At 36.7% G+C, this 465306-nt stretch overlaps 2 protein-coding genes, 4 long non-coding RNA genes and 1 pseudogene across 11 annotated transcripts in view; 2 read left to right on the top strand and 5 right to left on the bottom strand.

Moving 5' to 3' along the window:
- MED11 (mediator complex subunit 11) overlaps positions 1-17756 on the bottom strand; it is a 72641-nt gene extending 54885 nt beyond the window's left edge. Inside the window, exon 1 of the mRNA XM_069118314.1 lies at positions 17747-17756. The gene's annotated coding sequence lies outside the window, so the exon portion shown is untranslated. The remainder of the gene's footprint in view (positions 1-17746) is intronic.
- A 30051-nt stretch (positions 17757-47807) lies between these two features.
- On the top strand, positions 47808-387875 carry LOC138182436 (uncharacterized). 6 transcript variants are annotated; one of them, XM_069118274.1, is made up of 8 exons: positions 47808-48565; positions 154174-154253; positions 329395-329538; positions 340733-341796; positions 354710-354807; positions 356104-356222; positions 385396-385564; positions 387689-387875. In XM_069118274.1, exons 3-8 carry the CDS (start codon positions 329454-329456, stop codon positions 387849-387851), a joined length of 1698 nt encoding a protein of 565 aa, XP_068974375.1. In that variant the 5' UTR covers positions 47808-48565; positions 154174-154253; positions 329395-329453; the 3' UTR covers positions 387852-387875. The 6 variants fall into 6 exon arrangements, with proteins under 6 accessions (XP_068974375.1, XP_068974376.1, XP_068974379.1 ...); XM_069118275.1 differs by having other exon boundaries at positions 154179-154253; XM_069118273.1 differs by lacking the exon at positions 47808-48565 and adding an exon at positions 130368-130419.
- LOC138182666 (uncharacterized) lies at positions 184895-187330 on the bottom strand. Its single transcript, XR_011173844.1, has 4 exons — positions 187113-187330; positions 186650-186869; positions 186313-186558; positions 184895-185995 (listed from the first exon to the last, which is right to left on the bottom strand). It is a non-coding gene; the product is annotated as an uncharacterized LOC138182666 (long non-coding RNA).
- Positions 234910-238696, bottom strand: LOC138182607 (uncharacterized; annotated as a pseudogene).
- Positions 274830-281708, bottom strand: LOC138182688 (uncharacterized). Its single transcript, XR_011173859.1, has 3 exons — positions 277873-281708; positions 277277-277775; positions 274830-275017 (listed from the first exon to the last, which is right to left on the bottom strand). It is a non-coding gene; the product is annotated as an uncharacterized LOC138182688 (long non-coding RNA).
- Positions 308628-309864, bottom strand: LOC138182814 (uncharacterized). The gene is made up of 3 exons (XR_011173914.1): positions 309439-309864; positions 309237-309357; positions 308628-309084 (listed from the first exon to the last, which is right to left on the bottom strand). It is a non-coding gene; the product is annotated as an uncharacterized LOC138182814 (long non-coding RNA).
- A 22398-nt stretch (positions 387876-410273) lies between the features above and the next one.
- On the top strand, positions 410274-428251 carry LOC138182449 (uncharacterized). Its single transcript, XR_011173798.1, has 2 exons — positions 410274-410392; positions 427426-428251. It is a non-coding gene; the product is annotated as an uncharacterized LOC138182449 (long non-coding RNA).
- Positions 428252-465306: the final 37055 nt, after the last annotated feature.

Consider the following 465306-nt stretch of genomic DNA (forward strand, 5'->3'; position numbering starts at 1 on the left):
TTTTTAAATTGAAACAATTATGGTATAATATGTGTATTTACATGTACATATATGTCGGGTTATTAGAATTTAGGGCGCGTAACGATTCTTCGTTTGAATTAGCCATCGTTTTACAAAGCAGAGATTATATTTACGCGTATATACAAGACTTTTACAAAGTATAATGAATATTGAGTTTAACAAATAATAAGATTAACGAATAATAAGTTTAACGAATAATAAGATTAACGAATAATATGTTTTACGAATAATGAGTTTAATGAACGCTATTAACAATGTTCTTGGGTTCAAACGAATCCACGGTCAACGGGATAACTCTTTAATATGCGTAGAATAATTTTAGGCACAAAACTATGATTGCTGAGACGCTCGGTAAAACTGCTCGATGTGTCACTCTCCAAGGTGATCACACGAATAATAATCTAATGGAAATTTTTCTCGCTGTACGATCGCATTTGTTTGTTATATGCTCGTTGGAAGTATCGAGAAGGTTCCAATCGCCGTTGCTAGGCAGTTTCTGCCTAAAGTTTGATATATACTCGTGTATTTTCGACCTATCGCGGGAAGACGCGGTTGCGAGAATACGCATCAACGGGAGTCGTAAATTCCCGTTAAGATTCCAAGAATCGACACCACGAATAGATTGATCCCCTTATTTCGGTTAGGATAATAGGGGGTGATTGAGTGAGCGTAACACTGTGATTCACAGAGCTATAAAGTTTTTATTTCCAACACTTAAGTTACACTGTTGAGTCACTTAGTGACTGAGTTAAGTTATACTTTGTCGCACGAAGATGAGATAGATATGCACAATAGAGCAAGGCTCTTATAGTTGAATTTAGTATGTTAGTGGACGGAGCACTAGAGGATATTTAATAGAGGAGGCAAATGTTCGATAATCCCGAGAACCGACTTAGATAGTTGATGTGAGTTATACTCCTCTAGCGTTGTATAATAAGTAAAGTTGACTTTTCGTGCTTAGACTTAGACGTTAGGCGTTAGATTGCGACGGTAGACTTCGACTTAGTAGTTGATTTTAGTAGTAGTGTAGAGGAAGTAGCGATGGGTGTGTCTAGCGCACAGGACCATCGAATTTGTTCATGACATTTTTGGTCAGGAAAGCGAGGGCAGTATACATTGCTCCTAATTGGATAAACGAAGGTTGGTGGACTAGGAAGGGTCTTAGCCGCCCTCGATAGAAAGTTGCTAGTGGGAAGCATCGTACGTGAGAAAAACTAACTTTCCCGTGTCAGGTCGTAGTAGACAATAGTCTTTAGAAAATAATTTGGAAAAACGGTATTCGTTCGGTCTGAAGGACCTTAGTTAGCAAATTACTGGGATTTATGATGGGTCCTTAAGACTATTGAGGGTACGCAGCAAGAATGAGTGGACATCTGGTTTCCGTCTGGCCCGCGGTGTATGGCCATGGTGCGTTTACTATTGTTGAGGATTTTAGCTTGGATTATCTCTATTTTGTTTATATGGCTCAATGCTGCTGTTCCCCATAGTGGTATTCCGTACGTCCAGACTGGTTTTATAATTGTTTTGTATATTTTTAATTTGTTTTCTATGCTTAGTTTGGATTTTCGACTTGTTAACCATTGCATTTGTCTCCTTGCTGTCTGTATTTTGTATATTATTGATTTAATATGTTGTTTCCATGTAAATCGTGTATCTAGGTGGAGTCCTAGGTATTTGACTTGCCTTGTTTGTGTTATTCGCGTGCCGTTTAGTATAATGTTTGGTAGTATCTGTTTTCGCAGTGTGAATGTAATGTGGTTGCATTTATCGGGGTTTGCTTTAATTTGTTTATCTTGAAGCCACTTTTCTATTTTTGTGATATGTTCTTGTAGTAATGTGACTGCTGTTACAGGGTTCGTGTGCCTAACTAGTACAGCTGTGTCATCCGCAAATGTCAATATTTTGCTATTGGTAGTTGTTGGTATGTTGGCCGTGTATAATGTGTATAGCATTGGTCCTAGGACGCTTCCTTGCGGAACCCCTGCCTTAATATATTTAACTTCAGAGCATGAATCTTTAATTTTTACTATAAAGGTTCTGCTGCTTAAGTACGATTTTAATAAATGGTATATCTGTTCCGGGAATTGTTTCCTGATTTTTGTAGAAGGCTTTCGTGGTTTATTTTATCGAATGCCTTCTCTATGTCTATAAAGAGTGCTGTACAGTATTCTTTGCTTTCTAGTGCTGTTATTACTTCGTTAGTGAGTTTGTGCATTTGCTCTATCGTAGAGTGTTTGTTTCTGAATCCAAATTGGTGATCTGGTATCAGTTTTTCCTTATCTGTTATTTGTTTTAAGCCGGCGTAAATTATTTTTTCTAGTATTTTGGATAGTACAGGAAGTAATGAAATTGGTCTGTATGATGCTGTTTGGTGTGGGTCTTTGCCTGGCTTAGGTAGCATTTTGATCTGTGCTAGTTTCCATAGTTTAGGATAGTATTGGATTCTTAATATTGCATTATAAATTATTGTGATTAGTTATATCGCTTTTGGAGGTAGGTTTTTTAGGATTTTACCATTGATTAGGTCGATTCCTGGTGCTTTATTGTTTTTTGTTTTTTCGATTATGTTTCTAATTTCTTGTTCTGTTGTTTTAGGTATGATGTAGTGTTTGTCGGTTGAGGTACTAGTGGTTACTGCATCCTCGTCGGTATGACAATTGAGGTTGCTGTTATTGATATTATGGGGTGTGAATGTGTTGCTTAGGTGGTTGGCAAATTCTTCCGCTTGTTCTTCATTGCTTCTTGCCCATGTGTTATTTGCTTTTCTGATTGCTGGGACTAGTTTTATTGGCTTCTTTATTTTTTTTATTGTTTTCCATAGGGAGTAGTTGATGTTCTCGTGTGCGGATAGTGACTCTATGAATTTTGTGAACTCGTTGTTGTTGTGTTCTTTTATTTTGTTTTTTATTTCGTTTGCAAGTTTGTTTAGGTGTTTTCTGTTTTCTTTTGTTCTATGTTTTTGCCATTTTGCTTTCGCTTTTCTTTTTTCTCTGATTTTTTCGAGGATGTCTGGCGGAATGATTTTTGTTTGTCTATTTGTTGATTCAGGTATGGTGGTTGCCCATGCTGCTTCCTGAATAGTTTCTGTAAGTGTTGTTACTGCTTGTTCGATGTGTTCAGGTGTTTTCAATGGGATGTTGCAGTTGATTTTGCTCTCAATTATTTCTTTAAATGTTTGCCAATTGGTTGTTTTGTTGCTTAATGTCTCTGGATTGTTTTGAAGTTTTGGTTTTTTTCTATATGTAATTATTATGGGTGTATGGTCGGAGCTAAGCTCGAGGCTGGGTGAAATATTTAGTTTATTTGCGTTTAGTCCCTTTGTAACTGCAAAATCAAGTAGGTCAGGTGTTTTGCTCAGGTCTGTCGGCCAGTATGTCGGTCTTCCTGTGGATAATATATTGAGGTTATTGTTTCTAATGTATTTTTCCAAGGTTCTACCTCGAGGTGTAGTGATTCTTGATCCCCATATTGTGTGCTTTGCGTTGTAGTCTCCCGCTGCGATAAACTTATCACCTAATTGTTGAAAGTACTCTTCCCACTTTTGAGGTGTAATTTTGTTTCTCGGCGGTATGTATACTGCTGACAACTGAAAATGGTTGCTGCTAGTATGTACTGTAACGGTGGTTGCTTGTATATGTTCCTTACTGACTTGGCTGTGTAGGTGATGTTTAATGTCGCTTTTTATTATTACTGCGGTCCCTCCGTGTGCTTTTCCTGAGGGATGCTTGGTGTCATAAATGGTGTAGTACGGAATCTTTAAATAGCTTTTTGTAGTGAAATGCGTTTCTGATACGAGTAGTATGTCGATATTATTGTTGTACAGGAATGTTTTAGTTTCTAGGGCCCTTTGTTGTTAGGGCCGTTAGAGTTCTAGGTCGCTATTTTAAGCGTGTCCATTTTTATTTCTTATTTTTTGCTCAGCATGTTTGTGAGTAGTTGTAGCATAAGTGTTATTTGTTCCGTTTGCTGTCTGAGGTTTGCGTTTTGTTCGATTATCATTTTTGTAAGTATATCAGTATTTTTAATTTATTGTTTTAGTAGTTCTTTGATTTCTGTAGTGTCTTCGGTGTTGTTGCTTTGACTCTGATTGTTAATGGGCGTTTCTTGTCTGATATTTTGTGTTACTTGCGCGTAACTTCGGTTTACTTGGATGTCTGTGTTTCTGATTGTAGATTTTATTTCATTTTGAGTTTTCAATGTTGCTTTGTTTTCCGTTGTATTTTGTTGTTGTTGGTAGTTATCAACTGATCTATTGCGAAGTGGTGGAAACAGTTTACGTTGTAATTGTTTCCTGATTTCACATCCTTTATAGCTGGCTGGGTGGTTTCCGTTACAATTGTAACATCTAACTTCCTCAATTTTTCCTGTGTATGGGCAGTGTGTTGTTAAATGGTTTTTTGCACATTTAACACATACTGGGCTTCTATTGCAATAGTTTTTTGTGTGTCCGTATTGTTGGCACCGCATGCATTGAGGTATTTCTTTTTTGTAGCGTGGTGGTTCCACTGTTACTATTGTGTTTAGGATTTTTTTGACTTCGTATATTGCTTTATTGTTCCCGGTTCTAGTTCGATTAGGAATAATGGTAGTGGTTGTTTGGTGTCATACCTGGTCATATTATTGATTTTTCTTGTTATGTGTCCTATTTTTTTTAGTTCCTCACTTAATTTTTTTATGTTGGTTTTTGGATGTAGTCCTCTTATGACTACTTTGTAGCTCCTTTCTGTTTTGAGCTGGCTACATCACTAATGTTACCTAAAAAAAGTTTTTCACTTAATCTTTTCAGTGCTCCGCATTCACCCGTAATTGCGAATAAAAAACATTAGACTTCTCTTACTATAATTCATTTTCTAGTTTTTAATACTCTTGTATTCTTTAATTTTTGGAATGATTTTGAAATGATTTTCGAATACAACATTATCATTACTTGAATACAAACAAGGAGTAGCATCCTTCCTTAATTTCCGGGAAGCATAAACATTATTTTTCAGGAAATGTTTATTAAAAAATATATTTATTTTTTAACTCAATGTTTCACATTTCAACCCAGTCATCTAGCTCGCAATTTATTATCTGTATCACAAATCCATTAATACGAATCAATTAAAAACTATAAGCATCCATATTGCGATTAGAAAAATCTCGATTATAATACGAATATTTCTTATAACGTTTCCTTTTATCTCTTTGATGATCCATTGTATCTAAAACTAGGTTATATTAACTAACAACTACTGTGAAATAAAACGGAAACAGAAAAAGGAATTAATTAATTAATTATAAGAGAAATAATTAACTAATTATAAGGAAACTAATTGAAAACTATCATAAAATTATTTTTAAGGAGAGAAGATTATTTTAGCAGACTTAATCTGCTTATTTCTATATCTGTGTCTCGCTGTTGTCCTGTCAAATTATCTTAGATTGTCAATTATTTCATAGATTTTGATCACTTTAAAATGGCTGTCATTCATGTGACCCAATTGGGAATTTATAATTCTTGATCATAATTTGTTTTTATATATCTGTAATGAAACTCTAGAGTCGCAGGAATTCGGGCTAAAAAATACATTGTATGATTGGGCTATTCTTATATCTCGTTTGTGCTAAAGTTCCATTACCATTTTCGCGTCACTCATAACGTTATCAACAAAATGCATAAACATATTGCAACGGTTACTGTGGGAAGAATTATAAATTCCATAGCTGGTTACATGAACGACACTCATTTTAAAATGATAAAAATATGTGAAATGATTGACGATCTAAGAATATTTGGCGGGGCAACAGCAAGATATATAGGCAAACAGGTAAGGAGGTTAGGTCTCGCAAAATTTATATTATTATAAAACTAATTTACTGGCAGTTCTATTTCACAATTAGTTTTCTTATAATTAGTTCATTAATTTATTTATAACAAATCAGCTTATTCTTTCCTATTTGTTCGTTTTATTTTATAGTAGTTGTTAGTTAATTGAATCTAGTTTTAGATATAATGGAACTGAAATCAAAAAGATAAAAGGGAACATTATAAGGAATATTCTTATTATAACAATTACTAAATCTTTTTCCTTCACAAATGAATCTCACGTAAATTATTAAGCGCTTTGATTTTCTTTAGACTGTGAGATACAATGTAAATTATAAACATGTGATCAATAAACTTTATTTATTAAAATGCATACATGTATGGTGTATCTGTCAAAGGAACTCTTAAAGATGTTCTGTAAGAAAATGCGAAGTTCGAACACTTGGGACGGCCGTGTTTTCGAGTATTCTTTGTACAATTGTTGACGTGGGCGAACGTCGAAGTAAAACCACGCCAGTTCGGCATTTTCGAATCAACAATACGTGATACTCAATTCAATACATAATCAATTTTTGTCTATTTCTTTATATGAATATGTCTGTAATTCAAATGTACACCTTCATGCTACTAAAGCATTCAAAAAATAGTATTCGTGCGAAATATATCGTCGCTACATCGAGCCTGAAATTGACTACCTACCAAGATCAAATGATCTCTATAAGCACACGCATTCATATATGAATGCTGTTTGGATTTTACTGATACTTCTTTAATAAGTATTTTATCAATGACTGTTGTTTATCAGTAGAGCACGCTAAAGTTACTATGGAATTTCTAAGTCGGTATGACAGTTACGTTGGGCCATGAAGGGTGATTTGTCTATTCGTATATCTCGTCTGTAGCTTTACCTCCTCCACTGGAGTTTCTAGACCTGTGTATATACCGTGTGTTGTACGATACAGAGATAAAATGAGAATGGTTTGGTAAGTTGTTTACTATATTCAATCGATAACGTCGTACGTAACATTATTCCTAGATATCGTCCACAGCAAATAGAGATTCCTACCATAAATTTATCAGCAGTTGATTACTGTTTCAGCGCAGAAATTGGAATACCCTTTAAGTACAGACACTGCGAGTTATTTTCAGGAAATCAAAGTAGTATCGATGTATTAAGTTTTAACAATCACGTTATTTGTACTCGAGTTAGTAACTTTACATTGCAATTACGAAACTGTTGCTGAATAATTTTCTTTATTACATATTATGTTACTGCTAATGGGTGATCTCGTGTAGATTTGGAAAGTTCAGAACGAATCACAAATATCATCATGAATATCAATAAGACAGATTGAAACAGATTAAGCTAGACTGTACATAAAACGAGATTTCGTTTGTGAAAGATCATCGTCGATATAAAAAATTCTCATTTTATTAGTTTGAAACAATTATTAGCTTGAATAATTTTTTAGTTTATATACAACGTGAAACGAATGTATTGACAGAGGCCGGATCTTCATATAAAATGCTTTGTAAATTTTCTAAAGAATGTGATTCTCTATTTATTCTTTTTATAAAATGTAACCCTTGACTTTGAAGTTTAAACATACCATGAATCATAAACTTTAAAAATAATTATAATAAAAAAAAAATAAAATATGCATATAAAACTACGTTTTCAGTGGAACAAAAGTATTGGTGCATACACGATTTTGCAATATAAATTTATTACAACATTTGATTTAATATCTAGTAAACAAACCTCTTTTTATAATAGCTCTCAGGCGATTAGAAATTGAATGTATTAATATTTTTGTGACTTTTTGATCTACTTGGTGTCATTCCTCCAGCTGTACTTTATTTAGGTCTTGCTTAGACGTAATATAAGATAAAGATACTCAATAAGATTTAGGTTTAAGGATTGTGCTGGAGTCGTTAACGTACGCGATGTATTAATATGTATTAAAATGTAATGTCTAACAATGTAGGCTGTATGTTTGGTATCATTAACCTGCCGAAAATAATAATTTTGCCCTAAATTAAATTTTAGTATATTGAAATATTTAAATAACCATATTTGTGCTTGGTGTTTTCAATAAAAACAAGTTCTCCTACACTAGAAATGTTCATGCACGCTGATACCATTACTCCACCACTCTCGTGTTTGAAGGTATGGACAAATTTTTTCATCTGATTCAGTATTTGGTTTTCATCAAATTAAAAACCGTCCATTCCATTGAAAAATATTAAATTTGCTTTCACCTAAAAACAATATTTTGTCGCAGAAAGTTGTATTTTCGTGTACATAATTAATAGCGAACATCAATAATTTTTTTTTATTAATTTTATTAATGTATGGTTTTCTTCTTGCAACTCTTTATTCGTATCCGGCAGTTCTGGGTGTTGTTCGAACTGTATTTTCGTGTTAAAATCGTCTTTTACTATTCCAGCTATTTCCAATGATATAGTTTTAGGTTCTTTTTTTATTATATTGAGTATATATTTCTTTCTCGGCCTGTAAGCTCCTGAGGACACCCGCTTCGTGTGGTATTTCTTAGATCTCATTCTCAAGAAATCATTTAATCACACTTTTCATGGCAAAACGACTTCTGTTAATAATTTTGCTCATTTCCGAATAAGATTTTCCTTGCGCATATAAATTTAATACAATCTTTCTTTCAACCCTTGTTGTCTCTTTTGTTTTATTTTCCATTATTCACGTAATTTATCTTTCTGGAAAATATTCTTACTAACTCTAAAAAATGATCATCAGCTTGAATGGAGGAGCTTCCCGTGATATAACAGATATGCTAACATTTTAAATATTTAGGTATACTACACGTAATAACAAATTTCTTAAGTATGCTAATATTTTTGTTCCGCTAAAACCAGACTTTTGTGTGCATTTTGCCTTTTTTGTTTATTAAAATCATTTTTAAAATGTATGTTTCATGGTATACTTAAACTTTAGAGTCGACAATTATGTTTTACAAAAAGATTAAATAGAGAATCACATTCTTTACAGATTTACAAAGAATTTTATACGAAGATCCGGCCTATGCCAATACTTTTGTTTGGCACCGTATTTGAAATAAGCAAATATCAGAGTAGGCTGTATAATTTCAAATTTTGAAAGTGTACTAGTAATTTAAAAATATTACGGCGTATCATATAGACTGCAAAATTGAAATAAAGTTACATACATATAAAAATATAATAGGATTCTGGATCTTCCATTTTCGAAACAAATATATTCTATATCAGAATTTAATTTCATTTATCTATAATATCAATACTCCCAATCGAACAAGAAATACAATCCCGTTTTTAGATACGAACACGCAATAAAATCTTCTTGTCGGCCAATGCTACGAAGGGGTGGCAAAAACATTTACGACCACGAAAACGTATCGATATTCAGAGATACTTCAGGATAATTTGTTTCAAAGTTTCGTGGCAGTTTAGAAAACTGTATTTTCGGACGTTTATAATGTTCTGCGATCGCGATAAGGAACTTTGAAGAATTAATAATTCGCGAATTAATTGAAACTCACATTCCTTCATAGTTTCGCGAACAATGAGAGAACTCAGGGTACTATAAAAATATTTAAACACGGTATTTGATGGCATGCTTGGAATTTCATAGTCCGTCCAGCCGTCGGATTTTGCGGGGCCGAACTTTACGATACGCGAACTTTTTCTTGCGACTTGAAGCTCATTCGTTTCGTAATCTTCTCGACTTTGCGTTCTCGTTAAAAGGGAGGATGAGCAGGCACGTACGATGAAAGGTCGTGTCCTCAAAGCAAAAAAAGAGACAGAAGGGAAAAGCAAACGTTTAGGAAAAGTAAGCGAAATGCGAAGACGTGAAAATCGCTCGTCAAGTGTAAGCACAAAGCTTCTGCCTTATCGACTTGATATCTGGTAAGATGTGCTTGCTGATCGAACCTTTCAAACAACAGTATAATATTATTTCTGGAATCGTCGGTATATCATTCTCGTGCGACTATCATCAACCATCACGATAGATATTCGGCATCGTAAAGTTTCGACGTTAAATTGGCCCTCATAAAACGTTCCATTTCCAAGAATATTCGGAATCGATCAAACTTCCCCGCGTTAGATATGTCTTTTCTATTCTTGGAATATTCTTTTACGTTTACTATCGAGACTGGGATTTCTATAGCAAACATTTCACGTACGGTGTAAGTGGATAGTAAACGACACTTGTACTTTTTTCCTATGAATACAACTCTTCTATGCGGTATAGAAGATTTTTCATAGGTAGACTGCTGATATTTATGCAAACTAATATTTTGTAGAATACAACTATTAACCAATTGACTGCGGAATTTAGTTTTAGAATCTCTCTTATGGGGTTAGGTCATGGAATGCGTAAATAAATACAAGCGCACCGAAATAAAGTTCTTTTTTGACGTGTACACTCGTCAAAGATAACACAGTTAACTGGTTAAAATGGAATCTACATAAATATTTGTTTCACCCATTACATGTTATAGCGAGTACTATACTTTGAATATGATTATAAAACCATTCAAAAATTTACAATTTGTATACATATGTTCATAGTTCGTAGGCATTCTGAACATTTTTATAATTTTGAATTTCCCATGGATTTATAACCAAAAAGATATTACATAAAGTATAAAGAAGCACATCAAGAATACTACGTAAAGTATTTTCACTATTGCAAATAACTTGCACTTTGATTGAACTCTGTAGGCTTGAAACACAACCAGAAGTAGTAAATTGAAGTTTTTAAAATATGTATACAATATGTATTTTCATAATTATTTGAAAATTTTCAAGGGCACAAAGAGAGATCTGAAATTTCAGTTACGAAGCTAGATACAGTGGCTCACGAAAGTATTCGAACGCTTACACTTACAAATTTCAAATAATAAAATGAGGTGTACTAAACTAATTTGTTAAAATAATTTGGTATCTATAGTGGCGGGAAAGTAAAATTTGAAAACGATTCAATAATATAGACAGAAGTTATGATACATTTATTAGAAACATTCATGATAAGTGTCTCACAAAAGTATTCGAACGCTGTAATAAAATGATAGTTTATTTATTTATTATTGCTTAGTCCGTGCTTTTCGGATTTGGACGAACTTTCGGTTTTACATCTCATGTCTATTTCTCTTCTTATATGTCTACCTCCCCTCTTTTCCACTCTATTCTATTGCACTACCTTAATTATTCTATTTCTAAAAACTAAAACTAGAAACTACAAATTAGCAACTAATGACTAAAAACTATTGCAACTTTGGTCTTTAGCCTCCTTACTGTGCATCCTTCCTTTCGTTTGTCCTTCTCTCCTCTATTATTGCTTTCAGTTCTGTTAAACCTTCTCCAGTCTCATTTAGCGTTTTTCCTATGTCCTTTGGTCCTCCCGTTATTTCACATTCTTCTATTACATGTCTCATGTCTTCTTCTTTCCTTCTACATAGTCTGCATCTTTCTTCTCCCTCTTCTTTCCAGTATTCCCTTGCTTTGGTCTCGTTTCTACATCTGAATTTTGCCAGTATTCTTCTGTCCTTCCACTTCATCCTCCCTTCTAAGTACTTTGGCAAATTTTCTTTGGCTATATTTCTGTAGTGTATATTATATTTGGATTCCCTTATCCTTTTCCCCTTCTCTTCTGCTTCTCCCTTTCTTCTTTCTTCTATAATTTGGCCTGCTGTCGTCCTTTCTTGCTCCTCTCCTGCTTCTATCTGCGTCCCTCCCTTTCTCACCTTTTCTAGTGATAAAATCATAGTTTTTCATCTTCCTTCGCACCGAATGTAAACATCATTGCTAAATGAAAATATTGGTACGTTCACTTGGTGTTAGAATATCGTTTCAATAACAGTAACGTAGAAGTGTGCACAATAGTATTTAAAATGAATACCAAAAAGTCTTTACTGTTTGAGATTTCTGCTACTACCTTTTGCTGTCGTTGTTCCGACCTCCTTTTCTCTCGATTTGGGAATGGAAGATGCAATGGTGAAACGTCGCTGAAAACGGCTACCAAACGAGCGCTATCTTGATTTGTAGCCCGCTTATTCTGGCTGATCGGGGATTTATTTCTATGTGCTCCGCTCTGCGACTAGTTTAAGTTGGTTTGCTGTTAAAGCGTGTAGAAAAAGGAAGCGATAGTGTTAGGTATATAAATATATGTTTCAAGCATTGTATTTATGTAAGATCTACTTTCAATTTCGATATTTTTAATAGCAATTTTCATTTATTATTCTTTATTATGCAGAATGGCCCGATAAGAGGATTGACACTTGAATATTTCCGTTGTTTATAGAGAACTGGGAAAATTTTATTAACAAATGTTGTTCAGTATAGAAGAAGCTATAATATGGCAGTAACAAATTTTTGCAGCTGGAGGAGTTTCGAAGATTTCATAGTCACCTCCACTTTTTTAAATGGAGTTATATAATTTTTTATACATTAGTTGATTCATACGACATTTTCTATGAAATATGTATTGATCTATCATATTTTAATAATTACACTCTTGCTTTTCATAACATTTGGTCAATTTATCTGATATTTTAAATACATCTCTAGACCTAAGATTGTTTACATTTTCAACAATGTCATATTACAATCCTCCTATTTAATCATAAAGTGATATTAAAATTAGAAAATCAACGAGAATGTACCATATCGTGCTCCTGTGGTTTATACATATACATAAATTTTTATTATTTTTTCTTTTGTTATTTGTCAGTTTTCCTTTACGAATTTCTTTTATCTATTATTCTTCTTTTTCTCATAGCCTAAAACACGCTCGTAAAACTCGTTCCATTTATTCCCTCTATTTTCAACATCCCTCCTCATCGTTAAACAATATACTTATCCATAACATGCCAATCTTCATCCGCGGTGTATCTCCATAACATTCCCATCTTCGATATTCTATACCATTTCGTACGATTTTCTGAAACAAAAGAACAAAAAAAGCTGACAAACAGCTTCCCTTCTGCGCTTACTATTCTTCCACTTTCGTTGATTGCCGTCAAACCGTTCATCTTCCACGCAAGGAATTTCTCTGTCGAATAATCGTTGTTGGATTTCATCTGTTCGTTAAAAAGGATCCCACGCAGAATAAACACGCAAGATCCGTTCAATATCTTCATTTTAGCTTGGAAAAAATTTCCAGGAGAATCGTAACGTTAATGAAAGAGGAAATCTTTAAACCACGAGATTTAGACGTAGCTTGTTTGTAAAAACGGAGAATCCTTCACGCGTCTAACAGGCACGGAGACTCGAGCGTTCAGCTTTGCCTCTTTTGTTCGTTCTTCGTGTCTCTTTATTTTGCTAGCATGACGGACAATCGACGAGACTGCGCGGGGATAGGGACGAAAGATAATCTTTCGTTTTCATTTTCGCGCTTTAAAAAGCCTTTGTCGGATTTTTGATATCGAAATGAATCGTTGCGTGACTCACGATAAAAAAGTCGAGGGGATACGGCGGAAAAATTCACAAGGGAGAAACGAGTCTCTTTATACATCGATGATCGAATATGAAGCGATAGAGAGAAAGATAATCTGAAATGAAATAGGCTGGATTTCTCGTCCTTCATTTTCAGTTCGCGTTCTCATTCAATTAACCAAAGGAAATTCAGTTAACGATTGTTCGATTATTAACCATCGATCGCTCTTCTTTTTCTCTCTTCTTTTATTCTTTTCTTTCCTTATGATCCTCTTGCAACGTTACGTTTGAGATAACGCGCGTGGTTTATTGTATGTAAATTTACAAAAGCTTAGGTAACCGCTTTGTGGAAAATCGGCGGCGGTAACACGCGGCAGGGATGATTTAATCGCTATTACCATAATAGTGAATAATTTTCTGGCCAGCCACTAATTATTAATTACGCATCAACGATCCGCATGCTATCACCGGGATCGATCTTTGACGTTAACTTGATCCCGCGAAATTTATTGCCGATGAATTGAGATTAGCTTTGACATTTTTGTTTTCCGAGTTTATTCGATAATTCTTTTTTTATTACACGGTGAAGTTTTAAGATGAACAAGTTCGCTGGTCGAATGGAAACTTTCCCACCACTGCTTCGTGTTCTGTCTTACAGACTTGCGTCTTTTTCTTAGCAAAGAATGGAAGATAAACCGTCTAAGTAGTCAATTTTGGCTTTCCTTTCAAAATTTTCTCAAGAAGGTCTTCTGATAAAGCACACGAAGAAGTATCCGGAAAATGCGGAGAATTCCAATTAAACGAATACAAAGAGAATGTAAACTCATGGTGTCGTAACGTAACAAGCAAGAGGAAAATCATAAAAGTAAATCAACGAATCATAAAAGAAAAAAAAGTTGCGTCTTTTTAGTTTCAAGCAATTTTATTTATTTATTTATTTTGAACAATGAACGAGCAAAGCTCTTTCAGAACGTGTAGGAAAATATCACACGTATAGAACAAAACAAAATCTTTCGTTCAATGAAAATCACAAGTAGATAAAAAAATCACAAGTAGATGATGTGAGTTGTGATTAGTCTAGAACAGGAATAGTGCCGTGAAGAAAACACTATATAGAATGTTTAACTTTATGGGTGATGTCAGAGACAAGATGAAAATGATTATGAAATCTGTTGCAGATTCTATCAATGGTATCAGCGTGACCGTATTTAGATATATAAAAGGGCTAATAAAATAAGTTTGGATGTGTGACAGTGTGAGGTGTTACATGTAATTTCGCTAAATTAAGAAAAGCAGGACAATCAATTCTATTATTAACAATGTTGTGCAGAAGCATGATCTCCGCAACAGTACGCCTGTTATACAGAGGATATAAATTAAATCTAGATATTATGCCATAGCATTTGTGGTTATTCCGTTTCATAAGACTATGCCTTAAGATAGGAAACAGTTGCAGATAGCAAGAAGTTGTGTTGAATTTTTCAAAGTCGGCCTCGGTGTTTTGCTAAGTGCGGTATCCCATATGGCAAAAGCATATTGCAGATATGGAAGAACCAGGAACAAGTATAGGCAAGGCAGCGTACTAGAATTTTTAAAAATTGGAACTGGAGCTCTGTTGTGTTGTTGTAAAATGAGTTTTATTATGTATGTACTTACATTTCGTGAATGTATAAATTGTTAAGCATATTTGCAATAAGTAAATATAAAGCAGATCCTAGCTACGAGTTTTGATTTTATTATATATAAGCGGCTAAACATACCGATAATATAAATAGGTAAAATCCAAATATAAACCAGCAACAGGAGATTATAAAGAAACAAACGATAGACGAATAAGAAAATGACGAAAGAACGAATAGCGTACCGAGAGTAACACTGATGAATAGTGGCGCAAAATTTTTAATGAAATCAGCGGGGGCGTTACAATTTGAGCTCTATATGGAATTACCCTTAATCACGACGAAAATATCCAGAAGAACGGTTGACTAAGCCCGTAATTAACATTGTGCCATCGTTATCAGATCAATATAATAGGGGAATCGCGAACGATATAGACGTGCACCTTAATTATTGCGCCACAAGCGGGCCTGTGTAACGATGTGCGTTCAATAGCAAAATTTCATCGAGCAGGCGGGTGGAGATATGAAGAAGTGGCAGAGAGATGCAGGTTGAAAACAGCGTATTGGTATAATAAGCTGCTCTTTAAAACCAACCGAGCTTGTTTCGTTCAAAAGCCCGCCACGGAAGCATGCTTACAGGATTTTCGCTGCGATTCACCGTTCCTTATTTCGATCCTCAACGAGAACACGCCCGAGAAACAAATATTCTTGCTACCCGCTGGGCTGCTTTAAATTACATCACCAGCCCGGCTGGAAAAATCTCTCTCTTCGTCTTTTTCACTCCACTTGCGCAACGTAATTATTTTCTTCGGCTAAAATGCTCCGTTTAAAATGTTTTTTGCGTTGTTACCGCGGAATTTGTTAATTGATTCCCTTTTTATTTGATCGCTTAATTTGCGTGAGATGGTTGCGTTATAATGGTGTAGATTGATGAGAATGATGAAGAGAAAATTTAGAAAAAGACAGTACGAGTGATAAAAGGATCGAAAAGAAAGTAACAGAAAAAAAGGCAGGGTACAAATAAAATCCACTGTTCATTTCGGTGAATCCTCTTACGAAATTAATTTATGGCGATGCGTTTATTTGACAATTTTCACATTTGTGTCGAACAAATATCTTGGCGAAATTCGAAATGCGACGACATAAACGATTAATTATCGTTTCGCAGAAGCGGCTGCTGAAATGAAACGCATCCTTCAAAACGATTCAATTTCAATTCCGTTGTGTTTAAATACGCGTAACAGAAGCACTCAGGTTTCGCAATCTTAAAAGGATATGTTCGTTCGAATGGAAGGCCTGGCTCTTCGCAGGCGTTTCAACACCTTTTGTCGACAACGCGTGAATCTTCTAATCGGATCTAATCTTGATAAAACGTGGCTACGTATGCTTCGAAAGGAGTGGAAGTTCAGCAGGGACTTACAGTCGTAAGCGTGGATTAAGGCAGTAAGCATATAACCGGGACGGTATTATTATCTAAAATCTGTTCAGCCCTACCTAGGTCAAGTGATTACATAGACCACGCAGCGGCCGTCCTCTGAGAATTCTTGGTTAATTTCAAAGATGGCTCTTGCTGTATCGTGTCGTGGACGAAGGCGAAAACGTGCTTCACCGTGTTTACTGTTCTTGCTAGAAGCCGAGGACATATAGCGATGTTGAAACTGTCTTGTGTAAACTTGTTTACTTAAAAAGTTAGCCACAAGCAATGGGGCTTGTATTATAGTTCAAAATTTCGATATTAATAGCATACGTTTGAAGGGAAAAGAGACAGACGATGAAGGATAGTAGATGATATATGAATACTTGTTTCGGTCATTTTCGATCCAATTATATTTTTGTAATGTTAAAAAATATCTGCAGTTTGAACAAAATTGAAACAAGTCTTACTAACACGAAAAATTTTTCTTTACAAAATTTTACGCTGAACTTCTTAAACAATTCGAAAAATTCATTTTGTTTACTAAAGGAGAGTAAGATTGATATATTGAAATTCGAGAATCGTAGCAACATTAACGAAATATGTATTCTAAGAATATAAAAAAATTAACGTATAAAGTACACCAATGACATGAGAATGAGAAGTGACAAAAGAGATATAATGCAAAAAAAAATGTACAAGCAATAAATATTTTGGAAGATTTTCCACGTAGCTTCGACTGTTGATTCGATATGTGACATAAATATTCCCCAAATTTGAAGTTGGAATTTTTTAAAATTTTGAATCTTTTTTTTTTACATTCCTTACAATTAGCTATAATTTTCTAACTACTTTAATTATAAAATAAAGCGTAACAAAATGTGAGGGATTTGTTTTTCGACTAATTGCACGTCGTTGATTGATTATATATATCGGAGAGTTATGGCTTTTAGCTTTTTTCATTTCGAATCGCGCGTTTCCGTTTAGACACTTTCCACTGGAGGCCGGAGGGACCGTAAAATAAATTTCTGGGAACGGTTACGAGGGGCGAAACCGCACCGCTGAAATAACCCTTTGAGTGTCGAACGGCGATATATCGTTTTGTTGTGTACCAGCCAAAAATACAGGGGTTACGAACGCGTCGCTGAAACATCGGGAGATTGATGCCTCGGGAAGCTAACTACTGTTCGAAACTAACACGAATAAAACTAAACGCGTATAAATCTGTCGTACGAATAATCATACATCTGTGGCATGCTGTAAATTCAATTTAGGATATGACGCATACAAAAATTTCTTTCCATATAAAATGTATAAAATTTCATAATATTATCAGTTTGCTAGAAGAATGATATAAATAGGAAATTCGACTGTACGAACCTTGCTCTACTATTCATATCTATCTCATCTTCGTGTGACAAGTTGTTATCGACGATTTATATCTACTCAACAGTGTAGTTTAAGTGTTGGAAATATATATGTCGAGGAACCGTTGTGGTCAGGATTGTGGGTGTTTGGTGAGTCTTCCTTGAAATTAGCCATCGTTACGATATAATAAAGACACGGTTTATTAGCACAGGCGCGAATGATACAAATTTGACAATCGACTATGGTGATTAGGCACCCGCGATACTAGCAACAATGGTCTCGGGTTCGACAACGAATCCGCGGTCAGCGGGATGATGGATGAACGTGCTCGCGAAGTCTAAGTCTGAACAATAATTCGTAAGAACGTTACTCCCTTCAGTTGACGAGATCGCGTGAAAGAATGCCTCCTTCGTCCAGAGAGAGGATAGTCTTCGTTCAGAGGGTAAGGGAAATTGGCATTGCTGCTAATTGGTCAATTTCCATACCGGTGGTTAGAAAAGATGCTAATTGCTCTCGAGAGAAGGTTGCTAATGGGCACATCGACATCTGGCAAACATCTTACTCGAAGAATAGGAGCTGTGTGTGGCCACGGGACAGAGACCGTTAGAATGTTTATTGTCATGTCTTGCCAGGGATATTTCTTTTAATGGCGGCTATAAAATACCTTTGTTAGACAAAGCGTTCATCCCTTGACCGCGGGTACGTTGGCGACCGACGGTCGCCTCGAGCCCAAACTCACTATTACTAATCCCGGACGATTACAGTTAGGTTGGATAATTACAATTGTTTAATTACAGCTATAGTAGACTCCAGGTTACAATGTTGCGGGATTATCCAGCATTCCAGAGGCTCCGGTGTTCTTTCCTCTCCGACATTTATATATTATATTTATTATTTATATATTTATATATTTTTATAATTCTGTGAATCACAGTGTTATATAAACTTAATCACCCCTATTATCCTAACGGAAATTAGGGGATCGATCAACTCGTGGTGTCGATTAGTATAATCGTAACGGGAATTTACGACTCCCGTTGACGTCTCTCCTCGCGATTGCGTCTCCCCGCGATTGGTCGAAATTACAATCACGATAAATCAATTAAAATATAAGAAAGAGACGTAGAATGAAGAAAAACGTCTCGTAGACGGTATCGTGAAAGTAATATAGCAAACGATTTATGTATTAACTGGCACCTCGAGAGTACATTTTCAATAAAAATCGCGACACGGTAAAGGCGGTACTCCGCGTCACGTGTTACGATTGCGCGCGTGATTTAAATTTTAAATTTTCCGCGTGCGCGCGCGACTCCGTGGACGCCGGATGCAAATTTTAATGCATGCAAACCGTGACGAAAGCGTTTCGCGCGAATTAATATATTTGCCAGTAAGTGGAAGCCATATATCGTCCCTCTCTTGCTTGTTTTTCTTTCTTGCGCGTCGATACAATGCGCTCGTATCTCTAAGTTATGTTCCAAGAGACGTTTACGCATGCCGTGACGTAGATCAAAGGAATGTAAAAATGGATTTCAACGAAAGGACTGCGTATCGAGGGGGAAAAATAACTGACAAGCGCCGTACTTGTTATCAACTTTTTAATAAGCGACCACGGAATAATGACACGTGACAAACCTTAACAACACGCAGTTGCTAATAATATATTGCTTATAAAAATAACGATATACGCCTTTCGCTTCTGTCTACACACTCTTTACTAAGGGTTTTCGATAAATGAGCAAAAAATTGCATTAAAAGAAATATATTTTGAGACACTTTCTTTTATACATACAAGACATTTGTTCAACAATGACAAGTTTGAATGAGGAAAATTGAGCAAAAGTCAACCCGTGAGAAATGTGGTAAGAAATATAATACACTTCCCCGATAATAGCTATTTTGTTCCGAGACTCGTTAACAACCTATTAATCACTTGATCTTACGTGACCAGTCCTTTTGGCAACCTACAGGTTCCAAATAAAACTAATTAACCCAAAGTTGTACGAACTTTTGCTCTCTGAGACCTAATTTTTTTTCGAATTCCGCCTAATGAAAACGGGCAGATCCGTCCAACCTTTTACTTTCTATAGAAGAAAACGGCCACTAAAACTCTGGAAACAGGTTACACGTGTTAAATATTTATACGAACTTTTGTTACCTACGTCGTCATTTTTGCTTTTTTATACTTTCTCCTACCACCCAACCATCCTCCTCCTTCTTTTCTTTCTTTTTAGTTTCTTTTTTAGTATCGCGTCTTTTTTCTATTCGCTTAACGGCTTAACCATACACGACTGGCGTAAACTTTATAACGGACGCGACGTAGGTATTTGTCGGTACTCGTCCGGGGCAGTATTCGGTCATTTGTTACAAAAAATGGCTACAAGTTAAAACGAAGAAGGGACGCGAGTGTATGTTCTTTGTCAGAATTTTTCTGTTGACGGGCTTTCGGGCCCAGCCAGCAATTTTCCCGAAACTCCAGAAAGTCGCAGCACCGCGCGGTCCGATCCTGACCACGCATAGTGATACGTCCAGCACAGTGGTTAGTTCAACGTTTCATCTAGCATTTCGTTCCTCATCATACGATTTTCTGCTCGTTATCCGCCGTGCCGGAAGCCGTTACGGTTCGTGCGAACGTTTCAAAGTTTCGCAACGACAAACGATCGAATTATGTTCGTGGAACCCACTATATTGCTGCATTCGTTCTTTTTCTTTTCTTTAGCAAAAAATGTTATCCTAGAATGAACGTGCATAGATTACGACAACAAGAAGAATTGATTTTCGTTGGATTCTCGATGAATAGCTCTTTAAAATTTCCAGTCACGTTCGTCTTGCAGGAGAACTAAAATAAATTCCTGTTTTTTAATTATTCGAAGCTGTAATTACATCTGTCCGATACTGTGGAATAATGATTCTTTTCAATACTTTATAGTAAGCGAAATGCACAGAAATGGAAATAACCTCTTCGTTAACGTATAATGAAATCCTATCCCCCATCGCTTTCACCGTTCGTGTTACATTGAAAACATATAAATTGTCCGATAAAATATTCACGTGTTACAGGATTATTTCGAAGTAGTTCGTTGAAATTATATATATATTTATAATGGACGAGTATAACACGCGAGAAGGGGGTGAGATTACGACCACAACGTCGAAACTTGGAACGCGTCTTTAAATCACCGCTTTGTTTCACGGGACAAAGTGAAACAAGCTGGTAATTTGTTCCAGCTTCCTTCTATTCATCGGCGTTACGTAACACTTTAATGGACTGTCGCAGATTCCATTGCTTTACTCCTGCACATGCTTCTGATGAATATCTTTGGAGAAATGGATGCGACCAAGAATCACCTAAATTTCTTTCTTATCTCACATATCCATTCGATATTCGTTCGACCATTATAGTCTGGAATATTTTCCGAAAACAATTAAACGAACAGGCAGTTGGTCGTCCGTTTATGGCACGGACAGGCCCATTTCCCTCATTAGAAAATTCCGAATTACCGGTCCTCCCAGGGCAATAAACGTAATGACTCGAGACCAGGAAAAACCCAGGTAAGGACCAGCCGGGAGAGACGAGTGGAGTTCAGCTTCAACCATCGGAGTATATAAACGTAGGACGACGGAGTCCTCACTTCATTTTACATACAAGCGACGAAGACTACATACACAGGACGTCAAAGTCTCAACTTAGTGCGGTTAAGTGATACAACGAATAAAAGTAAAGTGCCGTCCACCTTGAACGTTAAATTATTTGAGGTACGCGATATCATCAGTCCGGAGAAAATCAAGAGTGTTAGATAAAGCACATTTAAGTGAGTGTCACCTTCGGGAAGAAAACACCTTCGACGAGAAGTACACCGCTAAACATATCGCTGCACAACGAAGAGCAGCAGACACAACATCCGTTCGGCTGAACATCCAAACGTTAGTTCATATATTTGTGGAGTCAACTCTCTTCTCATACACAGCGTAAGGGTATCAAACTACACATAGACCATGACGCCTAATGATGAAGAACGCATGAACCAATTAAGACTGAAACGGGTAACATTCACGGAAGAATTAGATGATGTTCAAGCGTTACTTGACAATTACAAGGAAGGAGGGTCAGTAACCTTCATACAATACCGTTTGAATGATCTAGAAACGGAGTATGCCAGATATAGTAAAAATCAGAGAGAACTTGACGATACAGACGATGGTCTAGCACGAAGCGAACGCATAGCGATAAAGAACCATTTCTTGCAATGCAAGGCAGATATTATGGACTTAATTGAAAGAGTTACTAGACCGAACAAACAGCCAACTGACAGAAATATGATGAACACACCGAGTACATCATATGCAGATCTCGTTGCGAATGGAGCTGCTTTACCCACAATTCAAATACCTACATTTTCAGGAGCCTACGAAGATTGGCCAAGGTTTGCGGATCAATTCCGTTGCACAGTTCACGATAATTCCCGAATCGATGACTGTAAGAAATTACTATATCTCCGCTCTTGCCTAACGGAAGAAGCGGCTGATGCAATAGCATCGTTGTCAAATACAGCTCGTAACTACTCAGTCGCCTGGGAAATTTTAGAGAGACTATACAACCAGCCTGCCAAAATAGTATACAATCATTTAAAGGAATTATTCGAGGTATCTCCTCTACAATGTCCATTGCATCAGGACATAAAAACTTATGTTAACAGACTAGAAACGCACTACAAAGCTTTGCAAGCACTTGATCAGCCCACAATGGAGACAGTATTATTATATTTGTTTACGTCCAAGCTAGATAACGACACACAGTCACGATGGAAGGAACGAATAGGTGACAACCCCTCTCCGAGCGTAGGAGAATTATTCCAGTTTTTGCACAGTCGCGCCAATGAATTTGAACCGATGAATCCTACATATCATACGCAACCATCAAAAGCAACAAAACATAAAGATATAACAAAAGGAAAAACGAAAGGGAAAAAAATTAAACATTGTAATAACAATATTACGAATGGGAATGATGGTAGTAGTTCGAAAACGAATGTAAGCATTGCTGTAACACATAACATAAGTGTTCATAGTAAACAACTGAGCGAAGCAAGCGAGAATGCTAGAACTAAAATTTGCATTAGCTCCGCGTGGGAAAAATCGAATGAATAGGAGAGGAATGTTAGGTCCATCAACTTCTATAAATTCAAGAGATTGCAGTGGGAGAGATTATAATATTAGGGAATATCAGCAAACAGGTACACCAAATACTCCAAATGTATTCATGTCAAACAACGGACCTGCTTTTGTACAGCAACCATCGGTTGATGTACAGAGTACAGAAGAATTCCCAACACAGGGTAACACTGCATCTATGGTACCTACCTTAAATCAAAGTAAAGGGAGTGGTAATGTGACAATTCGTAGTACCATAATACCCCAGCCTCTTGCTGTTACAGACGAAAATTTCTCTACAGTATCAAAGTTATCTAAATCAAACAGACACCACTACCAGCAACTTTTGAACGGGACCGTTCAAGAGGGGCAGTATGTTCAGAATTTCAGTTGGTCGTCCGTTGATGGCACGGACAGGCCCATTTCCCTCATTAGGAAATTCCAAATTACCAGTGCTCCCAGGGCAATAAACAAAGATTCGAGGCCAGGAAAACCCCAGGCAAGGACCAGCCGGGAGGGACGAGTGGAGTTCAGCCTCAACCATCGGAGAAGACAGACATAGGACGACAGAGCCCTCACTTCATTTCACATACAAGCGACGAAGACTACATACACAGGACGACAATGTCTCAACTTAGTGCGGTTATGTAATACAACGAATAAAAATAAAGTACCGTCTACCTCTAACACTCGAGTTATTTCATCTCCTCCACCCTGAACGTTAAGTCATTCGAGGTACGCGATATCGACCGATCGGTTTGACCTGACCGGTTGCTGTTTAGTCGATAATACGCAACATTAATATTGTAACGTAGAAAAAGCCTTATACTTGCGCCACGTTTCGTTTTGCAAAGCTTCTGAAATATGTGCATTCTCCCGAGCAAATATTTTATATTTGCATCATTTGTGTTAACATCCATTCGAATCTCTTTTTTCTCGCTCTTTTTTTGACTACATTGATTATTTGACGAATCGATCGCCGGAACGAATTCGCCTTTCAATTAGTTCGGTTAGCCAACGAGCGTTCGTTGCTCCTATCAACGAAACACCTCGCATCGTTAGTAATCATGTTCCATTATTCGTCAATTAAATACTTCGCGTCTTGTTGGATTTACATCACGTCGTATTTTTAACAGGACAACTTTGTTCACTCCATTGTCGCGTGAAAATTTAAGGAAATTAATGTAAGTTAGCGCCGTACAGTAAATCGGCTTTTGATAAAAATTTCGTTTATGTTTGATGGCGCGAAGCAATTATTTGCAAAATTATTTCACGACAAGCTATCAAACGCTATTATTATCACAGAAAACACTTATTTCACGCAATACTTTCCAGCGGGACGATTTATCGTCGTTTCGATAAAATGCAGCAGAATAAAATAAAATAACGAAACTACCGCGTGAAAAAATAGGAATCGAAATATCTTTTCTCTGTAAAATTTGCAGAAAGAATAATACGTATATTCTTTTCTGGTATTTTTATTCATCTCGAATTTAACCCAATTCAATTATTTACACGTAGATATCTACAAAAGTTTGTTACAATCGTTATTATTATTTCTTTCTATATTTCATTATAAACTTTAATCACTTAACACATGTGTGTATGATATATATATATATACGGGCATATATTGTTTTCAATTTACCCAATTATTTTATCCATTAAACTTTATGGATTCAAACTACTCTATTTTTTACGAAAATAAATATTTATAGAACATGTTACAGACGTGTTATAGAACGTGTTACAGACGTGTTATGGAACGTGTTACTTGGTTTTTATTTTTAAAAACACAGATACAAAAAATATTCAATTATTTTTATTAGTAAACCGAAAAGGAATTTATATATTAAGGGATAAGGGATTAGAATTCAAACTTAAATTTCCATGTTTTGATCTCGTAAGTACTTATCACTTCATGAAAACCACCATATTTCCCTCACATTCACGGTTTGACTTACCATCGGATCGTGGTAAATACATTTACCGGTTTGTTCCGCGGAGCGTAATATGCATGGAAATTACCGCTTCTCGTGGCCCAATGCTCCACTAAATCACATTGTCGGAAGAGTGAAAATTGTCTTGGGAAAGAAGGTAGATAAGTACAGTGTGTGGATATCTTGGGAGGGTGGCGTATCAGCTTTGCCAATCCCACGTCTTTCTGGCTCTATACGTCTGTGTTGGTACCACGTATCACACTTACATGTACGTTCGAAAAGAGTGCCAGAATACTTGGTGGGATGACCTCGGAGATTCACGATGGCAACTATTCGGCGACGAAGGTTTAGCCTCGCTCGTAAGGTTCTTGCAATAACAATTGATGCATTCATGAGAAAATAGTGCGCAATAACTCGAGTTGAGTGTACTCGCGACCATTCAACCTGGCCAAGAAAATATTTACCCCCATCAAAATTGCACTTAAACAAATATTTTTCCACATGTGGACTCGCGAATTATAGTAGATCCACAGATAACGCAAGAGTTTGTTTTTTTAAAAACTTAAGTGCGATAACCTATTGTTGGAAAATTTATTTCATGTGACATATATGTTATTATTATACAATAAAAATAAAATAAAGTAGAGAAAAGAAAATCCTATTGAAAAAATCAAAAGGGAGTAAGTATATCCTGTGATGAATGCAAAAAGGCACTATATATGTGTCTAATGCAATAGATATTTATGGGATTTATATATTCATGGGAAATTTAAAGGCGTATACATGTTTGAAATTGTTCATAATATACGAAATTATATAAAATATCCTTTATAATAGTATGAAATCTAATATTCGTTGTAATCTCTGGTAACTAAAACAAATTTCTATTCAGGTTCTATTTCTTTGATTACGTTCATAAAAATGTGAATTTCCATAAACATCTACTTATAATCTTCTGAACTAATGTTTTTTTAGAAAAAAACGTACGAATCAAGTTGTATTATCCAAACCCATGTTGTTTGAGAGCTAACTATATTTATAATTGCGCTCATCAAGTTTGCTATAATTAAATGAAAAATTTTATAATTTCGAATTTATTCGCATTGCTTTCGTAAATCTTAAGAATTTATAAGCATTCTATGAATAGTCTATTTGCACAGGCTGCAAACAATTCATTACCGTGTTCTCTACTGTGAACGAATATGTACTTTTATATTGTAACTAAGTGAATGGAGAGTAAAGAAATCTCGTCCAATCATTATTTGAATCGTCGTGACACGAGGGCGAGAACGAAATTTCTGAAACGGGATTCAATTCGCGGAGAAAGAAAAACACTTTCATCGGAAGTTGTCGAATTCGTTACGAAAAACTTTATGACTGTGCAATGAGCAGGAGCTCGTTCAAAGTTATCGAATGAAAGTAATCCGATACAATCGTTAAAAGTAATCCTTTAAGAATCGAAAATAGGTCATAATTACGCTAATGATCCGATCGCTTTCGTTAAGAAGAGTATTTGAACAAAGAAAAAAGAAGAAAATAAAAAAGAAAAAACTTCAATGTGGCTCTTATTCAAACACACTATGAAGTTATGAAATCATTTGCCTTTATATTGACATCTACATCTCTCATATAGAAACCTCTATACATACCGCTGTCAGTGTCTGTCACAGAATTTTTGTATAAAATTATACACTTTCTGTTGAAATATATTCTATTAGTTGCATAGAAATGGGGAACAGTATTATAGTACAGTATTGACATACTATAATATTTATTATAGTATTTACAAGTACACATTAATTAATTTGGTCTAAATAAGTATTTTAAGTTTCGTATCATTTATTATCATATATACATGTATGCAATACATATATTAGTACAAATGACTAAAAAAATTTACAGGCAGAAACTTATTTATTAGTAAAGCGCAAAATACATCATATAACAAAACATTATTGCAAAATGAGAGAAATAATCCTATGCTACCTTAGAACAATTATTCAGTAGAATTTCACTTAAATCGAACACTAATTAATACTTTGTTTTACTCTGCTTTATCTACTAATGGTAAGAGTACTAGCCTGAATGAAAGTTTCACTCTATATCGAGAGCATCACACGTGCCATCTTGTTAAGTTAGCCAAAACTTAATTTTGGTAGCGTCTACAGCGATCGTAATTCGTGTTCATTCGTTCTGGAGCACACAGCGAAGTCTAATTTCCTTTACCCACGTTTCAACCCCTCGAAAGAGCGCGTGTAGTTTTCAAACTCAGTGAATTCCACTCGACGAGAGTTGCAGCATCCGTCGCGGCCGGTTGACCAGAGAGAGCCAAGCGAGTGAATGCAACGCCGCACTCACGCCGCGTCGCATCGCACGCGTCGTGTCTCCAGAACGTTTTTGCAGGAGTGTTTCCCGTCCTGTGACGGGAAAACGACACGCGACGCGTATACACGCCGTGCAAACCGACTAATTAGTATGTTACTACCATGACTACGGTTCTATAAAGCGGTCCAGCACTATGCTGGAATACGAAATGTACTCTGACCCTTGAAGCGGTGTCCCCGTTAAATGGGCCATCTTTATTTATCGTGGTGCAATGTACGGGCGCATTCAGCGATCACCCAAGGATGTCGCGATAAGATTTCGCACCACTGAGACTCCAGAGACCCACGTACACACCGTGAAATATTTTAATAAAAATAACTAATGTGTTGGATATTTTCCGCAAACTACAATATCGTTAAATGAACGAATAATAATATAATTGTAATTTCTTACAATTACAATACTCTGTACAAATTCTAACAATGTTATCGCAGTTTGTACCTTTCTACACAATTTTTAATCAGTATTATTTCAAGAGTTAGTATTATTATGTTCTTACTTTTATTTTATTGTTAAATACAATTTTATTTGTTTTGTTTTACATTTGATGTATAAAAACCTGTCTGCAATCCAACATTTCTAGAGTAATGCAGGATGCTAGGTTGGTTTTTAATCTAACCTTAAGATATCCATGTAGCTTCTTGATACTATTTATGCTAATTTAATTTACGGCTTTGTTATAACTCAACATGTACAATGGTGAAGCCCTTATAATTATGCGTCGAATGTTTTTGATTCGCACCTCCTTCGAGAGAAAGTGCAAGTAATATCATGGCCGGTGATCATATTTGAATGTAAATTTCAGAGAAATAGGTACGCTGATGAATAGTGGTTACTCGTAGTTATTTCGCTTTGTCCAAATTATCATGATCGAGGATAAATGAGTAATAAGTAGAGATAAAATAAGAAAGATGGGGTGAACGCTCATAATTGCATTTTAACGAATCTTGAATATTAAATGTACGACATGAACGAGTTATAGGCTTAAAAACGACCGCTATAAATTCCACTGATATTCATTCTGGTTGCGTTTTATTACACACCGGGTGCATCTCGAAATGTTGAAACACGAGATGCGAGTTTTGAGGAGTAAAGTTATGCGATCCCTAGTATTAAATTATGCTTAGCCAGGCAAGGCGACCACAGAATAATCCATTCGCGCATTAATTAATTATGCAGGCAAAACTTTATTTACACGCACGCGGAGTACAGCAGGCGATTGAACAAAAATTATATGGTACACGTTTTTATGGATTAAAAAAACATTTGCTGAATCGCGAATTTTCGAGTTGCGTTACTCAACCACAATTAGGATTATGGCTAATCAACAACCAGATACAATGATACAATGGCTCACGAAAATATTTGAACATACTGTGGGAAAGCATAGTGCTAGTAGGTTTGACAACGGTATGATTTGTTTTAATATCGTTCATGCCAACACAAAATCAATTATGAAGCTCCGTCAGTCTATATGCACGCGGTCACCATTCGTCACTCACTCCTCTCGTTACAACGGTTCCAACGCCCTTTTTTCACGCTGACCATCCTCCTCGACAACACTAATTTCTCAACTCACGACTGCCTGTTAATTCGTCTTTCTCCCTTAAGCATCCCTTTGTCTTTTCTCATAGTCCCACCACGTACGTGTTCCGCAATCGTCCGCAGCCATGGTCACGCAGGCCTTTTTTCCACGTAATTATTCGACTGAAGGAGGACGACATATTGATGGGCCTGTCGGTACTCAGGCTTTCTCGCAACATTGTTTATGGTTCACCTGATTGATATTTCTTAGGCAATCTGTCCACGATATTACAATACAGTACAGAAAGCTGTGTTATATACAAATATTTTGAAATTTCATTAGCGCCATAATGAGACACGATTGTCATGATGATATCGGTAAAATTTGAAACTAACCTGGAAAAATGATCATGACGCGGAAACGAAATTTTCGATATGAGATAGGTTATCAAGGCCAAGGGACGAAACTTTCGACTGGTAACTTTCTACGGACTCTCCTATACATTTATTATTAGCCGTATCGAGTATTGGGGGTCTACAAATTTCTTAATAAGCCGTCTCGGTCTTCTCTCCATTTTGCAATGTTGTTCTTTAAGTAAATTATACACCTGAATATTGCTGATTCCTTGTGTTGCACGAATAATGCGCTTTAAAGTTCTGCGAAAGCAGATTACTTTCTCTACTTACATATCAGTTTCGGAGAGAACCAGAGATTGAGTGGAACGAATGATTAGTCGTGTTTCCATTAGCTCCTATGTAAACGAAGCTTCGTGGAATAGTAGTTGATGTACTTTGACCCGGAGTGTGCAAGATTTATGAGATTTATAAGCCGAAGCTTTTCTTGTATGGTACCTTTTATTCGATAAGATAAAACGAGTTCAAGGATTGTAATGTGGTTACTTCTATTTACTTATTAAATAAGAAATATCGATTCTTACGATCGATCTTCGGAAGGTATTCTATTCTAAGGTTTACAATAACTATTAATTTTTTTGACATCTTTTTTAAGATATTTAAAATAATTATCCAATATATTCTGTTGACATTTTACATGTGTATTCATCCATGTTTCAATAACATTCACAATATTTCTTTTAAAGAGAAATAGTTAAAATTAACAATAATGTACCTACATGTTTGATTGTTCGTCCAAAATAAATAAAGAACCAGATTATCAATTAAAATGGCTTTAAGCATAACAGATAACAAAGCGGCAGAAAGATATCAAGAAATATGGTTTTAAGAAAACTGTCTTTAAACTTTGAACACTCTTACATACATTACCCTCAGTTACTGATTCTCCATTCTTCAAACAACTATAACTTTCTGAACCTTGAAAATCCGAATATAGGGTCTCGCATATATATTTTCGAAATTATATTCTTTAAGAAAATGTAGAAAGTAGTTAATATTTTTAATGCTAGTGTAAGTAAAGCATTCCATTAAAGAAAATATGACAAACGAAAACATCGATGATAGCCACTTTTCAGAGTCAAACTACAATAAAATCTATCCAGGATAAGGATACCAGCGATGCGAAACGAAATTTGTGGACTAAAAGTTGAACCGAGGTGTTGGCGAATTCTCAGTAAGTAGCCACAAACTCGGTAATCTCGAAAACTTCTCCGTTAGGTATCTTCTTATTCGGTTGTCTCGCTTCGATATCCGGCTGTTTCTTGCTGACCCTTTCCCGGATTATTTCGGAAATAACGAAGCCTCCTCGAATTTGTTTATTCAGATTTAAATTAAGTCTTAATTGACGCCGTAGCCGCGGCTCGGAATAATTGAATAGTTCCCAGTTACCAGCCTGAATGTGCCGTATTAGACGGACCGCGTAATTATTAGCAATTTAAAAAGGGCCTGCTTAAGTGAATCGTCCTTAAAATATTCACCTCGTTAGGCGAATGTTATGTAAAACAGTTCAATTCGAGAATCGACCATATCTCTACAGTGAAGAACAAAATACGTTTTATTCGTGGATGCAACTGTTTTCCAACACACCTTTAATGTCTGTAAAAATGTCATCATAAACAAATAAAAGCAAAACCCAGTAAATGCAACCATATTACATTTACACCAAGAAGACGGAAACCACTAAGTATCCAATTGAATGGCACACACATAACACAAACAAGGCAAGTTAAATACCTAGGACCCCACTTAAGCACACAACTTATATGGAAACAACATACTAAATCAATTATGGACAAAATACGAATAAAAAGAAGACAGATGTACTGGATAACTAGTCGAAACTCTAAACTCAGTTTAGAAAATAAACTAAATATCTACAAAACGATAATAAAACCAATTTGGACGTGCGGAATACCACTGTGGGCGACAGCAGCAATGAGCCACATAAATAAACTAGAGTCGCTACAATCGAAGATACTGAGAACAATAGTCAACGTTCCATGGTATGTCAGAAACGGGGATATACTCAAAGACTTAAAAATACCAACGGTCAAAGAAGAAATCGGCAGATACGCAGAAAAATACAAGGAAAGAACGGCAACACATCCAAACCATCTGGCTGCTGAAACAAGTAAAATTCTCATAGAAAGAAGAGTAAAAAGAAAACACCCCACTGATCTCACTAAATAAATAAAATAGTCAAACTCGAAGATGGTATCCCGCTGAGGGTAGCCATCCACATGTTATTTAGCAATTAAGTTAGAAAAATTTACCAAATATCCAGCTGGATAAATTGTAAAATGCAAATTAAATAATAAAAAAAAAACTTTTGATGTTGTTTTAATAGTGGAATCTGTTCGGTATTATGTAAATGCAGGTATAGTATTCACTTGTAAAGAGTGCGTTATGGATGTATGTTTGGAAAAGAAGACAAGTGTGAAGCGACACTTGTGAAAATTGACCCGAAGCGCAATCGTACGTATATACATCTATATATATACGTTATATATCTCTAAGAGAGATTTTGTCCTATATTTAGTCCACTTTACTTCTAATTTCTCCAAATTATCTTTCCATATTCTCTGTTATCGTCTCTCGGGTACCTACTGCGTAATACCTTTTCTAATAAAAATCGAACAAGATTATATGATATTCAGCCGAATTCATATCAGATTCAATCAAATCCAATGGACATTATCTATAAAGTCTTTGGAAAATAAACGTGTAATGAAATGAGGTTAAGTATAATACATTTTTCATATATTTCTTTGCATAATTTTATTATTTTGTTCTATTATTTGGAGCAACGAATTAAATTTTTATATATTTACTCAGTTATTAAAGATTGTTTGCTTTATACTATTTCGTAAATCGTGAAAGAGATGATAACGTCTAGGAAAGATATAATAAATGACGCAAAATATCTTATCTTAAATTTACAAGTGCGTATAACTTAAATTGTTGTTTTGAAAGCAAAGCAAAACAAATTCTTATAAATATCATGAAAGATATTCAAGAAAACAAAACTGTAAGGATTTTCTTTTTAAATATGTGTTTCTTTAAATAAATTTTCACCGAATCTCTCATAACTTCTTTTATAGAATAAATGTAGTTAGTAGAATGAAATTAACATGGATTAATTTTGCAAATATGGGCGAGAAAAATTATTAAATCGTTAAAGAAATGTTTGTCGAGAAAAAGATAAGATGCTTTATTTTTACGCAGAGTTATTACAAAATATAACAAGGAGATTAAACAAAATAACTGAGTGAACTAAACAAAATTAATCCTAGCTCCAAACGATCGTGGATAAAAGAATTTTACATGTATGATATATTTTCGGAGCTAAACTTCGGAGTATACTTTCGGAGTATACTTCAGGGTTACTATGTCCAGAAGAATGACAGAACTTTCTAGAAAGTCTTATATTTTTGCTGTAATGCAAGGATTTTATACGATAACGAAAAATGCCCATAGAACGAGTTGTTAATTAAACTTCTTAGAAAAAGAGAATACGTGTCGTTGGCTCATTTTAGTTTACTTTTTAACACGTATTGCTCGGCCATTGGAGAAAGAGACACGAATCCAGATTCTATTGATTTACATTCTGTTGCCGTGTAATTCGATTTGTCGCAGCTATTTTTGCATTTTTGACGGCTATTAGTCACACGATCTGATTAAATCTACTTTCGACGTAGAAACGCATGCATGTACCTTTCATTCTTTGTTACGTATATGTTAGAGATTTTTGATAACCGGAATCAAAAAATGTTGAATCTGATATCATTTTTTGATTCGGATCACTCAAGTAATTCACGTTCAATTTTGAATTTCTAGAATAACTGTCGGGGTATTCCTCATAGTCCTCTTATCAGAAGAGCAATTTTAAAATTCATCATGTTGCTAATAAATTACATAGAAAGACTATTTTCTCGCTTAGTTTTGGGATATATTTTTGTCTTTCTCTTATACATTTTGTAGCGGCACAGGAGACAAAGGATGATGTGAATCGAGAGGAACTCATGTTGTTTTGCCTCGGGACATTGACACCGTCTTGACGTACAAAATGTAACGATAAACAAACTCCGGACAAAACAATGTGGCAGCTACGTGCAGCCGTCAACCGAAGTTGAATTTAAACTTTCCGGTACTCCACCGACGGTATAAATAAACGAACACGATCGTTAAGACGAGGAGCAGTATCAAGCATTCTTATAGCGAGTTAGTATCGAGCAATCTTACAGCGATAAATATCGAGCGAACGTACGTATTACCTTGTATACACATATCGAGCAACACTGAGCAAACGACGACTAACTCTGTACTGCAAATAATTTTAAATATATTTGACTACACTAAGTATTAACACGTCTCATCACTATATACGCCAACACGTTTAATCGTCCTCCACAATTTAATGAGTTATTTGGAGTAATAGTACGCTAAACTAACTATAATGTCTAAACTAATATGATTCGTTTTTTACAAAAGATTGTGAATTTATCACCAATCTTCAAAAAGCAATCTTCGAATCTATCAAATTCTTTCCTTTTACAATTATTTCATATTAAAATACTATCTAGCCATCAAATGATATAAAAGTCAGAAAATCGAAGGTAATGAACTGTGGCGGCACTCATCAGCAAATACCACCACTCGACACTAACTAGTGTCGGACGACGGCAGCGCAGTAGTTAGCGCCTTGTAAACTACCGATGAGTCCTGTTTTGCGACCAAGTTTCAGGACAAAAAAATCAACCAAAAACAAAATTACATAAAAGCTCCGCTCCCCAGCGGCTTAAATCCAAAGAATAGATTTAAAATCACAAAAAATGTAAAACGCCGACACATAATATAGTATGGCTACGTCGTACCGTCGCGTATCGGTACTTTTGCCTAACACACCTTATCGAAATTCATAGTTTATTGTGAATACCCAATATGTATTAAAAATTGTATCTTGGCAAATAAACTCTAAAAAAAAAAAAAAAAAAAAGCAGTGGTTAGCGCCTTAGGTTATAAACGTTCGGAACCCGGGTTTCAAATCCCGGCGATCGGAGTCCGATTTTTCTTCCACGCATCTAAATTAGAAGAAAAACAGCAGTACCCCATCAGCGACATCTACAGCCAGCGCAACAATTATCACGAACCACACTTACACCTCAGAACTATCATATCTTTCTCGTGTAATCGTCAATATTATTCCACGTATGTATTTATAATCAAAATGTTTAAATTGCCAAACGAGCGAAATTTTTGAAAATAGCCAACAATGTATCGCGACACTTGAAGCAAACGTGATTATTGTCAAACGTGAACTGACAAAGGAACTTGCATCACAGGATAGTGAATTGTGCAGCGAGTTGTACGTGAAAGTTCATAAAATTCAGCCGCAGTGAAATGAGTGGAAATTGTTTCGGTCACTTAATACTGTTTTCTTCTTCCTTTACCTAGCTCTCTATGTATGTCTATATATGCACATGTTCTATGTATTCACAGAGACGCACACACACACGCGCGCGAGCGCGCGCAAAGGTAACTTCATGCACGGATCCGTATCGCGGCTTAGGAAACGAGAAAATATTCGAACGGGGAAACAAGCTACGATTTGAACCGTTTATTTATGTGATCGCTTTAAAACATGAGAGAACGTTAGTACACGTTGACCAGTCAATTTTCATAGTTGCTGAATTTATATCGATGGTGTATTGATGACGGCCCTTGCAGCTATGATTCAATGCTTCTTTTCGCGAATATTACCCATTATAGAAACGTTATCTGTAAAATTTTCATAAGTATTGTAGAATAAATACGAGTTTCTCAAAAGTCAAACCAACTAATTCCACTTTTTATTAATTTAAATTGTGCAAAAAGTGTCTTTCTTTCGCAAACGTGTTTTTTACAACAGTGCACCTTCATACAAACGTGAAACCAAGTCTGTGAAATGTCGCGGTGTTTATCTTTATAGAATAAAATGGATCATACGTAATTCGACAAAATAATATAAAACAAAAGACGTTGTGCGTCTATTATTTCCTCATAAAACGAAAGAAACTTTTCGGACAACCTAATATAAGTTGGTTCACAATTAATATTCAATTCTCAAGAAACAAGTAAGTTACTCTTATAAATTCATATATCACTAGATCACCTAAATAATGGTAGATCCTAAAGAAAACGGTGCTTGTAATATAACTTTTCTGTATTTTCCAATTTATAAAGTTGATCACTATGGCATATACATGCATGTTAGCAACGACGGATTTTACGAAAATGATATTGATAATTGAAGGATTAAATAATAATGTGAAAAAATTTGGCAAAACTCTGTTACCATTAGAAACCAGAAACAGAAGTTTGCCGAGCAAGTTCATCGAGCGGTACAGCTTATGCAGAGTGGCTTGAACGTGTGTACGACGTGTAAAAGCATTAGCATGTGATGTATTTAAGTTTCGTGTATGAAATCGTCGGCAGCAGTGGCTGCTGTGAACACCGACGTTCTCGCAGCAGCTGGCATTACAATTTAGAAATCCTCTATTAAATAAGTCAACTCGAGAAACTTTGTTACGTCCTGGCCCGTCCGTGATCGCGATAGGCGATCAAGATTTTAATTAAGTCCGGCTTGTACTTCCACTCAGAGATTCTCATCTTTTATCCCAACAAGTTATGAATTATCTTGGTGAACTTTCTAAATCTTAAAATATGTAGATTGGTTGTTGAGCACGATATCCACGATTTTAGATGATGTTTGCAAGAATTATGAACTTTTTAGCATCCTTAATTCTTCGTACATACATTTTTAATAAATAATTTAAGTAAATAAATTATTTTTTGTTGTCGTATGACTCGGTTGATATTTCAATTTTTCAAAAATCAGTGGCATATGTAATTCCAACTAATTACAATAAAAAAAATTGTTTTCTTTTGATTTTCAGGATTCAGAAGGATCCCAGTTATTACTGGGATAAGTAGATATAGTTATCTACATATTTATTTTTTTGTCGAATTATTAATAGATGACTCGAATGCAAAGATAGTTTAAAGTGTGTTTGTTGGCAATCAAACGTTATTGCAGATCAAGCATCATTCTTTGAAATTCACAGGAGGATAACTGACTATTGCAACTTTTCACAATTTCTAATCCATTCCTATGTTTGTCTTACTCTACTAACTAACCTTTGATCCTTTGATCATGTATTTACCGTGGCCAACGTCCACCTTGTGGCCAGTCAATGGTCACCAGCGGTCACTTCCTCCAATCTTGTTTCCTGGTGACTACCTAACTACTGCAGACTTTTCTCTCTTCTGGTTCCAACTACTACCGTCAACAAGAGTCGATTCCAAATCAATGGTAAAGAATATTCCATCACTCGAAGAGCTGTTCTTTAAAGACACCTTCTTTCTGGCGCATACTCTAACTTGATGAAATTGGAATTTAGAAAAATGCTTAGTATTCAAGGGAAAACCAGTTTATTCTATGAACGAAAGGAAATCCATCCTTTCAAAAAAGAAACAGTTCCAAAAATGCCTGTGCATTGAATGCAGATATTTAAAAGGAAATTTCATTAAAAAGCACAACGTGAGGACATTAAAGGGCATAGGAAAAGATACAAGATACAAATGTTAAAAAACGTGAGGACAATGAGAAAGCAATTTCAGTGGTAAAAAGAATAATGTGAAAGTATTGGAAAAGCGATACCAGAGATAACAAAAATAGAATACTGGCAAGTAGAAAGAAAACCAATATAGGAATACCAAAAAAAGGTAAAACATTCCCCAAGAGGGAAAACATCACAAGTAGGTATATCAAGAGACGAGAAAAATATATACAACATAGATTCCAAGACTTCGAATGAAAACGACATCCAAATTCCTAGAATATCTTGGAATTGTGTGGAGTATACTAGAAATTTAAGACTTGCGACTTTAGCGCATTGAATTGAACCACAAAAGTTATAGGAAAATGTGAAATGCTATCCATGAACCATACGAAACCAGTAATACATCCTACACGAAATGTACCAGTCATTTTTTTATTACAGTATCTGTGTATGCAAAGTGCACTTTGCAATTACACGACTTCATATCCTTATAATTTCAGTTTTAATTCTCACGTCACGCGACATTTTTGTCATTTCCTGGCAAATTTATCTTTCCAAGTTCCACGGAAGAGAAAAAAAGTTTAATGGGCGACAACCTTCGAAAGGCTGAATAAATCAGACTCTGAACTTATATGTTTTCGAGTTTCTTCGAGAAACAAATCGCTACGTTTCATTAAAGAGATAAGGTGGTCTCTGATTTTAACGATTCTCTTCCAACACGAAGTTTTACGTCACGGCTAATGGTATTCCACCCTTGGTGAAAGACGATGCCCTCGTCTACTTAAATCTCCACAAATTTGCTTGCAAATCCTGCTTGTAATTGAGATTTGGTTTTCGAACGTCCCGCGATTATACGTTCCAAGAGCTAAAATGCAACCACTTGCAACTTCCGTTTTTATGTAGGTCGCATTGTTTCACGTTTCTAACATTTTTCTTCGTCCGTTACCGTGCTTGTTTTTCACTGATTATCGTCGATGCTTTTAAGCTCTCCACGGAAACTTGTTGTGAAGTAACATATTCCCAGCGTCCCAACTCATGAGATATGCAAACACAAGTACCTTAATATTTGAATTTTTAAATAGGGAATTAAAAAATGCATCAATTAGTATATGAAAAAGAGTTCGGTTAGAAATAAAATACCGACAACCTTACAATTTCGTAAAAAGATAATCTTGAAAGAAATTCTTCTCATCATTACACACTTCAAATAGTGGAACTTTTACCTCAAAAGTCTTTTTAAAGAAAGATGTATATACATACTTAGGTGATATCATTTCATTGATCCAACCTATGAAGTGAACATACAATCAGTTCCTTTTGCACAACTGAAGTAATACTATTAGTCAAATTTTACGAGTTACAAGTTACGAGCAATTCTGTTGCATAACAGTAATGAAATCTATAATGTAAATGTAATTTTATAAATTATGAATCATTTGAGTGTTCTATTTAATTAAGCATCGCAAAATTGTAAAAGAGAAGTTTGTGTATAAACTACTATTTCTAACTTGTCGATTCACTAACGTTTATAATTGATAAGTAAATTATTGTGCAAAAGAACTCAGATCATCAAGTGAATCTGTCGCATAAGCAGTCGAATGAAACGTTAGCATTAAATAGCTTCGACACAGGTGGCCAGTTTCGATCTTGAAATTTACGCATCCTCTTTAAGATTACGTGCTCGCCGCATTGAATATTCATGATTAACCGGAATGGGGCGTATTCAGAACATTAATTCCACCATAATAGGGGACTACCTCGCTAACTATTAGATATACGTACCCTCATCGAATGTTTCCATCGAAAATTCATCTAAAATTATTGAAAACGATATTCGACGGGTCTATGCGAGCTTTCAGGTATCAAAATCCAAAATGAAGCAGAATCTTAACCTACATAAGAGCTACAATTACAGGCTAGCAATAATTCGACGCGTACAATTGACGTCATACTCGCACTGTTTCGAATTAATGAAGCAGAACCTGTTCGAAGTTTAGTAGCTGGTAATATTCAACCCACGAGAGACAGACAGAGAGAGAGAGAGAGAGAGAGAGAGAGAGAGAGAGAGAGAGAGAGAAAGGGAAGGTAAGAGAGACATTGATGCAGAAATTGCGACAGACTGTTTTTATATCACGAGATATATTTTAAATATATGCACTTCTATTCGAGGGTTGACTAGCACGAGCCCGCGACGAGATACGTTTGACCTATTTCGCGTTCGCGATGCGACACGCTGCAGTTTTTGCGTGTGACTAACTTCCACCAGAAATTGAACACGAAAAGCTACCGTTGGGTCGGGGATAAGATACCTCTGCTTTACGAAAGAAGAAATTCTGAGATGATAATTCTGTTTATAATAATCCTCTGATTGTGGAACAATATTTTCTCTACATATTAATCTAGAAAATTTACAAAATTTATGTTTATTACATACATATAATATACTGGAGCCGACCGCTCTTTGTCTCAATCTGTTAGAAATACAATACAGAAATGTAAATCGATGTTCACTTAGTAGTTCTATTTACTTTTTCTACCACTCACTTGATACCACCATATATTTGATCAAATATTCCTGATATATATTTTCATAATTCTACTCGTGCTAACCAATATTACTTTACCAATATTAAGACAATCCCTCGGATCACACAATAGAGCTATCTCATCGAAGGCAGTGCTATGAAACGAGTCGTTCAATCATACTTCGATTTCCGTCCATATTGAGAGTGGGATTTCGGAAGTGGCGTGAGGATGGCACGTCTTCGACACGATAAATGCAAAGTATGTACTAACGGCAACAGAAGGCGGGGTTTCGAAGAATGTTCTTGTGGGCTCTTTTAGCTTCGTGTAAAAGGACGAACGAAAGCGACTCCTTGATAAGCCGGACACGTGCGTCCTCGTTTCCCCTGCGCTCGCTCAGACTTTCTCGTACGGCACGGCGCGGTACAGAACGAAGTTTGCACGCACTCAACACCCATTCGGAGAAAAACCAGCGATTCACGTCCGGCCTGCTGTTTTCAAACGAGAAGCTGCGATTTTGGACATTGTAGCTGGCCTCGATACACGGGAATTATAAGTCATCTTTATTGACGATTTCCCGGTACATCAGCCCGGGCGTCACATACGAAACACTATATCGAGTCATGAGTCGTCAATCCTCAATAAACGGAGCTTGCCACGTTCCGATTTAATGCCACGGGAAGATCGACGCATAATGGAAGATTGAATTCACGTACGTAGTTCACAGCTCTCTTTAGAGAAGTCGATAATTTTTGTTAAATCGTGTCTTAATCTTAACTCATTAAGAACGAAGCAGCGAAGCAATTCGTAAAAATTGTATCAACGCATCGTTATTGGATGACGCAAATAAAATAGTTTATTATTTTATCAAGATAGAAAAAGTATATTAGAATAAAAGAAATTATATAAAGTTCGAGAATTATATAAAGTGCAGATTCTGAAGTTCGGAGAAAACAGCTATCATTGTGCTACAAATACTTTCTTAAAATTTTATTAAATTACAAAAGATATATAAAAGGAGAAACAGTGGCTGAGAAACGTACGAAACAAATTCCCTGTCATAACCACAATGTTAAAATACAAAATTCTTCAAAGTTTTTGCTATATCTGATATGGCTCACATCCGGAAGCCTCGATTACGAAAAGTCGCACATCGAAGCTTAACAACCGAGGAAACTAGGTATGCTGAAATCTCGATTAGTCGTTGGCCTATAAGTCTATTTAACCGAGCTGTCAAGATCGATTCGGACCTGAATTTGTCCGTTCACCCTTCTCTCGAACGCACGAATCGATCCTTCCTCTCAACGATACAGTCCATTCGGCTACGGCTACGGTTACAAATGCACTAGGCGAACGCGTAGAATTTGGGAATAATTTATACGCTAATGGGCGACGTTTATATGATTGTTTGGAGAAACGAACCAGGCGAGCCAGTAATACATTATTAATTTGATAGGACTGAATGAAATAGAGCTGTTAGAGATGGTTGATATTTACTCGTGACGTAGCGAGTACTTATCAGCATAATAGATCGATAATTTTTCGTATAATTCGTATAGTATAGTACACAGTTTCTCGATAAACAAAAGTACGAAGAAACAGAAAAATACACAGCGCGAGCGTGTATACGTATATAGACGATAATTGCGAAAGTCTACGTCCATACCTCGCGAGCTTCTCGACGGTTAATCCAGTTTATTGAGTTTTATCGAGTTTTCACGAGGGAGGAACTTTTGTAAGTAATTATTATAATTATCGTGGCAGGCAACTTTAAGTACCTTTCTTGCTTCGATAAACCGTTCCCTTTCTCGCTCTCTTGTTTAATACCGGGATACGATGAATCTGAGTTACGTTAATTATCCCGGCCCATTGCCGGGCGAAATTCTGACCGAAAAGTAATAGTAATAGACTTTTGGCCTACGCCGTCCGCAAATACCTAGTCTACCTATCTTAATATCTAATTTCATAAATTTAAGAAATTTTCAACAGCACAACATGTGGCTCTGAATCATTGAAACTGACTGAATCATTGAAAAATACAGAATGCACAAATTTTAGTGAACTGAACACAAGTTCTTACGAAGTGTTTGGTTTATGGTTACTTGGAGATTGGTACAGGGTAATCCTGACGTTCGATAACGTGCAAAATACATAATGTTTTAAAAACATTATAAACCTAATATTTATTCAAATAATAATTTATTGTACTATCCATCTTCATACAATTATCTAAATCAAAGAAATGAAAATGAAGATTCGTAAGTGGAGAAGCGAAAAACGATTAACCATTCTATGATAGTATATATAAAGAACAAAACAAGGCAACGTATAATGAGACTTCTTTCTACGAGAGAGCAAGACCACGCTCTTTGTCGAAGGTTGGTAAACAGTACGAATTAATTATCACTCGTCGTACTGAAATGCAGCTATTCTCGCGAGCACGACCCCATCGAGCAAGAGTAGGTGAACATTAAATAATAAAGAAGCTCGAGTCAAAGAAATGACGCGTTTGTAAGAAACGTTATTAAATCCGCGAGACAAAGAGGCATTGACTTTCGATACGCGCCTGCAAACCTGATTTTCAATTGTGTCAAAGATGTCAAGATGGCTGTTGTGTAACCAGAGAAATATATGTTCAGTTATAAAAGAAATATATATTGATATAATATATAATCACGTGCTCTTTTAAAAAAGTATATTCATGTTATAATTTTCATCGACTTAATAGTTAAATTCAATTAAAGAGTTCATAACAAAAACGACTCTTGTCCATGTTTGTTATATTTGTTTTCATCCAGCAAATCAAAAGAATACTCTACCATTTTTACTTCCTGAATGCATCTCAATTTCCTTATACAAAATATTTGTCGCACTGTATAATTCCCATGATTGAATCTGTAATTATATCGCAGAAAAATTGTATTTAATTAAATCATGTAGTTGTGGATCTCGTGACAACAGTTTTCATAAAACTAGTTCATTTTTACTCGAAAATAACTGAAGATATAGATCATTATTCTTCATTGTCCTCTATTCTTCATTGAATCTATTTTCTGATTACTACAATAGAATTCTCTATTGTACGAAAATGTGAAGTTCGAACGCCTGAGACGGCCGCCTGGCCTTCGTTAACCTAGGTTGTAGAAAGAAAAAGTGTCAGCATTTGAGAATGCCAGAAATTAAGCCCTTCCTTGTACGCGTGGGCCAGCGGGCCCCGAGGTTTTGCGACTGCGACACCTGATACTTTTCGAACGTTCTTTGTACAATTGTCGATGTGGACGAACGTCGAAGTAAAACAACGCGTTCAGCATTTCTGAATCTACAAAACGTGCTGTAAACGTGCCTTAAACGTGACTGCCTTGAATTCGCTTTTAGTATTTTCTTACACTATTATTTAAAATTTAGAAGACTGAAGAAATTGACAAGAATAGCTTTTTATGAGGCCCTCAATCTTAAAATATAATTCAATACAGGAAACATATATCAACGTTATACTTATTAAACCATTAATTGAATCACTAATTGTAAGAGGATGACATTCGATAACTTTCTGTAGTCGACTAAAAGGTGTTTATAAAATTTGATTCAAATAAATTCTTTAATCTTTGGTGCATTTTTATTGTTTAATTCTCAATTGGATTTGGAATTGAACCGTGCACAGGAGACACTCCCCTTTAAGATTATCCCCTATAGGAATTCCATTTTATTGTACTTCATTTCGCATACACATGGCCGACGCAGAATGAGAGTCAAAGGGTTCATTTTCAAAAACGAATCAAGAATACGGGACTCCTCTAGCAGCCGTGGCATTTGCCCATCCTTTGTGCAACTTCTGGGAGTGCGCAAAGGGGTTGCAGCACGCGGCAGTTCCGTTCCCGTGGAATGTGCTCGACGAATGGCGTGCATTAATTGTCCATTGTTTTCCAGCCGTTCTGGAATGCTTTACATCGGCTTCTGTCGTCGTACTCGACTCGTTGATTAATATATCCATACTTTCCCATTCCTGTAGAGATGCTGTGAAAAAATAACGTTAGCGAAAGCACAATATACTTCGGACTCCATAGCGCTTAATTAAAATTTCCATTCGAGACAAGTTTAATTTTTGAATCGAAGGAAGAATTTTTTAAGAAAGAATGTATGATATTTTAAACGTGCTATGCTCCTTGCGCTTTTTTCAACTCAATTGTATTTTCCTATTGTTACAATTCTTAAATTTGAAGAAAGTACGAAAGAGTCGTTGTTGATAGAGACGAATGTTCATCTCAATGTTGTGTTGAAGTTTTTCTTAAAATATAATTAGACTGAAAATTTGAAGATAGAAGTATACGTAGAATGCACGTATGTTAGAAATATTTCTAGATGAATTTTCACTTTTTACACACAAAGTTCTTGGGTAAGTGCCGTGTTCTTTCTCGTAATTCGTTTACCAAGAAGAAGCTGCCTTGCTTACTCCGTGGCAAAATCCTTTTTCAACAATATCTCTATTCTTTGGTAACGCAACGTTGATTCGATTGCCATTTGTAAACTATCTTACGCATCCTCCAAACAGTTTTACCATCGACACCTCGTAGTACAGTGACCTCGATTTGCCGGCTATCGACTTTCCAAACATTCACTCAAGCATCTTGGCGAGATCCTTATTGAGCGCTCGGTTCAGTCATAAATTATAGTAAGACTAAATAGCTATGAGCTATCTCCCATTATATCACCATGAAAATGCGTTGCCGCTAATACGTAATATATGAAAATATATAAAATATACAAAAAATAATATTCTTTACAATAATTATTGTTAGCAGGTAAAGCAATTTTCTATTTAGGTTCTATTTCTTTAGATTATATTCATAGAAATATGAATTTATATAAATATCCGCAGTCTAATTATAATTCTTTTTGTTTATTGAAGCAGGAGCGAGATTGAAGTATAAAAATTCGAAGATAAAAGTAAGTTTGATTTACATTATTTATAATTGATGTTAAGAAGAAACCTCATCGACAAAGCATTCAGTGATATGTAGTTAAGTTTCGTGGATCTTTTACAAGGAAGAACACTCGTTTCTCCTTCCATCGCGATAATAAAGCGAACATGGAAGCGCATATACAGTGTACCGATGCGGAAAACTTGTTCAGAGTGGGAAGGTGAAAGGCAGAGAATAAAGGAAGTCTACCGCATCGATAGCTACACGTGGAGCCATACGTGGAAATTGGAAATGCTTTGCATAGTTGCCACAGGAGATCCACTTCCAGTTAGTTCGTGGATGATACGGTTCGATGGCGATTTCAACGGGTATTTGTTTTCCGGGAAATTGTGCAAATTAGATAACATTCAACTTTTCTCATGTTATTAGTTTAATTCAAACTAATGATAAACAACCGAATCAATGTCTTGTAAATGTAATTCGAGTTTGCTTGTGTTATAGCGCGAAAGCACAAACGTGTAATACGCAGATCACGCTTGAAACGTGCACACGCAGATTAACGAATACAATAATGAAAGTATAATAATGTCAGGAATAATGACAAGATATCGGAAAGATCCTTATCGTGCGTTGATACGAGTTGTATGTAGAATCCACGATGGCGTCTTAGGGATCACATGGATGCCTTATGTATGCATAATGCCCCTCAAAGGGCGCGGTTTGTTCGCCGGTGTGAAACAGCGGAAACAGAAATGTGGCGTGTTTCGTCGGTGATACTAATTCTTGCATGACACGACAGCTGCGAGGCGGGACGTGCAAGCGAGCTTGCCCTTGTCAGAAGACTAATTCTGCTTCCGAAACTTCTATGAATACTGAGCGTGTGCGGTGTAAAACTGTTCAACTTAGAAGACGCGTAACATAGAATTAAATTTGCCACTGAAGGGAAAAGAAACTAGATCAAACTTTCAAACTGTTCTAGAGGAAAGAAGCAAAGGAAGGCCGTACTCTCCTGAGACGTCGGAATTCTTTGAGAATTAACAAGCAACCAATTTTTCTTCTTTCCCTCTTAAATTTTACACGATTAAATAGACTAATTAAATAAACAAATTTTACCTAACCCCTGTTACCTTGTTAGCTGGTAACCATGCACAGACAAATCGAATACGTCTGATCATGCACGGGTTTACACTACTGCCGGAAAATATTGGTTTACTCTACTGCAAAGATATTGACTGAAATAACGTACGTACGTCCCTGGTGTGCTGCCTAAATGTCTCCGCGATACTTTTCAAAGGTGTTTTTCTCTCCCTTTCAATAATACCATGCAAAGTGGTACGTATGAAAATGGTGGCATAACGATTACATGATATCGAGTATTCAAAGCCGCGCGGTCGTTTTCGAACAAATTGTTCGAACGATTCCTTTTTATAAGTCTCTTTCGGTAAAAGCACAACTAAACTTTGTGACGTCTCAGAACAACACGTCTCAGCAATCGGCGAATTCCAACTGCTTGGCTTTTGTCTAGGAATATTAAAGCGATGCAATTTTCGTTAAAAAGCGGGTAACAGGCTCGAAGTAAGAGGTGAACGAAGCGTGAAAACGAGCAAGATGATTACCTTTTTCTTCCGACGAAGGTAAATAATAATGTTTAGAATCGTGAAGTAGAAGGAAGAAAATTGCACAGAAGAATACTTAAATATAGGGAATACGTAGTGAATACGAAATTATATTTAACGGTAAAAAATTCAACTTCTGATGATTAATGTCGATTCTATTGTTATCACGAGGTACATTTTTACTGCTTTTAAGAAGTCTTGCTGAGAATTTTATTTATATGATCTCGTATCGTACAATTAGTCTTATCAAACTACCATTTTGAATTTTCATTGCTGACAGTACAGATAAACACAATAGCATTTCATCCTAGAAACATCGGTGTTTATCCACGATCGAAAGAGCATATCAAAAGGTAGAGTTAAATATTTACATGCTTGTAGTTATGAGAAGTATAAACTGACATGCTTATTTTTTGTTAGATTATACGCGTTATATAGTCGCGCCTATATGTACATCAAGAAACGAGCGAACGGATTAAAGAAAGAGCTGCCTATAATGCGTGGATTCTTAATTTTTTACCAAAGATGATACCTTACATATTCATTTTAAAGGTAAAACTACGATAGAAAAAAGATGCGCAAGTTATTTATAATAAGTGGTTGACTGTTGGATTTGTCATTGCAGTTATGCAGTTGCCTTATAAAATTTAATTATCAGATTTAAAGAGCATATTTGATTAGAGAGCATATTTGATTAGAGAGCAGAGAACAACATTTTTAATATTATTATGTATCATAAGATAAAAACCTATACTTAAGAAGAACAAGCATCATATGTCTTTATTTCACTGCGCAGGAATTGATCGATCAAACTTGACGCGCAATTGATTTTAATTTCGCATACGTTTTGCGCCACTTCTATTTCAAAGCGCGGGATCGACTGTAATGGTAAGTTGTGTTCCGAATTGAATAACACTCGCTATTTACAAAATTATAATTTTAGGTAATATATTTGGATGTCTATTTATCATTGTTTGTTACGGTAATCTAACGCAATATCACAATCGGGTCAACACAACCGTTCAAGTAATCACGACAATATGTATTCATCATATTTATGCTCACACATTCCACACATTCACTCGTAAGGTAACTACTATCGCAATTACTATAAAAGAACTGAATAATTACCAAGTTTTAACTTCGTGTAATTACCAAACTTTAGCGGCCACTTAACTTGTGTAGTCACTACACTCGACGCTGTGCAGTTTACCTTATCGCGCTAAAAAGCATTTTAAGTCGGTAATTATCATTGAAACCGTTAGAGGAGCGCATCGGTATCGAATCTGTGCCGATGTTCTGGAAGATGTGGTTCAGTGATACAGGAGGTTCGTGGAATCCCTTAACCATGGCGCGATAGCCATGTAGGCGAATTTGAATGCAGGCCACGTTGTTGGAAAAAAACCTCAAGTTCGAGCGTCTCCAGGAAGTCCGAGGTTAGGCGCCTCTCTCGCATCAGTGGTACACATACAGAAAGGGTAGGCGTGGCACTCTCTGCTGGCCCGTTGGATGCTTGCGCGTGCACACGGAGGGACAGAAACAGAAGGTATACACACGCGTGTATGATATAGGGAGAAACGTGCGAGAGAGACGAAGATGCATTGTTGTATGGTATATGTATTCTCGAACGAGAAGCGAGGTTACGCGATGGAATAGGATGGATTATACGGTGGATGCTTGTAACGGAGATAGATACAGAAGAGGACAGAACAAGTTAGCGCGTGGGAAAGAGATGGGTCAACTGCAAGAAGCATAAGGGTGAGAAGGATAGGAAAATGATAAGAGAAATCAGATACGAGAGAGATAGAAGCACTAGTACCGTAATTGGTGAGAAAAAGATGAACAAAATCGAAGAGAGACGATAGCATGGTGCAAGAGAGATGCCGTGAGTGCCAGGGAGACGAAGAGGCGACTAGAAAAAGAAGATTTTGTTCATTGTCGATGGAAAAGAGAGGGAACGAACTTGAACACATAGGAGGGGTAAGTTGGAAGAGTGAAAGAGAGGGGGTTATAGTGAGCGAGACGGGATGGTGGTTTCAGTCACCGCCCGATCCTCGGCGCGCACGGTTTTGGAGCGGGTGTTCTTCTCGTCTTCGTTGCGAGAATCGCCGATTAACGAGGTCGTTTAAGTTTAAAGAGTGAGCTACACCGTGTGCCTATCGACATCGACTGCTTGCCAATAAAAATTTCGTACCAGCTGGCCTAAACTCCGGTACACGCGATGTTGTCGATAAATTAACGGAACTTGTTTGTTGTTTTATCGATGGTCCAGCTGCGCGAGAAGTTGGAAAGAAAAGTGGTGTAACAATCGGTCCGGTAGCTCGTGTTTTTAAGACTGTTTCATCGAAAAGCAGTTTTCCAGTTATAAACGTTTCCTCATTTTAAAGAAGGTTGTTTATACTTCTCGTGACAAGTATCTTGAGCGACACTGTGTGAAACCTGAAATTTGATTAGTTTGCTGCGGTGAACAGTTATGACATAACCTATAATCTAAACGTTCGCCATTAATCGTGTATATCGATATATTGATTAGAGTGATCAATATGTGACCGATCGATATATCAGATTAGTCTCCATTGTCTTCAGAAACGAAACTTTGAGTCGTGAGTGGAGAGTAAAGGAATTTTTCTAGTGTATGGACCGATAGATTTTGTACGTTATCTATCGACGTGGATGGGACATTTTTCTTCTTCTACTAGCTCACAGAGACACGGACCACGGTCTTCGGCTCCTTTTACGGATTTTGTCGATCTGCCACTGCGAAATGCAGAGGTTTGCCTATCAGTGTCAGGCATTTTTTAGACAGATTTAGGTAAGTCCAATTTGAACTTACATTATACGGCCGGCAGGATAAATGATGTTTGAAAAAATTATGAGCGAAGCTCCGTTCGTGGATAGTATACGATATCAATTACATAGTTTCTTTTGATAAATTACCTCTTCTATTATATCTTAGGGAATGTTACTACATATTACAATTACGATTAAAGTGCAGAAGTATTTTGAAATATTTTAGAGATTAGTATTTTATTGCTGCATTACGTTTCACATTAACTTTATATCAATGTAATGAAAGAACGGAAGAAGAGGAAACAGTAATGTATAGAGCTCGATTTATTAATAAGGTTATCTAGCAAGTATCTTAAACTTTCATGACTAGAATTTTTTAATTTTGTATGTTTAATTTAATTTAATCTAACTCAATTCAAAACTTAGAAAATAGTAATTACTATAAATAGATGGCCTAGTATAATCACAGGGGTATGTGTAAGTTTAAAAAATTATGAAATTTTGGAAAAATATTTCAATTTACACAAGTTAAACAACAACAAAGGTTGTGTTTGAAATGAAGTATAGTGAAAATCTTCAAGTTTTCCTATCTACGTATATCTACTTTATTCAATTATTATATACGAGTAAAAGGTGTAAAAGGTTTAAATACAACAATATGCTCCAGAAACGAAAATGTATTTTCACATTCGTGTTTTTACATTCGCATTTAAAAATAATTTGTACTGCCTATGAAATGATTAAATTCACACGATTTTAATTTTCAATTAAATAACTTGTATATATGAATCCAAATTTCACTAATGTGAACGAGATCTAAGCTGTTATAATTGAAGACTGCAAGAAAGTAACACGATAAGTTATATTTTCCCCTCTTCATAACATTAAAATTACTTTAAAATAACTTTCCGCCCTGTATAACATACAAATTATTGTTTGTCATAATATTAAAATATTGTTTGTCATAACCTGTACCTTTAGCTTCTACAAAACTTTGTTAACTACATACATACATATATTTTTGGAGCTGAGGTTCTTTTTAATTTTCGCTATTTTATATTAAAATAATACTTTTTATTCGTAAAGTGACATTAAAATAAAAAAGTCAACGTTTATGCCGTTCCTCTGATCTTCAATTTGAAAATCAAACCACTAAAGCCAAGATTCTGCATACGAAAATATGTTACCATCATATATAATACATATACTTATAATTGAATAAACTGTTGCATTAGGATATAGTATATTTTCCTTCAAAACATCTTCATCTTCAGTTTGCAATTTAGGTTAAAATTCTGGTCGGGGGTGTAGCGATCTTGTAACGTGATTTATGCCGTTATTTCTTCATTACGAAATAATTGACTCGGAGAAAAGCTTCCTCGGGACTCCGTTCTCCAACGAGCCTCGAATATAGCGATCGACGTAAGAGACTCCTTTCCATTCCGTAACGGCTACTCTTATAAAACTGCTAGTTCCATTATTACTTGCCAAATATAATAGCGTCCCATTATCCGCGTATTTCTTCCTTAAATGCGGCTACGATGTTTTCGTTACTACGTTACGCGATACTTAATTTTTGAGTAAACGACCGATAAAAGAAGGCAGAGAAAGAAAAACGGAGGAGAAAGAGACGATCCAAAGGAGAAAGGAATCTAAAGAAAAGAAGAAAAAAGGGAGAAAGGACAGGTACACAGAGACAAGAGGAGCGCAGCGTATCTGAAAGTGGAGACCAACCGAAGGCGAAAGGCTATTTCGCTAATGGAAAGTCAGATCCACAAATCGGCGATACAGTCGTTTTCATTTCTTTGTGTTTTAAGACCGTTTCGAGGAACTTTTCAATCCGGGTCAACTCGCACATCCGATTTGGGTCGATATCGAACCAGGCTGTAAGGCTGCAAGAGGGTTGGAGAGCTTTGAAAATTGAAATTGTTATCGGTAGACACGTTATCAGAAACGGTATCAGCGTATCGTAAGAAACTTTCCTTGCCTTTACGAAGCGACGAGATTTTGCGTGGTTTTATGTGAGCCGCGCGAAGAACAGAGTCGTCAAGTATCGTGGTGGTTACTTCGCCGATGTCATTTCTTGCGCAAAATCCCGATATATTCTTATAGCTCTGAGAAATGTACGCGTAGACTCAACTTGTCGCATCTAGGATATAAAAACTTTACTTTTATTTGTTTTCATTATGTTTTTTTTTTATCTTGTTTCCTTCATCAATGTTTAGCTTTGGAGATTTGTAGCTGCGAGAAGCGCATTTCCTTTAATCATCCTCGAATAACGAGCACGTGTTTTCCACTTAGAAAGCACGGACTCTTTTCGCCCTCAATCCGAGTACATGGCTTACTGAAAGCCTTAATTAACGAATCAAATGTGAATACATACATCAAAGCGTGACGATAGGGATTTTCTGGTTAAACCGTTTCATGTACGCCGTTTCTGATAAAGTTAAATCAGACTAAAAGCCACGTATTTCCATGAAACAAAACAATGTCCGGCTCGATAAACTTTGAGAAAAAACACTTGGCTCAATGTAAATACTTTTCAGCGTACTGTTTGTGTCAATGTTCTGGGACGCGACCACATGCAGTCGTGGAGGGAGAGGTGAACCACAGAGAGTTGTCCCTCTCTCTATGTGTGGTTGCCAGTGTCACTCCCAAACAGCCTGTTGATGTTTTGCGGTTCGATTTAAAGGTTGCTACCGACGACGGGCAAATTCTGCGATTGCATTGTTCTAAGGTATTTTGAATATATAATCATGATGACAAATAAACAGTTGAAGTTAAAGAGCTAGTAATGTCGGTTTTGTCGATAGAAGTTTTTGGGAGTTTTTTTATAGACACATGTCTCTTTTTATAGAAAGAAGATAGTTTTAGTTACAGTTACAGTTTAAGTCCTCTATTTCAATGATTTCATAATGATGAAGAAGAACAAATTACCCAAGCAACGTCTTCAATTCTTTTTTGCATGTTTATTGCAATCTGCTTCAGTATTCTTATAAATCAACAATATCTAGTTATTAGAACTTGGTCGAAAATCAATATTATACTTTTCCATAAACCTAATACATATTGTGAAAATTTCTTAGAATTTGTGGAATAGGACGTTTAAGAGCGACATTGTTTTAAAAGATTTATGATAAAAATTGATAGGTTTTTGAAGTCAGATTAGTGAGATAAAATTCGTATGTTTCATGTTTGAGCATAGTCGATTATGTAGATTCGTGGATCCCGTGCAATTCTATAGTTACAGGTTGCAATAACGTCGATTATAGCGTTATGAGTTTACCATGGCGGATCGACAGATACGTGAACTTGGTGTAAAGACACGTTCCAGCGGATGCTGATTAATGTACCGTACGTGTTCGTTTAAGGTGCCTATATCGTTTCACCAATAGACATTAAATCGCAGAATAATGAGCTAGATAACGTTTGCTATAGATTCAAGTATACTATGTTGTCAGTCAAAGCTAAAGATTCCGATTTCAACGATAATAATGATGATAATGATAATGATAATGATAATAATTTTTATTCGTAATTAACGGGAAAAAGAACTCTCTTGTACATGTAGTTACATGTTACAGAATATTCCAGAAGGTGGATTTAAAGTAGAAAATAATAATTCTAGATAACACATGGTATAAATCAATGGTACAGATAATGACAGATCGTGTTCCTTTCTTAACCCCTTGGCCTACACGCTATCTGCCGATCGCGCGAGTCATCATAGTAAGCAAGAAGTTCGGTCGCGCGCCGTGCCATTCATCTGTTCAGCCGTGTGCCCGAACTGGCGCAAAATGTATACTTCTTATGACATGTATATTTAGGGGTTACAAAAGGAATTGTGAAATAATAAACAACGTTTGAGGACAAATAGTGTTTTTAAGAAGTCTAGGGCGTAATCATGATCAATTGATCAGTTAACAAAAACAATTTATTACTTCAAAGTGGATAATGAATCACTAGCAATTTGTAAATTACCACGAGTCAGACTCGTGGGTTCCGTTTATGGCACAAATTCTTTACCACGAGTCAGACTCGTGGGTTCCGTTTATGACACAAATTCTTTACCACGAGTCAGACTCGTGGTTTTCGCTTATGTCACAAATTCTTTACCACGAGTCTTGCTCGTGGTTATAGGCCAAGGGGTTAAAAATTCTCTAATATATTAACTCTTTGACTGCCACGTTGGTCATATATGACCGCCCACGGTTTCTCCTGTGACGCTACGGTGGTCATTGGTGACCGAAGCGCTTGAACTTCTTACAATTGTAAAAATTGAATGAAAATTGACAGTTAGGGCATTTTGAATATAACCGATAAATAGAAGATACTTTGAAATAAGAAGTGCCTCATTGATCAATTAAACATTTTTATTAGAAAAAATCAATGAATTTTTATTAGAAAGAATCAATAAAAAAAAAAGAGAACAAATCTTGCATCCAGCGATGCACTATGTTAAAACACTTTAAACATAAATGTGGCTCATTAATACAATCTGGACAGTAGATGGTCACTTAAGCTTGCCCTTCTTTCTTCTGCATTTCGTGTCGCACAGTTAAAAGTGTGCACATACCTTACTATTATATATAGAATGAGCAAATACTGTTTATTAATATCTTCTACACGTTTCAACAATATATTCTGGACGTTTTGCTTACGACGAAATAACGAATGCGAATGGTTTGTTGAAATAAACGGAGCCTTGTTATAATATGTCGCTACCAACTGTTACCAAGGCGCCACGGTAGTCACCCGTGACCACCAATAAGATACGGTCCATTGGGAAAGAACGTTGTCTTACATCGTCAATTTATTATTATTTTGCCATTATATGCTTTGAATAATAAAAATACTCCAGTGGTGTCCTGAGCGAAACATGTGATTTCGGCATGGCAGTCAGTGTTAAACTATACCAAATACTGAAGTATACTATAAATTATAGGTAAAAGATTTGCAATGACTTTGTTGTTTATATTGGTTGTAATATTAGCATGATAAAGTTCAATTTTAAAAGCTAATTATGCAATAATGACAGTTGCGCTAGTAATTGTAGAATTACTTTGTTTGAAAAATTCTTTACTTTTAAGTTGTTTCATTTTAAATATAAAGTTAGATAAAGGAGATTGTTCTAAAATAATAGTAAGGTTATCAATATTATTTCTATTGTTACATCGTTGTATCGTTTCTCTTATTAGACAATTTAAATTTATAATCGGTTAATTCCATAAAAACATAGAATGTATAGATAGAAGTTGCCATTAATTTGTTAGATGACACTGTTTTCTTCAAATAGAAACTTTTCAAAGAAGGTGAAAGTCAGTTAATTACTGATTCTGGATTATTATGATTCACGATATTGGTGAGGATGTGATAATTTTTGCTTACTAAATCCTTGATAACACGTAGCCTTTACTCATTTCGGTAGGATTCACAGAGAAACATCATTGCATTCCTTCCCTTAAAATATAACAAAAAATTTAGGAAACGTCAACTGTTGTTACGCAGCCTTAGAAAGCACTTCGATAATCTGAATAAACGCTCTTCTTGGAAATATAATTATGTTATTTCCATGTAATTCAACAAATTTATGTTAAAATTCACCAGTATGTTCAGACATTAACAAGTGATAGCATATACCATCTTAATATAAGTAAAACACAAAAATTGCGTCAACATTTTATTATATGGTAACAAGTTCTCCTCATCAGGATTTTTTTTTATATTTTCTTCCTTTCTTTCCTTCAAGCGACAAAAGTTTCACTTGCAGCTACTTCCTTCAAATCATAAAATCAAAATGATAGTAACCGTGAATATAAAAATATGTGAAAATGAATGAATGAAAATCAACCGTATCTTATTCAAGAAACATGCAATACGTATTTTTCTTCTATTCAAAACTTCCTCTTATTTCCATCTTCTATTCTTTTATTGTAGGAAGTAAAATCGATCATCGATTCTCTTTGTTTCGCAAATAGTTAATCCTTGATCCCTTCGATGAATGATAATAAGCGTAAAATTCCGTACCGTTTTGAGTAGAGTAATCGCTCGATAGTTATTGGGAACATTTTATACGGGGCGAGAGGATTTGTTCCGTAGTTGATCTTAAATTCACCGAAGCACGTACGGTATTGTATGCCATATTTAGGACGTCCTCTATAAGTTTGCTGATTTTGAACACACATCGAACATAGATACACATATTACGAAAGGAAATATCTCTCCGTTTTTCTTGTTGTATAACCACGAGCCATTGAGAAACGAGCAAGGCCGTTTTTACTTGCTTCGCGACCAAGTAACTGTGATAAATGTATACCACGATCCCGGATCGCTTCCGTTATTGTTTTGATATTTTTCTCATTCCATAGATGAGAAATGTTGATTTTCTCTATTGTTTCTCAATGATCGAAACGACTCGAGAGCCGAGCTAGGATCTCCTCGAAGAGATTCAGCTCTACGAGTCACTTGGTCGTTTGTATCGTATGTTGTGTTCCCCTCAACGTTCTCTATGGAAAAATAAATAATTCTAACTGAAAGCTATCTACATCGAGAAAGGAGAAGAAAAGAGAAAGGGTCTCGAAGGAAATACACACGCGGCATAGTCGGTGAAGTCAAGCGGCGTCAAATAAGATATCGTGAAGAAATCGAGAGGTTCGCTGGACAAACTCGATCGTTTTGTACTTTGACAATTTTCAGTTTTTCTCTCTTTACCATCTACCCGATAAGATATTTCATAGTTTCTATAGAGTCGGTGAACATCTAGACCAATTTAGCTATTATAAATTATTTAAGTTCCATCGAGTCAGATTAAAATGACGAAATTAGTCCGTTATACTCTTCTCGCGGGCTACTGCTCGAGAGCACAGGCTGTCACACTTCTTCGAAAGTTTCGTCGATAATCAGATCAAAAGCTCGTTAACTATTGAAAACTCTTGACACGCCGATAATGTCTCGCGTTTCGATCATCCCCCGTTCCCCTTCCTTCCTTTTTCCTTCTTTTCCTGCCGATTTTTCCTCCCCTCGTCTCCCACATCATTCTCTTTCTTTTACTTAGGGATTGGAGGGAACGCTGAGACTTCAACTTTTCCGTCCGGACCTGGGTGTAATTAAGGGTAACCAAACTCGCAAGTTTCTGCCGGCTCTTTGTCGAGAATAATGCCTTTGGAGACGGCGTACTTTAAATTGATCGACGACCACGTATTCCGTCGAACGTACCACGAAATCGTTTGCGTTGTGCTCACGATAGATTTACGAAATGACCTGGATTTTTCTGCTGGTTACGCTTGAACCGTGTTCTTTTCGATATAGGAATCGTTTAATTCCTTCTTTCGGTGTGAAATATATTTATACGTTCAATATTAGATACTAATGTAAAATTCTGTAAACATTCTCAAAAGAGAACAAATTTTTTTGAGAATATAAATTTTTAATATTTTCATGTTCTGATTAGAGTTTACAATTTCTCCGAGTATGAACGCGCTGCATAAAAATTCCAGAACGAGGTTACATACGAATATGAAATCAAATACGAAACTAAAGAAGTCACGTCCGTAACATAAAATGAATCTACGATGTTGTTTCTAACAATTACAATATTTACGTTCTAATATAACTACCATTGAAACAATTCTACGCGAAATTCGGTTTCCAAAAAATTTTTGTGGGATTTGCTACAGTATGTGGTATGTATATACTTACAGTTTTTGATAAAAATATTTGGATACTTACCTGTTAGCGGCAACGCATTCTCGAAACAGTATAATGGCAAGTGGTCCCCTGCTATTTAGCCTTACCATAACTGACAATGAGTCAAGGACTCAAGAAGGATCTTGCCAGGGTGTTTGAGTGAATGTTTAGAAAGTCCATAGCGAGCGTGCAGCGCTTCCAAGGCATTGAGCTATGAGGTGTCGATATTACTGTTTGACGGATGCGTGAAGTAATTTGCAAATAACGAGCGAACCAACGTTGCGTTGCCAGAGAGTAGACACATTGTTTAAAGCTTAAAGGATTAAACGGAGTGGGCCGAGTGGTGGAGGAAGGCAACGATGCTTTTTGGTAAGCGAACAGTAAGGGACGGGAGACGGTACTTAGCCTAAAGCCAAGATTGTCTAAAACATTAAGCTTGAAAAATCATCTAGAGTTTTTAACATATTTTAATAAACATATATATGTTTTTCATAAAAAAACATTCATGTATATATTACGTTTATTATATAAAACATTTTGAAATTTCAGTCGTGTCTCATTACAATGTATATGAAATTTCAAAATGTTTTTATAGAACACATGCGATATGAGCCATTTAGAAGCCCTATTGATCAACTCCATAAATTGAAAAATACAGAAAGGTGATAATATTACAAATATTAAAATGTTTTTAAATTTACATTAAATTTACGTAATTTTATTGCAATGAATCAATTTATATAGGTAGGCCATTTGTTGTATGCAATGAGATTAAAAAATTAAAAGTATTGAGTTGATCAATTTGGTTTTTAAGAAGCACATATGTTCATACAAGTTTTCTATAGTAAATATCCAAAAACTTTCTGTATGTACTGTATATAGATACTTTAGCGCGTTTGCAAGTTGTTACACATATTGTTTGGAGAGACGACAGAGAAGATGGCAGACAAACAATAGAGAAACGAACGAGACATAGGAGGATCGCGATGTCAAGCATTCGGCATTCGTATAATAGTACAGGCAATAATTCGTAACGACGTGAATTATGCATGACTTTGTAGCCGATAGATTATGCATTGTAACCCGACCGCGTAAAACTCGCGAGAATATAATTTTACCGAGTATCCTCCGCTATTATCAAACATTAATTACCCGACTCTGTAATTTTATCGTGTACCAATCACTAATACGAACAGCGCGTCGATTATTGTTTCATTAACAATCCGCGACTGATACAACACGCAATGGCTAATCAATAGTTGAATGTAATTCAATTCAGTGTATTGTACTATGAAACGCTTACTATAATTTTTCCTAAGATGATAAAGCTTGGTGCAGTCGAATAATGTGATATTCTTGCGATTTTGCATTGAGTGTTTTAAAATACTGTACTGATACTGATAAATCCAAATGTTCGTAAAGTGTCACGATCGTAGAAAGTTTATAAACATATGTTATTTATAATTTAGTAAAAATTTTCCAATATTTGCTAACATTTTACGTGACCAATAGACAGTGGATTGTGGACACTGGGCTTATGTTTCGTTGTGAATTTATAACGCCGCTGTGCTCATTCCCTTTTCGACGGAATTTCATAAGCATCTCGCGCACCCCTAAAAACCACTCCTATGGAATTTCTCATAACGACGGCTGTTGCTACGTTGTATGTGAGATTTTTACAGACGATGTGTTTTTCCATCTACCATCCACTTTTTTCTCAGTTTACTACCTTCCATTTTTCGAGTAGACTTTGATTGCATTGGGGTTTTCTTGGATCGTCTCGATGATATTGATGAACTGGAAAACATTTGCATTTCAATATTTTGTTCCTTATTCAGTTTTTTTACCGTATATTTAAAAAATATACATTATAGATATCCAAACAGAACTAGCTCAGATATATTCAAAACTTTTTATGATTTTAATTGAAAAATTGGTCATCCAGTTTAAAGAATATTAGGTAGTGTGAACAGTCAGTCAATCAAAAATGCAATAAAAGTATCTTTCAATCATCCTCGGGGGAAGATAATAGACATATTTGAATTAATAAAAGAAAATTGATCTTTTTTACTTACGTTGTATTCTGGCCTTTCTAGGAACCGTATCTGCATTTGGAAACCGTACGTTGTACCGTGTCCAGTCGCTGCTTAGCCGGGGTCACTTTTACAACTATTGTTTTTAAGAACGGGTGGCCTCAAGCCGGACATACTTGCTGCAATCTCTAGATGAAACGAAGACCAGAGACATTCCCGGCACATCGGCCCTTTAATCTTTCCTATTTTTTCCCAGTCTAAGGAATCCCACAAGAACTCCTCTGCACATGCATTAACCAGCTGTCAACGCGACAAGTCAACTTTCTTTTCTCAAAAACTCCCTGCGAAACGTAAACTCGGTAGGAAGAAGAGTAATCGTGTATTATATTACAGTTTAAATATATTTAATATATGTTGGTATTAAAACTGTTGAAAATGACAACGTGAGTTCGTGTTCGCCATGCATATGCAGATGCGTTAGTTATAAGAAATAGTAACTAGAGGATGATCCTAGTTACAATCGATAGATTTAATCGATAGGCTTAAGATGCTTTTTTGTTTTTATCCCTAATTTTTGTAAGCGCGTGCAATAAAGGTTTTTTTGGCTCAGAACGGTGTGATAGATTTATCCATTCAATAAAATAATAACTATTCTGATCTTATATCTGAGTATAGAAATAACAACAAAAACCATCCAATTTCTCGATCCACACCCTGAAATTCAATACTTACTACACTTTGGCAAATTACCAGTTTTATAATTTATGCTAATACGATGTCAAGTCTTCTTGACGTGTGATCTCCAAAAAAATTTTCGTAGATCGATGCAGTAACGAAGCAGTTTACATTTACAACATTGTTCCCTTGTATACTTTATGTGCAATTATGCAAAGTTGATTCTACACAACTTCATTTGCGATTCAACACGTGGTTTGTTGCGATTCAATTTTCATTTTCGAGTTAATTGTACTTTGTCTGGCGATCGCGCGCAATTTCTAAACACGTTTGCATGCAATATATTCTGTGGTTCAAATCAGATATGATTGTTTAACGCGATACGGAAAGGTGACGTTTTATAAATGCTATATCCCTGTACGTGATTTCGCTAGTTTGTCTATTCGTAGATTTGTCGACGGGAGAAACTATAATACTTACGCTTTCGTGCGATTTCATGAGATTTGATTCGGCTTGCTTTTCAGACCTTAATATTAATTCGTATAACGAATGCGTTCTTATTGAAGCAAAGGGAGAAAGAGAATGTGAGCTACAAATTTTATTTGTCAGGAAAGTTATTGTCAGTAAGAGAGATGACTGATGAGACACCGTTACGAACTGTAACTGATTTATGTAGTATCATTACCTTTTGCTCGATGAACATACAAATGTCAAGAGGAGTATTTTCCAATGCGATATAATCTACGACAATTTTGGAATTGCGACTAAAACAGTTTGAACTTTTGATGAGGAGTTTTGCTTAAAAGTGCGCGTGACAAGTTTACATCATTTTTTAATTTTGTATTGGAGTAATCTTACATGTATATACAGTGTCTGAAAAACTAGCATACCATTGTATTTATTATAGTATTTGCATACTAATTAAATTTCAACGGCTATCTGTATATTCCTTTATCATTAGTATTATATATATTATTTATTTATTTATATTTATATTTATGTCAAGTAGCTTCAGATCTAGTTTTTTAGATCTAGGTTTTTAGCGGTATTTATTGGTAGATGTTTTTTAGACTTTAATATGTATGGGTTCGTACGGGTACCTGATGTACTTTTTATGTTTTCTGGCCCATCTGTTTGCGTTGTGTCACTGCTCGTTATACTCTGTAACCCTATATGGATGTTAATATTAGGTTAAGGAGAGTGGAAGGAAGTTGATAAACAATAGAACCAATGAGAGTATTGTGTACAATACAGATCAGAGGTATCGTCGGGAGGGGCGACTGTCGATAAGGAATATTGTAAACCAAGTTCATTCTATGGCACCATAGGGACTGAAATTATAATAAATCTATCTGTACTAATTAAATTTAGAATAAATTGCATATTGGTTAGCAGTACTTTCATAAGACTATAGTAATTTGGTACTATGTATCTAAACGAAATATAGAACCTGATATAAAGATCGAACTTTGAAAGAGGCAAAGATAAGAAGATTAAGAAGTAGAGAACGAAATATTTACACAAATAACTATTATTAGTATGTTGGGGTTTAAATAACTGAGCATCCAACAGTAACTCTTTTACTTCAATTCTAAAGCCGACTGGTATTGTTAAGATAACTGGCAGCTTCTAAAAGCCCTTGTATAAAGATTTCTTCTCGGTAACAATATCTTGCACTATCGTAACATGCGCTTCTAAGAAGATAAAAATGTCTCTCAAAGTTTTTTCAAAATATTTCTGGTAGAAAAATATAAAATATTCAGATGTCATTCTTCTTGTATTTATTGCAATATTTTAGGCAAAACATTGGTTTCTCATATGTCACATAAAGATATCAGTCAACAAAGGACACATTTTCAAAGTAAACGAAAGTTTCCATTGACGACGCTTGAAACAATGCCCTTTGAATGCATCTAAACACTCACTCGGCACTAGCAAAATCGCACACTTGAAATTTCAATCTGTCCGTTCACGTGCTTTTCGTCGAAACCAAAACATAATCCGTGAAAACGCGAGTGGTGGAAACAACAGTTCAAATCCTACTAGAGGCTCGATAAACTCGTCTGTATTAGGTTTCCCTGTGAAAATTCCAAGTGACGTCCAACAACTCCTTTGAAATTGAATTGACCCTCTAACCTTTCTAATTAGTTACAAAAATAATCATAACATCATATACCATGCATCTATTATATGCATCTATGTAGTTGATGCAAAGCGTGATATAAGAAAAATAATTCTTATATACAATAATATATTGGAATTTATATTTATTTCTGTTTATTATAATAAATAGGCTATTTAAAACAATTATAGGATCACTATTATAAATTGAGTTTCATTATACCAGATAAGTGAATAAGAGTGAAAAAATCCTATAGATTTAACGCAAACTGATGTGTTATTCGTCTAATACTATAATGAAGATTGACTTTATAATAATCATTAAAAAAAAAAGATCTATAAATACAAGGAGTGGATATAAAAGTTAATTTGACATGGAATATGATTCTGTCTTAAACATTAATTTATGCAGTGTATATTTATTACGGTCAGTATTTTTTAGTAAAGTGTTTTTTATTTGCTATATAATATCTACAAACATTGTGAAACCCAACAGTGTCTTTTTTCAAACTTATCTAATGTTTCAACTAATCATCGTCTCATTTCTCATATTTATTAGTCCGAACACTCGAAACATCAACATTACTTGATTATGACTACACCTATTATCGTTGGCATATCGTTCGCTCATTGGAGGACAGTTTATCCATCGCAAAATTATTCGGATCGGATTATCCTCGGTGCATGGAACAAGGTAATATTTTGGTTCTCAACGGTGGCCGAGCAAGCTGCAGCACAAGCAAACCAAAACGCTGCGGGAAAGCCAGTGGCCCAGGTCACGCTCAGGATTTATCGCCACGTACTTCTTACCAACGAGCCGCACATTTTGAGCGCGTGTGCGCTATCATTTCCCGTGTTCTTATAAAACGGGTCGGACAAACTTCTTAGTCGGTATTTACAACAGCTCGCGTTCGTTTTCACGATGAATAACGCGGAAAGAAACGTGTTACATTTCTATAGGATACGTAACCAATCTGAGCTTTACACGATTTAGAGTCTTATTGTATTATGAGATTATTATGTTGATCGATTCATTTTATGATTGATCGAATATAATTTGAACGTTTGAATGTAGGTTAATTCAAATTTGTGATAGTTATTAACGAATTAGGGATTATATGATCATTTGATCGTTGACATATTTTTGAATAGTCTTAAATAAGAAAAAAAAGAAAATATGGTAAGTATTGTATTTTGATGTTTATCTATCGCTGCTATGGGTGCGAATTATAGGCAGAATTTACTGTATGTGGAGCTGAAACTGCAGACAGTTTTTTGCGAATATCTCGAAACTAAGGCCGACCGACAGTTATATGTATGGGAAAAAGTTGTTATAGCATATTCAAAAAAGCATCGTAAATGGCGTTGACTTGTAAATAATTATCGAAAATATTATTGGGAATGAAATTAAGCGAATAAGAGTTTATGATTTTGACGTGAATTTCATTATAATGTCTAAGAATCATCATCGTTTTCATCGAAGTATTTTTCACAATTTCATACGACATTATCCCAGCCATTATGCTATAGGAATGAAACCTAATTTATACGTCTGAAGTACTGTAGTTGCTAAATATTTCACCTCATATCATGGTATTTGTAATTACTTTCGACCATGACGAAATTTCCTACAGTATAACTAGCAATGTAACTTCGTTCTGGGCTCGATGCAAAATTATTTCATCAAGTTACGAAACATTTATTTGTAATTTTTCCCGTGAAATGTTTGAATTTCAATGAAATGCACTAAGGATACTTAGACCGATGGGTGCAAATGGGTAGAAAAAAGTCTGCCAATTCGGATCGAGGGTGACAGGGATGGATCGTCGGGGTCACGAAATAACATGCTGAGCACGAGGCGGTAGCAGAGTCGTAGCGAGTATTTTGTCATAAAGCAAAGGAATTTTTGACTGAGCTGTGCGTTCTCGTCTGTAGCAGGATTCTAGGACGTGCTGTGCATAAAGCACTTGGTAAAGTCTTAAATATCCGACACGTTCGTGGTAAAAGAGGAGCTACACTCCTTTCTTTCTCTACTTTTCGTAGGTCGTTGAATTTTACTTTTTAAGGTCGTTCGAAGTAAACACGATCTATCGTTTTGTAGTGGAATGTGATCGGTTTAATCGAACTGGCGTAAGGATAAGGACATACTCGTGAGATTCTCGTAAACAGTCTCCGAGGATTCGTTAAGTTGGCGTAAACGAGACTGAAAATACTCGCGAGGGGAAATGTGCCAGACGTTGGTTGGTATTTCAACTTGAATTCCAGGCCAACTTCCGCCGAGTATTGCTCGTGCGCACCAGAATTTTGGTTTAATGGAAGTTTTGTAAAATTAAAATCAACGTTGAGGGTCCTCTGTTATACGTAATTTCGGACAATTTTACAATTTTGTAGTAATTTTATTATATAATCTTCGTTACTCTCGTGTTAGTCAGTCAATATTTGCAATTTATATATTTCGAGATATAAAATAAATAGATATAAGAATATTTTTTCAATTATTGGTTAACAAATTTTATTTTTGTACATATGTATTATATGTTATTCCTTAAAATTTTCGGATGATTGTCGTGCTGTTCCAAAGAGAAGGCACCCCCATCTTTCTCGTTTTGTAGTTAGATCTTCTAAGAAATTTCGAAAAGAATATTTGTATTCTGTAATACCTATTCTTTAACGCACCGCCGGACTATTTTTCATTCCTCAGTCATACATTAAACAATTAAACCTCCTCTACATGTCACTACCCATTGAGCATCCTCATAATTTTACATACACTTTCCTTAGCTACAACGTAGTCTAATTAATAAATACCTATTATAAATTCTTCGAAAGAAAAAGCATTGTCCTTTCGCAATTTATCACATAAATGATAGTGATACTTATAGACGTAGAAAACGTGTAGGCTGTCTTTTATTTTTTTTTTTTTTTAATTATTATATAACTATTGTTACATTATTCTCATGCGATACTATCATATACAATATTACTATAGATGGGGACAAAGCCAGGCAAGGGTTCGTGGTAAGGTAGTTGGCAGTAGATTAAGTCACGGAGGCGTACTACGTCAGACACGGATGCTCGCCGTGTGGAGAAACGAATCCGTCTGGAAAGCAGTTGCATCCGCATACCGTAGTTTTCCGCTCGAAACGATCGTCAAATTCTCACATACATACTAATTTAAGCAACCGTGCTAGGAAGTACGAATTTCCGGGGCTTTTGAGGAGAATCGAGTTGAAAAAAAGAGGGCGGCATGCGGTGAGGCTAAGGTAAATTCACAGAAACCGGTCCGTGGAAGGAAGGATGAAAGCTGATAGCGAAGCTTTCCGTAGATGGCGCACGCCTTGGAAGCTCGTTCTGCGGTCTGATAATAATTCGTTTCACGTACTTAGTTTTCGTGGCTGCGAATGGTAGTCCGGATTACTCGTCGAGCCCGGCCACATGCTTCTCGGAATACACACGTGGCGGCTCAAGCTTCTCCGCTACTTAGACCTTCATTTTGCAGTTTCTGTCATCAGCCGCCTTTACTCCTCGGTCAATGCACCCTAGAGTACTGTGAGAACCTGCGCAACCATCGTCTGAGAAGCTTTGCTTTCTTTACTTCTTAAACTGCCAAGATGAAATAACCAGTCGCCCAAATATTCTTTTATAATCTCTAGAAAATTGTTTTTATTCCCATTGATGAATCTCTACTTGACTTCTATCGACGTATAGTACTTGATCGTGCTTTTTATTGAAGAGTAGTTTGATCAAAAGTTCGGTCAATTCGTTGGATGCCATAGATTTCACATTTGAAATTTTATTATTTAATTGAGGATGTTTATGTAAATTTATACTTTTGAAGATCACTAAAGGTCCTTTAACAAAGAAAAACCTTTTAAACATTATAACGAGTATTTTACTTGAAATATTTTGTATATTTTTACATATTTTGAACGTTTTTTCACATTGAACATTTTTCTACGTGGTCCAATTACTGTATGTATAGGTATAACGTTAGTATAAATTATGGAAATATATGTATACTTGTCAAGAAGGCGGAAGACTTTAATGATAAAAAAATGATTATTTTTCTATCATAGTTTTTAAATACAATTCCAGTTTTATCATTTTTTTATTTCTATTTTTCATCTATCTCAGTCTTAGAATTACGTTCAATGAATTGATGTCCTATTATCGAGTGTGTTTGCTTCTTGATTCCTCTGCTCTTGTGCATTTTGTATCGGAATGACCATAATTCTGCTATCAAATATTATATTTATTGTCAACTGCTTTCACAAAGACAATATTGGGACTCCGGAAAATGTTGCTCAAGAGCTTCTTTTCAAACATTCAATGCGCTGAACATTTTGGTTGATCGGAATTGCTTTTATCGCAACGCGTAAGTCATGATATTCTAACGATACGCTGTTGGCTTTCTTCCGTTGACTATTCTTTCTTTAGCATGGTTATGGAAACTCTTAACGACATTTTCTAGTTTATCTTATGACTTGTACTTAGCTTTGAAACAGCTATTTCGTAAAATAAAAATGTGACCGAAAGTGTTATCAAATCCGATTGAGCATAACATTAAAACTGCTCAATAAAATTAAAATATGATGTATCTCTTCTTTAATTCGAATACACGTCAAACTTTAGACATAAACATTAATCCACTTTTAGTTTGCATCACAAGCGAAACAAACGCAGGAGAAAACTGAAAGCAATGTGCCAAGATAGCATATTGAAAAGAGGTACGAGAAAATGCAGGGTTGCCTGAAACCAAGAGGGGACTAAACCATAGTGAGGTGTAGATTAGAGAGACAGACGCAAAATTTAATGGTAGACGGTGAGAAATTAAAAATTCCTGGCCATTTCTCCAGTAGATAATCTTGAAGAATGTTTTGTGTATCGTGGAAGTGATCTCGGGATATTTCGGTCTTGGCAAATGAAGAAAAAGCTCCATTCGAATGGAGGCGGTGTTCTGTAACAGAAAATAGAGATTGCCAGGTTCGTTTCACGCGTTCTCCTACTACGTTTTAATCGTCGAAGTAAATGCTTCGCTGATTTATTCGCTGCTATTCCGTTGGCTATGATCATGGTGCCCGCATTAACGCGAAGTTTAAATATCGTTCGAACCGTGGAGTGGGTCTAATTAACTTTCTTTGTGACCGTATGTAGCAGAATTTCCCTGAATTCCAAATGTAACGGAAAATATATATATATATATATATATATATATATATATATATATATATATATATATACTATACACATTATACATACAAAACGTTTCTTCTTCAATGTAAATATAACATGGAAAATGGATCCCCCTGAACGCGAGGAAAATGAAAAGCTGTCAACGGGCGAGTGTCAGAAAGCTCGAGAAAGATTATGATCTACCGCCTGGTAACGTAATAAGACCAGCCCTTGCTTTCGAACGCGAGGGAAAACAAATTTACCGGCTTTCCCTCTCCCCCTCTCTATTCACGATCTAACCTGTAGACGTGGCAGTTGGCTGTTAAATATTAGGACTAAGGGAGTAATAGAATTCTCGAACAAGTAAAGTAATTAAATTATAATCCTCGTCACTCTTTTCATCCAGGTTGAACTCTTTTCCCTTCATCGTTTGAACAATCTTTATTAATTCGATTTTCCTTACACGGTTCCTTTAACTTATCAGAAGCAAGGTACACGGTCCATTTATGGGGTCTCCTTATCCCCGCTATTCCCCCGTGATATCCTTATTACGTGGGCAGCGTCCAAGTTACGGCTAGTTAGTTAAACCTCAAACTTCATTACGTAGTCGAATGGCGTACGGAAAGGGGTGAGAGGCAGCAGCGAAGAGGCGACCGGTTTTTGCCAGCAAAAACTGAACAAGGTATCATCGTTGTCACGAAGGATTCTCTCATTTCCTTCATTTTCCCCGATAATAATTCGGCTCGGTAGAAAGGGGGACGGAAGAAAATTCCTGGGACGAACCAAGAGACTAACTCGCAAATATTGACCGTCTCTCAAAGGGGTAAGAAGGACGAATTTCCTGCTTAACAATACTTACCTCTGTTCGCGAGTTCTCGCGTTATCGGTCTTCGTGTTATAACAAAAGGAGCTTCGCGACTCGTTTGTCGTTTCCTGACACTGGCGCGAGTGAAGTCCTTGCGACGTGTTACCGCTTCGTGAACTCGCTCTTCATTTCCTGACGAACGTCCCTTTTATTCCATTTAATCTGGTTCCTATTTTAATGTTGCTTCTTTTACTTTTATGTCGATTTTAAATCCGAAGTTTTTCGTTTGAACACATTCGGTGGATTATGGATATATTATAAAATGTTATAGATCTTGAAATGTCGTTAACATTGTGATGAAACACGATTATCATGATTATATTGATAAATTAGTGGAACCATTTTTTACCATTATTATATGTATGTTCAAGATGGATATTTCTGTTTTATATTAATTTTTTCCCTTAAATATATATTTGCAGGAAATATCTCGTAGCTTCTATATGTATACATTTCCAAATTGGTTTCTAATTTGATTAATATCATTATGACAGTCGTGCCTCGTTACAGTGGTAACGAAATTTCAAAATGTTTCGTATAATACACATAATCTATTCATTAAAGGTTTCTATAAGTGTACGGATACTTTCGTGAACTATTGTATCAATGTTTCGTATTTATTTGGAAAATAACGAGAGTCGAATTCGAACAAATCGAATTGCAATCAGGAAAAGCTACCATCGAATTAACGGATCGGTTACACTGAAAATTCGGTGATTTTGTAGAATTTAAAGAATCTCGGTGCCGTTTAAATATCTCGTAAATCGACATTTATATCGTTATACGGGCTCATTGTCGAACCGGTTTGAATTAAACCAAATTAGAGCGAATTAATTTACTTCTGTCATCGATTTTCATCGTCATTGGTGTGTGCGTGTATTTATAGTCACAGCCGTGAACGAAAGGACGAAACGTTGTATAATTGTTATAGTTTTCTGGAAATTGCAGTTTTCCACTGTTTCTGTCTTCATTATCTTCCTATCCATAACAGGAATGTATTCATAGCTTGAGGTTGCGTTTTCTTCACCTTACGAGTAAATTTCATAGTGCTTCGTATGCTTGGGTGGAAGAAAATGTGTCGAATTGAGGAATCGGATCGAGGCATTAACGTTCGTTTGAGAACTGACGAGTTTCAGTTGGAGTTAGTCGTGTTCGCGAGATACTGAATATTTAAATGGCTATTTCCACTTAGATCCTTTGTAACTTTCATAACTTCTGTGCACATAGTCGGTCGATGAATGCGTGCAGCCAGCGATAAAAAATTCTTATCGCGTCTATGGCTCGTCAATTATACCAGTGATTGGGTTGAACTGGTCATTTTATGGTACTTTTATTCATCTGTTGAATGATAAGTTTGTTTGTATTTCTTTCTTTGTTGTTCTTTCTTTTGTTTGTATTTCAATTTTCATCTATGATTTAACATGTTCCTGGAAATGCATTAAACATAATATTTTATGTCAGTTTTATGTTATAGACACTTACTTTTTCTCCTTGTGTCTGTTATACAACTTCGTGCAAAAATATTTCTTGTTCTATTTACCTTTACCTAGATTCAAGCTCACATTCTATCCATTTTTTGAAGCCGTAGGCAGTCTTGTCTCCATCTATTAACGTTCTGTTTCAAAAACTGTACGGTCTTGTCTGAATCCGTGTAGGTTTTGTTCTATTTCAACCTATTGTTACGTACACTCGGTTTTGGTCCAGTTTAGACTTTCGTACACCCACAGGTCATAGATATGGAGGGCGAGTTTAACGGTATGATTATTGAAAACTTAAAAGTTAAAAGCATTTCTTTTTTATTCAAACAAGGTCAAGATCGATGTATCAAATTTTAAAGATCACTGCAGGGTTAACTACTCTCGTCAGCCAATAGATAGCATAAAAATTGCAAATTCGACAAAAAAGCACCTATCACTTTTTCCCTTTCACTTTTGTCCGACCAAATATATCCATTGAAGCTCTTTCAACAGAATAGTAACATGTAACAGCATCAGCTTCAATGTAATGGTAACATGTAACATCAGTTTAATAGTTTAATAGAGGATAAGAGCATTCGATAGAATCGACCTGCCGAGCAAGCAGGAATTTCGCACTTGAAAATATAGAAGAGCTACACGATTGGTAGTAAAAGATTTTAACACTTTTATTTTAGAAATATTTTCGTACAATGAAAAGATTTTCGTTCCTGTTCGCCATGGTCGTGGTATTCGCGGATGCATATCTCTCCAGAATGCACGCCAAGGATTCGATAACTCCGTTCACGCGTGAACTCACGATTTTCTGTGAACCCAGGAAACCAGAGTTCAGGCACCGTATTATCTCCGTTATATTAATGCAAGCCGATTTCAAAGTTGAGCGCGCGTCAACTCCTGGATCTGCACAGTTGCTCGCCGACACGATTTAGGTCTAGCAACTTCAGTCTCGCCCCGGTATAACGTGGTGCCCGATAAGACTAATGTAAGTTGAGTCACGTAGTCTCGCAACAGATTGGGATATCTCGACCGGTCTGCCAAACCAGACTTTGCTCTTTATGTGCGAATGTTCCTGACGATGTATCGAGATATCGGTTGTTTTGTTTGAAATATTAATTAGCAAGTATCAGTGCTTTCGTGCACGGTGCTGAATAATTATTCCTGAATTTTAGAAAACGAGAATGAAACGTTCCTTCGATTTCTTTCATGATAGACATTATGATTGAACGATTACGATTGACGAGCTGTATTTATGTTTCGTTTATTCGGCGCTTTGAATGAAATATCTTATGTGTCTAATTAATTTTTAATATATAGATGTAACTCATATTGTGTCTTGTCTCGTATGAAAGGAAAGTTAAAAATATTTGTTTTTAATATGTCCTACTGGTAACATCTTCAACCTCTAGTTTTGATGCATCAATTGACCAACTTTTTGATATATAAGATCGTATATGTATCTTTTCAATGACAATAATGACATTGTATCCTTCCAATGAACGGCATAAACCGTCTTTTCCCACAAAATGCTAAATGTTTATAGCTATGAAAATGGATTTTGGGGTTGTTTGAAAATTCTCGGTGCGTAAACGATATATCATTCTACATGATGAATCGTGTATAACATTGAAATTTGTAGCCACTGTTGTAGCCACCCACGTGTCTAAAATCATCATCAATCAGTGTTCGTCCAATTATATTGTTTTGATTTCCCCGTTTACGAATGACACTCTTGATCGACACCTTTTATACCTGGAAGGTATTTTAAAATACTATTTCATTAAATGTCTGCTATTAAACAGATATTCATGGAACCCTAATATTAATTATAAATACTAACTCCTTTAAGTTCTGCGGATGTATGTATGTCATAGTAATTAATAAAGATATTTGTGCGTAGTATATAAATTATATGAATAGTTTTGAAGTACTTATTTTATAAAACAAAATTACTAATAAAATATATGTATATTGTAGGCGATAAAACGTGTATACCTATCACAAGAACCCGTGTCAGTTATCGGCGTTAGCGGTGTACCGAACGCCGATAATCTAAACATTCCCCGACATCGAACCATTGATAATCGGTTTCAGTCACTCGCCGAGCAAATTTTAAAGGGTCCAGACCTGAGAATTCGGTCGCCTTTGTCACATTAAATAACTAAGAGTAAATCAACGTGACTCTTTTTTTTTGAAATCATTAAGCCCTCTCCCTACAATATGGTATGATACATACCATAATACGTGAACATAAAGGATTAAATGAAATTTCTCTTTCACTCTCTTAATTCGCTCGCAAACAATTCGACAAACGTAATCATATCATAGTGAAAATTTTCAAAATTGTTGAAATGATTTCAGTTCGAAATCGTTGGAATGACAAGAGATAAGTAGATACTGACGGATACAGAGGAAAAGGAAGAAGCTGCCGCAACAAAATCCTTTAAATGGAATCACCGGCCGCACAAACGAATCGCGTTCGATCAGTCATTCGGAAACTTTTCGACTTGGCAAGCTCGAAACGACTGGCCGATCTCATGATAGTTCCCATCGAGTTTCTCTCCTTGCGAGAATGCATCCGGAATTGCGATAAAAACCGATGAAAGGGAGTCGATTGAAAGTAACCGATTTACAGTCGATGGAGAATGGGATTCTAGTTTTAAATTATCGAGTTGGAGAGAAACTTTTGCTCGTTAGTTTCTTCCTTCATTCTGTTTGTGTTGACTCTGAACCACAGGGCAACCAAAAAGATTCTGCAAAAAACTGCAACGAAATTGTATTTTCGATTTACTTTTTTTTTTTTTGTACTTTGCACTCGTTTCAACGACTTGATTTCGACTTGATAGAACTAAATAAAATGTTGTCAAATTTTAAGTGAGAATCTATGGAGGACTTATATCGTGGTGACGTGAGTTAGTCCATTGCTGCTTTCCATAAAATAACATTGAGGCGTGGGACGTGAAAGATGCCAAGTGAATACTCAGTATTTTATTCAGCAGTTTGTTTATTAACTTGTCTAGCGCGTGTAGCTTGAGCCTGATTAGAAGAAGTATTTGTCGCGAAGGTGTATTAACACTAGAATTACCGACATTTGAGACGCAGCTATCTCTACCAAAACCAGTCAAAATGAGGTCTTTAAAAAATACGTGATAGTAGAATATTTTTACATGTATTGATTTATTATTATCTTACAAAAGGAACTGCATGTTCTGAGATTATAAAAACTATATAATAATAGCTATAATAATAATAATAAGTATAATAATGAAGAATATTTAGTACCAAAATCTTTGGTAACGAGAGTATTAAAATAAATTTCCATTGGTAAATATAAGAAGTATAATATAATAATATAATAAGTGTAATAGAATAAATAAAATACAAATATAACTTAAATTATTAGGTACAAAGTTATCATTCGTCACATTTCTTACAAACGTAAACTTTCATCTGCGTGCATTTTCCGCATACATATTTTTTACAAAGATCGCAAATGATGGTGGTCTTATTATTATTACAGTATCGTATCTGACACCATTTTCGTGAATAAGGTGAGTTCTTTGACGTACTTTGGATCTTAGATGCTCTTTGTTCTATCCGTGATTTTTCGTTGTCAGCGGCAAGTTCATCTGCTAATTGAAACATAAAATTTTTTCTGGATATCTGCTCACCTGTGGTTTCCTTATATAAAATCCAGGCATTTAGGCCAGCTAAATCTAAAATATTAAAAAATACTTGAAGTGGCCATCTTCTTGACTTCAACTTCACGCTATATTTTTTTGCCATTCGGTCTGCCATATCTATCCCAAATTTTGTTTTATTATAAAATTCGGCTTTGGTTGGGAAAAGTTGCTCGTCTATTGTAACGTTTACACCAGGTTTATAGCAATTCTGACTGTTTTCAATAAACTTGTCCCATACGGTTGATATTAGTGCAAATTTATCATTTTTCAAACGTCGACTTTTATCATCTCTTTTCTCAAATCGAATAAATTTCAATATTTGAAGAAACTCATTCCAACTCATTGTGCTGGAAAAGAAGCTTGGTCCCCATTTTGTATTCCACAAATATGAAAGTTTTAAATTTTTCGCTTCGTATGCTCCCCGTGCGTACAATATTCCAAGGAATGCTTTCAATTTTGTTTCTGTAAGGGTCCATTTTTTACCCAAAACTCGAGAGGCCTCTGATTCGGTGCAAGATACTATACGTTGCAACATACGGCTGTCAATTAGTAGGGAAAATGCGCTAATTACTTTATCTTTCATGATACTTCTCTTTGCATATCCTGTGGGGCCGGATGTGTCTTTGAATACATTGTGCAAGGGTAATCTCCCAGAAGCTGACTCTTCTTGAATTCTTTCCCACCTGGTTCCGTCTTCGGCAATTTCATTTCGACTGGCTTGTACACTTTCAATTTCACTTTCAGAACTTGAAAACGCTCGAGCACGTCTTCTTTTGCGTACATTTAAAATGTTCTCTGGCTCACTTCCTGAGGACTCATTTTCTTTGTCACTAATACTAATATCACTAACGTTATCACTAGAAATTTCAATTTCTTTTTCCCCTGATTCACTTCCTTCACACTCAGAGAATTCACTATCCTCGATATCAGAGCATTCCATTGGTATCCTTCTCAGTTTTTGCAACAATTCGGATGCTTTCAATCGTTTGCTCATTTTCGAGGCTTGTACAATATTGCTTCATAAAACGAGGAATCACGTCTTATTCCAACGACTGTGCTCTACAAAATGACCAATCAGTTTGACTGATACTGGTATAAGTAGTCACGATACAAAATTACTTTTATTTTAAATGAATAAAACAAAACCAATCGTTTTGACTGGCGTGGTGGTTCTAGTGTTAACCAATTCGTAACTAGAGGTTTGATGCTCACTTCCCAACTCTCGACTCTCGACTCGCGACTTCCACTAACAACTGCTTACTGACGACTAATCTGTTAATCGACTTTCTTTCCTTTATCATCTTTTGATATCCCCATTACGCACGTGTTGGTAATCGTCCACGATCGTGGTCACGTACACCATCTTCCGAATATTTGACGAAAGGACCACAGGGATGTCGATGGGCTATTAGGCCTGTCGGCACTTACGCTTTATCACGGCCTTGCTTATGTTTCGTCGGTATCTCATAAACAGTCCTTCAACGATGCTATGCTATCTACCGAAGAAACCGTTGGAAAGAGAATTGTTTTTTGAGACCTAGTGCCGCTACGACATTCTACGTTTACTATTATAAAAATTTAATTATTTTTTTTCAAGTGATAAAAATGTAACATGGCAGAAAATAAAGGTAAACTTAATTAACTATGACATTAAAGGAATGGTATTTTTAAAAGTCGAAATACGCTACTAGAATCAAAGTCCCAAAATCTTGACTACAATTAGATCACACTGATTTTTAATTCTCAATATAAATGAGTTTTGTAGTAAACTAACTTCTCTCTCCTTGTTATTAATTAAGAGGTAAATTATTTGTAAAGAGATATGTACCTTTCGATTCTAGCTCGATACAATCTCAGTCGAAACCTCATCGCCAAGGACCAACATTCGAGAGTATGTAATGAGCATCGATGTCGAACTTGTTTTTGTGAAACTGGTAAACCGGCTACGATAGGTCAGCTTGGTTAGCTAATTAAAATTCAGGGAATGAAATGCAGCGAACGGGCAACGACAAACTCATAAGCAAATTGCTTCCATAGCAAGCGATCGTGTTAATGATGTTGTCCGATTAAACGTATTTTTCTCGCCATGTTTGCGATTATAGTGAACATTGCGATCTTATCTAAATTACAAATAGTATAAAAAAAAACAAACATTGATTAGGAACGTATATTTCAGAAAGATCAATGTGGAAAAAATAATTCAGTGATTTCATAATCGAATAAGATCACCTTAATATCATTGAAAGTAAACTCAATCTCACATCAAAACTTCAGATCATCTTAAAGTTTTGTACATGAAATTCTTTTATCGTTTTGATTTACTGCCTAGAATTGGTCCTTATAAGTGCACGAGTATCTCTTATTTGCCAAATCGATAAACTCCGCAAAATAAAAAATAAAGAAAATTGATAAAACTACATAAAATAGTAGCAATAAAGTGTTTTGGTAGCAAAATTTGAAAAATTTGAGAAAGTGAAGTTAATTATTTTCGCCTGTGTAATAATAAACGACTCGAATATCCTTCACATACTTGTGACACCTTATTCATACAGTATACAGCATACAACTCTACACATACATACAGCGGCATACAGCAATACGACACTTAAATTAAAATTGAACATTCTTAAAAATGTCAAGATAAACTAATATTAATAGTCTATGGATCCAATTCACATTCATCATCCCACATCCACTACATAAAAGAACTCGTTGCAGCATCGATCTAATCTGATCTAAGGATAGTGAATCAGAACGAGCGATGGTTCTCTAGGCATAATTGTCATTTCGATCTGTGGTAGAGGCAGTTGGTCGCACAATACAATCCGCATTCGATTGCATAACAAGCATCATATGCAGGAAGCGACGTCGAGTTTCGCGGGTTCATGAGCGCCACGTGCAAGCACCGTATCGGAAATCTCGAGGAAGTGCGGCCACTCTCGCTGTTGGGATTCATTTCGAATGGAAATGGGATACCGCGTGTCTAGAGTCCAGAGTCCAGGGCTGCATCATTCACAATCGGTTTACGTTGATTCCTGTTCCCTCTGTCCACCATCGCTAACATCGGCTAAGCGAGCGGTATATGTATTGCGCAGTGGACGCTCAAATACTGTTACCGACAGCTTCCTCCTCCCCCGTCATATCCATAATTAGATATTAATTCCGACGGTGAATAATCTTTGTTAGTACATATATGTACGTTTCGATAACTATGCGCCCGACTGTCTAGTTCTGTTAACAGTTTCGATGTGATGAAGCGTGTCCGCGGAACCGGTGTCCATTATACACTGTCTGTAGATAAGATGTTATTGTCAACTGCAATTCTCTAGAACAGTGACGGAGATAGGTAGTGTACATTAGATAGATAGAGTAGGTGTACTATATCGAAAGGAGAATCGATTATTTTGGTATGTAATTTAGAGTTTTTCATTGCATTAGAGTTATTTCTCTTTAATACCATGGGTAAATAATTATGTGCAAATGTGGCTAATCATTTCTATATTTCTTTAAAAAATGTTTATATTGTCCTTTAAAAATATAAATTCACTTCGAGTTTCCATTTTTTGGATATTTCCACGTTGAAAATTGTGCAAAAGTTCTAGATATCACAGTTTCAAACTTACGAATTGTTTTATATAATTGCAGTATTTTTGTTATATAAGTGATCCGGCTGAAGGAAGCCACCTAAATATCCCCTTCGTTTTTTATGATATAAAAAATGTTCGTGGTACGTTTTTTATGGTTTCAAAAAGAAATAATCTGAAAAAATTTGTTTGTCTCTCCATTTTCTTGTTTTTTTCAAGGTCATTGGCCCTTTTTTTATGTGGGAAACGTATTTTTTTATTGCTCCTTGTAGCGGATGATAAAATACGATATGATTCGAGTATGTCTGAATCATGACTTTGAAATGACCTTTAGATAATTGAAAACGAACAATGTGATGAAATTGTTAGGGTAATATTTGAGCTTAGTTGTTATGTTATTAAATGTTGAAAATAATGTCCGTCGCGAGTGATACGCGTCCGGACACGAGTAAGTATGAATTGTGGTGTTCCCGCAATTATTTACATAAGGTTCGTTTCCTACCTCACTACGAAGAGATTATTGGTGTATTGGTAAACGACCTCACTATGACCTACAATTATTCGAAGCAAGAACAAATCGATCTGATTTACACTTTTGGTGCAGCTAATCAGTGCATAAGAGAAGCTATATATCTGCTGTGATTCAATTAAAAACAAATACATATCATCAATGTATTGGGTCTAGGTTTGAGTTAAATTTTTTAATCCAGCCGCCGCGAGGTTTATTGGATAAATAATCTGTTATCTGACCTCGTGACGACTGGATTAAGATAACTGGCTGAAACTAAATACATTGATGATATTCATTTTTAGGTGATTTGCAGTAGTCGTTTCTTGCAGCCTCGCATATGCACGTTATACACTGGGCATTTAAGGTCGCCCGTCCCTCGTTTGTAAACAGAAGATAAGCGGTCGGCGGTCGGCATCCAATACTGACGCATACGCTACTACAAGCGCACAACTATGGGTAGAATTCACTGTAGTGGTACTGATAGTTTTTTGCGAACATCTCGAAAACTGAGGCCGACTAACGGTTATATGTATAGGAAAAAGTTCAAAATGAAGAAGTAGTTCAAAATGTTGAGCTTTGCAACATATTCAGAAATCATTGAAATCGACGTGAACGCAACGGTTGTACAAGTTCATCAATTTTTTGTATCATAACAACGAAGGAGATATTTAGGTGACTTGCTTCAACTCGGACACCCTGCGTATCTCAATAGTTGGATAATTGACGGATTGAAAATCACATTAATGTACTTGTGCTAGTAGTATTACTCTCATAATTTTCTCATAATTTTGAGAATTTTATATTCAACTTGGTTAGGGTCTTGGAAGTCTGCCACCTGTCTTTGGATTAGAACACCGCTCCGATTATACTTGATTATATTTCTTATTATTATAGTTGACTATATTTGAATTATGCTTAACACGTTGGATGCCACGCTAATTTTACAGGGATTGCGCGTGGCGACACGATGAATTTTTTATTATGTGATACGTATAATATTGATATATTACCTACAAGAGATATATTACAGTGTATAGTTATCATTAATGAATTTATCTTATTGAGGTTACCCCCGTGGCGCTGAAGTGCGATTTCGCGCGATTCATTTATTTTTTGTGATTATCAATTATCTCATATTGTTTCTTCGCTTTGCTAAATAATTATACTATGTCGTTACGTTCCAGAACCTACCATAAACCATAATTCATCCCTCTGTCATACTTTTTCGGTCCCGCAATAATCCTAAAGAACCGTCACAAGATTTAGCATTTTTTACTTTCCTGTTAAGGCTCTTAATCGCCATCAAACATCTTTCAAGTCGAAACGTTCCGTAGGGTTATTTTTCATTAAGGTAAAGCACAGAAAAAGCGGGGTTTTCTCATGTTCGACAGTCACTGGGGTGGGCGGCGCACGTAATAGATCTATATTTTATGTATAAATAAAACTATTTTTATGTTTTATACTGTATTGATTTGGCCACACCATTGTAGTAACGATGGTAATAATACAAAATTTAACTATCGACATTTGTTCAAATTATGTATTTCTACAAATCTTGGCGCGCCGGTCACCGGTGACCCTGTCACAGGGTCATAAAACAATAATAGGATAACCACGCCTGACATCCTGCAGGCCACAGCCATCGAGACGATAATCAGATAATGTCCCAAGCCCAGAAGAGAGTAACAGGATAGCCACTTGTGACTGGTGCCCGGCGACAACCCTTCCAGAGGGTCCAAACCCTAGTTCATAAACGTTCCTAAAATCAGCACTTGACACACTCTGTTATAACACTGAATCATTACTCTGTTTGATTTGTACAATAAATTTTACTTTCATATCCGTTTCCATTTTACTATCAAAGTCCGAATTTTTTACCTTACTCGCAAAACGTTCGAACTACGACGCGAGATCACCGGTGATCTGTTAATTTCGTGATTTCTTGTGTCTCCTACGTGACAACCGCCATGGCACTACGGCCAAGTTGAGTGCCGGTCACCGGTGACCGCCGTGGCATCAACGTGTTAATTATACTTGATTGCTCTTATTTTTAAATATTTAAAATTAATAAGAATGCAAGATAACAAAAATTTACATTTACATGACAAAATAAAATTATATTATTATATAGAATAATATCGTTCCATAGATGAATGTTCACAGAAAACAAATCGTGGTTGCACTAATAACGTTCTCGCTTGAATGCATGTTCACATCGCAGCTATTCTGTGATAATATCCTGGATTGTCCACTTTCTGAAATCCACAGATCGGGAGAGGCACGGGCCTAGCTATCGACTCGAGAACATAACGGTGTAATTGGAAAGTTGCCCGGTATTTGATGAAAAGGCGAACGTCTTTCTTGTCCTTTGATCGACGTTCCAGGAGCATTCATCCTGAAACGAGTTTTATCTTCTACTTGCTGTTCCTTTTTCATTGGTTTTGTTAAAGCCATCAACTCTTGCAACTTGTAAGTTGTAACTAAATACGATCGCGTTTCACGGTGAACCGCAGATAACAATTTTGACAAAGTTGTCAATGCTTCAAGATAACTTTTCTTTTTTTATTTGGAAGTAGTTTACAATCAATTCTTATTGAGAATTATAAGTAAATTATTCTGGCGTGTACTATAACGTGAATAATAAATGATTATCGCATGTTTGGTTCTAGCTGAATCTAATGTTTAAGTCTAGAGGGTAATGTTTTTTTAATCTGCGGATCTGATCCGTCGTGTCAAGTAATTGAGTAACTAGTGGGTTTTGGTGGTTGTTAACTCGTATGTTATATCTGTTACTGAATTTGGATATTTCATCTTTAACTGTGGGTATCTTAAGGTCGCGATGTATTGTTTCGTTGGTAACATACCAAGATGCATCTATTAAGGATCTTAGAGTTTTCGATTGGAATCGTTGAAGAATTTCTATGTTGGAATTACTCGCAGTTCCCCATAGTTGGATCCTATAGGTCCAAACAAGTTTCAATATGGCTTTATATAGAATTATTTTACTCTGCACGCATAATTTGGAACGACTGCCAATGAGCCAGTAGAATTTTTTTAATTTTAATTTAAGTTACTTGGATTCAAGGTAAGTGCGCAAAATTTAACGGTTGATCTGGAATCGTGACATTTTCATATAAATTTGTAAATATTTCTACTATAAAACGCTAATTTAATTTTCTTTTATTCGAAGTCTTTCGTATAAAAACTGAATGAAGAGATGGGGAACATTTTTTGCTAGGAAGAAGGTTGGAGAAAAATTTTGTGTGAAATTATAGCTGATATGCTTAACATGGTCCTAAATGTGGAACACTAATGATACAATTCAGAAAAATGACTAAATTGTTATAGTATCTCTGACGTCATTGAGAGTTATACGATCCTATCGTAAATTAAACTACTACATACATATTTCGTTTTTAAAATTATTAAATTTTAAATTTATATCTTTTCAAACTATAGTGTTATAGTGTTATAGTCTGCACTATTGTTACATTCACTGGTGTAGGAAAAATCCGTTCTGAAAAGGGTAACGTTTATTTTCTAACGTTTATTTTTCCTCTAATGTTGCTACCATGTTCGTTCCCATCTGATTTAGAAACGAAAACACCAGGATGAAACGCAACGAAATTCACAGTGATAGTCGAATCGAATGCGTTTCCTTTGTTGAAATCGATGGAACAAAAACACAGCGTTTATCGTTTCACAGGGTTTGGGACATGTTTTCAACATTTTGGACGTAGGCGAATTACTATGTACTTCCGATACCGTATTATTCGGTTGCCCGTATTTTTCATGCTCGACCGAGCGATTAAGCCCACGACGGCGAACAATGAAACGATCGGCGAATCTCCGTGCGGCTGGCACTGCTGGTTTGCTTGTTGCGAAAACGTGCAAGTTATGCGCCGTTAACGTGGCTCGCCATTGGATGCGATCCAAATTTCTCGGATCGTAACAGTTCGATGCAAGATCTTTCATTTTTGGAATTCCCCTTCGATGAGTTATCGTCAACGTCACTGATGATAGGTGGAGAATAACAATTTAAGAAAATGGGAAATAATGATAGTTTTGGACGTTTTTGCTATTTAATTGGATACCGAAGAATTGTTTTTTGAAGAAAATAATAGATGAGGTAATAGAATTGTGGAATATACTGTTTCTTAGAAGAATCTGGCCACGGAGTGAGCGAAAGGGTGGTTATTAAGGATGGGTCATTCCTGTCATCGCACGTCGATAGAAAAAACTGCAACCGATTTCGTGTACTGCGCCCTTTTCAGCCATCGCGGAATGAGTTTCATTGCCGGATTCAGAACGGATTTTATGCCTGTGTGGTATCAATAGAGCGAACCGGAGCGTATCGGATGGAAATACGCGCATCGGTCTTTGAACTGTCGACAAACGCTCGGTAACCACCACACACTGTGCCGAAAGAGCCCGAAAAGGTTCAGTCTCTCACTGCATCTGCATTCTCTTGATACCGATATGAAAGAGCAGGTTACCTCCTCCTTCATAAATATGTGTTTTATACAAAACATTTCGTACTTTCATTAGCACTGTAATGATATTCGAGTATCACGTTTATATTAATAGATATAACAAAATCAATAAAATCATATTAATATTAGATTAATATAATAAAATTAATATAATCATAGCATTTGTTTTTCGTTATAGTGCTAACGAAATTTCAAGATGTTTCTTACAATTCTTAGAACACGTAATATATAGGTACATGACAGTTTTGGGTGTTTAAATATTTTTGTGAATCATGGATCGATGATTATTCTTTTTGTAAAAAATGACATTTCCAGTGAATTACATTACGTGTTAGACATTTTGTAAAGGAAGATACGTACGTATATATGTTTTACAATAGAAACATTATAAAAATTGAATGACACTTTCAAATAAATGCAATTAAAAATGGATAATTTTCAATTGCATGTAATTTGGTATTTTAATAACTTTAAGTGAAGATATATAAATTGGTCAATATTTCACTGCTGTTTTGTAGCCTTTTGGTATCAGTAAAAATTTATATCTAACTTTATCATCTTTTTGCGTTTGGAGAGAAGGACTTATGAAAACGTACCCATATTTAAAATACGAAAAATCGCAAATTTACCGAAGTTGCTATTCGTGTGAGGATTCATGACTCAACATCGTCATTCAAAATGAGTATCCACCATGAACTCTATAATTGGCGGTATATGTAGGAGATGGCCGTTTACGAAATTACGCGGTGTTCCGGCGACGTGGACGTTCGTCAAATGCAATTAGCGCACGCGATAAGCAAATACATACCTGCGTCAGTGTGATTAGGTGAGCTTTCGAAATGTATACGTCGAACCGGTCGTGAATAGGAAATTCGCCTTTGGCTCTCGTTTCGTCTGTATAAAATAATTCGAGAGGTCGCAAGTAAACGAATTTTAATTAAGGCATGTGGAAAAGAAGATAGCAGATACGAGTCTCGTGAAAATTGAACAAGCGGAAACGTCAAGATAAAACAGTCGAATTGGAAGCGAGGAGAAGCAGAATCGAGGGAAAAAAAAAATACAAGATAAGATATTGATTTCTCGGCGAATTCCGGTCGCCTACAGCGGTCTCGCTCTCCGTTTCCGATTTTTCCACGCTTTCTATCAAATTCACGGATTTTATTTGCGGTAATGTATTCCCGATCGCTGGTTTCACACATGCATACATCCTTGGCGAGTGATAAACTACGAAAATTTTAAACCAGTTCAAATCAGCGAGAAAAGATCTGCTTTTTTTCTCTCTCTCTGTTGAGTGAACCTTTTAAAACAAAAATTTTCCAATAGTTGTGAGTAGAATAGTTGTATATGTAGCTGGTTGCAAGTTTTTGATAATCAGCGGTGCTTATTTTTACTAAGCAGGCTTGATATTTCATGGTAGATTTAGTTCACCTGTACAAATATCTATAATATTTGCATAGACAAATAATACATTTCTCAATTGGTGTCGCCAATAATGTAAACTCCTAATAAAAAAACTCATTTACAATTAAGTTATAAGTAATTAGATACTTTTTCCATCAGTTTATTGATTTCATTTCTGGATAATGAGAGAAGAATAAATTCATTTCACTGATGGACTGTAACACGCGAGCTTTTGATGTTGACAGTCATAATTCACAAGGTAATATCAATTAATTTATGTAATTTGCCATGCAATTGCTTCGTAAAGCATTAATATTGAGTTTGTAAATTAGTCTATTGTTTTCTTAATCACAATTTTCTACTTTGATCTCAAATGTAGAATCGGTAATTCTGCCGGCCAGATTGAGTTTTCAATGTATGTACAGCCCAAAGGCAATATTTTAATTTAACGTTATATTAGTATTATAACAATACTGTTATAGTTAGACGTATAGTATTACTCGAAATTCATTGCTTTTGAAATATAAAGTGAAAAATTTATCAGACCAAAAACCATTACAGACATACACATCTCTATAATTTCCAAGATAATTAATTATAAGACATTGTAAAAGATCAAATTATTTGCTTTTCGCTTATGATAGATTACCCATGTCATAAAAAATGGTTTACTTTATTTTTTAACATTGGTATTCATCCCAAATTATTCCCCATTGCTTCGCGTACAAAAAGAAGGAAGCGTTTTGTTTCATTTTCACGTGTAAATGGATCGAACGCAGAAAGTCCGTGGCTGGAGACGTTCGTTTCGTCGTACGAATCGCAAAATCTAACGAGCAGATTCCGTGAAGCGGCTCATGAAATGATAGAGAAATGAAGTCGGACAATCGTTGACGAATCGGTTCGGAACTCTCTGTGATTAACTGCTTCGATGGATCGCTGAATTGACCAGTGTCCAATTCGTGAAATAATTTTTCCGGCCATTCGCAATTATTCAATGTGACCGTTTCGAATCGTTTCGGCGAAATCACTGTAATCGGTCCTGGTCAAATGAAAGATTTTGTGTTTTAATTAAACGTAAAATTCTCTCTGCGATCCCATTGTACGTACGTGATTCTTCTCCCCCTCCCCATTCAAGAATTGATCTTCGTCCTACTTTATCGAATAAAAATTTCTTGTTTTATGAATTCTTCGTACGTAGTAAAACATGTATTTTTAAAATTAAGGACAATCGAGGACTTTAGGAAAAGTTAGCTATCAGCCGATTTGTAATAGGCAACAGCACATGAATGTTAATAAAATGAATGAATTAATAAGAAACTAATGAATAAAATTGATAAATAATACCTTAAAACGTAGCTAATATTAAAAAACTTTTGACGCGGTTTATTTAATTCACCCTTATGGTGGCGAATTTCTTCTAGAAATCTTCATTTTCTCAATTTCTCCTCCTAATATTTTAATATTTCTATTTTAACCACTATAGTGTCGGTATATTTTTCTAGTAGCACTATAAACTAGTCGAAACAATAAATATTTAATAAATAGTTCAAAGACAAATTTTGAATATTGCTACTGTGGCAATATACGATCGTGAAGAGTTAATATTGTCATATTTCTAAATTTCTCATATTTATTTCCTAAATTTTTAAATCATAATATCCAAGACAAATTCAAGTAACGTGTACTCACCATCGGATCGATGTCGATCAAGCAATTCGAAACATGTGGCGAGAGTAGGAGCCAGAGAATTGAAATTTTGTCGCGAAATTTTATAGGTGTCTAGGCGTCGTAAATTATAGAATTGTTCAATAAAAGTTATCCCTCTTGGAGAGACATAGGATAACCTGCACGCGAGAGAAAAATCTTTTGTATAGAGAACGATACATCAAGCCTCAGGGATGGTAGCGAGTCCGATTTAGTTTTCGAGGTGAAAAGGAATTCTCCATATATTCCTCTCGATTTCTGCTCGTACGTGATCAGAAGGAAAAAATTGGTCCTCGTTGGAGCCTTTCGGCTCGAGTTATGGTCGCGTATACAATTGTCTCCGAATTTATAGCAACCCCTGATGAAATGTAGGAGTATGAACCTTTCTCGACGTTTAATCGTAACGGAGAGTCTACGTACGATCGAGCAAAAGCGATACATCGTCACAGATACGGCTATTGGCTTTTAGATTGCGTACCGGAGACAGAGTAGTTACGTTAACTGCATCATAAACAGCAATTCGATGGCGATACTGTTCCGGATTTCCTTCGGACGAACGATTTGACGAATTAGAGACGTTCGGGCCTTCAATTCTAAAACTATTCACGACTATGGTATAAAATAATCTTTTTTTTTTACAAAAGAAGCCAAATTAAAGAAATGTAAGAACATGCTTTATCTACATATTTTACAAAATGTCATTCAGATTCTCCAAAAATGAACTGTTGGTGGATTCATATAAAATTTCTATAAAAAATTGCCAATTATTCGATATTATTTTGCAATTCTATTTATAATATCATGGAATATGATATTTATTGTATATTTTCACTTATTTTTCACTACATAGACGTTCAGAAAATGTCTCAAGGTAATAATACTCCTTACAGACTTATCAATTAAAATTAGATACAAATAGTTTTGTGAGAAGACATTGCAAATCATAGTTGAAAAGAAATAAAGAAATTTCTGCAGGATATATAAAATGAAACAACATGTCAACTTACGAAACCGAAAATCGTAAAACTATACTCCTTAGTGTCTTGATAACTATAGTTATTAAATTTACAATTTTATACAAATCACATCGCATGAAATTTCTAAGCTTCGTCGCGCTTCTTCAATAACAACGCTATTCCAATGTGAATCACCAACACGAACTCTTTGAAAATTATATCTTTTGAGAGTAGAGCACAGCAAGTTCTAAAGACTTTCCGATAGTTGGCCGTTCCAGTGCGATGCTTGTAAGTTAAACGCAATTAGAACAGAGTCGAAAATCGAGGTTCGGTGGAAATGTTTATTACGTGTGCGCATAGAGTAGAATCGAATGTCGTTCGGAGGACCGATGTTATTTCCATGAACGAAGAATAATGGGAAGATCGCAGAGCGCCGAGCTTGCAGAAACGGCCTCGATGAACTACTGGCTTTGCGAAATCATGAAGACAGATCGAGGCGACCGAATTGTACGGCATCGTTGTCGCTATGAAGAAATTTCTTCACTTCCCGTGAATTCTCTATGTGATTAGAAACGGACCTTTCTCTCCACTGGAAGTCGTTCCAACAGAACCCTGTATTTGTCATCCGAAATGTTCGTTTTTGGCGACGGAAAATTGTGATACCTCAGCATTTTCTAAATTTTGGTCCCTATTTCATTTTTTATTCATTATTTTACCGTTTTTCTTTTGTTAAATTGGTGCGCGTGAAATAGTCTTTCTACAAAGTTTGATTTTGACGAACTAATACTACTTATTAGATTTTGTTTTACTGTTAACTATCAATTGCATTAGAAGTGATGAAATTTTGTATAAATTATGTATCTGTATCAAGTGATAGGAAGACTTAATAAAAATATCAAAACCTCGTTATATCGATTATCACGAATAATTAAAGTATTCGTATAATTTTCTTATATGAACTTATAATTGAAAAAATGTCATGCAAATAAACATAAATTTAACGTTTGAAGAAGCTGGAAAGTAATCTCTATTCTACTTAAACAATCTTTTAATTGATAAATTGTTTTAAGAGAAAATAATAGCTCCATTCCAAGAATTTTGCAATCCAGAAGCCGATAATTCTTATAAATCTATAATACTGAAACCAATTAATCGTTGGGATAGTGTATTCAATAATATCACGTTGACTGCCACGACACCCGTATTCGGGTGTCAGCAAAGTTTCTGGTCGGGCCACGTAACCCATATTCGGGTGTCGTTTATTTGACTACTTGCTAAGGATCGTCGTAGGTATTTGAAAAGATATTCCATAATAATTAAACTGTTGAATTGTTATAAAAGTAATGCGAAAATAATTTATTAGAAAAATTATTTAGAATGCAAAACTATACATAGCTGAGGTTGGTCGGGACAATTTGGACAATAAGTTGTTGTTTTCTTTAAATTCTCTCGTGTCTTTGTTCGGTTCATTCGACGTCTTTTATTTGCATAACATAGTTTGCATGCGCGTCTAATGCTTCTTCCGGAATCATTTTTCCGAACGGCGATATTATGCTGACTCCGTCGAAGACAAGGATTTTTTGTATTTTCAGACAACCCTAATAATTTTGCAACTAATAATTCTCTAAATATTCTAATATTTATATTCTTCCTTGTTGCAATTTTGTAAATTACAAAGCGTTTACAACAGAAATCCCCAGAAGGAGTTGAATGCCAAGTTTTCTGTCCCATTTGATTCCTTTTCTAATTATGGTGGCATAAGAAACCATTTGGTCGGAATAATCTATACCACATTTTCCTTCATTATATTCAACAACAGCTAGTGGTTTTAATGTTGCGAACAAACGAAACGAGAGATCATTCTTGAGACCACCACTTGAGCGACTCGCATTATTAAAATATCGAGATTTCTTTGAAAACACGCGTGATAGTCAACGTGATATACAAATTTCTTTGGTTAAACACATCATGTCTTAAAGAAACTGTATACAATTGTACATAAAAGGATGCTACCTATGTACTAATCTAGTATATTTTGCATCCATACAAGCCGTTAAAATTCAAGATTATGAATATTATAAATATGTTAAATAGTATCTGAATGCATTTGAAACTTCCATCATGCGTAAATGGCGAGCTCCAGATAGTAAGTAAATCAGAAGTAAGCAGTGGACACGGTGCAAAGTCGGAGTTTCAGAGAACTGTACGAACGAGTGTTCCACTCGGCTCTTTAACAAGTTTACGGGAGCATAACGTTAGAACGGTAACGTTCATGACTGGCCATTCCACGCGATAAATTTCTCCATGAACGCACCGTCTCGGATGGCGGAAAAGCGTCGCTAACCATCGGAACCCTCTTATCTGCGACTGCTAAGTAGAAAGGTGACAGTAACGCCGTGTAGAAATGACACGTTATAACGATAAAAGACATTTCACGGCTAGTTTCTTCGATGCATTCGCAATTCTTAGGCTCGAATTCACGTTAAAGAACCAAACGATCATCCTGGAAATGTACCTAATAGCAATTCGCGAAATTATTATTGCTAACAGTTCAGCAATTTTATTGACGTTCAAGAAGAATTTTATTGAGATACGCGGATATTTCTGTGATTCTCGAATCCAAACAGCTTGAATAAGTAAGAATGGTATGTAGAAAGATGTTTAAAGTATGTCAATTTTACCATTTTGACTTCATGGAGCAAAAATTCACTTTCGTAATTTATGAACACGTACTATATACCACTGGACAAAAGTTTCATAGAACTGAAAAATTTGAAAAATGAGAACAAGAATTTTAGAAAATTCCTTGTCAAAAGATATTAACGTAATATTTTTTTAGTATATATTTAGTATATAAATGAGCAGTGTATCTGGATTTTCTGCAATTGAATATTTTTTCTTTTTAGTGAACTGGTATTGGAATGAAAGCCTGCAGTATTCGTAATACACCTCTGTTAGCTTTTGAAACCATCTTCGTGATTAAATCAAAAATAGTTAAGCTATAAACTTTTTTATTGCTTTAATCTTCTATAAAGTAAATCTAAAATGAAATCTTCTATAAACGTTGATGTATAGCCTAAAAAATAATTTATATTAAAAGATTCAAGAGCGGAATGATCGATTTAGCCGGGATATTGGAATCTATTTACCTGTGAAACACAAATGCAACCTATCGTTCCTCGGTTACATTGAGCACGTGATTGTAACGCTGCTCACATGAAGCATTTAGCATTAAATCGCGACGCCACGAGCGCGTGAGCTTGTGTAATTGAGGCTGCCACCATGCGAGTACTTAGAGTATGTACTGTTCTTATCAATCGTATTTTATACGCAGTCTATATAGTATCCTATGCAAGCAATTCTATCATATTTTGAATAGCAGAAAATTTATCGTCCAGTAGAAAACGTCGTAGAAGGCGAATTTCAATATCTCTTTTCCAAAAGTGTCTAACCCCTCTACAAAAAATCCAATCATATTCATAAAAGATTTTTTTTTATTATTATTTAATTTGTACTTTACAATTTGTCCAGCTGGACATTTCGTAAATTTTTCTAACTTATAAATAACATGCCAAATAACATGTGAATGGCTATCCCCAGCGGGATACCATCTTCGATTTTGACTATTTTATTTCTTTAGTGAGAACAGTGGCGTGTTTTCTTTTTAGTCTTCTTTCTATGACAGTTTTGCTCGCTTCAGCATCTAGCCGGTTTAGATGTGTTGCCATTCTTTCCTTGTACTTTTCTGCGTACCTGCCGATTTCTTCTTTGACCGTCGGTATTTTTAAGTCTTTGCGTATATCCTCGTTTCTGACATACCATGTGGCGTTAACTATTGTTCTCAGTACCTTCGATTGTAGCGACTCTAGTTTATTTATGTTGTTCATTGCTGCTGTCCCCCATAGCGGTATTCCGTACGTCCAAATTGGTTTTATTATCGTTTTGTAGACTTTTAGTTTATTTTCTATGCTGAATTTAAGGTTTCGACTAGTTAGCCAGTACATCTGTCTTCTTTTTATTCGTATTTTGTCTACGATTGATTTAATATATTGTTTCCATGCAAGTTGTGTGCGTAAGTGGAGTCCTAGGTATTTAACTTGCCTTGTTTGTATTATGTGCGTACCATTCAATTGAATATCTAGTGGTTTCCGTTTTCTTAGTGTAAATGTAATAAGGTTGCGTTTACCGGGGTTTGCTTTTATTTGTTTATCTTGTAGCCATTTTTCTATTTTTGTGATGTGCTCTTGTAGTAATGTGACTGATGTTTCTGGATTAGTGTGCCTGACTAGTATAGCCGTGTCGTCCGCGAATGTCAGTATTTTGCTCTCTATAGTTGTTGGTATGTCGGCCGTGTATAGTGTGTATAATATTGGTCCCAAGACGCTTCCTTGCGATACCCCTTGATGTCTTTTACTTCAGAATATACATCCTTTATTTTTACTACAAAAGCTCTGCTGCTTAGGTATGATTTGAGTGAGTGGTGGATTTGTTCCGAGAAATGTTTTTTGATTGTTTGTAAGAGGCTTTCGTGGTTCATTTTGTCAAATGCTTTCTCAATGTCCATGAAGAGGGTTGTACAGTATTGTTTCTTTTCTATTGCTAGTAAAATTTCATTGACGAGCCTATTCATAAAAGATGTCTACAAGTTTCCGAATACAATCGTGGGCCCGTGTATATTTAAGCCAAATACTTAGTGTTACCATCTGCATGCTTATCGTCAGCATATCTTTATTATCTAATGTAATAGTCATACAACGTTTACTGTATTGTTTATTCGTATGCTTTCATACAACAATTTCACCATTCGCTGAGTACCATTTATTCTTGTAGAATCCACGTATTCCAATTCAATTACGAGAGCCTAGGACGCGAACAACTCAATATACGTATAAGTCTTAATCATAGGAGGTAACAGGATACGAACAAGAAGCCTACATTGTAATACGAATAGTTATAGCCTTGTTTGCTACGAAGCAACAGAGCACGATTCTCCACCCCCTCCTTTGACACTGTTATCTTATTGTTATTCGGGGAGACAGTTAATTACCCTCGCGGTTTCAAATTTCTCAACCGCGGTGGGAAATTCGGGGAAGAGCCACGTACCGTAGCGAATCACGAATTGTTTTGTAATGTCTAATTCGTGAGCTCCAACGAACTGGAATAGCGTATTAATCCAATATATTAACGTTTAGTTTTAAATTTTCTTATGGAATCGACAAATTGGATATCATGTATTATTTATCAATCGAAAGAATGAAATTGAAGAATGAAGAATCAAACAAATTTTTTCTAATATCTTTTTCTTATATTATAACTATTACATTATATATTATACTATTTATATTATATATTATACATTATATTATACTATTTTATATTCTTATATTATAACTATATTATAACTATTATATTATAAAAAGTAAATATTCAATTATTTTCGTGAGTTAGTATATACATTACGGTTAATGTTTTTCTTCGAAAGCGAGAAAAGTTAAGTGCAACGAAAATAGAAGATACTGATATGTCAGCAGTTTTACCAAAAAATGCATGTAATGTAAAGTTCAGAATCTACTTCCAGTATCGAAGTGTTACTAATATTAGCACGTGGTTTACTGATTTCTAAACGGCAATGGATCTAATTCAATATCCGTTATATTTAGGTAGAAATGGAATGTATACATAATTTGTTCATGGTGCTGCGAGAATTAAGAAAGTAAAAGTCAGACGTTTCGTGGATGAACTTAGCGTCAAGCGAACATGCTTCTCGCAAACAATGAGACTTACCGGGTGTAATATGAAGAAGCGGTTTCCTAGATTTGTACCGATTAAAACCGTCCTACTTTCGCGACATTGTGTTTCTCATTATGACAGCTCGTTGATCGATCGCGTTCTTCTACAGTCTTCTTCCAAAACTAAAATTTCGACCCACTTTCGCGACACAAATTATTTCAAACTGGGGAGATCATTCGATATGTCAACATTTGATACGTTTCGATCGTGTAAACTGTTTTTTTACAAAAGTTTAAAGGGTTCGTTAAGCAGTGGGTTACTTTGACAAGTCCTTATCGGTTCCGCCTACCAAAATGAACAAGAAATATAGTTAGCCCGAACATTCTCCTTCATTTTCCTTCCTTTTTCATTTTTTTTTTTTTTTTTTTTTAGTTTACGTGTTGGATAAATCGAGTATTGTGTTAGAGCAATTCCAATTATTCCACCGTTTGCGATACAAGATCGAACAGCTGGCACGGTTTGTACACAACCGGGTTGCTTTTGTACGCAGGATCGTTTAAACTCGATATATTTGGATCCGACTCAATAAAGATCTCAGCCGCGATGTTACCGCGAGATAAATGTTGTACCAAAATTACAGTCGCAGCTGACCTCGTCCCGAAAGTGCAATATATTTTGCGAGCTCCGGCCAACACGCCAAAACGATGTACCTACTATCCAGACACGATTGCATGAACCACCAGTGCACCGGCTACGCGGCTGGATATTGTGTGAATCAAATTGCTTTTCGCCTTGCGCCCCCCTCCTGTCGGCAAAATTTTCCCTCCTTCCACGTCACGTCGTGTCATCCTGTGTGCCCGTCCTCTTTGAATCTATCGAGATGATCTTTTTTCTTTTGAAAGTAAATTTTTTATCGCGAATAGGATACAGTATTTGGAGTATCTCGAGATCGTATCATATAATTTTGATGTATCTTGGTAATCATTTAAAGCAGATTTCAGTGTGGTATAAGAAAATAACTGTATCATACTAGTGTATGGTTATCATATTATTGGATCTACATATAACCATTGAAGGCTAGCGAATATTCTTTTTAGGTTCTGACAAAGTTTTGTTAACATGTTGCATCGACTAAGTCTATCATTTTCGCGCAATTTAAATCTAGAGTTAAAAACATTGCTGAAGTGAAATGAAGATTTTAAGTGGTGAACATAATTAAAATAAACGTGACGAGGTAATTTATGATGATTGCAATAAAACTTGTGACTCGTTTCTGTGTTTTAAATTATTATATAAAATGGAAGAAATACTGATTGTAAGATAATTATGGAAAATCTCACGAAGAATATCTTCAAAAGAACTAGGAAGCCTAGAACATATTATCTTTCTTTGTAAACGTTTTATCCAAACCTTGTATACTTTTCGCGCGTAAGTGATTTCGTGGGTAAAAGGACGATAAATCCAAAGGAATTTTAAAAATTATCGAAAAGATCGTTAATGATGGAAAATTTACTTCAGAAACTTTGACTCAAATAAAAGAGAAGTGTCTTACATGAAACGCGGGTAGCATGAAATATCCACTAAGAACGTAACATAGTCCTGGATGTTTTAGACGTGCAACGTCGCGTAAATCCTAAGACGGATGAAAGGTTGACGGTTTTGGGGTTCTGGTGAAGTTTAACGAAAAGACGTTTCAATTTCGCTAAAAGCTTTCATCGATTGCATCGGATGACGGCGGTCATGAGGCCGATGCGTTTAATACGGTTGCGATCGATTAAATAGAACGACGCGACATAATTTATGCGCGGCTTGCGGCGTATTGTGTATCGCACGGGGTAATGGATACGCGGCAGCTTCTATTGCTGATTTGATTTTATCGGACTCGCCGGATCGAATTCGATAATGATAGAGCGATATTTGCTGTTGGTTTATCCAGGATTCTGACGTTTTTACCAGAGAGAGAGAGAGAGAGAGAGAGAGAGAGAGAATGGTATCATATATTGGAAAGGGTATTATACAAACTGACTTTCTCTTCGTGCCCTATGATCAAATTTATTTATATTAGAACGGTCCATTAAATCGTGAGCGTACCTCGATTATGGCTACCTACATCTCTAAAGATAGTTTCCAAAAATAACACTAAAAATTTATTGAAATCTCCATCCATTCGCTATTTGGTTTCCTTCGGGCAGAATATAAAGAATCGTGGTTAAATGTATACTGCTTACTGTTCGAAAGGATCTATAGCTTTTGTTTCACTAAATCGTCGAAGAAATAGAATACTGAAAGATTTACAAACACACCTTACCCGAAGTACACATGGAACAAGAATAACTGTATTCACTTAAATTGCAGATCTTAGCGAATTGCGTATCTTTCGAGTCGATGGAAGCCTTGAATCAGGCTAAGAAGAGGTAGTTAGAAATAAACCTTATCGTAGCTTTCTACGAGAGCTTTTCAGACCCGCCATTCTGAAATTATTCACCGGCTGTACGTTAGATCGCATACAGTTTTGTTCCTTGTTATCTGTCGAATACAGGCGAGCTTTTAGATAAGGCAAAGGATGTAGAATTTGAGAGAGTCATCTTTTATTCCTCGAGTGGCTCTTGTGAAGTCGTACGCACGGATACTCATGTACGCCTTCAGACCGTTTTGGCTAGTAGTGTTATTATAATCAATACTTACCTCAGCCTGCAAGGCTTTCTTTCTCTTCCATTCTCTTCCTATCTCTCATTCTCCCTATGTCTCCCCTTCTCCATCTTTGTAATAATCTGCTCACTGTTAAAGTTCTCAAATACCCTAAGAGAGGTGTTGCAAACTTGGAACCCTCGATTTCTTGAACAACGACTTAGACCTTATACGATGTTTAAAATAGAGTTTCATTTTATTTCGTTTAAAACTAAGCTACACGCAGAAACTACCTGGAGACATGTCGCTATTCGTGAGCATTTCTTTAGAGTTTTAAGTCAAGAGTTTAGAGTCAATTAGCTCTTTAGAGTGATATTATACGTTCATCGTAACTATTATTTGATATGTATTTCAATAAGCATTTAATAAAACTACAATTCTTAATGTGTATGCGAATATGAATTACGCATAAATATTATATGTAAATAAATATTTTGAGTCATATTTCTTTATAATAATTCTATTTATAATATAAAATAGTATTAATTTTGTTAAGAAGTACCTCATTGGAAAAAGAATTAGTATACTATTTGATGTAATAATCACAAAATCGATACCAAGTAATCAAGTAACTCTAAGATGCTTAATAGATGCATCTTGGTATGTTACCAACGAAACAATACATCGCGACCTTAAGATACCCACAGTTAAAGAAGAAATGTCCAAATTCAGTAACAGATATAATACAAGAGTTAACAACCACCAAAACCCATTAGTTAACCAATTACTTGACACGACGGATCAGATCCGCAGACTAAAAAGACAATACCATTTAAATTTAAATATTAGATTCAACTAGAATCAAACATACTATAAACTCTTATAATCCAAGTTACAGTACCACGCCAAAATAATTTACTTACAATTTTCAATGAGAATTGATTGTAAAAAGTCTACCAAATAAAAAAAAAAGAAGTAATCAAGTCGCGTTCGCCAACTATTCACATGATTTTGCTACTACTGATTTATTTTTTTCGTGGGCCTACTTCTTTGTTTGTCTTCCGCTTAAATTTCTAACATGCTAGTTGTCAATATAACATGTTTTGGAAACTTGTTACCATCAACTCGTGCTGTCCGTGAACTTTAACCGGGATAAATTATACGAAACTTGAAGGTTCCAAATATATTCTTTGTATATTTTTACATAAAATCTTTGACAAAGAAAAAATTACTTTACCACCAAATAATGACGAACAGGGTCGTTATAAAATGGGAAATACCTACGTATCTTGACTAAAATGTTCAGTTTTTCTCGCAAAATAAAATATGTAAAATAATATCTAATTCGAATCCATTACAAATAATAAATTCTTAGAAACTAAGCAATGAAATCAAAATGAAGAAAAATCTTCGTAACTCGATTAAAATCCTCAGCTTCGCTCATTATGTAAAACGTGCAGGAATAACGTTTGAAAGCATCACACAAAATCAATTTGTCATGCCAGTTCAGAATTTGTTTCATATCCGTAGAGCAGGAAAATATCTGCCAGATTTAATTTCGTCGAACGTTCACGTAGCAGCGGGTGCCGATAGGCACCGAAGTTTTCCGCTTATGAATTCTTCGAAGGAGGAGAACGCGGCGTGAAGCCGTGTGCGACGAAAGCCTTGTTCATTCCTCGTCCCGCGAGCGTCGTTTTCCACCTCCATATACCCTTGAAAACGGTTCACCCTTTCACGAGTAATCCCATGAGTTCTTGACGACTGTTTTTCATTTGAAATCCCGCGACAGATAAAATACGTATTTATAGCCGATATCGAGAGGAGTTGCGTGTCCGACTCGTATTTATGGAGCGAGCGTATATCCGGAACGCAGCTCTCGTAAATCGATAACGCTTTTGTCCGATGTTGGTCTAGTTATTGGAGAGGAAAGAAAAAAATCCCGTCCAATGATTCTACCTGACTTTCTACCATTTATATATTTTTGTTATTCTCTTTCTCCCGTCTTCTGTTTTTCATTTTATTATTGTTACATAGAGAGAACTGCGGGAAGTTGTCTTAACACAGTTTAACTCGGTCTAACTCTCGTGCGTATTTTGAGTCATTTTTAATCGAATCGAGAAAAAGTTTCTTAAAACTACAGAAAATAAGAAAGAATTGTTGTCAACATATTATCAATATGTAATTTATTGAAAACATAACCCATTTTTCGATTGATACTAAAACAAAATTGAAAAATAAAAAGGTCGGAGATCACAGAAGGTTTTAACATGATTTAATAATAGGATACACGTATGTATTTTTATGTATGTAATCATAGCGTTACTAATGTAGTCATATTAATTACGAACTAACCGTACTACCTGCGTTCGCGTCTTGCACGAAATTTCAGATTGTTCAGTCGGCTTATTGTTAGTCAGTTCAGTACACAATATAAGGGGGTGCAACAGAAGTTAATTCATAAGAGGTTCCTGGAGCACTCCTGTCATACGCGTAGGATGGTCATCGTGGAGTTTTAGTCGGTAGGAGTTCACCACTACTCTGCTGTTACCCAATTATTAGCAACAGCGGAGTGTCCATGGGGATTTCTCCAAGTGAAAAAAAAAGTTCAGTACACAATGTGATCAGAGTACTAGCTCTTAAAATATTAGGATCGGAAAACAAAGGATCGATCTTCTTATGGAAGAATTTCCTATTTCCGTTTGCATTACCTATAATAGGATCAGCGTGATATTCTTCGAAGCTGTCAGCGGATAAAAATTTCCCATTTAAAACGTGGCCAGCGATCGTCAGAGGTTCTCCATAAGGATTCTGTCGTTCGTAAGTGTTCATAAGTGCATTCTGTCCGCATAGAAACGCGCCTCTTTCTGGATACGAGGGAGACCCATTAGGATGTTTCAAACAGGGACATCGAAGAGACGAGATATGTACGATCGTTCGATCTAAAAGGTGGACTTGGTTTCCATGCCGAAAATTAAATTATTTGCACGAGAACTTGCCGTTTACTTAGTCCTGCAGGAACGGTTTAGTCATTTTCTTCAATGATTACTCTTATCATAAGGTGAAACTAAGGAGATTCGATTAGCCCTCAGTTTCGGTGAAATTGAAGTTTACTTTATAACTTTATTATGGGTTAATGCGAATTTTATATTTTAATTTGTATTTTACTATTAAGATTTTCTCATTGATGTATTACTGTAGAATATTTCGTATTAGATACGAGTATTGTAAATGATAAATGATTAGGTATAATATTTATAGTAGTAATTAATGTAAAATAAATAAATAATAATAAATAATAGTAGTAGTTAATGTAAAATAAATAAACTGTAGGATTAAACAAGTTGGAAATGCACATACGCAGGCTCAAAATGTAAACCAGTGAATTGAAGATATTAAAGAATAAAAGAGAAATGTATACAAATAAGCTGAATATCTAGGGTGTTGCAGAACGTGAGGTACAACTAGATAAATAAGTTGGAAATCTAAAATAACACTTTTTTATTTGAATTTGGAACCACGTTTACGAGACAATCGAAGTTGTGAACAACAAAATTTTATTCTAAATTTTCAATTTATTTTTGCATGCAAATTAACCTCTTGTCTGGCTCTAAATAAATAAAATAAATAAATTTTGTCACACGCTGTATAAATGATACATATATGAAACATTTTGCTTACTCTGTATTCAGTGAATGCTTTCATAGGAACTGATCAACTCACGATCAAAATTGAAATATACGGTGACTATTTATCTGATAAAAGTTTTGTGAGTAATATACTTTTTACACATAACGATAACAAAATTCAAATTTTATACCTACACACTGAAATATTTTGCTCGTTCCACATTCCATTACATTCCGTGCAAAAAAAAGGACGAAAGATACAATTTGATAAACTTAAATAAAAATTAGATAAAATTATGTTAAAATATGCTGTTATCTCGAAACAACCGTATTAGCACTCAGCGATATATTTCATTTTTTCCTCTGGAAATCTCTTCAATGAACGAAACAAATTGCATCGAGAGTAGTAGCAGGTAATATCGTGTGCATCGTGTGCTTGTCGGTTTGCGCGCGATGTTTCCAAACATCAGAATTCTCGTTGATGGTTGTCAGACGTAATCGCGGCCTCGTCGGAAGCCAACAAAGGAGCACTTAATCTTACATCGGCGAGGATTGAATCGATTCGGTTGGGAACCGTGGAAGTGCAGGCTCTTAATGGACGTACATTAATTTTCGAGCTCCTTTCAGCTGTCCATCAGCTCGGCCGTTTCCTGGTTGCATTGCTCGGCGTTCCGGCTTGCTTGCCTGCAAAATATTTCGCGTGCCATGTACTGTGTCTTCACGAATATATTTGTTCCGTTGATATTTCTCACGAACCGCTCCAACAGTCGTTATACGTATTTATTATAATTTATCCTGAAACCGACAGCATCGAGAAATGACTCTTGACAATTGTTTTGCCTACTAATTGTAAATTGCTGAATTTTAAAAGATGTTATTTCTTGTATTAGGTTGTCCGAAAAGTGTCTTTCTTTTACAGACCCGTCTTTTATAACGGTGCATCTTTATACAAACATGAAACCTAATCTGTCGAAAGTTGTGATCTTTATTTTGATAGAACAAAATAGATCATACGTAATTCGATAAAATAATATAAAACGGAAAATGCTGTGCATCTATTATTTCCTTATAAAACAAAAGAAATTTTTCGGACGACCTAATACTATTGCGTATTATTAATAATCTGAAAATCTGTTTCATATTAGTATAGGTAAGTGAATTTCAATAAATGAATCGGACAATCAGTGTAAACAAATAAAAAAAGATAGATACATGATACAGCATTGTACTTATTATAACATTTAAATATTAATTAGTCAGGTTCGAGCATGTTAAGTTTCGTATTATTTAGCAGTAGACATGAGTATTTTCACTAGACATGTTTAGAAAAATTTGTAGAAATGTGTGAAATGTAGAACCTGATAAAAAGAAACGCTTCATTGAAAAATAAAAGTATGTTCGAAAAGTCCATAGCGTTCTTATTATAAATTTCTATCAAATAATGAAATGTTGGAATAAATACTGCTTTTAATTAAATATCAAAGAGAATTAAGGAGAAACATTGAAACGGATTAATGAAACGGGTTTTCTTTTTTCAGTGAGACAATGTTTATTTTTACGACATTGAGCAACGAATGACCATATTGGCGTGAGAAATTAAAAAAAGGAAAAGGAGAGAGCGAAGCTTTCGCGCGTGTCTGACCGTTTATATCATGTTGTTCCTTTTTCTCTTTTTCATTTTTCTTTGTTATAATGGAAATTCGATTCGACCCGGAGGGAGAGAAGATTCGTTTCCAATTCAATCGAGGTGCCAGCGAATGTCCAATCTTCCGGGAGAATACGCGAAACAACCGAGGTTGCAGTTAGAGTTTACGAGCAAAAGCCGTGCAAAGCTCCTATGAAAATTCAAATGCTACGTGTAATAGTTCGGCTGGATGTTTATCTGCGACGAGAGGGGACCGATTCGATGCATAGTGGTTAGTACTTGTCAGGGGAATTGCAATAATTAATCGAACACCTAGTATCCCCTAAATTAACTACCGTTTCTATCGCTTCGAATATTTTATACAGGAAGTGCGAACTGTTAATATAAACTGCTCTGTTGAAGTCTGGAATATCAATTTTGTTGAACGTTCCACGGAATCGTCATTTATTCGTACACCTCTTCTACTTCTCGCGATCTTCGTGACATGATTTCAAATGAAACTGTCTATTATGTTTCTATTAATATTAATGAGCAGCTAGAAATAATTATTTCTATTATAATTATGTAAATATTTCTTTAACTCTTTTATAGAGAGTGATTTAACTAATGTCATATGGGCAATATAAAAATATATTTTTGTAAGAAAATGTAAGAAAACTGCAGAAAACAAAAGGTTACATTTTATTAGGTATTCATTGTATAAAATATATTTAATATGGTCCGTGAAGCTCATAAACCACTCTACTTTTATTTGTACTTTTATCTGAGAAATGGTACAAAAAATATATTGTACTGTCACGTTTACATCTTACAAAGATCTCAGCTGTGAAAGAATTATATCATCTTGAATATATCACAAAAGCTACTCACAATTATGATTAACATGCAACTCGAAATGATTAACCTCCATAGTGCACAGTCCACAGAAATTCTAGAAAGTTGTTGAATGTGTTGCAAATATTTGAAATCGTGACATCAAAGCAAACACGCTTGAGTTCCCTTTCACATTAATATGTCATTATGTGGCTACCTACATTCCATATAATTACGCTGTCATATAGCAGAATATTATTTCTATCCTAAGATTTCAAATTTACTAAAAGAATTTAATATCTTTACCTTCCCCTTTCCACGATTTATACTCCTCCGAATATTTTATAATATTTATAATTGAAAACAATTAATGCGGACCATTCTTTTGAAATCACCAATGTCAATTACGTTGATCGTTCTATAAAATTATTAGCCGGAACTCATCCGCCTGGAAATACTTTTGATACGCTTATACATATACCACAGAAGCGAGATCGTTTCCAATTGAGTTCGAGACGAGTATACGCTCTCTCGATTCTCTGCAATACGCAAACTACTGAGCCGGGGTTGCGCGTTGGCGTAAAACTCCCATGAAAATCCAAACTCCATCTGTAACAATCCGGGCCGGCTGTTTACGTGCTGCACCCGTAATACCAGCCTGTCTATAAAAACGCGATATTCAGGGCAGTGCGCAGCTGGAAAGATCGTAGGGGATTTACGAGGCACGAAAGTATTCTGATTTTTGATTTGACACCCTCTCGAGAGCCAACGCATCAAGCCGATCGCTTCGGTTGCACGCACATCTGCTGCGCGCTTTATTTATGTGCCGTGATTTTACAGTTCACCTATTTCCCTTAGACCACGAATATCGCCGTTTCATTTGGAAACGCGACTAGAATCTTGGGAATACGGTCCTTTTACTGCTACCTAGTCTATCCACTTGCCGGTATGCTACTTTCGTAAGCTTTCGTAAGCGTGTTGAATGCTTTAGTTTTACTGTATACTTTCTTCCGTTTCATTCAAAGTTTCTTTCGTTTCATAAGGTGATAATAGATGAACAGGGACATGAAACATTTCTGTTTTATATTATTTTATTGAATTAGGTATCATCCATTTCGTTCTATTTCTATTATTATGTTCGTGCATAATTCAATAAATTAATATAAAACAAAAAACATTGTGCGTCTATTATTTCTTTATAAAACGAAAGAAACTACATTTTTAGGTTGAAATTGACAAACTTTATTTTTGTATACGTTAGATAATGGTAATGATGAATTTGGCTCGAATACGATGAAGTATGCTGGCGATTATATGTATTAGGACACCTATTCATTATTATTTATCGAACAAATCTAACAAATTTTAATTTATGTACAATTTAGTATTGTACATTATAAAATACATATAGTGCGAATGAAATAATTGATTTATAATAAAGTAACTAGAAAATAAAGGCAGTGAAGTGTATTCTTTGTAAAACATTACTCTTGTTTCAACAAACAAAAGTAGCAAACGATTCTCCCATATTTCCTTGAACATAAGAATCTTCTTAATTGGGTAAAAAGTGACAAGGGTTGAAGAGGACAAGGTTAAATGAAGGTTAAAATGTCATATAATTCAGCCTTGTTTTTCTTCAGCTGGCATCCAAGCGATATAACTCAGAAAAGTTTCGAGTAAATACCTTTCAGAATGTTTCTCATCGTCTTAACTAACACGTTTCACAAAACTTCTTGTTGTTTGATTTTCTTCGAAATTCAAAGTTATTAATCTTCGTCCAATATTTCGCAAATGCTAGTTAGATAGAATCAATTACCAGTTTGTCATTGTTTAATAGAGGATATCAATGATTAATCGATGATTGGTGGAACGGCTAGGGTGGATTAACATGTATGAATTCCGAATAATGCCCTGTTAATTCGTTGCGGTTTAGCGTTATTGTGTAGAAGGGATAGAAATATTCATACGACCTATACATTACCATTTACCTAAGCATTTGTAAACTTGATGCAATTCAATCAAAGGGTTGATATTGTAGGATTTTTTATATTTATTTAGAATGGATTAAACAGGAAACGTAATGTGCTATAACTAAGGCAACTAAATAGTTAATTTACAACTCTCGTCACCGCGGTTCCAACGCTCTCTTTCACGCGGACCACACTCTCTCACAACGCTTACCACACTCTCTGACTTCTCAATTCACGACTGCTAATTCGTATTTCTCCCTTAAGCATCCCTTTGTCTTTCCTCATAGCTTCACCATGTACGCGTTCCGCAACCGTCCGTAGCCATGGTCAACGTAGGCCTTTTTTCCGCGTAACTATTCGACTGAAGGACCGTAGGCACATTGATGACACTTGTCGGCACTTGGACCTTCTCGCAACATTGTTTATGGTTCACCCGATATTTCTTAGGCCATTCGTTCACGATACTACAATATTATATGCATATTTAGATATATTTACAAAAGTATTTATAATAATTTGGAAATGTTCAAATACTTAGTATACACATAGAAGTTTCGGCATGAAACAAGTAGAAACTGGATATCACAAGTTCTATTATATCCCGTCACAACAAACAATTCCAAAGAAGCTTTAAGTGATTAAGTCCACACATAGAAATTCATCCCTTCTATTTATCACTATAACCGACGATTTGAAAACCTCGTCGATCGTATCTCTGTGAACCGATCACGATATTTAATTAATCCGTTGTAAACCGGTTGCACGCCGATTTACGTTTCAACTCGCTAAATACTCGTCGACTGCGTGCCGTTCCAAATTAGTCGCGTGATTACAGCGTGGACGATTGGTTTTGAGGATTACCTAATTTCCAGGGAAAACTGTCGATTCGAATGATCATGCGCGTATAGTTTCATTTCATTGCCTATTCCATGGATTACTCGTGGTTTGCAGAAAGATGGATATTGACGTAACTAGTACCTGCGTACGCATTCGTCCCGCTTAAATTAACACCTACCTCTATTCTAGTCTCGTTAATTGCCACTTTTTTCAAGGAACAAGATAAAAAATTCCATTCGGTGGATTACACCAGACCCACGTGCACATCATACGCCATGCCATACCACGTAATTATTTAAACTTTTGCCACTGTTGGAAATTGGTTTTAATTAATTCTAACTTTCGACACTGGCGCGGCGTAACGTGTACGTGCCTCGACGAGCACGAATTTAATAAACTGAATTTGATGGTACATTTTGCGAATTTCGCGAGAAAAAAATATAGAGACATACGGTCTGGACGACAAGCCGCGTGACTTTGCATTTTGATCAACTCATCCCTCGCGCGTCCATGGAATCGAATCGACGAATCAGCGCGGGAATTTTCAAACCACTTTCCCGATAATTTGCTTGGAAAACGTGGGATTCTGCGATGAAAGATATTTTTATATTTATTCAATAAAATATTTTCGCTCGTAACTTAATGTTTTTTAGTGGAACTCTATCTTTCGTTTAAATGTTTCGATTTTTAATTGGTGGTCGTTGTAAATAATAAATAACAATGAATGTTAGCAACATACTTTACTCTAAACAATCATTGGTCTACCTGTAGCCACGTCACCTGAGTTCACGTCATCGACGAATTTTAGGAGTCGCGGATATTACGTTTGTAGTTTCGGGTATCAATAAGGAGACAAATATTCTTCTAGTTAATTGTTAGAAAATACGCATGTGTGACTGATGTCCAAACTTCATGGTGCCTCACAGCGCATGTACAGTATCAAGGACATCTTCGAGGTGTCTAGCTATGTAGTGGTCAAGGTGACGACTCTTCTGGCAAGAGAGCTGACAAATGAGTCAAATGCTCTCAACATTTACCCCAGTGTATCACCTCGAAAGAACAAAGCCATCCAGATAAAATTTATAACGGACACAACTCGCGGATTATACTTGTGTTCCGAATAATGCTATAATCAAAATCATGTATAAAAAGGACTATTCTCGAAAAAAACAAAATTCCATCTGTACTTTATTTCGTATGACGTAAAATCTTCGAAGCAAACTCAAGAGATTTTAGATATTAAAACAAGAAGAATCGTTTTGACGTTCATAATTTTTTTGTTACAACAATGTCCCAATTGCCGATCTTAGCAGGAAGATATCACGTGATTTTTGAAAGTTGTGTTTCGACTGGAGGCGCCAATGAAAATACCGAGGCAGACATGGTTGAAAATGTTTAATCAATCTTAATTTCGCATGCGCGAAATATTTGATAGTCACCGGTCTTTTTCCTTCTGTTTCCCTTCATAATAGAGTTCCGTTGGTTCTTCAGAATTTCTGAACTACCAACAGCAGCCGTAGTGGCGGCAATTAAAATCTTTAAGCCCTTTAATCGTTGAGCGTGACTGCGTTCCGAAGTGGAGGGACTGCTCCGACGTCGAATTCACAGCTCGGCCCCCGTAGTTCGCGGTGGAGACATAAATGAAAACTTTCGCGGAAGGGTGTTTCCATTATATCGAAGATTTTTAAGTCTTTCATTCTTCCACTCGTCGGCACCTTTGTTGTCGAGTATTATTTCTACTAATTAAGTAGTTTAAGTTACGAATAGTTTTAATACCAATGAAAAATTTAAGGACATTCCTTTAGAGCAGGAATGGTCAAAAAGTGGACCACGATCGACCGATCGATTTTTGGTCGATCATAGTCGACAGGAGACGATTTCAACACGCAGACACAACTTAACCGCGACTCATAGAAACAGACGGTCGTGACTCTTTTAGTATCATAGTAACTATAAATATTATTAATTAAATATCATGTTGGTTTAATACCCCCTCCTCCATTGTCACTTATTAATACACAAGATACATGTTTGTATGTGTTAAATATCAAGATTTTAGTAGATAGATCGCGATAGATTTTTAAGAAAAATAGTCGATCATATAATGAAGTTGGCCATCCCTGGCCATATTCATAAGGTAAACTGCTTTTTTGCAAAATTACAACCATTACGTATGTTCATTGATTATTTAGAATTAAATTGAGCTATCGGAATGAAATCTTTTGCATCTTCTACGAATAGTCCATCGATTGGTCCCATTTGTAAAATTTTTCGTATTTGTTCATTAATGTATGTTAACTATTGTTATTGTAAAGAATTTATCTTTCTTAAATGTCGTTTACGTATTGTCAGAGATAATTTTAAAATAGTAATCTGGCCGAGCTTCTTGAAATTGCATTTGTAGCGGCACATGAGCTACAGGACAATTCAAATCGTGTTGTTGTTTTGCCTCGGAGTATCGATATCGTTAGGAAACACGTAATGTAATAATAAATAAACTCCGGGCAAAACAATGCCGCCGCTACATGCAACCGTCGAACGAAGACGAATTTGAATTTTCTGACTCTCCCCCGACCAGTATAAATACACTCTTCGTCAAAGAGATAGCCTATGTGAACTATCTTTAATTTCTCAATGACGCGTGTAACGTTTTTCGTCTGTAACGTATAATATCAAAACATTACGAGGTCAGGATTTGCGACTTGTTGGAAATAAGTCATAATGTCGTAGATGTTTTTATACAACCAAGAAAAACTATTCCAAACTAAGGTCGAAATAATAGCACACTCTGTTAATATGTTTAGAAGTTGCTCAACGAGATCTATCAACGAGAAAAGATTACAATACATATATTATATAAATTTGTAAATTTGGAACGCGGGAAAAGATTAAACGAGTCTGAAAAAAGCAAATTCTTGAACTAAAACAGCAGCGGTTACCAGTAGCAAAAATATCGAAAGTAATAATAAGAAGTCGTAAAGTAATACACAATTTCTTAAAAAATGTTAAAGATTATGGCAAAAAGAAAAGTACTGGTCGGCCGTCATCGTTATCCGATCATGATATGCGAGCAATTTTGCGTGTAGCTTCCAACTCGCAGTTAACGCAAACAATTAACGAAGCAAATAATGGAAAAATCTAGTGTTAGTGTCAGTGTTTCAAGTGTTCGTCGAGTTCTACTATCCTGCAAAAATATCAAGAGGCTAAAATTGAAAAAGAAACGAAACATAAAGTAGAACGTTTACGCTTTGCAAAAGAAAGATTGCATTGGAAAAAGAAATGGAGAAGGGTACTATTTTCAGACGAAAAAGATTCAACTTGGATGGTCCTGATGGGTTACAATATTATTTTCATGACATAAGACAAGAGACAATGTCAGCAATTCGACGACAAATGAGAAGAGGTAGCGTGATGGTTTGGACTGGCATCGGTTATTTCGGCAAGACAAGTATCAAATTCATCAATGGGAGAGTGAATAGTGTTCGATACATAAATTTAATCAAAGAACAAATAAAAAATCATGCAGAACGCATTTCTGAACCTGATTATATCTTTCAACAAGATAATGCACCTGTACACACATCAAGATTGGTCCAATCATACTTTAATGAAAATAATATATCTATTTTGCCGTGGCCTGCACGCTCCCCGGATCTTAATATTATTGAAAATTGCTGGGCAGAACTTGTTCACGGCGTATACGCGAATGGAAAGCAGTATCAACACGTACAACAATTAAGAAATGCAATTGTACGCGAATGGGATACATTAAGTCCAAATTATATCCAGAAACTATATAAATCGATACCAAATCGTACAATAGAAGTAAAAGAAAATAAAGGGGGGTGTACCCATTATTAAATAAGTATAAGTTGATAAGTAATTATTGTTAGTTACAATTTACGTTGATTATTATTTTCTTATTATACATGTGCTATCATATCGTCCTTAAAATAAAACAATTTTTTTTGTTACACACTAAAAAACTTTACACGTGTCATTGAGAAATTAAAGATAGCTCACATGGGCTATCTCTTTGATGAAGAGTGTAAACAGACGCGATCGTGAGGAAGACAGTTATCAACCAGCTATCAGTTAATCGTGCGAGCATCTATCGAGTATTTATCAGCGATCTTATTTTGCGACTTATACACTGTACGAGCGTCTCAGCGAATATTATCTGTATATTAATTTATTTAATTATTTTAAATATACTCGACGGTTTTAACAGCGAGTTATCTCGTCATTCGAACCAAACAACCAACCAGCCTCCAAACATTTCTCAATATAGGCTTCAATTTATGGTTATGTTGCAGGAAAAATTCGTGCGGATTCGTTTTCGACCATAAGTCTACTTCCATTGCGAAATGATACATGATACACTATTAAATTATAGAAATATCCTTCTCTATCACTGTTCGGACTATAACTTGTTCCTTATGCGCATGAAGCCCACACAATTTTTAAATCATTAATAAGAATCAAAAATTGTAAAAAATAATAAACAGATAGGAATAAATGACTACCTTATTAATGATAATAAAAACCATTTTACATTGGCTTCGTAATATTGATCGTTTCATTAAAAAATGTGAAATAAAAGATTTTTTGCCAAAAAAATATTACCGACTTCGAAAAGCGCTAAGAAGTATAAAATAAATTCTATTTTATTTGTATTTTATTTAGACATATAAGCAACAACTGTTACTCATTTACTTATTAAACAACATATTAAATGTTTTGAAACATTCTCAGAAGTGACGCAAAATTAAAAATACAACTAATATATAGTCTATTCCCATTTTTAATTGTAACAATTGTATCTTAAATTAGCGACAAGTTTGTTATATATATAATTTTATTAACCTATACAGTATCAATGCATCGAGTGTAATTTGCATCTGCGCGGATTCAAGCGGACTTCTTGAATTTGCCCACTATTAAAATACATTCTTAGTGATTTTATGTTACAATATATTGAAATTTAATGCAATTAAACATAAATTTGTTGAAGTTTAAATAATATAAACATAAACGGATTGAAATGTTTTAATATGGCGCTCAAGCATTGACATAGTAAAAGCATTTTGCATCGCCTTCGAAAAAGTTGCATTATGTTTAATATGTTGTTTAGTAAGTAAAGGAGTAATTGTTACACATTTGTCTATATAAAACACAAATAAAATAGATACGATTTTATACCTTTTAGCGTATTTCGAAGTGGGTAATATCTTTTTGACAGAAAAATTTTTATTCCAAAATTCTGTTTATCACACACGTATTTATCTTGATTGCGAGAAATCGTGCAAACGAATTTAACACGATGTCGTTTATCGTGCTTGAGTAGTATCGATACTTTGGCCTTAATATCTAATGGTTCGATCAAAGAGATTCACTTTTTCACTTTATTGATAGAATATTACAGTGTCTGGAAACATTGACCATCGTGGTAGTTTATTAAGAAAATATGGTTGGAAGCTCGGGAGAAAAAATTCCCATCGCCCAGAGAATAAAATTGAGAAACTTCGTACAGTTGACCAGTTCGACTTTTGACATTCGCTGATAACATGATATTTTCGCTCAATAATGAAAATTCATGTCCTATTTTTAACACGATGTATTTTTATTTAGAAAGAAGATGTGAATCAATTTGCACAGCTAAGCACCTTCCAAGAGAATAAGATCGACACTTACATATCAATACTGTCATTAAATTTCATCTTTAAACTATAAACCACATAGTTTAAATTTTATTACTATAAATTCAATCATGAATTCCACCGAAAATTATATATCATATCCTCAACAATCATTTCATTTTAAATGATTTCACCAGTCGAAAGGCGGTGTTAAGGGTTTACGATTTTTAGTAATATAAACCGAGTCATCTGGAATTTCATTCAACGCTGTTGCTTATTTCGATTGAAAATCGAGAGCGTATCGTGTTTGTTCCACTTAGAATGCCACGTTGCGCCGCCAATCGGCTCGGTCATATAATCATAATTGTCGGCGGTTAATCGACGCTATTTCACGTAAACGAAACGGATCATTGCTCGAATTCCAGGAGAACAATTAATCTCTGCCGGAGTCTCAGATTAACCCTCGTCCAGGCTCTCTCTCTTTCTCTCTCTCTCTCTTTCTCTCTCTCTCTTTCTTTCTCTCTTTCTCTCTATTTCGATCTCGGTTGCTCTTTCGCTTGGCTGCCATCGTAAATAATCGTCGAAAGAATGATCAACCACTTCTTTCCACCTCTCTCCTCGTCGAGAGGATACTTTCAATACTTCCGTAGGTGATTGACGGTCTATCGATCATCTCACTTGTCAAGTTTGATATTCACGAGCAACGCTGGTAACGATGTCGCGCGAAATAGCCCTGCTTGCGTAACGTATATTAATGGCTTGTTTATTATTAACGTGGCTAAATGTAATGTCTCCTCTGATAGCTTTTTCTGTTTGTTGTTACCTGGATCGACTTATTGTAGGCATTTATGTGGTGAGATTTATCGATGCAAAGTTCATTTTTAAGGTAAGATTTGATATCATTTAATAAGTGCTTGGCGTTCATATGTATTATGTTTTTTTAATAAAGTTTGTAGGAAGAGAGAGAGAGAATGTTAAAATGAACTGTTCAGAGGCTACATTGATCAATTCCAGCATCATTGATCAGAAAATCGTATCGCAGAAGAAAAATTTGTTAAATTTATTTTGGAATTTGCAATTTTATTTCATCTTGTGAATATATTGATGGAATAAATTGGTGAGAGCAAGTAATTTCTTTTTGAAGAATTGAACATTAATTGTGTACCTGTGAAATAAAATTGGGAAATTGATAAAAGATAGATTTGATCAAAATTTGGCTTATGAAAAGCTCATATTACAGAAAGGAAGGGAGAGAGAAAAGATACTACACTGAGAGGACAAAGGAAGGAAGAAAGAGAAAGACATGGAATAAATAAAAAGGCAGAAAGGACAAAAAAGAGAAATGAAAACAAGTAAAAGGGAAAGGGGTAAATACTGTAGGATTAAAAACAGTGTGAGACAAAGCCTTTACTATTCTGAGAAAATAAAAGAAGAGCAAGAGGATAATGTATATCTATAAAGACTAATTTTAAAAGAAATAGAGTTGGATTAGCGTGACACTGTCTCAAATACAAAAATGTACTGTACATTCATTTTATTCAAAAACCTGGCTGCTACTTAAGTTTTCTACAGTACTATTCAATTGAAACGTATTAATTTGTTCAGCTTCATTACGAAATTATTCTAGGATATTCGATCTTCATGATCTAAGCATGCGAAGAATTTGAGTGATCTGCCAACGTAATAGCGTTGTCGATTTATTAGCGCAAAATCGAGTGAGTCAAGGGGATCAATCCTTGGAAGGAGGAACGGAGAACACGCCGAGTACTCGAGACGCGGGAGAAACGTGGCCCGTGTCGTCTGTAACATTCGTCTTCGGTGACAAGGCAGCAAATTGCTTTTGAGACCGTCAAATTAATGCCGGACAGATGCCCAACTATTACGAATTGTTCCCTTCTAAGAAAGTGTGCATGTCTTGAACAAGTTGATTATCTGAACTATATCGTTATTGCGATGTAGTTTCATTATGACAGATACGAAATTTTCTAAATAATACGAAAATATCAAATTAAAGTATGACATATGATAACTATTTTTATATATACCATACTGTAGTATCGTAAATATAATAATTAGTTTATTAATAACAAATGGATTAAACAGAAAACAATGGTTATTTAACATGAACTAATCGTAACAACGTATTATAATTAATTAACAACTCTCGTCAACACAGATTCAACTCTCTCTCAACAACGCTAGCAACACTATCTCGACGACGCAATCCGCACTCTCTGGCTTCTCAACTCATACTCCCGTTAATTCGTTTGTGTCTCTTAACAACCCTTTGTCTTTTGTCTTATATCTTTTGTTTAAGCTCCATCATGCACACGCTCAGCAACCGCTTGTTTACAATTCGCACGACCCCCCTACGCCCCTCGTCCACGATACTACAATATCTTTAAATTTAGTCTAATATTATGCCATATATTTATTCTTGTAAGTAAATACAAGAAACTTTGGTCAAGGCAATATACAGGGTGGTTGGTAACTGGTGGTACAAGCGGAAAGGGGGTGATTCTACGCGAAAAAAGAAGTCGAAAATATAGAATAAAAATTTTTCGTTTAAGGCTTTGTTTTCGAGAAAATCGACGTTATAACGGATCTCACTGTAGATCGTTGTCTCGATGGAAAAATTTAAAAAAAGAATTAAAAAAAAATTTTTATTCTCTATTTTCGACTTCTTTTTTCGCATAGAATCACCCCCTTCCCGGTTGTACCACCAGTTACCAACCACCATGTATATGTACGTATAATATGTACATAGAAATAAAATAGAATTCTTCTGTCAATTATCAAATTTTGCATACAAATTGGAAACTTATATTCATCGTGCAATCCAGGTGCAAACCGTGGTATAATCGAAATGTTCCAATATCCTGGAGTCCATAACAATGAAAATTTCATGATGAAATTCAACTCATTGCTTGGTGAACGCGTTGAAACTTTCTTGCGTAGGATCTCGCGAGTTTCACGCGAACATTCTGCCACTAATATTCGTAAGTCAGGTGGCGGTAGCGTGTTTTATCGGGCGATTAAATTCGACGCAAACGGCCGATAAGAGTGTGAGCACCGGAAGTTTAAGACGACCTCGATGTATCCAGCTACATTCGGGTTTCGCATACCATAAGATTTCCCATGAGCCTCGTCGTTCATCCGGACTCGAGGTGACTATCTCTCCTGCCTTTGCCACCAAGCCCTTACCTTCTCAAAACTTTGTTTTGATATTTGAAACAATATCCCCTCGCTCGGAGGGCGCTTCTAGTTTCTCCATGAGAAACGTTTCGTGTCTTATCGCGGAATTGCTAATAAGAACCTGGACCGAAGGAGGTCGCGCCACGGAATTCTTGCTGGAAGCTTGTTTCCGGGTCCAGAGCTCTCGTCTCTTCGTTTTGCCGTAAACTCAAAATTTTGACTTGGATAAATGGCCTTCTCTTTCTAGTATCGTGAAACCAGAATTTTCTAACCCTATTATCATGCAAATTAATTGCTGTTGGAATTGTAAACACGTTTCAGTTTTTTGATGCGAAGTACACATGTATATGTACATACATATTCGGGGAAGCTGGTACGGAAATTTGAATATTTTTATGTATAGGAGTATTTTATTGGATTATTTCTACACAGGTAATGTTGTTTGATCGTTGATGTATTATTTGATATGTAAATTGTTGAATTCAATTCAAAACAGTATTATATACAACTTGACGACGCAGAAGAATTTAACAATTCAAAACTTTCGCTCTCTATGATCACTAACTCCATATAAAGTTAACTCGAACACACTCTTCTACTCATCTTCTACTCATGAGTTTCGTACAGAGAGCACGTTTAATTACATTGACCGCTGCATCCTCTCATGCATTACTAACATTCGAGATCCAATCGTTCAAACATTTCTTTACAACTCTCTGATTACTAGACAATCTCCTTAGAAAACCCAAATCACCCTCTAATCTCCATTTCCGTATAAATGAACTATCCAACTTAAACAAATAATGCCTTAATCTCCTGAAAATGTCTCGAATCTCCAATGTAACCAACTGAGTATCGAAACAATCAGCCATTCCGAAAGACCAATTAATTTCGTATACTCGATACCAATCCATCACAATCAGAATTCTTACCCGCAATCCACATCCTTACTTCAACCCTTCCAAAACTATATCACCAAATAGAATAATCCATATTATGAAGATGTAGCGAGTGGCCACTCTTAATTATGCTATCCGATTGTTGAATGTCATCGAGTGAAATTTCCGTACACGAGACACGTTCAACGAACAGCCATCAACGTGATATACGTCCAAGTTTCACGCGATTGAGATTCAACGCGTTGCCATCTATAATCGAGTATATGCTGAACGGAAGGAATCGAAGCTGACAACGAAGGAGGAATATTCGAGTTGGTTCTCGCGACGTCGTTGCCCGAGGGTTCGAAAGCCCCGTTGTATGTACTCGAAGTGGCTGGGTGATAAAATGAACCGAGTTTTACACGAGTCTGACCGGTTTGGTTATAATCGGTTTAGTAATCTAGTAGCTGTTTTATATAGGTTGTATCAGTAGCGTAGAAGAAGAACAAGCGTGAAAATAAAGTTGAACTCGAGGGTAAGTAGCCGAGTTGAACCGATAGAAAGTGCTATATTCTTGCGGGGAGGGTCGTAAAAAGGTGCCTGGTGTCCGCACGATATTTTTAGAGTTTGAAATCCTGGTCCCTTCGAGCTTTCAATCCATCATGTAACTTCCACGTTCGATCGAACACTTTTAGCTGCTCTCCGAAATGGGAAATTTATTCTTATTTAAAATGGGAAAGTTTCTGCAGAACGCAGTTCTGGTGAACATTCTGAAGAGTACGTAATTTAGTTTCGTTGGTCCATGGGGAGATGAACGCATGACATAGGAGGATGAAAGGCATCTGGAAGTATAGAAGAGCAGAACAGAGTTAGCTCTACGGAATATTGTTAGAAATAATAGTGTAAAGGGTGTGTTTCGAAAATTTTTCATGGTTCGAAGCGTTTTTGGTTAAGGATGGAACTTGATAAAGTTGAAAAATGCACAAAGGACCAATTTTTTTTGGAGAGTTCATAATAATTTAGTTTCGTTGGCCCATGGGTTAATGGACATACGGTAGAATTGAATGATAGGAATCTGAAAATATGGAAAAATGAAACAGAGTTTGTTGCACGGCAAATGATCAGAAATAATTTAGAGCGTATCTTTAAAAACTCTTTGCGATGCAAAATGTTCTTTGTTAAAGGTGCTATTTGATAAAGACGAAAGAAGGGAGTTTTACGAAAGAATGAGTTTCGTACCCACTACTCCCTTGTTCCTCACTGTAAATAAAAACGTTACACCCCAGTATTTTCAACTGACTTTTTTACTCGGTCTACTGGATAATATCGTCGTGCAACGAGGCTTTGTGTACTTTTGTTCAGGATTTCATCTAGCAGGAATTACGAAAACTGAATGAATTGGTTTTTATGTGACGCCAGAGTTGCTACTTTTCCTTGGGAAGAAACTATAATCTTCTGTGTCTCTACATGTTCCGACTGGGACAGATAAAAAATACGAGCGTCGGTATATTTTGAATGATTCTCATGTTTTTGTTTATACGATATATCAGGGGGTGCAGTTGAATGAACCTAAACTTGATTATTGTAGTGGTAATTGTCATTTAAAGTTTTGATTGTTATGTGCTAGAAAGAAAGGTGTGGGCTGCTTTATGGTTGAATCTGATCACTAGCTACGAATCATTTACCCTCACTGTAATTTTATTTGAAATTTTTGAAATTTTCCCTGTTACGTATAAGGTTACAGCAGTTATTACACCAATATTTATGGTTATTCTCATTGATGAATCCCCGATTTTGGTCCATATAATACCAATCATCTATATAAGAGTTCTTCAGCATAATTACGATAACAACATACGCATTATTTTAATCTCACAGCCGACAATATACATAATTTGAAAACATTTCGGTCACTCTTACCTGATAATGAAGTATTCTAGAGTGAAACTAGTTGAAGATAAACTCATTAGCTGTTAATTAATTACCATTTGGGTTTTGAAAGAATTTATTCATGTACATCTGTTAATCGATTTTCTCTGTCATGTACAAGAATGTATTAATTATTATATGACCCATTAAGGAAGTAAACTAATCAATTTTATTTATTGAAAATATCGTGATTTTAATACGACAATACACGATTAGCATTCAATTATTCAGAAACTTCTTTTTCTGAAAATTTCTTATTTTTCATAAAAGAGTACGTAATCAATGTTCAATTGTTTCGAAACTATTAGATAAAAGCCTTTCAGAAGTAAAACTGATCAACTCTATTTTCTGAAAGATTACAAGGTTTTAATAGAAGAATACATCATTAGCCTTGTATTATCCAGAAATCGAAATTGAACACGTTTAAAGGTCTATTTATTAGGTTGTCCGAAAAGTGTCTTTCTTTCACAAACATGTTTTTTACAACAGTGCACCTTCATACAAACGTGAAATCAAGTCTGTGAAATGTCGCGGTGTTTATCTCAACAGAATACGTAATTCGACAAAATAATATAAAACAAAAAACGTTGTGCATCTATTATTTCCTCATAAAACGAAAGAAACTTTTCGGACAACCTATTACTTTCTCCCTCTCAAAGATCTTTGTAATCTTTTTTTTCGCCGCGCGATAATATCGAAGTTAGTTAGAATCGTCGCGATAGCTTAACGTGTTCTGCGGTGATGAAGTGTTTCTTTTCAGTTTTAGCCAGTTAAACTACGAAGCTCGTGTGTTTCTCGTCGTTCGGCTTCCCGCGAATTTTACCCCGCCTCCGTGGGTAGGTTTCACGAAATTACTTCGCCCCTTTTTGTAGGCTTTCAGGATGAAACTTTGTTGTCGATGCTTTCTCTATACTCGTTTGAATTCTTTTTTAATAATTAACCCAGTTAACTGCTTGAAGTATATGTCACATAAATTGCTAACGAGTATATTTAATATTCTGAATAGTATGTACATTATAGTATTTTCAGAATTAACCCTTTGCGGATGCGTGTCAGCAATAGCCGCCCGAATCTGTTCACAGTTCCGGACAGTTATCTTGAAGTGGCTGGCGTACGTCAATTTTTCCGAACGATAATCTTATGCGTATTTACGCATGGGTATAGTTGTTGAGAATTTTGGATTTTAATTGCCGAAATGATGGCATAGGAACACTAAATTTGCACTTAGAATTTATATTAGAATAGTTACATGTTTATTTGATAAACGATTTCAAAGATATTCGTCGATACACACTTGCACGCGCCTCACCCTCTTCCATACCAGACTATTAACTGAACAGTTTACATTCCTTTGTTTTCGAGGCGCCGCGCACGCACATACTTCCACACACTCATATTCACATACATGTATCACTACTACATGGTCAATATAGTCTAGCACATAAAATTATACATATCTCAATAATAGTAAACTAAACAGTATTATGTTATGAAAATTATACATCTTTAGAAATCTTATCTTCCGTTTAACGTAAAGTCACGATGCAGGATGATGGTCGAGTCAAACCGAATTTCAATCTTTCAATGGCATTACCAGATGAATCAGAAAGCTTTTTATATGTTTTATATATTTTTTATAATACTTTATACGCGATACCTAAAAATTCCAGAAAGAACATGTTCGATAGTGACTGATTAGTACTGATGACGAACATTATTTTGAACCTGACAAGACAGAAGACGACGACAGTGCTTCAGACAGTGGAAATGAACTCCGTTCAACAATAAATCGGCTCAGACGCTTCAATATTTCCAGTAATAACGACAATGATGATGAACTAAATATTGATGAAATTAATACAAGCCTGGACAATGAATAACGCAAACGTTCAACGTATATACAGGGTGGTTGGTAACTGGTGGTACAAGCGGAAAGGGGGTGATTCTACGCGAAAAAAGAAGTCGAAAATATAGAATGAAAATTTTTCGTTTGAGGCTTTGTTTTCGAGAAAATCGACTTTGAATTTTCGCTCGGTACGCGTGCGGTACGTTATAACGGATCTCACTGTAGATCGTTGCCTCGATGGGAAAATAAAAAAAAATTCTTATTCTATTATATAATTTATATAATATAATTTATATAATTTATATAATTTATATAATAATTTTTATTCTATAGCCTTTCCGCTTGTACCACCAGTTACTAACCACCCTGTATTTCCTCAACTGCGCGCGTCAATATCTCTCGTCCACAGCAACGCTCGCTCGTCGAGCGGCCCCGTCCGCAAAGAGTTAATACGTTAACTGTGTCACGTCGGAGACACGGGGAGTGGTGAAATTAAGAAAATCACTGATCGTTTCCTCGCGTCGCAGTTCGAACGTTTCACAAATAAGGTAAAGAATTGAACTTTAGATATATTTAGTAGTAAAATTTATTGTATGAATCGAACAGAGTGACGATTCAGAGTTATAACAGAGAATGTCGAGAGCTGATTTTATGGAAGTTTATATACTATGGGTTTGACTCCTATGGAGGGGGTGTCGCCGGGCCCAAGTCAGAGTTTGTCATGCTGTTACTGTTTTCTGACATTGGAACACTCTCTACGTTGTTGTTTCGATGACCTGCGGGATGTTCGTTAGATCCCCTATATATATTCGTTTTATGTTAAATCCCGTTTTATGTATTTATTCGTAATTATTCACGAACGATGTTCGCGTAAAAATACGTGAAGTGTTCTTTTACATCCTACGAAATATTTTCGTTGTCATATTGTTAACTACGAAGCATATTGACCTATCCATAAATGGAATACGATATTCTGTTTCACGAGGTATAATATCCCATCGTAAAGCGGACATATTTCCATGACAGGAGCGTTGAAAACGTACACTAACCTAAGGAAAAGTGTTTTTACGCTCGAGGAACACAAGGAATATTTCGAGTAATAAAGCTGCGTGAGATAACCCGGGTAGAGAGTCGCAAGAGAGAGGAAAATACCCCTGGTGTTTCGTGGATCTTAACCTCCATGGAAATCCTAGGCGTAATGGCGTTTCCCTGTAAAGAAAGAAAGAAAGAAGAAAGAAAAAAAGACGGAAGATAAAAGAAAGGAAGGGAAAGAGGACCTGGTCCAGATGAACATTCGGCGTCATTTTTCTCTCGTATCCCGCCGCGAGGCGAATTTCTCGACGCGGAAACACGGAGAAAAAGCGGCCGGTGAACTTTCATGCGTCTTCAGCTGCGGAGACTTTTTCGACGAGTCGAAGCTAGGCGAGTCTGAAGCACTTTGGCCCTGTGTATCGACTTCAAGTCGAAACTTCTTTCCTTGTTTTTTTCTTTCTGTTTTTATCTTAAATTTCTTTTTTTTAGATTTCGTATGTCACTTCTGGTGTGTCGTTTTTCTAGTCGACTAAAAAAGAAGGAAATTTAACAGGTTAACGGCACTCGAGAGTATTGCGCGACCAGGTCGCTGTTACGTTACGATTGATCGTCCCAGAGAAAACAACAGGAAATGAAAAAAATAAAAGAAAAGAGGGGCTAGTCAGTTCGTGACCAATTCCTTCTCGTATCCCGGTCCACTTCGTTTTCCGCCGCACGGTGAAGGGAAAAAGAAGGAGAGAATTGAAAAGCGTCCAAAAAGGCCGATCGAACCAGCCGGCGTTCTTTCGACGCCAATAATGGCCGTGTCGCCCTTGTTCCTGTATAGATTTATCATCCGACTTGATGGCTGGCTCAACGAGGAAACGTACGTTTCCCATCTTACTCGCTGGATACTTGTTTCGGTTTCTACAGATTGGGCTTAAAGTTCTCTTGGTGGCTCGTGAAGTTATACATTATATGGAATCCAATATTTGCTATGGTGGGATTCAATCAAGATTGAAAACGTAGATTTGGGAGCAATTAAAGAATATCGTAGTGTAATCGAAATCTGTAGCGAATTGCACGATTTTCAAATCTACCATTATTTTTTATCAGAGTGTCGTTTCTAATTTTGTTAAACTTGGAAGAAATACAGTAGTTATATCATGAACCTTTTCACAGATCACATGTGTTGCAACTCGTAAATAACCGGACAATTTAGCCGATTTGTAGTATAGGTTAATGGCAATCAATTATTTGTCAATAGATAATCTTTATCTTTACTAATAAATCGCATCATGTAAAACTAGAAATAAATGTGCAGAAAATTTTAAGCGAAAAGTGAGAAAAAGAGAAACAATTTCAGATATGTATTAACGCTTGATAACCTTGATTTATCTTTATGCCAAGATTTTGGAAACAGAAAGCTGGATTTGCATGGCACGAGAAGAAATCGTTCACTATTCAAGCAGACAAGAAAACGACTTCAAGAGAAAACATTTGGAGATTTCTTCTCGAGTGAATAGAAGAATCTGTCGAAAAGAAGAGTGATCACATGGTACTCACCATGATGTTGCTTCGTTGCTGAAATCAAAATTGTCGCGAACTTTTACATTACGAGAAATGAAAAAGCTGGTCTTCAAGAGGAAGACGTAGAATCAACAGACATGTTTCTACCTCGACGATTACTTTACTTAACAAGTTGACTTCTCTAAATATGTTCCTTGAGTCTTCATTAATTTCGTGATGATTTACAAACAGCATCAAGACCCATGTTGGTTTAACTTTCTCTGAAATGTTGTCAAGTTACTTCGAAGTCGACTGAGGTATCAATTGTTTCTGAAGTAAAATATCAACTTCGCTTTGTGTAATGTTTGGATCAGCGAAACGTACTAAACCTCTTACCATTCATCTAAAGCATAAACATTCTAATCATTATCTATCGTACTTTACTAAATTAGAAACATCTCCGGCAAGATAGGACAAATAACAACCAGCAAAAGACTCTACATCTTATAGGGATTGTCCAATAATAGTAATATCGAAGGTTTTCTAAATCAGAAAAAATGCTGAAAAAATCCCTAATCTTATAAACTCTCTAATAGCCAAAAACTATCATACCTAAAAGTATTATTCTACTATTTTTGCAAACCACATATATAAAAAATCTATTGATCACTTATAGGAATTATCCGATATCTCGCCACCCAAGTGTTCTCTACTTTTTAAACCATCCAGTCACTTTATCGTCCAGCAATACCTCCTAACCACACTGTTCTTCTCTAACCACTTCCTCCTTGTTTATCTGACTGGTCTTTCGTTTGAAGCCAGTTCGGTCAGTTTCCTTTGAACCGTCTAGTCTTCGACGTGGACTCGTCGATCGAACATGATCCAGCTAACTATTTAGGAGACACGCTGCTTTTGCCTTAGTTCAAAGTTACTCTTGAAAGGTTCCTCGTTTGTTTCAAGCGCCAATTGCATCGCGGGAAATTGAGTCTATATTCTGACGTTGACTGGAACGATGTTCTGTGTGATTGATTGCTCCGCGTTCAATTCAATTCAATGACTGTCAATTGAGTATGTCAGAGATAATGTAAGAATGTTGGGCTGTAGGTAGATTTTTACTCGTTGACTGTAGAATAAAGTAAAAAATAAATAAAATTTGTTGAAAATGACAACGTGAGTTCTCGTTCGCCATCTATATGCTGATGGCTAGTTACAAAAAGGAGTAACTAGAAGATATTACTAGACACGGTCGATAGACCAGATCGATAGTTTAAGACTTCCTTTTCGTTCATTCGTTCGTGTCCCTTCCAAGCGTGTGCAATAAAGGTTTTTCGGCTCCGAGAAGTGTGGTGTTTTTCATCCGAATAATAAAGTAATAACTAACGCGATCCTACCTCTAAATATAGATATAACAACAAAATTATATTTTACAATGAAAAGTAAAAGCGATCTGAAATACATATGTAATAATGTGTCTCGTTCGACACGAGTCACTCAAGTTCCGCCTCTATGGAACTTTACATCAATTCACCTACCTCCAGTTCTTTAGCAATTCTTACAAAATCCTTTCACTTCTCAATTATTGGGTTGGCAACTAAGTGATTGCGGACTTTGTCAATACCACCTAATGACAAAATCCTCAATCACATAGTTGCCAACCCAATATATCATATTTTCAAAGACTTCACAACACACATTCTTACTACGTATATCCAAATTTCCACGTGACATTGCGTATCCAAGCATTCTATGAATTCATTTACTATCAGAAATATAACATAAATATTCAACAGATACATTTTTTGTTGTGTAGAATGTTGAATATTACCTTGTACATATTGTTGAGGAAAATATTAGGTTGGTATGATTACTAGTTCCTACATGCAAAGTTGGTACGACTTCCAACGACGCTCTTTTGTTTTTGGCGTCCACCACGTGTTAATTATCTGAGTGTATTCGGTGTGTTCTGATACTGTACGTGGTGGTGAAATACAGAATATAATAACTGAATCTGTGTGAATCAATCAAATATTGAACTCCTAAACCTATTTAATAATACATATTACATAACGAATATTACATACATGGTTACGTACATGAATATTACATAATGTGCCGTGGTAATAAATTGAGAATTTCATGAAGAATGGAGTTAGGCAGTTTAGCTTTTCAGAGACTCATATATAAATACCTATGTTTCTACTTTCCAAAAAATACCTACATATTTTTATTCATTGCAAGGACTATAAATCTAAATTGGAACTGAACAAAGTTAAACAAGGAGTTCCTTTCACTAGAACCGCGATTTTCAACCGACGTGCCATAAGAATTTTGAAAGCATTTGACAATATCTGCTGGCAATATCTGATTATTTAATCAGGGTCGGTGACCTCTTTTTCCTTAGTTTGTCACCTAAAAACGACAATAGCCGTCCGGCGTGAGTGCTGCTTAAGTAAATCGAAGTGCTCTGTTATGAACCGAATATATTTTTTGCTCTGCCTCAGAATGTTAATAATTAGTTCATGTAATCCATGAAATGGAAAAGGTTTAAACTCACTGTACTATTTGGTTGGCAACTAAGTGATTGCGGACTTTGTCATTAGGTGGTATTGATAAAACCCGCAATCACTTAGTTGCCAATCCACTAGATATATTTTGTCATTATTTATAATATATATATTTGTCATTAGGTGGTATTGACAAAATCCGCAATCACTTAGTTGCCGACCCACTAGATAGATACGCACGAATAGGTAACAACCAGTTCAGAGGATACGGTTTTTTGACCTTCTCAATAATTTTTCCGAATCACCTTATACATCGACAAAATCATGCATATGAAACGTATGTAAGTATGTGCTACTATGTACAGAAACAAATAATTGTCGGCGAATGAACGATTCGTTGTTGTTTAGGAGCTAAACATGCAGCGAAAATACAGAAATGTGTGACCGCTGCTTTCGATTGTTAATGATTCGGCAAAATTACCGAATCGGTGAAAAAGCTGTATCATCTGAACCAGCTATAAATTCGTAACCGTATCGAGACGCATCGCGTCCAATAAATTTCAGGATCTTTCTAACCGTTCCATGCGAGTGGTTTCCGTTTTATTGTCGCCGATCTGGTTCAGGTAATCAGTTTCCGTTAAATCGAGCAACGAAATGGGCGTCCCAGTAGTCCAGTTCCCTGGTGCAGGGGAAGCAGGATGCGAGACGAGGCGGACGGCGGACAGTGGAGAATTTCCAGCTCGATGCCGACGCTGTGAGCAAGTTAAAGCCATTAGCGTTCTATTTCGTCCAAACGCAAATACCGTGTGTCAGCGTCTCGGTCGCGTCGCGCGTATTGCATGATATCGATCGACCGATCAAAGGAATCCCGGAAGTTTCCTTGAAACGAAGGGAGCGTACGATTGTGTGAACGTACAATGAAAGAGAAGCTTTCGTGATATGGATCGCTGGATCCACGGTTTCCTATGGAGCAACGATCGATCTTGGATTGTTATCGTTTCACTGGGAATGAGATCGAGTATGAAAATCACGTGATTATGTGTATTTTAGGAATTATGGAGTGAGATATTTGAGAGGCGTATCTTTTGATGATCTGTGAAGTTTTAGTGAAAATTTTATGAAAATCTAGAAGGACAAACAGCAGAAAGGAAAGAGCCAAGTTAAACATTTACGTTTTAGGAGTTTCTTTGAATAATATAGTGTAGAAATGAGAATTAAATGTGAATGTTTATCCTGAGAATTGAATTTAGAGTGGTAAAGAAGTGTGAAAGCGTGACATTCTTGAAATTAGAATATAAAAAGAATGTGAATGGTTACACAAGGTTTTGGGTAGATTTGCTTAAATAAAGTGAAAGAGTCTATAGAATAAAGAACATACAGGCGAACAAAAAGTATACGCTTTAAAAATTGAACTTTGGGGAAAGTGAAAAAACATTGAATTTTTAATATATAATATACACATACGTGTGTGTACGCAGTTAAATTTTTTAAGCGTGTACTTTTTTGTTCAACCGCATATTTTTCATTCTAAAGAATATACTCTAAAAACATATATAATATATTCCATAGTGTGATATGAGGATTACGTCGAAAGCCTGTTGCCTGAAAGGCAAAAAAAAAGGATGTACAAAATTAAGACGTGATATAATAAATTAAACTGTTTTAGAATATATCCTCTAAGACGTTCCTCATTATCACTGCGCATCTTTTTTGATTGAATCTTCGTATCACAAAAGTTGTGTATATCTATACACAATTACGAAGGATAAATTGTCGAGCGAATGGATTTATAAAGAATATCTTTAACGGCAAGCTAATGTGGAAAAGCTCACGTAATTTTCAAACCATCGTACAATACTTGACGGGAAAAGTAAGACAGCGGGGAACGTCTTCGTCGGGTATAGGCTGTCACCAGCAGCTGTGATATGATCGCATGCTCTGTTACTTTTAGATCAGTGGAAAGTGGCATAGCGATGATGGCGGATTTCTCCGATACTGTTCCTTGATATACGCGATCGCTGCGATCAGAAATGGATTAGGACATTAGGGAATAAATGGCGTGCACTATGGAGTTATCGTTTTATTTTGCTCGCGTTTTCCCCTCATATTGCTCGACTGAAATATTTTTATAGAAACTTCAACTTAATAATTGGATTTCCTTGTCTACTGAATTTTGAATTCTATTATATGGCTTATGTATTTTGAATTGGCTGCAATTGAGTATTTTACATTACGGTATTTTTTTCAATTCGTAGAATCTTACGGTTTGTCATAGTAGATTTATTTATTATTTTATTAAATTAATAGTTAATATCTCGACTAATGTTTGTTTCTCTTCCTATTAGGTCGTCCGGAAAGATTCTTCCGTTTTATAAGGAAATAATGGGTGCACAACATTTTCCGTTTTATATTATTTTATTACGTATGATCCATTTTGTTCTATCAAAATAAAGAACACAACGTTCGACAGATTAAGTTTCATGTTTCTATAAAGATGCATCGTTGTAAAAGACGGGTCTGTAAAAGAAAGACATTTTTCGGACAACCTAATACATATAAGACTCACAGAAGCTATACCGATTACTACCATAGATTGAAGATACAAAAATGTGTAAAGTGTGCATCATATGCAAAGACACGTAAAATATTCAAAGTTAAGTATTCGTGATAATATTTAGTAGGTGAAACAGATCTTATAGATTCCATTTGTTTAATCATATTCGTAAGCATATAAATTTGTATAAGCATCTACAGTCTACTCGTCAGCAACGTAAATTGAAAAGTATTGAAAGGTGATAATATGGTAAACAATATTTTGGAGAATTCATCTTTTTGAGATAAATAAATTTATGAAAATGTAACTCGTAAATAAATTTATCGAAAACGTCTCTGGGCGATGAAGCAGACAAATTTATCGTATGTCAATATTTTACTTTGTTGACTTTTATTTGTTATCTTGCCAATTTCGAATTTCATTCTTCTTTGTGTTCATAATACAAAATACAAACACTATGTATGCCCATAGAGAGTCTAAACATTTGTAGTCGTTGAAATTAATTATGCGAATGTTTGGACAATACTGTACCGACAATAATTTCATCGGTAATGTACATTGGGCGCAATAATAGTGTTAGTAACGTTAATTTGTCGGAACGCGGCATTTCCGCGTTTCTGTGCAACCGTTTCTATATTCATACCACACCATGAAATAAATTTTATTTCTTTCTACTTTTGGTTACTGTTACTTTCTTTCGATCGTCCTCCAAGATAAGACAAAATAACGTTTCAACGAAATAGCAAATTAGCACTTTCCGTGAACGTAAAAATTTAATTTTCTCTCTAGGAATGATCTCTCTAGGAGTGTTTGCACTCTGCTCGGTTATTAATTATTATTTAAACGAATTAAATAACAATATCAGTCAGATAATACTGGAGCATAATATATATTCTTTTTTCAAGCGTCATTGAAAGCAAAAACGTAGCAGTTACATCAATAGCATTATTGAAACAATTTTCGTCAAATAATTTCATCAACAATTTCAATAATTATGGAAACATGGGACGCAACATATGTCAATGGTAATTAAAATACCTTAACGTTACAATTATCGACAACTGAGATATAAAATTATATGAAAAAATACACAATACAAGGGAAAAATAACCCTTTGTCCACATAGCGTATAAAAAATCATCGAAATTCCCAGAAATACATCGTTATAAACACTTCTGATGATCAAAAAATGAAAATCAATCAACGATCCGGAAGAAACATCCATAGAATTAGCAGATTTCAAAGTTCAAATTAAATTCCCCGCGAAATATTTTATTTGAAGAATCCTCGTTAACAACGTCGTCAGCATCCAGCGTGAATAAAGGTTTCAACGACCCCTGTTGAATTATTCGTATATTTCACTTGGAATTGTCGATAACGGGTCGATCGATATTGTTGCACCTGAATCAAGAAGACGCGAAAGCTCTCGCAAATCAGTAGTACCGCCCTGTTCCTTCATGGAATCTCGTTCAGCCAATTCAATAAATTGCATAGGATATCGAAGCAGTACCACGACGGCTTATTGGATCTTATTACTAGTCGCTACAAAAATTGCCTCGTAATATCGAACGTCCGTACGAATCACGCGATTCGCGGCGAGGATCTTCCGTGAAATTATTGGAATTCTATTTTGTAATTAACGGCACTGAAACCTATCATGCGGATCAATTTATGTGTATACTGATTACCATCGCTGCACAATTTTCTTCATTCTGTTATTCGGTCTTTCTATCGCTAGGAAAATTATTGAATCATTAGTCGACCATTTCGAAAATTTTTTCGTGCTTTAATTGTAACGCCAGTTATGCAGAAATCGTTCAAACGCCACGTTGATGAACGGTATATATTGAAAAGTAGGATATTTTTTAAAATTTATCTTGAAATTTTATGCTAATTATGATATTTTTTCGTGATAAATTCCTTTCACGAGAATTGAATATCATTATGTAGGTATTTGAGTAATAAAATTGAGAAATTACAAAAGATGGAGTTGATTAATTTGGATTCTGAGAGACTGAATATCGTACCAATTTTATATTACTACTTACAAAAATTCTGCATTGGAAAGTAGTTTATTCAAGGAAATATAAATTACTTGCTATATATAATTATACAGGTATTTTAACTCATAACATTCTTCGAAATATTCTAAACTTGTAAAAGATTGTTAATTGCAATGAACGCAGTAGGTGAAAATTCTTTTCTTCTTTTTTTCGTTACATGTGCTCTTTTCAGTTTCTTTAACAAACAGAAATATTCTATCTTTAAGAATGTAGTAGATACAATTGACTGGCATGAGACCGAAACTAAAATACATTGAATTCAATGCAACAAATTAACAAGTATTTTTATGTTGACGCCGGAAGAAATTTTAGCTCAAGCTGTCTTGGCGATTAACATTCTACCACTTAGCAAGAATGGAAATTCAACAAGGAGAACTAGTGAAGCGACAAAGTTTGAGATCCCAGCAACTGCGCGCGAAAATGTCAAACACGATTAGAGGTATCCGCAGTAAACACGAGTCAAGGAATTCCCTTGGGTCGCCAAATGATGCGGAGAACCCCAAAATCGACCGATTTGAGCTTGGCTTGCTGCTAACCCAAGCAATTATCAACCATTTGGACCCTTAACGATGCGGTTTTATTCGTATTCGCAAGCACACGTCAAAGTCTAGTAATTGCAAGACAAGCAGTCTCTCTCGAGATATCTTCCACTTCTAGCGTCTTACTTTACTCTGGTTTGATCTTCCTGCGATATCTATTTTTTACATAGACTCTTCCTAATTCTCGATTTAACTCTTCATCGCTTTAGTCAGCTTAGTCGATCGCTGAATGAACAAGCAACTGGATCCACCGTTTCATCTCACGGAAACAAATTTTATGATCGTTTTCAGTCTGTTAGGCTATAGTTATAACGGATGTATATTCGGAAGAATTAGCATTCTGATGAGCTCGGTATGTAGATAAATTTTTGTGAGCGGCGTGCAGATTTTTATGCAATAATACGAAATCTAAAGGCGCAAAAATGCATAGAATGCGTATAATATTAAAAAAATGTATAAAATCTCCAAAAGTATTCGTTACAATTTTGTAATTGGTGAACCAAATTTAGATTTCGTTTCTTTACTTGTATTCGTGAAAATTGAAATCTGCATCAAAATTTCCAGTCTAGTTATTCGTCTATGAATCACGGTCTTCGCACGTCCTATTCGTCAGAACGCTAATTATCCGAAATCGCATCCACTATAATCATATCCTTATACAAAACTCAAGTATACCTCGAATTAAGAGGAAGCCTGCCTGGCTGGCAGGTTATGGTAGAAAAAGGTAATGGAATTCCGCGGGTCAGCAGTTTTACGCGGTTACATCTCTTTTCGCGAGCCATGCCATATGAGCCGACTGAATCAGTTCGTGGCGCACGTTACACAAACAATCATAGGATCGGCAATAGGATAAAGTGGATCAATCGTTGAGTAACTAGCCTAACAGAGAACAACGAATAAAAAACAAAAAAGAAACAAACGAAAAAAAAAAAAATAAAAAAGAGGAACGATAGGAGAAAGAAAACGCGAACTCGCAGAATTAGTAAACGAGCCTGTCTGTGTGTGGATATCGCGTGGATATCGCGTGCATATTGATTTTTGGGGGGCAACGACAATTAGCGGTGTCGGTCATTGACAACGAACAATCGAATAGGGAGGCAGAAAGTTTCCAAGGATAGACAAGGTGGCTCGCATGTATACGCGCTTGTACACGCGTGGCCTGTCGTGTTAGAGTTCATCAGCGTGATTGGTGTGCTTTGGAAACGAACGGACCGCTCTTCGACCAGGACAGTTCACCGCGGAATTCGCAATGTCTATGCCCGCCATTCTCGTGTCGCGCGCAGGTACGCGCCCGGTCATCTTCGTGTAAACGTAAATGCACGGATTTCCAGACTTCGATGCCCATGGCATTTTCCTCGTGATCCAGGATGAAGCAGCTTTGCCGAGGGATTATCAGCGATCCTCTCGCACCTGCGAATATCGATAACTTCCTCGTGGCCTGGTCTGTGACGTTGATTCGCAGTAACGTAGCTGGCCCGATGGACAGTCGGCTCTCCCGGAAACCCTAGCTTTCGAAATACCGTGGTTTGGACGAACAGTAGAATAATATGGTTCGCCAGATTCTCAAATTAGTTATGGGCTAGTCGAGGAAGCGTTTCTGTCTGATTAACATGATGTGTGGCTTATTAGGCTGAAGATGTGTGTCCTATTCGCGATATGGATCTTTAGAAGATATTGTAGGAGGTTTGAGTTGTACAAGGGTCTTGACTCGCCAAGTTTTGAATAAAATAAGGAATGTCGTATCTGATAATAGTAATATAGTAATAGTTGGGCAACAAGTTGAAGCTGTTACCCTAGATTCTCTTTGAACACTGTTTTTAACTCTTGGTTAATTGTCGACTTTTAATTTTTAACTTAATCTCGTACACATTCTTCCCAATCATTTAAGTTTAAACACGAGTCTTTCTGTCTGTATTCTGTGTTTTCTGAGTTTGACCCATAAAGTCTTCGTTGATCTCATGACCCATAAAGTAATCTCTTCTTTCATATCTCCAACACACTAAACCAGGTATAAACATACAGAATTGTAAAAAAGATACAAAAGCGAAGAAAGGAAATGGATAAAAGCATAAGAGACAAAAATGATCACAATGACCAATTCATAATTTGAATTGTAGCGGCACGTGTCACGGAACTTTCCAACGGCTTCGTGATACAAAGCGCTACGCCGTCAAAGCGCAACACCGACGTGCCCAATGTGCCATCGATATCTTCACGCTTCTTCCACCGAATTCTCGGAAGAGCATACACGCGCCAGCCGCTGCGGCACATCTAATGAACGCACGCTAGTGGGGATATCGATGAGCAACGAAGGGAAGAATCCGTTCGATTTGGAACAAAAAGGACATTCTACCCCGAGCCGCGAAGCGCTAATGATGAAGAAAAACGAGTCGGCTATTTTCGAGAGATCGGTCAATCGTTGCTGTTGTTAATCGTCGTCAAGCGTCAACTGTAGTTAAGCGTTAAGTGTTATTCAACCGTTGTTAATTGTTAATTGTTATTCAACCGTTGTTAATCGTTCATTGTTATCGAGTGATAGAGTCTAATAAACGTTATTGGTTGTTGAACATATTCGAGTGTACCTTCAGTATCTATGACGACCTATCCACCTCAGAATGAAGGATTTTTTACGAAATATATGGCTGGAAGCTTATTTCTTATTCCAATTTCCTTTGGTACAAATCTAATCTACTCATCAGTAATTCTAGCGTTAAAACAATATCGAGAAAAGAGAACTAAAGACGTTGAAGACGATACGTACGTATGTGCATACAAATGAGGTGATATTGTGTGTAGTGCGTTAAATAATCACTCGGTGTTTAGGTCAACAATATATTTAGTGACAAGTGTATTCTTTTGATCGCGTCGCGTATCGCTCTCGGTTTCGCTAGTCCATCTCGGTGCGCGGTTACAACTCGACCTTATCGCTTCCTGGTTCAAACTCGACTGTCAATCGGATTCAATTCTTTTCCTTTTGTCACCCCTCAATATCCCCACTATCCACGCGTTTGTTAGGCGTCCGCGACCGTTGCCACGCACGCCTTCTTCTCGAACATTCAGCGGAAGGACCGTTGGGATATCGATGGTTCATTAGGCACTTCCTTTCGGCGATATACATTGTTGCCGCCATATATAGGACACAATCATATCTGAAGGGAAAAGCTCAAAGTAGAGTATCTATTAAGTTGTCCGAAAAGTGTCTTTCTTTTACAGGCACGCCTTTTACGACAACGCATCTGTATACAAACATGAAACTTAATTTGTCAAACGTTGTGATTTTTATCTCAATAAAACAAAATGGATTATACGTCATTCGATAAAATAATATAAAAGGGAAAATGTTGTGCATCCACTATTTCCTTATAAAACGAAAGAAACTTTTCGGACGACCTAATATAATCTACAGTTTTATCTCGGGACAGCGTTATCGTTCAATCGCAGGTAATACTCGAGCCAATAGATCGGTTGGATTTAAAACCAATCGGTTTTAAAATTCTCGGTTTCCAGTGATAGTGATGGATCGAAGTTAGCTGTTAAGTTCGCTAGAGCTCAAGACGATAAAACGAGCATTGTCGGAAATGAAGTGTACCCAGGGTATCGATATATCCCACCTGTTAAAATGAATTTCCGGGTTTGTAACGCGAGTTATACGCCGTTTCATAGCGTGGCAACCAAGACGAAACGAAATACAACGAGGACGAGGACGATGGGTCGATTCGTAACAGCAGGCGTATCATTGACTCGTGGAGATCTGAAATTTCACCGCGCCACGGGGGATGATTATACCCACAGGGTGAGAGACAATTGCATGGCATTCTCGTGACGCTATCGGTGTCGTGCTGGGTGCAGGTGTGGACGTATAAGCCGATCAGAAATTGTAACTTGTCTAGCATTGCTGTATCAACGGGAAACTGAGTCCGTACGTGATGTCCGACTAGGAATTCTAATTCCAAAATCCAACTGTGTAGCTTTTCAAATATGAACAAAGTTGTCAGACTTTGATAAGTATTTAAACGCGATGTTTTTGATGTTTGAGAGAAACTTTTGAGACGAAGATATTAATATCTATACCGATATTCAAAATTATTAAAGGATTCGTTTTAATGTTACTTTGATTATTATACTCGCTCCTCATGTTCGTAATTTGATTTTTGATTACTGTTTTTGAATCACAATACCATATTAATTATTAAGTCTTATAAGAATCTATTTCGGTAAATTGTGCTGATTCCATAACAGTATCGCAACAACTAGCAATGTGTTTACTAATCTAAATTAACTCCAGTACGAAAGTTACACTTCATGAGATCCGATAAAAACTTGTGTTGAATTACAGAATTTTATCTATCAAATGTAAAAAGAAGTATTAAAAATTTATTAGTTAGAAATTGTACGTGTCTGAAATTTAAGCTCAAGTAATCCATCAACTATTGAAGTCGAGTAATTACGAACAGTACTAGGTATACAAACATCATCGTTTTTCGATTTCAGACTGAAACGATCCGGAACGTAGTATCGCGACATTGATCCGACTCCCTCCCGATGCTCCATTCATCGGCGAGCTATCTGAAGGTCGGCCAAGTAGGAGTCACAGAAGAATCGGGGTGAGTCAAAGTTCCCATTCTCTGGATTATTTTTCAACGGACAGCGCATTGCGAGTCGGTTAGCAGCGGGAAAGTTAGCGGTATGCGATGTTTTCTCCTCGTGTTCTTCGAATCAAGCGAAGCACTCGAGTTACTCGAAACTTTTTGGCGCGATTCCATGGCTTGTTCTGTGTCTATATACGAGGCATGGGTGAAGTGGAAGTAAAGAGACGGAGAAAGAAAGGGGAGAGGGAATCGTTGCACGAAAGCTTCTAGCTTCGGCAGTGATCTTTTAGTAGCATTAAATGATAGCAATTTGTCGTGGATGGTAATGAGCTCGGCCTATTTTCACGTCGGACGATACGACGACCCACGGTATGATCTCGCTATGAGAGCTCGATAAAGTAATGTATTGTATCGTGGATGATTTCTCAACGAGAAATATATAGAGTCGATACACGCCGCTGTATTTTCTCCAACTGTCTTTTGGCACAATGGACCGTAAAATTGTTGGCTACGCTCTTAATATCTCGCTCTTATAAAGCGATGCTATCCGCGATATTTCAACCCTGTTAAATTGCGACGAGCACCGCTACCGCTATTTTATACCGCTGCAGTTGAGGGATGAGTGTAACGAGAGACGAGTGTGCCCTTCTCTCGTGATTGATTTCAACAAACGCGGCTTCTCTTGCTTCAACGGCAGTTCAAAGTATCGTAAATCTTTTTATAAGCTTCTTGTATCGACTGGTTCGATATGTTAAACCTTTTGAGTACACATTAGTATCAGAAATAACCCGATATATTATAATGTTAATATGCTTCGAATATTTCAAATGCACTAACATATAGTTTATTCAAATATATAGTTTTCCACTTTTATGCTATTTGGTGACTAAAAAAAGTACGAAACAAGGGTATAACTTGTTATGGATTCAATGATATAATCCTTTTAAAACAGGAATAATATTCACTTAGTTACATTCACTTAGTTCACTTAATACATTTACTCTTAATTAATTAATATCAATATAGGTGTTATACTAAATACAACGTGCAAATACTTTTTATAGCCACTGTATAACTATTCTACATGTGACTTTACTCATTTATTATGCATCGCTTATTAAGCATTCGATTGATTAAAAATATTATTGCATTATAATTTACTAATATAGATATTGAAAAGTGAATTCTAAGGGAATATACATAGTTGATCGACACGTGTATAGCATTTTATACCTAGATTACCGAACAACCATCGCTTCCGTTAACAGCTATTACACAAAATTTTCGTGTCGCAATCGCAATCTTTTGTTTCACTGTCGATTTAGCTTACTCGAACCGCGATACGGTTTCTCAAACGCACATGTTAAAAGTGATATTATATGTATATAGTAGTCGGCGAACAGCGACGCAGGAGTTGTACTATTGTTAAGCACACAGTGTATGTCAAGTAATGTCAATTATATTATCTGGCAATTTCATTGATTACACGTATACATTTTCTCTAATTACGCACCTTGCCTGCCGATGGGGAAATCGCATTGCAGTTACATTGTAGTTATAACGCGCGCACACCAGGCCCGTTAACTTATTTCTCTTACAATTTATTTCTGTGCACGCACGTAATGCATTTGCATTGCTTTCGGGTAAATATCGAAGTGTAATTTCGATAGAAGATTACGGTAACAACACGAACGTTCCCCAGTATTAACTACTTTGGGAAACACATTCGAATTTATGACAATGGTCGTAGTTTATTGCTCATGAGATATTTAGTCCGGACAAACCATGGCGGATCGTTTACTAACCAGTACAATTTATTTCTTGCTCGTCGGGGAAATTTTTGCTCTTAAATCAAAAGTATACACTCACTAGTTGAAAAACTGAGCTGTTTGTAAAGAGCAACACAGAATCCTTGGCTTTTTAAAGTGGAGATTGATGGACTGATGAAGGTTTAACTCTGTCCAATTGAGAGTTTCAAACATGGAAACGAAAGGAAACGAGGAATTTCATTTCATATTAAATTGTTAGTCGCTTCTCTTATTCTGTTATCGTCTATCACGATTCTTAATTACAGATAGAAATAACACTTTCTACTTCACGAAGTATTAAATATGACGTACAAACATAATCTACGTAATTTAGTTTTGAATTGTAATTACGGAAATATCTTCGTTTCTTTTTATTGGACGCTAGCTTTCTGATTTGCGATTAAATGAACTGCTTGTCGAATTATTTGGAAATTTTTATTTGGATTTGCTTTCTAAGTTTGCTGATTTACGACGTGCCAACTTTCTACCAGAAACTACCGAAGAGGTACGTTTCACACCGTTGAGGAAATATGACTGCGGCTCGGAGAACTTACGAGGACATTATCAAGGCTAACCAAGATCAAACACTGACGCACGACGATCACGGACGTTAGACGAGTATGTACTGCGAAGCGATTTGCCCTCGGCGTCGCTCGAGAGACCACATAATTTTCCATCTATGTAGGTCAATTCCGATCTCATCGACAACAGTTCAATTCTAACTGGAAACCAACTTTGAATGCGTATGAGAGTTCATGAAATTAATTCTTGTACGTTATCGATAAGTCGAGTCATGTAGCAGATTCGAAAATTTTCGTCTGTCTGGGATGGGCAATATCTACTGTGCAAACATTTAGGCCATATATGCTAGTGATTTCAGAATGACAACTAATGTTGGAAATAAATTACTAGATATTCTTTATATGATATTGCTTGTACCCTTTTCTGATTTCTAGAAATACTTGAAGAAGTAGACACCTGAATTAACATATTATGAAAGATACCTACATAGAATGATTTAGAGTAAATCATAGGTAGCGAAGGTTGTAATTAATGTAAATTATCAGGGAAAGGATTCGTTAATGAAGATGTTCTATGTGAGAGAACGATGCAAAACACATGCTAAAAGATTATACAACTTATTTGCAAGAGATAATAACAGATTAAGAATTATTGTGTATGTTGAAGCAATTCTCACTTCTAGGAAAACTCTATATCTGTTCTAGTATTTGGTTTTCCTAATCCTCGAAGCCTTTAAATATTATTTACCACTAAATCAATTTATAGCCATTTTAGGAACACGCCTTGCACAGATGGTACAGCGGAGTATAGACAGGTCAGTTTTCGCAATTATACCCATAGGCTCATGGTTTCGGAACTCTGTTGTAATGTAACGCTGGCAGCGTGCGAATCTGAATTAGTATACACTGTACTTATACTTGTACTTATACGTACTTAAATATATTTCCATTACACATTCATCTACGCGTTCCTCTATCAGATAACCTTGTAGCGGCACTCGACAGTAAACTTTCCCACGGGCTCTGTCCCGTGGCTCGCTACACAAGTACCCTATTCTTTGGACAAGATGATTTTCCGATGTCGATACATCCTTACAGAATATTTTCAGCTAGCCTAAGGACCCGCTATAAATCTTAGGATTTATTTAGCTAAGGTTCTCCAAAGGGACAAATAGTCTTTGTCTTAACAGTCCCTATATCTATCACCCACTACGGGAAGATACGGGAAATCTGCTTTTCTCACGTACGATGCTTCCCGCTAGCAACTTTCTCTCAAGGACGGTTAGCATCCTTTTCCAACCACCAACATAAAATCAGCCAATTAACAGTGGCATCCCTCACTTTCCGAACCAAGGCTTTCCTCAACGAATCCGATGATCTCGTATCCTTAGACACACCCTATCATAGTTTTTCTATGCAGCATCATCGTGACAGAAAGTCAATCCTTAGACACCTGTCCGAATTGACAGTTGGTAGTTTGTAGTAATAACTGATCCGAGTTTCTCGACATCTTAAGCAATCATCATCCAACTTGAATCGCACATCGAAACGTTTCGAGCCGAGTTTGAACTTGTATCTAACCGATAATAGTAATCGCGAGTTCTACGCATAAGTGTACACATAGAATATATATTAATAAATATTTATTGTTAAATATATTCGAGTGTTTCTTCAGTACCTATCACGACCTAATCACCTCAAACTGGTGACCCCGACGTGATTTATAGTGACAGAGGTGACCGTGATAGCGCCACTGAGATTTCAATCAACGCGATTCTGAGTGTGTCAGTGCTATGGAAAATATGAATCTGGGAAATTTTGGGAATCAGACGGTCAGCATGTTTCCGTTGCTGCCCACGAACACCACAGGATGGTTCGCCCTGTTGGAGAAGTAATTCCACGTAGCGCAGATCACGGACGACGATGTAAAGTTTGTGATTCTAGCTAAATGCCTCGACAGTCGATACGTACAGGATGTCGAAGACATATTAGTGAACCCTCCAGCCACCGGGAGCTACGAGAAATTGAAACGCGAACTTATTCGCATATTAGCCATCCCAATTTTACCAACATCTTAAAAAACGCGCGAGCCCTTCCACCCCCGACGATTTTATCTTCTCGCTATGGAGGAGTCGATTACCCGCCCGTATGAGGCGCATCCTCGCAGAAGTCGACGACTCTGATCCGGAAAAACTATTGAAGCAAGCAGACCTCATTGCAGAGGAACCGATCCACCTCCGCAAAACTCTGTTATGAACGAGTGGCTCGCCATTCTCAACGCGTTAAAAGACGATATAAACCAAATAAAAGCTAAAATAAACGCGTTGAGTCTCGATCGTCGACGCGGACGATGATCGAGAAGACGTAGCAGATTAAGATCAAGAGAAGGATCGCAGGACCCCGACCTTTGTTATTATCACCGAACATACGGGGATCGCGCACACAAATGTCTGTCCCCTTGCAAATGGAAGCAGGGAAACGGGACCAGCCGTCCGTAAAGGCGGCAGACGACGGCGGCCTGGGATCCCGCCGCATCTTCGTCACAGACAAGAGAATTTCTTCCTTGTAGATACCGAAATTGTTTAGGAAATACAATTTCCTACATTGTAAATACGAAATGTTCGTGGCCAACGGGACGCGCATCGCAACATATGGTACCACTGTGATTTACCTCAACCTGTCCTTGACGAGCCTTCAAATGGCATTTCTCTAATTAACCTCTTTGGTGTCTTAGAGACAGTTCCCACGAGTCCCATTCCGAGGCATTCTTCTTCCCGTTCTTCCCACTCAGTGCGTGTTCGAGAGTTCAATTGAAATTTAGACATCTTTGCGAATGTTCTAAGTTTTCTCCTTAGACTCTGTATTTATGCTGATAATAAAGATTATTTATAACAATTATTATTTATTTAATAGTACAAAAAGCTTGTTTTAATTCCAATCGAGGAAGCTTGTGATAAATAAAATGATACATTCTAAATGATACATTCTGGAATCATTGATGAAAGGCATAAAACGAAAGAAGAACAAACAATGGAAAATCTAATAATACAAATACCGAGATTAGTCGAATCAATAATTTTATTAATGATCACCATGCACAGTGAGTATCTGTGGAAACGAAGTGAATTTTATTAGACAGGACTATCATCTTAATCATTGCGGACAAGCCTGTATGTAAGTGATATACAATAACAAAGATTTGTTGCACGAACTCAATTTCAAGATAGTAAAAATAACAATGATTACATAACGAAGCAAAATTCTACCCTACAGTTACCGCGATACTATAGAACATGATACCGCTTCCAGAAACGTTAGTTGGATCGATAATTTCAGCGATTCGCGTTCAAAATCCACGACCACTTTAATCCATGGCTGGTTATTGTTGGAGAATAGCAGAGAAGGAGGGGATAGTATCGCGACAGTGTTTCCACGTCGTAACAATCGGCAGACCGGATGACCGGTGCTCCCGCAGAGCTTTAAAATCCGATTGCATTTATAACGGGCACGGGTTAGCCTCGCGATAACCCAGCCACACGTGGCCTACGCGATAGATTGATGCAGCACACGCGTGAACGTGAACATGAACGCAAACGCGAATGTGGCTCGCGATGCAACCTGGTATAGTTTACTTGGAAAGCACGCAGCTGTTTGACGTGGCTGGATTAACAGGACCACTGAATACACGCGTTCCACTTTCCGGGGTAAGGGTTCATATATAGAGGGGGTCTCATTTGAAGCTTTATACGCAATTAGAAATAATCAGTAAGAAAATAACTAAACTAATAGTCTATTTTGCGCATTATAACAAAAGTGCTGCCTGAAAAGTTAATAATTCTAGTCACGAACAAAATCTCTTACATTACTAAATTTTCTAAAAAAAGGTTTATTACCACAAGTGGAATCAAAAAATTGATAATATCAAATAAATGGATAATACTTTTTCTATGTTCGTTGCAGCATCTTTGTTCATTATAGCATTCTGGTGTTATTCGTAAGTACTGATTGCTGTAGTCGTTGTTCGTTATAACATATCCTACTGTAGTTTAAAATTATGAAATAAGGAGATCAACATGTACGTGTTCAGTTGCAAGATCAAATAAAGAGACACAGAGATAGGATTGATTGACAGCGTACTGAATTTTAGAACTACTCTGTTGTAAAAAATAGAAAATATTACTTATGCTCTTTCCTTGTAGTCTTCATTTATAATTATCACGACATGTCCTTTTCGAAAAGCAAGTTTTATTTGAAAGATTTATCTGAATAATAAATAATTCAGGAAATAATTACGTGTGAAGCTTCAAATGGAACACCCTGTACATTTACATACCCAAAGAGAATGTGTCCCTCAACTCTCAGAGTAGTGTGAGGACTGCCATGCTTTCCACACATTTTCAATCTGCCAGTTAATTTGACAGTTACCACTGGAATATTTACTACTGACATCGGAAGTAGCGCTTGTTGATCATCCGTTGTTGGTAATCCGTTCGAATCACCGACTGTTAGCCGTGTTATCAGAATGCCGTGTTAGTAGTGACTTATCGATTAGTGATCGCGATCGTGCGCCCGTCTGTCAGCCTTCACGTGGATCGGTCAATCCGATCCAATTATCCGCGACATTGACGGAGTGGCCTAATTACGGGATCAAGATGTAACTTGGTATCTCGTTATATTGTCATCGTTACTGTATAATTTGTGGTGGTTGGTTTCAGAGAAATGTTTGTTTTTCAGCGAGTTTGAGAAGTAAGTACACTACTGTGTATAAATAGGGAAAGTTCTTATAACAAACTCAACCTAGTTTAGTTCGTAATTATTACTGAAAATTTGAAAGCTTCTGTGTTTATAATACTTCAAAGTAAAGGAAGTGTATTCTTAAATTCTATATTATAGAAAAGAAAATAGAAGTAAAAGTTTTCATAATATACAATTAGTTGTATCAGTATGTATTTTCTCAAAGAAATGAATTTTTAAATTCTATATTATAGAAGAAAAGCTGGAAATGAAACTTTTCAAAATAGAATTAGTGAATTACGAGCGAACATTTCACTTTACGCGACAGTTGATTGTAACAGAATGTAACAACGTGCAAAATGAAGAAAATAGTTGTACAGAATTTCTTCAATTAGTCTCGGAATATTATGTTACGTTATGCTTAATTACAGTTGATAATTAACGCGAAACTTTGATATTTTAATGATTATAATCATACCTTTAATATTACGATTATATTATATTTAGCAGTTGCTTAAAGGCTGTAGTTCTTTTCAATAACAAAATTGTATGTATGTATTAGGTCGCCCGCAAAGTGTCTTTCTTTTATAGACACGTCTATTACAACGATGCAAAAGATGCATCGTACAAACATGAAACCTAATCTGTCGAACGTTGTGATCTTTATTTTGATAGAACAAAATGGATCATACGTAATTCGATAAAATAGAAAATATAAAATGTAAAAAATAAAGTAGAAAGTATAAAATAGAATAGAATGTTGTGCACCCATTATTTCCTTACAAAACGAAAGAAACTTTTCTGACGACTTAATATTTGGATTTAGAGATGCACATATGGAGTAGGTTTGGTAACGATGATTGTAGGGTACTTTGACCGAAGAGTGCTATATAGATTATTGTTCGTTCTGTTTATTAACAACAACTGATAGCACAGATTAATTTACTGATTACCAAACCGATCATCACACGATACTGTTTAATTAATTTAGCCCCGAACAGCTGATTGGGAAGGATTGTCTCGCATTCGATAAGACATTAGGGTAGATTATTGGTCGGTATAATTGCGTGATAGATCGAATCAATCAATGTGTGATTATATACGCCTTGATCCGTTCAATGACTTCGAAACAACGAGCTTACGTGGTGGTTATTGCTTCTGATTAAGTGTATCTGTTATGAAACACGCCTTACTCCTCGTCAGATTATTCGTGTTAATCGTGTTACATACTCTTACAGAATTTTATCCATTTGTGTTTATGAATATAAATGACATCTCGTTAAGTTTGAACCAGTAAAGTGTTTTATATTAATTAAAAATCTATTAATAGCGTCAGGTAATTTGTTACAAAATTTTGTTCACATGGGTTTTGAAATTTCTTAGTTAATTTAAAAATGTTGTAATGAATATTTGAAGGAAGGAAGTGATAAAATGACAGTCCGTTAATTTTGGGGTAAGTAAAAAATTTTACATTAATTAAATTTGAAAATTTGAAATTATTTGTGTCAATCGTGTCATGTATTTGGCTACAAAATTTTGTTTGCCTCAGTTTTAAAATTATTCTATTTTAGATTAAAAATTCTTGAATGAATATTTTAATCCAGCGACCGTTGAAATAACGGCTCGTTGAGCTTGAATCGGTAAAACATTCTGCCTTAATTAAAGATCCTTTAATTTGAAAATTCTACTTTATTCTTTTTAACGCCCTCTTGGTAATGACAAGAGATATCCTAATTTACGTGTAATTAGATTTCTTGTTTGATGCATCGTCTTCGTAATTCCAACTCTGTGTCTAGTAATTTCAATTAGCTATAAATTCTATTTCCTCGTAATTTTAATTATCTATAAATAAGAAAACGAACGTTTCCAACTTATTCATGAAATCTATGCTCTTTTATTCAATGACCTCGAAAAAAGAGGAATATAAATATCGTCTTTTTTTTGTTTTACTTGGTATGATATTCGCTTACGAGACGTTTTAATTAACTTTCGGGTTAATTGAAACACAGTCGACGAAAAAACTCATTTGTTTCGTATTTGACGCGTGTAATATAGAATAACGATAGCTCAGTGAGCATCATACATATAATCTCTGACTAATCTGTGCATGTTCAAGCTTGATACGCTTACGCTTGAATTTTTGTCGCACCAACATTTGGTTTTAAATCGTTCAACGACCAATCGTTCAACGTACAATTATGCGTTCTGTGAGAAGGTATCAGTTATAAAAAGTAAGCTTTCAATGGTAGGGTGCGCTCCTTTAGAGGTTGCAAAGGTATTGCGTTAATTAAACAAATAGTTTTTCGTAGTAAATTTAAGAAAATTTTCTTGTTTTAATCTTTACTACTTTTAATACTATTTCTGTTCCAGAAGTGATTAATCGGCTGAGTAATTAAATGTCACAGAAATTACTGAAAATAATAGAAAAGCGTAACGTCAATAGGATGGTTTCGAATTCATTCGTGAAGTTACTTCAAATTCGTTAGAATTTACTTATTGAATCATTCTCGCAAGCCTTATGCGTCAATCGAATGGTTGATGAATATTTAATTTTAAGACAAAATTTAATACAGACTCGTTGATCTATTCGTTTTATCGCTATCAATAACACAATACATTTGCTCACTCAATATTTCACTGCTGATTGAATAACGCAACTGAAGTGTGATTGTTCACACATACAAAGTAAGATCTGTTTTAATTAATTCCTAGCTTATATCAAAATCACACGATTCGTTCTCAATATACTCAAAAATGGTCAGATAATTCCCGAACAAACTTTATATATCAAAACGAACGTCTCGTTACAACATTTTAATTTCAGCAAACTTACCGTGTTCATCTCTTATCGGTCTTCGATCCCGTAATCATCTGTTCCATCAGAACTCCTTTTCATTCGTGTTGATCGTAGATGCTTGTTCTGCGTTTAATCGTTTCAAGACTACGACATACGTGAGCGGCCTGGAGGAGTAAGTTGAAGACGTCTAACGAAAGTGGAGTAGGACTGGTTTCGTGGCGCTGACGTGCAACAGGGAGCAACCGCGTAACGAGTATTGTTCGTTCGTTCGCGGAACAATGGACCCTGGTACTTCATTCATCCGCTTACAATTATACGAAATTAATGGAAACGAAAATCGGGATCTCTGGTGCACGCAACCGAGAATGAATGGGACGTCGCTGTTTCATTGTTTGGGACCGTGCGCGGGATACTCTTGTAATCTTGATTAATCGAAAACGGCGGGACGAACAAGCGCAACGACCACGTTTGTATTATTTGTTAGTTGTTAGTGAGTGGAAGAGATTCGTTAAATATTTAGCCGCGAATATTCTATAAACGTGGAAGGAACTAAAAAACGGCTGGACAAACGCGGTTGACTTCCTTTGAGCGGTCAGGCATTTTCCGCGAGCTTCCCTTCTTTTTTTAATCGCGCGGAACACGACCTCTTTTCAGAGTGACTACGTAATCGATCGCGAACGTGAAATTTGCTTCCCTTTTTTCTTCCCTCTGCCTTTCTTTTTCTCTCCTTTGATGGCTATTCATCGCCGTTCCAGACCAACAATGTTTTAATAAAGGTCTGTGAAAGGCCTCTGACGTGTGCGATTGGTTTTTGTAAACAGACGAACGCGGATGGAATTGCTGCCCACGGAGAGATTAATCGTAGGATAGGGAGTGGAATTTCCCAATGAAGAAACTTCACAAGAAAAATTTTTTGGTCGGTTCGGTTCCAGCATATCGCCTGATGAATGCTAAATGCTGACGTGAAAATAAGAGTCCCGGCTAATCTGTGAATATTCGTGGTCGATGGAATTGATAAGTTTCGAGTAGAACACTCGAGGGCTGACGAGTACATATGTATATATAAATATATGGTAAATAGATTGAGCAACGTAACATGTTTGCTGTTATTTTTCTTTATCGAACCGTGACATATTTCGATCCTCTTCTGATATTTTTTGCGCCGCGTATACTGCTGACAGTATTGGAAGAGCTGTGTAATTATTATTTTGATGGCATATATATTAGTAGAGAAAACGAAAAAGGGAGACAGAAAATATGGTTTTGGGGCTTTATAACATCTAGTAATCAAGTTAGAATAACCCATAAGTTTTAACTTTTTAACATTTTTTTATATCACATGCTTTGTCTCTTCCATATCTGTATTCTTCCAAATGTTTTAGATTTTTATCTCCTAATGGCTTGATCGTTTTAGTCTCGGAGACGATTAATTTTTACTTTTACGAGGAAATTGCGAGAAGCAATGTCATCTTGATTAATAAAGAATAGAGTTTCATTTGGGGCGCGTATTGGAACCTCGATCTTGTGGCTGGCTCGAGAGTAATACGACGACGTAGACGTTATCGACGTCGTAACTCGGTTGTATACATCGATACCTGATCGCCTACAGGATTGGATAGCGCCAATCCTGAATTGGCCATGGTAGTGGGACAGCGGTTTGGTCATCTCCAGATTTGATCCCCCGGTGACCGGCGTCCCTACGGGTACACGTCAAAGCTGTCGAACATAGGTCGACAAACACGTGGATTTGCCCGTCCACGCATTGTGGTGACGTTAGAATGGATCAAAACCGACGCGACACCACATCGACCTCCTGACACTCCTGTTCTCGCTATGTTATCCTTTAACAAATTACTTTCATACTCTGTTCCATGCGAAACATTGTATCATATAAATAAATAGTCACTGATATTCTGTGTAAGAATTAGAAGATCGATTAACATGCGTATTTTTATATCTTGATGAAAACAGTTTCCTGGATAGATTGTTATCAATATATTAATATGTATAATTCTTGTTGTTTCGTTTCCATATTATGTAGTTGCACTTGAATTTTATGTCTATATCACTGATACCAGGAATTTAGGGGAAATCGTTATTTAGCGTTCCATATCCCATTAACGCCAAAATTACCACTTTGCAATATGCACCTAAATGTACAATATATAATTTCAATAAAAGTTAACATATATTTCGTTAACATATAAAACTTGTCATTTTGATAATTTTGTTGTTACTGATGGATAGCAGATATTGGATCAATTGATGAAAAATTAAGAATGTCCTAGGTGATCACAAAAATTTCTTGAACCAAAGTCTATATGTTAGAAACATGCATTTCATAATAAATTAATTTTAATTCCTCCTCTTTATATCCTCGGTTTGTTTACACTTAATTCCAATTTGTCACTTTGTTTATTTACGTCCAGGATTTGTTTTCTTTATATATTCTAATATTTACAATTTCGCTTACTCTTTTGAATACTAATTCCTTATTTCAAGTATCAGCAATTGAAATTAAGTCTCAATCCATATGAAAGAAGCTTTTTCACTGGCTGAATACGTTTAGTCGGGCAGTTCTCGTAAAGCGGCATCCCGAGAGAAATTTTCCTGTCGTTTGGCACGAACCACGTTCTGGTATCGCCCGTATCCGCGACTGAAACGGTATGCTTGTTTAGAAATTCCCGTTACAGCGGTTGCAAAACGCATATACAGATCCTCCTGGCTGGCGTAACGCGACATCGTGACGACCATCGTAATAATACGGATTCGTTCTTACGATCCCATTCGGTCTCGTGATCCAGAAGAATAACGCAAATTTGATGACAGCAATTGATGCAAACAGCTTTCGCCATTCTCGTTCACAGCCGAATCGGAATTTCTTCGTTTCGTATCGGAGTAAGCGTACTCGCGAGGTGCTTTCCCCAGAATCGATGTATCACAAAACGATCCTTCTGCCTTTTCCCTATAATCTACCTATAATATACACTGAACTTGTTAGTTTTAATCTCTTTTTATATTATCCTTTGTTAATTTTAATTGCAGTTTTATCATTCGTGATGAGATTCATTAATTTGCGGAGGAAATTCAATAAGATTCTGGTAATTTCAAATATTGTAAGAATTCCTTGATTTAACAGTCAATTTAACAGTCATTTATTTTAATTAATTTACAAGCAGGTATTATAATACAAAAATTAAAATTTATTTAAGTCTCAATAGATATCGTTGGACCATGGTTCGTGAATGTAAAAATGCATAGATATGTGTACATAAAATGGATATAATACAATAAAGAATATCGGAAGCGAAGTATTTCTTATAACATTTAGATACCAGCTCGTTAATTGTGTTCGGGGAAATATGACTCACAATATAATCACAACTCTTTCGTAACAATGTGGATTAAGTCATTCAATATTAGAATACTTCAGTTTTCTTTGTATTTTGTAGTTTTTATGATAAAGAGAATAATGTAACTCCAATAAAATCCAATAAAAAGTATTGTGATCATAAATAATTCCGCTCATGGTCAAACAATCTAAATAAATTCCTTCTAAGTAGAGTAAAAGTCTATCAACACTGCTTCTAATAATTGTGTATATTCTATTTATAATTCAAACACTTATCAATCATATTGAGGACAGGCAGGTCAGACAAGATGATACTCCTGCGTATTAGATGACTTCCAGAATGGATCGAAGATAATTCGAATCTGAACTTCGTGATGCATGCGACCACATGGAACAGCGCGAGAAATGGCAGTCAGAAATTGCTTTCCTGGCAGTATCGTGGCTCCATTTATTGGAAAAATTTTTGCTACGTGTGTCCCTGAACACGACGAGTTCCCCACCGTCACCAAGTATAATATCTTCCATTTCTCCCAGTTCGATATCGATTTGTTAACTATACAACACCTTCAACCATTTGTATCCTGTTTTAATCGATAAATTTTATCATTCTCGCTTCATGTAATTGTTTATGATATTCAAGAATTTCGAAATTAGGACCTGTCAAGGTACAGTAGCATCAAGGATTTTCTTCGAAGACGAATGCACGTTTGGTACGAAATTGAAGTTTCCAGATGGAGGAAAAAAAAAAAAATATGTCGGACTGGTCGAAGTTCGGTGGTGATCGGTTTCGAGTGACTTACAACTTACAAAATGCGGTTGCAGTATCCAACGAGGGCGACGAAATTGAAAACGGACCAAAGGAACACCGCGTTTCCGAGAAACGCCGACCAATTGGACATGGCACATTGCTTCTCCAACAGTTCGACCCCTCGTTTATTGCAAAGTTTCATTTTTCCTTCTCTGGCCTTCAACGACTCTGTGCTGTCATGATTTTATTGAAACTATTTGGAAATATATTTTATGCGACGTTTTCGTTAAAGTTTAGATGTTGAGGAACACTGCCACCACGAAGTTTAAGTAGAATAATTTACACACACAGTGGTTCACAAAAGTATTTGGACATTCACCATAAAAAAAACTGATAACTAAGCTTCACCAACACAACGATGATAGTCAGATCTCATTGGTGCTACTGAGATTTCAAAATATTTGGTATAACATACATAATATATTCATAAAAGATTTCTACGAGTGTTGGAATACTTTCATCAGCTATTGTATAAACCAGACATTCTATGATTTTATTTTCATAATGTACATTATACCTGACAAATTTGGATTGTATTAAATGGGTCTCATCGTCAGTCCTAACATATCAGAACATTCAATAGCGTATCTTGTTCCGTACTATACACTTAAAAAATAATATGATCCTGAAACATCTTTTTTCTGAACTCTGTGTCTTGTACCATCTACGAGCTTCCACGATGCTCCAAGATCCTTCAGCTCTTGACAATATCATCGGTACGAAACATTTAGCTCGTAATACCTACTTAAGAAGTTTGCTCGCGCAAGTTTTCAATCTGCTTATAGCGCAATTACCGAGATACAAAAGATTCGATGGCAGAGGGGCCACTTGTTTTGCATAGAATTGCATCAGAAATCAGGATGGCAAAATTCGTTGGGCAACATTCTATACTGTGTCGCTTATTGGAAAGCAGATTTTCGGCAGGCTGTTGCACGAAGCTGGTGCTCTTCTCGTTTCTTCGTCTTATCGTTGTTGGCCAGGCCGAAAGGTTAAGTGTTCGTTATACAGCAGAAAATACAATAACAAGGTCTTGATTTTCGGAAAGGTACGGTCTACATTTTCCCTCTCGCTACTCTTCTTGTTACTTTTGCTTGCTCTGAAAAGTGGGACGTGAATATTACCTTGGCTTGGTCGTTTGCATTTCTCGTTCCCCCGTGAACTCACGCAAATATTCGAAAGCTATTGCTGAAGAATGAATAATTTAGCTTATTATCCGAATTTGACTCTTAAAAGCAAACATTGTAACAAATTCGTTTTTTAAGTAGAATATTCTCCTACGTTTTACATACTTAGTTGTTTCTTACTTCTTTGTTATTTTATGTTTTAATTTGGTATGCTGCTAACGCCGTGGTTTAAGCTGAATGTATATATACATTCACCTTTATCCAAAGTAAAATAGTGGACAAGCGTGGGATTAGGGGAAAACCACGCAATTTCCAGCGAGTTTCCTCTAATTTTCTTTCCCTTCCTCCTTTCCACTTCCTCTTTCTTTTTCGCTGTTCATTTTTAAATGTGAAAGAACAATTAGCTTCAAGTTTATAGTAGATCTCTTCGAAGAAAGTAAATAAGCTCGAATAGAAACTACTAAATCGAATTGTGAACGAAAGGAGGAAAGGAAAATAGAAAGGAAATCGACGCACTTGTAGTTCTATAGAAGTTTAATGGGAATTCTAGGGACGAAGATCGATCGTCGATCGATTCCTCCAAGAGCAAGTTTGGCTTTCGATTATCGCGAATGTCACCGACTCGTTCGCGTCGAGCCATACACACGTCTATCGAATCGCAATGGAGACACGCCGCATTGGTGAAATGAATTCTTTATCGATGCTTCTTATCGGTAGGACTATCGGTTCGTTTTGCGGCAGCTTTTTACCCAAGGATCTCGAGATAGAAGTCGTTTTACGTATTGTTGTTGGAAATGGCGTTACTGATCGAATCATTCAATGGTGATTGAAATCAGAATCTGCCATCTACAGTACAGTGAAACTTGAAACTTGAAACTTGAAAAGAAATTTCAGTTGACATATATAAACTAATTCTTAGTGTAATATGTATCTAAATACATGATGCATGCATATAGTGATGTTATGTGTGTTATAAACTTTTTGAAATTCCATTAACATTGTACCAAAAGGCACTACTACTATATTGTACCTGTTGATAAAATTCGAAATCAATTTGAAATTGTATACATCATAAAGAAGTTACAAGTAGAGTTATTTATCGCAATCATATATTTCGTATAAAATTAATATGCAGTACAAACACACGAAACAAGAAAATTAATTAAAAATGTACATTGAACCAAGAGGCACTACTGGTATAATTTGAAATCAATTTGAAAATGTATACATCATAAAGAAGTTACAAGTAGAGTTATTTACCGTAATCATATATTTCGTATAAAATTAATATGCAGCACAAACACACGAAACAAGAAAATGAAGTAAAAATCTATAACATGTTAATATTAAAAAAATTAAACAATTTTGATGTTGGCCAATGAAAACGCGATTTATTTAAATTCCGTACTTTGTTCATAACACGATATATTTAAATACGATATACGTTGAAAGGATTCTTGGGACGTTACATTTTTTCGTGAAATACGATTAATTTAAAATCTCGAGTTCACGGGCAATCCCATCGAGGGCAATAAATTGAAATAAAATCTCGCCGGAATCGTAGGTGCAACGCAGAGGTCGCTTTTGGTTCCCCATTACTTAATCTAGTTGGAAATTTAAACATACTCTCGTTTAAATCATACAATACCAGATAAATATAGGAAACGAGGAAGGGATTACGTTATCAGAAATGAATGGCAAAGATAATATTATCTGTGAAAAAACGAAAAAATTCTCGAAATGCATCGCTCTCAACAAAGCAGAAATAAATTCCACGCGCTATCTGTATACCGAATAACTTTTCGAACACGCGGCACTCGTTCCGCTACCTTTTTCCCTCTTGCACGTAATTCGCACCGATTAACCCGACCGTGAACGCTCTCGAATTCTTGTTCGTATCTCTCTCGTCAGTGGAAACGCGCGCGTGTTTTACCGTATCTCGCGCGGTACGTGAGCATTTCGTGCATCATGAGAAAAATGTGACACGAAGAATAATTACATCGATTTCTATGGACCTCCCTAAACACACGCGCCCGTAATTATCGTCCAGTCCAGCGTTATCTGTCCCAAGCCGGCACGTCGAACGATAATAAGTGTGTGCATCGAAAAATTAGAGATAATATGTATCTGACACACTGTTACTACACGCTCTGACTTAACAGGCGATTATCGTTATTAGCTTTATTGGCCTTATGGTCCCAGTGGATCGTTTTTACCCCCTTTTGCATTTCACTTTTGTTCCACATATTTTCAAATTTACCTCGTTGGATTTATTGACAGCCGACTGGACGCGTTAATTTTGGTAATAGATGTCTGGTGAAAAGAAGTTTGCTGGTAAGGTCGAGGGCGAATTCATTTTTTTAGTTACAGCGATATCACTCGTAGAATCATAGTGTTATAGATGAAACGTTTGATTTCTTAAGATTATTAAAAGTTTTTACTATCTGAAATTATCTGAAATGAAAAATAGCTAATATTAATGCATTTTATATTGATGGATATGTTTATAGTTTGGACACGTGTTTAGTCTCCTCTTGGCGGCTGGGAACAAATAGGGTAAATATAACTTATGAATACACAGGTCTGATCATTTAGCCATCTGCATTGCTTTTTAGCAAAATCTATCGCATTATTATATTTTTCCTTTCAAATTCTTTGCTTCTACGCAATAAGTACGTAATGGTTTCAAATTTTTAGTAATAAATAGCTCATAGTGCAAGACAATGAGTTTTTAAAGAATCATATACTCGTATTATTCACAGGAATAATCGCGAAAGACGCATGGTAATAACAAAAGCACACCAGTTAATAATATATCATGCTGATCCCAGTTCCCTTGAAAACTTAAGGGCGTCGAATGAACCTTGACTTCTGAAAATTCGCGGGCTTTCCGATGCAAATTTGGTCCGAATAATTATGATAAGCAGCTGCGATGATTAATTGCTTGTGCTCCGAGGTTCAACTCGAAGGAGAGAGTAATTACTTCCACACACGGATTTCCGTGACGATAATTCCAGCAACGAGTTGGCCCGACGCAAACGACGCGTAGATTCAAAATTTATTCGTGAAACAACCGTGAAACAAAAAATTGTACCTTTTATGAAACGGATTTTAAATGGAACGACTGTTGAAGTGCTGCGGCAAATATCGATGTTTCCTCCGACGAGTTGTCGCAAACGATCTGATAATGACCAGAAATGTTTGCTTGAAGCATCCCGTTCTTGGATTTCCCGTTTTAGATCTTATCTCTGAGTACGAATGTTTCTTCGAAGATGAAGTTGTGAAATTTGCAGCGTTATCACTCGTCGAATCGTGAAATAATATGGAATTAAGAACAGGAAATAGAAAGGATGAAGATTGGATTGAGAAAATTAAAGGTTTCAACGGTAGTTCGAAGAATAGGGTGAGTTGGTGTACATGGACGGTCATTTAAGTTTGAACGTTCGTCAGAGTTTCTGATCATAGTGATCGCGATTCCAGTCGATTTAAAAGTGTACTTGATTTTTTGGAGCTGTGGTAAAATCGTATATTTAATTTATGCAGGTTTAAAGATAATTTCAAATTACGTATTCATGCGAGCTAAATGCTAGAGAATTATGCTCTTATCTAAATTACTTTCTGTGGTATTTTTCTCTTTGCAATTATGTCTTTCTATTAATCTCTTGCTTATTTCTTTACCGTCTTTTTTCATTCTGAGGTATCAGAGTAAGGTACATTTACATTTCTTATTCAATTTTACTTTAGCTACTTCTAATAAACTGCAGTCTTTTGATATTTTAGTTTCTTAATAATTTTCTATTATAAAAAGATTCAAACTCTATTCTTGTTTATTTTCATGGTTGAACTATTCCATTCCCAAATATACGTATATGTATGATATATACACAGGGTGGTTGGTAACTGGTGGTACAAGTGGAAAGGGGGTGATTGTACGCGAAAGAGGAAGTCGAAAATATAGAATAAAAATTTTTCGTTTGAGGCTTTGTTTTCGAGAAAATCGACTTTGAATTTTTGCTCGGTACGCGTGCGGTACGTTATAACGGACCTCACTGTAGATCGTTTTCTCGGTGGAAAAATTAAAAAAAAAAAGAATTAAAAAAAAATTTTTATTCTATATTTTCGACTTCTTGTTTCGCATAGAATCACCCCCTTTCCGCTTGTACCACCAGTTACCAACCACCCTGTATATATAATATTCGACATGTAATTTCATTTAACCTTTTATCAAAATTCTCTGCAAGCAGTGATGCCTGATAGCTACGTCAATTTGCCAAAACTTCAATTCCGTCTCTTTTAGTATTCAATCTAGGCTGTCTTTCATGTCTCGAAATACCAGCAACCAACCTAAAAGGGACCGGTTTCGCACCGCCAATACGTCACAGTAACATTTTAGGGAAATTGTCCTTCCTTCCTTCCTGGCTGGCGTGCGTGCGTTCATCTTCGTGGCTACTCCGCGAATCTGGATTGTCCGTTATGAGGCACTTGAATACCTGAATTTGGAGATCCAAACAAAAGTGTTTAAGCGAAGATTAAGTATACCTTTTGGGAACCTGACATTTTGATGTGAGAAATGGCCGAAAGGATTTTTTTTATTAATGCAATTAACACTAAAACTACACCAATCAAATTGACTGGTTTTATAATTTTATTTTAAAATTCCTACTTTATGTTATATTTTTTTCCGCAATGATGTGTAATGGCTTCCACAACAATAGCTAAAAGAATAATATAATGAATTTTATTTTGTTTTTTATGTATTCAAACTGAAAATAATTTTCTATCAAGGCTACTTATACCAATATCAGTCAAAATGACTGCAATCTATTTATCAAACACCAATTAAACAGTTTTCTCGTTTTGTATAATTTCCCACACGTTTTTAAAATTTTTACTGCGTATCATTTAATATGATGATATCAGTTATCAGGAAAATTCCGGATCGATCGCTAGATGTTAACACTACAAATACCACACCAGCCACAATGACTGATTTTATAATTTTATAAATGTGTCAACCCTCGTTTAGAGATCATAGTCCTAGATGGATTAATAATACCAAGAATGTACTACATAACATGCAATTCCTTCTGTAAGAAAGTAATAAATCAAATAAATACAAAATAAATAAATAAATACAAAAATATTCTATTATTACGTATTTTTTTAAAGACCAGTCATTTTCACTGGTTTTGGTGAAAATAGCTTCGTGTTAACTATCGGTAGTTCTATTGTTAATATCTTAATTTTGATAACGTCACGTATTTGTAATTTGCTAGGTTTTATAAGAAAAAGAGTTACACGAATCACAGTCACCGATTTTCTTTTATGTGCATTGTTAGAAATAGAGTTGTAAATGTGACAGTGGCAGTATTCGTAAGGCGAGTCTGTTTCATTTATATATTGCTTGAAAAGATTTTTTTACATGGAAGGTAGTGGTTAGATGTGGTGAAGAAGTTCATCTTTGTGAAAGTGATAACAAATGAAAGTTTCTAATGGTTTGACCAGATAGAGTTTGAGTTTCAATTTAGTTAATGTACAGTTGGCTAAGGGTTATAGATTGAGAATTGTATCTACTGCTCAATACCACTACCGGATGGCTATAAACAATTCTATTGCATGCAAGTTTGCCAACAGAAGCGGAGAAGTTCTGCGAACTTAATGAATTAACGTGTTTATTCGTTATAGAAGATATCGACTTCAAGACAATCATTGGAAAGAATGTACATAGTACAGATGTTACAGTTGTTAGACCAGTCATTTAGGCAGAGCAGGGACGTATTCATAGTTCTTGGATATGATAACATCTTCCATGCGAGATTCTCAAACTGGCTATAATCACTGCAAAAGTTCTTTCCATCTCTTCCAAAAGTTGTGTCCGCTCATGTTGGTCGCCAAATGTGCGACTTCGAAGATTACCAAACGCAAGGAAATCGTTAGAACCTCGTCTTCACAAACATTACCGAAAAATCTCTCATCGTATCATTTTACTGTAGAAAAAGAAAATATGAAGAGTTACCCATCTATGACAAAAAAAAAACTCATAAAGAATTGTAATTTGCAACAATCATGAGTAACAGTACACTTCGTGCAAAAAATATCCAGGATTAAAAAAGAAGCAATTGCATAGGATTCTATTCGTTTCATTATTTTTCTCGCACGTCGATTTCCAGCGAACATGAAGGCGCAACTATACAGACACCGTTTAGACACGCACATTCCGGTACAACTGTCGAAACCATAGACCATTCTGGAAATGCTATCGAAAACAGGCACCGCTGGCGAATACGAAGAAAATGGCCCCTTGGACCATAGCTATCGAACGCTGGCGAGATAAACTCGGGGCAGATTCAACGTGGTATCTTTACATAAAGGCTTAAATTTCCTGTCTGATATCCTGGTTTATTGTGGAAAATTGCAACGGCCGTGCCATTAACCAATGCGCTCGCGGGGTAATTGCCCTTTTCTAAGCCTGTTACCTTGTTTTCCCCAACTATCTGTCCGACGATTATGTCGCTTTCGCATCGATTCACGAACACCTTGCTTCCTATTACGTCGCGGCCTCTAATTGAGATTTTATCGATGGATAAGCCTGCTGCATTTTCGCAGGAGTTACATCAAGTTCCACTCCCGTTAATTACACTACCGTTAACGATATCTTTATTCCAATATATTATAATCTATTACATCGATGTTTATCTTGTATTCTATGAATAGGATATATTCTCAGAGATAAATTTCGAAATCTTCTTCTGTTCTTTTTTTGTTCTGTATAAAATTGTATATCTGTATATCTCTGTTTGAAATTATTGAGATATCTCTTATTTTTAGTAGTTATTTTTAGTAAAATTTGATGTAAATTACAGACTTTGAGTTACATGCATTGAAACGAATTGACAAAAGTCAAGACAAAAAAATATTTGTGTTGCTCATGTTAAAATTATATATAATCTCAGACTTGGATTCGCCAAATCTGCTGTTACGCCTCGAGCCTCACTATAGGCCGTGTTCCTAACCGTCTCCCTTGGTACTACAGTGTCGCAGACAGATCGTCTTACATGACCGTCGAGGTATACATAAAGTAGCGATAAACGCATAGTTGTTGTCAAGCAGCGAGTTCTGGAAACATCGATTCGCCTTCGGTCCGTTATTTTATCTGCACAAAAAAGGTGGCATACGTGATCATAGGCGCGAACGGTTGCGAAACCCGAGCGTGGTGGGGGTCGTCTCCCAGAGAAGACAAAGGACAAAATCGAAGGGCAGTCAGTGGCAAATGAGGATTCAAACCGAATGCATCGAGTGGTTCGGAGTAATAAAATCGAGGTCGCTCAGTCAAACGAATATATCGAGAAATATCATAAAATCGGGTCGAATTACAGTAACAAACTAATTGTCTCATCGTTAAATCATTTGTGACGTGTTCATTACAATTTTAAATATTGTTAAATATACAAGTTTATATTAATCCTGTTAATTCAGTGTTACAATCATTTGAACTACTTCTGTTACCCTAATCGAAACAGAGGAACGGCTGATTCGCGGCGTCGAATATCAGAATCGTAGCGAGAATTTACTCTTCTCGCTGACGTGTTTTTCTCCCGATCGCGTCTCTTCGCGAACGGTCGTAACATCTATTGGACGTCGGTGTAGGGATTGGAATGGCGCATATAGGTATGTCACAGGATTATGGGTCTTAAACTATTTTTAAAGAGTTAGAATATTTTAGGTGATTATTCCAATTCTTTTTCATATTATGTGAGAGAAATGATCGAAGGAGTTGTAATAGTATGTGTAGTTTCGTGTGAATTGATATTCACAATGAGTACAGTGCTAAGATATGTTATAACTCACTTAAACCTCGGTAACTCTTGACAGTTTTAAAGGCGCATAGAGCATTTATCTAATAATTTGTACCTATTATTCTGAACTCTTGGGAACAATAGAACACTCATGTCAAAGGTTTACGTACTACTACTACTTTGCGTCCAGTCGTATATTTCGAATCTGGAAGCACCGGTACTAAGGCTAAGTTAACGGCACATAAACTTGACAGAAGTCAACTGCCGTTGAACGACACTTAATCCTATATGACTGGCGAATATGTTCCATGAAATTACACAACATTTCTCTCGCTATTGTGAAACCTTCAAAAATGTTTCTTAAGATAAACAGATAATAACGAAAAACGAAAATGATTCAGAGGGATAGGTCTTAAATTCAATAGTTCAATGTAGAACATTTAACAGTGACGTGATGTTTATTGATATGTAGTGAAATATCAGGACTAGGAATGAGTAATTTTTTTAGCTCGAAAGGGAATAAAGTCGACTGGGAAGCGGTATATTGCAATCATGTCTGTTCGTTGACCGTGTGGCGCGACGTGCACGATCGCCAACAGCTCATAGGACACGCTAGCGACTATAATTGAGATTTTATCGGACCGTTAAACGCTACGAAGTTCCGGTGCAACACGTGCCAAAGTTTACACAGCAGCACGGACCACGGTCGCTGTTGCGCTTCGATGCTTCTTTAAATGCGACAAGTCGACCATTTGTTTTCATTCGACGGCCATTCCAACAATTTCTAATTTCTAATTGACGTTTAATAGGAGAACGATCTTTGTTCCAGAATAGTAGACGCTGAGATTTTCTCCGCGAACTGCGTGATGATTGCTACGCCGGGCTTTTCCAGGCAACGACGAAAAATCGGTGAGTTTTTACCAAGATCTTCTTTTCAATCGTTGAGAAAAATTTGAATTATGGTGGGGATTTAAATATGACGTCAATATATTTAAACATGAGATACCCAAGATTTTTTAACCCCTTGTCTTATGATCCCCTCCGTTATTTTTTACACTCCCACTCGAGAAAGATAGAATATTTTTTATTTTTAATGCAACTTCAATATTTGATATAAACGATGAATTTTAAATTGCGTACGGTATTTAATAGAATGTTTAATATTTGCATCTTACATGTCGGATACTTACTTTCTATTTCATCATATCTTTTTACGAATACTTAAATTTTTCCAGTTTTGAAGGAAATGTGATTATAATCCTAATATACAATATATATACTCTAACGCGATGCTAAGTAAAATTGTGTATGGTAACTTCTTTCTCTTTAAAGCAAGAATTAATTGCATACTACGCGAGAACAGCTTATCGACTTTTCGCGCGATGTCACCGAGTAATTAAATAACTATTTTCGTGGAATTAACCTGATTTATGTAAAAACAGTACGTGTCTTACTTTCCTCGTTGATTTAGATGTATAAATGTTTGATTCTGAGGCAAATTAATCAGTATTAGTTACGAAGAATTTTTTTGATAAATGCAAGACAGTGATTTAGAATCCATTGCAACGTACAATTAAAATGGGAAATCACGGGTTATTTAGCTGTTATGAAAAGAAGTCGTGACTTCAAAAAATTTGGAAAAATGTGAAAACCATAGAAAAGATATAATTAACTTCACTTACCAAATTTTATGAAAATAGAACAAATACAAACGAAAATAAATAAAAATACATGATGAATGCTAAATATTAAAGTTTTATCGAAACCAGCGTATGCCCTAAAACTTGTATTCAGGGGTACACCGTATGTTCATGCAATCTAGCGAGCATTCGTATACGTTACATCCCTTTCCGATACAAAATGATGCGAGGACTGTACGAAACCAGGGAAACTACTCGTGAATTCTCGTCACGTGTTGCACCCGAGACAAGAGCACGCGTCTCGACTCTTAATTCCAGCTTAAGCGTCGATCCTCTTACGTTTTCGTCGATTAAAGACACCTATCGTCGGTAGCGATTCGACAAAGTCAGGCTCGCAGCACGTGGACAAAATATCGAGCACGGAACAAGAAAAGGCACTTGGAAGACGCCCTGTCTTCGCGGCCCTCGCCATTACCGCCATTAGCTAACGCTCCTAATACATTAACGGGTGATAATAATGCACCCTTGCGTCACGCGAGACGCTCATTCTCCACAGATTCGTCGAAATTTCGACGCGAAACTATGTTTCACGTGGTTAAGATTACGTTGCTGTTTCTTTCGCTTTTGCGGTTTCGCTGGAATTTCAAATAGCTCACTTGGAAATTCTTGATAGATTAGTTCGATATTGCAAAACATTTCTTTTTTAATTCGCTTTTGTTTCTTTTCACATTCTTGTAGATTTGTGTATATGTAATTATACACATTTATGTATTTATGAGAAATTCAAAAAAACATAATATACAAAAATATAAAAAGTATGACTACTGAGATATATATTATAAAATTTAATGGATGAATTAAATTTTTATGTATATAGGTTCCATTTCTCAAGTTACGTTGATAAAAATATAAAATTAGATAAAAACCCGCAATTGTGATAAATGCTTAAATATTTTCAGTCTGACGATTAGTTTTCAATTTTTCAGAAATCGAACAATCTCAATCTCAGTAGAACTGATCAGTTTGATTTATATATACAAGGGCAGTTGCACAACTCTTGAAACTAAGAAGATTCGTGATTAATTCCACAGTGTGTTCAGAAAAAGCCATTTCGAAGTTGATCCGCGAATCTCAATATTCTTTATCCCACGAACGTTATGCTCTATATCCTACTCCGTGGAACTTTTAAAATACAGTTTCCTGTATGCTCGTCCTTCCAAACAGTTCCCCTTTCTTGTTGATAAATTCGTCGAAACTATAGAAAACTTTCTATTGCGGATATCGTGCTCGATTTTTCTTTCTTTAGAAACGTTACGATATAACGTTTCGACTTGAATCTATCAGCAAACAGTAACCAAAAGACCGATTTTCAATCGTGCTGTAGTTGAAATGACTAAAGTCGATATACGAATGCTGAAAATTTAGTTTCAATTACTTGATGACAATACGTTTTCTTCGTTAGGCTTATTGGTGGATGCTATATATGATTTGAGTTCTATTAGGTTGTCCGAGAAGTTTCTTTCGTTTCATAAGGTGATAATAGATGAACAAGAATTTCTGTTTTATATTATTTTATTGAATTAAGTGTGATCCATTTTGTTCTATTTCTATTATTATATTCGTGCATAATTCAATAAACTAATATAAAACAAAAAACATTGTGCGTCTAGTATTTCCTTTTAAAACGAAAGAAACTTTTCGGACAACATAATAGTATACGTACAAAGTTGGGAACGAATCCCCTGGAAAATTAAGGCTATTTTCAATGTCGATTTCAATATTTACTTGTGGAAATCACTGAAACTCGTTACTTTGGATAAAACCAATATAATCATAAAAATAGATATGTATACTGCCAAATCTCAAAGGATTTCTTTCTAGTTCTAGATAGTAGGTACGAGAACTTTTATTTAGATTATGTGTAGAAAGCTGAAATTCAAATGTTCCAGACGATCATTCAGTTTCTGTACTATGGGACTTAGGAAAGAAAAGCGATAGACACTCGAGGATGCCATAAATTAGGCTTTTCTGCACAGTGCATTGTGAATGAAGCGAATTATGACAGTAACGTTCAGAGCAGATACTTCGAAGTATGTGTTGAAGTAATTACTTCAAGAAAAACATCTTGAGGTGACATGGAGACCGCTGTTACGCAGAAAATAGAATTTAGTGGAACAAAAATATTCTAAATAAGGAGAGGTTCATATTATTGTGCCCTTGAATATAAATTATATTTTGGGTTACAAGGTCTAGGAACAAAGGAACTAATAAATAGATTTCTATTTATATTATATTATAGATTTTTATTTATTTAACTTTTTTGATAATGTTCTTTTGCTATAAATATATGAACGTGCTCCCTATAGATTATATTGTATTGTAACACTATGAGAGTGAAGATCTGGATCAGCATAAACTTAAACATTATAGTTATACTTATACCTTTATTTATTTCAATATATTTTTCTGTTACAAATTCATCCACTCGTTCTTCTATCAGTCAACCTCAACAGTAAGTAGAAGCTGAGGAAAAACGTCAGATTTATTGGGGTAGAATTCTATATCCAAGCAACTCTCTTGATTCCTCAATGATCTCGTTTATAATTTGTTCTATGGAGTTTGCAGTATTAATGTTTAAAGAAACCACAAATCAAATTCTATTGTTAAATATCACCAAATACAGAGGTAAATCATATAGAAGTGAAAAAACATTCTGTACTCAGTTAAGGTAAATGAATGAATCGAGATAAAATGAGATATCAAGTTTAGGTATTGCAATTTTAGCAGCGAAAACGCTGAAATGTCACGCGCTTAACGTTAAAGTCGGCGAATCTCATTTTTTCTAATTTCGAAAAATTCCGGTTCTGCATTGGAAACATATGCATATTTGCGCAAGCTACATACATGTTTAGCTTTTTCGAACGAAAGCTGACTTTCCATACCCAGGTTATTTGATAATATCCGAGTGTTTCTGAAGCCAATACAAATGTTTACCGAAATTCGCATTGATAGAATCAGATCAAAATGGAAAAATACACGTATTTACTGACGGATATGGTCTTTGCGAGATGATTCGTCACTGGTTCTGAATTAGGTAGAAGCGGAAAGCGATTGTTCTGTTTTTAATTAAGGCGAATTAATGGATTGTGTCTTACATCTATTGGGTTGATGACTAAGTGATTACCACCTAATGACAAAATCCGCAATCACTTAGTTGCCAACCCATTAGTATCTATAAATAGAAACAGGCTGTAGGATCGCAAAGATGAAAATTATAGAACTGATATGAAGTAAATGAAAAAGTAAGTAAATAATGTTTCCATTAGAATGATAGGGGTGCACATAAAGAATATTTGATCTATAACTGTTAGAGGTGTGAAACAAGAGTTTGTAATTGTCGTATGAACGAGAAATGCAAAATCTCCATCAAAGTTTTATATGGAAAGAGAAAATATATGAAAAGCATGCAGGTTTTGGGAAAGAGTACTTAATATTCAATATTCTTTTTTATTCCAATATATTTAGTTCACTATTATTACATTATAATATTTATTAAATATAGTCATTATTTTTTTTATCTCACTATAGTTATAAATGCGATGAAGATACATGATATGGACCTGTAAATTTCCTTTCCTACGATGAATAAAATCCGCAAAGGTTGAACTACTGTAAAGCGTATCTAACAAAAATTAAAATCTGCATATCAAGACAGCACTTTGTTATCTACTTCGTATAACTCGGTTAGTCGAGACACTAGCTCGAGCTCCTAATTATTAGAATTATCTGAATCAGTAATTTCTCATATTTCTCTAATCTCTTGAAGAATTTTTCTTCGGCTTCCACCTCTTACACACTTTCTTCCTAATTCTCCATCACAATATTACGTTATTAAAACTATTATATTAAAACTACTACCCCAATCGTCGTTTATAAAGTTTATTCCCCATATGCAAAATTTAGAAGTCAGGTCTAATGAAATTTAAATACTCATCGAAAGTCGACGAAATGGCTCGCGAGTTCTTTAGTTAAAAGCAAGAATTTTCTAGCTGTGTTTAATGGTGAGGACACGGTAACCACGATTGAAACTCCACTGGAGAAGGTAGTCCCGAGTAGAACTAGTGATTATTCCCTTATCGAGGAAGGAAATGTAATTTCTCGTGAATAAATATTAGCAGACGAGAAGGAATGAGGCTTCTTCCTCTACTTTTTTTCCAACTTCGGTTTTCGTACGACGCTCGATCGACTGAGATTGTTCGCGCGTCACGTCATCGTAAACCATTCAGGATAACGTGGAATAATCGCGGGGGATTCAATTGAAAAGTTCCATTATCAGCGCGAGAACGGGCCCGAGAGTACCCACTCCCGTTAACAAGCGGGTCATGATTGTGACGGGCCGCTTACGATTGTGCGCGTAATTGCCGGCTGAGAAAGACGACTGCTTTTTGAGACGACTAATTCGTCTAATCACTTGACAAACTCGTTAGAGGAGAGCGTTCGAGACGAGTACATTGATGTTTGCTCGTCTCGATGCCATGATGTGTTTCTGGATATAAATCCATTGTAATCGATAAAGTAATCCACGCCTTCGTTGTAGTAACGGGTGAATATGGGAAGTAGGAAACGAGAATGAGTTTCTGTAGGAAATTTATGCAGAAGGAAAGCAAAAAGAAAGGTTTGGAGATTTCTTAATATTTAACTGCCACTGTAGAGTATCTCAAACATAATAAATATAATCATAACTCCATTTTCAAGTAACAAAAGACGTTTCAATTAGGTGAAATCTTATAATTATAATTCGTAAGTTTAATGTTTTTACTTTCTAATTTTTATTATTTTGTGTAAAGATTTTCAGAATCTTGTCAGAACATTCAGGTATTTTCATATCAACATAGTAGTTAATGGTTAATTTTCTGTAAGCAATATGCACGTGTTTGCTCACACTCTATCAGTAAACCGAATCATTTATGTTCAAAATGATACTTTTATTGTATTTTTCCAAAAGTCGGGGGAAATTCTGGAATACTTGTCAAAGAATCTACTATGTTATGAAAACATTCGTTTAGATATATATTAAAAATTTCTTTTTTAAGAAAAATAGGAACTCATTTCTAGGAAATTCATGGTTGAAAGATTTATCGATGTGTCAATTTATTTACAGGGAATTAATTAAACCGATCCGCGTAAAAGGATATTGCGAAATATGTACTACGTTAAAATATCTAAAGATCTTTTAATAAAAGATACATATAATATCCGAAGAAATCATGGTATTTATTGCATCATGCTGAAATATTCGCAAGAAAATAAGGAAAAAGGGTAGAAGAAATGGAACATATGAATAGCGATGGTAGAACTGGCTTGGTTTCAGATACTGTAGTTATACTAGGTCGGGTTTCCATCCTTTGCCAATGCTTTCGACTTCCCAGAAGGATACGCCTTTTTCGTGTCTGGCTATAGCTGGACTTAATTCACTGTTCGTCCGCGAAGTGGCACAGGTATAATTCGCCTTTACAGACGGTACCGCCTTTCTGCGATTAATATCGAACAACCTTTCACCACATTGCACTGTTAATACGTTTCTTATAATTACATTATATCCTAATTATCGACTTTATTGTCGATCCTATTAAACAAATAGAAAGAAAAGCTCGTTCGTTGAGCGACGTCGAATAACGAAGAACGTTGAATGACTCTCTTTGTTGAGTTCCTTGAGTACTTAACGTGTGCACCAGCTTATTTCACTTACTTACTTCATCGTGTTAGGAACGGTATAAGCTGAACAAGGGAAAAAACATTGCGGAAAAACAATCGTTTCGCGTGCACGGTTTATTAAAGCCGCTAGGAAAAAACTTCGATTCACAGTGTCAGAGGTGTAGCAAGAATCGCGAGTTTCAGTTCACGGCTTGTTGGAGCTACGACCACGTCGAAATTGTGCTGCTCTGAGCGAAGTAAATTGTACGCCTTCTTTTAACCAGACTTCTTCGTTGCAGCATATACACTCTTTGCCTGTGTTTAGCACGACTGTCCTCTTTTCGAATTTTTTTATCGAATCTTTCATAAGAGACACTTTTCTCTCGGACGTTTCGTTCTATCGTCCTGTTATCTCGTTTCCAGGATTTCGTCCCTAGCATAACCAGATACGATCATGCTCGTCTTTCTTTCTTCAGCGTGAAAAACTCGCGAACTTTGCGATTAGAGTAGTGAACACAGTCGGTTCAGGCATTAACACGTTCTGAAAGTCTCCTTTCTTTCCCTCTGGGAACCCTGCTTTCGATAAAGTTTACTGCCATTCCTTTCTTCTTCTTTTCTGCTTTTTACTTTTCTCGAGATGCTACAACTATTTTGAAGTTCGATATATGCGTTGAAAGTGAAGACTTTGTCAATAACAATAGGAATACAGGTATTTATCACTCGAATACTGTTGACTTCCAGCGTTTTTTACCTCTACAGATTTAAAGAGACAATGAGTGGTAAATATGTATTGAATCCGTTACATTTATTTTTTAGTACAGTATATTTTTATCTTTTTCAACCATAGTTTATTTTTTTTTTTGTTTGGATAAAGATGGATTTATCTGAAATTCATAAATCTATGTGCAAAAATATAATCACAATTTGCTCAACTTAAGTTATAGTTAGTATTTACAATTATATGTGGAAATTCCATCTTACGATAATTTTACAGGCTCAAATAAATTATTCTAGTACTTATAACTTCTTTCATAATACTCTGTATGAGAATTTATATACTTCTTCACTAAAAACGTCATCCTGTATTTTTTTGGCATTTATACCTTCTCGTTTATTCTGTTCCTTTGTTGTATTTATTCTTTTTTTTTTTTTTAGAAGAGAAGGAGTCTCTCATTATCTCTGTTGGTTGGTGTAAGATAAAATATTTTTGCAACGATAACAGAAACCATTGATCAGGCAATTGGTAAAATCGAACGAACCGCGAGCGTGTACGAATTTGTTGGCGACACGGCAACGCGTTGGATGTGTCGCGTGCGCGGAACACGAGCGGAATCGGGGATTGTAACGATGTAACCGCGGTCGCTGTCGATCGCGAAACAATGCGTTTTACGGATATTTAGTTACGCGCTGTCAACGACAGCAGTTACGCCGAATTCGTGATAACGCTTCGTCGAGAGCAGATTACAGGAAATTGGTCGTTGCATCGCGCCCAGATGGAGCGACGTTTCCAAACCTTCCTACATTTGTTTATGTAAATTGCAGTCGGACATTCAATTTCATTTGCTTATTTTGCTTTAATCGAGATTATTTCTTTTATGCAATTTCCCCATTTCCTTCTTTTGCACTTATTAAATCTCTTTCTCAAAATTACAAATATGTAGTCATACGATACGAATTATCTTTATGGAAAAGTTTAGAACTTGAAAAATCTATGAATTTGATTTACTCCAGAAGAATGGAATTTTGTTTTGACGAAATAGAATGTTACTCATTTTTGATCCTCAAAATTTCAAGAAAATTATACCAATCCATGCGAAAGGATTTACATACGTCCTCAAAATAGCGAATAAAGATGAAAATCATTTTTTTCAATTGTTAATTTGTATAATGTCAGCATTTACATATTTGAAAGCAATATATTGTCACAAAATCGGAATACACCAAAAGTCCTATAAAGTGTAAAATACGACCATTTCTTGTCTGCCTTTACCACTTGTGTCTCATCTTTTTTCTCAGAAACCATACATATCTAGATTCAGTGATTTCGATGCGGCAGGTGCAATAAAAAATGGAGTAAACCGGTGGAATAAATGAGCGGTTGCTTTGTCGCGTACTTTCACCTCCAATTTTTGAAGCGGCTCGGCTCGGTCCAGTGGACGGGCTAATTGAAAGCAGCTTAATTTACAAAACCCTGTGGTCACGGTCTCGATCTGGATTACATGGATTATGCAGGATGACTCATCACCGCTGTTCCGAAGATGTGTTACAAAGCTGATTGCAGCTATTATTTGGTTAAAGCTCGTTGCAACCGATCTTCTGTACTGCCTGCATTTCTCTGTGTTAGCTTTACGTTCGTGTATACTGCGTCGTTTCTGCAATAACAGGACGCATTCGCTCGCATCACCGAAATGCAATCGTGTCAAGTGAATCGCATCAGAGACGAGTCTCTGCACGTACGACTGTGCTCTGTCGCAAAGGGACACGCTCTGTCTGAAAGAGATCCTTGATCCTGTGACTTGCTTGGATCATCCAGCGTTCTGTTATTTATAATTCAAAGAGGAACAAGATAGAGGAACGATCAGATTACGATAAATAACGCATTCCAGACGCTATATGAATATTTGAAGCTGTGGAAGAAAGTCAGCGACCGTGATTTTTCCGAAGAATAATGGTTATGAGGAAAATTAAGCGGGATCGAGGTAAACTATGACCGGTGAACCGAATCGTTTCTTGGGAAGAATGGTAAAGTAGAATGCATTTCATGGCGGTTTGTTTAAAGAGTTCTTTAAGAGGATCTTAAGAGATTGCTCTTATTCTTTTAAGTATAGTTTCTTTTTTACGGTTCCTTCTAGAAACAAGCAGAGAGTCGTAAAACGTTCAGACTTGCATGATCCGTGAATTAATGAGTGGAAATTGTTCAAGCAGAAGTCGTACACTGGCAAATTTAATGTCGCGTGTGATATATCTGTAATGCTTTGAGTGTTCTAATATATCGATGGAAATCTATTTGGTCGTAAAGGATAGTTTGGCGATCTTAATTTTTTTCCAAATGGAAGTCGTTGGATTTCCAACTTTTATGGTACGAGTAACAGCATAGTTCGAAATTATGGAACTTAACCCGTGACACTGCTTCGAAATATCAAAAACTTATTATATCGTCATGAATAATCTGTATATGATTCATATGAAACCGGTAAGCATCCTGATATTTATAGACAGGAATGTACATTAATCTGATAAGTTAAAGCGAATTCTCTAAAATAATAACAATATAAAGGTAAAAAGATGTTATACCCAAATTTCTTCATTATAATAATATCTTACCGGTATCAAAACTCAAATCCTTCTGGAGGATTTGCGCCATATTTCCAGCCAACAGTCAAACTCACCCTCTGTAAAACGGTTCTGACATTCTCCATTCGAACTGGAGGAAAGTCGAAGTTCACCTAACCGGCCGTTTTTCCACGGAGAAGATTTATGCCCGAGAAAAATGTGCACCGTTTCCAGGTCCCGTGACTGGAAGCGAGCCGTTGGAAATTTGCGTGCGCCACGAGCAAGTGAATTCAACTGCGCGCCAGTAAATAATAAGAATCCACGGTGTCTTTAGACCTTCGGCAATTTGGGCTTCTGCCAAGTTGCGTTTCATATCTAGAAAGGTGGTTGCGTGTCGAGGCATTCGCCTCATAAATCTTAGGTGGAAAGCATTACCTAATATCCTCCTTACGATTTCGCAAGAGTCGCGTTTCACTCCACGACACGGACGGAAACGCTTGGAAAATAATTATCTGTCGACTTTCACCCTGTGAACCTAGATCAAGCGCATCCACCGTGAAATATTGTTCCTTCCTCGTATTCTACCCTTTGTTGCTTCTACTTCTTCTTTACACTGCCGTCTCTAATTTTCAAAAATCTTAGAAGAGGGGAAATTTATGCGCATAAGATATTGATAATGATAAAGATATAATAATATATTCAATTTAATAGAAATAATTATTAATGCTTTATCGATGGAGAATTTCTGCTGTGAGTAGAAGTTTTTAGCGAATGATTTTGAATATTTTAGGATATGTTCAAGAGGTTCTGATTCTTATTTCTAAATTATTTAGTTCACGTTGTTTAAATTACGTATTATTTGAAATACTTATATTAGGTTGTCCGATAGTTTCTTTCGTTTCATAAGGTGATAATAGATGAACTACAATTTCTGTTTTATATTATTTTATTGAATTAGGTATGATCCATTTCGTTCTATTTCTATTATTATGTTCGTGCATAATTCAATAAATTAATATAAAACAAAAAACATTGTGCGTCTATTATTTCTTTATAAAACGAAAGAAACATTTCGGACAACCTAATATTTCATATCAAATCAAGTTCTAATGTGTTTATCTCATATGATGCTTATTGATATATTCCGTCGTTAAAACGTTAAATCTCGCGAATCAAGGAACATTTTGATATGTGGTTTATGTTTAAATAGTTAACCCAAATAAAAATCACAATTGAAGACATAAATTTGCATAAACATTCGTATTCCAGTCATTATAACCATCGGGACAATTAAAACGTTATTTATTCACGGTCAACGACAACTTCCTATACGCACACAACACACATCTTACATTCCCGCCCTCAATCTCAATATTCTCAATAACTCTTTATAATCCTGTGTAGGATATTTTTTCCAAGGCGGATAGGGCACATAAGGTATAAGGTAACCGGGTTTCGGAAGGCAGAATCGAAACACGGCTTCCTGTACTGTGAAACAGCTCTACTGGAAGGACTCGAAGAATTCGAAGGAAGTTCATTCTCGATCTGTCTCTTTTTTATTTTCACGAAATCCTTCGGTCGACGCTAATGAGATTTACCAGCGCAGCATATAGGCAGCGTCTTAAATTGGCCCTTGGTTCGATTATCTCGCATTCGGTTGCGGATCCAATTAGGGCAACCAATAGCGGCTGGCTGGCATATAATTATAAATAAGTTTGCGAGAACGTAATTCGACGCCCATGCACGTTATTTTGGTGGAGACCATTTTATAGTGGAAACTGAGTGGAGCTGATTCTCGTTCGTTAACTGAACGTCTCGTTTCCCCTGTCCTTTCCACGCTCTCAAACTTTCTTTCGGCCGAATCGACTTAATAGGTCTTGAGCATCGCGCGAAGGTAAATTGTGCGCAGCCACTTTGAGATATTGAAAGTTCGGAGAAGGGTTCTAGAAGTGACTTTCGCTCGAATTGCAAAGAAAAAAAAAAGGGACGAGGTTTCTTTAGTTGAGACTCTTCTTGAATTAAACGTCGTGAAGTACATTGCCGCTGCGGCGAAGATTAATTTTGGCGTTTGTTTTTCCGAACTTCTTTTGAAACTTCCTTCGACTCCATATTTTCTTGGATCAGTAAATTGTCCTCCACCCAGGAAACTTTCTTTGTAATTTAGTCGATCGGTGTGAAAACTTCGACTTTGGTTTTGCTCACAAAACTAGGACTCTATGGGCTATATTTTTTTCTTTTGTGTCAGTAACGATATATCAATCTAATCTGTTAATTTTTGGGAAAGATTGATTAGAAAATGAAAATTTTAGTAGTTGTACTGTTTTATTAAAATTTGTTAAAGTATTTATTGTAGAAGATGGATTGATAAATCATGATTAACCTTTAATTTAAGAATAAATGAACTCGTGAAATGAGTAATTTATTTTTTAAGAATTGAAAATTCATCATGGACTTATGTAATGAAATTGAGAAACTCTCAAGAAATGGAGGTGATCGATTTCATTTCTGACAAGTCAGAATTCATCTATTCCAATATAATCTCCGACGCACGTGTTCCTCAAATCAATTCTAACAAACTGGAGTATCGATGGAAGACGAAGACTAGCTGTACAATTTCTTACAGTGTTTCATAAGTTAGGAGAGGACGTGGAAGAAAAGTTGAGGACGCGCTCTAAAGGTGTGGATAATTTGTTAACGCTGAAATACTTCTAGCCCATTAAGAGCGACGCTCGTAAATAACGAGCTCGTGCTTCCATCGTACTTCGAACGACACACAATTTTATAGATGGCACGATAAATAGCAGCCGCTTGTCGATTCCATTATAGGTGTAATAAATCGCGAGCCGCTGATACGTGATGATTTACGAAAATCGACATCGGCCTTGCCTTTCCTGTAACAATATCTGCTCGACTTAGTCGACGGCGATGTTGCACGCGCGTGCCGTTTAAGAATAACGCCGCGTCGTCCGAGGTGATTCATCTTGTACGTTTGACAGACAGGTATTACTTGTGGGAACAGCGACGAAACGACGAAAGCAGAGCGCGTAGTGAAAACAATGAAATGTTGAAGTATATATTTGGTAATATGGTTTAACCAAAGGTAGGTATTCAAAAACTAACATAAGTTCGGTTAACATTAGAACTACCACAGCCGTCAAATTGACTGGTTTTAGAATTTTATTTTAAAATTTCTATTTCATGTTATATTTTTTCCGCGATGATGTGTAATGACTTCCGCGACGTTCACTAAAAGAATAATATAGTGAATTTTATTTTGTTTTTTATGTATTCAAACTGAAAATAATTTTGTATTAAGGCTACTTATACCAATACCAGTCAAAATGACTGCAATCTATTTATCAAATCCCAATTAACCAGTTTTCTCGTTTTGTATAATTTCCCACACGTTTTTCAAATTTTTACTGCGTATCATTCAATATGATGATATCTGTTATCAGGAAAATTCCGGACCGATCGCTAGATCGCTAACACTATAAATATCACACCAGTCAAAATGACTGATTGTACAATTTTATAAATGTGTTAACCCTCGTTTAGAGATCATAGTCCTAGATGGATTAATAATACCAAAAATGTACTACATAACATGCAATTCCTTCTGTAAGAAGGTAATAAATCAATAAATATAAAAATATTCTATTATTACGTATTTTTTAAAGACCAGTCATTTTCACTGGTTTTGATAGAAATAGCTTCGTGTTAACTATCGGTAGTCTAGTATTAAAGTCAATATATTCTTTTATGTGACCGAATTTATTATGTTATAATCCAATATAAATAAGGCCAAAGCTGAAGTTCTTAGGGAAGCAAAGAATGGGGAAGGAACAGAACGACGGGTAAAAATAAGGGAAGGAATGGAATGGAAGGTAAAAAATGCGGAAGTGAACGGTAAGTAAAGAATTAAGGGAAGATTAAGGGAAGAAAAAGAAGGGAAGGGATACTGAGATATGAGGAGAACAAGGAAAAGAATGAAAACGAAAGAAACGAAGAAGAATGTTGAGGTATGGAGAGAACGAAGAGAAGGTAAAGCATGGTGAAAAGAAGACAGAGCAAGGTAAAAAGTGATGCACAATGAAAGAAAAATAGGAAGAGATAGGGAGGAATGCAATGAAGTAAAACATGGAAAAAGAAGTGAATGTAGGGAGGAAACAAGAAAGAAGGATGGAAAGAAGCGGTAGAAACTGAGTTGGTTGTTGTACTTCCGAAGACTTGATATTGCCACAAATATTTTTCAAAATTATTCAACCTTTGAAGCTTAATAGATAGTTTGCAGCTGCTTCGTACGAATATGTTTCTAGACTTCATAAAAGTTGGCCAACTACAGGAAGCTGATTAGAACTTGCTCGAGAGTACGTCTGAGGATTAGTCATCTCCTAAAGGTGAAGTTTAGACGAAAGCTTGTGACATCTTACGCGGTGTGGCGTTTATGCTGCATAAATACGGACCCCAAGGAATCTACTTCGCAAAAAGGAGCTAGTTTCCATGGAGGCCTTTACAGTCTGCCGCTTTCGAGTAACAGTTTAACTGAATTTCAGTCGTGCTATATGCGAACTTACGAGCGCGTCTTCTGGAAAGTACGGCCTCGTCGAAAAAGTCTTCATCTTGTAGCATTTAACGTTATGCAAACATACTCCGTTGGAAAACGTAATAGTTCTTTAAAAGAACTGTAGTATGAAAGAAACGCTTTCCGCAGTTTCTCCGCAATTTTGCTGGATTTCACTGAAGCTGTTTTAAATACATCAACTGTTCTTGACGTTTTATTATCATTCTAAAAAAATCTATGAAAAGTTTGATAGGGTTCAAATTAAATACGGGAATTACCGAGCGATTGGTTTTCTTCGCATACTTTTTTTTAGAAACTATGCAATTCGTGATTATTTAGTATTTACTATTTTGGAATAGAAAATCTGAAAATATGAAAACTGAAATGCATGTTCTCCAAAATCTGACAAGCCACGTGTCACTTGACTGTTGGCATCCAGATAACAGAAAAGCTCTTGAGCTTCTAACTCGAAAAAAAGACAATCATCTCTGATCATATCATAAGCCTTTTCTAATAGAAAATTCTAACAATTTTGCCTTGGACATTTTATACATATTTTTGTATTACGACCGTCCGCGGAGAGATGCGATCGCGAAGAAAACGCGCCAGTGAGAGGCGTAAATTCTCGCTACGATTCTGATATTCGACGCCGCGAATCAGTCGTTCCTCTGTTTCGATTAGGGTAACAGAAGTAGTTCAAATGATTGTAACACTGAATTAACAGGGTTAATATAAACTTGTATATTTAACAATATTTAAAATTGTAATGAACACGTCACAAATGATTTAACGATGAGACAATTAGTTTGTTACTGTAATTCGACCCGATTTTATGATATTTCTCGATGTATTCGTTTGACTGAGCGACCTCGATTTTATTACTCTGAACCACTCGATGCATTCGGTTTGAATCCTCATTTGCCACCGACAGCCCTTCGATTTTGTCCTTTGTCTTCTCTGGGAGACGACCCTCACCACGCTCGGGTTTCGCAACCGTTCGCGCCTATGATCACGTATGCCACCTTTTTTGTGCAGGTAAAATAACGGACCGAAGGCGAATCGATGTTTCCAGAACTCGCTGCTTGACGACAACTATGCGTTTATCGCTACTTTGTGTCTCGACGGTCATGTAAGACGACCTGTCTGCGACACTGTAGTACCAAGGGAGACGGTTAGGAACGCGGCCCATTCTTACATTCTGTCTATTCATATATTCTGTCTATTCTTACATTTCCCAGAAATGCATAAACATCAGCATCTACTTATCACTTACTCTTCACTTTTACACAAACAAATTAGATATTTTCTCTTCCAACCTTACTTATTCGTCCAGCATTCGAAACTTTCGAATTCGTTTAGTCACAGGAATTTTAGGTTCGTAAGTAGAAAAGTAGAGCGCGCATGTCTGTATAATATGGGTCACGCGCTACCTATGAATAGGCTCAAACACAAAGTACACAACAACCCCTCGGCCTCTGTCGCTCTCGAGTCGTCGTTCCTTCTCGAGATCAAAGTTACGGAGTAGCACCGTCGAGTGGATACGTACTGATTTGAAGAACTTAAAGCAGCGTGTACCAGCTCGGCGGTTGTTTCGACACGCTAGGGGCATTTTCATAAATGCTAAAGGTGCGAACTAAGCTTCGTCCAAAGGAACAGACGGGGCTGAATTATCCTTTTGCTGCTCCGTGATTTTGAAGAATCATCGAGTCATTTCCGTAGCTCGAGCACAAGCACCCTAAATAAATAGATCAATGAGAATGAAAAACTGAAAGAGCACCAAGGAGAAAGCTCCTTTGTCTCGCCTTTTAATTACAAGGTATTAAAAAATGAATTTTAAGCTTGTAAAGAATATCATGTATTCCAGAATAAAGTACCGAGGAAGTTTCCCAACTTTCATAAATGAATTTCGAGAGACTTATTACTCTATTACATTAAAGTTTATAACGCGATTAATACGCGGAATGTGTCTTATTAATTTGTCCCTTAATTGAATCTTCAATTTAATGATTTGAGAAATTGTTTCAAGGTTTAAGAGGGGCATAAAAGATTATGCTTAAGAGTAAAATAGCCATAATTTCTCACAACCAGTGGAATGAGAGAAAGTAAAAATGAAAAATTGTCTTAATTCGATCCTTATCATAGTACAGAAAATTAATTAGTATCTTTTAATTTTTCTAATAGAATTAATGAAGATAGATTGAAAAAATTGCACAAGGAAAAAAATATAAAGCAAGAAAAGTAAAGAAATATAGCACGCAAAAAAATAAAGGGTAGTACATAAAACACATAGAAAATTCAAGACTGCAAAAATACAATCCTAAGAAAGTACATTAATTGAAAAATACGTCATTATCTTAAAATTACCACACGAATTATAACTATAAAATTATTCATTATTCTGTTGATCATTCCCATTATTGTTTAATCGTAGAACACGAGTGACCTATACTACTTATATGTAGTCATCACAGTGAACCACATCCTCTGCCTCCGTGAATTCTATTGGGGTATTCAAGGTTCCTCTGAGGTTCAACACAGACATATGAATGCCTTAGGGTGTTCCTAATAGGATTCTACTACGATGTCAGAATTCCTGGGAGTTCTGACAGAGAATGCAAGTTCTTGTAGAATTCTATGTGGACGTCGAATTTCTTTGGGTTTTTGCCAGAATCTTTGAGTTGTTTCGAGGTTCTATTAAAATATATGTGTGCACATGATTTATTCGATCAATTTTACGTGTCTATTATATGAAAACAAAATATTCCGTTATTTTTCTTTCATTCAACTTTCGAACATACATTGTAATCTCTGTTGTATATGAATTGAACGAATAAGACTGGAATCTTTGAATTATTCAGCGACTTAAACAAAGAGTATTCTATTGATAATCAACGTAAAATTTATGTTACGTAGTGATTGATCACTTAGACATTCTACTGACAAAGAATGTGCGAGAATGAGGGTTGAAAAGACCTCTAGACACATTTCGTCGAAGCGTATCAATTTCAACCTCGAATATTCAATTTTGAAGTTGGATAACTCGCCATTTCTCATTATCTTATTTTTTTCTGGCCCTCGTATTTTACTTAATTTATGATTTCGCTATTTCTCATGTCTAGGTTTCACACTGTGCAATTTATCCTACCAGAACCTCGTCGATATTTGGTTTATATTTTTTTTCAACATCGACTGGACGTCCGTTTTGGAAGATAAATGCGTGACAGAAAGTTCCGCAAATCAATTGAACGTAACATATTTCTTTCCGCGCCTTTTTCTTTTTAATTATTCCCATAACGTGACTCCCTGATCACTTGATTTACTTGGCCTACTGCTTCGTTGAGTTTATTCACTTATCAGTATAAATGATTCTCTTCTTTTCTTTTTCTTTCATGTTGCTGCACAGTTATTTACTAAAATCATGCATAATAATTACAAATATCATTGACATTCCTAACGCAGCCTATGCTCATTTGCGTGAAGAACAGCTTTTACGACGTTATACCGGGAATGAAGCTGTATCGTCAAGTTTTACGTCCACGTCGCGCGTATGGGCTCTTAACATTATGGCAGTAAAGCGCCGAAGCATCCTATATCCTATAGGCTCCTATCGGCTCGGTGATAATGCCACAGATATATGGGAAGTACCTACCAAGAAAGTTCTAACGTGTTTTTGAAATTTCACGAGATTTATCCTGGAAAATGTGTTCCACAATCCACTTTTATGGAATCGGAATTTATGCAAATTCGCCCGTCGCCGGGAAACTTCTTCACGCACGCGCGAACATCGATATATATATATAACACCATCAGCATTAAAATAAATCCTTGAGCTTGTGGTTTAACGAAACGAAAAATTCTCCGGCTCTGTCTGTAGAAAACGCATACGCATCGGTGCGTGGGCCGATTTCCAAGCGAAGTTTGAGATTCGCCAGACTCTCGAATTGGAGTTGTGTTATAAAATAGGACGCGATATTTTTCACACACTGGGGAATTCGTTAATCCCGCTTGGGCCTGAATTAGAATGACTCTCGAGTGTCCTGACACGTCACCAACGTATTTCACAAAGTAGTGGCCTGAACAGTAAAAGACTGGCAGAGAGACAAGAATGGAAAAGAATGGAAACGAGAGAAAGAAGAATTCGCAAGTTTTCGACATGGAAGTAGGTGTCGAGATTTCGTGAAATAGTGGCTGAAAGTAATCAAGAAAGATGTCTAGTGGCAGCAGAAACGCTGCCTCACAATGTACATTATCATCACCAAGATTTCATCCAAAGGGTTAATGATTACATTCAGCCAGCAAACCGAATGGGGGTTACGATAATCAGATTACCTGAAATGCTGTTGCGAATCGAAACTACTTTGACTGATTGCGTTATCATCATTACTGCTTGTTCCTAGTGGATCGATTCAATCCAGTTTAATGTGCGAATTGGAAGATATTTTCTTGGACTGAGATTGAAAGGAGAGGGAACATATGAATGATGAAAATTGTTTAATGGTTTAATGGGAGTCGCGGAATTGACCATCACATTCTTATCTACTATTCCGTATTATTACGTATGATTAAACTTAAAACGATAGAAATCACGCTTGTAGAGAATTCAGAATGCTATTGCAGCGAGTAATTTTTCCACAAAGGACCAAAAAGCATTACTTCCGATTAAATATCGAATACTTGCAAGGATAATGGACGATAAATTTTTCTGCGTTTTCGAGTAATTCCCAAGAGTCTTCGCGTCTCGAGTAAATTCTTTAAAGTCGAAGCATAAACAACGAAAATCCTCCTATTAATTTCGAGTCCAACATGTTGCTATTATTCGTACGAAACAATTCCTGTGTATAAACAAAAAAGGATTTAACCAATCTGCTTTTAAACAAATCCTCCTCTTTCCATTTGTAAAATCAAAATATTTTTTGAGCAGAGGCAAGTCTGGAAGTAAAACGAGATCCTTTCTTCCTTTGATAGTCAGAGTTAACATCGTCGTAAAGTGATTTTAACACTTCATAGGCAAAAGGGAGTCGTATCGTCGTGAAAGATGCTGGAAAGTATATGAACGGCTTATTGATCTAACGCCAAGCTGAGTATAAGCATCCGACGACCGTTATTTTCCTTATGGAATCCTTATCGATGATTTTTTTGTTGCTTCCTCTTCCAGGAGCGTTTTTACGAGGCTCTGTTGGAACGCATAAATTTCGCGAACACAGGGCCACAAAAGGTCCCTTGAACAATTTCTCGTAATCTCAGTGCTCTATCTTCCAGCGAAAAAGCTTCTCTCCAGCTTTGACTACAATTTTGATTAATTGCTACGCCACGAGGTTACGCACGTTTCTATTTGCAACACGAGTGAGGGATTAACCTGCAAGGAAGTGACTTGGACGTAATAATAGATTCTTTTGGAAGAGTTTTTCCACTCTCTGTTGCATTGCTAAGTGTGTCGTCCTTTTAAATCCCTTTTTTCACGGAATAGGTCTTTTATAGTCTTTTAATTCGCGAGGAATCCACGAACGGAAAGCCTTCGTTGAGCCTCATGGTTACTCATGGAAAATTCATAGTACTTTATTCTTTCTTGAAGAAATTAGATCCTCGTTGAACTAATCTATCGAAAATCATATAACATACTTGTTCGTATAAGCATTAGGATACTTACAGAGAGAAAATTGACCCTAGAAATTTTTAAGAATATCCTAAAATATCTGGGATTATTATCTCTCACAAATAACTTTTACAAATTTTTCCTGACTGTGAGTATCCTGAATCGCTATCTCTTGCTCTGTCGTTATTCTTTTATACTTTTTAATAAAGTAATCATTTTCATGGTAATCTGGGTCAATTATCACGTTTTGTATATGATGAGTAAGTGCCGTAATATTTTTCGAAGATATAATTGTATAAATCGTTGAATACGAAGCAAAAATACCCATTAAATGTATTATGTTTATTTATCTTCGATCTAAAGAAGATCGCCCTATTATTGGCACAATGGTGAATGTTCTCGGTGCTATTCGAGAAAAAGTTGAACTCTGACCCAGAAGCGGCAGTTTTGTTCGCCGATAGCACAGAATCAGACTGTCTTAATATTATTTTTCTCCACGATCGCGTTTATTTTTCGTGCTTTTTCTCCGCTGAACGAATTCCAAATCCCCCGTCTACTTTGTGCGGGCGACATCGCTTTAAACGGCGTTTTTACGTGGCTTGAAATAAGGAGATTGGGCTTTATCGCGTCTAAGCCGGAAGATGCAAGGACTCGGCCTTTTACAATCGCGGAATTGGCCAGGATTCACTATTCCTCCGACCGTCTCATGACAATAATTGCGCTCCACTTGCGTTATATATATATTGCGATTCCATTTCTTCTCCTTTGAATCCTATGGCGAAATTTCGCATAAATGGTTACGTTTGTGCTTCAATACGGCGAAAAGAAGTCGATACGATACATATATACATGTACTGGTTACTAAGAATGAAAATTCGATAGACCGAGTTAAGAAAGGTGATTTTGTAGAATCTAGATAATCTTCCGACTTTGATGCAGAAGCAGAATTATTGATATTTGCTATAAATTGAATTCTCTTTGCCGATTTTTTCCAGTTATTTTATTATAAATTCATTATTTCACTTTCATCGTACAAGCTTTGAAATGTAAAGTACTAAATGAAATATTTTCCAATATATTAGGTTGTCCGAAAAGTTTCTTTCGTTTTATGAGGAAATATTAGATGCACGAGGTTTTTTGTTTTATATTATTTTGTCGAATTACGTACGATCCATTTTGTTCTGTTGAGATAAACACTGCGACATTTCACAGACTTGGTTTCACGTTTGTACGAAGGTGCATCGTTGTAAAAAACACGTTTGCGAAAGAAAGACACTTTCCGGACAACCTAATATAATGAATAGTTGCCATAACACTTATGATCAGTAAGTAAGTTATGCTACCTGGAATGAAACAATAGTTTTTTTTATACAAATACGTTTATACAAATTACGTTTTCTCCAAACGTCTAAATTTCATTAAACTATCATCAGAAAGCTCTATGAACATCATTTTGCCATTGTAAGAATAGGGAAGGGAAATATCTGGCTGCTTCTACACTATTATCATTCGAACAGCTTAAGGGAGCGAAGATAAATCAAAAAAAGCGAAACGTTAAGAAGCTCCCCCGTCGTTTCCATTGTGCGCCACAGCTTGTAAGGAAAACGCAGTCAAAAGAGATCGACGGAGAGTGCATCACGATGCATCTCTCCGGCAGATGATGCGGGCTGCGCGCGATCGATCCTCTCTCGACAGCGTATCCGATAAAGAATATACATATTTTTCTGACATTCCAGCCGATCCTCGTCACCTCTTTCTTCCTGTTTCAACGCAGCTTTCTCAAGCCTTCCCTTTTCCCTCTTCTTTTTTTCCCTTCTTGCATTTCGTTTCCTGATCCTTGGTTTTTCACGTTCTTCTCACATCTTGCATCATACAATGACTGCAGAAATCATTCCCAAGCTATTATATTCATTATATCATTTATACACTAATTAGTTAGGTCCAAATAGGTATATTGTAGGTAAGTTTTGTAATATTTTCATAAGACAAAAATTTGATACTATGGAAGTGAAATACATAAATTGAAAGAAGAAATGCTTTATTGGAGAATAAGGATATGTGTCGATATTTACTGTAATCATTGTCGTTTATAAATATCTGATCATTTTGATCGATGCGTAGCAACAGTGCGCGAATTTTAGCAATGTTTTAGTGTTAGCAATTTAGCGAATTTTAGCAAGTCTATGTGAGTAACGGAGAGTTTCAGAATAAGTACATCACGATGCAATGAATGTAAGATTCATGAACGCTGCGAAGCTATTTGGTTGGAGAGAACAATTAACACAGCTGGCCGAGGGAGATGATAATTAATGAAGATCTTCTTTTTATTAGTAGCCTTTGTTGTGCAAGGTATTCTTCAAACTGGTCAGATATTATGAAAAGGATATTAACAGAAAAATAAAGATTGATATCATAAATCTCTATTTATGTTCGGTTTTCAAAGGAGTTTCTTATTTTCTCTTCTGCTTTTCTCACCTTTAAAACATTCTATTCTTCTCTTCCTCTCTTTTCTTACTTCTTTCTATTTTTATTACTCCCTCCTTCTTGTATTTATGTGTGATGAATATCTTTATAATGAAATATCTATTTTTTCCAAAAGAGGATCGAAGAACAAAAGAAAATGTCTAAAATGATTCCTACTGTTGAAATGGCAGATACAAAATGAAATACATTTTCATCATCGACATAAATAGTAAAAAAAGCTTAAATTGAGTTAGGCCAAGGTAAATCGTATTACAACATAAACTGTGCGATGACTAATTACGTGCTATTTGGAATGTCACAAACAGAGAATTCAAAGTCGGCTCAACTGTGCATAATGCAGAAGGTAAAGGACGAGATGCGCTTTGACGCAAGCTTCTGGGACCTATCGCGTTATTGTAAATGTTCTAACATTTCAATGGAATAGAATTACAATCGGTGCCTTTGCAATTACCGTATTTCTGAATATAGTAGTTTCTAAGCACTTTTCATGCAAACTTGATCTTTTTACAAATTGCGACAAGGAAAAAAAGAATCTAATTTGTAACAAATATCACACTAATTTACTAAACAGCAAATATACTTTTTTTTCAGAAAAATTAAATGTAAGTTTGGTACATTATATCTTTGGAGAACGCCTGGAAAAATATGTTCGTTTCATTAATAATTTATGAAAAGGAGTATGTAAAACGAATTGATAAAAAGGATCCCAAAGGGAAACTTAAAAAGATTAAAAATCTAATGTATTGTAAACATCCATTTTCCATCGCGTATTTAACAATCAACAAACAATAATTATGAGGAATACCATGATGGTGAAATGCATTACGTGGACGTACTTGACATTGCACCAGCATGCTGGTTGCTCGAGTTGACAGTGTCCCGATTGTAAGCGAGATGTTTGCAAATTAATCTGCTCCCAAGGAAGAAATTGAAATATGACGCATCGCCAATATGCTGGGTCACAGTCTGTCTCTTCTCTTTCTGCAACGGGAACGAAGCAGCAGCTTGCGTAGGTGATCGTTTTCCCTGCGTAATGATAATTGTTCCCGTACACAATTCCCGTACAACACGCGAAATGGTATTAATTACACTTGGCGTAATAATAGTATAGTGGAAGTTGAGCAGAATTCGTTTTGGTCCAGTAATTATTGTTAAATTACCACCAAGATTTTGCATTCTATAATGAAACGCATGAACGATACTTCTGTGTATTATAGTTTGAGTATTAAGTTATTTAATTTTGGTTGCTGCCAACAGTACCTCTATCTCACGTGACATATAAAGTACAAATTAAACTCCATTCATCCTTCATTTGCTTAACTTAATTTATTTCTTCGTGTTTAATTGACATAGAATGCTATAAGTGTAATATAACGTAAAGATAAACATGTAGCATACATAAAGGCAATTTATAAAGTTTTTGGAAGTGACAAAAGAAGCAACGATGGAATGGGAGACCTTGTGCACCGGGAAATTTATTAGTTCGTAAAGAGTTTTATTGTAGGGAGAGAAAAGTTTGGTACACTTGGAGCTGATTTACGAGATGACCTGTAGAGTCGCGACCTGGCGTACTTGCAAATTCTAGAGCTTGAGACAACCATATGTTTGGGAGTGAACAGTAATGACATTTTAATGGAATAGAACATCTAAGAGTACACAAAAATTATTATATATAAAGCAATTATATACAAGGTGGATAAGGATTAACATTCTACTAAAAATTTTATGGACATGTACATTGTGAAATTGAAGTTGGAATTCGGAGTCTTTGCATTTTTTATAAACGTATCAGATCTTTTATTATGATGGTTACAGAAGAGTTACACGTTTCCACCAAAAAATTTCTGACGAATACTTTGACGGAGAACCGTGCTCTAGCGGCCTGAGTAGGTCAGATGCCTGTTTTTAAGAATTTTTTAAACAAACAATGAAAGTCAAACAATTTCTTATTTATTATAGTTGATATATACATATTGAAGAGTGCAACAAAATATTTTGAGCCGATTTTGTTTATACATTTCTGATATTTTCTTTACAAAGTTGTCAGTATTTACAAATCTGTTATAATTTCATAACATTTGTTACAAAACTAATTAGATGAAGAAATAAGACGAAACAACGGGAATTTGTATATCTTCCGCTGAATCTATCGTTTTGTAGACTAGCATCGAGTGTGGACGGAAACCACTCGGTCGAAAGTTCTTTGTCCAAGCGTCATTTCATGCAGAAACCGCGCCAAGCATTTATTCGCTGCGCGACAATTACTGGCAGCAAGCGGGTACGACCTCGTGAAACTTGTAATTGCACTAACGCTCGAAACTAGAAGTCTCCGTGAATCTCTGTGCGATGTTCTTCGACGAACCATTAATTGGAGAGGTCCAATGGCTGAATGTAAACTGGAAATTCCGCAGGAAATGGACTAGGTGACGTCAATCGAGCCCCCTTGCATTTTTACTAACTTTGTCGACATCGTTTTTCTCACACAAAATTACGAAAAATTTAAAGCAAGAGGGAATCTATACTACATTATGTCGTAGAATTTTACATAGATGTTTAATGTAAGCAGTTATTCGATATCTTTACATTAAATCAATTAAAATTTCATTTTAGATTTAAACATTTTTCCACCACTTCAGGCTTTTGAAGCACTAATTTAAATGTGTATAAAACACAGAATAAATTGCCAACAAATGACACAACTTCGAAAAATATTAATATACGTCTATCATGACACTCGACAAAAGTAATATTAGTCATTGTATACTTTCGATGTTCAATTAACCCCTTGCCATACTATTTAATTCTTTGTCCTACTCGCTAACTCCCGATTGCTTGGGCCACAATAAACAAGAAGGTCGGTCACGCGTCGAGCTATTTAGCTGTTTAGCAGTGTGTTCGAACTTGCGCAAAATGTATGCGTCTTATGACATGTCTATTTCGGCGCAAGGAAAGGAATTGTGAAATAACAAACACGTTTGGGCACAACTAATACTTTTAAGATGTCTTGCAAGTAATTATGATCGATTCATTAGTGAAGAAAAATGGTTTATTATTTACAAGTGGATAATGTATCAGTAACAATTTGTAAATTAATACTTAGTTTAAATTAATAATGTTTTGAGAAAACTCGTAGGAAATTAGTAATCTTCAACTGTGTGATATTTCTCGAAACGATGAAACACAATAGGAAGCACAATATCGCTATCATCACTATCGTTATCAGAAGGATCTACCGAATCACTATCCGCAATAATAACGTGTTTCTCACTACTATCATCAATATTAGATTTTCTTCTTACTGATATTTTTTTTACTGACTTTAAGGGATTTATAATTTAAACGCGTGAACGTAACAAATAATTACACGTAAGTAAAATAAGAAAATATCGAGAACTAAGTCCGAACTAAGTACCACGAGTCAAGCTCGTGGTTATTGCTTTTGGCCCAAATTTCTTACCACGAGTCTCACTCGTTTTAGGACAAAGGGTTACCTCGGAAGTTGCGACCGAATGGTCAGGAAAAGAACCGAAGCGATGGAGATAGAGTGTCGGAACTTGAAACATGAAATCGTGCGACTGAGTGCGTAGATAGCCGCGCCCGTGTTTAGAAAAAAGACACCATTCGTACTTGGCCCGAGATACTACGAGTGAGACTCGTGATATTGACATGAAATTAGACCACGAGCCTGACTCGTGATATTCAGGTTTGGCTCAAAATTCTCATCACGACTCAGACTCGTAAAAGAATGGCAAGGGGTTGAAGATAAATGTTGCAAAATTATCTGTCCTGTTTTGTGCGAAAATATGCCGCTGCATAGAACAATACAGTACAGCTTATCTTTTACCCATCGTGTCGATTGACATTTGTCAATGCTTATAGGTTTTTCAGGAATTTTTTATTATAAAGTTCCACAAAAAGGTCAATTTTGTCGAAGAATAAACACAGCCATAACTTTTAAATGTATTAAAGTTGTAAAATGAGTATAAAATAGATTTAACTTTTTTTAAATCACTTTGAAAGTATATCTTTTCTTTTGTTTAGATTAAGCTAGAGATATTATACAATATATATTAGGTTGTCCGAAAAGTTTCTTTCGTTTTATAAGGAAATAAAGACGCACAATGTTTTTTGTTTTATATTAGTGTACTGAATTATGCAAGAACATAATAATAGAAATATAACGGAATGGATCATATCTAATTCAATAAAATAATATAAAACAAAAATTGTTGTTTATCTATTATCACTTTATGAAACGAAAGAAACTTTTCGGACAACCTAATACATACAATTCCATTTAACTCGGATCCTGTGCTCGTGAGAACATCGAGAATGGCAACAGTGTAACATGTTTGTTTACTATGTAATATAAACAAATATTGCGAGCTATCTATAAGCTCTCGAATACACTGATAATTGATGTTAAATCTGTCGATTAGTTTAGAGATACGTTCGGTTTCTTATAATTTTCTTTCTAACATAATTCTTGTTCTAACTGAACAATTTCTGTCGTATGTGTGTTTGCCGACTAGTTCGTACGGACCCAAACGCTGCAGTACTAGGGTTAAATTAATTTCCATTTCTTTTAAATTGATCTGTCTAAATATGAATTTTATGAGATGTCACATTATATCTCAATTGCTTTCCTTGTTCCTTATTCGACATATTCACAGCAGAGCAATTCAAAATCTGATAATCGGACAATTTATAGAAAGTGATTGCTAACAAATTTGTAAGTACGAAGTAGCAGAAAATATTTAATACGTTAAAAATGAGAATTACTGAACGAAATAGAAAAAAGTCCTCGATGTTTGTAAGAATATCAACAATTTTATTGTAATTTGCTAATAACTCTAGCGGTTGAATGCGATATTAAATAAAAGAAAATTACATTGTAATTACATTTCAGATAAGCATAACCCAAGATACCAGTTATTAAAATTAAAAATCGAGCTGCATGTGGGAACAGGTCCGAGTGTGCTTGCTTACTTCGAAGCCTTGGAAGCAAGCTCGGACATGAAATTGTCGGGCGAAAACTCACGAGGTTCGCTTTCTTCTTAGTGATCTTTTCCTTATTGTGGCGTCAAATTTTAAGTCGTTCTGCGATATCCAATCCGCTCTGTGTTCTCGTCCAATTGTACTTCTAGCAACAGCTCAGAGATGATTCGTGACATTTGAATGTAGTAGTAAGCGTACATGCTGCCATTCTCAATACTCTCACGGACACGTGTTCTGAGTTAAGTGGTAGGTGTAAACGATAGGGGTCTGGACCCTGTAATAAATTAAGAAGCGCGCCATCTATTCCAAAAGGGCAATATTATTTAATAAAGAGAAAAGAAAAAAAAATAAGAACAGCCCGTTATTTCATTATTTAGAGAAAATGTGATATAATTTAGGATTTCGTAAGTCAGAATAAGGTTAGAAGTAGGGAGGTAAAAACCAAGGAGACAATCAGACCTCAGAGAAAATACTAAAGTATTGTTAGAGAAAGATCTGCGAAGTAGACAGGTTTTAGATAAAACAAACAGAACCTTAAAATAATTAAGATCTCGAAAACAATATTAGGCTTCAGAGCAGGATAGTAAAAAGTCTTAGAATAATCAGGCTCAGTGTAGTACTTAGAATTTAGGTCCTGTTTGACTTTCTAATCAGTTTAAGTATTCGGATTTGGTGCTCCACGATTTGTAGAATATTCCGTGAGTTGATAAACCACGGCCACTATATCTTAACAAATGATACAATGGCAATTATATTCGTTAACAAAATTACGCGATTCGTCAATTAATCACTCAATTACAAACCTTTTATCACAATATTACATTTCGAATATTTATGTATTTATGGAAAATTTTAAATTGTAAAAACGTAGCAAGTGCACATTAATGCAGAAATATTTAAAATGACCAAAGTAAAGTACCTATAATATTTAATAGGCGAAACAAATTTCTATCTATAGATATAATTCCTGGACTTAGAACATTTACAATAATTACAGAAAATTTTAACGATTAAAAATGCTGAAAATGCGCATAATATGCAGAAATGTATAATGCTCAAAGCTAAACCTCGTCATAATGTTTAATAAATGAAACAAATTTTTACTGGAATTTTATTCCTTCTTCCGTATATCCATGAAAACATGAATTCTCACAAATATCTACTACCAATATAAGTAATGTCTATTTCTTTAATTACATCCACAAAAATATCAAGTACCATAAACATGCACAATCTACTCTTTGCTCTCACCAAACCGAATTCCTACCTACATTTAAAAGAAAAAAGAAAAACACTATTTTCAAGAGTATTCGAGAGAATTGACAGGTTGTCTGTTCAAGCGTGTATAACGTGTATCCCAGCCTAAGCTGTTTTTTGTATACCGTGGCACGATGGTTTTCTATTTATTATCGGGGAAACGAGGCAAGAGAATTATTGGATTTCTGTCCCGCGTATCGGCACGCGTCTCTAATGAAATTCACGCCCGCGTGTTTCCCCGCTGCTCGTTTTCTTTTCGTCCCGCGAGTAGCCATCCCTTCGACAGTTTGCATCGAGTGTGTCAACAATCCTCGAAAAATTCGCCTCGACTGCGATTACAACCTAGAAATATTGCGGCGGGCTGGCTGTATCGGTATGTTACGTTTCGCTCGGAGTGCTGCTCGCTTTTTATCCGCCGAGGAAACGTTTCGCCGACAGGAGACATGATGGAGTGACGTGGCTCGTATCGTCGGGAGTACGTCGTTGTTGGATTAACAAACGTACGGAAAATGGGCTTCGTATCGAAGTATCGTGGAATTTATGCTGCTCTTGCTTGCGTATCGTCGACGAGAGACGATCTTTGTTTCGAAAGGTCGTTTCTGCATGTAGAAACACGGTTCACGAGAATTTTAAACTAGGGTATAAAATATTAGATGCGTATGTACATGGCGTCCTTGTAATTGTCGTACAACTGAGTAAGAAATAATTCCTGGTGGAAAGATAAGTCGAATATGTTGAATAAAGTTTTCGCATATAAGACTTGGTTTTCAAGAAAACTGAAAATTGGAAAATTGCCCATAATACATGTACTAATTGAAAATCATAGAGGAACAACGTGACTCATTATGGTTTGTTGATTTCGATACCAATTTGTAGTTAAAAAGAAGTAGTTTTATTATAGCAGTTGAAAAAAGGAACTATCTTCTACGTTTAAAATTATGAGCCTCTTAAAAATAGAAGATAAATCTGCAAGGTTTTCTGAAAAAACAAATTATTTATAACTAATTTTACGACAATCAACATTTTCGAAATATTCAAGGGTTGGAGGAAAGTTATATTTAATTCTAGGATAAAATAGAAAAAAGTTTGTTTTGAATGGTATTAATTGACAATTTTGATTTTTTAAATTTCTGTAAAAAATGAAACAAAGGATGTCTTTTTAATCATATTCTTCTCCTACGTTCTTGAAGTTTCGACTTGACTGACTTCTGTACTGCATGCAGCTGTGTGGAAATTTATTCTACAGCTTTAATTTACTTTTTCGTGAGAATCACTCCTTACTCGATCGTGCCACGATTGCAGAGATACCCTATATGTAAAAGAGTGGTTTCCTTTGCGAAATACGCGTCTTTTCGCGTTGTGCGTGGCGAAATTTCGAAGAAATAACTCAGTCATCGAAGCGAACAGATACTTGGGACGATAGAGAGAAAAGTGCGTTTCCTGAGCGTCGCGACGGGAATATTTTAGAGTTTCGTCAAAATTGAATTTTGTCGTTGACGAGCTGCTCGGTAACCGTAAATTTCTGAGATAGTTGCGTCTTTTGCTCAAAGAGGCGACGACGCCCACTCATGGGACGTGTGATTACGCCGACACGACTCTCTAATAATTTCGTTATTTCGCCTGTGAATATGAAAATACAAAGGAACTAAGCAACGAAAGGAATGGAAAAATGGGAAAATGTTTCGAGCACCCTCCAAAATAACTTGGTCATAAGTATTATATTTCTATCGAATCAGTATAAAAATTCGACTAGGCGCGGTAGACGGAAGATCTGCGGAATTAGTTTCGTTACTTACGTTGACTTGTGTGCCGACAGCTTCAAAAATAGGTTGCGGCAAGTTGTTAATTCCATAATGTTCATCACTGTTTTCATTTATTTGTTTAGCAAATGTAGTAAGAATAAAAATTGTGGACGTAACTCCTCCTTGGTGGTCGAGTCACATTGTATGAAGTAAGACCAGTGGCTTGAAGTACAAGTGGCTTTCACAGCTGTAATTAAAGTGTTTGATTGCTAACATAAGAAGCTAGGATACAAATCTTCGCATATATTCATATAAATGTGAATTACAGAACGAATTAAATTTATATCGAAAAGTGGTTGATGTAAGAAACTGAACAATTAACCTTTCGCAATAAAATGATTGATGTAACTTTCATCTCTTTAAATACTGATATTTTGATATTTGCAATGAACTAATTGTAACTGACAGATGAATCCATCGACATGAAATGGAAACACTTTATATAGTCAGTGTACTTGTCTCGTAAAAATATTGTAGAAAGAAACTACTATAGAAAGAGATTGTAGTACAACAAATCACTTGGTGCAATAATTAAAGTGACTGGTAAGCTGAGACTGTCGATTTCGGGTTTCAGTGTAGGGTCTTCGAACTCTTTACTTACGATTAATATGTTAATTTCAATAGAATTATTCTGAGAATTATTCTCTCGCTAAAATTCAAATAAACAACTTCTGGCAGTTATCAAACATCCTAAGAATTATTAAATAAAACCAAGTGAAAATTATAAAATAATCTCAGTAAAATAAAAAGACTGAAATGTAAAGTTTCAAGAAAGTAAATTAATTTAGAAAATGCTCGACCATCTGAAACCATGACACAGAAATGGCGTCAGCAGGCAAAGATAGGTTACATTTCTCCTCTTTCCGAAGTATAGAGAAAAATGGGTGGTCGCGTCACGATTATTCACTATTCTTCGGGCCACGATTCCATTTCCATCAAGGGCTTCTCTAGGATCCATCTCTGCCGCACCTATCGAGTCGATACCACCTCTTGAACTATATGAGGTTGTTACTGACCACACGTGACCTATACTTCGTCATCATACTATTACAGCGAACCGCCTTTGTTCCTCTCGCGCTTCCTATGAATTTTATCGGTTTATTTCGGATTCCTCCGGGAACTGATGTGATATAAAGTTGCTAATAGTAAAGTTTTCCATAAGACTGTACGTAGCCCCCTGGAACTGTGCGAAGATAGTTTGAAATCTCTAGGGAATCGCATCTCAGGATTTCGGTAGTCTCACTAGGTTTTAACATAATACACTAGTTTCTTAAGTGAGATCCGCTGGCTTTCACTGAAGACGGTCCGAGTTCCCATGGAATTTCTTCCGTACATCCATGTCCTTTCTAGAAAAGAAATTCTACAAAGGTATCTAAATTGCTTAAAAATTGTAGTTAATTGAACGAGATACTACAATATGATATTTTAATCCCTTACATTATAGTATTATATATATATAATGTTTGAATTGCCAAGAGATACTATAATACTATACTATTTAAATTGCCTATGTCAAGATTAAGGTACTATGATATCTGAATTGCCTAAAAATCGAACTACTATAATATTCAAATTGGCAGGGTACTAAAGTACTGTAGTATCCGAATTTGCCTATACAAAGATATGATATTTGTGTAATTTAGAGACTAAGATGCTGAATTACCTAGGGGTGCTGTAATCCCGAATTCTACTATAATTTTTCAATTCTTGAATGTTCTCGTTGCCGTGGAATTCTATAAAGATATTCGAATTCCTCGGAAATACTGCTGTTAGAGTTCTCATAAAATATTGTACCGAGATTCATTCGAATGTTTTATCCACCTTTCAAATATTCTGTCACTTTTCAAATAGATTATGCATTTTATCAGATGGATAAGTTTGCAACAGGGTCTCAAATTGGAAATGATGTCTGTATGTGTAATTCGGTAAATTAGATATTACGGATGTGTCTCGAAAACGAAGTACATATAATATATGCAATATCAGGAAGCGTCGATTACCATTTCATGCAAATTGTCGAACCGTAATTTCTAAGACTGAGTTGTAATCAGCTTACGTCAAACTCATGTGATAACTATAAAATCGGAGAACGGTAGATCGGTTTAATATTCCATCAGACTGTATCAGCATCTCTGTTATTCGAATGCATGTAATTCCAAAACTAATTTATGAGTTAAATGCTATTTAATCGTTGTATATAAATCCTCTACTTCTTTGTTACTAAAATAAATAAATTAATAAATATTGTGCTATTCCAGAATTAATGCGGATTTTCAGAGAATTAAGCTTAAAATAATGCAAGTTATTAGTATCGCAGTTTCATAAAATTGGAATAGAATACTTTATTAAAAAAAAAAAAAACGATAAAGAACTATTAAACATAGGAAAATTTTTCGCTAATTAATTGTTAATTTTATATTGTATATATTGTATTATATTGTAAATATACAAAAACCAACCTACATACATATAATTGATCGGTGCCGATGCTATTGACAGTATTCAATTCAATTCGATACCAAAGCACTCTGAGGAAGTATATGTACCGAAACTTCAGGCCTGTAATTGGTATCAATTATTATCGATATCGATACCTTATCAGTTGATATCAAGCCAGAGTGCTGTGTTGAATCAAAATCTGTTTAATACTTTACAAAGATATTGATAACCGTTAGATATCTAACGAAAATATCGGTACTCGTTTGATACGTACCTCCGGTACTACTGTTGTTACGTCGTTACGTTGTTACTGTTGTTACTCTCTACCTAAATCAGGCCACACACCGCAGGCAACATGGCAGCCGGATGTCTTCAGATCCTTACTGCATATCCTCAATAGTCTCAAGTACTCTTCATAAATCTCAGGAATTTTCTAGTTAAGGTCCTTCAGACCGAACAAATTTTTTCTCACTGAATTGTTTTCTAAAGTTTATTGTCCACCACGGATTGACACAGGAAAGTTGCCTTTTCTCACGTATGAGGCCTCCCACTAGCAAGTTTATCTCGAGGGCTGTTAGCATCCTTCCTCACCCCCCCCCCCCAACATAGCAAATAACCAATTAACAACGAAGCCTATTTGCCTCACTCTCTTAGCCAAAATTGTCATCAACAAATCCGATGGTCCCGTGTGCTAGACACACTCATCCTTAGTTTTCCTCCACCACAGCATCGTTACCGAACTTCACTGATTTTCCATCTTTCAAACAGTCAACATCCTTTTGACCGGGTTTACACACTTAGATCAGTCACTTACTTCACTTATGCATACGCACCAGCGTAACTATCTTCTTTACAAAGTTGTTGGAATAAACTGTGATTTATAACTTGTTATATCAGTGTCATATTTAATTTAATTACCTCTATTATCCTAATCGAAATAGGGGATCAATCATTTCGTAGCGTCGATTATCTAATCGTAACGGGAATTTACGACTCCCGTTGACGTGCTTCCTCGCAATTGCGTCTCTCCGCGAGTGGTTGAAACAACTGTATTACATCTTCCTTCCCCTCCGATAGCTACACTAATCGGCCTCTCGATACAGCTGATCTTCCTACCATAAGCAAACCGGGCACTATTACATATTTACGATGCTAGTGTGAGCTAGAGACTTATTCATACATGAATGTGTATACGTGAGCATATATGGTAATGATTAGTCTGCTGATATCAAACAGGTATCGATATTTTCGTGTAGTTATTAAATAGATATCGATATTTTCGTTAGGTATCAAACTGCTGTCGATACCTTCGTATAGATATCAAACAGGTATCGCAAGTATCACAGAAGTATAGATACTTTTCGATCTTTGATATGTATGAATAGCAGATCGCAATTTCCATCCATATAATCCATATAAGAATCCATATAATATCCATATAATACATAACCCATATATAACCCATATATAAAGAATCCATATAATAATTGAAAAGATTTAAATTTCTATACAAGTGAAATATACATATAATTTTATGGTAGTAGCACAATAAAAAGGTTAAAGCTCGCACAACAGAAAACAAAAATACTTGTATATGGGACACGTAATATTTTATAACAATATAAACTGAATTTAGAATGTAGATGGTATTCAGAGATTTAAACAAATCACATAATAACTCGTATGCATTACTATGTTGCATAGTTTCACAAATTTCCAAACGCTACGAGAGCTTCGTTAATTAACGTCAGATTCTAAACTTCGTCGACGAAAATTCCATCCTTTTTTTTTTTTTTATCTTTTAAGACAGAACAAGCTTGCTTTATGATTTTATATCGCCTATGAAAGTTTACAATTTATTAACATTTAAATTTTATAACATACTGAAAAAGTTGGAAACCCGAGCTAAAACTGAACGAAATATATATACACTTCCAACTGAAATATTATTCCTTAACCAGTATTTCCTTGACTCGATCAGTATTGCAAATAAACATTACGGTATATTGGTTCGTGCCATAGGCAGCAAGCGTCTGTAATGTTATGCTCGAGAAGGAACAGCTTGCCTGGTCGTTCAATTGGACGAAATAGAGAAAGAATCATTGGAATCTAGGTTCGGTAATCCGATCCATTGATTCCTTCCTTCTATAAAACCATCGTGTAGAGCCGTGTTTTGGGAGTCACGAAATAGAATAGAAGGTTCGAAACGCTCAACTCAATTTCGTATAAGAATTTCAATTCGACAGAAACCGATTTCGGTAATTATGCAGTTTAGTGAATTTTTTCCAATTTTGACTATTCCATTTCAACCTCTTTTTTATGAAGTAACGAAAAATTTTACAAATTTAATACCTTTCCAGAACAACTCAATGCACAAAATTTAGAAAATAGGTCAATTTTTGAGCCCTTACAGAGCTAAAAATTTTTTACACGATAGTAGTTTCATTTATTCAAACTTATTTAAATAAATTTATTACAATTTTTACGTGACCTTTTTGGTAAGTCGTGAACATTAAACAAATTAAACTGAGAATATACCATATTTCTATTTATTTGTACGAATTAAGGGAAAGTGTCAAAATTTGGCGCTTTTATAATAAAATAATAAAAATTATAATTTAATAATAAAATAAAGCTTTTAAAAACAAGGATTCAAATAATAGGTTTAAATAATCAAAATTGGGAAAAGTCACTGATCTGTATAATTAGCCTGATTTCTTTTCGAAGTTTTTTGAGTTTAATTCAACGATAAAAGTCTCGTGATCGTGTTTCGCGACAAATTACAGCGGCCAGCATGCGCGAACGCGTCAATTTGTCAGTTTGATTCCCGGGGAGAGATCGATAAGGCACACTGGCAAAAACCAAGTGACAAAGTTCCCGTTCCTGCGGTTTTTCCCTTGGCATCCACAATTCCTAGCCATTCTATTTCCGGGACACGGACAAAAACGACGCGACTTTGTCTTCCCTTTATCGCGAACGATGCCTCGTAAAATTAGCGCGATTACTTGTATGCTTTTCTTTCCGTTGGTTGAGGGGGGAAAGAACCAAGGAATAATTTATCATTTTAATGGCTCGACAACGATCAAGATGGGATGATGATAAAAGGTCACCCTTCCGGGACATTGTTTTTTCCCATTGTTTAATATTTTGCGAAAGAGATTTTTAGTTCGAGCCAATAAATCACGAATACGCCAAGCTTGTAAATATGTGCGATCAATGTACAATGCGTTTTGGTTACCTGCACATGATTTTGATGAATTGTATCAATGCGGTATTTTTAGTGGAAGAATCAAAGAGTGCGAGATAACGTTGCAATGATTGTGAGATAGAGATTTTGATATTGGAAATGTTACGTCGAAAATATTGTATGGGAATAATTGCAGAAATGTTTGATTGATAATATTTGATGTTTCTTACTGATTCTGAATTACTTATTTTTATATAATACGAATTATCTTTCTCGCGAGATAACAACTGCATAATAATTAATAACGTATAATTGAGCGAATAATTAATTTAATTTAGAGAAGTTTCTGGTTTAAGTTATTTATCAGGAAGTTTCCGCCTTCGAAATTACAAGCAATTTACAGGAAGTAGTTGACGTCGCGGGGAATATCGCTTGTTCTATCAACGTCAGTGGAAAAACTGCAAGCACTACTTGCAGCGCAGAACTCGTTCCTCACGACACGGCGGAAGACTAATTTGTCAGTGGACGGAGATCAGATCAACAAAGAACGCCGACAAAAGGCAGGTACCGACCTTTTCTATCCTTCTTCCTGTCCTCGTCGCGGTCGTTTGACACCGTGGATGCGTGCTTTTTGTACGCCGTATAATTAATACCTTCCATTCACCGCTACCCCGTTTCACTTCCAAAAGATCGTAGCGTGACCAGTGGCCAGGTTTGGGGCTAATTGTACCGCAATATTAATGTGATTTTTAATTAAAGTTCCATTTAAGAGCCTTTTGTCGTCGGATGGCCTTGTTTCAAAGTGAATCACAAAAGCTCCCGCGTACTTCAACTTTCTTAATAAATTTTATATACAGTAATGGTGCTTATAATAAGTACATATTCGAGATCGGACAACGTAATCTAGAAACTCGATTGTTTTGATTGCCAATTCATATATTGACTAAGGGAATTTTTATTTAACGAACAGTCAATGGTATATTTCTTTAAAAATTTATTTTTCATTTATTGTAATAAATTTATTATAAACAGCTTTTAATTTGTACCCTTTAAGTGTACTTTAAATGTACTATGTAGAAATGATTATAGTTCAGATAGTTTAGTGAAGCTGAAGTAGCAACGTATTAGTCACATTTCCATCATAATAAAAATTATGATTCATCTTATCATAGATACCTATATATGCTGTAGTATGTAATTGTAAAAAAACAGAAACTGCAACCTGTCACTTTAACAAGTTTATTGAATCAATGAAAACTACATTTAATAATAATATTTTTCACAACAATTCAAAGCCTTTGCTGCAAATTTTTACTCTTTCACAACTGGTTGTTATCAAGTATCGCGTGTTTAATTGTTGACTCTCATAATTTAAGTTTGTATACATACATCCTCTCTATCTCTGTTTGTCTGTCTCTTCATTATCATGTATTCATCGTTCGCTCGTCCAAACACCCTTCCTTCATATTTCTAATATTCTAAACCAAATACTCATCATTCACACTTTTATCATCCTCTTCAGAAGTACACATTTCACTTAATCTGAAATTTTCTCCCTTTCATCTACTTTATCTGCAACAAGATTTATTCAAGCGAAAGTAACTCCGTTGAATTAATTAAAAGACCGAGAAGAAACAGAGGTGCCTAAAAATGTAAACCTTCGCATAATGGAACTTTCAGTTGATCACAACGTTTTCAGGGAAGAAATTGTCCGTTTCTCGTCAACTCTGCGATATTCATCCCATTTTCATTCAACGAATTACCGTTGTCACTTGCCGCGTCTACATAAAATTTACCCAACGAATACTGTTATGCATCTCAATGTAGTAAAACCATACCCCCCGCGCAAGGGGTCTGTACAAATCCGAGCAGAGGGGAGGTTTCTTATTTCCCTAGGAACTCAGTTGCAGTGACGTGTAATCGACCAACGATTTACGTGAGTTGCATACCGTGTTACGGCGGCTACAGACGGGTCGACTAAACGGTCGACTAAGAGGCCGACTAAGCGGTCGACTGGTGAGAAATTTTGTGTGAACTCGACCAACTCTAATTGACCGATTTACTACCTGTCTGTATGTACTCTGTAGCTCCCTTCAACGCACGAAGACGGCTCAATTTCTTTTGTCACGATCAGGAGGGACCATTTGGAACGGACAAACATGAAGAAACAACCGAGGAAATTGCTCTGTGGCCACGTAAACGACGTGATTATAACGATTAACTGTCGCTATGTGACGTTAAATTAGGCTGAATATCTTGTCTGTAGTTCCAGATCATAGAGACATCACTTTCTTCTATCATTTTGTTCTTTTTCTTTCTATGTTGTTTTGATATCTGATACTAATTTTAATATTCTAGATAATATGCAGATTCCTAAATACATCGGCTCATGAAAGTAAATATTTGAATTCTTATAAACATAATACTTATATACTTAAAAAACTACATAAACATTAGATTGTCCCAAAAGTTTCTTCCGTTTTGTAAGGAAATAATAGATGCACAACATTTTTTATTTTACGATAATACTTTTGGGACAACCTAATACATAATATGTTATAAGAAATATTTTGAAATTTCATTAGCACTGTTATGATATTAGAATATTATGATTATATTGGTAAATATGGCATTTAACACAACAGTCAATTGTCCGCTATATTAATAAATCTCAATATTCTGTGAGACCACATATAACACTGAGGTGTATGTATTGTCAGTGATAATTGTAGCTGCTGGGGTGTACTGCTGTATTTTCTTATTTAGATGTCGTGGAAGAAAAATCGGACTACGGGCGCCGGGATTTGAACCCGGGTCCCGAACGTTCGTAACTTACGGGCGCTAATCACTGCGCTGCCGTTGTCCGGTGTTAGTGTCGAATGATGGTTTTTGTGCTGTCGAGTGCCGCCACAACACTTATGTATATGCTTAAGATGGTTATTCAGACGTCTTGCGGTAAATTCTTGAGTTTTTTCGTGAATTCTTACCGTTTCAACCGTTCGCGGAGCGACGCGATCTCGAAGAAGCGCGTCAACGGGAGCCGTAAATTCCCGTTACGATTCGAATAATCGACGCCATGAATAGCCCTATTTCGATTAGGATATAACCGACGCCCTATTTCGATTAGGATAATAGGGGAGGTTGAGTGAGGATAACGCTGATTTTAACAGGTTATGATATATATGTCGGGTTAATGTTGGAATTTTGGGCGTTTGACGAACCTTCACTTGAATTTGCCATCGTGGTTATAGCTGATATTTATTGGTAGAAATGTGTTTATTACAAGAGGCTACAAGTATTAGCGGCGATCGGATGGTCGAAATGTCGATGACAATGAATTCAGGTTCGATAACGAATCCGCGGCCAACGGGACGACGAATGCGACGTGACATACGATCCTGGTATCAGTCAACGTGCAAGTAGTACTCCTCTGAATAGACTCTATAGACTCCATCGCAGTCCAAGTGGAACTGCCCTTATATAGTCCTCTCCCCACCTCTCGGGTCAATCTTTGTTTTTAAGGAGAGCTATATAATTATTCCATACCTCTGTTGGGTACACGTCCCTCCCGTGACCGTGGCTACGTTCAGTGACTCGTTATGTCACTTCGAGCCTAAGCCCATCGTCATAAAGTCGGATTGGAACATTACAACTATTTCTTAGTTTTATTACTTAAGTGTAATAGTAAAAGTCTGGAATAGGGTATTGGGGGTTTTTCCCAACTTCCAAAAGGGAAGCCCCGATGTCCTTTCATCTCCAACATATATATTTCCAACAATTAAATAACTTCAATATTGGATATAATTGTGTATGTGTTGACTGACAAACTACGAGCGAGTACGGCCTGAGACTCCTTTCGTGTTGGCGACTGCGTTTTGACTTTGACTGTTGTCGAGATTTGACTCTTACTTAGCTGATATTGCGATTTGTCTTCTGTCGATTGACTGTTTGTTACTTCTGTGAATTGACTGAATGTTACTGTTACTCTGTCGATTGACTGTTACTGTGTTGACTGACTGTTACTGTTACTCTGTCGATTGACTGTTACTTGGCGGCTGTGTTGTCTTACTGTTACTTCTGTGAATTGACTCTTACTAAGTATTTTAATACTTATAAATCGGGATGTAAGTACATATCCTAAATGGTTTAGATTTAGTTTTAGGTGTTCGGCTTTTCAGATGTTTGTACAATTGATAGAACAGATTTATTGTTAGGTGTGTTCTATGTTTAACCAAAATTCAAATCAGGGCAAACTTGATACTGGATATTTGAATTGCGAAAATGGATGACTTAAATGCCACTGATACAGATTATCTCTAAGAATAACTATTGCATATGTTACGTGCATTTACGGGTGTTTCAGTTTAAAGTTTGACAACTAGCAATTGGTGTACGTAGTGATATTTTCGATACTCAAAGTTGGAGTTCCTTCTTGAATAATTTTTTAGTAATGTACGAACAAACAAATGAGAACCTATTTGCAAAGAAATAAACAACTTGTAATATGTTACAGTAAGTATTCTACACATAAAATTGTGTAATGATAATAAATAAGAATCAATATTCATTTTACCAAGTGCAATACCTGCGTTTTTTTAACAATTACAATTAAGTTTGGTAGTTCTCAAAACAGAGAACATAGAATAGTGATAAAATGTGTTTTATACAATAATAAATAAAAATATTTCTTTTTGAAATATGTGTTCCTATAAAGACAGAATTGAAAGCAAAATCTTAAAAAGTGATAGCATACACTTTAATTTAGCTACACTCAACAAAAAATGATAACTGTGAGACAGCTGTAGCTGTCCATTAAGAGATTGCAAGAAATGTGTCTGGTGTTTCAAAGATGTGAGGAAAAGAAAAACAAAAATAAAAGTAAATACTGATAATCCTTTTTGGTCAAAGTACGTGTCAAACATTTCACAAAAAGAGTCAATCTATATCCTGATCCTATAGTCCTGTTACTTTCAAGGTTCTTCGACAAGTTTCGCTCAACTATTATCACACAACGATCACGTCGTTGTCACAAATTTCGACTCGTGACTAGAGTTCCAAGTATATTGGTAATCACTGACTGAACACAACCGCGTTTTTTGGGAAATTATATATCGTAGTGATAAATAAAATGTACAGATCGAACTCAACCTCTCCGATTTCGATGATTTTTTAATATGTCGTGAGGCGCATGATGCCGAACAACTTCTTCCTATACATATAACCGTCGGTCTCTCTTAATTTCCGAGGTATTTGTCAAAAACTGCAGGTCCCACTCAAGTGTATTTCTGCTTGTAGCTGTGTAGTTGTGTGTCTGTGATGGCGTATGTGTCAGTTTGTTTGCCGGTCGCTTATTCTTTGTTTATAAACGAGAATCAGGCGAGGTTAAAGGGCCCGGGCACAACGTGCATATGCGAGGCTGTAAGAAACATCTATTACAAACTATAATGCAATTAAAGCGAATATTACCAATGAATTGAGTTTAAGTTTAGGTTCGTGAAACAACGCTTTCTTAAAATGATATTACCATATGCGACACTGTTATATAGAAAAACATTTTAAAATTGGTAATTTATGATTCTTGTGTAGCGGCACAAGGCCGTTGTTACGTCCCGGGACACGCAATGATCCTAAGGAACCACTGTCTTCCTGCTAAAAATACAGTTAACGGCGAACGCGACTCGTTTCGCGGCCCAGGCACAACGATTCTTTTCAGCGGCTTCTTTGGTCCTCATTGTAGTCGCTATTGTTGGTCGCAGAAATATGTGCAGTATTGCGATAAAGCGTAAGTGCCGACAGGCCGAAATTGTCGGGAAACTTCAATAGGGCTAATGGCCCATCAATATGCCTTCGGTACCTCAGTCGGTGGTTAGTCAAGAGTCGAGTTGCGAGGAGTTCAGTAGTTGCAAATGATCAGCCGAGTCGACAAGTTTGGGGCAACAGTCCTAGTAAGGACCAGGCAACACGCGCTAGTAACGTTAATAAACGCATTGTTAAATTAATACGGCGAGTAATCCTTTGGCATCTTTCACGTTCTATCTGTCACTTGACTTGCAAAATTTTAGTAACAATATTAATTTTAATAGCGAGAGTTAGTCCAATTATTTCTCAAGTAATCGCGACTTTATATCAAATTTTTTTATATCAAATTTCGGAGGAATTATATGACGATCAAATGATTATGGTTGGGAATTTGAAAGAACGTAGTTTGGGCGCTTACGCTCGTGTGTTTAATACGATTCCGGATTCAACGAGAAGAACGAGCAAACGACGAAGAGGCTCCATCACGTCGCGATGCCTACATTCACCTCGCTGCGCGACTAATTAGCGTTCTCGTTTCCTCGTGAAAACGTCGTCCGTGTGCACATACCACATGGAAGTTTGCAACGTTGGTTTTACGCAACATCAAACGTGTGCACACCCACGAGTATACATATTCGACTCCATGATCCTGATAATTATTGCATGAGAAATACGATGGTCAGAATGATGAAACTTTCAAGCCTTCAGCGACTTTTGCTAACTGCGTTTTACCAAGTTGATCGCTAAAAGCATTCTAGCCAGGAAATTAAATATGAAAGCTTGTGTTAATGAGTCAGATTAAATTATAGATCGGTTTATACTTGTGGTTTCTTCTATTGTTTGGTTTTGAGGACGTGTTGATGTCTAAAGAGGAATTACGAGTTAGATCAGAAACGAGATTGGTTGAAGTAAATTGAACACTTGTGCTACACTTGTCATTATTTTAGAAAAAATATTTTTCCAATTTCTGAAATGAATTTGGGAATGCTGTGAATAATAAATAAATCATGGTTGCCTAGGCCTGTATAAGATAACGAATGGATTTTCCTCGCGTATTTACTTTCTTTCCATTATCGATTCGTATATGTGTATACCTACTTTCTCCTTCTAACATCTACAATATATGCATATTTAATATACGTATTTACAATATATACAATATCTACAAAATTTACTCAGAATTTCTACATTTATTTCCACGAAGAAAAAACAATTTTTATTCTCGGGATCCCTAAATTCTTGAAATAAATTTAATTAGTGTAATTCGATTGTTTTGGATCGCAATTAACTTTACTGCTATTCAAGTTTCGTTTATCCTCTTCAAGGTCGATATCTTTTCTTATACCAATTAATACGATTCAATATTTTCTCTTTCAACCTTAACAGTAAATATTAAATAAATACAAAAACTCAATGACAGTAGCGTGAAAAATGTTAGCCTCTATAAAGAATTCTCTTATAGTTCTTCCATCGTAGATTCTTAAAATTTCAAACACAATCAGTTCCTCAACAAATAATTGTCAAAGCAACCATAAAATCACGAAGCCATCAGAAATTGGGTTGGTTGGCAAAAGGTGTTAACACGACAGCGTCATCGTGTTTCCTGTAGCAATAAGGATGTGAGGCAAAGAAGAAGATGAAAGGAAGTGACTGCGGGAGCGGGAAACGATTGGAGGAAGTCTAGCACTTTTGTGTCGAACACGACACTAACCGGTTTCGCATCTCGTCTCTTTTTCTCACGCAGGATATTCGATCCTTGAGAAACGATACGTAACGAAAAGAACGATCGAGAAACGAAGACACACGAGGGTCGTGGTGAAAAGTGCATCGAAGAAACTTCTCCGGGACGAAAAAGGAAGATCCTGAGGTCAGATCCGTGGATACGATACGTTTCTTGGTTACAGACGGTGGACTGTTGGGAAAAGTCACAGGGACGTTCCACGTTCGACACGATTTCTTTGCACGTGATATGGAACAAGAATGTCAGGTGGGTTTTTTTCCGGGAAACGAGTGTGTCCGTTTTCTTGAACCCATCTCTCTCTCTCTCTCTCTCTCCCCCTCCCTCCCTCTTTCTTTTTATTTGGTTTGTTCTTACTTCTCTTCCTGATGAGTGTAATTGATTCTTTCGCCAATTTCTTTTATCGCGAGACAGATGTGTATATGTACTGTCTTTCAAAAGTATTAGGTTACTATCGAAATATATTTGTAATATACTATTAAAATTACTTTTTGAAGATCAATGTGTTGTATCAAAATTGATGTTCTCTGTTTGAAAAATTATTTACTCTTAAATTACTTTATTTTTAAATCATAGGGCAGATGACAAATGTTCTCTTAAATTAATAAAAAACTTCAATTAATGTATTATGCAGAGTATTATTCTAGTTTCACCTGTTCAGAAGTTCACACGTATAAGTATATATTAGATATATTGTTTATAAAAACTTTACTCCCTCAAGGTTCTGGGATAGATGATTTCTCGCACTGATACCAGGGATCACTGTTTTTCTCACTCCTTGGTCAGACAAAATCTCTATTCTTTGGCAATGCGACGTCGAGTTGGATAATATCAGTTAAAGCTATCTCCCGTAGCCTCTAAACAGTTATATTATCGAAACCTCATAACTCTGCAACTTTGAGTCGTCGGATGTCGACTTTCCAAACATACCCTCAAGCAGTCTGCCGAGGACCTTAGTGAGCGAGTCTTCGGCCCAATTATAAATTACAGTAAGGCTAAATAATGATAGGTTATCTGCCATTGTGTCGATGATAAGTCTAAATATAAAGAAAATATAATTTAAACATTCTCAAAATTAATACGAAAGTATCACTTTCTCCTATAATTGTATATTAATTTAATTGTTAAACTGTTTCTAATATTTCCAAAATTTACTTCACAACACAATTGCACTCATCGATTTCAACACGATGTGATTTCCAAAAAGCTTCACCAGAATATCCAGAACACCCCTTTCTGTCCTTTAGATCGTTCTCCGAGGTATTCTTCTCGTAAACGCGGGGCTTCCTTTGCTCTCGTTGAATTTCTGTACCATCCTGACTCTCCGTGGTTTACTCGGATTCTCCGTAGAATCGGTAAATAATTTATGAAACCCAGTTCTCTCCCGGCTCGATTTCACGGTGCGACGCATCCGTAGAAAAATTCGGTGGAAGCCACCATCTCTCGATTTGCTCCGGCAAAGTGTGCCGTACATCCGGAGGACGTTTCCGGAAATCGGACATTTTTGAGGAGAAATAGGGAGACGGGGTGGGTTAGATCTCGTCGCCGCGAAACTATCGAAAAAGAGGCGGTCTCTTCTTGTCGTTCTTCGAGGGTTTACGACCTCCTTAAACGGGCTTTCTTCGCTTCTATACAGTCCGTGGTCGTGCTGTTATGGTTGTACGTAATGATCCCTCAGAATCTTTTGAGGGTGCTTTCTTGAAAGTTAAGTCACGTGTCATGAATAAATTTGATTTCTTTCTTCCGGTGTTGAACACTTTTCTTTTTACAGTTTATTGAGTTAATGTGATAGATTATCTCGTGTTTTGTAGATTAGAGCCGTTTTGTATGATCGTCTTAAAATACTTATTAACCGTGACTTGTAACCTTGTGATTTATAAAATTTACAAGTACTTTTAGGTATCGAAACCAAATTTTCACTTGGATTCTTTCAAACGATTAAATGTTGTCTAATGTAAGCGTATCTTTAATGACCAGTTGACAAGAACTAAATTCGTACTTTGAGGGAACAGTTAACATAGTATTCAAATAACGGTAATTCGGTGATTCGACTCTAAAAACTGCTAATATAATAGTTTCTGTTTCAACAACTTCAAGAGAATAATTTATAGTCCTGTCCAAAAATATATTTGTATGAACCGTATATGCTCCCCAGTGTACGCGATTTGTCGAACAAGTCTACCCAGTATTTCGATAAAGGCAATATCGCGAGATCTACATGGCGAAATCTGAAGAAGTTCCATGAAATATCTGTGGAGTTTTATCTCGCTTATAACACTACGGTACACTAGGGGATGGAATAACGTTACAGGAAACCTTCCAGCGTGACAGCCTTGTTTCATCGTGAAATATAATCGGCATGGATGTCATCGTCCCCACAGACTTCTCGAAACATCATCTATCTCAAACTACCACAGCGTCCTAACGATTATTAACATCAACCAACATCACATGAAGAAAAAGAAGAAGAAGAGAAGGAGGAAGAGGAAGAAGAAGAAGCAGCAGAGAAAAAAGAAGATGACGAACTTGCAACAGCAACCTTAGCAAATACTTCAGATTTTCTCGTGGAGCCCTGCCCCCGAGGGTAACCTTCGTCAATTATAAATTTATACAAGCTTTAAGCGCCCAGGAGCACTTCAATCATCCCCGGTTGCTCCTTTCCTGTTCCACAAACACTGGACCAGCTCGCTTGCATTGCTCAGCGTCCGAAAACCAACGACCTCCACTGAAACTTCTATCGGGAGGGATTTTAATATCCGCCAACAAAGCACAAAGTTTCAATCCTCGCCTCTGGTTTTGCTGGAAACGTTTAAACGTCGACGCTTCTGGGACACGTTTTTAACTTTTCTTTAGAGTGCACATGGCTACGACTGTGGTTTCTCTATGCGGCGGAGCTCGTCGCGAATATTCTCTTTGCGTAAGAGAAAGCGTTAACATGTCCGCTGCGGATTCCATTTTCATTTCCTACAATACTGTATACTACCAAATAATTTGCATATAATATCTGTCTTTATTGTGAACATTACATATATGTTTAATACGAATTACTATTGGGATCTTTAGTTCACGTGTCACGTTCAAGTCGATACCATACAGACCACACATAATCTAAAAGTGTATGTTAACTCGAATGTACGTGTTAAATACAAATGTAACATTGAACTGATGAAAAAAAACAAACTAAAGAAATTAACAGATAGCTGATTTCTTCCGATCTTTTTCGAAACAACGATATTTTCAATACGTAGTTAGATACAGAGTTTTTTTTTTATTTAGTTGTTTACATTCACAATTTGTCCAGTTTGGATATTTGGTAGAATTTTTTAGCTGTTAGATTATGGCTACCCCCAGTGAGATACCATCTTCGTGTTTGTTAGGTTGTGTCCTTTGTGAGGTCTGCTGGGTGTTTCCTCTTCAGTCTTCTATCCATGTTTGAGGTGTTGATCGTTTCCACAGCTAGCCGGTTTGGGTGTGTTCCTATTCTTTCTTTATATTTTCCTGCGTGTCTTATAATTTTCTCTTTGACCGTTGGTATTCCCAGGTCCTTCCGTATATCCTCGTTTCTAACGTATCATGGGGCGTTTACTATTGTTCTGAGAATTTTAGCTTGTACTGTCTCTATTTTGTTTATATAGCTCATTGCTGCTGTCCCCCATAGTGGTATTCCGTACGTCCAGATTGGTTTTATGATCGTTTTTATATTTTTAATACTTAATTTGGATTTTCGATTTGTTAGCCAATGCATTTGTCTCTTTGTTGTCTGTATTTTGTCTATTATTGATTTAGTATGCTGTTTCCATGTGAGTTGTGTTTCTAGGTGGAGTCCTAAGTATTTAACTTGCCTTGTTTGCGATATGTGCGTGCCGTTCAGTAGGATGTTTGGTGGTGTCTGTTTTCGCAGTGTGAATGTAATATGGTTGCATTTATCGGGATTTGCTTTTATTTGTTTATCCACTTAATAATTGCAGCCACTTTTCTATTTTTGTGATATGTTCTTGTAGTAATTTGACTGCTGTTAGATACAGAGTGAGAACAATAAGCTAATTACTACCGAATAACTCGTTACTTGAGCACCGATTTTAATCAGTGCTACTACTTCCGGTTTATTACACGGGTCATCCGTAGTCGGCATGCGTATTCACAGGTCCTTGGATGGATGTCGACTACAATCGGCGTTCGGAAAAAGAAAGGTAATATTCCCAAACGTCCCTTCAAGTTTTTCGGCTTTCTGATCACGCACCACGGTGTACTAATCCCACGAGGCGATTCTTAGAATACAATGATAAAACGTACGATGATTTACGCAGCCACGTCATCGCTTAATCAAGGAATCTTGTTATTCTGTAGCGAAATCGCGTTACGAATACATTTAATAGCTTTTGCACGTGAACGGAGTAAATTCATCGGTACATTATTGAAAACGTCAGAAACCACTCGCGACCATGCTTCTGCCTTCGCACTCCTCTCTTCGTCTTCGTTTCTGCTCAGTCCTCCTTTTCCGTCATCCGCATTAAAGGGATCTCTCTCTTGTTTCATCCCCTGGGTCGCTCGAACGACTTCCATCCTCTCGCTTCCTTCTCGGCTTTCTTCCACCGGCTGTTAGCCTAGAGAGAACAAGAAAATGTACCTGGTGATTTGGCGATGTACGATTGAGAAATTGAGATGGATTGATGGTTCTACGGTTAGTCCGAAATTTTTAAAGGGTTGAGTATCGGATGGAGATTTACGAGATTAGTGAACTGTGGAAGCAAGAAATCGGGGTGAAAAGATAAATATAAAATAGGAATATTTTTCATCGTTTATTTTGTAGTAAAAAAGGCGAAGAGAATTGGTTCAATTTCTTCTGAGACACCCTATACGCAATTCGAAAGAAAGAGGGAAAGAAAATTGAGATTGGGCAGAAGAATCGTTGGTCGAACATCTAAGAGTAATTGCAGCGTGTCTTCGATCGGCGTTTTCGAGATTCGATGAGATCTCGATTTCAGACGGCAGCCTTTCGTTAGAATCATCATCATCTAGTGAATTCTTTCTCTTCCTTCCTCTTATCATCCGAGGTAATCCGATTGTCGAGCCAACGTTCTATTATCAGCGTCGACCAGTAACCCTCAAAGGGAATTAATAATCGGATATTTAATTGCTTAAGGTTCTCGAGATAAATCAACGTGCGCAGGAAGCTGTTCTTTACCCAGGAACGAAACAACATGCAGCTTTCCTCTCTTTAGAAAAATTTTACAGAGAAAAATTGTGAAAGTTAATCGAATAAATAAATTACGCGGAAACAGCGAAGAAATTACAACACGCGAAGGGTGTTCATTAATTTAATATAATAATCAACGTCATCGCGAAGAGGACAAAATTAAGAACCAACGAAAGTACGGATAGAATTGCACGCTCGCTGGCGACAGTCTAGCGTGTTTATTTTAAGAGCACCCTTGGCTCATGCATAAAAGATTAAAAGCGTTTAAAATTTAAATGTGGTCCAAATAAAAGAGGAGAAAAAATCATGCAAGAAAGGAAAGAGAGAGACACACTAGGAAAAGAGAATGCTTCTGGCGACCATACAATTTTCTATTGATATTCTTCGCATTACTGCTTTTCGAATCCATAATTTTTCTAGTATTCCTTTAGATGCAATCGACTGCCATTCGTTCATCGCAGTAAACATTTAAAACATGGTGTTGATGTGACGAATATTGAGTTGTAGAGAGCTTCTCATTCGTTGATAAGTTAAATAAAACAATGATTTCGTTTATTAATAAAATAGCGATATAACAACTGTGGAATCGTGCGGAAGAATTTACGTTTGGTCGAGGGGTGTAACAAATCCTGTTCGCTCTTCTGATGTATGATTGGAGGAGATTGATTGATTGTGATTTTTGATATTTAAATTGTTTCGCTGTGTGAAGCTATTTATAGAGAGATAACGATTTAATTTGACTTTCCTGAGGAATGAATGAAATTCTGTCGAAACATGCGCTATTTTAGCATTTTTAACACGTTGACTGCCACGACACCCGTATTCGGGTGTCAGCAAAGTTTCCGGTAGGGCCGCGTCACCCGTATTCGGGTGACGCTTATTTGACTACTTGCGAAGGATCGTCGTAGGTATTTGAAAAGGTATTCCAGAGGAAATAATAAAACTATTGAATTGTTATAAAAGTAATACGAAAATGATTTATTAGAAAAATTATTTTGAATGTAAAACTTTAAAGCATTCTATACATAGCTGAGGTTGCTCGGGACAATTTGGACAATAAGTTGTTGTTTTCTTCAAATTCTTTTGTGCCTTTGTTCGGTCCATTCGACGTCTTTTATTTGCATAACATAGTTTGCATGCGCGTCTAATGTTTTTTCCGGAATCATTTTTCCGAACGGCGATATTATGCTGACTCCGTCGAAGACAAGGATTTTTTGTATTTTCAGACAACCCTAATAATTTTGCAACTAATAATTCTCTAAATATTCTAATATTTATATTCTACCTTGTTGCAATTTTGTAAACCGTCAAAGCGTTTACAACAGAAATTCCCAGAAGGACTTGAATGCCAAGTTTTCTGTACCATTTGATTCCTTTTCTAATTGTGATGGTATAAGAAACCATTTGGTCGGAATAATCTATACCACACTTTCCTTCATTATATTCAACAACAGCTAGTGGTTTTAATGTTGCGAACAAACGAAACGAGAGATCATTCTTGAGACCACAACTTTCAGCGACTCGCATTACTAAAATATCGATGGGCAGAGTACGCTTGGTACTGCTGCACGCGTGGCCTGACGGAGATTTCTTTGAAAACACGCGTGGCAGTCGATATGTTAATATCTCGTATCTTCCCTTCCATTGCGTGTTGTGTCTTTGGTAGGCGAATGAATTCCCAGTGATGTATAGAGTTGTGCATCGATGTGGGGAAACGTGCATCCCGATTAGAGGATCTGAGTTATGTCATAGGAACCGCTAGGTTGGTCGTTGCATGTTGATTTGGAAACTTCAAAGCTTATGACAGAGTGTCGTCGATAAACATATATGCAACTGTAATTAAATTATTCACTTATCATCCGAGTACTGGCCTGCAGACGGTCTTAATGCTAATATTATACTTTTAAAAAATAGCAATTGTTTTCGACCCTAACATAAACTTAGCCTAACGGAACATCGCGTTATAACACTCAACAACAACAAAGCTTCTGTCCGTCGAGCCTTTATACTTTTACTTGAAATGTGAAAAACGTGGAGGCTTCAAATATTCCAACACATATTGAAAAGTGAAGAGGTACTAGATAAAACGTCTAAAATTTGTAGGTACATTAGCGTTTACAACAATGCTGCTATTGTCATATAATAATTGGTATCCAACATAATCTTGGAATAAGAAAACTGAAATGTACATCGAATAATTCCATGAACCAATAGAAAATTCATAATCAATCATTCGCGTGTTAGACACACATGGAACCTCGAATGGTTTTAAGTGATTCTCAATATAAACTCGCGGTAAGTGCACTTCGAACAGCGCAATTCTCTTTATCGTCAATGTCTAGTCGTTCCTCGTTTCTTCATCTTTTTCACGCTTTCAGGTTTTGTCGTTTCTCGGTCTCACGCGACAACTAGACGCCTGATAACGAGGAAAGATAAAAAATGATAACAACGCGACGATGCGGCACTGGCGGTTTGCTCCTTTGTCGCTTCTTTCTCACGTCAGTCGTCGGACAAAGGGGTAATTTCGAGGGTGACAGGGGCAAAAAGAGGATGAGGAAAAAGAGAACACGAAATCGCTCCTCGGAGAGAACATTCTTGAATAGAGTTTTGATTTCGGATCCCCCGCGGACGACGTGCCGGAAATTTTCCGCGATTTTAAATGCCACGATCGTTTTGTGTAGCGTATGTTGCATCATTTCGTTTCGTGTGTTTTTATTCTACGCTTTAAAAAGTAAAAATCTAAAAATTGTGTCTTCTTTTTGGTAATTTTTCTGATAGAATCGTAATATCAGCGATTAGGGATGCATCCCTTAATACTAGAACTACCACACCAGTCAAATTGACTGGTTTCACAATTTTATTTTAAAATTTCTACTTCATGTTATATTTTTTTCCGCAATGATGTAACGACTTTCGCAACGTTAACTAAAAGAATAATATAATGAATTTTATTTTGTTCTTTATGTATCAAACTCAAAATAATTTTGTATCAAGGCTACTTATACCAATACCAGTCAAAATGTATGTACTGTACAATCTGTTTATCGATCCCCAATTAAACCAGTTTCCTCGTTTTCTACAACTTCCCACTCGCTTTCTAAATTTTTACTGCGTATTATTCGATATGATATCAGTTATCATGAAAATTCTTGATTGATCGCTAGACGCTAATGTCAGAAATATCAAGCCAGCCAGAATGACTGGTTATACAATTTTATAAGTGTGTCATGGTCCCAGATGGATTAATAATATCAAAAATGTATTACATAACATAGAATTCCTTCTGTAAGAAAGTAATAAATCAATAAATATAAGAATATTCTATTACCACGTATTTTTTAAAAGACCAGTCATTTTGACTGGTTTTGGTAGAAATAACTTCCTATTAACTATTGGTAGTTCTAGTGTTAACCATTTAAGAATGTACTAAGAAAGAAACTCTAGCAAGTCATTGAAAATAAATCGTATAAATTTCTTATGTTAAATGCCATCATACATATTTAACATAATTATTAATATTTATTTTTTATAAAAGCTTGAATCTATAGGTATATTTTTATAAGAAGAGAAATCTAGAGGATAAAGAAATAATTGGCATTTAGATTTTTCATACTTATATACAAATTCTTATATTCTATACTTATATACATACTTATATACAAATTCTTATATTTTATACTTATATTCAAGTATTAAATACAAATTCTTCGCAATTTTATTATACTACTAAAGCATTAATATTGGAAGTGGAATTGATACGTTTATTTGTTTAATTGAGTGATTAATTTGTTCATATTTTGAAATATATTTTCGCAATATGGTACAACAGTACTTTAAATTATTGAGGTATATACGAATTCAAGAATTTGTAAAATATATCCCTTGTAACTTTCTATTATGCCCTTTATAAAATATATGTGTTCCAACTTCGTGTTATGCTATTTAAAAACTGTGCTAAGAGTTTTTAAGACTCGTGTCCTCTCTTGTATTATGCCCTGAAAGCATTGTGTCCCTGGAAAAGCGTCAAAGGTCCTCTGCTTTGTAGAGGTTGACAAGGGTTTAGTTAACCTTTTGGAATATTCCACAGGGTTCGAGGTTTTTTTTGTCAAGATTAAGTCTGAGGTACATTTTTGTAATTGATGTTATTACGTTGGTCAGTTCAATCGTGTTTCTTTATTTTTACAAAATTTCTTAAATTCAAGAAAAATATGAAACAATCGTTGTTAACATACGTAATTCTTCATTGCAATCTTATGTCAAGATTTTTTTTAAAACATTAAAACTTCTGCCTGATGAAACACAAGTTAAATTGAGACATAAAAATCAGGAACTAAAAATTATGAAACCATGACAACCATCGATCAATACTGAGGAAATTAAAAATTAATAGTAAAGATAAATTAGTTTCAGTTGAATTAGTCTTAATCCTTACAAATATGAATACGACATATTTTATTTGTAACAGAAATGAAATTATATGTAAAAATATAGGAGTCTTTTAAATAAATAAATTATTACCCAAATGACGAGTTAACTTGTCTCCCCAGTTAATAGTTTTAACCAAGCAATCAGTTAAAATTGATAAAACTTTACTTTAGATCAGACTTCATAAATGCTCCTTACTTTAACGTAAAGAGTTGGAGAATTAGTTAAATTTGTCACGCAACGGAATGTTTATTAGTCGCGGTCGAGTGGAAACCCTGCGACGCCTCATGATGACATCTATTATTCTCCGCAATGTCGCATTATCGTCTTTGTGGCGGCAAGTAAATCCGCAGAGGGTAGAGCAAACGTCGGCTCATTGCTATTTCACGTCGCTTCCGGTCGTCGAATCGACATGCGAAATCCGGCCGAGTTATTCTGCTCACGCGTTCCTCAAATGACGCATTAATTCGCGCGGTGTCCGCTTCGCGAGAACTTTCCTCATCGTCGTAATACGCGGTACCGGAAGTTGCCACGAAACTCGCGGATTATAATGTTGTTCCACGTCAAGTGTATTAACTGGTTCTTTGCGACAATGAACTCCAATTCTTTGAGGATCCTGTGCACGTCTCTTGACCGTTCGTTGGTCGTAATTTTCAACTTGTTGAATTTTACTTCAGAACTTTTTACTCGCTAGAACTTTTCTTCTTTTCCTAATCATTAAATATATATGTGTTTTGATAAAATGAACGTGTGCTTCTCTTGAGCTTTAAATGTGATGTTCATACACCAAATATACCTCCATCGTGTTATTCTAATTAATATTATTCATATCTGATATAATTAGGTACATGTTAGATTAGTAATGGATGATCTTCAAATGACGATCTATGTTAATTTAGTGAGATAAGCCTAGTTTATGTGATGAACAAAATGAGATGATAAAGGAAATTTAAATATAACATTAATCGATAAATAAATAGCATATCAAATTTTATATTTTTGAAAAGTGAAGCTTAGCATGTAGTTTCAAAGTAATATATTTAATAATAAGTATATAGTATAGTAAAGTCACGAAGCCAGCGAATCCGTGGAATACGATTCGCTTCGAAGATTTAAAAGTTTAGTTTGTCTTGATATTTCAAGTTGATAGAATTTTTAAGTTGCTTAGGAGATTTATAGAAGGACGATTACCTCGATGAATATAAAGTAGATTTGATAACTTGAAGCACAAATCCGTCGTTGAAAGTAGTACTTTGGATTGAAAATTAATACCGTTTCAGTAGTTTGAGAGTTAAGTTAATAGGATAGGTTGAACTACGGTTCAAAGTTGGGCTAGTGGAATAGACCCGTTACTGGTCAGTCATCCGATTAGTGTAACGGCTTTACCGCGTTCGGTAAATAGGATTTGTTTAATCTAAGCGATCGTATATTTCAATTACTGCACCTACACAAAATTTAGAAGAACAAGTTTACTTCACTTTGAATACATTTGTTGCGTTTAAAATACTGGATCGCTTCAGATTTGATGCACCCATCACAAAAATTTGCACAATTTGTTCTCTTCGTAACTGTAATACATGTCGGCTTGAAATTTGAACACGTTAAACGGTTCAAAGAGCCTAATATTTTCGAGTATAAGATATAGGTATGTGGAAATGTGAAGAATATGCAGAATATGAAAAATGATTCAGATAAAAGTTTTATTAGGCTTGGAAACAGTTATCAAAATAATGAAAAATTAATACACAATTTCACCCCTAGGAGATTCAACCCCACAGCTTCTTATGTTCTAAAATATTATCTCTTTGAAAAGTTAAATGGATCATACATGACTCAATAAAATAATATAAAACAAAAAATGTTGAGCATGTATTATTTCCTTATAAAGCGAAAGAAACTTTTGGGATAGCCATAATATTATATGTAGTTTCGGGAAAAACAGACTGTAACACTTGACGTGGTTCACCTCGTATATTGTTATGCAATCAGATATTGTATACATTATATCTGTTTCAATGATTTTGTCCCTTTGATAACTTTATGATTGCTTTCCCAAAAAATTTCGTTTTCTTCTGCAATGCATTTTACCAATTTATGTTTCTGAGCTTCTAGCTTATTCAATTTTATCATGTTGAAAAAGTTTTGTAAAATAGCATTACAATTAATGTTTAATACGCGTAACACTATTTTTGTAAAAAAATTATGTCTACGTTATCAAATTTCTCTTCGATTACTATACTCGATATCCAATTAAGAATTGTACTTACTTTATTATTTTACAAACACTTATTACTTATAAAAAGTTTTGAATCATATTTTAATCAATACTATCTTCAATTAAAGCAGTGCTTTGGATCTGTTATTAAGATTTTATTGATACAATTTCTTCCAGAATGACGTAATAGAGTATACTACTGATAATCGCACAAGGCGCTGTAATTAGAATCAATTCAACAGACCGCGATCGTGCTTATCAGACAATATAGGTATTGAAATACATTGACTGCTATCAACTTAACTCAATGAAATCGAATTGTTAGTGGTTCGGTCTTGGGTAGGAAATTGTGATGCGTTAATTGCTTGATCGTTTCCCTGTAGGAGATAATCTCATCACAGGCAATACAGAGAGTCTTGCTCATTCTACAACTTTACCGATGAGAATTCCGAACGTGTGCTCGATTGAAATCAGTTTGACATAACTGTATACATTCCGCGCGATTAATTACGAAGTTACAAAGTGATTTAATTAAATGCCGGCTAATCGAAGCCGTTGCATTACCATTTGAATGTTACTTAATCAACGTGTCAAGTTGAGATTCGCAATTCCCGAGCACACGTCCCGCAGACAGAGTATTAATTTCAACAGGCCATCAGTTTTCGCTTTAATTGGATAGAGTTTGTTCGTCGCGGCACGCGATAAATGTCTGCTAGACGTACCCGCGGAATTTTAATTACTTTTCACCGTAGCTTTCAGTCTCTGATATAACTTTATTTATAACTTTATTTTCGCCGGCCGAACATTTTTCTTTTTCATTAACTTTGCCTACGGAACTTAAAAGCATGGGATCCATAAGAAATAAAGTCTTGAGAGGTATAACTCCGGGGAACGAATGATTATTCCTCGAGAAGAATAGTATAACACGAAAGGATCGCCAAGTATGTGATACGAAACTTGAAATAAGGAATTTATATTCTTTGTGTATTTACTTATATGTACATTTGCTTAAGCCTTTGTACTCTGAAAATCTTTTTATGATAAAACAACGAACCGCACTAGCACATTTTTATAACGAAACTTTGTAAAATTAGTAGTTTTGTTTCGATAAGGTAAGGTGGATAAAAAGGGTTATAAATTTGTGACTGTTTATGGATTTATGGGTAATCTAAATGTAGGATATAAAACGATCAATGTAGCTTCTGAACAGCTTAAGTATTCTTTGAACTGCAAAAAATTAATCTCTATCATCCACAAACTAATTTTCTATTCGTTGGAAGAAATCCTAAACCGTGCTTTGTTATAACGCTTTTATAGAATATACACGTTGTTCCATAAGATCAGAACAATTTCAAATCCATTTTACTTAAAAGTCGTTGACTATTAGAAGTGGCAAATGAAAAATTGAACATTTTACGCTCAGTTTTTATTAATGCGGTCATATCAGCAAAGCATTATCACGAAGATGTAATCAACGCTGTTGATAAATAACAAGTAAAAGCAGTTTCGAGTTTGAAAGAGGCGAAGGTGAAACAGCTAATAATTCCACGAATGTTATCCGAAGATAAAAATAAATAATAAAATCGACATTTTGATTGGCAAGATAAAAGCTTCGATTTGTCCATGTTAAATGATTATTCGACACTGTTCTGAAGAAGCCTCTTTCATCTACTGCGCCTGTAGAGCGGTTATTTTCTCTCGCAACAATATTAGATGGGCCCAGGCAAAGATCTCTCATGGATGAGCTTTTTGAAGAGAGAACTTTGCTTACGGCAAATTGCGGCAAAGATTTCTTAAGGTAACACTTTTTCTTATACAGATTGGAGTCCTTAACAAACTAAATTGTATTTCTTAGATGTTACATATATATAGTATGTGGTGTGGTGTTAGCGGCTGATTTCCGCAGGTGATGCAATATCATCGATCCATTTTGCTGAGAATGAGTTGTGTTTCGAGGAAATAGGCGATTTTGGTGTGGTCGATTCTTAATCGGGACAGTAAGCGTTTATCTTTCCCGTTCATCATTTTCCATTTATTTTCTAATAATAATAGTGAAAATAAAGATCCGAAATAAATTATTTAAAATAATTGCTTCTTATTTTCATTCTAATTAAAATTTGGTCTGGTCTGGACTGCGTTTAAATCAGGCGCGCCAAAATTTAGAGGAAATGATTTGTAACAAGTTGAGAAAAAAATGAAATCGCACCTTGCAACGGGAAAGCGCAATTTTATTAAAAAAAATGTTAAATTCTGTTGCTACTAATTCGTTTTATACGGGATTACGCATCATCGTCACCTCGTACAATACAGTATCTTAAGAAAGTACCTTATTCGAATACCTACAGGACACATTACTTACAATAAATGTGATATGCCGATTTTGATGAAAATTTGCAGATTCATAGTGCAGCTAATAATACTGATCACCTACTTTTTCTTTACCGACAATCATCCACATTTCGCGGATGAAAACTCTCAAAATGCGGATAGATGTCCAGGGATAAATTTTATATTTTCAACAACAAATATAAGCATATAAACAGATTTTAAAGAATCCATCAGTTTCAATACATCCTTGTTCATTATTTTTTGTAAATATTTGACAATTTTAACTAAAATTTGTATGTGTAAATTGGACATCTAAATTCGAAATAAAAAAAAAATAAATCAGAATTTCTATTTTTTCTAAATTGACTAAGATAGTCATTGTTTTAACTAACGTGAACGAACTTTTGCCTTCCATAGACAATCAAAATTTTGGGTGCCATTTTGGTTAAGAAATATTTAATCGCCGTATCTTTGCATTTAAGGGGGTGTCCTGAATTAGAATGTTCTAAAACAGCGTCTTTTTGTGATTTTTTTTAGAAGCGAAAGAAAGAAATGGTTATTGAATTTTGAGGTATGGTTTTATATATATTTGATAAATACAAAAAAATTTTTTTAAAGTAAAAAAAGAATTATAACAGATTTCCAAGCCTATTTCATGGGCTACAGTTTTCAATCGGCGTGAAAGATCCACCTCGTAATTCTTGACCGAAACAAAAAATCAAAAAAGGATTAAATTATTGTATATTTTTCTTCTCGATGAACTAAAAAAAGCTCGTCAAAAAGTTTATTTAAATAATTGTTATAGTTTATTTTTTCTTTTTATAAAACACATTTTTTCTTTAAACCTGCCAAAATTTTTAATTTCACACTATTTTCTGCCTTTTTTTAGTTCATTTTTTTTGTTGCCCCTCGATATCCCCACTACGCACGCGTTTGTTAGATGTCCGCGACAGTTGCCGCGTATGCGTTCTTCCGAATATTTGGCGAAAGAACCGTAGGGATATCGATGGTACATTCGGCATGTCGGCCTTACGCTTTCAAGGTCGCTTTGTGTCACGAAACCATTGGAAAATTCCGTGGTCGAGTGTCACCACATGTAGATAAACATAATCGCTTTTTCTTAGCAGAAATCATAAAAGGTTTCGACGGCTAGACCTTGGAAAGATATGCGAATAAAACACGGAGATAATTAATTCATTATTCTATTGGTATTATCGTGTTACATAATTCACGATAAATATACCAGATCTGCACAATAAATAACATATTTCCGATTTATAATTGCAGATACTTATGTTTCGTTCGTTAAAATTATATTACAATTCTATCGTGTTACGATCTTATCTGTATCATCGTGTACAGGATAAGAATTTTAAGAACTTTCGTTCTAAATCTTTGTCAGTACGTTATAAAATCCAATCGAATAATTCGATTCTGTTATATATATAAGGTGTGATTCTGTTTATACCATGTATCTATTATAGCTGTCTATTATTAGTTACTTTTTTTTTATGATACTCTTCTAAGAGTAATCTACTTCTCTCATTGAAATTGTTATACAGAATCGCTTGCTTCGAATTCTTCGACATCTTCAATACTTTGATTACAGTTTGCATTCACAGCCCTCCTAAATATATATCTAGGTACATAACATATTTTCTTTATCGTTATTAAGCACTATTATCCCAGCATTGCACCTTTGATATGTAAAGCGCAAAATGATAAGACGATTTATACGTGAGTGATAATTCTAAAATTGTGAGTTATATAATAACGGGAATTATCGTTTGAAAATACTTTAAACCTGAATCGCTAAATGATTGTATCGTCCGATACAAAGTAGAAAGATATGTTGATAGTCCGATAAGTTAGCTATAAAAGTCAAATCTTATAACTTGGTAATGTCAGTTCCTTCCCAAAAACCAACTATAAGAGAGTTTGTTACCTTTCCATTGTTAGAAATAAATCTGTTGAAATGAGAGGTGAGTAATTTTACTTGTGATATAGTTCGTAACTACGTATGTTGCTTTTGGGATTTTATTTTAGTTTCGCATATCCTTATATATCATATATTATATGAACAATGTATTTGAGAAAATATAGAGAACGAAATAAATTTTTTTGGCTACTGCTGAACATCAACGACGAAGGAAGTTGTTTTCAATTACGAATAACCATCGAAGATGAATAATTTTTGCTTATTGGAAACCACTATAGAAAATTGTTACGCTGCTAATTGTTACACTTAGTACTCCTATAATTAACACTGTGTCGTATATGCATTCATCAGGATGCTACACTGACGATCGATACTGTTTTTAGTTACCTATAACCATTAACGATAACCAAATTCCTTTGATTAGCAATAATCATTATCAATAATGGATCTCGTTTTAGTCCGTCACTGATGATGATAATCAAAAAGTATTAATCACTTATAATACTCATTTGTAATCAGTAACTGTAAAAATTAAAATCACCAAATTCGTCACTGAATTTTTTGATCATTAGTTTGCTATTTAAACAAAAATTAGCTGTTTCTTCATGACACGCAAAATAGTATTGACATGCAGAATGGCAGATTTGTTATTTTCTTCTATTTCAGATTTATTATTACTAGTCATTGCCGTTTTGGCAGTGACGGGGAACGCTTTTGCCCGGGAAATATACAAAATTCCAACGAAAGGCCCAGAATCTTTGAGCAAGACGAGAGAGTCTAATGTCCACCTGAAACAAACCGACCTGGCAACAGAGGAAAGAGATGTAGATTGTCCACTAGAGGGATATACATTCTTACCACACGAATCTTCTTGCACCAAGTATTACTCTTGCGAAAACGGAAATAAGTATCTGGGTGAATGTCCTGAAGGCATGATATATGATTATATTAGAGAAGTTTGCGATTCGCCGCATGCCGCCACATGTATAAACCAAAAGTATAACGACTCTTACAACAATGATAATAATTGTAATTTTCCATCTGATTGTCCATCCTTTGGCCATAGTCGTTATTCTCATGAAAGAGATTGTAGGTTATATTACGACTGCTCCAACGGTCGCAAATGTCTTCTGAGGTGTTTCGAAGGGCACGTCTTCAATCCAATAATCGGCACGTGCGATATACCCAAGAACGTACCCAACTGCCACATTTAGATACCTACTATGAATGCAGTGTAATCCTTGCGATGTAGTGTCGGTGTTAACAATATTCCTCATGAATGTTACTGTAACAGATATTATAAATGCTCAGGCAATATGAAACATTTTATGACGTGTAAAAGCGGACAACTCTCTGACTATACAGAAGAAAGATGCGTTGACAGTAGTCATGCTTACTGTTATATGGACAGTAATGCTAGGAATTGAGAAACTTTTGTGGTACCTAGTACAACACAGGCTTTTACACAGAAGATTGTCAAAAATATTCTAGATGTAGCGATAGGAACGTGTATATCGAGCAATGTGCCAGCGGTCTGTACTACGATATAATATCGGGAGAACGTGCCTCAAAACGTAAATTTATCGTCGAACTGTCCGTCTCTAACTGATTGTAGCAGTAATATTGTTGTTGTACCCCATTATTGTAAATTTACACTTTACTATGAATACGACGGAAGGTCAAATATTGCGAGGTATGCGATACTGGATTAAAGTTTTATTATGTACTCGGAAGCTGTGTGAGTAAAAATGCTTAATGTGGCAACTGCAACTTACTGGCAAACGAAACATTTTTGGTTGGATATACCATTTGTGATTAATTTGCCTTAAAAGCTGGAAAATGAATCGTAGAATCAGAAAGAAATGAATTTGTAGAATAATCGCTAAAGGTAAATGCTTTGTTGTAATACCTTCGAGTATCTCTGAATTTCAGAATATTACGATGTTACAAGGTTAAAACGTAATGCTGCTTTTATATATTATTTAATTTATGTAATCTTTTAGGATGACTGCATTGAATTTGACACAGATCGCAAATTTTCTGTAAATAATAAAATTAGTGATAAATGACACCATTTAATTAGCATTCTTTCTTATATGTACACATAGCATGAAACGATATTAATTTAATTATATTCGATTCATCGCCATGTATATTGTCACGATTTTATTTTGTAAAAATGCGACTGACTAGCAAAAACATTACCATAAATGTAGTAGTTACATACAAAGCAAACGTAAATCAAAGATGCCATGTGAAATGTAAAAGATCGGATTATAAAACATTCGATGGAAATAAAAGTTGCTCGATATTGCATTGTATTCTATATATATTAAATGATTCATCAAATTGGACTATACCTATGGAGTGATAAAAATTTAATTTCCTTTACCAATAGTTAGACATAGTACATAGTTTAAAGATGAATATCGAAATGTACATAGTCGACAAAATTGTACCTTCAGCGACTATAGAAAATGAAATATTCAAAACCACGTTTAAAAATATGGGCATTATATGGTGCATATAAAGTACTAGTCACTAACGTTACAAAAGCATTGCAAAACGTAAAATATGTTTCCGTTACTGTTGTTATTTGGTCCTCGAAAAATCGGCAATATTTATCGCCTGAGAATATACTTGAAAGAAGATCATTGGCTTTGTCATAGCGTCGCTTCAAACACACACATTCGCTCATTTCGATCAAACTGCTCTTAAATTGCATAACGTTCATGCTTTGTATAAGTTAAGTTTTCTTAAAACTGTTGCAATAATGATTTAGAACGAGCAGAATGTTGTCAAAGCCTTTCCAAATTTTCGTGTACAATACGAAACAGATGTGGTGTATTTTGGGGAAATTACTGACTTTTACGCCAATGGCAGTTTTCTTACTTCATATCTTCGTCGTGGTGCTCATTCACATATTTATGATCGCGTCTATTCGTGTTACGTTTTAAAAATTTACATGACGGTGTATCATAAAAATGTGCTCCACATTAGACACCTTATGTAACTTCACAGAGAGAGATTTCAATTTGTTTTGCTTGGATGAATTATTGATATGTCTGCGTTCTCTTATAACTGCTATAGATAAAGTACAGGCTGAAAACAATATGTGCTATGGATGTCTAATCTCATGCTTCCTATATGTTCGGGAGCAAATTAATAAATCAAAAGTTCGAAGTTATTCAATTCGGGAGATTTTTTTTCGTGGAGGAAACCTTCATAAGCGTCCCGCGCCCTCCGGGGAGAGAGCGCCGGGTAGTGCCGGATTCGTACCGGCTAAAACCTCCACGGTGATCGTCCGGACGATTAGTAGGAGGGCCCCGGGACCATCTGTTCGTATTGCTGCTGGGGCACTCCTTCGTCTTCTCCCCGATGATGTAATCGGGAGTCATCCTTGGTTGATTGGGCCGTTAGGAGGGACCACTCCTCCTAAGGCCAAGGTGCCTGGGCCGTCGTGCAAGTCCGAAGGGGAGACTAGACCCTCTTCGGCGTGACGGCACTCTCGATGGGTGTTGTCCCCTCACCTTTTCTCTCTCGGCGCGCTCCTTTGCGAGCATGACTTACTCGCAGTAGGAGCGGACGGCGATGTACTCCTGTTGCTCCCTCAGCATGGCTTCTACGGTCGCCTCGGGGGCCAAACTCTCGCCGATGGCGAGTCGTAGGACACGGCGCGGTTCCTTCCACGCCGGGCAGAACTCCAGCGTGTGCTGTGCCGTGTCTTCCTCTTCCTCGCAGTGATGGCACGTACTAGTCACCTCCCGCCGAATCCTTAGCAGGAACTCCCCGAATGCTCCGTGCCCGGTGAGCACCTGCGTCTTCCTGTACGGTAGCGGGAGCCCGCCACGATCTCTCCAGGCCTCCCAGTTCGGTAGGACCGCTCCAACGGCCCGATGAGGCCGCACCGTATTTTCGGCGGCGAGCTGACTGCGCCACCGTTTCCAAGTCTCGAATCTTGCCTCCCCCGGACGTCGCGGACCGACTGGCCGGCAGAGGGCGTATCCCCGCCCGAGTCCAGGCCCTGCAATTGATGATACACCCGTCGGAGCGCTAGGGCCTGGAGCTCGAACGGAGGAGACGCCGCCAGTACAGTCACCGACGCATATGATATCGTCCGGTATCCCCTTACGGTCCTGATGGCGGTCGTCCTATGAAGCCTCCTCAGCAAGAGTAGACTGCGTCGACTTTTCATCAGATCCTCTGCCTACACCGGAGCCTCGTACAGGACCCGAGAACGGATGACTCCCTCATACAGTCGGTGCACTCCAACTTCTGCCCCATCGATATTCGGCAGCAGCCCACATAGAGCGTTGGCTATCGTCGTCACTTTGGGAACCAGAAGTTTGAAGTGCGGCCCGAACGTCCATTGACTGTCGAAGCCCAAGTATTTCATCTGAGGTCCTACCTCAACCTCCTCTCCGCTTATGTCCAAACACAGGTCGGGCGGAGTCCCCCTACGTCGGTAGTCATAAAACCATACGGCCTCCGATTTGGTTGGGGACACCTTCAGGCCCAGCCTTCGTATACTCCATATCACGCAAGCGGCGCCAAGCTCTCCGTGGCGCAGCGTCTCATGCCACCAGCGTCCTCCGGCCAAGACCAATGTGTCGTCCGCGTAACACACCATGCCTGAGTCTGGGGGCAAGGAAGCGCCGCGTCGTATCCGATGATCCACAGAATCGGACCCAAAACCGAACCCTGCGGAACCCCGCGTTCAACGGATCACCGTTCTTCTCCATATTCAATTCGGGAGACTATCTTAGAAACAGTTAGGACAAGTTCAAACGAAAGATTTAAAAAGTTTCTGTCTTTGGAAACCAATTCCTATGAAGCTGCCATTGCTGCATTTCACATCCTAGATTTAACCCTTTCGCTTTGGCAGTCCAGTCCACCGAAGTACTGTCACTAAACGGAAGCACGCGCCAGAAATGCACACAATGTGCGTGGTTGCTGTATATACGTTTTCCTAAGTCTTAAATATCAATAATTCTTGTAAGAACCGTATATGAAATATCGTTTCACTGTCAATGGATTCAACAGCTGTTTTAGCACGAAACAGTATACGATCGTTTGGATGTTTGAAATATATTGCGTAAAACGTTTCGATGTTGTTTCAACAATGAATAATTTTTAAGAAGTGATTAATCCAATATATCAATAAAATCAACAGAAAATGTTCTGCCGATAACGAAAAAATATATTATTGACTACAGATGGCACTGGTGTATGCCCGATATATGGGGTGCCGAACCCAGGATTCGTCGCGTGGTCGCCGCCTATATGCGGCGCTCGTACCCACAGGTCATCTCGCGGGCGCCACCTATAAGCGGCACCCGAAGCGAAAGGGTTAACCCAACAAAATGCTTTCAATATTGCCAGCATTTCTCTGGAACTCTTCGTGAATTGTACATTACTTTTTGCCGTCTGTGCACGAAGTCACTAGCCAATAACAAGTCCTTTCGTAACTTCAGTTAGAGCTTAATGCGGCCAGGCCTCGTAACGTGATAACAAACAATGGTCTGCCCAAGTGGAAATAAATTTCAACAACTTTCCTTCAGTTAGCTAGGTTTCGTTGTGATTCCGTTTGCTCGCTAGGTACGATTCCTCTCGATCTTAAATAATCGATGCTGTTTAAAGTTAAACTTACCCAGCACACCTGACGGCGAAACTTTAACGATACACAGTTCCGTGAAGGAGCGCAACTAATGGCGTGCGGTTGCCGTAAATTTAAATCGAATCCAGAGAATTCAGCTTGAAATAATAATCTTTAAATTTCCATCTCCAACTCCAACGTTATTTTACAGAACTATAACGTTACTATAACTATAAACGTTATTATACAGAACTATAAATATTTGAATTTTTCATTGCTTTCATTGAAAAGTTGTATGATTATCTGATTGGCGCGGAATCGAGTTGCTGCAAGTCGTTAGATCTTGCCTGCCTGGTCTGACCAGGTTTGTTGGTTGGTATCTTAGTTTACCTTCACTGGTGAGTTCACCCTTGGATTACATGTTAATACTTAGTATCTGTATTCCGTTGCTGCTCACTGATTTCCACTTTACATGTTGATTGTCAGAAGTTTCTTCGTCCGGAGAATTACGTAGTGTGATGACACTGGTGACTGTTTTTCTTGAACTTAGGAAAGTGTCTCATGAAATACTCCTATGTTATCCGTTTCTTTCTTGCATTCGAGTTTATGATATTTTTATTACATTCAATTATTGACATTTAGTTGTCGTTTATATGTATACTGTTCATTACGTATATCTATTAAGATGTAGATCAATGAATTCGAAGAAATTGGAGTTTGCTTACTACATTTATTTTGTTCGCATCATGTTCTGATATAGCTTGTCAATTTTCGTTCAACTGAACGATCTCAGTTTGCATCTTAGTACAAAGGAGCAGCTAGAACGCGGAGACTTGATAACTTTGGACAATTTCAGCCGGAAGTTGTTCTAATTTCATTCGTTGGCCGTACATGGAACCTTATTATGCGGTCCCGTGGTAACCTCACGTACCTATGTCTAACCACGCATCTATCGTTGTTCCATGTTCACTCGTGAAAGTTATGGCCACGTTATAGGCCGCTGGCGAACTTGCTATTGCCAGCCGTAACTGTATGCGCCCGGAGGAAACTCGTCGTTCGGTAAAATGACCTCGAATGCTCCAACAGCTACTCTGACTCCTCTTTGGTCGGTGAAAGAGGGAGATTTAATTCGTTCCCTGTACCGTGTTATGGCCGTGGTTCAAACGATAATGGTGACTCAATGGCATGCAAATGGAATGATTTAATTTAGAAATAGAAGCGAACTCCTATCGTCGTTCTGTGGTACGTCAGCGTGTTTAGTCAGACTTCAAAGTTAGATGAATGTTTAGGTGATCATTAGTAGAATGTGATGTAAGAGGAGGAGGACAACTGCTCCTGCAGTGCAATCTTAACCGCTCCCGCCGTGCTCAGGACTTAATGTTTCAGAGCTTGACGGAGCGGCGGATTGCTCTGGCGGCAGTGGCTGAGCCATACTGCATTCCCGACGCGTCGCGAGGCGCTGGAGATCTGACCGGCTCGGTCGCCATATTCTGGACTGGAATTGCGGGAAGCCCTTCCTGCTCGGTAATTGAGCGCGGACGGGGCTTCGTGGCCGTGAAATGGGGCGACCTGGCCGTGGTAGCCATCTACGTGTCGCCCAACATCAGCCAGGCAGAATACGCCTCCTTTCTGGACGGACTCGCGGCTTGCACGAGACGTTTAGGCGCCTGCCCGTCACTGGTCCTCGGGGACTTCAACGCCCACTCAACGGCGTGGGGCTCCCGCCGGACCAACAGAAGGGGGCGCGATGTACAGGATTGGGCGGCCGCACTCGACCTCCGACTTATGAACCGGGGGTCGTCCAGCACGTGCGTGGCGTGGCGGGGCGAGTCCATAGTGGACCTCACATGGGCAAACCCCGCCGCATCCCGCCGCGTTTCCGGTTGGGAGGTCTCCCCGGAGGAGACCCTCTCGGACCATCTCTACATCGTGATGGAGGTGGCGGTTGGCGGCGCGACGGGCTACCGTTCGTCGGATGCGCGCGGGCCTACCGGCCCACCGGGAAGGAGAAGAAAATTCCCGCGATGGGCGGTGACGCGGCGCGACGAGGACTTCATGGCGGCGGCCGCTATAGCCGTGGCTTGGTTAGAAGAATCCCCGACCGAGGAGGACGCGGAAGCAGGAGCGACCCGGCTGAGACGCGACATGCACGCGATCTGTGATTCGTGTATGCCGCGGTCTGGAACGCCGCGCCGCGCCGGCGCTGTGTACTGGTGGTCCGAGGAGATCGCTCGTCTCCGCGAGGCGTGTATCCACGCTCGGCGCCAATACACCAGATCCCGCCGTAGACGGCGGGAGGACGAAGGCACAGTGGCTCGCCTGTACGAGGCCTACCGCGAAGCGCGGAGGCCCCTCCAACGAGCCATCAAGGAGGCGAAGAGGCGGGCCTGGAACGAGCTTCTGGCCAGCCTCGACTCTGATCCCTGGGGGCGTCCTTACAAGATGGTATTGAACAAACTCCGTCCATGGGCGCCTCCCTTAACGGAGAGCATGGACCCTCGGTTCCTGGAGGAGGTCGTCGGCACCCTGTTTCCGGGAGCAGCGAATGAGGGAGTGGGCACCTTTACCAAAGAGGAGGAGCAGGAATCCCAGCCGCTGGAAGAGGAACCACGGGTCACTGCGGGGAGTTGGAGCCCGGAATCGAGGGTCACCGAGGAAGAACTGGCCAGGGCCGTCGAGAGGATCGGAGCGCGGAAAGCTCCGGGTCCTGATGGAGTCCCGGCCCGTCTGTGGAGGGACGTCGCCGGGGTCTTGGCCCCGAGACTAATGCGTCTGTTCGACGGATGCCTGTCTCGAGGTGAATTCCCTACTTCGTGGAAGGAGGGGCGGATGGTCCTACTGCCGAAGCCGGGGCGCTCTCCGGACTCGCCTTCCGCCTTCCGGCCGGTGTGCCTTTTGGACGAGGCGGGCAAGCTGCTGGAGAGAGTGATAGCTGCCCGCCTGGAGTCGCATTTGTCCCGGAGCGTGCCCGGGTTGCACGATGGCCAGTTCGGTTTCCGGAGGGGGCGGTCTACGACCGACGCTATCGCCCGTGTCCGCTCCCTTGTCGAGGGGGCCGAGCGGCGTGGTTACGTGGCGTTGGCCGTATCGCTGGACGTGGTCAACGCCTTCAACAGCATCCCGTGGGACAGAATATGCCGGGCCCTCGAATTTCATCGCGTACCCGCGTATCTGCGGGATGTGGTCCGGGCTTTCCTCCGGAACCGGAGTATCGTCTACACCGTCCGGGGAGGGGGGGTGACCGGGAGGGCTGTACACCGCGGGGTCCCGCAAGGTTCGGTGTTGGGCCCGTTGCTGTGGAACATCGCGTACGACGCGGTGCTTCGGACGCCGATGCCTCCGAACTCGGCGCTGACGTGCTACGCCGACGACACGTTGGTGCTGGTCTGGGGCACGGCATGGGGTAGAACCGTCCGCCTGGCGGAGCTGGCGGTGGCCTGCGTGGTCGCCGAAATCAAGCGATTGGGACTGAGGGTGTCCCCTGAGAAGTCCGAGGCAATGTGGTTTTGCCGCAAGGCCGATCACGGGACGCCCCCAGCGGGTTACCGCCTGAGGTTGGAAGGGACTGAGATCGGGGTCGGGACCAGCATGAAGTATCTGGGCCTGACCCTCGACAGCCACTGGACCTTCGGCGTTCACTTCGAGCGCCTGGCGCCGTCCGTCGAGGCGACGGCGAACGCCTTAGGACGTCTGCTGCCTCGGCTGGGCGGGCCCGGCGTCGGGGTGCGCCGGCTGTACGCCGGCGTGGTGCGATCGAAGCTCCTCTACGGGGCTCCGGTCTGGGCGGAGGACCTGATGACCAATCGTCGCAGTCTCCTAGTAGTCAGGAGACTGCACAGGACAGTGGCCATCAGGATAGCGAGGGGCTTCCGCACCATTTCGGCGGCGGCGGCAGCGGTGCTCGCCGGATTTCCCCCGTTCGAATTGCAGGCCCTGAGGTGCCGTGAGATTTATCTCCACACTCGGGGTCTGTCGGACGGGGCGGGCCCGGGGGGCGCCGACGTCAGGGTTCGGGCTCGGCGAACTTTGCTCGACAGATGGCGCGCCAGCCTCGACACGAGAGCGGGTGCGCCGGGGATAAGAGTCCTCGGGGCCGTCCTTCCAAACTGGGACGTTTGGTTGGACGGCGGCGGGCCTCCCCTGACCTACAGGGTGACGCAGGTGCTCACCGGACACGGTTGCTTCGGTGAGTATCTGCACCGAATCGGGAAGGAGGCGACCGCGCGCTGCCACCACTGCGATGCGAGTGTGGATTCGGCGCAGCACACGCTGGAATACTGCCCGGCGTGGGCGCGGCCGCGCCACGACCTCATCGTGGAAATCGGCGGGGATCTTTCGCCTCCGGTGATTTTCGAAGCACTGTTGACAAACGAGAGAAGGAGGAGGGCCGTGACCTCCTTCTGTGAACAGGTCATGCGTCGAAAAGAGGCTGCGGAGAGGGTGAGGGTGCGGTACTCTCACCCTGAAAGGAACGACCGGCGAGGGCGCGGCAGGGGTCATGGACGCGCTTCGGTGAGAAGCACTAGGTCCGCCGCGTCCCCCGGCGGGGTACAAACTTAGGCGCTGGCAGCTCAGCGCCCCCGGGGCCGCAGAGCAGCCCGGTAGGGGAACCGGACTGCCTGGCACGGCGGCCCCGGCGACGAGGCGCGGTGTGACGTGGCCGCACACCGCTTCACTATGTGACGTATTGAGCGCGGAGGGGGGCCCGGTGTATCGCTTACACCGGTTCCCGGGCCCCTCTCGATCGCAGCCGTGACGGTCATCGTGGAGGTTTTAGTCGGTTGGAGTCCGGCACTACCACGCCGCTTTTCCCCAGAAGCGACCTGGTGTCCGCGCGGATTTCCTCCACGTTAAACAAAAAAAAAAAAAAAAAAAAAAAAGTAGAATGTGATGTCATTTTGTCAGGCATATTGGCTATAATAGTGAGGTGTACATGATAGGGTCGTGATTAATAGAATAGATATGTCGATAGGCGAGCGATTAGTGCAGTAGACCAATATGGATCAGACATCGAGTAACCAACAAAAGAAAATGGGTCAATAGGGATTTATCTAATCTTACGTTTATCTAATTTACCGAATTATTTGATTACGTCGGTGCTGCATCATGAAGATGCTGTAGTTAGTAGAATAGGTCAGATAGAGATTAATGTTAGCTTGGATATTTGTTTGTTTAACAATGTGAAGACTAGCAAATCTATTTTCTTGTACCACGAATATCTTTTACCTATCAAATAGCTGTGACTGGGTTAACGTAGACCTACGAATTTTATACCTTTTCCCGATTTTATTATTTACATAATAATATTATTTAAATAATATTAACTTTGTTCTTATAAATAAAATTTGTTTTTGTTATAATCGATATTTCTAATCTAAAAATTGATTCTTTAGTAATATAAATATAACACAAATATAAAGTATAAATATAATAAAATATAAACAAAGTATAAATAAGCCGAAATAAACATTTTCTTTTTACGATATGTATACTTAATAAACTATTTTGTACAATCTATTTTACTACATTTTAGTAAATTATTTTGTACATATCTACCAATAAATTTCTACTTATTCTTATTTACGATATATTTAAAAATACACAGATAATCTTATCATCCCTGACACAAGAAATTAGTAGAATTATTTTAAATCAATCATCATAAATCATTGATTTCGACAAGACTCCTAAATATGTGGCACAAAATGGATAACCTTTGCTGAATAAGCTTTGATTAAATGACAGTTTCACAACGGTTGATGTAATTGAAAAGCGAAATGACCTGGGATAGTTACTCGTAGCGATGCTCCCCACGAGTCATTCCTTAACCAGCAGTCGTTTCTTCGGTGACCTGTTAAAAGCGATTGCGTCGTAAACGCTAACTACTCTCACGAGTGTTTCGTGGACTCAACACGAGGATGTCCGACGATATAGACGAGTTCGACTACACGTACTCTCGGGTTCACACACGAGCAACGATTCTTTCGTTGATTGCAGCATTCCGAGGGTAATCGAGTTACTGGAAGGAAGCAATCCTTCTGCTTCCGTTTCTGTACTTTTGGCCGGGTGCAGTCGCGATGTATCGCCATTATTCCTGCAATGGGTGGCGCTGCTCTAGTTACGTATAAGTAAACAATTCCGTTGATTAGGAACGGAAATAACTGACACAAAAAGCTGGTAAAGGAAGTGTAATTTTTTTATTCCGGAGTATTTTCTACTGCTCTTTTGGAGTTAATATTTGGTAATATTCGGATGTGTGGTTTAATGGTTTAATGCAATGATTAACGTTAAGATTATTAAGAAGTCCTTAATCAAGTTTAATAACTGATTGAAGCCATCTTTCTTAATATATTTAGTTTAGCATTTTTTTTTTGTTCATATTTCTGTGTATTTTGCATAAGTTCTTATGTATCGCGTACTATATTTTCTCGTCCTGTTTATACCTTCATGTATCATTTTTCAAAGGCAAAGATTAGACTAAAAAAATGTTTCTTTTATGATTGAATTAAAGTTAGATTTATGATATGCAGGATTTTCCTGTAAGGGGAATTTTAGAGAATATTCAAAACTTTTTCTGAAATTCAAAATCTTAAACAATCCGATAACCTTCATGAGTTTTCTATTTCTTTTTCTAGTTTGTTAAATTTTAAAATGAGGAAGAAAAACTATATAATGTATTATAGAATATAATAGTCTCTTAACCATATAACTTTGCGACCTCTTTGAATAGTGTATACCTAAATTGTGTCGTAAAAAGTAGACGATGACGAGTATACGCGTCAAACACAAAGTATGTATAACTGTTATAATATAAAATTAAGTTGTGAAAATGAAGCGATTATTTTGCTTTTTAATTTTATTACTGACAGGGCTCGTCATAACACAAAATATTAGCTTTTCTTCACGACACAATATTAGCATTTCTATACTCGTCAAAAACAGCTAACTGATCAACACAACGCGAGACCTAGTACCAATCTGAAATCTCGAACCAGTCAGTCAGTGACTGTGTATTCAATTTATAATTTTCATCCTTTAGATTTGGTTACGGATGAGTTGAAAGACTGAATCACTATTTCACGGAGGAAAGTCTTTATCATTAACTGGCGCCACTGAAAACTTACCAATTATCATATTAATAAAGAGGAAGAAACTACTCAACTGAAACGAGAATTTCTATTCCCCTTTAATTTCATTCGGTTTTAAATCGATTACTCCGCAAGTTCCACGTTTGAACACGAAATCGTAAGGAGACAGGCGACAGTATTTCACGAGCGTCCTTCATGTTGGAAAAGGAAGTCCGTTTGAAAGTTTACCATCACTCCGGGGTTTCTTCTCGCGAAACTTATGTTTTACGCGACGGTCTTCTTGTCTTCTTGAAAAGGTTTCTACGATCTCCATTTCTCGCGCTGGCTCTGCTTTCTCTTTCTCCCCTCATCTCTTCCACGGCCATTCCACTTTTCAATCGGTCCTCGCTTTTTGCGCTTGGTTCCTTTTCCGTTCGAGTTAAATCATTCAACTTCAGCGTCGCGCCTCCGGCGATGCTTAAAAACTTTCTGCTCGTCGAATATTCGTCGCGATTCGATGCCACCCCAAGAGAGCATTTAATCGCGATTGAAAATATATTCTGGAAACAAAGAGATAAAGTTGCATACGGATTATAACCCACGATTTGTTGATTTATATATGCATATAATTATTACGTGTGTATCATCTGATTTGATTTTCTAGTTCAGACATTGCAGCGACGAACATGTGATTTTATTGCAATAATTTAGTTCTAAAAGATTGTCAATGAGCGATACATTCTTGCGCGTTCCACTAGAATAGATCATTTATTATTTAGCGTTTGCTTCATTCACTAGTTTGACTTACACAAAGATGGTATCCCACTGGGGGTAGCCACCCACATGATAATCAGACAGCTAAAAAATTCTACCAAATGTCCAAACTGGACAAATTGTGAATGTAAAGAATTAAATAAAAGAAAAAACTAGTTTGACTTCAGACCAACTATGCAGTGGCTACGAAAAGTTATCTGATATCATCAGTATTTTATATACATAAATATTTAGCAGTATTTTTTATGTATACAAATAATTTTTTTCTCCGGCCTCACAGCTCTGAAAAGGACTTTGTTCACAGTCTTTTTACAATGTTGATTTACTTCATCTAACAACTATACGTATACCCATACACACTTATACATACCCACATACACGCGCGCACATGCATACACCTTTGCATATATTTTTTTTCACTTCCTCCTTCTTCCTTTTCTCCATTTTCCTGAATCATCTTGTTACCTCTTCTCTTTCCTCATCATTGACTATGTTCTTCACTCTCAAGTTCCCCCTTACCACTTCTTTCTTTGTATTTTCTAACCATACGCTCCAGCGTGCTGCATCTTTCATGGGAAATCTCGCACTTTCTTTTCTTCTCTTTTTTCCAATAACCAATTTCATCTTTCTATATTATTACATCTTGCTCTTGTTATTAGCTTTCGATTAATTGTATGCGCACTTCTTTTCAGATACGCTGCTCGCTCATTTTTCCTTATCTGATTATACTTTACTTTATACTTTACACTTTCTATCTTGTTTACTTATATTGCCCTTGTCTTTGGTATACTCCGTCCCTTTCTTTAGCTTTGTTACTATTTCTTACTTTTCGCCTCTAAGCTGTTCGACCCCTAATTGGATTACTCAGCGTTATTTGGAACGTTAATTGGAACAGCGTTATCATCCAGCCTTCTTTCCTTTCCTTTATGTATGTTTTTTTAAGCAATTCTCTTCGCTCTTCTTCCTTTGCTTCCTCCTCGAACTTCTTTGCCCTTTGTCCTGTCTTAATTCTTATCTTGTCTCTGTTTGTGTCTCTTCTAGTATTATGAACTCCAGTGTATATCTATCCAGATCTGATACTCATTTTAACTACTTACTTATACTTACTTTATATACTTATCTGTATATTTTACAATTCCCTTGCCTCTTTTCAACACCATCCAGATCTGATACTCATTTTAACTACCTTATCTGTATATTTTACAATTCCCTTGCCTCTTTTCAGCACCATATTTTTGCACCATATGTCAGCACATTCAGCATTAGTATGTCAAATATATACAATGTAAATTCTTAACTTAAAATCGTTCTTGAATTTTATCTCTTCTATGCCTCAAACCTGGTTTGACACAACATTCTCTCTCTTGACTTATATCATTGTATTTATTATAGCATTTACATAATTCACGCAATTTGCAAATGTGTTAAATTTCCTATCATTTAGTACCACCTTCAAAAATGTCTGAGGTGGATAGGTATATTTGCTGTCGAGTGCCGCCACAGTACCCCCCTATCAGTGATAACGTTTTCTTCTTTGTGTTACGCATATGGTCGTACGACTTCGCTCGTTGTCTCCGTGTGCGGTTGCGGGAGTTTTTTTGGCATCTGCGGATTTGTCGTTTTCGATGTGGGGCAAGGCGTCAGTGTTTTGTTGTCAAACCCCTGCAGATGTTGCGCGAAGTCTTCGATGTGGCGGTGGATACATGTCGGTACGGTGCGGGGCGTTCCGCGTGCGGTCGTAGGCCTCTGTTCCTCCTCTTTTTAGTATGACGTGCTGGTGGTGATGCTCATAAACTTTGCAATGGCCACATCACTCCTTGGCTTGATCATCGTCTCGTATCCTGTCACCTGTTTTTGCGCGTCGATCGGAGGTGAGGTGTCGAGGTTTGCTGAAGATGGAAGAGCCGTTCCGTGTTTATCGTAGCGGTAGGTCCAGCTTGCCACAGTCGTAGATTCGCGTTGATGGAAGTCTCGGTACCGCTATCACGGTCACACTTTTTGCTGTAGAGATCACGTCGAGGTCACCAATTTGAGGTGGATAGGTATATTTGCTGTCGAGTGCCGTCACATGTCATATTATGAAAATGAAAAGCCTGATGAAAAAAACACTTCACTGGAAAAGTAGAATACTCTTTTTGCCAATGATTCTCTTACTCTACTAACAATATCCGTTCAATAATTTCTATTACATATTTCTGTTACTATAATGAGAAGAAAGCAGGGAAAGAAATAAACGAATTGTGTTTTACGACAGTTAATCAGAATACGGAGCACATTGAATTTGAATATCGCTAGTCGATGTTTATAGATGTTCATCGATCAATTTGGGGCTATTAATTGCTCATGAATGATTAATTGTCCAAGAATATCGTAAGTTCTATTTGCACGAACGTATACAGTTGATCGCAGCGCAATTCGACGAGTTTATCAGCTACGTGTGGATTTAATCGTAATAATAAAATGCACGAATGCATTGCTACCTCGTATCCGATAGTCGATTTCTTTTAACCAGATACTGGAGGAAAATGTTAATAATAAAATATGCTTTTTTTTATTATTATTAACATGGAGGAAATCCGCACGGACACCAGGCCGCTTCTGGGGGAAAGCGACGTGGTAGTGCCGGACTCCAACCGACTAAAACCTTCACGATGACCGTCCCGGCTGCGATCGAGAGGTGTGAGGGACACACCGGGCTCCGATAATAAAATATGCTTAATATGTGCTTAACATCTTGAATTTTTCATATACGAATTCAACTAATCATTATCCGATTTGAAAGTAAGATATCAATATTTTATACTTGTAAATGTTCCCTCCATTTCTCTGACAATAAGTATACATATATTTCAGACGTAGCTATTTTCAGTAACTATTTATTTGCATTCTGGAGAAACGAATTTCCGATCGTATTTAATATTAACGTAAAATATACGAAATCCAATATTTTAGAATTTGGGTATTTTAATCGTTAACAAGAAAGTATATTTTCGTAAAACCTAAAGGTAATATCTAATATGTAGAGGATGGTTGGTCGGTGAGATTTAATGACGAGATAGTTCGTTGTTATAACCGTCGAATATATCTAAAATGATAAATACATTAATTTACAGACAATATTCGCTGAGAGGCTCGTACAATGTATAAGTCGTAAAATAGGATCGCTAATGACTCGTTAATGAGATCGCAGATAATTCGTTGATAACTGGTTGATAACTGACCGACAAAAGCATTAAAAAGAGTAGCAAAGTACGAAGAGAAAGCCCTAGAATCAAAAACGGAATTAGTAAAGGAGTGTATAAAGAAAAGAGAGAGAAAAGGGGGGAATAGTCACGAAGGGAAAAGATCAAGAAAGAGAAAGAAGGGACTAGAGGAGGTGAGAAAAGGAGGGACGCAGATAGAAACAGGAGAGGAGCAAGAAAGGATGACAGCAGACCAAATTATAGAAGAAAGAAGAAAGAGAGGAGCAGAAGAGAGGGGGAAAATGATAAGGGAATCCAAGTATAATATACACTACAGAAACATAGCCAAAGAAAAATTACTAAAGTACTTAGAAGGGAGGATGGAGTGGAAGGACAGAAGAATACTGGCAAGATTCAGATGCCGAAACGAGATCAAAGCAAGGGAATACTGGAAAGAAGAGGGAGAAAAAAGATGCAGACTATGCAGAAGGAAAGAAGAAGACATAAGACGTGTAATAGAAGAATGTGAAATAACGGGGGGACATTAGTTGCTAATTTATAGTTCTTAATTTTTAGTTTTTAGAGGTAGAATCAGTAAGGTAGTGCAATTGAATGGAGTGAAAAAGAGGGGAGATAGACATATAAAAAGAAAAATAGACATAAGAGATGTAAAACCGAAAGTTCGTCCAAAGCCGAAAGGCACGGTCTTAACAACAACAACAACAACAGCAGCAGCAGCAGCAGCAACAACAGCAACAGCAACAACATCAGCAACAACAACACCAACAGCAGCAGCAACAACGGCAACAACAACAGCAGCAACAACAACAGCAACAACAACAACAAAAATAGACAACTGACTGTAACTCCCTTCCTTGCGATCGCGTCCGCTTATTTATACTGGTCGGGGAGAGTCGGAAAATTGAAATTCGTCTTTGTTGGACGGTTGCACGCAGCGGCGACATTGTTTTGCCCAGAGTTTATTTATCGTTACATTTCGTGTGTCAAGGCGGTGTCATCAATGTCCCGAGGCAAAATAACAACATGAGTCGCTCTCGATTCGCATCGTCTTCAGACTCATGTGCCGCTACAAATAATAAGAATATATGATGTTATTGGTGTTATAATATGCAATAGTAGTATAAATAATAGTTACACATCTTTTGTAATATTTGAAAGCAAAGTTATAGTACGTTATATAGTTAACATTTTAGGTGCTTCCGATATAGGATGACTATAACTGTATCGATATACATAATAGTATTAGGTCGTCCGAAAAGTTTCTTTCGTTTTGTAAGGAAATAATGGATGCACAACATTTTCTGTTTTACATTATTTTATCGAATTACGTATGATCCATTTTGTTTTATCGAGATAAAGATCACAACGTTCGACAGATTAGATTTTATGCTTGTATAGAAATGCGCTGTTGTAAAACACTGGTCTATAAAAGAAAGACACTTTTCGAACAACCTAATACTATAAGTGAAATAATTATTGTATGTTCTTAACAATAGCTGAAAATAAAGTTATCAATAGCTGCAGTTCATGTTAGAATGAAAATGTTGCGCTACTGCAACACGTTATTTCAATAAAGTTTACGAGCAGGTATGTTCGCATGGAAGAGATGGTTAAATCAATCGGTCGGTATGAGACAATTGTGGAATTTTCGTCATTTTTCATTGTTCGTTTCATTGTCATTTTTTGATGTAATACACTGAACCCGTTAGAAGATGCTTGTGAAGATGCTAATTCAAGTTTTCAAAAGACGCGTTCATTTGTATGTACGAGTTTAATTGTAATTTATTTTATTAATTGTAATTTAGTTCAATGTACGATAGTAACGTTTAATAACGTCTCGATATTGAGAGAGTGATACTTGTTTACAGATTTTTATATCAATATTATCGATGTTCGGAGATTATTAAAAATTAAGTCAATAATCCTGTTTACGTTCTTCATCGAGATATTGGATATTAATCATATAAATAATAAAGCTGAAATATTTACAAAAAATGAAATTGATCAGACTCATATACATACGTATAATTTTTGCCGAGAAACTTTTACTCTGAAATGTTGAAGATAAAATTCAACTTGAAACTAGATTTTATTGCAAGTAAAGTCTGCCTTCGTTGAATCGTAACTATAACCCGTACTACGAATGTGACATGACACTATAATGCAAGGATTTAACGGCTGACACATAGAGACGGTTAAGGGAAAATCCAGAGGACGGGGTGGATTCCAAACGTGTCGACCACCCTCGAAATTGTTAAGTCAAGATAATTGTCAACTTAGGTTTGGCTCCAAGTAATTGATCCTTAAACTACGCGGCTCTTCGTTGTCTGCGTGCCGTCAACGGGCCTTAAAAGAGAGAGTCACCCCATAAAGACAGAATCACGGTACCGTACAAGCACCATAGTAAATGAATGTTGGGTTTTTTCTCACATTGAGTGACGAATACTTTTTTTATTTGGTAGATTTTTACAATCAATTCCCATTGAGAATTATAAGTAAATTATACGAATACTGTGAGTGAATGTTACTGGTACAGTAAATTTGCTATTTTATATATATAATTTATTTCTTAAAATATCTGCCTAAAAATTAAAAATATCTAAATATCTTGCAATCTATTCTAATTTCTGTTAAAAACAACGGATAAGTTTTTGTTTCATTGGTAAATGAATACATTAGAATATAAAAACAAGTAAACGAAAGAGCCTGCAGGAAGGAAAATAGTAAAGAGTATAAGGTGGCTCGATAAGGAAAGAGTGGAAAATAGCTGGTGGTTTTCTCGGAGATTTTCTTACGGATGCTGTATATATCCGTCGAAGATATCTCAGTTTGCACTCCAGCTACAAGTAGCGACGACGAAAGTTCGACTGGTTTGAAATTTCGCCGAGGGCGACGCGGAAAAGTCTTAATGGATTGTATGATACCACGTATTCACGGGCTTTTAGGTGAATACAGGAAAAAGAAACTAGAGAATCGCTTGGATCTATCGTCGAACGTAACGCAATGAAAAAGATATGTTTCTTCCACGAAACGTTCATGACGAAATTTTCAATATCTCATATACATATAATTTAATTTTTGTTATAATATAAATTTTTATAATTTTCAACTTCATGTTATAACTGAAACACTTAACTATCCATATTCAAGCAAAATTGCGCTCTTAAATGTCTTTAGAGAGAATTTCTACCCTTCTTGAACAAATTTTAAATATTTAACATAACGAACGATAATAGAAACGTGGATAAGTATGTCAAAATTTTATCAAATTTTTTGGATGCTTAAACCAGTAACAATTAATGTTGACCATTTTGTCCATTTTCATTTCATTTCATTTCATTTCATTTCATTTCATTTCATTTTTCACTTTTCGTCATAATGTACACTATTAATAAGTATCATCTTCATTTTATGGTTACACAATGTTCATTTAGTCCCTTTTTAAATACGGATAGTTGATCAGTCGCTGCGACGCAGCATAGTGCACCGAATCGAAAAATTATTGAACATTTTCGTAATAACTTTTGAATCACATAAGATATCGAAATGAAACTGCGTTTAAAAAATGTTGAAAAATAATCCGTATTATTTTAAGTACTATGTAAATACGATATAAATATAGTGTATTTCGTGTCTAACAATTTTCTTTTTTAATTTTCTGAATTAAGCGGTTTTGAACAAATTTAAAAAACTGTTTATGCCATATTTTATAAATATATTTTTTTAGCTAATTTAAACGCAAGTTGAAGAAATTTTTTATTTTTGTATTGTAGAAAGAAATTATTTTGTATTGAATAGTACTGCAAATTGTGACGAAGTTTTAATTGAAATGTATTGTCGAAGTGAAAAGTATTAGGTTATCCCGAAAGTTTCTTTCGTTTCATAAGTGAATTAATAGATGCACAACATTTTTTATTTTATATTATTTCATGGATTTATGTATGATCCATTTTGTAGTAATAGAATAAAGTGGATCAAACGTAATTCAATAAAATAATATAAAACAAAAAATGTTGTGCATGTACTATTTCCTTATAAAACGAAAGGAACTTTTGGGACAACCTAATAGAATTAAAATTTTATGTGATATTATATACATATATATTATTTAATAATGATGATAATATAATATATAGTAATTTTATAAAATATAAGGCAAGGAGTTATAAAAAATTGTAGAAATGTTTTATGACTTGGATATGTTATACAATGTTGACTTACATATATGGGGATTGATAAGTGGTGAACGTCCATCATTTTGCTCGTTTATGAGTTGTATAACTTCGGGGCCTAGTGTTTTACGATTTTTGTTAGATAATTTTAGTCTTAATGCTAACATATATGGATCAGAAGTTAAAAATAGCCTATAAAATGAGTCTTCGTTAATAGCGGTCCTTCAAACCTTCCTATTGTTTTTATTTCTATATTTCTTGAAATCCTTAAGCCTTGCTGCTTGTACCTCTCCTGAAAGTTGACCGATCGGAAGTAGAGCATATTCTATTACATCTGCCCTGTGTATAGGGAGTTTATATACCGATACTGGCATATGATACCATTTGTAATTTTTTACAAAATGTTTTGCAGTGTCCAGAGTATATTTTTGGAATTTATCAGCTTATATTTCATATGGAGAAGATATTACTTGAAGTATAATATTGTAGTATCGTGGACGAGGGGTCTGGAGGGTGTTGGGCGAATTATAAACAAGCGGTTGCGGAACATATGCATGGTGGGGCTAAGACAAAAGACATGAGGCCAAGACAAAAGACATGAGGCCAAGACAAAAGACATGAGGCCAAGACAAAAGACAAGGGGTTGTTAAGGGACATAAACGAATTAACATTCGTTGTGACTTGAGACGTCAGAGAGTGCGAATTGTGTTGTCGAGAGAGTGTTGGATCCGTGGTGACGAGAGTTGCAAACTAACTATCTAGTTGTCTTAATTATAATACGTTATTGTGATTAGTTCATGTTAAATATTAACATCTGTTTAATCCATTTATTGTAAATAAACTAATTGTAGTGAAGATTCTACAATATAGAAGCATTTAATTAATGTTCTGTCAATGTCCATTATTTAGAATTGCAGAAATTTCGTCATGCTTAAAAAATCGCCTTGCGATATTGTCATCATTCGATGACTCCCCATCCTTGTGTAACAAAGTTTACAAGTAGCTGCAATTTGTCCTTAAATTGCTTTTTTCCATTTTCCATTTTCTTCATTTCAGCTATGTTTGCTAGCCACTTCCTAAAGGGCATATTATAAGAGAAATGCAATAAACATCCGAAACATGGAATCCATGCGTGTAGGAAGGGAACGCCCGATGCTTGCAAATATAGCAACGCATCGCAGATGTAGTACTTGTTATAATATTACATACTGTATTGTCTACCATTATGTACTTACATATTTGAAGTTTATTTATTTCTGTTGGATTCAAATGTTCTACCTCACTCTTAATCTGATTTATTTCTTCCTGTATAATTTGTGTTGATTCTTCTACAAGGCAAAACTCAATCAGCCGAAAAAATTAGGATGACGAAGAAAATCGTGGATTTTTCCATAAAACCTCACAATTTAATTTTTTCTGTAGACCAAAAGGTACAAATCTCGAAACAAGTATGCTATCATCATTCGTTATATCAGTCTCCGCGAGAATCACTTGCTTATACCTCTGCTGTTCTGAGCTTCCATCACATTCCCATTTGCGAATAAGATATAATTCTCAGTTGTGTTCTAATCTGTTTATACTTTTCAATATGCGTGAAGTTATATGATTCAGTAAACTTTACAGCGTAACTTCGCCATACGTTTCTGTTATTCCTATTGCTTCTTTTGTAGGATAACAATTGCATTCTCCTCGTAATAGTATGAAGTATGAGGGCCATTGGTTACTGTTATATACATCTGATTGCCACATTTCCAATTGCAATATATTGTAATTTCGGAAGTTCTACAATGCTGAAAATGTTTAAAGCTCGTTTTGTTGTAAATGTTTTCCTCTTTTGTATGCACTTTTTGTCAGAGAAGCTTCAATACTCTCGTTGAACTCATTATCCTGCAGATACTGAAGTAGACGTCACTTCTGATACATTCGCCGACTTCTAAAACTTGATTTCGTTGCCTATAATAATGCGTCTAATCCTCTTAATCGTTCTTCGCAACTGCAACAAAGAAATGATTTTTTTCCCTTATGAATCCGTACAATGGATGATATTGGTCTTCTTACATTTGATTCAGGATTTTTTGTTGTTACCATTTTTGCTAATACTGAATTAGGATAACTGAAATCTAATTCCAACCATGCCTGATTACGCTTAAAGAATAAAGATTTTGTGTAAACCTTGTGTAACTTTGTTCTCTGGAATGATTGTAATTGAATACAGTCAAAAAGTCAAAGCTTAGTCAAAGATTGAATAAAGGCTTATCAATATCGTAGTATAAACATATCAAGAATACTATTCCTTAGAGAAGAATCTCTTATCTCCTTGCGTTCGATGGATGGATTGGACGATTTAACACTGGCGGTTTTAAATAAAAATAACTTGAACTGATTTTTATATGATTATATAGAGGAAGATGTGTTGGAAACATTCTAATTTGTTATTATATTTGTCTTCATAAGACTTGGAAGATATTTCTTATTATCGTAAAAAATTTCGAAAATGTTCTGTATCACATTCAGTACTACTGTTGCTTTTCTCTTCTTGAAAGAATGTCTGTTTAGCATAGAAAAAAATATTGGTGCAGACATTGAACAGGTTCCTCAGGATACCTAAAAAAAAAAAAAAAAAAAAGAATCAATTATTCTAGTGAAAAATGCTATTCTTGAAATATCTAGGTTCAATTGTTCGTTTCTTTTAAAATTTTTATAAAATATCATTAACTTCTTCACTTTCGATGTTGATAGGCATTTAGAAAGCAATACAAACTGAATAAATATCGAGGCGCGAAAATTCATTTTTTGTAAAATGGCGCCGGCAACAACGAAACACACTTGTTGAAGTGATTCTCACTTCTAGGAAAACTCTACATCTTCTCTAGTGTTTCGTTTTCTTAGTCCTCGAAGCCATTGAGTATTGTTAGCTCTAAATCAATTTGAAGGGCCTCTCAGTCTCATAGCCTTTTCTAGGAACAAGCCTTGCACAGATGGTGCAGCGAAGTATAGACAGGCCAGTTTTCGTAATTATATAAATACCCATGGCTTCGGAGTTTTATAGTAAAGTAACGCTGACAGTGTGCAGATTTGGACTAGCATACACTGTATTTATACTTAAATATATTTCTAGTATACATTCATCCACGCATTTCCTCTCTCTATTCGGAAATAAACCTCAACAGCACTGAATCAAATGAACGTGTTCATACGACAAACAACATTCTTGCAGACCAAACATAATGTTAAGTATGGTTGATCAGGTTTACGATGAAGATGTAATTATTTCGGTTATTGTCAGAAGAGATGTAAACCCTATCTCATATTCGTATCTGTGCCTGTTATTACTAGTTTTATTATACTTAACATCTTGTCGAATGATTTAATCGACATTCTCGTGAAGTTAAAGAATTTATTGTCATATTTCTTAATTTCGTATGCAAAATATAGCGAACATTCTTTTTGAACGGTGTTCCTGTAATAGGAGGTGCACTTAATATTTTCTTTTCTTCTTCCGTTTTGGTAGCAGTTTACAGCATATTTACAACATTTTCCTTGACGTCCTTTCTTTTCTTTTTTTTTCTTTATTTTGTAGACATTTTACAATTAATTGTCATTGAGAATTATAAGTAAATTATTTTGGCGTGGTACTGTAACTTGGATTATAAGAGTTTATAGTACGTTTGATTCTAGTTGAATCTAATGCTTAAATCTAAAGGGTATTGTCTTTTTAGTCTGCGGATTTGATCCGTTGTGTCAAGTAATTGGGTAATTAATAGATTTTGGTGGTTGTTAACTCTTATATTATATCTGTTACTGAATTTGAATATTTCTTCGTTAATTGTGGGTATCTTCAGGTCGCGATGTATTGTTTCGTTGGTAACATACCAAGGTGCATCTATTTCTATGTTGGAATTACTCGCTGTTCTCCATAGTTGGATCCCATAGGTCCAAACAGGTTTTAATATGGCTTTATATAGCATTATTGACGTCCTTTCTGTTGTCACGTCGAAGACACAAGAAATCACGAAATCGATAGATCGCCGGTGATCTTGTCACGTAAACTTAAGGGTTGGTTGATGAAATAAACTAGCTGAGTCGTAACACAACTATTAATTTTGTTTTAATTAAACTTTATTATGAATTCAGCAATCACAATGTAATACACACTGAATTAACATAAATCACAATTCACTCCAACCACGTTATGTAAGACTTAGTTACACTGATACGTTGAGTACGCAACTGTTATAAGGGTAGAGACTATTCTAAGGACACAGAATAAGTGAAGTCTTACTGACGATATTGTGTCTGAGGAAGGCTAGGGTGGGTGTCTGAGGACACGGGACTATCGGATTTGTAATGACAATTTTGGTTAAGGAAGTGAGGGCAGTAGACACCGTCTCCGATTGGATAATAAGACGGTTGGTGTACCCGAAAGAGTTTTAGCCGGCCTCGTGAGAAAGTTGCTAACGGAACATACCAGACGTGAGGAAAACCTACTTTCCGTGTTAACACGTGGGAAACAATAAACGAAAAAGGAAATCTAAGACAAGAGATACTCGCTTGGTCCGAAGGACCTTAACTATGAAAATTCCAAGATCCCTGGTGGGTACTTAAGACTATTGAGGGTACGCGCTAAGGATGTACAGACATCCGGGTGCCATCCTGTTCGCGGTGTGTGGCCTGGTCTCTGATGTGAATTGACGTTACAATCTCCTCGCGTCGCAGTTCGAACGTTTCACGAATAAGGTGAAGAAATTGAACTTCGTATAAGATGATGGAAATTTTATTATATAAATCCAACAGAGTGGCGATTCAAAGTGTTATAACAAAATAATGCGTTGAGCGCTAATTTAGGAGGGTTTTTATATGCAGGTTTTAGTCCCTTTGGAGGGGTTATTGTCGGATGTATATCAGAGGCGGCTATTCAGTTGCTGATTTGTTATTATTTCGGTAGCTGTGGCATGCAGGATGTTTCGTCTACTTTATTACTGTTTCTGAACGGGTAGCCTTTTTTGAGCGTGTGACACTGTCGACGATCTCTATTGAGTTAAGTTTGGGCACCGAGTTTGGTCGCTGGCGACTTATCGACAGTGCTCGACTCATTTTTGCTACTTAAATCTCTTGATTTACTCTTCTAGCCCTCTCTTTCTGTTTCTGTTTCTTCTCTCCATCGATTCATCACTCGTAATTCTCGTACCTCTTTGACTTCCTCTTCACGTGACTATTTTTCACACTCAAATCCTTCCGCGATCCCTGTATATCTCCGCAGCCATTCTTTCTCCTTTTAATTCCCACTAAACACCAATGTCTTTCCTCTTCACGGGATCTCCAATTCCCTGGTCTCCTCCCTTTAATTTCCTTCGAATCTCTGCCTTTTCTCTCGGTTCGTTCTTCCGCTTTCTTCTTCTCCGTGATTCAGCGTCCGTGGAAAATGAACATCGTCACCTCGGAATACATTTGCGTGTATCCAACTGTGTGTCAGCTTTATCTGACGTCGAGAATACGCCGCCTCGTCGGACCAACGTTTACTTAAAACTTCGTTCAAGTCTGTATCTAGCGGATAGGGGCACTGCCCTTTGCATTACGTATTCTTATCTTAAAAGCTTTAATAATGAAGTACGCTTGCTAACGTCTGTCCCTATCTGCACTCTCTGATTCTGGTGACGTTCTTCGTGCAAAGTCTTGATAAGACGGTTCTCTGTTGTTTTCGTTTGACAACGTCATTTATTATCCTTGATTTTTACTTGGTTTGAAGTTGATTTGCGTTATAGTTATTGATAAAATGTTTCTCAAATGAATATGTGGATTAATTTATGCATCTTCAGAAGGATATATAGATTGAGTCACTGATAGAAGTATTTACAGTGTCGTCTATAAATATTAGAACGCTTTTTGATTTTATATAAGATGTGGTAATTGGCTCAAATTGTTTCAAGGAAGCAATTAATCAGTCAGAATTTTATGTTTATATAAGACAAGAAATATTTCAAAAATTATCTCCAAGACTTAGCGTTACAAGCATTAGTACTCTAATCTTGTTTCATAATAATGGTAATGAAATCTCAAAAAGTTTCGTATACCACACATAATAGGTTCATAAATTACCTTGCTATCCAGTTTTATGAGTCAATTACGTGGGAAAGTGATATTTTCTTTTCTTTTTTTCTGGTCTGCTACAAACAAACTTGGACTGGCGTGGAAACCAAAATCTTGATTCATTCTCCAGGATTGCTCGGAATCCTTGTAAAATGGAATATTGTCCGCGCTGTAGAATTCCACGCATGGTATAACATAAATCAAACTCCCAAATTTAAGAGATACTTCATTTAGAACGAATATTATTTTCAAATAAGTTGTATTGTTAGTCCATAATTATATAAAATTAATGATGTAGTGCCTGTAACAATGTAACTGTAATTAATTCTTAGGTAATTAGTTAGTGAATATGTTTGTAGAATGGGGAGATGCTCGAGCGTAGTTTCGAAGCCCCTTTTGTTTCTGAAATGGAAGCCACGCGCATAAGGTTAATTAACGCGAACAAAATAGGTTTGCCAAAATTTTACGATGGTCTTGGCTTTTAATGAAACCGTCGGTGTACTTTAAGAGGCTTGAGGTAAGATTAATGCCACGGTATTAGCCAAGGGTTCAGCAATCCCTTCTAGTTGTACTACCCCTAACGACGATACTTAAAGTGCCGCCAGATAGATTTTAAGCCGATCAGGGAAGTAACGCGTGCAAATCGGAGCTATTACTTTTGGTTTTATTTTAAGGTATTGAAACATTATATTATAACGTAACTGACATAATTCAACTAGTAATTAAAATCTGCCTTTTTAATAATTGTTATCTAATTCAAATTATAATGTATTAGAATTATTTTTTGCTATTTTGTTTTAACTTTGCCTAATACTCCAGAATGATTTAGAAAAACTTGACAATTAATGTAGTCTTCCCATTTCTTTGGGGGACGGAGGAATCTTTGTTATACGATTTTTTCTCTTTTTTGGATTTGTTAGCATTTTTTAAATGTTTTTATGTTTTTTTTTAGTTCGTTTTTTATTCTATGATTTTTTGTTCCTTATTCGTTTATGTTGAAAGATTAAATCCCAATCCCAATATTTTTAATGTCATAAATATGTTCATAAAACTGGTGTCCATGTTATTACAAACTACAAATTAGATTTCTTATATCAAGAGATTTTAATTCGTACCAACAAGGTATTTTATGACATGAATAAATGAACGAATTTAGTTAATTGCAAGATTTCGAATATTTGCGGTTTGAAATAGTAATTATGCAAATTTTATAGTAAAACATTATTAATTACTCAATTTATAATAACAAGTGCTTCTGTTTCAAATTCGTGTATAATTTCATTAATTATACACGATATTCAGGTTACTACAAAATTCGCATATTGATATTTTCAATACCATGAATTCATAAAAATAATATTTAACTCATTAATTTTTCCACTCTCAATTTTAAAAGATTTTTACTATATTTTTAAATTCATCAATTATCGAAATCACTTTCTTGACGTATCTACACTAAACTAAAAAAAAATTGTCCTCCTCAGTCTCACACTCGAATTTGAATAAACTCTTATTCCGCTTCAACATCGTTCTGAACCGCTTTAATGCGGATCAATTCCTCGTAACTCATTTGATGACCACTTCACATAAATACGATCGCTTTATTCTATTCTATTTATACTCATCCACGACTTGTCAACCCTAGGACACGAGTGCCTTTTCGAAACGCGTCCCAGTACCTCCTCTTCGAGTTTACCCTTCGCTTAGGCTTCTGTTTGTTCAACCGCGCCGTGCCATCCCTGAGGGTATAAGAAGGCCGTTCTTCAGCCTCGACCTTGTTTGTCAGTCATAATATCCTTAGAAACCCTTCGCTGAGTCTCTGGACGATCGAGGACGACGCAGACAAATTCATATTGCGGCTAGACGCCGGGAGAAGCGTTTTTCGATCACCTTCTGCTTTACTTGATCGATTCTTCATATGCGTGAAACGCTTCGAAAGACGATTGTCTGACGTGTTCTTTCCTTCCGAATAGCCAAGCTGTGACATGCTTTCGATAAATGTCTCGACCTATCTCTTTTATCGAATTGACGGCCTGTTGTAATGTACCGATCCTCGTCACTTGGTCAAGGAGTTCAAAGGTGGTTTACAAATTTGGCATTTTACAGTTATACATGGAAGTGAAATATGAAAAGGTTGAATTTTTTAAATTGATCTTGTACTTTACATTATTTTAATGATCTGTATCTATCAATTATAATGTTATCACAATATTATTCTATTATAGTTGATCAGTTTCATCTCTAACGTAAACAGCTTCCGTCGTTTGCCGACTAGTGCAAAGGAATCAGGTACTGCAGTACAAGCATTAATTTAATTTTTATTTTTTAAACTGATCAGTCTAAATCGGAATTGTGTGAAGTATCTCAATTACTTTCCATGTTCTTACAGTCTTCAGTCTTCTTACAGTTCTTGCAGTCGGCGTATTCACAATAGAACGATTAAAAAGCAGATAATAGTGCAACGTAGAAGAAAATGTTTAATACGTTAAAGATGAAAATTGCCGAACGAAGTAAAAAAAGGGCCTCGATGTTTGTAAGAATTTAAATAATTTTACTGTCTGTAATTCACTAATTCTAGCTGTTGAGTGCAACTTTATATAGAAAGAAATTACATTATAATTACATTTCAGGTAAGCATAATCTAAGATATCAGTATTTAAAAAAAGGAAATGAACTACATATGGAAAAAGAATCGGTTATTCTTGCCTGTTTCGTGATGCATGCTGAAATCATCGGTCTCAGCGATCGTCTTCTCCTTCGTGTGACGTCAGATTCAAAGTGCTCCTACGACCACAACCAAATCGCTCTGTATTCTTGTCTAATGATACTTCCAGCACTTAGCCAACCGCGCGTGCCACAGCGAGCTATACGCTGTCCACCGCGCTCGGACACGTCGACCTATACGCTGTCTTTTTTTTTATTATTTAATTTGTACTTTACAATTTGTCCAGCTGAACACTTGGTAAATTTGTCTTAATTTTGCTACTTAACATAATTGCTAAACTTAACTTAATAAATAAACTTAACTTAATTGCTAAATAACATGTGGATGGCTACCCTCAGCGGGATACCATCTTCGAGTTTGACTATTCTATTTTTTTAGTGAGGTCAGTGGGGTGTTTCCTTTTTAGTCTTCTTTCTATGAGAGTTTTGCTCGCTTCAGCAGCCAGCTAGTTTGGATGTGTTGCCGTTCTTTCCTTGTATTTTTCTGCGCACCTGCCGATTTCTTCTTTGACTGTTGGTATTTTTTAGTCTTTGCGTATATCCTCGTTTCTGACATACCATGGGACGTTGACTACTGTTCTCAGTATTTTCGATTGTAGCGACTCTAGTTTATTTATGTGGTTTATTGCTGCTGTGCCCCATAGTGGTATTGCGTACGTCCAAATTGGTTTTATTATCGTTTTGTAGATGTTTAGTTTATTTTCTAAGCTGAGTTTCGAGTTTCGACTAGTTAGCCAATACATCTGACTTCTTTTTATTCGTATTTTGTCTATAATTGATTTAGTATGTTGTTTCCATGTAAGTTGTGTGTCTAAGTGGAGTCTTAGGTATTCAACTTGTCTTGTTTGTATTATGTGCGTGCCATTCAATTGGATGTTTGGTGGTTTCCGTTTTCTTAACGTAAATGTAATATGGTTGCATTTAATACGCTGTCTAATGCGCAGTTTTCCAAGTATCGAGGACTAATGTTCAGTACTTAAAATACAAACAGTCTAAAAATTACTTAAGTGGTCAATTGTATTTTGCGGTAATGATTTTATTTAACGATTTTACATATTGTTTATACAAACATTAAATTAAAAGTATATATTAAAAGTGCAAAAAAATATGGGTGAAATTAAAAACATTAAAAATGACTAAAGATAAATAACACGATTTGAACGTGAAATTAAAATTTCATAATGCATTTTAATATTTTTTTACAGTGTCATATCGTTCGATTATAACTTTATTTAGTCATAACTGATAGTGTAACTTCTTAATTAATTTTAACACCACTAAATTGGTGTATTTTATTATATATTTTACTTTATAAAAGCAGAAAAAGTGGCGCAATTAGTTGGGAACAATTCTACGTAAACAATAACTGATAATAGCAACAACAACAACAACAAAAAAGAAAACGCGTTGCCAAAGTCAAAAAGGGAGATCCACCGTTCGGTCACGCAGCGATGTTCTTCACAGAGGGGTGATCTCCTTTGGCTAAAGACATTTGATTGTGGTAACAAGTATATTATGTGTGTGCCACATTTTTGCCATTTTCAGTGTTCTCGCGAGCGCCGGTTCCAATTTAAATAGATGACTCTGTAGATGTAAGCGGTGAAGATCTTAATCGTATAATAAATTAAGAAGCGCTCCATGTATCCCGAAAGGACAACGTTATTTAATATATAACATACTTTAATGAAGTATTTTTCCAATTTATAATAAATAAAAATTGTTGGTCAAATATAGTCATGTTTCATCATGTATCATTTTGATTGTACGAATCTCAATAACCCGACTGAGGCGATCTCTTAACAATATAAAAAAAAATTCTTTTAAATTATATTTTTTTTATCCTGATAATTTGATACTGAATTACACCGATGCGAATCATAGATAACGCCTACGTCTCAAGCCTACATCGAGCAAATATTTCCAAAAATTGATGGAGTTAATTCCTGACCATAAATTTGGACAAATTTTTGGCCATCTGTATATCACAAACAAATAACACGATGAACATAATGAATATTACAGTAAATTATAATTACGATACATTAACGTACAACTCAATATAGTTGAAGATTCAGATGGCTCCAGCACTCAGGGAATTTTAACACGTATAAGGAATATAAATAAAATTTAAAGTTTCACAGAAAACAACCCTTCAATTGTTTTGAGCAATTCATTAAAGAAGCTAGAGACTTCTTTTCAGTGATACACGATAGTACTTTTAATTATCATTTAATATTTTTTAAGATTTCCCTCCTCTCACTATTATAATTCATCTAAACCAACAGACGATAATCTAAAATATCGTTAATCAACCCAATACATTTAAACTCACAAATCTTTTATTAGTTGGTATCTCGCAAACAATAGCGAATAATCTGTCATCCGGAAACGTAGACGCTTTTAAGCGGATCTTGAACGTAAACATCGTGAACACAAAGGGTTTGGAAAAAGGGAGACGAAGGGATGGGATGTTGGCGTCGAAAGTTAAAGCGATAGTCGACGGAACGGAAAGTTTTCCGGCAATTTGCCGCGGCTGTTCGACGGCATCGGTTTCGAATCTACTAGAAAACCGTGGTTGGGACGCGTGCACGGAATATATCGAGAACTTTCAGCGAAGGAGACGAAAAGTTGCGCCACTGACGGCTGGAGTGAATGGAAAATCAGAGTCCGGGCAGATTAGCCGCGTGCCACATTCCGCAGATTCCCTTTCGAAAACTATGGAATATCGAGAAATATTAGCGGTGTTTCCCAACACACAGCTGCTGCGATATACGAAAAGATCATTTCCGCTATTTCGTGCCACTTAACTTGACTGCTAGACATGAATTTAGTCAAGTTGAGAATGTACGCACATTCCTGAAATATTTTTGGGGGGGGGGGATAATTTCTTTACGATTACCTCTTCTTGGTTTCGAAATATGTTTACTTCTAATCGATTCTGATAAAACATACTAATATTCCTTTCTACAGCAATTTTTCTAGCTATCACAAAATATTTTTCTATTGTAAAGTTATGTTACAAAAGCAATTATGAAATAAAAGTGCGATGTGCTTAATGTATTCTAAGAATACAAGATTTTGTGAACAAAGATCACAAACGAAGTTCTAATCCTAAATCACATTCTTCCATCATAAATTGCAACACTATTTTGAATATAATTTTATATAAATCTATATAACTTCATTCATTTGTAATATCATTTTATATTCTATATCCAATCAAATTCTATACAGGAGTTTATACTCATAAGAATACATGTTACCGAAAATCAATTAATCTGAATGATTTGCTGAGAAAGTGCATTGCCGAGAGTAAAATCAAGGCAATAAAGTTTCTTAATTCACTAAACGTTAAATGAAGTCCGTGCAAAAGGAAATGAAGGAACCGGTTCTTGGTTGATCATTTCGCCAAGTTCCGCGTAACTTGGATGTTTGTTAAATGTTGTCGGATTCGGTACGACGAACGAGAACCGCTTTGAAAGTTCAATCTCGTGAGCGAACCCTTTCTTTGCGCGGTTATCGAGTTGCATGGACTTAATTTCTAGTAAGCAAATTTAATTCCATAGAATTACTTCCAGAGAAGTTTTCGTTCTTAACAAAACGATTCTAAAAAGAAAACAATTTAGATTTTGCTGAATTTCTCTATCAGTATCTCTCGTACAACTGAGTCTTTAGAATACTACGTGAGTTATAGAATAGGGAGTTTGAGATGTAAAATACAGATATCATAACTTTTACAACAACAAATTTTGAAAGTTATGGTATGAGAGTTAACGTGTTTTATCAAGAAATTTTGGTTACGAATAAACATTATAAATGATTCAAATTTTGTTGATTGCCGATAATCGTTATTTCAGGTAATCGAGAACTTTATTTTGATTACGAATAACCATTATCGATGACGAAAATTTAGTTTTCGTTAGCAATAACAGATATAAATAACTGGAATGTTTTTTGTTTCCAATAACCGTTATCAACGATTGAATTTTATTTTAGTTAGCAATAATTGTTATTGACGCCAAAAAATTCTTTTGGTTGCTGCTAACCAATATCGATGACAAACATTTTTTCTGGTTACATTCCACTATTGTCAATTGTTATTAATGTTACTGATAATTAATATTCATATATATTCATTGGCACATAAGGAAAAATTTATTATACAACATATATATACTTTATTAAGAAAAAAAGCGGCATGAAAATATATGAAACAGAAGATGTTCATAATAAAAAGATAATAAAAATAAAAAATAATAGTATATGAGGAACACACGGGAAAACATGATGCATTATAATATTGAGTTGGCAACTAAGTGATTGCGGATTTTGTCATTAGGTGGTATTGACTTAGTTGCCAGCCCAACAGTAAGTATTAAAGTACTATCGTGAATCAGTGTAATTGGAAAGAAAGCCTATTAAATTAAAAGGTACAAGTGTTTTATAAATAATTAATCAAGATACAAAGTTTCACAAACCAATGGTTAAGACAATATTTTTGAAATTTTAGGGAAGAAGCAATGATATTTAAATAACAAATTTATATAGTATTATGTATAATATATATTATACATAAGTGTTATGTATAATATATGTATGTATAATATAAAATAATAAATACAAAATAATAAAAATTACAAAATTAATACAAAATTTCTACACTGGTGGTTTCATAAAAAGCTAGTAAGTGTTACTCGTAATTACTAATTCATCGTTAATTTGAACACTTTGGTAAAATTCACACACTGTTATTGGAAATCGGTCGAAGTGTTGAAATAGTCGTAAAGGTATGATTACAGTTCGGTTAATTATAAGATCCACCGCAATTTATTTGAAAATTACTGTTCTTGATCGTAGAAAGTACGAGATGAAATCAGACCAAAACGAAAGTCCAGCGAATAGGACGCACGGTTTTATAATAACGAGAAGATCATTTCATTTCGAAATCGGCCGTGACGGGTGGCGACGGTGTTCTCCGAGTTCTCGAGAGAATGCACCACGTATTTCCAGTCCTCGAATCTAAATGAGTTTTCTCGAGTACCAACACGTTCCCTTCTGTGTGCCTATTCGCCTCTTTGCACACCGGATTTTAATATAATCCGGCCGACTGATTCTGTGGCAAAGTCATGTGCATATACGATCGACCAAAGATCGAACGACAAGTTTGCATTAATGCCGAGTGTAAGAAATTTACCACTGTTCGTTTTGTTGTTCGAAGATAATGCTGTAAAAGTAAAATGATAATTTTGTAATAATGTGATGATTATGTTATGATAACCTTGAAAGATGATGGATTTACAGTTAATGGAGAAAATATAGTAAGGCTGAGTGATTTCTGACATTTTTAAATTTATAGTTCGACTATCTCCGTTAAGGTTTTTAATTTATTTATTATATCATACTATACCATTTTCACCAATTATTGTATATATCTGGGAATGCTATGCTTGGTCACATGCCGTGTAATTCTACAGCACGTGAGTTACATTGAGCAGTGGTCCGCTATTCGTCTGCATATTTCTCTTTCATTATTATCATGATATTATGATATGACATTAGCATATTATATACAATAATTACCTAATTCCTGACAATACTAAATATGTTATTCGTAAATCTAATCTAATTAATAATTTGTCGAATGTAATGTATTGGATGCGTTTTTGAAAATCAGCTAATCATTTATTCGCACGACAATCGACCGTGAACGACTGTAATCGGGCTACGAAGCTGGTCATGCAACAAAGCTTGGTCGAAAGGACCAATTAAAAGTTATTCGAGGCACCGTCCGCGCACGGGGAATTAAGTTCGTTGAGGCTCGACTCTGGCAATCGATAGGGCGGTACGAAGAAATATACGAGGGGCTGAACTTTCACAGGTTTCTCCATTTGCTAATCTATGGTCAATATTTACTTGTTGGTCGAAGCTATGAAACATTCATAGAACTCAGAAAGCTATCCTATTGGTTATGATAACCACTGCAATTTCATAAATGTATCGAGAGATTCTTCTAGTTTATTCATAAATTTTATAAATATTAGATTGTCCACTAAATTTGTACTATTTATCGTTCTGGTATTTAAAAGTTCTCATCTTTTTTTATAGATAGATGATTTTGGATTATTTGGATTGGAAGACTTTAGACACGCTCTAAAGTAATAGAATTCTTGTTTTATCCGTTTGAAATGTACGCTGAAACATAGCAGGTGTTTAAAATTAAAATTTCCTTCTCAAACGCAAGTGGTAAACTACTTTGTGAAGATGCAATATGATAATACACCTTTTATAAAAACAGAAATGTCGTTTATAACAACTGGTAATAATACTCACATCAGATTCTTTATTATTCCTATATTACAATATCAACGTTGATGTATGTACATGTGAAATTTGCGGAACAGTAACGAACAAAACTCTCTCCTTTCTTGATTTACCTTTCTTGTTTAATTTCCGTTCATATCTAAATGAAGACCGATTAAACGAACGAATGAATACGGCGAATTAATCCGTTTTTACTGACAGAGCATAAAGTGCACCATCGTACTACCTTGAAAATTACAATGAGCTAATAAAGTGAAACTCGATGGAAACTCTCAATCGAATGTAATTAAAACGCATAACAAATTCGTTTTATTAAGATCTGGATATACTTACACGTTTGTAAGAAACAGGCGGAAATGTTTCCAAGCGCGACGGCAGCCGAGATCTGTGGAAGAATTAAATTATGTAAAAGGTCAAGTGTCCTTTTTTTCCGGAGGACAAGTGGTTGCACAATGGAAATGCGTTTGAGAAACGCTGATATAAACGGTACGGCTGCGCTTGAACTGCTTTAGTAGCGAACGTGTAATTGACACAGCGCGGCAACGGGTACGTGTTCTCCGCTTATCGTCTGCCTCGAGTTAATACCATTTATTCCGGTCTCGCGACTGCAAAATAAAACTGAGCGCGTCTCTGCGCGATAATTGCGCCGCTCGCGGTCAGAATGTGCCATTGCAAACGATTTTTCACCAGTATTTGATTCTTTTTTCACAGTTGGAACCCAGGAGGAAAATGCAGTAAAGCTGCAGATTGCGATAATTTCGGTATTAATATCGTTCGTAGGTCTTTTTTCTTTAAGGGTTCACGAATAAATAACAAACATCTTTGTGTGTAATTTCAAATTGAAGGGTTTAATTCGAGAAGATTGCAAGAATTTTCAAGGGAGTTGTTATGTGTACTATGTGATGTTTAAGTTCGTGTTACGATGATTATGTGAATGCAACATGGTGTATGTATTTTATGATATATATCGCAAAATATTTTGTGAATTTGGAGTGACAAATCACAAAAAAATGATGCATTTAATAGATCAAATTTAGTCTGCACAAGATATTTGAGAGGAGTAGATTAACAAATAGCAAGAATTTTCATTTATAATATTGAAATACGTATTATTTTGAACACGTTATATCATATAGATCGTAATAAAGATGATATAATACAATAAAAATCCCTATAGCAATAACTAGGAAAAACCTGCAACCTCTCAAAGTCACACCACTTATACCGCCAAATCAAATATTACGAATCACCTAAGAACCCTCTCTTCTAACTCGGCGAAACTCTTGGCCTTTGGAATCAACCCTCGTTAGTAGCGACGAACCGGATATTCCCTGAGGAAACTCTCTGTCGAGGTTCTTCCGACCCTCTGATCCAACCTTTTCCCGTTTCACAATGGAAACACAGCACTTACACGATTCTCGCCATAAGTCAGAGTCAGACTTTTCCATCATCTTTTTCCCTTCTTTACGAACAACCCCATAGGTCGGTGTGGCGGCACATGACCGAGGGAAAATCGGGGCATCGATCCCATAAATACGCGAGAAATTTTCCAAGGGTGTCTGTTTGGGCGGCAAATGCTCGAGGCCTCGTCGAGCCGCGGCGACTCGCTTGGTTAACCCGCGAAGATGAAGTTAGCGGGCTTTACATAGTTCCAGCTTTGTTTCGTTGGCTGGCGCGATGCCAGGGGGCCGCGCGCCTACACCTAAGCACCTGCCCCATTTACGCCTGCCAGACACTTCGCAGCCTGCGTTTCTCATTCCACTACAGTGCCACGCTCACGCCGAGGGTATGCTTGCCCTACGAGAAAAATTATGTATTTCGTTGCTGAAATGTCCATTATTATAGATGGCTTCTTAAGAACACTTTGTTCCCTGTATCGGAAATTTTGTAGATAGGGTTTTGTTTTAGGATAAGTATTTTTTGTACGATTAGGTGGAAACGAAGTCTTTCCTCCTTGCTTTTATTATGCTCGAAAAGCTCATAAAGAATTATATTTGTCGGGTTAACATTAGAATTTAGGGCGCGTAACAATTCTTCGTTTGGATTAGCCATCGTTTTACGAAGCAGAGATTATATTTACACGTATATACAAGACTTTTACAAAGTATAATGAATATTGAGTTTAACGAATAACAAGATTAACGAATAATAAGTTTAACGAATAATAAGATTAACGAATAATATATTTTACGAATAATAAGTTTAACGAATAATGAGTTTAATGAGCGCTAATAACAATGTTCTTGGGTTCAAACTAATCCGCGGTCAACGGGATAACTCTTTACTATGCGTAGAATAATTTTTAGACACAAAATACGATTGCTGAGACGCTCGGTATCAACTGCTCGATGTGTCACTCTCCAAGGCGATCGCACGAATAATAATCTGATGGAAATTTTCCTCGCTGTACGATTGCATTTGTTTTTTATATGCTCGTTGGAAGCATCGAGAAGGTTCCAATCGCCGTTGCTAGGCAGTTTCTGCCTAAAGTTTGATATATACTCGTTGGAAGCATCGAGAAAGTTCTAAACGCCGTTGCTTGGCAGTTTCTGTCTGGAGTTTGATTATTAATACAACGTGTGCCCCATTATATCGACACCTCCAAGGTACAATCCCATGTGGCCAGACCCGTTCTTGAGGCCGTATGCCACCACACCACATTTCTAGGGAGAACCATACAACCACTCCACACCTCCGCCAGGCAAAACGTTCATCCCGTGACCGTGGCTACGTTCGGCGACCAGTTGTCACCTCGAGTCCAATTTCGCTATCACAAATCCCGAACAATTACAATCAGATCGAATGACAACAATTGCTTAATTACAGCTATGATAAAATCTAGGCCAAAGCATTAGAGGACTTTCCTAAAATTGCAAAGGGAAGGCTCCAGTTTCCCTTTCATCTCCGACATATATAAATGCCTTTAGAATGTTTCTGGATTCCATCATATATAGGTATACTGGGCAATGAAGAAATGATGCCCTGACTAAAACAACAACTACAAAAGAAATTGATAGTCGTATTTATATTCCATTTACTGATTTTTGTGAATCGTTGAAGTACAAACTGTCTTTCGAGCACGAAAAATTTGTAAATATCCAGGAAATGAAGTTTCTCGATATACGAAACGTATTGATCGATTCTATAATAGAAAGGTAGAGAAGTAATGATAGCATCAAGTTTACAATATTTATGGTTGTGCACCTTCTTAAAATATAGAAATTAAAAAGATACAAATTACCGAAGTCAACGATTACTTTTCATTAAAAACGTGAAACGATTCTGCGAACTAGCCGTTCACAGTAAACTATAGCTCAAAGTTACGCAAGTTTCTTATCTTATGAATTCTTTAATAACATGGAACAGGGTAAGAAAAGCCAAAAGATAAGAATGCTGGATGAATAGAAACAGTCTTTCGCATCTTCCGAAGAGAGCAACAAGAAACCTACTCTGTACCATAGCGGTAACTTCGCTACTGTATCCCAATACCAACGAAGCGCAAATGGATCCGATGAATCTTCCAGTGCTTCTCTCGCTGCACTTGAAAAATCTTCGCAATGATATTCTGATAAGCTCGAGCAATCGAGAACACGCTTCTGCTTTTTTCTAATCAGACTTTCAAATTTTGCTTCGTCGATCATCTATCATCTCACGAAACGTAACCAACAGTGGTCTAATATATTATTTAAGGTAACTACAGGTTTGCTATAACGAAAAATTCCATTGCATCGCCACGATTAATAAAAATCAAGACGTCTTATAAACTTGATAGATTGACATATTTGTTATTCGTTGTTTTAATTTTCTATTAATTTAGTATGCTAATATTAATAATTTTTCATTAGATGTATATAAATCCATAATTTTTTTAAATATTGATATAATCATTTGAAATATACCACCGGGTATATAATTCCGATGTGTAGAAATTAGTATCACCTGCTTTTTTTCTTTTCATTTGTTGACACACTCGGCAATGTTTCGTTGCGGCGTTTTCTTTTGTCTTTTAAGTTAGTTCTTCTAAGAATCCAAGACCGTTGCTTCCAAACGTGTTGTGTGAGTTAATAAAATATATTGATTTTTATTTTCTTTTGCAAAAGTGTTGTTCGTCTTTAAATAAAATTCCCTCATTTAACCAGTTGTCCGGATATATTCATTTTGATTAACATCGATGGTACAGGAAATGTCTCTTGACAACGTACTTTTCTACTTCTTGTAACGTTAGACGAGACGGCGAGGATTCGTTCGGACAGATCCATTGTTCGGTGCTTTTCAATTCGAATTTATCCAGAACTCTATCGTGTTTCAGGAGAGACACATTAAAGAATAGAAGGTCCTTTGGCATCGATTCGAGCGTTGACAAGACCAACGTGAAACTCACAGTTGATGTCTTTTAGTTACTTATCGTCCAAAAAGCGACTACGGTCTGTCCTAATATGACATCGTCTCATGAATTTTTGCTATTTTTCGCATGACCCACAAAACAAACATTATCGCACCCGCTCCAAATATCCTTTCAATGAAATTTATTTATCTTGCATCAAACCGTATTTATTGTGTCACCGCGTAAAAGAAATATGGCTTTGTCGCCCTTTCAATAAGTTTTCTTCGTAAACACGACTATTGCTCCTTCGTCTTGTATAAATTTTCATCGATGGATACGTAGGACCGAGTAGAACACGATTGTTATTGCTGCCAGTTCGCTCGCCATTAAATTATCTAGAGCGTTAAATTAACTGTATCCTTCCGTATAAACATATCCTGTCTAAATTGCCAACTCGCGAGGATAATTACAGTTTGATTCGCTCTATAAATTTAACAAGATTGTTATTCCTGCTAAGAACATGAATTCACAATTCGTTATCTTTCCTACACTACTGATACGTATTGTGATTAATATTAAAGATACATTGATAGGTTTTCGTAATATTTTGTCACGTAGTATAAGAAATAAAATATCTACGTTTGTTTTAAGTATTTTACTGTAACATTAAATTTTGTATTGTGTTTATAGAAGCATAAAAATGCATATAATTTTTCTCCAACCCATTTTTTATTATATGCAACCGGAACGAGATTAGCATGTCATATAAAAAGCATTAACAGTTAAAATTGTATTGACCTGGAATTACACTGCTTATATCAGTTTCCTTTTTCAATGCTTTACTCAATGCATAGTGCTCATTTGAACTTTTAAACTTCCTATAGTTGCATAAAATCCCATAGTCTTATGAACGACTTTTTGGGGCATTAAAAATTGTTTGAATCCTCTTGGCTTTATCCGAAAACATAGAAGTGGTATACATGAAGTTACTTTTCTGAACTGAAATTTGAGATACTCACAACTAATAAATGTCAAATATTTTCGTAAAAACGCTACCTACCAAATACACAACGATAGTACCTCTGTTATCAAGAAATATCATCCAACATCGATAAATGTCTCGTACTTTCTACCAGCATACAGAAATCGCATGCATTACTTTTCTGAAGTGAAAGAGAGTTTTCCAATGAACGTTAAATATTTTCAAAAGATGCTACTACCAAATAGTGTCTGTTCTCAAGAAATATCATCGAGCGTCGATAAATCCCCTCTTCCTATCTACCTATCAGTACCGATCCCGAGGGTAGCCGAAGAAAAATTCAATATCCGACGCGTGTCCACCACTCCGGACGGATGAACCGCCGCCGGTCAGATCCACTGTCCGACAATTACTTTTCCCGGCGAAATCTAATTTCCGCAGGACGGTGGCGGGTCGAGATGCGCCGATCCCTACCCTCACCCACGCGTTCACGAACACGTTAAATTATTCCGGCGCTAATTCCACCGCCTGGAGGCGACGTGTACGGGTACCAGCCGTTAGTCGAATACTCGTTAGCCTCGCGTTACCCCCGACACGAAATTCAAAAGCCCTGACTGATTACGACTCGACGAAACTTTTCGTTCGCGACTATTTCGCATCCACCACCCCTCACAGTCTCGTAACTCTCTTTCCAACGCTCCAATTCTCCTGGTGCGTCTGTTCAGACTCTTTTCCACTCCCAGCCATTAATTCCCCGACGCCCGCATTATCCCAGGACTTGGCGAGCATCGGATTTTCTGCCGATCGCACAACAATTTTCCACGTTTCGCTCCATCTTACTCCGCCGCCGGCTCTCAGAATAATTGCACGGTCCACGCTGGTAAATGTCCGCGCCGATAAATACTCCTACTGTCGTGCGTCCTTCGTGGTACAATGTAACGTAAATAACGTAAGCTAAACGGTGTAAATAAGTACATTTTAGCAACTCGTCGTTCCTATGGTTTATAGCTATTAAGGTAATTGGGAATGGCAAGTGGACGCGATAGGCTGCTTCACGAAATTAGTCGATTGAGATGATGAAAGATGATGGGGTTAATAGATTTCTTAGGGTGGAAAGTAGGATGGTGTGGAATTCTATTGGGATTTATATAAGATTGTTTGGATGTATATTAGGAAAGATTTTTGTTTAAAATGTTTAAAAAATGATTTAAAGACGATTGTGTGATTTTTTTGATATGAGATATGGAAAGCATGTCAACAACACAGAAGGTGTTTCGTATAGAACACCTACAAGACGTCGCTCTATATGAAAACGTAGATCAAGAATGGAGATTTCTTATTCTTTCACCTTCAAATTACACTACTCTATAATGTTTCTGTTTATTATATAATAATTTACGTAAGATTGTTTGGATGTATGTTAGGAAAGATTTTTGTTTAAAATGTTTAAAAAATGATTTGAAGACGATTGTGTGATTTTTTTGATATGAGATATGGAAAGCATGTCAACAACACAGAAAGTGTATCGTATAGAACACCTACAAGACATCGCTTTATATGAAAATGTAGATAAAAAATGAACGTTTCTTACTTTTTCATCTTCAAATTACACTACTCTATAATGTTTCTGTTTATTACGTAATAATTATCAAGTAGTTAAAAGTGCCATAAGTAATAACTGATTTTTTGAATTTGTGGTTTAGTCTTCTAATAATGATTGGAGTGTTGTAATTGTTATCTCACTACACTGTGTCAATCAGCTGTGCAGAGTGTCCCGTCGCAGTGACACCTTTCAACGATGGACTCCGCACATGAAAACAATCAAAAAGATTCGTATAAACATATGTCCCATTCAGCCTTGTTTTTGATTTATAGCGAGTTTCTGCTTACCTTGATAAAAAATGTTCAAAATGACCTCCTTACATCTCAACACAAGCTTGGAGACATTTCGCCATTAATTGTCTTACTCTCTCCATTCCTCCAGGCATTGTTTGAATATTTTAAAAGCCTTTTTTAATTCTCTGACGTAGTATCTGAACGCTATCAACGAGCGCTCTGTATACAATGGTTTGCAAATAATCCCAGGAGTAATAATTCATTGGATCCAAGTCGGACGAACGAGCGGGCCAGGAAACAGGACTTCCACGGTCTATCCATTTATTTGGGGATCGTGCACTTAAAAACTGTTTTGCAATTCAACTAAAATGTGGCAGTGCACCATCCTGTATAAATCAATTATTTCCATCATTCGATAAACCTATGCCAACATAAAACTCACTAAAATTTGAAAACAAGGTTGAATAGGACTTATAGGACATATAGGACACCTGCAGAATCCACTGCCAAAAGGTATCCCAAGTGTTACGGGACACTCTATATATGTATGTATCCAGAAATACGATATCTGACTATATACAGCTTAACTTTACCTCGAAGTAAATTTACTTGCTTGCGTTAATCTGAACTTCACTTACGCGAATTCACTTCAGCAACCTTCTGTTGTTTCTTACGTATTATTAAATATTTCTCGAATTATTCAATAGGTACGAACATTTGTCTGTAATATTTCTGTCTATTATATGATAAAATTCAAACAAATGATATGTACAAACACTTTACAAACGTGCCTCGTATGAAAGGAAACCTTGTATAAAGAAAGCCTCGCATAAAAACATTTTATTCTTTATACTCAATCTATTTTCTTATGAAAAATCATATCCCCCGTTCAATAGTAGATGTTACATTTTGCGAGCCATCCGGTGCCACATATAAAAATATACAAAGAGATATATCTCGAAGCAATATAGATATATCGTGCAAACGTCAGACCTAAGCAAATATCGTGGTGCCTTCAAACAAGAAGAATTCGTATCTACAAGAGTTTCAATATTATATGCGCAATATATGTGGCGTATACTATCAGTACATTCTAATAACTTTGGTTTGGTTTTTCAAGTCATCGACAGAAGCGAGATTCGACCACGCCCAACTGAGATTGGATTAGTTCCGTTTCCTCGGGCCTCCAATTTTGCCAAGCTCTGGTCATAAGCGGCCTAATCCTCCTACGCCTGGCCGCATATGGTTCAATTCTGCTTGTCTACCACTAGACGCTTTTCAGCTTTCTACGGAAATATAGCTAATATTAACTAGCTATCTGATTATACTATTACTGATCTGATTATACTGGCTATCATTGTTTCTTATGTTGTTTTTCGCTATTTTTTTAGCAAATTGTTTTATAAATTCACATTCAGTAATTTGCCATAATCGGGAAATTGGAATCGTAAAGGATATAAATGACACAAGTGACGATATCTAATAAAAATAAGAAACGAATCTTTGTTAATTTTGATACTTATTCATTATAAAACGCTATGGCATTTCAGCATCTATCATCTTCAGTTTTTTAAAGTTACAGTTTGAAGTTTGAAGTTCATAGCTTATTTGACACTTACGATTGTAGATCTATTTTATAATAGCTTTAGGAACAAAGACGAGTTAATTTAGCATTTTTTATTCCTTTCGTCGTATTCCACATGGAATTTACTTCTTCGCAATTCTTACTTTTTGGCACAAACATCGTTTATCATCTTAACTTTACAATTCATCTTAATCTTTTCTCATCTATGGCCGAGATATGTCGCGATGCCACGTCAATCTTGCGACGTTACGAGCAAGATGTTTTGCATAATATAATTAATTCTCGCGATAATCTCATTAAGATGAGAGATGTCCTGTCCATAGATCCTGGTAAAAATTCATTTGCAATATATCTCGTTAATGAATGTAAAGATATTAACGTTTCTAAATGGACAATATACTATATTTTTAGTATAATAAGAGATTCCAAAAAACTGTCAAATTTTCAGAATTCTTTGCCATTTGATACGAGACTCGAATATCTTCGAAAAGATAAAGGATAAAAAGTTGGCATCTCCACAAAATCTCGAGATTAATATTTAAACAGTGATCAACATATTTACCTTTTTTCAACCCATACTTTTATAGCTGACGAAAATTACATTCTTAACTCGCTCAATGAAATAAATCTACGATCAATTATATTAGGATTTCGTTTAAATCGAATATGATTCACCATGGAACAGAAGTTATTTACCTACCTAATGTCAAACTGGGAATTGATAAAAGTTAAAGACGCTGGACTAACACAGCGAACCGTTTCGATGCACCTTCTACTGTTTCGCGTTCAGATATGCCGATCAATATGCACGCTATGTGGAAACTGTACAGTGAACCTCGGGGAAAGCCTCGTGTTTTGTGTGTTCCACGTGTACACACAGTCACGCACAAGCGTATCGAAACATGGAGATTGTGTTATGCGGGAACGAAACACGAATCTGGTGAAAGATATTTTCACTGCGAAAACATGTAAACTGCAGGACTATCGGTGGCGCGAATCGAACCCGATTCGACCGGTTTTATCAGTCGAAAAGCAGATTTCTATTCAAAATGATAAAATACAGAGCACGCGGACCCGATCGGTTGAATTCAATTCGTGAATAGCGCGGATTACTTTCTATGTTGCGTGCATCGAGTATTCTTTCTTCTATGCATGTGAATATTTTTTATATGCTTTTATATTATTTTTATATAAAGTGTCCCAAATATCTTCTACCAAAAATCTTGTGGAATATTCAATGAATAAGAATAAAAAGAAAATGTTGTGTAAACATGTATATGTAAATGCTGGATTGAAAAGTTATGAAAAAAATATGAAATAATAACAAATTGCTTTTTCTTTCGTTATAGTGGTTAATTTAATATTGAACATGGACCTCAGTGATGAATAGGTTGAAGAGTATTAATTTCTGATCATCAATTTTCCTCAAAACTTGCATTTTTAATATTCTCATAGCTTTCTCGCACAATAAAGCTAATATTATTAATCAAATTTTCCAAGTTACAAAGTACAGATTACCGATTTTAATTAATTTTCTTATGCATAACAATAATAAGTTTAATAACAGGAACAAAGAAATAGCGAAAAGTTAACGAATAAATTCTACAAAAAAATTTCTATATGTTGCAAATTTATAAAAATTCTTTTGGCAACAAAAGTCTCTAATCTGCGATCATCAACTTCTACAAATTGCGCAAGAGATACTATGCCATTGGCTTTGCCATCGCGGACAAAACTCTGTTCGGCACTGTTCCCCAAGAAGTTGGAGTATAATCTTTATGGAAGAGACCATTCAATGTACAATTTGAACCAAAAATTACTTTCTAAAGGTTTGGCTAATGTTAGATGGAAATAAAGATATAAATAAATTGTCGGAATCAGTGCGAATAGGTTCGTGCAAGCGGACTAGAAACCCAACGCAAATACTCAACACGTTGGTGCGGTTAAGCCAATGCAATAATGGGCGCAGCTACGTTCTGCAATGCGGCGAGCTCTAGTCTGTAATCGGCTGTGCAAATTGTACAGCTTTTATCTTTCGTCGAAAGTAACGACGACAAAGAATAAACTTAATCTCTCCGTGGACTTTTTCCTGATTATTATGATATGGCATTTGGAACGTAAAAGGTAGCCCGTATTCGGCATCGTCGTAAATAGCAGCCAATGGAACAAACACGCGTGACACGGAATTCGAAACTACTGTAATTCGCGCTACACATTCCACCAACTACCGATTTTTATTAAATACACTTTACACATATAGATGCATAGACAGGATGTTATCTGCTAAATGCATGTGTGTTGTCTTTTGGAATTATCTGCACTATCGAACAAAAGTTATGAATCATTGCATATTCTGTAAATTTCAAGAATTTAAAAAAGAATCTTAAATTATTATCGATACCTGTAGCGTTAACTTGGAATTCATAATACGATTTGTACTAATTTGTAGAGTATTCAGAGAAGGAACAAGTAGAGAAGTGATTCCAGATTTATAATTAATAGTGTGTATGTAATCTTCTAAGATCTATAGAATATACATCGTAACACTTAAAAAATCGTGGTCATTACGATAAACGTTTTACATAATCTGATTAGAGGATCAGAAAGGAAGATAAGAAGTAGAAAAGAAATGGGGAACTTCCGTTTGGTATGTAAAACGCAGAAATTCTACGGTTCATGTTCGTCCATTCGAAAGGTAGAAAAGCAATCGTCGAAGTTTTTTAAATATTTAAGATAAGAAGCAGCGAGGCGAGAGATGCGAAGCAAGTCGATAGAAATTCTTATCACGAGAACGAAACTCGAGGACGCGACATGCAATCTTTCGTTCACAGTTCGTCTTGGTTTCATTCGGCCCAGAATTTTACCGGCAGCTAAGCACAGCTGAGCACAGCTGCAACTGTATGATCTGTCTGTTGTTGGACAACACGCAAAGGCAGTACGTGCAAGAAGAGGGAAACGAGCCAGTTAATCTCATGTTTCCCGTGAAATGGGAAATTCTGTATTCTGCGTTCACATCACAATCTTTTTGCTTCTCTAACATACTACAAAATAACACGAGAATAATATGTCTATAGATTTTGATGTCTGATGAAGAAATTATTAACACTAGAGCTACCACACCAGTCAAATAGACTGGTTTTACAATTTTATTATAAAATTTCTACTTCATGTTATATTTTTTTCCGCAATGATGTAACGACTTTCGCAACGATAACTAAAAGAATAATATAATGAAATTTATTTTGTTTTTTTATGTATCCAAACTAAAAATAATTTTGTATTAAGGCTACTTATACCAATACCAGTCAAAATGTATGTACTGTACAATCTGTTTATCGAACCCCAATTAAACCAGTTTCCTCGTTTTCTACAACTTCCCACTCGTTTTCTAAATTTTTACTACGTATTATTCGATATGATATCAATTATCAAGAAAATTCCGGGTCGATCGCTAGATGTTAACATTAGAAGTACCACAGCAGTCAAAATGACTGACTCTACAATTTTATAAATGTGTCAATCCTCATTTAGGGATCGCAGATGGATTAATAATACCAAAAAAGTACTACATAACATGGAATTCCTTCTGTAAGAAAGTAATAAATCAATTAATATAAAAGTATTCTATTATTACGTATGTTTTAAAGACCAGTCCTTTTGACTGGTTTGGTAGAAATAGCTTTGTGTTAACTATTGGTAGTTCTAGTGTTAAATATAGTATTCCATTTATCTGAACTCATGGGAGAAACAGTTCACTCATAATTCACTAATTGCTTTTATTACGAATGATTTTTCGTTCGTATAACAAAAATCCAAATTCAGCTAACAACATTCAATCGACAGAAGCTTATTTTAAATTTCATTCCAATAATGAACTTCAGATAAATGGAATTGTGTACAATGGAAATGTTATCGCTATACAGTGGAATAATCCTGTTTCATGTAACGATAACAATGTGTCTGCAACGAATAATTTTCAACCTTTTGAATTCTGAAAATTTTGCTAATACAATCAGTCATTATAGCATATTTTTGTAACGAAATTTTAAAAAAATTTATCTGCAACAGAAAAGAATAATTTATTTTCTGTAAAATTCCTTACGCAGTAACCTTTTCTCCTTTTACATTTATTAGTGGTAATTTGTACCAAAGGAGTATACACAATTAAATTTGGCATAATTTTGTGTAATTTTTGTATCTTCGTCCACAAGAGTTTTGCAGAACTTATTGCATCATTTTCCAAAAGAAATGACCATGTATGGCATACTATTTGAAAAGAAAATTTCAATATCAGCAGAACGATACAGATATCGCTTACCAGTGAAACTATTGAACTAAGCAAATCTCGTGACCATTAATCCAACAATACTGCTTGCGTAACGATCAAGAACCAGAAACCGTAACGATGCTCGTCTAGCTTTTACAATCGCCACTTAAATATTACCCAAGCGTGATGTTAAAGAGAGAAAGTGGTTAATTGATGGATGAACACTGCAAATTTTACGATTCATCCGTATACTTTTTCTTGGTTAGTGGTTTTTTCATTAACCTTCCAACTACGAGGTGTACTAGTCGAATTTTATAGCAACTCGTAAGGAAGATCGTAAATCTTCTTTCTTAGTATTGCATCTTAGTCTTTACGAGCAAGGATTCTAAGATGAGACGTAAATTCTGCTGCATTTTCATGCGATGCAACCTTGCGCACGAGTGAAAATAATCCAGCGTGTAATCAAAGTTGGTATTTATCCGGATTTCGTCGAACAGCGTCGTACAACGTTATTGTCCGCGGTGTAGTTCTTTGGACTTCCGTTGGACAAAAGTTTTAATTGCTTGAAGCCCGATCCTTCGTCGTATTGATCTCTCTATTCAACAAGTTTTCATGCTATGGTGTACAACCGTTCTATCGTGTCTGATGACATACTGGTCTATTCTACTAGCGAAACTACTAATCCTGAACATTCTCGTTCAACTTGCGGCACATCAAAGAGGAGCGATCATAATCTCGTTATGGCTTGCCTAACTAGGCACGGTCTTTGTCTGCTAATGGGATATTTAATCCGAAATAGCTCGATTCGACGGTCAAACCTGGCCAACATTGTAACGTTCTACTTTGATGTTAAATGCCGGTTTGTTGCAAAATACATGTCGTAAGATTATCTTGGCCTAAATGATCGTTTGTGAAATCGAAAATTAAGATAGAATACTCGTATGTTTGAGTGTATAGACATTAGTATTGGTTTCTACAATTTTACTAATTCTGGGAATTCGAGCCAAAAAATTTCAAAGAATTAAACATTTCTTAGAAACTTTCCGTAAGAAGCTAGAAATCCTCAAATTACGTTCTCAGAAAATTCCCAAAGCAATGATTCTTTTTTTCAATTCATAATATTGCAAAAGAATTCAAATTATAATCTGCAGAGAACCGTGCAGAAATCGAATCGAGTTCGAGCAGTAAGCAATGAGGCCGGCGAACAATTACGATCGCGGGTCCATAATTAGGTGAATTTCGATCTTGGCCGATGTAATTAGAGGAAAATTGCTGTATGCTCACGAGCGTGCCGCGGCAGATGAAGTACGCTGTGCAAACTGAATTACCACGAGGTGTAATAACGGCGCGGGGGACCGATCTTCGGCCGATTATGCTCGCGAACGAGGCAAACCACGGCCTATCGTCGTTAGCCCACTTACGAGTAGTAATTGTAACTGTACTGAACCGTCCAACTGCTGTGTACTCAATTAATTCACGATAATCCTAATTGCTAATTGCGCCCGGTTCCGTTCAGCTCCGCGCTTCCTTCGATTCACCTTTCATTTCCGTCACGCGATTCAAACGTTGCCTCGAATGTTATTCATTCAGCTTACCGTATTGACCACTCGACGATAGATATGTATTAGTCGTTTCTGTGATTGATGAGTTACATTGATCGATTTTGTGAAAGAGATAGAAATTAAGGTAGTTTCTTTTCGTTCCTTTACAAAATTAGAAAAATGTATGAGCGTACGTTTAGAGCGTGTCGACTTGAAATAATTTTAGTGAAATGGCAAGAACATTTTATTTTTGTTACTTACTAACATGTATAATGGAAATGTTCGGTTCCTATGACAGACTTTTCCAATAAAATAATAAGGAGTCTTATTATAGAAGATGAAATAATTATAATAAAGTAAATTCTGTTATCATTTGATCATTTATTACTTCCATTTTTTACTATTCAATCTGAATCACATATTTATCTCGTTCCAAACAATCTCAATTCTCTTGACAAAAATGTACTACAATAATGCTACCATTATCTGTACGGTATGGGCATGGAGATATATCTATCGTTTCAGCAACTGCTTCCTCTCATTGTACCATTTATTTTTTACAATATACAAGAGTTTTTATTCTTTCGAAATCTCTTGGTTCCAAAGCAAGAAGACTATCACAACCTGTAACAAGGATCTACACCGAAGAATGGAAAAGTGTGGAGAATTCTGTCAACCTGAAACCGCCCTTTCCCGTCGTAGCCGCCGTTCTTTTAACAAACCCGGTCATTTAATCTTGTCACGTTGGAATTCACGACGAGATGAGGCCAGAAACTAATCCGCTCCAACATCGAATCTTCCTTCTCTTTCTCAGAATTTTTCCAATCTCCTCGGAGTGATTAAACGTTCTTGCTCCATAGCATGACTCACCAGAGTGTCCCGCGCGGCCAGCACACGCCTAACCACAGGATTAAGTTCCAGTGGCTGGATCCAATGGACGGCCAGGTCGATTCGACCCGGTAAATAGGTAATTTAGAAACGAGAGAAGAGGCCGACAGTGTTTACCGCGATAAAAGTAGAGAAATCTGGGAATCGAGTATCTAGATATGAGGGACGGTGATTGTATGGCCGCGGGGCTGTTTTGTGGTCGACGAGGAACGCCCTTTAATTTCCGGGACAATACCGAGAAACGAACCCCCCTCCACCATGGTGCTGACAAACGTTTCCAATAAAAGGATATTTATGTCTGTTAAAAGTTTGTCGCAAGTTGTTCGAGTTGAACCAAACGAAAAACGAGGAGTAAACAGAGAAGAAGATATATTGTGAGTATAAGAAGAAGATATTTTATGAGAGAACTTCTATGCCTATATCGTATATTTTATATAAACCATTTTGAAATTTCATTAACCCCTTAACCTACAACTACGGGCATAGCCCGTAGTACATAAACGGACCAAACGTAAATATTACGGGCGTAGCCCGTAGTACGATGAGCGGGCCAAATATAATATACAGGGTGGTTGGTAACTGGTGGTACAAGCGGAAAGGGGGTGATTCTACGCGAAAAAAGAAGTCGAAAATATAGAATAAAAATTAAAAAAAAATTTTCTTTTTTTTAATTTTTAGATCTACAGTGAGATCCGTTATAACGTACCGCACGCGTACCGAGTGAAAATTCAAAGTCGATTTTTTCGAAAACAAAGCCTCAAACGAAAAATTTTTATTCTACATTTTCGACTTCTTTTTTCACGTAGAATCACTCCCTTTCCGCTTGTACCACCAGTTACCAACCTCCCTGTATAACAGCTTGTTTACGTTTTCGGCCCAAAATTCTCGAACGTAAATCGTAGGTTAAGGGGTTAACACTGTTGTAACACAGAAGTGTTATAAATATGTTGTTGAAACTTAAAAGCAATCTGGAAATGTATGTAAAAACTACAAGATGTATAAATCATTATGAAATCATCATATTCTAAGAATTATTGCCTTTATTTAGAACGTTAAACATAAAGAATGTGTATATTCATGTTTATAATAGTAATCTCTTCAATTTTGTCTAACAACATTAATTGTTTTTATGTCCATATCTGTCGCGTTTTTGTTTTTTTCTATATTCATCAATTTTTATATCCTTATTACCTATTATTACACTTGTTGTTACATATTAGGTTGTCCGATAAGTTCCTTTCGTTTTATAAGGAAATAATAGACGCACAATGTTTTTTGTTTTATATTGGTTTATTCAATTATAAATAAAATTATAAATAGAAATTGTTATTCATCTATTATCACCTTATGAAACGAAAGAAACTTTTCGGACAACCTAATATTTAATTTCATGCAATTAAGTTTCTGAGAAGACATTCGAGCCTTTTGCCCAATTTAGTACATATTTTTTAAATATTATTTGAGGTAGAGTACTATGAAACATATATGATTATTCTCATTTGGTATACTTCTATAATTCATCCAAATAATTTCAACAAATTTTTGCTGTATACATTATATTAGATCGCAACCATATTAGATCGTTTCCTTTAGACTTCATTACGTTTCGTATGAAATCACGGAGTATGTGTGAGAGAGAGGGGTGAGGGAAAATGAAACGATGACCCCCAGGTTTCCTCGAGAATTCACATCGATCGTCCGAGACACTTCTTCACCGTTTGTTCCCACTGTTGCATTTTGATCGTCGTGTCATTCCAATTGGAATCTTTAAGAGTGGTTTATCTCAAGAATTAGCTGAAATCAAGGTGTCAGAGACCATACCTGTATGATTGTTTTCCCAAGACTCGTTCGATTTTAATACGATAATAGTGTTTGCTTTTTTTACATTCTTTTATACTTTTCGATATCGAATTGCTTGGTTTTTTAGCAAGTAAACCACTTTACGTTTCGATGTTTAATAGCGTCGATAGGGTGTGCGTGAGAGATCGATCAACTAGAACAAAATCTGGGACGATCTCCGTACGGAATCCCCCCTTCCTGTACAAATGTAAATTTTTCGCGAGTATTGCGAAATATCGGCGCAAATTGCGGCGAGCCACGAGAATTTCGTTTCCCAACAGGATACCCGGTTTAGATTTATAAGCTCGTTTTTAAATCGAAACAAGATTTAGGTATTTCCTCCTACATACACACCCCATCTATTTTTATTTCTTTTATGTCTTTTTTTTTTTATTTTCGTCCCGACGTGCATGCATGAATTTACGTGTTCGATAACCAATTTAATGCAGAATGTCACGAAATATGTCGCAGATATTTATAGGTTCGATCCTACACACCGAAACGATGAAAAAACTTCACGTATAAAAATGTCGTTTAAGACTATTTTTCAAGCCACATATAATTTCATTTTACGTTAAATATACACTGGTTCTTGGCTCACTCACACTTCATGTTTCTATTGTAATACAACAGCCGAAATCCCTTCTATACCTTATGTCATTTGTTTCAAAAATTTGATAGTGACCTAGATCACAATTAATAAATAGTTTTTGAAATTTAATATTCACAATGTCCTGTCTTCAATTAGGTTTTTAATTTATGATTCCATTATATCGCTTTTATCAATTAAACATTTATGAATAAGATGTCTGACCCTGACCACACACGGTGTAATTTTACTTCACGCGAGTTACATTCAGCAGCAGTTTATTGTTCGCCTAGAACTGTCTAGAAAATCCTAAATGTTTATTGGTCACTTTGATCCTGTTGAAGTTAATAACCGTGAAAAGAATTAGTAATTCTTCGAAGCTAAGGAATAGGACCCTTTTGAAAAGTCATTATCGCCGTCTAAATTAAATAAACTGAAAATTATGTAAAAATCAGATGAGCATGAATATTTGATTATTCCAGCTTGTTACGTGGCACCTTCCCTTAACCGTGTGTCGACCATCGTCGACTTTTCTGTTATAAAACGTAACAGTAATAATTTTCGTGGCTTTCTACGCCATCCCGTGTACCAGCCTGCGGCAAAATATTTGCACAACGCGCGACAGTTATCGGGAATTTGAATATCCATTGTTAAACCGAGTCCGCCCATCCACCTTCTACCCCCCCTCCCCTCTTCGCCCTTTCTGGTCGGGTTTTATCTTCTGGAATAACAATCGTTAAAATAACATAATACCCGTTGTAATGGTTACGCTCGCTGCATTGTTTCAATTTTTAGCCAGCAAGTCGGTGCGTGCTTTTTGTTAAAACGTTTCGGGTATTCGTTGAATGCCGACATTACCGTTGTTGCCAGGCTAGAAACTATATTGACGATTTAAAATGAGATTTTGTTCTGTCTCTGTCTCTCTCGCCCTCTTTCAGTAGGAAGATTATTTATTAATTTTTCTATAATTACATTTATTCAGAAATTATTTCTAAATAATAGATAATTAACAATTCTAAATAATAAAGTATATCTATATGCAATACATTTATTGGTTTTACTTCTAAATGTGTATTTTTTTGTATATTGATTTTATTTTGGTAATTTTGGTTAACATGAAAGAATGAAAAATAAAGTTTTAGCTTCTAGACGTGTGCACCATGTGCAAGTTTTAGTTCGCAGAGGCAAGATAGACCCCAAAGTTAGAAACTTTGTATTTTGCTTGTGAAAGATTGGTTCAAACTTTTTCAATGTTTAAATTATTAAACATGTAGATTCAGGGTATTATTCTTGTTTATCGTATAGTAACAAGTAAATATCGACAATCAGTAAAAAATCAGAGAAAATTCATAGTCTTTCTCCAAGAAGTTTGTCAATCTTCTTTAGTATTATTCTACTCTAAAATAAACTGAATGTAAAGATCCCAACACTCTTCTTTTAAAAATTCCCAAGAACGACGATTAAAAATTTCTCTTCCAATATTGTTTCAATCTAAAGCAAATCCAATTTAAAAATGTTAACTCTCTTCTTCCAATAATTTTAAGAATTCTATCAAAACTTTTCCTTTCAACACAGTATCCCAACTAAAATTTTAACTACAAATTTCAACAGTCTTCTTCTAAGAATTTCAAAGCTTCCTAACGTTTAAGAAACTCAGAGCTTCCAAGAATTCCAATTATTCTACCAAAAAATCCTCTGTTTAAATTATCCCAATCCAACGAAAACCTAAATTTGAACGTTTTAAAAATTGGCAACATTCTGCTTCCAAGAATCTCAAAGAATTTTCCACTAAATCTTCTTCGTCCTAGAAGAATTAGCTATAAGAACGAAGGTCGTTGTTAACTTGAAATTACAACGATCTCTTTCACACTATCCCCGCGGATTTCAAGTTGCTAATTGCCAAAATGAAACGCGATCGCTCGGACGAGCGTATCAGCACGTCCGTTGATTTCCCAGGACGATCTTTCAACCAGTCATTAACAACCAGCCAGAAACAAAGAAAGAAAGAAAGAAAATGGTGGAAGCTGCGTGTGTACTCACGGATCATGGAATAAATTTCCTTCGTCCTTCTTTCTTCGTAAATAACAAGCCATGATTAAGGATAAATATGTGGTGCTGCAAGCGTTACTGCTAAAAGAGCTTAAAACGAAGCTTGGGTTGGATGGTTCTGGAATAATTTAAAACACATGTGAGAAGCTTTGAGTTTGGGAAAAGGAAAAGACGTTGCATGTTTGGAGAACAAATCTTTGTCTAATTAGGTTTACTTTGATCCTACAGGGAAGTTAAGGGAAAGGCGGGTAAAAGTTTGTTCAATAGAGGATTTTAGCCGGGATTCTGTTAGAAACATGTTCTAGATGATGCTTTGATAATCGAAAACTTGTGACGATAGGAAGTTGCGGTAGTACTCGTAAAGAGATTTGACCTGGTTGATTGTTTTTCAAATATTTTATTATTTATTGGTAGCTGCAGAAAATTTTAATAAAAGTACTGTCATCGTAAGGTGGTTTTTATTTTGTTTAGCGTTGTATAACATTGTAATATGCGATAGATGACAGAAAATTTTGTATGATATAGGAAATATCTATCTGTATGAACAGTATATGTATATCAGGTGAAAATACAGGATGGATCGCTAAATTATTACGATTTCCTCGCGCTCAAATAGCTAATTGGAATTAATTTACCTTGTTGAATAATTCAAAATAGGTAATGATTAAAACAGCGTCCTTTTGGACGTGTTGCATTGCATGCGCTTAATATGGCAGTAATGTGAAGTTAATAATACCGCATGGATTTTCCAAACGGATCATCAAATATCGCTTCAATACGATCGCGAGGATACGTATAAAGGTCTATCTTGGACTTTAAGGATAATCTTGCTCTTATTTTCATGTCGTCAAACATTTATATGGACCAATCGCAAAATCTTTAAGAATCTTAAGATACCATATATTGACTTCAATTTACAAACACATTTCAAGAATAGCAACTTGCTCCATAATGATACAAAAGAATTCAATACAAGAAGAGAAAATTCAATATTAATCAGACAAATAATCTATACTATTTAATATTTAATTCTTTATGAAAATGAAATCGTAACATTCCGTACAAAAGAAGGAAACTACAAATTAATTACTCTCGATGATCATTTCATCCCTATTTCCACACAATTACACCACCCTCCTTCATATAAATTCCTTCTTGAAACCCTCTGAAACGGTAAATCTGTTCTTAACGTTCGAAGAAACCCTTTCTATGTCTAATTTAAATTTCTCCGGAAGAAAAACGTTGTTGGTTGGGGAAGCTGCATCGAGATGCTACAACGAAGAACAACGAAAGCCGCGAGGATTCGCCGATGTAAAAAAGTTCTTCCGGCGGTAGCTGGCGCGGAAATTGGCGTTGTGAGGGAAAGAAGTTGCCTCGACCGGATGGATGGGAGAAAAAAGAAACGTCATAGAGGCCGGTAACGCGGTTAGACTGGCTGGTCTCCGCGACACCCAACTTTCCTCGTAACCGTACGCCGCTATCATTTTTTATGCATTTCGATGAGAAGCAAACCCGACCACGAATCCCCTAAGAAAACTTGCTCGTTTCTCGTTCGTCGGTATAAAAAAGTTTTTCTATTGGGATATCAAACCCTCTCTCTATCCCCTGTCTCGTAGCGTGCCTCAATCTTTTCACAGTTGGAAAGTACGTGCGTGTTCAGCGAGTTTCGCGGAGGCTTTGTGGCTTTCTTTAGGCAATTCGCCTTACGAATAGACTGTGGATATTCCTGTAAATTTGTATTTATACGGTCAGAACGAGAGAAATAAGATCTAAGCAGGAAGTTTCATCTACTGAACAGTATAACTTTCGAGTATTGTACTTCAGATTTTTTATACGGTTTTGCATATTATGTGCAATATATGCGTTTTTATTACATTAATTTTGTTTTTTTATTATTTTCATTTTGCTACAAATAATTAGTAACTGAATCTGCGATTAGAAATGATGATGTATCTGAATTTTCTAAAGAAATTTTTTTCAAATTTAATGATATTTGAAGAAATTATTATTATTATTATATATTATTACTTTCATTTTGCTATAAATAATTAATAACTGAATCTGCAATTGGGAATGATGATGTATCTGAATTTTCTAAAGAAATTTTTTCAAATTTAATGATATTTGAAAAAATTATTATATATTATTATTTTCATTCTGCTATAAATAATTAATAACTGAATCTGCAATATTTTTTTCAAATATCATTAAATTTGAAAAAATAAAAAATTTCTTTAAAAAATTCAGATACATCATCATTTCTAATTGCAGATTCAGTTACTAATTATTTGTGGCAAAATGAAAATAATAAAAAAAACAAAATTAATGTAACAAAAACGCATATATGATAAATCATAATTTATGAATTGGAGGAATTAATGCAATGTATTATGGTAATCGATTTTTTACGCTGAATTGGTATTGTTAAGTGATTATATATATAATTTCAATTTAATTTTATTTTATTTTTATATATTTGACATGTGATAAATGCCCTTAATTATTATAACGAACTATTTTCATCGTATAAAACAGAACTTTTAAATATGTGTCAAGTAATTCTTTATAATATACTGGGTGGAAAATTGTTTGCCTTTTGATCTACCTTCTGGTAAAGGGAATCTTTTTTATGGATCTCAGTACTATGTTGTTTTCAGTTTCAGTCGAATTTCAGTCGTTCGAGCGTAACATTTTGACGAAGCATAGACACGGGCATTGAAACTAGCATATTTTATTCAATGAACCGTCAGATATCGTCGAATACTGTCGGTGCCTCAGTTAGTAAGTGTATGTTTGCTTGAACCCAAACGAAATATCGAACAGATATTCATGAACTTGGGCATAAAACGTGTAACAGAATATTCTCTAGTTTTATCAAATGTAAATGTTTCTCAACAATAATCTGCATGATATTGAGCATAGAGTTCTTACCCTGATTCATTAGCGATTCTATGTCTACCATCATTTTTCTTCTTGTCCAATCTGATCTCCAATCTATTTCCGAGATTAGGATCCAGTTTAAGTTTTCTTGCACGATTATGAAACTTGTTGCTTGCACATCCACGACGTTGCTACGAAAAACGATAACCAACAGCTTCTTTGTACCTCGATATAATCTCAACCGATAAACCTTCTTTTTATCTTCTATATAGAAATTTTTTTTTATTGTTATTAGCTTCATCGTGTGACGGGAAGATGATAAAACCGTTTCAATACTTAATTAAGCTATAATTAAATACGTTAAAGTAGTTTTTAAATATAAAGTTCGGTAAAGAGAACATAAAATATAAGTACTGAGTGGCGTAACAGAAAATAATGCAAAAAGTTCTCACTCTTCGTTTTATATAATACTTGCTCGAGAACTAGTTTGAGAACTACTTACACATGTATTTTCTACGCAGTATATACTGACACTTTCATATTCGAGCTTTCTCCATTTTAGCGTTACTTTTACTGCATTCAAGTAGACATTTAGCTACACAAACTTTCAAATTCTCCTCTCACATTTTAATCTTAACATTGCCTGAATTTTAATTTAATCTTTCCGTGCATTTGTAACTCAATCGCCATAAAATGTTATAGCTTATCTTATATCCTTTTACTTGAATGTTCGAGTATTCAAATTGAGAAGAATCAAATGAAAGGATAACGATGCAAGTGGAAAAACAAAGTAAAAAAGCGATTCTTTCAGAGGCAAACGATGTAAATTTCATGTAGAATACGGTAGAAAGGATTAGAATAATTTATTTTGGCCTTTAGAATAACTACATGATACAGCTATGATTGTGAATAGGGGAACTTGGAAAGGAATATTATGTTCTGTATTTTGAATAATAATTATTTTACTATACAACAACTATACTAACTATACTGACATTATTTTACTATTTACTTTCTTTTTAAGCCTAAACTTGACTACTCTAAACTCTGAAAGTCTATATTAAACGATAAAACCAAAATTAACAGAAACGTTCGTTTCTGTCTCGTAAATTGCTTTAAATTGACAGAAAGTGAAGTTATTCAGTTTGGCTTCTGAGAGACTCATATATCACTTATCATTTCAACTCCGATTCATAAAAATATTTGAATTGTAAATTCAGCGATGCAACAATTACGACTTGCAAAATTTTTATGCAGTCGTGTAAATGAAAGAAATGATAAAAAGGACAGAGATAGAGACAGAAGAATTGCACATTATATAACAAAGGCAATCCATCGCTTTCAGCGTCGGTAACGAGCCGTATTAATTTATTCTGACTTTAATGACAAAATTCCTTATACGTGAATGCACCACGATGCTGGAAATGTCGTTCATAATGCACAGGCTGCGCATCTGGCCCATTTCAGCCGAAACTTTTGCCAGATATTTTGTTGAAATACACTGCCATAAGAGATTTTATGTACGTTACCATAGTCGACCGATGTTCCCCGTATAATCGGCGCGCACTTACCGCCATAATACAGGAAATTTGTTAATAATAATGCGACCATGGGCGCATGCTATCTAAACTTAATGACCTCACATACATAATTGATCTACCGCGCCGCGTAAATGCCATGAATATTATAAACGGCTGTTATTATCGTTATGTCTCTAAACATGGTGAACACCTTGTCCTTTGAGATCCTTGTCCTTTGAATGGGAATGAAGGATCACACGATGTACTTTGCCTTGAAAAGGATAAGTTTGATAATCTTTTGAAAATTTTGATCTGTTTTTGTTTTCAACAATTTTTAATAAATTTCTTCTTTTCCTTCTTGACTTTGAAAGTTTGTTGTTCGTGTTTCAGAAATAAAAGAGGAAAAGATAGGAATTTTTAGTAACAATTAACACGATCAAGATATTATCAAGATTATTATTATTATATCAAGATTATCTTTAGCAGTAAGAAATGTTTGTCTGAAATACAATAATTTTAATAAATATTTTTCTTTTTTCTTTCAAAATTGTTACACATTTTCGAGGAGGGAAGTGACGGAAAGTTTTAATAATATCCAGTAGAATATTTAATAATCTTTTATTCAAATAGGGAGCAAAGTTCTATCAAAACAATTTTCATCTCGTCGTTCCTAGCTTCAGTATCAATTGCAGCACTCCGTTGCGCGATCCCGTACGGCCGCTTTCATCTCTTGAAAACGATGTATTGTTATTCGACCGCGTTTTTCCCCTCTTTTCTTTTATTCTTTGACCCGTTGTTAAACCGCTCTCTGTTACTCTTTTACGCACACGTAGCACTGTGCGCAGGGCCTACGACCAACGCTATAAAAAAAAAAGAAATAGGAGCTGGCTTTGCGCAGAAATATACACCGCGGTTACTGTGTTAACATTCAATATTTTATGTAACGGACTGCTCTAGCTACAAACATTTCATACTATCGCTCGATGAGAAAGTGACTCGACCGTGAATAAATTTTGAAAAAGAGCTGTAAGTTTGTATGCTAATCATTATTTTATTAATGAAAAGTTTTAGTGTATTGTTTATGCTTGTTGGAGTGTTATGATGTAATCAGTTCATACAGGAAACTACTTGAGTGTAATTAATTATGTTTGCTAAAGCTTAGTAATGAGTAATGGATGTTCGACTCGAAACCTCAGCTGAATTCACGATTCCTTTGGTAATTTAACTTCCTATTTAATTTAAACAATAGTTGTTTCTCTACAAATTTTGTAATATAACAACATCTTTTTCTTCTCAAAACACGAATAAAAATCTTCAAAGTAATAATTAGCAAAATGAAGTGAGCAAAAGGATTTGTCAGAATTATTCTTTTTTAGGGTAATAATTCCATAAAGTGAGCTGATGTAATAGCAAATTAAGAAATTGAAATGCACTTTTTAATCCTCAAGGTAATATAATTAGAGAATCAATTTACGATTTCATTGCCTTTATCAGTCGCCATCACCATAATTTCCTAAGCTCCTTTATTTTTATTCTTGTATTAAGCCCAAAATGTAATACCAAAATATAAAATATAACAACTTCAACAATCATAGTACAATATGGATCATTTACATCACATATTTACATCCTCTTTAACACAATCTATAGTCAGCACAACATCGATCACTAATATTAGACTCATAGAAATATTATTGCGAATGAATTACATTAAATTCGTGCTACAATTAAGCTATTGTATTTATTGATAGATTCACTACATTGTGTTGTTTCATCACCATCAATTAAATGACATCTGTTACATCAAATAGATATTAGTTAACTATGCGGAAATCACTGTGCGCTACGTATGCGAGAGTTATGAGTGTACTGAGCTGATAACTTAAAGTGGCGAATAACGAATTGAGGATTATAATATAATTAGGTATTATTAAGTAAAGTACAGATAAAGTAGAATTAGGAAGTAAGTTAGGTAAAGTAGAATAACAGGCCATATTTTCCTAAGCTCCAACATAAAACTCATCAGTGAAATCTGCCATGATTTATAGCAAAAGTCCGCAAGTCTCCCTTAACACGTTTTCTACTAAATACCACTCTGAAAAAATATCGCTATCCAGTCCCTGCAACTACACATTCTTTTTCATTAGAAATTTCTATATTTTAAACAATAATGTTCGTTCTAACACACTATACATTACTTTTCCCCTTTTTAAAACCATTTTCCTAAAATGCACAACGAAAATGTAACTGTTGCGTTAGCAATGTTACTTAGATAATTGAAGTAACGCAACGTAGAAACATATAAAAACTTTCTTTTTAAAAAAAACCCTTTCTATTTGTACAAATAAAATCTTGGGTACATTGCAATACGAAAAAACAAAGAAACCAACACGCGTTTGGCTCGTGAAACATATACATATACATCTTAACATATACGTATTTGGCAAAAATTAAATTTAAAAAATAGTACGTAATGCATCTTAAAAACTATAATAAGTGTCAAAATTAATCTCACTGTGTATTTAATCTTATGGATATGATAACTGTTTAAATACTTCTGTTGTCTCTGCGAAATATGTATTATACATGTTCTAAATATATTGTAACTTCTATATACATTTTTCACATCTGTTTCAAACTTTATCAATATAATCGTGGTAATGGCATTTCATTACAGTGCTAATGAAATATCAAAATGTTTGCTACTGGGAAACTTATTGGAGACGTGATTTAAATTTCAGTCCTCTGGTGGTGGAATGGCAAACTACTGAAAGTAGGTCGTTCGTCAATAAATCCTATCAATTAGGTGGCGATCAGTCAGGTTGCAACTGTTCGGTTGAGGTCGCAAACCTTGAACGCTATTAACGTTCAAGGTGGAGGTAGATTAAAGATGTCTAATAAGCTTGTGTTTAGTATGCTTATTTGTTACTGACTTTAAACGTGGGACAGTGCATAATGAGTCTCCCTTCTCTTGAAGCGCCTGGTACTTATATTCTAACTGTCAGTTTACGGGGTGTGTTTTCGTCAACGTTTCCTGGAAGGTGGGAATCTGTTTCTGTCCAATCCTGTGACTGTCAAACTGTTGTGGACGTCCCGCAAGCGGTGTGTCTTGGGCGTACCTGGTCGAGGGTGCGTAGTGTGACGTCCAGTTGGCGACGTCGTCCTTGGTCTATTATCGAATTCTCATCGGGTGTTGAGGTCTATGACATGTGGTTTGTTGTTGAGCGAACCCGTCGAGCACTTAGGATGCCACTTAACCCCTCGACGTGGTCCGAGTTGCAACCTCCATGACGTGAAATGTGGGAAATTCCAACTTCCCAAAAAATAGCAGATGTGTTGTCCGTATCGTAAACTGAGGACAATCTAAAATCCTGAACAGGTCTTTCGCTTCATTAATTTAGAGCAGCTGATTTATTCGTGTTCGAAATACTCAATAGCCTTTAACAATTTTAAAATTTATTTAATTCGACACATGTTCTTTGAGAGCAATTTTACTCGGTAGTTTTTTCTTTTGTTCAGAGGCTTGAACTGCTGTTGATGTACTGGATTCTGTATTAATTGCAGAGCTTAGGTTGATTCATAGGATCGCTGTGTTCTTTAAACGATGCATGCGATTATCTAAAAGAGAAAATTTAGTCAAATTTCCGACATGACTTCCTGAAAATTATAAATTTTATTTTCGAACTCTACTTATGATTACACGATACATACTTACTTGATGAAATAAAATCTTTTTTGAAAAGCCTAAGCTTTATTTTTACGCCCATTTTTAGAACTTTCACACACACATTGAGGCAGTCAATCATTTTCCCTTAATATAATTTATTTTTTAATTTCACTATATGTTTTCATTTTCTAGGTGAAAGTGATAAAAGCGGACAGTGTCATTTTTACATATAACCGTACACACAGAAATATTTTCACTTTTACTTTTTCTAAGAAAAAATTCCGTTGCATAAATTTGTATAACTACTTAATTAGATAATTCTCATTATACTAGTCAATTTGAAAGCATTAAAACAAATTTTTGAAAACAGTAGTTTTCCACGATGTATCTATTTAAACGTTAATGATCATATGGATACTCGACCTACTCTCGATAGTTCGATTTTCTGTCATTAGTTTGCATATAAAAATTCTCGGCTCTCCGGTATATTCATAGGAGCTACTTACAAGTGTTTGAGTTTAAATACTTTCCTGAGCAACTTGTCGAAAAGGAGAAAAAGAAATGTTATTCTTGATAGGAATTTTTTCCTTTTCGTCGATTATCCGATTTAACGAAACGATGAAAATGAGGATCAACGAAAATGGAATTAAAAAAGAATGAAGGGAAACGAACCGATTCGAACGATAATGTCGATGTACACACATATAGCTATCGTTGATGCATTGTGGCCCACTTCTGGCGCGTATACGGCATTAGTCTCGTTGAAAATGCACAAACGGCGAATCGATGCACGAGTTGGGGAGATCGACCACTGGACCGTGCCGTGAGATTTATCCCGACCCGATAATTTATACAGTGCAAAGGAAACGTGCAGACGAGCCATGGAAAGATGCCAATTGAGATAATTCGGACGCTCGCGTGTCGTTGTCCGTTCGAGTCGTCGATGAGATGAAAGAAAAAGAGAGGAAGAAATATAGAAGAAAGAGGATATAGAGAAAGGGAACGAGAAAAAGGGATAGAGAAAGACAGGAAAAGAGGCCATCCGGTCAAGGCAGTTTAACACAGTAGAAAATAATGAGGCTACGTTTAACCGCGGTTATTAAATATGAGCAGTCGCGTTGCTCGTTAAAGGAAGATAACAGACGTGACAGTTTGAATGGAAAAACTTAAAATTTCGATGATTTCGTCGAATGTTTCAGCCAATGATTTAGCCCTTCAAGTATGACAATATTGATTGAACTACTGTTACATATCTGAGCACTTACCATAAAAGACTTGATGTCCAAAGTGTATGTGTTTTATAAAGCATCTTAAAATTTTATCTGCACTATAATGAGACACGACTGTCTTGCTTATACTGGTAAAATTCGAAACCAATATGGAAATGTAATATTCTAGAAGTTATAATATTTTTATTACAAACGAAACAAAATTTCATACAAATAAAATAAAAAATTATTATTTTTATTATATTTTATTAAATATATGTATTTAATTAGAAAATTAATACACAGCGCGAATAGCCTTTTTAAATATATAATAAGTATCAAAGATGGTCACACTGAATATCAAAGCTTATTAATATAATAAATAATTTACTGTTTAAATACTTTTGTGATCTCTGCGAAAATTCTTGCACTAAATATCTGGTAATTTCTATATACATGTTCAAATTGATTTCAAACTTTACTAATATCAATCATGATAGCCTATTACAATGCCAATGAACTTTCTACATGTGTACGAATACTTTCGTAAGCCTATGCATTCCATCGAAATGATCGAAGTAGCAATGTAATTTCATTCGATTGTTAATTGTATCAATAGCAAGGAAGAACTGATGTACATTCGGATTAAAACTTTTCCGAGCTTTCTGTCTGAGAAGTTGAGTGATCAATTTTTAACCGATATTGGCCGCACAGCTTCACGATTGATAGATTTCCTCTGGCATCGTTTGTTTTTCAAACCAGTTCAACCCTGGAAACGTATTAACGCGATGCAACGTGCAATTTAATTTCGTAGAGTTACAACGATCAAATCGGTTTTAGTTAAATATTTCCCCACTCCCTGGGTATTTGTTACGGTTAATTATGCCAAAATGTTCCCGGTTTTTATACATCAATTATCATCATCCACGCGGGGTTGTGTCTCTGTATTAGTACGCGGATAATTAGATCGCGCGTATAATTGTTAACGACAACAGCCACAGGAGCTTAAACGTCGTTGAACGATGGCGTAATTTCAATTATAAACGGAATTATGGCAGTACCGAATTGGTCGAATTTTATTTGATATAATTCATATCTCCAATAAAACTTGCGACATTTATTGGATTACTATCCAATCGGGCGGCTCGCAACGAATTTTCCTCGGAGAATGCTCCTGGGGGAAACTTCAATCAAATTTTCAACTCTCTGTCCGTAGTTCTCTCCCGCTTCCTCTCTGTCGTCTACGAACGTGATCGTTGGATACCTTCGTTGGAATTTCGAAGCTGTCGATTTTGCCAACGTTAATTCTGGAAAGTAATATCTTAGAACGATCACTGCGAATTGTTCGATGATTTAGAAGATTACTAAATATGTACTAGTACATATTTACAATTAAACAATAATTTTATCGATATTAAATTTATAAAATCTAGCTGGTTCAAATTGAAGAAACAAAAACGTTTACGTTCTTTATTACCAATAAATTCTACAGGTAAAAACAACATTAAGTTAAAAATAATAATTGAAAACTTAAATTAACAATTTACCACAGCTCTTTAATTTTCGCTTGAAAACTACGAATCAATATTCGCTACAAATATATTAAGTGGAACGAGCACGATACGAGACATAAAGTTTAAAAAATATACAGCAGAAAATGAAAGAAGAAAGAAGTAGAGGGAAAAGATATCCCACTGTAATGATCATTTAAAAGTGAAACGAAAAAATAAAATTTCTGCTGAAACGAAATATGATAAAACAGGTATAACGAACATAGTAGGGAAGTAAGGCAGTCGTAACCCCAAATTTTTTATTTTTCTTTCTTCTTGAAATAATATTTTGAAACAAGGAAAGATCGTTTTTAATATGAACAAAAGAATAACAAAGGAATCTCGTTATTGCAGATCCGAAAGAAACGAAAAAATAGCATCGTTGAATCATTCTCAAATGAATTTAAAGACAGTCGAGAACATTTCCTCTCGAAGGTTGCATTGATGATTCCTATTGTTGCATCGCGAATCCTCATGCGAGTAGACCTTATTATTAGAATTATTATTAGAATAGAAAAAAAGACGATCGGCGCGTACAACACGAGACTGCAATAGTGTTAATACTCTATCATGGTTGAACGAACTGGATGAGAGTTAAGCGAATTCTAACGAAGTGCTTCGTAGTCAAAGTGTAAAGAGCTTCACACCTTTTACCCCTTTCCTTTAGAATAAGATACAGAGAAATCCTATTGCTGAGAGGTGGTTGAACGCTAACCAGTGAAGAATTAGTTGCTTTTTTCGCTAGTTGATGACTTAATTGCTATGAGAAGCAAGACAAAACTCCGAATTCTCCATTTAATCCTAGATAATTAGAAGTTTTGACTGTAAACGAGACTGAAACGAAATATGATAAATCTTGAAGTAACTACTTCAAGAAAAACTCTACATCTTTATTTATGTATATCCGTGACCTGGAGACCGCTATTACGCAGAAAATAGAATTTAGTAAAACAAAAATATTCTAAATAAAGAGAGGTCCATATTATTATACCTTTGAATATACATTATGTTTTGGGTTACAAGGTTTAGGAACAAAGTAACTAATAGATAATAGATTTCTATTTATGTTCCTTGTAGCCTTTAGCTAAAGCTATAAGGTTAATTTTTTTGGTAATGCCCTTTTACTATAAATTCTACTATAAATATTCTATTGTATTGTAACACTAAGAGAGTAAGGATCTGGATCAACATAAACTTATACTGTTGAGAATTTTGGATCTTAATAGCCGAAATAATGGTATAGGAACACTAAATTTACACTTAGAATTTATATTAGAATAGTTATATATTTAGTAGATAAACGATTTCAAAGATATTCATCGATACACACTTGCACGCGTCTCAGCATTTCCTTCCCCATACCAGACTATTAACCGACTGAACAGTTTACATTCCTTTGTTTTCGAGACGCCGCGCACACACATACTTCCGCACACTGATATTCACATACAAGTATTACTACTACGCAGCTAAGCTAGTCTAGCACATAAAATAATACATATCTCAATATAAACATTATACTTATACCTTTATTTATTTCAATCTATTTTTCTATTACAAATTCATCCACTCGTTCTTCTATCAGTCAATCTCAACAATAACAGTAGTAAAAACCCTATAGAAAATCTGAAACTGAATAATAATAAGGAAATTGTGTATCACAAATATGGCTTATTACTAACCATTACTACGTCTTAACGCCTACTGCGCTGGTTGTTTTTCGAGACCACGCGCCACGATTCTTTTCATCGAGGCGTCGCGTCGCGTCGACTTAGTCGTTTGTCCTCCATTTCGCCCTGTGTGTATTCGTCTAGGCGTGCGCGCACTGGTTCACAAAAGCGGGCAATGTCCCCCGAACAAAGCGCGCGCTGACCTTCTTTCCCCGATCCTCGCTTCACGCCGGGTGCAAATTGAATTCTTGCCGACAATGCGTCACAGCAAATTGCGCGTTGAATTCTGAGCAATCTTTTAATTATCGTCCCGTGCTTGTCCCTCAAAAGGAAGAGCATCCTGTCGGCCCGTTTTAAGGAATTACTTTCTAGTTTAACACACTTTTGTTGACATTGATCGCGAGAATGAATATTGCGATTAAAGGTGAAATTTCGGATTAATGGTTTTGGAATTGTTTTGAACAAAATACGGTGGAATCTTCTGTCAATGGACGAAGAAAGAAAGGAAAAAGAAGGAAGAATATTGAAAGTAAAACTTTTAAAGGAACTTAGAGATGTTGAGTCGGAGCTTTTTGAAAAGGACAGTTTGTGGAAGTCGGGATTACAAAGAAATGATCAAAACTGCTTGCGTCTACTAACCGTAAAGAATCTTTTCTCTAAAAATCTGATAGCAGATTGACCAAGAATTAATGTAGTTAGAAGGAAAGAGCACTTTCTCTTGTTGCTGGCCATTTAAATTGAACTCATAATGGCTATTAATATAGTCCATATCGTAGGTCATAGTCGCTGGACACTTCGACCTATGATGTGGTCTCGGCTCGAATATCGACCTGCCATGCTATTGGAGAACTTTTAGCCTCATCGTAGAATGTCTCCTCTACTTCAAACTCGATGAAAATGTTGCATACGTGTAATCCTTTGAACATCTCGTAGTTCTACATGTACATTCTTCGTACGTCAATTTTTCTTTATGTGAATTTTTGCAATGCGAAAAAGGTCATCATCAAAGGGCTTATCTCATGATTCAGTTTGATTTGAATCGTTCGCAAGCCAAAGTAGTTCCACTTTTTGCAATTTTTGAAATTTTAGTGATAAAGCATTTGATAAAGTACATATTCATACTGACCTTATATGTTTTTATCAGTTTCTTCTATCTTCTTTTTCGCGAAGTTAATCGATTTAACAAATCAGCAGCTCATTTTTTGCTTGAAAAAATATGGAAAAAGTAGACGATGAACATGGTTAGTTCTTAAAATATCTTTATTATCTAATTGACAATGATAAAAGACTGAGGTATATGAAGCTGAAAGCAATTAAGAAATGTATAGAAAGTATGGCTCATGGTCTTTCCCGGTTTTGTCGATGTGGCTAGTTAGCATTATACAGGATGGTTGGTAACTGATGGTACAAGCGGAAAGGGGGTGATTGTACGCGAAAAAAGAAGTCGAAAATATAGAATAAAAATTTTTCGTTTGAGGCTTTGTTTTTGAGAAAATCGACTTTGAATTTTCGCTCGGTACGCGTGCACTTTATCACGTCTCATTATAACGGATCTCACAGTAGATCGTTGTCTCAATGAAAAAATAAAAAAAAAATTTTTATTCTATATTTTCGACTTCCTTTTTCGCGTAGAATCACGCCCTTTCCGCTTGTACCACCAGTTACCAACCACCCTGTATATCTAGCTATATAATAAATATATTTCCTTAATTGGGCTGGCCGAGTTCGCCTCTTAACAAAAAGTATGATATATTTTAAGAACTTCATTTAAAACATTAGAACAATTTATGTTTAACGCAGTTCAGAGATTTCACTGTCTAAATAGTTTCCTCCTCATTCAAGGTTTCAATGTGAAACGATCGTTTCGAACGAATTTAATCTTCACTGTGAAATCTGCCATTTCTGGATAAACAAAGGCAATTTTTAGAAATGGCGAAAGAAAGGAGAGAGAATAAAACGAGATGGAAGGATGTAAAGGGATAAAAAGCGCTGAGGAAATCTCGTTGAATTTACGACACACTATTCTAGGCGCTGTATCTTAGACTGTAAAACGAGACTGCAGGCGGGTAGAACCGACTGAAAAGTTTCCGGGTGAAATTCAAAATGCTCCCGCGGCACGTCGAATTTCCTCGGAAAAGGTCTTGCAATTCGAGATCGTCTAATTAGAAACGGACGATTCGCGATGATACCAAACTCGCTTGGGAAATTTCCTCTGGCAAACTTCTGAAAAGAGTGGGCGTTAAATGATCTTAATATGTGAGATTATTGGAGTAAATTATAGGATTAATGGACTTTACTCTTTTTAATGGTGTTGAATATCGCTTCTAGCCGAGAGAAATGAGAATTTCTTTATACACGTGTATGTAGGTAATTAAATAATTTACGTACCATATTATTTATTACGTTTCTTATGTATCATCAGATTGTTTTATCTAGTATGGTAACGGAATTTATTAATTAACAGAAATTATTTATTAATTTTTCATGTTATATATAAAATAGTAATAGAACAGAAATAAAATATCAAATGTTAAATTGAATAAAGATTGACTCTTTTGTTTACTCTGAAAGCTTAATTCAAGTTTTACAAATTCTCCTTTATCTGAAGATAATATTCTTGGAAGCATTTTTGCTACGTGCCATTTCATTTTTAAAGCTGATAAATAAAAAAATATTAGATATGATTTTACACCTTAAAGAAATAATAATATGGTGTACGAATATATTGCTAAAAAGTTCAAGACTTTTCATGGAGATTGTGAGGGATAGTTCGCCACAAAAGAAAAACGAAGATGAATTGTGTACACAGACATAGTAAAAGACGCTTCAGAAACTATTTCACAATACGGTCGTAAATAGCAGCTCTGTGCTCGGTATGCTCGATAATTAACACATCTAAGTTGACAACTACGTGAACAAATTGTAACTCTACCACGTTCATGTCTGTTATCCATTTGGCGGTTAACATTTGCATGTATCGGTGTTCGTTTGCCATCGACACGCGATACCAGAATTAATTTTCAGCTGCGGTTCTGCCTAAAATCTATGGACTTCTATAAGACTCACACAGTCGAGCTGTGAAAATAATATTTTCTGAATTACTCAATTTACAAGTAGATCAGAATTCTGGTAATGTAATTATATAATATAACAGAAAAAAAATATACAATCAAAATATAACAAATGTGATTTTTATTCATAGTGATGTTTATCACGAGAATGAGTGAATATTATAAAACAGAAGGTTAAAAGTCCTTTTATTCATTGAAACAAGAATGATATTGTAATATAATAATTCGAAAATTTTAGCTATCCTTCATCCTAATTTTATAAAAAATATCGTTGTCAAGTTACAAAAGAAATAATTGTTATATCAAGAATTCTGAAACCGTTAAATTCTTTGTGAGTATTATTCCACTTTTATTATACAAAATAAAGCAAATAGCTACTAACGCGCGCCTATATTTGCGAATATCTACAATTTCGTTGTTCTCCAAATAATGCAAAATATCATCCAATCGTCTCGTAAAGGATCTTCGAAGATTTTGCACGAAGCATCACTGAACTTCACGCGAGAGTACGAGCCAATAGAAAGTAAAACCGCTCTCCATCGTTTTTCGAAGAGGAAACGATGTTGTCGGAGATCCGACGAAAGAAAGGCAGGGTTCGACGTCAGCCAGGTGGAAAAGCGTTAAGAAAGCGGTTCGATCCAATACGATCGCAAAATAACGTTTCGCGAGTGTCAAATAAGCGGCTTAAATCGAATTTCGAACGCGTCGTTTCTCGGCCTGCCTTTGACGAGCTCTGTTCACGGCGAGATGAATTTTGAATCGCGAGCCTTATCGAAAAACGCGATCTCTTGAAGTGAAACTGCGACCTTCTTCGTTTCTTCCTTTCTTCTTGCTTTACTCGTCGAAAGAGCCTGAAAAAGCGTGTTCTTGCGACTAGTAGACTATCGCTACTTACTATTTGACACTTTTTACGAGTATTTCTGTAACCTGAATCGAATTCTGTTAATTTTTCCTCCTCTACTGAAGAGTACTTATTAGTAGGCTGCTGATTTTTATGCATTTATAGAAAATTTCAAGGTGTACAAATGCAAATAATGTTTAAAAATATATAAAATATTCAAAATATAGTACTTGTTATATAACAATTATATAACAGTTGTTGTTAGTAAGTGAAAGAAGTCTACTTCGGCCCCACTTTTCTAATTATATTCATAAAGATATGAATTTGCACAAACGCCCGTAATTTATTTATCAGAAAATAATGCGTAATGTTCAATAAAAAAACGAGATAATTAATAATTGTTGAAAATTAGTTGTAAATATCTCAATCTTTGTCTGATTCGAACGACCATCAAGCTTTTCTCGTTGGACGAGCCTTTAAAAAGCATGTTTTCGTGACTATCGAGGCGGAAAGAGTGGCTAGACTCACGATTGTATACAAGTTGAGTCGAGTGTATCATCGAACGAGAAAATTCGGTTTCTTACGTGTCGTTGAGGATAGATATATTGGTTGGAAATGTTTCTCGATTTTAAAACAAGTTTCTAGAAATTCTGTATGAAGATTACGAAAAAATCGGGAAAAATAGATTTTCAAATTTTGTAGCACGTATTGTAGATCAAATGAAAAAAAAGATATTGTATTCTTGGTCACGTTCCAATTCTTCTTGCGTCTTGGCGCTTCTGTTTTCGTCAAGAAGGAATATTCTTTCTTGTTGTGATACTGTGCTGCAAGTATACATACTTTCGAGAGTTTCTAGTTGCTATCATATGTTATGATATAACGAGATAGAATATGCATGTATGTTGATCATAGATAAATTTTTCAGTGAAAATGTTAAAGTACTATGTATATTTTATTCCAGAATAACATACATTGAAATATGCGTATATAGAAAATAAAATTGTACCACATCCTTATGACGCATTTGCTACTTTGCATTATTACACTAAATATTGTGAAGATTTTACAAATACATTTATTGAATTTCAATATTTTAATTAATTTTAATTGATTTAATTGTATTTAATTTTATTTACGTATTTTCTGCATATTTTGTGTTATTAACATATTGCGTACAGCACTCTGCGCGCTCTTGGGGCCCGCACATTTTTGAACGCTGCAGAAGCATGCTTGGCAAGCAATAAGATGCATATATGCACATTTTTAATTTGTATTTGGTATTATATTTTTTATTCAGTCTTCTTCTGTATCTAATCATATCGCTTAATTCAAGAATATTGTAGTATCGTGGAAATTAAAATATACATCTATTCCCTGATTACTTACAATTTATTAATAGTGAATTAAATATACAAGTATTAATTGGACAGAAAATGATGTTTGTTTAACTGAAACTAAATGCGATACTCGTATCTATCTCAAATAACTTTACAGTTATTTGGCAACTCTCGTCACAATGAATCTAACACACACACACACACTCTCTCTCTCTCTCTCTCTCTCTCTCTCTCTCTCTCTCTCTCTCTCTCTCTCTCTCTCTCACTCACTAGCAACTCTAACAACTTTACAACACTGACAACTCGATCAACTCTCTCAACTCTACTCTTCGATGTCTCAATCAACTCTGACTCTCGCAACACACTCACTTTTCGACTCGCATACTCTGACCTCTCGGTCATCCCTCCTTGAAAACCGAAATCGTCCTTCTGCTCTAACGTTGTTTATTGTTTTTCTCATACCTCTGCAAGAACTAGGTGACTTTAGTCACATAGGCGCTCTTAAATGTAAACGAACCACAGAAGGACGACGTACGCGCTTAAACTCTTTTACGATATTACATTATTGCTGTTATCACTGAATTCATTTCCGTCGCAAGAGTTGTTTGGTGCATCAGATAAATCATCAAACAACAATTTATTGTGACTTTCATTTTCTTTACATCTATGCGTCATTTTGCTACTTTTATAGAATTAGGGTCTATTTCATAAAATAATATTTATTATAAAATATCAGTAACAGATTGAAAATGTAAATAATTTTTAAAAAGCTGTTTCCTTACAAATTAAAACACGAACTTTGAAATAACAAAATATACAACAATAAAACATATAAAGTACAGTAGACGATAGGCACAGATCTACCGATGTACTAGCTATACTGACTGATTGTTTTTACATGCTTGGAATGTCAACATTCAGTTGTTTTGCTCATCATTTGTCACAAGAATGCGCAAGGCTTCATTACCCTGGTAACATAACAAAAACATTTGTCTCTGGTTACTTAAGTCATCGATTCAGTCGAAAAAACATGAAAACGAGATATCTCGTGACCCGGCCACAACGTTCGGTTTGCTAAAAACGAGATATCTCGTGACCCGTACGCAACGTGTTAATACGTAATATAAATGATAGCTTTTATCCTGTAAAATACAAACTACCAAATAAAATTAAACATCTTAATACAAATTAAGCCTAACGATACTACTTTCGCCATTATTAGGCGCCAGTGTCTTCATAGCGAATTTAAAACCAATCTACGGCCAGTCTTATATCAATAAATATATTTATTAATCTTTAACTTGGAAATCCAGTTTCTATCAACCTATTTTCCTTCTAACGATTCGACTCAAACAAAACAAAAAGAAAACAAAAGAACGGGAAGTACTAGGGAGAGCAAATAGTGGTCATTCATCGAGGACGTTTGAATCGGCAGAGTAAGTACAACGTGTGCTTCGAATCAAGGACGATCCGCGATGCTGTGCTAATAACGCTTGGCTGGATCGCAAAAAGCCAACAGACACAACCACGACGTTAATGCCGCAGAGAGGTGAACCGCAAAACCCATTAACTTATAATAGCAAGCGTATACGGTGTCCAGGCAATCGATGTGGTAGAAACGATCGAATGGTCTGTTCAGCTTTACGAAGAGAGGAAAAAGAGGAAAAATCGCTAGAACGCCTTTGTTCCGGGAACTATACTCGCTTCCATTCCAACTACGTTGTCGATTGCGTGTTTTAGCATAATCAATAGTTGTAGGTTTGTCAGGCATGGAACAAAAGACTACGGATTTTTAGATTTATTATTTATGAGGGAGTTATTTTAAATTTATAATTTATAAAATGCTATAGGTACCTTCGATAAAATTTACCTCAGTTTGGAATGGATTGTGACCATCTTTCAGCAATTAACCCATTTGCATCCAAGCGCGGATTAATCCGCGCGCTGCGACTGTTTTCTATCACCAAGCGCGGATTATTACGCGATCTGCGACTGTCTTCTATCACCAAGCGCGGATTATTACGCGATCTGCGTAATTTCCATTTTAATTTAAATAATTTTTTTTTTTTAAATAAATTTTTACTTTTTCCCTCTGTTATAAAGAATGTAAGATGCGATGTTTGCGAGGTAACATTGTCTACCAATCGTTTTGAACAGTAAATTTTCGATAAGCTTCATGAAGAATTCGGATGTCATTTACTGCACCTACGACCAGTCGTTACGTTGAACGCCGCTGATGCCATCAAATGGCCCCTTAAGTAGGGCCATGATGCAAATGGGTTAAGACACTGTAGATGAGGACTCCAGACTCACAATTCGAGAAAGACTACCGAAAAGTAGTAGTTTTGGTTGAGAAAAAATAATATATACGAGAACGTTTAGTGTGAAGAAATTAATATAACATAGATTAACTTTTAATTCGAAAAAATTAAAGAAACGTTCGATAATTGCACAAAAATCGGGACACAAATTTTGCAATTATGCAGATGCAGGGATGATTCTGTTCTTCGAAACTGAGATGTTAGACGTGCTGAGTGTAGGAAAAGATAACGCGAGCAAAATAAAAAGAGGGACCGAGAGTTGTAGCGTTCGACAAACATTAAAGGCTTACGACGAGCTTTAGACCTTTGGAGGACTTTTGAGGCCCAATGAAATTTTTTCCAACATATTTGTTACATTTTTCTGACTAAAATGTCATCAAACACGATATAATTTGGAAAATATGTGCTTATTTAATAAATGATAATTAAGTACATATCAACAAATAAATATAATTCAAATTATATCGTGTTTGGTCTCACTCTAATTGGACAGATGTCACAAATACATTAGTAAAAGTTTAATTTTTTAAAAAATCAAAATAGAAAAGTTTCACTTTTGAATTGGTATGTACCTAGATACATTGTTCAGCCACATCTGACATTGGGTCATGTTACAACTATGCAGAGGATTCTTTTATACAATTATTCGTATAAATTTTAATCATGTGAAGATGTTACATAATTTTTTGGAACTGGAAGATTTGTATTTTACAACTTAGAGGTGCTTTTCTTTCGTACTATGCAAGATTTTATATAATTGGATTGGATAATGTTTGTTGATGTCAACATGTGAGAATAATCATACAAGGGGATGCTTCGAGGTGGAAGTGAAAGAAGTAAGTGTCGTAGGCTATTTTTGCGTTCGCGACACCATCAAGAATTCACAATGCAAATGCATCCCGTCGATTAATGCACTCTCGAGATTGCGATACTTCAACTCTCGTAGCCTACGATCCCTCAAACACCTGATACGAGAGAACGAAAAATGAAGATTAATCGAGTATCAGTTAAACTGCGATCAGCTCAAGTGTCCTATCGAGTTCATAATTAGATAATTTCTTGGACAGATATGTTTCCAAACATCCAACTTTGTTAGCTTTGTTAGCTTTGTTAGCTAATAATCCTAATTTTCCTAATACAACTGAAGATCCAATATGATCACTTTGTGGATAATGCGGAACTAAACTCTTTTAAATTGCAGAACAAATTTCGTTTTATTATTTATTAGATAGTTTGCTATGATGTAAATACAGACTGGATTTTCATTATTAGATAGCGAATTTTTATTAACATAATTAAAGAACTGGCACCTACATAAAGCTTTATTGCACCAATTAAATCTTATGACAAGTACGTACTTCACCTGCGATATTTTCTATACTGTTATGTATTATGTGTATTTTGTATATTTTTGCGCCTTTTAATTTTCATAAATGCATAAAATATCCACAACCTATTAATTACCTCTAGCGCTATATGCTAACAAATAATATTATAATGTAAAGCCTCTGCCTGTGAACTGTATCGACTAGGAATTATATTCCCGTGCTTTTCCAACATGCAACTAACTCTTCCATGAACCGAATAAACACATTAAGTTATATACCTGGAAACCTGGGAAAATTAAGCATTTTAGGAAACGAGAGAAAAAGGACAGGAATGCGAAAAATCGGTGAATTAACCGCTCAACTCTGTTTTCTCGAAGGACTGAAACGAAACCAGGAGCTACGAATTCTTAACCCGAGTGTTCTTTTATTCTTCCCGCCTTTCCCGCCTTTGTGTGTACTGGACCGGCGTCTACCATTAGTGCGGGATGAATGCTCGTGATGCAGAAGTGGAATGCAGATGAGTCCGCGGCAGTCCTGGCGAAATGGTAGATATAAAACGAACAAAGTGCTGGTGGAAAGCGTGTGGACGAAATAGAAACGGGGTGGCGGGATGCGGAGAAAGAAATGGGTCGAAAGTCACGGAGCATTTTTGAGCAAACGCGTCAGAAACGCCGACAAGGAAAATGCATCGTTGCTCGGGGACCGCGACCCCTCTTTATCACCCAACAATCGATGGTCACTGGTAAAAATGACGTGATCATGAGACACCATGAACGTAGCAACCATTTGCAATAAGAAATTTTACCAAGTCTGGCAAAGTTTGTGACATTCGTAAGGTTGGTTTGAAACTGTGTGTTAGTAATATATTATAAAATAGTAGGTTTAAGTAGAAATAGTATGAATATGATAATGTCCGATAAGAGAGATATATTTGAAGAGTTATTTGAATTATATTTGAAGAATTATTTATTCCAGACTATAATTGTCGCATCTACTTTTCGTCTTATATAATATTCTGTAAGATTCGTAATAATTATTTGTAAAATTTAATTTTAACGCTTGTGATACATATTACAATCCAAAGTTGATAAATGTACGTATATTTATTTTGTGATCAGCTTATAAATCTGAGGTGATTTTGGTGTAGGACGTGTAGGGTGTCAAAGAAATATTCGGCGGTGTTCAACAGTATATTTGTTAACAATCCTCACTTTCGACTCTTTTCGTACTACTCTCGATTCCAACTGACGATTCTCACTTCTCGGTTACAACTCAACTGTTTTCTTGATCCGATTCGTTTCTTTTTGTCGTCCCTCAATATCCCTAACCCCATTACGCACGCGTTCGTTAGGCGTCCACAATCGTTGCCCCGTACGCCTTCTTCCAAATATTCGGCGGAAGGACCGTAAGAATATCGATGGCTCATTAAGTCTGTCGACCTTACGCTTCGGTAATATGCTTTGTACCGACAAAACCATTTTTAAGTTTCGTTGTCGAGTGCCGCTACAAATCCAACATACTGTAGTATAGTGGAAAGATTTTCTAAGAAATATCCGACGAGCTACATACAATGTTGCGAGAAAGCCTAAGTGCCGACAGGCCGGAAAGGTCGGGAAATTTCAATGGACCAATTTCAATGGTCCTTCGGTTAAATAGTTACTTGGAAAAAGACGTTCGTAACCATGATCGCGGACGTATACGGAATACATGTGCAGTCGGGGTATGAAAAGACGATAAAGGGATGCTTGAGAGAGAGAGACGATTAATCGCTAGTTGTTAATTTTTTTTTATTATTTAATTTGTACTTTACAATTTGTTCAGCATTTGGTAAATTTGTCTAACTTAATTGCTAAATAACATGTGGATGGTTACTTCCAGTGGGATACCATCTTCGAGTTTGACTATTTTATTTCTTTAGTGAGATCAGTGGGGTGTTTTCTTTTTAGTCTTCTTTCTGTGACAGTTTTGCTCGCTTCAGCAGCCAGCTGGTTTGAATGTGTTACCGCTCTTTCTTTGTATTTTTCTGCGTACCTACCGATTTCTTCTTTGACCGTTGGTATTTTTAAGTCTTTGCGTATATCCTCGTTTCTGACATATCATGGGGCGGTGACTATTGTTCTCAGTATCTTCGATTGTAGCGATTTTAGTTTATTTATGTGGCTCATTGCTACTGTCCGCCATAGTAGTATTCCGTACGTCCAAATTGGTTTTATTATCGTTTTGTAGATTTTTAGTTTATGTTGTTGATTGAGAATTTATAGTTGCGAGGAGTTAGTTGCGAGTCGTCAGTTGAGTCGAGAGAGAATTACGAGTGAGTTGCGAGTTGGTCAATTATTGCATTACTGCATTAAGTTCACGTTAAATAATCGTTTCCTGTTTAAATCACTGTAAATAAATCCATCTATCAATAAATTGATCATATAAAGTAAAAATCACAGGAAATCCTAATTTCTAGTAATTCTGACGATTATTCTATAATACGGTTGAATAATTTTGTTCAAGTAAAAAAAAGTTTCGTATGTGTATTTTTACATGTTTGAAAAATTTATCTTTTCAGTAACCACTGATTTCTTTAAATCAAAGATAAATTGTCGCTCTTTAAGATTTTATCTTATTGCACTTATTATTTTATTTTATCCTCCTTATTTTATTCTATAATAGATTAGATCGCAAGATACAAGATTAATATTACGAACTTTCAAAAATTCAATTTTTCAATGATTATCACATCCTCTGCTCTCTTTTATACCAAAAATAACGCGAGTCGCTCTTTGAGATTTTCAACGCAGCACACTTTTGCAACGAGATTATCTTACGTATACTAGAAGATTTCCATAAATTGCAACTACCAGAGTATCAAGCTCATTTTTATCTTGAAAAACTGTGTTACCTCTCTAGCTTTTCTATCCTCGTTTTTTCTCCTTTACGTTTATCCTTGCGCTTGAGCGTAGGAACGCGACGAAAGAAACAAATATCCTGTGTTGGAAAGATCGTCGGCAAAGAGAAGCACGGTGGCCACTCACACTAAATAACCGATAAGCACCCGGAGACCATTACGGAGGGTTACGCGGTGTTATCAGGAAAGTTCTAAACGCCGCGAAGCACGAGCATTAAGTGCATCAACTTGGTGTATTGCGTCGTTATAGTTCACAAAAGCGGGCTTTATACGCCGCCCGTAAACGTCGGAGTGTCCCTCGTAAAAGTGGCGATTCAACGATCCACCGTATTAAGTCTATACACATCCTCAATAAGCGATCGTGCCCTTGCATTTAATTTCCCCGCTCTTTGTCTAGCACCTTTGGCTATACGATATCACAATGTGAGTGTATCTTGGGTAGAAATGTTTGGATGATTGATCACACGAGAACGAATGATTAAGAAATGACTACTTTCAATAGTGTTCCTGCTTTTCTGAAAAGAATCTCGTTTTTCGACTTGCAAGGAGTGTTTTGATGTTTCATTAGGAAACCACATAACTTTGAGATCGTTTAATAGTATAGAACCTGGTATAAAGAATTGAATAGAACGTAATTTAATGAAGGAAAATTTCTTGAAAAATTATAATGTCGAGTGCGAAGATGTAATAAAAATATATCATATTACTATTGAAACAAATATTTCATAATATCGAGTAGAATTATTGTATTAAATGTGAAGATATAATGACACAGGCATCGACTAAAAAGGATACTCTATGTTTAAGCCAAGAAAAAAATTTCCAAAGGAAAAGTTATAGTATCAAATATGATGATGAATGTGAGAATAAAAATATATGTAGGTAATACGATTCTTCAAAAAAAGTATAATGATATCGAGAGAATTGTCGCATGAAGTGTGAATAATTAAAGAATTGAAGAGAATATTCTCCCGTAATTTTAAACACCGCAAAAAGTCAGTACGTTAAATTAAAAATCTAATTCAACTGCGCAGCCTCTCGGCATCTGACCACAAACGACCTACTCTATTTGACCAGCTCGTAACTCCCACTCATACTTTAATAAAACCACCGTAATCACGCTTTTTCGTATTTAAACATATTCTTCCTACAAACTACGGTAATACGTGTATATACAAAATATTCATCAAAATTCAAGATGGCAGCTTTGTATTTGGAAAATGAAAATCGACTTTCAGTGAAAAAAGTTTCAAGGAAAGTACCTAAGGAGTGTATGTAATTTGCACGTTTATAGCAATGTCGTCGACATCGAAGTGTGGCGAACTTTATAGGCGAGTGCAATAAATTCCATTGGTCTCGCGCTTATGAAGCATAAAAGGTTTGCTCACAGTTCGCGTCGCCGCTTTTACGTTCGTGCGCTGGCAAGAAAAATATCCTTGCAGCGCTCGTTTCCTCTTCGCGGCGGAACTAAACTAGTATTGGTACCTGCTAAGTAGCACATTACGCGTAACGACTGTAAAAAGCCGCGATAAATCTTCGCGGTGATATTATAACGCGGCGGAACCGACGTCCGACGGTTTTTCGACATCGCTACTTGTCGTTTGACATTTTTTGCGAGCATCGCTGAAACTCCAAAGGAATTCTGGAGATATTTCCTCGTCTATTGAAAAAACGCTTATGAGGAAATGATACGTTATGTTAAATAACAAACTGAGATCAAGTTGGAGAGGAGTGGATAAAGAATTAGATGGAAAGGTTTCAATCTTTGGCTCACGTAAGTAGTGGTAATTATTTTTCTATTATTTAAATATTAATTTAGCCAAATATGTCAAATATCGACAGTGAAAATCATCCATTACCTTAATTTGTTAGAGAATGCGTAAAATATCAAACTTAATTCATCTTACTAAAATTATTACTATTCTATCATTAAAGATTTTATGGATTTTAAGAAGCTCCAATAGAATCAAGAACCCCTGAAAAATCCCCAGATTAAAGTAAACAGTAGACTTTACCGATATTATACTCTTCTTACATCCAACTGTTAATAAGCTTATCAACAATCCTCAAACAATTCCAGCATTAAGACGAGCTAAGACTACTTTCTTGAAAATACTCGACCATAAAGACACTTCGCTTTGAGTGGGACACCGGCAGTAACTGTGCAAAGAAGATAAAAATCTAAAACAAGAGCTGACGTGGCCACGAAAATCGGGTTGGCGGTTGCCATGAGACACTGATTAGTGGGTGTCTGCAGCCGGAAAATTTGAAAATAAGACGCGGCGTTACTTAAAGAGGCAGCTCCTTTTCACGGAAGAGAAGAGAGTAGAGCGCGCGAGGCCGCTCGAGAATAGTCCAATTCATCTGACGAGCTCATTATACCGAGCACGGTATACGCCCGTTCCCCGCCAAGCTTCTCTTTCTCCATCCACTCTCTTGCTTAAAGCCTTGAAATTACAAGCACCGTTTTCGGTACGCCAGCCAGCCGGAGCTTCTCGTTGGCCGGATCCTAATTGTAAACGAGTGCAAAACAGAAAATACAGGACGAAGCTTTCAACACGTTACGGGGGGAGGGGGGGGGGGAGATGAGCATTATAAAATAAGACAGGGCCGGGGACAATAGGTGTTTTCGGTCGACGAAATTGCTGGTTTCGTTCCTCGCTGCTGCTCTATTCTCCTCCTGGAAACTTATAATCAGAAAGTTGGTCCGAATTGGCGCTGGTCTAAACTTCCAAATAATTCTGTATACTAGTTAAAAAATAACCATAAGAATACAGTGAACTAACGTATTTTTAGTGGTAGTATTTTTCAGATTACTGAGCATTTCTTTTTTACAAGATGTTGATAGTACATGTTTCGTTTGATGTTGAAATATTTGCACGGAAACTTGAAATTTTTATTATTTTAGACGTAGATTTATGTAGCAATTGAAAGTTTCAGATCATTTATTTGATAAGAATAAATTATAATTAATAACTTTAATGCAGAAAGTATTCTATATAATTTATATTCTTATGCATGCAATTAAAGAAATGGAAGTTCCCCTAGTAAATTATAATGAGTACTACTTTGGTCATTTTCCATATTTTTTCATACGATATGTAATCTATGCAATTTTACACCTTTAAATTTCCCATAAATGTGTAAAAATCTGCAATCCAATAACCATAAATTTATATCTACTCATAGATATTTCGATACTTGACGAAATGTTCTCATATTTCGTCTTATACAACCAAAAAATATTATGAGAAATTAATGTATTAAAATAAAATTAAAAAGATCACCTCCCCCCAACTAATCTTCAATCTATGCATTTCCTAAAAATCCAAAAATTCTTCTAGCAAAAGGAAAAATCTCTTTCGCTCCCTATTTAGTATAAAAATCGAACTACGATAAAATTCACTGCCGGGCATCGATTTTAGAGTAAAATTACTTGTAGATACCCAAGAGACACAAGACGATATCCTCAGGCATAGAGCTGGCTGCAATGTTCATTGCAATCGAGACGAATAGAAATTTATATCGGCCAACCGCGTATTTACGCGGCTCTTTAAAGCGCCATTCTTCGTTGAAATGTTTTTGAAATGGCGAAGACGGCGCAGCAATGCTCCAGGGCAATCACTGAAAGGGTTCAATGTGGTTATTCTTTTTCCTTCGATCTTGTTGAGTAACAACCAAAAGCTTGTGCGTTTTTTCGTACACGATGTACACTTATGTTAGATACTTCTCCACTGCGATTAGGATAATCAGATCGGATGATGATAGAATTCTATAATTTTTTTCTTTTTTTTTATTTGGTAGACTTTTTACAACCAATTCTCATTGAGAATTATAAGTAAATTATATTCTATAATTAACGACGCAACGTAACTTCGCTGAAATTTGTCCGAACGACTGGACATTTATTTTTATTTTAAGAGTGGAACTTTTTTCCAAAAAAGACAGGGTTATTTTATTTATCGTGTTATTCGTTACTTTTTTCTGTTCTTTCCTTGTCCTGAGAATGGATTATTAAATTCGTGTATTAATACTTTATTAGGCTTTTTCTGAAGAAGATGGTGAAAGTTGGAGATATTCTGTTAGATACAAGACGACGACGCCCGTGGCCACGATAGTCGAGAACCTCAATTTTGTAACACCAGGTTAACCACAACGGGGCTAACTTTTTCTAATTTCGATAAAAGTCGGAGGCGAACGTGTGTGGAACCCAGCTATTTATTCGATTAGTCAACTTTTCTCTTAACGGCATGGGAACTGTTAACTTTTCTAATTTCATTCTGATAATTATCATGATGTAGGGGATGTTCGCGGAAAGTGATGAAGTTAATGGAAGTTTTTGGAATATGACAATTAATGTCTGCAAAAAAAATTCCACTTCTCTCCCTTTTTAATTTAAATTACAAATTTAATTATAGAACATTTTTTTTTTATTACAAATCAGAGAACGTATAACTGCTATTTTTCAAAAATACTCAAATATTTGCTTATTTTTTATGAGGTATACTTACTTTAATTATAAGATTTACATCAGTAATCAGTAATGAAATTTCAACATTTTTATCATAAATCTTCCCATCATCGAATATATATATAATTTACTTCTGTAATATGATTGATGACAAAATTTAATGAGTGATATTGACTTTTCAAATAAAAACTATCGAACAAGCATTTTATATGTCGGAGGTGAAAGGAAACCGGAGCCGTTCCTTTGAAATTTTGCGAAAATCCTTTAATACTTTAGCCTAGATTCTATCATAGCCGTAATTAAGCAATTGTTGTCATTCAATCTGATTGTAATTGTTCGAGATTTGTGATAGTGAGATTGGGCTCGAGGCGAGACAACTGGTCGTCGAACGTAGCCACGGTCACGGGATGGACGTTTTACCTGACGGAGGTGTGGAGTGGTTGTGTGGTTCTCCCTGGAAATGTGGCATACGGCCTCAAGAACGGGCCTAGTCACGTGTGATTTTACTTCGGAGGTGCCAATATAATGGGACACACGTTGTATTAATAACCAAACTCTAGGCAGAAACTGCCTAGCAACGGCGATTGGAACTTTCTCCATATTTCTAACGAGTATAAAACAAACGAACGCAATCGTAAAGTGTGGAAAGTTTTCATCAGTCTGTGATTCGTGCGATCGCCTTGGAAAGTTACACATCGAGCAGTTTATACCGAGCGTCCCAGCAATAGTATTTTGTGCTTAAAAATATTCTACGCTTAGTAAAGAATTTTCCCGTTGACCGTGGATTCGTTATAGACCCAAGAACATTGTCAATTGCATCTTGCGTGTCTAAACACCACGGTTGTTCGTTAAACTGTAAAAGTCATTTTTGTACCTGTAAATATAATCTCTGTTGTACAAAACGATGGCTAATTCAAATGAAGAACTGTTACGCGCCCTAAATTCTAACGATAACCCGGCATATATATGCCAACCTAATACAAATCTTTTCATAAATATTATACATCGAAGCTCTACGAATGACCATGGGTCCCATTGGAACACAGCGAATGCATGCAGCGAAGTTTGACGAAGCGAAGAACGGCGGATGGAATAAGCGGAGGAAGGAACTGAAAGTTTCTCACGTGCGTGTTTTATGGCAGATATCGACAGGGTTCTCGGCAGCCAACAATTGAACTGCCTTCAGAAACTGGCTTTTTGTCGGGGCAAATGACGATAGGAGCCGCTTTTATTCTCGCATACGGCCATCACGTACATCTTTTTATCTTTATTCCCTTGGTTAGGAGTCTTATAAACTTTCTATTTTCTGCGGTATTCGTTCGTGCCGAACGCGCGGACCTCTCAGATTCGGAGTAAAGGTAGAAAATTTATAGATGAGTTCCATTACACAATCAGGTTTGTATGTTCGTATATTTACCTTTGTAACTATTTTCGAACGAAAAATCGGTCTTCGTTGTAGCATTATTTAGAAGATGAGTATAAAAGCATGTAAAATGTTTTATGTATTCTTAGCAGTAGTAGAAAGTAGTGTCGTGGAGCGACAAGATTTTCTGAAGTGTTTGGAATAGAGAGATAAATGCTTGTTATAGTTAAAAGTATATAGAATCGATAATTTAATAAAAATGTTGATAAAATAGATAACACAATTTATAACTAGGGTGTAGATAAAGAAAAAGGTTTTTGTTCAAAAATTAGATTGAAAGTTTATTCATTAGTATTACATTGGTATTCATTTCAAGATTTTCAACTGAAAGGATCAATATGTATTACCAATACAATATTATCAACATTTATTGCCAAACCGTATCTTCATTGAGAACCTTGAAATATTAACAATATTATTGATTATCTTTAACGTAGCCTTAAGGCATCTCATACAAAAGATTATGCAGATTTCATACAAAATGTGATCACTGATATAAATTATCAGGGAAACGATTAATCTGTCAGAATATGTATTTCTTGATGATAGAAAATATATAGGAAAAATTTGTACAAGTCATTCGCGAGAGTTACAAGAAAGTAATGAGTTAACAATTATTTATTGTCCACGTTTGTTTGATTTAAATGTCAGTTGTAAACTAATTAAATAATACATACATTGAAATTTAATAAAAATCTGGACGAAAAAAACAACATATACAATGAAACATACTAATTTATCAGTGATGAAGAAAAGAAATGCAATATAATTTATTTTACAATTAGTTGAAGATCTTAATACATAATTTGATGCAATAAAAGTAAATAGACGAAGGAGAAAAAGTGTATCTACGAAGTATCTAGGATCACATGGCTAAGTGGTTAAGTACCCTAAACGAAGCGTCTTTAGAAGCAAACGGCCATAATTAACATTCCCCGAGCGATCGTTCCGAGTCCGTGATCGTCCAAGGCCGGTCGTTTATTAATCCAAGCCGCTCGTCCATTAAAATCATTCCACTCGATTCCTCGTTAAGTTTACACGTGACTGGGAAGTCGACGACCATCGTGTGTCTTCGCTTCTTCCCATGGGACTCGAATCAAGTATGGAACGATCCCGGGGTATCATCTTGACTAGCCTCGACGATGTTTCTGTGGCACTACGAAACATCGTGAAACACTTTAGAATCCAACCAATTATTCGGTTTATCATCAACTGCTTTATATACAGAGTGTCACGAAATATGTGGGAGATATTTGAGGAAACAAGTGATTTATTTCCATAAATTCATTCATCGCAAGAAGATGATATAAATAATGTAAAATTCTAAAGTAAATTTGAAAAACAATATTTGTAATATCATCGCTTTTCTCTACTTTCCAATTTATGGAATTAGCGAATATGGCTTCTAAATGGCTCATATTAAAGTGATAAGAAATCAGTGTGATAGAAAAGTTCGACAACTGATTCATTGGTATCAGTACACATTTCTAACTGTTTATCAATTATTTGTAACTTGAAAAAGTAACCCTCCAACGATATCTCTTCACTTGCATCTCCTTCATCATTTTAATGTTTAGGATTATATAAATATCCTCCACATATTTTGACCTATTATGACAACCTGTATATAACTGTAAGAGGAAACGAGATGCAACTTAGTAGGGGAAACCACGTGAAAGGAACGTGTCGTGTTCTCGACGAAAGAACAAATTCGTTTGCCGTAAAAACGTTGGAAGAAAAACTTGGAGCAACGAGCGGAAACTTTGCTAATTCCTGACGACGAGGGCTCGCAACGTCATTATCGAAGTTACCCACAGATAGGTGGAGCAGAGCAGTCAGGGCTGCGTGCCTAAGTTTCCGGTTAGGGCTTCTGTAATTGGTAGTGGCAGAGACAGAAGGGATGGGTTGCGAGGAACAGCTAGCTCTCCAACTATTGTGTAACACCGGGACTCGCCATATTAATCCAATGTGTCTCAATGTGTAACGTGCTGATAATCGTACTCGAGCGAGATCGAGAGCCTCGTTGCGGAATTGTTCGAGAATACCGGATCGATTTCGAGGCTGCAAAATTGAACCCTATCGGCCGACTGAACTGCAGGTCGACGACAAAATTCCTTCTTAGATTGTTGTAGAATATTCCATCTATACTGTACTTTTTTTCTTTTTACTTTCTATATATCCTTGAATTTTTTCATTTATTATTTCGAGAAATTTTACTTCCAAATTCTGGCGCTTTTGTTGGTATTAAATTGGTAGATATTGTTAATGTAACAAACGATTGAGCGAATTTTAAGTTTCGTTTAGATTAGTCAAGATATTTGATTCAGTTTCAAGCAACTTGAAATCAGTTTTGAAATGATCAAGTTTCTATGGTTGACCTCGTTAATCTTGTCACTTGACTTCGAATATCTTGGAATTGTTTTACTAATATTTTGTAATGAATTTGTTATTTTGGCTTGATATGTTGCAAGTTTTCAGTGAAGTTGATATACTTTCAACCAGTCCTTGATTTGAAAGAAACAACTGTTGTTAGGTAATATAACTGTTTAGAATTCGAACAGGCTGGAGGAGCAGGCTGTGATGGAACACACGTAAGCCTGTACATCCTGTACATCCTGTACTACATCGTGTTTACGCAGGCCTGGCTTGAGCATTGATTTGCTATCGATGACGACTGATTCAGGTCGAAGTCCATTACACGAAAAAGTGTCCCGCGAATATCATTTCGTAATATTCCCCGTGCAGCATCGTCCCACATCAGCGTCACCAGATGAAGGTATAAAAGGATTAAAGCATACTTTATTAAGAATTTCGGTAACATTAATCATTGTAAATAAGAACACCGCATTCTTTTTCCATATCGTAAGTGTGAATTCAATAAAAAGTCTACGTATCCAAACAAGGTCGTGAGTCGATTGTACCTCCATCCACACAACCCCCTGTGCCCTTTTTAGAGCAGTACCACTTAATATACAGGGTGGTTGGTAACTGGTGCTACAAGCGGAAAGGGGGTGATTCTACGCGAAAAAAGAAGTCGAAAATATAGAATAAAAATTTTTCGTTTCAGGCTTTGTTTTCGAGAAAATCGACTTTGAATTTTCGCTCGGTACGCGTGCGGTACGTTATAACGGATCTCACTGTAGATCCTTGTTTCGATGGAAAAATTAAAAAAAGAAAACATTTTTTTTAATTTTTATTCTATATTTTCGACTTCTTTTTTCTCGTAGAATTACCCTCTTTCCGCTTGTACCACCAGTTACCAACCACCCTGTATACAATTCACTACGAAACTAAGCAATAACGTTGCTTCTAGTTTCGTTCTTTGTCTTCACCTACTTTAAATGAATTTAACACGTTGGTCGCCCAGCGTGATTCGGCTAAGATTCCTGTGGGATACAAATCCGACCGCCAGTACACAGAACGTAAATAGAGCGACAAGCGGGAATTCATTTGTTTATCGCCTTCGATTCATTGTAAAGGAAAGATTATTTAGTTCTAAAGTGGAGAAAGCGATAAGCTTTCCGGCTGGAGTATTCCGAGGGATCTCATGGCAGATATCTCAGATCTTTCATTTAGTCAATGAAGCATACTTGTGAGACGTACATCCGTGATTTTTTGATCCTCAAAATGTTCAGTAAACAGCGTGAAAATATATTTGCAAGTGAGGAGAGTAGTGATGACGAAGTCTACAACTATTGTTCAAAGTGCCCAAAATCACCCCAATTGTATTTGGAATGTTTTAACAAATACCATGCGATATAGCATAATATAATATTTTATCCAGAATATAAATTAATAAAAAGTATGGATAATATGTTTTTTAATATTTCTATGTTGTATATTCTGTATTTAATTAACTCGAACAAGAAGAGCGTCATCCAGACTTGGGTGACGGGACCCACGGAAGTATACCCGTCACATAGGTATGGGTGACGTGGCGACCAACGTGTTAAAAATACATCGAATTATGCAACAAATCCACGAAAAAGAAGTGAAATTTTTATATTGAATGGGTAAAATATGAAGATAAAATTTCTTGTATAAAGATCATTTTCATAAAATAAATAAGAAACCTATCTTTTGAGCAGTTTCTATACCAGCAAAATCATAACTTTAAATCTCTTTATAAAAAATGATATCCAACATCGATCATAAATACGAACAATTTGGAATGATTCGTATCCATTATTTGAAATCAGATTCCTCGAATTCAAACGACCACGTGTAAAGTAACTTGACTCATACGAACAGAAATTCAGAGTCAAGTTATTTGAAATTCAAGCGACGCGAAATCAAGTAACTCAGCGAATTTGAACGAGACTTAAGCGCTATCAAGGCGGTTGAACATCTCTCGGTCGAACGTTTTGCTGGTCACGAGTGGACCAATGAAAAACAGGAGTGCCGATTCGGTCGAAATAGATTGAGGAAAGGTGAAACGAATTTCTCTGGCGTTTCGGCGTAAAGTGCTCGCCAGCGCGGGAACGCAATCCATCACGTCACTCTAAACGCGAATCTACCACCACTTTCGCTGTTTTTTAGAGGATCAGCCTGCAAACGGCAACCGACCGACCGACTTTCATCACTAGGACGAATGTTTTGCGGCTTTGCGAGAACGCGTCCACCCGCCAGCCGTCTCTCTCTCTTTCGTCTATGCGTAAATGTACTAGTAAAAGCCACGTGAGTCGTGCTTTCAAGTTTAACGACTGCGATGTTGCTGAATAATTCTACGAATATGCTATTATAAATCTAAGCGTTTTGCGGTCGAGGCAGGTGGTCGATGTGGAACTGTAGAGATACGAATTTGGATATAGGTAAGAATAAGATTTCATAATCGTAGTTACGTTTCCGATGAATATTTGGGAATAGTGTATTTACTCAACATTGTGCATTGTTTTCCTCTTTTGTATATATTTACTTCGTTTAATGATTTTTCGTTGAATATGTAGCGGCACATGAGTTGCAGGACAATTCAAATCATGTTGTTGTTTTGCCTCGGAGTATCAATATCGTTAGGAAACACGTAATGTAATAATAAATAAACTCCGGGCAAAACAATGTCGCCGCTACGTGCAACCGTCGAACAAAGACGAATTTGAATTTTCCAATTCTCTCTCGACCAGTTTAAATAAACGGACGCGATCGCAAGCGAGTCAATTATCAGTCAGTATCTACGAGTATCTACAGAGTAGTTACGAGTTGTCAACGAGCGATTATACACTGTCTTAGCGAATTTGTTAGTACGGGCGTCTGAACGACATTACCTGTAATTATTTATCTATTTATTATTTTAAATACACTTGACGGTTCCAATAACGAGTTACATCGTTATTTCGATCCGTCATACTCAATCTTCTACAAATAAATTGTCACATATTGGCTGATACAAATTATTGTTATTGTATTATTGTGAATATTTTTATTCTTATTTCCATTTATTATGGAAGATCGCAGTTTAGATTTGGGCTCTGTTTCTTTTTTCTACATTTGGAATTTAAATTTTCGTTTTCTTGAAATTATTCATAAGTATATATAAGTATATATATATGTGTATATATGTAATTTAATTATCCATGATTATCATATTTATTGTAATTTATTATTATTCGATAATTCTTGTACCAAATAATTTCATGGACTCGCGTGGAAGAGAAAAAAAACATCGCAACGTCCTCACGATAGCAATCGAAACAAATGGGTGACTCATTTGAATTTTTGAAAATACGGGAGAAAAAGCCGTATCCTCGACAAGGAAACCGTTCCCTGCATTTCACCAGTCTAAACGAAACACCGAGTCTTCTGCAGGGACTGATGTATATAACGTTTCTTCCTTTTTCCTTGTTTTTAATAACATTACCCATGTAAGATGAGAACATACAAAAAATCATCCGGGATGTTTTCGAGAGTAACATTGCATGTATAAGAACTTAGCGAGTTGTTAAAATTAATGTAGAGAAATGCAAATGAAACGTATTTCGTTAACTTTTGTTTCATTCAAAGCTTGATTTAATCTGTTAATTCCAATGTTCCGTAACTAGATATTTCTTTAATTACTTTAATTACAGAATTAAAATTTCATTTTGTTAGTCGTGGATTTTAAATCTTTTCAATTGTAAATACGCTATGTATTATACTAGATATACTAATAGAAATAAAATAATAGGCAAAACAATAGGTGATGTTTCAATATAAAAAATTGATAATTAAAATGAAACCTGACGTGTACAATGTCTAATAATAAGATCTATACATATCTCAATATAGGAATTTAAAATTCTTTATAAAAAGACTCATAACCTTTTGGAGACGAATTAATTCACCTTGTCAGATTAACAGATTCAAAATGTATGAATATGCTAATTTTTTATTTTGGCACTCTATTTGAATTTTTGACACTTGTGACTTTGATTCAATACTAAGTTCGTACACATTACAAATCTAAGTTAGAGGATTAAGATTAGCGATAATCACTATCTAGTTTATCTACATTCGTGACATGGATTTTATTGTCTGCTATCCACTTAAATAAGTGCGTGGCTGCACTCCAGGACAATGCTGGAACTTGTTATTAAAATACACGCAACGCAGGAAAGTTTAATAGCGCCTCCTATATATGGAAATTTTGCACGGGAAAATGCTACAGCTACAAGCTGTCCGCTTGCAAATACGTGGCTAGTAGAAAGGTTGGATAAAGGGTTAAAAATGGTTTATGCAAATTTTGTCAACCAGTTGTTTAGAACGAAACATTGCTACCATTTATTTGATATATATTTCAAGATCACTAAAGACTTTACTAAAGATATATTCGATTAATATATTTATCGCACACGAGTAATTTTCGCATTTAGCATCTTTGTATAAGATGCTAAAAATAGAATTTTGAAATATCACGATGGTATTACATATTCTGTTTGATCTGTCCGTTGCTTGTTCACATCTTTAGGGGAGGGTAAGTTAATAAGTAAAGTTAAAAGAGGATAAACTTATATCACACGAGAAACAAAGGTTAAAAAATATTGTTACGAACTAGTTTGAGATGGAGGTGTAGGAACATATCCTGTTAAAATCTTTCGTTAATAGCAAGCTTTGAAAATCAGCTAATTTCTGCCATCTTCCTTTTCCGAATTGATCAAATGTGGAACGATCTACATATGTATATATATATAAACAAACTATATAATTTTACCGAAGTTCACTTGATGCTGCATGAGTTTCCCAAAACTGGTGGTTAAATTTTGGGCGGGTAACCGAACGAAACGGCGTATTCTTCAGAAAGGTACGGAGAGATAAGCTTATCAGCGAAGCCGAGGTTGGAAATATCTGCAGCTGACTGTGGTTCCGGTGGTCTTATCCTCCTGTGAAAGCCGCTGGCCACCGGTTGCAGCGAATAAAACCGACGTTTCATAGCGTGACCCCCTTGGGCAAAAACAGGACATACTGACCGACACTTTACTACCGTGAGACTTCCGGGACCGCACGACATCCGGTTCCAGTGTCTCGTGAGTCATGCCTCGTTTCCAACGTTCACAGAAAGAGTCTGGGAGGAGTTGATTAAAATGGCCGTTCCGTACATTCCTTGATAATCAAGAGTTCTGCAACTTCGTAGAATGTGGCATTTCCTTTTTTGAGGTAATATGTGTGGCTAATAGTAGTCACAGTAGAAGCAGTATATGAATTTTATCCAGGTGTACATATTAATGACGAATTAGTAATTACCGCCTTTTTATGGAATTGTCAGACTCTAAATTTAAATTATCTATTAAAAAACGTATTTTTTTATTTACTATATATACCGCTATATATATTTGCTATATATATTGCTTCGCCTATATATATATATATATATATATATATATATATATATATATATGGCAGTTAACACGTTGACTGCCACGCATGTTTTCAATGAAATCTCCTTCAGGCCACGCATGCCGTAGTACCAACCGTTCTCTGCTAGGTACTCCCATCGATATTTTAGTAATGCGAGTGGCTCAAGTGGTGGTCTCAAGAATGATCTCTCGTTTCGTTTGTTCGCAACATTAAAACCACTAGCTGTTGTCGAATATAATGAGGAAAAATGTGGTATAGATTATTCCGACCAAATGGTTTCTTATACCATCACAATTAGAAAAGGAATCAAATGGTACAGAAAACTTGGCATTCAACTCCTTCTGGGAATTTTTGTTGTAAACGCTTTGACGGTTGACAAAATTGCAACAAGGAAGAATATAAATATTAGAATATTTAGAGAATTATTAGTTGCAAAATTATTAGGGTTGTCTAAAAATACAAAAAATCCTTGTCTTCGACGTAGTCAGCGTAATATTGCCGTTCGGAAAAATGATTCCGAAAGAAGCATTGGACGCGCATGCAAACTATGTTATGCAAATAAAAGACGTCGAATGGACCGAACAAAGACACGAGAGAATTTAAAGAAAACAACAACTTATTGTCCAAATTGTCCCGACCAACTTCAGCTATGTATAAAATGCTATAAAGTTTTATATTCAAAATATTTTTTTGTAATAAACCATTTACGTATTACTTTTATAACAATTCAATAGTTTTATTATTTCTGCTGGAATATCTTTTCAAATACCTACGACGATCCTTCGCAAGTAGTCAAATAAGCGTCACCCGAATACGGGTGACGTGGCCCTACCGGAAACATTGCTGTCGCCCGAATACGAGTGTCGTAGCAGTCAACGTGTTAAATATCATTGATTGTATTAACACCAGAAGTCTTTCTATTAGTTTAGAAAATCCTTTAAATCTTACAGATGAAATGTGAGCTCTGCAGAAAGATTTAATATTAGCACTAATATAAGATATGATTGATGTAGTAAACTAAAATTTATTGTTTCAGTACTAAGAAACTGATAGGAGCTTAAGAGAGTCAGAAATTCGTAGGTTAGGCAGGTATTAAGATCACTCATGCTTGAGGCTTGACATGAGCAGGAGCTAAGATAGATGCTATTAAGCTATTAAGCCATTAGGCTTCCCTTCCTTCCTCTTCTTTATTTCTTTTTCCGTTCGACTAATCCTTTCCTCCCTTCAGTTTCATTTCATTTTCTCCTCCTTGTCTTCTTCTTTGTCCTTCTAATTCCTGTATAAAATTCTATTTCATCAATTGCAAATTCTAAAACACTATAATACGATATCAATCCACCACCACTATAATAATGAATAAATGAAATACAATAAGTAGTGTAAAATTTTATTATACTGAGTAAATTTAATAAAATTCTAGTGCATTAAATAAAGATTCCATTATACTTTATAATTCAGTTTTAATTTACCATAAGAATAGTGATTAATAAATACTATATTATATCATCCTTCTTTCCATTCTCTTTCTTTTCATTCTGCTCTTCCTTCTCCACTATATTCTTCAAGATTTCAAACAATCGAGGTTAGTTTCTACAAAACTCAGATTTTTTTTAGAAGTCTTCAACCTCTTAATGTCTTCCTTAAACATTAAATTTCATATAATCGGCTCACCTCCACTATATATTTGTGAAACTCCGCGGAACAAGGTTCTGAAAATAAATAAGTGTTTACGAACAGTCGAGTCGGGTAACCGGGTGAAATTAGTTTTCTCTAGCCTTCTCCTTCGTCCTTCTCATGGAGCTTGGTAAGATGAAACTCGGCACAAAGGACGAACTCAAATATCACGTTTAATTAGGGAGCGTGTAATGCAAACAATGGCGAGGTCCGGGAGTGCAAATTGAACTGCGGCCGAGTCGCGTTTAGAATTTTTACTCGACACTGGAGACGCTGCGTTCCGGCCAGCAACTCGAGCAAAGTTCAGTTTCCTTTCTTCTAGATGGAACAATTATTTTTTTATATCAGTCCTGCGTTTCCAACTGTTTCTTTTCTGTCATTATGCGTGCAACGTACTAACTAAAATTATAGTGATTATATTAGTAAAATTTAAGATCAATCTAGAAATGTGTATACAGTTAGCCACGGAAGTATCTAAATACTTATAGAAACCATTATATTATATATTAAATATATGTGTCATACGAAACATTTTGAAATTCGTTTATGTATGTATGTAGGAATGTAGTATAGTGTAGTATCGTGTACGGATTGCTTGGGAGATATCGGGTGTGTGTTATCAGCGTTGTCAAGGAGTGTTGCCAGCGTGCACAAAAGAGAACCATTGTAACGGGAGTAGTGAGTGACGAATAGTGACTGCGTAAACGATATTGTAAACGATATTGTAACAATCATTCCGTTACCAAACCTACTAGCACTATATTATTTCCTACATGTATATACGTTTTCAGATTAGTTTCAAACTTTGCAAACACAGTCATAGCTGTCGCGTCCAATTACAGTGCTAATAAAATTTCAAAATGTTTTAATAATACATACAATATATAAGTTGAAATACTTTCGTGAGCCACTACAAGTATGATAGAAATTAGCATATTACTAAAACTAATAGAAAAGCTTCATCGTTATAATTGCTATAATAGTAACAGTAGAAATAGTGCATCGTCATCTCGAGATGAAAGTCGAAATACAAGAATAATTTGTCGTATATATTGACAGATTAATATTTCGACGCGAACCACGTTCAAAATAGCAGCTTCGTACGGATTAATGAAAAAGGGACGCGAATATTTGTCGTCGTTAGCTTCATCCACGAAGAGAAATAACACAGGACAAATTCGACGTACGAATTTCGAGGGGGAAAAACTGCAGCTTTTTCGTGGATTTTTAGAGGTAGGCTTGCGTCACGAGGTTGATATTATAGGTAGAAAAAGCTTTTCTCCATGGTCCAGCGACCGCAATATATTTATTATCCTGCACGAAACGCGGGATGCGGAGACTGTTACACGTGTATGGTCGCCGCCAGCAAAATTAGATCTCTTCGCAGGGTGAATTTAGTCCAGAATCTCTCGTCTTCCATGGGTGTATCCACCCCCTCTCCAACGGCGACACCGAAGTCTGCACTGGAAATCCAAGGTTGTTTAATTAAGAATTTAATTCAGACGTTATTTGTTCGTTTCCTTGCAGCCTTTTTACACTCTTTGGACACGTTCGTTGATTCTTTTCGAAATTAATCGCGAATAAAGTATGATTGATGACGTTTGCGAGGAATTATTTTTTCCAAAAGTCTCTTTATTCCTTAGCATATCAATCTTAGATGATCGATGTCTTTTATCTATTATGGTCAGATAGTGGTTTCTTATCATCGTTGTATTACTTTCGATTCTAATACATATTTCTATATGTATATACAGCAAAAAGATGCAATTCATTCTGTTAATATAGCGAATGCTTCGCTTTTAATAGTTTGTATCTTTTTACATATGTCGATTCTACGTAAATGCATAAACATTTGGCTATCATTGAAAATCGTGTGCTATAACTGTTATTTATTTAGCATGTAGGTAATTTCAAATGTTATTACAGATATATTATATTGTGTAGTGACCTCATCTTATTGTTAGTATATTAAAAGTTATCTGAAATTCTATGTGGTTGTCTTCCTACTCACGAAGGGTTTCCTTAAGTTGAGTAATTTTATAATTTGTCACCCAATAGCATTCTACGTATACGTATCTTAAAATTTTCTTCATTTTATGTATATAATAATATATATAATATTATATACTGTATATTATATATTGTATATAAAATGAAGAAAATTTTAAAGTTTTATATATATAATATACAATGTATAATATTATATTTTATATATAATATTAAATTTTAAAATTTTCTTCATTTTATATATATAATATACAATATATAATATTATATATATTATTATATATAGAAAATGAAGAAAATTTTAAAATACGTATACGCAGAATGCTATTGGGTGACGAGTTATAAAATTAGTTAAATATATAATAGAATTTCACTATATTCAAATTCAAACATAGAATATAAATAGGAATCAAGGTAGCAAAGATCAGAGAGATTCACAAAAATCTAAAACAAAATCATCATCTCAAAATTTATCAATGAGACCAAACAAAGAAGAATGTGCGCAATTCTTTCGTTTATCGAGCAAATGAGCGCGTACAAATGTTATTGAGCGTGAAACGGGGGGACGCGTGAATTATTCATTTCGCTGAGCGTGTTAATGTAATCCAACGTGTTAAAGTATACGCGTTCGAGAATCGATCCTTGGTTAATCCCAGAATATATCGTAAAGCTCGTCGCGGCGCCCGGCTGACCCACATTTCCCGCATGGAACTTTTGGAACTGGCTGGCCACGGCGGGGCGGTGTGCAGCAGAATGTGGAAAATTTATGAATCGTTAAAACGACGTTAGCGACGAGACGTTTCTAACGTGCATTCCCGACCACCGGTGAACATCCGCCGACACCGAGTCGACAAACTCGTCGCTCCCGCCGTATAGGCAAATAGGATTGAGGGGATCGGATTAAGGGACGTTAAACGGCGCACCCCATCTTGTTCCGTCTCGACGCTGAAAACGCCTACGAATCGAATTCAAGGTCTACGAACTTGATTGTTTCTGGCGACAAAGTGTTTGCACAAATTCCTGAGATGATGACATTGTTCGATCTGGTTTATATTATTTATGTTTTCGTACTTTTCGATATTACTTATTTTTCAAACATTATAGCATATGAGAAGCAGTATTAGCGATGTATAAATTGATGTATTTCAAAGAGAAGTGGAACTTGTATTTGTTAAGATGTTATCCATTGTAAAGATTGGAAAATCGAAATATTCGCGCAAGTGTAATTTATAGTATACTAAGATTTTGAGTTATTGCTAATTAAAATTTTTAGTTTGATTTATGGGAAAATCTATGTTATTGGACGGATACTTTCTGTATACGATATTTTTGCCTAATTGGAGAACAATATTTTACACAAGAAAGAAGAATGAATCACAGGAGACGCTAAAAAGCGAGGCAATTTTATAGTATAAATTTATACATATCCAGTAGTAGTAGTATATAATTCATCTTCTATTGGATATCTAATATCTTTATTCATCATTGCCTTCCAAATATAATTTGTTTCTATCATTTCTTAAGTATCTAAAATATTCATCATCTTCTTCCTATTCTTCGTCTCGGAGAAATCTCGGAGAAAGTTATGAATAGACTGCAGATATTTATACAAGTTCGTATTTTTACAAATAGAAATTTTTGTTTTACCTGCTAAATGATACAAAATCTACTTTGCTTTGAATATATATATTTTTAATACTTTTAATCGTTATATACATATATACGTATCCGTACATCTTTTAAATATATTCACAAACATTTGCACTCTAGTTATAAATAATTGAAGATAATTTCGAACAATAATATAAATGATCTTTGTCCATGTCGGCATCTTACTAATACACCCTAACTAAGAATAATGGACATGTCAAGTACGGCCAACAGTTCCCAATCGTGTTCAAAAGATTACGTGTGTGCAACATTATTTAAGAGATTGTCAAGAGTAAGAAATTGAATCCAACTATTTCATCCTTCAATGGAAGAAATTGAAAAAGGTAGCAATCTGTTGGTAAGAGAAATGAAGAGTAAAAAGAAAAAGATATTATCTAACCGCAGAATCAAGCTTGGACACTGTTCCATTTCTCTAACACGTCAGCTACGATTAATCAAGAAACCTCGACGACACTTACTTTAAAAAGAAGACAAGGAAGAGAAAAAGAAGATACTTCTAGCAACTCCGTTGCGAAGCTGGGATTGTTAATCACGAGCGACTCCGTGAAAGTTCGCGATCAACGACGCCTCGAAGTAAGAATTCACCCTCGTCGTCTCGTTCTCTTAATGGAACATGTTCGTTATAATCGTAGCTACCAGAGAGAGGAAAGAGAAAATCGAACGTATCGTATTATTAACACGTTCCATAGAAACTCGTCGATTTCTCAATCCTCTTAGTACATCTTTATTTTATTAATTTCATATTTTATTTCAACTCTACTTCTAGACGAATACCAAATTACTAAGGCATATGTCTCATATTAATTTAGATATTTGTGAATTTTTATTTTTTAATGTTGTTCAAAATAATTTCATTTTCTATTTGCATTTATTGATATAATTATTGAATATATTAACCAAATTTTTCTACTATATACCTTTTATTATTTATTTCTTATAGCAGCTATCCAAGTATCAGAATAATATTAAACATACGATGTTGCTAAAAATCACAATATAGGTACAATAATGATGTTACAATGATCTCGCTGGAAGGGTAATATATGATTATATTCGTATCGAAATCTTTTAATGAAAATGAAATAATTATGACAGAATCGATGAATAAGATTCTTGTTTGTCTAAACAATACACACCGACTTTTCTATCGAAGTTTAACTTCATCCAAAATTTCCACCAATAAAAAATTTTCTCTCTCGCATTATTCTTCTAACGTCGAGTCCTTTTAATTATATGCTAGCTTCTACTTTCACAAATTAAATTGAGAAACTATAATCGGCTATGATCTTCTTCTCCGATAATCAAACAAAATTCCAGTAATAGAAAGCTTTAAAGCGTATAGATTTTAAAACCACAGTCTCCTTCTTGAATGGTATCGCGTGAAGACTAAAAGGGTTGCGAAAGCGTCTTTCAATGTGCAATTACGAGGATTGCGCTGGAAGTTAAACGATCACAGCTATTAGCGAAATTAGTAACTCCGTCTTACGCCGCCGAAACGATTTCCCGATCATCCTAAATGACACTATTCTGAATTCTTATCCCGTATCTCGAACACTCAAATTTTTTCCCGAAGAAAGCGATGATTTATCGCTGTATCGTAAGATGTAAAGGGTATTGGAAAAGTTTCGCAGTTATCCGCTGAAGAGTTGTCGAAGTCTCGCGGAGGAGCGATTAAAAATTGATGATCGACGGAAAGGCGAGAATCCTTGATATTCCTCTTCGCCAAAGGGAAAAACACTCGATCGAGGAATCACGATGAATTAATAAAAGTTTGCGGTCCTGATACGAAATCGTGAATCCAAAAATTCTCTTACTCATTTATGCGGTTCGTAAATTTTGCGATAGTCCATAAACGAAACAGAATAACCTTGAAAATGGTTGTATTTAAAGTTTGAACGTTGCATCGCGATATGTATTTGCACATTGTAAAAAATATAAGAAGTTTAATTTATCAAGTAGAAGCTCAGTTCGACGTTTAACTTGTACATTATCATGAACGATGATGATTCGTTGGGCCATAAGTGATATCCATATGTTATTGTTTGTTATTGTTTTAAGTTGCATCGCGATATGTGTGTCTGCACATTGTAAAAAGTATACAAAATTTAATTTATCAAGTAGAAACTCAGTTCAGCGTTTAACTTATTCATTATCATGAGCTATGATGATTCGTTGGGCCATAAGTGATGTCCATATGTTATGGTTTGTTACTGTTTTAAGTTGCATCGCGATATGTGTGTCTGCACATTGTAAAAAGTATACAAAATTTAATTTATCAAGTAGAAACTCAGTTCAGCGTTTAACTTATTCATTATCATGAGCTATGATGATTCGTTGGGCCATAAGTGATATCCATATGTTATGGTTTGTTACTGTTTTAAGTTGCATCGCGATATGTGTGTCTGCACATTGTAAAAAGTATACAAAATTTAATTTATCAAGTAGAAACTCAGTTCAGCGTTTAACTTATTCATTATCATGAGCGATGATGATTCGTTGGGCCATAAGTGATATCCATATGTTATGGTTTGTTACTATTTTAAGTTGCATCGCGATATGTGTGTCTGCACATTGTAAAAAGTATACAAAATTTAATTTATCAAGTAGAAGCTCAGTTCGACGTTTAACTTGTTCATTATCATGAACGATGATGATTCGTTGGGCCATAAGTGATATCCATATGTTATGGTTTGTTACTGTTTTAAGTTGCATCGCGATATGTGTGTCTGCACATTGTAAAAAGTATACAAAATTTAATTTATCAAGTAGAAACTCAGTTCAGCGTTTAACTTGTTTATTATCATGAACGATGATGATTCATTGGGCCATAAGTGATATCCGTATGTCATTGTTTGTTATTGTTGTAAGTTGCATCGACTACAATCGTAATTAGCGACATATAGAAAGTGGTTAAGTATGGTAAATAATTTTAATGGTTTATTAAGTACTATAATAATGAACACTCGTAAATACGGGGATTATAGGATTTTATGATTATTACATAACTTTAAAGGTTCAAGCAGTGCAAACAACGCAAATATTTCTTTATCAGATTATCGGAAGTGTTTGAAAACTTGTAGAAGCTGATTCACAATGTACCCTGTATATTATGTATATATTATGATTTTGATCATTTAATACCATATCTTTTACATCTTTCAAAACAGTTTATACCAGGTATGTAAATATGAAACCGGAATTTTTGTATAGAAAATACACGTTTATTGTATGAAAATGATTAAAAATATTTTATTCGAAGTATTGCCCATCGTTAGCTATACATTTTTCCCACCTGTCTGGCAATTGGTGGATGCCACGCCAAAAAAACTGTCGCTCTTTTGAGGCAAACCAGTCATCGAGCCATTTTCGTACATTTTCGTAAGAAGTGAAATGCTGGTCAGAAAGTGCGTGTCCCATCGATGCAAATAAATAGTAATCGGACGGAGCCAAGTCTGGTGAGTAAGCCGCGTGCGAAAGTATTTCCCAACTGAACGCTTCGATCGTTTCCTTGACCAGTTTTGCTGTATGCGATGGTGCATTATCACGAAGCAAAATTACTTTGTGTTGCCTTTTTTGATATTCTGGTCGTTTTTCACGCAAAGCTTGATTCAAATCGATCATTTGTTGTCGGTAGCGCTTGGTATTAACGGTTTCGCCAGGTTTTAACAGCTCAATTCGCTGTCTTGAAACTTTTTCGGTGGTCTTCCACGTTCTTCGTTCCTCGCGTCAAAATTGCCACTTCTGAATTTTTTAAACCACTCAAAGCACTGTGATTTACCAAGAGCATGCTCACCGTAAGCTTCGACAAGCATTCGATGCGATTCTGCAGCAGTTTTCTTCAAATGATAACAGAAAATCAATGCTGTCCGCAAATCGTAGTTTCCAGGCACAAAATTTGACATGTTCAACGCTATTACAAACTATGCTGTTGTATGAAACTTGTATTGTTCCGAGTAGAAAATGTTTGTTAGATGTCAACAAAGACTTTTGGCATCAATGACGCAGTTTAATGATAACTACATTATCAGCTAGGGCCATCTATAGGCAAATTCCGGTTTCATACTTACAGACCTGATACAGAATATAAGCAATACATTCCTCGTTCTCTTTAAAGCTCCTCCAGATTTTCAATTATTCACGGATGTAACGATTTCTTTGAAGTTTTTAGAGGAGCAACTTTACATCGTTAAAGGTTCGGTATCAGTGACAAGAGATTTAAAAAAGTTGAGTACCAAACCAGAGAGGTTCAACATAGGAACGTCAGAACAACCTTTATTCGGGACAAAAAATTTCCACAGCGTTTAATTCCGCGTTCGTGCCTTCACAATTTTTCCTGAAATTTTTCCCTGGATCTCTATTTTTCGATGCTCTCGAGCACACTCGTAACCTTTTAATCCCTCCATTGAATCCATCGTGTTCGTTTCTCCTTGCAAAATAATAAGGAAGCCGGCGACGCTAGCGATTAATGCGTGTGAACCGTCGCGAAGAACAAATAAAAGACATCAAAGAAAGAAATGAAAGCGAATTCCAGCAAGAGAAGCGCGGTCGTTGATGATTTTCGGCATTCATCGTTTATATTTTTTTATAAAAAAAATAGATTTTGTTATTTAATTTGTACTTTACAATTTGTTCAGCTGGACATTTGGTAAATTTTTCTAGCTTCATTGCTAAATAACATGTGTATGTCGAATATACAGGGTGGTTGGTAACTGGTGGTACAAGCGGAAAGGGACTGATTCTACGCGAAGAAAGAAGTCGAAAATATAGAATAAAAATTTTTCATTTGAGGCTTTGTTTTCGAGAAAATCGACTTTGAATTTTCGCTCGGTACGCGTGCGGTATGTTATAACGGATCTCACTGTAGATCGTAGTCTGGATGGAAAAATTAAAAAAAAAAAAAATTAAAAAAATAATTTGTATTCTATATTTTCGACTTCTTTTTCTGCGTAGAATCACCCCCTTTCCGCTTGTACCACCAGTTACCAACCACCCTGTATAACATGTGGGAGTTTGACTATTTTATTTCTTTAATGAGGTCAGTGGGGTGTTTTCTTCTTAGTCTTCTTTCTGTGACAGTTTTGCTCGCTTCAGCAGCCAGCTGGTTTTGATGTGTTGCCGTTCTTTATTTGTATTTTTCTGCGCAACTGCCGATTTCTTCTTTGACCGTTTTTATTCTTAAATCTGCGTATATCCTCGTTTCTGACAAACCATGGGGCGTCGACTATTGTTCTCAGCATCTTCGATTGGAGCGATTTTAGTTTATTTATGTGGCTCATTGCTGCTGTCCCCCAAATTGGTTTTATTATCGTTTTGTAGATTTTTATTTTATTTTCTATGTTGAGTTTAGAGTTTCCACTAGTTGGTCAATACATCTGTCTCCTTTTTATCCGTGTTTTGTCTATAATTGATTCAGTATGTTGTTTCCATGTAAGTTGTGTGTTTAAGTGGTCATCGTTCATATAACAACTTGTCCTGAGTCGGAGCGATGAATTTAATTTAATAATAATAATATCCGTCGAAATTTTAGCTTCCAGTGTTGCCTTTTTTCCTTCCGCTTGACTTTCGCAAAGCTATGCCAACAAAAGAAGCTCGCGTGGTCAGGGGAAAGAATATAACGAAATTTGACGATTCACCATTCGATGCAACAAAACGATGCGAAATAGCGGAGTTTCATGGAAATTCAATTTTTAATCGCACCCGATCTATTCATCGCGCGTCAATCTCAACGAGCGCGTATAAATTCCGTTGGTATGTTCGCGGTGCAGATGACTCTGCAATTCACTCTAGCATTGATGATGAAGGAAGAAACGTTCGAATGATGGGCAATAAAGTAATGAACGAAAGGTTTAAAAATAATATGAATGCACCCCTGTATATGAATTTGTGTAGGAATTAACAATAATTTCGCTACAGATGGTGGTTCATAAGGGACATGTTGTAGCTCTGTAATTTAAAAAAAAGATTATTTATTAAGATTAGGACTATTTTTTTACGGGACTATACAACTTTCGAAGTTTGATTATTTTTGCATTGTTTGTGAAATTGTGTATTGCTTGTGTATTGTTTGTTTTGTTATCTAAATGTATTGCGATAATATTAACAATTCTTATTCTGTCATATACTTCTTTTCGTGTGATAGGTTAATGCGTTATGCGAATTTAAAGGAATCTTCTTTGTCCGAACACTACATTCAAACGGTCTAAGGATAAAAAGTTCTTAGAATGTCAATTTTTAAAAATCAATCTTATCGTATCATAACGTTCTGCTATACACAATAAACAAGTAAAACTACGATAGTTAGAAATAAATTGACTTATATCATATCGAAGAAAAGTAAGTGTCGATAGTTGGTTCAACGAGACGTGAGAGTGAACATAAACAAAACGTGACTGCTGCGACTGCAGCTGTGGCTATCATATTTTGTATACTATAGATACTTCTGAAATATGTATTATTTCTTTTGCCCGATACTGCAATTGGAAGACCAAAAAAATCTTGCGTCGCTGAAAAATTTAGATGAATCACCGTGCATAATCCTGAACTGATAAAACCCTTACAGCCCATTTGTGCAGACAGAGGATAGAGGACCGAGAAGTATTTGGACCACTTAACAACGCACTTTCCCGCCATTAAACGAAAGCCAATCTGAGGAACAACGATAGATTACAGTCGCCAAATTACCCCGCTTTATTTAAAGAACGAATTATCCGACTGAATCGATTTCTTCGATATAATACGAATCGTAACCACAGCTGCAAGGTTGTCGAATGGGGTAATTGATCCGAAAGAAACTGAGATTCGATATTGAATTAACTTTTTTCTTTCACTGTTTGTGAATAGTAACACCCCAGTTTCGAAACTCTTTCAGTCAGTTCGAATCGGAAACTTCGCCCTAACGAAATTATCGTTAAATTTCTGAAACACTGATTAAAAAGATTGTTGATTTTTGTGATTTGTTTTTGTATATTAAATGATAGTTTAATTTAGTTACTTTAATAGTTATTTCAAACGATTAGTCCCAGTTTTTCTGGAATTTGGTTTATGTCTCTGGTTTACAAAAAATACATTCTCCGAAAATTTCTGATAAAAATATATTTATTGAAAAGCTAAATTTCGAATAATTTTTACACTGTTAAATGTTACTACGTTATAAAACACGAATTGATGATTGTACAATCATTTTCTGTACATTTTTTTATAAACAGGACTAATTGGAAGTATTGAAGTAAACTTTATCTTTCCTGACTTAAATCCAATCAATTCGTGTTTCGTACTTTTATCATACAATATGATGAACATAGTAACTCAAAAATATTTGTAGTGATAAATTGTGTGCAATATTGAAAAGTTTATAAAATTTGTAAACCAAATACTATTTCAAAACCGCTAGGCTGAAGTAAAATTGTCTATCCAGTACGTAAATAAGATCTCAAAATCTCGTCTTATCTTTGTGCTAAGATGAAGTTTTGATAAAACCAAGAAACAAATACAATCTTGAGCAAATTGGGATTAATTATTTACATAATTTAACATACGAGAGAATTTTATATTAACAGTTTCGAATTACATAGAGGAAAGAGTGGTAATATGGTCTCTGTTATGCCTCGAAGTATAATATACGCCGTGTTCCTAACCGTCTTCTTTGGTACTACAATGTCAAACAGATCGTCTTACATGACCGGCGAGATATACACAATGTAGCGGTAAGCGCACAGTTGTCAAGCAGCGAGTTCTAAAAAACATCGATTCGCCTTCGGTCTGTTATTTTACCTACACAAACAAGGTGGCATACGTGATCATAGGCGCGAACGTTCGCTAGAACCGAGCGTGGTGGGGGTCATATCTAAGAGAAGACAAAGGAAAAACTCGAAGGGCAATGAATGTCATACGAGGAGTCAAACCGAATGCATCGAGAGATTCAGAGAAATAAAATCAAGGTCGCTTAGTCAAACTAATACGTCGAGAAATACTATAAAGTCGAGTCGAATTATAATAATAAACTAGTTGTATCATCGTAAAATCATTTGTAACGTGTTAATTATAATTTTAAATATTGCTAAAAATAGAAGCTTATATTAATCCTGTTAATCCAGTGTTACAATCATTTGAACCACCTCTGTTATCCAAATCGAAACAGGGGAACGACTGATTTGCGGCGTCGACTATCAAAATCATAGCGAGAATTTACGTCTCTCGCTGACGCGTTCCCTCGCGATCGCGTCTCTCCGCGAACGGTCGTAACAGTCTCAGAGTCTTATATTTGTAACTAAAATCTGGTTCATAATTTAAACTGCTTCAAATTTTTGCGTAAAATGTTCGTAAATTAATAAACTTATCTGTGATGAAAGGCGAAAGTAAAAGAAAAAGAATAAAGTCAGTTTTGGAACTTGTACAAAAGTGACAGTAATGTGGCCCTCTGACAAAAATCATAAAAGATCATTTTTTAGTAACATTTTGAGATGGAAGGTAAATAAATAAAGCGAATTCTTCTGTTCATATACAAAAGTCACACACGTATTCTTTCCTTCGCACTTTTGCATTCACTATGTTACGCCGCCTTACGACCTGTTTTCCATTTCCTCTTTTTAGATCGTAGAAATATAACTTTCTTGATCTCTGAGAAAAATTTATTCGAGGCATGTCTGTATTATAATGAACTGATTACAATATAAATAAAAAATGAAATAGCACTATAATATTTCAAGAGACATAGTTTCGGGAACTTCAACTATATTTTTGAAAATATCAAAGATTCAGTGATCGCACTTGTGTATATCGATTCTACGTATCTTTCGCAAATATATTCCAACACACGACGCTTCAACTCACTCAATTTGCAAGAAATATTCCTTTTTCAGGATGACGAAAAACGGAATGTTTTTCAAGTTATATTATTTATGCTTCTCATTAGCGAAAATAATATAATAGAAATCTGTTTCTCTACATACGAATGTAGTAGATGCAACAAATGACGTGTTTGTTGTAATATAGAAAATCACAAGCGGCCACATTACCACACCTTCCTTTACTAATTGAAATAGTTCAAAGCTAATTATTTATCGTCATATATAATAAAAGAAAATAACTAACTCCATTATATTATAGCAGAAAAAAATATGTAATTAATTTCATATTTTATCTTCATTCTCCTATGTCAAAAGCATAATTAAATGGTTATGGTTCTATACCAACAGCTATCCAATACTCTATCTTAGCATCAATACGAAACTTGCCGATCTTCAAATTATAACGAGTATTCTATATGTATACTACAACCCTTTGGAGCGTGATCATGTAACTGAATAATTTCCATCAGTCAGCTGGCCTCGACTTCCCCAGGGAATTACGATTAACCGTAGTATCGAGTCGATGTTGGTAACTCTATCAGAGAAGTTCTTGGTGAATCATCTTAACTAACACCTCGATAGAAATGTCAAGTTTCATATAACTCGACATACGTCCGTGGAGATCATAATTGAGAGAAGACATCAGTTAAGATTCGTGGATGCAATTCACGATGATTTTAACTAGGATGCAAAGAAACTTCTTTCAAGATTCCTATAGGTACGGCCGCGGAATGTGTTGGACAGTTTTGTGATAAAATACTTGCACGTTCCTCTGACTTGGAATGGATGCTCGTGGTATGCTTTAATTTACTAACTTGGCGACGTAAGTTAGCCTTCTGCGAGTTTCTAAGTTTAGTCCGGTCATGAAACGAGAGAATTATTCTATTATATGTTTCTATGCTGGTAATAATATCTTAAAAAAGTTTCGTATTTCATTAAATATATTATTGTAACGTGTGGATTATAGGAAAGTGAAGTTCAATTGGAGAATTTTGATGGTTTATTGGAAATTCGCTGTAATTACATTTAAATATTATTCAATTACCATTAATCCATTCGCAAGAGTTTGAAATGATAAAAGAGAAATTCACAAATATTAGTCCAATCAGAAGTTGAAATAGCAAACAGGTTCGTTATTAAATACAGTGGATTACATTACAGATAATAATATTATGAAAACGATTCATTAAGAAAAGTACATTACAGTTCATTAGAAAATGAACATTTCACTGATGATCCTATCTTTGTCAAAAATCTGTAAGAACTATATATAGATAAAATCTCTGATATGTATTATCATCTTAAATTTACATAAATACGTTTCCGTGGAAAACTTACAGAACAGTGTACATTTGTATCAAACAGAGTTTGGAGTTCTTTCGATGGAGTTCGAATATTTTGTCCCGCGAGAGCGAATAGAGAAAGATGGTTTGCAGTATTGCTCTCGTGAACATCACGAAAAGTAGCAATTGCAGCGAAATTCGCGGTGGAAATTGCGAAACTGGAAGCTCTTTGATAAGGTTTCGTCCAAGGAATAAAAGTATCTGTTGCAATGCGAAAAAGTAATTTTTCAGATCATGCTGGTTGTAGTTTCACGATGAACTTTTAGATCGTTTGGTAACCATTCCGAAAGAATACTCTTTAAAGTTTCTTAAATATTAGAAAGGCTATGATAATTTATAGATAACTCTACATATTTTCATCAAAACTCACAAAATATCGTTTTTAGGCTACTATGAAAAGATATTGGTAGAAATTAGTTCATTTTTACCTTCGTTGTATATATTGTATGTGTATATGTATATGTATATCTATATGTATATGCATATGCATAGTACAGCACATTTATAACTTTATATTCGTACCACTAAAGAAAGTACTCGAATTTAAGTTTAATTTGTGCTTGTATTTTAACTTATTAATATTATTGTACGATGTTAGAATCTACAATTATAAAGAGACATTAAATATAAAATATCTAAGTTTTCTCACATATATTAGTATAATGTTAAACTTAGAAATTAAATAGATATTAATTAATAAAGTAAAAAATTGTAAACTGTAAATAAAAACTTTGGTGTTGAAAAGAACGAAATGGTTTTACAAGTAATCTAGATTGTTTTCTTTCGCTTAGGATTAAGTATACAATCGAGATCGAAATTCGAGTAGTTGTATTCCAGACCGCAGAGCAGAAAAATAACTTGGTCCCCATTGAAAGAGCAGCAGATCAAACAACTTTAAGAGAATGCCTTTCAGGGACTGTTCACGATTTAAATTAGAAAGCAGCCTCCGTTTTGACGCAGCTGAGAAAACAAACCGACCACTCCTACCTTCAGTGTTCATCCTCAAAAACTTGTTAAAACAATTCGAAATCTCGAGCGGTTTCTCGTCGAGGAAAAACGTATAAACTTGCGAAACTTTTTTCAACTTTTCTAATAACATCAGAGTCGGAATACTCATCACGCTTTGATGATTAATAAGTCACGTAACAAAAGCAATATTTTTGACGACTGAACTGGACCTGGTGATCAAGATGGGCAAGCGATTTTAACAACATAATAACAATATTAACAAATCTATCGATAAACTTCAATAAAATTCTGTGATGTATGAGCCTTTCAAAGATCAAACTTGTCAACTCCACTTTTTTCTATCAAGTCTTCAATTTTATTATTCAGGTATATAATTAACATTGGACATCTTAGAAAACAAAGAACTATTTTCATAGATTTATTTATTATAGGAAGACAGCTTGATTCCTTTGTAAACACAAATGTAAATGTTAAAAAATAGTTCTTGTACTTGACATTTTTATCTGCAATTCAAGTTACAGAGCTGGTCAACATGACTTCTAAGGTACTCATACTTATTGTTTAGTACCCATCAATAGAATTGAACAATGTAAATTGTTTGAGAAGAAAGTTGGAACAAAGCGTTGCATGAACGCAACATTAGCCCTTAATGGATTAATGCACGCTTCCTTCCACACATCAAACTTAACCATCCCAGTATTCGACCAAGCTTAGTTATGAAGTTAGCCTAAACTTTCGGCAACCTCTTATACAATTAATTCTCCATCAACGTTCTTAGAATCAAGACACGAAGCTTCGAAAACTAACTGGATTCTTTCAGCCTGATTGCCTCGATCGGTCAAATTAAGTAAATCAATTTGTACATGTCGCGGGACGTGTCCACAACACGTCTGATCACCTTCTCTTCAAATTACAGCGCGATTTGGAAAGCAGTCAGAGAGTAGGACAGACACGTCTGCGAGGGACACCGCAATGCCACAGACGCTCGTGACAAATCTCATGGCTGACTTGCAATTGTAATGTTTAATCAGACGTGTAATTATGTCTACGGTCGATGTTACCAACCACTCTCCAGACCAGAGACGAATGAAATTTCCCTCGCATTCAGCCAAGTCGAATATTCGCGAGTACGTGATTACGCGATTTACTACGGTCCGCACACGCTGTTTCCGGCTCTTTCGCGCGGTCCCCTCACTTCCGGTCCTGCCTTTTCCCCTACGCCCTCTCTTCGAGTAACGAACGTTCGCCAACTCACCCCCGAAATGCTTTTGAACGAGACAGTTGTTTAAGAATTTAATTGGTGAGTGCATGTGGTTGTTGAACTTTGATATTTTCCTTCCTGAGAGGTGTTTTGAAGAATTTTTTTAGGTTTCTCTGTATATTTCAAAGTTTCTTTAACGACTGTTTAATGTTATTCAAGATATTTTCTATGGCTTTTTAACGTGTTTGTACAACAGCCGCAGGTTCGTAAAAGGGTTGAAGGAGGAAAGGAGGTATAACCCAGAAAACTTATCACAATATGGACTTTTGGTATTGGTTTTTTGGATGCGTGGCTATTAACACTTTGACACCAAGGTGGTCATTGGTGACCGAAGTGCTTGAACTTCATACAATTGTAAAAATTGAATGAAAATTGACAGTTAGGGCATTTTGAATATAACCGATAAATAGAAAATACTTTGAAATAAGAAATGCCCCATTGAACAATTAAACATTTTTACTAGAACATTAATAAAAAAAAAAATGAGAACAAATCTTGCATTCAACGGTGCACTGTGTTTGCATCCATATCTTTGAGGGGTAATCTACGAATATTATTATAAACACACCTTAGAAAGTAATCGTAAATGCTGCTTTATAATCATATAATTGAAGTTAGAAGTGTGAACATACCTTACTATTATATATTGAATGAGCAAATACTGTTTACTAATATCTTGTACACGTTTCAACAATATATTCGGCACGTTTTGCTTATAACGAAATAACAAATGCGAATGGCTTGTTGAAACAAACGAAGCCTTGTTATAATATGTCGCTATCAATTGTTACCAAGGTGCCACGGTGGTCACCCGTGACCACCAATAAGATAAACGACCCATTGGGAAAGAATGTTGTCTTACATCATCAATTTATTATTATTTTGCGATTATATGCTTGGAATAATAAAAATACTCCCGTGGCGTTCTGAGCGAAACATGCGATTTTGGCATGGCAGACAAAGTGTTAAGGGATTGTCCCTTCTGGATATAATCCAAAATATCAACTGCTATGTCGTGTCCGGTGGTCAGATCACGACCTTCGGTTTTCGTAAACTGGTAGACAACTGTTATTAACGACTGATTTTTCGTATCTGATTGTAGTCTCTCCTTTGCCTCACTATTGACCGCTCAAAATAGGGGTGAAGGGTAAAAATTTGCTTCTTTTCCGGGCCTAGACAGCTTTTCGGGCCCGATCGACAGTATCATAAACTCTTACGAATTCAATGTTTCTGAACAGCGTTTTTATTAGTCGTTAATCTTTCACGAAATTATTTATTATTTTATTGCGGAAAATATTAAAACACTTGAGGAATGTACTACCGTATAGTTGACTATTTAAATATTTTAGGTTTCTTTGTATACTTTCGATAAGTATCTTTGAACTATATACGTTTTCAAAATGGTTTCAAATGTGATCAATATGCAGAATCATAATAGTCGTGTCTCACTACAGCGCTAATGAAGTTTCATTATATTTTGTATAACGTACGTAATATATTCATAACAAGTTTTACAAGTATTCAAGTTCTTTCGTGAATCTCTGAATATTACATTCTTCGATTTTGGACTTTATCAATATAATCACTACAATCATGTCTCATTGAAGTGCTAATGGAATTTCGAAAGTTTTCGTGTCACACATACAATTTTCCATTCATTGCCAGGCAAATTTAGAGCGTTTTGCCCTGGGCGCCAAGATTTTATTTTAAAGAAAACATGGAATTTCACACAATATATTATTATATAAATATTATTATTCATAAAATATTATTATATAAAATTTTCGTTCATCCTTTCTAATAATTTCTAACTAAAATTTATTCCGTAACCAATTGCAATCGATCTAAACTTGTTCTTTTCCTTTTTTCTTATTATTTAATTTGTACTTTACAATTTGTCCAGCTGGACATTTGGTAAATTTTTCTTACTTAATTGCTAAATAACATATGAATGGCTACCTCCAATGGAATACCATCGTCAAGTACTATAAACTTGTAGCGCAAATTACGAGATACGTCATAATCGGAAGTTTTGTCGTATATCAATACATATGCTTACTACGAGATATCTCGTGGTTGGTAGTGAATGGGCTACATATTTTTGAAAAGTACTGTACAAAGATCTTTCCCATGTATTTGGAATTTATGTGGCACACTCATCATGTTAATAACGTTACAAGTGTACGCACAGCGCATTAGCTGGCGGTTCAAACATTATTGCGTAGATAGCGCCGTTCATAAAATCCCGTGGGATTCCGTACAGTTGAAATTTTCGAGATATATACGATTTTCTTGTCAATGTCACCTATTCTGGTCGCAACTATCGCGTCCTCCCGCAAATTTTCCATCGAAACACACGCGTTCAAATTCGCTAACAAGTCGACACCGAATGGTAGACCGTAATTTTGATACATCGATGAAAATGATAGGTGAAATTTATCTGGCTAGGACATGTACCACTACTCATCCGAATTTGTAGAGTAGCTGGATTTAATCGTTGAGATATTAGTGTGATATAGGAGATATCGAATGGTTTTTGAATTTTCGGTTCTGTTAGTGCATGTTGAAGTGACGTGATGGGTTATAAACGTGGCTTTTACGGTGGACGTTCATCTCAAATAGAGTAAATGTTTCGTAATATATACATCAGGAAATTTTGTGAAATAATAAGAATTATTACTATCAATGCGATACCTCGGTCATTTGCAATGAATACTAATGTATGAATATTATAATTTTATGTAAAGTTTGATTTAATTTGATATAGATATATAAAATGAGTTTCATGGTACATACAGAATTTCGTGATATGCGAAGTGTAGCGAAATTTTAATACTAATTCGTATTATTGTAGTTTCAGATTCATTCGTTTTAAATATGATGCACATTATAGCTGAAAATGAAATTTGATGTAGAACAGAATAAAGTAAACGTTTCAGAGCATTGAATGTAACAATTATATAACAATCTACGTTTCAAAAACCATTTTTAATTTATATATGCGTATATCATGGTTGAAAATATAACTTGATGCAGAATAAAAAAAAGGTTTCATGATATATCACAAAATCCTAAAAAATGATAAGAATTATAGAGTACGATAAAATATTAAAAATCGTTTAATTTATTATCCATACATTATGAAATTTATTTAACGTATAATAAATCTAACGTATAATAAATCTAGTTAACATTTTAGAAGTACTTTCTGAGTACTATGAAGGATCGGAATTCAACAACAAATGTCAATTGTTTGAAAATACACTACATTGCCTCGGTTCCCATTCGATAGAAAGTTTAAAAATCTCCATTTGAGAAAGTTTCTCTTAATTAAACGTTGGCTGAGACATGCCTTGACAGTGGAATTTTATTAACATTCTGGTCCATGTAAGGAGAGACTAACTCTTCGTAATTAAGATGAGGGTACGATTTCAAACGAGGAATAAAAATATCAATAGAAAGTACTTTATATTTTCAAAGCATATTTTTTATGAAATTTAATGAATAATCGATGAATTTACTGGTCGAACCTCTGGACGTTCTGTACAATAATTTATTAACTAATGATATGAATCCGTCACAATAATAATATTAGGTTGTCCAAAAAGTGTCTTTCTTTTACAGACGCGTCTTTTACAACGATGCATCTTTATACAAACATGAAACCTAATCTGTCGAACGTTGTGATCTTTATTTTGGTAGAACAAAATAATTCGATAAAATAATATAAAACGGAAAATATTATGCATCCATTATTTCCTTATAAAACGTAAAAAACTTTTCGGACGACCTAATAATATTCTTTAATATTTTAACGTCAAATAATTGTAATCTATAAAAATTTATTTTTACGCAGAACGAAGATGAACGAAATGGAGCAGATCCCTGAAGGCTGAGAGCGAGCGGATCCTCGATATGACCGGCTGGAGAATGCGGCCGACCGCATCGGCGCTCGGCGTCGTCGCCATTGTCTCCATCATGATCACTGCCATGCCGTCTGGTAAACATTCTACTGTGTTTTATAATATCTTCTTATTTATACACAACAAAAGATGTAGATATTTTTTCTTGAAATATGTGAAATCTTCATTATACAGGGTGATTGGTAACTGGTGGTACAAGCGGAAAGGGGGTGATTCTACGCGAAAAAAGAAGTCGAAAATATAGAATACAAATTTTTCGTTTGAAGCTTTGTTTTCGAGAAAATCGACTTTGAATTTTCGCTCGGTACGCGTGCACTTTATCACGTCTCGTTATAACGGATCTCACTGTAGATCGTTGTCTCGATTGACGTGATGTTGATGAACACTTCCAATGTGACCGAAGTGTTTTCTTACCTATTAACTTACTATCCAACTTTTATCGCTATCCACTATCGATCTTTTGTATTTTTCTAAATAATTGTTTCAATTCGATGACTATCAATTTAGAACTAGGAGTCAGTAGACTTCCAAACGTTCGTAGTTGAACACCACATTCGAAACAAGGATTCTACAACATGTTTCTTTTATATTTTTAATATCACACTGATGAATCGAAATACTTGTTAGAGTTAGAAGTTTGCTCCGTTCTATAATTTAAGCAATTTCTCTTGACCTTGCTTATTGCACAATATATACCGTTTAGCGCCTGAAGGACCACCTAATTTCGACCTATTCAGAGACGCGATTCTAAGTGTGTCCCTTGAATGAGATGGACTAAATTGGAGCATAATGAAACTCAGCTATTTGGTGAATTTTACTGACTAATGAATTTTCTGAACTACGTGAGCTCGGTAGTACATTCTCGGCTTTTGACATTGATTCTGAACTACAATTTTCTTCCTAGTTTACCTCTTCCAAGAGTCATCCTCCTGATCGAGAATCTTCAACATTGCTGTTTAGCGTGCGTCCATAAAAACAAAGACTAATTAGCATCTCCGTGAAACTTCGTGATCCTTTCCCATATGGATGCTCAGGAATCATGAAAGGTGGCCTCTTAGATGACTATGACAAAAGTAGACAAAAAGAAAAATAGTGAAAAATAACCGTTTGGAATCCTTAATTTATGACACGGTTGTGTGTAGTAGGAATTCAAATGATCTCCTAGGCGTGAAGTTTTTTTTATTATTTAATTCGTACTTTACAATTTGTCCAGCTGGACATCCCGTAAATTTTTCTAGCTTAACATTTTACCGACCAATAGCTTATTAATCGGCTTTTTGTCGCCGACAATCTTTCTCATTATTTGAGCAGTAATTTGTTATTTAGTGCTAAGGTACTTTGCTCAGTTGCGTCAGTTGCGTTGCTTTGTAAGTTCCCACAGCTTTATACCAATTTGAAAAACTCTCCGTTCGCGATGAACGAAAAGAATGGTATTGGTGAGTCTAAATCAAAACAGAGCCGGTGCCAGGGAGAATCTGCGCCCGAGCTGCTAAGCTGTTGAACCGCTAACGGTTAGTAAAGTGTTAATTGCTGAATAACATGTGGATGGCTACCCCCAGCGGGATACCATCTTCGAGTTTGACTATTTTATTTCTTTAGTGAACTCGGTGGGATATTTTTTTTTTAATCTTCTTTCTATAAGAGTTTTGTTCGCTTCAGCAGCCAGCTGGTTTGGATGTTTGCCGCTCTTTCCTTCTATTTTTCTGCGTACCTACCGATTTCTTCTTTGACCGTTGGTATTTTTAAGTCTTTGCGTAGATTCTCGTTTCTAACGTTGGAAATAGGACGTTGACTATTGTTCTCGATATCTTCGATTGTAGCGACTCTAGTTTATTTATCTGGCTCATTGCTGCTGTCCCCCATAGTGGTATTCCGTACGTCCAAATTGGTTTTATTATCGTTTTGTGGATTTTTAGTTTATTTTCTATGCTGAGTTTAGAGTTTCGACTAGTTGGCCAGTGCATCTAGACGTGAAGTGTCCCCTTCATGCAATCGCCCAGATACTCTATAAACGAAATACCACAGCCGTGATACAAACCGTAGTAGCGATGATTGCTAACAATACTTTTGCTTCAAATATTAATAATCTTAAAGAATCGGTGTCTTCCTTTGACACCCCAATTATCATTTTACAAATAGAATATCATCCTCTAATCTATAATTTTTCTTAAATATTCCATCAATATACATATATAACAACACTAAGTACAATAAGTACAACGATAGGTACTCAATTCATTTGCATCTTTCAACAGAATGGAATTGACGTGATAATGTAATTTTACCATCGTATCACTGAATAGACTCTTCTATCGGTTTTTGTCGGTGACGCGCAAAGTCCGACGAATTTTCGCGACGAACGCGATTATTTACTCCGGTCACATGTATCGCTGCGTAAGCGATTCTGTTCGGCCGGCCGATAAATGCTTTGACCGTTCACCGTGCTCCATCGATCGAGTGAAAAAAACACATAACACGAGAAGAGATCACAGTTCGTCGCTTTTTATGACACTGCCCACCGCGTCGGCCGGAAATAATCTGTGAAATTCGTTTACGCGCAAACAACTGACCTACCAAAGATTAATCACGTCCATCATCGAAGATAAAACATCGTACCGGTATTTTGTGACCGAGTTACAAATATTAGTCTTGTGATTTATGGCGAAAAGCAATTAAGTTTCTGTTACCCCTTAGCATTAAATAGCAATCGTCTTATTTCTAAATAAGAAGATTCTGATATTATTATTATATTAATTATCTACCAAAAATGTTTGAAATTATATTCAATTTAAGTTAAATATAGTACATTCAAAATAGAATATATTAAATTTATGATTCTATTAATTAAACCATTCTTTAAAGATGTATAAAACAGGGACAAGTACAAATTGTAAATACTAGTTATCAACACTGAAACTATTTCACTTTGGACACTTTGGAGAAACACGGCGGATAATCGGTGTTTTCATCCGTAGATAAAAGCAAGAATAAAAGCAGCGAATTCAATGAATTTTTCACAGTGTTGGACATTCTATGTAACCTTAGCTACTTAATTTAACAATGCCACCTTGTATACTTAATATACAGTAGGGAACAAAAGACAGTTTAAATGGTAAATTTAAGCGAAGAACATCATAATTTTACAGAACAAAAATATTCTGCAAGAACAATGAACAGATACAATATGTAGTCCAGATATCACTAAATAGTAAAAAATATCTAGATTTAATGTTACTAATATTATATTTATCAATAACAATATCAGCTTCGAACATTTTCTGTCCACCACCCTATAGCTAATTTTTGGATTTCTCTTTGATGAGAAGTTTTCTGAGTCCTTTCATCTTACTTCCAACTTTACTCCGAACCTCAATTCTGAAAAACACTTCTCAACACGCTAGTGTTTTTCGACTCTTAGGGAGCTAACTTTTCAGTGCTTGAACGAGTCTACGATTCTGCAAAATGTTCTCCGCTCATTTCCGTAGCTACGATCGCTCTTCAACGATTTCCTCTCTGCAACTTCCGATTAGCCTGACGTGTAATCGCGCTGTCTCTGCTTCTCGCGCGAGCTAAGCTCGCCTTGCGGATCCATAACGTCGCGGTAAACATTTTCCTTCAACATCCGCAATATCCGCAGTGTAATGAAAGAGACTTGCGCGAAAAGAAAGAAGAGGAATCGGTCTGATAACGAGGGAAAAAATTTTGGTTGCGAACAAACGAGAGTGGCAAAAATAATCCGCGAAATTCGCTGGCGAGCACGAGCTGCAAATCGCGAAAAATTATGATCGATGTGCACTGTTACGCAATTAAGCGAAGTTACGTGACTGATCGCCCTTTCTTCGGCCAGCAATTACGGCAAATTAGTACAACTTTTTCGCACGTCCTTCGCTTCTTTCATCCGTCTTTTTTTCCACTTCATAACATGCCATTTTGTATAGGTCAATCCACGATATTGTTGCAGGAATTATAAGCCTAGCACGCAGTCCAAATGATTTTTGCAATTGGTTCTTCGATAGAGACATGCTCCAAATGATGTGCTCTAGCTATGACTAGACTGCGAATAAAGACAGCCAAAGAAATGGAACCTAAATAAATATTTGTTTCACACTCCGAATATTATAGCGACCAGTTTACTTTGGATATTTTGTGCAATTTTATATATTATATTTATTCTTGGTGTATTTGCATATTTAAATTTCCAAATAAATGCATCAACATCCTCAGTCAAATGATGACAAAAATTTCAAGTTACCTTACAAACAGTATTTATTTATTAATAGACTACAGATTATAATACATTTATGGAAAATTTATAAGTGAGGCAATACATATAATATGTAAAAATAGAAAAAATATTCAAAGTATAGTACCGGTGATAATATTTACTAGATGAAGTAAATCTTTATTTAATTCCATTTTTCTAGTTATATTCATAAAAATACGATTTTTCACAGTATCTAACCATTTGTTTGTTGGACGTTGTATTATGAAATTTGGTATTACAATTGTGATTAGTTGGAAACAGCACATATCGGCCTATCAGATGAAGATCCATTTTAGACAGTAACTCTGAAAAACAAAAAACCGGTACTCTCTTTGATCTTCCATGAAACATCGCCAAAAAGAGGGTGTAGCGTCGTAAATGTCCTCGTTTCTTTAAAAATCGTGCCAGCATTCCTCCAATCTTTATTCTCTCCCTTGCAATAGTAACAAAAATCTCCATGATACTACTTTGTATGATTTTAGACAGTGGTATCCAAGTTTCTTTTTCTTCTTTCGCTTTCTTTGAATTTCTACTACTTTCAAACATATTCGAAAAATATTGGAACTAAATTCTTTTACAGATAAATTTTAAGACACGAAGAAGTATTATTTTCTTATGCAAGCGTACACTTCAAAATATCTTGCAAGTTAATATGCAACCATCTGACCTAACAATAAGATTTAAGATATTTCTTCCTTCTTCTACCTTTCTTCAACATAGTTGGTTGTGAGCCGAAAGTAGTGGATTATCATAAACGCATACCTAAAAACTTAAAACTTTTGGTAACTTTTCTAAGAACCTAAATTAGTTATCCAAATAAATTAGATAATTTGTTGAAAATGACAACGTGAGTTCACGCTCGCCATCCATATGCAAATGTGCTAGTTACAATAAATAGTAACTAGAAGATAGTTCTAGATACAATCGATAGGTTTAAGATGTTCTTTTGTTTTTATCCCTAGTCCATGTCAGAAAGTGCAAAGAAGGTTTTCGGCTCAGAACGATGTGATAGATTTATCCAAAGAATAAAATAATAGCTTTTTGTGATCCTACCTCTGAATACAGAAATAACAACATAATTTATTTTCAAAATTTTTACCGCTTCACCTGGATTTTTGAAAAATTCTTCCAATTTTAGGTTATGCTACTTTCCATACCCCCTCTTTTTCTCTCGATCAAACAACGGAACTTCTTTCATAGAAAGATAAATTAACATTTTCACGTTCGGTGACACCAACGCGTTATCAAGTGCAGGCCAAATGTTAGTGTCTGCTGATACCACGTTGGTGTCACGTGCAACTCAACTCTTTACGCAAAATTTATCATCTTGAAATTTTTTATCAAAAAACACCGGCAACTTGTTAAAGTTACTAGCATATTTATGTGAATGGCAAAGTGGTAATGTACTGCATAAATAGATCAATGTACAAATTAATAGTGACGAAATCAAAACTTAATTATTGACGCGAGGTTGGAAATTTCATGAAGTTGTGTTTCTGATTTTCATTTATAATAGCAAATTTTTAGTTTTACAAAAAAATTCGTTTATTCAACATCGCCTTCCCTGATAAAAATAAATAAATAAAAGTAGGAAACACCATCCAATGGAACGCATTAAAATGAAGTTTCCAGAGTGTGATGATATTTTTTCAACGGAAGGGAGAACACGCTAGACCGCGAGGAAAAGAAATTAGATGGTAGCATTGTTACCACGGGCGACAGCCGTCTGGAATTTTTCCGGCCGCCATGGCGGCTATTTCGTTCCGGAAGGGCATTCCAGCGAGAACGTTTCGTGAATGCCGGCCACGGAAGAATGCGACGAAATTTTAATCCGCGTTATAATTCCTACGGTAAATGGCGTGAGTTTCGCGCCAACGTATGGAAAGAATGCGCAACAAGACGAACTACTTCCTCTAGAACTTCCGGTAATTCTCCTCAGGCGGCACTCAAGCAAAAGTTGAAGAACGTTGGAATTAATTATGTCAAAAGAATAAAATATAAACTATAGAATTTCAATTAAGGATAAAGTAGATGTTCGTTAGAAATCACGCGTGCTTATTCATTCTGGATTTCTGAAAAATTTAGTTTTAAATTTTTCTTAAAATAAGGTGATGCTTTAAGGAGAAGAATGTGGACGAAGAAAATGGAAGGTCGAATGTATGTTAAGTAATCAGGATTTTTGAATTTGAGATTCATATGATAGCGCAACGTTAACGACTACCTATATAATGTAGTTGTTGAGCCAGAAAATTGTCAGACGTCCCGTGCAAATTTAACTTCGCTCATAAAATTTGAGTTCTTCAATCTCGTTTAATATATTTTATCTTAATACGACTGAAACAAATTTATTCTTCTTTCGATCCGCAGGCTAAAAGGACATTACCCTCTAGATTTAAACATTAGATTCAGCTAGAATCAAACATACGATAATCACTTATTATTCACGTTATAGTACCAGAATAATTTACTTATACTTCTCAATGAGAATTGATTGCAAACTACTTCCAAATGAAAAAAAAATTCTTCTTTCGTCCCGAAATATGTACATGCTGTTCTCATTATTATCAACCTAATTGTTAACTTATTATTAATAACTAATAACTTTTCTTATAGATAGTAATTATACAGGGTGGTTGGTAACTGGTGGTACAAGCGGAAAGGGGGTGATTCTACGCGAAAAAGGAAGTCGAAAATATAGAATAAAAATTTTTTTTTTTTTAATTTTTCCATCGAGACAACGATCTACAGTGAGATCCGTTATAACGAGACGTGATAAAGTGCACGCGTACCGAGCGAAAATTCAAAGTCGATTTTCTCGAAAACAAAGCCTCAAACGAAAAATTTTTATTCTATATTTTCGACTTCTTTTTTCGCGTAGAATTACCCCCTTTCCGCTTGTACCACCAGTTACCAACCACCCTGTATATAAAAATGAAAGAAAAAGATAGGAGAGAAATATAAAATTTCAAATCTGAATATTTACTATAATCTATTATAGTATAAGTTGTTAAATAAGGCTACGTAAAATCCATTAGCAAGAACACGTTTCTCAGCGCTAATTAATCCAGTATTACTACTTTGCGCACATAATATATCGCTCTGTATCCTTATCTACATATTAAGTCCCTGACACTCAAATGTATACATCAAATCCCTCATCCACATGTATTTTACGTTAAATCCGAGTATCACAGGTGTATCATAATTTTCATTAATCTCATATCACACATAGTTGAATAAGAACAGAAGACATAACGGAGAGGCGTACAAAATGGAAGTTTGAGAAGAGTAAATCGTTGGTACGTGCTTGTGTAAAGGTTGGAAGAAAGGAGTCGATACGCCAACTACCTGGCGCAACCATGGAAAAAGAGGCTTGGGTCGAGTTCTCGCTCGCGAGATATTCGTTTCGACGTGAAATTACAAATGACGCGTATCTCACTTGAAAGTCTCGTGGAAAGTATAGAGTGTGTGCAGCGAAGCCGCCCGAGGGCTACGATATTCTCTCTTCTCCTTGTTATCCGCGCTCGAGTCACGCGCCGTAGGGAGACAGAGTTACATATTCATAGAACGCAAGAACCGGGTCGCTTTAGTGAGATGATGAAACGTCATTTTTCGATAAGTACTAAAAGACGCGTGAATGCGATTATTTAACCTATTTAGGTTGTCCGAAAAGTACCTTTCTTTCGCAAACGTAATTTTTTCACAACAGTATACCTTCATACAAACGTGAAACCAAATCTGTGAAATGTCGCGGTGTTTATCTCAACAGAACAAAATGGATCGTACGTAGTTCGACAAAATAATATAAAACCAAAAACGTTGTGTGTTTATTACTTCCTCATAAAACGAAAGAAACTTTTCGGACAACCTAATATAACAACGAGCATTTACGACAAGCCTGTTCATTCTGCAAGTAATTACAGAAATAAAAGAACATCCAGAAATCTTGGTTTCAAGAAAACTCTAAACTCTGATTGCAAGAGACATTTTGTTCTGGAAGATCGTGGTTGTCGGGAATTTTCCACTGACGAATATGAAATTTTGATGGCGACGATACGTTTCTTCTTAAGAATCCATAGTTTTGAGAATTTTTTAATTGATAAATACAGAAAAAACATGTTTTTCAACATCTGATTCAGAGAACTCATGAATTCTGGGAATTTTCGATCGATGGATATCGAAAGGAAAATTTGGGGCTTTACAGTTTTTGGAAAGTCTTTTATTGATGAATATGGAAACTTTGATACTGGTAGAGTTTTGTAGAGAATATACTATATTTCAACCATATTTCCGAAGTGAAGAGAACATACACAATGAAACATTTTGTTCTGGGAATTGGTAGTTTACTGGGAATTTTTCAACCTATGGAAGGTTTGATATTTCTATATTTTTGTTGCATACAGAATAGTCGATATTTGTAGAGTTCTTCGGAGAATATACTACATTACATACCCGTTTTCAAACAGAGAGCAAATTTTTATCGCAATGAAACTTTTCGATCTGAGAATTCGTGGTTTTTGGTAATTTTTCGATCGATGAGTAAAAAAGGTTTAATATTTACATAGTTTCGTTGAAACAAAATGATACAAAGGTATTGGTTTTTTAAAAATATAAACAACTGTCTTTGAACATACCTTTTTTTATTGACAAAAATTATCAGTAAAGAAAATAATTATCATAAAGCAATATGAAAAATATCGTCTTGTAATTTTCCAACTAACTTTGTAAGATTCTAACTCTGGAAAATATCTTAGTGATAATTTGAGAAACACACTTTATTTATGTTACTTTGCTAACAAGGATAGGTGAATCTTTTAATAATTCGATTCTTCTAGATACTTGAGGTGATTTAGTAGGACGTGTAGGGTGCCAAAGAAATACTCTCCATTTTTTTAAACAATATATTTATTAGCAATTCTCGATTTCGACTGCTCAATCACGCTTCTCGGTCACAACTCAACTCTTCTCTTGATCCATTTCGTTTCTTTTTGTCGCCTCTCAATATCCCCATTAGGCACGTGTTCGTAACCGTCCGCGACCGTCACCACGTACGCCTTCTTCCAAGTATCCTTTTTTTTTTTACTTGGAAGAATTTTACAATCAATTCTCATTGAGAATTATAAGTAAATTATTCTGGCGTGATACTATATCGTGTATAGTAGGTGATCATCGAATGTTTGATTCTAGCTGAATCTAATGTTTAAATCAAAAGGGTAATGTCTTTTAAAAGACGTTACCCTTTAATCAAAAGGATAATGCCTGCGGATCTGATCCGTCGTGTCAAGTAATTGAGTAATTAGTGGGTTTTGGTGGTTGTTAACTCTTATGTTATATTTGTTACTGAATTTGGATATTTCTTCTTTAACTGTGGGCATCTTAAGGTCGCGATGTATTGTTTCGTCGGTAACATACCAAGCTGCGTCTATTAAGGATCTTAGAGTTTTCGATTAGAATCGTTGAAGAATTTCTATGTTGGAATTACTCGCTGTTCCCCATAGTTGGATCCCATATGTCCAAACAGGTTTTAATATAGTCTTATATAGCATTATTTTACTCTGCACGCTTAAGTTGGAACATCTGCCAATGAGCCAGTAGAAGTTTTTTAATTTTAATTTAAGTTGATTGTGTTTAAGTCATTCTTCTGTCCAGGATCATGCCCAGATATCTGACTGAATCTTTGTTTGGAATTGGAATATTATTTATGGTCATCTGTGGGCAGGATTGTTTTCGCAGCGTGAAGGTTATATGACTGGATTTATTTTCGTTTATTTTGAAGCGCTTCCGAGTATTTGACGAAATAACCGTAGGGATTTGATGACTCATTAGGCCTGTCGGCACTTACGCTTCGTCGCGGCCTTCCTTATGTTTCGCCGGTTTCTCGTAAACAGTCTGTCTACGAAGGTATACTTTGTACCGACGAAACCATTAGAAAGTTCTTTGTTGTCGAGTGCCGCTACATACTTGTTCAAAACTAGATCTAAAAAACATAGCTCAATAACATGAACACTCTCGTACCATGCGTCTAACATTCATATTAGGTCGTCCGAAAAGTTTCTTTCGTTTTATAAGGAAATAATGGATGCGCAACATTTTCCATTTTATATTATTTTATCGAATTACGTATGATCCATTTTGTTCTATCAAGATAAAGTTTACAACGTTCGATTACAACGATGAACCAGTCTACGGATAATCGTATGCTTTCGATTTTAACGATTAATTTGTTTATACGACGAAACATCAGCACCGTGGACGCCATCGATGTTAGAGCCATGGATGGAAGTTTTGCACCTTTGTTTATTGATGAATTAGATTAATCTCTTTACTACAGTAAAATTCTTGTATTCTATTCCAAAGTATATTTACAAATATATAGTCTCCTTTTCATAACAACACATTTGCTCACAGCGGTCTCTGTTTCCTTTTCTTATTTCTTTCTACTCGCCTAGAAAAATATACATATACGAATAATACGATATACATATAATATACGTAATACGAAAAATATATGTAGCTAACATATGGCAGAAATATAATAACTTCGTTGACAAATCTTATCATGCGTTCGTTTAAAAATATCTATATGTTATTAGGTCGTCCGAAAAGTTTCTTTCGTTTTATAAGGAAATAACGGATGCACAACATTTTCCGTTTTGTATTATTTTATCGAATTACGTATGATCCATTTTGTTCTATCAAGATAAAGATCACAACGTTCGACAGATTAGATTTTATGTTTATATAGAAATGCGCTGTTGTAAAACACTGGTCTATAAAAGAAAGACACTTTTCGGACAACCTAATATTTCTTCTTCCATCCTCCGACCTTTTACTCTCTTCGTCAATCGTTCAGTAATAACCGACATAGGAAATGTTTCAAAAAATGTATCAAATATCAAGAAATGTATCAAATGTTACAAGAATTACCCTCTCCCTCGCCCTTTTCCCATTTCCGGAAACGAAACGACTCTCTAGTGTAACTTGTCTGGTTGACTTCTTTGTCGCAGAAGCGGACAGCGGCGCCATCGAGCCCAGCATCAATCATTTCGGAGTGGACGAGGAGGACCATCGTATCCAGGAGGACGAAATGATCGCGAACCAGACCGTCGCCAGCGATCTAACCGCGGTCGTGTTTCGAGTGCACGTCAACGATACTAACAACGAAACTCCAGTAACCAAAACTATCCACAGCTTTCTCACCGATCACGAGAACCTCGTGAACATATCGCGAATGGACGAAGGTAGCGTCGCGGAATTGCAAAGGGATCAAAGTAACCTGTTATCCGTCACGGTGTCACAGAACGATGTTCACGAGCCACAACACAATCCATTGGGATCAGACGCAAAGTCGGCAGAGCGTAACAGTTCTGAAAACAAAGTGGAACACGCGAACATTGATTTCGTCTCGTCGACTCGGCCGAATCGAGGAGAAATCGCGTCAAGTATCGTTCCTTTGGAGATTCGGTCGCCTGGTTCCAAGAATGACGACTACTTGCACGGCGTCCAGGTAGACGACGAGGATCTGTTGAACGTGGTAGAGCACGAGGACGAGTTAATAGATGGTTCTAACGTGGACAAATCTCGCAGAGAAAACTCGATTAAGTTTACAACCGTGTCAATCCGTGAGACCATCGTCACGGAGGTGAAATCGATCGAGCAGAAGAACGTCGAGGACATCAGAGCGATCTCGTTCCAAGTACCTGCAATTGACAAAGAAGCAGAAGACGCGGACAAGCGACAACAGGATAACGAACACCCAAGAAACGTCATGGAATCAAGGAAGGATCAATCCAGGCCGATGAACAACCTGCTGTTGGCGGGTGGTAAGTCGACGAAGGCGTTTTACGAGATCAAACCGTCGATCAAAACCGAGATGGAGCCCGATCAGCTTAACCCTAGCGGTACTCAGCGACCCTTGCCCGGTAGGAAGTTCGTGCTACCCAGCGTCGACAGCGCCTTTGGCAAGTTCGGGCCTTACTTCGAAGACGGCGATCAGGAGATAAACATCACTGCCAGAATAGGCAGCACTATGCTGCTCGACTGCAAAATCGGCATGCTTGGTAACAAGGAGGTAATTTCCCTTTTTCCGTCTTTTGTTTTCCATCTTCTTTTTTGTGGTTATACAAATACAGTTTATCTGAAAAATAATGGCTTCATATTTCTTAATTCATATTTCTTATAAATTGTGTAATTGCTATCTAGCAATATTTTTATTAATATCTTGAGGCTGTTTTTGCATATCAAAGTACGTTTTATGAGCATCAAACATTATTTGCTATCTAGGTATTATCGATTAAACAGATAATACCTGTTAGTCTGTCTAAATTCTTTTATGTGATAATGTACTTGCTTATTCTAGCAATTGTATATGAATTTTTGGATAAAAAACAAGTATCATTGTTTCGTCTGATTCGAGTCTCCGTAATCACTTCGTATATTCAAAATTCCAATGAATATCTCGCAGAGAAAACATTGCAACCGTACAAACAAACATGATATGGCAAGGATATTCTCAAGCTCACTTCAAAAATATATACGCTCGACCGTTTATAATGTTATATCGATGTTGCAAAATCAGTGCTTGAATAAAATGAATGTTTAAATCATGCATATTAAAAGTTTGAATTAATGAATTAAAACAATATGTCCCGTTACTTTTTAGACAGACTGTATATATTTTGTTACATACAGGAGAAACACGATAAACAAGGGAATCATTGATTTCTTTTTATTATCCCGTGATGAGATGCTTTTTCCGTAAAGACGTACATACATAAAATTTGTTTCTCCCTTTTCATTTCGCGTTTCATTCTCCCCTTTCTTCTTTATAAGTATCACATATACATGCATATATCTGACGTTTCATAAAGAAAGAAACTTGAGGAGGAAATACGATAAACAAGGGAAAACGTTGATTTATCTTTATCGCCGCACGGTATGAAGTGATATTTCAGCGAAGATATAGAAAATATTCAAACTGACAAATAGAAAAAAATAGAACGTTGTATGAATTTTTTTATTTCATATAAAAACATTTGATCATATTCGCTTTCACGTAAAATTTTAGAACGTTAGAAAATTCGATCATCGATTCGCGGATCTTTTTGGTTGTTTCTCTTTTTCATTTTGCTAGTAAACCAGAGTACGAAATGTTCCGCTTTGTCGTAGCGAGAATTTATCTATTTCACGTCTCTCTGTCACTGTCGTTGCCCTTTGGGGTACCTTTATTATTCCGTTGCTTTTACGAGACGGCGACCGTAGCGGTGGCTGCTGATGCAACTTGCGAAATAGGATGGGCGATGTCATGATGAAAAACCGGCTGCAACGGTCTTGTTATATTTTTATGATCTCCGTGTCGCACGATAAAAAGGTCCCGCGATGATGAAGCGAGATGGAGTGGCGAGAACGTGGATCGATTTCGTGCCTTTCCGCTAGCTAAATTTCCTTTTCACAGCTCTATAACATTCGTTGCACACAATTATAAAATCGAATGAAGGGGAAAATATCGTTATACCTAGAACGCGGGTAAAAATGTTCCACTCGTTAGAATTTTCCTCGCGGTTTGTCCTTTTTATTTCTCTGTTTCGTTAAGCCAATAATGATCAAGTGATAAAATAATGCATATAGATTGAGTAAACATAATACTGTTGAAGTAAAATATCGGAATTTCATGCAAATGCATGTTGCAATTGAATTAATCGAAATAATTCACATGTTGTTTTGTTAAGATAAAATAAATGTATAATAATAAATACTTTACAGAAGATCGCCACATAAAACCAATCGTTACAATTCCTAATGATATGCAGTTAAAGATGGGAATAGATTAAATATTAGTCGTATTTCTAATTTTGCACCGTCTTCAAGAAGATTGCGATACAATTAATATGTCTGATATGAAATAGTCAAACAATAAAGAACAAATGAAATAGGAATTACTTCATATCTTTTAGAGCTTTTCGAAATCGGTAATATTTTTTTTGACAAAAAATCTTTTAATTTACTTATAATTCTTAATGAGAATTGATTGTAAAATACATCCAAATAAAAAAAAAATCTTTTATTTCACATTATTTAGTGAACCGATCGATGTTACAGGGTCAATCTAAAATGATTTTTATTGTCATTAATAATTCATTTATTCCTATCTATTTATTACTTGTTCCCATTCTTAATTATTATTAATTATTAAAAAATTATATGGGCTGTATGAGCATGCGAATAAAGAATAAACCATCTGTACTTCGCCATCGATATTATATTAGGTTGTTCGAAAAGTTTCTTTCGCTTTATCAGAAAATAATAGACGCACAACGTTTTTTGTTTTATATTATTTTGTCGAATTACGTACAATCCATTTTGTTCTGTTGAGATAAACACCGCGACATTTCACAGACTTGGTTTCACGTTTGTATGAAGGTGCACTGTTGTAAAAAACACGTTTGCGAAAGACACTTTTCGGACAACCTAATATTTTGACCAATAATAGAGAAGGACATTGTTATAACTTAATAGTATGTCATTTATCATTTTGCAAAAGAAGTAAGCTTATGGCTGAAGACGAATCCACAGAACGACGTTTCCTGCGATGTAAACACGAGTTGAAGATTATACTGAGAAACGCAATTTCAAAACACTCGCCTAGGCTGCTGCTTTGTAATCATATCGATATCAGTCCAACATTCGCAGAGGAATCACTAAATTAAATGAAACTGATGAGCAACAAATTCTGTGCAATTGCGAATAGTTAACAATGAACTGGAATTTGAGAAATTTTGCAAACGGAACCGAGCAGTAGATTAGATTACTCCTGGAAAATGCAAAAGGTCTCATTCCGATAGCTCAATCCAATTCTGAATAATCGATAAACGTACCTAAAAATTGGAATTTTGCAAGAAAATAGTTCACAAAAAGCAAACGCAATAAAATTTTGTAAATGGATCAGCGGGATAACGTGCCCTACGAGATGCAAAAGGAATCGTTTTCATTGGTCAAGCGGTTTCGAAGAAATCACCGAACGAAATCGGTGCGAGAATGTTAGTTTAAAAAAGAAATGTTTACGATGACCAAATCGAAAAATTACAACATGCATAATAAATCATCCCGATTGGTCAAACCATTTCGGAGAAATTATCGAACATACATAAAAAAAAATTAAAAATATGTATACATGCTGAAACATAAATATTTTCCTCCTTTTTCGAAGTTGGTACAGTGAAATGTTGCATTAATCCAACGCTCGTTTTTAATGGGTGACCGATTTTCAAAATTGGGGATGTATCAAAAATAGAATTTGGAAAATAGAGCAACGATAACGGATTACGATCGTATGTTACGATCACAGCTATTCGAATTTGTTCCACTATGTTAGATTAGAAAGTGTTATAGAAATTCATACAAAGACAAAAACAAAATAATAATAGAAAGCCAGACTATAATTCTTGCTACCTTTCAAGAACAACTATTTCGCTATTATTGAAATATATGTATTCTTCTTGGAAAGACATTCTTGAAACAGTATTCCGTTTATTTCGTTGTGGAATTCTTATCGAGTAGTCGGGAGCACTTCCGGTGTCCTAGAAAACGTAGAAAGTTTCTGATTTCAAAAAGTCTAAAGAGTCTTGAAAGACTCGGAATTTCATACTATAAAGACCTTTGCATCCTGAACATTTTTCGCTAATGTTTCTCAAGAAATTTCGTGAAATTGGATAGTTCTAATGCTAGGTTGGTGCATATGAAATTTCATTTTTTCAAATAAAACTTTAACCGAATTTCTTTACTGTGGTTGATATTTGACAAAGAATACAATTTGATAGTTATAAATGTTTATAAACTTGTAAATAAATGAGTTATATAGATTTGACCTTTCAAACTCGAATTTCAAAGATACGAAGCTTCTCATCTGTTAAAGTAGTAACTCAATTACATATTTCAGAACTCAAAGAAATCGCGTTCTCAATCTCTACAAGCGTCTCAAAACATGTACAAAAGTATCGTTTGGTCAGGAAACGATTGGAAAATGGAGTTGTGAGCGAGAACGATTACAATTGCAAACATGATTCGTTTGTATCTTCGCGGTGTAACTGTTCATAAAATGTAAACAACTTTTCGCATCGTAATCAGCTGAGGAAAAAGCAAGCAAGGCGAAAACGAGAAGATTAAACAGAAAGGAAAATGGGGGGATGGAAAAGGAGAGAAACGGCCGCTCAAGATCTTAGATGAATTCATATTCCACAGAATACGTATTTCAAAGCCGATTCCGGCGACAATAACAGCCAATAGCGAGAAGAAGCATTGCCTATCGATACGACAGGAAAATATCGAGTGAATTTGTGCGATATTCAACCCAGTGTGGATCTAATGACAATATGAAATGGTCAAAGACTAAAAAGAAAACACTCCACTCTCCTCACTAAAGAAATAAAATAGTCAAACTCGAAAATGAGGATAGTCATCCACATGTTATTTAACAATTAAGTTAGAAAAATTTACCAAATGTCCAGCTGGACAAATTGTAAAATACAAATTAAATAATAAAAAAAAAGAAATAACCAGGGATCTTTTACACGATAATTTGTAGAGGACTTATGTAGAGGATGGTTGATCGTGAGATTTATAAGACGAGATTGCTCGCTGTTGAAACCGTCAAGTATATTTAAAATAATAAATAAATGAATATACAGAGAATATTCGCTGAGGCGCTCGTACTAACAAATTTGCTAAAGACAGTGTAAATCGCTCGTAGGATCGCTAATAACTCGTTGATAACTGATCGATACTCGACAGATACTCGTAGATACTGATTTGCGCGACTAACTGATAATTGATAGATAACTGAACTGGTAACTCTTACGATCGCGTCCATTTACTTATACTGGTCGGGGAAGAGTCGGAAAATTCAAATTCGTCTTTGTTCGACGGTTGCACGTAGCGGCGACATTGTTTTGCCCGAAGTTTATTTATTTTTACATTACGTGTATCCTAACGATATTGATACTCCGAGGCCAAACAATAACATGATTTGAATTGTCCTCTAGCTCATGTGCCGCTACAAATTTATCGTATTAATGATGTTAGTAAATTGACAAAATATAATTTGTAGGCTATATTTTGCAGTTGTATATCAAATAAGATAATCAATGTCCTGTAATATTTTTAACTGCAGTAGAATTTATTCATACTGAAAAGTAATATTAGTTCAGCTTGTGTCTGCTCCTGAAAATATTCGTGTCTTTTTCTCACCATCCATTCCATGGATGTTCGAACAATGGTTTGATAATTGAAAAAGAGTTATTTTCTGTACCATAAATTTGCTGATAAAAATTTCATCCAAACACTTTAGGCACTTCACTTTTACTTAGTCAAAGAGTAAATCTATCTCCGTAACTTAATTCAGAATAAACGGAGATGAATGGAAAAAATATATCAATTAGCTAGTTCAATTTACAATATACCTTGTCAAAACATCATCTGCTATAATTATGTTAAATATAAATCATCCAAGAGCCACTTATGATTTGCCTTGGGCGCAATAACCATTCATAACATCAAGTTAGAATAAGTCGCGTTACGTGGAATAGTGTCGAACACTTTTCTTTAAACCTGAAGACTTGTGAAACCCTCGGAGATTCCGTATTCATTATGAATTCCGCAATCGGAAACGGTCGCATGTGATTATCGAGTAGTTTATTGTATTTCCTGAGCGCCATTTAAGCTCGTTTGCAGTTGATTAATTAACAAATCCCGTTTGAATTCCATAGGACATTTGCATAAAACGTTGTTCGTTTAATGGCGTGTAATTTTACCGCGTTTTCGCGTAAATGTAAACGGGAATGATAGCCGCGGACCGATTATCGAGTGTGATTGGCTGGACACGTTTGGTGCGACGTCAACGGGGCGTTGTTATGTGATCGATTGGCTCAGCCATACGCGGTACCATAAAATCGTATCTCTTTCAAAAGGAAAATCCCATCGTCAATGTTATTATTTTACAATGGACTATGGACAATGGTCCATAAAAGGATGAGACGTTTGGTATTTACCGAAAAGGTAACGCGAATCCATGTTCGAAAAAATAGTAAAAATGTTTTTACGCTTGAAACCTTACCGTTTGAAATTTGACATTATTTAATTTTAACATTTCAATCTGACAGATTGAATTGAAAAATTTTATATCGAAATTTATATGTAAAAGATCTTGTCGAGGTGACTTTTCTCTTTCCTGTTTCTCGGGTACGTGGTGAATCACCTTCTCCGTGGCTAGATGATTCTAAGATTTGCTTATCGTGCTACACGCGCCGCGAGGCACCATGACATCGGGTCGTCGGCCACACGTACATATTTCTTAACCCTTTCGCTTCGAGCGCCGCTTGTCACGTTTTTCGTCACGTCACCCATATCTATGTGACGGGTATACTTCCGTGGGGGCCCGTCACCCAAATATGGATGACGCTTTTCTTGATCGAGTTAATTAAATATAGGATATTATATGTAGGATATACAGCATAAAAATATTAAAAGCACATTATACTGTAGTATCGTGGGTATTAAAATATAAATTTTTTCCCCGATTACTTACAATTTATTAATAGTGAATTAAATATACAAGTATTCATTGGACAGAAAACGATGTTTGTTTAACTGAAACTAAATGCGATACTCGTATCTATCTCAAATAACTTTACAGTTATTTGGCAACTCTCGTCACAACGAATGTAACACACACACTCTCTCCCCCCCCTCCCCCCTCTCTGTCTCTCTCTCTCACTAGCAACTCTAACAACTCTACGACACTGACAACTCAATCAACTCTCTCAACTCTACTCTTCGATGCTCGATCAACTCTGATTCTCGCAATTCACTCGCTTTTCGACTCGCATACTCTGACCTCTCGGTCACCCCTCCTTGAAAACCGAAATCGTCCTTCTGCTCTAACGTTGTTTATTGTTCTTCTCATACCTCTGCAAGAACTAGGTGACTTTAGTCACATAGGCGCTCTTAAATGTAAACGAACCACAGAAGGACGACGTACACGGTTTTTTCTATTTTCAACCGATCTCTAATCAAACTCTTTTACGATATTACAATACCATACTTTTTATTAATTTATATTCTGAATAAAATATTACATTATGCTATATCGTATGGTATTTATTAAAACATTCCAAACACACTTGGGGTGATTTTGGACACTTCGAACAATAGTTGTAGACTTCGTCATCACTACTCTCCTCACCTTCAAATATATTTTCACGCTGTTTACTGAACATTTTGAGAATGCAAACATTACTGATATACGTCTCACAAGTATGTTTCTCGACTAAATGAAAGATCTGATATATCTGTCATGAGATCCCTCGGAATACTCTAGCTGGAAAGCTTATCGCTTTCTCCATTTCAGAACTAAATAATCTTTTCTTCACAATGAATCGAAGGCGATAAACAATGAATTCCCGCTTGTCGCTCTATCTACGTTCTGCGTACCGGCGGTCGAATTTGGGCCCCGCAGGAAACTTAGTCGAATCATCCTGGACGACGAACGTGTTATAGGAGGCACCCGCGAGATGACCTGTGGGTACGAGTGCCGCATATAGACGGCGACCACGCAACGACTCCTGAGTCCCGCATCTCATTAATTTCTTCTAATCACTTCTAAAGTTACGCATTATTGAAACAACATCAAAACGTTCACGCAATATATTTCAAACACTCAAACGATCGTATACTGTTTCGTGCCAAACGACCTGTTAAATCCATTGACAGTGAAACGATATTTCATATACGGTTCTTGCAAGAATTAGCAATAGATCGGTTTAAGGTATAATTGTCAATCTGTTAAAAACTAGAAATTGTGGGTTAGAATTTTCTTTGAAAATGTACTGTTAGGAATAGTTTAGAGCCTTTTATAATGTAAGAAATAAACAAAGTATTATGTTTGAAAAGGGACTAATCGATTCCGAGGAAAATGAAAATAATTTCAACCTGCCTAAAAGACTGCGAAGAAATATATGCAGCACATCAGAATCGGAATCGGAGTGAATTGAAGATGATGCCAAGGACACCGATTGCAATATAGCATGAGCATCTACAAATTTCAAGCCAAAAATCCATCCATTTTCCTCAAAAAGTTCGGGAGTAGGAAAGAAAATACGCAGATCCTCGCCAATTATAAATTACTTTGAGCTATTCATTCCTGAAGAGCTCGTACAGTACATTGTAGATGAGACAAATTATTATCGGGCTCGGAAAAATAATAATAACTTGGATATCCAGGAAAATACGACAGTAGACGAACTGTACTGTTTTTTCGCGTTGTCATTGTTGATGACACGTAATAAAAAACTAACAATACAAGAGTACTGGACTAAAGATAAATATTTACGAAGCAATATTTTTTATACTTTCATTTAAGACTTAGGAAAACGTTTATACAGCAACCACGCACACTGTGCGTATTTCTGGCGCGCGTTTCCGTTCAGTGACAGAGCTTCGGTGAACTGGACTGCCAAAGCGAAAGGGTTAAAAATCAATTTGATAGAAACAATCAAATAAGAGCACTTAACTACACACGTAACACTCACCGTAACAGCTAAAATTCGTCGCCAAACCTAATCTAGTTGCTGTCAATAGATCCGATGGATGTTACTTTTATAGAAAACGTGACACTAACACAGCTAAAATTTCAATTTGAAAATTTGTATTTCAATGTTTATATTCGACCAATTAAACATATTTGGTTGGCAAAATTGAAATACTTGAACTAAAAAATCCTATTGTTAGGTTTATTTAAATCTAAATAATTGCTTAGCAAACCGATGCACGAAAAAATTTGTAAAAGTTCCTTGAAATTATTTAATGAAACTATAGAAACGCTGCCTATTCTCCGATTTCGACGAATATTGGATATATGTAGAAATTAATATTTTAAACCAGTGTAGTGGTACCAGCAGTTTTTCGCGAATATCTTGGAAACTAAGCGTATTCAGCCCTTATATATACAGCAAAAAGTTGTTAAAAATATCGACCTCTAGAGCATATCCAAAGATCATCGAAATTGGAGGGTGGCCAGTGTTTCTACAGTTTCACCAATTGTTTAATTTTAATATTTGAGTTTAACTTTGTGAACTTAAATATTTTAATTTTGTCAATATTTGTATTTAACCAATTAACCAGGTAACTGCGTTTGACGAGTATATACGTCAAACAAAAACTTTATTTCGGTGCGTTCGACGTGAATACTTGTTGTTGCTTGTATTTATTTACGTACTCCATGACCTTAGCTCATGAGAGATTTCTAAAATTAAATTCAGCAGTTAACACATTGTTGAACGTCAATTTTACTGAGAATTTATTTCATAGCACCGGCTATTATTTCGTAATTGGATGTGGAAGTAAAACAATATAAATAAACTTTAATAAATTTTATTTATTATTCAACTTTTAATATTTCTTTTTCGCATGATAAACAGTGTAACAATCACCTACGAGTTTTCTGGTTTGGCCCACCAATTACGGTAATCCAAGAAACTTCTTTATTTCATTAGTGGTCTTCCGTCCATGGTACCGTTTTTGCAGAGATTTTATGTAACCCTTTCATTTGAAAATGGTACAAATTGGTTTGCGTGACGACTAAATCAAAAAAACCACTGTCAAAGGATAAAGCCGTTATCTCACTGATAATCTATGCATCACCAATTTCAATAGTTGCACCAGGAATGTTTAAATAATTCTGTAAGCTTGGTATGATATCATGTTCGTTCCACTCTTCTTCCAATTCGTCGTCACTATCTGATTCTACTATATTCCTTTTTTGATATTTTGGTGGCCTAATATCAGATTTACTGTCTTCTGATACAGTATCATTTTCCAAGTCACCACAATTTGATTCACAATCACTTCAACAATCAGATAAAACATCCGCGTATAATTCATTGAAAGATTCCTCATTGGTACGTTCCGTCATCGTTAACATTTTTTTACAACAAAGCACGCAACTTGACGGGTCTTATAAGCGAGAGAAACAGCTTGAGGTATGCAGACCAACAATTGCACTGTATCATCTCTAACAGCGCACTGAGAAAACGACGCTGATGCGAAAAGAAGCGCATCACAAGTTTACTCGTGGCTAATCGGCAACGTTTGGCCATGAAATACCTGTTAAAACACTTTGACTGCCACGTTCGTCATATATGACCACGGTTTCTCCTGTGACGCCACGGTGGTCATTGGTGACCGGAGCGCTTGAACTTCTTACAATTATAAAAATTGAATGAAAATTGACAGTTAGGGCATTTTGAATATAACCGATAAATAGAAGATACTTTGAAATAAAAAGTGTCCCATTGAACAATTAAACATTTTTATTAGAACATCAATAAGAAAAATGAGAACAGATCTTGCATCTAATCTACGAATATTATTATAAACACACCTTAGAAAATAATCGTAAATGCTGCTTTATAATCATATAATTGAAGTTAGAAGTGGGAAACTTATCTTACTATTATATACATGTCGGAGATGAAAGGACATCAGAGCCTTTCTTTTGGAAATTTTGAGAAGATCCTGAATACTTTAGTATAAACTATTTATTATAGCTGTACTTAAATAATAAAACTTAGAAGTAGTTGTTTATGATTCAATCCGATTATGTTTGCCCGAGATTTGTGTTAGTAGGCTTCGGCTCGAGGTGTCACAACTGGTCGCTGAACGTACCCACGGTCACGGGATGGACGTTTTTATTTAACAGAGGTATGGAGTAGTTGTATAGTTCTCCTTAAAAAAATATAGTTGTAGCGGCACACGGGTTCGAGGAAAAATCAAACCATGTGTGGTTTTGCCTCACAAGTGTCAATATTATGGGACACACGTTGTATTCATAATCAAACTCCGGGCAGGAACAATGTCGCCGCTACGCCGGCTGCCTAGCAACGGCGGTTGGAATTTTGTTGGTTTCCCCGACCAGTATATAACAAAACAAACGCGATCGTAAGGAGAGGAAAGTTTTCATCAGTCTTTTATTCCTGCTATCTCCTTGGAGAGTTTTAACATCGTCTTTACGAGCGGTATATACCGAGCGTCCCAGCGAACGTCACTTTGTGTTTCAAAATATATTCTATTGAACAAAAAGTTTTCCCCGTTGACCGTGGATTCGTTATTGAACGTAAGATCATTGTCATTAACATCTCGAGTGTCTAATCACCACGGTTATTTGTCAAATTCTGTAAAAACCATATTTATACCAGTAAATATAATCTCTATTGTACAACAACGACGGCTAGTCCAAATACAGATTCGTTACACGCCCCTAAACCTAATGATAACTCGACATTTAGAATGAGCAAATAGTGTTTACTAATATCTTGTACACGTTTCAACAATATATTCGGCACGTTTTGCTTACGACGAAATAACAAATGCGAATGGTTTGTTGAAATAAACGAAGCCTTGTTATAATACGTCGCCATCAACTGTTACCAAGGCGCCACGGTGGTCACCCGAGACCACCATTAAGGTAAACGGTCCATTGGGGAAGAATGTTGTCTTACATCATCAATTTATTATTATTTTGCCATCGTATGCTTTGGATAATAAAAATACTCCCGTGGCGTCCTGAGCGAAACATGTGATTTCGGCGTAGTAATGAAAGTGTTAATCTGTTTCAATCTTCGTCTTACTGTCAGATGATATTCGCGATTCGTTTTAAACTTTCCGAATCTATACAAAATCGCCCATTAGCAGTAACATAATACGTAATAAAGAAAGTTATTTAGCAGCAGTTTCATAACTGTAATGTAGAATTACTAACTCGAGTACAAATAACGTGATTGTTAAAAATTAATATAGCTCAGTAGCAAGGAAAGAAAATAGAGTATGTTTCATTTCGATCAGTTTTGTAAAAGCTGAGAAATAGCTTGTACGCTCCCACGTGTGGTAAAGGTCAAGCAACCACAGTTATTGTTCATGTCGTGTTTGTTCTAAAATCGAACTTTTTTTTTATAATTTAATATTCTTTGTTACGGAGAACAATCTATTTATTTATTTATTTATTATTGTTTTGTCCGTGCCTTTCGGCTTCGGACGAACTTTCGGTTTTACATCTCTTACATCTAATTCTCTTCTTATATGTCTATTAAAAATTAATATATCGATACTCCATTGCTTTCCTAGGAAAATAATTTGAAGCGTCTGTATCTAAAGGGTACATATATTGGTAATGGAACTAAACTGAAAGACAGGCATTTAAAATTAATTAAAATGTCCTCCTTTTATGTTAATAACAATCATAGTTACTTATTTGTAGATTTGTTGTCCATCCAGTCGAAGGTAGACTACGATGATTATTTACAATTGCGAAAAATAACAAAATAAGAAATTAAACAAATGATCCTCATGTAAAATTATTAAACTCTTTGATTTCCCTTTAGCCTGTCAAAGTGCTAACTCGTGACCGGTCAACAATGTGCTAACTAGTAAAACGTGGATATTTGATTTCGATCGATCGTAGTGTGGAATATTTGAATTAAAAGATTCTGCTTAAACTTAAACAATTACTCGTCAAACTCGATAACGCTTCATCAAGTTTTCGTATTCCCGTATTATGACACTCGTCACGTACGATATAAAACAGAGTTCCCAGTTAGGGGATAGGTAAATGGAACAAAAAAGATAGTCGTGTCGCAGAAGGTTCGTTGAAAAGACGAGTGAAGAGAACGAGAATCGTAAGCCGGTCTTTCTCGAACGCTTAGCGTGAAATTGCACGGCGTATTCATTCGCGAACGATTCAGCTCTCAGGAGAGAAGGGGCTTCCCGATTCCTTGTCGCGAAATGATTAACTTTCGACGAGATTCCGCTTAATTCCACGGCTGTCTGTTAGAAACAATGCCAAGCTTCTTTTTCTCTCGGGAAAACCGGGCTATTCCTTTACTGAGAAATCCGTGATTTATGAGGCAATAACGAAAGATATTTCCTGCGTCGCGATTCAGGTGACGTGGGTGCAGCAGCCAAGCAAGGACTCGTTTCGACTACTCACGGTCGGTAGGATCCTGTACAGTGCGGATCAGCGGATCAGCCTCAACTTCCGGTAAGTGAAATCAACAAAATACGAGAGATATTTAGATAGATATGATGTCTCGATAATTAGGACATGAAAATTGACATTGGTATTGATTTCGATACGAGATATGAAGTAGGGTAAAATCATAATATACATAGTCTGAACAGGGCCGGCGCAAGACACGTTCAGCGCGTTCGCCGGAACCCGCCCCCGCGGTCTACGAAAATTACCCAATTTAAAAAAATCAATTTTGATTAACTTTTTACAGAATGATGATACCATTGACAGATGCAAGACATTTTTTTTGGTAGCGATGATTCAGTTTAAAGGAGTGAGAAAAATCATCAAAGTTCAGTGTAACTCCATAATGTCCTCATATCCTGGAAACTACTTTAGATAAAAAAATCCTGGCATTTTCAGAAAAATGTACTTTTTAGAGAAATTAAAGTACATCAATAGTTTTTTGCAAAAGTCATACATGATTACAGATTTTGTATTTTCATTGGATTTTTTGCCCCTTGAAAGCGAATTATGCATGCGAAAAAATATTACTCGGATTTGTTTAAAAAACTGCTTATAAAAATATATAATATGTAACATGTTACATATGTAAATAAATAATTTCTCGTTGCAAAATTTAAGTGTAGGAATTGAAGTGTATTTAGGCCTCGCAAAAGATCGCGCCGGCCCTGAGTCTGAACCCGTCTATTTATATGAACCTGCCAAAGAACAAATTTATATAGTAGGAGTTCGTTGAGTTTCTCCAGTATTTGCCATTCTCCATATAATAATAGCAGTTCGTGTTGAGATAAGCGTGTTGAATCGGCAGGATTCATTTTATTAAATAGTTAACTGGAATTTTAGTAAAATAGCTAAATGTTAAAATTGAATTTGTATTTGAAAATTTTAATTTCACTTCAAATCTAAAAATTTGATCTTTAAAAGTTATATTATACATTTTCGCTATTAATTATTTTATAAACAAAAATCAAATTAATTGCATCGACAAACTGAGGAAGTGTATGCATTGAAAGTATAAAAATTGTCACGCGAGATATCTATTTTAAGAGAACAAGAATATTTTGCATTCGTATAGAAAGAAGACAACATTTCTACGATTTCGTGACAGTCGAAATGTGATTGAACTCATTACTAGTATCGATAGAAATTTCTATTTTTATCGATTTCCGTGTCACGAAATGCTATAAAGTCGTGTAGCTCGATATTTCTCGCTTTTATAGATACGCTATAAAAGTCGAATACATCTAAAAATCGCGTAACGATATATGAACGAATGAAGTTTTCCATTTTCTGATCTCACAGATACCCGAGCAATTGGAGATTACAAATCCAGTACGCAACTACGCGGGATTCCGGCTTATACAAGTGTCAAGTTGCAACGCATCCGCCGCTGGTTAAAACGATTAACGTCGTCGTCACGGGTGAGTGATCTTTTGAAACTGTATTCGCGATTAACCGCCATTGTTTTGCTTTAAAATTTCCTTCCTCGTGCGTACGGCGTGAAACAATACGCCGTTAAATTGTATCGTCAACAGAACGTTGATAAAAAGAAATGGCACAAGGTACTAGAATATTTTGTATCTATTCTATTCTATTCTATCATATTATGATCATCTCCCATGATATACTGAATTAAATGAAACGAAAGAAAGACTCAACCAAACATTTTGCCGAGCTACCCTTCCTCTAAACACAAACACCTTTTCCAATAAAGGAAAATCTTTTCATAAAACCTTCCTGTTGAACCCTCCACAGGGTTCTTCCCATCTTCTTCCATGAATCTTCCCCAAATAACTGCAACATAATTAAGACTCTTCTGAAGATCCAAAGAGCCCCATCCAATGTACTTCCTGTATCCACTTACCCCATCCATTCGCCATGTAATCTTCAAGAAAACAATCGAAAGGTAAAAGTAAACAAAACCACGTGCGCTCGATTCTATTCTCGTAGCAACGAGATGAAGGAAAGCATTCTTCCTTTCATCGCCTTGTTTTATTTTACCCCACGATTCATAACGAAGGGTTGCAGGAGAGCATCCTATCCACGTTAACCAATTAAGGAGCAATGCGTTCAACGCAACATTTCATTTACAATTTTTCCAAACCATTTACCTTATTGAAATTTATTCATTAACATCGTAATTATGAAAGGAAACTTGCTCGATACTTTTTTCGTCACTGCTTCTTCCACTTGGATTTTACAATTTTAGAAAATTTATCCACTTGCGCTAGAAAGACGTGCCACGCACGTCGAGATGCTTTTCTTCCAAAATCGCCAGCGACCTGTATACGACGTATAGGCATTTGTCGCAGAAATAAAAATGACGTGCGCTGCACGCCAGCTAACAGTTAGGTCGTTCGTTTGTCGAGCTACAGTTGCAGAGTGCACGACGTGTCACATAGAGTCATCGATATCTTGGAAATATTTCAGAATAGATTATTAATAAATAAAAGGCTATTGTTGCCGTGAGTATTTATGCATATCCGTGTAAAATTCTTTATGTAAGACCCTACCAACGCTCTGAAGCGTTGCTTAACGCTAGAACTATTACACCAATCAAATTGACTGTTTTTACAATTTTATTTTAAAATTCTTACTTCATGTTATGTTTTTGTCCGCAATGATGCAATGACTTTCGCAACGATAACTAAAAGAATAATATATTGAATTTTATTTTGTTTTTTGCGTATTCAAACTGAAAATAATTTTGTATCAAGGCTACTTATACCAATACCAGACAAAATGTAAAAGGATCCTGCAATCTGTTTATGGAACCCTAATTAACCAGTTTCTTCATTTTGTACAACTTGCCACACGTTTTTTAAATTTTTACTGCGTATCATTCGATATGATGATATCAGTTATCAGGAAAATTCCGGATCGATAGCTAGATCGCTAGATGCTGACACTAGAAATACCACATCAGTCAAAATAACTGGTTCTACAATTTTATAAATCTGTCAACCCTCGTTTAGGGATCATGGTCCCACGTGGATTAATAACACCAAAAATGTACTACATAACATGGAATTTCTTCTTTAAGAAAGTAATAAATCGATAAATATAAAAATATTCTATTTTACGTATTTTTTAAAGACCAGATATTTTGACTGGTTTTAATAGAAATAGCTTCGTGTTAACTATCGGTAGTTCTAGTATTAAAAGATTGCATTCGCAGACGCGGTGAGGCGTGTTATATTGTAGCACACGACACGTGCAACTGTGAGTTTATTGGCAGCGCAGGTGGTTAAAGAAATTGTATTTACAAAATTTTTCTGATTTTGTAATGTGTAATAACTTATAATAATTTAAATTAATATGGTTTATGATATTAAATTAATATAATTGATAATAATTTAATAAATGTAAAATAAAAGTAATTTATAAAATTATAGTTAATTATTACGCAATCTTTAGTGGGTTTCGATAGAGGGAGAAAGAGGACGAGGGAGGGAAAGAAACTTGACCGAGTCGGAAGAATGGTTCTCAGTTTCCGAGCGACATTCGAGACGAAGAAAGGGACGTAGCGGGTCACACAAAGGAGCAAAGGGTTACAGAGCAGGTTTCGCGTGTCCCAATCCCCTTACGTCGCCAATTCGGTGCAATGGAAACCCGCATTTCGTCGGCTAAAGCGCCTCGTGGCCGGTAATCTGATCTGATCCGAAGAGGGGCCTGGTCGGTGAACAAAAGCCGCCGTAAGGACGAAGTAGGGCAGAACAAACTCGGATAGACTGACATTGTTACACGACTCCTTCTCCTCCCTTTTCTCTGTCTTCGTTCGACCATCTGGCGTCCCTGTTGCTCTTCCTAAATCGTCAAGCTCGACGTTTTGTCGTACCGCTGGAATTTCTTTGACCTCTCTTGCTCCAGGAACGATCTTTTTGGCCCTCGTGGGTATCTATATGGAAGAAATATCTAACACGGGATGAAATCGATATGGGACACGCTCGTTGACTCATCTCGATCAAATAAGTTTCACAGGAAACGATTTGTACGGGGATGATTGATAGGGCTTTCTGATGGAACATAGTTTCGCGAACGACGCCATAGATCGAACTACTTAATTTATCAGGAACCATGGAAAGAGTTTCTTTTTTTTTATTTGGTAGAATTTTTACAATCAATTCTCATTGAGGATTATAAGCAAATTTTATTTTGGCGTGGTACTGTAACTTGGATTATATGTGTTTATAGTATGTTAGATTCTAGTTGAATCTAATGCTTAAATCTAAAGGGTAATTTCTGTGGAAAGAGTTCTCACGGAGAATTCTTTGATCATCTTGTTCTGTGTAACTTTTATCTTTCTTTACGATTTCTGTCTGTCGAGTTTCTATATCTCTTAACACGTTGACTGCCACGCGTGTTTTTGTCAAAGGTGAAATTCGAGCAGCCTTATGATAAACCAAAATTCCGAGCGCCTTATCACGTGTGACCGTCCGGTCACCATCCGTTCTCAGCCGCCTGGGTGGCATTCGGTCACTCTAGCCGTTCTCCGAAATATATGACAAGTACAAGCAAAGCCTTCTCCCACTCCGACGAATAAAACAATATAAATGCACCCTTCATCATCATCCAGTCAGTCTGTAACAATTCTCAACTAGCCCAAGTATCAAAAGTGTATTATCGCGAACCAAAAATCATACTGTACAAATTGAGTGAAAAATAAGAGAAATCGATCTCCTATTCGGAAATTGACAAGTTTCTTGTTTTAACTTAATTTTTACGCTACATTTTTGGCGATCCTGCCAGGATCCATTCGCTTCAGTGTAAACGAAATCACGATTGCGGCGTACGCGCATCGTTGAAGATCGAAGGATCAGCGAACCACCGCGAATCTTTGCTACTACGAAGCCCTGCTGCAACTTTCAACGTTCCACTACGGTGAAACTAGACGAGAGGACTACGGTCAGCGCAGAGCAAGCCTACGAATAAGATTCGGAATCTAAAAAAAAAAAAGAAAAAAAAAACCCACCAGAGAGGAAACATCCCAGAGACTCCTCAACGGTCATAACTACCACGGTAAGCTAGAAATCTAGATTCATTTTTTTCATTACCGTGTGAGAAAACCAAGTTTCTCAAGCGTTTCGAGTTCAAATAGCTACGATAGTTCAATAAGCCCGATTAGAATCATGTCTACATCACGAAAGGACAAAGTCGAAACTATTGAAACCGTTTCTACAGACGGAGCTACGGATAATTCGATTCTTGCCAGACTCGACATGATACAAAAACAAATCGAACTTCTTACGCGACGTATGGAAGAGACACAACGGACAGCCGACAGTGAAAATAGGAAGCGTACAGCGGAGATAGAACTATTAGCCAAAAATATCTCCAAAATAAAAATAGGACGCGACGCTACTACAGAACTAGGCTCCCTTATCACCATGGACGAATCTGTTGCCGCGAGAGATAGAACTTCCCCACCGTGCGTTCCGATTCAAACAGAAGCAGATAACCATCCCTCTTACGAAGATCGTCTACCGCAATTCACCCCTCCGAGCTTACGGGCCAAAGACGCGATAGCATGCATTCCACAATTAAACGGCGAAGACGATATCGGAGTAGAAGAGTTCATACGCGAAGTACGTGAATTACGAGCCATGTGTAGCGAACCCACGCTATTACTAAAAATGATCAAAATCGGGAAAGTCACGGGTAGAGCCGCAATGGCCATCCGCAATATACCAATCAACGAATACAGACACCTGTACGATGCCCTACGACGAAACGTAGCCACCCAAGACTCCGTTAGAGAACAACAAGACCAGCTACGCGAAACGAGACAGCGTCACGACGAAAGTGTGCAAAGTTATATCATCAGATTCCGCAGAGCGCTCAATAAGCTACGATATAGTATAACGAACGAATACTGTGACGAAATTACTAGACGAGCTATGAACGACAGGATTTTAAGAGACTCCGTAATCGATTTTATTCGAGGTCTGAAAACCGAAATAGGACAATTACTACTCGCCAATCCACCATACAATATCCTTGAAGCCGAGAAAAAAGCCACCGACATAGAGCGATTCTTCAGGGAAGATCGAAATCGACGACCAAAACCGAACATTTTCAATTCATACTCGACATCAGTGATCTTAAACTCTTCACAATAGATAACAAAATATTTTTCAAAATCATAGTACCCTTAGTCTCTAACACAGAATGGAACATGTTACAAGTATATCCTATCCCGAATAAGAGAAATGGAGTATTTTTGGCTCCAGCAGTCGAACATCAGATGTATTTAACCTCAGGTCTTTCATTTATAAACGCTGATATCGAGTACTTCAACAAATTTTGTAAAATTCGAGCCGGAACCACTATATGTAAACAAACACTACCAATCCATGACAGAAACTCGAGAACCGATTGTCGCAGCGAAATAATAAACTTCAAACCTCGCATTGAACATTGCCAAATAACTGTACTTAAGATTGAAGACATTAGCTTTATACCGCTCAAAACTAGCAACTGCTACATTGCGATACCGGCAAATCCAACAGAAATAGACACAATTTGCCAAACGAAACATACCTTGCAAAAACTCGACAAGCCTTCCATTATAAGAGCCAACACTTCTTGCGATATATTGTACAAAGATGAACACATGCGTATAGGCGAAACAAAAAACGAAGTCGAATACGAAATCAAAACAAAAACCCTAGCGCTCAAAACAAACGATAGTTTCACTCATCTGCTAGATAAACTCGAGCGAGCACCAAAGATAATAGATAATTTACAAGGCTATAAAACCACGATCGATAAAATAGGCGACGAGATAGAAACTCTTAATTTCGAACATAGAATCAAAAATATACAGTACTGGAGACTAACCACGCTCCAGATATTAGGGTACATAGCATTAGGCATACTAGGTATATATGGATTAAACAAAATAGGGGTATTCAAATGCATCAGGAAATGTATACCGAACAAATTATGTATCAATTTATTTTGCTGCCGAAATGAAACCATAATTAATAGCCACAATGCGACAACACCACCGGTACCAAGCACCCTGGCCACGACACCCAACATCTATATTCCAACCAACACATACGACCTAGAGGATGAGGAGGAACCAGCCGTAATTTTCAAGCCACGTCAAGTCCGATTCCACAAAAGTCTTCTGAAGAAAACTTGAGGGACCAAGTTCGATCTAAGAAGGGGGGAATGTCACAGGTGAAATTCGAGCAGCCTTATGATAAACCAAAATTCCGAGCGCCTTATCACGTGTGACCGTCCGGTCACCATCCGTTCTCAGCCGCCTGGGTGGCATTCGGTCACTCTAGCCGTTCTCCGAAATATATGACAAGTACAAGCAAAACCTTCTCCCACTCCGACGAATAAAACAATATAAATGCACCCTTCATCATCATCCAGTCAGTCTGTAACAATTCTCAACTAGCCCAAATATCAAAAGTGTATCATCGCGAACCAAAAATCATACTGTACAAATTGAGTGAAAAATAAAAGAAATCGATCTCCTATTCGGAAATTGACAAGTTTCTTGTTTTAACTTAATTTTTACGCTACATTTTCAATGAAATCTCCTTCAGACCACGCGTGCCGCAGTAACAAACGTTCTCTGCTAGGTACTCCCATCGATATTTTAGTAATGCGAGTGGCTCAAGTGGTGGTCTCAAGAATGATCTCTCGCTTCGTTTGTTCGCAACATTAAAACCAGTAGCTGTTGTCGAATATAATGAAGGAAAGTGTGGTATAAATTATTCCGACCAAATGGTTTCTTATGTCACCATAGTTAAAAAAGGAATCAAATGGTATAGAAAACTTGGCATTCAACTCCTTCTGGAAATTTCTGTTGTAAACGCTTTGACGGTTTACAAAATTGCAACAAGGAAGAATATAAATATTAGAATATTTAGAGAATTATTAGTTGTAAAATTATTAGGGTTGTCTGAAAATACAAAAAATCCTTGTCTTCGACGGAGTCAGCATAATATCGCCGTTCGGAAAAATGATTGCGGAAGAAGCATTAAACGCGCGTGTAAACTATGTTATGCAAATAAAAGTCGTCGAATGGACCGAACAGAGACACGAAAGAATTTAAAGAAAACAACAACTTATTGTCCAAATTGTCCCGATCAACTTCAGCTATGTATAGAATGCTTTAAAGTTTTACGTTCAAAATAATTTTTCTAATAAACCATTTTCGTATTACTTTTATAACAATTCAATAGAGTTATTATTTCCTCTGGAATACCTTTTCAAATACCTACGACGATCCTTCGCAAGTAGTCAAATAAGCGTCACCCGAATACGGGTGACGCGGCCCTACCGGAAACTTTGCTGAATACGGGTTACGAGATAATATTCATTAAATTAGGAATTATACAAAATACTGCTATATATACTTTAATAATTAAGTTCTAATTATTTTATTAATTAGTGTACCTTTTCAGGAGCTTTCATGGTTTATATATTTGTTCCTATTACCAGGATTTAATATTTTATTAATTTCTACTTTAATAATAACTTACGATTCATTATATTTCTATTCTATTATATTTTTATATATTATATATTTATTATAAAATCTGAAATTCAGTATCACCCATATATCTTCTCTCCTTGAATTCCTGGGGAATTTCATAAATTTAGTATGGAAATAATATTTTTATAAAACGATAAAAAATGAGATAAGATCTTATCATTTGTTTAGAGAATGAAACAAAATCGAACCGTAACGAAAAACGAACGAATCAGATTAATTTCGGATAGCGAAATAAGTTTGGTACCAACGACAGCTGCACTTTACATGTTCCTCAAAATTGCGTATTTGTCACTTTAAAACAATAGTTACGTGAAGATGACTTCTGGGACATGTACGAAGCCCATGGACGGGCAGAAACATCCCGTTGTCCAGTAATCGATCATCGATGCGATTAATACGATGATTGATACACGTTCATCGTGATCCCTTTGTTAGCTGGCCGAAGGCTGCGACAATATTTGCTACGACCGTGTGACGATGCCTGTTTTCGCTAAAGGACAGAATTTATTAAATTCTTTATTACATCCCTAGTTCTTTATTGAGAATTCTCAAGCACTGCAACGAAGCCTTTTTTGTCTTATTCGTTGTCTCTTTTCTGCGACATCGTTCGATGAAAGAAAAGATCGTGTCTCTTTGCGTTACAGATGACTATAATAGTAAAAAATTTCATATTAAAAATATCTCACAATTACGTAACAAGTGTTTCGAAATTGTTTCCATGCTTATTACACGGCATAGTTGCTATCGTATTAATCAATAAACATTTTAGTCTTTTCAGTTCAGGTAAATAGTCAGCAGAACACTGTTTATTTTAACACGTAGACGCCGGTGCCGATATTCTGCGTTTTCTTTGTGAGGCGCCGCAACGTCAGATTATACTGTTCAACACGATTTTTGCGACGAGCTGAAAAGGAATCTGAAACCAGTTTCTGTCCATCACCCTCAGTTGTTGAAAAAATCGATTTTGAAAAAAATCGCAATTTTTCTACTTTGACCTCAATTTATAGGAAAATTACAAAAGCTATACGATTCCTGTTGGATGAATTCTATAGACTTCAACTAATATTAGATTGTCCGAAAAGTTTCTTTCGTTTCACAAAGAAACAATAGACGCACAGGACTTTTTGTTTTATATTCTTTTGATCCATTTTTTTTAATCTTCCAATTTACATCGTATGGTCCATTTTGCGTTACGTGCAGTATATTAATACGTGTAATAAAATATAATATAAAAATGTTTCGCATCTATTGTTTCCTTCTAAAACGAAAGAAACTTTCCAAACAACCTAATACGTTGATATACAATAGTTTGGCAATATCAATTTGCATATTATTGAGATATGTATAATTTTGTGTGTTAGACTAGATTGGCCGCGTAGTAGTGACAAACGTATATGAGTGTGTGAAAGTATGTGTGTGCGCGGCGTTTCGAAAAACAAATGAATGTAACTGTTCCGTTGGCAGTCTGATATGGAAGATGGTTTTCTTTTTTTCTTTTCTTTTATTTGGTAGACTTTTTACAATCAATTCTCATTGAGAATTATAAATGAATTATTTTGGCGTGGTATTGTAGTTTGGATTATAAAAGTTTATAGTATGTTTGATTCTAGCTGAATCTATCGTTTAAATCTAATGTTTAAATGCGGATCTGATCCGTCGTGTCAAGTAATTGGGTAACTAATGGGTTTGGTGGTTGTTAACTCCTATATTATAACTGTTACTGAATTTGGATATTTCTTCTTTAACTGTGGGTATCTTAAGGTTGCGGTGTATTGTTTCGTCGGTAACATTGAAAGATGGTGAGACAAAGAAAATGCTGAGACGCGTGCAAATATATATCGACGAAGATCCTGGAAATCGTTTATTAAATAAATCTATAATTATTTTAATTTGAATTCTAAGTGTAACCTTAGTGTTCCTTCCCTTTTATTTCGGCAATTAAGATCCACAATTCTCGACACATATATCTGTAAATGTTAAGTAAAACTGACGAGACCAGCTTTGGCCTTAATTTTTCTCAATTCTGACCATCGTACGCAATTCTGTGAACATTTTTCTATAAGAAACGTTCATAGCGCGAATCAACAAATTTTTCAATTCCGTACAGGAAAAAAATAGTCATGCATGTTCGTTGGAGAACGACGGCGCGCGTAAGGAACACGTACGACGAAAATAGTGTTGGGACGTAGTTTAAGTTTTAGTCGTAAATGATGTTGAGTGCGAGCGGCAATTTCGTCGAACCCTCGACTGACGATTTCCAGGCGCCCTGGCACTCGAGGCGCCAGTAACGCGCTGTACGGAGAAAACCTCTAAGGTGCGAGTTGACGGGACTTCGCACTAGAGTTTTGTTTCCAGGACCGCCGAAGAAAGATATAGTACCGGGCTAAGTGGGCGAGGACCATCGCGCTATTTTCCGGAAATCGGTTCGCTTTCCCTTGGTCGATCGCGGGCCTCGGGGTGGACTTTAGCTAGGCGCACTTTGACCTGCCTCTGGGCCTTTGGCGGCCCAATTGAACGTTCAGGGCCGCCCACACTTAACGAGGGAAATCAGTGACTTCTGGAGGAACGAATACGCCCCAGCCACTTTTTGAATAGTCTAGTAACTGGGGATGATTATTGAGAATTTAGACAACGACGTGAGGTTTACTGAGAGTTTAGAATTGACAGCAAGTGAAAAAGAGTGTAGTTGATGTACATTGCGAGTATTGTGGGTTGTGCGAAGTTTCTGCGAGGTGCGAGGTTAGTAAAGTTCTGACATAACGAGTTTCCTGAGCACACATTTCTTGCAGTGAGTGTAAAAGTAGTTCAAATTTTCTTCCTTTTCTAGAAAGGCGGTTAGCATTTTTCTATTTTAATTTTTGCCCATCTAAATAACATATACCATGGATATGGAAATCAGTGATTCGTCTGATGAATCAATAATTGGAAGCAGGAGAATCATACAAAGGGCACATATACTCTCAAGCTCTTCAGACGAGGCAAGTAATGACAGTGAATTGTCAGCTAACGAACTAACCGACGATACCATGGAAGAAGATTTCGAGTCAGATTCAGAGGAAGAGGATCTTGATGAAGAATGACAGGAAATAAGAGAAAGAGGCCAAACCATGACTGAGTATTCGCAAGAAGAAGAGTTGTTAATTGAAGACACGGACTGTGACGACCCTGTTCCTTTATATAAGTTATTCTTCACGCACAATATATTAGAAATGATCGTTGAGGAAACGAATAAATATGCTGTACAATGCTTGGAAAACTCTGCATCTAACAGCAGAGGACACCAACTGGACTGGAAACCTGTTACAAAGGACGAAATGAACACTTTTATTGATATCCTGCTTATCATGGGTCTAGTGCTGCTACCTAAAATTAGATTATACTGGTCTCGAAATGAACTGTATTCGGACGCATGTATAAGAAAAGCGATGAAACGCGGTCGGTTTATATCGATACTTAAATATTTACATTTTTCCGACAATTCTACGACTACCACCGAGGACCGTTTATGTAAACTTAGAAATATTGTTGACGCAATTGTCCATACGTTCAAAAATACTGTTAAACCTGGTAAAAATATTGTAATTGACGAAACCGTAATTCCGTGGAGAAGGCGTCTCAGATTTCGCCAATATATTTCAGGCAATCGGCATAAGTTTGGGATAAAACTTTATAAACCGGACATTCAGGAAGGTTACACCTTTAACATTCATATTTATGCCGGAGAAAATGCAACCAGAGTAGTGAAAACACATGCGCATTTTTCTTATAACGATGTTGAAAATGGGGTTGATCTATCCGATCGGATGTCATCCTATTATAATTGTTTGCACAAAACCGTAAAATGGTACAGAAAAATTGTAATAGAATTAATATGCGAAACTTGTCTCGTAAATGCGTGGTATATACATAGAAAATGGGGTACTAAAAGTATTAAAATTGTAAAATTTCGCGAAAAAATTATTTATCACCTTTTAGATGTAGTGAATCCCGACAGAGAAGAAATGCCAAATAAAAATAAAGTACTGCCCAAAACACATTCACATTTTCTGCAGTCGTACCAAGGGCCCGCGAGCAAAACGAGACGGCGGTGTAAACAATGTTATAAACGCATTTCTAAAATAAAAGGTAGGGAGTATGCCGCGAAAGGAATCAAAAAAGTAACAACATATTGTGATCGTTGTAAGGGCCAGCCGGCACTCTGTTTAACATGTTTCAAAAAATTACATAAAAAAAGTAAATAATTATATTAAATTTATAATATCGAATTGTTATGTTTTTACTATTGAATGTCAGTTTATAATGTTGAAATAAAATAACATAAACCTATTTTGTACAATCTATTTTGTGAAATACAAATGTGACCCACTGCGATGCACGCTGCCCCACGAAACTGATACGTGTGACCCACCGGTGATGCACGTCGCCTTACGAGACTGGCGCGTGTGACCCACTGCTGATGCATGCCGGTGTCAACGCGTTAAGGATCGTACTGAATGACATAATCGTCTGAATGTTGAGTACTTTTATTTAGAAGTAATGATGAATATTCTTAAAACATGAATAAATTGTGCGCAAAAAACTGATACCAAAAATTGTTACTGTCTTTCTTATAAGAAAATCTCAGGAAGATTTAAAAAAATGACATTATAGAATACTCTCTTAACTATAGTTAGTAAGTAGAAATACGTTTAGTTCCTAATGGAGTTCTGGAATCCTCGATAAAAAACTCAACTTAAATATTGAGTATTAAAGATTAAACATTAAACTGAAATTTAAAAAATTAGCTGGAGAAATTTAACTAAACTCATAGATTATGATTACAAAGTTTGATTTAATTTAAGATTGTTGAAATTTTTAAAGACATATACACTCGAAAACCAAATTATGGTAATATTTATGAGGCACTGATAATCTTCACAGTAGCAGTTGAACACAAAATTTGTAAAAAATAGAGTTAATGATTGATCATAGATATACTATATAAAGAAGTTATCGAATGGATTAGTTTGACTGGAGTAAGAAAACAATACAGCTGGATGAATTGATTCAGTGGACAGAGCGGAAACAGAAGGGAAATGACGCAGACTGTATGAATGAAACACGACGTCCAATAACGCCAATGAATATTCAATTCCCATGAATCCCGGATTAAATTTATTTAAAACTGCATTTAATATTCATGAATATCCACGTTTCCGTTCGATCGTTGACAGTTCGTCATTGACTATCGTTTCGAACATAACTTACTTTGATATTTCTGGAATATACTAACACAATTATTGATGGCTAAGGTATTAGGTTGTCCGAAAAGTTTCTTTCCTTTCATAAGATGATAATAGTTGAACAACAATTTCTGTTTTTATTTATTTTATATTTTATTATATTTTATTATATTTTACATTATTTTATTGTATGATCCATTTCGTTCTATTTCTATTATTACTTTCGTGCATAATTCAGTAAAATAATATAAAACAAAAAACATTGTGCGTCCATTATTTCCTTATGAAACGAAAGAAACATTTCGGACAACTTAATATAAAACCTATACCACGGATATGAGAGGGAAAAAATATATGTCGGGTTAACATTAGAATTTAGGGCGCGTAACAATTTTTCGTTTGCATTAACCATCGTTTTACGAAGCAGAGATTATATTTACACTTATATACAAGACTTATATACAAATTATACTTATATACAAAGTATAATGAGTATTGAGTTTAACGAATAACAAGGTTAACGAATAATATGTTTTACGAATAATAAGTTTAACGAATAATGAGTTTAATGAGCGCTATTAACAATGTTCTTGGGTTCAAACGAATCCACGGTCAACGAGATAACTCTTTATTATGCGTAGAATAATTTTAGGCACAAAATACGATTGCTGAGGCGCTCGGTATAAACTGCTCGATGTGTCACTCTCCAAGGCGATCGCGCGAGTAATGAACTGATGGAAATTTTCCTCGCTGTACGATTGCATTTTTTTTTTTTTTTTTTGTTATATACTCGTTGGAAGCATCGAGAAAGTTCCAATCGCCGTTGCTAAACAGTTTCTGCCTGGAGTTTGATTATTAATACAACGTGTGTCCCATTATATTGACACCTCCGAGATACAATCCCATGTGGTTAGGCCCGTTCTTGAGGCCGTATGCCGCCACAACCACACTTCTAGGGAGAACCATACAACCACTCCACGCCTCCGTCAGGCAAAACGTTCATCCCGTGACCGTGGCTACGTTCAGCGACCAGTTGTCACCTCGAGCCCAATCTCGCTATCACAAATTTCGAACAATTACAATCGGATTGAATGACAACAGTTGCTTAATTACAGCTATGATAAAATCTAGGCTAAAGCATTAGAGGACTTTCCCAAAATTGCAAAGGGAAGGCTCCGGTTTTCCTTTCATCTCCGACATATATAATACATATAACATCATACACAAAAAATGTGTAATGCACGGCGAGAAACAAATGTGGAGGACTATTAAACGTGTCGGTGTATATAGTGATGAGGCGAATTGATACTTGGTGTAGTCAATGTATTTAAAACTGTTAGCCGTACAGAGTTAGTCGTCGTTCGCTAAGTGTAGTTCGATATGAGTATACAAGGTAATGTTTACGTTCCCTCGATATTAACACTAGGACTATCACACCAGTCAAATTGACTAGTTTTACCATTTTATTTTAAAATTCTTACTTCATGTTATATTTTTGTCATCAGTGATGTGACTTTCGCAACGACAACTAAAAGAATAATAAAGAGAATTTTATTTTGTTTTTTACGTATTCAAACTGAAAATAATTTTGTATCAAGGCTACTTATACCAATACCAGTCAAAATGTAAAAGGGGCCTGCAATCTGTTTATCGAGCCCCTATTAACCAGTTTCCTCGTTTCCTACAACTTGCTACACGTTTTTAAAATTTTTACCGCGTATCATTCGATATGATGACATCAGTTATGAGGAAAATTCCGGATCGATCGCTAGATCGCTAGATGCTGATACTAGAAATACCACATCAGTGAAAATAACTGGTTCTACAATTTTATAAATGTGTCAATCCTCATTTATTGATCATGGTTGCAGATGGATTAATAATACCAAAAATGTACTACAAAACATGGAATTCCTTCTTTAAGAAAGTAATAAATCAATAAATATAAAAATATTCTATTTTACGTACTTTTAAAGATCAGTCGTTTTAACTGGTTTTGGTAGAAATAGCTTCGTGTTAACTATCGGTAGCTCTAGTGTTAATTCGCTATAAGAATGCTCGATACTGATTGTCCTAACCATCGTGTTCGTTTATTTATACTGGTCGGAGAAGTACCGGAAGTTTAAATTCGACTTCGATTGACGGTTACGCGTAGCGGCTATATTACTTTGTCCGGAGCTTGTTTATTATTACCTTTCGTATATCATAACTGTGTTAACCCCTTAACCTACGATTTACGTTCGAGAATTTTGGGCCGATTTACGTTTGGTACGCTACGCCCGTAATATTTACGTTTGACCCGATCATCGTACTACGGGCTATGCCCGTAGTTGTAGGTTAAGGGGTTAATATCTTTTGATTTTCATCTCGCTTAGATAATTTTACGAATCATTCCACTTCTTGGTGATCTTTTCACTCCTTAATAAAAAAAAAAGCCGGAAGGGTGTTAATACTCCGAGGCAAAACAACAACATGAGTCATCCTCGATTCGAATCGTCCTATGATTCACGTGCCGCTACACAAAGCATAAAACATCATCACAAAGTACCCTCACAAATGCACAACAATAAATTTGCTAATTTCTATGAAACATCATGAATTGGTCGTTTTTATCACTTTGCTTTCAATATAAATTTAATTACCACCGACAAATACGGCCTCCAGTATCTACAAGAAAACTGAGAAATATTGCCACCATCTTCGAGGACGATCGTAACCCCCAGTCTACGTGCTACTGGCCAGGACGAGAGGATTCTTCGACGGGGAAAGAACAGTGTTTCTCCTCGGCCCGCGTATTGTCGGAACCTTGCCTGATGAGCCTTCCTCTAATTAAAAGAGCCTCGAATTGCGCCATTCCGCTGACGAGGCGGCTTTTAAATGCGCCGCTATCTGGAAGTGGCCGGCTCGTAGATAATGTACGAACCGCGTAGAGCTCGTGAAACTCCTTTTGTCTCGTAACAAACGGACGAACAATGATTTTAGCCGGCGGGAGGTGACATTCAGTTCAAGCTACTAGATATTTCAACTTACTTTCCCATTCTAAACGGTTGGATCTGACCGTGGAGAAATTTACGCGTGACCCTTTCCTCTTTTAAATTTATTAAAGCAATGAAATGATCGCCAAGGAACGAAATGATTCGTAAAAGTTACATAAATAGCATATTATTAAAAAGCATAAAGAAGATAATTTACTATTGTTTTATTTCATAAAAATTCGCTAAATGACTCAGCAATATAATGAATATTTCTATGACAGAGGAAATAGGTATAAATAAATCTAGTAACAAGTTCCATTTTTAAGAAATGGGTGTTTCAATCCACTTTCCCATTCTAAACGGTTATAGCTGGCGGTGGACAAATTTATGTGCGACCCTTCCGGCTCTTTTTTTTTATTAAGGAGTGAAAAGATCACCAAGAAGTGAAATGATTCGTAAAATTACATAAGCGAGATGAAAATCAAAAGATATTAAACAAATCCTTGGGGTTCCTTGAAAATATTGCGAATGAAATTAACATTAAATTGCATTAACGTGAAACTGGTTAATGAATGCCTTTAATTCTCTCTTTGCCTCGTCTATTTTCTCTTTGCATTTCTATAGACCAAGCAAACAAAAGATAAATATTTCGTGAATATTACAAAAAATCTCTGGTTACGCGAGAAAAATGCGTTCGCAGCGTAGGCTATATTTAATAGAACTTCCAGCTGGATGGATATGCAAATCCTGTCGGACCGAAAAAGTCTTCGCGGTGAGAAAATAAATTGCTGGAAAATGAACGAAGAAGCTTGTCTACGATCTGATCTCGTCATTCGTTTGATTATTAAAATTCTAAACTTGATAACGATCCTCCGGAGATATTCTAGAAATCTCGATGGAGAAATAGGACGAGACAGAGCTCAATCTGAACGAGAGAGTCGTGCGTAGAGGAATCTCCGAGTTATACAGCGAGTCTAACGGAGTTTAATATTTCACCATCTAGAGCAGATCAATTGCTGGAACTGAAAGAGAAGCGAAGGATCGGAAGCGGCATGGAACCAGCGTCATACTGAATCGCGGAATCCAATTTAAATAATACTTGCCTTTCTTCGTCCCCTTCTACCTCTTCGCGACTTCTGACGTTGTCTACCCTTGGGAAAGCATCCGTCTGGATCCTTGGTGCATTCTGTCTATTTCCCAGTTCCGTCGTGTTCGCGGCCATTCATTCTAAAGAAGCTTAAAAAATGATCCGAACGAGAGAAGGAAATTTTTCGATCGCGGCCTCCCTACGGCTTGTCTTCGCAATCCTGTCGACTCCGTTTCGCCGGATTAAATTTTCAGTGAATTCTACTCGCGTCCGTACGAGCAGATCCCCGTGAGCTTCCGCTCCGTGAATTCTCCTCCCGATATCTGCCAATATCTCGCCAAACCAACGCGGAGATCGTCTTTGCTTCGGATAAATACATCGGACGTTTGCAAGAGACTTTACTTTATTATTCGTGATAGCGGAAAGGGGATGAAGATATTTGTAGGTTTAAAGCAAGTGCAGATTGAATAGGAGGGTTGACAGGGGATTGGAAGCTCTTCTTTATATGGGAGAAGAGATTGGTGGGAATATTAAGATTTGTAGTTTGATTTTTCAGATTATTGTAACTAGACTACGGACGTTTATGCAATTTCATATTTTTATAAATTCAGTTAAAGGAATGGAATCTGAGCAAACATTTGTTCCAGCTATCAAACGTTCTTCAAATATTAGAAATGTAAGAACTTCAAATATTCTAACATACAAAGGCTACAAAAGGTATTCGCATACGCTTCTATTTTCCAATGATGTGATTATTTAACGAGTACAAAAGTTACCATAGTTTTAGAGACAGAATATATAATGAAGTGCAATATAATAGAGTGGATAAGAGGGGAGGTAGATATATAAGAAAAGAGAGCTAGACAAGGAAAAGAGTTTAGATAGATATAAGGGAGGAGGCAATAAGGTGATAACGTCATATGACTGATAGAATGTAAAAAGCGTAATAGGTAAACGAGATAATAGGTAAAACCGAAAGTTCGTCCAAAGCCGAAAAGCACGGACTAAGTAATAATAATAATAATATTTAACAAGTTCTACATTTTATTTCTACAGTATCACATTTTTTTAATCATGTGACAGTATTACTACATAATACGAAATTTAAAATACATCGACCTAATTATTTGAATGCTGCAATAAATAACAAATTCAAACAAAAATAATGGTGTGCAACTAATTTTTGCAGCTATTGTATCTTGAAAAATGAAAAAGTATTTATTATCACGACAGAGTATTTATTGTAATTTTCTAGGATGACACAAATCTCTATTTAAATATCTTTTGTTTATCTACAATTACAAAAGTCTGAAATTGCATAAACGACGATACCATATCCATTTTTCCGTTTCTTCATCCCCAAGTATTATAAAAACGTTTCCACTGACATATTTTCATCCTTCTTTCACATGTGCTGCTCGCAGATTATAGAAATCGCGCCGATTGAGAAACGGTCGTTAGATACGATGGATGCGATAGAATTCCGAGCACGATCCGACATCGATGGTTCGTATGTGCGATTATTTATCCGGTACGATCAATCCGCGAACGAGATTCCTGTGACATGATGAATCGTCGCGGCCATCTGTTTAACCGATCCATTCCGCGTGCCTTATGATAACGGGTGAACGTCGCCGATTTTTTAATGTCGTGAGTTTCCCTCGATCCATTGCGGTGTACAGGATTTTTCAATTCAAACGACGCGACGACAACTGTGTGTTGGATTCATCGTGTGTTCCGATTGTGACCTCAATTCAATCGAGACTTTCGCAGACTTGTCTGCGACTTCTGGGTACAGTGGAAACCTCGCGACACGATGGCGTTTATATTTTCGTCGCGAACGCTAAGAGAGTGATTCTGTCGCGCTCGATATTCTTCGCTAACGCGCAGCTGCATATAAATTGAAAACTTAAGGCGGGAATACGGATATTGTGGAAGATTGATCGGCCTATTTTAGGTCGAATCCCCTAGGGAAATATCGTGTAGCATGTTTTTAATTCGTTGAAAGATACCCTTCTGGGTTGATTGATTTAATCCTCAAATGAGAAGGGTTAATGGAGAACTCCGCTGTTAATACTAGAGCTTCGAGAGGACGACAGGAACTTGACACAGGATCGTAGACGTTGTATTAATGATCGATCTGAGCTGTCAGAGGTGCCTGAAAAATGTCTAATTCATTTTACTTGTGATTATTCTAGGAGCGTAAGGCGGTCACGACGTTTGACAAGTTACGGGTATATTCTATTAGGTTGTCCGAAAAGTGTCTTTCTCTTATAGACACGTCTTTTACAACGACGCATCTTTATACAAACATGAAACCTGAGGTGATATTGGATGTAGCGCGTTAAATAATCTCTCGATGTTTAGGTCAACAATATATTTGAGGTGATCGTCGGTGAAGGTGCCCACAAGAAATACTCTTGATTTTCAACAATAACGTTTATTAAACTCTTAACAATTAACAACAAATAACGATTAGTCACGATTAACAATTAACAACGGTTAACGATTAACAGCGATGAATAACAAGTACCGATTAACACTGAACTCTCAAGAGTCAATTACCCGTTTCTCTAATTGTATTTGCTTCCCTTAACCTTTCGCACCTCGCAGCTCGGAGCGGAATGAACCAAACAGATTATTTCCTTTGTTGCCCCTTGATATCCCCACTACGCGTGCGTTTATTAGAAGTCCGCAACGGTTGCCGCGTATGCATTCTTCCGTATATTCGGCGAAAGGACCGTAGGGATATCGTTGGTACATTAGGCCTGTCGGCCTTACGCTTTGAAGGTATAGCGCTTTGTGTCGCGAAGCCGTTAGAAATTTCCGTGGTCGAGTGCCGTCACATATTTATTGACAAGTGTCTTCTTTTGTTCGCGTTGCGTATCGCTCTCGACTTCGCTAGTCAATCTCACTGCCCGGTTACAACTTGACTTTATCGCTTCCTGATTCGAACCTAACTGTCGATCGGATTCGATTTGTAGCGACACATGAGTTAAAGGACAATTCAAATCATGTTGCTGTTTGACCGCGGAGTATCAAGATCGTTAGGATACACGTAATGTAAGAATAAATAAACTCCAGGAAAGACAATGTCGCCGCTACGTGCAACCGTCGAACTGAGACGAATTTGAATTTTCCGACTCTCCCCCGACCAGTATAAATCAGCGGACGCGATCGCAAGGAAATCAGTTACGGTCAGTTGTCGATCGGTTATCAATCAGTTATCAACGAATTATCAGCGATCTAATTAACGAGACATTAACGATCTTATTTTACGACTTATACACTACACTAGCATCTCAGCGAATATTGTCTGTACATTAATACGTTTGTCACCCTTATCTATGTGACGGGTATACTTCCGTGGGTCCCGTCACCCAAGTATGGAGATGACGCTCTTCTTCTTCGAGTTCATTAAATACAAGATATACAACATAAAAATATTAAAAAACATATTATACCATACTTTTTACTAATTTATATTCTGGATAAAATATTACATTATGCTATATCGTATGGTATTTATTAAAACATTCCAAACACATTTGGGGTGATTTTGGACACTTCGAACAATAGTTGTAGACTTCGTCATCACTACTCTCCTCACCTTCAAATATGTTTTCACGCTGTTTACTGAACATTTTGAGAATGCAAACATTACTGATATACGTCTCACAAGTATGTTTCTCGACTAAATAAAAGATCTGATATATCTGTCATGAGATCCCTCGGAATACTCTAGCTGGAAAGCTTATCGCTTTCTCCATTTCAGAACTAAATAATCTTTTCTTCACAATGAATCGAAGGCGATAAACAATGAATTCCCGCTTGTCGCTCTATCTACGTTCTACGTACCGGCGGTCGAATTTGGGCCCCGCAGGAAACTTAGTCGAATCACGCTGTGTGACGAACGTGTTAGTTTATTTAATTATTTTTAAATATATTCGACGGTTTCAATAACGAGCAATCTCGTCCAATAAATCTCACGGCCAAAACACGTTGGTCCTCTACAGATTCTTTTCTTTCTGTCGCCCCTCAATATCCCCACTATCCACGCGTTTGTTAGGCGTTGCCACGCTACACCTTCTTCTCGAATATTCGGCGGAAGGACCGTTGGGATATTGATGGCTCATTAGGCACTTCACTTTGGCAATATACATTGTTGCCAAGTGCCGATACAAACCTAATCTATTGAACGTTATGATCTTTATTTTGATAGAACAAAATGGATCATACTTAATTCGATAAAATAATATAAAACGGAAAATGTTGTGCGTCCATTAATTCCTTGCAGAACAAAAGAAACTTTTCGGACGACCTATTACTTACGTGCTTGTTACGAAACCTCGCATGGAGTCATGATTTTTAATTGTTTTGCAAGGTATTAGTTTTTTCTGTTATTACTATAATTCTGTGTCCTTATTGCATATGTGTATTGTTATATCTTTTGTATTTGTTTGAATCCTGCCCTTGTAGAGTTTCTTGGTGATCATTCGCAGTGTAGGAAGCGTAGTTGGAGCTAGGTGAAAAGAGAATTCGCGTTTCGTCCCGGGACTACCGGTGGACTCGTCAGTAAGGTTATGCCCGGTAGGCCCTGCTTTAGACGTAGAGGGAGTCTCGCTAGGTGCGGTATTTGTATCGTGACATTGTATATTCGACCGCTAGCGAGATAGACAGACTCGTCGTCGTAGTAGCCCTCTGGTGTTGGCGGTTGGTACCCGCGGATCGCCCGGGGGGTGTTGTGCCGCGTTGATGCCTCGACCTGTCGGTGTCCTGTTGATACCGATCCGCCACAGCAGCATTCGAATTACGACGAGAATTAGCTCTTTCTAATAATTTTGTTCTAAGTGCATCTGGGCTAGGCAATTGGTCCCGCGATTTGATAGCACATCAAAGTTTTCATATGTATTCGGGACACTGTATAATAATAGGATTGACAGTGAATCATCAGCGATTTCAATATCCATTTTCTTTAGTTTATCCACGTGGCTGAAAAAATTGTTTAAGTGATCAGACATATTTTCACTATCGGACATTTTCGCGAATAATAATTGCTTCAGAAGCGTAGCTTTTCTCGCAGGTCCTTTGGATTCGTATACCTCCTTTAATTTATTCCATATTTCGTGTGAAGTTTTGCAATGCTTCACATGACAGCTCGCTCGAACTCATGGCAAGAATAATATCGGCTTGGGCTTTACCATCCCTTTTATTCCATAAAGAGGCTTCATCCGCTGCTTGGGGTTTACTTATTGTACCATTCGCATATTCCCATAAATCATCTTTAATGAGTATTGCCTTCATTTGCATTTTCCACGTGTCGTAATTTTCTCTATTGGGTTTTTCGATATTTGAACTCACGCCACTCGACATTTTGTTATATTTTATATTATTTTGATAACTATATTATCACGTGAGCAATTATTACGTATTCGATAAAACGCCCTTATAGTATTCAACACTGAATCACCGATCACGCGCCTTTTTTTTTGTTTTTTAGGTTATCTTCTGCGCTCCTTAATATTCTTACTTTATGATATTTTCAATAAAAATAATAACTAATTATTGAACCTGGGCCCATAACCTGTTGTTATATCTATATTTAGAGGAAGGATCGCGTTAGTTATTACTTTATTATTCGGATGAAAAACACCACACTTCTCGGAGCCGAAAAACCTTTATTCCACACACTTGGAAGGGACACGAACGAATGAACGAAAAGGAAGTCTTAAACTATCGATCTGGTCTATCGACCGTGTCTAGTAATATCTTCTAGTTACTCCTTTTTGTAACTAGCCGTCAGCATATAGATGGCGAACGAGAACTCACGTTGTCATTTTCAACATGTATTTCGTCAAATCATATTATTTATAGCATTACTGTATTATAAGGATTAATTTGATATATAATAATTTAATAGCATATTTTATTTAATAATATAAATATTCTTTAAAAAGGTTCATTTTTGTTAAGTTTTTAACGTTCTCCGCTAGATCTTAGACTATGGTAATAAAAGAAAGATTCAGATTCCTCTCAGAGACAAGTGCTTCGTAAGTAATGTACAACATCAGATTCACATGTCGAGGCTTCATTTTTTATAACACCACTTTTTACAATAAGAAAGTCCCATATAACTTTAACTACAAGGATCTTTCTCATTTCAATCATCGAAACTTTTATTCGAGATACAAATTTTATTCGAGATACAAATCATGAATATTCTGCCCTTTAAAATTCACAAGAATACATTATAAAAATGTTTTATTATTGTCCCCTACAATCTATTCTTGCTATCATTATATGTATAATAAATAACTTTTTGGTAAGCTTCAAAATAGCCTTCGCTTTTCTTGAACAACTCGCTTAAATTGTTCCAATTTATTTTTTGCTCCGACAGACAAAATTATGCAGCAATCTGGTATTTTTTATTGCGAACCACCTGATCGTTTTCGAGAACGAGAACTCAAAGAATTCCCAGGAGAACCGAGGATTTGTTTTTCGTCGAACGTTCGGCAAAAAGATTGCAGTTGGCCATTGAGTTATTACGAGGAACGTGACAAGAGATTCAGATAGCCTGGCTGATTTCTTGTCGTCCTTCCATTTGCAACCGAATTTCGAATCTGACTGTTCGTTTTGTTGATACATCACGAGACGTCTTATCTTTTTCTCGTTCAAGGGACTAGAACATTGGTCATTCGCCGAGAAGAATTGTTGAATTATACGAAATCCGTGCCGGAAAGAGCAGGAGCGTCGCAAGAAGCGAAAAGTTTCCCTTCTCTTCGTTCATCTGGCCACCCTTAAGTTCTATCGTATATATCGTTACGCTTCCTCGTAACTATTGTCGTCGATAAAGTCGAAACTGTCGTTTCGTGTGCTGGAAACTGTCCCGACTTGGCCAACGATGTCTCGCTGAAATTGTTCCCTGATGGCGAATGTTACGAGACTGTTTCAAGTGTGTCGAGTCATGATCCTTCGTGACACAAGAGACTGCTATCGTGGGAACAGCTTGAGATTATTTTGATTGGATCTAATCACGAGAAATATATTGGCTTTATACGCGATTTCACCGATAAGATAGATTTGTTTAAATATTGACTTAATGTAAACACTATCGACCTGTTACATCCAGTGACTTTCTACATAAACCAGACTTTATCCCTCGAGCAAGATGGTCACCAGATGTCTAAATCCCCTTATTTGGGACCCTCGATAATCTTAAAGACCCATAATAAATTTTAGCATTTTTTATAGTTAATGTCCTTAAGACCACGTAAGTATCTTTTAGGTTGAAATACTCCTTAGAGTTATTGTCCATTCCGGGAAAACACGGGAAAGCGAATCTTCCCATGTACAATGCCATTCACGAGCGTCCTTTGATCGGGGTCGCCCAACACCCTTCCTTACTACCAGCCTTTTTCTAATCCAATTAACAGCAATGACCGCTGCCCTCACTTTCCTAACCAAAATTGTCATCAACGAATCCACTTGCCTCGTGCCTTTAGTTTTCCTCCTCGACAGCACCATCACCGAACTTCACTGATTTTCCGTCCTTTGATCAGTCAACAACTTAACTTGCTATTTACACTTCGCTGAGAACACGTCTACACGCACCACGCGTAGATACTTAAGTCTTCGAAGTTTTCTTTCTTTTTTATTTGGTAGACTTTTTACAATCAATTCTCATTGAGAATTATAAGTAAATTATTTTGACGTGGTAATTTGGATTATAAGAGTTTATAGTATGTTTGATTCTACTTGAATCTAGTGCTTAAATCTGCAGGGTATTGTCCTTTTAGTCTGCGGGTCTGATCCGTCGTGCCAAGTAATTCCGTAACGAACTTATATTATATCTGTTACTGAATACTGCTGTTGGAATAAAGTGCATATTTTAACCTGTTAACTCAGTGTTATCATCATTTTAACTACCCCTATTATCTTAACCGATATAGGGGTTCGACTGATTCGTCGAACACGACCAGTTTATCAGGATTAAAATTAATTATTAAACGGCAGATATTTATGCAAATTCATATTGCTATGAGCATAATTAAAAAGGTAGAACATAGGTGGAGAATTGTTTTACCTACTAAATATTATAACTGTTATACTTATATACTGTAGTATCGTGGACGAAAGGCCTAAGAGATATCGGACGAAATATAAACAATGTCGCGAGAAAACAGAAGTGTCGACAGGCCCAACAATGTATCGTCGGTCCTTCATTCGAAAAGTTTCGCGGAAAAGACCTGCGTGACCTTGGCCACGAGCGGTTGCGGAATATGTGCGTGGTGGGGCTAAGACAAAAGACGTGGGGCTGAGACAAAAGACAAGGGGTTGCTATGGGACATAAACGAACTAACAGTCATTGTGAGTTGAAAAGCCATAGAGTGTGAATTGCGTTGTCGAGATAGTGTTGTCCGCGTGAGAGAGAGCGTTGGATCCGTGGTGACGAGAGTTGTAAGTTAACCATCTAGTTGTATAAATTATAGTACGTTATTTTATATAGTTCACGTTAAACAACCATCATTTCCTGTTTAATCAACACCTATTTAATCTATTTATTGTAAATAAATTAATTGTAGAAAAGATTCTACAATACATTACATTTTCAAGTTTCCTATAAATGCATAGAAATTTGTAATCTTTAATTATACAATCTTTTCTTCAATTTATTAATTAACATTCTTGGAAAAGATAGGAAGGTGCATTTATTTTATCGATTGATCTTGGCGCGCAAGCTTCGAGGTCGATAATTTTTGTACATAAATAATTTAAAATTAATCTTAGTTTATCTACGAAGAGCTCACATTAAGAACGAGGTAAATCCATTTTTGTCAATTTTTTGATTTCGCTCTTGGATTATAAAATGTAAGGAGCTTCTCTTGCAAAACCTATTAACATATAACGTAGGATAAAAAGATTAGTTCGAACGAGATACACGTATTTCGTCAAAATACATGCTCGTTCGCGTGTGAGTGGATAGATCCTAGGAAGTAGCAAGGAATTTGCATGGCGATCGACCTGGGAATCGAAGTCGAGACGGTTGCGCTGAATCTTAATCGCGGCCTGGAAAGTGAGACGTGTTCTACACTCAAGCACTAAGATTCATACGATACTGTAAATAGAGTAGAAAACAAATACTTTGTTTAATATATTTAATTTTGATTCAACTTTCCATTTATTTCGAATGTCAGATTATGTACCTGGAGCTTACAATCTTATCAAAAAAAAATTTTTTTTTTTATTTAATTTTTTTCATTCACAATTTGTCCAATTTGGACATTTGGTCGAATTTTTTAACTGTTTGATTATCATGTGGATGGCTACCCCCAGCGGGATACCATCTTCGTGTTTGTTAGCTTGTGTCCTTTGTGAGGTCTGCTGGGTGTTTCCTTTTCAGTCTTCTTTCCATGTTTGTGGTGTTGATCGTTTCCGCAGCTAGCCGATTTGGATGTGTTCCTATTCTTTCTTTGTATTTTTCTGCGTATCTGCTAATTTCCTGTTTGACCGTTGGTATTCCCAGCTTGTATTGTCTCTATTTTGTTTACATGGCTCATTACTGCTGTCCCCCATAGTGGTATTCGGTACGTCCAGATTGGTTTTATGATTCATCAAAACATGTATGTAATTTAAAACCTACACTAAATGTAGTTAAATTTCACCAAGACGATTGACATTTCTCTATGTTTCCTTGTTAAAATATAATTTTTTAACATTTTTTATTCTTAAATGTGAGAAAACTACATAACAGTTTTCTTAAATATGAGAAATATTTTAACAAGGAAACATAGAAAAATGTCAATCGTCTTGACGAAATTTATTTATGATGTAGTTCTCATAAATATATTTGACACGTATCTGTTTTTATTGGCACTCGTTCACGTTAAAGGGGTGAAAAGCTACCCCCAAAACCGGGACTGCAAAATCTATTTCGCTGAATATCTTGAAAACTAGTATAGATAGAAAGATAGTGTAAATTGATGAAATTAATACTGATCAGTGACGAATTATATGATGTAAATTCTTTTGTGAAAGAATCCATTTGTTTAAATAATATATTGAAAAATAACAAATTTCTGATAGCTTCTCCATGTAAATGTTAACAAATTTTTTTGCATGTTTGTTTATAGATACTACGCCTACATGCACAAAATACAAATAAAGTAGGATCTTGACTTTTGCGTTGCAAAGAATTTATTATATTTCAAACTTTCTCGCTCGATGTGCACAAAAGAGTACTTGAGTTGTTTCTTATTTGTAAATACGTGACAGCTTTTAGAAGAGCTGATTTTATTGTCAGGCACTGATTCTTGTTTTTAAGCAAACACTAAAGAAACAATTGATGTTAACTATTCAATACAATTTTCACATTAGTGGTATATCTCGAAGAAGTCTGCATCGGCAATTACGCACAATTATACAATTCAACCTATAATGTCAGCAGATGGCAAATTTTTTTCTCCTCTATCCGTAATATAATATATAATATTGAAAGAAGCGAGCGGACAGTTAGGATAGTGTATACAGTAAACAATATTCAAAGCCCCATCAAACAATATTCAAAGCCAACGTCATCATTGCTACATCTTTTTTCTTTCTGTTTTTCTTTTTTATTATTTAATTTGTACTTTACAATTTGTCCAGCTAGACATTTGGTAAATTTTTCTAGCTTAATTGCTAAATAACATGCGGATGTTGAGTGTATAACATGTGGGAGTTTGACTATTTTATTTCTTTAATAAGGTCAGTGGGGTGTTTTCTTTTTAGTCCTCTTTCTATGAGAGTTTTGCTCGCCTCAGCAGTCAGCTGGTTTGGATGTGTTGCCATTCTTTCCTTGTATTTTTCTGCGTACTTGCCGATTTCTTCTTTGACATTGGTATTTTTAAGTCTTTGCGTATATCCTCGTTTCAGAACCTGTGTGTTCCTGTGTCAAAAAAATTGAGTAAAGAATTTTCAAGGACATAGTTTAGAAATATGTTTCTTCTTAAAACGTCAGAGTTGTCTTCAGTTCAGTGTAATCTTCTTATTCGATTCATGAAGCGTACGCAACGAAGAATTCATGAAGAGTAGAATTCTGAAAAGAAAAACATTCAAATTTTCAAAAATACCAAAGGAGTATAACAGATTTAGACAATCATTAAATATCTATGGATTCCATATTTGGAAAAATTCCGTAAGGAAGTTTTCATTTTAAATCCCGATATCAATTTATAGCATCGGAATAATATTTTTCATCATTGATACATAATCAACATAAAATTGATAAATATTGATAAACATTGATAAAAAATTTGATTACGTAGACAATAGGTCAGAGGAATGTGAAAAACACGTGAAACTTTTGTTTTACATATTGGCGATTCGAGATAACAAACTGTTTCGATTGTGATAACTTACAATAGTTGTCCTATCGATAAAATGTTCGTTGTATAAAATATATTTATGCTTTAATCACTTTCTCGCGGAAAGCCTTTATTGGAAAAATATATTGAATGATTGACATTAATTGCTTTGTAACACTTTTCTGTAACGTTTTTTAAAATATTGAAAGTAGCACATTTGCTATTCTTAATATATTATTTAAACAAACAGATTTTTTTCTACATCTACATCATTTAATTCATCGTTCAAAATCACTAATTTCATCAATTTACACAATCATTCTGTGTGTAGTAATTTTCCGGGATGTTTGAGGATGGTTTTCACTTCTTTAACATGGACGATTGACGATATAAAAAGGTACGTGTCGAATATTTTTATGGGAACTATGAATTTCATGAAGATCAGCGATTGATACTTTGATATGTTCCCTTGTAAGGCTTCTGAGCCGAAGCGTATATTGAGAATATCATAATATCATAATTTTCCCGTTTACTATAATTAAGTTTATATTACATTTTACATTTACTTATACCATGTATATTACCAATTACGTTCTATCGAAAATATTTCATAACAACTTACCGACTCACTTGCCAAACATAATCTAAATGGAAGAACCCAGCAGTAGCACAGTACTAAGCGTGATACTGTTTCGAGGCATTTGTTCTGCCGGTCACGAACGCGTCTCGTCGTCGATTCTCGTCGGAGAGCGATACATCAAAGTTGCAATCCTTGTCCTTTTCTCGCCTCTAATTCGTATGGACAGTCACGTTTCGATACGAGCTATCTGTATCGCATTTGTCACCCAGGGGTGTTGGTTTCTCGAAGAGAAGGTAGTGTCGACCCCTGATAATTCCTCAACTTCCGGTTACGGACGTCTCGCAAAGTCAGACCTCCTGCCTCTGACAGGATATTGAAAGAATCCTCTTTTACAAAAAGGAAAGTCATCGATCGAGTGTCGTTTTTTTTAATAACTGATTTCCTTAGCCATCGTCAGACATCTCGTTAATGGGACCAGCTCTCTGTGCTGGATTTCGCGGGTTGCTTTAATTATACGATGTAAATTAGTCGGTCCAGGTCACGAACGAGTCCCCATTTTACGACTGTTAATTATGAATACATTTCGCTGGTGGATGTAACTCAACGCTAACCCGCGTAATCGTACTCTTAGCCCGAGCCTCTTTGAAAGTTTAATCCCGCGGTTGGAAATGGAAAAAACGTGGTTTTATCACTGCTGGCAATAATTGACGTAGCCTCGAGCACTCGGTGCCGTAAGCTGTTTGCCTTTAATATCTCCAGAGAAAATGAAATTTTCTTCCCTGTGCAAGATTGTATATGTTGCGGTAACTATTATTGAGGGATATAGGGAATGAGGAATATTCTAGTGGGTGTATTTCTCGGTTGCAGCACCGGAATTGACAATAACCGACGATTCCGGCCGAGTGGTGTCCAAGGAGAGGCACCTGAAGGCGGGAAGCGTTCTCAAACTCAGATGCGAGGCCAGAGATGTTATCGAGTCTCTGAAGGAGTCTGTCATTTGGACCAGGGGAGATGAAACACTTACCGAAGACGTTAGGTAAATGCTACTATCTTTAGTTTGTAATTATGCAATAAGAAAGAACAGAAAGTTACATGTTATGTATCTCAATTAAACATCTACTTAATTTATTTTCATTTTCAATTTTTGTATACCTGCAAATATATATTCATAATTTTTCTGTTTATCATTTAACACGTACTGCTATATAATAGCATTTATTATTACATCATAATATTATATATATATTATTATAATACATACTATCATATAATATACATAAACAGTTTGTAATTATGCAATAAGAAAGAAGAGAAAGTTACATGTTATGTATCTCAATTAAACATCTACTTAATTTATATTCATTTTCAATATTTATATACCTGCAAATATATATTCATAATTTTTCTGTTTATCATTTAACACGTACTGCTATATAATAGCATTTATTATTACATTATAATATTATATATATATTATTATATTACATACTATCATATTATATATATAATCAGTTTGTAATTATGCAATAAGAAAGAAGAGAAAGTTACATGTTATCTCAATTAAACATCTACTTCATTTATATTCATTTTAAATTTTTATATACCTGCAGATATTTATTCATAATTTTTCTGTTTATCATTTAACACGTACTGCTATATAATAGCATTTATTATTATATCATAATATTATATAATTGTAGTATCGTGGACAGATTTCCTAAGAAATATCGGATGAACTATAAACAATGTTACGAGAAAGTCTAAATGCCGACAGGCCGGAAGAATCGGGAAACTCCATGGGCCAAGTGGCCCATCAGTGTATCGTTGGTCCTTCAGTCGAATAGTTACGCGAAAAAAGACGTACGTGATCGCGATCGTGATCGCGGACGGTTACGCAATACGTATGTGACGGGGGTATGAGAAGAGACAAAAGAAAGCTTAAGGGAGAAAGACGAATTAATCGGGAATCGTTAAAACTGAGAGTCGTGTTGTGAGGAGTCGTTAATTGAGAGTCGAGTTGTGAGGAGTCGTTAATTAAGAGTCGAGTTGTGAGGAGCTAGTTGCGAGTCAAGAGTTTTGAGTTCAGAGAGTTGAGCCGAGAGAAAGTTGTCGGGTTGCTATGAGTTGTAAACTATTAGTTGTGAGTTGTAAATTATTAATTTAGTTGTCTTAGTTATATTACATTACTGTATTTAGTTTGCGTCGAATAACCATCGTTTTCTGTTTAACCCACTGCAAATAGATTCATGTATCAATAAATTTATCATACAGGACAGAAATCATTGGAAATCCTAATTTCTAATATTTCTGAATAAATAATCCTATAGAATATATATATGTATAAATAATGTGTGCCTATGCAATCGATTCATACAAGTATTTTAATATTCAAAAATTTATAGAAGATTATTTAAAAATGAAATAAGACTTATATGTAATTGAAAAATCGAAGTGATAATTTATATGAATGCAAAAGAAAGCAATGTCCACGTGAAATATAGTGAATAAAATTATAAATGCTAGAATAATTTATTTTAGCTTTTGAAAAAATCGGAAAGACACAAATAAATATACAAATAAATAAAGTCAACCAGTGCGATACATATTTTTAGCGTTTATTCTATACTGTAAACCTACAAAAGCAATAAACGCGGGAAACCCACAGCATTCAAGTGATATAAATTGCAAAATTAGTAGAAATACGTTTTTTATTTTCGTCATATATCGTCACTGTTTTTGATATTTATATCCATTATTTGCATTTCAACTGCTCGATTTTATGAGGAGATTATGATGAAAGTTTACTTTATACTTGTAAATATGGAAATTAAATATATTTCCTGTTATAATATTTAAATGACAAGTTCAAAATTTTCTAACTTATGAAACTTAAACCGCGAAAAATTTTTACTTAAATCTTTCCTTACTATTTATGGTTAATTAAATTATCCATAGGACTGTTTGAAAGCACAGATATAAAAACACTTCAACAGCCATTTAAGACCCATCTTTTTATAAAACAAGTTGTCTTTCATCACTTTCATCAATCACTATTGTTCCATTTGGACTCTTTACCTTTGACTGTAATAAGGATATATGTATAGCGTTTAGAGCACCACCTAAACCGGAATTGAGTTACGTTCGAATATCTGGTTTTCAGTGAAAACAGGACGACGGAAATCTTAGCTGGGAAGGAGATCCTTGTGATAGTTAGCACGCTGATCGTGGAGAGGGCCAGTCCAAGGCATGCCGGAAATTACAGCTGCGTTGTACCCGGGAAGGCCAAGACAACCGTTGCAGTACATGTGCTTAACGGTGAGTAATTTAGCTTTTACTCTTTTTGGAAAATAATCTATAAACTGAAGAACTTTAAAATACTATAATTATTGTTCTTCTTCGAGCTTCTTGTGATCCTCGAAAATATTGAGAAGGCTTAGGTGACTTTTTTATACCTTAGGGAAAATAGCTGAGTGGTACTTTTAAATTGGTATTTCTTCTTTTTCATTGAAGTATAATATTGAATGTAATATTTTCTGGAACAGGAATTATATTTTAAGCGATAGTTTTCAGTCATTAAAAATGAACTTTAAACTTTAAAATTTTAAAACACAAAATTATTTAACGGTATTTTTAAGTGGCAGACAAAATGGTGTTCAATCTTCAATTTTATTTCGTTGAAATATAATGATAACGTAATAACTCTTCTACGAGGAATTGTGTCTTATGCAACGTTTATCAGCGATCTAAAATATTTTGACACACGAAGTAGCATAGAAGTATTTTTAACTATTGAACGAAATGATGTTATTCAATCTTCAATTTTGTTTCACTGATGTATGGCATTTAATATAATATCTTTAAGGATAGGAATTTAGTATGCTCTAAATTTGAATCATACAAAATCGGAAGCTACTTATGAAACTTTAAGTTGCAAGATTATTTGATAATGTTTTGAATTATTGGGCAAAGTAATTATTTTCCAATCATCAATATAGAAATCTTTCATTTTTATATAAGTACCTTTTGTTTTAAAATATTATTATATTAATACGTCATATATGTATTATTAAATTTATTACATTCACTAGCCAATATGTCATCAAATTCTTTTTATTAACATATTGGTCGTAAATATCAAAAAGCACTTCATAACCAAGAAAAAAGTTCTTTTCTCGCAAAATTAGATGAAATAAACGAGCCATCGTCCACAATTTCAACCACGTAGCGACATATTCCGGAAAGAACTAGGTACTCAGATAAAAGACCTTTCTTTATCCGATAATGCGCTTACCAGATGTACCGAAAACTCGTGAAACCAACGTAAAAATCCGGGAAATAGTGCGAGAACGTTCTGGCAACATTATCCTTTTGAGAAGTCGAGTCGTTCAGGCGAGTTGTCGTGGATCGCGGTCGATTGAACCTACTTCAGGATGTCTAATCGCGCGTGTGCCTCCGATCTTGAGACAAGATAAAAGGTCGATCGTTCTGTATTCACACTTGAAACGTGAAATTCGACCAAAATTTGTCTAGATAATATCACTAGAAGCTCGTAAATGTACGAAGAAATTGTCTAATCTCAGCAACAATCTTTTAATTCCTTGACAATTTATAATTCTTTTCTGCTACCTTTCTTATTTTTGTTTTATTTAGAAACTGTGATAAAGTGGTTAAGATTGGTATCGTAATAATGTTGTTTTTTTATTGTTATTTAATTTGTACTTTACAATTTGTCCAGCTGGACATTGGTAGATTTTTCTAACTATAATGTTAAGTTGCAGACAAACTTTTCACTTCAAATTGTAAGATAGAACATTGAAAATTATCTAGCTATGAGTGTCTAACTTTAAATTTTTATAATTTCTCGCTTCTCAATCATACAATACTTCATTAATCTTACGATATATGTCATAACTAGACTGCAGATTTTTATACATGTATGGGAAATTTGAAGGTGCAGAAATGCACACAATGCGTATAATATGCGAAAATATATAAAATATTCAAAATGAAGTATTTGTGTTAATATTTAACAAAGGAAATAATTTTTTACCCAGGTATTATTTCTTCAATTATGTTCATAGAAACATAAAAATACATAAAAATCCGCAATCTGATCATAACAATTAAACCACCATAGAATTTTCAATCTCACAGATGTGAGAATAATTAAAATTCTTATAACAGTTATTATTTTTGTCCGATACGTGTATCACGATATGGGTATCTCTGAGTGAAGCTGGCCTTACGCTAATTCTATAATTATAAAACAAGAATAGGCCAATTATCTATAATTTTGCTTTTTCCAGTGAATATATCGACTTCCTTTTCGCGTAGAATCACCCCCTTTCCGCTTGTACCATCCGTTACCAAACCACCCTGTATAATAAATATATCTAACACACAACATATAAAAATTAAAAATTTTTAGACAATGAAACGCAATGTACATGTTCTTGCTATGTGCAACCAAATGTCCACATATATTTTTCAAATAATTCTTCGTTCACTTCAAATGCTCTAGCGTAAACATTTGTTCGATTCTCAGTCACTGCTGGTTACTATGATATAAATTTAAAACTCTCCTTCTTGCGAGTTTCATGAAAGTACACGCGGTGTCAGTGGTTTGGTTTTTAGTAGAGGCAGTTTGAAGCAGTTGTTAAACTGTCGCGATAAAGACGAGTTTTAAGCTCTTATTACACAAATTTTCTCGAAGTTTTCACAAATAACGGATGGTGGAGGAAATCGTAAACTCTCGAAGCGTACCTCGACAGAAGTTTCTTTGCTTTATTGCTCTTCGCGAGATTCCTGCAGTAAAATACGGAAATATCAAGGAGAAATGATCAGCTGTTCGTTAAACATAGTATAACGAATCTTCTTCGATCGAGATCTCTGTTCGTCAGCTGTGGTAAATCGCTTACTGATCGAGAATAGTCTGAAAGAGGTCATGGGAAATGAAATCTGTGCTCGGATGAAAATTTACTGGAACTGATATTAATTATTGTCGTTGAAGGATCGAAACGTGCCCTGAAGGAGTTAATAGAATAATCTTATTGAAACGTTCAAAGTTAAAAGTACAAAATGTAATTACTGAGAAGAATGGACTGTTTGAAATCATGGTTTATTATTATTCATTTAGTTTTTCTCGTACTTATTTAATTAAGAGAACATCGAGGTAATGAGAATAAAGATATGACCAGCTTGTAACTCTGATATAAAATTTAATTCTCATCCTCTAAAGCTAATTTCATATTGCATATTGGAAAAAATATTTATGCAGAGTGTTGCTTTTTTATCAGAATTCTAATATCTGAATGGTTCGTCGGAAGATCTATGCACGTGAAAAACGAAATCGTTCATTTTTTCAAGAGAAGTGTTATACAGAATGGACAATATCTTTTATAATCATAGCTTTTAAAACCTTAAAATTTTCCACTTATAAACTACCTTTATATGGACTGAATCGTATAAAGATATCGGCACGATCTTTTAAAAAAATAAACGTACATAAGATAATAGATAAGAGGTAATAGAGTATAGTATAAAATTGAGGATTATTCCTTGAAACTCAAAAATCTTTCACTCTCATTTTTTTAAATGTATATCGGCATACCAATTCTGTATGTTATTTATATAATTGTCATAGAACCTAATAACGTTTATTTGAAACGTTTTCCCTATTCTGTATGGTTAAAAAGTTGTAGCGAAGGATGTTTTACTAAAAAAAATCTTCTATTTTGGAAGTGAAACGACAAATATTAAAAGAACATAATCAGTTTTGAAAATTACCTTATTATATGTCCAAAGTGTAAACCAATCAGTTACAAGCATCTCTCTATTCCCTCGAACAATATTATTGAACAAATGTATAATAATAACACTTATTTATCAACTGGGAAGAAAATAAGGATTGTCCCAAAATAAATCACAAGTAGAAGAAAGCGTAAGAACATCAGCTCAGTTGACGTACAATGTAGTACCGTGAAGAATCCGTAGACGCTTCAAAAGAAGACGAACGGTGGTAAAAAACGTGAAAAAGGAAAAGTGACAATATGTTCTTTCCACATCGTGAGAAGTCACGTAAACTTAAATGCGATGCTCTCTTCAACATTATAAACGGGACTCACGTTTTCAGGATGAAAGGAGCTGAAAGCCGCCGCGAAAGAGCTCTTTTTCGTCAGAAATCCTTCCGCTTTTAGTAGACGAAGAAGAAGTAGCCTGTCCCCGTTCGATTGTACGCAATCGCGAACACAACAGATGTTTATGCTCTTTCGGAAGAGGACCCGTGACCCTCTTCTTGTTATATGAACTACGCTTTTTATTCCAAATTCCTGTAGTTTTATAAAGAAGATACCACATTTTACAATATTAGGCTAGTTCATGAGTTTATATAGTTTTCATTTCTTATTAAATGCAAATCATAATATTTGGATTTAATTTAACTTCTTCTTTTATTTAACTAAATCAAAGATTAATTTGTTTGTTAAAATTGTCTATCATCAAATTACTTAAACATTTTTCGTGCATCGTCATTCCGTGAATTGTCTTCCGAGAGCTATTCCTAGAGCAATCAAAAATTCGAAGTAATGATTTCCTTTTGCTGAGAGGATTCTTTTTGCTTTTAATGAAGAACGATCGCTACCGGTAGCTGCTCTATTGTTCATGATAGTAAACTCTCAATTAGTACTCTTCGATTATTGGTGATCTATAAGAGTTTGGATTAAGTAACTTTGTTTTACTTTATATTTTGTGTTCTATGTGATAAAATCTATCAATGGCATTTATTGCGTAAACTGCAGAATAGGAAAATCAATATTAAACCCCCTAGGAAAATTCTCTTTTAACCCTAATCAATCAACCAAATACCACAAACCCTGCTTAAATCTAATTCTAACTTTTATACTTGTAAATTTAACGATTAGTGCTTAACAAAATACAAAAAATTCCAAATTAAAGAATCCTTTTTGTTTTTGAAAATCACAATTTACTACCGTAAAATCTCAATCCTATGTATCACAAAATTCCTCCTGAATCCTCGGTCTCACCAACTGTAACAAAAAATCCTTTCTTCTTAAAAATAATCAAACAAATCTTAGTAGATTAGTGTTTAACAAAATACAAAAAATTCCAATTTAAAGAATCCCTTTTTGTTTCTGAAAATCACAATTTACTACCATAAAATCTCAATCCTATGTGTCATAAAGTTCCTCCTGAATCCTCGGTCTCACCAACTGTAACAACAAATCCTTTCTTTCTAAAAATAATCAAACAAATCCTTATTGCTCTTAAACGTGGCCATAAATATCAATGAATTAAAAAAAGCTATCCAACAAAAGCAAGCAAAGAATTATCCATTCCTCATTTCACGAACCATAATCTATTGCAACAGAACCTTCACTTCACGAACCACAATCTATTGCAACAGAACCTTCACTTCACGAACCACAATCTATTGCAACAGAATCTTCACTTCACGAACCACAAGGATTCTAAGCACTTGATACCTTGAAGCATACAACGAATCCTTTCTTCGATATAATCAGACCAAGTTTTCCTAAAACCCCGTTCACCTTTTCTCCTGAAATCCAAAATGCTTCAGAAGTTGAATCGTGTCAGACTACGTACACTGTCGGTTTGCTAACGCAGATTAACCAGCAGCTAGGACGACTGTATACGTGGATGTAAGGTTGATGCGCGGTCGGTCGTTAACGGCACTGTCGACGACGTGGATTGCATGAAAATGGAAACGTTCCCTAATGTGACACAACCACGCCGACATTCAGAAACTGAAAAGAAAGCGCGCGCGAGAGAGAGAGAGAGAGAGAGGAGGGAGAGAGAGGGAGGAAGAAAGAGGTAGAACAAGAAAAAAGCTAGGAGAGATGGTTTGAGAGAAGAGGAAAAGGGAAGCAGCGTTATCGTGCTGCCCACTTTTTCCTCCATTTGCAAGCCTTATCCCGACTACGGTTGTTCGGGATCATTGACTGTTCGTGACTATGCTGGCTTGCTTCTAATGCTTCCTGACCCGGTCCTCGTCCATAAGAACACTGCTCTACTCGGACGGGCATAATAAGGTGCTCGCCGAGAAGATGGACGATCCACTGGCACGATAGATAACTCGATGAACCTCTCTCTGTGTACGATCTATTGAAAAAAATGCTCGTGAAATATTTGAAATGAGTGGGAAATGAATTTTAATAAAGAACATCGGCTAAGTTGACGAAGAATAGTTTTGTATTATGCACAAAGTATTATGTTAGATTCTATAAAGATATTTCAACCCTAAAAGTAATTTTATAAATGTACTATTTTCAGACGCATTTTGAAAACGATACGTGTTCCGTATATGACACAAAGAATTGTTTTAAATTCTAAATATAGAGTTGTTTTAACGCATCGGATTTTATTTATAATTTTTCACACAAATGTTATATATTTAACGGTATATTTTGGATAGTAAACGTGTGTCGGGTGCAGCACAAAAAGTTGTTTCAATAGCAGATCTACCAGTTCGTAATCTTTCACAGAAATTTTATAGATATTTATACAACAATATATATATTTGGAAATTTAAAGGAGTTTTTGCGAAATATGTATCTGGACAAAAATTTCTCTTTCTTCTTTCATTATATATTTTTTCACGTACTTTTTATTCGGATCCTTTTGATACAAATTTTATATTTTATTCTTTACCAGTTTTAGTATTATACAGTATACATAATAATGGTTTATAATACTCGATTAATATGCGTCAATATGTACGCAGAATTACAGACTCAGGTTTGAATTCGTGTAATGTTAGATTAAGCAGTAGTAATTATATTTAGTAATGAAGTAATTGTACATCAGATTAAAAGTTCTGTCAAATTCTCGCTCCTTCTCGTAATCCTATTCTCAATACTCAATTTTCAATCAATATCCTTCCCCAAGCATTTATTCTCTATACACATTTACTCTTCTTTCCCATTTCCCATCTCTATCAACTTCCATATTTCCAATTTTTTTAAATCAGAGAATGATCATTCGTGCATTATCTCTGTATTCCTAAACACTATTCATTCACTCGACTAAATTCTATCACTGACATAAAATTGTATTATTTTTCGAACGAAGCTATACTTGGTGGAAACATAATAAGGTCTCATTAAGGCTTTGAAAAATTCGATGATTACCAATTCTGAAGTATCATCTTCCTATATCAATTTCCATCGAATATACATTTATTGAAGCAGAATTATGCGTACTTGTAAGAGAATGTTTACTGACGATTAATCGCATTTCACCAGATCTTAATTAATTTTCAACGTTTCGCCAGTGTATAGTTGAATCTCGTCTAGCAACGAGAGAGAGCATTTTCAACATTGAACAAAAGGAAGCCACGAGCGATCCCCGACGAATAACCGTGCATCATCTTAATGACTGCTCGTCGCGTGGCTGTAAGCTGTATACATGTAAGTTCCGAAACGAGACAATAGAGAATGGTTTGGTCTCCTCTATAATTTGCCGGATGTCAAATGCCGTAGCCTCGTAATTGTTCAAAGCTCCTAAGCTAATTTCTGCAATTAGGGAATTAGACCCATTTCGCTTCGAGTCGAGTGCACACCACATAAGAAAATTAATTATCGGCCGACAGAAAACCAGACAGAAACACTCGAATTATATCTTCAAAAGGATTCTGATTGTAAATTAAATTATTTATAAATATGCGAATTAAGTCTTGCATTACGATTGCATTAGTTATTCAAGTATTGCTACATTCTATGCAACAGGATTATTTAAATTCTGAAGGATAGTGGATATTCGAGACTGACTAGATTAATGAATCACAGGTTGTTTCATCCTTATTTTTGACGGTTAATCTGATCTCACCGTTCAATCGATAGCTATTCATGTCTCAATGCAATTTCAGAGCTTGTCATTACGAAGGGGCTGGATGTATTCTGGCATATGCAGTCTTTGCAAAAGTGAAATGTTTTTATTTGGAACGTTGGAATTATTTCCATTTTCTCTCTCAAACATTGAATTACTCGTCATTCGTATCATACATATATATAACCAGGATTTAACTTACCATCGCTAATCTTTCTGAACTCTTAATATCTTCAACAATTTTTTTTAAAAACAGATTTCTATCAGGAAAATTCAATCCACGTTGATTTATGTATCTAGTATGAATTTATGCATATAAAATTGTAAATTTTCTTAATTTTATGTATCCATTCATTTTGATGTTAAAAAAATTTCATAATCGAACGACAAATGAATCAAAACAAAATATAATCTTTAGTTAACTGAACTTGATTAACGAGATAGTTCGGAATATCTGCGTCTACAAACATCACGTATAAGAACAAAATACTTACTACTATCCAAATCTAATGTTTCACCTTTCTACGATACAACTCAATAAACCAACACGTGCACTTAATCTACGTTTAATCTCTACTCGATAATCAATTAACTACAGATCCGTTATTGTCAACTTAAAGTTTGAGCCTCGTACGTTTATTCAGCTTATTTATGATTTATTTGAATATTTAGAATTTAAGTTAACGCATATTTTAATGAAGATGCTGGGAAAAGATAACTCTTTAAAATTTCCAGAATTTTTCGTTTTTTAATAAAACTGAGAACGTACAATGAGATTAAAGTAAAACATTAATCGGGCATTGTGCAATGGGATTCACTTGAAATTTCTCGAATTGTTGTAAATACACGACAAAGCGATCCAAGCAAACTCATTACATTCATGCAACAAATTTTTCCCTTTGAAAGAATTTATTAATAAATAAAATCATCGGCGGTTGTGCGTTTCATCGAAAATAACCGACAATTTAATATTATAATAATGTCGCTTCGGATCCGAGAGCACGTGTTACTGTGCTGTTAATACATAATGTTACGTTACAGAGAAATTCCCTTTATGTTCTTCCGAAAAATGAACAGTATTAATATTCCTCTGATGAAAATTTTAATAGTTGAAAAATATCTTTCTTTCGAAAAATTCTACGAAGCATATTCTTTCTTTATATCTCACAAAGTAGAACTTAAGAACTTACGAACAAGGATTAGATAATAGTACGCGAATCATTAGAAATGTTAACAATTTCATTGAACCTTTAATCGTTAAAGATTTAAAGCGAATCAACATAGAAATCGAAACGTTAAAACGTCCAAATTTAATCGTTGTTCGATATCCCAGAATATAAAGCATCATTTAAACAGTTGAATAATTGAAAAACTATCCTCCAAAATTATTTATCAAAATCTCAATATTCCAAACTCTAGACAGATAACTGGCCCCAAAGATTAAACTTGTACATCACGTACACCATAAAAAAAGGTGAACCGTGAAATATACTGTTTAAACTGTTCCTCATATTTGTCGGGTCAGTTTTATTCAGGAGCACGAGGAAATCACGTAAACATCGTGTCATATGGATGTGCTTTAAGTTCGAATCGATTCTTTTAACTATTAAAGGTCAAAGTATAAAATAGTATGCAACAGATGCGTAAAAGCAATGTTATTGATGAAAAATGAATTTGGAAATGGAATGCGGTTATGGAAATTCAAAGATATTGAAATCTGTGGACCTGAAGGAATGAAGGTTTGAATATTTAAATATTTGGAAGTTTGATAATTTGAAAGTATGAAGATATAAAAATTGGAAGATTTGAAAACGTAAAAATTAAAAGATTTGTGAGATTGAAAGTTGGATAATTTGAAAATTTAAAAATAAAATAAAATGCATTGGTACAACGCTGACCTTAATGGATCTTCAAAGAAGAAGAAGAAAAAGAAGATCTAAAAAAAGATTGGATATTGGATCACAGTTCATCTTTCTGTATATTTTACACGACTAACGAAAGGAACTGGCAGTTTGTCATTTCACGTCCAGGGGGTGGTGTCCGTTATTAGACAGACACATCTGTAGTACCACAACTTAATCTACTAATTTCTCTTTCTTAGCTGACGCCATGGGGCAAATGAAAGAGTCGGCAAAGCAAAGATTACGCGGATCTAATTAAAATACGCCACCGGGTCTCGATAATTTGAGTCTCTGTGATTCACATTTCGCTTAATTAAAACCGTGACAATTTTGCTTCAAGGATTTACTTTGAAAATTATTAATTGTAAAAAGGCTGCCAGTCTACCGACTGGTTACCAATTGTTATTTTAGAGTATTTTATTCTTATCTTTTGTTCTTCAGCAGTATTTGAAAATTATAGTATAGGAGTTTGTTTATTGCCTGTGGTTGATGGAAGTGGATTGCCCAGAGTTCGTTGGCGTTTACACGCGGTGTGCAGACTAATAAAGGACAACTCGAAGGACTACTCCATATTGAAGACTAAAACTATATATTTTCAATATTTCATTTTCATGAATGTTGACTAACTAACGAAAGACAATGATTACGATTACGAGTGGCAATAAGTAATGATCGAAAAATGACGATCAATAGACGAGTAATAACAAGCAACTTATTTCTAAAGGCGAACGACCCTCAGTTACATCCTTCCAGTGTGTGCGTAGCGCAATATGTCGCTTGAGCGAGAGTAAAGGAGCTGATTTCTGGTGGACGGCGGTGATGCGACGACTTGGCAACAGGGCGATCCCGACAGGACAAGCTCGACATTACGAAGTGCCGGGAACCGATAGGCTCGATACAGACGATCTAGATACAGATATCTTTTGGGATGTGACTTTATGATACTTTGCTAACACGGAACCGAACAATCAGGCCGGCCAGCCATAGAAATTTGCTGAATAACAAACTAAAACTACACGACACTTCGCTGTATCATAACGTAAAGCTATTGCATTTCCTAACAGAATTCTAAAAAAGGAAATGTTGAACGTTCTCTGTCTCTAACGAAGTGCTTGATTTTCCAATTTGAAACGGAAGCATGAAATCTTCTGGAAATATATCTCAGTTATAACTAATATATGTATCTTTATACACACACTATTATATACAGGGTGGTTGGTAAATGGTGATACAAGCGGAAAGGGGGTGATTCTACGCGAAAAAAGAAGTTGAAAATATAGAATACAAATTCTTTTTTAATTTTTTTTTTTTAATTTTTCCATCGAGACAACGATCTACAGTGAGATCCGTTATAACGTACCGCACGCGTACCAAGCGAACATTCAAAGTCGATTTTCTCGGAAACAAAGCCTCAAACGAAAAATTTATATTCTATATTTTCGACTTCTTTTTTCGCGTAGAATCACCCCCTTTCCGCTTGTACCACCAGTTACCAACTACCCTGTATATTACTTAATTTCATTTATGTATATGTATGAACTAAATTATCAAGGCGTAGAATTTATATAATATTTCTATTTGTAATAGGCTTCTAATATTGTTACGACCGTTTGCGGCGAAACGCGATCGCGAGGAAACGCGTCAGTGAGAGACGTAAATTCTCGCTACGATTCTGATAATCGATCCTGCGAACCAGTCGTTCCCCTGTTTCGATTAGGATAACAGAGGTAGTCCAAATGATTGTAACACTGAATTAACAACATTAATATAAGCTTCTGTTTTTAGCAATATTTAAAATTATAATTAACACGTTACAAATGATTTTACGATAATACAATTAGTTTATTATTATAATTCGACTCGACTTTATAGTATTTCTCGACGTATTAGTTTGACTAAGCGACTTGATTTTATTTCTCTGAATCTCTCGATGCATTCGGTTTGACTCCTCGTATGACATTCTTTGCCCTTCGATTTTTTCCTTTGTCTTCTCTTAGATATGACCCCCACCACGCTCGGGTCTAGCGAACGTTCGCGCCTATGATCACGTATACCACTTTGTTTGTGTGGGTAAAATAACAGACCGAAGGCGAATCGATGTTTTTTAGAACTCGCTGCTTGACAACTGTGCGCTTACCGCTACATTGTGTATATCTCGTCGGTCATGTAAGACGGAGACGGTTAGGAACACGGCCTACAGTAAGCCTCGGGGCGTAACAAATATTCTATTTACAATAATTCTAGCTTCATAATATTTAACCTCTAACATTACTAATTGCGTCAATTACCGGTGCACAAAAATTACACTTACGTAACTTTCATCACCAAATCGACAAATACGTAAAGATTAGAGAAAAAGGAAATCCTGTCAAGAATCTAAGAATATTCCATTCTGTTTCAATGAATACAGTAATCTAAATTTGAGTTTCTAAAGAGGTCTCCAGAGGCGATCTTTCTCGACTTTTACCAGAAGGATTCTCCGATATTCGATAAAATCGATAGGGACAGCAGGAAGCGAGAAAATCGCATCTTTTTGCGGTACGGTTTCGAGATCGAGGAGTTACGAGACTAGGAAGTGACCAATAGTAAATTCCGCTGCATGATTCCGAAACGAGGCGAGGGTTTCGTCTCCAGGAAGTGTGACCACATATGAGGCGAAACGGCCCTTCTGACCTGTGACCTTCCGTTTTGCCCCCCTACCCGTCGTTCTGACAAGTTTATCACCGGCCCGTGTATGGTAGACCGCTCACGTCCAGCGCTCCTTCTGTCTGTATCAAAAAAAAAAAAAAAAAAAAAAAAAAAACAAGAAAAGAGACAAATGATGGGAAAACAGGATAGAGAGACCCTTGTTTCAAAGGAAATTGAGAAAAATTAAATGCGTAGAGATATTTTTATAAGACCATAAGAATGTCAAAGGAAATATAATGTACAGAACGTAAGTTTAAGACATGCAACTTTTTTTATAGATTGTTGTATATTACATTTTACTATATTATAAATTCTAGATAGCTAACAATTTGTAGTTGACTTTACAGATTCACATACTTTCGCATTTTATTTATAATGGCAACTTATAATTTATATAATATCTGTTCAAATATAAACAGTATTTAGGACGCAAACACTGAAACCAGTATTTACTGCAGACACGCAGAAGAACTGTGTTTACATTAAACATTAAAGAGGAAGAGTTCTTAAAAAGCTAACATGCACTTTATAGAACAACCCCTATTTTTAATAATTTCTGCATATCTGCGATCAATTACTTTGATACACTATTTTATTGAAGTACTTCCCTCGTTTCAATGTCATATATAAGTATTGTTCAAATTTGTTGGTAATTGTTGAACAATGTTTCTCTAATTTTCATTGAAACCGTAATCTGTAGATCAACAAAATGCACACGTTTTGCGCTAATATGAAAGGACAAGACTTTATCTATATGCTTCGTAAGAAATCTTTGAAATGCTCAAAGATTCATTCTATAGTAAACCTATGAAGAATTACGAATTGTCCAGTTTGATAAATTTTTATACGTTGTAAATATTCGATGTATAAATATATTAATCGCTGATTGTTTGATCCTGCGCTCGAAGAAAATCACACATAAAGAATGATCGAACTAAAATAAAAGTAAACGTTCTCGCCGCGGTAACAAGAGTCGACAAACTAGCGCGAAGTAAAACTCGACAGCTGCGAGGCAACGGCACGGCGGACAAACAACAAACTGCTCGTAATGCCGGAAAAGTGAAGTAAAACTCGTGAGTGGTGCACGTACCCGGAGAATGGCAAAGAAACTGCAACCGGGGGTTGAAACTTTCCGAATAAAGGAAAACGTGGATATACTTGAAGGACGACGAAACGTCTCGAGGGGGGATAAAACAGCAGGGAGAACAAGGTGAAACTCGTGTGTATCATCGCGTAGAAGTTAACCAAATGACCTTACATGGAATAGAGACACCAGGAGGTAATGCTTAATGAAAACGACACGCTGAGGTTATCAGTCAGGAATTAAAGTGTATGTGTTTAGAAAATTGAAACATGTAATTTCAGACGTTTTGAGATACATAAGAAGCTCTTTAGCTAGAGGACCGTTTTATTATTATTAATGAAATTTTATAAGCTATGAGCCACAAATTACTAGTACTAATGAAGGTTGATGTATGAAATTAACAATTTATTATAACAAACAGTAAATCAAATGAAATTTTTATTAGATTAAAGCTGCGTGATTATACCGTTATTATAATCCATTATTTTAGCAAGAGGTATTTTAGTTGTACATTTTGTTATTTCTCGTATCGTAACAAATTTTATTCATATTCATGCAGGAGATATTTTCCTTTCATTTTCTTAAGCTTTAGAAAATGCGTGCAATGTGTCTCTTTTGTTTTCAAATTATCGTTTAAATATACGTAATTACATTACAGCGTTTTAGTTCACGAGAATTTCGTATCATCTTTCTGGAGATACGAGAACGGGATAGGTTTCTCATGCAATGAATATGAAAATAAAATTACATTCTTTTCGTGTATTATATATTTTCCAAGTTACGTATTACAAACTCTAATTCTATAATGATGATAATATTGTGGAAATGAATTACAGAAAAACAGTGCGTGCGTACACATCACATATGATCCTAGATCCGATTAGATCAGTCGATGTCACCGCTTAACGCTTCATTTGCCTTTCTATATCGCTTCTAGCAAGTACATACAGATAGTATCAAATCATGGATACACATAGATTGCAATGTGCGAGCAAACTCGAAAAACTAACCGGACGATCGCGATGGTCGACCGCAAACACAAGAGCTAGCAATTGGAATTCCCGGCTGCTGGCCAGGAAGTGGTCAATAGGAAGTTCTGCTACGTGCACTCGCGTCTACGAAGCCGCGGAACGGCCAGGAAACGTATCCGAGTGAGTTGAATCGAAACAATTGAGCCGCAAATACATTGTGCGCCGTGAATCCTCGTTGTCCATTGATTAGAGAGGCATTCATCGTGGCTAATTGCCACGAATCGACAGAACCACCCGGCTCGTGTTTTCCGCGTCTTCGAAGCGCAACTCTCTATGCGGAAAGGTGAATCGGTGGAATGCAAATATCCTCACCGTCAATCCTATTATTATTTTCATCGGTATGCTTGTTTCGATCCTCGCAACCGCAACCGGTATATTCTCACCTCCGGAAGAGGTTTATTAAAAATCAAAACAATTTCAACAGGAATTTCATCAAATTTCCACCTTCTCAAATTTCACCAAATTTCTGAAATTTATAATTTCATGATATCTGCGTTAATTACTAGGCTGCAACTTGCTACTGCCCCATGATTTATTAGTCTATTGATTACCGTATGAATGGTGGGGCTATCTACTAAATTATCTGCGGTGTGTGTATAACTTTGTTCGAGGTGCGTACATGTAATTTTATTGTTATTGACTATCGGATCTCTTTTTTTTTTGTTCTTTTTTTAACGTGGGTAAAACCTCCATTGGCACCCACCTCCTCTTAGGTGAGGACGCAGGATAGTACCGAATTCCTAGATTAAAACCCTCATGATGGCCATCCCGAGCGCACGTGGAGAGGTTAGGGGGTCCTGGAATGGCGAAAGCATTCATCACAGGCCCCCTCGCGCTTAACTCCTCCGTGCGTGAGCGGGAAGGGGGGTGATAGCCACCATCAACCCCGCTCACAAACTACGACGAGCTGTGCGGCCATTTCACGCCGTGCCCGTCCCCGGTGCTGTCGTACAATACTTGGTACCCCAACCAGACGGCTGGTCATCGGATCTAACCTAACCCTAACCTAATCCCGTGGAAAGAATGTGACAGGTGGTAACATATATATATGTCGGGTTCACATTATGATTACGGTTAGGGGCCAGAAACGAACCTTCATTTGGATTAGACATTATTGTTATGCAATAGAGGAGATATTTACTAGTGCAAATATGATTATTACAGAATTTGACAAGTAACCGTGGTAATTAGATACTCGAGAAGCTAATGACAATGATCCTAGGTTCAATAACGAATCCGCGGTCAACGAGATAATAGAATGCGCTTTCTTCCAAAGTCCAAGTTGTATCCAACTTCCTTGTCTACGGTACAAGTATTACTGAACTAGCTCTTTGTTAAAACATAGAATATCCACCGTGCGTAAAGACGCTTTGCAGTTCGCTAATGCGACCTCACGAGAGAATGACTTTCCGTCACGATGATGCTGCGGAGGAGAACTATAATGGGGTGTGTTTAAGGACACGAGATCATCGGATTCGTGGAGAGATGCCTTCGTTCGGAAAATGAGGGAAATTGACGTTGTTGTTAATTGGTCAATTTTCATGTTGGTGTTTAGAGAAGGATGCTAGCCGCCCTTGAGGGAAAGTTGCTAGCGGGAAGTGAGAAAAATAGATTTCCCCTATCTTCCCGTAGTTAGGACAAAGACTGTTTGTCTGTTTGAAGGACTTTAGTTAACTAAATTTTAAGATTTATAACGGGACCTCAGACTAGCTGAATATGTACTGTGGAGATGCGTCGACATCTAGTAATCATCTTACCCGAAGAAAAGAGTCTGCGTGTGGCGAGCCACGGGACAGAAACCGTTGGAATGTTTACTGTCGCGTGCCGCTAGAACTATTTCTTCTAAGGAGAGCTATAGAATTACTCCATACCTGTGTTAGGTAAAAACGTTCATCCCTTGACCGCGGCTACGTTCGGCGACTGATTTTCGCCTCGAGCCCAAGCTCATTATCACAAATCTCGAACAAATACAATCGGATTGAATGACGACAATTGCTTAATTACGGCTATGGTAGAATCTAGATTAAAGTGTTAAGGGATTTTCTCAAAATTCCAAAGGGAAGGCTCTGGTGTCCTTTCATCTCCGACATATATATATGTCGGGTTAGGGTTAGAATTTTGGGCGCGCAACAACTCTTCGCGTGAATTAGCAATTGTTTTACACAGCCGAGATTATATTTACGCGTATATACAAGTCTCGGAAAACACATACAACCACTCCAGACCTCCATTAGGCAAAACGTCCATCCCGTGACCGTGGCTACGTTCGGCGACAAATTGTCACCTCGAACCCAATCTCGCTATCACAAATCTCGAACAATTACAGCTATGATAAAATCTAGGCTAGAGTACTAGAAGATGTTCCCAAAATTTCCAAGGAACGGCTTCGGCTTTCCTTTCATCTCCGACATATACATATAACATTCCCGAGTTAACATTCGGTTTAGGGGGGTTTAACGAATCTTCATTTGGATTAGCCATCGTTGTTGTACAATAGAGATCATATTTACTCGTATAAATATAGTTTTTACAGAATTTGACAAATAACCGTGGTGATTAGACATTCGAAATACTAGTGACAATGATCTTAGGTTCAATAACGAATCCACGGCCAACGGGACAACTCTTTGTTAAACGTAGAATATATTTTGAAGCACAAAATAAATGTTCGCTAGGACGCTCGGTATATACTGCTTGTAAAAACGATGTGAAAATCTCTCCAAGGAGATCGCACAAATAAAAGACTGATGAAAACTTTCCTCTCCTTACGATCACGTTCGTTTGTTGTGTATTGGTCGGGGGATACCGACAAAATTCCAATCGCCGTTGCTAGGCAGCCCCGCGTAGCGGCAATATTGTTTCTGCCCGGAGTTTGATTATTAATACAACGTGTGTCCCATAATATTGACACTTCTGAGGCAAAACCACGCGTGGCTTGATTTGTCCTCGAGTCCGTGTGCCGCTACAACTATATTTTTTTAAGGAGAACTATACAACTACTCCATACCTCTGTTAAGTAAAAACGTCCATCCCGTGACCGTGGCTACGTTCAGTGACCAGTTGTGACACCTCGAGCCCAAGCCCCACTGTAACAGATCTGGGGCAAACATAATCGGATTGAATCATAAACAACTACTTCTAAGTTTTATTATTCAAGTACAGCTATAATAAATAGTCTAGACTAAAGTATTGGGGATCTTCCCAAAAATTCCAAAAAAGGCCCCGATGTCCTTTCATCTCCGACATATGTATATATATACAAAGTGTACCACGCAACTGAACCAATATAGCTTCGTAAACATTATACATATAGCTCTAAACCGATAAAAGATAGAAAAATATAATATTTTACTAGACACAATTAGATAGCTTCGAATAGTGAATGCATAACTTGGATCATCTTGATGATTTTAGTAAATTGACAAAATACAAGTTTTACATTATGGATCTTTTTATGATTTTGTAATTTTTTATCAAATAGAAAAATCAGATAATTTACAACCTGTAAAATTTATTTGAAAAGATTAATTCGTTTTATTAGAGTAATTAACTAATAGAGTAGTATGTATTTACTAATACTAGTATGTGATTAGAAATCATCTAGTGAACAGTATAGCACTATGGACGTAGAAGATTGATTATTTCAGGAATCATTTTAACTTTAATTTTATAAAAATATCTATCTATATAGCTCTTTTTAAACGAGTAAATTTTACGAGTTTCGTAAAACGTGTAATAACAATACCATGAAACTATATGACTTGCATCGATTGTGTAGAACACTCTCTAGAGACAAGTTGAAAACAGCGAAACAGCAGTTGGTTTTATTACTTTGAATTAAAGCTGTCGGGTGAAATTGAAAGGGTTGAAAGGGGTAGAGGATCGAAGTGACAGATTTAGAAAGGAACGAGCTGGAAGAGAAAGGATCAATGGGCTGGAAAAGGGGGCGTTCAACCCTAAGACGAGAGAAAGAAAGAGGTTGCACGTGGAACGCCAAAGGAAAACGAGAGAAGCGTGAGATGCAGAAACTAAAATGGAGGAGGATCGTTGGGCAAAGTGGGGTAGAACAAATATAAATCGAACAGATAAATCTCAAACTCCGAAGACAGACGGAGATGGGTGAAAATTGAAAGATCAAAGTGGTCGGCCAATGAAACGTTGGTAGAAAGAATTCCAGAGAGAAACTCGAAGATGGTATGTTGAGAACGCGCGAGAGGAATCGAAGTTGGTTCTGATGAAATGGTGTAGAGACACGTTAGATGCGTGAAGGTACTGAAATGAAAAATTCCAGACAGAAAACGAAATGAAGAACGATACCGTGTTCAGTGGAAAGAAATCTAATGTAAACGGAAGTCAAACATAAAATGACTATGTGAGATCTCGTTCATTCGTCTGGAACTAATTTTTAAAACACCTTCAAACAACTTGATATATATATTGTATAATCTAATAAACGTTTAAATAACTATGTATGATGAAAGTGGCAAGAAAACTTCAATGAGATACAGATAATAAAAAGTGGACTGAAAAAGATCTTCATCTATCAGATTCAATTGAAATAATTTTACATAATTTGAATGGAAAAATATTTATCACACTTGAATGCGCATCAAACGATCTTAAAATGATCTTGAATAGCTTTGAGTACTCTTCAAACGATCCTCAAACAATTGTTGATTAATCTTATTATATTGGCTCGTCCGGAAAGTCCATTCAGATTTATATTTCGATTCGATATAATTTTATTGAATTATATAGGTCATTTTATTCTACAACCTTTGTCTTGATTCCATTCTTCCAGGATTTTCGGCGAAAAACTTTACAATATGATCTTTCATTTCGATCAAATTCCTTAAAAATCGGAACGAACTTTCTTGGCGACCTAATAATACGATATGCCCTTTGATTAACATTGAAATGACTTTAAATAACCACTAAGCGACACTGAATAGTTTTAAGCCGGCTCTCGCACTTTGACATTCGCCTCAAAGAACGCGGATGGTCAAGAAAGCACGTTTTCTATTAGACACTCTTTGCAGACCGAAAGAAGGCGGCTGATCTTCCAAGGTACTTGAATGATCGACAGTCATGAGGTAGCTTCGAAAATTCCCCGATCTGGTTGGCTACTTTTCTATCCGGAACTCTCAGTTCCCGGATATCCGGAGATTAAGTTCCATTTCAATCTGCCGCTGAAATTCTTTTCCCGCTGGGAGTTTCGTCCATCCCCATTATTACGAATTAAGCATTTCCGTGAATCGTAATGCGCATCGTGGAATGTAGCATTTTCTCGTAAATATCTCCGGACTAGCAGCTCCTTGACGATATATCCCGAATAAACCGGAGGAAGGTAATAAAAGTCTCATATTTTTCACAGAATCTCGAAACAAAACTCTGGTACAATGTAGATGGCCAAAATTGGTACGTGAATGATGATTCGGTCTCGATAATTTTCTTCGACTCGTGGTGTTGCACAAGGTGATTCTCTCGATAATTAAGTCCATGAATTAATCAATAATCACATTGGAACGATAATATGTATTGATATGTACTATCTGTCATCAATAGATTGCCTTTTTCAATATGTGCTTAAACGTGTGGTCTAATCATCGAAGAGACTGGTAGTATCTCCATATGTGTAAACTGATCAACAGCAATGTCCTTATGTAAAATAGCGACATTAAGAGAATCCTTGATAATCGATCTCCATAATTGTACGAAAGAAGATAGGTATATAAATGCGTCCTTGTTCGAAAAGAAAACACGAACTCATCTTTACTGCTAAAAATAATTAACTACGTAACGAATTCAACTAGAAGAAAATTCCCGATAAACCATCCTTCTGTATTTCACTCTAATGTTCAAGTCTAATAATACAAGAACTTCGGCCTCGATACGGAAATGTAAGTTGTCGCAGAGTTGCACGCGGCATTTCCCGTTGAACGATCGAGACCAAGAAGAAAGGCCAAACAAGTAACAAAGCGAGAGAGATAGAGAAAGCTCAGATAGGCTCATGATGCGAGATCCATTAATAAGAAGCGCCTAATTTCATGAAAGCCCGGAGCTTCGAACTATTATCCAGGAAACGTAACTTGGTCGAGGAGCGATTAAACGGCCGCCACCAAAATATGTCAAGCTGCGGCGGGCTGTGTCTGACAGAAAACCTATAGACGGGGAACAACCATTAATGAAATGACAAATGTGTTCTTGTCGACGGCACGAGCAGGCACGCGCACGCGCTCGCACGAGCACTCTCGCGTGCACCAGCCAACGTTTTACAATCTCTGCCGTTGGTTACGCGAAAGAATAAAATATATTCAACCGCGTGATTTACGCGAGTCCATGATATCGCAGCTTTCCGCGACGAAGAGCCGTGTCGATTGGTCGTTCTCGCGACACCAGGCGTCGTTGGGAATTCGTATGGACGACTTGGCGATCGATAGGCTTCGATAACGCCGACGAACCAATGATACTTGTAGATTTATAGCATGATATTGCAAGGTTCAACGCGATGAAAACGTTTCGCCACGAGATTTTTTACGGAAGATTTTTGATATTGATTAATTTATTGACAACCTTGTGAAACCTACAGAAGCATTAGCTGTTGAGGACTCTCGTGACGTTATTATAGTCGCTGATAATGGATAATTTCTTCCGGCGTTTCAACAGGTATAATGGAAAATTTTAAATGAAAGACTCGCGTGAATCATGAGCAAGAGCCATTTTTCATACAGTAGCTCACGAAAGTTTTCAGTGATTATAAAAACTTTTTATGAAGGTATTATATGTGTTATACGAATTATTCTGAAATTTCATTAGCATTGTAGTGAGACGCGACTATCATCATTATATTGGAAAAATTTTTAAATAATCAGATAATGTATATATAGAAGTTACGAAATATTCATTCAGTAAGTATAAATGTTTGTACAGATCACTAAAATATTTGATCAATGAATTATCATTATGTTAGTATGTCACAGTATTAATTCTGTATTTGAGACCACTATTTATGTGTCGCACGCTCAGAAGCAGTAATAGGGTACGCAAAACATCCTACATGCTACAGCTATCGAAACAATAACCAGATAGTAACGGAATAGCCGCCTCTGATATACACCCGACGATAACCTCTCCAGAGGGATTAAAACCTCAGTATAAGAATCCTCTCAAATCAGCGTTTAATACCTTTTTGTTATAGCACTCTGAACCGTCACTCTGTTGCATTCGTACAATAAATTTTACTACTATATCTAAAGCTCAATTCTTTACCTTATTTGTGAAACGTTCGAACTGCGACGCGGTGATTTGTCAATTTCGTGATTTTTTGTGTCTCCTACGTGACATATTATTTTTTACTAAGTATATGTTTACAATAAATGTCCTGTATCTTTTATATATACTTCTGAATCGAATTCAAATTTTATCAACATAATCACAATACGATCACGATGAGTCATGTTTCAATACTGTCGTAGCGACACCAGAAACACACACAAACAACACGGCACAAAGAACAATTTTCTTTCCAACGGTTTCTTCGGTATATAGCATAGCATCGCTAAAAAAACTGTTTATAAGAGACCGACGAAACATAAACAAGGTCGCGATAAAGCGTAACTGCCGGCAGGCCTAATGAGCCATCGATATCCCTATCGTCCTTCTCCAAATACTCGGTAGAAGGCGTACGTCGCCGCGATCACGGACGGTTACGAAGACGTGCGTAGTGGGGATATCGAAATATGACAAAGGAAGAAAGTGGATTAGCAGTTCAGTTGTCAGTAAGCAATCGTTAACAGGAGACGCGAGTCGGGAGTCGGGAGTCGCCGTTGCCGAATAAAACGCCGAGTATTCGTTTGGCACGTTTTACGTCCTACGCCTCACTGTGTTAATCAAATTTTTAAAAGTTTCGTATAGTACGTATAATATATTTATAAAATGTGTATAACAATGACCAAAAGATTTAACTGGATTGTAGAAGATGAACAGATCGATGTGACGACTGAGAAAACTGTGGTTTTCTATCTTTTCTCGATAGGAAAGAAAATAAGAGGAAAAGGCAAGTTAACTAAAGAGTACATTAAGTTCATTCCACGAGACTATCGCTCGCGTGTGTGTAACTGGAACGAACGAGCAAAATGCAGTCACCAGCTTTACTTAATTCAATTTCTTTTCTCTTTTGGTTCCAGGGGAGTTACCAGCCGCGGTGCACGACGGTAACGGAGTCTCCAGGGCGTTCCTCAACCTGTGGCTAATTCACTTAACGATGAGTTACGTTTTTTCCAGATGACAATACTAAGGTGAGTCAATTATCAATGAAACGATCCCGTTGAAACCTTACCGTGCATCGTTCCAACATGTCCTGATCCTTATATAACGATAGGAGTTTTGAAGCGTAAAGCTCAACGTTAAAGGTTAAGATTTTTAAACTAACGTATATAAAGCTCAAACGTTAAGATTCTTAAAGCTTTTGAGGTTAGTGCAAAAAATTAATAGTATTTCTGTATCTTTGATTCATGATCATTGATTGGTCTAACTTTTTTTTGTAATTAAATTACCAGGTTTTAAAAAAATTATTCATTTGCAATATTCTGAAAAGAATGTGGTAACTTGTCTCTTAGATTTTTAGTTAATTTTTACGTACATTTCCTTAATGAATAATATACCATATAACATCGACGAATAATATACCTCATACGTCATATAAAAGTAATACTTCAATTTTCTTGTCGAATGCAACAAAGTCTGCGCATAATTTCTTTTGAATCACTTCTTATCCGCAATTACTACATACATAGACAATAAGTTAGACAACAAGAGCTTTTGATATTAAAGGCTTAAACATTGAAGACTTTAAACTTTTATGACAGCTTTATGACTCGAGCCTTAAAAGCTCGAGTTTCGAAGCTTATTCTAGGGACACTAATCTAACCTCTCTTATCACATAAATACATTATCAAACCACCTAATCCGGCGAAACGATCGTAAAACGACCTGAACAAGTCCTGGAGAATCGATTGGTTCGAAAAGCGAAACGCTTACTGTGGAAGCTGGGCTACGATTCCAATTTGAACCTTCGTCGTGTCGTTTCACGGAAACTAGAAGAAAGATTTAACCCTAGATTCTCTCGTTTCACTGTAGAGGTCCGATGATACGGTCTTGTTTTGAATCCTCGCGAATGTTTCTATGGAAACTGCATAGTAACAGTATAACAGTAACATAGTAACTGTATAAAACCGTCTTTGCCAATTATGGTTATTACGACGATCGTATTATCACGTTCCTCGTCGTCTATACGATTGCTACCGAGAAGTTTGTCTATTCGCATATTTACTAATGCTCCAGCGTGTCGCTGAAATCGTTCGGCAAACCCAGCCAATAGCGATTTGAGAATTGTTACGATCCACCTTTGAATTTCGTGTATCCAATCCGCAATCGTTGTGTCTCTTGACTTCTCCTCGATATTTGTATCTTTCGTTCGTTATTTTTAGTCTAATAGAACTCTTTTGTATGTCTCCGCTTTTTTCACCAACTGTTTTATTTCTTGCAGTTTCTTTTTTGTCACTGGTGTATGGCTACTCTGTTTTTGCAGGCTCTGCTCGCTCTCCTTTTTTCATTCCCTTCTTTTCACGAAATGAGTAGGTTTGTTTGCGATTGGGAGCCGTTTGGTAGCATTCCACCAAGGCTTTCTTCCTTCATTTCTGTCAACTTTCCTCCACCTTGCTCGCTTTCTCTGTCCTTTATTTTCCCTTTGGTTTTTTTGCCCGGTGCGCTTTTCCTGGTCCTGGGATTTAGTGCTCCCTTCGTAACTCTCTGTTTCCGTTTCTTCACTTTGCTCTCTTTTTATCTCATTTCAAATCTTTCCTCTTTTTTCTCATTCTATCCCGTCATTCCCACTTTCCTCTGTTTTATGATCTTCCTTTTCGGTTTGTCTGTTCCTTCTGTTCCATGCGCCGCTTGCTCTTTATCTTTAACACGTCGGATTTTCCGCTTTGTTCTTCTTTAAATTTCCTCCCGACGCAACATCCAGCCATGATTCCTCTTCATTTTGGTTTTCTTTTTTCTTCGCCGATCGTTTTGTTTCGTTTCACTCGCGTTTTGATTCAATTTCTACTTCACGAAGTTGCCTGTATCAAAGTATTTTCTTTTCTGCCGAACTCTTTATATCAGTCTGCCTCTTTTTTCCTTAGCCACGTCATTTATTTCTTCTTTTTTCGCTGGATGTTTCCGCAATCCGAGTTGCAGACGAGTTTTCAGATGCGCAACTCGATAGTTCATCGGGTCGAAAGAAAGTTGCGTCAAGTTTCCCTAGCTAAATCTGCCTCAATTTCCAGGGGTTTCACGTGAAAATATCTGTATGTTCATGGTTTAACGAGAAACAAATTGATCGATTTCCTCCACATGATTCGTGTCGCCTAACCGATTAATCAGGTTCTTTATATTGAAACTCTTGTAAATTAATAACTGATGAAGTATAATAATTTTGGTTGGTTAGATCAACTTACACAGAGATAACTAAATTATATCATATTTACATTAGCAAACTTTAGAATTGATTTATTTAAAATTGTTTTTTTTAAATACCTGTTTTCTCTAGTAAAATTATTAGCCCTAAACAAAGAAGTTGGTAGAAATTTCTGTTTTTAAACATTTCCTTTTTTCACGACATTTTTGCTAAATAAGAAAATTATTATCTTTCGATAATTAATAAAACGAAGTTATTATTATAAATGATTATGTTTCCCTTAATAATAGAATTACAACTAGGTAAAGAAATTATTACTAGAATTTATTATTCAAGGGATTGAAAATGCGAATGAACTCGTGTTCCTCAACTAACGAGTTAATATTTCGTTTCGTATTTCAGCAACTAAGACATTTTTTCGTCCTGAAACATTTTTTATGATGCATCAGAAGATACACGCGCCTCGATATAGAAAACAAGTTAAGCTCGTCCATCTTCATTTCGATAACTTTCGACGAGTTTCCGGACCTTGATGGCCACGGTTATCCACGTCGTTAACTAATTCAATCCCCTCGATTAAAATTTACAAGGATGCCAGTATTTTCCTAGAAACTTGCTGGAAATTCGCAGAATCCCTCAGTTTCCTCAGATTAATAATAAATAATCGGTGATCGGTGTTTCTCGGGTAAACTCCTCCTCGCTTCACTTGAGTTTTGTTAACAAAAGCGAAACGTCCGTTTCTTTGCTATAGATGGAAATCGATTTCGTCGTCTGCTTCCACCAGTCGATATAGAGTAAAATATAGCAAGGTACAGCGAGAGAAAGAAAGAGGGAGAGAGAGAGAGAGAGAGAGAGAGAGAGAGAGAGAGAGAGAGAGAGAGAGAGAGAGAGATTTACTACGATTTAAACGGTAAACGGCCTCGATCATGGAAATCAAATCTATTTAATTGGATTTTACACGATTTACGTTTCATCACTCCGTGAGCTAGTGGAATAAATAAAATGAAAGGATTGGCTGTGAAATGTCCGCGTGAACACCGTTTTATCATGCGTCGTTTAGCATTAATAAATTAATCGATGATCGTGAATAACCGGGAATAACTAGAAGTCTAACAAATGCAACGGATGAAATTGTGGAAGACTAAATGACGAACTTTCAAAGGTGTTTCACGAAAAATAGAGATAAATTTTCTTACATCAATTCTACTGATAACTGTCTATTGAAATATATAAATATACAGGGTGGTTGGTAACTGGTGGTACAAACGGAAAGGGTGTGATTCTACGCGAAAAAAGAAGTCGAAAATATTTTTTTTAATTTTTTTTTTTTTTAATTTTTCCATCGAGACAACGATCTACAGTGAGATCCGTACCGTACCGCACGCGTACCGAGCGAACATTCAAAGTCGATTTTCTCGGAAACAAAGCCTCAAACGAAAAATTTTTATTCTATATTTTCGACTTCTTTTTTTGCGTAGAATCACCCCCTTTCCGCTTGTACCACCAGTTACCATCCACCCTGTATTTAAGAATGATCTGCTTAATTATCCATCATTTAGCAAAAATAACAAAAATACTGTTAAATCGCTTTATTGTATATTAAATCTTCAAGATAAAGTCCTTAAGGTAAAGAGTAAATAATTTAACACGTTTGAAATGAATAGGTTATACCACTTATTTCCACCATAGCGTCTAATTTCATTAACAAGAACATGCTATCAAATCTCACAGTATTCTTAAACTTTCTTTATTAACACATTGCGTACGGATCACGAGATATCTTGTTTTCATGTTTTTTCGACTGAATCGATGACTTAAGTAACCAGAGACAAATGTTTTTGTTATGTTACCAGGGTAATGAAGCCTTGCGCATTCTTGTGACAAATGATGAGCAAAACAACTGAATGTTGACATTCCAAGCATGTAAAAACAATCAGTCAGTATAGCCAGTACATCGGTAGATCTGTGCCGATCGTCTACTGTACCTTATATGTTTTATTGTTGTACATTTTGTTATTTCAAAGTTCGTGTTTTAATTCGTAAGGAAACAGCTTTTTAAAAATCATTTACATTTTCAATCTGTTACTGATACTTTATAATAAATATTATTTTATGAAATAGGCCCTAATTCTATAAAAGTAGCAAAATGGCAGATAGATGTAAAGAGAAAATGAAAGTCAAAGTAAATTGTTGTTTGATGATTTATCTGATGCACCATACAACACTTGCGACGAAAATGAATTCAGTGATAGCAGCAACATTCTTGAATTAAGTAGTGCGATTAGATATAGAAGAAGACTGAATAAAAAATATAACACCAAATGCAAATTAAAAATGTGCGTATATGCATCCTATTGCTTGTCAAGGATGCTTCTGGTGCGTTCAAAAATGTGCGGGCCCTGGGAGCGCGTTGAGCGCTCAGAGCGCTGTACGCAATCTGTTAACAAAATCCTAGAACCATAAAAGACACGATCCTCTCCAGAGATTCACATTTAAGCTTTGAGGAGACAAATTATAGCGACAGCGCAGCAAGACGACACATGGCGGTGTGTCCTGTGTCTGAAAACGGTAACCGGAAATTGCCCCTGATTTCTCATAAACTCGCGAACGGAGCAGAAAACGATCGAATGCAACCGGTAGCCTGCAGTCGTAGTTCGTTATTCTATGCTCTATCTAGCGTATGATATATTCCTCGGTTCCGTTTCGAAGATTCTGGATTCCCACGCGTCACAATTTCAATCTCGTCTCATACGCACATTTGTTTCATATCGAATGTCGATACGGTCGATGAATTAACCGATATTCGTAGTTCAAGGTTTTATCAAGGGGATTCCACAATATTTCGAGGATATAGTTTCAGAGGACGGGAGAAGGAAACTGGGGTGCCATGTGACGGGTTCCGCGGAAACTGTAGCTTATGCAACACAGCCTGCGACCAGCCGTATCTCACCTTCCGTGCTTTCATTATCAGTTACCATAGATCACCGCGAGCGAGCACCAATGACGTCGCATCCGTTCATCTCTCATCGCGAACTGTCGCGCTCCTCGACCAATGTCGATCCATGTTCCGTATCGCGCTCTGTACCATCGATATCGATAATGTTCATCAGAGTACAATAAACTGCAGATCATTAACTCTGCTGCCGTTTTTGCAAATCTATACTACGATCTCGTTCGAGCTTTAAAAATAAGGCTTTTAATACTTTCATATGTTCGCTGCCATAAAGAATGGGAACAAAATGTCCACCAGAGGTCAAATTTTATTTTTTGCACTTTTCTGTAATATTTTTAATCTATTAAAATATACGTGTGTTTACTATAATAACTGCTTGAGATTTATCTTCTTACGCGTACATTTATTTATTTCACAACTTGGAAAACTGTTTGGATTAGAATCAAATGCAATAAGATGCAAGAAGTTTATAATTGAAAAATAGATTGTTATTAATATGTATGTCAATTTTATACCACAACTTCAATCAACACATTCGTTTACAGCATCACATACGTATGACGTTTCAGGATCAATTTACATTTGATTCTAATCCAAACAGTTTTCCAAGTTGTGAAATAAATAAATGTGAAATAAATAAATCTTATTGTTTCTTTTTTATTTCTCAATTATAACCTTTGAAAATTTTGAACGATGAAACGACGATTGAATGAAGGGTGATCCAAAAAATGTTACAAGGTTCAAGTAACGAAGAAGAAATTTTTATTTCACTTTGTAAGTGCTCGAAATTTAAAGTACATACTACTTCTTCGTTTCTTGCATTTTATTGTATTTTCCAAGTCTTGTGTCCTGTTTTTGAGACAAACAAAGAACCTTTGTTATATTTACTTTCGTGTACATAGTACATAATACATATTTCAAAGGAATATGTAGATTAAAATGTCAGGAAATAGAGATTTAGAACATTCTGTTGCGCAGGTTCTTCTTAATGTTTGTGAACTAGCGCGATTGTAGTCCGATTAACAATGCCGTAACTAACAAGATTAAGAAACGTATTCCGGCTTAATATTTTCTCTTCGCATTATCACGCGGTTGGAACAGGAACGAAGGAACATGGAAGAACGGGGTGATCCGTAATGTAAACAGTTTAATAGCTGTGATTCATCGTTTAAACCAATTGCGAAACGGATTGCGTTATCTCGAACGAACCGAGTTTAAAACAAAATCAATAAATTTTCAAGGTTTGCCATCAATCTTTAAAAATCGTTGATCCTTCGAGCTCTATTTAAAAAAGTACTTTATTTAACTCCTGCCTCGTAACATCGAATTTTTCTCGTGACACTTATAATTCTTATTTAATAAAGACAAGTTGTAATTGTAATAAAATGTATATACTTCAACTGTGAACTTTAACTGCAGTTTCAATTTTCTATTCTGAATATTATAAATATAAAATATGTGCAATGTCCTCATATTGTGCTTCAAAAAATTCCACGTTTCCGCAGACACTCACGTTTCTTTACGAGTCGTGAAGCTCTCGATCTTTCTCGATGCAGTAGACAGCATACCAAAGAAAGCCAACCACAGAATTTAATGAGGAATCCGCTTTGCACACTTTTCCAGGGGGTAATTGGCACTTCGCCTCACGCTAATTGACAGATCCATTCCGCGCCCTTTATCGCGAGTGTGAGGAATCGTCTGTAGAAAACGGGGTTACAGCTAATGTACGCTGCCATTCACCGTCGTTCCTTTCTCGTCTTATAACCGTTTTATAACCACGTTAAAAGCCACTGTCCAACATTCGAGTCGAGTTTTCAGTCTCTGCTTCAATCGTTTTCTGAATTTATACTCAACTTTGGACATAATTAGAATTAGCTGACAATAATTAGAGCATCGTTACTACGGATGGTTCTATCATTACATCAACAGAGCAAATAACAGAGAAAAATTCCTACCTGATTGATAGATTGATTTTTATTAGTATTTATTCCAGTTATTGTGATATTTATTTTTATTATTTTGTGATAAAAAGATTTACTTCTAGATAACAATTGAGAAAAGACGTACAAGAAATGGATCAAAGACATCATATTTATGTAACTAACGAAAGGCGCATTTCTCTTCTTATTTCTGCTTCTTTCTGTCTTTTCTCATTTCATTCCATCAAGATTTCATCAAAATTCCGTCACATAAAAATATTCTCTTCGAATATTGTGTGAATTTCGTTCTAAAACAATGGCTGCCTATCACAAAGAGCATATGACATTTAAAACTTTTCAAACTAAAAGGGGAATAGTCTCTTTTAGAAACTTTATCTTTGAAGTCACGAAATTCCTTGTGTCGTAAATGTTTTCACCAAATCTCTTAGATCATACAGTTTTTCTCTCACTGTACAATAAATTGCTTCCTCGCCATTGTCTACGCCGAGACGTCTTTAATTCAACAGACACGAAATTTACAGCGCTTTCCTAAGTGCTTAAACTTAATTAAACTACAACCTCGTGCTCTGCTTTCTCTCTATTTTTTCTTTTTTTTTTCTTCAGAAGGAACAAGCACGTGTTACTATTTAGTCGGTAGGTTTAGCACAACATTGGAATGGGAAATTACGTGTCTTTGAAGGGAACTTGCTTCTCTAGTCGCACGTCTAAAAATATATAACGAGAAATTAGAATGTTTTCCGTGACAGTATTTTTGCTCATCAACAGGGACGAACCAGGATGCGTTAAACGAGAGGGTAAACGAAGTTATGGCGGGACGAGAACTTTCAGAGGATTAAAGCCTCCCTTTCTCCGTTATTCTTTTCAGGGAATTACGCTCTCTCTCTCTCTCTCTCTCTCTCTCTCTCTCTCTCTCTCTCTCTCTATTGCTACGATATAAAGAGACGGATAGGATCGTTCGATGCTTCGAAACTCTCGAAAGCGTTTCGACGCAAATAATAGAAATTAGTTCCCGTTTGATCGAAGTTTCATTATCCATTCTTCGGTAACCATTCGTGCAGCTGACAAGCCGCTTTGCCAGTATCGTTCGAATGACGAACGAAGTCAGGATAACGAGCCACTGTTTTACTATCGCGAAATAACGATCGAACCGTGCCGTTTCCACGCTTGTTTCGTTCATCGTGCTTCTCTTTTAATGGCTTCTACCGCGAATTGTTGTTCTCCTTGGACCTTTACCCCACCGTTTGCTGGAGGTTAAAAGAAACAAATAATAGAACAAATATCGGATATCGAAATGCAGGAGCTAGTCACTTGCAAACTCGTATCGGTTAATAATTTCTTTGTATTAAAGATAATCAACATATTGGTATTCTAACTATATCGTAGTACGTATTTTTTATCTATGCAATAATGAACGTAATTTATAAATAAAAATCGTCAAAATATGATCAAACGATATAACGAAATCGTAAAATCAATTGGAAATAAATCTATTTCTGGTGAGAGACGAGTGAATTGAGAAAGTGAGGAGACAAAGTGAATACATGAAACTTCTGTCAGCAGGTTGCTACATGTTATACAAATTTGACAAACGAAACTTGTTTGTTTTCTCAATGATGTTTTTATTAATATTAATTCTAAGGAAAAGAGCATTTCTTACATTTACTTGAATTAATAATCATGTATAAGCTATATAAGGTATAACATATTTGAAAACAAGCTTTTCAAATTTTTGTTCTTCGCTTATTTGCAAAATCTCTTTCTACATTGGAATTTTCTTCAAATAATCAATCGTGAATGTGTTAACGTTGAAGTACAAACAGATTCGAATTCCCGTACACGAAACGTTGTGTAGAGATTTATACAACCGTCGATTCAGTCGGATTCTACGTCACAGTTATCACACCTTCTGGTATCGGTTGTGATGCTATTGTGGGGGTAATTAATCGACTGTCGCGAAGGTAGGATCGCGATTAATTTGACGAAAGGCATGAATAAACGGATTGGTCGGCTTAACGAACAGAACCGCGCTGTTTTTCACACGCGTTCGAACGTGTCGGTCTCCTTTTTCCACACCACCAACCGTTCCAGTGCTCGATCGCTGGCTGATGTCCAAAAAAGTGACCGCAAATGGAGAATCGATGGAACAACAAGCGCATTCATCGGACTCATTAATTCTGTAACTGCGTTGCCCGGCCGCGTATCTTCCTCTCCGACCGATTTATCACGTTCCAAAACGAAAGTATAAACAAAACATAGCCGCGTGGTTGGATATTCCCATGCAATTTGTAGAGTCCTTCAACATAGAGACGCAGCATAGGCTAAAAATTTCAGGAGCAAATATTTCATTTCTTTTATTATTGGTGTTTATTTATTATTATCGTTGTAATTATAATAATGAGAAATAGGGAATTTTCGTTCAAAGGAAAAGTTCTTTATTTACGATATTGCTACATACATAATATCACGATATAACTAGAATATATTATATGCATAATTTTAAATATTGTTAGAATAATCGTTCCAACGCATCCAATTACTCATTGAACAATCGATCATCCTCTTTAATCAATGTTCTGATTATCGGGAAAGTTTGACTATCTTCTTAATTTTTACCAGGATAGACGTTGGCTTTCATTTTTCACGCAATGCAATAATGGTAAATATCGATATCTCGTCCACGTCACCGATTTCGATGATTTTTGAATATGTCGTACAGATCAACGTTTAGAACAAATTTTTCCTATATATGAAATCGCAGCTCGGCATTAGTTTCCGAGATATTCCCAATGAATCGTCGATACCATTACAGCAAATTCTGCCTGTAATTGTGCATCTGATTGTCAGTCTGATTGCCGTAAGGCGGCCCGATAATGTAACACCTAATCCAAACCTAATTCTTATTTTTAGTTCGTAGTCCAAATATGTATAAACGGAGATTGGGTGGGATGACAAACATGTTAGCTATATTTGTGACTTCACAGATAGACATATATTAGTAGTATATCTTCTTCTTATGTTTGAGTTAGTTGACATCAACAATTTTGACGAGTATTTTAGAAACTGAGACCATGCGGAGGTTATGTGTATAAAAAAAGATTGTTCAGAATATTGATATTTACTACATATTCAAAAACCATAAAAATTGGTGAGATGGGTGAAATATCGATGATTACCCATTTTATTTCATAAGATATTCGATCGTTGAACTCGTCTTGATATTAATTAAGACACTATGCACTTACTTGAAGTTACATTTAGGAAATCATCAAAAATCATCTAACATGATTTATAGAAATGTAAATCATTATATATCATTGTATTTTCTACCTTAAGCGATATTTTTGTATTGCATATTCTTTTTCCTTCAATCCTTGTAATCTCAACAAAAGTGGATATCTATTGAGTGTTCTAATTTTACCGAAACTCCAACCCAATTTCGACTCTCTCATACACATAACCTTTTTCAACGTAGACACAATATTTTTAAGCTTTGCCTTCGCTCTACGTAAAAATTGTTCATTTTGACGAGGTAAAAAGGAACGCGACTATATTGGCGATATCGATCGCCAAACTCAATTAAAGAGTTGAATTCATAACAATTCGTAACAATTTGGTGAGATGAAAACTTGACAAGCCTGGTGAAATTCTAGAACGACATAGCCTTTCAGCTGTCATATTAAAAACCGTGTATTTTACCGAGTTTACCATGTGCTACAGCGGATTCTTCACGGAGCGATTAAACTATTTCTTCACCACGTATAAAAACGAAATACGTGATTTTGGGAAACAGTGAATAGTAGGTAAATAGAAACACCACTATGCTGTAAAAGAAGATCCATGAAATCATTACCTATTAATACTCTGCTTTAGATATTCAGCTTTCCTATCATTACACAACTGACAGGAATAGAACATTGAATTTATTTTGCTTTGTTTCAAAGAACCAACAAATTCTATGTATCTATTTACTACACGTATCAATATTTTTTGACATTTCTTTTTCTAGTTATCTATATATAAAAGTTCAATAACTTGAAATAGAGTGATATCGGAGATCAAAATATTTTTCTATTCTGGATATATAATATCTTTTTCTATTTTTCTATTTCCTTTGTATCCATCGAACATCGTGATAAGTTTTGCTGGAAAAAGAGCTGGTACACCTTGTATGTAGTTAATGAAGACTGTACCTTTGGCTGACCAGATATCGTTCCTACTACTTAACTGCCGTATTTATTATACATTATTGTACATTTGATGCTGTAGAATATTATTGTGAAAGAAATTTGTTGAAATTTTGATTGATCATCCAACAAACGTGTAACAATAAGAAAAAGTTGTGAAACATTTCACGCACGGAATGTAAATACGTAAAGTGTTTACGGCAAATCCGTAAGAGTGGCATGATTGCGCGAGTTGGACAGCCACTCGTCAAACTGTCATAAATCTACTGCAAGAAGAGTTATAACCGACGCCGCTCCATTGTTCAAGGCCGCTTTATCCTCGTCACCGGTTTCCTCCGGTACGAATCTCCGAATTTCCAATTTTCTCTCGTTGTTATTCGTTTTTCCCGTTTTGCTTTCGATTCGTCAATCCTGCAATCGTGGCACGCCGACGCGGCGGCTTTTGCAGAATCTGCAACGATGCGACCCGTCGATTGGCCTTGCACCGTATACAGGATGATTCTGTAGAAATGAACGCTATTCTCCATCCTTTCTTCTTTCGTGAAAATCCATTTGTAAATCTCTTCTTTTAAGAAACTAAATTTTGATCTGTCAACGGTGAAAAATTGAGTTCTCCTCGCCTTTTTTTATATTCATACGTGCGTTGCTCCTGCATCGACAAGCGCATTGAAAATCAAATGACACTTTTTGAAATTTAACGTGAATTGTTTGCGAACAATTTAACGTTCACGTACAATTGGGATCCGAGTGAGAAATATGAAATGCACACCGCTTTAAACTACTCGATATATTTCTTAACGTTTCACAATCTATAACTCTAGTCTACTCTAGTATCAATCTATCAAAAGTGTCAATTTAAATTTAACATATTCATTAGCATCTTATATATCTGACTATGGTAGAGAGAAAATAGCTATGACCCTCAGTTACAGGATGACTAACTAAACTAAATTCTGAATGAGAGACCAGTGATTAATGTATTTAGCCATAGTGACTTGATCGTATTTATCACTTGGTGAATCAGTGAGTTGTTCATTCAACACAATTAACAAGAGTTGTTTGACAATTTTTCATCGTCTTACCAAAAACAAATACGTAACTACACGAAGAAGAATATTCTGGTTTTGCGCTGAGTCGCTGAGGATCAAGATTTATCATTATTTTATTGGATCATTTTTCCGAATGTTAGGAAGACAATGCCCTTTGTCTGCTGGTTTTGTCCCATATCGAATCGGCAGAACGAGCCACGTTCGAGTTTTAAAACCGGTGCATCGAAGATTCGAAGGTGCAACCAGAGCTGCACGCTTTTGGTTTGATTTATGCGATCGCTATAGTGACATGGTGATAAATGAGCGCACTGGATGCACCGAGAGTGCTGGGTATATCGATTTTTGCGGTGTACGATTCAATCTATTTGAAACTCGATACTGTTTAATATAATGTCATTTGGTCATCGTATTCGAAAACATTCGTTGCTGGATAGTGTTTTTTAAAAAGACGTTCTGTAACACGTAATTTAATACACGTATCACGTGATTTCTGATGAATCTTTGATTACGACGAGCTTTTGCCTACGATAACGACGAGCTACGGGTCTTGAAAGCTGATACTGACAATTCTGGAACCTGATATCTATACAATATCCTCGCTTTATTAGTATAGTGTTCATTAAGAACTTTATGGTCGTGGGGTCCTGCGAATTGAAATTCGTCGTTATCATATTGCGATAACTAGAGATTGCTACGGGTTTTGAGATTCATCGATAGTAACATTTAAGTGTATTCAATTTATTTCAAGTATGTATACCCATGTATTTTAAGTATATTAATTGTTATTCATTTTACACGACATTCTAGCAATGCCCCTGTTCATTTTCAACTGCACTTTTATTCATACAATATTTATGTAGTAATCAACATGTACTTGTGATTCAAGGTTCGATATTAATTTAATGTTGATTGGTATTCTACGCTGATCAGATCCATTTATGTAATAGAGAAAAGTTAGTTTTTTAAATTTTCTTATTGTAAATAAATTTACGATAATAATTCTAACTATAGAATCTATAAATTATTTATTACAACATCCAGATGATAAAACAAATCTCTATTCATTGCAAATAGATTTCATTTCTTTAGTCATATGTAAAAAAATCTAAATTACCGTAAACATCCACACTCTCATGATTAGTATAACTCCGGAGCAGTCCTTTAATGCTTCATAATTGAATTGATAATTGAATTTCCAGAATCGCTCATCCAAGCCGCATCAGTAACGACGCATTCGACGATCCTGACGCGAAGCGGAATTCTCGAAATGGAATCCGCGAACGTTCACTCTTCGAGCTGAATATGTATACCAGACTGCAAAGCAATAAATCGGTCTCAACGTCTAAATCACAGTCGATATAATTAGGTAATCGATTCCACACGACGAACCAATCGAAACCAAGGGCGTCGTTGAAGCGCCGTGTAAAATGAATAATTAATATGTTCAAATGGAACGACACTTAAATTGTGTAGCAGCACTCATCCGACATTTCCGTTGCACGTGCACAACTATGTCTTCTCCTAGGCCAAATATCCATTACACGCATCTACACGGGAACCGACGTCTCTCATTTGAATTCACACACAAAGCTGCGCGCATGGAAACATGCTAGTCTACATAGAAACGTAGTACTATGCGTGTTACCAACATTTTCGTCGTGTTCCGTCCGTAACACGGACAAGCGTCCCTCAATGTATTCATATTCGAAGTTACATGTCCCAACGGTGCTTCAATCTCCGTGGAAGATTGAACCGAGATGCTGGTCGTATTTCGGGAACCGAGTCTTGTAACGAACTCGTATGAAATTCGTAATAACGCGCGTTTCTGTTTCGAGTTGTGTTGGTATAGTTTTGAAATTCTCTCAAAGGATCTTGAAGGCGATAAAGAGCGTCTTGAATGGACGATCTTTGTTTAGCGTTGTGTCGTGTATGTCTTGCGATTAATTAATTCTTTAGCTGTGACACGTGTCTATGATGAATATCTATAGATAGTTACTTAGTTTTAATGTTTATTTAGAAGAAGTGATGATGAGCTACTTGGGTTTAATTGAATCAAAGAAATACTTTACGTTTAAGTAAATTGTTCCTTGTAGACAAGTGCATAAATGTAATCTTAGTTGAAGAACGTGTCTTCATGCAGTAAAAATATATTGGTCGGAATGAAATTGAATTTGGTGATCGAAATATCTCAATTTGTTTTTTGTAATTTATGATTCTAAAAGAAATAGAAATAGAAATAGAAAAAGAAAAAGAAAATAAAAGAAACTAGGTTTATGACGCAATTTTATATAATAATAAAACGTAAGACAAGTAAAAAATTCTAGAATTAATATTATAAAGAAAAGACTCATAATTACTATGATCAAATAGTACTCAAGAATTCCTTCCACCGCAATCAAATTATAAACCTCATCGACAAAAATCTTATATGTTCTTTGTTACATTCTTGGACGAAACATTCGTCGACCAAGTCATTTGTCTTCGAACGTTTGACGGATAGTCAGCAAAGAAAAAGGGAAGAGGAAGTGAATCGTATTTCTAGAGAGGAGTTCGAGTAGAGTTCCGTTCGTTTTTTGGTATACGTTGTTACGCGAATCCCCCTACAAATAATCCTGAAACGGAAATGAAACGGATTACGGTCGGTAAAAAAATCTCATCTCCGCACCCTTTTATCTTCAACGTTAATACGTTATTTCGGTTTTATTGCGCTGTTCCACTAGTGAGTGTCCAAAGGTCCACTCTACGTGAACGTATTTGTCCAGGATTGATTTCGCTTCCGTATTCTGAATTATTAAAGCCGGTCTACCTCTTTGACTCGTGTATACTTGGATAGGATAGTTGACTATCTATATGTTTCCATTAACGTTTGCGTTGGTTAATTACTTGAACGTGTTTTGGAACATGAATAACACACGATAGAGAATGTTTGATTATGGACAATGCGTCTGTAAATGCCGTGACTATAGATATTAAGATTGCCGTGATTATAGATTATAAATGTTTAAAACAATCCTTCCGTGATTTTAGAAATACCAGATTTTTTGACGATGAACATAACAAAGAATTCTAGTTCTAATTCTAATGTTTAGACGACGTGAGTATAAAAAGTCTGTTTCAAAAAACTAGAAGATATTGTCGTTGACATAACCTCAATTTGTCCAGTAGGACATTTGGTAAAATGTTATATCTTGGTGTTGTAATAATATAACATGTGGGTGGTTACCCCCAGCAGGGTACCATCTTCGTGTTTGTTAGGTTATGTCCTTTGTGAGATCTGTTGGGTGTTTCCTTTTCAGTTTTCTCTCTATGTTTGATGTGTTGATCGTTTCCGCTGCCAGCCGGTTCGGGTGCGTTGCTATTCTTTCTCTGTACCTTCTTGCGTATCTGCTAATCTCCTCCTTGACCGTTGGTATTCCAAGGTCTTTCCGTATATCTTCGTTTCTGACGTACCATGGTGCGTTTACTATTGTTCTGAGGATTTTAGCTTGGATTATCTCTATTTTGCTTATATGGCTCATTGCAGCTGTTCCCCATAGTGGTATTCCGTACGTCCAGACTGGTTTTATGATCGTTTTGTATATTTTTATTTTGTTTTCTATGCTTAGTTTGGATTTTCGACTTGTTAACCATTGCATTTGTCTTCTTGCTGTCTGTATTTTGTATATTATTGATTTAATATGTTGTTTCCATGTAAATCGTGTATCTAGGTGGAGTCCTAGGTATTTGACTTGCCTTGTTTGTGTTACTTGCGTGCCGTTTAGTGTAATGTTTGGTGGTATCTGTTTTCGCAGTGTGAATGTAATGTGGTTGCATTTATCGGGGTTTGCTTTAATTTGTTTATCTTGAAGCTACTTTTCTATTTTTGTGATATGTTCTTGTAGTAATGTGACTGCTGTTACAGGGTTAGTGTGCCTGACTAGTACAGCTGTGTCATCCGCAAATGTCAATATTTTGTTATTGGTAGTTGTGTTGGTATGTTGGCCGTGTATAGTGTATATAGCATTGGTCCTAGGGCGCTTCCTTACGGAACCCCTGCCTTGATATCTTTAACTTCGGAGTATGTATCTTTAATTTTTACTATAAAGGTTCTGCTGCTTAGATACGAATTTAATAAATGATATATTTGTGCCGGGAATTGTTTCCTGATTGTTTGTAGAAGGCATTCGTGGTTTATTTTATCGAATGCCTTCTCTAGATCCATAAAGAGGGCTGTACAGTATTGTTTGCCTTTTAATGCTGTTACTATTTCATTAGTGAGTCTGTGCATTTGCTCTATCGTAGAGTGTTTGTTTCTGAATCCAAATTGGTGATCTGGTATCAGTTTTTCCTTATCTATTATTTGTTTTAAGCGGGCGTAAATTATTTTTTCTAGTATTTTGGATAGTACGGGAAGTAGCGAAATTGGTCTCTATGAAGACAGTATACTGTATTCTAGTTTTCATATGGTACTATGTTTTCAAATTGGTTTTTCCATGAAGTTCAATATATCGTCTACCATATAGTGGTGGTCATCAGAGACTCACGTTACTAAATTTTTTAAAATGATTAATTGTTGTAAATGAATTAAATGTTGTGGTGTAGCATATTTCAATCTATAGCCGCTTTGAGGGTAAAATATATCAAATTCGCGTGGTAGTCAACGTGTTAAGGATACGAAAAGAAAAATATACAATGTTGCTTAAAAATAAGTTCTATATTTCCAAGAATTATAAAGTGTGCTAAATGTGTAAACTTTGTTTCAGGTTATCGCAACAGCGCCAAGACAACCACCGGCGGTCAGACATGAATTTCACGGCTGGAAGCAACAACATAATATCGCGTGTCGTCGGTGAGATTAATTAATCACGGACTAAGCACCGGTCACGATAATCGATTCTCAGGATCAACGATAGATCGTCAATCTATCTGATCGATCTGATCTTTATGAACACCGGTGAAACAAAAAAACATCGTTTTTACCTTTAATAATAGAATTTCCTTTTTCGGTCGATCGATTTGATCAGTAGCTCATCCTCGAAAAAATCGGCGATCGTTTCGACGATAATTATTCGCGAGTTAACTTAAAATCGTGTAAAAAAAAAAAGATTAAAATCGTTTTCTTTCGCTGGAGAAATATATAAAGTGGGCCATTATTGTACAGATCTAATTTAGATGGACGCTCTAGACAGTGCGTAAAAAGTCTTTAAGATTATTTGTAGTTCGTTGTCCCGATGACGAGGAACATCGGATGTAGGAGAATAATGAACGACGGAACATATGGAATGTTGAAATCAATGGAGAAAAGTTGGTGCTGTTTGGAATGTTGCGTCGATAGCGGTTATCAAAGATTTATCGCTCGTTACTAAAAGGAAAGCTGAAGCGTATTGAATCGAGAACGATGTCGATTGAAAAAACGAGTATTACGGTTAGATGCATCGCACGCTGAGTTCCTTAGAATTCCGATTATATTTCCTTCATATTGATCGTACTGTATATATTGATACTTATCAATATATATGTGTCGGGTTAACATTAGAATTTAGGGCGCGTGCCATTTCTTCGTTTGGATTAGCCATCGTTTTACGAAGCGGAGATTATATTTACACGTATATACAAGACTTACAAAGTATAATGAATATTGAGTTTAACGAATAATAAGTTTAATGAATAATAAGTTTAACGAATAATAAGTTTAACGAATAATAAGTTTGACGAATAATAAGTTTGACGAATAATATGTTTTACGAATAATATGTTTTACGAATAATATGTTTTACGAATAATAAGTTTAACGAATAATGAGTTTATTGAACGCTATTAACAATGTTCTTGGGTTCAAACGAATCCACGATCAACGAGATAACTCTTTATTACGCGTAGAATAATTTTAGGCACAAAATACGATTGCTGAGACGCACGGTATAAACTGCTCGATGTGTCACTCTCCAAGGCGATCGCACGAGTAATGAACTGATGGAAGTTTTCCTCGCTGTACGATTGCATTTTCTTTTCTTTTTTTTTGTTATATACTCGTTGGAAGCGTTGAGAAAGTTCCAATCGCCGTTGCTAAGCAGTTTCTGCCTGGAGTTTGATTATTAATACAACATGTGTCCCATTATATTGACACCTCCGAGATACAATCCCATGTGGTTAGGTCCGTTCTTGAGGCCGTATACCGCCACAACCACATTTCTTGGGAGAACCATACAACCACTCCACACCTCCGTCAGGCAAAACGTCCATCCCGTGACCGTGGCTACGTTCGGTGACCAGTTGTCACCTCGAGCCCAATCTCGTTATCACAAATCTCGAACAATTACAATCGGATTGAATGACAACAGTTGCTTAATTACAGCTATGATAAAATCTAGGCTAAAGCATTAGCGGACTTTCTCAAAATTGCAAAGGGAAGGCTCCGGTTTTCCTTTCATCTCCGACACGGCCATTCTGACAATCACACGTCCTCGGGTGCAACTAAAATGTTGAGTTCTTCTAACGTTAGACTCGATACTAACATTATTTACAATTTAGTTAAATGTCCAAATAAGCCAAGGGTCCAGCGCAACAACAAAATTTCATTCGAAGGTTTGACAACGGAAGGAATAAAAGAGAACAAAAATTAGTAGCGTTATAATTAGTATTCAAAGTGCTAGTTGCATCCTGTAATGACATGATGGACTATTCTCAATTTCGCATCCAAATGAATCTCGTTTTCTAGATCGCATGACCGCACAGAGTTTTGTTACATTGTCACCCCGAGTGCATGTGAACCTAGCACACGACCCGCCGAGCTTTATTACATCGTCACCCCGAGTGCATGTGAACCTAGCACACGACCCGCCGAGCTTTATTACATCGTCACCCCGAGTTTATGTGAACCTAGTACACGACCCGCCGAGCTTTATTACATTGTCACCCCGAGTGCATGTGAACCTAGCACACGACCCGACGAGCTTTACCACCTTGTCGCCCCGAAGCGTGAATGCTACACACACGGGCTCACTGAGCTTTCTCACATTGCTCTGCTAGTGACCATAGTGCAAGTGATCTTCCTAGATTGGGGTACTCATCATCGTGTTCACCGTCTTTGTCATTACTACAGACGTCCAACTCAGCAGGAATACAACTATCTGGCATTTTCTTCAGTCTGTCATATCTGTATTTATACGACCGTTTGCCGTCTAATGTCTTTAAGATATACCTGTCTCCTTCCAAAATTTCTGTTATTACGAATGGACCTCTAAATTTCGAATCTAATTTAGTTTGGTTTCTTTGCTCGTTTTTGCATAGTACAAAATCACCGAGATTAAATCTAACTATTCTAGCTTTCTTCTTATCAAATCTGTCTTGTCGTATTTGGCACTAGATTCTATATATCTTATGGCTTGTTGCCTTACTTCAGCGATATCTATTGCCTTTTCTTCTATCAAGTCGTATGGTCTCGCCGTTCTGCCGATTAATAGTTCCAATGGGCTCGATTTAGTCACACGGTTGGTGGTGCAATTCAGGGCTAATTGTATCTCCCCAATTGCGTCTTGCCATGATCGCCCGGTCGTTTCTACCATTATAAACATGTTCTTTAGTGTACTCATAATACGCTCTACCTGTCCATTGGCCCTACTCGCACCGGTCGCAATCAGATGAACTTTAATCTGTTTGCTTTCATAGAACTCCTGGAATTCCCTGCCCGTAAAACATCTTACTTGAATTCGCTATTATCCGACAGGGACTGCCGAATAAAAATATAGCGGACTTAAGTGCTTTGATAGTGCTAAGAAAATCTAGTTTGCGAGTATGATACAAGTATGCGAATTTCGTGAAGGCATCGACCAAAACAATGACGTATTCTTTGGAGTCATTTTTGCCGCTTAGCTTGCCCGTTATGTCCATGTGCACTGTATGCCAAGGTATGCTGGTCTTAGGTATGGGATGTAGTTCGACTTGTATTTTGCCTGAACTCGCCTTAGAAACTTGACAAGCAGGACAGTTCTTTACGAATTAGTACGAAGTATTAACTCACGCATGATAGTTATATGCTCTTGCATGGCTATAGACGGCACTGATTCCACTTCTCATTTCGGGTTTGTCGGGTTTGTCAGGTTGGCGCTAGTTCTAAGGGCGCGTTGCGTATCTTCATTAGGACAAGCCATCGTTGTTGTTCAATGAGGTTTATATTTTCAATTATATGTACACGTGTTGATTTAACAGGGTTTAACAATCTAACGTGATTATTAAACACTCTTAAAGTAAAGACCAATGTTCTTAGGTTCAAACGAATCCACGGTCAACGGGATAACTCTTTGTACAATTGAATATGTTTTGAAACTCAAAATGACGTTTGCTGCGACGCACGGTATCTTTCTGACTGACTGACCTGACGTTGAGAGTAAACTCTCCAAGGAGATCATAAGAATAAAAGACTGACACGATCACATTTGTCAATTGCGTATTGACCAGGGTTATCAACAAAGTTCCAGGCGCCGTTACTAGGCAGACCCGCGTAGTGCCGTCACAGCTCCCGCCTCGGGGCTTGTTTGTTAATACAGCGTGTGTCCTTCGGTATTGGTACTTCTACTGTTAAGTAAAAACGTTCATCCCGTGACCGTGGCTACGTTCGGTGATCAGTTGTGTCACCTGGACCCCAAGCCCACTGCCACAAACCTTGGGCAAACATAATCAGATCGTATCACAACTACCATTTAAGCACAGCTATAATGAACAGTTTAGACCAAAGTATTGGGGATCCTCCCAAAATTCCAAAAGAAAGGTCCGATGTCCTCTCATCTCCGACAAATATATGTAGAATCTCCCTAAATCCTATTTGTTCTTTGAGCGATTTTCAATACAATCGTTAAACAATTTCATCAGTTCCAGAAAATCCTTTCAATTTCAGAAAAATATGTCAGAATCGCTTTCTTATACATGGTGAGGTGGTAGGACGTGTAAGGTGCCAAATGACTACTCGGCTTACTACTTTAATAATATTGCGTTTATTGTTGTTACCTCGAACTCACTGTCGACTCGACTGATCACTGACTTCCTCGCAATTGGACTCTTGACTCTCGACTGACTAACTTCTGAGGCGCTGGAAACATACGATGGACCGTTAGGCCTATTGAAGTTTTCCGACCCTTTCGGCTTGCCGGCACGTACGTTTTATCGCAACATTGTATATATTTCACCAGTCTTTCCGCGGTATTACAACAAAGACCAAAGAAGCCGCTGGAAAGAGAATCGTTGTGCCAGGGCCGCGGAGTTGTAGCTTTCGCAAAATGACGGTTATAACCGGTCTTGTGCCGCTACAATGGTTTACAAATGGTAAAATATAAAAAATTCATTTATTCACTAAAACAGGAGTAAAATTGGAATACAAAAATTGGAGGACCGCGGTGAAGTTAAGCGAAGAAACTCTTAATAGCCACAGGAGTGCACGCTAATCGAACTCTGACCTCTTGCAATGCACATACGTATATGTACGTATATGGACGTATATGGACGTATATGGACCTATATGGACGTATATACATACATATATCAGCAACCTCGGTTTAACCTAGATCCCTCGAAAGCGTCACTGATTTTTCGACGCCTGAATAGTTGGGATAGTTGGAAGAACGTCGGTCGTGATATAATTAATTAGTTCTCTCGTGGAAATTCTTTCGAATTATATAATTCCCATCGTGCGGAAAATAATCGTTTTCCAACAAGAACGGTGGCTGCATTACGAGGTAAACTCATTTAACCAGAATAAATCTAAACCGCGTTTTATTGCCAGATAAACGGCATGATCTTCGCTGTGAGAACAAAATAATTCCATCTTCTATTCTCGTTTTTACTTTCTCGCTTTTTTTTATTTTTCTTTTTTCCTTTTTTTTTATTTTTTGTCTTTTTATTTTTTTTTCATTTATCTTTATTTTTCGTTTTATTTCTTACTTCCATCTTCCTGCGACCGTCATCCACCATCTCCATTTGCAAACTCTCTCGATTTTATTTCACTTCTGACGTATTTCTCCTTGAAATACCTGGGTGAATTATTTGCGTGTACCACGTGCAGTAGCATACTAATGCACCACATGAGCAAAAAGAGAGAAAACTCATGGCACGCCTCGGGCTTTGAAAGGTTAGGCGATCGCCATCTGAACTGAGGATAGTTGTGTACAATAAAGTTTTCGAGCAACGATGCATATGTTACGTAGAAGACACAGGAAATCACGAAATTAATAGATCACTGGTGATGTTTTCGCGTAACACTTCAGTGTTATAACAAAAAGGTGTTGAGCGCTGATTTCTGAGGGTTCTTATACTAAGCTTTGGTCTCTTTGGAGAGGTTATCGTCAGCTGTTTATCAGACGCGGCTATCCTGTTACTATCTGGTTATTGTTTCGATAGCTGTGACATGCAGGATGTTTTGTCTACCCTATTACTATTTCTGAGCCTGTGACATTCCCGCTTTGCTCCGTTAAAGCGTGCGGCTGTGGTGGGTCGTACAAGTTGAACGATCTCGTTATCTTCATCTTCGGTGATGTTTTGGGCTTCATTTTGGGTAATCGTCCTGCGGACTGGTGAAGAAATTGGTGCCGTTGGTATTTGATCAATATTGTTTACGTAAGCGGTAGGGCGGAGTATTTTGATATATTTAGGAATTAGTCGATATAGACTTTCGAAAAGTTTACATTTATGCATCATATATATTGTTCCTAGTCCTAGGACTACATATCCTAATATTTGTAGTGTAGATATGCCATATTCCTTTAGTGAATTTACACGTTGCTCGAATTTTAGGGTATTGACTTTTGCAACGCATTGAGGTTGGCTTTGTATTGGTCAAAGTTGTGAGTTACCTTTGGAGCCGTTTCTAATATTTCTTCTAGCGTTGAGATGTCTATTTCTTTGAAACTATGTGAACTGTTCTTAATTTTGATTTCGTAAGAAATATTTTTGTGCTCCTCCTATTTTCATAATATTACGGTCGTATGTAATTATACATCCAGTTTTGCTGCTAATTAAACTCGGTTGTCTGATTTCTAAGATTTTATGTGTTTTACATAGTAGGTCTGAGGTGGTTGTTGGTAAAGGTGTCTACAAGAAATACTCTTGATGTTAACAATAAGTTTATTAAACTATTAACAATCAACAGTGAACAATTTACGGTCAACACTTAGCGATTAACGATTATCTATCAAGAGTTAATAGTCACATATCTTAAGGTGGATAGGTCGTAATAGGTACTGAAGGTACACTCAAATATCTTCAACAACCAATAACGTTTATTAGACTCTATCACTCGATAACAATGAACGATTAACAACGGTTGAATAACACTTAACGCTTAACTACAGTTGACGCTTGACGACGAATAACAACAGCGACGATTGACCGATCTCTCGAAAATAGCCGACTCGTTTCTATTCACCATTCGTGCTTCGCGGTTCGGTATGTACTTTTTTGTTCCAAGTCGAACGGATTCTTCCCTTCGTTGCCCATCGATATCACTAGCGTGCGTTCATTAGATGTGCCGCAGCGGCTGGCGCGTGTATGCTCTTCCGAGAATTCGGCGGAAGAGGCGTGAAGATATCGAAGGCACATTGGGCACGTCGGTTTTGCGCTTTGACGGCGTAGCGCTTTGTATCACGAAGCCGTTGGAAAGTTCCGTGACACGTGCCGCCACAATCTCTAATAGTATTTGCCTCGCTATGACGCTAAACCTTTCGCACTTCGCAGCTTGGGGCAGAATGAATCTTTGGTTCGAAATCAAACGGATTTTTATCTCTGTTGCCTCTCGATAATCCCCACTACGCACGCGTTTATTAGATGTCCGCGACGGTTACCGCGTATGCATTCTTCCGAATATTCGGCGAAAGAACCGTAGGGATATCGATAGTGTACATTAGGCATATCGGTCTTACGCTTTACGGCCTAGCGCTTTTGGGCAAATATACAGCAGTTAGGCAAGTTTTCACTGTCTGTTGATTATTAATTAATTCGATTCTACATTCAAGTGAATTGATTCTATTGTGGCTTGGTTGAGTTCTTTTACAAATGTGGATGATTGTCGTGAGGTGACATGTCGTGATAGGTGCGGAAGGAATACTCAGATATATTCAACAATAGCATTTATTAAACTCTATCACTTGATAACATTGAATAACAATTAACGATTAACTGATTAACACCAGTTGAATAACGATTAACAATAGTGGCGATTGACCGATCTCTCGAAGAATAACTGTCTCGCTTCTCTTCAGCATTCACGCTTCGCGGCTCGGGGTAGAAGGTTCTCTTCCAGATCGAATTGATTCTAACCTTTGTTGCCCATCGATATATCCTTCTGTGTTCTCTTTTGTCTTCTTCATCGTCTTCCGCTTCACTTTCATAGTCACTTTCTTCTTTCTATGACTCATTATCTTCCATGGCCGCCTGTAGTCGCTCACGTAATTCAGCCCTGGCCACCCTCGAGTATTACCTTGATCAGTATCTCTGGGGTCAGGTCTTCGCCTATCTGTATCTGTAGCACCCTTCTTGGTTCTTCCCACGCCGGACAAGATGTTAATGTGTGCTGCGCCGTGTCCTCCCTTGTCCTACAATGATGACATGTGGACGTCGATTTCTTTCCTATACGTTGCAGGAATTCCCCAAACACCCCGCGTCCGGTTAGTATCTGGGCCATCCTGAACGTTAGTGGAGCTCCTCTTTTGTTTCTCCACTCCTCCCAGTTGGGAAGCACGGCGCATACTGCCCGGTGTGGTCTCGCCCGGGTTTCTTCTTCCAGCCATTCGTGCCAGCGTCTCCATATATTTAATTGTATTTCCCCCAAGTCGACGTGCTGGAGCGTCTCCTCGGGCCCCCCTTGCAATAGAACTTGCTTGCCTTCGCACTTTTCCTTGAGTGCGAGGGCCTATAGCTAGAAAGGGGGGGGGGTGCAGCCAGGACGGTCGCTGATGTATATGACACCGTCCTGTATCCTCTAATAATTCTTATGGCTGTCATCTTATGTAGCCCCTTTATCAGTGCTAAGCTACGCCGACTCGCACTCAGCTCCCTTGCCCATACCGGGGCTCCATACAGGACCCGAGAACGCACCACGCCTTCATAGAGGCGTCGCACCCCTAATTCCGCGCCTCCCAGGTTCGGCAGCAAGCCGCACAGCGCATTGGCCGCTGTAGCCACCTTCGGCGCTAGTTGTTCGAAATGCGGCTCGAAGGTCCACTGGCCGTCGATGGCGAGACCCAGATATTTCATCTGTTGTCCCACCATTATCTTTCCTCCGTCTATACTTACGGCCAATCCTGGTGGTGGGGTGCCTCTATGCCGGCTGTCATAGAACCCCAGCACTTCGGACTTGGTTGGTGATACCCGCAATTCCAGCTTCTTGATTTCTCTTACCACACATGCCACCGCATCCTCGGTCTGGTTGGCAGTCACATGCCACCAGCGACCCCCAACAAGGACCATAGGTCGTCCGCGTAGCAAACCACGTCCGTATCCAGTGGTCTCGGGCAGCGCAGCACCCGGTCGTAAGCTGTTATCCAGAGCTGTTATCGGTCCCAGCACTGATCCTTGCGGGACCGCCCTCTCGACCGGTCTCTTCTCTATTCCTCTCTGGCTGCTGAACTCTACCCAGCGATCGCCGAGGTAGGTCCTGATTACCTCCACTAGGTAATTTGGCAGTTGGTAGCGACGCAGAGCCTCTACAATCCTATACCAGGGAATCGTGTTGAAGGCATTGGAGATGTCGAGTGAGCCTGCCAATGCCACTCCCTGGCCAGATACCATCTCCTGTGTGGCTTCTCTAGCATGTTTTATTGCGTCGATGGTCGAGTGCTCCAACTTCGGGGATACGTTCCTTCCTTCATGCATCTGTTGAAGAGGTGTCGCAGACGGGGGGCCATAAGATCTATCGTTTCGGCCCAGATTCGTCCTGGAATACCGTCTGGACCCGGGGCAGCATCCCGGGAGGCCATCTTCCTTACTGCCCTTATGAACTCTTCGTTGGTAATCTCGTCCTCCTCCCTCCACTCGGAAGAGTGTTCCTCTTCTTCCTCCTCGCTGTCCGAGTGTGAGAGGGAGGGGAAGCACTCCGGCTCCTGAGGGCGGGCCTCCTGTCTCGGGAACAAGGTTCCGACTACCTTGTTCAGCGTTTCGGGGTCCATGCTCTCAGTCTGTGTGTGGGGGGGGGGATGGCCTCAGTTTCGATAATACGACCTTGTACGGCCGTCCCCACGGGTCTGATTCGACTGATTTGATCAGCTCCATCCAGGACCGATCCTTCGCTATCTCGATCTCCCGTTGTAGCACCTTTCTCGCTCTTCTATAGGCTGCATACGTTCGGGAGATCTCTTCTGCGCTTCTCGTCCACCTGCGACGTTGGGCTCGTGCAAATCTTCTGCGAACCTGGTTGCACTGCTGCCTCAGTTCGGCTATTTCTGGATTCTACCAATATACACCGTCCTCCTGGTATTCTTATTTTTGGAGACGCGTGGCATCGCTGCATCGCACACTGTTCTCATCTGCTTCTGGAGGTCCTTCGCCTTATCATCAACTGTCAGTATTCTGGAGTCATCACGAGCGTCCCAGCTCCAAGCTGTGCCGATACCTGCCGCTCGTAGCGCTTCTTTGTCTCTATCCTTTAAGCGCCATTTGGGCGGTATAGGGCAGTCCGCTTTGCTTCTGTTCTACTGGCGCTGTTCTTGTTTAGCGTCAACTCCATGCGTACATAGAGATGGTCGGACAGCGTCTCCACTCCTTCTGCCACATGCCAGTTTCGTATTTCCTCGTATAATTCTGGCGTGGTCCAAGTGAAGTCGACAACCGACGTACCTTTCCATGCGACGCAGGTCTTGACTGTCCCCTTATTTGCTAGTGCAAGACCATGACCAGCCGCCCAGTCGGACAGCCATCTTCCTCTTGCTGTTGTTCTATCGTTTCCCCATAGCATTGAGTGGGCATTAAAGTCTCCGAGGACTATTACCAGACGGGGGTAGCATCTTCTGACGCAGCCACCCACTTCGTCCAGGAAGTCCCCGAATGCCTCCAATTCGCAGTTAGGGGAGACGTAGATTCCCACGAGTGCTATCCCTGCCCACTCGACCGCAACATACCCGTTGCCTCGGTCGAGCAGCACGCCGTGGGGGCCCAGCCCTGGAGACCAGGTTATGACCGCTCGTCCGCTCGTATCCTGCGCCCAATTGGCGGTGCTCGAGACGTGTAGTACGGCTCTGCGATGACTGCGAGGGCTATCCCGCTCTCCCAGATAGTCTGGTAGAGCAGGTCCTGAGCTCTCTTCGCATGCCCCAGGTTACATTGTAATAATTGCGGGGTGAATTTTTAGCCCGTCTCTATGACCTCCCCCGGGTCATTCCTCGCTGTTCTTATAGGGCTTCCCCTGTAGTTATTTTTATTTCCCGACCCGGGGATCTTTTCCTTCTGGTTTTTGGGGGAGCACATGCTATTCCACCCATTCGATGCCCCCCTGGTGCGCCTAATGCTTCGCACAGGGCGCAGTTTGGCTTGGCTGCCGTGCATTCTTTGGCCTTGTGGCCGCTCTTACCGCATCGGTGGCACAGGTTACCCCTGTCCACCGCCGATGTGCATGTTGCCCTTACGTACCCCAGCTCCAGACATCTGAAGCACTGTAGGGGGCGCTTGGGGATGGCCGTGACTGTAGCCCAGGACCATCCCACCGCTACTTTCCTTTCGAGGGCTAGCTTTCTGGCTCCGGCTACCGGGCATCTCACCCATGCCGTTCCGAGCCCCCCTATGGCTATGCCGATTTCCCCACTTGCACTTCTTCTCCTTTGCATCCCGCAGCAGTGGCCAAGGCGTGACGTAGCTGTTCTTTGTTGACAGAGACGTCAATTCGCTCCACCTTGAGCGAATCCTATCTCCGGGAACCCGAATTACAATGGCTCCCGTCGCCGCCTTTCGCATCTCGACCCTATCTACCCCTAATTCTTTCAGAGATATGTGGTTCCTCGCCCGCGCTAGCACCTTCGCATAGGATGTTTTAGCGGCCTCACTCAGTGTCATTGTTACTGCCGACGCCCGTGCGGTGCGGAGTAACATTTTTGTCGCTGCGGTCTGCCTTTGCGCTCTTCTGCTTTCTCCCCGAGTATCATTCGGCTTTGGCAGGTTCGCGTTCCGGGTCGTCATAGCCATCGCTCTTTCGCTTCTTTGGGTTTCTCCAGTGGTGGTAGTGGTGGTAGTGATGCCCTTCCTCTGGCATGTCTGGCATGTTCTGCGCTTACATCCGCCGGGGAGCTCGTGCCTATCTCCTGCATGAGCTTTTCGGAGACCTTCGGGGACACCGACGAAGGGGCTAGCTTTCGCTTCTTGACCCTCACAAGTGGGGATGAGGCCACCGACGATCTTGATGCGATTGAGGTATCGGACTCCTCATCCTCCGTCTTCGTTCTGTGTGCTTTCTTCTTGCCCTGGCCTCTTACACCTTCTGCTGGAGTTGGAGCAAGGAAGATATCTTGTACGCCTTCTCCTGACCTCCTAGGACTTTTTTCTTTTCGGGAGTGGGGCTTGTCCACCTCCATTTCCGTCCCGCTTTCCTTGTTTTCTTTCTCTCTTCCTCTTTCCACTGCCTCGCCAGGCGTATGGACACGTCCGAGGGCCTGGCGGTCCACCCTCGAACGGCCGTGGTCATGAGATGACGACGCAGCGGGGCCCACTTTACAACCCACGCCTGCGCCGGACTGGGGTCTCCCTCCCCTTGCACCGTAAACGTTTTTCTTCTTGTTATCGTAATCCATCATCATATATAAGTTTATATATATTGGTGTCAGCATATATTCATATGCCGACCAGTGGAAAACCAAACAAAAATTTATTTACAGATCTGTTACGTACTCGTTTAAAGTCAAATTCAAACTTTTGATTTTAATTTGATTTATTTTCTGTTTGGTTTAAATTTAATCTGAAGGGAAAAATTTAAATGATTTGATTGTATATGAAATATTGATTATATGGTAATTGCTGCTACCAGAAATAGTCTAAGGTCTATTTCAAAGAATTTTTTTTTTATTGAACGATATTATTTTGAATATTTATACATGCATTCGAAAACTATGACTTACACGGTAGTTGCTGCCACCAGAAACAGTCTGTGGACTGTTTCGAATAGAGAAATTTCTTTATACTTATTTTCGAAATAATTTATTGATAAGTTAATTACTTATGGGTAGCGTTGACTAGTGTTTAGGCTACTGATAGATAATTTCCACGTTTTCGGCTAACCTGCTGGACTGCTGAATTTCCCGTCCTGGTGCCACTCACTCTATCGCACCCTACCCCGGTCAGGGTCGGTGCAGGGTGATGGGGAACCCTACGGGAAGGTGAGGTGAATGGTCTTGGCAGATATGGGCCCACCAACTTCTCCGAAATTCTCCGCACCGGATCAGCGAGCTGACGGGTACCAGAGGCACCGACCACTCGACTATAGGAGAATATCAGATCCATCGGGGTTTCCCAGGGCGTGGTCCTACGCCCTGAGAACCCATACCCGCCTCGTGCTCCCCACGCCACGTCCTTCCCTGACGTCATACTATCCCACATATATAAGTTTGTTATCATTTGCCCATAATTTTAGTTTACTTAGATCTAGAATTAGTTGAAAGTTTTCAACTGAAGGTTCAATATGGTTACTCATAAAGTTTTGTTTTGTTATTTGGTCGAGTGTTGTTAAGAATTGTTTAGGTTCTATAATTTGCGGTTTTATGATTCCTTGTTTTCCTAATATGATAGTGTTAAAAATTTCGTCGATGTTAATATGGAGCTCCGATGTGGGAAATTCAATCTGAATTAGTGAAGAGATAATTATTTCGTTTTTCTCATTATGTTTTATTAGTATTCAAAGTACTAGTTGCATCCTGTGGATTACCAGTCAGACTGTAATGACATGACATACAATTTTTGTATCTGAATGAATTTCGCTTTTCTAGATCACTTTTCTAGACACTGGGCGTATGTAACAACACTATGCTAGATGTTATGGTCATAGTGTTAATGGTATTCTGGGATCGGTGTAGTCATATCGTTATTGTTTCTGCCATTGTTATCACCGCAGACATCCAACTCAACAGGAATGCAACTCTCTGGCATTTTTCTTAATCCGTCGTGACTGTATTTGTTTGATCGTTTACCATCTAATGTTTTTGAAGTATACCTATCTCCTTCTAAAATCTCTGCTATAACAAATGGATCCTTGAATTTTGGATCTAATTTAGTTTGATTTCTTTTCTCATTTTTGCGTAATACAAAATCACCAAGATTAAATTTAACCACTTTAGCTTTAATTTTGTCAAATCTATTTTTGTCATACTTAGCGCTAATCTCTATATTCTTCATTATCTGCTGACTTACATCAGAGATATATATTTCCCTTTCTTCCATATTGTCGGGCAACGATAAGCCGTAGAGCCTTGCTGCCTTCCCGATTAATAATTCTAACGGACTTGATTTAGTCGCACGATTGGTGGTGTAATTCAAAGCCAATTGTATTTCGCCGATCGCGTCTTGCTATGACCACCCGATCTTTTATACTGTTGTAAACATATTTTTCATCTTACCCATAATACTTTCTATCTGCCCATTAGCTCTACTAGCACCGGTTGCTACCAAGTGGAGTTTAATTTGTTTTCCATGACAGAAATCTTGGAACTCTTTACCTGTAAAACATCTTCCTTGATCCACTATTATCCGGCAAGGATTTAAGCGCTTTAATGGTGCTAAGAGAATCTATTAGGTCATCCTATAAGTTCGTGCCGTTTTTCGAGCGGTTATATATGTTAAGATTGTTTACATACCTTTCAGTTTCATGAAAAAATGTAATCTCCCTCTCGTTGTACAACTTCTTCCCATTTTTCTGATAGGGCCATTATTCCGCCTCGATAAAAGTTCTCTTGTTTTTCTTTAAAATAATTTTCTAAGCTATTTTTGAGAATGTCAATATTTTCAAATTTTTTGAAAATTTACTAAAAAGTGTTGTAATGCTCTGAGGTGGTAATCAGATGGGACAATGTCTGGGGAATATGGGGGATGTGGTAAAATTTCCCAATTAAATTCAGACAATTTTTTTGTAACGCTTTTCGCGACATGCGGTCTTTTTTTTTTTTTATTAACGTGGAGGAAATCCGCACGGACACCAGGTCGCTTCTGGGGAAAAGCGGCGTGGTAGTGCCGGACTCCAACCGATTAAAACATCCACGATGACCGTCCCGGCTGCGATCGAGAGGGGCCCGGGAACCGGTGTAAGCGATACACCGCCCCCCCACCGCGCTCAATACGTCACCTAATGGAGCGATGTGCGGCCACGTCACACCGCGCCTCGTCGCCGGGGCCACCGTGCCAGGCAGTCCGGTTCCCCTACCAGGCTGCTCTGCGACCCCGGGGGGCGCTGAGCTGCCAGCGCCTAAGTTTGTACCCCACCGGGGGATGCGGCGGACCTAGTGCGTCTCACCGAAGCGCGTCCATGACCTCTGCCGCGCCCTCGCCGGTCGGTCCTCTCAGGGTGAGAGTACCGCACCCTCACCCTCTCCGCAGCCTCTTTTCGAAGCATGACTTGTTCACAGAAGGAGGTCACGACCCTCCTCCTTCTCTCGCTTATCAACAATGCCTCGAAGATCGCCGGAGGCGAAAGATCCCAACCGATTTCCACGATGAGGTCGTGGCGCGGCCGCGCCCACGCCGGACAGTATTCCAGCGTGTGCTGCGCCGAATCCACGCTCGCATCGCAGTGGTGGCAGCGCGCGGTCGCCTCCTTCCCGATTCGGTGCAGATACTCACCGAAGCAACCGTGTCCGGTGAGCACCTGCGTCATCCTGTAGGTCAGGGGAGGCCCACCGCCGTCCAGCGACATGCGGTCTAGCGTTGTCGTAATGGAAGATAACGTTGTTCCTATTCATTAAACCTGGTCGTTTTTCAGCTAGTGCTGAAATATTTTCCGAGTATGATGTAGGCATGCAAATTTAGTGAAAGCATCATCGACCAAAACAATAATATATTTTAGGTGGATAGGTCGTGATAGGTACTGAAGGAACACTCGAATATGTTTAACAACCAAAGTATTTATTCACACTTATGAGATGATCATTCATGGAGGTGCCCACAAGAAAATATTCTTGATTTTCACCAATAGCGCATATTAAACTCTTAACAATTAACAACGGTTAACGTTTAACAACGGTTGACGTTTAACAATGATTAATAACATGTAACGATTAAAACTGAACTCTCAAGAGTAGACGACTCGTTTCTCTAACCGTGTTAGCTTCTCTTAACCTTTCGCACTTCGCGGCTCGGAGCAGAATGAATCTTTTTGGTTCAAAACCGATCAGATTCATTCCTTTGTTGCTCCTCGATATCCCCACTACTCGCGTGTTTTTATTAAAAGTCCACGACGGTTGCCGCGTATGCATTCTATCTGTTGGTGTAGAAGGGAGACATTCTTGCGTGAGTTGGGCCGTTAGGGGGGGACCACACCCTCTAACGCCACGTTCCCTGGTCTGACGCTCCTAAGTACCCCCTTTTTTCTATTTCTTCAGAACTCTCATTTATCGGCCTCTTCACTCCATACTGCTTCCACCGCAACCATGCCTTGATGTAAATCGGCATGCTACCGGTAAGCTCACACAGAGCCCCATGTGATATCGTACGGTAGGCGGTAGACGTCCGGATCAACGCCGCCCATTTCGCCCTTCTCATGATCGTCCTATTTGCTTCTCCTCCCAGGGAGGAGGCCCATATCGGTGCGCCATATAGAATCACCGATTCCCAGACACCATAATGCAAACTCCAGCGTGTGTTGCGCCGTGTCCTCCTCTTCTTCGCATTGGTGACAGATTGAGGTCACCTCCCGCCGAATCCTTAGCAGGTACTCCCCGAAAACTCCGTGGTCAGTGAGCACCTGCGTCATCCTAATGGTCAGCGGGACCCCGCCTCGATCTCTCCAGTCTTTCCAGTTGGGAAACACGGCGCGAACAGCCCGGTGTGGCCGCACAGCGACTTCCTCGACCAGCTAAGAGCGCCATTGCTCCCAGATCTCCAGCTTTGCCTCCTCCCGGACGTTTAGGGCCGACTGGTTGTCGGATGGCGACGTCGTACGCCCGTCCAAGCGCAGAGCCCTCAGCTGTTCGTACACCCGTCGGAGCGCAAGGGCTCGCAGCTCGAACGGGGGGGGGGCGCCGCCAGTACGGTCGCCGACGCGTAGGATATGGTCCTATATCCCCTCACTATGCGGATCGCGGTCGTCCTCTGCAACCAACTCTGCAAGATTAGGCTGTAGCGATTCGCCATCAGGTCTTCGGCCCATACGGGAGGCCCCGTAAAGGACTCGGGATCGGACCACTCCCTCGTAGAGTCGGCGAACTTCCAATCCTGCTCCGCCGATGTTCGGTAATAGGAGGCCGCATAAGGCGTTGGCTGCGGCTGTCACCCTCGGGACCAGGAGCTCAAAGTACGGTCCGAACGTCCATTGGCTGTCGATGATGAGACCCAGATACTTCATCTGGCATCTCACCGGGACTATCTTCTTCGTTGATGGTCACTGTTAGTCCAGGAGGAAAGGTTCCTTTGCGGCGGTGGTAGAAGAACCATAGGGCCTCGGATTTGGTCGGCGACACGCTCAAGCTGAGCCTCTGGATGGCGTGTACCGCGCATGCCACGGTATCCTCCGTGAGGTTCACGGTCTCATTCCACCAACGTTCCCCGGCCAGGACCAAGGTATCGGCATAGCATACCATGCCCGTGCCCGGGGGCATAGGACATCGGAAGGTGGAGTCGTAGGCAGTGATCCACAGGATGGGTCCCAGCACCGAACCCTGCGGAACGCCACGCTCAACCGGTCTTCTTTCTTTCCCGTTCTTAACGGTGTAGGTGATCCACCTGTCACTCAGGTACTCCCGGATGACCCCAACGAGATATGCCGGTACCTCGAAATATTGCAGGGCCTCTACTATCCTGGCCCAGGGAATGGCATTGAAGGCGTTCGTGACATCCAGGGAAACCGCCAACGCCACCCCTTCTCGGAAAACCATGTCTTCCGTCATGTACCTCACCCGTCTCACCGCGTCCACCGTCGAGCGGCCTCGGCGAAATCCATGTTGTCTGTCGTACCATCCGGGCACCCGCTCCGACATATGGGCCTCCAGACGGGCGGCGATTATCTTTTCAAATAACTTGCCCATCTCGGCGAGCAGGCATACCGGCCTGTACGCGGACGGCGAGTCCAGCGGACGACCTTCTTTCCGTAATAAGACCAATCTCGCCGTCCGCCATGTCCGAGGATAAACGCTCTCCTTTAGGTATCTGGTAAAGATCCATCCGGACCCGGTGCCACGTCGCGGGATGCCATCCTCTTTGTCGCTTCGCAGCTCTTCGCTCCACTCCGTCGTCGTCGTCACCGTCTCGTCGTCGTCGGAGGAGGAGGATGGCCCTGACTGCCTCGCGTCGCTATCTTCCCGTGGGAACAGAGTCCCGATGACATTGGCCAACAACACCGGATCCATATTTGCGGTTAGCGGGGAGGCCGAAGGTCGCAACTTCTTCGTCACCACTTTATAAGGCCGCCCCACGGGTCAGATTCGACCGCTTTGATCGGCTCCGCCAGGACCTAGGTTCTGCCACCCAGGCGGCTGAGAACGGATGGTGACCGGACGGTCACACGTGATAAGGAGCTCGGAATTTTGGTTTATCATAAGGCTGCTCGAATTTCACCTGTGACATTCCCCCCTTCTTAGATCGAACTTGGTCCCTCAAGTTTTCTTCAGAAGACTTTTGTGGAATCGGACTTGACGTGGCTTGAAAATTACGGCTGATTTCTCCTCATCCTCTAGGTCGTATGTGTTGGTTGGAATATAGATGTTGGGTGTCGTGACCAGGGTGCTTGGTACCGGTGGGGTTGTCGCATTGTGGCTATTGATTATGGTTTCATTTCGGCAGCAAAATAAATTGATACATAATTTGTTCGGTATACATTTCCTGATGCATTTGAATACCCCTATTTTGTTTAATCCATATATACCTAGTATGCCTAATGCTATGTACCCTAATATCTGGAGCGTGGTTAATCCCCAGTACTGTATATTTTTGATTCTATGTTCGAAATTAAGAGTTTCTATCTCGTCGCCTATTTTATCGATCGTGGTTTTATAGCCTTGTAAATTATCTATTATCTTTGGTGCTCGCTCGAGTTTATCTAACAGATGAGTGAAACTATCGTTTGTTTTGAGCGCTAGGGTTTTTGTTTTGATTTCGTATTCGACTTCGTTTTTTGTTTCGCCTATACGCATGTGTTCATCTTTGTACAATATATCGCAAGAAGTGTTGGCTCTTATAATGGAAGGCTTGTCGAGTTTTTGCAAGGTATGTTTCGTTTGGCAAATTGTGTCTATTTCTATCGGATTTGCCGGTATCGCAATGTAGCAGTTGCTAGTTTTGAGCGGTATAAAGCTAATGTCTTCAATCTTAAGTACAGTTATTTGGCAATGTTCAATGCGAGGTTTGAAGTTTATTATTTTGCTGCGACAATCGGTTCTCGAGTTTCTGTCATGGATTGGTAGTGTTTGTTTACATATTTAAGTTGGTGGTTCCGGCTCGATTTTTACAAAATTTGTGGAAGTACTCGATATCAGCGTTTATAAATGAAAGACCTGAGGTTAAATACATCTGATGTTCGACTGCTGGAGTCAAAAATACTCCATTTCTCTTACTCGGGATAGGATATACTTGTAACATGTTCCATTCTGTGTTAGAGACTAAGGGTACTATGATTTTGAAAAATATTTTGTTATCTATTGTGAAGAGTTTAAGATCACTGATGTCGAGTATGAATTGAAAATGTTCGGTTTTGGCAGAGATCGCGGTGTTGTACATCTGGCTACCTATTGCCTTGGCGTAATTTTTTATAAATTCATCGGAGTCGAATATTTGTGGACTAATTATTCCCTGTTTGCCTAATATCATGACGTTAAGTATTTCATCCAATTGGAAGTGTATAGTTTGCATCTCTGTGTCGAGTTTCATGATCATCTTAAGCATAAATCTATCGATATTTGCCTGCCGTTGTTGTTTTAATATATCGTTATGTGATTTCTCTAAGTGGTTTAGGTTTTCTGAGTTTAGAATTTTTCTAATAAGTGCTGTTTGATTAGCTATTATGGTCTTGATTTTATTATTGTCATCGAATAGTTTGTCCATATTCTCGTTTATGAGCGTAAGATCGTCATCGTCGATAGTTCCGAACAGACTTTTCGATACGGAACCTATGATGTTGAGTAAACCTCGTGTATTTCGGGTATGTGTTAACGCTTTCAAGTGTTTTGCGAGTTGTTTTAGGTTATTGATACGATTTTGGAATTCGTCTAACCCTTTAGCGTATTCTTTGCTGATTGCACGCGAGTCTATTGTAAACGTATATGATTCTATTGTGTTTATCTGCTCATATATGTCGCTAGTGTCTAATCCTACTATAATATTGGCAGTATCGCTGTACAGATATCCTTTTCCTATGTTTTCTACGAATACAGAGTCTCCTTCTAATGGTGTAATATTTATTTACGCGGATACTATTCCGGCAAAGAGGAGCGTCGACCTGGAAAGTAAGGTTTTAAACGATTACCGTGTATCTTTTTGTCTTGAATCAGATAGTATGGTGTACATACTTTATCAATCGTGTATGGTCCTAACCATTCCACATCAAGTTTATGCCTTTTATGATCGTTATGTATTAAAACGGAGTCTCCTTCTTTGAAAACTGATTGAGGTTTTATAATTTTACGTTTTTGATCGCGCTGATATCGCTGTTTACTTTTAATCAATGTTTCGCGGGCGTGTCGAAGTCTAGAGTCCCATTCTTTTTTGCGGAACGTGACTTCGTCTGCGTATGTGCGTTGAGGATTCTTGGATATTGTGGAGGGAAGATTGGCTTGGTATCCGAATGTAAGTTCGAATGGCGTGTAACCAGTGGAGTCGTGTATCATTGTGTTAAATGCAAGGCATACAAAGTTAAGTTGATCGTCCCATTCTTCATCCGAATTTCGCTGTATCGATTTTAACATGTCCGTTACTACTGCGTGTGTTCGTTCTAAAGATCCGTTACTTTGTGGGTGGAAGGATGTCGTTTTGATATGTTTGATTTTGAACGCGTCTTCGTACTGTTGCATCAAACTAGATATAAAATTCTGTCCGCGGTCAGTTAATATCTTTTTTGGAGCAGAAAAGATATAAATGTAATGATTCAAGAGTGCGTTCCAAATTGTTTCCGTTTGCTGAGTTTTTAGTGGCACGAGTATTAAGTATTTTGTCAGTTCGTCATGTATGGATAGAATGTACTGATTGCCTTTCTTCGTCTTTTTCAGTGGGCCTAATAAGTCCATAGCAATTTTATCGTTTGGTTCGAGGGGTGTGTCGGTGATACAAGGTTCTTCGCGCGGTCTGATACGTGTAGTTTTTGTTATTTGACAGGTGTCGCATGATTCTATATGTTGTTGTATGCGTTTCATCAAATCTGGTATTCTGTGCCGTTTATGAATGCGGTCGTATGTCTTTTGTATACCGGGGTGTCCTACTAAATCGTGATTTTCTTTTAATAATTCGTCTATTTCTTCGTCGCTATATGTTTGGATTGGTTCCCATGCAAAATTTAATTCTTTTACGGTGTCGTTCAGGAATAATAAAATTCGTTTGATCGCGTTCTTCTCGGTTTCTGTGAAACTGTCGTCGCCTATGCCTATTTTCTCGTTTGTATGAATAATTTCGTTTAATTTAGTTAACCATTCGATTCTGTCGTAATTTCCTAGCTCTGTTTTGGATAATTGATAGAAAAATTTATGGTTCGGAGTCATTTTGAGAACTTTGGGTAACGCGTCGGTAGATTTTTCCCAATCGTGATACTTTTTATCGAGTTCTATGTTCAAATTTTCGCGTTATCTGGTCAGAACATGTATTCTAGATAGTGCGTCGGCTGCAGTATTATCTTTTCCTTTCGTATATTCTATGTTATATTCATATTCTTCTAATTTTAATCGCCATCTCATCAAGCGTGATGAGGGGTCTTTGCAGTTCTGTAGCCATTTTAGCGCTTGGTGATCGGTTCGGATGAGGAATTTCCGCCCTAACAGATATTGTCGGAGGCGTTTTACGGCCCATACTATTGCTAAAAGTTCTTTTTCTGTAGTGGAATAATTTCGTTCCGGTGGGTTTAGAGTTCGCGAGATATAACAACATGGATGTCCGTCCTGTGATAAGATCGCACCTATACCTTCGTTACTGGCGTCAGTCGTTAATGTGAATTGTTTTGCAAAGTCTGGGAATTTTAGTACGGGTGATGAACAGAGTTTGTCTTTTAATGTCTGGAATGCTTCCTGGGTTTTATCTGTCCAATGAAATGGTGTCTCCTTTTTTGCAAGTTCGGTCAATGGTTTCGCGATTTTGGAAAAGTTTCTGATGAACTAACGGTAATAACCTGCTAGTCCTAAGAAAGATTTGATGTCTGTGGGATTACGTGGCTGTTTGAAATTGCTAACGGCTTCTAATTTTTTGGGATTTGGTTTTACGCCTTCGGCGGTTACTATATGTCCGAGATATTCTAATTCTGGTTTGAGAAATTCGCATTTGTCCGGCTGTATTTTGAGTCCGAGTTCGCGTAAGCGTTGCAATACTATCGCGAGGTTGCTATTGTGCTCTTCAATCGACTGTCCGAATATTATAATGTCGTCTAAATATATGAAGCAATGTTTATTTATGAGTCCTCTTAGCGCGGTATCCATCATGCGTTGAAATGTTGCGGGTGCATTCTTTAAACCGAATGGCATTCTATTGTAATGATAGTGTCCTTGTGGTGTGGAGAATGCTGTGTATTTCTTAGAGTCTGTGTCCATTGGGATTTGGTGGAATCCGGAGGATAAATCGAGGGCTGAGAAGAATTTTGCGTTGCCTAGTTGGGATAGTATGTCGTCTATGTCAGGTAATGGATATGCGTCTTGGTCAGTTAGCTCGTTTATTTTTCTGAAGTCTATTACAATTCGCCATTTCTGTTTCCCTGAGGCGTCTGCCTTTTTTGGTACTACCCAGACTGGTGAATTGTAAGGAGAATCAGATGGTTCTATGATGTTCTTTTGTAGCATTTCGTCCATTTGTCGTTTGATTTCTTCTTTGTGGCATTCAGGCGGTCGGTAAGATTTTGTGTTAATGATTTTATTTTCTTTTAACGTTATTGTGTGTTTAGCAAGGTTAGTGCATGGTAACAAGTCGGTCGCTAGATTGAATACGTCAAGGTAAAACAGCAATAACTTTTCGATTGGTTCGCGGAGAGTTTTTTCTATATGCGAAAGTCTGACTAAATCTTTAAATGTGGAGACTTGATCGTACGTGTTTGAATTTTCGATAAAATTGGTCATTTTGGCTGGGCACTCACCACCATTGATAAAGCATATCGTTGTCGGTTTTCCTTCCAGGTAGACTGTTTTTGACACTGCTTGTTTTGGAGGTACGTCGTTTTCCTGTTGCAATAAAAGAATATTATTGTCAAGTTTCAATTGTTGATTTGAAAGTTCAAATTTGAATTTAGATAGAGCTGGTAAACCGAGTATGCCGTCTTCTATAATTGGAAAGTTGTCTTCTACTATAAAGAATTCTAGAGTTTTGCCAAATAGTTTTACCAAGGCGTGTTCGTTAGTTTTAAATTTAGAGTGTCCCATCGAGAATTTTCGTTCTTTTGTTATTTTAGGTCATAATACGCATCTTCGTTTAAGTATGTTAATTCCTGCTCCGCTGTCAACGAGGTATTTATGTTGCCTTCCGTCGGATCGTAAAAGTATTGTGGGGAGACTTCCTGTTGTGGCGTTAATTCGTAAGTCTGGTCTATTGGTTCCTTTGTTTCTTCCTTGTGTGTCTCGAGATTGTGGATCGCTGGTGGTCTCGGAAATTGGCTGGGCGTTTGAAAATTTCTGCATTGACTAGAGACATGTCCGATCTGATTGCATTTGAAGCATTTTAATTGAGTCCTTTGGGCAAGTGGCATTTGTTCAATTTGCCGGAAGCTTCTTGGCATTGGATTACGTGTTGGAGTTGGTTTTCTAGTGATTAGGCTGGGATTATTAGTTGCTAGTCGTCGCTGTTCAGGCAGTCGTAATCGTTCCATCGGTTTTGGTCGTCGATTTCGATCTTCCCTGAAGAATCGCTCTATGTCGGTGGCTTTTTTCTCGGCTTCAAGGATATTGTATGGTGGATTGGCGAGTAGTAATTGTCCTATTTCGGTTTTCAGACCTCGAATAAAATCGATTACGGAGTCTCTTAAAATCCTGTCGTTCATAGCTCGTCTAGTAATTTCGTCACAGTATTTGTTCGTTATACTATATCGTAGCTTATTGAGCGCTCTTCGGAATCTGATGATATAACTTTGCACACTTTCGTCGTGACGCTGTCTCGTTTCGCGTAGCTGGTCTTGTTGTTCTCTAACGGAGTCTTGGGTGGCTACGTTTCGTCGTAGGGCATCGTACAGGTGTCCGTATTCGTTGATTGGTATATTGCGGATGGCCATTGCGGCACTACCCGTGACTTTCCCGATTTTGATCATTTTTAGTAATAGCGTAGGTTCGCTACACATGGCTCGTAATTCACGTACTTCGCGTATGAACTCTTCTATTCCGATATCGTCTTCGCCGTTTAATTGTGGAATGCATGCTATCGCGTCTTTGGCCCGTAAGTTCGGAGGGGTGAATTGCGGTAGACGATCTTCGTAAGAGGGATGGTTGTCTGCTTCTGTTTGAATCGGAACGCACGGTGGGGAAGTTCTATCTCTCGCGGCAACAGATTCTTCCATGGTGATAAGGGAGCCTAGTTCTGTAGTAGCGTCGTGTCCTATTTTTATTTTGGAGATATTTTTGGCTAATAGTTCTATCTCCGCTGTACGCTTCCTATTTTCACTGTCGGCTGTCCGTTGTGTCTCTTCCATACGTCGCGTAAGAAGTTTGATTTGTTTTTGTATCATGTCGAGTCTGGCAAGAATCGAATTATCCGTAGCTCCGTCTGTAGAAACGGTTTCAATAGTTTCGACTTTGTCCTTTCGTGATGTAGACATGATTCTAATCGGGCTTATTGAACTATCGTAGCTATTTGAACTCGAAACGCTTGAGAAACTTGGTTTTCTCACACGGTAATGAAAAACATGAATCTAGATTTCTAGCTTACCGTGGTAGTTATGACCGTTGAGGAGTCTCTGGGATGTTTCCTCTCTGGTGGGTTTTTTTTTTTTTTTTTTTTTTTTTTAGATTTCGAATCTTATTCGTAGGCTTGCTCTGCGCTGACCGTAGTCCTCTCGTCTAGTTTCACCGTAGTGGAACGTTGAAAGTTGCTGCAGGGCTTCGTAGTAGCAAAGATTCGCGGTGGTTCGCTGATCCTTCGATCTTCAATGATGCGCGTACGCCGCAATCGTGATTTCGTTTACACTGAAGCGAATGGATGCTGGCAGGATCGCCAAAAATGTAGCGTAAAAATTAAGTTAAAACAAGAAACTTGTCAATTTCCGAATAGGAGATCGATTTCTTTTATTTTTCACTCTATTTGTACAGTATGATTTTTGGTTCGCGATAATACACTTTTGATACTTGGGCTAGTTGAGAATTGTTACAGACTGACTGGATGATGATGAAGGGTGCATTTATATTGTTTTATTCGTCGGAGTGGGAGAAGGCTTTGCTTGTACATGTCATATATTTCGGAGAACGGCTAGAGTGACCGAATGCCACCCAGGCGGCTGAGAACGGATGGTGACCGGACGGTCACACGTGATAAGGCGCTCAGAATTTTGGTTTATCATAAGGCTGCTCGAATTTCACCTGTGACACTCGCATCGCAGTGGTGGCAGCGCGCGGTCGCCTCCTTCCCGATTCGGTGCAGATACTCACCGAAGCAACCGTGTCCGGTGAGCACCTGCGTCACCCTGTAGGTCAGGGGAGGCCCACCGCCGTCCAGCGACATGCGGTCTAGCGTTGTCGTAATGGAAGATAACGTTGTTCCTATTCATTAAACCTGGTCGTTTTTCAGCTAGTGCTGAAATATTTTCCGAGTATGATGTAGACATGCAAATTTAGTGAAAGCATCATCGACCAAAACAATAATATATTTTAGGTGGATAGGTCGTGATAGGTACTGAAGGAACACTCGAATATGTTTAACAACCAAGGTATTTATTCACACTTATGAGATGATCATCCATGGAGGTACCCACAAGAAAATATCCTTGATTTTCACCAATAGCGCATATTAAACTCTTAACAATTAACAACAAATAACGTTTAACCACGATTAACGATTAACAACGGTTAATGTTTAACAACGGTTGACGTTTAACAATGATTAATAACATGTAACGATTAAAACTGAACTCTCAAGAGTAGACGACTCGTTTCTCTAACTGTGTTAGCTTCTCTTAACCTTTCGCACTTCGCGGCTCGGAGCAGAATGAATCTTTTTGGTTCAAAACCGATCAGATTCATTCCTTTGTTGCTCCTCGATATTCCCACTACTCGCGCGTTTTTATTAAAAGTCCACGACGGTTACCGCGTATGCATTCTATCGAATATTCGGCGAAAGAACCATAGGGATATCGATAGTACATTAGGCCTCTCGGCCATACGCTTTGCGCTTTGTGCCGCGATGACGTTGGAAATTTCCGTGGTCGAGTGCCACCACATATTTTTTCAAATCACTTTTACCACTTAACTTGCCTGTTATGTCTATGTGAACTATATGCCAAGGTATGCTGATCTTATGTTCTTTACGAATTTACGAACATATTTCGCCATTCCTTTGAACCAGTAATACTCTTACACTTTCTCGAGCGTTTTATCCCAACCTAAGTGCATAAGTGACTGATGCACATGGTTAATAACGGGCCACCTAAAACACCTCTTAGGACAATGGGCAAGCAGAGAGTTCTGCCTTTTCTTTATATCTTACGATAACGGGTGCCGCATCGTAGTTCGTAAGTATTCGCGATATCGTCCGCAAGCTCGTCGTTTTGCAATTTATTGACGATTTCTGTAATTTGTGGGTCGGGACGTTGCTCCGCTAGTAACCAATCGTCGGAGATTTCGGTTAAATCGATTTCTTTCTCCACGATTTCATTGATTGAACGTTGATCCAATTCTACGGGGTTTCGCGAAAAGAATCTACACGGGCCATTCTTTTACCTTCTCGATACATAATATCATAATTAAACGTTTGTAAATAAGCCCACCACCTATAGACTCGGTCGTTTAGATTTACCTTGTTGCTGGAGGCTTTCAACGAATTACAGTCGGTAACAACTAGGAATTCTCGTCCGTGCAAATAGTGTCGGAAATGCTTGACAGCGTTTACGACTGCTAATGTTTCCAGTTCATATGAATGATATCTGGATTCCGCAAGACTGGTCCTTTTACTGTAATATTCAACGACCCTGTTTTCCCCCTCGACCTTATGCATTAAAATGGCCCCATATCGGTCAGAACTAGCGTCAGTATGTAACTCTATCGGGTAATTAGGGTCAAACATCATTAATACCGGTTCGTCAATTAGAATGGAAATTATCTTTTGTCTTGTCTTCTCGTGTTTCTCTGCCCAGGTTATGTTTTTGTTGCTTGATGTAAGCGCATATAAAGGCCCCAGTACTTGCGAAAATTTGGGGACAAATTTGTTCGTGCCTATTCGTCCAAGTTATATTCTTGCTACTAGAAGTAAGTGCATACAGGGGTTTTTCATCACTTATGAAAATTTAGGAATGAATTTTTGGAAGTAAGAGACCAACCTATGAACTGCCTAAGCTGTGTGATGGTCGACGGTGCAGGTAAAGAACTCAAGACTTGTATTTTACCCGCGTTTGGACGGACTTCTCCGTTATGAATTACATATCCCAAATAGAGTACCGTCGTCTTCAGGAAGGAACATTTGGCGAAATTGAAAGAAAATCCGGCATTTACGAGGGTGTTTAATACAATATGCAACCTTTCCAGAGCTTGGTCTTTGGAGTCGGCAATAATTAGAATATCGTCCAAATAAACAATGACATACGAATAAGCGAGGTCGCCTAAGGCCTTGAGAATGCCCCTCTGAAAAACGGAGGGTGCATGTTTCAATCCAAACAGCATCGTTATGTATTCGTATTCACCATCCGGGGTAATGAACGTGGTATACTGTGTCGAATTAGGATGAGTGGGAATCTGGTGAAACCCGCTGGCCATGTCCAGGCTAATAAACTCTCGCCTTTTGCAGTCTCGCGATCTGATCCGCTATAAGAGTGAGAGAGTACCGATCCGCGACCGTATTTTCATTTAGTTCTCGAAAATCAACACATACTCTTTCTGATCCGTCCTTTGTCTTCAGGAGTAACATAGGGCTCGCGAACGGCGAATTGCTAGGCCTTAGAATTTTGAATTAGTTCACTTATTCTCTCGCGCACTATTTTCCGCTCTTCCTCGCTAAGTTTGTAAAGGCTTCTTTGTACGGTGACATTTGGATCAATTAAACGTATTTCTAACTGACCCGTACTTCATAATGAACTTCATAATGTTCGAAATTCATAATGAACGAATCTTTGAATTTTTCAAAAAAAAAGAAAAAAAAACACAAACACTAAAACACTCAACACTCAAACACTCAACTCCAGAATCGAAGTGAAATGGAAAGGACTCACGCAGATGACTCTACCAATTGAAGCTTCTGTTACGCAGAAATCGACCCGACGCCGCTCGTTATTGGAATTATAGCTTCCTTTCGGTGTGCTGCTGTTATTTTCATTCGCATCTTCATTAGCGCTGAGGTTGCTGTCTCTTTGCCACCAAAACGCGTAGTAAGAAGTTCTTTAAATGTTGGCCAGGTGTTATCTGAACCGACCAGTACTTGCGTAAGCCACTGCGTTGCAGAATCCTCTAGAGCACGACTTAAAGCAGAAAATAACGCGCTGCCTTCTAAAGGATTTTCCTCCATAATTAGATTGACAGCTGCGCATCATGCAGCTGGGTCGAAGCCCGCGGTTTCGGGGTTAAAACGCGGTAGCGATAAATTTTTAGGTTTCGCACTGGATTTTTGCACTAGCGACTGAATTAGCTCGCGCATGATGGTCATATGCTCCTGCATTGCTATCACCGGCACTGATCCCACTTCTAATGTCGACTTCTCTTTGGGGTTAGGGGCGTGTAACGAATCTTCATTTGGATTAGCTATTGTTGTTACGCAACACATAAGGTATTTACTAATATAAATAGGATTATTGCAGAATTTGACAAGTAACCGTGGTAATTAGATACTCGAGATGCTAATGGCAATGATCCTAGGTTCAATAACGAATCCGCGGTCAACGAGATAATAGAATGCGCTTTCTTCCAAAGTCCAAGTTGTATCCAACTTCCTTGTCTACGGTACAAGTATTACTGAACTAGCTCTTTGTTAAAACATAGAATATCCACCGAGCGTAAAGACGCTTTGCAGTTCGCTAATGCGACCTCACGAGAGAATGACTTTCTGTCACGATGATGCTGCGGAGGAGAACTATAATGGGGTGTGTTTAAGGACACGAGATCATCGGATTCGTGGAGAGATGCCTTCGTTCGGAAAATGAGGGAAATTGACGTTGTTGTTAATTGGTCAATTTTCATCCTAGGTTCAATAACGAATCCACGGTCAACGGGACAGCAAATGCGCTTTCTTCCAAAGTTTAAGTCGAACTCAATTTACTTGTCCACAATTCAAGTGTAACTCAACCTACTACTTGTCCACAGTACAAGTAGAGCTCAACTAACTCTTCTCACTCTAAGTGGAACTGCACGTACAGTGACGAGCAGAAGTGTAAACACACTCCGCTGATTTTATGTAAAAGGCGATAATACGACTAATTTTTCAAGTGATCGGTAAAGATCAGTTAACAGTAACTACAAGCTGCGTCTGATTAACGAAATGTAATAGTTCATTTTCAATAATATTAATAATGTACAGAACATTTTACAAAAATGGACATCTCGAACCATGTTTACAGTTGTGCACTTTAATTATACTCGTCGATTTAAGGTTTCAACCTAGTATTTTGTCCACTTACTTTACTTTTTTTTAATGCTTTTAATCTACGAGGCATACTGTCAATTAAATTTTTTATTATTTGTGGTTCAATATTGTACCATACCTGTTGTGTTCTTTCCCGTAATTCATGAATACCTGAAGGTGGATTATTATATTTTGCCAGCCTTTTCTTCAAAATGGACCACAAATTTTCGATCGGATTCATATGCGGACTTTGTGCTGGCCACTTCATCACAGAAAAATTTTGATTTTCTAGCCAGGTTTTAACTATTTTTGCAATATGTTTAGGATCCCCGTATTGTTAAAATACTACTTCACGTTGATTATATCCCATAGAATTAACTACAAAGGTAAATTACTTTGTAGAGTGGTCAAAAAATGCTCTTTTCACATTATACCTTCGATTCGAACTAAGGGATCAACACCTCTTTCTTTTTCTTCTTTTTTTTTTTACGTGGAGAAATCCTCATGGACACTCGCTGTTGCAGGCAACAGCAGAGTAGTGTCGGACTCTTACCGACTAGAACTCCACGGTGGTATTCCTGACGCTTTGGTAGGGGTGCCCCCTGTTGTCTATCTTCCTGTTGGTGTAGAAGGGAGACATTCTTGCGTGAGTTGGGCCGTTAGGGGGGGACCACACCCTCTAACGCCACGTTCCCTGGTCTGACGCTCCTAAGTACCCCCTTTTTTCTATTTCTTCAAAACTCTCATTAATCGGCCTCTTCACTCCATACTGCTTCCAACGCAACCGTGCCTTGATGTAAATCGGCATGCTACCGGCAAGCTCACACAGAGCCCCATGTGATACCGTACGGTAGGCGATAGACGTCCGGATCAACGCCGCCCATTTCGCCCTTCTCATGATCGTCCTATTTGCTTCTCCTCCCAGGGAGGAGGCCCATATCGGTGCGCCATATAGAATCACCGACTCCCAGACACCATAATGCAAACTCCAGCGTGTGTTGCGCCGTGTCCTCCTCTTCTTCGCATTGGTGACAGATTGAGGTCACCTCCCGCCGAATCCTTAGCAGGTACTCCCCGAAAACTCCGTGGCCAGTGAGCACCTGCGTCATCCTAATGGTCAGCGGGACCCCGCCTCGATCTCTCCAGTCTTTCCAGTTGGGAAGCACGGCGCGAACAGCCCGGTGTGGCCGCACAGCGACTTCCTCGACCAGCTAAGAGCGCCATCGCTCCCAGATCTCCAGCTTTGCCTCCTCCCGGACGTTTAGGGCCGACTGGTTGTCGGATGGCGACGTCGTACGCCCGTCCAAGCGCAGAGCCCTCAGCTGTTCGTACACCCGTCAGAGCGCAAGGGCTCGCAGCTCGAACGGGGGGGGGGGGGGGGGACGCCGCCAACACGGTCGCCGACGCGTAGGATATGGTCCTATATCCCCTCACTATGCGGATCGCAGTCGTCCTCTGCAACCAACTCTGCAAGATTAGGCTGTAGCGATTCGCCATCAGATCTTCGGCCCATACGGGAGGCCCCGTAATGGACTTGGGATCGGACCACTCCCTCGTAGAGTCGGCGAACTTCCAATCCTGCTCCGCCGATGTTCGGTAATAGGAGGCCGCATAAGGCGTTGGCTGCGGCTGTCACCCTCGGGACCAGGAGCTCAAAGTACGGTCCGAACGTCCATTGGCTGTCGATGATGAGACCCAGATACTTCATCTGGCATCTCACCGGGACTATCTTCTTCGTTGATGGTCACGGTTAGTCCAGGAGGAAAGGTTCCTTTGCGGCGGTGGTAGAAGAACCATAGGGCCTCGGATTTGGTCGGCGACACGCTCAAGCTGAGCCTCTGGATGGCGTGTACCGCGCATGCCACGGCATCCTCCGTGAGGTTCACGGTCTCATTCCACCAACGTTCCCCGGCCAGGACCAAGGTATCGGCATAGCGTACCATGCCCGTGCCCGGGGGCATAGGACATCGGAGGATGGAGTCGTAGGCAGTGATCCACAGGATGGGTCCCAGCACCGAACCCTGCGGAACGCCACGCTCAACCGGTCTTCTTTCTTCCCCGTTCTTCCCGGTGTAGGTGATCCACCTGTCACTCAGGTACGCCCGGATGACCCCAACGAGATATGCTGGTACCTCGAAATATTGCAGGGCCTCCACTATCCTGGCCCAGGGAATGGCATTGAAGGCGTTCGTGACATCCAGGGAAACCGCCAACGCCACCCCTTCTCGGAAAACCATGTCTTCCGTCATGTACCTCACCCGTCTCACCGCGTCCACCGTCGAGCGGCCTCGGCGAAATCCATGTTGGCTGTCGTACCATCCGGGCACCCGCTCCGACATATGGGCCTCCAGACGGGCGGCGATTATCTTTTCAAATAACTTGCCCATCTCGGCGAGCAGGCATACCGGCCTGTACTCGGACGGCGAGTCCAGCGGACGACCTTCTTTCCGTAATAAGACCAGTCTCGCCGTCCGCCATGTCCGAGGATAGACGCTCTCCTTTAGGTATCTGGTAAAGATCCATCCGGACCCGGTGCCACGTCGCGGGATGCCATCCTCTTTGTCGCTTCGCAGCTCTTCGCTCCACTCCGTCGTCGTCGTCACCGTCTCGTCGTCGTCGGAGGAGGAGGATGGCCCTGACTGCCTCGCGTCGCTATCTTCCCGTGGGAACAGAGTCCCGATGACATTGGCCAACAACACCGGATCCATATTTGCGGTTAGCGGGGAGGCCGAAGGTCGCAACTTCTTCGTCACCCCTTTATAAGGCCGCCCCACGGGTCAGATTCGACCGCTTTGATCTGCTCAACCAGGAACATGCATTCGTGATCTTGATCTCCCGCTGGAGAGTGCGTTTCGACTCTCTGTAGGCCTCGTAGCAGCGGGGGATCTCTTCTTCACCGCGTGTCCGCCTACGACGACGGGCCCTTAAGAATCTTCTACGAGCCCGAACGCAGCTCGCTCGCATCTCCGCGATCTCTGGAGTCCACCAATATACTCCGCGGTCGCATCTACCACCCGGAACGGAGCGCGGCATCGAGGCGTCGCACGCCGCGCTCATATATCTTCGGAGGTCTTCCGCCTCCTCCTCGACGCTTCCCAGCGTGGTTGTCCTTCGGGCGTCCCAGATCCAGGCAGAAACGATGGCCGCCGCCCGTAGCATCTCCTTGTCCCTCTCCTTGAGACGCCATCTCGGTGGTGGGCGGGAACGGTTCTCTCTTCGTCGGGCGCTGTCAGCCTGTGTGGCCTCGAGGGCCACCTCCACCAGTATGTAGAGGTAATCGGATAGGGTTTTCACCCCCTCGGCCACTCTCCAGTCGTGGATCTTCCTAAATAGCTCCGAGGTAGTCCACGTGAAGTCAACTACGGAGAATCCTCTCCACGCCACGCAGGTGCTCGCTGAGCCCTTGTTTGCCAGTAGAAGCTCGAGGCCCGCGTCGAGTGCGTTGAAATCCCCGAGGACGAGTACCTGGCGGGGAAGACATCTTTTGACGCATTCGCCTACCCCGTCCAGGAAATCCCCGAACGCAGCCAGGCCGATGTTGGGGGAAACGTAGACCGCTACCACCGCTACTCCAGCCCACTCGACCGCTACAAAGCCGCTGCTACGGTCGAGCAGGACGCAGGGGGCACCCAAGGCTGGCGTCCACGTCATGGCTGCAGATCCACCCAGGTCCCCGACCCAGTTGGGAGCGTTGGGAACGCGATACGGCTCAGCCACCGCCGCAAGGGCGATCTCGCTCTTCCGGATGGTCTGGAAAAGCAGATCTTGCTCCCTTCTCGACCTTCCCAGATTACGTTGGAGGAGGCGCTTGAATCTACTCGGTCATCAGCTCCATGGCCTCCTCCCGGCCATCTGCCGCTGCTGCTTTGGCGGTGCTGCCTTGGGTCCTTTCCGCGGATGGCTCACGGATGGGTCGCCTCCTCTTGATATTCGGGGGGGGGGGTGGATGCCGCCCCGCCCATCCTGTGGTTGGCGGGCGCCCCGAGCGACTCGTACACGGGGCACTTGGGAGCAGAGGCAGGACAGCCTCTGGCGCGATGTCCGCTTCCGCCGCACCTGTAGCACAGGTGCCCTCGATCCACGGTGGACACGCAGGTTGCGCGTACGTGTCCCAGCTCCAGGCACCTGAAGCACTACAGGGGCCGCTTTGGGATGGCTCTGATCATTCTCGCGGTTGACCAGCCCAGGGCTATTTTCCCTGCCTGGACTAGTTTTCGGGCTCCCGCCACCGGGCACTTGATCCACGCCGACCCGAGGCCGCCTCTGTTGGCGTCAATCTCGCCGGCATGCACCCCCGCGCAGCCACATCTTGCCGCCGAGGCCAGTGCTTGCCGCAGTTCCTCCTTCTTGACTGAGATGTCTATCCCGATCACGCGAAGTTCCGCCATTCTCGTTGGCGTCGCGACTCTCACCGCCGTCGGGTTTAGCACCTCGGCCAAACGCGTCGCCAGCAGCAACGCCTTTCCCCTGTCCCTGTCTCCAGGGACCCTAATGATGATGGCGCCCGTCATCGCTTTTTTCATCTCGACGGACTCCACGCCGAGCTCCGAGAGCGGAACCTTCGCTCTGGCTGTTTCGTGCACGTCAGCGTACGACATCCTTGTTCCCTCGTTCAGCGTTAGTCACCGCGGCGGTACTGGGGTATCCCTCCCCTGCACCGTAAACGATTCTTCGATTCGTTTTTCTATCCATTGTTATTCGAGAAATTGCCGAGGTCGTCAACAAGTGTTTCCATCCTGGTGCCACTCACTCTTTCGCACCCTGCCCCGGTCAAGGCCGGTGTAGGGTGACGGGGAGCCCCACGGGAAGGTGAGGTGAGTGGTCTTGGTAGATATGGGCCCACCAACTTTTCCGAAATTCTCCGCACCAGATCGGCGAGCTGACGGGTGCCGGAGGCATCATCGACCAGCCGCCACCCGACTGTAGGAGAATATCAGATCCATCGAGGTTTTCCAGGGCGGGCCCTACGCCCTGAAAACCCATACCCGCCTCGTGCCCCGCAAGGGACCAACACCTCTGTGAGTAAAGCAACCCCAACACATAATTGAGCCACCTCCAAACTTCATAGTTTGTTTTATACCACCTGGTTGATCATTATTCTCGGATGAAGTCCAATACCAGGACCTTCCGTCGGATTCGAATCTGTTGATTTTCGTTTCGTCACTCCATATAACTCTTTTCTAATATTCGGTCGTCCATTCTTTGTAGGTGGTAATAAATTGTTTTCGTAATTTAATATTTTTGTTGGAAAGAACTGGTTTACTTTTCTTTTCCTTCCAATTCCTCGTATACCAATTCTTTTTAAAGAGCGACGAATGGTCCATTCGCTAGGACTTATTTCAATTTCCTGAGCAGCAATTTTTGGTGTTTTGTAGACAATCAGTGCTTATTGATAGTTTCGTTTCCGTGACATTTACATGCTATCATAAACGTTTCTGACGAAACGTGCAAAACTGTAAACATTGTTTCAAAACACAATTATTATATAATATTCTGTACATTATTGATGTTAATGAAAATGAACTATTACATTTCGTTAATCAGACGTAGCTTGTAGTTACTGTTACCTAATCTTTACCGATCACTTGAAAAATTAGTCGTAGTATCGCCTTTTACATAAAATCAGCGCAGTGTGTTTACACTTCTGCTCGTCACTGTATGTTTTCCTAAGTCTTATATAACAACTGTGCTGAATAAAACAATCTTTGCTCCAATATGATAAGTATAATTTACATCTTTAATATGAAAAGGCTTACAAAATTACAGATGATATAGGCATTTACATATTTACAAGACTTTACGATAAAATATTTAATGTAATGAATTATGAAAAGCAAATTAGTTAATATATTAAAATGGAAAGATTAGTAATATAATTCTGTATGATATATTCTGAAACAAGGATCTATACATAAGCCAACGTTGCAATCGTTACACTCATATCGTGATTCGGATTTTATCATTTTTCCTACAAACGACATATCTTCGTTTTCGGTTTTTATTGTTTGGCTTATAGAATGAGGGAAAAGGTCTATCTGTTAACCTCATTGAATTGTCAGCGGATCTGCTTTGATGCCGAACTACATTGTGCAGGGACTTTGCGATTATTTGTTTTATTAACCCTAACTGAAATTTTGCCATGGAAATGGTTTCTCCTCGATTTTACTTATAAACACAATATGCATTCCACACACGAATGTCTATGAGGTGGAAGAAAAATTTGCGGTACCACTTCAACGATTTATGCGTTGAATTAACAGTACTTAGAACCATATCAACTTTGCCTATTATGCCCATTGACTTATTATAACTTACATACCTAGACAGTGCTGCAAAATCTACAGTATGCATAGTTGTGTAATCATATAAACTTCTGTTTTGTCTATCCACTTCATCACTAGAAAACTATTTCATGTACGAAAACATACTTCCCCTTTTTTCAAACGCTCCTCAAACTTCGACATTCCTTGCAGTCTTTTACTCACGGTCCCGCATGCATTGGTACCATTCTTGTGTAGAAAGTTAAATAACGCTGGACTCGAATAAAAGTTGTTAGATAAACTGTGTGGCCTTTTCCTATGTATGGTTTCAAAAGCGACAGGACTATTGCACTCGATTTTCCAATCTCCGTGATTGCACTTTCTACAATTGTTGAGCTTCCGCCATAAACTATAAGGTCTTGCACGTAGCCCGTTTTACAATCACAGAGCATATACAATTTTATACCAAACCGACTTCTCTTTGACGGAACGTACTGCTTGAAAGATAAGCGGTCTTTGTACAACATCAAGCTTTCGTCAATACAAAGTCCTTGATACGGATGAAATGCGTCACTGAATAATTTTCGTAGTATATTGATTACATCTTTTATTTTACCTAGACGATCATCAGTGCGCCTAAGTTCGTGTGTAAAGTGTTGTATCATCCTTAGTAATGAAAGATAGCGATCTGTGCACATTATTTCGCCAAAAATACTGCTTCGTAAATATTTATCTTTAGTCCAATATTCTTGTATTGTTAGCTTTTTATTACGTGCCATCAATAATGACAACGCGAAAAAACAGTACAGTTCGTCTACTGTCGTATTTTCCTGGATATCCAAGTTATTATTATTTTTCTGAGCCCGATAATAATTTGTCTCATTTACAATGTACTGTACGAGCTCTTCAGAAATGAATAGCTCAAAGTAATTTATAATTGGCGAGGATCTGCGTATTTTCTTTCCTACTCCCGAATTTTTTGAGGAAAATGGATGGATTTTCGGCTTGAAATTTGTAGATGTTCATGCTATATTGCAATCGGTGTCCTTGGCATCAACTTCAATTCACTCCGATTCCGATTCTGATGTGCTGTATATATTTCTTCGCCGTCTTTTAGGCAGGTTGACATTATTTTCATTTTCCTCGGAATCGATTAGTCCATTTTCAAACATAACACTTTTATTTTTTACATTTTAAAAGGGTCTAAACTATTCCTAACAGTACATTTTCAAAGAAAATTCTAACCCACAATTTCTAATCTTTAACAGATTGACAATTATACCTATTGCTAATTCTCGCAAAAACCGTATATGAAATATCATTTCACTGTCAATGGATTTAACTGATTTTTTGGCATGAAACAGTATACGATCGTTTGGATGTTTGAAATATATTGCGTAAAACGTTTTGATGTTGTCTCAACAATGAGTAACTATTAAGAAGTGATTCATCCAATATATCAATAAAATCAAAAGAAAAAGTTCTGCCGATAACGAAAAAATATATTATTAACTACAGATCGCACTTGTATATGCATCATTTGGATGCCGGATATATGGGGTGCCGAACCCAAGATTCCTTGCTGTAATTTTCTGATACAACTAAGTTTATTATTTCGTCATCAACGGACAGCTGAAACACATTATATGGATTGGTAACGCCAGGTAATTGCCTAATGAGGCCACCTGTCTCGGGGAAAGAAACTGACTTCTGGCGACCACTAAGTTCATTCCATTCACCAAATTGAATTGTACTTTTCTCGGCATCATCAGTTATTCTTTCTTCCTCAATGACCAATTCTTGTAAAATCTCGTCAACAGTATCTTCATTACATTCAGTGTCACTGCAATTGTACTTATTTTAACCCTTAGAGTGCTGAATACTCGCGGCCTATGCGGTCCGTACGGACGGCGCGTGGCCAGCGCTGACGATCGCTGTGGACGGAGTACTTTTTCGCTAAACTTGAACTCTGTTGATTGACTATTCAAAATGCAAATCGTAATAAGTTATAGTAATTCTTTTTCACGAGATTAAATGATTCCAGAGCGTTATTTTTTAGTATTAATTATTTATTATAAACATTGAAATTTACAATAAACTAGAATTTGGGTAATAAACTAGAAAACAATAAACTAGAAAACTTAATTTAGTAAATATAACACACGTTAATAATTCAGTTGTGTGTGAAAAATTTCAAAACAATTATCGATACATAATCCGACATCGCATTCTCTGCATTCTTATCGCGTGTCGCTCCTTCTCTTATTTTTTATACAAACACATTTTCTTCTTGATAATTGTGTTGTGCCGGTACGATTAGAGCATTTTGATGGACAATGCCTATCAATTAAACTAAATGGTAAATCC

Source organism: Bombus flavifrons, chromosome 8, assembly GCF_040668555.2.
Source record: "Bombus flavifrons isolate JBK064 chromosome 8, iyBomFlav1_principal, whole genome shotgun sequence".
Classification (NCBI taxonomy): Eukaryota; Metazoa; Arthropoda; class Insecta; order Hymenoptera; family Apidae; genus Bombus; species Bombus flavifrons.

Excerpts from the sequence above, each read along its gene's own strand:
- LOC138182436 (XM_069118274.1), top strand. The coding sequence starts at position 329,454 with ATGACCGGCTGGAGAATGCGGCCGACCGCATCGGCGCTCGGCGTCGTC. Across the intron at positions 354,808-356,103 it reads CGGATCAGCCTCAACTTCCG|ATACCCGAGCAATTGGAGAT; the intron begins GTAAGTGAAATC and ends CTGATCTCACAG. Across the intron at positions 356,223-385,395 it reads GATTAACGTCGTCGTCACGG|CACCGGAATTGACAATAACC; the intron begins GTGAGTGATCTT and ends TCTCGGTTGCAG.